We start from the raw sequence: 576,716 nt of genomic DNA on the forward strand, positions 1-576,716 counted from the left end.
GCCTTAAGGACAGGAGGACCTTTTGTTTCACTGCTGTACAAATGCTATTTACATAAGTTCAAATTGTCCAGGTCCAGTTTTCAAACCCAACCAACTTTTTAGCAGCATTTCAAACTTTATAGTCACATTGGATTGGTGCTGATATTTGGGGTCCCTGTTTTTTACATTTCTCTCTGAAATTATTAGTTCTGTTCATCTTTTCTGTGAAAGATACAGTTGAACATGATCAAATCTTCATGTGGCTAAAATGCTCTATTTTATAGGATAGTAGAGAGAGTCACTTTCTTCCAGCCTCTTGATCAGAAGACAGGAGAGTTTAACTTCATCAAAGTAGGGCATTTAGAAATAGATGACTCTAAAACTTTTCTCGTTCCTTTTTCCCTTCCCCCTCCCCCCCAGTTAGCACAAAATTCAGGTTGGGGACTCCAGGTTGAATAATGGAATGGGCATTTTAAAACACTAATTTCCCAGTCTCCAGGCACATCCCAAATACCCACCTCTTGGGCTGTTGGGTCTTCTTTGGACACTTTTTCTTCTGTGGGGTCTCTGCACATATTCCCAAGGGTTTTCCAGAGTGAGAGCATTGCCTGCTTTCACTCATGGCTTCATCCCGTTTGGTGCTCAGCAGGCCTTACTGGTATAGGAAAGAGCAGTTTGTGCTTCCATGCACCAACGGGCTTGCGTCCTTCCCAGAGAATTTCATTCATGTTGATTGAGGGAGATACTGTACTCTTTCTTTTAGTTTATTTTACCCGCTTGGTATGCAGAATATTCTTTGTTAATCTTCCTTATTTATTTGAATGTTAATTGGTTCTTGTTAATTTGGTTTTCTGTGCTGAAAGCCAAGTTCAGCAATAAGTCCTTCTATGTTAGCTCTTAGCATGATTACAAGGTAGTATAATGCATCTTAGAAAAAAGTAGAAAGAAGCCTTCCACCTGTTTTTAATGTAACCTTTGTGTAAGGTAGAGGTTTGGAGGTTGAAAGAGAGAGAGAAAATGTACGTTCAATGCAGACTGAAGGATCTTATTGATTGAAAGGGACTGTTAAATTAAAAGACAGTTGCTTTGAAAGCAAAATATCACTTGACCCCAAAGAGACAGGCAATTGTGGCCCTGGGGTTAGGTATAGCAACAACACTGGGTTTGGTATGGGAATGCTAACAGTAGACCTGAAAATCAAATTATTTTATTTTTCCTTTCACTTCACTGTTTGTGTATGCAACTTTCAAACTGCTCTTTTGTTACTCAAAGAGCAATCTCTTCTGAGAACACCCTTCTTTTGGGCTGGAATGGCCATTTGATGAGATAAAAGTAAAATTATTTTTTTTTTTCCTAAACCAGGTTCTTTTCGATGAGGCAAAATAAACAGAGTTATCATAACACTTTAAATAGTAATCGAATATGTTTTTCTGTTTGTGTTCAAAAGGGTGGAAAGGTAGCTTGACACAATGAAAGAAGGAACCAGATTTGTGTATCCCCCCTTCCCCAGTAAGAGGTATAGAGTTCTAGAAAAGACTTCAAGGCAAAAAGAGAAAAGCATAGAATATACTGTTATGGTGTTATTTTTGTCTTTCATTTTTATGACAACTTATTTGTGCTTAAAGGAATCTTTCCAAAGAGTTAAGAAGCATCATTAAATAATGACTGTGAAATGTGCAATATGGCTTATTTATTTAAATGTTAATTGGTCCAACGAACACTTCTAATTAGCTCTATATTTGCTTAGCAAAAAGTTTTACAAATTCCAATTGTGAAAAGCAGCTATTTTGAGCTGGTAAGCATGTTGTAGAATCAGCTATGATTTTTCTATAGTTCTCAGCCCTTGAAGGCACAATTTAATTTTTCATGTATGCATACTAGCAATGGTAAACACTTGCGAGTGTAAAGAACCTTCTTTAATTAGCTGCACAACAATTAAAGGATTCACAAACTAAATTGAACCCTGTCTCTGTGCTTACTAGCTGAATTCTACCACCTGTCACAACAGCACTTTGTTCAATCTGTTATGCAAAATCATTATAGCAATATAACTGAGGAAAAAAAAGAGAAAACAGCAATTATTTCTTACTTTTCTCTTGAATGGGTTATTTTGGGTTATACTGATGTCAGGTTCATTGAAGCTAACCTTTTGAAATCTGTAACAGCTTAATACTTATATGGCAGGCTTAGAATAGCTAGAGGAATATTTCATTTTACGTTATTAAGAGCAAGTGAGCCACATCCTTAAAGTGCGTTACTTTGATCATGGTGTGGCCAGCAGGACTTAGGGCAGTGACCATCCCTCTGTACTCAGCACTGGTGAGGCCACACCTCAAATACTGTGTTCTGTTCTGGGCCCCTCACTACAAGAAAGACATTTGGGTGTTGGAGTGTGTCCAGAGAAGGACAATGAAGCTGGTGAAGGGTCTGGAGGACAAGTCTTGTGGGGAGCAGCTGAAGGAGCTGGGGTTGTTCAGTCTGGAGAAGAGGAGGTTCAGGGGAGACCTTATAGCTCTCTACAACCACATGAAAGGTATGTGGAGCGAGGAGGTGGCTGGTCTCTTCTTCCAAGTAACAAATGATGGGACAAGAGGAAATGGCCGCAAGTTGCACCAGGGGAAGTTTAGACTGGAGACTGGGAAAAATTTCTTTGCCAAAAGGACTGTCAAGCATTGGAACAGGCTGCCCAGGGAAGGGGTTGAGTCACCATCCCTGGAGGTATTTCAATGACATGTAGATGTGGTGCACAGGGACATGGTTTAGTGGTGGACTTGGCAGTGCTGGGTTAAAGGTTGGACTCAATGATCTTAAAGGTCTTTTCCAACCTAAACAATTCTATGATTCTAAGATTCAAACTCCTGCAGCAACCTGTTGTTTCTCTTTGTCAGACAAAAAAAAAAAACCAAAACAAAAAAACCCCAACACCTAATAGTACAACATACTCTTATTATTAAAGCTTGTAAACCAATATGAAAACTAGTTTTAGAAACCACTGGTTTCCTAGAATGGGGGAGGTGCACTTTTAGCTTACCTGTTCTCGCTTCTGCCATTTGATTATTCCTCAGATCTTGAATATATGATAGCACATACATGTAAAACTTGAAAATACTGGACTTCTTTATGTGCTTTTTTTTCCCTTCAAGCAGAAGTGGTTGAAAATGGAGAAGTTTTGTATCTGCAGAAGAGCCTCAGCTCTCTCTCATTTTGATTCCATTCTCCCGAGCAAGCACAGAGGGCCAGAGGCACAATTGCAGCTACCCCTCAGTGCTCTGACGCATGTTTCTGATGCCGGTTAAAATTCCCAGTGAAACCAGTAGATGGTTTTCGCTGTGTGAGGAGTATGAGGCTGCATTTAGTGAGGAGGACCTGTTTACGTTTCCCTTTATTCTGCTGTGACAGTTGACAGGAATGTGCACATTGCTGCCAGCTTCCATGCGGGAGGGGTACAGGTATGTTGTGTGCATACACTCCCCATAGCGGAGGAGCTGGAAATTAAGCTTCCTGCTGACAGTTTCCTGAAGTCATCTCAATAACATATTGTTAGCTCTCTCTTGTGATTGAAGCTAAAAGAGTCTGCTGTTGGATAAAGGATACATGATACGGGCATTTCATAAGCCAGGGGATATAAATAAGTCTGCTCATTCACAGTGCTCACATTTTTTACAGTATGATTTTTATACCATTGTCATTTTACAATATTTTTGGAAAATCCAGAAAGAGAACAAAGAAGTCCTTTAGAAACATAGTGATTTTTTTTTTTTTTTTTGTTAAAAAGTCACTGGGAACATAAAAATCAACAACCAAAAATAGAGAAAGGACTTCTATTTTGTGACTAAAAAAGAAAAGGAAGCTACAAGGAAGCCTGATGCTTTGATTAAATATGACTTAAATTCTTAGGTAATTTTGCACTGAAATATGAGAAGCCACAATTTGCTATATAACATCCTCTTCTTGCTTTCTCACATCAAATAAGAATAGCTGGTCTATTCAGAAGTAGAAAGTGAAAAAATAAAAATCCTTTTAATTAGAGAGATATAACAATCTCTATAAGTGCAGGTGCAAGGTGCTGGCAATCAGTACAACACGAGAATGAGTTTTTGCTTGAGTAGCTGAAGCAATGCAGAGGTTATGCATTGAAGTTCCTGAATTCTCTCAGCTTTGGGGCTTTTGGTGTTCGGTCTGTACAGTGAGGAGCACTTTGATGTCCTACTGCAAGTAGTGGGAGCCCACTTGCCACCTCCTGTGGCCGCGTCCTTGAAAATGAACCACCAAGTCTTTCCCCCTCGTCAGGCTTTGCATTTTGCCAAAATCACCTAGATTCATGCTGATTTGCAGCAATGTGAATTAACATTGGGTGAAGTTTTACATGAGCTGGAGAAAGTGAACACAAACTACTCATTTGCACAGACTATTCAAGAGACTGAGAGTTAGTTATGTTTATTTGCATGTTGTATTGAAACTCTTGCAGTAAAGCACTCCCTGGTAGTCCCTGGTCCTTCTGATAACAATTCTCGGCTCCTCGCAGCCTGCCACAGGACTGAAGCCTCCACGGATCCCATCAGTCGCTCGAAGGAGTTTGGTCAGAGCTGTCCATGGCCAGAGCTGGCTGTTAAGGATGTATTACTATTAGCAGAGTCCATCTCCCAACTGACTTTGCAGCCGTAATTGAACTCGCCAGGGTCCGTCATCCTGTGATTGCATTTATCAGACTTTGTCAGCTTTGTTGCCACTCACCTATCAACCATGATTGGTTGTCTTTTCAGCCAAGGGCCTGGAATGTTGCAATTAACATCAAAATTATTTAAAAGATTTTTATCCTGCAGACAGCTTTGAAATATCGTATTTTTATAGCATTCCTACTCCCCCGTATTCATCTATCTGCTATGTGTCTGACAAGTTTTCAGTGCCCTTTTTATTAATGATCAAAGCTATCGATAAACTTGTATTGATAAAACAGGCATGCCCAAACAGCGATCGGTGCTCAGTTTGTTGGGATCCTGAAGGTCATGCTGCCATTTTATTTAAGCATACGTACTGTTTTACCATGATCAGTGCTTGCGCCTATGCTTCCTTTGATATATGCACTACAGAGCCATTCCTGGACCTGTACTTCATCTTGCAGTGCAATGGTAGGAGGAGGTTCACCTCATGGTTTGTACCTCGCTGCACTCAAGAGTACTGCAAAGATGTCACCCTTTCTTATGGTCGCTCATTAGTATTTACTTGGCTTAATGCAGAACTGTTACAACTGTTTTGCACCATCATTCAGAGGAAAAGGCCAGGTTATTGTGAGGCAGAATGATCTCAATCCAACGGGTAGAGATAATTTAAAAAGCAGCTGGGGAAATACAGGGAAATGCTCCCAAGTCAGTTAATTTCAGTATAGAAGTCAGTTAATTTCAGTATAGACATTCCTGTTTGAGGTTGTCTTCCTACTCAAGAAGCCATCTGAAAGAGCAGTGTGATGAGCAATACTGCAGGTAGATGTATTTTTTTTTGCTTCTATAAAATGACAGTCTGAAAAAGAGTGTGTTTTTACAATATTTTCTGACCTTGGGGCAGATGGCGATTGTAGCAGTTGCAGAATCAAGCTGTGGGTGCCTTAGCTGTGCACAGTGACTGCTCACCACACCCTTTAAGCCTAAACCACTTATCTTGGTGTGAAAGCATCACAGGAGGTATGAGGTGGCTTCTAGAGTTACCAGCTCTGCTCTTGTGTGCATGACAGTGATCAATTTATTAATTGATTAATTACAGTTAAATGACAACAGCAGTAATGTATCCATAAAAGTGTGCACAGACCAGAATACCAAAGGATAAAGGAGATTTGTGGGTTTTAATGTTTCATTTTTCTTGAATGATAATTAAGTATATTTTTTCTAATCTTAGTCTAAGTTTGTGTTGTGTTTCCTCATCTTTTTCCCCTTAATTCTGCAAGGAGTTAGCTTTTTTGGAGACAACAAACACAAAGAGCATTCTGAGCAATGTTTGCTCTATTTTTCCAGCATCTGCCTGCCTCCCTGCATCCCTGCCTCCTTCAGCTGCATCTTTTACTCCATCTAATTCTACTGAAACCAAGGCTTTCTCAACATTATCCTTTTCCTGGAAATTAGTACTAAAAATAATTCATTGAAGCCACTTGTATCTAAGAATCCCTATGACCCTCTAAATTATGTCTTGTCTTTTTGCCACCAAGTCTATGTGTTATAGGGAGAGGAAAAATAAATCAGTTGGGTTGAGGGAAGAAAGGAGAGAAGACAGAAATTGGAGGTAGAAGGGATGCACAGCCAAGAATCTCAGTTATTAAAACCCAAAATAACTCTCCATAATATTTTAACCGAAAATTTTTATGCTGACAGGTCTGTCATCAGTTAAAAAAGCCCAGTCTTTTCAGCAGTCAATTATGTTTGATAAAAGAAAACTATCTGGCATACTGGACTAAGCAATGGGAGTCAAGAGTTCTAGACTCTGTCCCTGGCTCCTTTACAGAGGATGAGCCATCTATTTAAGTCAAGATACATGGTGAGCTTTTTCCTAAATGAGATGTGGAAATGATCAGTTTGGGATACTTATTTCTACACTGCTGATACTCTGAAAAATTCAGTCCCTTTCCAGCCTTGGGAGCTGTTTGGCTGCACTGAAATGGGGCAAATTACTTCTGAGTTTCTGTTTGCATTTACATTATATTAAGATGTTGGCTCTTTCTTTGCCCAGCAAAGAAACAAGCAGAAAATGTCTTCTCCTCCTCTCTGACTGTGTTGATCACAGTATACTTTGATTACCCACAATGCTCGGAAGCTTTACTGAATACCAGGGTATGAGCTGGTGGGAACCCTTCCCAGATACGTATTGTGGCCCTTTGTGCTTTTCATGTGCATGGGGACATTTAAAATGTTGGTTTCTCTTAAATATACTGACCTTGAAGAATGGAGTAATTTATCTTTTCATTATCTCTATATTCTTTCCCTTCCTTTGTTCTCAGTTCAATGTCATTAGGGGTAGAATAGCTGCAAGTGCATTATATATGTACTTTGAGAGTCTACATTGTTGCATGTTCTCTCTTTCATGTGCAACAGGTTATGTAAGGTTTAATGTATTAATCATTCTTTTTCCTTTTGACCAACATTAAAACATTTACTTATGCATGTAGTTTCTGTGTTGATGCCATTGCAGGTAGCCATATGTTTAGTGATGCATTGTTGTGTCTACTGTCTAACTCAATAGGATGCAATTTGGAGCATCCTTAATTATCCTACAAACCCATTTTGTGATAATGAAACCAAATATGGTGTAGACTTGGCTGACATCTCTGTGATATTGACATGCACATATTTCTGTTTCAAATATAAATTGGTTACTGCTTTTTCAAAATATGTACTCTATTAATTAAATCTATACTTTAGACATCTTTTTTCACCCCCCTGAAGCTAAGTATTCTTGTTTTTCCTTGTTCTGTATGCAGATAGGGTTGGGCAGGGACTCTGATTTGGCAGAAAATGGGCTAACCTTGCAGTCTTTGTTAAAAGTCCTAAAACTACAGTTGAGTGTGCAGCATCTTTCCAAATAAGTAGGTCTTTTGTTCTACTAGAGAAAATTACTTAATTTGCTAGAAAACTTTTTTTAAAAGGTTTAACTGTAACAGTCTTTACCTAATAGACCTGGGATTGCAGGAGGTGATTAATGTGAATTAAAGGATCTCTGTGACATAGGACTAAAGGACAGAATTACTTTGTTATAGTTGTTGGCAATCCCACTTGTGCCATTTCATTTCTCCCCAAACCACATTTTCCAGCATTTTGCATAAAGTTAAAGAAAAAGTCTAATTGGACCTTATACTTCTTTTTGAAACTCTCTCTAGTCAGGGATGTTCTGTTTATGCATTTTCATTGGGAATGTGTGTCTTTGTCCCTTGAAACCCATCTATTTATTGCAGTGACACCTACTGCTGAGAGAGCTGATCCGCAACAGGATTGGTTACTGTTAAACTTTGCCAATGAGCAGATATTTCTGTGGCTTAGGTCAAAGGGAACTTATGGACGCAGGGTTTTTTTCCTTTACTCCCAGAATTAAGTGCAAGGAAAGTCAACACTAGGCACAGGCAGTTAACCTGACCAGTAGCAGGAGGAACTGGACTAGGGCCCTGAGGATCTGGAAAGACCAAAGCATTAGTCTGTTGAGGCATTGTGCTGGCGACAGTCCAACAATTTCAGATAACTGACTATCTGATTGCATGCCTGGATTTTAGTAATGATTTTACATACTTATTTGATGATTTGTATCTGAGTTTATGCTTCTGACAGGTGCCCTTGTGAACAAAATCTCGCTGGGCTATCGCATATGAATATTTCACAATCATATGTGCAATTAACATTATATTTAGTTGTGTGCAGAATCTAAGTCTAACCTTTTGTGAAATTAAAATACGATCATCCACCCAGCATTACAGTTTTGTATTTAAATTGTTTTGGACTATGATTTGAGTTCTGTGGTCTTAACTCTTCTTGCTTGATCTCTTTGTAATTGGTATAGAGGGCATGAGCCTCTGGTACTCACACAGCTATAATGCACCACCTTTTATTTGGAACTTGCCTGTGTGAGGAATGCAGGATTAATAGGGTCAGCATTAGGTATATTTTAATATTATACAATCATAGAATCATAGAATCATAGAATCATAGAATCGTAAGGGTTGGAAAGGACCTTAAGATCATCTAGTTCCAACCCCCCTGCCATGGGCAGGGACACCTTGCCCTAAACCACGTGGCTCAAGGCTCTGTCCAACCTGGCCTTGAACACCGCCAGGGATGGAGCATCCACAACCTCCCTGGGCAACCCATTCCAGTGCTTCACCACCCTCACTGTAAAGAACTTCTTCCTTATATCTAATCTAAACTTCCCCTGTTTAAGTTTGAACCCATTACCCCTTGTCCTACCACTACAGTCCCTAAGGAAGAGTCCCTCCCCAGCATCCTTGTAGACCCCCTTCAGATACTGGAAGGCTGCTATGAGGTCACCACGCAGCCTTCTCTTTTCCAGGCTGAACAGCCCCAACTCTCTCAGCCTGTCTTCATACAGGAGGTGCTCCAGCCCCCTTATCATCCTCGTGGCCCTCCTCTGGACTTGCTCCAACAGCTCCATGTCCTTTTTATGTTGAGGACACCAGAACTGTACGCAGTACTCCAAGTGGGGTCTCACAAGAGCAGAGTAGAGGGGCAGGATCACCTCCTTCGACCTGCTGGTAGTTAGAGTATCACAGACTTCCAGGGTGGTACAGTATCCTCAGAAGAGAATAGAAGATTCAGAGCCCATTTCATGCTGTAAAAATGACAAAAAATGAAATCATATATATGCTTTTCAAAGTCTTCCAGGCATTTTATTATTTTATTTGTACTGCATGGTACTAAAGTGGATTGTTAAAAGCTTAATTTTAAGGTTTCTTCAATCTGACATGGATGCCAGTTAGATTAATTAAAGTGAATGATCAGATAGGATCTACAGGAGATAGATTGATCAAATTGGAGAGAGTTTAATCAGTTGTATGCATTCCAAATTACATGACAATAACAAATTTACTTTTAAAAATGCTGTTTCTAAAGTAACAGAAGCTTTAGTTTAATGAAGCATTCCACAAATCAGGCTCCCATTTGAATTTTGGTATCACTCTTATCTTTACTTTTGTCATCAGGAGAACACTAGGGAAAAAAAAAAGTAAAATGAGAATCAATGCTTATAAGCTAAAAAATAATGATCCCAGATGCAACCAGTGCCTGGATCTGACTTAAGTATATGCAATTGAAATAGGATAAATAAGAAGGAAAACAGATTTTGCTAAAAGTCACATGCAAAGTAGCAATAAATCAAACAGCTTGTATGCATTCTTCTAATCTTTCTATTCTAATCTGTGAGTGAGATTTATAAACGACCTCTCCTCTCCTCTCTGCTTATCTTCCTAGATTGCGATCACAAACAGTTCACAGTCCTCCACTCCATGGATGCTACCAACCAAAGTCTGTTCTGGTGATCAGAACAGATCAGCTTCTCCCATCAGTTATCAGCCCAGAACACTGTGCTAGCTAGAAAGTACCCTACAGACTAACAGGTATTTCAGAAGGCAACTATCTTCTTAGTCCAGAGAGACAGCAGTATAGCTTCAGCAAACAATGTTCTGTCTGCTAATGACTTTTGAAACTTCAAAATCCCTCTGCTAACCCTTCCTTAAGACATAAAAACTGTTGTGGAATGAGTTGGCTCTGTTGTTACTCAAGGAGTACTTTGTTTTGGAATGAATAAGCAGCTTGTTTAAATATCAGCCCCACAAAGCAGCTATAGTTTTGTCAAATGCCTTCCCCACTCCCCCCTGCATAGTCTTGTGACAGTGGGGTGCTGGGAGATGGGTGTTTGTGTGGGGCTTCAGCCTAGAGCCAGGGTGCCTGGCCAGGACCATGGAGGTGGTCAGCCTGGGATCACCCAGCACTTCATAGGCACAGTGGTGCTTCACCCTGGTTTTCAATTATTAGAAGCTAGATATGCTTTTCAATGACTACAAAACTTCAGTGTGGTGAAGTGACTAATGGTAATAACAAATTACTAAGTTGGCATTAATAATATTTAAATAAAAGCAAATGGATAGGACACATTGCCTGTAGGCCAATGTTTTGTCTTTTATTCTTTTATAAAAGACATTCTGTTACACTCCAGAACCCATATATTTCCCTAATATAATTATACCCCAAGGAGCAGGGCACCTACTTAACCAACACAAAAAAAAAAAAAAAGGAAGAAAAATAAAAATAAAAAGAAAAAATCTAATGGACTTAGCACAGTTATTCTATTTTACATAGGTAAAATGAGAATAGTATCTGACCTAATGTTTATTTCATTTTATCAGTTTGGATAATGCTGTCTCAGTGGAATTAAACAAAACTGATCTCTCCCCTCCCCTTCCATGCACACATGTTTTTGTTAAAATTTAACTATTTACATCTATGTCTCTTAGTATTGCCTACAAATCAGTCAAAGAAGAGTAGGTCATCTCTCCTGCCCTGCTGTTTATATGTTAGTCATCTGGAAAATAAACTGCTCGGTATCCTACCCACCTCAGTAATATTTGTGATGTAATTTGTTTGGATGCCCAAATGTCACCAGCGTTGATTGTAAGAGATGAAAAATGTGTACTTACTCAGCACACCAAGCTCTGGGCTAAAATGTAAGCATGAAATCACTGGTTTATTTTTGTAATAATGTTTACAGCTGTTTAATGATTCTAAAAGGGTTCAGTAGCTCCAAGGTTGGGAAGGGAAGCCTGCAAGCAGCTCCTGCTGCCAACATGCTCTGCACATGTCTTGGGAGATGCTGTCTTGCCAAAACATTTGAGATAATTAAAGGTCAAAAATTTACTACATAAATTTCAACAAACATATTTTGAATTTCTTAACAATCTCGACTTTGATTTGCTGTTGATTTTGTAAACATATATTAAGTACAGAAAACACTGTGCTTCTGTTCCCAGTGCGAATGATGGCAAAATGTTCCGCGTTCTCCTTACAGGAAAGATCAGAATCATGAAAATAATCATAGAATCATAGAATGGTTTGGGTTGGAAAGGACCTTAAGATCATCTAGTTCCAACCCCCCTGCCATGGGCAGGGACACCACACACTAAACCATGTCACCCAAGACTCCGTCCAACCTGGCCTTAAACACTGCCAGGGATGGAGCATTTACCATTTCTTTGGGTAACCTGTTCCAGTGCCTCACCACCCTCACAGTAAAGAACTTCTTCCTTATATCTAATCTAAACTTCCCCTGTTTAAGTTTGAACCACTTACCCCTTGTCCTACCACTACAGTCCCTAAGGAAGAGTCCCTCCCCAGCATCCTTGTAGGCCCCCTTCAGATATGGAAGGCTGCTATGAGGTCTCCACGCAGCCTTCTCTTTTCCAGGCTGAACAGCCCCAACTTTCTCAGCCTGTCTTCATATGGGAGGTGCTCAAGTCCACTTATCATCCTCGTGACCCTCCTCTGGACTCGCTCCAACAGCTCCATGTCCTTTTTATGTTGAGGACACCAGAACCGTACACAGTACTCCAAGTGAGGTCTCACGAGAGCAGAGTAGAGGGGCAGGATCACCTCCTTTGACCTGCTGGTCACGCTTCTTTTGATGCAGCCCAGGATACGGTTGGCTTTCTGGGCTGCAAGCGCACACTGCTGGCTCATGTTCAGTTTCTCATCAACCAACACCCCCAAGTCCTTCTCTGCAGGGCTGCTCTGAATCTCTTCTCCGCCCAACCTGTAGCTGTGCCTGGGATTGCCCTGACCCAGGTGTAGGACCTTGCACTTGGCTTGGTTGAACTTCATGAGGTTGGCATTGGCCCAACTCTCAAGCGTGTCAAGGTCCCTCTGGATGGCATCTCTTCCCTCCAGCGTATCAACCGAACCACATAACTTAGTGTGGTCATCAAACTTGATGAGGGCGCACTCAATCCCACTGTCCATGTTGCTATCAAACATGTTGAAGAAGATCGCTCCCAACATCAACCCCTTAGGGACACTACTCATTACTGGTCTCCAAATGGACACTGAGCCCTTGACCACAACTCTTTGCGTGCAGCCATCCAGCCAATTCTTTATCGACTGAGTGGTCTGTCCATCAAATTGATGTCACTCCAATTTAGAGACAAGGATATTGTGCGGGACAGTGTCAAACGCTTTGCACAAGTCCAGGCAGATGACGTCAACTGCTCTGCCCCATCCATCAGTTCCGTAGCCCCATCATAGAAGGCCACCAAATTGGTCAGGCAGGATTTCCCCTTAGTGAAGCCATGTTGGCTGTCACCAACCACCTTGTTGTTTTTCATGTGCCTTTGCATGCTTTCCAGGAGAATCTGCTCCAAGATCATGCCAGGCACAGAGGTGAGATTGACTGCTCTGTAGTTCTCTGGGAGTTCATTTTCCCCTTCTCGAAAATGGGGGTTATATTACCCTTCTTCCACTCATCAGAAACTTCACCTGACTGCCATGATTTTTCAAATATGATGGACAGTGGCTTAGAACTTCATTTGCCAGCTCCTTCAGGACCCGCGGATGGGTTTCATCAGGTCCCATGGAGAAACTTAACATGAGCTGGCAGTGTGCGCTTGCAGCCCAGAAAGCCAACCATATCCTGGGTTGCATCAAAAGAAGTGTGACCAGCAGGTCAAAGGAGGTGATCCTGCCCCTCTGCTCTCGTGAGACCTCACTTGGAGTACTGTGTACAGTTCTGGTGTCCTCAGCATAAAAAGGACATGGAGCTGTTGGAGCAAGTCCAGAGGAGGGCCACGAGGATGATAAGGGGGCTGGAGCACCTCCTGTATGAAGACAGGCTGAGAAAGTTGGGGCTGTTCAGCCTGGAGAAGAGAAGGCTGCATGGAGACCTCATAGCAGCCTTCCAATATCTGAAGGGGGCCTACAAGGATGCTGGGGAGGGACTCTTCATCAGGGACTGTAGTGGTAGGACAAGGGGTAATGGGTTCAAACTTAAACAGGGGAAGTTTAGATTAGATATAAGGAAGAAGTTCTTTACTGTGAGGGTGGTGAAGCACTGGAACAGGTTGCCCAGGGAGGTTGTGAATGCTCCATCCCTGGCAGTGTTCAAGGCCAGGTTGGACAGAGCCTTGGGCAACATGGTTTAGTGCAATGTGTCCCTGCCCATGGCGGGGGGTTGGAACTAGATGATCTTAAGGTCCTTTCCAACCCTTACTATTCTATGATTCTATGACTTGTGCACATTCAGGTTCCTAAGAGGATCTCGAACCTGATCCTCTCCTACAGTGGGCCTAAGGTCTTCATTCTCACAGTCCCTGCATCTGCCTTCCAAGACTTGGGTGGTGTGGTCAGAGCACTTGCCGGTGAAGACCGAGGCAAAGAAGTCATTGAGAACCTCAGCCTTCTCCAAATCCAGGGTAGCCAGTTCTCCCATTTCCTTCTGGAGAGGGCCCACATTATCCCTAGTCTGTCTTTAATGTACTGTAATTTCTATAATTTACTAGGCAATATATTTGAAAATTGAAAGCTAGACATTTTCCCTCCCATGAAGCATCACAGCAGCACTTATAAATGGCCGTTTCCAGATTTTTTATTTTTGAATACCTGCTGTTTTGTTTTGGGGAGGCAAGTAGAGCAGTTCATAATGAAGAAAGATGTTGTGAAAAATACTTATTTTGTCAAACTACTTGAATCATAGAATGGTTTGGATTGGAAGGGACCTTAAAGCTCATCTAGTTCCAACCCCCTGCCACAGGCAGGGACACTTTCCACTAGACCAGGTTGCTCAAAGCCCCATCCGAACTGGCCTTGAACACTGCCAGGGATGGGGCTTTGAAAATTAAAATTTGAAATTAAAAACTGATTTGAAAAAATTAAAAATAGATTTGAAATTCATAAGTGGTTATCTGGTAAAAGGTAAATTTTAAATTAAGTCCATTCAGGTGGTTGTTTTTTTAGTGTTTTCAGCATTTGGTTGTTGGAGCAGAATGGCTGCAGTACAATTGCTCTTCAGGCCAGTCTGAGGAGGGTGGTTGTGTCTAATGGGACATCCATGGGGAGGCAGGAGGAGTGAACAGCTGTGGGCATGTCTATGATGCAGAAGCACCCCTGCACCTCTTGGGTACTGTGGAGAGCAGCCAGACCCTGAGTGAGGGTCCTAGCTGATGGGAGGAGTGTCGTGGTTTGAGCCCAGCCGGTAACTCAGAACCACACAGCCGCTCGCTCACTCCCCCCCCCTCCCTTCTTCCTCCCCCTGCTCCCGGAGGGATGGGGAGGAGAATCGGAAGAATGTAACTCCCACGGGTTGAGATAAGAGCAGTCCCGCAACTAAGGTATAACACAAAACCACTACTGCTACCACCAATGATAATAACGATTAGTGAAATAACAAGGGGAGAGGATACAATTGCTCACCACCTGCCGACCGATACCCAGCCCGACCCGAGCAGTGATCTGGGCCTTCCGGGTAACTCCCCCCGGTTTATATACTGGGCATGACGTGCTGTGGTATGGAATACCCCTTTGGCTAGTTTGGGTCAGGTGTCCTGTCTCTGCTTCCTCCCGGCTTCCCCTCCTCCCTGGCAAAGCATGAGACTGAGAAAGTCCTTGGTTGGAATAAACATTACTTAGCAACAACTAAAAACATCGGTGTTATCAGCGTTGTTCCCAGGCTGAAAGTTAAAAAACACAGCACTGCACCAGCTACTAAGCAGGAGAAAAATGACTGCTATAGCTGAACCCAGGACAAGGAGGCTGGGCAATGACCACCATGACACCAAGGTGGGGACTTTGAAGTACAAGGCCTGAAGCAAGAGGCTCATTGGGGAATGAAAGCCCCTTGCCCTATCTGGTGTAACCCTGTCTGGTGATAGATCTAGACAGGGATGATGGATAAAGAGGGAGAGAATTAAATTGCTATTTTTTTTTTTTGAGAAATTAGGCAAATTAGATTGGGTTATCTAATTCATAGTGGAATGATGGATGAGGAGTTTTATTTCTGTCTTGCATGTGGATACAAGATGAGATTTTGGTAGGTTTTGCTGTGAATGGGCTGAAGAATACAGAGAGTCTGATTTACATGAGAGCTGAACAGCAGCATGGTCCCTATGTTCCTAAATGCAATAACTGGGACTTGCAGGAGGAGAAATTCCACATGGCAGTACTTTGAATGCCATGGTTATACTGTGACATGAAACCAGGTTGGAGTGAGAAAAGAAGAGACAATTCAGAGCCAGAGGCAGGAAGGGTGCTGTGAGAAGCTGGGGCAGGTTGAGGGTGAGAATACAGTCCAAGTGAAGAACTGTAGCCTCTTGAGACTGCGGTAGCTGGATCCCAGAAACAGTTAATCGGAGTATGTGGCATTCAGAGGTGATTGATTGTTTCTCACCACGCAGAAGCTATGCTGACCTTTCTGCATATTTCATAACAAATGTGTAAATTTTCCGATGCCAAAGGAGCAGCATGTGTGGGTTAGGCTCACCAGACTTGATCCAAAATTATTAATTTTAAAATGAAAAATTATGGATTTGGTCTTCCTCTTGTTTTTTTTTTTTTATTTTTTGACTCATCCTGTCTATGTTCTATGTTATATGTGTCTGTATGTTTGTGGGAGACAGAAAATAAAAAAACATTTTTTTTAGAAAAATTATCACGTTCCAACTACAAATGCTGTTGTTACTTTTATTAAAGTTAACTTTGAAAAAGAGCCACAGAATAACTTAAAATCTCAACCACAACTCCCTCTCCCCTCCCCAATCCAAATATCCGTACATTTGAACTGATGCTTAGGGTTAAACATCAGAATTAATAAACTCCACTGGGATCTGTCAGCATCTCCAAACTTCAATAGAGCATAAAATGTTAAAATTAACTACCCAAACCTTCCTAGGCATGTAAAGGCACCAGTTCCTGTTGAGATCAACTGAATAAATGAAATTTAAACTGTATTTTTCAAGCTGTTATAGAATAATGACAATTCACAAAGACTTTTCTAAACACTCTTCAATATATGTATGTGTCTGTACATGCAATGCATTTCTTGAATTTTTATGTTCTTGATTGTTTGCCAACATGCCTTTTTTAAGCATGGTGAGGAGAAATAACACCTGTGGTATGCGGCATCCAGAGAGAGAGTAGATTCTGGTTTGGGTGTTTTCTTGTGTGTTTTTTTTTTTTGGGGGGGGTGTATTTGGTTTTATTTGGTTTTGGTTTTTTGTTGGTTTTGTTTGTTTTTTTAAGAGCATATGCAGATATTCAAAATCTCAGTCAACTTCAGGCAATGGCAAGCCTAAGCACTGCAGCTCTCAGTTGTCTAGCTAATCATTTTGAACATAAAATGTGCTTTGTTTCAAAAGTTAAGCAAACTTTCAAACATTAAAAAAAGTATTTTCATATGTACCCACATTTTGAATGATTGTAGTCTGCTGCACAGAAAACTTGCATGGAAACCAAGAATTGTATTTCTTTACTCCATGGCCTTGGGTGAACACCTTGTGTTGAACACCTTGGGTTGACCACCTCGGGTTGACCACCTTGGGTTGACTATGTTCCCCTACATTTGGAAATAAGACACTGCAACCTAAACTTAAGTGTGGTCCTATAGCTTATAGGTATAAGCCTTTTCCTTTTATATACTTGATCTCATTAATATTTTTATAAATAATAATATTGACAGCATGTGAGTAGTGGGTCCCCAACATAAAACCTGAATCTGAGCACTGTTAAACTTCGAAAAAGATTTGCTTTACATCTGATAAAAATTCTACAGCTCACATTCATCTTGAATACACACGAATATCCACTTCCCCCTTTACTTCTTACAAGATCTGCATTGTATCACAACCTCAATCATCCTGTTGAGTACCAAATAGGAGACCACCCATGCTTTTTTATTAGGCCCTGATCCTGCAAATACTTAAGCATGTGGGGAACTTTGCTTTCAAGAGTTACCCTTTGAAGTCTACTAGACTACTCCCAGGAGGACAATTGCATGCATTTTAACTACGTTCCAGATTTGGGCCTCAAATTGTCCAGCAAGTGGCCAGTACGAAGCTGTGTGAGGAATGGTGTTCACCTGGAGTGTGCCTGTAGCCTTTGTAGAAGGCATAGTGACTTTTAGCTTTTGGCTAAAGCCAAACAGAAAGTTGACCAAATTAATTATCCAGTAACATATAGAATTCAGTAATTTTATTAGTGAATAAAGTGTCAAATCACTGAACAACACGGATCTTAATTATGTTCTAATATAATCTTATAGCATCATATAGTTTGAGAGTTATTAATGTAAAACTTTATATTTTAAACAGAATTTTATAGATATACATTATATCTGCATAAAGTAGAGAAATGGTGAGGATAGACTATTGTGGACAATGATGCAGACTGGAACAGACACTTGTGTTTAACAAACAGCTTTAAATTACAATTTTCTGCAATATACATAGTGTAGGTACAATTTGTAGTCATTACTGTGTACTAGGAAAGTTATTAAAATTCTTAAACTTGTTGAGGCTTTTCACAACACCTTCCCCAGGTTTTAATTGGTTTTACCTAGTTCCATAAGAGAGCTCTTTAAAACAAATCAAAAAGTGCCTTAAATCACATCTTACCCATTGAAGGACAGAGATATTCCTTCTGTAATCTGGCAAGTTTTCCTAAGAACTGAAATCTGAAGGTTCTCAATGATGAATTAAAAGACTCATCAGAAGATAGTTTATATGCCTTTTGATGGGTTCAGTTCAAAATGACAAAATAATGTTTCGTAACAGAAGGGTTAAATCTTAATCTTGGAGGTTTACAAAGCTGCTGGTTGCAGTCTCCTTAAAATTTAATATTCCTCATTAATGCTTACTTGCAAACACTGAAGGATTTTTATTATTATAATCATATGTTACAGTACCTAGTACTGTTTCTAAGCAGCATACTAATCAGCTTAATGAGATATTACTGTACTTTTTGCTGACTAAAGCAAAATCCCTTTTATTGTTCTAAAGCTTGTTCCTTATTTTTTCCCAAAACATTATCTTGTTTTATTGTACACCAGTAAATATCATACCACTGATTTTTTTTGTCAAATCATAAAACTATCTTTCTCATTGTAGAATGTGTAATATATTGAATATGGAACTGAAAGTTACAAATGGATTTCTATTTTGGGTTGGGTTTTTTTTGCTGGCTTTTCTAATGGAAATGGGAGAGATGCACAACAGTTCTTTTTCTATATGTTTAGAAATGTAAACAGGTGCAGTTTCACAAGACAGACAAGGGAGGTGGTAAAAAACTTTGCCCCTTCTGTAAGAATTAGATTTTGAAATTGTAGCATATTTTAAAATAGTAATTAATGGTTATTGGCAAACATACAGAATGATGAAAGCACATGTATGGTCAAAATTGTGTAGCACAGTTGGCATTTAATACATTTTTTATTGTTTTTACACTAATTCCTTTGCATTATTATGAGTAGGTAAAACATAAAATGAAAATTGTATGTATGATGTCAGTGATTCAATGCTTGTAACTCTCACAGTCTGAATCTAAACTATCTTCTGATTTTCAGAGATGGAAGAAGCTAGTTTGTGCCTTGGTGTTTCTTCAGCTGTGCCAGAAGCTGACACCCACCTCAACAGCACCATACTCAATGGGCAGTATTCAATGAGCCAGAAGCTGCACCAGATCACTTCCCAGCTCAGCCATGACTTCCCAGAGCTCCAGAACAGGCAGAATCCAGAGGAGAAGGCATCAGCACCACTAGAAGACAAAAGCCAAATGTCCATAGCAAACCAGCCCATCAGCAGTCAGATGGCTCTGTTGGCCAACCAGCTCAATAGAGAGGTTGATACCAGTTTGAATGGGCGCATGGACCTGCAGCAGTTCTTGAATGGACAAAACCTAGGCATTATGTCTCAGATGAGTGATATAGAGGATGATGCCAGGAAAAACAGGAAGTACCCATGTCCCCTGTGTGGGAAACGCTTTCGCTTTAACAGCATCCTGTCGCTACACATGCGAACTCATACTGGAGAGAAACCATTTAAGTGTCCATACTGTGACCACAGAGCAGCTCAGAAAGGCAACCTGAAGATACACCTGCGTACTCATAAGCTTGGAAACCTTGGCAAAGGTCGTGGAAGAGTCCGAGAAGAAAACAGACTTTTACATGAGCTGGAGGAGAGAGCAATTCTTCGGGACAAACAGATGAAGAGCAGCCTCTTGCAGCCACCACCTGATGTGAAAGCACAGCAGCATGCCCAACCAATGCCTCTCGCAAACCGTAACTTGTCTGTGCCAGCTAATCACAGCACACCTGATATTTCAAACCCTGTTCCCTCCCCAAAGCCAGTCAGTGTTCAAGAAGAAGTTGTCACTCAGACAGCTGGGTTTAGATGCACATTTTGCAAAGGCAAGTTTAAGAAGCGAGAAGAGCTGGACAGGCACATAAGGATCCTGCACAAGCCTTACAAGTGCACCCTGTGTGACTTTGCTGCCTCGCAGGAGGAGGAGCTGATCAGCCACGTGGAGAAGGCTCACATAACTGCAGAGTCAGCCCAGGGCCAGGGCTCCAATGGGAGTGGGGAGCAATCCACCAACGAGTTCCGTTGCGAGGTGTGTAGCCAAGTGTTTAGCCAAGCCTGGTTCCTAAAAGGCCACATGAGAAAGCACAAGGATTCCTTTGAACACTGCTGTCAGATCTGCGGGAGGCGATTCAAAGAGCCTTGGTTTCTTAAAAATCACATGAAAGTTCACCTGAATAAGTTATCTGTAAAGAACAAATCTCCTAATGATCCCGAAGTACCTGTCTCCATTAGCAGCATGTCCCAGGAAGCTCATGCAAACCTATATTCAAGATATCTGTCATGTTTGCAGAGTGGATTTCTTCCTCCCAGCAAAGCGAGTTTAAGTGAACAAAATCAAATCTATAACAAAGGAGATATGCCCATGAAAGAGAAAGAAGTCTTGGGGAAGCTTCTTTCACCTATTTCTGGCATTGGCCACAGCATGGCTGAAGGGGATAAACATTCTTTATTGGGCTGTCTTAATCTGGTGCCTCCTCTGAAATCCAGCTGCATAGAAAGGTTACAAGCTGCTGCCAAAGTGGCAGAGATGGATCCAGTAAACAGCTATCAGGCCTGGCAGCTTATGGCAAGGGGAATGGCCATGGAACATGGCTTTCTGTTTAAAGAGCAGCAGATACAGCACAGCCATGAAGACACTTTGGCAAATGCTGGAGTTATGTTTGATAAGGAGAAGCGGGAGTATGTGTTAGTAGGAGCAGATGGCTCTAAGCAGAAAATGCCTGCTGATTTGGTTCACAGCACTAAAATGGGCAATCAGAGAGACTTGCCAAACAAACTAGACCCTTTAGAAGGCAGTAGAGATTTTTTGTCACATGGTATGAACCAGGGACTCGATTACAACTTACAAAGTCATAGAAATGTGAAAGAAAAGCCAACTGAATGCCCGGACTGCGGAAGGGTTTTCAGAACATATCACCAAGTGGTCATTCACTCCAGGGTCCACAAAAGAGACAGGAAAGGAGAAGATGAAATAATTCAAGGTGGTCTTGATGAGCGACGTGGGTCTGGAAGTGATCAAGAGTCTCAGTCTGTCAGCAGGTCGACATCACCAGGGTCCTCTAACATTACTGAAGAAAGCGGAGTAGGTGGAGGTCTCTCGCAGATGGGAAGTGCCCAGGAGGACAGCCCGCATCCTTCCTCACCCTCCTCTTCAGGTATGATAATTTCTCCTTCCCTCTCTGCACTGAAAGCTTTGTAGCCATATTTGAAATCACAGCAGCAAAGTAGTTTATGCAGTCTCTTGTTAGGTCATTTCATAGTGGTCCACAGGGACATGGTGTTATATGCCAGAACATCTGTGTGTGGGTTCCCGCAGTGCCTTTGAGGTGAATTCTGGGCTCACCCTTTTCTCCCCTCCAAGGGCAGGTTTCCCAGCCCTTCAGCTGTCACCTTTGCTGCCCCACTGGCAGCAGCATGCAGGGTCTGTACAGTCACCAAGGTCAATGTTGCTTCCAGGGCCTCTCCCTCCAGGTTTTGGAAGGGTTTTTTTCCCTCATGATATCTCGCTCACAGATCTTTCCATGTCTTCCATGTAAAAAGGTGAGGAAAGATGCCTTCTTTAAGCCATAGTTCAAAGAACTATGATTAAAAACAGCATGTTGACCAACCTCTGATTGCCTTAATTCCCACAACTGTATCAGTTACTTAGCTATGTACCTGGCCACTGGACTGATGGAAAAGAGATTCAAAGATACAAATTACTAACTTCTTTATAATTTCTCAACTGTTTTTTTCACATTTTAACATGTATTAAGCCTTCTGCTTAATTCCTATCTATTTGAAAATACAAGGAAAATAGAAATTGAACTGAAACACTTTAATTGCATTGTATGTCATGTTAATTTGCTATGTATAAAATAGCAAAGCAGATGATATTTTATTGGAGATGTCTATAAAATACTGAGCTTCCTGGTACAATTTTTAAAGTTACTAGCCTATGACTGCTGAAATAAAATCTTCAAGTAATAACAGGTAGGATTTCTGGCCTCATGTATATTTCCAAAGTCACTTGCTAATGGGTAGTAAATTGAAAGTTATATCTTCAGCCCTTTATAAAGAAAGCACCTCATTAATACTGTAATCATTCCGCAAGCCTAACAACAGAGGAAATAATGTCATAACAAATACTCTGTTACTAATGGCAACATTGATTTCTGCAATCAGCCATTAAGTCTAGAAAATGAAAGACAGTTTGAGGTACCTTAAGGCATTACATTTCCCACTGTTAAAGAGCTGGTAGCAGGCTGTTGAGGGTAATTCTTTTTAGGGCTTTTTTTCCCCAGTTTCGATAAATATTTTTAGTATTGGAGGCAATTCACTGTTACAGTTATTAAGTATATGCCAGTTTATTTTTGTTGTTCTTGTTATGCTTCAGTATACTTCTGAGGCCAAATTAATATAATAATAAAGTGTTAGTTTGCTGGCTTATTAAAAACCAGTAAAGAAATTGTTAAGACATAAATCTGCACTCCACATTCCACAGATTCCTATAGTACTTAATACTGTTGTTTAAATACCCATGAAACACACTGTCTACTCTTAGAGTCACAGCCTCACGTATAATTTATTACTGGTGAGACATATTAGAAAATTCTATATAGAAACAAGGGTAACAGGCAAGAGCTAATTTCATACTATATATAGTTGTTGAGATTGTTTTAAGAGGATTGAAAATATGTCAGGATGAAGAAGATTATTTTTCTAACTTTCACTTTTAAAAATCCTGCACATTGGTGGGGGGGAATGGGTGACAGACTGCTCCTCTTTAATATAGAAAGCATTGCTTTTGTTTGGCAATGCCATAGAGGGATCAGAAAGAAAAGATCCTGAAACTCTTTAAATTCTGTCCAAAGCCTTCCAGGGTTGTCTGGAAAAGTTTGGGGAATAAAGAGCCCCAGAGTCTTCCGAGTGAGGTTGAACCGATAGAGATTGAAGAGGATTCAAACACTGCATGTGAAAGTTGGTGTAGTTTGAGTGCCCCGAAAACTTTAATTCCAAGTGTTCTGGTTCATTAAGTGTATTATTGTGGGAAGTTTTCCTGTCTTCAGAGGCAAAAGATACCCCCACAGTGTTCTTCTCTCTCTGGCCACTAATTTAAAATTATTTTTAACTTAAATGACAATTTTCATTTTCACACCTGATGCATGTATATCAAAGCATATAAAAATGAAAGCAAAATATATGCACTAACAGTTGCTAGAAGCACGTTTGTTTTTACTGACCTTTTATATTAATATCTGATTGTCTCCTTTTGTCTGTTACTAGTAAATCTAGGAAGGCTCTTGGTGTCATATATCCTATCAGTGTGCACATTTTTATAACTTCTTAATCAGACGAAAGAAAAAGGGTATTGCATTTCACCAGAACAAAATCTAAGTATTCTTTAGTACTTTACTTTAAAATTAAATTTTATTGCCAGGTTGCTGTTGGAACTTTTCATCAGTATGAAGTGTGTATTTTATTGCTACCTATGAAAAATAAACCTGTAGAATATAAAGAAATCAGAATTTTTGCATAGGGGAGAATTAATTAGTCATTGAATTGTCTATTAAGAAATTACCACAAAACACAGTTTTACAAATTTCTCAGACTGCATAACACAATGTCTCAAAACTTAATTTGCATCACTTGATTTTTTTTTTTTTAAACTGGGTCAGTAGGGCCTGAGAAACTATTTTTTTCAGATCTTAACCAACGAATTCTTCTTTATAAATTGGTGCTCTTAACATGATAGTAGTTCCGAATTCATCATAAAAACCTTTTTACACAGCGCCTCTTAGAACAGATCTCCAGAAGAAGGCTTACAATGAGTGGCAGAGAAGGCTTTGTTATCTGATGTAATTCTCTGCAAAGGAGGATTGGGAATGGAGTGCCTGTTTAAAACTGTCTAGCTCAGGCTGAGAAGAAGAAAAGGTCAAGTTTGCAATCAGTTATTGCAGAGATGTGTGACTGTCACTGGCTGGGCTAATGTGGTAATGCAGCTGTTTGTTATGCGAGTAAAAGAATGTTTGAATCAGTGAACATGTGAAAATGACTCCAGTGAACCAGAAAATGTGTGTGTTCTTTAGATCTCCAAAATGCTGACAACTAAGCTTAAGATCAACTGCTAAAACTAGGACCTTTGACAAATTGAGAGGCCTTTTTTTCTAACAGAAATGAATGGAACTTGTCACACATCATTTCCCTGTGTTTTTCATTGCTTTATCTTGTTTTTTGTTTACTTTTGTGTGAAATTGAGAGTCAAATAAATGTAATTTCTGTCTCCACATAGAATACAAAGGGAAACTGCTGTAAAAAACATGTGCCTGTGCACTCTTCCTTATGCAGTGCTGTGGATGGGGAGATGTTATTGGGATGATTCTTGTCTAACTGCAGGCACCCTTCTGAAATTAATTTTGCAGCATCACAGAAGAAACTCAGCAAAGCAGGGCCAGATGTCCAGTCTTACTTCTAGTCATCTTATTTTAAACAAAAGTTGTATTTGTACAGGTTTTGCTTAGGAATTAATGAATGGAATAATTAAAACTTAATGTAGTAAGAAACAATACTGTTCATTATATCCAGTAGGCTAGTACCTTCTGCATTTTCCTATAATTTTGGTGTGGGGATAATTGAAGTCTTGATAGTATGAAGGGGGTAATTGAATGCACTGACCCTCCAGTTCATTAAATAAAGTAGGCCAAGTTCCATGATCAATGGAAAGCACGGGGATTAAAAAAAATAAAATACTGTTAAATATAACCACTTATTCTTGTATGCAGCATTTCATGTGGACTTTGGCATAGTTTGTTTGATCAGCTGTTTTGGAATCTTTCAGACATCTTTTGGGGGGTTAACATGAGGTTTTTTGGTAGAAGAGCTTTAGGTATTACACACAGAGTTTCAGCCCATATTTATGTCCTTTGACAGAACACATAAAAAGCTTTTGTACTGGCCATCATTGCACAGACATAGGAAAGACAGTGATATGATACTCTTTTTTTCTTTGTCTGTCTCTTTCTCTCTCTTTCTCTCTCTTTCTCTCTTTCTTTCTCTTTTTTGTTTTTCTTTCTTTTTTTCTTTCTCTTCCTTTCTTTCTCTTCCTTTCTTTTTCTTCCTTTCTCTTTTCAGTGATAGTCATCATCTGCTCAATGTGAACAAAACAGGCAAAAAAATTTAAGTCTGAGGATTAAGATCTTAATTTTTTTCCTTGTGCATTCCAATTAATTGTTTTTAAAATATTTGGCAGTGTCAATTAGTAACAGAGCAGAGTTAGCTGATGAACACAATTTTCCACTAGACTGAGCACCCTATTGTTGTCGAGCTAACAGCAGATTTCTGAGGTCATTATCATTCCCTGGTAGCTTGGCCCAGCTGCTTCATGCTGCAAAAGCCAAACTTCAGACTGGAGCAGTGGGATGGCATGCAGCAACAGGGGGCTGCGAGGGGAGGACTGCAGCGCACATGACGAGGCTGCAGAAAGGCATTAGTAGCCAAGGAAAGAGAAAGTAAAAGTTTCTAGGTGTGTCCTGGGTTCAGCAGTAGCAGTCATTTTTCTCCTTAGTAGCTGGTGCAGTGCTGTGTTTTCGACTTTAGCCTGGGAACAGTGCTGATAACACCGATGTTCTTAGTTGTAGCTAAGTAATGCTTACTCCGATCAAGGACTTTCTCAGTCTCATGCTCTGCCAGGGAGGAGGGGAAGCCGGGAGGAAGCAGAGACAGGACACCTGACCCAAACTGGCCAAAGGGATATTCCATACCACAGCACGTCATGCCCGGTATAGAAACTGGGGGGAGTTACCCGGAAGGCCCAGATCACTGCTCAGGTCAGGCTGGGTATCGGTCAGCAGGTGGTGAGCAATTGTATCCTCTCCCCTTGTTATTTCCCTTATCATTATTATTATTGGTGGTAGCAGTAGTAGTTTTGTATTATACCTTAGTTACTGGACTGTTCTTATCTCAACCCGTGGGAGTTACATTCTTCCGACTCTCCTTCCCATCTCTCCGGGAGTGGGGGGAGGAAAAAGGGGGGGAGTGAGCAAGTGGCTGCATGGTTCTGAGTTATCGGTTGGGCTTAAACCACGACAGTTCTTTGTGGCGCCCAATGTGGGGCATGAAGGGTTGAGATAATGACAGATCTGACCAGAGTGTGTCTAACCATATTTGTGATAAGCATTCATTGTTTCAGATGAATAATCACTCGTCACAATGTTGATTTATTTGCTCTCAGAGTTGTTGCACTTGAGCTCAGAGTTTCAGCATGTTGTACCTTACTTACAAGCCACTATTTGCTGTTTTAGTGTTTATCGGCTGGGGGGCCTGGGCTAAGGTTCTTGTTTCACTGTACTTCATGGTAATGACTTATAATACAATAGACTCATTGATCATGAAACTGGTCTGGCTTGCATTCCCAGCATGGTCATCATCTCTATACTTTGGGAGGCATATAATGGAATTTTTTAGCAATTACATATCTTTTTTTTTTCTCCTCGGGGGGTCAACCTACAAAGGAGGCATTCCCTTACACCCCCCGTTCCCCCACTAGGCTATTTACAGCAGCATTTGAGAGTTCTGAAGGTTTTGGATGGCTTTTGAATACCCTTGAGACCTGCCTGCTGATTGTGCTGGGGATCAGCATGTTGGCACACACACGCGTGTTTTACCCATGTCCATCCCACCCTGAAAAAGCCCAACAGGGGTTCACTTCTTCCTCCTCCTCCCATGAGTTGAGATAAGAACAGTCCAGTAACTAAGGTATAATACAAAACTACTACTGCTACCACCAATAATAATGATAAGGGAAATAACGAAGGGAGAGAATACAATTGCTCGCCACCCACCAACCAGTACCCAGCCTGACCCGAGCAGGGATCTGGCCCTTCCGGGTAACTCCCCCCAGTTTCTATACTGGGCATGATGTGCTGTGGTATGGAATACCCCTTTGGCTAGTTTGGGTTAGGTGTCCTGTCTCTGCTTCCTCCCGGCTTCCCCTCCTCCCTTGCAGAGCATGAGACTGAATAAGTCCTTGATTGGAGTAAGCATTACTTAGCAACAACTAGGAACATCGATGTTATCAGCACTGTTCCCAGGCTAAAGTCAAAAACACAGCACTGCACCAGCTACTAAGAAGGAGAAAAATGACTGCTACTGCTGAACCCAGGGCAAGGTGTTTCCAGGGAAATCTGCTTTCCGGCCAGGCTTCCTGTTTCCTTTCAGCCTCACCTCTCTACCTCAAGGATCAGTTTAATCTCTTCAATTGGACAACTGTGGAAACAACGGGAAGACTTAATTTCTGTCACTAGTCAGTCCCAAAAGGAGGACTTGAACTAGCCTACTGCCTAGAAGTTTCCTTGGGCAGTTGTTATGTTTTGCTTTGCTTTGCCAAGCAGCGACAGGGGGAGAGGTAGGGGAAATACTTCATTTTTTCCCTCTCCCCCGGCTGAAGGTATTTTACCTTATAAAATAGTTGCAAATACGGAGCTTGAGTACTGCAGGCAGTGAGCACTGCTTTTGGCAAGTTGTCAGTCCTGGAGGATGGCACACAGAACTTTCATTGTAGAAATGCTATTTAATATAGCCATTTTCTCTTTCTGCCTTTCTTCCTTTTTTTAATTTCTTTTTGTCTTTCTTGGCTACATTTGGTATCAGGTTCAGTGAGATGCAAAGCTGCAGTTTTTTAAAGCTCAGCTGTTATAACTGAGCACCATATGCAGCCTTTCAATCCTTGATATGGAATACTGTACATGCTGCTGCATGTTTGTAAGAGATTTACAGGAGCTTGAGTTGTGTGTATTAAAACTGTGTACATCTAGACATTTGGGAAAGTGCTTACAGCAAAGCTGCTGCAGGTGCAGGCCTATACTAATAACCTGGCAAAGCGTCAGCTTTTACTCTTACATAATGCATTAAATTGCCATCTCTTTTGAAAGGTCATAGTTTACTTGTGGGGATCATTGCGGTGGTCCCAAATCTGGTTTGTTTCTTTTTTTTTTTCTTTTTTTTTTTTTCCCTTTTCACACTGGCTTAATTGCAGAATCATTTCCTTTTGCTTCAAGACATAAAGAGCAAATCTAAGAGGCTTATTTTACAAGTAGAAACACTATATCTAAGTATCTTTACTAATGTTTTAACATTATAACATTAATTAATGATGTTTGAAGAGCTAGGTTTCATTTATAGGTGCATCGTTGTAAATCTAGGATCAATGCCACTAACGCTAGTGAAATAATAGAATTAGCCCCAACATTGCTGCTGTCAGGCTGTACTCCAGGATGAGTAACAGCTGCAAAAGGGCACTGTGCTAAAAAAATAAGAAAACACCTCCCTGTCATGTCTTTGCAAAGCAAGTGTTTTATGACCTCTGGAGAGGGACACAGCGAGTGTTCTGCAAGGCAGATGTCCAAGTCCTGTTGTGAAGGAAAGGCCACAGGCTGCTTCTCTTTCTCACCTTTTGTGACACATTCAAGTAATGTAGTCTATTAGTACTGAGAATGTGATCACCAAAAAAATGTAATTTTAGTTGATGGGAAAAAAGCCTAAGTCACAGTTTTGTGTTTAGCCCTCAGATAGTCTCTGTGTGTGTATGTGTGTAAATAGGTTAATAGGATGGTAAAAGATGGCATGAGATAAGATTAGGATATTTATTATCAGGACAGCTCTCAGCTACATTGAAGGGATGTTTGTTTTCATTTTAAAATTAAATAATAAATTTAGAGGTTCAGCTTAGACAAGATCCCAGATGTAAACTTCTTCCAAACTCTTCAGTTCTCCTCCATTTCACTGGTCTCTGACATATTGAAACCACAATGTATTTCTGTGGTGTTCCAGTGCCATTTACAGGTTGTTTCTTGGCATTTGTTGAAGCCACTCTCACAGGTTATAGGGGCAACCCGAAATCCAGACCAACCCAATGTTGCCTTTCCAGGAAGTCTGGCACTGATTTGGGCATCTGAATGCCACTGTTTTTCCTGAGCCTGTCTTGGTGTCCTTGTATCACTGCCAAAGTTAGAATATAAGCTCACCAGTCTTGGAAGAAGGTCCCCATGTCTCAGAAATACTGACTTTTCAGGACACTAAAGAATAGGATTTGTGATCCTGAAGTCCTGAGTCATTTTGGTGAAAGTACATTGTCCATCTTCTTGGTGAAACAATAGGTGAATATGGATAAAGAAATTGGCATCCCTGTTGGCTTCAATTGCTGTCACTAGGCAGAGACTTTCATTGTTTCCCAAAGCATTGCTCATCCCTGAGTAAAAACCAGGGATATGAATTGTCACCCATTTCATGTCTATGTGATAGCTGCATCTGAGGGTTTTTTCAAGTACCTGTGGCAGGGCCATTGCTTCCAATCGGTTTGTACCTGCATCAGCTGGCAATGCTCAAGGGGAGTTTAAGAAGTCTTTGACTAACACTGTTTCCAACTGTGGAAACTTCGCCATTGTCCATGGCAAACCCAGCCTGAGCTTGTGGCATCTCCCTTAGTCGTGGCTTAATCTATTTGACTGCACCAACTTAATGCTCTTCTTCCTTATTTGAAGATGAAGATTTCCTACTTGTACTTTCAAAGATCTTACTACCTAGGCTAGCTGCAGTTTAGATGATAGATAGTCTCAGCATTTATTAGAGAGTTACTTTGGGATAGCTTGGATGCTGTTTCACAGGCTAGCATATAAGTGAGTATTACCAAAAGTGAAAGGGAAGAAGAGGGGGAAGGAAACATTAGACAGTGGTCCAAAAATAGGCTGAAATACCAGCCTGGTATTTTCTATTTATGGACTGTGATCACACGGAGCATGACATTCCTAGGAGCTCAGTCATGGACAGCCTAAGTCCCTGAAGAACCAGAACACCTCAGATACTGCAGGTCCACCTGAGGCATGCAGTCAGCATTGGAAATTCCTAGGGTTGGCTCTGGCAGGGTCCCAGACCCTCCAGGGACAGGTCCTAGATCCTCCCCGCCTACCTCCTGCACCCCAGGTAAGGTGGGAAGGAAGGCATGGTGTGCTTGCTGGATGGAAAAAAGTTGTGGTGGGGTCTTACCAGGCCCCAGCTATGGTGAGTACAGCTGTCCCACAATGCCAGCATGGTCTCTGAAGGATCTTCCTCCCCACCCCCTTCCTTCCTTCCATGGTGGCAGTATTCATCCCTAAACGACACTTCTTTTTGTCCTGCTATAAAACACATGCAGTATTTCTAGACTATTTTCCACTTCTTCCTGGATTTTTTGTACCCTAAAGTTTCATTGACATCTATCATGAACAGAGACTTTGAGAGGGCACGGTGGAGTAGCCTTGCTTTGGGCCTTCCTTGTTTAAATACTAAACTAAAGAGTAGGAGACAGAAGTAAGGATGGGGCTTCTGGGCCATGCCTGTTGTTTTGAGCTCATTTCTGACCTTCCTAAAGCAACAGAGATTCTGCAGTGTTAAGGTTAGGGATCTCCCTAGATAGAAAATTTGCAAAATGTACAGTAGAGTTACTGCTATTTATTTTTCAGATGTGCTTTGTAAGGATGGCTGTAAGTGGGATTGATATAATCGTCCTTCTGTCAGCTGTGATTCCTGCTCATTTCTGTCTTGTGTTCTAGCTGTGTTTTCCTCATGTGTCTCTTTTTAGGTGGTCCTCTTCATTAGTTTTTTAGGAATGCCTTAGCACATATATCATAGGCTAATGTAATTGAAAACTGATCTACTTACATCTTATCTAACACCAAGGTAGGGGAGTAGTCTATTTATCAAAGACTGCATAATTTTTCCTTTTTAATGATCTAAAACAAAGCTATTCAGAGAGGGATAGAAGCAAGTCCGAAAAGACTTTCTGAAATGTCTTAAGTATCCCTCTTAAATGGTGGAGCTGGTCTGACAAAGGGGAAGAGCTGCTTTGGTAGGAGACTTGCCAGGCTGGTCAAGGTAACTTTAAACTAGATGTGTTGGGGGAGGGAGGCATCGATCCATCTGAACATTCCCAGTCAGTTGCCAGCACCTGTAATAAATGCTCAGAGCAATACAGAGCTACTTCAGCTGCTCCAGCCAATGAGTCGGCTTTATTTGGAGCTTGGCTCAGATGCCTCTATACAAACACCCGTAGTATGGGGAATAAACAAGAGGAATTAGAGATGTGTACACGGCTACAGTGATACGATATCATGGGCATCACAGAAACATGGTGGGATGGCTCCTATGACTGGAGTGTTGGAATGGAAGGTTATAGGCTCTTTAGGAAAGAAAGGCCAGGACGACGGGGAAGGGGAGTAGCTATTTATGTCAGTGATAGGCTGGAGAGTATGGAACTCTGTCTGGGGACAGGTGATCAGTCAACAGAGAGCTTGTGGGTCAAGGTCAAAGGGAGAATAGCGATGGGGGACATTACTGTAGGGACCTGTTACAGGCCACCTGATCAGCAGGACTCTGTGGACGAAGCGCTCTATAGACAGATAGGAGCAGCCTCACGCCTGCAGGCCCTTATCCTCATGGGGACTTCAACCATCCTGATATCTCTTGGAGGGACAGTACGGCCTGGCACAAGCAATCCAGAAGGTTCCTCGATTGTGTGGAAGACAACTTCCTCCTACAAGTAATAGAGGAGCCAACAAGGAGAGGTGCCATGCTTGACCTCGTGCTCACCAATAGGGAGGGGCTGGTTGGAAATGTGATGCTCCAAGGCAGCCTTGGCTGTAGTGATCATGAGATGGTCGAGTTTGAGACCCTCAGGACAGTGAGAAGAAGGGCACACAGCAAGCTCACTGCCCTGGACTTCAAGAGAGCAGATTTTGGCCTCTTCAGGAACCTGCTCAGTAAGGTTCCATGGGATATAGTCCTAGAGGGCAGGGGGGCCCAAGACTGCTGGTTGATATTCTGGAATCATCTGCTCCAAGCTCAGGAGTGTTGCATCCTGACTGTAAGGAAGTGAATCAGGAGGGCCAGGAGACCTCCATGGATGGATAAGGAGCTGCTGAGGAAACTTAGAGGGAAAAAAGAAGCTTATACAAGGTGGAAGGGAGGACAGGCGGCCTGGGAAGAATACCGGGATATTGTCTGGGAAGCTAGGGACCAGGTCAGGAAAGCTAAGGCCCAGTTAGAATTAAATCTGGCAAGAGATGTGAAAGATAACAGGAAGGGCTTCGATAGGTATGTAGCAAACAAAAGACAGACTAGGGACAACGTGGGCCCTCTCCAGAAGGAAACGGGAGAACTGGCTACCCTGGATCTGGAGAAGGCTGAGGTTCTTAATGACTTCTTTGCCTCAGTCTTCACCAGCAAATGCTCTGACCACACCACCCAAGTCTTGGAAGGCAGATGCAGGGACTGTGAGAATGAAGACCTTAGGCCCACTATAGGAGAGGATCAGGTTCGAGATCCTCTTAGGAACCTGAACGTGCACAAGTCCATGGGACCTGATGAAATCCATCCACGGGTCCTGAAGGAGCTGGCAAATGAAGTTCTAAGCCACTGTCCATCATATTTGAAAAATCATGGCAGTCGGGTGAAGTTCCCGATGACTGAAAAAAAAAGGGAAATATAACCCCCATTTTCAAGAAAGGCAAAATGGAAGACCTGGGGAACTACAGACCAGTCAGCCTCACCTCTGTGCCTGGCAAAATCTTGGAACAGTTTCTCCTGGAAAACATGCTAAGGCACATGAAAAGCAACGAGGTGGTTGGTGAACAGCCAACATGGTTTGACTAAGGGGAAATCCTGCCTGCCCAATTTGGTGGCCTTCTATGATGGGGCTATGGAACTGATGGATAGGGGCAAAGCAGTTGACTTCATCTACCTGGACTTGTGCAAAGCATTTGACACTGTCCCGCACAACATCCTTGTCTATAATTGGAGAGACATCAGTTTGATGGATGGACCACTCAATGGATAAAGAATTGGCTGGATGGCCGCACACAATGAGTTGTGGTTAACAGCTCAATGTCCAGTTGGAGACAGGTAACGAGCGGCATCCCTCAGGGATCGGTGTTGGGAGCGATCTTGTTCAACATCTTTGTTGGCAACATGGACAGTGGGATTGAGTGCGCCCTCAGCAAGTTTGCTGATGACACCAAGCTGTGTGGTTCGGTTGATACCTTGGAGGGAAGGGATGCCATCAAGAGGGACCTTGACACACTTGTGAGGTGGGCCAATGCTAACCTCATGAAGTTCAATCAAGCCAAATGCAAGGTCCTACACCTGGGTCTGGGCAATCCCAGGCACAGCTACAGGTTGGGCAGAGAAGAGATTCAGAGCAGCCCTGCAGAGAAGGACTTGGGGGTGTTGGTTGATGAGAAACTTAACATGAGCTGGCAGCATGCTCTCGCAGCCCAGATAGCCAACCATATCTTGGGCTGCATCAAAAGCAGCATGACCAGCAGGTTGAAGGAGGTGATCCTGCCCCTCTACTCTGCTCTCATGAGACCTCACTTGGAGTACTGTGTACACTTCTGGTGTCCTCAACATAAAAAGGACATGGAGCTGTTGGAGCAAGTCCCGAGGAGGGCCACGAGGATGATAAGGGGGCTGGAGCACCTCCCGTATGAAGACAGGCTGAGAAAGTTGGGGCTGTTCAGCCTGGAGAAGAGAAGGCTGCGTGGAGACCTTATAGCAGCCTTCCAATATCTGAAGGGGGCCTACAAGGATGCTGGGGAGGGACTCTTCATTAGGGACTATAGTGATAGGAAGGGGTAACGGGTTCAAACTTAAACAGGGGAAGTTCAGGTTTGATATAAGGAAGAAGTTCTTTACTGTGAGGGTGGTGAGGCACTGGAACAGGCTGCCCAAGGAAGTTTTGTGAATGCTCCATCCCTGGCGGTGTTCAAGGCCAGGTTGGACGGAGCCTTGGGCGACACAGTCTAGTGTGAGGTGTTCCTGCTCATGGCAGGGGGGTTGGAACTTGATGCTCTTAAGGTCCTTTCCAACCCTAACTATTCTATGATTCCATGATTCTAAATACTTCATACTTTCCTGGTAGATTTATGGAGTACCACCTATGATCTGACTGAGACCAAAAGGGGATTCAAAGATTTATGTGAACAAAAGAAAAGCAAACTGCCATTTCTCATCATTTGGAGAGAATTCAAGGAAAGAAGAGACCATGTTTGATTTTGATTATTAACTGGAAATAGATGGGCATATAAGAATGCCATGCATGTAAAGAGGAAAAATTACAGAAGTGGAAGTTGACAGTTACTGTCGTTTTGTATATTCCAGTGCTTTTATTTTAATCTTATGGACATAGATGTGTGATTTTATATGTCTGCATATATATCCTTGATTGATTAGATATCTATTGATTAATATTTTTCATGTTATTCTGCCACTGAGAATGTAGGCAGTGAGGTCTTGAAGGGGAGGAGTTTGTCTATCAAGTATTCTATTATTCTATAATTTTATTTGTTTTCTTAAAATAATTATGGTGCCAGTACAGTGAAGAACATTAAGTCAACATGCAACCACATTTACCACACAGTGGTATCAAGGTCACCACAGTTATTTCCTATTCTGTGTAGAAATAATACTGTGGTTGCTCAGATGCTACTATCTAGTAACTACGCGTAAATGTTGACTTTGTGATTGTGACCACTATAGTATAATTATAATGAACTTTCTTTGCAAGAGCGGTAAGGGATGAAAGTGGACGTTACTGAAAAGGGCAAGCATTAGTAGAGGATAAATACAGAAAACACTATATTACTGTTTCTTTGGCTGCTTGTTGTTTGAATCCATGTTTTTTAGTCATCTACCAAAACATCATAGGTACTACCTTATATGTTAAAGCTCAACACAGAAAGTCTGTCTATATTGAAGAGAGTCCCCAACAGTGGGATTGCACTACCTTTCCTGCTCTACACTCAGCCTTCATATGGGTGACAGGTTCAGTACTTGGGGAGAGAAATTGAAGCCAGTGAGACTGCTGAAATAGCACCAAGGAACAATCCTCTTTTCTTTTGCACTGAAAGAACTGCGAAAAGACCTGAAACTCTGTTTGTGGTAGCCAGAACTGAAGAACTCACAGCTGTGGGTACAATTGATGCCCATCAATTCCCAGGCATTCTCCTCCCAGCTCCCCTGTGGTGAATAGCAATTTTTTGCAAACATATCTTAGGGCAAGAAAAGATGCACAGTAATGACCCTGGTGCAGGTTCTCAGTCTATTGAGGAGAGTGATTAATATCAGAATTAGGCATGCTGCAGATACCTTGGTTTTTTATGCAGCAACACTGAAGTGATCTCATCAACTATCTGAACATTCGGCAAGTCCAAAATCAAACACTTTTGTGTCAGATATACACAGCTGTATTTGTACTGTTGCTCTGTCTAAAGAACATGCCAATTGCTTCACTTAGAGTTAGTTGAGAGACTCATTACTAAGAACATGTATAGCATTATCAATGGAAAGCATTATTGTTCTTTTCCTCGGTGTTTTTAGTGTCCTTGCTTTTCCTTTCATAGGAGCCCGTGGTAATATATCTTCAGACAATGTGGGGATGATTCACTACTCCCATGCACAGTGTGTCATCATTTACACCTCTGCACAGTGGGTGGGAAATAAAGACCCATTAGAAAGTAGCACTTTGTGCTAGTTTACATGTTTTGCAAAACCCAAAAAAACCAATCAAACCACATTTGAGCTGATTGTTTTATGTCATTTCCTTCTTTAGTTGTATCTTTAACTATGTTTAATCAAATGCATAAAGCTGGTTCTCAGCTGCACATGTGGAACCATACTGAAGATCAAGGATTAAAGGAAATAGGTTGTAACTGTACTCAAAACCTTGAAGGCATAATGTTTTTTACTTTCAAAATACCACCAGAAAATGAGTATCCTTCTAATCTGACTCCTGCATAAAAAAATTGTGGGACAGGTGGACTCTTTCTCTAAGGGCTAATGTGAACATCAGTTGACATTTATACAGTGGAAGGATGAGTGAGCTGTTGAGCATGTAATAGTTATTAAGTAGGTTTTTCTTTTATAAATTTTATTTTGCTATCTGGTTTTATAGTTCATTTTTTATTTTAGTTTTGTAATGGTTTTTAGTTTTGTAATGGTTAAGGATGCAGTAATAGAAGAGTTGTGAAGTAAGAATATAGTAATTCTCTGTTCTAATACCAGTTAATATCATCTTTTGAAGTATAAATTAGAAGGGCAGGGGTGTGAACTGGGGCGTCTTCCAGGTTTGTGGTTGGTATTTTGTCAGTGTGACCCTGTCTCACACCAATGATCAGACTCAGTGGGCAGTTAACAATGAGCTAACCAGGTCTGTCTGCTTGTGCTAATGCCAACTAGCAGTGTCACTTAAAACTTGCAAGCTTGTACACCAGGAAAGAGGCACTGCACTTCACAAAAGTTGTCTATCATCTACTCCATTGCATTCTGAAACAGGGTGTGCACAGAAGTAGCATTAGAAATAGGTTTTGCTGACATAAATATTGCATCTACTCTTTTCTTAGACTCTTACCATTTATAGTACATTCTGCTGATAAGCTGAATGCAGCCTATATGCGAGGAGAGATATGTAGAAATAGATGACCTACCCTGAAGTACTTGGCTTATAAGGTCTTCTTTTTGATTATCTGTGTCTGGGTGGATGAACAAAAATTCAGAACTTCCCTTGAGACAAGTAACATGCAGTATTTGCTGGCATGTTTGCTTCCCTTTCAAATATTCCACAGACTGTGCTGACAAAAGACAGATTAGGCTTTGCATCAGGTTTACTAGAGCTCTACCTCTTTGCCTTTGGTCTCCAGCTTGCATTTTACACTTCTGTCTGAAGTTGCTGAAGAATTAAGCTTGTGTGTACACTGTATATAACAGGCTTTCCCAGGTGATCATTTAGCACTATTAAAAAACAAAACCAAGACTGGCAATAAGATTCTGGTAAATGTAAATGGCTCATGGCATCTTTCTGTAATGATCATCTTTTCACTGCATGCAGAGTGCTGGTGGCATTAGTGAATTAAAAGAAATACTCAGATTTTCAGGGATTTGGGCCTGATTTGCATTTACAGTACAGATGTTTAGCACAGTTCAATGTGGTGGACTTAAAGTATAGGAAGGAATATAACACAGGTACACTTCAAGCCTTCCTGACAATGCCTGACTGCTGTGCACTGCATAAGTATTAAGGTGCACTCTTGTAGCATTCTCAGTTTGAAACTTCTAATGCTGCATGATTCATGAAGCCAAATTCTGATATACCTGTTCTATCTACTATGTTTTAATCAGTTGCATTAGTTATGAGTTTAGTACAGTGATTTGGAGCCAAACATGAGTATAGTGGTAATTTTTACTGCTCTTCTGTAAATGTGTTTTGAGAGATACTCCTTTCTTCAGTGTCTGTCACTAGATAATGTTGTTGGGGTTTTTTTTAAATCCTCATCTGAATTTTCATTTTTATTTTTTATTTTCCTGTCAATAAAAACAGAATCAGTGGTTCTATCTGTTAGTAATGTTTAAAATGTGGGTGTTTGGGGGTTTTTAACACCCAAGTTTCTGTGCCCCTTTAAATTCCCTTTGGTTGTTCTTTACCTCCAAACAATCTTTCATTACCAAGTTGTTATCTGAGAAGAAAGTGAGGCTGTCTTTGTATTGCTGAATAACATCACTCTTTTTCTCAAGAAGTCATTACACACTGACATCATATTGTTCTTCATTAGATGATCTGTTGCCTGAAAGTATCTTGGTGACACTGAACTTGAAAGCAACAAGAATACAAGTGCGAAGATGCCTGGAGGTAGAGACTGGCAATACCTTGCTCAAGCAAATATCCAAGATAATTTTAAAAAGGCATTAGCAAATACAAACTACCCCCACAGAGGTAATTTTCACCTCTGAATTCTTTGCTCGTTCTCTTAGTCCAGCCCAGACTTCTGCCATTGCTGCTACAATGCTGGAAGCCAAGTCCTACCTAGCAACAATAGCCATGTATAATAATTTAAACTTAAAAAAAATAACACAGCTGCTCATAGAGTATTGTCCAGAGATTTCTAAGTGCTTTCCAACAATGAAAGGTAGTTTCTATCTCCAAACTGTATATGTGTGTATAGAAAAAGAACTTCAATACTTCAATATTCAAAAAGATGACAATTAGCACTGCACTGTAATTGCTGTTCCCTGATTATTTGGAAACCTTATATGTTCAATAAATTTCATTTTCATGTTCATGAGTTACATGAGTAAAGCTCGAAATAGAGTTATTTGTGAAATTTGTGCGAGTGTTCCTTCAATTTGTCCTGTGTCACAAGTTATTTATTATGAACTTTCAAAATTCTTATTCTTGTGATTGGTTGCATGGGTCTAGTGGTGAGTTTTAGTATGATGACTGGATGAGAATAGTCTTGTAGTCTTTGTAAATGTTTGTCCATGCAAACTAAAATTTAACTTTTCTAAGATATTGTATTGTTCTCTTTAATTGTACTGTTCTGTGAAATATTCCTCCCATGCACTTGTTTAATGTAGAAGGAAGTAGCACACAGACATCCAAAGAAGCTGAGAAAATTCTCCTGATAATTTCCAAACTCTGTAGGAGAAAATTGAAAAAGTGTGTTTGCCTTCGATCAAGGTGGGGTCACTTACCTCACAGGGAGAGGAGCCGCTGTTCTGCTGACAGACAGGGTACGCCACAAAGTGACCACACACTAGCTGTATAATATGCAGAGTTTATTAAACAAGCACACTAAAGCCAATAAGCACACTAAAGCAAGCACACTAATGTGAATTAGGTAAATATATATATAGTGAATAAGTACAATAAAGCAAATCAGAGATATAGGTATATAAGTACTGAAGAAAGTTAGCAATGCATTAAATCATTACTGTATAGAGAGAACAGAGATTAAGAAGAAATACATCACCAATTACCACTGAATCATCATCCAGGCCCACACTTCCAGCTGGGAAGCCCCATTGCAGCCAATGCCAGGAGTCTCAGGTAACTGGGAAAATTCCTATGCGGTGCATCCACCCATAGGTGAGGCTTCTTTCATAGCCATAAGAGGGTCCCGCTTTTATACCCTTATCAAAACAACCGTCTTTATGCCAAATCTCTAATTCTTTACTCGTGGGGCCATGCAGTTTCTCATGATCTCACCGTTGTCCACTCTGAGAGCATTGGCCAGGCGCCCTAGTGCGGCCAAGTATGAAGGTCATAGAACATCTGCACACCTATGTTTTCCTGCCTCTTTCCGACAAACAGTCATGATGAACATAAACATATATACTCTACTGAGTACACTGTGACAAACAACATACTTTGTTATGTCTCTCAGTCATGAGAGGGAATCAACTCTCAGCTAGGTTCCCATCCACTACAGCCACCATGGCTGCAGCTGTCTCATAATGATCACAGTAGCTTGTGTTGGGTGTGTTTTTTACTTATAATGAAGCAGCAATGAAAGACTTAAAATACATTCCCCTTCAGATGGGATGGTGGAAGTGAGGCAAGTGCAAGAGCTGTGTGGCCCAGAGGGGTGTCCATAGTCTTCCTCACTTATGCAGCATGTTCTACCTATTGCTTCCAGTTCACCCTTCCCACTTAGCCCCAGCTGCAGCTGACACCCTTCCAGATCAGGCATTCCTGTGGCCACTAAAGCACAGGTTACACAGAAAGTAATATTAGGTGAAGTTCCTACAGCCATTACCCTTTCCAAATACCTTTTGACTTATGAGGAGCCAGAGCCATGTGGCTCATTAATTCTCCTCTGATTACCAACAAGGGCTCTGCCAGCCATGGTGGTACAGCGAAATTCCAGCTTGGGGATCCCTGGTATACAGTAATCAAACACAGAGCTCAAACAGTTAATGCTCTGTTTGCAGATCCTATTGGATAACTACTAAAGTTGCATGGGTGAAATAGATAAAGTTGGGAAGTCTGCAGTAGAAGTGTTTGCCTTTATACTTATTTACTCACTGTTGTTGCCTTTGTACAATAATATCATTTCCCTGAAGGCCTTTGAAAAATTTGATCGCAAAATAGAAAAGAGTATGTTTGTTCTGGGTAAAATTTGGAAGCATTGTTCTGATGACACCTGTAAAACATAATTATAACTCCCATAGCTGTTTCCTATCATATTTAGAGAGGAAAATTCTTTGCCTCTAATCTCAGGTGCATACCTGTGGAAGGCTTAGATTCCTTCAAGCAGTATCAAAGTAACGATAACAGTGTGCAGCTGATGACTGTCTTTTCCTTGTTGTTACTCACCCAGCTGTTTAGAAGAGAAGAAAAAGAGAGAGAATATCTCTCATCAGCCATATGGCACAAAGTTTTATTTGCCACAGCAAGTTAAAACGTATGTTATTGGTCAGCATCTTGAATGCAAATTTTGACGTAGCTTTTCAGGAGTACCAGATATAAGGGAAAAGAAGATCAGATGTATTTAGTTAACATTATTTTATATCAAGTACAGAAATACTTGATTTTATCTCAGTGGAGTTTCCTTGACTGAAGTCTGCCATACCCAAAAGATGGTGTGAGCATGCAGTGCAGACCTCAGCCCCTGCTTTGGGTCCTAAAAGGTAAATCAAGAACTGTCGAGATGCCATTTCAGATTTCTACAATGCAGTTTCAGTTCACTTACATTGTATATTAAACAAATTAGTATTTTGGATCAGATGACTGGGCCATGAAATTTACTCTATGTCTTTAGTAGCTGTTGATGTTTGTAGTACATATATACAGTAGTTTTTCATTAAGAAAATGTTTAATTCTGCTCTTCTTTTTAAATTGAACAGGAGACATAGAGTTAAGGATGGGAAAAAGATTTTTGTCTTAAAAATCCCCACCTTTTTGAGTGCAGGTGAATGTCAGAGGAGAAGTGAGGTACTAATATGTGTGTGGTTTTTGTGAGTCTCTATTCTAGAAATTGCAGTGGAAAATGAGATTTTGGGGGCTTGACTTTTTGAAAGTTGAGTGCATCCACTTTTTAAACTTTGTCTGCCATTTCATGTGTGCATCTGACTGGAACTCCTTTGGTTATGGACATACTGGCTGCAAATGTGCTGTTTGGGAGACTTGAGGCTATAATGAAATGTAGATGGTAAGCGCACATCTCTGTATCTAGGGTTGGGGGCATGACTTACTTAAAAAAATTAAACCGTGAGGGATTGTAACCCTATTCATGTTGCTTATCACAATATTATGAGAATGCTTTTTTTCTCTGAAACCTATTGGATTTCCAAAGGATTTAAGAGTATGATTAGCTTTGTTCTCCTTGTAATATACTTAAAAATACATTCCAGAAAGAATAATACCTGATTCTTCTAAGTGTCTTTAATACGTAGATCTCAAAGAACTCTTATCCCTGATTGCTTACTGAATTGATCAGAGTACTATTTATGTTCTGTGTGTTTACCCTAAACACTGGTAAGCTAGAGATATTAAGATACCATCTATTTAAGAAATTTTTGCACAAGTTCTGATCAGTTGGATAAGTGTTTCTGATGACACTGTGTTGGGGTACTGGTTTGCAGAGTTATTAAGTTGGTATAGAAAATATTGTGATTGGTAAACCAGAATAGTTTTTCTGGTTGATGCCATCAAAAAATCACTGTGTACTAATGTTATTTAAAAAATAGACAGACTTTTTTCCATTTGGTTAATGATTCTGGATAGTATAATCCAGATGAGTGATTAGGTCTCCTGTATTTTAAACAGTCTCTCTTCTGTGATTCTTAATGTCCTTTGACTTGTACTTCATAAAGTACCAAGAAATGTTTGATCAGATAAGAATCTTATTTTCTAAGAGTAGCCACTTAAGTGGTTCTGCACTGTCTTACAAATGTGTAATTTTGTATGGTGAGGTGTTATCTCTTAAAAAATAAGTCTTGACCTATATAACCAGTACAATTGTTGTTCGTTTCCTTATAGAAGCACTGTAATTAAAGCCATCATGAAAGGATTGGTAGGGAGTAGATTTGAATCATAAAAATGATTATGTTATTTTACTTAAGAAAAAGTCTTTTTTGTACCCTTTTCCATATAAAAAAAGATAAAATCATTTGTAAACAGTGTTTTTCCTGTAATAAACATTCCTTTCATTCTGCATTTCTGTATAATATTGGAAATTGTGCTTTTATTAGAAGAGGCATTGGATGGAAGCCAACAATTTTTTCTTCCAACTTGATATTTTGGACTCTGATCTTTGTTAAAACTACAATGGCATGTATCTAGTACAGTCGGAGGTCATTTCTATAACTACTACCATTTCCTATCATTTCTGGGGAATGTTTGTTTTCAAAACAAAGAATTGGGTTAAAGCTTAAGTATCGTATTTCAGAACATATTTCAAACTGAAATTAAGAATGCTAAAGCGTTTCCTTTAAAGGTCAGATGATATTTATTATTATTATGAAAATGATCTGTGATTTATTAATTTAACTTCTCGTAGACCTCCTTTGTAACAGAATATGCAGTCAGAAGCTTAACATTACATTATTTTCCTTTGACAACGTATCCGCAAGACCACTGCAGCTGTTCCTTTACTCACGATAGCAGATTAATTAACACAGTCATATGCTGTTGGCTCCTACTCAATGAGTAGGTCTGCAGTGGGATAGATAGGTAAATCCTTTAAATGCGTATGAGATAAAGGATATACTATAGTAGTTTCATAACTAGCCAGTTTTGCTTTCTGACTAGTCAGCCCTATCAGCAATGGTTCACTGACTACAGAAGCTGTGAGCTTACATTTCAAAGGCAGCCACACCTATTACAGAGCAATAATGCCTGAATCATTGCAAAACTCAAATATGTAACAGCACAGGAATGCTGAGAAATCACCATATTCTGCTAAAATATGCCCAGGCATAATAATTCAGGCAATCTGCTTCAAGCATTTTGAGTTTATAGAGTAGCCAGGAAAAAAGAAGGGGCATTTTTGTTGGTTGCTTCATTTTTTTAAGGGAAGTTCAATCATTGCTTTCTTTAAATATCTTAATCTGGTCATTATTCACTTTTTACCCACCATGTATTAGAAATACTTGTAAGTAGTGGCCATGGCATCAGTTTTAAGCACCAAAAGAATTTTTCATCAATTTCTCAGTGTGTGATACTGAACATGTGAACAGCTAAATCTCCTTTTCCTAAGCAAACAGTCATCAGCAGCATGTAAGTATTTATTTGGCAACTTTAGCTGACATTTTAGTGGATGCTAAAACCTTTGTTACCAGTAATACGACTCCCCTTTTTTTTTTTTTTTTTCTTCCTTTCTTTTTTCTGACTTTAAAGAGAAACATACCCTTTGGGGGAAAGAGGTAAGCAGCAAGTTTAAGAAAATTTGCTTCAGGCTTTCCACTAAAATCCATGAGGAAAAACATTTGTGTGCCTTGTTACATCCTTTACACAAAACCTGAGAGCACAGCAAACTACTGCATTAATATAGTCTCATTTAAGGGACAAAGAAAATTCATTGTGAGACCTCTTCTGAAAAAAAACCCAAAACCACAAACCACTTGCTAGATTAATATCATTGAGGTCCTATCTTGTCCATGTTTTACCGCAGTTTTGAAGTTATGTATTTTTACATATTCTGTGATTTTTATGTATTTTGATCATAATAAAGTAGGGAATATGACTGATTCTGATGGAGGTCTTTGCTTGCATAGGAACAGCAGCATCAGACCTACAGATGGGAGAAAACCAAGTTTGGAATCTTTCTGCGCAACACAGTTGTTGAAAAGTAAACAACATGTTAATAGCACCCAGCTTTATATCTGATAGTTCTTCTGAGTACTCAGAGCCACTATTTTTGGAGAGGAAGAAAGGGGGCTGTCTCCAGTTCAGTTAAAGATGACAGCAGGGAGATTTTTATAGAGAGGAGTTGGATAGAAAATGTCCTTAACTTCACTAGAGTGCTTCTGCTCCTTGCTCCCTAATGCTGAAAGCAGAGCATGCTCTAAGGTCTTTCCTGTTAGTTTCCCTGTCAAAAATAATTGTAAGAAAAGCTTCTGCTGCCTTCAGCCTTTTTTTACAATGAGGGATGGTAAAATACTGGCACAGGTTGCCCAGAGAGGTGGTGGATGCATGATCCCTGGAGACATTCAAGGCCAGGCTGGATAAGGTTCTGGGCAACCTGAGCTAGTTGAAGATGTCTCTGCTCATTGCAGGGGGGTTGGACTCAATGACCTTTGACGGTCCCTTCCAACCCAAACTATTTTATGATTCTATGATTCTTGTTTCTTAAAATTTAAATTCTTGCACCAGACAGCAGATTTGTGCCCTGCAGAGTAGATGGCTGCAGCATGTTCTCCCTCAGGCTGCCTGAGCAGGCCCTTGAGAATGGAGATGGAGGTACAGCAAACGGATGAGGATGCTCCCAGGTCAGCATGAGAGATCACATTGAGTGCAAACAACTGACAGATGATAAAATTAGTGTATGTATGTGCTACAAAAACTTGATAGTAGTGATGCTGAACTTAATTCATCAAGGCATCATCTAGATGATGTACAACTTCAAGATGTAGTAGTACTACCCTGCAAAATCCAGGGGGTTTATCATATTATTTAAATAGGGAAGGGAGGTCCAAGAATTTTAGTGGAGTACTCAACAGGTGATATACTTGCACACCCTTATAAATTGTAGATTTATAATACATTTCCCACAATTTATATATGTAGTTAGATTCCTTGTATAGATGAGCAGCTGAAAGCGAAGGAGCCAAGAATCTTATTGTCAGTTGAAAAAGCAGTAGCTGCCAGTAGTGAGCTCTTCTGAAAATCAGCCACTTTTAACCATCCTGCCTGAAGTCACAGGCTTATCTCACTGCACTGTTGGATCTAAAATAAATATCTTGACTCTTAATCAAAGAAACAAAAGGCATCATCTTATACAGTGTCAGCGCTGGGAACTGCGCTCAGGTTTGTTGTGATTTACAGACTGGATTCCAGGTCCCCATGGATTGCTCCACTGCTATGAGACGCAGGTACTACAGGAGTTTTTTGAGCAAGCTAAGGAACATGTTTGGCCACTTATCAGACTAAAGACCATGCTATGCCTTTCTCAGAAGGACAATTTGCCTTAGTTTGTGTAATTACATTCTTTAAACCTAAATTGTCCATGCAGTTTCAATTTGATACCATTTTCCTTCCTTTGTTTTCAAACTGTCTGTTGTTTCAGGTCCTTCTAAATAACTGCCGCTTTCTGTCCCTGTGGCAGGTGAAGGGGTGCCTGTGTAAACACATCTCTACAACCTCTGTTGGACTTTGCATTCTATTAAGTTAAAAGGGTTTGAATTTATATAATAAATATGAAGCCCTTTGTGAATTTCATCTGAAGATAGTCTCAAAAGCTCTCCATCTTCTGTCATTCCAATCTAAATTTAGGATCTGAAAAACATCCCTCTTTGGCAGTTTGTATTTGTCCCATCTAGTAGTTTCTACGTTTTAAGGGTGTCTCTGAATTTACATTATGAATTCCTGTTTTCCAGAACTTTTAGCGAAATAGTTCTAAATGTCTTTTCCTGCCCTGTGATGCAACAACAATGTTTTGTGCGGCTCTTATTGAATAATGCAGAAGACCATTGTCAATGGATGGAGCTTTCCAGCTCTGGGAATTGCTGCGATAAATATTCCTTGAGAAGTGTTTCAGAACAAAGAGGTACTTGATAAAAGCAAGCAAATGGGCAACTTAGGAAACAAGGTCATAAAGAAGTCCGTGAGTTTGTACCTGCACAACAAACAGTGAATAAGGACTGTAATTTTTATTTTAAAATAAATTTATTTTAAAATTTTGCTGGTTGATATTCAAGGATCACCTGCTACAAGCTCAGGAGTATTGCATCCCGACTAGAAGGAAGTGCAGCAGGAGGGCCAGGAGACCTCCATGGATGGATAAGGAGCTGCTGAGGAAACTTAGAGGGGAAAAAAGAAGCTTATAAAAGGCAGAAGCGAGGACAGGTGGCCTGGGAAGAATACAGGGGTACTGTCTGGGAAGCTAGGGACCAGGTCAGGAAAGCTAAGGCCCAGTTAGAATTAAATCTGGCAAGAGATGTGAAAGATAACAGGAAAGGATTCTATAGGTACATAGCAAATAAAAGACAGACTAGGAACAATGTGGGCCCTCTCCGGAAGCTATTGGGAGAAATGGCTACCCTGGATTTGGAGAAGGCTGAGGTTCTTAATGACTTCTTTGCCTCAGTCTTCACTAGCAAATGCTCTGACCACACCACCCAAAAGTCTTGGAAGGCAGATGCAGGGACTGTGAAAATGAAGACCTTAGGCCCACTGTAGGAGAGGATCAGGTTCGAGATCCTCTTAGGAACCTGAATGTGCACAAGTCCATGGGACCTGATGAAATCCATCCACGGGTCCTGAAGGAGCTGGTGAATGAAGTTGCTAAGCCACTGTCCATCATATTTGAAAAATCCTGGCAGTCAGGTGAAGTTCCCGATGACTGGAAGAAGGGTAATATAACCCCCATTTTCAAGGAAGGCAAAATGGAAGACCCGGGGAACTACAGACCAGTCAGCCTCACCTCTGTGCCTGGCAAAATCTTGGAGCAGATTCTCCTGGAAAGCATGCTAAGGCACGTGAAAGCAATGAGGTGGTTGGTGACAGCCAACATGGCTTCACTAAGGGGAAATCCTGTCTGACCAATTTGGTGGCCTTCTATGATGGGGCTATGGAACTGATGGACGGTGGCAGACCAGTTGACTTCATCTACCTGGACTTGTGCAAAGCATTCGACACTGTCCTGCACGACATCCTTGTCTCTAAATTGGAGAGATATGAATTTGATGGATGGACCACTCAGTGGATAAAGATTTGGCTGGATGGCCACACGCCAAGAGTTGTGGTCAACAGCTCAATGTCCAGTTGGAAACCTGTAACGAGTGGTGTCCCTCAGGGATTGTTGTTGGGACCTGTCTTGTTCAACATCTTTGTTGGCAAAATGGACAGTGGGATTGAGTGCGCCCTCATCAATTTGACAATGACACTACGTTATGTGTCGTTCGGTTGATACGCTGGAGGGAAGGGATGCCATCCGGAGGGACCTTGACACGCTTGTGAGGTGGGCCGATGCCAACCTTATGAAGTTTAATCAAGCCAAGTGCAAGATCCTACACCTGGGTCGGGGCAATCCCAGGCACAGCTACAGGTTGGGTGGAGAAGAGATTCAGAGCAGCCCTGTGGAGAAGGACTTGGGGGTGTTGGTTGATGAGAAGCTGAACATAAGCTGGCAGCATGCTCTCGCAGCCCAGAAAGCCAACTGTATCCTGGGCTGCATCAAAAGAAGCGTGACCAGCAGGTCAAAGGAGGTGATCCTGCCCCTCTGCTCTTGTGAGACCTCACTTGGAGTATTGTGTACGGTTCTGGTGTCCTCAACATAAAAAGGACATGGAGCTGTTGGAGCAAGTCCAGAGGAGGGCCACGAGGATGATAAGGGGGCTGGAGCACCTCCCGTATGAAGACAGGCTGAGAAAGTTGGGGCCGTTCATCCTGGAGAAGAGAAGGCTGTGTGGAGACCTCATAGCAGCCTTCCAATATCTGAAGGGGCCTATAAGGATGCTGGGGAGGGACTCTTCCTTAGGGACTGTAGTGGTAGGACAAGGGCTAAGTGGTTCAAACTGAAGTGGGGGAAGTTTAGATTAGATATAAGGAAGAAGTTCTTTATTGTGAGTGTGGTGAGGCACTGGAATGGGTTGCCCAAGGAAGCTGTGAATGCTCCATCCCTGGCGGTGTTCAAGGCCAGGTTGGACAGAGCCTTGGGAGACATGGTTTAGTGTGTGGTGTCCCTGCCCATGGCAGGGGGGTTGGAACTAGATGATCTTAAGGTCCTTTCCAACCCTAACTATTCTATGATTCTATATTCCTGTCGTGGTTTAAGCCTAGCCAATAACTCAGAACCACAGAGCCACTCGCTCACTCCCCACCTTCTTCCTCCCCGCTCCTGGAGGTATGGGGAATATAAATCTCACAGATTGAGATAAGAACAGTGCAGTAACTAAGTTATAATACGAAACCACTACTACTGCCACCAGTAGTAATAATGATTAGGGAAATAACAAGGGGAGAGAATATAAAACTAAAAGGGAAAAAGGAAAAGAAAACAATAAACACAATTGATGCACAATACAATTGCTCACCACCCACCGACCAATACCCAGCCCGACCTGAGCAGCAATTTGCCCTTCTGGGTAACTCCCCCCAGTTTATATACTGGGCATGATGTGCTGTGGTATGGAATACCCCTTTGGCTAGTTTGGGTCAGGTGTCCTGTCTCTGCTTCCTCACGGCTTCTTGTGCCCCTCCTCACTGGCATAGGATGAGAGACTGAAAAGTCCTTAATCGGAGTAAGCATTACTTAGCAATGACTAAAAATATTGGTGTGTTATCAGCATTGTTCTCAGACTAAAGTCGAAAACACAGCACTGCACCAGCTACTAGGAAGGAGAAAAATGACTTCTACAGCTGTACCCAGGACAATTCCTGAGGTTGTAGGGAATGTAAAACTCATGAGGATTGCATCCTGAAAATTAGCAAGATGGCCATTAGCTTGGTGGATGTAGAAGAATCGGGTTTAGCTAGATGTTTTCACATTCTTACGTTACTATTTCCATCTTGGTATGACAACAGGAAACTCTGTTTGAGGTAGGCCATTGAAAAACAATGCATCCAACAGTGTTGCAGAATGCTACAGAGAAGAGCAGTGTAGATCTGAGGCTCAATATGCTATACTGCATGGTGGTGTATGATGCATACTCCAGAAGAGGTTTTTTTAGGTTTCTTAATGGGCTTTGACAGGTTGTTTGTAGCTTAAGTTACAAATGAATTTGATTAAAGAGCTCAATGAAAGAGTCTGTATTCAAGTTTGGATTTGAAGTTGTCATCTACTAAAATGAAATGGAGGCTCCCAAATTAACACCTCTGGAAATATTTGATTATCTTTGTGGTTTGGGATTGTTTTCCAAGAAGATATTCTGTGAAGTAAAAATGAATAAGCTACCCCTTTTGCCACCGTTATCAATGACAAGGTTTCTATTTGGCTGTAATATTACAGGTGTTATCATGAGCTGAAGCGTCTTGTGCTGAGTGGTACATGGGTCTAGTTCAGTTATAGTTGGGTGAGGAAAGACTGTCTTTATTCTTACAGTTCCAAGTTAAAACCCCCAAAAGCCTCTTCAGGCCGCAGGCCTTGAAGAAGCCATGGAGGGGCCAACAAGGCCACCGATGTGTGAAGGTAGTGCCTGGAAATATTTCTTTATACTCAGAAACAAAGAAGTAAGCTAGCGTGGACTTAGCTAGAATGACTGTACTTGTTTTATGATGCTGGAACAGATCCCTGGACTTCTTAGAGTTGCAGCAGGTAGGAAGTTAAATGAAGATTGAACTAAGGGCCGGGAGCATATTTCACCATTTATACAGGTTTTGTGTGTTTGAATGTTTCCTTGATTCCTGAGCTAGATTCTGTCATTAAATAATAAAAACTGGTGAGTAACACACGAGGAAATAGGAAGAGTTCATCTCCAAGATTAATTCGTCCAAACTGGTGCAGGTAATGCAGGTTTTGATTGGAACAGTGAACGATAGGAAAAGATATTTGGGAAGTGATCCTTAGCTGAAATGGTTAAATATTCAGCTCTGTCTTCCTCATTACTTATAGATTTTTATTTTGTTATAGTAGTGGTCGGCAACAGCTCAGAACTTGATTTGTCAAGACAAGTATGCCCTGCAAACAAATGATCGCATTCTGTATGAAGGCATCACTACATCTGAAAAGAAAATATTACAGGCAGAAATTATAAGGAGAAGTTTCTAAAACAAAGATATACTTTGGCAGAATGTGCTCTTATAATCAAGCTTTTAGCATACCAAAGTTTAAAAAAAAAAAAAAGAAATTTTGCCCACATGTACACTAATAAAAATAAATCTGTTTCCGATTAGTAACTATGCAGCACAGGTGCTTGTTTGTTATGGAGAGATATGTTCATTAATTTTCAGCTATGAAAAGTGCACTGTGCCATAAACAAACAATTCAAAATGTACTGCTGATAAATTAATACACAGATTGTTAATGTGCCAGAGTAGGGTATTGGGCATAAAACACATGCCAAACAGGAGCACATTGGTGATGTGCTAATGCTTTTAAATCTGGGTTTAATGTAGGCACATAACCAGCTTTTTACGTTATTGCCCTAACTTTTACCAGAATTTAGGGCAATATCTATTTTATGAGACATTTTACTTTCTGGTATAATAATACTTTATACCTATATAGCACTATCATCCAGGGATCTCAAAGCACTTTACAAACATTAATTAACTAAGCCTGTCAAATAAGTAAACTGAGTTTTACAGCAGCTTGGTGTTTGTACTGGAAATAGAGCCCTGGAGTTCAGGTTCCCTACCTCTTTTTTTTTTTTCCTTTTATTTTTTTTAAACCATCCAGTTTTTTAAACCACCCAGACCATACAAATGTTCAGTTGGAATTTGTAAACTGTAGAAATTAGTTTTTTATGAGATTTTCCCCTTGACTCTTCCCCTCTCTCAGTGCTGCTCCCTCTGATGCTGGGCTCATGTGCTCTGTCATCCAACCATCTGTTCAGGGATGGCCGTGCAGAGCTGGACCTCACCCGGCTTGCTGACCCGATTACTGAGTTTGCCGTCAAGTTGTGCAAGTCTTTTTTCCCTCTATAGTCGCTGAGTTCACACCAGCAGGAAGGCTGAATCCCTGTTCCTCTTGGGTTTTTTCCAAGATTTCAGCTAGGAGATGCCTGAACCTTGCGCAGGCCAGCAATGGAGGGGACAGAGGCAGTTTTTATCTTACATCTGGAGACCTGTGTACATTTTAAATTAGGATGCAAACAGAGTGTTGTTAATGGTTTCAGCCTAGCAGGGCAACGTAATAGCAGTCACCATGGGGTTGAAGTAATTTCCATCTGTGAGTCGCGGAGGTGCCGTGCTGAGCTGCTGTGCGTGCTGCCGGTTAAGCACAAGCCCCGTTGGCAGGGCCTTGTGGAGGGTGATGTGGTTCTACAGCTCCCTAGCATCACCTCGGCTACTCGTGCTCACAAGTGTCTTACTCCACATCTTCAAAGCCCTTTGCAGTCATTGACTGCAATTCTTCTGGTTCCACTGTGTGGTAAATATTAACTCAATTTTACAGATAGGAAATTGACATGCAGAAACATGAAACAATATGCTCAGGATGATGTAGCAAGTTAGTGGCAGGCATTTTGGGCTGAATGTTCCTGATATTGTGCATCTTGTGTCAGAGTTCTGTTATAGCCCTGTTATGAGGCACCAAATATGCAAATACAATAAATCTGCTATCCTGCCATGTGGGAACTGGCCATCCCTAATCTTTAAATCCCTCTTTCCTGTTAATTTCCAGTGGAGTTTGGCAGAAATGGTTAAATATTTTAGTGCATCAATTTCAACAGGATTTTAAGGTGCATGGGGATTGAAGGATAGGAAAAGATTAGAGCATCTTTTTATGAATAGCCTTTTGCCTTTATAAGCTCAGAACATTGCACTTTTCCTAGCCTCATGTTGGAGTTCTAAGCATCTACAATATATTCTGTTTATATTAAAAGCTATGACATGAAATTTTCATTTATACACAAACCATAAAAAACTATCAGGTTCATGAATTCCTAAAGAAGTGAGGTCTAACAGTATATTTTGATTTTTTTTTTTTTACTGTTTGTTTTCTCCCCCAAATATCCATTTGTAAATGGCTCTTAAAAATTAGCTAGTTTAACAGTATCCCATATTTCTTCACTCTGAATATCTCCATATGGATGTTGTTAGAAAATGTTTTGTATAGTTTAGGAGCAACCACAAGTTATTTTAATATGCACTGGAGTTTCAAAAATATAGATTCAAAAGTAAAATTCTTAATAATATCAGGGAAAAGGAATTTAGGGTTCACTATGACTTATTCATACAGAAGCTCACGGAAAAAAAATTAAAGACAGACAGAAAGCTGGAGAAGCAGCACCTAGTTGAGTTTGAGGCAATCAATCACAGAGATTTAAATAGGCTTTTGAATGGTTAATGTTTGTCTAGTCCTGTTTCAGCTTTAATGGAAAAGAAATATAGTACAAATAAGGAAGCTAAATAAAGATACCTTAAGGAAAATTTCAGACATTTGTCATATGTTAAACATATTATATACATTTCCACAATAACAAAACTTTTTTCTTCATGTTATACACACATTGAATGTATTAATTCATTTCAATTTTTAAACTAAAAATGGTTGAAGTTTTGATGTTACAGTAATCATTTTATCATAACTGATGATATTGTTGATGACATTTTTAAAATTGAGAGTTAGAATGATAACATATACTGCAAAACACAGATTTTAAAATGGTGGTTTTTCCAATGCCTGCAAAATTATTTTATTAGGGGACTGCAGAACACCTGCCTTAAGATGTCATTCAGAACATCTCCCGAATGTCATTTTCCTTAATTGACTTGGAAATGGCCCAAATGTATTGCTGAATGCAGTCTAATTAATATTAATAATAAATGCCATTATTAACATCAAAGAACATCTGGTGCTCCTGTTTACTCTGAAGCCTTATATATGTAACACATTTTGTGGCTGTTTCATCTTGCAAACATCATGCAGTAAACAGTTTTTGCCATGCAGGTCAAAACAGACCCCTGTCCAAGCATAATGCATTATATATGGGGAAAAAAAAAATTTCTTTGGGTCATATTCATTACTGTGATACCAGTGAGGGTTAGAGGTCCCTTCAGTAAACCATTCTGAAAAAAAAAAAAAGCTGCTACTAGCATCTGTACATTGGCTACATTAGAATTTTGTATAATAAATCAACCACTGAATAATTTTAATCTCAAATTTCATTAAGTAGTTCTTGTCAGGTAGTAAAGCTGGATAATGCAGTGCTGTTTAATGATAATTGGTGTTTGGTTAATAAATTCTGCAAGTTCGAATTACTTTCTCGCAATCTATAGAATGCAAGCCTCAGCAGTGTAACTAAACCTCGAATTGATTAACTTGCATGAACCAGGCATTCACAAAGATGGCACTATTCCAAATAAAAAGAGAACAGCGCATCAGCTGGATGGTGTTATGTTGCTCTGGAGTAAGGAAATAAATCCCCTCTGGGTGCATTTTTAAAAGCTTATGCCTTTGAAATGATGTCATATTTTATATTTTTTTTTCTTTTCTTTCATATTTTCTTTATATGTACACACACACACAATTAGGTCACCAGTTCATGAGGCACATGATACATTAGAATAATGGAAAGCAATTTTTTTTATATCATAGAATCAAACCCACAAAACAATTTAGCTGGAAAGTATTATTGAAAGGGTGCCATTAAGTGCAAGCTGCTGCTCTCTAGCAATTAATGGAAGCAGGGTGTGGCTATATAGGGGGTTTGTTGATTCATTCTTACATTTCTGTATGAAAAAAATAAAATATAATACTGTCTAAATGGTAATTCTTTGTGGATACTCTTAACGTTACTTCAGAAGTGCATGGTGAAAAAGCAGCGACATTGCTAATTCACTTGGGTGGAAACTGGTGTCATGATACTGTAGATAAGAGGGGGCAAACCATGTTTATATCTTTTCCAAGATGTCCCCTTTAACATTGCTATCATGAACATAATAATCCTTTTCCTTTAATGATAAGTTTCAAGGCAAAACCAAAATTTAGGAAAAATCTAGTAATAGAAGAATATTTCCAAGAATGAAGATACGTGAATTTGCATTTCTGAATCCTAATCACATTTAAATTGAAAACATGTAACTCCTAAAGAAATACAGAGTCCATTATGCAGTACAGTGTCTACTGTGCCAACATAGCCATAGAGGAAACAATTAATGGTTGATGCTCTTTAACGTATGATTTGGGTGTGATCTAGTGGGGCTCGTTTTAGAACTTCAGGAGAGATTTGGACAGGACTTGTACCGTGACAAAACATAGCTTCTGAACTTTAAAATCTCTTGTTTAGAGTGTTGTCACTGAGACTACAAGTTAGATTGGAAGAAGCATGATTTGCTGTAATTAGGGCTAATAATTGATTAGCTTTCCATTCCTCAGTGTGACCAGATTGCCAGTTTAACCCTAGTAACCAGTAATTAGATGTCGTGGTTCAAGCCCAGATAGTAACCCAGAACAATGCATCTGCTCACTCACTCCCCCACTTCTTCCCCCCCCCACTCCCAGCAGGATGGGGAGGAGAATCGAAAGAATGTAAATCCCACGGGTTGAGATAAGAATAGTCCAATAACTAAAGTATAACACGAAACTACTACTAGTACTACCACTAATAATGATAAGGGAAATAACAAGGGAAGAGAATATAAAACTAAATAGGGAGCTCATTGTGTAATTATTTGAGCTCGTTGTGTAATTAGTGCAGCCCACTTACTCCATGTAGCATCCGTTGCATGATGTGTAGAGGAGACCCTGCCTTTGAACATCCAGCCCAGCACAGGCAACCGGGGTGCCAGGAGGAGCTGCGCTTCAGTTCCAATCACTTCTGAAGCAGCTCAAACCCCTTCATAGGCTGCCAGTATCTCTTTTTCAGTGGGAGTATAGCTGGCCTTGGATCCTCTATAGACTCCAAAAGCCAAGGGGTCGACCTCAAGTCTCCCCTGGAGCTTTCTGCCAGAGCCTCCAGGTAGGACCATTCTCCCTGGCTGCGGTGTAGAGCATATTTTTCACATCTTGCCCTGTCCGGACTGGTCCAAGGGCTACTGCATGAACTATTGCTTGTTTAATTTGTTCAAAGGCTTGTTGTTGCTCAGGGCCCCATTTGAAATCATTCTTCTTCTGCGTCACGTGATAGAGAGGGCTTACAATCAGACTGTAATTTGGGATGTGCGTTCTCCAGAACCCCACAACACCTAAGAAAGCTTGTGTTTCTTTCTTGTTAGTTGGTGGAGACATTGCTGTTATCTTGTTGATCACGTCTGTGGGGATCTGGCGACGTCCATCTTGCCATTTTATTCTCAAAAACTGAGTCTCCTGTGCAGGTCCCTTGACCTTACTCTGGTTTATGGCAAAACCGGCTTTCAGCAAGATTTGGATTATCTTCCTCCCTTTCTCAAAAACTTCTTCTGCTGTATCACCCCACACGATGATGTCATCAATGTATTGCAGGTGTTCTGGAGCTTGCCCCTGTTCCAGTGCAGTCTGGATCAGTCCATGGCAGATGGTAGGGCTGTGTTTCCACCCCTGGGGCAGTCAGTTCCAAGTGTACTGGACGCCCCTCCAAGTGAAAGCAAACCGTGGCCTGCACTCTGCTGCCAAAGGGATTGAGAAAAATGCATTGGCAATGTCAATTGTGGCATACCACTTGGCTGCCTTTGACTCCAGTTCATATTGAAGTTCTAGCATGTCTGGTACGGCAGCACTCAATGGTGGTGTGACTTTGTTCAGGCCATGATAGTCTACTGTTAGTCTCCACTCTCCGTTAGACTTTTGCACTGGCCATATGGGGCTATTAAAGGGTGAGCGGGTCCTGCTGATCACTCCTTGGCTCTCCAGTCTACGGATCAGCTTGTGGATGGGAATCAGGGAGTCTCGGTTGGTGCGATATTGCAGCTGGTGCACTGTTGAGGTCACGATTTGCACTTGTTCTTTGACCTTCAGCAACCCCACAACAGAAGGATCCTCTGAGAGACCGGGCAAGGTGGACAGCTGCTTAATTTCCTCTGTCTCCAAGGCAGCGATACCAAAAGCCCATCTATACCCTTTTGGGTCTTTGAAGTACCCTCTCCTGAGATAATCTATGCCAAGGATGCATGGAGCCCCTGGACCAGTCACAATGGGGTGCTTTTGCCACTCCTTCCCAGTCAGGCTGATTTCAGCCTCCAGTACAGTCAACTCTTGCGATCCTCCTGTCACTCCAGAAATACAAATGGGTTCCACCTCTTGATACCTTGATGGCATCAGGGTACACTGTGCACCGGTATCTACTAGAGCCTTATACTTCTGTGGGACTTATGTGCCAGGCCATCTGATCCACACAGTCCAGTAAACCCAATTGTGCCTCTCATCCACCTGGCTGGACTCCTCTAACAGTTGTCATAAGATTGTTCACTTATGTCTTGTAGAAAGGGATTAGTATTCCTTATCACAGGAGCTGGAGTAAAATCAGCTCTTCCACTCTATCTGGGAAGCTATTCATCAAAGACTGGAGCAGCAACTTTCACGGGAGGATCATCCTTGACCATTGTTCTCCTCTTCAGTTCACACACCCATTGCTCCAGAACTGAGGTAGGTTTTCCATCCCACTTTCTCATGTCTTCCTCATGACCCCACATATAAAACCATAGGGTGGCCCGTGGCATGTACCTTCTATATCATCTTCTCTCTCAGGCAGTAGGGCTCCTTCTGTTAATAGGTGAGACGTGGGTTGGTACACGTGGGGAGCTGGATAGATTGGATAGATCGTCTCTCAGTTGTTTGAATTCCTGGGACAGATTTTCCACAACTGGAATGATGGAAGGTGTGAGAGTGTCTTCAAACTCATGGAGTTGGTGTGTCAGTTCAGCCACTGTTGGTGGTGCTGCCTCACTCCAGATCATTGATGCCAATGTGTGTGCATATGATGATGGTGCACTCCGTGTAAGTTTCCGCCACGAGTCATGTACATTCAACTTCATCTGGATCTACAGATGCATTCCTGGCATCTGGCCTACGATAAGATCATCTCTAGAATGTCTGATTCCCTCAGGGGCTGGATGCCTCTCTGTATGGTGGTCCACTTGGCTGAGCAACACATAACATCGTCCTTGTAGGGATACCTTTCCTTCACAGCCGCTTCACGAGAGCCGCCTCCAAAGACTGAGGACTCCTTTCTCTTTTGCAATCACTTTTTCAATTCCCCCTTCCCTAGCAAGTGATCCCAGCTGCTTGGCTTCCCTACCTTCTGGTTCATGACTGTCGGCCCCATTGTCCCAGAATCGGAACATCCAGGTGACAGTGTGCTCATTTGGAAGACGGGTGAAATCTTTTCGCATATTCTGCATCTCAGTCAAGGTCAGGGATCGAGAAGTTACCTCTTGTTCTTCCTCTGATTCCTGTACTAATTCATTTCATTCAGATGTCGCCCCCTTTAGTTCATGCGTTGAGTCTTCATCTTCCTTCACTGCATGAGTTGTTTTTCATGCCTTTCGTTTGCTTTTCCTCTTGCTTATAGGGACAACTGATATTGGCATGGATTGGTCCTTTGGTTCAGCTGCAGTGTCTGTCACTGGAGCTGGAGTGGCTGCAGTATCTGTCACTGGAGCTGGAGTGGCTGCAGTGTCTGTCAGTGGGGTTGGGGTGGCTGCAGTGTCTGCTGTCGGGGTTTGAGTAGCTGCTGTACTTGTCTCTGGAGTTGGTGTACCTGCTGTGCTTGGCATTTGAGTAGGTGCTTTGTCTGTTGCTTTGCCATCAGATCCAGAGACATCTTTTTCCCCTTGAGGGTATTGGATAATGTTGAGCAGGGCTCTGTAGGCATAGGCCAAGCCCCAGCATGTTGCAGTGATTTGTCCCTCTCTGGTATTGCCAGGATGACAGCACACCTTGTCTAAGTGTTCTGCTAATTTTTCCAGATGTTGCACTTGTTCAGTGGTGAAGTTCCAAAGCACTGGAGGGGCCCACTGGCCTAGGAGCTTGCCCATACTATCCCACACACCCTGCCACTCATGACTGTCCAGCCTCAGGGAAGATCTCTTGGTGGTATTCTTGGATTGTCATTTAACCTTAGACAAGACCTGAGCCCAACCCTGCTTAGCTTCTGAGATCAGACGAGATAGGGCGTTCTCAGGGTGGTGGACAGTAGGATGAGAAGGGCTTGGTCTCTGGGAGGAATCCAGCATGACTGCCAGCATGACTCCTGTGCTGTCAGTGTGCTTCAGCCACGTCCCTGTGACACGTTGTCCTGGTGGAAAGGATTGGTTTGCCATTGCTCCCTCAAATGACCGTGCCACCCAAAGTCCCTGACAATGCCAGAGGCAATGGGTTTGCCTATGATGTTGACAGTCAGCTACTACTAACTGATCTTATGTTGCTAGTTGTCTGCCATCAGAAGACTCTCAGATATTTAAACATTTGATGGCTAGCAACTTCTGCGTCATAGATGAAAAGCAAAGAACAATCTGGATTCATACTATCTCCTGTCTATAATTCTGATTTGACTATGGTCTTATGATGCATATTTTTCAGGGAATATTTTCAATAATGATTACTGATGTAAAGCATTCTCAGCCAGAAGTCTTGCAAAGCATTATCAGAATAAATAGAAATGTGTGAAGAATCACTATGGTTTCATTTATTGTAATAGCTGTGGTTAAAATATAGATCATACTGCTGTTTTGGATCACAGTCTTAATTCCAAGAATTACAATCAGCATAGGTGGATTATATCTGCATCTTTTCAAATAGGTGACAGAATATATTTCTGTACTGTTTTTCACTAAAGAAAAATTGAAAGATAAGAGGCAGGAGTTTCAAGTAACATTGCAACATTTAGTTGTCAAACTATGAATGGAAATTGCCATCATATAGACTGCGTGTTTACTCTCATATTTCAAAAAAACTGTGGTTAAAGCATATCCAAGAAGAAAGGAATTTCTTAAAAGAAAATCAAATAATGTCTTAGTAGATGAGCAGTGATTCAACGTAACTAAAACATTAATTGAAAAGAACCCTGGAATACAGAGAAGGGAGTACCATGCTATTTGGTGAGCAGTACTCACTGGAGCAGTACTGCAGGTGATGCTTTATCCAGCAGTTCTTTTCTGGAATGTAATTCCACTGATCTACAACACTCATCAACATCCTGCCTGGTACCCCAAGCTGCCTTTCCAAAGTTGCAGCTTCCCATCACTGTTTATTTTAAATACAAAATGCTACTCTCCTACAGTTTTATGATAAAAGTTGGTATGACAGCGGTATAGAGTTACTGATTGTTAAGCGGTGACAGGTTTTGGTTGTCCATTCTTTATTAAAATGTTTCAGCATGTTTTAGCAAGCTCTACTGCCCAGTAGTCAAAAAGATCCCTTTTTGACACAAATAGGTGTGACCCTTGTGACTGGGCACGTATCCGTAGTGGGATATCACAGAATCTGTTACCAGAAAAGAACCAGTACTCATAAAATTGTTGAAATTATTTCAGTTTCATTTGACCAGTTTATACAGCCGTTCACCTTTTCTCAACCCCATACATTACTTTGTTAGGTTGGCCTGTCCCACTGTAGACAGCTTTCAAATGTAACTGGTTGCAAGCCAGTTTATGTACTAAAGTTCTGCATGGGCTTGCCAGGCTATTGGAGTGTCTTCCACTAGTACCATCCTGAAAAGGCATGGAAACATGTCTCCACAAATGCAGTAGCCTGCATTCTAAGAGTTTAAATTAGTCTATTCACTGAGATGGTATTTACTGCATAGTGTCTCAATGTAAGCTAGTAATTGGCCAGAATTAGAATCTTAAGACTCTCTGACTTGCAGGGTAGGAGTTTGGGTCTAAACAATTTCTATAGTTATCCTGACACCTTTTTTTTTTTTTTTTTTCCAGATTTTGTCACATTCAGGGATTTATTTTGTACTTATAATTCATGGACTGTTTTATCACAACAGAGCAAGGTGTTGAAAGTTTCCTATCTATACAAAGTGTTTATCTGATCTGGTTAGTGTTTGCATCCTATACACTGCAGGTAATTTTACTACTGCTCAGAATAGTGAAAATTTTGTGAAAAGCTGGTCTTCTTCTGTACGCTGTGGAATTATTCAAAATGTGCTTGTGAAACTTCTGTCTCTTCCAAATGCGACTCATGTCTGTCATCCTGTGGCTCTAAGACAATGCATTTTAAATAAGTATGTCCACTTTGAAAGACATATTATTGTTGAGTCATTTTCTTTAAAGTCAGCATTGCTTTGTAAGGGTTAGGTTTCCCCTATTCTCCTTCACTATAAAGATCTTCTGTTCTGCATATCTTACCTTTCTGAGATAAGATGTCCTTCTGTCAGTGTTTAATGTCACATGAGCACTATCAAGCTGGTAATTTCATGTTGGCAGATGCTGCATGATGGTTACAGAGTGGTCATTGGTTCAGAAGACACTGATCAGAAAGAGTGCAAAATGTGTTAAAGCCATTCACAGTGATGGGAGTCAAACACTCAGCAAAGTGGAGACTAAAAGGTTGTTCTTTGTTAGGGAGGCATCAAGTACCCTCTGCTGCTTTGGAATGTCTGAGGGAATGGGAAGATCTCCAGGAATCTGAAATAAGGAGCCACAGCATTACTTTTTCCTTGCTGTCTGCTCTAAGGTTCAAAAAATTCTTTTAAACATTGTGGTGCAGAAGGTTAAGTGTAAGAATTGTCTCTATTCTCTTTTCTCTTTCTTATCCTCAGCTGCTTACTGCTAAGAATTTTGTTTTACAGAAACTGAGTCTGTGAATTCATACTTAAGATAGTGCTATATGCTTTTGACTGTGTTCAAGAGGATCAGTCAGTACCAAATGCACTTGACCGATTCCAAGTATTTATATGCGTTTGCAATAGTGTGTTACAAATTCAGTCCTGGGATGGATTTCATTGCATCATTCATTGCAGATTTTTGCAGTCAGATGTGTTTCCTGTACCTTAGAACTTATTAACTTATTAACATATGAGACCATCATTCAGAGGATGATCTGAATATTTCCAGACTGGTTTACAGTATTTCTGTTTTCTGAGATGGTCAATAGTCAAGTCTGGCCCTCACAGGCATGGCAGAGGAGCTCATGAAAACATTTTGGCTGAATTTCTGATGACATTCATGAGGTAGAGGAGCAGTGCCTATTGTGCTGGTAACAAAGAGACAGACTAATTCCAGGGCAAGGCAGCTTTCAAAACCAAGTGAGCATCATGTGACTGTATGTGTATTATTTAAAAGAAAAAGAAAAAAGCTAGAACTTCAGCATAGCCTGTCTCTTCGGTATGAGAAGTGAAGCAAATGAATATGGCCTTGAATATACTTTTTAATTTTTCAACACTGTATTTTGCCAACTTTAGTTCACTCTATTGACCGTTCAGTCAGACCATTTTTAAATTAAAAAGGAATACATGGTTGAATTATTTATTAAACAAAAGGTGCTTCCATGCATGCAGACTACCTGGATTTTGCATTTCCTTTACTGTTGGAGTTTGAAGAAAGTGCATTGCTAATATGTTAAGAGATGGAACAACACTCCTTCGAAAATAAGTCTTCCTCTGTCTCTGAGGCAGACAGTTAGCTAACTTGTGTCTGTCCAGTCACAGAAGAATGCTCATCTCCATTCAAGTGTCTAACTTTGACCTTAGCGTGAAGTTGTTTCCTCAGTTTGGTAGGCTCTATAGGGACAAAACGTTATTAATTTCTGGTAGAGAAATATGCCTGAAAATAATTTAGTCTGAATTATCTCCTAATTTTATAGATGCTCCTGATGGGTTAAAAATATGTATTTACTGGTGAATTAATGTGGAGGAACTGTAAACAAGTGGAAGGCAGCTTGCAAAAACTTTGTGCTGTGTTACCATCAACCTGTATGTCCCTTGAGGTTACCAGTTCATCTTAGGGGTGTGATAAGTACTTTGTAGAACCACCCTTGCTTAGCTCAGCACCATTACTGCCTCTGTGTTGGTGTTCCAGATCTGTGCACAGCCAGCATTTCTTTTATTTTTGGAAGAATGTGGCTTCCAAGTGCCTGATCTGATCTTGCCCCCTTTCCCAGAAGAAAACAACTCCTAGCTTCTGACTAGACTGTCTGGACTTCTAATCCCTTTGGTCAACCTCACTGAATCTGAGGGAACATCTGTCCAAGAGGTTGATATTTCTCGTCACTGATGTGGGACTTGATAACTATCTAGGATTATAGTGATATAAAAAGTGTGATGCGCTGCAAAAGGCCAGCAGCCATAGCAGCAAAGAGGCTTTAGAGGAAGGTTGGTTGGACCTGCCAGGACTCTGAAGAGCTCCCAGTCACACCAATATGTAGGAGGGTGGTTGTGAGCCTGTAGCTTTCCTGGGGAAAGGGAAGCAGCAAGCAGTAGCAAGTGGCTGGGCACACCCTGGCTTTGATGATAGCTACAGATGGAGACCTAAAAGATTGCAGGGCCACAGTCCAACACCAGAACATGTAAAATAAGGCTCAGGATTTAGATAACTCTGTTCCAGCATACTGACACTCATGGCCACAGTCCAACTCCAACACATGCAAAATTAGTTTCAGGATCGTTCCAGCATACTAAAGCCTATGCCTAAACTGGTTACAGCCACAAGCTCAGCTAAATCAGAGGAGAGCATTCAATATAGTATATTTTTCTCTTTTTTTTTTAACCATTATAATTCGTATTAAAAAAAATTATATTTTCGTAGTAGAAAAGGGAAACTGGATTACTGATATATCAGTTCCATAGGCAGCATTTCATATTTTTATAGCCCACAAATAGCATATTATAGTATCAGTGTACTTCAAGGCTATTTTACAAAACATGGATACAGGTTGACCTAGTAATGTACTTTTTGAGATACAGCATTAGTGTAAAAAAATTAATGAGCCTATTCATATAATATCATGTTTGAAGACATAGTGGTCTCAATATGCCCACAATCCACTGTTAAACCAATGAGGAAAAAAGAAATACTGAAAAGTTAAAGGATCCCTTCTCAGGATTAGAAGTAATGAATTTAATCAATATTTTTCTGTTATAGCAAAACTCACGTAATTAACATTTTATTTACAGAAAAAGGGTGCTAGTAAAATAGATTCAGCAGTTCAGAATTGCTCACAAGTATTTCTTCAAGTACAGCTCATTTTTTGTGAAATGGGGAAAGAAGTTGGAAATTATACTGAAGTAGCATGTACTGAAGAAGTTAAAAGGGAGAAAAATTATTTACAGAGGTATTTGTATTAGCTCAAAGCAGTCATTTAGTATGAAGGCAGCACTGGAAAGTAAAAGGTAAGAAAATACAGATAATGGAAAAGTGGCCAAATGTCGTAACACGCACTGTGACATTATTCACATTTTGGAGATGCTGTCAGCACCTCTGTAATCAGTAATCCGCAAATGGAATGACAGTCTTTAATTCTTTCTCATTTTGTTGAGAGGGAAATTAGTACTTTAGCTACCTGTACAGTTGGTTTTATGGAACTGAATCTATTGTTGGTTTCTTTCTTACTGAAAGATGTTCTTGTGACATTTTAAATAATTTGCATTTTTCTTTATTAGAATGATTTTTTTTTTAATCTGATGACCTGCTACCAGCCTTTCTATGCTGATCTTGCCACCTTGTGATGATAATAATAATGAAAAGAGGTTTACTTAATCGGTAGTATGCAAAAACTTCTCCAATGATACCTGATGCCCTGAGAGCTACTTATAATGTAAAAAGTCTGTTGTTTTGACTTGAAAAAATGATTTGTTTGGGGTTTGGATTTGTTTAAGCCCAGCAACTCAGGGTGAAACTTGGCTAGTGTACTCAAAAAATTTTAAAAGATTTAATGGCTTTTGAAAACTACATGGAGTTGGGTGTTAATTTGTGCCTTTTAAAATCCCACAGACTCTGCGTTGTTGGGCACATGGGAAGAACCTAGAGAAAATAGGTCTAATACCACTCTCTTCCACCCAGATTCACCCTCTTTCCTACAATTTATTAATACCTTCTTTGATTTTCTTCATAGTGTAGCCTGCACTCTGTACCAAATGGTTCTGTATGCCCCACATGTATTTTAGGAACAAGCTCATAAAGTACACCTTTACCTTTGGTTCAGCTGCAGTGTCTTGTCACTGGAGTTGGAGTGGCTGCAGTGTCTGTTGTCGGGTGGCTTTGCCATCAGATCCAGAGACATTTTTTCCTGCTCCTTACAGAGCAGGACTCTGTAGGCGTAGGCCAAGCCCCAGCATGTTGTGGTGATTTGTCCCTCTCTGGTATTGCCAGGATGACAGCACACCTTGTCTAAGTGTTCTGCTAATTTTTCCGGATGTTGCACTTGTTCAGTGGTGAAGTTCCAAAGTACTGGAGGGGCCCACTGGCCTAGGAGCTTGCTCATACTGTATCATGCACCCTGCCACTCATGACTGTCCAGCCTCAGGGAAGATCTCTTGGTGGTATTCTTGGATTGTCATTTAACCTTAGACAAGACCTGAGCCCAACCCTGCTTAGCTTCTGAGATCAGACGAGATAGGGCGTTCTCAGGGTGGTATGGCCATGGATAAAGAACATGCAGTATATGTGGCAACATGCAGATTCCCGGCAAAAGAAGCAGGCAGGTTTCAAGAGTATCCAAAGGATATTAAAAACTTTTAGAATTCTCAAATGCTACTGTAAATAGCCTGGTGGGGGAGCGGGGGGTGTGAGGGAATGTCTCCTTCATAGGTTGACCCTCCGAGGGGAAAAAAAAAGATGTGGAATTGTTAAAAATTCCCATTATATGCCTCCCAAAATATAGAGATGATGACCACGCTGAGAACACATGCCAGACCAGTTTCATGATCAATTATTCTATTGTATTACAAATCATTACCATGAAGTACAGCAAAACAATAACCTTAGCCCAGGCCCCAAAGATGATAAACACTAAAACAGCAAATGCTGGCTGCAACTAAGGTGTGACATGCTGAAACTCCGAGATCAAGCGCAACAACTCCGAGTGCAAATAAATCAACATTGTGATGAGTGATTATTAATCCGAACCAATGAATGCTTATCACAAAATACAATTAGACACACTCTGGTCAGATCTGTCGTTATCTCAACCCTTCGTGCCCCATGTTGGGTGCCACAAAGGACTGTTGTGGTTTAAGCCCAACCGGTAACTCAGAACCACGCAGCCGCTCACTCCCCCCTTCTTCCTCCCCTCACTCCCAGAGGGATGGGGAGGAGAATCGAAAGAATGTAACTCCCATGGGTTGAGATAAGAACAGTCCAATAACTAAGGTATAATACAAAACTACTACTACCACCACCAATAATAATAACAACAGGTGACAGGATCAAAGCTAACACAGGTGAGTCAAGGGCTTGGGTAAGAAAACTAGTGAGATATGTTTGCATGAGAATCACAGACCACAGTTGGCAGGAACATTTGGTAAAAATTCAGAATATTCTAAGCTTGTTTTAAGAAAAGGAGGAAAAAAACATGGAAAGTATGTCATATGGAAGGTTTGGGAGCTAACATTGCTATCAGAAGTATAAATGAACACCAGAGTAAACTTTGAGGATAGATGACAAAGAACATTGGCAAAATACCAAGGAAACATCCATGAGTACATATTTAAGCCCAGCATTGCTGATCCAAAGAGTATTTATCATCTGCTTTGTTTGTAAAGATACATGTTCTGGATGAAGTACAATAAGGTGTTCTGGCAGCTCAGACATTCACTTCTGAGGAAAGCAAGAACAAGCAGAACCTCATCACTGAGAGTAATTAGCATTACATCCAAGATATCAAACAGACCCATCATTCTGATAAATGATGAAGTACATCCTCTTTTAAAGCACCCACTTTTCCTGTGGAAAGATTGTACAAGTGTAGCAGAATTTCATGATCCTCATCTGGTAAACTGAGTGATTTGGGATCTGAAGTGCTTTGATCTATACAGTCAAATTAGGGAAGTGGGATTTCAAAGCCATGATTTGGGAGTAGCAGAACTGAAAAGACAGTGAAGGAGTTGGATAGTGGAAGAGTTGCATGTGAAAAGCTTAGGAAAGAAGATAGCAGGATTTTCAAACAAACCAGCAAAAATGGTGTTAGAGGGAATGATGTAGTGGTCCATGGTCATTTGCTACAAGCTCAGCTCTCATTAGGTAGCTGGAGGTTCCAGGATCTAGTGGTGATACCATAAAACTGAAGACTGTTTAACCGAAGACAAGCACTCTCATGGCCATGCTCCCTGTATGTCTGATGTTGAATTCATTGAAGGACTGTGCACAGATCTGATTGCATAAATTGCAACTTACACCTTTGAATTACAGCATTCGTCCATGCGCATGTGATTTTAGAATGAGCACTGGAAGAGGATGTTATGTCTGCAGGTGCATATATTTAAAAAAAAAAATCTTCAGCACTCTTTTCAGTTTCATTTTATCATTTTTTATGATTCAATTTTATCAAAACTAACATTTCAATAATGTGCTAAGGTCCTTATTCAAATCTAAGTGTTGAAGTTTCATTGAGTTCAGTAGGGCCAGGGAGGTATACAGAGGTGAGATTAAAGTTTTAAGCTTACTTTCTTCTCACGCATGTGTGATGGTTTGCAGGATAATGATATTTAACTGTAATCTTCTTGGAGCATGGACTGCATTCCATTGATTTTATACAACTGAACTCAGTATCACTGATTAATAAAACAATAAATACAGAAAATGAACTATTTTGTGTTTTATTAACAATTTGCATTTCATACAGTATTTCACTTTAAGTACAAACTCATACCCTCAAATAATAAGATGTAATTGCTGATCATGTATCATCTCTTTGTTCCAGATGCTTTTATAAAAGTGTATGTGTTATGTATGATGTGACCTTCAAATGTCATGAATGCATTGTGCAATAAACTGTGTTTGACCTTTGATTATCTTAAAAGGTTTTAAAGTTTTAGAATAACTTGAAAAGTAAGACTGCTAAGAACTCCAAAACAAAAACTCTGTAGGGAATTTGAAATGAAAAAAGAGGATAAGAAACATTTTGTGATAAACATAAGTTTAATTTTGGTTAAGTGTCTATTGATGTCTCTTTGTGCTGTATATATATAGCCACTTGCAGGTTTCTCGGAATGCATACCACCATTGTCGTGGTTTGAGCCCAGCCAGTAACTCAGAACCACGCAGCTGCTTGCTCACTCCCCCCCTTCTTCCTCCCCCCGCTCCCGGAGGGATGGGGAGGAGAATCGAAAGAATGTAACTCCCACAGGTTGAGATAAGAACAGTCCAGTAACTAAGGTATAATACAAAACCACTACTGCTACCACCAATGATAATAATGATTAGTGAAATAACAAGGGGAGAGGATACAATTGCTCACCACCCGCCAACCGATACCCAGCCCAACCCGAGCAGTGATCTGGGTAACTCCCCCCAGTTTATATACTGGGCATGATGTGCTGTGGTATGAAATACCCCTTTGGCTAGTTTGGGTCAGGTGTCCTGTCTCTGCTTCCTCCCGGCTTCCCCTCCTCCCTGGCAAAGCATGAGACTGAGAAAGTCCTTGGTTGGAATAAACATTACTTAGCAACAACTAAAAACATCAGTGTTATCAGTGTTGTTCCCAGGCTGAAAGTTAAAAAACACAGCACTGCACCAGCTACTAAGAAGGAGAAAAATGACTGCTGTAACTGAACCCAGGACAACCATGAAAAGCATTAAGATACAACCAATATTTCCATACATGCCATATTGTCATGCAAAGTGTTTTGCACCCATGGGGTGTGAAAACTACCTATCTCCAAGTGTGTCCTGTGCTCCGGGTGTGGGCTTAAGGTGTGTGTGCACTGCTCCCTCATCCCCAGCCACCAGCTACTAAGAAATTGCTTAGAATATTTTGGCTCCCTTACTCTTGTGCCTGAAATAGCACCTAGATAGCTCCTCTGTAGCCTGAGGTATTGGCTGTGACTGTCATTTGCACACTTATAAATGTTGCAAGTCTTACCTTTTATAAATGGTTATGAGCATTTTACTTCAGTTTAATTTAGCTTGTATTTTAAATTAAAATCTGCTGACACAGTGATCGGTAGCAGAGGCCGGGCAGTTTGTGCCTTTTGCTTGGTTCAGAGTGCTAAGTGGGAAGCCTGATGTCAGAAGTGGTATCTTTTTATTTACCGGTGGAACCTTCAATATAATCTTTATTTCTAATAATACAAACAATGTGAATGCTGCTTTCTCACTAGTAGGCCTCCTTTCCAATTCTCTTCTAAAATAGCTCTCTGTTTAAACAAATTCCCTGCCAATCCATAGTAGCAGTGTAAGATTCCCATGTATGGCTATTATAAAACCTAAATCCTTGATGAAACAATAGAGACAGCAAGTTGCTCCTGACCTAAGACATTAGTAACTCTTTCTGGAGGCCTAAAATATAACTGTAATATTTAGTAATATTAGGCTCTTTCATTTGAAGCCATGAACTTCACTAGCAAAAAAGTGTAGTGACCTCTGCCAATAGGGTTCTAATTTCAAATTATAAACACTGGGCCAGATTCTGTTCTCAATTACATTGAAGCATAGTAATTGAAGCTCCTTCAGGTAGCTAGAAAAATATGGTTAATTATATCCCTAATTATATTCCTATTTTCTGCTATTTTCAGTATTATTAAAGCTTTTTCTAAGGAACAGGCAAAAAAAATAAAGCATGTTTTCCCAGAAACTTTGCATATCCTATACTGCTTCCCAGGGAATGAGGTGGTTGAGCCCAGGCATACTTGCATAAAGGTGGCGGCAGTGACAGGATTAACACACTGAATATCTTCTAACACCCTTCTTGAGATTAGATTCAGGATATAATTTTTCCTGCCACAAAATGGGCTAATCTGGGTGGTTTATAGATCATAAAAAATAAACATGGTCACTACTACTTCTCATTGCACCATGCTTTGTTTAGCTATTACAGGCAGTTCTAAAGAACTACAAATATTTTGAATTTCAGAAACATATGAAAACCTGGGATTATGTGCAGCTTTCCAGGCTTCTGGCCACATTTTCAAAGGGTTCTTTCTTTAAAAATGTCTGAAAAATGTGCAAGTGCAAACACATACTTGTAAGTGTGATTACCTATTCTGTGAGTCTATTACCTTTTCCATGCGCCTGCCTGGTTTTGGCTAATTTGGCAATCCTCGTGTCGACAAATTCCAGCTGACTTCATTGATAATTTAGTCTGCATGAGGACTGCAATTTATCTCCTTTGAACATGAAAGTACCTCTGTGAATCACTGCACTTTCACATACACGCAGCAAATAAATACTTTGGTAAAATTTATGGGACATGCATGTAGATGCTCCTTTGAAAATTTGGCTAACATGACTGAAGTCAGTGCTGCTACCTAACCAACTGAAAACAGATTTCTTTTTACAAAAGCAATCAATCCTTTTCTAATCACGTTTATAGTCATCCCAGACAGGTAGACCAGTCGTACGGAACATATATGGAATTTTCAAATAATTCTTTTTCTTTTGCTCTTCATATGACTGACTAGATACCTTTTGCTTTGAGTACACAGATTCACTATCCACCTAAGTTTGTCTTCTCTTTTCTAGAAATATCTACTGAAGTTGGCATTGTGTCTCTGTAGCATCTCTATCCGTGTGCTGAGGGCTCTGCCAGCCATGACAGTGGCTCATTTCTGGGTAGATCATTTCTGATACCTAGTAAGATACCTACTGTAAATAAGTATTCTGGTGTGCTTTTCTCTTTCTTTTAACCTGCTCCTGGCTCAAAACTGTTTATTGGGATTATCTGGCTCTCTGGAAATTTCCTTTCCTTGTATTTGTCCCATGAGAACATGACAGGAAAGCTCAGCTAAAGTAAGTTCAGAGACAAAGCTTGGAAGACTTACATCTAGTGTGTACATCTATACAATATTTTATACTCTGTTCTGTTATTTCCTGCACTCAAATCAGGAAGGGTAGGGATGGGCAGGAAGACATTCAGGATGCAGACCGGCCTATAATGGAAGTAGATAGTAAAAAAAAGCAGTCTAATCTCACGTGCATCTAGTACATATCATGTAGACCACATAACTCAGTGAACCACAATGGCCGTAAGATAAGTAACTGCTCTCTTTCCTTCCTGGTCTTTTATCCTTGGAATTGAGCAGCCCAAAAACCATAGCTCAAATCCTGAGTAAATCATTAATTAAATTAATTTGCTGGGGCTAATCCTAGTTCTGCAGGTCTGTAAAACATTACTACAGTTTTGCACAATTTAACAGAACTAACAATTTCTACTTAGGAAGAAGTATCACTAGTAGGAGAAGGGGGACATCGGAGGCGTTAGAATAAACTGCTTTTGGTAGAGCAGAAGATTTTTCATTCCCAACATACACAGCTGATGGCAAAGACTGTATTCACCAGTTTGCTTCTAAACTTTTCCTTGCTTATCCCTTCTTCTTTTTCTGTGTCACTTTTTTCTCCGCTTTGCTTTCCCCCTTGATTTAAGAGACTCGGTATAAAAAGCCCTGTTGTAGCAGACTCAGCGAGACTTAAATGCATTTTAAATTTAAGCACATTTTAAACTTAAGTGTCTTGACAAATAGGTACAATTTGCCAAAATGGGGTCTTAGTAAGAAGCTGGGGTAGCATTTGATGGGGAGAGTCGGCAGCCTTGAACGTATCTTTTCATTGTTTGAAATAAAAGATCTTAGATGTAAAGCTGCTCATTCAGGTAGTGATGGCCTCCAGCACTTCAGTGGACTTTGTAGGCAGAGGAATTCAAAAGAAAACACCTCATCCCAGCTTTAAAGTCTTAGGAATGCTTTCACTGTGGGAAGAAAAATTCTTCAAGGTAAGGCCCCTGTTGGAGCAAAGACGTTGGAGCAAAGACTTTGGAGCTATCTACTGTATGCCTACTTAAATCTAAAAGAAAACTCTTCAGACCACCCACATCTTTGCTTCATTGTTGCTTTCAGTTTGCTTTTTCAGAGGGATTAGTTCTAAATTAACCTCCACCGTCTTGCTGCCTTGAAAAAAATCAATTTTGCGTAAAGTGAAAATTAGACTCAAATCTGCAAAGCAAGCTGTTTACCTTACAAATTTATTCTTTTTTATTGGGCCACACATATTCTAGATAGACAGATAAAAGGCAAATGGATAACAGGCCATCATTTAGAGTGACATATAGCAAAACATAACTAGTAGACTTATTTGGTAAATTCCTCCTGAGTGGCTTGTTAGCTTTATCTATATGTTTATCTATAATGCTCATATAGTATTTATTGAAAACCAAAGCAAAATCCTGCAGATTATCATCATGCATTCTGGTTTTTGCACTTCAGAAAAATCTTTTTGCACTCAGGAATTCATTATTTCCTGAAGCCGCTTAAGACATGATTATATACAACTTTTGAGGAGGAAAAAAAGGGAAAATCTAAACTCTTTAGGAAGCCTGGAATTATAGACTTGCACCTATATATGTTTTTCTAGACTTGTAAAGACAAAATAAGCTCCTGCAGTATGTTACTTTACATACTTGTGAATAATTCAAAATGACAGTTACTAGATTTCTAACTTAAATATTGTGCTTTAACTCTGCAGTATAAGAACAATTAGAAAATGTTAAACAAGAATTTGATGTGAAAACTATCAGATTTTACCTTTTGAAAATTAGCAATAGCTAAGATAAGCATTGATATATATGTATTTTTTAATCACTGTATCATCCTCTTCTTTCAGCTTTAAGTGAAATAGTTTAGAGGGACCATTTTATAATAAATAATGAAATGCCTGTTAGTTACCTTTTCCAGAGATGTGGGTATTTGGGTCTCTGCTACTGTGTGAATAGTTTTTATTAGAGCCAAAACATTTAAGTCTTTCTTATGTCCCATCACTTCCATTTAAAAAGCAATGCTGTGTAAACTGCACTATGTTTCCTGACAGCTTTAGTTACATGTCAAATGGGTAAAGGAGAACATTTTTAGTCACTAGTTCATGGTTGAAATAATCAAGACTCTGCATGCAGATTTTCACTATATGTTCTCCACCTCAAGACAACTGTCCTGGGTTCAGCTGTAGCAGTTATTTTTCTCCTTCTTAGTAGCTGGTGCAGTGCTGTGTTTTCGACTTTAGTCTGAGAACAATGCTGATAACACACCAATGTTTTTAGTTGTTGCTAAGTAATGCTTACTCCGATTAAGGACTTTTCAGTCTCTCATCCTCTGCCAGTGAGGAGGGGCACAAGAAGCCATGAGGAAGCAGAGACAGGACACCTGACCCAAACTAGCCAAAGAGGTATTCCATACCACAGCACATCATGCCCAGTATATAAACTGGGGGGAGTTACCCAGAAGGGCAAATTGCTGCTTGGGTCAGGCTGGGTATCGGTTGGCAGGTGGTGAGCAATTGTATTGTGTATCATCACTTGTGTTTATTGTTTTCTTTTCCTTTTGCCCTTTTAGTTTTATATTCTCTCCCCTTGTTATTTCCCTTATCATTAGTAGTAGTAGTGGTAGTAGTTTTGTATTATACTTTAGTTATTGGACTTTTCTCATCTCAACCTGTGGGGTTTATATTCTTTTGATTCTTCTCCCTATCCTGCCCGGGGGGGGGGGGCAGTGAGCAAATGGCTGTGTGGTTCTGAGTTCCTGCATGGGCTTAAACCACGATGACAACCCAGACAGCTCAGCTTTTGCACAGGGGTATGACAATGTGCCCATGTGTATGGAACCTCTGTGGCATGCCAGAAATGTAAATATGGTTCAGGATGTCAACATTTGCCATGGCACTTTTTGGTGAAATTGTGAACTGATATGTATATGTAATATGTGACGCTCTAAGTACAAGATGATAAATGAGTCTTGTGGGGTTTGAATAATAACTTGTTTAAAGTGCCCTACATTTTTGCCATTTTTATGTCATTCTTTTGTAAGTTATTTTGTTCCTAGCCTGTTTGCATAATAGCAGCTTGTGCAAGATGGTTGAGAATGATTGTTTTTTTATATCTGGAGAGAGAAGAGATGTCCTGGAGTCTCACCCATTGTATTATGATGCAAAGAATAAGTGTACCTGTAAACACCGAAGGAGGAAGCTCAGGAGCTGTGGGTGAGAGGGAGAAGGAATTCTCCTCATCTGACCAATTTTTCCATTGCCTTTTCCATCATATTAGGTCACTCACTAGGTCGTGTGTTGTAGCTCCAGTGCTGAACTGTTGCAAAGGGAAGTTGATTAGCTTTGTTGTAGACATCGTCACTGCTGTTGGACCCCCCTGCCACTGCAATCCTCTTGTTGTGGGAGGTTTTAATATACTGATGCAAACTTTTTTTCCCTCTAAAAGCATACAGATTTTCACAATACTTATAAATTAAATAGATTCAGCAAAACAACAATCTAAAACTTTTTTTTTAATTAATAGGAACTAAGCAAAAGAAGAAATCAAGCCAGCTGCTGACACAGCTGTTTCTTTTCTTGTATATTTCACTTCAATATAAAGGTACCATATGCTGCTTAAAATGATGATAAGAAAGATTAAATAATTTAAGACAATAACAAGAAAATACATTAATTGTCAACATTCTGTCAGATTTAAAAAATGAAATAGACAGGTGTGGTATTGACATATTTAAATTTGTGTTATGTTAGCAGTTTTAGTGAGAACTATTTCTGACGTGCTGAAGTGATGTGAGAACATTTCTGTGTTGCAGACATTGGAGAAGAAGCTGGGAGATCTGTAGGAGTCCAGCAGCCAGCTTTACTGAGAGACAGAAGCCTTGGTTCTGCCATGAAAGACTGCCCATATTGTGGAAAAACTTTCAGAACGTCACATCACTTAAAGGTCCACTTGAGAATACATACAGGTGAGAGGAACAAGTGAGTGGAGCACTGTCGACACATGCTGTGTGTGTGGGGTGTTAACGTAATATGTGGCTAGAAGCCTTAATTCCCAGTGTAGATTTGGACTCATTAGTTGGAGAAAGTCTTTGGAGAAAGATATATGACAGTCTTAAATAAAAGCACAAGGAATGTGTTGTTGGATAAAGACCAATTTAATAGAATCATCTTTTCCCAAATGAGGTTATTTCAGTCTCGTTCCCTGCTTCATCACTGTTTCCTTCAATTACCCTTGTCCAATAGGCATAAACCTATTGGTTTCAGACTTACTTATACGAAGTGCTTCAAAGGCCTTCCTTCACATCTGCTTAGGGATTCTGTATGTTTTTCTCAGTTACTATTTTTGTTCCATTTAGCACGCTCATTTTTAACCTCTCACTGTTCATATGAATGCATCAGCTTCATGGACCTGCCTTTTTTTTTTTTCACTAGAACTCACCCAACTTAGTACCTGTAAGTAGTAAAACTCACCATGTTTTATTTTAGTAGCAATCACATTTTTACCCTACTTACTATTGGTCTACATTCTAACTTTATTTTGGTATGTCATAGAATCATAAAATGATAGAATGGTTAGGGTTGGAAAGGACCTTAAGATCATCTAGTTCCAACCCCCCTGCCATGGGCAGGGACACCTCACACTCAACCATGTCACCCAAGGCTTTGTCCAACCTGGCCTTGAACACTGCCAGGGATGGAGCATTTACCATTTCTTTGGGCAACCTGTTCCAGTGCCTCACCACCCTCACAGTAAAGAACTTCTTCCTTAATATCTAACCTAAACTTCCACTGTTTTAGTTTGAACCCGTTACCCCTTGTCCTGTCGCTACAGTCCCTAATGAAGAGTCCCTCTCCAACATCCTTGTAGGCCCCCTTCAGATACTGGAAGGCTGCTATGAGGTCTCCACACAGCCTTCTCTTCTCCAGGCTGAACAGCCCCAACTTTCTCAGCCTGTCTTCATATGGGAGGTGCTCCAGCCCCTTGATCATCCTCGTGGCCCTCCTCTGGACTTGCTCCAACAGCTCCATGTCCTTCTTATGTTGAGGACACCAGAACTGTACACAATACTCCAAGTGGGGTCTCACAAGAGCAGAGTAGAGGGGCGGGATCACCTCCTTTGACCTGCTGGTCACGCTTCTTTTGATGCAGCCCAGGATACAGTTGGCTTTCTGGGCTGCAAGCGCACACTGCTGGCTCATGTTAAGCTTCTCATCAACCAACACCCCCAAGTCCTTTTCTGCAGGGCTGCTCTGAATCTCTTCTCTGCCCAACCTGTAGCTGTGCCTGGGATTGCCCTGACCCAGGTGTAGGACCTTGCATTTGGCTTGGTTAAGCTTCATAAGGTTGGCATCAGCCCACCTCATGAGCGTGTTCAGGTCCCTCTGCTCTGGATGGCATCCCTTCCCTCCAGCATATCAACCAAACCACACAGCTTGGTGTCGTCGGCAAACTTGCTGAGGGCGCACTCAATCCCACTGTCCATGTTGCCGACAAAGATGTTGAACAGGACAGGTCCCAACACTGATCCCTGAGGGACACCACTTGTTACTGTTTTCCAACTGGACATTGAGCTGTTTACCACAAGTCTTTGCGTGCGGCCATCGAGCCAGTTCTTTATCCACCAAGTGGTCCATCTATCAAATTGATGTCTCTCCAATTTAGAGACAAGGATGTCATGTGGGACAGTGTCGAACGCTTTGCACAAGTCCAGGTAGATGACGTCAACTGGTCTGCCACCATCCATCAGTTCCATAGCCCCATCATAGAAGGCCACCAAATTGGTCAGACAGGATTTCCCCTTAGTGAAGCCATGTTGGCTGTCACCAACCACCTCATTGTATTTCATGTGCCTTAGCACGCTTTCCAGGAGAATCTGCTCCAAGATTTTGCCAGGCACAGAGGTGATACTGACTGGTCTGTAGTTTCCTGGGTCTTCCACCTTCCCCTTCTTGAAAATGGGGGTTATATTGCCCTTTTTTTTTTCAGTCATCAGGAACTTCACCTGACTGCCATGATTTTTCAAATATTATGGACTTGATACTAGTAAACCACAACCACTCCCTTTAGATTATAATACCTTCTTTGCTTAAAAGTACATATGTGCATGGTAAGGTTCATGTAGAGACACGGTATATGTTTAAGAAGACTTACTCTATCCATAATTAAAATCTGACATACAGTATTGATATCCTCAGATCCTGTTGACATCACTATAAATTCAGTTTGTGTTCACTATGATGCAGTTTTCTTCCAAGTCTTAGGTATTGTGGTAGGCTTTGGGAAAGTATGCAAAACTGTACAATTAGGAGACTTCTCTTTGGAAAGGGACATATTGAGCACTGTAATTGTGGAGTCATTTTCATTTTACACCATTTAAAATTATTTTCAGAATTTTCCTGCTGCTTTTCTAATTGATAGGTAAAATAAATTGCATGAAGAAATACTTTCCAGTTATACCTTCTGCTTGAAAAACTTCACTTTCAATTTCTACTTCACTGAAGTACCAGATAGATAAGCAGTATTTTCCTCCCTTCCCAAAATCAGCATTCATGTTTCTGCCATTCGCTTCCACAGATGTAATATACTTAATGTTCGGTTTGCAAATGTGAAGCCTGATTTTGAAAAATCAGTGAAGGCTGAAAGTGAAGGCTGAAAATTATTTAAAGAAAAAAATGTTGTTGAGATGGGAAAGTTTGTTTATTTTTGTTTATTCTTTTTTTGTCAGATTGTGGAGTAGGACTATATATACCTCACTGGTTTGATCTGAATTTTAAATTTTGGCACCCTAATGTAGTTTTGTCTAATTGGATTGGATATCATTTAAGGCAGGAATATTCTGTGTGTTGGACTTTGTGAAAACCCTATTTATTTGCTCTATTTATGTGCTTCCTAACGTAGTAAAAGTAAAGTTGTTTTATTGGAAAATAATCTTGTAACTATGAGGTTTAAACACTGATGTTTTTACTATCGGAGATGTGAAGAGAAATTCTTTAAAATAACCTGAGGATACTCACCTCTCCCCTTTGCTTTATTATATAGTGGTCATTTTGTTCTTGTTTTAAAGATGGCAGTGATTACACATTTGGTATTTGTGGCTTAGAACTAATGGAAAGTAAATTAATTGCAATGGAAATATTCTATAAAACTTGCATATTAAAACTAACTAAACAAAATTAAAACAAGGAAAAAATAAACCATGTATAAAATAACAACAAAAAAAGAAAACGTCATACAGACTGTTGAAACAACATTCGCAATAAATTTAAAAATTATTATAATTTAAAAATATATAAAGATCAATTTCCATTAGATTGAGAATAAAGTATTAGTAAATAATGAGAAGAGTATGTTTAAATGGAGCAATGTTTTACATATTGGAAATAATCTTAATAAATATTATAAAAATGTAAATTAGCAAATTACTAGAGTTATTAAATAAAAATTAAGTTGCTTTGCAGTAAACAGAAATGATATAATAGATACCACTTATTAAACAAATACCAGTTAGCTCATACTTATCAGGGACAGTTTCCTGCCTTTTATGTCACACTGCCTTTATTAGTCGCCTGGATCATATAACTGACTGATAAAAAACACTTTACTGCGTTTCTCCGCTACATTAACTCAATTACTGTTCTTGTAGCACCTGTTTGTTAGAGATGAGTTAAAGCAGTTCAGAAGTCAGGTTCCTTTGAACATCTGTGTGTTTGGAGGCACACAAGTAGGTTGGTTTGGTATTCATGCCAAGGCAAGACCCAATGTCTGATCCAGCCAGGAGGTGCTTCTGTGGCAGTTGGCCCAAAAAAGCTAGAGAAGCCATTTAATCCCCCATAAGAGGAAGCTGTGCTCTGTTTTAGAAGAATTAGCTAGTGGCCTGGGTGGCTGCTTTTTTCTGTTGGATATTTCATGGTTGCAACCTTGTCCACACTGAGTCTTCATTTCTGTGTAGTTTGCTATCATATAATAAGCTTCTGAAGGAAAAAAAATGAAATCAAGGTTTTATTTAGACTGTTGAGTCCCAACACAAATTTTTTTAGAGGATTTTTCTTCTTATGTATTTCAATGATATTCAACCAGGAAGAGCTTTAAGAGGAAGATGATTGATAATATATCATTTCTGATTGTTCCCATATGATAACAAGAAATGGGCATAATTATGTGAAATCGGTTTCTCCTCTTTCTTGCTCTAAAAACATTTGAAGGACAAGACAGTTCCTTAGTATGACCCTGAGAGAAGAGAGGAAGGACTGTCAGGGCAAAATGCTTCAGAGCCTTGGGGTTTAGAAAGGACAGACAGAACTCTTGTAGCCCTCCTAGATGACTTCTTTATGTTGACCGGTGGATAGAGATGGACTGTATGGTCCTGCTTCTTCAGGGCTACCTACTTCAACTCATATAAACTCACTGTGTGAAGAGATGCAGAAACAAGGGCAAAGTGTGTCTGTACACCAGTAGTGCATAGTAGATATGTGGGTGGACTGGCCCCTTTGTGATTCAGCTTCCTGATTATAAAATATATAATACAGCTGAGAAGCTTATAACACTGAAGGCTAAGAGATGTTCAGAGTTTGTGAAAAAGAAAACCATCTAAACATCTCAGACCCATAATATGCCATAAGCAGATGCTTCCGGAGTTTCCATTTTTCCCCTCTGGGTGCAGCAATTTAGGGTTCCTTCATTCAGGGAGCTGAACAACATCTTTATGTTCTTGAGCACTCTCAATTCCCACTGAAATAAAATTGATGGGTGTAGTTTTTACTTTACAGGCCAAGGCCTTTGGACTGCACAGAAACAGTGTAAAAAAGAATAAAAATTCTTATGTTCAACCTTTGACAAGAAATACATTATGTAGGAGGTGGTTTCAGAGTAGCTCTAGCACTTTTTTGCACCTTGTGTTAGCCTTCAGAAGCTGCTGCAGACATAGACCAGATTGGGTTTGTGTGGTCATTAGGTGCTCAGGTCTATTCCCAGTCTAACTGGCACAGTTAAATGCCTTGAGTAATGAAAAAAGAACAACGTACATGAGCATAGTAGAGCCCTGAAGAAGATTTGGGTTGTGCTAAACAGAAGAAGCCTAAGAAAGAGGATAGGAAGAAAAAACTTGGCAGGGCTGTCTACATTGACTGAGAGTATGTTACAATATCTATGATACACATCTTAAAAGTATTAGATTTATTATATACATTAAACAAAGTGAAGTGCAAGGTCCTACACCTGGGTTGGGGCAATCCCAGGCACAGCTACAGGTTGGGCGGAGAAGAGATTCAGAGCAGCCCTGCAGAGAAGGACTTGGGGGTGTTGGTTGATGAGAAGCTGAACATGAGCTGGCAGTGTGCGCTTGCAGCCCAGAAAGCCAACTGTATCCTGGGCCGCATCCAAAGAAGTGTGACCAGCAGGTCAAAGGAGGTGATCCTGCTCCTCTACTCTGCTCTCGTGAGACTTCACTTGGAGTACTGTGTACAGTTCTGGTGTCCTCAACATAAAAAGGACATGGAGCTGTTGGAGCGAGTCCAGAGGAGGGCCACGAGGATGATAAGGGGGCTGGAGCACCTCCTGTATGAAGACAGGCTGAGGAAGTTGGGGCTGTTCAGCCTGGAGAAGAGAAGGCTGCATGGAGACCTCATAGCAGCCTTCCAATATCTGAAGGGGGCCTACAAGGATGTTGGAGAGGAACTCTTCATCAGGGACTGTAGCAACAGGACAAGGGGTAATAGTTTCAAACTTAAACAGGGGAAGTTTAGGTTAGATATTAAGGAAGAAGTTCTTTACTGTGAGGGTGGTGAGACACTGGAATGGGTTGCCCAAGGAAGTTGTGAATGCTCCATCCCTGGCAGTGTTCAAGGCCAGGTTGGATGGAGTCTTGGGTTTAGTGCGATGTGTCCCTGACCATGGCAGAGGGGTTGGAACTAGATGATCTTAAGATCCTTTCCAACCGTAACCGTTCTACGATTCTATTATTTACAGTGTTACTACATTTTCCCTTGGAAATGTGACTAGCCAATTCTAAAACTTGCTTAGATGAACTTATGAAATACAGTAAAAATGGTGCTGTTTTAAATGAATTCAATTCATATTTTCTTCCTAAAAAAAAGACTGTCTGTTACCATTCTCTGAAGGCGCTTGTAGTGGGACGAGCAATATGAATAATTAAGGAAAATGGATATGTGTGCTCCAAGAGGAGACAATTTTGGTACTGAACATCCTTTATTCTTACATTTCTAAGATGAACTAAAAGGACTTTTAATTTCTCTAGATTTCTCCAGATTTCCCATCCTTAACATTGTACAGCATTCCTTTTCTTCTGTCTTAATGACATCCCAAACTTTCATTGAAAATGGTTGATTGAATTTAAATTTCCTTAAAAGTTTAAGAGGTAATGTTACAGTATAAAATTTCCTACCAAACACTAAGTAGGGAAATATCCATTAGTGAAATTAACTACAGTTTCTAGGTAGCTAACAATGTGCAGTATACAGTAGGGCATGGCTAATGAACACTGCAGTGGGTGGTATTTCATTATACAAATTAATGCTCACATTTTAATGGGAAAGTCACGTAATGAATCTCAGCTTCAGTGACAGCAATTAGAGACACAGATTGTCCCCTTCTGGACAAGGCACTGTTTAGCCATAAGCAGCTGTGTAAAAAGTCTTCAGGTTTACAACATATATATATTCTTTGGGGTAATTAGTGTACAGTTTATATTATTGTACTAAATCTTCCCTGCGAAGTAACAACTGTACTTATCTCTCTGCATTTTAACTAAGTAAAGACATGTAAAGAGACTAAATAAATATTGCAGATGAGATATAAGTAAAATATTCAATTATAAAACTTTATATAAATTAAAATATTTTATTGTAATGCCTAGTGCACAATCGAAAAATCTTTAATAAATGGAGTCAAAAGCATCACAAGTCTGTCCTTTCACAAGGTAGGGGTAGTTTCATCTTATATAATAGAGAAAAAACACTAGTAAGGGAAAGTGGTAAAGACAAGAAGTTAACTAGTATTTCTGACAAACAGATTGTGTGGTGAAACATGTTCAGGATCCAAAAACAATTCTACAGAACCTTTGATATTCCATTTGATTTAAAAAGTGTGAAGTGAATGATTAGAATGATAAAAGAAATTACTGTGTAAGAATAGGCATAATAATGAACTAATTAAACCATACAGCAATTCATTTCTAAAATATCTACTGCACAATGGATAAAATAGGTTATCAATAACTGTTTCAGTGGTAAAATAAAAAATGATGGAAAATGGTTTTAATATTTTCATTAAGCAGTATTCTCCGGAATTATAAGATGTTCGATTTCATTTGTTTTGCATGAAAGAAAACTATAGCTTATTTAGAAATGCATAGGCTCAAATTGCAACTCACATTGTCCCTGAGTGACTGTCAAACCCTCACTGCTGGCTGCCAAAGCATGAGGTGTTGGGGTTCTTGTACTGATGCCCAGCCCTCACTGTACTGAAAAATTAATAGAGAAGCCCACAGCACTAAATATAAACAGATATTTAAGAAGTACAGAGATTTGATAAGGGGAACTAAAAGTAATAGTAAAAATATGTATGTGGCTATTAGGGTTATGGAGAACTGGGTAAAATTCTGTAGATCTGGCAGGTTTAACAATTGGTGTCTTGCTAATACTGGACAAGAATGGATGAAGAATTACCAACCATACTGTAGAAGACTAAATACTCTTCTGTTCTTAGAAAAAAGTATGATGGGTTTTATAAGTATTTTCCAGTGATACGGTTCTGCCATTAAGTGATGAGGCTGTTATGCTGTAGCCCGCTACATTTTAATATTTTTTTAGAATGAATGAGACTGGTTAAAGTCTTAAAAATCCAGGCTGAAGAGCTCTATGATTCATTAAAGTTCATTTAAAAAAATAAGTCTTGGAACATGGAGCAAGTTCCAGAGCATTTGTAGTAGTAAAAAACTATCTATCTTTCCTGCTATTTCCAAAAAGAACGAATATGAAGACCTTGAAATTATAAATGGACTACCCTGACATAAGTTTTGGGTAAAATTACCAAATGAATTTGTTAACTAATTAAGAATTGGCAGCATAGATGATTCAATTTTGTTTTATGAAAATAAGTTTTATTACATTTCTCTTTCTCTCAAGGTTTTTGAAAGTAGCTTATTCTATGTGACAGTCCCTGCCCCCCAAAAAACAGTATACAGAGATGAAGTGGCACATAAACTGGCAGTTCCACAGCAGTGCTTTCAGCTCCATCTATTTAGTATTTCATCATTATTTGGAAGAGTATATAAAATCACTGTTGATCAAATTTACCAATGGCACAAAAAGGGGAAGATGCTAAAAATCACGAGGAGGCACTGATTAGTCACTTAGTCAAGTGGGCTCTTTTCAACGATATGAATTTTAAATCAGCAAAATGAAAAGGAACAAATACTAGGGGCATTGATGAACTGGGCCTAGGATTATGGTAAAGAAGCAACAGAGTATGAGCTGTTAGTTGATTGCTATAGCTGTGGATGTAAACACAGTCTTGGACTGTACGAGATTAATATAGAGTTGAAATTTCATCAAAGCTTTAATGGGCACCTATAATTTAAAAGGACAGTGAAAAATTGGTAAGGGTATTCCACTCAAGAGTGGGAGAAGGTGAAAGGTGACTGATTTGCCATCTGCAAGTAACTTCCTTAGGGAATAGATCTTTGTATTTAAAAAACCTGTTTAATCTAGCAGGGGAAAATGTAGCAATGTTCAGTAGTAGGAAGCAGACTCTGGACAGTCAGTGTCTTCTTGCAGTCCAATGATTATGGTGGTGGTGGTGAGCTGTGTCCAGATCTCCTCTGCTGAAAGGAAGCTCTCTCAGTGGAGAGACCTTCAAGCAAAAAAATGTATTAACTTCAAGGCTTAGCAATTCAGAATAAGAGTATGCCCAGTGCTTTAGATGGAAGGTACCTTAGAAGTACAAAATATTAATAGTATTTCATAGAGTCATAGAATAGTTAGGGTTGGAAAGGACCTAAGTCCTGATGAAGCATCTAGTTCCAACCCCCCTGCCATGGTCAGGGACACATCGCACTAAACCCAAGACTCCATCCAACCTGGCCTTGAACACCGCCAGGGATGGAGCATACACAGCTTCCTTGGGCAACCCATTCCAGTGCCTCACCACACTCACAATAAAGAACTTCTTCCTTATATCTAATCTAAACTTCCCCTGTTTAAGTTTGAACCACTTACCCCTTGTCCTACTGTTGCGTGAAAAAGGGTAAAATAATTTGGCAGAAAATAAACCCCCTTGCTTTCCAGCTGATCCTCAGATATTAGAGGGGCTGGGTGCGGCTAGGCTTAGATTCTGAGTGATGCCCAATTTGCCACTATCAGTCCGGTTGCATTCAATATGTTGAATAATCACGATTCCGGATGCACTAATAGTGCACTGCACCTTCAGTCTAATCGTGCTCACGAACTAGCACAGCCACACTGAGGGAGCTGGTCGCGTTCAGTGAGAGATTTACAATTAGCTACTTAAACAGTGCAGTTTATTAAAGCAACAGATACAGGTTCTTGTGGATTGCCGGTGATAAATACACTGTCTGCAAAGGCACGTGCAAATAATAAAGTATACAACCGCGTGACAAAGTTATGAATAATACAGCCTGGCTTTAAAGTATAAAAGTAAAAAGTAACTCTATATAGAGATTCCTAATTTTCCCGGGGAAGCACTGGATACAGTGCAAGTCTTACCCAAAGGCGTCCCTATGGGGGGGGAAGAAAGGTCCAGCCCGTTGACCGGTCCCAGGAGTCGAGAGTAGTCTGCTGATGGGGTTTTCCTCGGCTCGTCCACGATGATGTCTTCCCTAAAGCCCCCCACTTTTTGGGTCATTTTTATAGTATTTTTCGCTTTCAAGGTGGAGCTTGAGTGACTCTAGTCATACATACCTTTATTGTTATTGGTGTAAATTTTCCTCGCTTCGCTTTTAAAGGTATATGCCACAAAAAATTCAAAGAGCATGCTCAAAGAGGGGTGGTCTCACTTTGGAGGTGGGTAGCATTGGAGGTGGAGGTGTGTTTTCGTATTAAAATGCATTATAATGAAGCAAAGTTCACACAAAGGACAGCATTTTGTCAAAAGATGACAGGCCGTTGGCTCAGGGCAGCAAGTATGCAGCTTATCAGTTTTAAGTACCACCTAGTTCCCATCTCTGCTGGTGTTGGGACAGAGTTTGGCCACAGAATCTCCACTCTGCTCCATCCTCCGCCAAGCAATGTTGCCACGGGAACCGCTGTGGAGTGAATTCCTGGCATACCACGTGCAGCTGCAGCTTAACCTGAAAGTCCATTTTTCCTTTATGTGTGAGCAATGCTACATTTTTAAATATAAGTTTAATTTCTAAATCATATTCAGTAATTATCCCACACCTACCGCTACAATCCCTAATGAAGAGTCCCTCCCCAGCATCCTTGTAGGCCCCCTTCAGATATTGGAAGGCTGCTATGAGGTCTCCACACAGCCTTCTCTTCTCCAGGCTGAGCAGCCCCAACTTCCTCAGCCTGTCTTCATACAGGAGGTGCTCCAGCCCCCTTACCATCCTCGTGGCCCTCCTCTGGACTCGCTCCAACAGCTCCATGTCCTTATGTTGAGGACACCAGAACCGTACACAGTACTCCAAGTGAGGTCTCATAAGAGCAGAGTAGAGGGGCAGGATCACCTCCTTCGACCTGCTGGTCACACTTCTTTTGATGCAGCCCAGGATACAGTTGGCCTTCTGGGCTGTGAGTGCACACTGCCAGCTCATGTTCAGTTTCTCATCAACCAACACCCCCAAGTCCTTCTCTGCAGGGCTGCTCTGAATCTCTTCTCTGCCCAACCTGTAGCAGTGCCTGGGATTGCCCCGACCCAGGTGTAGGACCTTGCATTTGGCTTGGTTGAACTTCATGAGGTTGGCATTGGCCCGCATCACAAGCGTGTCAAGGTCCCTCTGGATGGCATCCCTTCCCTCCAGCATATCAACCGAACCACACAGCTTGGTGTCCTCGGCAAACTTGCTGAGGGCACACTCAATCCCACCGTCCATGTCGCTGACAAAGATGTTGAACAAGATCAGTCCCAACACCGATCCCTGAGGGACACCACTCGTTACCGGTCTCCAATTGGACACTGAGCCTTTGACCACAACTCTTTGCTTGTGGCCATCCAGCCAAATCTTTATCCACTGAGTGGTCCATCCATCAAATTGATGTCTCTCCAATTTAGAGACAAGGATGTCATGCGGGACAGTGTCGAACGCTTTGCACAAGTCCAGGTAGGTGACGTCAACTGGTCTGCCCCTGTCCATCAGTTCCGTGGCTCCATCATAGAAGGCCACCAAATTGGTCAGGCAGGATTTCCCCTTAGTGAAGCCATGTTGGCTGTCACCAACCGCCTCATTGCTTTTCACGTGCCTTAGCATGCTTTCCAGGAGAATCTGCTCCAAGATTTTGCCAGGCACAGAGGTGAGACTGACTGGTCTGTAGTTCCCTGGGTCTTCCACCTTCCCCTTCTTGAAAATGGGGGTTATAGTACCCTTCTTCCAGTCATCAGGAACTTCACCTGACTGCCATGATTTTTCAAATATGATGGACAGTGGCTTAGAACTTCATTTGCCAGCTCCTTCAGGACCCGTGGATGGATTTCATCAGGTCCCATGGACTTGTGCACATTCAGGTTCCTAAGAGGATCTCGAACCTGATCCTCTCCTACAGTGGGCCTAAGGTCTTCATTCTCACAGTCCCTGCATCTGCCTTCCAAGTCTTGGGTGGTGTGGTCAGAGCATTTGCTATTGCATTTCGTCTAGTTAGCATATTTTAACTCACTTATACCCATTTTTACATCTACTTACTGCTTTGCGCAGCTCCTGCAGGTTTTTATCAGCATCAGTGCAGCCTATATTGCAAACTTCTCTTCATCCCTGCAGAAGTAGTAAAACAATGGTTAACATAGTGCCTGCAATGCTGGGACACCCTTTTTAATGGTGTCACTTTATGTGCAATGCAAACACACACTGAACTATCATTAGAATAAAAGGAAGTGCTCAATATAATTGTGTTAAAGATTTCTATAAAGGCATAGGAGATGCTGAGGAAGAGCTTTTCACTTAAGAGGAGTGTGAAAAGTAAAAAATGAGAGCTTTTAACCTTATAAAGTCTGGTACTTGTTTTTAACCAGTTGTGTCAGAGTTCACTAGTGACTGGAGGGACAAACATCAGAATAACAGAAAACAGCTCAAAACTATGGCAGTATGTACCTGCTGTAAAAGCAGCATTAATATTTGCCCATGTTCTGTCTGGCAGCACAACTGTCGGAGTTTGCACCCTCCCCAACAGCCCTTCAAACATATAGGCAGCCAGTGTCCTCTGTCTCCTTGTCCTGGCCCTGCAACCCCTGCAGTGGGTGGGTGTGCTCAGGCTCCCACCTGAGACCAGGGAAGCCCAGGCAGGAGTGATCCATCTCAGTGTAGTGATTCTTGCTCATCAGTAGGAACTGTTCGTTTTTGCACTGCTCCCACTGAAATGCAGCCCCTACTTCTTGTTGGTGGAGCACCAGAACTTAATGAGGTGATTGTGGAAGACTCAGAAGTTGCACTGAAATGTTTGAATGTGATTTCTTCTGTTAAGCTGTGTGGACCCAGGTCTAAAGCATGAACCATGCTAATTATTACTCTTCCTCTGCTGAACACCTCTTGTTTGAGGTGCTGCACTTTTCTAAAAAGGTTGATTAACATTGTTGATGTAAAGTTCTCATGTTAGGATTACATTATAGATTTAGAATTTCCACTGCTTGTAATTTACTTCAGCCCCATCTGAATCACAGCAAGTATCCAGCCAGGTTTCTGGTTAGCAAGCCTGCTCACGCAGTGCTATGTGGTCATTTGAGCAACCTGGTCTAGTGGAATGTGTCCCTGCCCATGGTAGGGGGTTGGAACTAGATGATGTGTAAAGTCCCTTACAACCCAAACCATTCTATGGTTCTATGAGTGTTCTGATGTTACATCTCATGAGTAAATTCCTGTGATCAGTGAGAGGAGCAGCTTCCCAAGTATTCACCAGCCTTTCAATTGAGCCTGTAGTTTAAATACCAAAAGTTTGAAAACCTTTCAATTTTGTTTTAAGCAGATTTTGAGGTTATTTGAAGAAGGGTAACTTTCCAGCTGGTTTGGTGAACTTCATATTATTATATAACATTTTTGCTGTGGAGGAAGTTTTCAAAACAATTATTTCCATTATACCATTTGGAGAAGTCTTGCCTTTCTCTTTTGGATCACATAGGGAAAAAGCTACGTAGAGAAAAAAGAATATTCTTCTTGTTGAGATCCCTCATAGAAATAATTGCAAATATTGACAGCTCACAGGTCTTTCAGGTTCTTGCCACTTTTAGTGAAGATTTCCATACTTCTTCCTTTAAAAGGAAGTCTGCATTGCTAACAATCTGCAAAAATTTAGGTATACGTTTGCTTAGATGTACATTCTTTTTGGATATGTCTATGATTGCATGTGAGTATTTATTATACATGTAATATATTCTACCTCTTTTAAAGTATACGAAGAACACTAAAAGTTTAGAGTGGGATTCAAATATATCTTCAATTAATGGAAATCACCTTATATGTTTTAAAACTCTATTCAAGCTAATCCTAGAAAAGCACTTCCGGTAGGTAAATTGCACATTTTACTACTCGAGCATTAGAAATGCCATTAGTACAAATTTAAAGGACTGCAAAAAACAGTAGATAATGCTAATTTCAAATACAGAAACTCGATATATTTTGAACTTTTTTATTACTCGATTTCTTTTTTATTTTGACTACTTTTTATTTTAACTATATGTTCTTACATGCTTCAATCATAATGTAGTGTAATGATATTAATATTTTATAGAATCTGTATTTCTAGTTCTTTATTTAGAAACAATGCAGTAGGCCTGCAGATCTTTGAATCCTTCTGGAATGGTGCCCTCCAAATAATGATAAATTACTTGTGCAGAATGCCATTTGCTAATTATATCCATGATTTACTGCAGAGCAAGACTTAAATAATTCATTTCAGTCTTGCATAACAGTGCCATGAAATTTTTAGGTTTAAAAATGGTTTCCAAGTGTATAATTTAAACAAATTTTAGAGCAATTGTATACATGAAATATTCATAGAATCATAGAATCATAGAATCATAGAATAGTAAGGGTTGGAAAGGACCTTAAGATCATCTAGTTCCAACCCCCCTGCCATGGGCAGGGACACCTTGCCCTAAACCACGTGGCCCAAGGCTCTGTCCAACCTGGCCTTGAACACCACCAGGGATGGAGCATCCACAACCTCCCTGGGCAACCCATTCCAGTGCTTCACCACCCTCACAGTAAAGAACTTCTTCCTTATATCTAATCTAAACTTCCCCTGTTTAAGTTTGAACCACTTACCCCTTGTCCTACCACTACAGTCCCTAAGGAAGAGTCCCTCCCCAGCATCCTTATAGGCCCCCTTCAGATATTGGAAGGCTGCTATGAGGTCACCACGCAGCCTTCTCTTCTCCAGGCTGAACAGCCCCAACTCTCTCAGCCTGTCTTCATACGGGAGGTGCTCCAGCCCTCTTATCATCCTCGTGGCCCTCCTCTGGACTCGCTCCAACAGCTCCATGTCCTTTTTATGTTGAGGACACCAGAACTGTACACAGTACTCCAAGTGAGGTCTCATAAGAGCAGAGTAGAGGGGCAGGATCACCTCCTTTGACCTGCTGGTCACGCTTCTTTTGATGCCCTCCTGCCCTCTAGGACTGTATCCCATGAAACCTTACTAAGGAGGTTCCTGAAGAGGCCAAAGTCTGCTTTCTTGAAGTCCAGGGCAGTGAGCTTGCTGCATGCTCTTCTCACTGTCCCGAGGATCTCAAACTCAACCATCTCGTGATCACTAGAGCCAAGGCTGCCCTGGAACGTCACATTTCCAACCAGTCCCTCCCTGTTGGTGAGCACGAGGTCCAGCATGGCACCTCTCCTCGTTGGCTCCTCTACTGCTTGAAAGAGGAAGTTGTCTTCCACACAATCGAGGAACCTCCTGGATTGCTTGTGCCGGGCCGTACCGTCCCTCCAACAGATGTCAGGATGGTTGAAGTCCCCCATGAGGACAAGGGCCTGCGAGCGTGAGGCTGCTCCTATCTGTCTGTAGAGCGCTTCATCCACAGAGTCCTCTTGATCAGGCGGCCTGTAACAGATCCCCACCATAATGTCCCCCATTGCTGTTTTCCCTTTGATCCTGACCCACAAACACTCTGTTACCTCATCACCCGTCCCCAGACAGAGTTCCATACTCTCTAGCCAATCACTGACATAGATAGCAACGCCCCCTCCCCATCTGCCTGGCCTGTCTTTTCTAAACAGCCTGTAACCTTCCATTCCGACACTCCAGTCATAGGAGCCATCCCACCATGTTTCTGTGATACCAATGACATCATATCCCCGTAGCCTTGCACACATCTCTAATTCCTCTTGCTTGTTCCCCATACTATGGGCGTTTGTATAGAGGCACCTTAGCCGAGCTCCAAATGCAGCCGACTCAATGGCTGGGGCAGCTGGAACATCTCTACATTGCTCCAAGCACTTATTACAGGTGCTGGCAACTGCCCAGGAGTGTTGGGATGGATCGATGCCCCCCTCCCCCAACACATCTAGTTTAAAGCTTTCCTGACCAGCCTGGCAAGCCTCCTACCAAAACAGCTCTTCCCCTTCTTTGTCAGACCAGCTCCACCAGCCTCCAGTAGATCTGGCCTCCCAAATGGAGCCCCATGTTCTAAATAGCCAAACCCCTGACTATGGCACCAGCTTTCTAACCATTTATTAACCTGCCAGACACGCCTAGCTTTTTTAAGGTCCTCCTCTTTGTCCTGGAGAATCGATGAAAAAACTATCTGAGCTCCAGAGCCCCTAACCACCTCTCCCAGGGCTCTGTAGTCCTTCTTAATGTTCTCCAGGCTACTGCTATCTATATCTCTAGCACCCACATGGACCACTAGAAGGGGGTAATAGTCAGCAGGACTTACTAGAGCAGGCAGCCTCTCAGCAACATCCCTGATCCGAGCCCCTGGCAGGCAACACACCTCCCTCGAGGCTGGATCAGGCCGGCAGATGGGTGCCTCTGTGCCTTTCAAAGTAGAGTCCCCTACTACTATGACCCTCCGCTTTTTCCTGGAGGCACCAGTAGTGATCCTCTCTACTGGTGCATCAGCAGGATGCTCATTAGGTGTGGTGGGTGCTTTCTCATTAGCCCCCTGCAGAACTGCAAAGCAGTTCTGGTTGGGGACATCAGATTTAGGAGGAAGCCCCTTGTCATTAATTGTCCTCTTCCTCCTTTTTTTGTTAGTTTTTCTCATTACTAATTCCCAGCTTCCTGGGTTGCTGCCCTCCTTCATTCCTATATGAGCAATGATGGACGTTTGCGGCCCCTGTATGGTTTGGGCCTGGAGCAAGCAGCCCAGCTTCCTCTCAGCTTCCCTGGCATCTTTTAGCTCTCCAACAGCCTCCCGCAGCTCAGCCACCTGCTGCAGGAGGACCTCCACCAGGGCGCACCGAGTGCAGCCCTGCCCATTGTGCACCCTCGCCTCAAGAGACCAGTCGAGGCACTTTCTACACTCCGAGGTCTGCACCGCAGCCTTCCCTCTCATCGGCTCTGTCTGGGTGCCTATGCTGGCCACCGCCGGGGCAGAGCTCCCACAGCGGGCCCTGGTCCTGAGGCGAGCGCTCACCATCCCGCTCGCTGCCCTCGCAAACTGCCGCGCCGCGCTCCTGATCGCTCGCGCTCCCTGGGATGGGTTTTTCCCCACTGAGGGCTGGTGCCGTCACTCCTGGCACCGCCCCCTGTGAGTCAGCTGCTCGCGCCAGCTGAGCTGCCGGCTCCTGGGCAAGTCCTGTCGAGGACTTGAGGCTCCCTCGGTCGCTCTTGCCGCTCCGAACTGAGGCTCCGGGACGCTGTGCTTTCCCTCGCTCCTGTGTTAAAGGCGTCCTCTCTGGAGATACTCACCTCGGCAATTAAAAAAAAAACTTTTTTTTAAAAAAAAAAGTTTAAAACATCTTCTCGCACCTTGTTTATTAGATGCTCAGTGACCACTTCTCTTAGTCCAGTGTAGAGCTTTTCGCCATGTTTATGCAACACCATTGTATACGCATTCCTATACAGCTCCTCAAAACTGAGACCACTATTGTTCTTACGCTGGATTTCTTGGATTGCATTTTTTAGAAGATCCCAAATACTGTTCACATATTTCTCATCCATAGTCATAGGGAAGGCTCGGATCCGCATCTTGGTGTCCTTCCGGCTGCCCGTCCCCTTGCTCAGGTTCGACATCTTCGGGCCCGGCGGCTGCGGCGCCTCCCGTCCGGAGGGGCGCCGGGAGACGCGCGGCGGGGCGGCAGACCCCGGGAGCGGGGCCGGTGGCCGGGCGCCGGGCGGGGGAGGCCGCTGGCGACCTTCACTCCGGGCTGCGGCCCCCGGGGCTGCGCGGAGAGCGGGCGGGCCGGGCCGAGCCGAGGCGGGGGGAGCGGCGGGGGAGGCGGTGGCGGCGAGGGGCGAGGCGGCGGCGCAGGCCCCTCGCTCCGGCGGCGGCGCTTCCTTCACCCTCCTCCTCCGCCGCGATGGCGGACAAACATCGCTCAGTGCGCAGGGCCGAGCGCCCCCCCTTCCTCTGCCTTCCTTCCCTTGCAACCATCCATTTGTTACATTCTTTGTCTCTCTTTTTTTTTAACTTGTACTTTTAATGATTACTGTGGTTGAAATTGTTATGCTTAATTTTCATAATCATGGCTTTTAATTCTACAACAGTTTTCTACATGTTAGATTAAGAAAAGGATGGCTAATTGTGTGTAGATACCATGTCATCCCTGAATAGCCCTACATTCTGGAAACCCATTTTGGAAATATTCAGTTTATGAATTAGTCTTCAATTAAAGGCATTTCTTTTTTAAAAATGAATTATTAGCTCTAAGATCTTCTTGTTTTCAAGCAACTAATATGTTTTTTTGTCACTCATCCATACATCAAAGTACAGTTAACTATCTTTCTTTATATTTTTCTCATTATCTGTATGTATAGGTGAGAAGCCTTACAAGTGTCCACATTGCGATTATGCTGGTACTCAGTCTGCATCCCTCAAATACCACTTGGAACGGCACCATCGGGAGCGACAGAATGGAGCAGGACTACTCTCTGGGCAGACTGCAAGTCAAGAACACAAAGATGAGACATCAAGTAAAAGTTCTGTCTTTATTAGACCAGATATATTGAGAGGAGCCTTCAAGGGGCTTCCTGGTATCAATTTCCAAAGCGGCATGGTCTCGCAGCAGTGGACATCAGGAATGCTGTCTTCTGGAGATCAGCAAGGACAAGCAGCTGGCATGTCATCTGAAGTATCTTCAGAAAATATGAAGGGTTCAGACATATCTTCCAAAGGAATGCACTTCTCTGAACTTGGCCGTGCTTACCAGAACATGTTTGGGAATGGTGTGAACTTTCAAGGGTCTTTGCAAACTTTCATGGACAGCTTTATCCTAAGTTCTTTGAAGAAAGAAAAAGAAATGAAGGACAAAGCTCTCTCAGATCAACTTTCAGCAAAAGCTCTGGGCTCAGATAGTGGTGAGGAAAAGATAAATAGCAAGTCCTTACAGCGAAAAATGGAAAAGTCACAATACGAACCTCTTGATTTATCCATAAGGCCAGATGCAGACTTCTTCCCCGGTTCATCGGTCACTGTGCAAGACAATATTGCTTGGCATGGCTGCTTATTTTGTTCTTTTACAACTTCATCTATGGAACTAATGGCTCTGCACCTCCAGGCTAATCACTTGGGCAAGGCTAAACATAAAGACAATATCATAGGGAACACCAAAGACCAATCTAGAGAAGCTTCAGCCCCAGTTAATAAAATGAGCTTGCTCCCCTCTTCTGTGCAGTCCAGCAAGGAAGCTGTAGTTTCAAACATGCTGAGCCAGCTGGACTCAGCTTCTGAGAAAATGATACAAGGACAAAATAAAGAGACCCTGGGAGAGCAAAAGAACACTGCCTGGCCCAGCCACATGGAGTCCACTTTTTGTAATTTTACAACAGACTTCTATAAGCAGTTTGGTGTTTATCCTGGTGTTATTGGCATGGGAACACAAAATTCTTGCACCAGTAATGAATCTGAAATAAAAACACAATCAGAAGATGACCCAAATATTCTGCTCTCTGACTCTGTAAATAAAAGTGCTGCTGATGACCTTTCTGAAATAGCTTCATCTGAGGACATGGAATCTTCCAAGGAAGAAAACATTGAAGATGAGGACATTGACACAGAACCAGATATTATGAATAAGCAGTTGTCTGCCCCAAATAAAGAAAGCAGTGAAGGAAGCAACAACATACAAAGTGCAGTCACCTCACAATCAACACAAGGGCTCATATCACCACTGCCACAAGCATCAGAAAAGCAGTGGCACAGTCAGAATCTTCTATCCCCCCATGAAACTGCACAAGGAGTGATGAAACCTGAACAAGTTCAGGGTCCACAGGTCCTGGAGAAGCAGATGAACATGTCAGTCCTAAGAGCTTACAGCTCTGATGGCTTAGCAGCCTTTAATGGACTTGAAAGTAGCACAGCAACTAGTGGATATATCAAGAGACCTGACTTATGTGGTAAGTTTTAGACCTTCTTTTAGACTATTTTAGAAAAAACTTGTACAGAACCATGAAGCTGCTCTTTAAATCTACTTAGTCATGTTTGTTAGCAATACTTTTTTTTTTTTAATGTTAAACCCTGTGGGCCAAATTCTAGTCTTATATGTGGTCTACTCCATTGAAATCAGCAGTGCTGCAGGCATTTACTTATACAGGATTTTAGAAAGAACTCACTTTTTAAACTGGAGTATCTGTGCTAGTAGCATCTGAAGGGGATACTGCTTTAGAATACTCAAAGGAGGAAAAAGTTTTAAAAAATTTACATGGTAACTTGCAAACTTGTCAGTATTTTGACACGAGTAAGGACCCATGAAAAACACTGGATGCTTTGCCAAGCAAATCTTGCTTTCTCTTTCTTTTTTTCTTTGTTCCCCCCCCCCCCATTTCTTTGAATTGGGGTGTGTTCAATTACCACAATATTAATGAAATGAAAGGCCAAATGCATGAAATGTGTCTACATTTATTTTTTTTCTTTCCCTTCCCTTCCCTTCTGTTGGTTTTTTGTTTTTTTTTAAATTATATTTTTCTAGTTTGTTTCAATGGCACCCATACAGTGATTGCCCTTCACTATTTTCAGTATTCTAACTAGCAGTTGTACAAATTTTGATTTGCCTAATTAAGAATATGCCTCCAGGTAATTAAAAAAACCAACAACACACCAAACAAACAAATCCCCCTTTTACCCTTATTACTCTCTGATTTACAAAACTGCAGTCTTGCTTCCTCATATCATGCAGATCATATTTGGCAAAAATTAAAGTTAAATCTCTTTGAAACAAATGAGAATGAGGATTTTTTTCAATTTATCTCCTATTTTGTCAGCATAGTTCTTGTCTGAAAGAGATTTTAGAGTGCAAATCCTGTGAAAAACAGTATCACTTTAAAAAGCAGAGTGAGCAAACAACACAAAAACTTTGGTAATGCTTGTTTCACTTAACCTTCAAACCAATCAGAAAACTCATTGTCAGAGCTGAACATGCATACTAAAATGTATTCAAGTTAAAAAAGAAAAGAAAATAAAATGTGATCAACAGTTTTAAAGCCTGGCAATTTAAAATGAAACCCTAAATCTGCAAACACTTGAGTGGTTGTCCTGGTTAACTTATGGTTAGTGGGAGCTTTGTTTGAGTTTAGTAGGATAGTATATGTGCTTAAAGCTATAACCCTTTCTTCAGGCCCCTCCCTGCTTTTCCAAGTGTATTAGTTGGTCTGATGAAAAAGTCTGATTTCTCCTCACAAAGTTTATCTCATTTGTATTCTTGGAGCATTTTGGCTTCACCTTATTGTCATTACTTAAACTGAATCACGAGCCCAAGTATCTACACGGCCTTACTTGTAAACTTCTGTGTCTCGGTGCACTAAGAACCAATTCAGATAGTTGGAAATATTTCCAGATTCTTCAAAATCAGCAGTTACATTACTGATGTTTTGAAAATAGCTGATAGTTGATTTAATTTGCAGCTGGTACTTGGATTTTTTTTTCCCTCTATTTGTGGAGTACAATCAACCAGTTAGTTACAAAGAAAAAAGCCAACGATGCAGCAGAAAAATGACTCTCCAAACAAACAAGTAAAAAATTGAAAAACTAAGATTAGTAGCTTTGTACAAAATATCTTTATACTCTTTCCCAGACATAAGATTTTTAAAACAACAACAAAAAAAACCACTCTCTAAAATTATTATTGAAATGAGGTCATGTTACTTCCATTATTTTTTTGCTTCATATTCCAATCAATTCAACAGACATTTTATGATGGCTTGAGTTCATATGATTTTAAAGACCATATCCCTTTCACAAGCTCTGCCCAGTGATAATGGATTTGACTTGAAGTATGAAGGGACAAAAAAAAAAACCCAACAGAAGCTTGTCTGTTCTACTTTTTAAGCCATTTTTAATGGAAAATGCAGTCCTCCTTTCTCCCCTCTCCAAAAATAGCTTTTTAAATTCTTCACTGACGATCTATCGAGTGTTTGCAGAATATAAGTATTAGGGTTGACTGTTCAAATATATTATTTCATTTTTCTCAATATCTCACAGTAAAAGTGGATGAGTATGAACAAGCCCCTGTCAGTACTTTATTTTTTATTTGGTTGGCTTGGACATGGCCCACTTGAAAGTAGTGATTTTGGGGGAGTTTTCATTTTCTCAGTGACATTTTATACTGTGAAATCACACTCTTGTTTCTGTGCTTGCAGATTAGCCATTGGGAGCACCCTCTTCATTTATTAGCCTTCCTTCCCTCTTGCACAAAGCCCGTGACCTTAGTTGTGGTTCCCTTTGTCTCTCCTACTGCCTGAAAGGTCAGAAAACTTGAGACCCATCTCCAGCACCCAATTCCAGGGCATGATTCTTGTGTTCCTTTATATTTTGGGAGATTCTGTGCATCTGCCTTTCTTTTTACAGCCAATGATGTGTGGGTTGTTGACATCTCAAGAGAGAACACTGGTACACTTGATACAGTCCTTGCACAATCAAAACAGCAAGGCATGGAAGACAGTGGAAATAAAATTCAAATAAAATATCTCAGCTTCAGTTAGATGAGATTGCATCTTTGATTAGCCAGTTAAATTTCTGGCTGCATAAAACAAGCTGGGATTTTCAATAATCCATGTGGATCATTTTTAGTTGGCAGATTTTACCTTGAGATAATGGGTCGGTTTTTAAGCACAAATCTTGGCATAAAAAGGGTTTAATCTCTAAAGGAAAATGCCACCAACTCACATTATTGTTTTGGAAGGTCACCACACATGGGGGAAAGCAGTCCTCAGTTTCCCTATATGTAGAATGAGAGAGACTATTGATATACACATCATCCATTTATGCTCCTACCATGCTTCAGGCTGTAGGGATGAAAGACACAATTAGGAAAGAACCATAATTACTGCATAATACAGACATTTCCATGTCAAAATGCTGCTGAGAAAAATCACAAATATTTCTAATATTTCTCCTTTACTTACATAGGAAAGAAAAGAAAGAAATAATAAAATACCATTGATGAATTTAGAGTTACTCCTGACCTGTACTTGGTTTTGGAGTCTCAAGTGACTATACCTAGGGGCCGATCTTGTTAATCTTTGCTACCATGCAGTTTCTAAGAAGCAGACATGCCTTTCCTTGCTGCTTGGCAGCCAGTAGCCCTGTGTGGAGGGGAAGCCCAGGGTGATGTCTCCATGGCTTGGTATCTGGCTTGAATATCCGTGTACTCTGCTTTCACAGCCCTTGCTCATTTGAGAAATTATGCTTGGAGGTTCTAGACCTACTTTGTATTTAAGTTTTGGCAAATCTGTTTTCCTTTCCCTTTATGCTCTCTTTCTCTGCTTGTCTTCCCATATACATGTAGTTGTATCACAATAATGTTCTACCTCCTGTTCCAAATTGTTAATTTACATGTGATTTGCACAGCATCTAGTTATGACAAGACCCTTTCCTTTCTCTCTCTCCTCCCCTTTAAATTTTCCTGCTTTGTGTCTAGGATGGTAAAATTTCCCTACTTGCATTTTCTGCTTGGGAAGTGCTTAGGCTTTCAAAGAAGAGCTGGTGGGCTACAGACCTATTGGCCAGAGATGGTCCTGGGCGTTAGCTGGTTGCTTAATGGATTAGTGCTATTGAACCCACACTTAATGATGTCCAAAAGTATTAGTTCCATGTTCTCCTGCATAGGCTCCACCCCATTATCCCTTCTTTCACTATAGGAAAGCAGGGCAGGGCCATTTGGATGTCTGGTAGCAGCTTTGGGGTTCTGAGCCTGCAGAGGCTGAGCACTTTCAGTTTCCTTTGCAGCAGAAAGCATTCAGCATTGCACAGAATTATTAAAATGTTCAGCATTGTAACTTTCGGAAATACCTTCCAAATGTGGAACTGCAGCACAACAAGAGGGCTGGGCAAGGGGAATATTGATTGCGTCAGATTATTGCAGCTTTATTGTCACATAATTATAGTGCTCTACCCTAATGGTGAATTTAGTTGTTGTAAATTGCTTATTGCCACAGGTGTCAAAACCAAAAAGATTATAATGCTAGCCTCTTCAGAACTACCACCAACATATAAAATACAGAAAAAGATTTTTAATTGTTTATGGTGGCTTCACTTGAATCCTTATTGCAGCTCTTTTAAATTATAAAATCCATATCAAACTGAAGCAAAAGGCCCAATTTATTTAAGCTCTGGGACAGCTATGAAGTAATAGAAGGTCATCCTACTGCATCAAGTCACAGTACTCCTGCCCATTTAAACTATCTTGTAATGCACTTAAGTAACCCAACATTTAGTCCTGATCTGCAGTTGAAGGAGTAACCACTATATTCTTTTCCTTCAAGGCAGAATGAAATGATATGGAAGTTTTACTGCAGACTGTTCTTTACCCCAGTTATGGTGATTTTGAAGAGGTTTCTATAGTTCCAGTTGGGAGGTCCAAGGCCTGCCTGTAGTGTACATGCTGTACTGCTGAACGGGAGATCAGCACCTCAGCCCCACGCCTGGGTTTCAGCCACACTTCTGGATGTCGCCATGCCATTTGCATGGCAATATCAAACTAAACTCAGATGGCTTGCTTCCTTTTTTTAATTAACTGGGAATGCCAGTGATCCAGTGAAGTTTGTGTTGCTGGAGAAAAGGGCTGGTCTGTGAATAGCATTGTATTTGCCAAACGGTTCACTAGTCATTTCAGTACAAGCAAATGGGTGGTGTCTGTAAGTCTGCAAACACTGTTGACATTTAGCCTTGTTTATGTTACTTTCCTTTTGCTGCATATTGTTGGCTAGAAAAGATACTGTCTGATTCAACATTGACTTCCTAAGCAGAAGCTAAGGACCCAGTCTTGCATCCCTCATTCTTGACGAGCGGGACTACTTACATGACTAAGGATTGCAGAATCAGGTCCTATGTTTATTTGACTTTAAATTTCATTGCTATATTAATGCAATTCAATTTGATTGTATTTTGCCGTATCAGAAGTCAGTCAGGTGTTAAGTTTGATATCACCATTCTTTTTATTGTTGAAAACTTTGATTTCTTACCATTTTTCATGTCACGGTGTAACATTCCCATTTCATTTATGTTTCTGGAAATTAACCCCTAAAACATCTGATACAGCTGAGTGCTGAGCACCTTCTATTCCCAGTGAAACTGGAAGCATTCAGTCCCTCCCGGCTCTAGATCTGAAAGGGGGATTGTGTTTGCAAAAGGAGGCCTTGGTACGTGCCTTGATTTCAGACATCAGTGGCCAGCCACACCAAGGCAAATCCCTAGCACAGAAAGGCTTTTCTTTTCTTTGCAGAGACAAAATAATGATGTAAGCTTAGAGCTGTATGATTCTGATCTAAGTTTCATCTCCCCAACAATATATTCTTATTGGTTTTGTCATATCCAGGTTAAATTTAAATTATAATTTAGGATTAGGCACAGGCGTAAAGAAGTTCCCAGGTCTTTCCAAAGTCAGACAATGCTCTGGTTTGTGTTTTGGTTCAGGAATATATATTCTTGTGTCTGAGGTATAGTATTTCCTATAACTACTCATAAACATGAACAATTTAGATATCCTTGTAAGTCAAAACTAAGTGTACAATTAATACCTATTATGAGGCAAATTTTAAACAATTAATTTGATAGCAATTATAATTTTGTGTTACAGGCTTTCAGAAATAAATAACCAAATTCATCTTTGTAGTCTAAGGAACTTAGGATATCTTTATGTGGAGATGATCTTGTTATGTACAGTACTGCATATCTGGAATTTCTGAAGTTTGCTCCCACCTACCTAGATACCTGTAGTGCCAAGGATGAATAATTACCTGAGGCTTATTAATTGTTTCAGCAAAGAAAAAATTATATGCCTTAAGTGTAAGCATTAATATATGTATACACAGTACATCCACAATATATAACAAACCATTGTCATAGTACAAAAATAGAGATCCTGAATATGTTGTTATTTATGTGTTTGGCAAGCTTAGGGAATGGACTTTAGTATAAGCGAAAATTCTCTTAACATTTTTAAGTTTATTTATTGCCATTTCTATTTGAGTTTTTAATGGTCCTGTATTTTGTAATGCTTAAGCAAGAAAAAATACTGTAGTTATCTTTTTTCAGGTTCTTTAAGCAATACTTCTAGCTTAATATATTGTGCCAAGTTTTCCAATATTAACCAAGAAAGACAGTAAAATTCAATGAACAGCACTCTGACATTCACAATTTAAAACCTGTGATTGAAGTGAAATGTGTAAACTTCTAGTGGGTTATCATGTGCTTTGGAATAGAGTATTGTTGGAAGTAATTAGAAAATATATCAAGGTTTCCTGGTAATGAAGGTATGTAAGTTTTAATAATTGTTTCTTTCTGAATAAGTGTCAAACTATATCTTTAAATGTATATGGAGTTACAAGTTAGGTCACTTCTGAATGGAATGTAAAACAATACTAAAATGCTTCAATAACTTATCTCAGTGTTGCTAATAAAAAAAAGCTGTTAACCATTAGTGCAGTTTTGAGTCATTTTGTTAATTCATTCAAGAAAACTCTTGAGAAAACTGTTTTACCTTTTGGTAGACCAAAGACTACTCATGATCCACAGTTGTTTGATGCTTTGAGAGGCAAACTCTGCAAAGCTACTTGTTGGCCTTGTAAAGGGTATTTATTAAAAATGCAGTCTTCTGAGGATGGAGTGGTTTGTCACTAGAACAATGCCATGTATGGTTAGGCAGGTATATAAGGGGGGGGGCATTAGACTTGTTTCCTCTGTCACAGAAAAATATCTTGGGAATGTGGGACCTGTTTCTCCTCTGTCACTATTAAAATCCATCAGAAATTTTTGTGGAGGCCACTGGGTTAAAAATAAGCAATATGGGATGGATTAAGTATGTAAGTATTAGTGCCTGGGTGTTTGGCAAGGGTTAGATGCATATTTGGGTCCAGCTCTGCAGCTGGAAATAGAGCCTCAGTGTGTAATGGGTATACAATGTCTATCCCAGCAGAGAAATGCCAGGAGCATACAGCCACTGAGACATCTTTCTTGGTTAATCTTGCCTAGCCTTACATTAAGTCACAGTCTTCAGTACTGCAGATAGCACTGAACTCTCAGTTTTGTTTGCCATGGAAAGGATGTCCTGAGACTAGCCTCCCTCCTCAGACCTGCAAACCATCCACCTGAATAAAGCAAGCACAGGGCAACCAGTCCCATCAGGCCCAGTAGTCTCACGCAGGTCTATGGTAAGTGTTTCCAGGATGGGACCCATTACAGGTGGCCTGTTGGTTGGTGCACTGCTGAGGATGCAATGGAAGGTAAACATGACCAGAGCTCCCAGTGTCACGTCTTCATTAATATATCAGTTTTGAATAGTATATTGTTACTTTTAATTTATTCCACCAAAACACCATGAGTCAGGATCTGACATTCTAGTGTTCTGTGTCATACTGAGAAAAATCTGTAGTTCAGCAGTAGGACAATTAGAATCACAGAATCAACTAGGTTGGAAAAGACCTTTAAGATCATCAAGTCCAACCATTACCCCAGGACTGCCAAGACCACCACTAAACCATATCACTGAGGGCCTCATCTACACGGTTTTTGAACACTTCCAGGGATGGTGATTCCACCACTTCCCTGGGCAGCCTGTTCCAATACCTGATCACCTTCTCTGTGAAGAAATTTTTCCTAATATCCAATCTAAACCTCCCCTGGCACATCTTGAGGCCATTACCTCTTGTCCTATCACTTGTTACTTGGGAGAAGAGACTGACCCCCACCTCACTACAACCTCCTTCCAGGTAGTTGTAGAGAGCGATAAGGTCCCCCCCGAGCCTTCTCTTTTCCAGACTAAACAACCCCAGTTCCCTCAGCCATTCCTCATAAGGCTTATTCTCCAGACCCTTCACCAGCTTTGTTGCCCTTTTCTGGACCTGTTCCAGCACCTCAATGCTTTTCTTGTAGTGAGGGGCCCAGAACTGAACACAGTACTCAAGGTTCGGCCTCACCAGTGCCGAGTACAGGGGGATGTTCACTTCCCTGGCCCTGCTGACTATGCTATTTCTGATACAGGTTAGGATGCCGTTGGCCTTCTTGGCTGCCTGGACACAAGCTGGCTCATGTTCAGCTGGCTGTCAATCAGCACCCCTGGGTCATTTTCTGCTGAGCAGCTTTCCACCCACTCTTCCCCAAGCCTGTAGCATTGCATGGGGTTGTTGTGGCCCAAATGCAGGACCCTGCACTTTGCCTTGTTGAACTGCATACCATTGGCCACATCCCATCAATCCAGCCTGTCCAGATCCCTCTGCAGAGCCTTCCTATCCTTCAGCAGATCAACACTCCCAGCCGACTTGGTGTCGTCTGCAAATTTACTGAGGGTGCACTCAATCCCCGCATTTTTAGTATTGTCAAAACATAAACTAGTGGGGAAAATGCCCAGGGTGGGTGAGGTCTTCACCAACAAGGATTATAACAGGTGAAATGCATTCAGTTTATCATCCCCAATGTAGATTTAAATTCTCTGAGCTGAGTGCTTCCTTAGAGGACCCAGTCACAATTTCATTTTTTGAGATGCCTTGAAATCAAGCCTTTCAATCTCACAGTTGCTGTTAGTGCCGTTTGAAGCAGCCGCACATTTGCTGGCAAGGAGCAGACAGGAACCACAGAGGTGAACTAGGAGCATCATGCATCCCTCCCACATGGATGCAAAAGGAATACACTTAGGATTGAGACCAAATACCCAAAACCACAACCATTTTCCTACTACGTGAAACTTCTGGATAGGTATGCTGTATGTGAGTGACTTTGGTTAACAGATGCCCCTGCCCAGAGTGTTGCCAGTTACAAGCAGGTGCTCCTGAAGCCTCCCCCCGTCAGATACATGCACCCAGCCCACCCCATTGTCCGTGGAGCGAGATGCTGGCCAGCAGTTTTCTTTAAGCTGATCTCCTCTGATCTGGGGCATCTGTAGCATCATTCCCTGCATAGAACAGCCATTGTTCAGCCCACAGAACAACAGTGGGGTAGAAAATAGCATGCCATGCTGGGGATCAGAGAGGGAATTGTTCCTTAATTATCTCTAACTGAAGGAAAAACCCAAGGCATATCCCGATATGTGCCATGACTCTGGCAGAATACAAGTCTTTTAAACAAGATTTGGGAAGGGGGGCTCACACTCAGAAGCTGGCAGCCCTCGCTCCTCCTGCAGGTCTACCTGTGATCTGCTCATTGACCATGGGGAAAAATAAGTTTTCCACTTTAGATTCTCCATTGTGAAATGGAAAATAATAGTACGATAATAGTACTTATCTCCCTGGTAGGAGTGCTGTGAGGATAAATGAATTAATTAATGTTTGTAAAGCACTTTGAAGATGAAGAACATTATATAAAGTCCTCAGTATATAAATCATCATAGAATCATAGAATCACAGAATGGTTTAGGTTGGAAAGGACCTTAAAGCTCATCTAGTTCCAACCCCCTGCCACGGGCATGGACACCTTCCACTAGACCAGGTTGCTCAAAGCCCCATCCAACCTGGCCTTGAAGGTCAGTCTGTGGGCTTTAGGAGAAAGGACCACATTAGCCCTAACTGTGTCTTGTTTCACTTGTCCCTTTGCACAGCTAACCCCGTTGTGGTCTGTGCCCTTGTTTTTCTTTTACATCCTCTAAAATCATCCTGTTAAACCTGTTGCTGGTTTAGCTACTTGGGATGCAGAGGAGTGCAGGTCCTCTCTGCCATGGGCAGCCAAAGGCTCTGCTTTCCCTGCTGAAAGCTTGAAGAAGGCAACAACTTTTGCCCAGCAAAGTCTGCTCCCATGCCATGCTCACCACAATACCAAACACACCAAGACACATCCCTGGCACAACCAGACATCCCCAACTCCAACTGGCACCAACGTGTGTCCAGCGGTGTGGCTGGTTTTTCCATCCCCTCATGTAAGAACTGTTTAATAACAGGAGGGTTTATGGGTGCATTCACTAACCATTGTATAACTGTATGTTGGGGTGAAAAAGAAAAAACAAACCAGGAAAGCTTTCCCAAAGGATAAAGGTGGAAATCCCATTAACATGATGGCTCCCTCTTTAGTTGCTAAAATGATTGACATGTGGATAAGGTCAGAAGAAGAAAACCAAGCCATGGGGGACAGAGTGGGGAGGGGGACAATCAGTTGAATAAAAAACTGAGTGTCAGTGCTGGGGAAGGAGAAAGTGGGCACTCCCACTAGAAAAAGCCTCACCCTCTGCTCCCCTACTGTTTGCTTGGGGAAAATGCTGCAGCTTAATCAAAATTATTTACAAGATAATGGTCCATTGTTTGTCGTAAGACAGATGTTGTCTGTGGGAATTTGGTGTTTTATGCTCTGTGCATTTCAGTGCCATTGCTGTGTACAGATGGGATCACAGTGGTATTGTTGTTATCCACTTTTTGGAAATTTGGAGGATCCTTACCATGAAAGGAGGATCCGTAAATAGAAAAAGAAGGGAGTTTTCTCAGGCTCAGAACTGGGATTTCTCTTAAGGTGGAATTGTGCTCGTACATGTATGGGAGAAGAAAAAGACAAGGTAGAAGCACTTTGCTTGAGACCTGTAGCATGGAGGGTCCCTAGGCTGATTTGACTTGGTGGTGGTGGACATGAGTTCAACGGATGGATGGATCCCGTATGTCTTTCCAAAAGTGGGGTAGATCAGTGCTCCTTCCATTGCTGGTGGCTGGAGGAGTCAGTTGCTTAAAAGGTGGTATAAGAGGTACACAAATGTGTCTGTGCAAGAGAAGGGTTTGCCTGCTGAGTAATCATACTCTGGCTGTGCGATCGCAGCATGTGGTGTTCCCTGCCATCCACCCCCTGCTGCCAGTTAAACACTGAGCACTTCTGTTTCACCAGAAAACTTCATCCTCATGAGTTTGTGGGTGAAGCTGTGGGAAAGGAAAACTAGATTTTCACTAGATTCAAACTGGGGAAAAAAACCCCCAACAAACAAAACAAACACCCAAAGATAAAAATATGTATTTATTTAGAAGATTAAATGCAAGATTTTTTTTTAATTGTTTAATCCCAGCAGAAACTCTATTTCCATAAGCATCCCCTTCTGACCCGAGTAGAAAGTTCAGTGTGGAGGCCTAGAGCCTGGTAAAGGGGACAAGCCCATGACATGCAGGTGGGTGACCCAGTGCCACGTGAGAACCACTGTGTCCACAAAGAATAGGGCACGCTGGTGAGGCCAGTGGAGATGGCTGCCTCCACTGGCATGTCTGTCCCACTGGCTACCAGCATCCGCCTCAGCAAAGCACAGGGGACAGCAGCACCCACAGCCCTTTTCCACAAACCTGGGATGGGAGGATGAGGACCACACCATGCAGAGCTCTGCAGTGCTGTGCCTTTCTCGGGAGCAAATCCTGCCTTGCATTTTCCACACAAACCATCTGTGAGATGTGAAGTTCCTCCTCAGATCTCTGCACTTTGGAGCAGGACCTGCAAGCAAGGTGCAGGACAAGGGGGTGGAAGGTGTCTGGGAGGTGGGTGTATGTGTCTGTGCATGCACTTCCTCTCTCAAAAATCTGCTTTTGGTGTGCAGTAGCTCACATATTACCTCAGCAGAGACTGGTGTGCGCCAAAGGCAACCAAGAGATGACAAATCACCAGAAAAGCTCCAGAGGGAATTTTGAGCATCCACATCTGGTATCCCAAGATCTATTAGCTTTCAGGTAAAATGGAAAACAATGACTGTCTTTTCTGTATGCAAGATAATTAAGCTGTCTTTCCATCACTGCAAAATACCTGAGTTTCCCCAGAGAAAGCAGAGGGCCTGGGGACAGGGAGTGAGACAGGGAATGGCAAGGAATGGCTGATTCGCAGGTTTGGGGGTCTGTGCAGCTGGAAATGGGTTTCCAACATCAGCACGTCCTCCTTTGGGTGCTCCCTCCAAAATGGGCAGTGGGAGGAGGCAGCTCCTGCATCCTCCCTTCCCTCAGGGATGGAGCCGATAGAGTCAGATCATGAATGGAAACCACTTTGCCCAAGAAGAGGGATCTCCTCTGGGTTTTGTGAAATGGAGTTTTCGAAGAATACCCTTGAAGGGTTAGATTAGCATGGGATGGGAGGTTGCCATTCCTGAGCGATTTCATTTTTCCTAGGTGTCTCCAGTGGGATCTGTACAGGGAGCTCTAAGATTTTTCCTCCAAGTCAGCATTTATTTGCAAAATCTTAATTTTGTATTTCCTGACATTTAAACTTTTCAGCCTAATGTTCTAATAAGGATTCTGTCCGTCTGTCTAAATAAAGCTTCATTCTAATGAGGACACCATCCATCTCCTGAGATGGAGCTGTAGCAACTTTCAGCCTTTGTGTAATTTTAGCTAGGCTCCCTTCCCCACCCTCTTCTCCCCACAGCTCTTTGTTTGGGGTGGAGTTGTGCCGAATTTCATTTTGGGTCAAGTGACTGAGCTATTGTGTGAGCCTCTGCTTTCTCTCTGAAAAGTGGGATTTTGCTCACTCCCAGTTGTATGTTTAGTGCCTGATTATTTGCAATTTCTGTTCATAAGACCGTGGGGTTTTGTGCCAACGATTTTCTGTTTGAGTTATTGGAGTAGGGAGGTTGTGGGAGCATGCCAGTGTCAAAGGTTGTCACTTGAATGATAATTAATAACATTATCAGACTGATTATGTGTTTAGATGTCCAGAATCAGGAGTGAATTGAACTTGTTAAATTTAATTCCTACCTCTGAGTAGCTGACTGTTTCCCGTGGCTGGGTGACTGGCACGCTCACCAGTCTTGCATTTGCATAAAGGACAAAACTGGGAATTTGAAAGGGCAACAACTGATGGGAATTGGTGAAATTTGGGGCTTCTGGCATTCACAGGGCTTCTCCTATGGCACCATTACCCTTGAGCCTTCTCCAGGGAGAGGAAAGTGCAGATCAGGTGCATGATTATGTTTATAGACCCCGGGTTCATTGTGTCGACTGAAACATCGAGTCATTTGAGATTAGAGATTATGTATGTCTTTTAAGGTCCTGAAGAGCCTTTTCACATGTGACTGATTACATCTGTCAGAGGCCGGTAACCGGGTCCCACCTCAGTGGGTGGGATCTGAACTCATGCTTTCAGAGATCAATAATGGGTTTTTTAGACCTTTGTGCCTCTCAGTCGCTTATAGCCAGACCTTTTCTGTTAAAACTGTTTAAATTACAAACCAGTAATAAAAGGATCATATGTGTTTCCCACTGAACAGGTTCTTTAAGGCTATTATGATAATTAAAAACATATGGTGCCTACACAAGGCAGAGGGTAACCACAGATGTACAAATTAGTTATTCTATAAGGATTTTCTCATTTGCCCTTTCAAAGACAAAAGCCCCAAAAGTACAAAGAGCTAAAGATGGTAATTTTTTTGGAGACGGGAGGTAGCATTTTGGATTTTTAATCATGAAATATGTAAACCTCCTTTCTTATACATAACCAGAACAAACTTTCTAATACACAGGAAGAAAAAAAATCCCAGTAGTGTAATACTGCAGTATTTATGGAAGGAATAAGGAAACACTTTGTTTCATGCAAGTTATTGGAGACCAGGAAACCTTTTGCATTTTTTATTGTTTCCCTGCACAGACACAGAAGATTATATTTATTAAATATTGAATTATATTGAAATTGGATTGATGCAGCCAAAGAAGGGCATTTCTTTGTATTCCTTCTTTTCTCCTTTTTTAAAAAAGGGAAATGTACTAATATTGATTGCAGTACAAGTAGTCATTTGTTTTGATTTAAAAATTTAGGATTGATTTTGAGAAGGTGATAAATACTGCTAATAAAAAAAATTCAAAATGGGGATTTATAATGATTCTCTCTTAAGTCAATGGTTTAGTGAGGCTAACATAATAAAAGTAGAGATGTGCTGAGCAATCCATAGCTAATGGGTTATTTGCTATTTGCTAGCGCTGCAAACTTCCCTTGGTTTGCTGAGTCCTGCTACAAAAGGTAAAATTTATACCATCTAATGCTCCTTGCTCCTTGTTTTGTCTTTCTTGTGCTAAAAATGGGTAGCCAAGGGTCTGCCGGCCAGTGCAGGGGCTCTCTCCACAGAGACATGTACAGCTGTTTCATAGAGAGGGGATGGATACAGATGTGGCTCTGCTGGGTCTGAAATTGGTAGTTGTGGTGGGTCTCAGCTTCTGCAGTGGTACAGAGCAGCTCCACAGGTGTCAGGGTCTCTCAGGCTCTGCACAGGTCTTTCCTGTGGGCAGAAAGATGCTGATGGGCAGGTCCAAGCAGCATTTGAAGTAGCCCTGAAGCCTTTCAACTCATAGCTGCTGCTTTGAGCTCCACGGCTCACGCAGCACCAGCATCTGCCTGGCACCTTGCCTTGCCTTGAGTGGCTGGAGACCCTCCTCTTCCCACCCAGAACTGCTCGGGGCTCCATGCATCCTGTGTCCCTGCAAGGAGCAGAACTGCAGTGAGTCCACTGTCGTGTGCCATGCTGGGGATGGGCAGACAGCATCCTCCAGCATGGACTGTTGAAGCCTCAGGGATGAAGGACCCTCCTTCTTATCGCTCCTGAGGCAGCATGGCATGGAAAGCATCCTGGTGCTGTGCATATGGACTTGCTTGTCTCCTACCCCAGTAAAGGGGATGCTGCTGGCCCACAGCCCCAGGAACCACTCCCTGCCCGTGCCAGCCCCTGCTGCAGTGGGACTCAGCCCAGAGGATGCTGTGTCCTGCCCTCAGCAATGCCACCCCAGCCAGGGAGCCTATGCCTGCAGCAGGCATCTCCCCCCAAGATGCAGCTGAGCACTTGCAGGCCTTTTGCTGTGTTCACTTATGTTTTCTTCTGTCTTTCAGCAAAAAGTAGACAACTTATTTTTCCTCTCCCCCTCCCCAATGAAACTTTTAGAACTGCAAAAACAAACCCTGGGGAAATGGGAGAAGGAGAAGCCTGATGCTAACACTTCAGGTTTGCAGCAGTAGTGGCTGAGCAGGCATTTCTGAGGAAAGGCTTTTCTTTTATTGAGTGAGTGACAGCAAACTCAGTGTTATTTCACATGTAGGTATTACCATTTTAACTTTTACTGAGGTAAAATAACACCTTGTCACTCAGTGCAAATACCAATCACAAAATGAATTAATTGTAATAACTGTTGTCAACAAAACAAAAGACTTGTTGCTTTCCTAAGCAGATTTCAGTACCACTGAACTATATACAGAGGTTCCCATTGGGCTTATTCAGTGCATGTAGTCAGAAAATAATTTCATCTGTCTTTCTCTGCACTTTGTTGTAAAAGTCTCAGAAATTGAGTTAAAACCCCTGTATTTTTACATAGTGCTAAGCATACTTTTCCAGTACTTATGCTTTTTCCCCTCAAAGAATCCCTAAAAATTTTACTAGTTAATTAACACTTTTTCATGGTTAATTTATTAAAGAATTAACAAGCTTATAACAGTCTGCAGAACTTATGCTGTGATGGACAGTTACTTTCAGCAAAGGCACAGGCAGCTTTTTTGCTATGCAATATATTTTTGCTAATGTTGCTTCTTCAGCCAGCCATCTTTATCCAAAGCAAACAGTACTATCCCAATAGATGGGTGAAGTTTCCTCTGAAAAGGGGGAAAGAGAGAAAAAAATAGCCAATAAACGCAAAATTCTTCATACTCGTGCTAACCACAAATTTATCCAAGAGAAGTTTGGGGAGGGGGGAGAACTAATTAATTTCACAAAGGAGCCTCAGCATGTGCTGTGGTTTGAGCCCAGATGGTAACTCAGAACCACACAGCCGCTCGCTCACTCCCCCCCTTCATCCTCCCCCCGCTCCCGGAGGGATGGGGAGGAGAATGGGAAGAATGTAACTCCCACGGGTTGAGATAAGAGCAGTCCCGCAACTAAGGTATAACACAAAACCACTACTGCTACCACCAATGATAATAACGATAAGGGAAATAACAAGGGGAGAGGATACAATTGCTCACCACCCGCCGACCGATACCCAGCCCGACCCGAGCAGTGATCTGGGCCTTCCGGGTAACTCCCCCCGGTTTATATACTGGGCATGACGTGCTGTGGTATGGAATACCCCTTTGGCTAGTTTGGGTCAGGTGTCCTGTCTCTGCTTCCTCCCGGCTTCCCCTCCTCCCTGGCAAAGCATGAGACTGAGAAAGTCCTTGGTTGGAATAAACATTACTTAGCAACAACTAAAAACATCGGTGTTATCAGCGTTGTTCCCAGGCTGAAAGTTAAAAAACACAGCACTGCACCAGCTACTAAGCAGGAGAAAAATGACTGCTATAGCTGAACCCAGGACAGTATCCACCCCTTATTCCATACCATTCACGTCATGCTCAGATCCCACATCTCTCAGCACACCATCACCCCTGTCCCATATATACACATATATATACACCCACACCCACACACAGAGAAAGATATCATTCCCTAGTCCATGGACCAATCCCTGTAAAATTGCTGAACTCATCCAGTCCATGATGTCAGGCTCCATCTCTTGTAATAGTCTTTCAGGGCAGGAGGGACGGTACGTAGTGTTGGGTTGTTGCCTGCTGATGATACCGCCAAACTCGTCTGGTCACTGCTGAGCTCGTCTGGTTTCCTCAAAATTCATTCTTTGTTGAGGTGATGATCGGAGGGAAGTCAGGGTCAATGGCTGGCGACCTGAAGATATCTAGCTGGTGGGCTATAAAAGTGTTATAGAGCAGGCAACAGTGTACAATTGAGTTCATTGGCTGTTTTCCCCCAAAATCAAATCCCCTTGAGGTACACATCGGACTTCCCCATCTTCCCGCATTACCCACCAAGTATATCCAGGTCCCTGAGCAAAAGCAACCCCATGAGGGGGTTTGCCTTTACCTGAAGCAGGAATAACCCAGACTGTCTTCCCCAACAAATTCTTTATGTGCACCACAGGAACTTTATCCCCCTCTACAGGACGTAAAAGTTCTGATTGGGCTGGGCCAGCCCTGTTGGCAGATCCCCTACTGTTGACCAACCAGGTGGCTTCTGGTAAATGTGTATCCCAGTGTTTGAAAGTCCCACCACCCATTGCTCTCAGGGTAGTTTTTAACAGCCCATTGTACCGTTCGATTTTCCCAGAGGCTGGTGCATGGTAGGGGATGTGATATACCCACTCAATGCCATGCTCTTTGGCCCAAGTGTCTATGAGGTTGTTCCGGAAATGAGTCCCATTGTCTGACTCAATTCTCTCTGGGGTGCCATGTCGCCACAAGACTTGTTTCTCAAGGCCCAGGATAGTGTTCCGGGCAGTGGCATGGGACACAGCGTATGTTTCCAGCCAGCCGGTGGTTGCTTCCACCATGGTAAGCACATAGCGCTTGCCCTGGCGGGTTGGTGGGAGTGTGATATAGTCAATCTGCCAGGCCTCCCCATATTTGTACTTCAGCCATCGTCCTCCATACCAGAGAGGCTTTAACCGCTTGGCTTGCTTAATTGCAGCACATGTTTCACATTCGTGAATAACCTGGGCAATAGTGTCCATCGTTAAGTCCACCCCTCGATCACGAGCCCATCTATATGTTGCATCTCTGCCTTGATGGCCTGAGGTGTCATGGGCCCACCAGGCTAAAAATAATTCACCCTTATGTTGCCAATCCAAGTCCATCTGAGCCACTTTAATCTTAGCAGCTTGATCCACTTGCTGGTTATTCTGGTGTTCCTCAGTGGCCCGACCCTTGGGTACAGGAGCATCTACGTGGCGTACCTTCACCACCAGGTTCTGCACCCGAGCAGCGATATCTTGCCACAATGCAGCAGCCCAGATGGGTTTACTTCTGCATTGCCAGTTGCTCTGCTTCCATTGCTGCAACCACCCCCACAGGGCATTTGCCACCATCCATGAGTCAGTATAGATATAAAGTACTGGCCATTGTTCTCGTTCAGCAATGTCCAAGGCCAGCTGGATGGCTTTCACCTCTGCAAATTGACTCCATTCACCCTCTCCCTCAGCAGTTTCTGCAACTTGTCACAGGGGACTCCACACAGCTGCCTTCCATCTCCGATGCTTTCCCACAATACAGCAGGACCCATCAGTAAACAAGGCATATTGCTTTTCACTCTCTGACAGTTCATTATATGGTGGGGCCTCTTCAGCACTCATCACCTCCTCTTCTGGTGACATCCCAAAATCTTTGCCCTCTGGCCAGTCCATGATGACTTCTAGAATTCCTGGACGACTGGGATTTCCTATTCGAGCTCCTTGTGTAATTAGTGCGGCCCACTTACTCCATGTAGCATCAGTTGCATGATGTGTAGAGGAGACCCTGCCTTTGAACATCCAGCCCAGCACAGGCAACCGGGGTGCCAGGAGGAGCTGCACTTCAGTTCCAATCACTTCTGAGGCAGCTCGAACCCCTTCATAGGCTGCCAGTATCTCTTTTTCAGTGGGAGTGTAGCTGGCCTCGGATCCTTTATATCCCCGACTCCAAAAGCCAAGGGGTCGACCTCGAGTCTCCCCTGGAGCTTTCTGCCAGAGGCTCCAGGTAGGACCATTCACCCCAGCTGCGGTATAGAGCACATTTTTCACATCTGGCCCTGCCCGGACTGGTCCAAGGGCTACTGCATGAACTATTTCTCGTTTAATTTGTTCAAAGGCTTGTTGTTGCTCAGGGCCCCATTTGAAATCATTCTTCTTCCGGGTCACGTGGTAGAGAGGGCTTACAATCAGACTGTAATTTGGGATGTGCATTCTCCAGAACCCCACAACACCTAAGAAAGCTTGTGTTTCTTTCTTGTTAGTTGGTGGAGACATTGCTGTTATCTTGTTGATCACGTCTGTGGGGATCTGGCGGCGTCCATCTTGCCATTTTATTCCCAAAAATTGAATCTCCTGTGCAGGTCCCTTGACCTTATTCCGTTTTATGGCAAAACCGGCCTTCAGCAGGAATTGGATTATCTTCCTCCCTTTCTCAAAAACTTCTTCCGCTGTATCACCCCACACGATGATGTCATCAATGTATTGCAGGTGTTCTGGAGCTTGCCCCTGTTCCAGTGCAGTCTGGATCAATCCATGGCAGATGGTAGGGCTGTGTTTCCACCCCTGGGGCAGTCGGTTCCAAGTGTACTGGATGCCCCTCCAAGTGAAAGCAAACTGTGCCCTGCATTCTGCTGCCAAAGGGATTGAGAAAAATGCATTGGCAATGTCATTTGTGGCATACCACTTGGCTGCCTTTGACTCCAGTTCATACTGAAGTTCTAACATGTCCGGTACGGCAGCACTCAATGGTGGTGTGACTTCGTTCAGGCCACGATAGTCTACTGTTAATCTCCACTCTCCATTAGACTTTTGCACTGGCCATATGGAGCTATTAAAGGGTGAGCGGGTCCTGCTGATCACTCCTTGGCTCTCCAGTCTGCGGATCAGCTTATGGATGGGAATCAAGGAGTCTCGGTTGGTGCGATATTGCCGCCGGTGCACTGTTGTGGTCGCAATTGGCACTTGTTGTTCTTTGACCTTCAGCAACCCCACAACAGAAGGATCCTCTGAGAGACCGGGTAAGGTGGACAGCTGCTTAATTTCCTCTGTCTCCAAGGCAGCGATACCAAAAGCCCATCTATACCCTTTTGGGTCTTTGAAGTACCCTCTCCTGAGATAGTCTATGCCAAGGATGCATGGAGCCCCTGGACCAGTTACAATGGGGTGCTTTTGCCACTTCCTCCCAGTCAGGCTGATTTCAGCTTACAGCATAGTTAACGCTTGGGATCCTCCTGTCACTCCAGAAATATAAATGGGTTTCACCCCTTGATACCTTGATGGCATCAGAGTACACTGTGCACCGGTATCTACTAGAGCCTTATACTTCTGTGGGACTGATGTGCCAGGCCATCTGATCCACACAGTCCATTAAACCCGATTATCCCTCTCCTCCACCTGGCTGGAGGCAGGGCCCCTCTAATAGTGATCATAAAATTCTCCACTTATGTCTTGTAGAAAGGGATTAGTATTCCTTATCACAGGAGCTGGAGTAAAATCAGCTCTTTCGCTCCATCTGGGAAACTGCTCACCAGAGACCGGAGCAGTAGCTTTCCTGGGAGGATCATCCTTGACCATTGTTCTCCTCTTCAGTTCACGCACCCGTTGCTCCAGAACTGAGGTAGGTTTTCCATCCCACTTTCTCATGTCTCCTCCGTGATCCCGCAGGTAAAACCATAGGGTGGCCCGTGGCGTGTACCTCCTATATTTTCTCTCTGGAGCAGTAGGGCACCTTCTGTTAATAGCTGAGACATGGGTTCGTACGCGTGGGGAGCTGGATAGATCGGATAAATCGTCTCTCAATTGTTTGAACTCCTGGGACAGTTTTTCCACAGCTGAAATGATGGAAGGGGTGAGATTGTCTTCAAACTCTCGGAGTTGACGAATCAGGCAATCCACTGTTGGTGATATTCCGTCATTCCAGGTCATTGATGCCAATGTGTGGGCATATGATGATGGCGCACTCCGTGTAAGTTTCCGCCACATGGGTCGTGTACATTCGACTTCATCTGGATCTACGGATGTGTTCCTGGCATCCGGCCTGCGATAGATCATCTCTAGAATGGCTGATTCCCTCAGGGACTGGATGCCTTTCTCTATCGTGGTCCAGTTGGCTGAGCGACTCGTAATATCGTCTTTGTAGGGAAACCTTTCCTTCACAGCTGCCAGGAGCCGCCTCCAAAGACTGAGGGCTCGCTTCTCTCTTGCAATCACTTTGTCAATTCCTCCTTCCTTAGCAAGTGATCCCAGCTGCTTGGCTTCCCTACCTTCTAGTTCGTGACCGTCGGCCCCATTGTCCCAGCATCGGAGCAACCAGGTGACAATGTGCTCCCCTGGAAGACGGGTGAAATCTTTTCGCATATTCCGCAGTTTGGTTGAGGTCCGGGGTCGAGAAGTGACCTCTTCTTCCTCTTCCTCTTCCTCTGACCCACGTAGTAGTAACTCTTGTTCAGATGCTGTTGCATGTAGTAATGGCATGGGGTCTTCATCTTTCTTCGCTTCGCGGGTTGCTCTTTGTGCCTCTCGTCTGCTTTTGCTTACAGGGGCAACAGTCGTTGTCACAAACTGGACATTTGGTTTAGCTGCAGTGTTTGTCACTGTGGTTGGAGTGGCTGCAGTGTCTGCCACTAGGATTGGAGTGGTTGCAATGTCTATTGCTGGGGTTGGTGCAGCTGTTGTGCTTGGGAGTTGAGTAACACCAACAGCTGCATTGTCTGTTGCTGTCGGGGTTTGAGTAGCTACTGTGCTTGTCACTGGGGTTGGTGTAGCTGCGGTGCTTGAAGTAGCCATATTGTCTGTTGCTGTCGGGGTTTGAGTAGCTTCTGTGCTTGTCACTGGGGTTGGTGTGGCTGCGGTGCTTGGAGTAGCCACATTATCTGTTGCTGTCGGGGTTTGAGTAACTGTTGTGCTTGTCACTGGGGTTGGTGTAGCTGCTGTATTTGAAGTTGGAGTAGTTGCGTTGTCTGTTGTGGTCAGGGTTTGAGTAGCTGTTGCAAATAGGCTGGTGGGGGAACGGGGGGTGAAAGAGAATGCTTCCTTTGTAAGTTTACCCCCCGAGGAGAAAAAAAAAGATATGCAATTGCTGAAATATTTCATTATATACCTCCCAATGTATAGAGGTGATGGCCACGCTGGAAGCACAAACCAGACCAGTTTCATGATCAATGAGTCTATTGTATTACAAGTCATTACCATGAAGTACAGTGAAACAAGAACCTTAGCCCAGGCCCCCCAGCCGATAAACACTAAAACAGCAAATAGTGGCTGTAAGTAAGGTACAACATGCTGAAACTCTGAGATCAAGCGCAACAACTCTGAGAGCCAAATAATCACCATTGTGACGAGTAGTAACAGTGAATGCTTATCACAAATATGATTAGACACACTCTGGTCAGATCTGTCGTTATCTCAACCTTTCGTGCCCCATGTTGGGCGCCAAAAAGAACTGTCGTGGTTTGAGCCCAGCCGGTAACTGAGAACTACACAGCCGCTCGCTCACTCTCCCCCTTCTTCCTCCCCCCGCTCCCGGAGGGATGGGGAGGAGAATCGTAAGAATGTAGCTCCCACGGGTTGAGATAAGAGCAGTCCCGCAACTAAGGTATAATACAAACCACTACTGCTACCACCAATGATAATAACGATTAGTGAAATAACAAGGGGAGAGGATACAATTGCTCACCACCCGCCGACCGATACCAAGCCCGACCCGAGCAGTGATCTGGCCTTCCGGGTAACTCCCCCCGGTTTATATACTGGGCATGACGTGCTGTGGTATGGAATACCCCTTTGGCCAGTTTGGGTCAGGTGTCCTGTCTCTGCTTCCTCCCGGCTTCCCCTCCTCCTTGGCAGAGCATGAGACTGAGAAAGTCCTTGGTTGGAATAAACATTACTTAGCAACAACTGAAAACATCGGTGTTATCAGCGTTGTTCCCAGGCTGAAAGTTAAAAAACACAGCACTGCACCAGCTACTAAGAAGGAGAAAAATGACTGCTATAGCTGAACCCAGGACAGCATGGCAGGAATCAGTGTCAATATGCTATACTCGTTTTACATGGCTATTTAACTTAATAATCAAAATACTATGGCATATCCTCTGTATTTTACTGCAAATGGGATGTATTTTCTTAAAGAAACATACATTAATATTGCAGCCTGGGATAGTCATGGAGACCACTGCCAGGAGAATAAACACTCATCGGGAACTGACCCATAGAGTGATCAAAGGCCCATTTTGCATCCTTATTTAACAATATAGATATTTTATATTGCTTCCCCCCTCTTCCTTTCCAAAGTGTACCAACAGGCTTCAGTACTCCCTGCCCTCCTTGGGAGCAGAATCACAAACTCAGATAAAGGACATGGGAAATTAATTATCCATGTATCTTCCCCCATAAATAAGCCAGAAAGCAGGAGGCTATCCTATGTAAAAGTCTGGGGCAGGATCCCCAGCCCATGGCTGGAGCAAAGGGGTGAGAGGCTAACAAAGCACCAGCAGAGCAGTCATGCGTCATTAACCAAGCACCAGGTCCTGCTGCTCTCATCTCTCACTTGATTAAAGCAGGGTGCAGCTCACTGCCTCAGCCCCCTTCTTGTAGGAGAGCAAGCAGCACCTTGGAAGCACATTAAGATGTTGCTGAAACCTTCTCCTTTCGAACCTGGGGCAATTTCTATGGTTTCCCCTCAAACCCCCTGCTGTCAATAACATTTGGTCTGTCTGATTGGCAGCTGCTGTGCCTGTAGCCACCAGTCAAACATTCCTGCTTCTACCAGGAACTTGCTTTTTACATGGACAGCACTACTCTGCAGCTGCAATAGAGCATCCCTCTGTCATAGTGTGGGCTTGTGGTGCTGGGGAAAGGACCTACTCATGGCTTTGGAGGGGTCACATGTGGCTCAGTGTAAGCTATGGCACATTTCTTCTTGCGGTCTTCTTTTTATTGTTTAATGTAAACAGTTGTGGATGTGCTTAAGTGTTTTTTCTGTCCCACGTGCACTTCCCATGGTGGAAGAGGATGGAATATGCATGATGATGCCACTGTACTGGACCTTGAGGGGTTTGATTTTGAGAGCTTTAGGCCAAGGCTGTGGTTGTGACTGTGCGGGTGCACAGGGACATGGGAAACTTGTGCAAGGTTCAGGTCTTCATCAGAGAGAAGTGGCTACAGAAGGAGGCTGCTCCATGGTGCTCGGAGCTGCTGTGGCCGCAGTCCTTTGGCTGGGATGGTGGCTGGTATGCTGCAAGGGTTTTGGGGCACCCTGGCTTTGTGCTCGGAGCAGCCAGTGCTGCCTGGGTTCTGCTGTACCTCTGCCATCGCTCCTCCTCTGGCTTACAGCTTACTCACAGAAGAAAGGTTTTGGAGGGAGTGACATGAAGACAGTTGACTAGCATCTTCTCTGTATATTAATGCCGTGCAGGTGGAGATAACAGCTCTGCTTGGGATGCAGCAGCCATCCTTGTACAGAGTCATAGGGTGCTTTAAGGAAAGCCCGATGTGGGAAACCTTGCGTCAGGGGCATGGGCAGCACAAGTGGGACAGGAGGACGTGTCCATTCCCCCCATGCTGAGCCTGGAGTGTGTGCTGAGTAAGGGTGCAGGGAGAGAGAGTGCAGAGCTCTTCACCCACTGCCTGCTGCCCCTTCCACTCACCCACTAATATCCCAGTAAATCTGTTTGAAAAATAGAAAATACTCCCAGCCTCTCATATAACACTATTGCTTATGCTTTTTGCTGTTGTAACATTCTTTCCCCACTGTTCCTTCAAGGCATGTTAATGATGGTGTTCCTCCAAAGTTGAAACTGAGGGTGGTTCAGGTCAGATAGCCCCAGCCCTGGCTGGGAGCTTTCTGTGCAGCAGTCCTGGTGACTGACAGGACAGGGATCTGCAGTATATTTTGTTGTCAGAAAGGCTGATTTTGGATTTTCCTCTCAGCCATGTCTGTTCTGTAGGGTTTTTTTCTGTTCCTCTTTGGGTGATTAACTGTGAAAAGAAGCGTTTCTCATTTCTGCAAGCCACTCCTCTCCCCGCTTCTTTGCACTAGTTGATAATCAAAACAGGTCTTTGATAACCAAATGGCATTTGGCTGAGCTAAACACCGAGCTAGACACACAGGCTTCTTATGATCAAGCGCTTTATTAATTTGCGGTTTAATGCAAGTTCATTCACAGCGTGTGGATCCAATGGTAAACATTCAACAATCTAATTCTGTAGCACTATGTTTTATTTAGCATGAAAATATTCCAGGCTATGAAAAAGCAGTGCTCTGCTTAGGAGTGATGTTTCAAAGGATTTAAAAAATATTATTAATTTTTTTCTCTTTCCAGAGTAAAAGTGTGTTAGCCTGTTGTTTTATAAAGGTGCATGCTTTTTTGGTTGTGGGTTTGTTTTGTTGGTTTTTTTTAAAATCAAACCTCTTTCTAAAGTTAAACAAGTGCAGAGTCCTAAACTAGTAAAATTCTGCAGTATTTGTATTGCCATCCCTGGAGGTATTTAAAAGCTGTGTAGATGAGGCACTTGGGGACATGTTTTAGTGGTGGACTTGGCAGTGCTGGGTTACTGGTGGGACTCAATGATCTTAAAGGTCTTTTCCAACCTAAACTATTCTGTGTAATACCAGAATATTCTGAGAGACATTTTGGGGAAATTTGTAAAATAAATGTTCTTCCTGGCAAGGACCTTGTGTGCCAAGTCTTAGCCTGGGCTGCATTTTTACAGCTGAGTTATAATCCCCTGAAAAACAGGATTTATAATGGAAACGCTGACACAACCTTAACCATAGCAGTGCTATCTGGTGCTGCTATAATATACTGTATGAAGAAATCAGTTCATTAGTTAGTTATAAACAAAGGACAGAGATAGTAAATTACAGTAGGTATTTCAGCAGTTTTCTATATATTTATGACACAAAAATATGCAGCTGCATTTTATTTCTTGAGACAGTATTTAAGGATTTCAGATTTAATACACATTAGTTTGTTTATGCACATCATGCATTTCAGTCTTGCTGTTCATTCTTGTTTTATTCATGGTATTTTCTTCTTTCTCTGTTGCTGTCCTGGGTTCAGCTGTAGCAGTCATTTATCTCCTTCTTAGTAGCTGGTGCAGTGCTGTGTTTTCTACTTTAGTCTGAGAACAACGCTGATAACATACTGATGTTTTTAGTTGTTGCTAAGTAATGTTAACTCTGATCAAGGACTTATTCAGTCTCATGCTCTGCCAGGGAGGAGGGGCACAGGAAGCCGGGAGGAAGCAGAGACAGGACACCTGACCCAAACTAGCCAAAGGGGTATTCCATACCACAGCACTTCATGCCCAGTATAGAAACTGGGGGGTTACCCTGAAGGCCCAGATCGCTGCTCGGGTCAGGCTGGGTATTGGTCGGTGGGTGGTGAGCAATTTTATTCTCTCCCCTTGTTATTTCCCTTATCATTATTGTTATTGGTGGTGGTAGTCGTGGTTTTGTATTATACCTTAGTTACTGGACTGCTCTTATCTCAACCCATGGGAGTTATGTTCTTTCGATTCTCCTCCCCATCCCTCTGGGAGCAGGGGGGGGGAAGAAGGGGGGGAGTGAGCGAGTGGCTGCATGGTTCTGAGTTACCGGCTGGGCTTAAACCATGACAGTTGCTCATTAGAAAAATGTTAAAAATCTATTTTCATCTGATTAATAATAAAGCTGATCACATGTAACCTAATTTTCATTCATTTCTGCCCCTGTCTGTGGAGTCATATACAAAGTGACCTTTGAATCACCACTGGGTCCATAAAGCACAATAAGCACCATTGTCCTGTCAAAATTTGAAGATGTTTTACATCATTACAAAATTTAGTGTTCCATCTTTTCAAATGGACTACTTTTCAAAGGCCACATTCCAATTGAAGCTCATTAAAATCAGACTCAAGTTTCCTGTGGTGGGGATGAGAAAGAGTTTCTCATGCATTCAGAGTAATGTGAATCACTCTTTTAAAACAGATATGGTTACATATTAGTTTTGAAAGGTACAGTAACTGCTGAGCCTCCACTGTCTGCAACAGTGAGGCTTTTGTAATATAAATCTAATAACTGCCTCCTGATCCCTTGTACTTCATCTACACTGTATCCTATTTACTTATGAATAAATCAACTTTCTAAATAAAATTGTTGTTCAAAAGTTCAGGGGTTGAATTATAGGAGTCTTTGAACAAAATTCTTCCATTTTCCATGGTAATAGTAATCTTAACCTCATTTAATACACAGCTAGAAGTGAGTTTTGTCAATTCATAAAAATATAAATCATGGGATAAAGATGTTTTGTCTAATCAGTCTGTAATTGCTAGCACTCTGACCTTCCTCTGGTCAGTTGTATTGTGTTATCTGCATTGTGTTTTAATCTCAGCCTTTGTGGACGTTCCTTCATTTGTTTATTAATAATAATTAGTAGTATTCATGATTTTATTAAGTGGGTATATCAGTAGATTATTTAAAGTAGCAGGTATTTTCATTCTAGTCTATCCCCATACATAGATGAAATTAGCTGATTTATCATCTGCTTCACACAGTTTGCTGTGAATGAAGTTTGGTTTCATACCTCCTCCTGCTTTTCAGCCCACTGTGGAGCTGTGACCCTTTCAGCCATGGCCTTCTGAAGCAGCCTGTGAAACCTTTCCCCTTCCATCTGTAAACCACAGACTTTCCCATTCTGCCATTTACAACTCATATGGAAATGAGTAAACTTTGTGGCCTGCTAAGGGTGACTTTATGAAGTGCTAAAAAGATTAAAAGCAGGCAGACACTGCAGCTGGCCCTGCTGCTGGAGGAGGCGGTGGGCACTCCAGAGGGCTTCACTCCCATGTTGCTCACTGCACCCTAAATTGGGAATGGTCCCTCATAGCAGAGTAATTTATGACCTATAGGGGTGGCCACACCCCTGGGAGCCATGGTGCCTCCAGAGGATGCCAAGCAGAGCCTCTTTTTCCAACTGGAGTAGGATTTTTTGGGTGTGAGCTTTGGGGCAGATTCTCCCCAGGGTGGGGATGCTGGGCAATGATGCTATGTTGGCTCCCACAAGTGTCTTCATTCATGCTGGGGTGGTACCTGCCTCCCCTAAATACCTCTTCCCTCTGTATAGAGAATCACATATCTTTTCTTTGATCATAATTTCTGGTTTTGACCTACAGTAACACCCAACTTCTGGAACTGACCTCAGAAATTGAAGAGCAATAGACTGTATAAAATAAAGCTTGAAATACGTTGCTCATTCTGCCTGACAAATGCTAAACTGTGCCTTTCCCACTTCCAGGATCAGTAGTGCAACCTTGGAGAACGAGAGTTGAAATTGCAGCACTTGCTGCAGTTCAGTTCTCAGGTCGCAGTCTCAACTGTAGTAATTAGTAACGAGCATCTATATGTACAAGAAAAAAGGGGCTGCTTCTAATTCCTGTATAATCCTAGGAAGAAAATTGAACAAAAAAAAAAAAAGGAAAACCAGATTGCTTTTCTCCGTTAACCCACTTACTGAATGCATAGCTGGTACTGGAAGTGCTTGAAAGGATTAGGGTATGTTATGAGGCATGCTATGGCATAACAGCTCCTGAGCAGGCTGAACCACTGCTGTACATCAGCTAGGAGAAGTGGAAAAATGCTGACAGCAAAACTTGGAAACCACCTCTTGCAGGGAGCTTTCCTTCACCATTTATCTCACCTTCTGAAGAGCCCAGACTCGCAAGGAGACTGTATTCTGTCCTAGATCTTTATTCCAGCTCACCTCTGCTTTCTCTGTGTTGCTGATTATCCAGCAGACATCTCCTAGTGCAGGAAACCAGGAGGTCTATCAAACACAGATTGCTGACGATGGTGAAGAACTACCTCCACTCATGGTGATAACGTGGAATGTGTAGAAGATTGTTCCTTTGAGGAAAAACTTCAGTGAAACCACACTTATCTATTTAGGACAAGGCATTTAATCTGCATTTTCTGCAAACTTCATGTTTACATACTTTATTGGCCCCATTTAATTTTCTTAAGCAAAGTCTATAGACAGATCTATCTCTTAGGACCAGGTCTTTATTATCTCTCATTTAGAGCAGTGTGCTGCCTACAGTGGGCACCATTAAAATTTCAGCATTTGCCCTCATCAGTAATTACTTTGAATAGGAAATAACATGGCATGTTATCGTATAGCAGGATACAGTGGTTATAAGACTAAGAGTGTAGGATGGTGCTCACTATATGTGCACCTTTAAAAACATTACTTTGGCATCTGTCTTATGTTTTCTGTCTTGTAGTCTTTCATAACAGTGGATTCAAATGCAGACAGGCAATTTCTTTTGGCTTTAATGGGCTTTTCCCTGGAAAAAATAACTCCTTATATTGTGTAAGCTTAGCTGGCAGTAGGTGCATTAACAGGGTCAGTAAAGGTGTTATGTCTATGGAGTACACATGAATAAAGTTCTGAAATTCTCAAATAGGCAGAAAAGTTTCAGGTGTTATGAGTGGAGATATATCTTGATGAGCATAAATAGATTTCAATAACAACTTACTGAATAAGTGATTTATGTGTCAGGAAAACAAACATTATGTAAGTAATATGCACATTTTGGGAGAGGGGTGGCTTGCTCTTTCCTAGTTGTCTCATGTAAGGATTTTTTTTTTGCATCACATATTATAAAGGGAAGGAACCTCTCTGCTCCAATGGAGAAGACCAGTCCATATATACATTTCAAATTTAGTGGTATGTAGTGGTATGGATGGCAGAAGAGCCCAGTAAGCAATGCAAATATAGATATGCTAACTTGAAAGCCAATACCAAAATTAGATTTGAAACTACATAAGGCATAAATCTGAACATGGGTAGCTAAGATCCTTAGGGTATGCAGGCATATTTTGAAACAACAGGCACTGCGTTGTTTGCACACTGTACATCTGACCGTGTTTCTGCCAGAGAGCAGGAAAGGCTACTGCTAAATGCATCAAAGCCTTCCCCATCTCTTCAGAAACCCAGAAAATGCTTGTTGGCTGCTCCTGCTCATCCTGTGCACCCAGCTTATTCATTAGCAGATTAGATCCTCATTATGATGATCCCATTCATTAGCAGACTAGATCAACCTCATAGCAGCCTTCCAATATCTGAAGGGGGCCTACAAGGATACCAGAGAGGGACTCTTCATCAGGGATTGTAGTGATAGGACAAGGGGTAATAGGTTCAAACTTAAACAGGGGAAGTTCAGGTTGGATATAAGGAAGAAGTTCTTTACTGTGAGGGTGGTGAGGCAATGGAACAGGTTGCCCAAAGAAGTGGTAAATGCTCCATCCCTGGCAGTGTTCAAGGCCAGGTTGGAAAGAGCCTTGGGCGACATGGTCTAGGGTGAGGTGTCCCTGCTCATGGCAGGGGGGTTGGAACTAGATGATCTTAAGATCCTTTCCAACCCTAATCATTCTATGATTCTATGATCTGGTGCTTCCAAAGTTCTTGTTTCAAAGCACGGTCTTCAAAGTCCATGCTGCTGAGAGCACTAGGCTGTGTCACAGCTGCTTGGGACTTGAAGTTGTTCTGTGAATCAATGTGTTTTCTAATGAGTGATCTAGATGTGCAGGAGAGACCTGCATAAACAGGGACAGAAAAATCCTGTAGGAATTGAAAATATGGCACCCAATAATGTTAATGTAATATAACTGATTAGGGGACTGACTGATAGGCTTAAAGGAGATTTCAAATATGACATGACTGCTAAACTGAGTTTGAAAGCTGGGGCAGCTGAGGCAGAATAGAGTGTGTGGGTGTGGGAGGTGAAGGCAACAGGATCTGCATGATGAGCTTGAGCAACACTGAACACAAGCTATGAGGCCCTGATACCAAATAAGCCTTGGGAAACAGATAAGCCAGGATGTTGAAAATAGGGAGTGTAACAAGGAATTTTAATTGAAGGCCAGATGTGAAGAAAGAAGACTGAACTGTTGCCACATGAACAGTGCGTGATCAACATTGTGACTGGACTATTGTATGCGTGTTTAACCTATGGGATTTTCACAGAATCCAATGAGATTAAGTGTGGCATGCCCAGGCATGCTAGGAAAGTACCAAATGAGGGTATAAAAGGGGTTTGATTGTAATAAAGTTTGTCTCAGTATCCTCACCATGTGGGGGTACATGTGTATGTGCATGTTAAAGGCAGGTTGGGATTACTCTTTAATTTTCAAAGAACATAGCAGACATTTTTTCAGTTGAATTTTCTTTTGCGCATTCAATTATGAAGCTCTAAAGTTGTGTAGCAATTAACTGAGAAGTGCCGTCTAGTTAGAAGCTGAAACAAGGGTTTATTGAATGGAAAAAATGTGACTTTTCAGAGGGGAAACAAAATGGTTCCATGCTTTTTTTCGAAGTATAGGAACATCCAGCTTAAATAGAGTATTCAATTTTTAATGAATTGGGCTCTTAGTGTCCTATGATCTATGGATAAAGAGCTAAAAAGTGATAAATGCGTGCACATAACTGATGTGATTACACATGGCATTGTTACTTTGGAAGATATTCTTGTTTTGTTTGGTTGTTTTGTTGGTGGGGTTTTTTTAATTTATTTTCTGCTTAGATATATTCTTGATCATTGACATAAGCTGGTAAATGATTTGCGGTACTTTTAATCATTTCCTGAAACATTTTACCTTTTTAAATGAACTGTATTTTAGCCTAAATTGGTATGCCTCTCCTACTTGTGGAAGAGTGGAAGGTTTTAAAATGATCTAATGTGGGACAGTATTTAGCATTCAGTAATTTCTATCCCAAGAAACATTATATAATAATCTATAATCAAAACCACTAAAAACCTGTTAACTGCTAAAGTCTGTTTCATTCTAACATTACAACTAAAAGTCATTTATAAGTAAATTAAAGTCAAGAGGATTAAATTCAATTAAAATTACTTTGAAGTATGGAGGAAAAATGTTTCACAGTGATATAAATCAACATATTGTTATTGCCTTCTTTTCCTTATCCATTAAAGGTCTCTAAAGAAAAATGTAGTCTAAATTATACATGAAGAACAAATACAGAGAAAAGAACACCATGCACCCACAAGCACAACCCAACTGAAATGAAAGGTTTGGGTGTACTTGGGGATGAATGGTGTGCCTTTCTGTGGAAGGTTTCTCCCACTTGCAGCTTCCATACCTTCATTGAGTGCAGTATAAATAGAAATCCAGTTAAAGTACATCTTTGTTATAAAAAAGACACAAACAAAAAAACCAACACCATTTCTTACTGAAAGTAGGATCTCAACAGAGAAATTAACTTTAATAATCAATGGATTGCAGGACATATCAATCCTTCAAAGCATTGTAATGTTAGATCTATTCTCAAAAGGGTTTAAATTACTTTAATAGTTAATAATAAGTGATATGACTCATTTTTCCAAGTAAATCAAGATCGGTTGTCATTTGTTCATCTGGTCTCCAAACCTCTTAATTATGGCAAAGAAATTCCTAGTACCTATTGAGCACCTCTGGGGTGTGTAATATTAAAATGCACTTAGAGTTTTTCTACTGTTATTTGATGTTTTACTCTTAGGACATAAACCTAACACAAAGCAGAGAGCAAGGTTTTCAGTATCCGTCTAGCCCAGCAAAAGTCAAGCCCTACTAAAGAAACATACAGCCACCCTGCAGTGTAAGTCAGCGCACATCTTTTACTGTCAATTGAACTATTGATCTTAAACACATGGAGCACTTGGAAACCCTTGTGTGTGTGTAGAAATGCAATTCATAAACACCCCATTGAAGACATTTTTACTGAAAGAGGGCCCAACCTTCCTGGAAAGTCATCGCTGGTCATTAAAAACCAGCAACTGAAAATTTCACTAACTCATTGCTTAGCGAAGTTTACTCCCATGAGCAAGATCAGGATCATAGAAAAACAATGTTATTGTTGTTTAAGAAAAGAATCTCACTGTCTACTTTAAATCATATATTGTTCCCACAGGTTTCAATTGCTTCACATAATGAGACTCTGCCAGTTCATAACAATGATGTGGCTTTCTGTCTCAATGGCTCTGGTACAATACTTTTAAATGAATTACCAAACCAATCAAAACAAACATTGTTCCTCTCATTACTGTGCTGTAACCTTGCCATTAGCAGAGTTAGCATCCACACATGTAGCTGGGTACCAGGGGACCCAGATGCTCGCTGGGCAGGCTCCTCTTCCAGCAGGAGCATGTGGCTGGGTGGTCAACCCCGCCAGCAGCTGAGGGCATGCCTGGCCTCTTGCTGCTGGGAGAGCTGCTTGGGTTTGGCAGGATGTTCTTCAACCTGGACACATCCTTAGTGCATGGAAGTGTGTGAGGATCATACACTTACCTCTGTAAGATCCTGTACAAAAGCTTAAAGAAATGCATGGGTAGGGATTCTTTTCTAGAAGAGATTTTAAAGAAGCAGAGAAGTTACCCTTACATCTGTCTACCTCTGGTAAGAACCAGTGTATAAAAACAGCATTAAAACTTATAAAACTGAAGAGCGACTTTAAACTGCTGAACTGTTTTGCATCACCTCCCTCAAAGTCTTCAGAAGGTACAGATAATTCAGTCTTCAATTCTAATGTTTGTGCAAGAAACATGGAGTGATTTTGGTTTGGATGTTATTTCCAATTCATGCGATCGTATTAGGGAGGCTGGAGAAGTTGGGTCAGAAACAGATTTTTTTTCTCCTCTTGTCCTTTGGCAGCTGCAACATCTCAGTAAGATTTTGTTTTGGTTTAAAATGATGCTCTGTATTTTCTTCTTTAACTCCAGCAGACTTTTGCACCTTGCCATGTCTGATACTTTTTATCTGTGGCCACACCACAGCACCTCTGAGCTCGAGGGGAGTCCTTTTATAAGCACATTTGGCCACAGCCAGGCTGTGGGGCTGTGCAGGGAGCAAGTGTAGGAACTCCTTCTCCAGCCCTGCGACATCAGCTAAAAAACAGGGACCCCCCAATTGCAGCTGTGGATAAATGCCAATTGTAGAAAATTGCAACTAGTTGAAGAGCATTCTTCATTTTCAGTCATCACAAGGAGCTGCTTTTCTATCCTTCACTGAACTAAACTGGAGTTTTACCACTAAGTATGATAGGATTGTGCTGCAAGTGCTGATCTCCCCTTGGTAGGACTCTAATGGTTATGGATGCATTGCTTGTAGATCTCTGAACTTTCTAAGGCAATGCTGTTGCATTCATTTTGCAAGTATTAATTTAGGCTCACTGCAGCTTGGAAATAATTTGAATATTTATAAATATAAGTATTTATTTTCATAGTAAAATTAAAGTACTATTGTCTTGCAACTAACCCTACTTGTTCCAACACTCCAAAAACAGAACCTTGAGTATGATAACCTTTATTTATAGATGGCAATAAGCATATTTAGCCATTTTATTATTCATGACCCTTGTACTAAATCTCATAATCAGAATACAGATTTGTGAAATAATTTCTATATGGAAGTCACTGGAGTAATTCTTGTAAAATAAACATAGCATTGTGTTCAGAGGAATAATATGTCCATATTTAATAAGTGTGTCTTAGTGCAAACAAAGAGACCACACAGCGGTTTTTTGAAAAGTCCTACATTAATAACAAGCTTCATGAATAGAAACAAAGCTCTAAAAATGTGATTTTTAGTGTTAACTTTTATTTTCTGTCACTATTCTTCCATATATAGTCCTTAGATTTTATTACAAACAGGAAACAGGCCGCTGTGTGATTTGTGTGGACATATAATCAGCAAAAGTGCAATTTGTTGAACCAGTTGCTCCCAAGAAGTTAAACCCAGTCCTTTGTTAATGCTGTCTTTACTGATGAAGATTATCAGGTAAACATCGTATTCAGACTTTGCTCACTAATTGACTAAACAAGAATTGGTCACACTTTATGTACCATTCATTCCATAATGGATTTTCATGTTTGTGAACCCTAACTGGCTGTGGAAATGGAAAGCAAATGTTGCATGATCACAAATAACTTTGCAGTTTGTGTTTTTTAAGCCAAGAGAAAAGGTTAACTTTTTTCTTCCCAGTTTGTGACAGGTTCATCATTACAGGCAGGTGATGAATGATCATCTTGTGCTCATATCAGCTGTTGTGTTACTGTTTAGAGAATTTTCAAAAAGTTTGCTAAATATAGCATTTTTTAGTTAGATGTTCCATGAATAATTGATACAGTAAAGCGATGGTGAAAGGCACAGGTATAATAATTGAAATTTTTTTTTTTGTCAGAGGTTTTTGAGAATACATGCCACTTATTGAGTAGTTGACTATCGCCATATTAGGCTAGGTTTCTTTTTACTTGTATATCTGAAGCAGAAGCTCTCATTAAGCATATTATAAAAAGATCCTTTTATGAAAATGCTATCAAGTATTTATAGCTATAGCACTGAAGATCAGAGGAGGATATTGTTTAAAATCTGTGTAACATAAAACTGGTCAGAAACATCAACATCAAACAGTGTCAAAATTAAAACTGACTTGAATTTGTTTTCTTTTAAAATCCTTTTTTTTTTTTTTTGAGTGGGTTATAATTATAACAAGCACATACTTATTTTGACAATCTTATTTGCTGGCCCCATGTTGCAATAAATCAGAAATATGCTGATAATAAAAGTGTCTTGGGTTCAGCTATAGCAGTCATTTTTCTCCTTCTTAGTAGCTGGTACAGTGCTGTGTTTTTTAACTTTCAGCCTGGGAACGACGCTGATAACACTGATGTTTTTAGTTGTTGCTAAGTAATGTTTACTCCGACCAAGGACTTTCTCAGTCTCATGCTCTGCCAGGGAGGAGGGGAAGCCGGGAGGAAGCAGAGACAGGACACCTGACCCAAACTGGCCAAAGGGGTATTCCATACCACAGCACGTCATGCCCAGTATATAAACCGGGGGGAGTTACCCAGAAGATCCAGATCACTGCTCAGGTCGGGCTGGGTATCGGTTGGCGGGTGGTGAGCGATTGTATCCTCTCCCCTTGTTATTTCCCTTATCGTTATTATCATTGGTGGTAGCAATAGTGGTTTTGTATTATACCTTAGTTACTGGACTGTTCTTATCTCAACCTGTGGGAGTTACATTCTTCCCATTCTCCTCCCCATCCCTCCGGGAGCGGGGGGATGAAGAAGGGGGGGGAGTGAGCGAGCGGCTGCGTGGTTCCGAGTTACTGGCTGGGCTCAAACCATGACAAAAAGGAAAATATTTGAGGCTACGAAAATAATGGAAAAAAGCATTCCTAATAATAAAAAACCTCAAACACCCCCTACTAATATATGCAAAATAAGAACCCTTTTCTCACCTGAACAGTCCTGATATGAATACAGAAATAGGGGGATAGTCTATGAGCCTAAAGTTTTGAATTATAAGTCCTAATGCTTTTGGCTTTTTTAGGGAAAAAATCCACTCTGGATTAAGGGTTATTAGATACTCCCAAGGTTGAGTAGCAGGAGTGCAACCACTTATTACCCAACCAGACATTTCTTCCCATGCTGTATATGAAGAGATTATCTGATGTGTAGAAGCCAAAAGAAGGGATGATGTATATACCTCTGGTATTGGCACACTTCCAGGAGAAAGTTGTAACAAGACTAATTAATAAAAAAAAAAAAAAAAAAAGCCAGACCAAAGAGTGAATGGCTGAATGGCGCATGGTGGTTATTCTACAATATGGTCCTTATCCCTTTTAATACACATCTGGAAGACATAAGCAAAGCATTGTAATGTTGTTTTCCTAAGAGATGACATGTCTGCATTGGATGAATGACACTTTATTTTTTATTTATTATTTATTATTTATTACTTATTATTTATTAATATTTTTATTTATGGGTACTGGTACTCCCAAGAGTACATGTTCAGGATAGATGCCTGAACAAGGACTTTACTTTCACTCCAGTCGTGTGGCTGGTCGGCTTAGTAGTCTCTTTGGTCACAAAAATAGTTTCTGCATAGGGAAATTCAGCCTGGGAATCAGTAGTCCAGCTACTAGAGTGATTGTGCTGTGAAGGAATACTGGGGAAGGATCCTCATATATTCTCATCACAGGAAACCAGATCATATTTTGTATATCATCTCATCCTCCTAACTGTCATGGTTTAAGCCCAGCTGGTAACTCGGAACCTTGCAGCCACTCGCTCACTCCCCAACCTTCTTCATCCCGCTGCTCCCGAAGGGATGGGGAGGAGAATCAAAAGAATGTAACTCCCACGGGTTGAGATAAGAACAGCCCAGTAACTAAGGCATAATACAAAACCACTACTGCTACCACCAATGATAATAATGATAAGGGAAATAACAAGGGGAGAGGATACAATTGCTCACCACATGCTGACCGATACCCAGCCCGACCTGAGCAGTGATATGCCCCTTCCGGGTAACTCCCCCCGGTTTATATACTGGGCATGACGTGCTGTGGCATGGAATACCCCTTTGGCCAGTTTGGGTCAGGTGTCCTGTCTCTGCTTCCTCCTGGCTTCCCCTCGTCCTTGGCAGAGCATGAGACTGAGAAAGTCCTTGGTCGGAGTAAATATTACTTAGCAACAACTAAAAACATCGGTGTTATCAGTATTGTTCCCAGGCTGAAAGTCAAAAACACAGCACTGCACCAGCTACTAAGAAGGAGAAAAAATGACTGCCAAAGCTGAACCCAAGACCCCTTATTCCATACCATTCATGTCATGCTCAGATCCCACATTTTTCAATATACCATAGCTTTTGTCTCATATATATATACACACCCACACCCATACACAAAGAGAGAGATATCATTCCTTAGTCCATGGACCAATCCCTATAAAACTGCTGAATTCATCCAGTCCATGATGTCAGGGTCCGTCTCTTGTAACAGTCTTTCAGGGCAGGAGGGACAGTATGTAGTGTTGGGTTGTTGCCTGCTGATGACAACGCCAAACTTGTCTGGCCACTGCTGAGCTCATCTGGTTTCCTCAAAATTAATTCTTTGTTGAGGTGGCGATCGGAGGGAAGTCAGGGTCAGCTGCTGGTGATGTGAAGATATCCAGCTGGTGGGCTATAAAAGTGTTATAGAGCAGGGAACAGCATACAGTTGAATTCATTGTCTGTTTTCCCCAAAATCAAATCCCCTTGAGGTACATATCAGACTTCCCCATCTTCCCACATTACCCACTGCCCTGGGTTCATCTATGGCAGTCATTTTTCTCCTTCTTAGAAGCTGGTGCAGTGCTGTTTTTTTTAACTTTCAGCCTGGGAACAACGCTGATAACACCGATGTTTTTAATTGTTGCTAAGTAATGTTTCCTCTGACCAAGGACTTTCTCATTCTCGTGCTTTGCCAGGGAGGAGGGGAAGCCGGGAGGAAGCAGAGACAGGACACCTGACCTAAACTAGCCAAAGGGGTATTCCATACCACAGCATGTCATGCCCAGTATATAAACCAGGGGGAGTTACCCGGAAGGCCCAGATCACTGCTCAGGTCGGGCTGGGTATCGGTCGGTGGGTGGTGAGCAATTGTATCCTCTCCCCTTGTTATTTCACTAATCATTATTATCATTGGTGGTAGCAGTAGTGGTTTTGTATTATACCTTAGTTGCGGGACTGCTCTTATCTCAACCCGTGGGAGCTACATTCTTACGATTCTCCTCCCCATCCCTCCGGGAGCAGGGGGAGGAAGAAGGGGGGGAGTGAGCGAGCGGCTGCGTGGTTCCGAGTTACCGGCTGGGCTCAAACCATGACAGTTCTTTGTGGCGCCCAACGTGGGGCACGAAGGGTTGAGATAACGACAGATCTGACCAGAGTGTGTCTAATCATATTTGTGATAAACACTCATTGTTACTACTCGTCACAATGGTGATTATTTGGCTCTCAGAGTTGTTGGCTTGATCTCAGAGTTTCAGCATGTTGTACCTTACTTACAGCCACTATTTGCTGTTTTAGTGTTTATCGGCTGGGGGGCCTGGGCTAAGGTTCTTGTTTCACTGTACTTCATGGTAATGACTTGTAATACAATAGACTTATTGATCATGAAACTAGTCTGGTTTGTGCTTCCAGCGTGGCCATCACCTCTATACATTGGGAGGTATATAATGAAATATTTTAGCAATTGCGTATCTTGTTTTTTCTCCTCGGGGGGTCAACCTACAAGGGAGGCATTCTCTTTCGCCCCCCGTTCCCCCACCCGCCTATTTGCAACAGCGGTTGAGAGTTCTGAAGGTTTTAGATGGCCTTTGAATACCCTTGAGACCTGCCTGCTGATTGTGCTATGGATCAGCATGTTGGCAAACATACGGAGTGTGTTTTACCCACGGCCATCCTGCCCTGGGAACACCCTATTTCGTCTGATCTCGAAAGTTAAGCATTATCGGGTTCAAATCTGGTCTAGGGTTAGACGACGATATAGGAGGACCACCAAGAGATTTTCCCTGAGGCTGGACAGTCATGAGTGGCAGGGTGTGTGGGATAGTATGGGCAAGTATCTAGGCCAGTGGGCCCCTCCAGTGCTTTGGAACTTCACCACTGAACAAGTGCAACATCCGGAAAAACTAGTAAAACACTTAAACGAGGTGTGCTGTCGTCCTGGTTATACCAGAGAGGGACAACTTGCTGCAACGTGCTGGGGCTTGGCCTACGCCTACAGAGCCCTGCTCAACACTATCCAGCACCTTCAAAGGGAAAAAAATGTCTCTGGATCTGATGGCAAAGCAACAGAAAATGCAGCTACTCCAACTACAAGAACAGCACCTACTCAAACACTGACCACAACAGACAACTCAGCTACTCCAAGTACAGCAGCTACACCAACCCCAGTGACAAGCACAGCAGCTACTCAAACCCTGACAGCAACAGACAATGTGGCTACTCCAAGCACCACATCTACACCAACCCCAGTGACAAGCACAGCAGCTACTCAAGCCCTGGCAACAGACATTGCAGCCACTCCAATCCTAGTGGCAGACACTGCAGTCACTCCAACCACAGTGACAAACACTGCAGCTAAACCAAATGGCCAGTTTGTGACAATGTCTGTTGCCCCTGTAAGCAAAACCAAACGAGAGGCGCAAAGAGCAACCTCTGCAGTGAAGAAAGATGAAGACCCAATGCCATTACTATACAGAACAGCATCTGAACAAGAGTTACTACTACGTGGATCAGAGGAAGAGGAAGAAGAAGAAGAGGTGACTTCTAGACCCCGGACCTCAACCAAGCTGCGGAATATGGGAAAAGATTTCACCCGTCTTCCAGGGGAGCACATTGTCACCTGGTTGCTCCGATGCTGGGACAATGGGGCCGACGGTCACTAGCTAGAAGGTAGGGAAGCCAAGCAGCTGGGATCACTTGCTAGGGAAGGAGGAATTGACAAAGTGATTGCAAGAGAGAAGCGAGCCCTCAGTCTTTGGAGGCGGCTCCTGGCAGCTGTGAAGGAAAGGTTTCCCTACAAAGACGATATTACCAGTCGCTCAGCCAACTGGACCACAATAGAGAAAGGCATCCAGTCCCTGAGGGAATCAGCCATTCTAGAGATGATCTATCGTAGGCCGGATGCCAGGAACACATCCGTAGATCCAGATGAAGTCGAATGTACATGACCCATGTGGCGGAAACTTACACGGAGTGCGCCATCATCATATGCCCACATATTGGCATCAATGACCTGGAATGACGGAGTATCACCAACAGTGGATTACCTGATTCATCAACTCTGAGAGTTCGAAGACAATCTCACCCCTTCCATCATTTCAGCTGTGGAAAAACTGTTCCAGGAGTTCAAACAATTGAGAGACGATTTATCCGATCTATCCAGCTCCCCACGCGTACCAACCCATGTCTCAGCTATTAACAGAAGGCGCCCTACTGCTCGAGAAAGAAAATATAGGAGGTACACGCCACGGGCCACCCTATGGTTTTACCTGCAGGATCACGGAGAAGACATGCGAAAGTGGGATGGAAAACCTACCTCAGCTCTGGAGCAACGGGTGCGTGAACTGAAGAGGAGAACAATGGTCAAGGATGATCCTCCCAGGAGAACTGCTGCTCCGGTCTCTGGCGAGCAGTTTCCCAGATGGAGTGAAAGAGCTGATTTTACTCCAGCTCCTGTGATAAGGAATACTAATCCCTTTCTACAAGACATAAGTGGAGAATTTTATGATCACTATTAGAGGGGCCTTGCCTCCAGCCAGGTGGAGGAGAGGGACAATCGGGTTTACCGGACTGTGTGGATCAGATGGCCTGGCACATCAGTCCCACAGGAGTGTAAGGCTCTAGTAGATACCGGTGCACAGTGTACCCTGACGCCATCAAGGTATCAAGGGGTGAAACCTATTTATATTTCTGGAGTGACAGGAGGATCCCAAGAGTTGACTGTACTGGAAGCTGAAATCAGCCTGACTGGGAGGAAGTGGCAAAAGCACCCCATTGTGACTGGTCCAGGGGCTCCATGCATCCTTGGCATAGACTATTTCAGGAGAGGGTACTTCAAAGACCCAAAAGGGTATAGATAGGCTTTTGGTATCACTGCCTTGGAGACAGAGGAAATTAAGCAGTTGTCCACCTTACCCGGTCTCTCAGAGGGTCCTTCTGTTGTGGGGTTGCTGAAGACGGAAGAACAACAAGTGTCAACCACGACCTCAGCAGTGCACCAGCTGCAATATTGCACCAACCGAGACTCCTTGATTCCCATCCATAAGCTGATCCGCAGACTGGAGAGCCAAGGAGTGATCAGCAGGACCCGCTCACCCTTTAATAGCCCCATATGGCCAGTGCAAAAGTCTAATGGAGAGTGGAGACTAACAGAAGACTATCGTGGCCTGAATGAAGTCACACCACCATTGAGTGCTGCCGTACCGGACATGCTAGAACTTCAATATGAACTGGAGTCAAAGGCAGCCAAGTGGGATGCCACAAGTGATATTGCCAATGCATTTTTCTCAATCCCTTTGGCAGCAGAATGCAGGCCACGTTTTGCTTTCACTTGGATGAGCGTCCAGTACACTTGGAACCGACTGCCCCAGGGGTGGAAACACAGCCCTACCATCTGCCATGGATTGATCCAGACTGCACTGGAACAGGGGCAAGCTCCAGAACACCTGCAATACATTGATGACATCATCGTGTGGGGTTATACAGCGGAAGAAGTTTTTGAGAAAAGGAGGAAGATAATCCAAATCCTGCTGAAGGCCAGTTTTGCCAGAAAAGGGAGTAAGGTCAAGGGACCTGCACAGGAGATTCAATTTTTGGGAACAAAATGGCAAGATGGACGCCGCCAGATCCCCACAGACGTGATCAACAAGATAACAGCAATGTCTCCACCAACTAACAAGAAAGAAGCACAAGCTTTCTTAGGTGTTGTGGGGTTCTGGAGAATGCACATCCCAAATTACAGTTAGATTGTAAGCCCTCTCTACCATGTGACCCGGAAGAAGAATGATTTCAAATGGGGCCCTGAGCAACAACAAGCCTTTGAACAAATTAAACAAGAAATAGTTCATGCAGTAGCCCTTGGACCAGTCTGGGCTGGGCCAGATGTGAAAAAAGTGCTCTATACTGCAGCCGGGGAGAATGGTCCTACCTGGAGCCTCTGGCAGAAAGCTCCAGGGGAGACTCGAGGTCGACCCCTTGGCTTTTGGAGTCGGGGATATAAAGGATCCGAGGCCAGCTATACTCCCACTGAAAAAGAGATACTGGCAGCCTATGAAGGGGTTCGAGCTGCCTCAGAAGTGATTGGAACTGAAGCGCAGCTCCTCCTGGCACCCCGGTTGCCTGTGCTGGGCTGGATGTTGAAAGGCAGGGTCTCCTCTACACATCATGCAACTGATGCTACATGGAGTAAGTGGGCTGCACTAATTACACAGTGAGCTCGAATAGGAAATCCCAGTTGTCCAGGAATTCTAGAAGTCATCATGGACTGGCCAGAGGGAAAGATTTTGGCATGTCACCAGAAGAGGAGGTGATGGGTGCTGAAGAGGCCCCACCATATAATGAACTGTCAGAGTGTGAAAAGCAATATGCCTTGTTTACTGATGGGTCCTGCTGTATTGTGGGAAAGCATTGGAGATGGAAGGCAGCTGTGTGGAGTCTCCTGTTGCAAGTTGCAGAAAGTGCTGAAGGAGAGGGTGAATGGAGTCAGTTTGCAGAGGTGAAAGCCATCCAGCTGGCCTTGGACATTGCTGAACGAGAAAAATGGCCAGTAATTTCTCTCTATACTGACTCATGGATGGTGGCAAACGCCCTGTGGGGGTGGTTGCAGCAATGGAAGCAGAGCAACTGGCAACGCAGAAGTAAACCCATCTGGGCTGCTGCATTGTGGCAAGATATCGCTGCTCGGGTGCAGAACCTGGTGGTGAAGGTACGCCACGTAGATGCTCATGTACCCAAGAGTCGGGCCACTGAGGAACACCAGAACAACCAGCAAGTGGATAAAGCTGCTAAGATTGAAGTAGCTCAGATGGACTTAGATTGGCAACATAAGGGTGAGTTATTTTTAGCCTGGTGGGCCCATGACACCTCAGGCCATCAAGGCAGAGATGCAACATATAGATGGGCTCGTGATTGAGGGGTGGACTTAACAATGGACTCTATTGCCCAATTTATTCACGAATGTGAAACATGTGCTGCAATTAAGCAAGCCAAGCAGTTAAAGCCTTTCTGGTATGGAGGACGATGGCTGAAGTACAAATATGGGGAGGCCTGGCAGATTGACTATATCACACTCCCACCAACCCGCCAGGGCAAGCGCTATGTGCTTACCATGGTGGAAACAACCACCGGCTGGCTGGAAACATACGCTGTGCCCCACGCCACTGCCCGGAACACTATCCTGGGCCTTGAGAAACAAGTCTTGTGGCAACACGGCACCCCAGAGAGAATTGAGTCAGACAATGGGACTCATTTCTGGAACAACCTCATAGACACTTGGGCCAAAGAGCATGGCATTGAGTGGGTATATCACATCCCCTACCATGCACCAGCCTCTGGGAAAATTGAACAGTACAATGGGCTGTTAAAAACTACACTGAGAGCAATGGGTGGTGGGACTTTCAAACACTGGGATACACATTTACCAAAAGCCACCTGGTTGGTCAACAGTAGGGGATCTGCCAACAGGGCTGGCCCAGCCCAATTAGAACTTTTACGTACCGTAGAGGGGGATAAAGTTCCTGTAGTGCACATAAAGACTTTGTTGGGGAAGACAGTCTGGGTTATTCCTGCTTCAGGTAAAGGCAAACCCACTTGTGGGGTTGCTTTTGCTCAGGGACCTGGATATACTTGGTGGGTAATGCGGGAAGATGGGGAAGTCTGATGTGTACCTCAAGGGGATTTAATTTTGGGGGAAAACAGCCAATGAACTCCATTGTATGCTGTTCCCTGCCCTATAACACTTTTCTAGCCCACCAGCTAGATATCTTCAGGTCACCAGCAACTGACCCTGACTTCCCTCCGATCATCACCTCAACAAAGAATGAATTTTGAGGAAACCAGATGAGCTCAGCAGTGACCAGATGAGTTTGGTGGTGTCATCAGTAGGCAAGAACCCAACACTACACACCGTCTCTCCTGCCCTGAAAGACTATTACAAGAGATGGAGCCTGACACCATGGACTGCATGAACTCAGCAATTTTACAGGGATTGGTCCATGGACTAGGGAATGATATCTTTCTCTTTGTGTGTGGGTGTGGGTGTATATATATGTGTATATATGGGACAGGGGCGATGGTGTGTTGAGAGATGTGGGATCTGAGCATGACGTGAATGCTATGGAATAAGGGGTGGATACTGTCCTGGGTTCAGCTATAGCAGTCATTTTTCTCCTTCTTAGTAGCTGGTGCAGTGCTGTGTTTTTTAACTTTCAGCCTGGGAACAACGCTGATAACACCGATCTTTTGAGTTGTTGCTGAGTAATGTTTACTCTGACCAAGGACTTTCTCAGTCTCATGATTTGCCAGGGAGGAGGGGAAGCTGGGAGGAAGCAGAGACAGGACACCTGACCCAAACTAGCCAAAGGGGTATTCCATACCACAGCCCATCATGCCCAGTATATGAACCGGGGGCAGCTATGGGGAAGGCCCGGATAGCTGCTCGGGTTGGGCTGGGTATCGGTCGGCAGGTGGTGAGCAATTGTATCTTCTCCCCTTGTTATTTCCCTTATCGTTATTATCATTGGTGGTAGCAGTAGTGGTTTTGTATTATACCTTAGTTACTGGACTGTTCTTATCTCAACCTGTGGGAGTTACATTCTTCCGATTCTCCTCCCCATCCCTCTGGGAGCGGGGGGAGGAAGAAGGGGGGGAGTGAGCGAGTGGCTGCATGGTTCCGAGTTACAGGCTGCACTCTAACCACGACACCCACCAAGTATATCCAGGTCCCTGCGCAAAAGCAACCCCACGAGTGGGTTTGCCTTTACCTGAAGCAGGAATAACCCAGACTGTCTTCCCCAACAAATTCTTTATGTGCACCACAGGAACTTTATCCCCCTCTACAGTACGTAAAAGTTCTGATTGGGCTGGGCCAGCCCTGTTGGCAGATCCCCTAGTGTTGACCAACCAGGTGGCTTTTGGTAAATGTGTATCCCAGTGTTTGAAAGTCCCACCACCCATTGCTCTCAGTGTAGTTTTTAACAGCCCATTGTACCGTTCGATTTTCCCAGAGGTTGGTGCATGGTAGGGGATGTGATATACCCACTCAATGCCATGCTCTTTGGCCCAATTGTCTATGAGGTTGTTCCAGAAATGAGTCCCATTGTCTGACTCAATTCTCTCTGGGGTGCCGTGTCGCCACAAAACTTGTTTCTCAAGGCCCAGAATAGTGTTCCGGGCAGTGGCGTGGGACACAGCGTATGTTTCCAGCCATCCGGTGGTTGCTTCCACCATGGTAAGCACATAGCGCTTGCCTTGGCGGGTCGGTGGGAGTGTGATATAGTCGATCTGCCAGGCCTCCCCATACTTGTACTTCAGCCATCGTCCTCCATACCAGAAAGGCTTTAACTGCTTGGCTTGCTTAATTGCAGCACGTTTCACATTGATGAATAACCTGGGCAATAGTGTCCATTGTTAAGACTACCCCTCGATCACGGGCCCATCTATATGTTGCGTCTCTGCCTTGATGGTCTGAGGTGTCATGGGCCCACTGGGCTAAAAATAATTCACCCTTATGTTGCCAATCTAAGTCCATCTGAGCCACTTTAATCTTAGCAGCTTGATTCACCTGTTGGTTTTTCTGGTGTTCCTCAGTGGCCCGACTCTTGGGTACATGAGCATCTACGTGGCATACCTTCACCACCAGGTTCTGCACCCCGGCAGCAATATCTTGCCACAATGCTGCAGCCCAGATAGGTTTACTTCTGCATTGCCAGTTGCTCTGCTTCCATTGCTACAACCACCCCCACAGGGCATTTGCCACCATCCATGAGTCAGTATAGAGAGAAAGTACTGGCCATTTTTCTCATTCAGCAATGTCCAAGGCCAGCTGGATAGCTTTCACCTCTGCAAACTGACTTGAATGGTGTGGAATACCCCTTTGACCGCTTTGGGTCAGGTGTCCTGTCTCTGTTTCCTCCCGGCTTCCCCTCCTCCCTGGCAGAGCATTAGACTGAGAAAGTCCTTGGTCAGAGTAAACATTACTTAGCAACAACTGAAAACTTTGGTGTTATCAGCATTGTTCTCATACTAAAGTAGTCAGACTCAGTCAAAAACACAGCACTGCACCAACTCCTAAGAAGGAGAAAAAATGGCTGGTGTAGCTGAACCCAGGACAATAACAAAATAAGTACTTTGACAGTGTTTTAGTTAATATCTCAGAAAATGAGTGTGATAATGAGCAATTGGCTAAAAACTCCAATATATTGTAGCAGGACCTGAGGAATAGTGCAAAAGCAAACCTCATTGTTCATGTAATTGCCAGTTGCTGACTCTGCTGAATGTTTATTAAGTGTCTGCCTGACACTGGAATTGTTTGACCAAACGACGAGGCTATGATTCCTTAGCTGTGACCCCTCAGCGCACCTCTGCAGGGGAGCAAGGAAGGTTTTGAAGCTGTTACACTGCTCTGATACCAGCCAGATCTTTGTACAGTGAAATCCTTGAAAAACACCCCCCCACCCCCTTTCCTACTGACACACTTGTAAACAAGTTATTTCTTTTTTAGACTTCCATAGTGTTGCAATATAGCAGTGCTATTGAAAATTTCCAAAAGACAGCCCAAATCTTTGTTTTACTGTTTTTTGATAGAAATTATGTGGCTTTTAAAGCTCTTGCACTGAGACTCAGTTTGAGAAACCACAAAGTTAGGGATTTGGGAATGTATTTATAGTATGTTGACTTTATTTTTCCTAAATCTAGCTAAATAACTAAAAACATCACAATTAATGCAGAAGCCTATGGCTGTCTTTTCCTTCTTCTCTTCCAAAAGAGCTCCAAATTCACAGGATTCACTCTGAAATGCAGATAAAGTCAAGTATGTAGATTCCCTTGTACTTTTGTCCATTTGAATAGAAAACTCTTTCTCTACATTAACTTATAGGATCTTTCCTTGGGACTGCAGCCTAAATAAGTCAGATGTTCTGCTTCAGATTAAGTTAACTAATTATATTACTTTTTTATCTTTGCCTTCAGGTAACTTCTCATACTTCTAGCTCATGTAAAGTGTGGTAAAACCTTTTATAATCCTATCATTTATTTGGAGCCAGCTACTAAAGGGCATAGCAGCACTTGAAAGAGAACTAAAGCCAAAATGTTATTAAAAATTAAAATCTCAAAGGGAACTGTTTTTCGTCTTGATGAACATGCTGGAGAGTCCAGGTGGGAAGAATGGACTTAGGCCCATGCATTAGCTAGTACTACATCACTTCCAACATTTACAGTTGAAAAAGTAAAAATACAGGTTGTCATACTTTTTTTTTTTACACCAATTTATGTATTTTTTCTTTTTTATAAGTATGTGTGCATGTGGTTAACAATAAGCTATTTTTCAGTTATTTTTTGTATTTGGTTATTTTCTGTGTGCATTTTGCTGTGGCTGCATCAGGTCCATGACCTGCACCTTCCTGATTGGACACAGAAGGATGTGTAGGATTTTCCAGCATTAGTCTCTCTTATTCTACATTTTTAAACACAAAACCTTGAGGCCACTCAGTCATTATCTTTAGAGTGCTTATTCAATTCCCTCTAAAAAAAAAATAAATCAGCAATTCGATACTGAGGCAGTTTTAAAATTAACGTTACAGAATGATCTGTAGGAGTGCTATGAACCCAGGCCATCAAATGTTATCAAAGATATTCATAACCTCTGAAATTGAGGCTCTGATCTTTCCTCATGACTTTTAGTCAATATGCCTTCAAAGACAAACAAGCATGAAGAGCTCAGGCTGGGACAGGGAGGAAGCACCTTACCTTGCAGAATCTGATCAAAGGGAGCTGTCTGCTTATTTCATTATAAAGAGCTTTTTTTTCGCCTTAACTTCTATCCCATGCTTAAAATACTACTGGGATTAAAAATTAGAAGTAGTTGTCCCATAATAGACCACACTGACCTCTATATTTCAGCAGTGCTGCTAGGATCAGTGTGTAAATGACATTGTTAGATCTTAGTGCAACTTGGAAGCCTGCATTTTGCGTTGGCGTCCTGCTCTACCTGACCCTCAACTATCTGCCCTAAAATACACCGTGTTTTTAAGCAAGTGCCACACTGCTACCATTGTCCTTCTCTTAAAGTTTCCCCTCCTTCAGGTGTAGACAACACACCAATGCAATGAAAAGCTCAACTCTGTTCCTGGTTTCTGGTGAAGATAAGGGATTTGATTGGAGGATTTGCTTTCTCAAGCTGATGTCCAGCAGAGAATGCTCTTAGAGTGATGATTTTGCAGGTCCATCGGGATTTCCCAGTTCACAATGGCACACCTCCTTGGTCTGGCAGTGCATTGCCAACAAAATACTGGTTTTTCTGAGAGCACTGCGGTAGTGTTTGCCAACAGGAAGGCTCCAGCAGTGGTCTCCCTCCAGTAGTTGTCAGGTCCCTACCTAGCTGAAAGGGAGAGAGTTTTGCAGCTCTGCCTTCCCCAGGCCCTCACCAAAATAAGCCCTGTAGAGATCCAGAGAGATCCCTACAGGCACCATCTGTCAGTGCCATCTCCTCTGCTCCTCCCCATGTTTCAAACTCCTACTAAGAGGGTGTCCAAACAGTTAATTCCTTGTCTCTCTCCATGCCTTGCAGCATTTCACAATGCTATTGTCATCCTAGAAGGCAAGAACAGAGAAGTAGTTTCCCTTTTTTTGGTAGCATCTTTATTTGATTCCCTCTGTAGCCGGTTTTAACTCCCTTCTTCCCAGCCAGTCATCACTCTCCACAGGGGAGCAGCAGAGCCCTGGCACCAGTGCCACTTCCTGCCCATGCTCCTTTGCCAGTCCCAAAGATTGCATCTTTCCTCTAAGTCATGAGCAAACCCTTTCTTCTCTCGCGGTCTCCAGGTTTTCCCTTACAAGCCAAGGAAGGGTTGGTGGGCTGGAGGAGAAGATTCCACTCCACAGCTCTGGAGTCAGCATGGCTGATACCCCTTCCCTAGGTCAAAGGGGCTTTCTGAGGATAACTATGTTTTATGTTTTGGGTGTAAAAATGCCTGTGTGCAGCATGAAGAACCATGAAAGGACTACAGCTAGCTCCAGAGTCCAGAAGCAGCATGTTAAGATACTTTTCCTGGTGATCTTTCTTAAAAAAAAAAAAAAAAAATCCAAACCTTTTCCTTGCTCCAAAATGCCGTTTCACGTTTCACTAACTCTGAGCATCAAAAGGATTTTATTCTTAGCCTTCTGTTTCAATCAGTTAATTCCCACCAGGGCTGAGATAAAAATTGTCTGTGGGACACACTGTTCTTTCTTCTTATACAATTAACATTGTTGTGCTATTTTGGGCTACCATTTAAATAAAAGCCAATTTGACTAAAGAGCAAATATATTCTGTCGAATGATGGAAAAAGGGCAGAGCTTGGGAAAAAGAAACAAGAAAATGCAAGGCATTCATTTTTCCTTTGTAATTTTTAATAAAAGAAATTCTCTTACAGCTTAAAGTGACACATTAAAAGATGTATGTATCGTGGCTTTTAAAAGCAGAATTAGATAACACCTTGTCAAATACTTATATTCTTTGCTGACAGCCTTGAATACAATCACAATAACAGCACAGCTATTTCAGCATGTTTCTTATTCAGTTGCCATTGGCAGAGTCAGCCATTTTATAAAAATGTTACAGTTTATCACTTTAATCATCAATCTACATCTAGTCAAAACGAGTCAGAAGTAGTAAATTATACTTGTGCAGCCCTGATGAGTTTGAACTGTTTTGCTGAAATTAACTGCAATAATTATCTATTTTTCTAAATCTGTTAAGAAGTTCTGGATTAATAAAAAAAATAACACTGGATCAATGAGGACTTGGCTTTTGCCTGTTTCATGGAAAAAACCTTTTTAGTAGGCTGAGAAAAATTCAATTCTGAGTCTTGGTTTTCAAAGGTGAAAGAAAAACCATGAGTTTTGCTCTTCTTTTCTGCAATAAAGATGCTCAGATGCAGTTGTCAGGTGGCCCAGCCCCTGGCCCCTGCACCTCACCCCTCACCCTGCCTCAGGGCAGGTGCAGCTGGCAGCTGCCAGCAGGGCTGGAGCCATGAGCTGCTCCTGCTCTCTGCAGAGGGGCTGCTTGCAAAGGCACTGGGGTCAGCAGAGCATCAGACACCTAGGCGGAGGGATGCTTAACCTGTTTCAGGGATGTGCTCACTTTGGTTATAGTTTATATTAATTTGGTTATAATGTGGCTCACTTTGGAGAGGGACTTTTTGTAAGGGCATGTAGTGACAGGACAAGGGGGAATGGCTTTAAAACAAAAAAGGGTAGATTTAGATTAGTTATTAGGAAGAAATTCTTCACTATGAGAGTGGTGAGACACTGGCACAGGTTGCCCAGAGAAGGTGTGGCTGCTCCATCCCTGGCAGTGTTCAAGGGCAGGTTGGACAAGGCTTTAAGCAATCTGGTCTAGTGGAAAGTGTTCCTGCCCATGGCAGGGTGTTGGAACTAGATGAGCTTTAAGGTCCCTTCCAACCCAAACCATTCTGTGATTCTATGATAATGTCGATGTTAATCAACAGTACCGATAAATGCTGAGTGCTTCTATAGACGAAGTTACATCTTTTGTGTATAGATGTAAAGCATGTCACCAAAAATAACAAAAGCTATCTAGGGGATGATGCTGTGACCACGCATGCAGTGAGACCTCCCTGGAGGTACCTGATGCATGCCATGCCCTCCCCACCCTCTGTGCAGACATGCCATGTGCTATCTCTAGGCAGTTCAACACAGGTCCCAAACATCCACTGTCGGGCATCCAGCCCATTTGATGACTAATGAGGAAGTTACATGGCTGGCCTTCCTGCAGCAGATACCACCTGTGCACTGAGGATGTGCCTGGTTTTGCCAGGACACCCCTGATGGTCAAGGCCACCTCTAGTTATTCCCCATAGCTCCCTGTTTTGGCACGGGGCAGGGTTTAAGGGTTCCCTCCCACAGCAGAAGGTATCCTGCCCCAGGGAATGTGGGGCAGTTGTGACAGTGACAAAAGTGTGGAGGGTCACTTCCCTGTCATCAAAGTCCTTGCCTTTTTTGCCTCATGGTTCTAGTCTTTTATTTCTTGCCTTTTATCAGTTTGAAATATTATATTTGTCTCAGTTTGGAAGGATGTACTTATCTCTTTTTTTAGGAGGATCACAACTTCTTAGGAATAATGCCATGACTCCTCTGAATGCATTTTATATGTCATGTGCGTGTGATCAGTCGGGTTTTTAGACTTATATACCTGTGGTGGTTTGAGCCCAGCCGGTAACTCAGAACCACACAGCCGCTCGCTCACTCCCCCCCTTCCTCCCCCCGCTCCCGGAGGGATGGGGAGGAGAATCAGAAGAATGTAACTCCCACGGGTTGAGATAAGAGCAGTCCCGCAACTAAGGTATAATACAAAACCACTACTGCTACCACCAATGATAATAATGATTAGTGAAATAACAAGGGGAGAGGATACAATTGCTCACCACCCGCCGACCGATACCCAGCCCGACCCGAGCAGTGATCTGGGCCTTCCGGGTAACTCCCCCCGGTTTATATACTGGGCATGACGTGCTGTGGTATGGAATACCCCTTTGGCTAGTTTGGGTCAGGTGTCCTGTCTCTGCTTCCTCCCGGCTTCCCCTCCTCCCTGGCAAAGCATGAGACTGAGAAAGTCCTTGGTTGGAATAAACATTACTCAGCAACAACTAAAAACATCGGTGTTATCAGCGTTGTTCCCAGGCTGAAAGTTAAAAACCACAGCACTGCACCAGCTACTAAGAAGGAGAAAAATGACTGCTATAGCTGAACCCAGGACAGTATCCACCCCTTATTCCATACCATTCATGTCATGCTCAGATCCCACATCTCTCAGCACACCATCACCCCTGTCCCATATATACACATATATATATACACCCACACCCACACACAGAGAAAGATATCATTCCCTAGTCCATGGACCAATCCCTGTAAAATTGCTGAACTCATCCAGTCCATGATGTCAGGCTCCATCTCTTGTAATAGTCTTTCAGGGCAGGAGGGACGGTATGTAGTGTTAGGTTGTTGTCTGCTGATGATACCGCCAAACTCGTCTGGTCACTGCTGAGCTCATCTGGTTTCCTCAAAATTCATTCTTTGTTGAGGTGATGATCGGAGGGAAGTCAGGGTCAATTGCTGGCAACCTGAAGATATCTAGCTGGTGGGCTATAAAAGTGTTATAGAGCAGGCAACAGCGTACAATTGAGTTCATTGGCTGTTTTCCCCCAAAATCAAATCCCCTTGAGGTACACATCGGACTTCCCCATATTCCCGCATTACCCACCAAGTATATCCAGGTCCCTGAGCAAAAGCTACCCCACGAGTGGGTTTGCCTTTACCTGAAGCAGGAATAACCCAGACTGTCTTCCCCAACAAAGTCTTTATGTGCACCACAGGAACTTTATCCCCCTCTACAGTGTGTAAAAGTTCTGATTGGGCTGGGCCAGCCCTGTTGGCAGATCCCCTACTGTTGACCAACCAGGTGGCTTCTGGTAAATGTGTATCCCAGTGTTTGAAAGTCCCACCACCCATTGCTCTCAGGGTAGTTTTTAACAGCCCATTGTACCGTTCAATTTTCCCAGAGGCTGGTGCATGGTAGGGGATGTGATATACCCACTCAATGCCATGCTCTTTGGCCCAAGTGTCTATGAGGTTGTTCCGGAAATGAATCCCATTGTCTGACTCAATTCTCTCTGGGGTGCAGTGTCGCCACAAAACTTGTTTCTCAAGGCCCAGGATAGTGTTCCGGGCAGTGGCGTGGGACACAGCGTATGTTTCCAGCCATCCGGTGGTTGCTTCCACCATGGTAAGCACATAGCGCTTGCCCTGGCGGGTTGGTGGGAGTGTGATATAGTCAATCTGCCAGGCCTCCCCATACTTGTACTTCAGCCATCGTCCTCCATACCAGAGAGGCTTTAACTGCTTGGCTTGCTTAATTGCAGCAAATGTTTCACATTCGTGAATAACCTGGGCAATAGTGTCCATCGTTAAGTCCACCCCTCGATCACCAGCCCATCTATATGTTGCATCTCTGCCTTGATGGCCTGAGGTGTCATGGGCCCACCGGGCTAAAAATAATTCACCCTTATGTTGCCAATCCAAGTCCATCTGAGCCACTTTAATCTTAGCAGCCTGATCCACTTGCTGGTTGTTCTGGTGTTCCTCAGTGGCCCGACTCTTGGGTACATGAGCATCTACGTGGCGTACCTTCACCACCAGGTTCTGCACCCGAGCAGCGATATCTTGCCACAATGCAGCAGCCCAGATGGGTTTACTTCTGCGTTGCCAGTTGCTCTGCTTCCATTGCTGCAACCACCCCCACAGGGCGTTTGCCACCATCCATGAGTCAGTATAGAGATAAAGTACTGGCCATTTTTCTCGTTCAGCAATGTCCAAGGCCAGCTGGATGGCTTTCACCTCTGCAAACTGACTCTATTCACCCACTCCCTCAGCAGTTTCTGCAACTTGTCACAGGGGACTCCACACAGCTGCCTTCCATCTCCGATGCTTACCCACAATACAGCAGGACCCATCAGTAAACAAGGCATATTGCTTTTCACTCTCTGACAGTTCATTATATGGTGGGGCCTCTTCAGCACGCGTCACCTCCTCTTCTGGTGACATCCCAAAATCTTTGCCCTCTGGCCAGTCCATGATGACTTCTAGAATTCCTGGACGACTGGGATTTCCTATTCGAGCTCGTTGTGTAATTAGTGCGGCCCACTTACTCCATGTAGCATCAGTTGCATGATGTGTAGAGGAGACCCTGCCTTTCAACATCCAGCCCAGCACAGGCAACCGGGGTGCCAGGAGGAGCTGCGCTTCAGTTCCGATCACTTCTGAGGCAGCTCGAACCCCTTCATAGGCTGCCAGTATCTCTTTTTCAGTGGGAGTATAGCTGGCCTCGAATCCTTTATATCCCCGACTCCAAAAGCCAAGGGGTCGACCTCGAGTCTCCCCTGGAGCTTTCTGCCAGAGGCTCCAGGTAGGACCATTCTCCCCAGCTGCGGTATAGAGCACATTTTTCACATCTTGCCAGGTCCAGACTGGTCCAAGGGCTGCTGCATGAACTGTTTGTCGCTTAATTTGTTCAAAGGCTTGTTGCTGCTCAGGGCCCCATTTGAAATCATTCTTCTTCCGGGTCACGTGGTAGAGAGGGCTTACAATCAAACTGTAATTTGGGATGTGCATTCTCCAGAACCCCACAACACCTAAGAAAGCTTGTGTTTCTTTCTTGTTAGTTGGTGGAGACATTGCTGTTATCTTGTTGATCACGTCTGTGGGGATCTGACGGCGTCCATCTTGCCATTTTATTCCCAAAAATTGAATCTCCTGTGCAGGTCCCTTGGCCTTATTCTGTTTTATGGCAAAACCGGCCTTCAGCAGGATTTGGATTATCTTCCTCCCTTTCTAAAAAACTTCTTCCGCTGTATCACCCCACACGATGATGTCATCAATGTACTGCAGGTGTTCTGGAGCTTGCCCCTGTTCCAGTGCAGTCTGGATCAATCCATGGCAGATGGTAGGGCTGTGTTTCCACCCCTGGGGCAGTCGGTTCCAAGTGTACTGGACTCCCCTCCAAGTGAAAGCAAACTGTGCCCTGCATTCTGCTGCCAAAGGGATCGAGAAAAATGCATTGGCAATATCACTTGTGGCATCCCACTTGGCTGCCTTTGACTCCAGTTCATATTGAAGTTCTAGCATGTCCGGTACAGCAGCACTCAATGGTGGTGTGACTTCGTTCAGGCCATGATAGTCTACTGTTAATCTCCACTCTCCATTAGACTTTTGCACTGGCCATATGGGGCTATTAAAGGGTGAGCGGGTCCTGCTGATCACTCCTTGGCTCTCCAGTCTACGGATCAGCTTATGGATGGGAATCAAGGAGTCTCGGTTGGTGCGATATTGCCGCCGGTGCACTGTTGTGGTCGCAATTGGCACTTGTTGTTCTTTGACCTTCAGCAACCCCACAACAGAAGGATCCTCTGAGAGACCGGGTAAGGTGGACAGCTGCTTAATTTCCTCTGTCTCCAAGGCAGCGATACCAAAAGCCTATCTATACCCTTTTGGGTCTTTGAAGTACCCTCTCCTGAAATAGTCTATGCCAAGGATGCATGGAGCCCCTGGACCAGTCACAATGGGGTGCTTTTGCCACTTCCTCCCAGTCAGGCTGATTTCAGCTTCCAGCATAGTTAACGCTTGGGATCCTCCTGTCACTCCAGAAATATAAATGGGTTTCACCCCTTGATACCTTGATGGCGTCAGAGTACACTGTGCACCGGTATCTACTAGAGCCTTATACTTCTGTGGGACTGATGTGCCAGGCCATCTGATCCACACAGTCCAGTAAACCCGATTATCCCTCTCCTCCACCTGGCTGGAGGCAGGGCCCCTCTAATAGTGATCATAAAATTCTCCACTTATGTCTTGTAGAAAGGGATTAGTATTCCTTATCACAGGAGCTGGAGTAAAATCAGCTCTTTCACTCCATCTGGGAAACTGCTCGCCAGAGACTGGAGCAGCAGCTCTCCTGGGAAGATCATCCTTGACCACTGTTCTCCTCTTCAGTTCACGCACCCGTTGCTCCAGAGCTGAAGTAGGTTTTCCATCCCACTTTCTCATGTCTTCTCCGTGATCCTGCAGGTAAAACCATAGGGTGGCCCGTGGCGTGTACCTCCTATATTTTCTTTCTCGAGCAGTAGGGCGCCTTCTGTTAATAGCTGAGACATGGGTTGGTACGCGTGGGGAGCTGGATAGATCGGATAAATCGTCTTTGTAGGGAAACCTTTCCTTCACAGCTGCCAGGAGCCGCCTCCAAAGACTGAGGGCTTCCTTCTCTCTTGCAATCGCTTTGTCAATTCCTCCTTCCTTAGCAAGTGATCCCAGCTGCTTGGCTTCCCTACCTTCTAGTTCGTGACCGTCGGCCCCATTGTCCCAGCATCGGAGCAACCAGGTGACAATGTGCTCCCCTGGAAGACGGGTGAAATCTTTTCGCATATTCCGCAGTTCGGTTGAGTTCCGGGGTCGAGAAGTGACCTCTTCTTCTTCTTCCTCTTCCTCTGACCCACGTAGTAGTAACTCTTGTTCAGATGCTGTTGCATGTAGTAATGGCATTGGGCCTTCATCTTTCTTCACTTCGCGGGTTGCTTTTTGTCGGCTTTTGCTTACAGGGGCAACAGACATTGTCACGACCTGGCCATTTGGTTTAGCTGCAGTGTTTGTCACTGTGGTTGGAGTGGCTGCAGTGTCTGCCACTAGGATTGGAGTGGTTGCAATGTCTATTGCTGGGGTTGGTGCAGCTGTTGTGCTTGGGAGTTGAGTAACACCAACAGCTGCATTGTCTGTTGCTGTCGAGGTTTGAGTAGCTACTGTGCATGTCACTGGGGTTGGTGTAGCTGCGGTGCTTGGAGTAGCTATATTGTCTGTTGCTGTCGGGGTTTGAGTGGCTACTGTGCTTGTCCCTGGGGTTGATGTAGCTGCTGTACTTGGAGTAGCTGTGTTGTCTGTTGTGGTCAGGGTCTGAGTAGCTGCTGTGCTTGTAGTTGGCATAGCTGCGTTGTCTGTCCCTTTGCCATCAGATCCAGAGACATTTTTTTCCCTTTGAAGGTGCTGGATAGTGTTGAGCAGGGCTCTGTAGGCGTAGGCCAAGCCCCAGCACGTTGCCATGATTTGTCCCTCTCTGGTATAACCAGGACGACAGCACACCTCGTTTAAGTGTTTTACTAGTTTTTCCGGATGTTGCACTTGTTCCGTGGTGAAGTTCCAAAGCACTGGAGGGGCCCACTGGCCTAGATACTTGTCCATACTATCCCACACACCCTGCCACTCATAACTGTCCAGCCTCAGGGAAAATCTCCTGGTGGTCCTCCTATATCATCATCTGATCCTAGACCAGATTTGAACCTGATACTGCTGAATTTTTGAGATTAAACGAAATAGGATGTTCCTATGACGGGATGGCCGTGGGTAAAACACACTCCGTATGTTTGCCAACATGCTGATCCCCAGCACAATCAGCAGGCAGGTTTCAAGGGTACTCAAAGGCCATCTAAAACCCTCAGAACTCTCAACTGCTGTTGCAAATAGGCGGGTGGGGGAGCGGGGGGTGAAAGAGAATGCTTCCTTCGTAAGTTGACCCCTCCGAGGAGAAAAAAAAAGATATGCAATTGCTAAAATATTTCATTATATACCTCCCAAAGTATAGAGGTGATGGCCACGCTGGAAGCGCAAACCAGACCAGTTTCATGATCAATGAGTCTATTGTATTACAAGTCATTACCATGAAGTACAGTGAAACAAGAACCTTAGCCCAGGCCCCCCAGCCAATAAACACTAAAACAGAAAATAGTGGCTGTAAGTAAGGTACAACATGCTGAAACTCTGAGATCAAGCGCAACAAGTCTGAGAGCCAAATAATCACCATTGTGACGAGTAGTAACAATGAATGCTTATCACAAATATGATTGGACACACTCTGGTCAGATCTGTCGTTATCTCAACCTTTCGTGCCCCACGTTGGGCGCCAAAAAGAACTGTCGTGGTTTGAGCCCAACCGGTAACTCAGAACCACACAGCCGGTCGCTCACTCCCCCCTCTTCTTCCTCCCCCTGCTCCCGGAGGGATGGGGAGGAGAATCGGAAGAATGTAACTCCCACGGGTTGAGATAAGAGCAGTCCCGCAACTAAGGTATAATACAAAACCACTACTGCTACCACCAATGATAATAATGATTAGTGAAATAACAAGGGGAGAGGATACAATTGCTCACCACCCGCCGACCGATACCGAGCCTGACCCGAGCAGTGATCTGGGCCTTCCGGGTAACTCCCCCCGGTTTATATACTGGGCATGACGTGCTGTGGTATGGAATACCCCTTTGGCTAGTTTGGGTCAGGTGTCCTGTCTCTGCTTCCTCCCGGCTTCCCCTCCTCCCTGGCAAAGCATGAGACTGAGAAAGTCCTTGGTTGGAATAAACATTACTTAGCAACAACTAAAAACATCGGTGTTATCAGCGTTGTTCCCAGGCTGAAAGTTAAAAAACACAGCACTGCACCAGCTACTAAGAAGGAGAAAAATGACTGCTATAGCTGAACCCAGGACAATACCATAGACCATCAATATTACATTTGCTGCTCCAACCAAGAGGCTTTAATCATACAGATCTAACTTTTTAATCTTTTACAAGACAAGGCAGCAAATTTAGATTCTTTTAATCTCATGAAAAATGATCGATATAACTAGGGGATTGAATTTTGGAAACAATGCTAGGACAAAAGAGTTCCTGATGGGATTCTATAAATATTAACAAAGAATATTTGTCTTATCTTTTGCTAGCAACCATTAAGAATTTAACCCTATTTAGGACAAGAGGTAATGGCCTCAAGATGTGCCAAGGGAGGTTTAGATTGGATATAAGGAAAAATTTCTTCACAGAGAGGGTGATCAGGTATTGGAACAGGCTGCCCAGGGAAGTGGTGGAATCACCATCCCTGGAAGTGTTCAAAAACCGTGTAGATGAGGCCCTCAGTGATATGGTTTAGTGGTGGTCTTGGCAGTCCTGGGGTAATGGTTGGACTTGATGATCTTAAAGGTCTTTTCCAACCTAGTTGATTCTATGATTCTGTGATTTTGTTCATGGAACATTTTCTGTGTTAAGAAAGCTTTAGCTTTTGTCTCCCCAAAAGGCAAGCTGTCTGTCTGCTTCTCTAATATAATAGTTCTACTACTTTGCCATCAAGCTTTGATTGTGTTAATTTATTTAATTTAATATAAATGCGTAGTGATTTACTAAGCAGTTATTTAGAACAATATTTATACATATCTTTATTAATTATTTCTTCTGATTACTTACTAAAACCCCTGTAACACCTGAGAAACCAAAAGGTATGAAAACCACAGTCAAAACCAATATATTAATGTAACTTGTTTCTTGTGTGGGGAGCACAACAACCATATTTTGGAGTCCACGGGAAAAAAAAAAAGTAGTAAGCCTGAGGCATGGTGCCAACTTTGCATAGGTGCAAAAATTTCTGGCTCTTGACAAAAGTTTATTTGCAGTTATTTGCACCCTGGCTTGCTTTTTCTGCCTGATGTGTAAACAAAAAATATCTCTTAGTTTTGTGGGCTTTGTTTTTGTTTTTTGTTTGGGCTTTCCTCACTTTATTGCCAGCCCAGGTTTCTGTTGTTATACTATCACCTTCAGAAGCTCTACACCTGCCCGTGGGGCAAGGTAAAGGTCCAGCTCCATCTAGGCAGCATCCCTGTGTGCTCCCTTGGGAGGGCAGCTCTCCCCACACGATGGCATGGGAGGGGCCAGCAGCCACCCCATCCCCAGCTCCAGCACAGCTTAATTTCCCCCAGCTGGCATCATCATTCTATAGTTTCTAGGGATTCTCTGCAGAGTGTGAATGTGGGAAGGCAAGTTCTTGGAGTGGAATGACTCAGCATTGTCCCTCATCCTCACAGTGGCAAAACACTGGAGGCAATATTATGGTGGGGTATAGAGGAAACGTGGATGCTGCTCTGTGGTGTCCTAACCAAACACTGGTGATTATGTATCAGAGTCGGGGCAGACTGTCCTAGAACAAAGGCAGGAGACAAATAATTATGCAAGCTGCATGCAGCTGCTACAAAACTAGTGTTGAATACAGCATGTTATCCCTGGAGGGCAGGCAGGCAGGCTTACAGGTAACACTGGCAGCAGGGCTGGTATTGAGGTACTAGAAACCCTCCTCACTTTTGAGTCCCAAAATATCTATGCTGCTAGACTTACGGCAGACTGACCCATTACACTGTGTCTTCATTGAATGATAGTCACTATGTAAAAGTATTTCTGTTATAAAATGGGAATGGATGAACAGAGATGTAATGGGGACAATATTCTGAGTTTCTGGTGCTTGCTCAACCCAGCTCCAAGTCTTCCCTAAGCAGTTTAAAAAGGATCTGTTGCTACAGAATGAATGTGGATGTACATTTGTTGGGGTTTTTTTATCCGGTTGAAGAATAGGCATTCTGGGTGTTGTGTGCTGACTCTAGTGCTGAAAATAAAACTCGTAGAATAGGACATAGTACTAATTAGAAACTTTGAATGGAAAAAGATCATCTAATATAGAAACCTCCTGAATATGCTTCTCTACATGCTGGATATGTTGAAACAGAAAGTGGAGAATTTAGTCTTTATGAGGATCACATTTTTACTGTGCAGTAGATAAGAATTGGGCTTTCAAATGATCTAGAGTACTCTTTTTATATGCAAAATGTGTGCTTTTTTTCCACTTCTGCAGTGGTCACCCTTAACAAGTGTCCAGTTCTTCCACTGTTTCATTGTGCGTTGCTCTTACCATTCAGTATTTATATTACAGTAGTAATTAAGTCATTATGTAACAGTATTAACCATCCAGGAGTGCATGTAATTAGATCGATGGGAAGCACAGTGCTGCCACTTGACAAAAAGGCATGGTTTGTTCTGACCTACATGAAGGTACCTCCCATCATGCTGGGGGATGTTGTGACCATAAGCTGCTACTTTGTAGTTTTCCTCACTTGAGGCTGATTCATTTTATCTTGGATCTAGACTAAAGGGGTCTCCACTTTATCCAAGGAGACATGCTGTCAGAAGCCTTGGGCGCTATGCCATCTGACTGAAGTGTGTGGAGGAAGCTTGTAGGAGACCTGACTTCATGGAAGGGGGGCTCCGGAAAAGAGGAGGGATGTGCCTGAGCATAGAGAAGTGCAATCTCTGAGGAAAGGTCTGTTCTTGGGTTACAGTGGTCATCTATTAAACCAGGGATCTGCTGTTTGGTCATATGCTATAATGCATGGCACTCAATGGCATTCAAACCAGAATAGAATCTTAGAATCAACTAGGTTGGAAAAGACCTTTAAGATCATCAAGTCCAACCATTACCCCAGGACTGCCAAGACCACCACTAAACCATATCACTGAGGGCCTCATCTACACGGTTTTTGAACACTTCCAGGGATGGTGATTCCACCACTTCCCTGGGCAGCCTGTTCCAATACCTGATCACCTTCTCTGTGAAGAAATTTTTCCTAATATCCAATCTAAACCTCCCCTGGCACATCTTGAGGCCATTACCTCTTGTCCTATCACTTGTTACTTGGGAGAAGAGACTGACCCCCACCTCACTACAACCTCCTTCCAGGTAGTTGTAGAGAGCGATAAGGTCCCCCCCGAGCCTTCTCTTTTCCAGACTAAACAACCCCAGTTCCCTCAGCCATTCCTCATAAGGCTTATTCTCCAGACCCTTCACCAGCTTTGTTGCCCTTTTCTGGACCTGTTCCAGCACCTCAATGCTTTTCTTGTAGTGAGGGGCCCAGAACTGAACACAGTACTCAAGGTTCGGCCTCACCAGTGCCGAGTACAGGGGGATGTTCACTTCCCTGGCCCTGCTGACTATGCTATTTCTGATACAGGTTAGGATGCCGTTGGCCTTCTTGGCTGCCTGGACACAAGCTGGCTCATGTTCAGCTGGCTGTCAATCAGCACCCCTGGGTCATTTTCTGCTGAGCAGCTTTCCACCCACTCTTCCCCAAGCCTGTAGCATTGCATGGGGTTGTTGTGGACCAAATGCAGGACCCTGCACTTTGCCTTGTACCTTGCGCCTTGTACCCGGCACTTTGAACCTCATACCATTGGCCACATCCCATCAATCCAGCCTGTCCAGATCCCTCTGCAGAGCCTCCCTATTATTCAGCTGATCAACACTCCCAGCCGACTTGGTGTCGTCTGCAAATTTACTGAGGGTGCACTCAATCCCCTCATCCAGATCATCAATGAAGATATTAAACAACACTGGCCCTAACACTGAGCCCTGAGGGACACCACTAGTGACCAGTTGCCAACTAGATGCGATGACATTTACCACCACTCTTTGGGCTCAGCCACCCAGCCAGTTTCCAACCCAGTGAAGAATCTACCTATCCAGGCCATGAGCAGCCAATTTCTCTGGGAGAACGCTGTGGGAAACAGTGTCAAATGCTTTACTTAAGTCCAAATAGACAATATCCACAGCCTTTCCCTCATCAACCAGGTGGGTCACCTTATTATAGAAGGAGATCAGGTTGGTCAAGCAGGACCTGCCCTTCATGAACCCATGCTGACTGGGCCTGATCCCTCCATTTTCCTGCACATGCTTTATGATCTCACTTAAGATCATCTGTTCCATGACCTTCCCCAGCACTGAGGTCAGGCTAACAGGCCTGTAGTTCCCAGGGTCTTCCTTCCTGCCCTTTTTGTAGAGAGGCATCACATTGGCTAACCTCCAATCCTCTGGGACCTGCCCAGTAGACCAGGACTGCTGATAGATGATGGAGAGCAGCTTAGCAAGCTCCTCTGCCAGCTCCTTCAGCACTCTTGGGTGTAACCCATCTGGCCCCATAGACTTGTATATGTCTAAGTGGAGCAGGAGGTCACTAACCATTTCTCCCTGAATTATGGGGACTTCAATCAGCTCCCCATCTCTGCCATCCAACTTGGGGAACTGAGTACCCTGAGGATGGCTGGTGTGACTATTAAAGACTGAGGCAAAAGCAGCATTAAGTGCCTCAGCCTTTTCCTCATCCTCAGTCACTATGTTTCCCCTAGTATCAAGCAGAGGATGGAGGTTCTCCTTGGCCCTCCTTTTATTGCTAATATATTTGAAAAAGCACTTTTATTATCTTTTATGGCAGTGGCCAGATTTAGTTCCATCTGTGCCTTCTCCTTTCTAACTTTCTCTCTACATAACCTAACAACATCCTTGTACTTTTCATGGGGTGACTGTCCCTTCTTCCACAGGTGATAAATTCTCTTTTTTTTTTCTGAGTTCAGGCAATATCTCCCTGTTCAGCCAGGCTGGTTTCTTCCCCGATGGTTTGATTTTCGGCACATAGGGACCACCCACTCCTGCAACTTAAGGATTTCATTCTTGAAGAGTGTCCATCCTTCCTGGACCCCTTTGTCCTTCAGTAATGTTTCCCAAGGAATTCTGCCAACCAGAGTCCTAAACAGGCCAAAGTCACCCCTCCAGAAGTCTAAGGTGGAGGTTTTGATGACCTTCTTCCTGACTTCTCCAAGGATTGAAAATTCAATCATTTCGTGATCACTTTGCCCAAGACGGCCTCCAACCATCGCATCACCCACCAGTTCTTCTCTGTTTGCAAACAGCAAATCTAGCCAGGCATCTCCCCTAGCTGGCTCACTAACCAACTGGGTTAGGAAGTTATCTTCCACACCCTCCAAGAACCTCCTGGATTGTTTCTTCTCTGCTGTGTTGTACTTCCAGCAGACATCTGGTACATTGAAATATCCCATGAGAACAAGGGCAAGCAATTGTGAAACTTCTCCCAGTTGTTTGAAGAACACTTCATCTGTAGCTTCATTCTGGCTAGGTGGTCTATAACAGACATCTTCCAGGATATCAGCTTGGTTGGCCTTCCCCCGATCTTCACCCATGAGCATTCAGCCTTCTCACTCACAACATTGAGTTCAAGGCAGTCAATGCACTCCCTGACATACAGTGCAACCCCACCATCTCTTTTTCCTTGCCTATCCCTTCTGAAGAGCCTGTAGCCATCCATTGCAGCACTCCAATCATGCGAATCATTCCACTATGTTTCTGTGATGGTGATTATGTCATGATTTCCCTGCTGCACAATACATTTGGATAATTGTCATTGTGGGGAATATATTTTACTGGTTTTGGGGTCTGGTTGGGTAACAAGGTAAACCATCTGGCAGAAGGGTGATGGGCATCCAATAGGTAAAGGCCAGTCAGCAGCAGAAAATGCCAGGGATGGACTGACAAACCCCGAGCTTTGAAATAGAGACTTCTGCCAGAATACAAATTGAGCCTTTTCCTTCTTTGCAATACAGTCTCTAGCTAGGGAAAGATTGTGGTGTCCTGTAGCTATGTGTTGTGTAATGGAAGCCTGTACTCTTGTTCTGGTTATTTCCATGTATGCTCACAAGTACATGCATGAGTAAAATTTGTGGTCTTTGCTCCCATTCTGGTGACTGTGTAATCTTTCCATCGCCAGTCAGTGAAAGCGTCCCATAGATGTTTTGTGCACCAAGCACAGTGTGAGCATTTAGATCTTGCAACAAGAAGTGAGGGAGGTGGAGAGAGGGGTGGTGTGGATGGTAGGTAACCAGCAGAGCTCAGGTTCAGGCAGTGTCTTGAACTCCCCTGATCTGTCATGAGTTGGAGCTGAGGTTCTCAAAGCTGTGACAGGACCTGAATATCCCCAAACTCTTAATACTGAATTAAATAGAGTATCTAAATCATGCCACCTAGACTTATGTCTGTTGTAAGTAATAAATTTAAGTTTTAAGATGGGGAATTCATTATACTAAAGCTATCACCTGTTTCCTGTACTCCATTTTTTCTGGTAACTGATCTTTTCTCCTGTTCTCATCATGCTTGCTACATCTTTGCTGCATGCCGAATAGAGATCAGTGACTTTATTTCTAAATGTGAGCTCCCTATCAGAGCCTGGATTTATTGTCCTTGTACAAAAATCATAATGGTAACTTCTAGGGAATTTGAACTCCCAGACAAAAGTTGTTAATCCTCTTGCAGTTGCAATCCAACTCAGTTGATCAGTTTTCCAAAGTGCCAAGCAGCTACTACCACATTAAATCAATCACTGCAGTTCCAGAGCATCAGGAAATGCTGATTTGCTTAACATTCTTTGTGGAAGCAGTTACCTTTGGATTATTGCTAGGGAAGCGAAGCACATATGCCACAGCGCAAACTTCTGCTGAGGAGCTTCTGCATGCTTCAGATTAGAGATTTAATGTGAGACTACCGATTCTGTCAATCTGCAGCCAGAACATATTATCTACTGCATAAATCACAGTAAAATGTGATTTTCACATTTTCAGTGAGGGCTTATTTTTATTCCAGGCTTTAGACTGTGTACTGTAGATCTTAGGGGTGAACCTGGCATTATAGGTAAAAGGCCAGAGCAAATGCAAGAGTCCTTGGAAATTCCCCATCCAGCTGCAGCAGAGCTCCCGTGCCTCAGGGAGAAGGGAGGCAGCTGCAGGTGGCAACTGCAGCTCTGTGCCAGCATGCTCTTGGTACACTTTTAGGTAAAGGAACGTGTAACTCTGGGGCTGGATTTTCCTCCAAGCACCATCTAGTGCTACCCAGTAACCACTTGTGGCATGGTTTGCTCTGTGATGTAGTGCAAGTCCAAGGCAGGAGTGGGACTGGCTGGCAGAGGGGCTGGCTGCCTCACCTGCCAGAGGATGAGAGATGACTGTTAGGCTCACAGCACAGAGAGGTTCAGAAGTGGCACATTGCGGTTATCCCACATCTTTCAAAATTGACAGTTTGCTTTTTATATGTACCCACCCATTTCTGAAGCATATGCTGTGGTCCTTTATTTTTCTTCCCTTTGGGCTTTGTTTTGAAATTGTACTAAATTGGTGTTGGTACAATTTTCCTTTCAGTTATACTGAAAATAGCATTTTATCAATGTCAGCTGATTTCTTTTTTAATTGAGCTAAAGGTCACAGAGTGTGACTGGGATGTTACTGGGTAGTATATATTTCACATCATGATTTAAATTCTGAACTCTTTGCAGTGAAGCACCATTGTCATCTGTTACACTGCATGTGAAGAAAAGGATGCCGTCAGCCTTCTAAATAGTAAATAACAATCTGTATACCTCCACCCCTCTGCTTACCCCTGTGGAGGCCATGATAAGGCTGCAGAAGCAGTTGTACCTGAGCTGGTTTTCATTAAAAGGAGGGGAGCAGGGTAATTAAAATATGGCCACATGCCCTCTCGGGGCATTCTGTAGTCCTGATGACAAATCAAACATGCAAGAACCCCTTTACAAATTTCAGGCTCATAAAACATCAGCTCTGGGGCTCACCTGGATGTCACCCTGCCTGTCTGTTCCCCTTGCAGGCACTTTTTGCACTGTAGTGATAGGACAAGGGGTAATGGGTTCAAACTTAAACAGGGGAAGTTTGGGTTAGATATAAGGAAGAAGTTCTTTACAGTGAGGGTGGTGAGGCACTGGAATGCATTGCCCAAGGAAGTTGTGAATGCTCCATCCCTGGTGGTGTTCAAGGCCAGGTTGGACAGAGCCTTGGGCGACATGGTTTAGTGCAAGGTGTCCCTGCCCATGGCAGGGGGGTTGGAAATAGATGATCTTAAGGTCCTTTCCAACCCTAACTATTCTATGATTCTATGATTCTATTATTTATTTTCAGTCACCTGATTCTGAGTGCATTTGGGGTCTAGGGCAAAAATAAAGAAGTAAAAAAATTTCTAAAAGACATTTTATTATGCAAATTTTGCCTGTGATCATCTGTACCATGCTGTCTTCTACAAGCATCTGCCCTGGTGGAAGCTCTGCTATAAGATCTGGAGGCAGCTGTCAACGTGCATTTAAGGGGCTTCCCCTCAGCATCTCCCCCCCAGACTGCTATTAACTTGGTTAAAATGTATATGACCATAGAATAAGCATGGAGCATAGATGAATAGAAGAGAGGGAGGACCTCAGGGCGAGGCAGTTTACAAACATGCATCACAGCTACGCTGTTCTTTGCCCCCTCCTACATTTCTTATTACAGTACATTAAACCCCTTTGCTCTGTCAAATTGACAAAGGCAGCTATAAAAGGGGTCCTTTCTAATACACAGTAATATAAACTATGTTTGTACACTTACCACATAATCCCTAATTACTTCCATACTTTCATGTGTGAAGAGCTTTGATGCCTGCGTTGCTGGATACTTAGTGAATGAAATAAAAATCAGAAATTATTTCTATATAAGTATGGGGTAGCTTGTGGTATGTGGATTAGCAACTGAGCTGGTGACACAGCTCACATTTCAGAATAAATATACTGTCATTGATCCATTAAGTGTCAAATGAAAAACTATGACACCAACAAAACTCTCATATGACCCTGGCTTTCCTTCAGTACTTAAAGCAATTACCCTACTATGTAATAACAATGTTTATAAAATTGCTTTTTGATTGGCTATCATCTATGTCATACCTATGTCAATAATTCCCAGCAAATGCCTGTGTGTGACCTTTAACCTTGCTTTACGAATAATTTCCATTTCATAATAGCGGGAAGACACTTTTGGCAGTTGGTAGAGGAGTATTCCTGTGAAGACTGCACTTCTGCTTTTTGGGTTTCCTGCATGGTAGAGGGCATAGATCCCCTCCTCCCTGAGGGGCTGCACGGCTGACTCTGTCTCAGCCCACACAGGGCTCCCTGAGATACAAAAAAGAGTGGGCTTGTGATCTTTTTTTAGGAGAGATATGCCTAATAACCAGTACTGTGATATGAAAACTGCCTGAAGTTTTTCACTGTTTAACTATTATCCTTGGTCACAGTAGATTATCACAACTTGGGCTTTTTTTTTATTTTTTTTTTTATTGTTTTCCCTTACCCTCTGTATTTCTGATTTTTAAAGAAGAGATTAATCTAAATGATGCACAATAAATAGATTAAAGCTGTGGTGACATGGAAGTGGTATGAAGTGTCCATACTGTCTGGGCCTGTGATGTTTGGCCAAAAGTAATATCTCAACAGAGCTTTAAAGTTCTCAAGGTATATTTTGTAGATTGGTTATCCACCTGACTTCATTTGTTAGAATGATTTAATTATCAGAAAGAGTATTCATAATTATCAGAAACAGTATTCACCATACGTGTCGTGGTTTAAGCCCAGCCGGTAATTCAGAACCACGCAGCCGCTTGCTCACTCCCCCCCTTCTTCCTCCCCCCACTCCCGGGGGAAAGGGGAGGAGAATCGAAAGAATGTAACTCCCACTGGCTGAGATAAGAAAAGTCCAGTAACTAAGGTATAATACAAACCCACTACTGCTACCACCAATAATAATAATTATAAGGGAAATAACAAGGGGAGAGCATACAGCTGCTCAACACCCACCAACCAATACCCAGCCCAACCCAAGCAGCGATCTGGGCCTTCCAGGTAACTCCCCCCAGTTTATATACTGGGCATGACGTGTTGTGGCATGGAATACCCCTTTGATTAGTTTCATAGAATAATCATAGAATCATAGAATAGTTAGGGTTGGAAAGGACCTTAAGATCATCTAGTTCCAACCCCCCTGCCATGGGCAGGGACACCTCACACTAAACCATGTCTCCCAAGGCTCTGTCCAACCTGGCCTTGAACACTGCCAAGGATGGAGCATTCACAACTTCCTTGGGCAACCCATTCCGGTGCCTCACCACCCTCACTGTAAAGAACTTCTTCCTTATATCTAACCTGAACTTTCCCTATTTAAGTTTGAAGCCATTACCCCTTGTCCCACCACTACAGTCCCTAAGGAAGAGTCCCTCCCCAGCATCCTTGTAGACCCCCTTCAGATACTGCAAGGCTGCTATGAGGTCTCCATGCAGCCTTCTCTTCTCCAGGCTGAGCAGCCCCAACTTCCTCAGCCTGTCTTCATACGGGAGGTGCTCCACCCCCCTTATCATCCTCGTGGCCCTCCCCTGGACTTGCTCCAACAACTCCATGTCCTTTTTATGTTGAGGACACCAGAACCGTACACAATACTCCAAGTGAGGTCTCATGAGAGCAGAGTAGAGGGGCAGCATCATCTCCTTCGACCTGCTGGTCACACTTCTTTTGATGCAGCCCAGGATACGGTTGGCTTTCTGGGCTGCAAGCACACCCTGCTGGCTCATGTTCAGCTTCTCATCAACCAATACCCCCAAGTCTTTCTCTGCAGGGCTGCTCTGAATCTCTTCTCTGCCCAACCTGTAGCTGTACCTGGGATTGCCCTGACCCTGGTGTAGGACCTTGCACTTGGCTTGGTTAAACTTCATAAGGTTGGCATCAGCCCACCTCATGAGCGTGTTCAGGTCCCTCTGCTCTGGATGGCATCCCTTCCCTCCAGCATATCAACTGAACCACACAGCTTGGCATCGTCGGCAAACTTGCTGAGGGCACACTCAATCCCACTGTCCATGTTGCCGACAAAGATGTTGAACAGGACAGGTCCCAACACCGATCCCTGAGGGACACCACTCGTTACTGTTTTCCAACTGGACATTGAGCCGTTTACCACAACTCTTTGCGTGCGGCCATCGAGCCAGTTCTTTATCCACTGAGTGGTCCTTCTATCAAATTGATGTCTCTCCAATTTAGAGACAAGGATGTCATGTGGGACAGTGTCGAACACTTTGCACAAGTCCAGGTAGATGAAGTCAACTGCTCTGCCCCTGTCCATCAGTTCCATAGCCCCATCATAGAAGGCCACCAAATGGGTCAGGCAGGATTTCCCCTTAGTGAAGCCATGTTGGCTGTCACCAACCACCTCATTGCTTTTCATGTGCCTTAGCATGCTTTCCAGGAGAATCTGCTCCAAGATTTTGCCAGGCACAGAGGTGAGGCTGACTGGTCTGCAGTTCTCCGGGTCTTCCACCTTCTCCTTCTTGAAAATGGGGGTTATAGTACCCTTCTTCCAGTCATCAGGAACTTCACCTGACTGCCATGATTTTTCAAATATGATGGACAGCAAATTCATTTGCCAGCTCCTTCAGGACCCATGGATGGATTTCATCAGGTCCCATGGACTTGTGCACATTCAGGTTTTTAAGATGGTCTCGAACCTGATCCTCTCCTACAGTGGGCCTAAGGTCTTCATTCTCACAGTCCCTGCATCTGCCTTCCAAGACTTGGGTGGTGTGGTCAGAGCATTTGCTAGTGAAGACTGAGTCAAAGAAGTCATTAAGAACCTCAGCCTTCTCCAAACCCAGGGTAGCCAGTTCTCCCGATATCTTCCGGAGAGGGCCCACGTTGTCCCTAGTCTGTCTTTTATTTGCTATATACCTGTAGAAGCCCTTCCTGTTATCTTTCACATCCCTAGCCAGATTTAACTGTAACTGGGCCTTAGCCTTCCTAACCCGGCCCCTAGCTTCCTGGACAATATCCCCGTATTCTGCCCAGGCCATCTGTCCTCACTTCCATCTTTTATAAGCTTCTTTTTTCCCTCTAAGTTTCCTCAGCAGCTCCTTGTCCATCCATGGAGGTCTCCTGGCCCTCCTGCCGCACTTCCTTCTAGTCGGGACGCAACACTCCCGAGCTTGTAGCAAGTGATCCTTGAATATCAACCAGCAGTCTTGGGCCCCCCTGCCCTCTAGGACTATATCACATGGAACCTTACTAAGCAGGTTCCCGAAGAGGCCAAAGTCTGCTCTCTTGAGTTCCAGGGCAGTGAGCTTGCTGCATGCTCTTCTCACTGTCCTGAGGATCTCGAACTCGACCATCTTGTGATCACTAGAGCCAAGGCTGCCCTGGAGCGTCACATTTCCAATCAGTCCCTCCCTGTTGGTGAGCACGAGGTCCAGCATGGCACCTCTCCTTGTCGGCTCCTCTATTACTTGCAAGAGGAAGTTGTCTTCCACACAATCGAGGAACCTCCTGGATTGCTTGTGCCGGGCCGTACCGTCCCTCCAACAGATGTCAGGATGGTTGAAGTCCCCCATGAGGACAAGGGCCTGTGAGCATGAGGCTTCTCCTATCTGTCTGTAGAGCACTTCATTCACAGAGTCCTCTTGATCAGGTGGCCTGTAACAGATCCCCACCGTAATGTCCCCCATTGCCGTTCTCCCTTTGACCCTGACCCGCAAACACTCTATTGACTCATCACCTGTCCCCAGACAGAGTTCCATACTCTCCAGTCTATCACTGACATAAATAGCAGCTCCCCCTTCCCGTCTGCCAGGCCTGTCTTTTCTAAAGAGCCTATAACCTTCCATTCCAACACTCCAGTCATAGGAGCCATCCCACCATGTTTCTGTGATACCAATGACATCATATTCCTGTAGCCTTGCACACATCTCTAATTCCTCTTGCTTGTTCCCCATACTATGGGCGTTTGTATAGAGGCATCTGAGCTGAGCTCCAAATGAAGCCAACTCAATGGCTAGAGCATCTGTAATAGCTCTACATCTCTCCAAGCACTTATTACAGGTGCTGGCAACTGACCAGGAGTGTTGGGATGGGTCGATGCCCCCCTCCCCCAACACATCTAGTTTAAAGCTGCCTTGACCAGCCTGGCAAGTCTCCTACTAAAACAGCTCTTCCCCTTCTTTTTCAGACCAGCTCCACCAGCCTTGAGTAGACCTGGCCTCCCAAATTGAGTCCCATGTTCTAAATAGCCAAACCCCTGACTATGGCACCACCATTGTAACCAATCATTAACCTGCCAAATGCGCCTAGCTTTTTTAAGGTCCTCCCCTTTATCCTGGAGAATCGATGAAAAAACTGTCTATATGAGCTCCTAACCACCTTTCCCAGAGCTCTATAGTCCTTCTTAATGTTCTCCAGGCTACTGCTATCTATATTGCTAGCACCCACATGGGTCATGTGTCCTGTCTCTGCTTCCTCCTGGCTTCCCCTCCTCCCTGGCAGAGCATGAGACTGAGAAAGTCCTTGGTCGGAGTAAACATTACTTAGCAACAACTAAAAACATCGGTGTTATCAGCCTTGTTCCCAGGCTGAAAGTTAAAAAACACAGCACTGCACCAGCTACTAAGAAGGAGAAAAAATGACTGCTGCAGCTGAACCCAGGACCATATGGCACATAGTTGATGCACCCATCTCTGATTCTCAGTCCCTGAACAGGCACATGGACAAAGGTGGTACTGTGAAACAATTTTGAAGTGTCCATTAGCAGTTCTGCACCTCAAATTGGTTGCAGATGCCTATTAGAAATCATCTTCCCAAACACCATAAAATCAAAATAGCACCACGTGTGATCCTGTTTCCATGGTTTATTTTCCTAAAGCCATAGAAAACTGCTGCACACAATTCTTTGCCCAATTCTTGGGAAGTATCTGAGCATCTCTTTGTAGGAAAACTTATGAGTAACTGCTTCTAAAAAGCATTTTTCAGAGACATACAGCTGTGTTAACGGGGTAGATAGATACATCAGATCCTGTTCATGACTTGACCGCATGTGAGATGGAAGATGGTCAAAGATCCTGGTAAAAGTTATGGTCATACTTGGCTTGCAGCTGTGCAAATTTGGTGATTTTCTCCTGGTGGGGAGACCCAAGCCACATGAAAGGCTTACTGAGGGTATGTCTAATGTAGATGCCTTTTGATCCTATGGAGGCATGGCACTAGCAGAGATGTCCTATCTATTCCATAAAACCTGCTGTATTTTAATGGCTGGCACCACTGGGTGCTAAATACCAGAAACATCTCACTCCCTGGGAGAACCTGTTCTCTGTAAACATCTTTGCAAAATGTTATGCCAGTGCTGCATGTGATAATATCTATACAGAATATCAGACATGGTAAGGAAAGGCATCCTGCTTCTCTCCTTTCACTAAAATATATACAGCCATCTATAAAAACTGTAGCCATAAAGCTGGTGTAGAAAAAGCTTGGAAAATCAAAGTTTGGTATGTGCATGGTAATGTTTTGAGAGTGGTATTTTTAGTAACAATTCCCCCAGCCCTCAGAAGGGAAGGCAGGCTGTACTGCACAGGGAGGAACCATGAGGAGAACTTTGTTTTCCATGTACGCATCTCCTAAGTGCATGCTGAAAGATGTGGGATATCAAGAAGAGCACAGGGGTAGTGTATGAAGAGAGAAGGAGCAAGCGGGCCAGCATCAAAGGAAGAAGGGCCAAGTTTTAGCTCTTTGCTTGCTTCAGTGTGCAACCTTGACCTCCTCCTAATAGGTTTTATTTCTGGAATATGCATGTGCTTATGGATTTCCTCTAACACATGATGGGTCTCATGATTCTCGTGGAGGGAAGGGATGCCATCCAGAGGGACCTTGACACACTTGTGAGGTGGGCTGATGCCAACCTTATGAAGTTTAACCAAGCCAAGTGTAAGGTCCTACACCTGGGTCAAGGCAATCCCAGGCACAGCTACAGGTTGGGCAGAGAAGAGATTCAGAGCAGCCCTGCAGAGAAGGACTTGGGGGTGTTGGTTGGTGAGAAGCTTAACATGAGCCAGCAGTGTGCGCTTGCAGCCCAGAAAGCCAACCGTATCCTGGGCTGCATCAAAAGAAGCATGACCAGCAGGTCAAAGGAGGTCATCCTGCCCCTCTGCTCTCGTGAGACCTCACTTGGAGTATTGTGTACAGTTCTGGTGTCCTCAACATAAAAAGGACATGGAGCTGTTGGAGCAAGTCCAGAGGAGGGCCGCGAGGATGATAAGGGGGCTGGAGCACCTCCTGTATGAAGACAGGCTGAGAAAGTTGGGGCTGTTCATCCTGGAGAAGAGAAGAGAATCAGAAGAATATAAATCCTATGGGTTGAGATAAGAATAGTCCAGTAACTAAGGTATAATACAAAACTACTACTGCTACCACCAATAATAATAATGATAAGGGAAATAACAAGGGGAGATAATATAAAACTAAAAGGGGAAAGGAAAGAAAATAATAAACACAAGTGATGCACAGTACAATTGCTCACCACCCACTGACCAATACCCAGCCCGACCCAAGCAGCGATCTGGGCCTTCCAGGTAACTCCCCCCAGTTTATATACTGGGCACGATGTGCTGTGGTATGGAATGCCCCTTTGGCTAGTTTGGGTCAGGTGTCCTGTCTCTGCTTCCTCCCCACTTCCCGTGCCCCTCCTCACTGGCAGAGCATGAAACTGAAAAGTCCTTGATTGGAGTAAACATTACTTAGCAACAACTAAGAACATTGGTGTGGTATCAGCATTGTTCTCAGACTAAAGTCGAAAACACAGCACTGCACCAGCTACTAAGAAGGAAAAATAACTGTTACAGCTGAACCCAGGACACTATCAATCAATCATCAAACAGGCTGAAGTTACAGAAATCCAGCCACCTCTGCAAGAGGAGGATGCTACAGCTGTGATGTAATTACATTATCAACTTAATTAAGGGAGTGAAACGAAAGAGAAAACAAAACAGCCAAAGAGAAGGCTAGAGGTGGGAAGGAAAGGTAGGATGGGTAGTGTGCAGAGGATGTGTTAAATTTAGTTCCAAGTGGTTTAAAAAAAGATCTAACATATCATAAAAATCCTTTGGTCTTCATCCTGTGCTCCTCGCTTTCTGAAGGGCTGCTGGAATGAGAAGGGCTGGGGTGGGATACTGGGACCCCTGGAAGGTGGGCTGCTGTCCTGCACTACCCCAGCCCACAAATCTACAGTGAGTTGAACCAGGCAAACCATGTGCTAGACAAAGCATGTGTGACTTAAATGTGTCCACATATTGGGGCTTCAGGAAATCTGGTTTTGCAGAATAAAGGCTCAGCCCTGTTATCCTTGCAAGCTAAAATCCCCCACTAGCTTCTGTAGGAGTTTTGGGCACATGAGGGCTAAAGATTCAGGGTCCTAATCTGATTATTCTCACACAAATATATTAATTGTATAAAACCAACAATGCTTTTTCTAGACAGGATAACAAAAGCAGATCACTGCTCTAAGTAAGTCTTTTTTCCTTCTGCTTTCAAATCCCATGTACTTTTCAGCATCAAAAAGGGGGGGGGGGGGGGGAGTTTTCAAATCCTTTACTTGATTTTGGCGTACAACTATGCTTAATTTAAATGTCACCCATACGTAGAACAGTGCACCAGAGCAGTCATGGTGAGATGTCTAAAGGGGTGTCAGCTAATTGGACAGGGTATAATTTTAGTCAATGTGTTCTTGTCTTATTTTAGTTCAACATCATTTCCCGGTTGCAATTCTTTTGAGTGACACATGGAATGCAAAACAACATAAAAGGTCTGCCCTGAGGCAGATATGTGTCCATGTAGGACTTTAATTATTCTTTTTGAATCGTGTGTAATATGCAAGCCCATTTTCTTGCATAAAAGTCTAATGGAAAAAACTGTGTATCACCTGTATAAGTATTTTTATGATAGTCCTCATATTTTTAGAAGCACTGAATTCAGAGAAGGACCTTATTAGTCCATGTGCTCTCGATTGTTCAGGCGGCATTTGGGGGAGAAAGAAATTGCTCCTATGGTATTTTGCAATGACATAAATCACTTAAAAAAAAAAAAAAGTGTTCTTTTATTCATTCGACTGCTGTATGCTTAAATAGCACTCCCAACATGTGTATAGAGTGCTATACATGTAAGAATTTGTGTATTCTTTTCCTCTGTTGCCTAACACCTGTAAGCTGATCCTGATCTTATTTATATTGCTTTTATACCAGTGTAATTCCGATGGCTTCATGGCAGCAAGTTCTGAGTGAAATCAGTCAGATCTTTTCCTTCTAAGAAATATTATTAAACTGGCTTTTTAGGTAGCACTTGGTGTATCATTTTAGATGAACTGATAAAAAATAATGAAAAAGATGTGCGTGAATGAAAACGTAGATCATAATGATGAAATATGTTTTTAATATTAAAAAAAAAAAAAAGAAGCCACTGTGAAAGCAAATCAAGGACGTCCCTGCATTTTTGCTACAGACTGGGCCTGATTCAAAGGCTCCTGAAGTCATAGAATCATAGAATGGTTTGGGTTGAAAAGGACCTTAAAGATCATCTAGTGTCAACTATAGACCAGGAAAATCCTCCTGGTGCTTTGAGAGCTGTGTATCAGAGCTGGTAAAGGTCTAGGAGTGCCCATACCTTCAGGTTCTCATGCTTTGAGAAAGCATGAGAAATTGGAGTGTTGGTCTTTCACCGTGAGGTGATGACGGACATCTGATAAAGATGAAATTTGACTGCAGAGTCCTCCATCTCCTTTGAAAACTGCTTTCTCAAAGCTCCTCCTAAAATTGTTTTTATTTAAAAATAAATAAATATGAAAACCTAAATGTTTAGAGAGTCAAAATTAAAAGAAAAAAATAAATCCGACAGCACTTTTAGCTGAAATTACAGGAATTAAAGCAGAATGAAGGAGCTTCTGAATGCACCGGTTTTGCTGCAGGTTGGACATAAAATGAAATGACAACTTGGACATGGACAAAAAGGCGACCATGGTGCTCGCCTGCTTTGTCAGGACCCCAGTACAGCCCTACAAAGTTTGTGTCGTCCCCCCCCCCCGCTTGGTGCTGCCTTCTCCCTTTGTAATCCTCTTGTTTATTTGGTCACTGCAAGGCTGTGTTTTTGGAGGGATATTTCGGTTAGTGTAAACTATTCGAAGACTGTTTGGGGAAAAGCACTAACCCATCCCAAAATTGGTGGGATAAAAAGCTCCTTGTTTATGACTTACTAGTTTAATCATTTAGATGAGATGAATTTGCACTTCCAGCCCTGAGTGTGCTCTGATTTCCCAGCAAACGTGTTGTGGGATTTGCATTGTCTGTGGTGGGAGTCATGCAGAGGGGAAGGAAATATTTTCCCTGTTTTTTTTTTTATTATTATGCTTTATTATTCCCTCGATTTACCACATACAAAACACGTAAGTAGGGGAGCTGCTGGATTTTAATGAAAAAAAAATAAAAATCGAATCATCCTGCTGCATAAGAAAAGGTACAGAAGAGAAGCCCAGAAAACAGCAGCTGAGAGAAGGTTTCATTCAGATGATCTAAACCAACATTGTTTCATCAAGTTGAGTTTTCTCCCCAAGTGTCTGGTCCCTCCGATGTAGGGATGCTCAGCTGGCCAACAGCCCACTGACTGGTAGTGACCTTGTGCTAACTGTCTGTCAAGCACACTCAGAATTCACCGGGATTAAAAATAAGCATTTGGTTCCTTTCTTTAGAAACATAATAGATAGCTTTGCTTTCACACCTCCTAATAGCCTTTTTAAAAATAGTTTCTCTAGCAGGATGCTTTTTTAGTGCATGGAGCTTTACACGTCTACATGTTCCAGAATTTATTAGGATTATTTTTACATTGTATATGTTTTTATCTTAAGTTTCCTGATGCCACACTGTGACGCTGCCAGTTTAGCAACTCCAGCTGCTGTGTCATGAGGGTAGGCTGTGGTGGCAACTGGATCACAGGGACAGGGAGATTTTCTTTGTCAATTCACAGAGTTAACCCTTTGAGGCCAGCTTTTAAGCACTACCTGTTTGCAAAAACAGCAATGGCATGATCATTTTCCAGAAGGCAATCCTGGCCTTGGCTCCCATGCTTTGGCAGTTTTGGATGGGCTTTTTTTCCAGCAGTAGAGGTGGGGTTCAGGCCGTGGTGGGATGGGAAAGCTCCTGTGTTCTACTGGGTGTATTTGGCTTCACCAGCCACCATGCAGCAAAACAGGGACAGGGCAGAGAAACTTCTCCCTCTGCAGCCCCAAGGCCTTCAAATTCCTCTTGCCCTTCAGGAAAGGAGTGTCTTTTTTTACAGGATTCCAGTGTTATTTGATGGAAAGACAGGAACAATTTTAAGCTTCCAGGTCTGTATAAGCTCTATTGAGAGTGGAAATTAGTTGAGGCTCCCTGTGGAGTATGCGACTATGGAAGCTACAATACTCATTTGTCCTACTGAGCAGTTCTTATATGTGCTTTACTGGCTGCAGAAGTTATTTTTTATATGTATATATTTTTTTATATGTATATATTTTTTTCTTTTATTATTTTTTTTTAGGATAGCAAAAATCTCCAATGGAGAGTTATGTGATAAAACTGAGAGTTAAAGCTAACTGTCACTCATGTGGCATAAAAATATCCTTCCAGAGATAGATTAGGAAGGTTTAGATGTACACTGAGTTAATGCAGTTGTGGAATAAATTAACTATCTGTTGCAGCCAAGAATCATGAGTCTGCATTTTGGGGTCTTTCAATGGAAAGGGGGAGAGAAAAAAAAGGGGGGGGAAGGGGGGGGGAGAGAGAAGAAAAATAATGCCCATGCAGACAAGCCCTGAATCACGGCGTCCTATTGTATGCCAATATAGTGTCATTTAAAGTCTCAAACCAGCCAAAAGCTCTCACAACCTCACCCTCTCTGCCACCTTGGATACAGAAATAGTCAGATCTTTTTGTTCATGATTAACTGACTCATGCTCAGAAATCATCAATTTAAAACCCATTTCAGCAAAGTTACTGGAATGTTATTTGCATGGATATGACAGTATATTTAAATTACAAAAGTCCCCAATAGGTGCTGAAAATATCCTTAATCATTTTCTGAGGATATAGCAAATTTGGTGCTAATTAGTTATTTGCACCCCCTTCCCCCTCCAAAAAGGATAGAAGGAAATTTAGATACATAATGTGCACTGACAGCACCTACAGTGTGATGGGGAGGGACAATTTGAGACTGTCACAGGGCAGCTTCATAGAGATGGGATTTCTCTACATGCTAAAGTATGAAGAACACTAAACTCATGGGTGTCAATAGCACCAAAGATTTGTGTGCCTGACCTATGAGAGAATAAATCTCATTACCTGCTTAAAACCACGAGACATCCCTTTAAGTGCAATAAAAATTTAACATTTCCCAATTTTTAATTTATTTTTTTTTTACTGGTAGATTGTGCTTTTTAGTATCATTTTACATAATTTTATACAATTTATTCCATCCATTGGTTTTTGCAGAGATACAAGCTGTTCATTTGTGAGAAAGCTGGCATAGGAGCGAATGTTGGCAAAGAATCACCTCCAGGAGTTTATTCAGATTTCAAAGTTGCATGGGGGCACCGGCCATTTTGAAGGAGATAAATGTGAAGGTCGCTTCTTTTTTATTTTCAATAATATTTGATTTTATTTTTTTAACAGTATGGCTGATAGCCTCTCCGTCCCCCCTTTCTCAGTCCTTGGCAAAGTGAGTCATTGTTATTTTGTTATTTTGGGGTTGGTTTTTTGGGGGGGGGGTTGTTGTTTTAGGGGTTTTTTTGTTATTTTATTTTGTTATTTTAACCTAAGTTTAAAAGAGCGGCTTTCTATGAAACATGCTCTATTGAATTAAAAGAACACAGGTGTTAATTATTTCTGCAGAAGGAAAAGTAATGCTGAGCAGATGTGCCACAATGATTAGCACGCTGAAGAGAGGCCACAGTAAGAAGGATCCTTGTTTCTTCTCCCTGTGCTGCCCTTTCTTCCTGCTCCAAAATACCAGTGAGCACCATGGAGAGGTGGAGAGGGGACTGGGCCCCTTGGTCCCCTAGAAAGGTGCACATTGGGCTGCCAGATGTCAAATAAACTGTTCCTGTGACTGGGATGGGGTAAGGAATTCAGTGAACCCTCTCTCTGTGCATTTTTGTGGTTGAGGGGGTGCTGGACCCCACAGGAGTCTCCTCTGAGCAGGTCTGAGCATCGCTCCCCAGATGCACCAAACCTCTTGGCTGTGGTTCGCCACCACCAGAAAGGTGCAAGATGGGGCTTTTGGGCTCTGCAGTCATGAAGGCAACATGCTGCCACCCTACATCACTCCTAACAACAGCTCTGTCTTTCCATTGCAGCACATTAAGTATTTTTAACATTAAACAATCAAACATTCATTTATCCTTGTATCAATGCAGGTTTTGTGAAGGCTGGCAGCATCAATCTGATGTTATGATTCTGAATGTGGGCCCGGACCTCCTGCTTTGCAGGGTCCATGGGGGTTGTGTCAGCTGGATACTGTATTCAGGTGCTCGGTGAGATGTTTCTATCCCTGCCATATGTTTCTGTAGCGCTTGGGTATGGGAGAACCAGTTTGGCCACTGGTAGTAAGTACAGAGGGCATGTGTCTTCATCCTGTGCGTTCCTTGGAAATAGTAGGAAGGGGCTATGGAGAGCAAAGTACTAAACTGAAAGGACACAGAGCAGTGGAGCTGGCAGGGTGCAGTGATCGGAGTGGGAGGTTAGCCAAAATGCCCAGCCAAAGCCACCTCCTCCTGAGAAATGTAATGAACACGGATTTTTAATGATTTTTAGGTCACTGGTTACCTGTGGTTTATGATGCTGTGCCATTAGGGACATCAGGGCAGGAAGGCTCGTGTCTTTTGAGGTGTTCTGTCCCCCTGTACCAACCAGACCTGTGTTTTGACAGTGCTGGGACAAGCAGTCCTGAGACAGGATCGGATGTCCCATTACACAAATACTGCTCAAATCATTGAGGCGGATTGCCCAGCTGAATCTTGTCTGGTTACTTGTCAGGGTGAAATAGAGTCAAATTCTCAAATTTATACTGTGTTGTGTGAAGTGGAAATACTCTTTCTCAAAACTTTGCCACCGTCTTCCTGAAAAGCAAACAAAATGAGCATTTTCATTTGTCCTTTGTAATGTTTTTTTATTATTTTTTTTTTTTTTTAAAGCCCTGGCACTTCTGACTGCTTGTAGGAAAGCTCATTCACAGCCCCAAAGAAAAAGCCTATATTGACTCCCACACATACTAAATGATGCATCAGTTCCTCCTATGGGAGGAACTTCTCCAAGGAAGAAAAATCCAAGAATATCTTGTGCTTAAATAGCAGCTCCCTATTCTGCATAGTGGTAATATTTTTTCTTTTTTCTTTCTTTTCTTTTTCTTTTTTTTTCCCCTCCCCTCAACCCAATTTCCATCATCTTTGCTGCTATTTGAACCACCAGCCTGATTCTGGGATTCACCTCTCAAATCTGGTGTGGAGCATGCCATGTCTCGGTGGCCCTGTTGATCTGATACCTTGTGCAGTCAGGGAAGCTTTCTTTTTCTCCTGTTCTCTGGTTTTGGTGCTTTTTTTAACCTTATCAAAGCAGCCATGAGCCTTGTTCTCTCCTCTCCCTGGCCATCTGCTTGAAGCATCTGGTAATCAGGTGCAAGCCCCCACATCCAGAGCATTCATGCTTAAATTTGCAGCTACCTTGCCACCCACATTGGCTTTTGTTATACTGCCAAGATGTACCTCTTTATGTACTCGATATGAGAGAGACTTAAATTCCACCATCAGCCTACTGAAATTGTGATGGGCCAGGGTGACATTATCACCTTTGAACATAGATATGTATCAGCCTTCTCCCATTTTTCTCTGCTGGAGTCTCCAGCTAATCTCTGCTCCAATTGCTCAGCGTACCCATGCCATGTGTGGTGCTGCAGAGGTATGGCTCTGAGTTGTGAATAATTTCTCAAAGAAATATCTCAGTCTAAAACATGATGATGTTTAATGTGTGCTTGTTGTTTCTGGGATTCTTCTCATATCCCTTTTTCCATCTGAGTAATCTCTGTGTATGTGTCTCCATATAAGAGACAAATAAAGTCATTGTTCTGCTCCATATTTTAATTCCATATCTGTATTTTAGGGACATTGCTGCCTTCCTAACAGACTAAGTATTACAAACTGCCAAATTTAGGCTTTGCGAAGTGGCTGCAACTGAAATTGCCCATTGAATTTAAGAGCAGACAATTTTGTCAGAAACACCAAAGCCAATAACCTTGAGCACTATCCCCTGTCCCTTACAAAGGGTTCCCAAAAGGAGAAAAGCTCCACTGCTGCTGATTTATCTTTCTGCAGCCCCAGATTAGAAAAGAGAAAAGCATCTTGACTTCTGATTTTCTACTGCAGCACAATCTTCATGTGAATTCGATCTGTTAGAGCAGAAATATCAAACTGAAGCCCCTCATTGTGGAAGGATATGGAGATGCAATGTATTTACTAGCTCCTGCGTTTGCATGGAAAGAGTGTCCATCTGCTTGATCAGGATTGGTTTAATAACACAATAGGAGTTACAGATAAAAGTCTCAGAGCAAGGTGGCCCCTGATTTTGGAGCTGCCCCATCTGGTGCTGAGCTTGGAAAGCTTCTACCACCTGTAAATGGCATCCTGTGAACCAGTGACCCTGTGCAAAACTGGGAACCTGGTCCAGCAGATCCGATGTGCCTCCCATCCCACCCAGGGGAGGCCGGTAGCTTGGCTTTTCCTGGCCTCTGAAAATCATCCATGACAGGCATGGGGACGTGCCCTGGGATGTCCGTGGTTGGGTCTGCCCAGTCAAAGCTAGGGCTTGCTGCACACCAGCAGCAGGGGTGGCTTCTAAACCTTGGTGCTGCACTTCACTAAATATCACATAGGATTGATTTGCTGGTCCTGAGGTGCTGGCTGCGTTGTCTAATGAGAAACGTGCTCAAGAGAGGCACGTAGAACAGTGGTGAAGAAGTACAATTCCAGAATGAACCTGTAAATCAGTCTTATGGTACAAACATTTTCCTACATTGGTAGCTGAGACTAAATTCACATGTAGAAGGGAGATGGTAAAACACCAAATAAAAGTGGCAACTGTCTTTCATTGCTTACTTCAATTAATGCCATGTTTTTCTTTATACCCATCTATATATTTTTTTTTTTTTTCCCCCCCCCCCCCCCCCCCCGACTGGTTATTCACTGTTGATATCTTCCATTACATCTTTTTTAATGTGATATTTAAAAAAAAGCTATAAATAGATATAATGCTGCTTTTTTTAAGTTTGATTAAGAAACAGCCTTTGCTGGTGTAATTGCTCAGTGAAGTTGTAAATTATTTTATTCATGGGGACTGTTTCTCAGCATTTGAAAAAAAATTCAAAGAGAAGGAAGAAGCCTGCAGCATGTCTGTTTAAAACATGCAACATTTCCCCGACTAACAACTTTGAATTATTTAAAGATAGTGAAGCTATAAGTGTTATTTTTGGACCTGTTTGGTCCAGGGTTTTTTTAGGCTTTTTTCATTATGTGGTTCCTCCCTGACCCTCAAAATATGAACTTGAGCAGATATTTGTTTATGCGAGCAGGACGTGTTGCATCCATGTGTGATTCCTCATGTTCGGCATGGCATCGTTGCCTGTTCTGCTGTCTGTAAATGCACCTGCGCTTCCAGATTGCCCACATAATGCTGTGACTGCAGGTGTGATTTTTCACAGAATATAAGAAAAAACAATAAATACATTAAATATGGCTTCACAGAATTTTTTCACAGAAAGCACTGGAAAGCCTTTTGGTTATTTCGAAAGTCAGAAATAAATCTGCAGGGACTCTTCCACAAATGGGTGAAATAAAGGAGTATTTAGAAGAGGCCTTATTGGCTTGAGTCATGAAGCTGTCTCTCTCTGAGTGCTGTGCTGTAAGTTTAGTGGGGAAAGTTTGACAGCAATTTAATTTTCGTTGACAAATACTGTCATAATATTGAGGGAAACACAGTATCAACAGTACTGGTTGGTGCTCAACCAGTCATATGGACTGGATGAACTCACCATATGCTTAACTACAAGCTTCTCTTGGAAAGCTCCTTTAAAACACTTGACAAGCTTAAGATACAAGACAGTAATGAGCTTGAACAGAATATGTGAATGATGAAATGAAGACAGGCTAAGAAAGTTGGGGCTGTTGAGCTTGGAGAAGAGAAGGCTGCGTGGAGACCTCATAGCAGCCTTCCAGTATCTGAAGGGGGCCTACAAGGATGTCGGAGAGAGGCTCTTCACTAGGGACTGTAGTGATAGGACAAGGGGTAACGGGTTCAAACTTAAACAGGGGAGGTTTAGGTTAGATATAAAGAAGAAGTTCTATAAAGTGAGGGTGGTGAGGCACTGGAATGGGTTGCCCAGGGAAGTTGTGAATGCTCCATCCCTGGCAGTGTTCAAGGCCACGTTGGACAGAATCTTGGTGACATGGTTTAGTGCGAGGTGTCCCTGCCCATGGCAGGGGGGATGGAACTAGATGATCTTAAGGTCCTTTCCAACCCTAACCATTCTATGATTTTAGAAACTGGTTTCATTTCCAAGGTTTAGTGTTTTAAAGATATTTCCTGAAGAGCAAAACTAGAAATAAGCCTGACTTGGATCCCTTTACCCCTCTATAAATCTGACGTGACTCCTGAAATTGCACTTTTACTGATCAGAATTGTCCTGGGTTCAGCTATAGCAGTCATTTTTCTCCTTCTTAGTAGCTGGTGCAGTGCTGTGTTTTTTAAATTTCAGCCTGGGAACAATGCTGATAACACCGATGGTTTTAGTTGTTGCTAAGTAATGTTTACTCCGACCAAGGACTTTCTCAGTCTCATGCTTTGCCAGGGAGGAGGGGAAGCCGGGAGGAAGCAGAGACAGGACACCTGACCCAAACTGGCCAAAGGGGTATTCCATACCACAGCACGTCATGCCCAGTATATAAACCGGGGGGAGTTACCCGGAAGGCCCAGATCACTGCTCGGGTCGGGCTGGGTATCGGTCAGCGGGTGGTGAGCAATTGTATCCTCTCCCCTTGTTATTTCCCTTATCGTTATTATCATTGGTGGTAGCAGTAGTGGTTTTGTGTTATACCTTAGTTGCGGGAGTGCTCTTATCTCAACCCATGGGAGTTACATTCTTCCGATTCTCCTCCCCATCCCTCCGGGAGCGGGGGGAGGAAGAAGAGGGGGGAGTGAGCGACCGGCTGTGTGGTTCTGAGTTACCGGTTGGGCTCAAACCACGACAGTTCTTTGTGGCGCCCAACGTGGGGCACGAAGGGTTGAGATAACGACAGATCTGACCAGAGTGTGTCTAATCATATTTGTGATAAGCATTCATTGTTACTACTCGTCACAATGGTGATTATTTGGCTCTCAGACTTGTTGCACTTGATCTCAGAGTTTCAGCATGTTGTACCTTACTTACAGCCACTATTTCCTGTTTTAGTGTTTATCGGCTGGGGGGCCTGGGCTAAGGTTCTTGTTTCACTGTACTTCATGGTAATGACTTGTAATACAATAGACTCATTGATCATGAAACTGGTCCTGTTTGTGCTTCCAGCGTGGCCATCACCACTATACTTTGGGAGGTATATAATGAAATATTTTAGGAATTGCATATCTTTTTTTTTCTCCTCGGAGGGGTCAACTTACGAAGGAGGCATTCTCTTTTGCTCCCCGTTCCCCCACCAGCCTATTTGCAACAGCAGTTGAGAGTTCTGAAGGTTTTAGATGGCCTTTGAATACCCTTGAGACCTGCCTGCTGATTGTGCTGGGGATCAGCATGTTGGCACACATACGGAGTGTGTTTTACCCACGGCCATCCCATCCTGGGAACACCCTATTTCGTCTGATCTCGAAAGTTAAGCATTATCGGGTTCGAATCTGGTCTAGGGTTAGACGACGATATAGGAGGACCACCAGGAGATTTTCCCTGAGGCTGGACAGTTATGAGTGGCAGGGTGTGTGGGATAGTAATGGCAAGTATCTAGGCCAGTGGGCCCCTCCAGTGCTTTGGAACTTCACCACTGAACAAGTGCAACATCCGGAAAAACTAGTAAAACACTTAAACGAGGTGTGCTGTCGTCCTGGTTGTACCAGAGAGGGACAAATCATGGCAACGTGCTGGGGCTTGGCCTACGCCTACAGAGCCCTGCTCAACACTATCCAGCACCTTCAAAGGGAAAAAAATGTCTCTGGATCTGATGGCAAAGCAACAGACAACCCAGCCACTCCAACTACAAGCACAGCAGCTACTCAAACCCTGACCACAACAGACAACGCAGCTACTCCAAGTACAGCAGCTACATCAACCCCAGTGACAAGCACAGCAGCTACTCAAGCCCTGACAGCAACAGACAACGCAGCTACTCCAAGTACAGCAGCTACATCAACCCCAGTGACAAGCACAGCAGCTACTCAAACCCTGACAGCAACAAAGAATGCGGCTACTCCAAGCACCGCAGCTACACCAACCCCAGTGACAAGCACAGTAGATACTCAAACCCCGACAGCAACAAACAATGCGGCTACTCCAAGCACCGCAGCTACACCAACCCCAGTGACAAGCACAGTAGCTACTCAAACCCCAACAGCAACAGACAATGCAGCTGTTGGTGTTACTCAACTCCCAAGCACAACAGCTGCACCAATCCCAGCAATAGACACTGCAGCCACTCCAATCCTAGTGGCAGATATTGCAGTCACTCCAACCACAGTGACAAACACTGCAGCTAAAACAAATGGCCAGTTTGTGACAATGTCTGTTGCCCCTGTAAGCAAAAGCAGACGAGAGGCACAAAGAGCAACCCGCGAAGTGAAGAAAGATGAAGACCCAATGACATTACTACACGGAACAGCATCTGAACAAGAGTTACTACTACGTGGGTCAGAGGAAGAGGAAGAAGAAGAAGAGGTGACTTCTCGACCCCGGACCTCAACCGAGCTGCGGAATATGCGAAAAGATTTCACCCGTCTTCCAGGGGAGCACATTGTCACCTGGTTGCTCCGATGCTGGGACAATGGGGCTGACGGTCACGAACTAGAAGGTAAGGAAGCCAAGCAGCTGGGATCACTTGCTAAGGAAGGAGGAATTGACAAAGTGATTGCAAGAGAGAAGAGAGCCCTCAGTCTTTGGAGGCGGCTCCTGGCAGCTGTGAAGGAAAGGTTTCCCTACAAGGACGATATTATGACTCGCTCAGCCAACTGGACCACGATAGAGAAAGGCATCCAGTCCCTGAGGGAATATCAGCCATTCTAGAGATGATCTATCATAGGCCGGATGCCAGGAACACATCCGTAGATCCAGATGAAGTTGAATGTACACGACCCATGTGGCGGAAACTTACACGGAGTGCACCATCATCATATGCCCACACATTGGCATCAATGACCTGGAATGACGGAGTATCACGAACAGTGGATTACCTGATTCATCAACTCCGAGAGTTTGAAGACAATCTCACCCCTTCCATCATTTCAGCTGTGGAAAAACTGTCCCAGGAGTTCAAACAATTGAGAGACGATTTATCCGATCTATCCAGCTACCCACGTGTAACAACCCATGTCTCAGCTATTAACAGAAGGCACCCTACTGCTCAAGAAAGAAAATATAGGAGGTACACACCCCGGGCCACCCTATGGTTTTACATGCGGGATCACGGAGAAGACATGCGAAAGTGGGATGGAAAACCTACCTCAGTTCTGGAGCAACGGGTGCGTGAACTGAAGAGGAGAACAATGGTCAAGGATGATCCTCCCAGGAGAGCTGCTGCTCCGGTCTCTGGTGAGCAGTTTCCCAGATGGAGCGAAAGAGCTGATTTTACTCCAGCTCCTGTGATAAGGAATACTAATCCCTTTCTACAAGACATAAGTGGAGAATTTTATGATCACTATTAGAGGGGCCCTGCCTCCAGCCAGGTGGAGGAGAGGGATAATCGGGTTTACTGGACTGTGTGGATCAGATGGCCTGGCACATCAGTCCCACAGAAGTATAAGTCTCTAGTAGATACCGGTGCACAGTGTACTCTGATGCCATCAAGGTATCAAGGGGTGAAACCCATTTATATTTCTGGAGTGACAGGAGGATCCCAAGCGTTAACTATGCTGGAAGCTGAAATCAGCCTGACTGGGAGGAAGTGGCAAAAGCACCCCATTGTGACTGGTCCAGGGGCTCCATGCGTCCTTGGCATAGACTATCTCAGGAGAGGGTACTTCAAAGACCCAAAAGGGTATCGATGGGCTTTTGGTATCGCTGCCTTGGAGACAGAGGAAAATGAAGCAGCTGTCCACCTTGCCCGGTCTCTCAGAGGATCCTTCTGTTGTGGGGTTGCTGAAGGTCGAAGAACAACAAGTGCCAATTGCGACCACAACAGTGCACCAGCGGCAATATCGCACCAACCGAGACTCCTTGATTCCCATCCATAGGCTGATCCGCAGACTGGAGAGCCAAGGAGTGATCAGCAGGACCCGCTCACCCTTTAATAGCCCCATATGGCCAGTGCAAAAGTCTAATGGAGAGTGGAGACTAACAGTAGTCTATCTTGGCCTGAACGAAGTCACACCACCATTGAGTGCTGCCGTACTGGACATGCTAGAACTTCAATCTGAACTGGAGTCAAAGGCAGCCAAGTGGGATGCCGCAAGTGATATTGCCAATGCATTTTTCTCAATCACTTTGGCAGCAGAATGCAGGCCACAGTTTGCTTTCACTTGGAGGGGCGTCCAGTACACTTGGAACCGACTGCCCCAGGGGTGGAAACACAGCCCTACCATCTGCCATGCATTGATCCAGACTGCACTGGAACAGGGGCAAGCTCCAGAACACCTGCAGTACATTGATGACATCATCGTGTGGGGTGATACAGCGGAAGAAGTTTTTGAGAAAGGGAGGAAGATAATCCAAATCCTGCTGAAGGCCGGTTTTGCCATAAAACGGAATAAGGTCAAGGGACCTGCACAGGAGATTCAATTTTTGGGAATAAAATGGCAAGATGGACGCCGTCAGATCCCCACAGACGTGATCAACAAGATAACAGCAATGTCTCCACCAACTAACAAGAAAGAAACACAAGCTTTCTTAGGTGTTGTGGGGTTCTGGAGAATGCACATCCCAAATTACAGTTCGATTGTAAGCCCTCTCTACCACGTGACCCGGAAGAAGAATGATTTCAAATGGGGCCCTGAGCAGCAACAAGCCTTTGAGCAAATTAAATGAGAGACAGTTCATGCAGCAGCCCTTGGACCAGTCTGGACCTGGCAAGATGTGAAAAATGTGCTCTATACCGCAGCTGGGGAGAATGGTCCTACCTGGAGCCTCTGGCAGAAAGCTCCTGGGGAGACTCGAGGTCGACCCCTTGGCTTTTGGAGTCGGGGATATAAAGGATCCGAGGCCAGCTATACTCCCACTGAAAAAGAGATACTGGCAGCCTATGAAGGGGTTCGAGCTGCCTCAGAAGTGATTGGAACTGAAGCGCAGCTCCTTCTGGCACCCCGGTTGCCTGTGCTGGGCTGGATGTTCAAAGGCGGGGTCTCCTCTACACATCATGCAACTGATGCTACATGGAGTAAGTGGGCCGCACTAATTACACAACAAGCTCGAATAGGAAATCCCAGTCGTCCAGGAATTCTAGAAGTCATCATGGACTGGCCAGAGGGCAAAGATTTTGGGATGTCACCAGAAGAGGAGGTGATGCATGCTGAAGAGGCCCCACCATATAATGAACTGTCAGAGACTGATGGGTCCTGCTGTATTGTGGGTAAGCATCAGAGATGGAAGGCAGCTGTGTGGAGTCCCCTGTGACAAGTTGCAGAAAGTGCTGAAGGACAGGGTGAATGGAGTCAGTTTGCAGAGGTGAAAGCCATCCAGCTGGCCTTGGACATTGCTGGATGAGAAAAATGGCCAGTACTTTATCTCTATACTGACTCATGGATGGTGGCAAATGCCCTGTGGGGGTGGTTGCAGCAATGGAAGCAGAGCAACTGGCAACGCAGAAGTAAACCCATCTGGGCTGCTGCATTGTGGCAAGATATCGCTGCCCGGGTGCAGAACCTGGTGGTGAAGGTACGCCACATACATGCTCATGTACCCAAGAGTCTGGCCACTGAGGAACACCAGAACAACCAGCAAGTGGATAAAGCTGCTAAGATTGAGGTGGCTCAGATGGACTTAGATTGGCAACATAAGGGTGAATTATTTTTAGCCCGGTGGGCCCATGACACCTCAGGCCATCAAGGCAGAGACGCAACATATAGGTGGGCTCGTGATCGAGGGGTGGACTTAACGATGGAACCTATTGCCCAGGTTATTCACGAATGTGAAACGTGCTGCAATTAAGCAAGCCAAGCAGTTAAAGCCTCTCTGGTATGGAGGATGATGGCTGAAGTACAAGTATGGGGAGGCCTGGCAGATTGACTATATCACACTCCCACCGACCCACCAAGGCAAGCGCTATGTGCTTACCATGGTGGAAGCAACCACCGGCTGGCTGGAAACATACGCTGTGCCCCACGCCACTGCCCAGAATACTATCCTGGGCCTTGAGAAACAAGTTTTGTGGCGACACGGCACCCCAGAGAGAATTGAGTCAGACAATGGGACTCATTTCCAGTACAACTTTATAGACACTTGGGCCAAAGAGCATGGCATTGAGCGGGTATATCACATCCCCTACCATGCACCAGCCTCTGGGAAAATCGAACGGTACAATGGGCTGTTAAAAACTACACTGAGAGCAATGGGTGGTGGGACTTTCAAACACTGGGATACACATTTACCAAAAGCCACCTGGTTGGTCAACAGTAGGGGATCTGCCAACAGGGCTGGCCCAGCCCAATCAGAACTTTTACGTCCTGTAGAGGGGGATAAAGTTCCTGTGGTGCACATAAAGAATTTGTTGGGGAAGACAGTCTGGGTTATTCCTGCTTCAGGTAAAGGCAAACCCACTCGTGGGGTTGCTTTTGCTCAGGGAACTGGATATATTTGGTGGGTAATGCGGGAAGATGGGGAAGTCCGATGTGTACCTCAAGGGGATTTGATTTTGGGGGAAAACAGCCAATGAACTCAATTGTACACTGTTGCCTGCTCTATAACACTTTTATAGCCCACCAGCTAGATATCTTCAGGTCACCAGCAGCTGACCCTGACTTCCCTCCGATCATCACCTCAACAAAGAATGAATTTTGAGGAAACCAGACGAGCTCAGCAGTGACCAGACGAGTTTGGCGGTATCATCAGCACGCAACAATCCAACACTACATACCGTCCCTCCTGCCCTGAAAGACTATTACAAGAGATGGAGCCTGACATCATGGACTGAATGAGTTCAGCAATTTTACAGGGATTGGTCCATGGACTAGGGAATGATATCTTTCTCTTTGTGTGTGGGTGTGGGTGTATCTGTATGTGTATATATGGGACAGGGGTGATGGTGTGTTGAGAGGTGTGGGATGTGAGCATGACGTGAATGGTATGGAATAAGGGGTGGATACTGTCCTGGGTTCAGCTATAGCAGTCATTTTTCTCCTTCTTAGTAGCTGGTGCAGTGCTGTGGTTTTTAACTTTCAGCCTGGGAACAACGCTGATAACACCGATGTTTTTAGTTGTTGCTAAGTAATGTTTACTCCGACCAAGGACTTTCTCAGTCTCATGCTCTGCCAGGGAGGAGGGGAAGCCAGGAGGAAGCAGAGACAGGACACCTGACCCAAACTAGCCAAAGGGGTATTCCATACCACAGCACGTCATGCCCAGTATATAAACCGGGGGGAGTTACCTGGAAGGCCCAGATCACTGCTCGGGTCGGGCTGGGTGTCGGTCGGCGGGTGGTGAGCAATTGTATCCTCTCCCCTTGTTATTTCACTAATCATTATTATCATTGGTGGTAGCAGTAGTGGTTTTGTGTTATACCTTAGTTGCGGGACTGCTCTTATCTCAACCCATGGGAGTTACATTCTTCCGATTCTCCTCCCCATCCCTCCGGGAGCAGGGGAAGGAAGAAGGAGGGGAGTGAGCGACCGGCTGTGTGGTTCTGAGTTACCGGTTGGGCTCAAACCACGACAGGTAACCAGTAATGGAGTGTGCTGGCAGGCAGCAGGACCCCCACCTTCCTTCTCCTCCCTGCAGGAACCTCTGCATCTACCTCATGTCCCAGCATGAAGTAGCACAATGGTGGTGTTTAGGTGCAGAATGGGAAAGATATGTGTCCCCTGTTAGGATTAGAAGATGACTTCCCAAGCAGCAAGAGAGGGAGGAAGGGTGCAGGGCAGCCAGGTACACAGCACCTGTAGCACAGAGCCCTTGTGCTCTTTGAGTGCCACAAACCTACTTCTGAGTCCCTCCTTCACCCTCTCTTTCCTCACTATTGAACCACCTCCTAGTCTCGCAATCTATGTATTTCTAGTATTTGTTACACCATGCTTGCAGAGTGTGGCATTGTTATTGGGCACCTCTTGGGGCTTCCGCTACAAAAACATTGTTTTTAAGGCTATACCCTGAAGATACCTGCGCAGGTTACGTGGAGATAACTCTCTTTCCAAAGCAGGGGCTGGTCTAGCCAGGGCTTCGAGCAACCCGGTCTAGTGGAAGGTGTCCCTGCCTGTGGTGTGGGGGTTGGAACTGGATGATCTTGAAGGTCCCTTCCCACCCGAACCATTCTTGACTTGCCTGTATGCTCTGTGCATGTGCAGGACCCCACAGCTGAACATAACAGCTAGCAAAGTCTGCACATAGGGCCAAGCCTCATGGCTGGTTTTACAGTGGTTTTGTGTTGTAACTGAAAGAGTAAGAATGGGCTCAGTGCTTGTCTGAACTTGGTGAGAAACTCTCCATGAACTTGAGGAAGGTTTTGATTGTAAGCAAATCTGAAAATTTGTAACAGTGAGAGTTTTGTTGGGTTTTCTTGTTTTGATTGGTTGGGTTTTGTTTCTTTTTTGGTTTTTGTGGGTTTCTTTTTTGGGGGGAGGTGGTATTTTGGTCTTTTAAATATCTTCCCTGAACCCCATGATGTTGCATCATTTCCTGGCTTTTTCCACCCTCCTCTCCTGCTCCTGGCCCCATCTGGAAAGCAAGCCCTACTTGTCTGCCTGTGTCATCTTCTAGAGGGTCCCAACAGAAATGCTTCTCTGCAAGGTATTGCTTCCTGCTTAAAACCTCTAAGCCCTAAGAAATGCAATAGTATGGGATCTCTGTGCTATTGGATTGGTGGTGTTCAGCTGAAAACACTCAAGAATAAAAATGCATTATGGTATAGGCAATAAAGGCTGTGCTATCACTTACAGACAGCTGTAGATACCAGTCTATCACTCGTACTGTGGCTGTACTGTTGCACGTAAATCCCATTTATTTCTGTGATAGTTTGAGCAATAGAATTTCCAGCCTTGCATTTCTAGTAACTTCATGCTAGGTTTGTAAGACTTACTATGAGGAGAAACAACATCATCAAGAGTATTCTCTTAAGGCCCCTTTATGTGATGTATTTTTGCTTGGAAAACAATAAAAAACCCACCAAAGCAGGTGAAGTGAGTTAGGTGTGATTGCAGACCTGTGGAGGCTGCTGGGCAGCAGGGCTCCACTGCAGCCTGGAGGCATTGGGTGGCTCTTTGTGCATCCTCTGACACCTCTCAGTTACTTGCTTTCACATGTTACATGCATGAAAATTTGCAGTTGTGCCATCTTGCACTGCTTACCTGGCCCATGAGACAAAGATAACAGTCTTTATTTTAATATTTCACTTCAGTAGCAGCTTGTATAGTTTTACAGTACTGAAGGATGAAAAGCCAGAGATGACATTTCATTCCTTGTCTTTTCTTCTGACTTACTCATAGTGTAATATTTTTCCACAGGTTGCTAATGCTGCCCTGGGTTGCACGTGACATTGCCTATCATCTGTGTGTAAAGAAATTCCACTTAAATTCCATTTGTGCGTGCTTTTCCTTAGATTCAGCTCGTGCCCACTTGTTAGGCACGGCTGTGACTTGAGGCTGCTCCGGCAGTTGTGTGTTCCCTACCTCAGCTTTTAAAGAATACTGATCTGGTTTGGTTTTGATTCATTGGAATACAATCATAGAATCATAGAATAGTTAGGGTTGGAAAGGACCTTAAGATCATCTAGTTCCATCCCCCCTGCCATGGGCAGGGACACCTTGCACTAAACCATGTCACCCAAGACTCTGTCCAACCTGGCCTTGAACACCGCCAGGGATGGAGCATTCACAAAACTTCCTTGGGCAACCCATTCCAGTGCCTCACCACCCTCACTGTATAAGAACTTCCTTACATAGAATCATAGAATCATAGAATAGTAAGGGTTGGAAGGGACCTTAAGATCATCTAGTTCCAACCCCCCTGCCATGGGCAGGGACACCTTGCCCTAAACCATGTGGTCCAAGGCTCTGTCCAACCTGGCCTTGAACACCGCCAGGGATGGAGCATCCACAACCTCCCTGGGCAACCCATTCCAGTGCTTCACCACCCTCACTGTAAAGAACTTCTTCCTTATATCTAATCTAAACTTCCCCTGTTTAAGTTTGAACCCATTACCCCTTGTCCTACCACTACAGTCCCTGAGGAAGAGTCCCTCCCCAGCATCCTTATAGGTCCCTTTCAGATATGGAAGGCTGCTATGAGGTATCCACGCAGACTTCTCTTCTCCAGGCTGAACAGCCTCAACTTTCTCAGCCTGTCTTCATACAGGAGGTGCTCTAGCACCCTTATCATCCTTGTGGCCCTCCTCTGGACTCGCTCCAACAGCTCCATGTCCTTTTTATGTTGAGGACTCCAGAACCGTACACAGTACTCCAAGTGAGGTCTCACGAGAGCAGAGTAGAGGAGCAGGATCACCTCCTTTGACCTGCTGGTCATGCTTCTTTTGATGCAGCCCAGGATGCGGTTGGCTTTCAGGGCTGCAAGCGCACACTGCCGGCTCATGTTAAGCTTCTCATCAACCAACACCCCCAAGTCCTTCTCCACAGGGCTGCTCTGAATCTCTTCTCTGCCCAACCTGTAGCTGTGCCTGGGATTGCCCCGACCCAGGTGTAGGACCTTGCACTTGGCTTGGTTAAACTTCATAAGGTTGGCATCAGCCCACCTCATGAGCGTGTTCAGGTCCCTCTGCTCTGGATGGCATCCCTTCCCTCCAGCATATCAACCGAACCACACAGCTTGGTGTCGTCGGCAAACTTGCTGAGGGCGTGCTCAGTCCCACCGTCCATGTTGCCGACAAAGATGTTGAACAGGACAGGTCCCAACACCGATCCCTGAGGGACACCACTCGTTACTGTTTTCCAACTGGACATTGAGCTGTTTACCACAACTCTTTGCTTGCGGCCATCGGGCCAGTTCTTTATCCACTGAGTGGTCCATCTGTCAAATTGATGTCTCTCCAATTTAGAGACAAGGATGTCATGCGGGACAGTGTCGAACACTTTGCACAAGTCCAGGTAGATGAAGTCAACTGCTCTGCCCCTGTCCATCAGTTCCATAGCCCCATCATAGAAGGCCACCAAATGGGTCAGGCAGGATTTCCCCTTAGTGAAGCCATGTTGGCTGTCACCAACCACCTCGTTGCTTTTCATGTGCCTTAGCATGCTTTCCAGGAGAATCTGCTCCAAGATTTTGCCAGGCACAGAGGTGAGGCTGACTGGTCTGTAGTTCCCTGGGTCTTCCACCTTCCCCTTCTTGAAAATGGGGGTTATAGTACCCTTCTTCCAGTCATCAGGAACTTCACCTGACTGCCATGATTTTTCAAATATGATGGACAGTGGCTTAGAACTTCATTTGCCAGCTCCTTCAGGACCCGTGGATGGATTTCATCAGGTCCCATGGACTTGTGCACATTCAGGTTCTTAAGATGGTCTCGAACCTGATCCTCTCCTACAGTGGGCCTAAGGTCTTCATTCTCACAGTCCCTGCATCTGCCTTCCAAGACTTGGGTGGTGTGGTCAGAGCATTTGCTAGTGAAGACTGAGTCAAAGAAGTCATTGAGAACCTCAGCCTTCTCCAAATCCAGGGTAGCCAGTTCTCCCGATATCTTCCGGAGAGGGCCCACGTTGTCTCTAGTCTGTCTTTTATTTGCTATATACCTGTAGAAGCCCTTCCTGTTATCTTTCACATCCCTAGCCAGATTTAACTGTAACTGGGCCTTAGCCTTCCTAACCCGGCCCCTAGCTTCCTGGACAATATCCCCGTATTCTGCCCAGGCCATCTGTCCTCACTTCCACCTTCTATAAGCTTCCTTTTTCCTCTAAGTTTCCTCAGCAGCTCCTTGTCCATCCATGGAGGTCTCCTGGCCCTCCTGCCGCACTTCCTTCTAGTCGGGATGCAACACTCCTGAGCTTGGAGCAGGTGATCCTTGAATATCAACCAGCAGTCTTGGCCCCCTTGCCCTCTAGGGCTTTATCCCATGGAACCTTACTAAGCAGGTTCCTGAAGAGGCCAAAGTCTGCTCTCTTGAGGTCCAGGGCAGTGAGCTTGCTGCATGCTCTTCTCACTGTGCTGAGGATCTTGAACTTGACCATCTCGTGATCGCTACAGCCAAGGCTGCTCTGGAGCATCACATTCCCCACCATCCCCTCCCTGTTGGTGAGCACGAGGTCAAGCATGGCACCTCTCTTTTCACTTGGCTGTTTGGATGTTCTGTACACGTCTAATGATAAAGATGACAAAGTTAGGGTATGGTCTTCCAAATATTTCCTCGTTATCCTGTTACACGCTGGAGGAATGATTTCATAGTTTACTCAATGCCTCAGTTTGAAAATTCCAGAAATATCTCTGCTTCTTTGTATGCTGACATTAGATTCTAGGCTTAAGATTTTTAGAGTTTAATTTCTAATTATTCACCGCATTTCTGCCCCTTTCATCTCTGCTAAGAACAGCAAGTGGTGACTGCCTTTTGTTCTTGCCACATTATTTGACATTTTTTCTTTATTGGATCACATCCTGTCACTTTCTCTGATCGCTAAAAGGCAGGATGGATTTTGGTTTTTACTTATATATTGTCCCTTCATTCATATTGTCTATGGCTTCTCCTCCATTTTCTACTTTGAATAAATTTCATCCTGTCTTTGCATGCCACTGAAATAGAAGCAGAATAAAATCAGCTTCTCTCTTGGTGTTAGCATGCAGAGTGCTGTGCCCTCATACACCATCCAGTTCGTTATGCATTATTTAGCTCACCCTCTTGTCAGAACTTACAACACTGTAGCCTGCTAGGGGATCGTGCAGCATTACCTTTCATAGAGTCCACGTAAATCATGTTCACGACTTCCTTCACTTCTTTTTGATTTTTTGGTGTTTGTTTTTTTTTTTTTTCCAAGTATTCTATTAGTTTTGTTACTTACGATCTCCCTTTTGTGAATCCATGCTGAATATCTTTAAATCATAACTTTCCTGATTTTGTCCCTGATTAGTGTTTCCAATATCTTTCCCACTGCTGAAATCAGGCTGACTGGTGTTTAATTTCCTTGATCTTCACTAGAACTGCTGTTATATATAGGTGTTACACTTGTCTTCCATCCACAGGTACCTTCCCTGTTTCCAAAGATGTTCCACAGATATTTGCTTAAGTATCCCCTTCTTTCTGCCTCTTCCTTCCAAATTCTGGCAGGCATCCCATCTTCAGTAGCTTGTTTTGGACTTTAGCTACTTGAAGAAGTGCTTTTTTACAGCTTCCCCTTCATTTTATTTATTCATCTTTCTTATCCTTGGTAGCTGGTGCTTGCATTGGTGTTTGCAGCTGCCTTGGCTGCAGATATCCTACTTGGTGCCTCAGTTGGCTGGTTTGCTTGCGCGTGGTGTTGGATGGCCTCATGCCAACCTGTCCGTGTGCATCCAGTCCTTGATAAACCAAGAAACCATGCTTGATGTTCAGAGGCTAATGCCAGTGTCCTGTCCCCAGACCATCCTTTCTCCTCAATCTGAGATCTTTTGCTTGCTATTTTGGATTCTCCAAGACAGACATTGCTTCTTTGACCCTTCATGTATTTTTGTCAGGCTGCATGTGTATTTTCTGCTGATATGAGCTCATCTTTGAACACTTGCCATTTCCGTATGGAGTTGTTTCCTCCACTCCTTTATTCCATTCAGGGTCTGCTCCTCCTCTCATTGAAGTCAGCTGGGAGTTTTGCCATTGCCTTCCTTGAGAGCAGCCTGTGATTCACTGACACTTTAAACATGCTCTCAAAAATTAACCCTGCTGAAATTGAACATCAATATTGAGCTTTATATTTTAGTTGTAAATCCAACTCTAACTCCTTGAGCGCTTCTTCTGTTTGAAGAATGGCTACTATGAAGAAGTCCGTTAATTTTAATGTAACTCTCCATAGTAAGATTTGGGTCATAACATTTCCACTGTCTTGGTTTGTCCTGGGTTCAGCTGTAACAGTTATTTTTCTCCTTCTTAGTAGCTGGCACAGTGCTGTGTTTTCAACTTTAGCCTGAGAACAATGCTGATAACACACCAAAGTTTTTAGTTGTTGCTAAGTAATGTTTACTCCGATTAAGGACTTTTCAGTCTCACACTCTGCCAGTGAGGAGGGGCATGGGAAGCCAGGAGGAAGCAGAGACAGGACACCTGACCCAAACTGGCCAAAGGGGTATTCCATACCACAGCATGTCATGCCCAGTATAGAAACCGGGGGGAGTTACCCGGAAGGCCCAGATCACTGCTCTGGTCGGGCTGGGTATCGGTCAGTGGGTGGTGAGCAATTGTATTGTGCATCACTTGTGTTTATTGTTTTCTTTTCCTTTCCCCTTTTAGTTTTATATTCTCTCCCCTTGTTATTTCCCTTATCATTATTATTATTGGTGGTGGTAGTAGTAGTAGTTTTGCATTATACCTTAGTTACTGGACTGTTCTTATCTCAACCCATGGGATTTACATTCTTTCGATTCTCTTCCCCATCCCTCCCGGAGCAGGGGGGGAAGAAGGGGGGAGTGTGCGAGCGGCTGCGTGGTTCTGAGTTACCAGCTGGGCCTAAACCACAACATGGTTGCAAAATCAACATCAATAGAAAACTCAGGTTTCCTGGATGCTGCACCAGATGCATCAAAATCTGTTTGTCCTCTTCCCTGTCATTAGGAAACTTGTACAAAAACTGCTCAAATAATGTTTAAAGGGGGGGGAAGACATTGTTAAACGATAAGAGGGGAAAAAATGCTATGAAACTAAGGTTAAGTACAGGTCTTGGGGGGGGGGTTGTTTGGTTTTAAATGCAGTGTGAAAACTTTTATTTTACGTTTCCCTTGCTAATAATGCCGAGTGTCACATGCCTCTCTCCCCACAAACCATCATGGAAATGAGCCCACAGGACCCGTGACTTCAAGCAGAAAACTGCCTCTCTGTCCTTAGCTCACCCCACTGTGAGGAAGGCTGGTACCACATATGGTATGTAAGCTCACACTTGCTTCCCTGAGACCATGGAAACCCGAGCATGATGGAATACATCAGGGATGGAGTGGCAGCCTTGATTGTGAATATTTTTTGTTAAAAAGTCAGACACTGAATGTTGCTGTAATGACATTTTATATCTTTTCTTCTATATTCTAGCAGAGAGAGCCACAGGTGTTCCACTGGAATTACTCACACATTTATAGAATTGGACATTCTGTCATTAAATGGACTTAAAACTAAAAAGCCTTTGTCTGTGGAAGGTGACCAATAGAAAGGGATTTAGGATTATCTGATATCCCATAACTTAATCATAGGGCTCTTAAGAATAGGGCATAAGCAGCTGTGTCTCGCTAATATGCATGCAATATGTGTAAAGTGATATGCTTTAATTCTAAACTTGTTTTTAGCAGGCAGAAAAAAGCATTTAGATGAGGAACATTAAGATTCAACATTAACAATTATTTTTTTTCCTCAGGGCAAAATTATTCATCACCTGATATTTATTAAGGCAACATTTTTATTTTATTGCTCTGTACTGTAAAGAGTCTTTTCAAACATTCTCAAAGTTGTGCAAGAAATTTTATAGGCAGATTTGCTGGCAGTATTTAAAGTGGTTTTCAAAGTCAATGAATTTGAGAAAGATATTTTCCTAAATAGCAATGTTGTCAAATCTCACAGTGGAAATAACAGAGATAAATGTTCATTTAATTTATTATTTAATTTTAATTTTTATCCATCCTCCCACATTATATAAACTTGATCTCTGTATTGTAGTCTTAACTGTTAGTTTGTGTTGGTTTAATCTCTCATTTAAGAATGTTTGCTTTAATAATATTAAAAAAACCCCAAACCTAAGACAAAGAAACTGTAGATTAGAGACTTTATTTTCAGGGTAAAATGATACGGATAAGTGAGCGTCAACTGACCAGAAATTCTTTGCTTCTGTCTGTTAGACACATAATGAAGTCATTTAGTCAAATTAGGAGCTGTAGAAATGCACCATGCTTCATTACTGAGTTCGAATGGGCACCATTTTACATTTACGTCAAAAATTATCTCATAGCAAATTAATGTTTTCATTGTGCAGGGAGCCAGAGCTGTGCAGTATCAGCACCACCTAGAGGATGCGACATAGATGGCTTAGAACTGTCATCTAAAAAAAAGAGAGGAATAGATTATCTTTAAAAAGCAAGGTACTTCAAACAAACCTCTGCCTTTCAAAAACAGCCCTGGAAGTTTTGCTTGCTCTCTTAATCTACCCCCATCCTGCAGCATCTCCACATCAGCTTGCGAGTGTTTACAGCACGCTTCAGGTTGATTCTTCCATAAAATCCTTCAGTGTAAATGCCACTAGTTGTATATTTTTAATGCAAAAAGGTGCTGTTAGAAGTCAGAATATCACCTGAAAATTCCAGAGAACACGCTCCCTGGCCAAGCAGGCAGAATTTCCAGGCAATGCTATGAAGGCTCTTTCTTCCTTGAAATTTCCTGAAAAGCCAAACAGAAAGAAGGAAGTTATTATTTAATGAATTGCATACTTATTTGACAAATGGAAACAGCTGGTGCCTGCAAGTGCAGGGGGAAAGAAGTGAGACAAAAGTGAGAGCAAGCACATAGATTTCCAGTTTTAAAAAGTTATAGCAGGGAATACCTATGAGGCAGGAACTAAAAAATGATAACACAGAAAACAAGTAGCAGTAACATAAATTGGAGAGTGATAGTAGTAAGCTGTTGTCATGGTTTAAGCCGGGCACGCAACTCAGAACCATGCAGCTGCTTGCTCACTCCCTCCATTCTTCCTCCCCCCGCTCCCAGAGGGATAGGGAGGAGAATCGAAAGAATTCCCACAGGTTGAGATAAGAACAGTCCAGTAACTAAGGTATAATACAAAACTACTACTGCTACCACCAATAATAATAATGATAAAGTAAATTACAAGGGGAGAGGATACAATTGTGTCCTGGGTTCAGCTATAGCAGTCATTTTTCTCCTTAGTAGCTAGTACAGTGCTGTGGTTTTAACTTTCAGCCTGGGAACAACACTGATAACACCGATGTTTTTAGTTGTTGCTAAGTAATGTTTACTCTGACCAAGGACTTTCTCAATCTCATGCTCTGATAGGGAGGAGGGGAAGCCAGGAGGAAGCAGAGACAGGACACCTGACCCAAACTAGCCAAAGGGGTATTCCATACCACAGCATGTCATGCCCAGTATATAAACCGGGGGAGTTACCCAAAAGGCCTAGATCACTGCTCGGGTCGGGCTGGGTATCGGTCGGCGTGTGGTGAGCAATTGTATCCTCTCCCCTTGTTATTTCCCTTATCATTATTATTATTAGTGGTAGTAGTAGCGGTTTTGTATCATACCTTAGGCTTAGTTACTGGACTGTTCTTATCTCAACCCGTGGGAGTTACATTCTTCCGATTCTCCTCCCCATCCCTCCAGGAGCAGGGGGAGGAAGAAGAGGGGGGAGTGAGCGAGCGGCTGCATTGTTCTGAGTTACTGGCTGGGCTCAAACCACGACAGTTCTTTGTGGCGCCCAACGTGGGGCACGAAGGGTTGAGATAACGACAGATCTGACCAGAGTGTGTCTAATCATATTCGTGATAAGCATTCATTGTTACTACTCATCACAATGTTGATTTATTGGCTCTCAGAGTTGTTGTGCTTGATCTCAGAGTTTCAGCATGTTGTATCTTACTTACAGCCACTATTTGCTGTTTTAGTGTTTATCGGCTGGGGGGCCTGGGCTAAGGTTCTTGTTTCACTGTACTTCATGGTAATGACTTGTAATACAATAGACTCATTGATCATGAAACTGGTCTGGCTTGTGCTCCCAGCGTGGCCATCACCTCTATACGTTGGGAGGTATATAATGAAATATTTTAGCAATTGCATATCTTTTTTTTTCTCCTCGGGGGGTCAACCTACGAAGGAGGCATTCCCTTACACCCCCCGCTCCCCCACCAGCCTATTTACAACAGCATTTGAGAGTTCTGAAGGTTTTAGATGGCCTTTGAATACCCTTGAGACCTGCCTGCTGATTGTGCTGGGATCAGCATGTTGGCACACATATGGAGTGTGTTTTACCCATGGCCATCGCACCCTGGGAACACCCTATTTCGTCTGATCTTGAAAGTTAAGCATTATCGGGTTCAAATCTGGTCTAGGGTTAGACGACGATATAGGAGGACCACCAAGAGATTTTCCCCGAGGCTGGACAGTCATGAGTGGCAGGGTGTGTGGGATAGTAATGGCAAGTATCTAGGCCAGTGGGCCCCTCCAGTGCTTTGGAACTTCACCACTGAACAAGTGCAACATCCGGAAAAACTAGTAAAACACTTAAACGAGGTGTGCTGTCGTTCTGTTTTTAAAAGAGAGGGACAACTCGCTGCAACGTTCTGGGGCTTGGCCTATGCCTACGGAGCCCTGCTCAACACTATCCAGCACCTTCAAAAGGAAAAAGATGTCTCTGGATCTGATGGCAAAGCAACAGACAACGCAACTACTCCAACTCCAAATACAGCAGCTGCACCAACCCCGGCAACGGACAGTGCAGCCACTCCAACCCTAGTGGCAGATGCTGCAGCCACTCCAACCAGTGACAAACACTGCAGCTAAACGAAATGGCCAATTTGTGACAATATCTGTTGCCCCTGTAAGCAAAAGCAAACGAGAGGCACAAAGAGCAACCCCTGCAGTGAAGAAAGATGAAGTCCCAATGCAATCACTACAGGGGACAGCATGTGAACAAGAGTTACTACTACGTGGATCAGAGGAAGAGGAAGAAGAAGAAGAGGTGATTTCTCGACCCCAGACCAAAACCGAGCTGCAGAATATGCAAAAAGATTTCACCCGTCTTCCAGGGGAGCACATTGTCACCTGGTTGCTCCGACGCTGGGACAATGGGGCTGACGGTCACGAACTAGAAGGTAAGGAAGCCAAGCAGCTGGGATCACTTGCTAGGGAAGGAGGAATTGACAAAGCAATTGCAAGAGAGAAGCAAGCCCTCAGCCTTTGGAGGCGGCTCCTGGCAGCTGTGAAGGAAAGGTTTCCCTGCAAGGACAATATTACCAGTTGCTCAGCCAACTGGACCACGATAGAGAAAGGCATCCAGTCCCTGAGGGAATCAGCCATTCTAGAGATGATCTATCGTAGGCCGGATGCCAGGAACACATCCGTAGATCCAGATGAAGTCGAATGTACACGACCCATGTGGCGGAAACTTACACGGAGTGCGCCATCATCATATGCCCACATATTGGCATCAATGACCTGGAATGACGGGACATCACCAACAGTGGATTACCTGATTCATCAACTCCGAGAGTTTGAAGACAATCTCACCCCTTCCATCATTTCAGCTGTGGAAAAACTGTCCCAGGAGTTCAAACAATTGAGAGACGATTTATCCGATCTATCCAGCTCCCCACGTGTGCCAACCCATGTCTCAACTATTAATAGAAGGCGCCCTACTGCTCCAGAGAGAAAATATAGGAGGTACACGCCATGGGCCACCCTATGGTTTTACCTGCAGGATCACGGAGAAGACATGAGAAAGTGGGATGGAAAACCTACCTCAGTTCTGGAGCAACGGGTGCGTGAACTGAAGAGGAGAACAGTGGTCAAGGATGATCTTCCCAGGAGAGCTGCTGCTCCAGTCTCTGGCGAGCAGTTTCCCAGATGGAGTGAAAGAGCTGATTTTTCTCTGACTCCTGTGATAAGGAATACTAATCCCTTTCTACAAGACATAAGTGGACAATCTTGTGATCACTATTAGAGGGGCCCTGCCTCCAGCCAGGTGGAGGAGAGGGATAATCGGGTTTACTGAACTGTGTGGATCAGATGGCCTGGCACATCAGTCCCACAGGAGTGTAAGGCTCTAGTAGATAGCAGTGCACAGTCCACTCTGATGCCATAAAGGTATCAAGGGGTGAAACCCATTTATATTTCTGGAGTGACAGGAGGATCCCAAGAGTTAACTGTACTGGAGGCTGAAATCAGCCTGACTTGGAGGAAGTGACAAAAGCACCCCATTGTGACTGGTCCAGGGGCTCCATGCATCCTTGGCATAGACTATCTCAGGAGAGGGTACTTCAAAGACCCAAAAGGGTATAGATGGGCTTTTGGTATCGCTGCCTTGGAGACAGAGGAAATTAAGCAGCTGTCCACCTTGCCTGGTCTCTCAGAGGATCCTTCTGTTGTGGGGTTGCTGAAGGTCGAAGAACAACAAGTGCCAATTGCGACCACAATAGTGCACCAGCGGCAATATTGCACCAACCGAGAGTCCTTGATTCCCATCCAGAAGCTGATCCGCAGACTGGAGAGCCAAGGAGTGATCAACAGGACCCACTCACCCTTTAACAGCCCCATATGGCGAAAGTGAAAGTCTAATGGAGAGTGGACACTAACAGTAGACTATCGTGGCCTGAAGGAAGTCACGCCACCATTGAGTGCTGCCGTACCGGACATGCTAGAACTTCAATCTGAACTGGAGTCAAAGGCAGCCAAGTGGGATGCCACAAGTGATATTGCCAATGCATTTTTCTCAATCCCTTTGGCAGCAGAATGCAGGCCACAGTTTGCTTTCACTTGGAGGGGCATCCAGTACACTTGGAACCGACTGCCCCAGGGGTGGAAACACAGCCCTACCATCTGCCATGGATTGATCCAGACTGCACCGGAACAGGGGCAAGCTCCAGAACACCTGCAATACATTGATGACATCATCGTGTGGGGCGATACAGCAGAAGGTTTTGAGAAAGGGAGGAAGATAATCCAAATCCTGCTGAAGGCCAGTTTTGCCAGAAAAGGGAGTAAGGTCAAGGGACCTGCACAGAAGATTCAATTTTTGGGAATAAAATGGCAAGATGGACGTCGCCAGATCCCCACAGACGTGATCAACAAGATAACAACAGTGTCTCCACCAACTAACAAGAAACACAAGCTTTCTTGGTGTTGTGGGGTTCTGGAGAATGCACATCCCAAATTACAGTTCGATTGTAAGCCCTCTCTATCACATGACCCAGAAGAAGAATGATTTCAAATGGGGCCCTGAGCAACAACAAGCCTTTGAAAAAATTAAACAAGAAATAGTTCATGCAGTAGCCCTTGGACCAGTCCGGGTTGGGCCAGATGTGAAAAATGTGCTCTATACTGCAGCCGGGGAGAATGGTCCTACCTGGAGCCTCTGGCAGAAAGCTCCAGGGGAGACTTGAGGTCGACCCCTTGGCTTTTGGAGTCGGGGATATAAAGGATCCGAGGCCAGCTATACTCCCACTGAAAAAGAGATACTGGCAGCCTATGAAGGGGTTTGAGCTGCCTCAGAAGTGACTGGCACTGAAGCACAGCTTGGAACTGAGTGGGTATATCACATCCCGTACCATGCACCAGCCTCTGGGAAAATCGAATCGTACAATGGGCTGTTAAAAACTACACTGAGAGCAATGGGTGGTGGGACTTTCAAACACTGGGATACACATTTACCAAAAGCCACCTGGTTGGTCAACAGTAGGGGATCTGCCAACAGGGCTGGCCCAGCCCAATCAGAACTTTGACGTCCTGTAGAGGGGGATAAAGTTCCTGTGGTGCACATAAAGAATTTGTTGGGGAAGACAGTCTGGGTTATTCCTGCTTCAGGTAAATGCAAACCCCCTCATGGGGTAGCTTTTGCTCAGGGACCTGGATATACTTGGTGGGTAATGCGGGAAGAAGGGGAAGTCCGGTGTGTACCTCAAGGGGATTTAATTTTGGGGGAAAACAGCCAATGAACTCACTTATATGCTGTTGCCATGACAAACTGCTCACCACCCGCCAACTGATACCCAGCCTGACCCGAGCAGCAATCTGGGCCTTCCGGGTAACTGCCCCTAGTTTCTATAGTGGGCATGACATGCTGTGGTATGGAATACCCTTTTGGCTAGTTTGGGTCAGATGTCCTGTCTCTGCTTCCTCCCAGCTTCCCCTCCTCCCTGGGAGAGCATGAGACTGAGAAAGTCCTTGATTGGAGTAAACATTATTTAGCAAGAACTAAAAACATCGGTGTTATCAGCACTGTTCCCAGACTAAAGTTGAAAACACAGCACTGCACCAGCTACTAAGGAGAAAAATGACTGCTACTGCTGAACCCAGGACAGCTGTTTTTAGCATGGAGTGGGTTTGGGTGGCTCCACATTCACTTTCCCAAAGGGGCATTTGTTGAACAGGATGTAGTATAAAATTTAATAAAAATCTAATAAAAATCTATCTTCTCTGGGGCAGGAGATGCTCATGGGTGGGACCCCGACCCACCCCAGCAGCTTTTCCAGTGGTGCCAGGGCATAGGGGCCACTCCTGGCATCAGGCAACTAGATAACTTGCAAGGCAGGACATATTCATGCCTAAGTGTTTTGTGATCAAAGATTGTGTAGGCCAAGCGCCCTTGACTGCATCGTTTAGTGTTTCAATGCAACTTCTGGAATTCTGGATGGGGAAAAAGGAAAAAGAAAGGGAAAAGGAAAAAAAAAAATTAAAGCAGGTACTATGTGAGCAGGGTCCTGAGCCCTCCCATCTCAGTGGTGGCTTCTCTGTTCCTCAGCTCCTGCCTGCTAACCATGGCCTTGGAAACCAACAGCAGAACAGTAAGCCAGGATGGGCCATCGCAGTCACCCAGTCCAGGCTTCTGTCAAGCCAAAAAGTATCCCCCAGTACTTCTTTCAGGGAAAGGGTTTTTCTTGCACATGCCAATGTGCAAGATGGGATGGGATGCCCCATCCCTGGAAGTGTTCAGGGCCAGGTTGGATGGGGCTTTGAGCAACTTGGTCTAGTGGAAGGTGTCCCTGCCCGTGGCAGGGGGTTGGAACTAGATGATCTTTAAGGTCCCTTCCAGCTCAAACCATTCTTAGGATTCTAAGAAATACGCAGCACCCATGAGCAGAAATTTGCAGGATTTGAGTCTTTGATATGATCCACATCAAATATATTTTGTAAATTGACCAGAATATCTAAACATGTTTTCCAATCTTATTAAACGTTGTGCATGCATAACAATTAATTCTCCATATTAATATTCTTTGAAGACATTTATAGAACAAAACAAAAACATCCACAAAGTATTTTGACACAAAGTGCAGGAGCTGGAGACAAAGATGAGCCAAAAAGAGGAAGAAGACCGGAATTCATTTAGTTATTACACTTATCTCTGGAGCAAATGATCACTCATTAATTAAAATGCTGCTGCCAATTGTAGTTGGAAGACAAAAATTCTTCATAATTAAGTGTGTAATTTTTGTTAGTATACTCTTATTTTTCATATTTCAATGAGGTGCTCTTCAGGATCCTTTTGAAAAATCAAATAATTGCTTGTGATATTATTTCATGACTTAGTGTCTTAAATACATACTGTGCTGTAAGTTCAAGAATCTGACAGTGACTTTAGGGCCACAGTTATGATAATGCCAAACTGGTAGATGATAGAACATGCCTGTGAGCAAGTTTTCTTTTGTTCTAGGCAAAGCTTTTTTTCCCTTCTTTTTTTTTTTTTTTTTTTTTTTTTTTTTTTTTTTTTTAAATGGCTTAAGCTCATTGCAGGAAAGGATTTATTTGAAACAGCAAAGAAAAAATATGTTAAGAGCCTTGCTTTTACAAGTACCCTGGTATATTCTTTTTTTTAACTGTAGAAGCACTTTACCTATTATCATGAGTCTTGTCTGCTGAGATAGTTCAGCCTTCGTGTTATGTTTACCAAAGCCAGACTAGAGGATCAAATAATTTATAACCATTCCTTTTGAGTTTTATGTAATAACTTTGGAACTCTTTTAATAAGTTTGTGGATCATTACTTTATATGTTCATTATAAAATATGAAATATTTCTCAGAACCATTGCAATTATGTGACCAGACATAACTGTTTCACACATGAGTAAATACAGGGGAGTTTAACATAACTTTATTATCTTCCTGTCTTTTCCTCTCATTGATGTGATAATACTGGTTTAATATTTTTCTAAAGAAAAGTTAAGTAATTTCAGAATCTCTATTGAGGCCTAGTTTATTGGTTTTTGTAATAGAGTACTCAAGAATAATTGTATTTATGATTAGAATGATAGTAGTAAATGTTGTTGTGCTGAATAGGGGTAAAATACCCTGAAAGCATTATAATATTATATTAATATATACACATACATTGGTAGGAAGAAATTATTAATATCGGTCTGTCTGTCTATGCATTTATATTATGCTCATCATAGTATCAGTGCACCTTCTCTGGAGACTTTCTGGGGTTTAGCAGTTATTAAAATGTCAGTGGATATGGGATGGCAAAACTCATTAAGACTACATAAAAAACCCATGTCCCAGGTCCTTGCCTGATACTTAGAGCTAACCTTTAATTTCCCCCTCTTCTACTGATCTACTTGGATTTAGACATGACATAAAGTGGAGTCTGCCACAACCAAAACTCTCTGCTGAAGCTGTTTGATCAGCCCAATCTCCTGTTAAACCCGGCTGGGGACTCCATTGACCTGCGGAAGGTTTCTGGCCCATTCAGGCTAGGAGAAGCCTCTGAACTTTTTATCATTGGTAGCTCTGAAGCTTTTCACATCTCTTTGTGCTGTACCTCTCACAGCAGTGACAGACTCACAAGCCTATCCCTGAGATCCCCACTGTGTGTCTGAGTTACAGCATATGCAATGAATGTTTGGTGCAGGGAAAAATAAGCCACCCTAGAGAAAGCAGCACGGAGGGAAAAAGTTCATAGCACACAGAATGGTGGTCACCTTCCTGTCTTCCTCCTTTTTCTTCCTTGAGGAGCAGCATTCAGCATGCAGAAAGGAGGGGAGGGTGAACGTGTGTGTTTAAAGTGGCAAATACACTATACTATTTTTACTTTACCAGCATAAACTGGTAATATAAAGTAACAGATTTTTGGTCTCCCGCTGAATGGTACTACAGAAATATCACCAGAAAAAAAGATCTTTGGCTGAAAAAGCATAATCTAATTAAGGACGACCTTAAGGAATCATTTTTGGCTAATTCTCCCCTTGTCTGCCTGACGTCTTTCATCCTGCAGATGCTTAGGGGTATGAGCTGCCTTTTCCTTACTGGTCTGTGCCATGCCAAGGACAGAACCCGGCTACAGGGCTGGTGGCAGCACCACCAGCCATGGGGGGAACAGGGAGCCAGCATGGTCTTGGGCCTGAAACAGACTGCACTTTAGGCTGTGTATATGCTTGAACTGGAGTCCTTAGCAGGTCAGATATGTGGTTCTCCAGGTAGTATTCTGTGTACATACAGAAACTTTTGAAGGGGGTAATGTCTCCCCCTTTCCCTCCTGGCTCTGGTGTTTTGCCAGCCACCTTCCCTTCACCCAGAAGGGTGAAGATTTGTTGAGCTCCCTCCTCCCATGGCCACCCCACCATAATAAATGGGGATGGCACTAGCACAGAGGAGGTTTTGCAGTAGGGTTCAGGCTGGCTTGGTGAAGCTGAGACCAGCTGGCAGACCCCAGAGACTTTTGTTCCTTTTTTTGCCTTTCCCAGACCACAAAAAATGGATCTGATGTGGTACCATAGAGGGGGTTCACGACATCTCCACAGACTTCCAGGGCACTCAGAGATTAAATTTCTTCACTCCTACCATCCTGCTCTCTTCTTGTACTGCAGGCTTTGTGCAAGGAGGAGTAATTTTCATTCAGTGAGAAGTGAGTCCAGAAATATTATTTTCGTGAGTCAGGAATAACCTGCAAGATGGTAAGTGCTGAAGCAAAGCAGAGCTGTGAATCCGTTATACATGGTCGTTCCTAACAAGAGAGAGAAAATCATTATTTCATAGAGTCCCTCTGTTGTGGAATATTTGTGGGGCATTCCGTTCTTTTTACTTTTGAATTAATTTTTTTTTTTCATTATGAAATGCTGGTGCATTGAAGAAAGAGTCAAGTTGTATTTAGCGATAGCCAAATGTGTTATAACTAATGATACAATAAGAGGTACAATCTATGCAGAAGATGCAAAGGACAGCAATAATAAGACTGGGTCTCCATTTTCATATTTGAGATTAGTTTTGTACAATTTTAAATATTAAACAATTTTTTATTAGTTTTCTGTGTTAGTTTTTTGTATTAGTTTTCTAGTACGTAGCAAATAAAAGACAGACTAGGGACAACGTGGGCCCTCTCCGGAAGATATCGGGAGAACTGGCTACCCTGGGTTTGGAGAAGGCTGAGGTTCTTAATGACTTCTTTGACTCAGTCTTCACTAGCAAATGCTCTGACCACACCACCCAAGTCTTGGAAGGCAGATGCAGGGACTGTGAGAATGAAGACCTTAGGCCCACTGTAGGAGAGGATCAGGTTCGAGACCATCTTAAGAACCTGAATGTGCACAAGTCCATGGGACCTGATGAAATCCATCCACGGGTCCTGAAGGAGCTGGCAAATGAAGTTGCTAAGCCACTGTCCATCATATTTGAAAAATCATGGCAGTCAGGTGAAGTTCCTGATGACTGGAAGAAGGGTAATATAACCCCCATTTTCAAGAAGGGGAAGGTGGAAGACCCGGGGAACTACAGACCAGTCAGCCTCACCTCTGTGCCTGGCAAAATCTTGGAGCAGATTCTCCTGGAAAGCATGCTAAGGCACATGAAAAGCAACGAGGTGGTTGGTGACAGCCAACATGGCTTCACTAAGGGGAAATCCTGCCTGACCCATTTGGTGGCCTTCTATGATGGGGCTATGGAACTGATGGACAGGGGCAGAGCAGTTGACTTCATCTACCTGGACTTGTGCAAAGCATTCGACACTGTCCTGCACGACATCCTTGTCTCTAAATTGGAGAGACATCAATTTGATAGAAGGACCACTCAGTGGATAAAGAACTGGCTCGATGGCCGCACGCAAAGAGTTGTGGTAAACAGCTCAATGTCCAGTTGGAAAACAGTAACGAGTGGTGTCCCTCAGGGATCGGTGTTGGGACTGGTCCTGTTCAACATCTTTGTCGGCGACATGGACAGTGGGATTGAGTGCGCCCTCAGCAAGTTTGCTGACGATGCCAAGCCGTGTGGTTCAGTTGATACGCTGGAGGGAAAGGATGCCATCCAGAGGGACCTTGACATGCTTGTGAGGTGGGCTGATGCCAACCTTATGAAGTTTAACCAAGCCAAGTGTAAGGTCCTACACCTGGGTGGGGGCAATCCCAGGCACTGCTACAGGTTGGGCAGAGAAGAGATTCAGAGCAGCCCTGCAGAGAAGGACTTGGGGGTGTTGGTTGATGAGAAGCTTAACATGAACCGGCAGTGTGCGCTTGCAGCCCAGAAAGCCAACCGCATCCTGGGCTGCATCAAAAGAAGCGTGACCAGCAGGTCAAAGGAGGTGATCCTGCCCCTCTGCTCTCGTGAGACCTCACTTGGAGTATTGTGTACAGTTCTGGAGTCCTCAACATAAAAAGGACATGGAGCTGTTGGAGTGAGTCCAGAGGAGGGCCACGAGCATGATAAGGGGGCTGGAGCACCTCCCGTATGAAGACAGGCTGAGAGAGTTGGGGCTGTTCAGCCTGGAGAAGAGAAGGCTGCGTGGAGACCTCATAGCAGCCTTCCAGTATCTGAAGGGGACCTATAAGGATGCTGGGGAGGGACTCTTCCTTAGGGACTGTAGTGGTAGGACAAGGGGTAATGGCTTCAAACTTAAACAGGGGAAGTTTAGATTAGATATAAGGAAGATGTTCTTTACAGTGAGGGTGGTGAGGCACTGGAATGGGTTGCCCAAGGAAGTTTTGTGAATGCTCCATCCTTGGCAGTGTTCAAGGCCAGGTTGGACAGAGCCTTGGGCCACATGGTTTAGGGCGAGGTGTCCCTGCCCACGGCAGGGGGGTTGGAACTAGATGATCTTAAGGTCCTTTCCAACCCTAACTATTCTATGATTCTATGATTGATTCTATGATTCTTACGAAAAATCTGAAGTTTTGAAATTCAAGGGCCATTTTTATTTTCGGTCATTTGTGGATTTTTAGTGCATCCATTTTAGGAAACATTTTTATCATTTCCTAAGGCATGCTTTTGTACAGGCAGTTACAATACTTAACGTATTTGTCGCTGAAAACTTAATTTTAGTTTGCCTTTGGAAAGTATGAAAAAGTCAAAATTGGATTGTAAAAGATTTTACTTTGCCCATAGTAGAATGTAATGCAACATAGCATAAAGCTCCACATTTGCAGAGTCAGAAGGAAGATCTCCTGAGGACAAAGGTGTAGAAAAACACTGTGCTTTTGTCCCAGGCCAGTTCAGAGGACTGGGTAGGTCTGTAATGGAGAGCTACTTTTGATCTTGTGATATTTGCTGGATGTTCACACTTAAAGTTTCATTTAAATGTTTTCTATGGGGGAGCATGTGATTCAGTGCAGGGATGAAGTTTCTTCACTCTGTACACTTGACCTGAGGATGCTATGTCCAGATTTAGAAAAAATATTGATGATTTTCAACATGTTTAGGCCAAGTATCCATTATAAACTTCCTAGCATGAGCCTGAGCTGATGCTCCAGGTATGAGTAGCAATTGCATGTTTTTACATGCATTCTTCACTACAAACAAATCTTGCATGTGTGCTTTTATCATAGGATCAGAGATGTCTCAGTTTAATATAGTATTTTCCCTGTGATATTACAAGCTAGAAAAGCTGTCATCTTCAGTCCCGTCAGCATAAAAACTGCACAGCAGGAGATGAAATACATGAAGCAGTTGACAAGGTTTTGATAGTTTAACTCTTTTTTTTTTTTAGTCTTGGCTACCTAATGGTTCCTATATTGCGACAATCAGATTTTTTCTGGCAAGAAAAATCCTTAATTCTTCCCAGCAGAATTAACTATACTCCTGCCCCCTAAATCTGTAATGTCTGAATACCTGTTTCTCTGCTGTAGTGCTTTGGAGCAAGAGCATTGAAGTTAACATGTGGCTCTAAGGTAGACATCTCACCTGTCTTTTTGTTAACATATATGGTCTGTATAGTAGGCTGTAGATGGGGAGGTTTTTTGCTTTTTTTTTTTTTCTCTCTCTCTCTCCCCTTTGCCTTGGTGCAGGAGGAAGGAGGAGGGATTTCTTCACCTGGCTTTGCAAAATGTCAGCCTTTGGGTGCCTTCCTGGGTGAGGTCCCAAACTCCCCCATTCTCCTGATTTGGCTTTCTTACCAACCCAAACACCCTTCTCATGCAAGGGTCCTGCTGTTTCCAGGCTTTTGCTTCAGGGTTTGTCTCCCTAACCCTAACCTTTGCCTTATTCTGCCAGCAAAGGGGGAGTCCCTTTTGAGGAAAGGTGGGAACTAACTGCCCCCTCCACCCCTGCTCCCCATTCCCCACCTCTTCTAATAGGACTCAGCTGTCATTTCCCTGAATCTGAATGCAAGAGTTAGCTGACCCTGGGATGATTTATCAGGAGAGCCCCACATTTCTATATGGCTTTTCAAGTATGCCACCATATTTCAGGATCACTGAAAAAGGCAAGTAGGCCCAATGACCTACTTACATGGGACCAGTGACTATGAATAACATTTATGTAGTGATGAACATGCCATGACCTGTATAATGCAGTGAGTTTCTCTCTTTTCCATTTTTTTCCTTGAGATTTTTATAGAAATAGTGCTGATTTTGTAAAGTGTTCTAAAAACTTTTGTAAAATCTGGAAAATATTGTAGGGTATATAAGTAAAACGAGCCATGAAACTGTCACCTGCTTCTGAAGTGTAGGTATATAATGTTAGTGTTGTGATGTCCCCCAGGCCTTAGATTATAATGTTATCTTTGGTCATACTCAAAAAAAAGCTAATTTATGGGCTTTCAAATCAGGACTAATTAATATGAAAAGTTCTTATTTTATCTTACAAATTTCTTTGTAAAGAATTTTAATGGTGTGTCTTTATGAATAATTCCTTCCATAGGGTAGGATGTGAATATGGAACATCATTGGAAATTAAAAAAAAATAAAATAAAAAAAAATAGAGTTTTGGAGTACATTTGAAGTATATCGTTTATATTCATCCTTTGTCTATTAAAATTACCTCATGACTGAAATCTGAAATCTACTGTCTTCAGACCTCAGTGTACTTTCACGATGGTTGTACATGGAATTGTTGACTGGCAATACTGTTGAGTGTACAGCCAGAACACTAAGGTAAACTTGCCCGCAACATCGTCTCTTGAGATTTATAGGATGTCATTCTTGTCTAAGTGGTGGACCGATAATACATCTGCACTCTTTGTGACACCTCTCTGTTATGTGGCTTTGTCAAAGGACAGCAACGCCTGTCATTTTGTTATGAGGACCAACAAGAAGCATACATCACCCTTGACATACTATAAAGTGCAATGTGTAAAGAGGGTTATGTCTGGTGTCTGTGGAGTCTAAATGTTCTGTTTTGAAAGCTCATATTAAATAATAATATCCTTGGAGGACCAGATTCTGCTCTCAGCCGTTGAAAACTCACAATAGCTTCATAGACCATGGAGGACCTAATTCAGCCTAGCCTGGAATCCAGTAGAGTGGAAGATTAAAAGAAAAAAGCGTTAAGTAAGTGATGCTTTTTGTCATGATTTAAGCCCAGCCAGTAACTCAGAACCACACAGCCGGTCGCTCACTCCCCCCCTTCTTCCTTCCCCTGCTCCCGGAGGGATGGGGAGGAGAATCGGAAGAATGTAACTCCCACAGGTTGAGATAAGAGCAGTCCCTCAACTAAGGTATAATACAAAACCACTACTGATACCACAAATAATAATAATGATAAGGGAAATAACAAGGGGAGAGAATACAATTGCTCACCACCTGCCGACCGATACCCAGCCTGACCTGAGCAGCGATCTGGGCCTTCCGGGTAACTCCCCCTGGTTTATATACTGGGCATGACATGCTGTGGTATGGAATACCCCTTTGGCTAGTTTGGGTCAGGTGTCCTGTCTCTGCTTCCTCCTGGCTTCCCCTGCCCCTCCTCCCCAGCAGAGCATGAGACTGAAAAGTCTTGATAGGAGTAAACATTACTTAGCAACAACTAAAAACATTCATGTGTTATCAGCACTGTTCCCAGACTAAAGTTGAAAACACAGCACTGCACCAGCTACTAAGGAGAAAAATGACTGCTACAGCTGAACGCAGGACAGTATCCACCCCTTATTCCATACCATTCACGTCATGCTCAGATCCCACATTTTTCAATATACCATCGCTTTTGTCTCATATAAATGTACACATATATATGCACATATATATGCACATATATATACACACACACACACAAAGAAAGAGAGATATCATTCCTGAGTCCATGGACCAATCCCTATAAAGTTGCTGAATTCATCCAGTCCATGACGTCAGGCTCCATCTCTTGTAACAGTCCTTCAGGGCAGAAGAGACAGCATGTAGTGTTGGATTGTTGCCTGCTGATGACACCGCCGAACTCGTCTGGTCACTGCTGAGCTCATCTGGTTTTCATCAAAGTTCATTCTTTGCTGGGGTGATGATCAGCGAGATGTCAGGGTCAGTTGATGGTGACCTGAGGACAGTTCTGCTGCTGCTGGCTTTTCCCATTGCTTTATTCTCTGCTGATGATCATGACAGCACATATCTTCTCTTCAAAGACCAGAGTGGTGGAGATGAGCATCTAGCTGATGGGCTATAAAAGTGTTATACAGCAGGCAACAGCATACAGTTGAGTTCATTGGCTGTTTTCCCCCAAAATTAAATCCCCTTGAGGTACACATCGGACTTCCCCATCTTCCCGCATTACCCACCAAGTATATCCAGGTCCCTGAGCAAAAGCAACCCCACGAGTGGGTTTGCCTTTACCTGAAGCAGGAATAACCCAGACTGTCTTCCCCAACAAATTCTTTATGTGCACCACAGGAACTTTATCCCCCTCTACAGGACGAAAAAGTTCTGATTGGGCTGGGCCAGCCCTGTTGGCAGATCCCCTACTGTTGACCAACCAGGTGGCTTTTGGTAAATGTGTATCCCAGTGTTTGAAAGTCCCACCACCCATTGCTCTCAGTGTAGTTTTTAACAGCCCATTGTACTGTTCAATTTTCCCAGAGGCTGGTGCATGGTAGGGGATGTGATATACCCACTCAATGCCACGCTCTTTGGCCCAAGTGTCTATAAGGTCATCGTGGAAATGAGTCCCATTGACTCAATTCTCTCTGGGGTGCCGTGTCACCACAAGACTTGTTTCTCAAGGCCCAGGATAGTGTTCCAGGCAGTGGCGTGGGGCACAGCGTATGTTTCCAGCCATCCTGTGGTTGCTTCCACCATGGTAAGCACACAGCGCTTGCCTTGGCGGGTTGGTGGGAGTGTGATATAGTCAATCTACCAGGCCTCCCCATACTTGTACTTCAGCCATCGTCCTCCATACCAGAGAGGCTTTAACCACTTGGCTTGCTTAATTGCAGCATATGTTTCACATTCGTGAATAACCTGGGCAATAGTGTCCATTGTTAAGACTACCCCTTGATCACAAGCCCATCTATATGTTGAATCTCTGCCTTGATGGCCTTAGGTGTCATGGGCCCACCAGGCTAAAAATAATTCACCCTTATGTTGCCAATCTAAGTCCATCTGAGCCACTTCAATCTTAGCAGCTTTATCCACTTGCTGGTTATTCTGGTGTTCCTCAGTGGCCCGACTCTTGGGTACATGAGCATCTACGTGGCGTACCTTCACCACCAGGTTCTGCACCCGGGCAGCGATATCTTGCCACAGTGCAGCAGCCCAGATGGGTTTACCTCTGTGTTGCCAGTTGCTCTGCTTCCATTGCTGCAACCACCCCCACAGGGCATTTGCCACCATCCATGAGTCAGTATAGAGAGAAAGTGCTGGCCATTTTTCTCATCCAGCAATGTCCAGGGCCAGATGGATGGCTTTCACCTCTGCAAACTGACTCCGTTCACCCTGTCCTTCAGCAGTTTCTGCAACTTGTCACAGGGGACTCCACACAGCTGCCTTCCATCTCTGATGCTTACCCACAATACAGCAGGACCCATCAGTAAACAAGACATGTTAACAGGAGGAGCTGTGCTTCAGTGCCAATCACTTCTGAAGCAGCTCGAACCCCTTCATAGGCTGCCAGTATCTCTTTTTCAGTTGGGAGTGTAGCTGGCCTTGGATCCTCTGTATCCCCGACTCCAAAAACCAAGTGGTTGACCAAGTCTCCCCTGGAGCTTTCTGCCAGAGGCAGAGCACATTTTTCACATCTTGCCTGGTCCAGACTGGTCTAAGGGCTACTGCATTAACTGTCTCTCATTTAATTTGTTCAAAGGCTTGTTGTTTCTCAGGGCCCCATTTGAAATCATTCTTCTTCCGGGTCATATGATAGAGAGGGCTTACAATCAGACTGTAATTTGGGATGCGCATTCTCCAGAACCCCACAACACCAAGAAAGCTTGTGTTTCTTTCTTGTTAGTTGGTGGAGACATTGCTGTTATCTTCTTGATCACGTCTGTGGGGATCTGGCGACGTCCATCTTGCCATTTTATTCCCAAAAATTGAATCTCCTGTGCAGGTCCCTTGACCTTACTCTGTTTCATGGCAAAACCGGCTTTCAGAAAGATTTGGATTATCTTCCTCCCTTTCTCAAAAACTTCTTCCGCTGTATCGCCCCACATGATGATGTCATCAATGTATTGCAGGTGTTCTGGAGCTTGCCCCTGTTCCAGTGCAGTCTAGATCAGTCCATGGCATATGGTAGGGCTGTGTTTCCACCCCTGGGGCAGTCGATTCCAAGTGTACTGGATGCCCCTCCAAGTGAAAGCAAACTGTGCCCTGCATTCTGCTGCCAAAGGGATTGAGAAAAATGCATTGGCAATATCACTTGTGGCATCCCACTTGGCTGCCTTTGACTCCAGTTCATGTTGAAGTTCTAGCATGTCCGGTACGGCAGCACTCAATGGTGGTGTGACTTCATTCAGGCCTTGAGTGTCTACTGTTAGTCTCCACTCTCTGTTAGACTTTCACTTTCGCCATATGGGGCTATTAAAGGGTGAGCGGGTCCTGTTGATCACTCCTTGGCTCTCCAGTCTACAGATGAGCTTAGGGATCAGAATAAGGGAGCCTCAGTTGGTGCAATATTGCCACTGGTGCACTGTTGTGGTCGCAATTGGCACTTGTTGTTCTTCAACCTTCAGCAATCCCACATCAGAAGGATCCTCTGAGAGACCAGGCAAGGTGGACAGCTGCTTCATTTCCTCTGTCTCCAAGGCAGCTATACCAAAAGCCCATCCATACCCTTTTGGGTCTTTGAAGTACCCTCTCCTGAGATAGTCTATGCCAAGGATGCATGGAGCCCCTGGACCAGTCACAATGGGGTGCTTTTGTCACTTCCTCCAAGTCAGGCTGATTTCAGCCTCCAGTACAGTCAACTCTTGGGGTCTTCCTGTCACTCCAGAAATTCAAATGGGTTCCACTCCTTGATAGTTTGATGGCATCTGGGTGCACTGTGCACTGAGCACTGCTATCTACTAGAGCCTTACACTCCTGTGGGACTGATGTGCCAGGCCATCTGATCCACACAGTCCAGTAAACCCAATTGTGCCTCTCCTCCACCTGGCTGGAGGCAGGGCCCCTGTAATAGTGGTCATAAGATTGTCCTCTTATGTCTTGTAGAAAGGGATTAGTATTCCTTATCACAGGAGTTGGAGTAAAATCAGCTCTTCCACTCCATCTGACAAACTGCTCACCAGAGACTGGAGCAGCAGCTTTCATGGGAGGATCATCCTTGACCGTCGTTCTCCAATTCAAGCACCTGTTGCTCCAGAACTGAGGTAGGTTTCCCATCCCACTTTCTCATGTCTTCTCCATGATCTTGCAGGTAAAACCCTAGGGTGGCTGTGGAGATTAACGGCACAGACTCAGTGCATCTTCATGCAGCCAATCACTTTATTGCCTATTGCTCTAGCTTTTATACCATTCTAGCAAAGCTATCTTTAGCCTATTGCTCTCTTATGCCAAACTATTTTATCACATCATGTTTAGTTCCTGGTTTACAGTTTTGTTTTTTCAACATTCTTCGTCATTTCACAAACAGTCCCAAAATAACCAGTTCCTTATCTTTCCGTTCTCCTGCTCCTGTCCAGCTGGGTTGCTCTGCTTAATCACACAGTGTACTTTGCTTCTTCTTTAACTCTTTCTTCTCCAGCCAAGCAATTCTCTTTGGCAATAATTAAATAGTTTCCATCCTCTCCTACAGGTGGCCTGTGGCGTGTACCTCCTATATCTTCTTTCTTGGGCAATAGGGCGTCTTCTGTTAATAAGTGAGATGGGGGTTGGTACACGTGGGGAGCTGGATGGATCAGATAGATCGTCTCTCAGTTGTTTGAACTCCTGGGACAGTTTTTTCACAGCTGAAATGATGGAAGGGGTGAGAGTGTCTTCAAGCTCTCAGAGTCGACGACTCAATTCACTGACTGTTGGTGGTGCTACCTCACTCCAGGTCATTGATGCCAATGAGGGGACATATGATGATGATGCACTCCGTGTAAGTTTCCACCACATGGGTCTTGTACACTTGACTTCATCTGGATATACGGATGCATTCCCAGCATCCAGCCTACGATAGATCATCCTGGAAAACATGCTAAGGCACATGAAAAACAACGAGGTGGTTGGTGACAGCCAACATGGCTTCACTAAGGGGAAATCCTGCCTGACCAATTTGGTGGCCTTCTATGATGGAGCCACGGAACTGATGGACAGGGGCAGAGCAGTTGATGTCATCTACCTGGACTTGTGCAAAGCATTCGACACTGTCCCGCATGACATCCTTGTCTCTAAATTGGAGAGACATCAATTTGATAGATGGACCACTTGGTGGATAAAAAACTGGCTTGATGGCAAAGAGTTGTGGTAAATGGCTCGATGTCCAGTTGGAAACCTGTAACGAGTGGTGTCCCTCAGGGATCAGTGTTGGGACCAGTCCTGTTCAACATCTTTGTCGGAGACATGGACAGTGGGATTGAGTGCACCCTCAGCAAGTTTGCCGACGACACCAAGCTGTGTGGTTCAGTTGATACGCTGGAGGGAAGGGATGCCATCCAGAGGGACCTTGACACGCTTGTGAGGTGGGCCGATGCCAACCTTATGAAGTTTAACCAAGCCAAGTGCAAGGTCCTACACCTGGGTCGGGGCAACCCCAGGCACTGCTACAGGTTGGGCAGAGAAGAGATTCAGAGCAGCCCTGCAGAAAAGGACTTGGGGGTGTTGGTTGACGAGAAGCTTAACATGAGCCGGCAGTGTGCGCTTGCAGCCCAGAAAGCCAACCACATCCTGGGCCACATCAAAAGCAGCGTGACCAGCAGGTCAAAGGAGGTGATCCTGCCCCTCTACTCTGCTCTTGTGAGACCCCACTTGGAGTACTGCATACAGTTCTGGTGTCCTCAACATAAAAAGGACATGGAGCTGTTGGAGCGAGTCCAGAGGAGGGCCACGAGGATGATAAGAGGGCTGGAGCACCTCCCGTATGAAGACAGGCTGAGAGAGTTGGGGCTGTTCAGCCTGGAGAAGAGAAGGCTACGTGGAGACCTCATAGCAGCCTTCCAGTATCTGCAGGGGGTCTACAAGGATGCTGGGAAGGGACTCTTCCTTAGGGACTGTAGTGGTAGGACAAGGGGTAATGGGTTCAAACTTAAACAGGGGAAGTTTAGATTAGATATAAGGAAGAAGTTCTTTACAGTGAGGGTGGTGAAGCACTGGAATGGGTTGCCCAGGGAGGTTGTGGATGCTCCATCCCTGGTGGTGTTCAAGGCCAGGTTGGACAGAGCCTTGAGCCACGTGGTTTAGGGCAAGGTCTCCCTGCCCATGGCAGGGGGGTTGGAACTAGATGATCTTAAGGTCCTTTCCAACCCTTACGATTCTATGATTCTATGATTCTATGATCTCTAGAATGGCTGATTCCCTCAAGGACTGGATGCATTTCTCTATCGTGGTCCAGTTGGCTGAGCGACTCATAATATCGTCCTTGTAGGGAAACCTTTCCTTCATAGCTGCCAAGAGCCGCCTCCAAAGGCTGAGGGCTCGTTTCTCTCTTGCAATTGCTTTGTCATTTCCCTCTTCCCTAGCAAGTGATCCCAGCTGCTTGACTTCCCTACCTTCTAGTTCGTGACCATCAGCCCCATTGTCCCAGCATCGGAGCAACCAGGATTCGATGTGCTCCCCTGGAAGGTGGCTGAAATCTTTTTGCATATTCCACAGCTCGGTCGAGGTCCGGGGTCGAGAAGTTACCTCTTCCCCTTCTTCTTCCTCTGATTCACGTATTAATAACTCTTGTTCAGATGCTATCCCCTGTAGTACGTGCATTTGTTCTTCATCTTTCTTCATTGCACTGGTTGCTCTTTGTGCCTCTCATTTGCTTTTCCTCTTGCTTACAGGGGCAACCAATATTGGCACAGATTGGTCCTTTGATTTATCTGCAGTGTCTTTCACCGGGGCTGGAGTGACTGCAGTGTCTGCCACTAGGGTTGGAATGGCTGCAGTGTCTGTCACCAGTGTTGGAGTGACCGCAGCGTCTGTTGCTGGGGTTGGTGAAGCTGTTGTGCTTGGGGGTTGAGTAGCACCAGCAGCTGCGTTGTCTGTTGCTGTGTAGGGTTTGAGTAGCTGCTGTACTTGTCGCTGGGGTTGGTGTAGCTGTGGTGCTTGGAGTTGGAGTAGCTACGTTGTCTGTTGCTGTCAGGGTTTGAGTAACTGCTGCGCTTGCCACTGGGGTTGGTGTAGCTGCTGAGCTTGGAGTTGGAGTAGCTGCATTGTCTGTTATAGTTGGAGTTGGAGTAGCTGCATTGTCTGTTGCTGTCGGGGTTTGAGTAACTGCTGCGCTTGTCACTGGGGTTGGTGTAGCTGCTGAGCTTGGAGTTGGAGTAGCTGCATTGTCTGTTGCTGTCGGGGTTTGAGTAGCTGCTGCACTTGTCGCTGGAGTTGGGGTAGCTGCTGTTTCTGGGGTTTGAGTAGCTGCTGCACTTGTCGCTGGAGTTGGGGTAGCTGCTGTTTCTGGGGTTTGAGTAGCTGTGTCATCTGTTGCTTTGCCATCAAATCCAGGGACATCTTTTTCCTGCTCCTTACAGAACAGGGACCTATAGGCATAGGCCAAGCCCCAGCACATTGCAGCGAGTTGTCCCTTTCTGGTATTGCCAGGACAACAGCACACCTCATCTAAGTGTTCTGCTAATTTTTCCGGATTCCACATTTGTTCAGGAGTGAAATTCCAAAGCACTGGTAGGGCCCACTGGCCTAGATACTTGCCCATACTATCCCACACACCCTGCCACTCATGACTGTCCAGCCTCAGGGAAGATCTCTTGGTAGTATTCTTAAGTAGTCGTTTAACCTTAGACAAGACCCGAGCCAGACCCTGCTTAGCTTCTGAGATCACACAAGATCGGGCATTCTCAGGGTGGTCACACCATAGGCAAAACCTAGAGAGCATATGCAGCAACAATCTGGTTCCCAGCAAAAGGAGCAGGCTCCTTTAAAGGGTGTTGAAAGGATATTCAGGATCTTTAACTTTTCCAGAATCTACTCCTACTGTAAATAGCCTGATTGGGGAGCGGGGAGTGTGAGGGAATATCTCCTCCATAGGTTGACCCCCCCCCCCCCAAGGGAAGGAAAAAGATGTGTAATTGTTAAAAATTCCCATTACATGCCTCCCATAGTATAGAGGTGATGGCCATGCTTAGGACGCATACCAGCCCAGTTTCGTGATCAATGAGTATATTGTATTATAAGTAATTTCTATTAAGTACAGCGAAACAATAACCTTAGCCCAGGCCCCCCAGCTGATAAACACTAAAACAGCAAATATTGCCTGCAAGTAACATGACATGCTGATACTCCGAGATCAAGTGCAACAACTCCGAGAGCAAATAAATCAACATTGTAATGAGTGGCTATTAATCTGAAACAATGAATGCTTATCACAAATACGATTAGACACACTCTGGTCAGATCTGTCGTTATCTCAACCCTTCAAGCCCCACGTTGGGCTCCAAAAAAAGAACTGTTGTGATTTAAGCCCAGGTGGTAACTCAACCACGCAGCCGCTTGCTCGTTCTCCCACCTTCTTCCTCCCCCTGTTCCCAGAGGGATGGGGAGGAGAATTGTAAGAATGTAACTAACTCCCACGGGTTGAGATAAGAACAGTCCAGGAACTAAGGTATAATACAAAACTACTACTGCTACCACCAATAATAATAATGATAAGGGAAATAACAAGGGGAGAGAATATAAAACTAAAAAGGGAAAGGAAAAAGAAAAAAAATCCCAATAAACACAAGTGATGCACAATACAGTTGCTCGCCACCTGCCAACCGATACCCAGCCCAACCTGAGCAGCGATCTGGGCCTTCCGGGTAACTCCCCCCACTTTATATACTGGGCATGACGTGCTGCTGTTTGGAATACCCTTTGGCTAGTTTGGGTCAGGTGTTCTGTCTCTGTTTCCTCCCAGCTTCCCCTCCTCCTTGGCAAAGCATGAGACTGAGAAAGTCCTTGATCGGAGTAAGCATTATTTAGCAAGAACCAAAGACATCAGTGTTATCAGCACTGTTCCCAGACTAAAGTCGAAAACAGCACTGCACCAGCTACTAAGAAGGAGAAAAATGACTGCTACAGTTGAACCCAGGACACATTTCTTCCAAGTGTTAACTTAAGGCCAAGGAGCACAGTTTATGAAATTTAAGTGCTCTGTGGCCCATGCACTTCTCATCCTGTATCTGGCACTTCTGCTATCAGGCAGAAGGAGAGTGAAAGGAGAATCCAGTGGACTTACTTGAAGCTTAGACTGATCTAATTGGAATCCCATTTTCTTGAAAAGGATAATTCATAGAAGGTTTTGAGCATATCAAGTGTTAATGGTAGCAGGTACTTAGACTAAGAAAAGAAAAATTAATTTTTATTTTCAGTCTTCCTCATGCCTCGCACTAGCTATCTCCCCTGATACATATCCCTCTGTGGACATTTGTAATTACAGGAGGACATTTGCAATTACAGGAGGACATTTGCAAAAGTAATATTTTCTTGTTCAGTAAGAATGTGAAGTTATCTTCCTCATCCTTATCATCACATGCTGTAATCTGAGGCACCAATCAAAAATATTTGAAATATTGCCTCAACAACTTAGTACCTTTCTTAATTATACACAATGTATAGAATTGCCATTGATGTGAGAGAAGGCTTCGGATTTTGAAGTGAATGCAGAGCTATACCCTAAAAGATAGGAGACTTTGTGTCTGGGGCTATTTAAGCAGCATTTTATCGTAGTTATCCTAATGTCTTGGAGATGGATGCAGGAAAGAGTTGAAAACCTTCATGCCTAGCAGAGGAAGAGTGAGGTTTTGTAATTTATCTTACCGTCTTCAAAGAAATTCAGCATGTTTTAATGAATCTTGCCCAGCCTTATTTAACTCATCAATCACTAGATGCAGGGTCTTTTGTATGTGCATGAATATATCTATAAATAATGTGTGTATGCACAGTATGTGACACAACAATGATTTCATCCTTGCTGAGAACATGGGTGCTATTGCTAAATAAATTTTAGATTATATTAATGCTACTAAAGAGTTAACAGTATTTTTCTGTGCAGACAGCTCTGAAGACCCAATTCTATCTGATTTATTGTTTAGTTAACTTTAAAATGCCCCAGAGATCCCAAAGATCCTCTTGGCTGTTGCTGTAGGGGTGGGACTTTTAAGAACATGTTTGTATTTTGATAAGAAATAGTACTTTGTTAAAACGTGCAAACAGTACACTGCTGTTTTGTTTAGTTTTTTTTCCCCAAGGGCCATCTTTTCACTTAACTGTTGTTAAGTTCAGAGTTTATCAGCACAGTTACTATTGGTTAACCTTTATTGCTACAAATATTGCAATGTCTGTCTGCATAACTGCCATCTGGAGACAAAGTCTGAATATTTTAGCTAGGTGTTTATCAGGCTGAAGTCTGTGCTGAAATTGGCTGAATTGGTGGATATAGATTTCTAGGCTGGCTTTTAATAGCCCTGTAGTGGAAAAAACCCTGTATATCTATTCTCACTGGGGACTATATTGTTAAAATAGATGAATGTAAAAATTGACTTAGGAAATAAAAAATAAAGGATAGCTATAAATCAGGGATAGCTGATAAACAAATATCAATCACTGTTATATCTCAGTATTTCCCAAAGATATCTGAAGAGCACTTAATTGTAACTCAGTAATCAATTATTCAGTTAACCCTCTTCTCATCGAATATGAAGCTTGGGCTCTGTCCTGGGTTCAGCTATAGCAGTCATTTTTCTCCTTCTTAGTAGCTGGTGCAGTGCTGTGTTTTTGACTTTCAGCCTGGGAACAACGCTGATAACACTGATGTTTTGAGTTGTTGCTGAGTAATGTTTATTCCAACCAAGGACTTTCTCAGTCTCATGCTTTGCCAGGGAGGAGGGGAAGCCGGGAGGAAGCAGAGACAGGACACCTGACCCAAACTAGCCAAAGGGGTATTCCATACCACAGCACGTCATGCCCAGTATATAAACCGGGGGGAGTTACCCGGAAGGTGAGATCACTGCTCAGGTCGGGCTGGGTGTCGGTCGGCGGGTGGTGAGCAATTGTATCCTCTCCCCTTGTTATTTCACTAATCATTATTATCATTGGTGGTAGCAGTAGTGGTTTTGTATTATACCTTAGTTGCGGGACTGCTCTTAACCTGTGGGAGTTACATTCTTCCGATTCTCCTCCCCATCCCTCCGAGAGCGGGGGGAGGAAGAAGGGGGGGAGTGAGCGAGCGGCTGTGTGGTTCTGAGTTACCGGCTGGGCTCAAACCACCACAGGCTCTAAAAGGTTTATATTGATTGCAGGTTTCAGGGCTATATGTTTCAATTATTGGATTTGTGCAGTCAAAATCGACATCCTAAGTTCACTAGAATATGTAATGAGTTTCCAAGACTCTTGGAGTTATGCAGTTAGTTTTCATTACTTTTAAAAACTACCATCTTTTGTGATTATGAGGTTCACCTTAGCAGAACACGTGTTATTTAAACACATTTGTTATTCGGAAGACATTAGGGACTTAGCTTATTTTATGGTCTGGCCATCAACTTTCATATATTCATTTCTCACACTGCTTTGGGTGGAGTTGATTGGGAAATATTTCAGTGTTTTGCTTTAAATTGATACAAATTGTGGGAATTCTTCAAAGGAAAATATTTCAGGGGAGCACTTTCTGGGTTTGATGTGGTCCTGCTGGGCACCTGCTGCCATGCTGGTGGCAATATTGCTCTTGGTGCTTGCTGCCAGCTGCCTGCCAGCACTCTTGGCAGGGTCAGGGCATGACCATCATCCACCTATACAGAGAATCTAGAAACATTCATACTCAATTTCTAAATGGATGCATTCCTCTCTGGCTATCCTTTGAGTTTGTAGCTGTTATTTTCTAGCTAGGTTTCTTGAGGCTGTTTCTGTCAGTTGATGAAATAGGCACGTGAGGATGTCGTATGCAAGTAGGGAAGCCTTGCTTGCCATGGACATGGGTTTAAAATATACTTGTTGCTTGTACATTCATCACAAATTAGTAGTAGCTTAAAGGAAAGCAACTGATTTCAAAACTTACCCAGCTCTAGTAGTTTAGTGCAGTAGCAAGGGACAGCAAAATTCTGCTTTCGCTGTTTGAAAGGTCAAAATGGGAAAGTAGAATGTGGGGAATTTAATCCCTCTGTTCCCGTGAGAGCCACCTGGTCTGGACCTCCAAATACAAACCAGGGTAGAAATGGTTTGTTGTTATTATTTTTGCAGTACCACCTTTCCTCCCAGAAGCCAAGATGTGATGCTTCTGGGTTAGGTTCCATCAACAGCCCAAATTGGCTGCCTTGCATGAGCAAGCCTAGCCCCTCTCTGCGATGCTGGGTTTCATTCCCCTACTGTTAGCCTCCAAATCAAAGGCAAGAGGAAAATACTGGCAGATTTTCTTGATAGATTTGGAAATAGTTGTTTGCTTATTCCTTTATTTCAGTGTGTGATGATATAATGGATTAAGTTAGACTTATTAAATTGGGGATTTTATCAGGTAGGAAGAAATAATTGCAAAAAGAAAATCCATATATTATGTGGTCTTAAATGCCCATTAGACTCTCAGGGTGCAAGGACCCGTCCATTAAGGATGAAATTTACTGTGTCTCTTCACTTTGGCTTTTTTGTGCAGAGGTTGATTTGTAAGTGTATGAGGGGCATATTGTTAGAGCAACAATGATTTACATAGATGCAAAACCCCTGTAGCAGTGTGGAAACTTGCTAAATTCCTTCAAATGGTCTCTGGCTATGTCAAAAGAAAAGACCTGTAATGGGTTAATAGTAACCTGACGGTCTTAAAAAATTGTTTGATATAGCAGTGCACCAAAATATTAGTTTCTGGCAACTCTTGACAGCCTTTTGATATTTAGATCTTGTGTGTGTGCTTCAGTATGTAATAGATTAACTTGGCTCTGCAGAAAAGGTCTTTATAGAATCCTTAACTGTTGCACTTTCTTCATGGGGGAAAAAAAATCCAAACAAGAAACCACCAAAAACCTGCAGATTTTTTCCCTCTTTAAAATGCATTTATAATCTAGATATTAGCAAATATGTTGTTTTGTTTGTTTTTTTCCCTCCTGAAAAATATCATAAACAGTCTTGGTTTGACCTTGTTAATGCAGAACCACTTTAATAATCTGTGCCTAATGATTTTTTTACATTAAACCACAGCTTGTGTTGGACCCTTGTGTGTCACAGTAATTTAAGAACAGTCATTTTGCACATTCTGATCCCATTATGTTACATCGTTAGTGAATAAAGACTGGTATTATGTTGCTCCTATAAAGGGCAGAAGTGGCCTGAATTTTATCTGCCAAACGAATCAATCTGGATTATGTCAGCTGAAAAGAACTGTGAACTGAAGTCTCCAGCAGATGGGGAGATTTTAAAAATTTATCTGTTTGGTTGTGAATACATTAGCTAAGATAATACCTTGTGGTGACTGAAAAGTATTTTTTTTCTCTCTCTTTCTTCAGTGAAGACTGTACCAATTATCATTTCAACATAAAATATTAGGAGATCAATTGGGAACTGAATGCCATTTCCTGATGGTAATACAGTGTTTTATTTAAGCTGCCTTGACAGGCTGTCTAGGCTGTGGGAAAAAGACTGAGCAAATAATGAGTAAAGGGTTTAGAAAAAAGACAGAGGGTGGAGCTTGGCAAACAATGTGAGCTATTCATCAACAACTCAACAAGGATGATGGAAATAATAAATACTCCTCAAAGAAAAGAGGAAAGGTTGTTTGTTTTTTTAAAGAAACAGTTTCCTTAAAAAAAAAAATTAACTCTAACTTTGTATTACTTTCTGATTAGCTGATTTTAAACTTCCTGAAATCAGGGAAAGCTTTCCTTTGAAATGGATAGTCTGCATTTAAACAGTGCATTCTTTAGCAATCAGTTAGTGTCTAATTTCCTGTTCATTCATGCAAATTTCTTACCATGTGGTATTGTCATTTAATATCTAAAGTACATTAATGAATTTCTATAATGCCAAAACCCTCAGACAAACCCCTGTGTGAAATAATTTGTGTGAACTTTGAACTAACCATCAATAAAATCAAGATCTTATTATGTCCTTTATTTATATGGTACAGAAAAGCTTTGAAACTTAATACTAGCACCAACACAATATGCACTTTCACAGTGGTGCTTTAAAAAAGGAAAAATCCCACCCAATTTTCCTACATTTTTGTGGGTTTTGCCCACTATTCAGATACCATTACATTACTTCTGAAAATATTTGTCTTAGAAATCAATAGGCTATTCTAATATTGTGCTCCAAATTGCTAAGATTTCCATTCAGCAGTTATAATTCCACTGTCTGTAAAGTTCTAGATTTTATAATACTTATAAGCTGGTTTTAATCTGTTTTTACTGCCATGTTCTGTCCTGAAATGTCAGAGAGTGCAGACTAGGTCTCAGAATTAACATGACAGTTAAGAAACTTGGCAAGATTTTACAGCAGATTGTGACATTAACAAAGTACAAAGGAGAATGGGGAAATTAACATTAATGTATGCTCACAGGCACTATAAAAATCTATATGTCCATGATCAGGGAACTAAAAATAGGGATGTTTTTTATGTTGATGCCATGAATTACATAGCTTTACTGTGAAAAGAAATTTCCACATGAAAAGCAACTTACTAAAAAATAATGCTGTAATCCCTCCTCTGGATTGAACAAGAGGTTTATGTATCCTAGGTCAAGTAGGCATATGGCTGGGTTTTGTTTTTCAATTTTGTTTTAGGCTTTTTTGAATCTATGATGAAACTGCTTCAAAAGCACCAATATTATTTTTCAACAGCTGCAAAAGATATGGTATGATAGATGTCCTGATAGATGGTAGCAGTTAGTAAAGTTCACAGATTGCACAGTAAATCATGTAAAGTCCATCCTCTTTCACAGTGAGAAGTCAAAATAAGTTTGTTGTTTGTGGTGAGCTCTTCAGGCATTGCACATCCACAGTCCCTGGTGTCACCCCTGGTGTACAGCCTCCAGGGCCATTGGGACTGCATGGCTCTGCCAGGCTGAGGTTTCTCTGGGTACCTGTCCCTTTTCTGTAATCAGTTAGAGGTCCAGGACATGGGACAAAATCCTGCCATAATACCCAGGCAAAAACAGTGGCAGAGGGGAAATAAATAGAAGATCTAACCGTTGGATAAAAACTTATAGGGAATCACACTACTTTCTGATTAAAAATGTGTTTATTTTTTTCGTCTGAGTGTTTTAAGCTGTAGGTTACTCAAAGCCCTGTTCAGCCCAGATATGGGAGGGCTGGCAGCTGAGGCTTTCCAGGCTCCTGCAGCTTGGCGCCCACAGCATCTAATCCTGATACCACAGACAAAACCGTCTCTTTTCATCACTGCTGATTGCTTTGTCAGACCCTGGCCATAGCATGTGAAGATGCAGCTCTTTCTGCTGCTCAGGAGCATGTAGGAGTGAGCTGCCCCTGGCTGCAGGGTACCTGCACTGGCAATGGAGCTGGGCTCAGTCTCAATTTAATTTATCAGTGGCAGAAGGTGACTTCCAGCACTGCTGGTGCAGTTTTGGAGCATATCCTGTCTTCATGCTGCTATTACCTGTGGGTTCAGCACCCAGGAGAAAACACCCAAGTTTATTTGCTGACACCCTTCCTGAGGACGAGCTCTGTGACAGCTGTTTAGCAGAGTGATGTACAGCAGAGTGATGTACAGCAGAGTGATGTACAGCAGAGTGATGTACAGCAGAGGCGTGAGCTGCTGTTGGTGGGTGGCAAAGTACAGCAAAGTTTGCTATTCAAGACATGGCCATTTTTCACACTGTGTTGCACTTCCAAAGCGTTTCGTATACTTCAAACCAAACCAAAGCACCATTCGCATTCCCTTACATAGCCTTCCTGCCTCTGACACCGACTGGAGCAGGCAGTGCAGGTGCCAGTCGCAGGGACAGCAGCAGTATTCCCTTGCGTGAACGCAAGTAGTCTGATGCAATGCAAACATTAATCTGTCAGCTACGAAGGAACAGCATGGATCCATCTGTTACTTTCTTTGCTCTTAATCAAGTTGGGGAGGGAGCAAAAGTTCATGTAGCAAATGTGGGTATGCACTAGATTGGGACCGGAGCCGTAAAGCTGAGATCGAATTTAGAAGCAATGGGAATTTTAGAGCTCTATGGATCCAGGGTTGCCTATCATTTTGGATCTCTTCTTTCACCAAATTTGGAAATTGAATTCTGGGATGTGCTATTGTCCCACTCTGCTCTGCAACCCATAATACTGAGTGCAGATTGCTGTCCCTATTACAGTTGTGCTAACAATTGACTTTTTGGTTTGGCTGTCTTGGGGGGGGAATCAATCTCAACCAAAAAGTATTTCTTTTTCTAGTTTGCCTGTTAATATAAAACATAGAAAATACTGTGGTTTGTATCAATTGAGGCAATTCTAGGGAGGGGTGAAAAAAGGAAAAAAAGCAAAATACAAAAGCCATGCAGGGCCAGACTGTCGGAAAAGCAGAGGAGATGACAGCCTTTTTATCTGCCAGTTGAGCAGTCAGAAAACTTATCCAGTATGCAGGAGGCCTGGCCTGAATTCACTGCTCTCCTGAGAGTAACCCACATCTTGGGTATGTATTCCTGACAGATAGCTGCTCACTGAAAGAAGAATCCCTTCCCGCTGACTTTGCTTACTTACTACGTATCCCTAATGGATGCAGCATTTGATTCCCTTCCTCTTTGAAGCAGCCTATTTTTAAAATGCTGGGTAAAAACTTGTTTTCCAGAAAAGCATTGCTACTTTGAGCAAGAAGTGACCCAGTCATGGTCATGGTGTCTGCTGTTAGTGAGGTCACTGCTCATCAAACTTATATTGCCCATTTCTGGTAATCAGAGTTTTTGAAAAGAGATGAGGCAAAACAGATTTATTTTTAAAAATAGAAGTATTTCCATATAGTTTGTATTTGGAAATCTTTTTTCAAGCTCTTAGGATGTCTGTATCCTGTATTCATGCAATTGCATCATCTCAAGAAACATAAATGCATGTTTATGTGCCAGTTGTGGTGTCCAGTTATGGGGTAGGAGCAGCTTGGTAATACTTTCTGAATTACTCCTTCTCATGGTGTCATAGCTGTTTTCTCCCTGCTGTAAGTACATTGACCCCCAGCCCTGCTCCGTGCCCCCTGCCCAGCTCCACACCATTTTAGCTTTACCAAAGAGCAGTGAGCACTTGCTTGCTGTTGCGCTCTGGCAGGGTGGGTGGCATGGGGACACAGAGCATGTCCTTAACCGAGGTGCGCTCTTGGTAGCCAGGAGTGCCAGATGTCTGCATCCACTGATGGAGACTCCTGAAAGCTAAGCAGAGCTGTCCCCTGTCAGCATTCATGTCCCACCAGTTTCTCTATTGGCATGGAAAGCCATTCAGTTGGGCTGGGTGAAAAATTAGGAGCTACTTAAATTAGATGTTTCTCCATAAGGTAAACTGATTTCTATATCAATGGCTATGTTCTCATTGCACTGTTTCTTCTGATTCCTTACCAAGGGAGATGTCCTATTTTTGGAGACTATGTTTAGGATTTAGTACACTGTATGAGCAGACATCCAGCTATCTGGACAGCTTTGATTCAGCTCTGATTTTTCAATACACATTTGAAGAAACACACCTTTGTGATCTTGTGGAACTGTACTCCACTTATCTATGGTTGGGCAGTAGTAGGTAAGAGAAGAATGACACAAACCCCCTGAAGTATAGCAATTATTATCTATTAATTTATTTTCCATTCTTTCAGTTCCATGAGATATGCCAGCTCTGGGTGGCTCATCTTACTCCTAAACGTGGACCTGTAGTATTTGACAGTGCAATGACCTGCCTAAGGCCGCTGCTTTTCTGAATATGCCCGTAGCATTGCTTACAAGTTTCACATGTCTCCTTAAGGACTTGCAAATAAAACACTAAGCAAGAAGATTCTTCAGCCATCTCCTAGCCCAATAAATATTTAAAATATATAGCCCAAGATATATAGCTATAGGTAGCCCAAGAGATATTTAAAAACCTGATGTTCCTTTTCGTAATGAAATAAAATGGAGAAGTACGATCGTATTTCATGCCATAGATAAAACTGGATGAAGGCTATCCAAGGTGCCCCTGTCTAGTAGAGGAAATCTTGTGAATACATCTCTGGGTTCCTCATAGGTCCCTGCAATTAGGAGTGAGAACACAATTGGTTGAGAAGACTTTCCCCCATTGTTAGCTGAAGCACCAGGAATTGAAAACTTCTTGCCTGGCATATTCATGTGCTTCCCTGCCCTGTGGTTGTGGAGACTTTGTGGGTCTGTGGGAATGTTTCATCCTTTGTCTTTCCAAACAAATAAGTTACATTCATGAGATGATGGCAGTTTTATAAGTTTTCTTTCTTGTGCAACTTGGACATTTTGATTTCTTCTTTTCATTACAATGCAGAGCTCTCAGAATGCTAATGTACACAAAATACATGTGATGCACACAAAATCATATCACATGTACTTTGTGGTTAGGATGGATGTGTAAGAAAGGGCACGTGATATTCTAGTTGTAGAATATCAGAGGTTTTCTTAGAAATTGCAGTTACTTTTGGACTTTGGTATGGTTCCGATGATTTCAAATGTACTGAGCTGCTTGGCCTGGTAGCTTCCCCTTTGAAAGACACACATTCCTCACAGCTACTCATCCATCTTTAGTTGTTTAGCAATAGTTCCATGTCTGAATGAAGAATTATATATCTACTTTCTGTAAGGCATACTGGTCTGACTATATGTGTTTGGAGTGACAAGCATTAGAACAAACTCAGCTGTAGATTGTAATATGATGACTTTTTTTTTAAGAAACATGATCACTTGTCAAAAAAAGTGCTAATTTCTGCAGTACATCTTGCAACATTTCCACTTCTTTTTACACCTCTCCCATCTCCATACAAAACAGTTCCTAGAAGGGTATGTTCAAGAGGGGAAACTACCACAGTACTGAGGTTTAAACCTCCCCAACATTCAGTGTAGAGCCGTTCATATATATTTGATTAGCAAGTGCCTTCCTTGACATCTTATCACTTTGAAGCCCCGCATTTTAACCAGGTTTATTGGAAGAAGGTGCTGTAAGATGTTTTACAGATATCATAGTTCTGTCTTCCTTTCTTTCCTGGTGATACTTTATTTATTTTGTTCAAAATGAAAGTGGTGTGGTAGTAGCTAGTTTGAGTTGAACCACAGATAAGAACTGTCCCTGTGTTCCTGGTGAAGTTGCCTTTTTTTTTTTTTTGCTGCATGGACCTATCCTTCGACTTGTTAAAGAGGTAAATGACGTACCCATGTAAAAGAAAAAAATATTGTAGGGTCAGCTGTACTTCAGCCATGCTTTATTATCTTTCTTACCTCTAGAAACCCTTCCATAGCTATTGTACTGGGTGTAAAAACATATGTTCCTGTAAGATGCCACCAGGGAGCTGATCTGCTGCTGCTGCTCAAGGGAAGCCCAAGGGTCAGGGCTGTAGCAGGTACTGAAGCACCAGGATTTATGCAGTGAGTGGATGGAGCTGTCAGACTGGCACCTGCACACCTCGCAGGGAAAGCGCTAGCAGTAGCCACATGCAGCAAGTCTCAGCCTGTCTATAAAGGGCTGGTGTGAAATCTTGAAGGAGGAAACCCTCTACAAACAATTCCATTTCCTCTACCTGAAAAGTGGCCTAAGTAGATGCTTCAGAAAGAAAGCCTATGAGGCTATGAGAAAAAACAAGGGGAGAGAATATAAAGCTAAAAAAGGAAAAGGATAAAAGAAAAAAGCAATAAACACAAGTGATGCACAATATAATTGCTCACCACCCGCCAACCGATACCCAGCCCGACCCGAGCAGCAAGCTGGGCCTTTGTCGTGGTTTGAGCCCAGCCGGTAACTCAGAACCACACAGCCGCTCGCTCAGTCCCCCCCTTCCTCCCCCCGCTCCCAGAGGGATGGGGAGGAGAATCGGAAGAATGTAACTCCCACGGGTTGAGATAAGAGCAGTCCCGCAACTAAGGTATAATACAAAACCACTACTGCTACCACCAATGATAATAATGATTAGTGAAATAACAAGGGGAGAGGATACAATTGCTCACCACACACCGACCGATACCGAGCCCGACCCGAGCAGTGATCTGGGCCTTCCGGGTAACTCCCCCTGGTTTATATACTGGGCATGACGTGCTGTGGTATGGAATACCCCTTTGGCTAGTTTGGGTCAGGTGTCCTGTCTCTGTTTCCTCCCGGCTTCCCCTCCTCCCTGGCAAAGCATGAGACTGAGAAAGTCCTTGGTTGGAATAAACATTACTTAGCAACAACTAAAAACATCAGTGTTATCAGCGTTGTTCCCAGGCTGAAAGTTAAAAAACACAGCACTGCATCAGCTACTAAGAAGGAGAAAAATGACTGCTGTAGCTGAACCCAGGACAGCCTTCCAGGTAACCCCCCCCAGTTTATATACTGGGAATGACATGATGTGGTATGGAAAACCCCTTTGGCTAGTTTGGGTCAGGTGTCCTGTCTCTGCTTCCTCCTGGCTTATCGTGCCCCTCCTCCCTGGCAGAGCATAAGAGAAAGGAGAAAAATAACTGTTACAGCTGAACCCAGGACATCCTCTGAGGGTGTCCAGGACCCCTCAGCACCCAGGGGACCTGTCACAATCCCCTGGTCTTGTGTGGTGTGCAGCAGGGCTGGCCAAGAGCCTTCTTGTGCAGGGGAACACTTCACATTTTCCCTTATTTGAGCTGGTATGGGCTTGTAGTGTACGGTGAGAATGTACATTCTTATATTTAGTGTTTTAACAGAATTTAAGAAGTGAAGCAGCAAGTTTCTGGGACAAAAGAGAACCGTACTGGTGGTGTTGGGGGAATCTGAGGCATGCCAGAGCCATCCCGGCTTAACCCTGCGACTGGCTTCAGGGAGCTTGGAAAATAGCTGGAAATCTTGAGAGTGCCACAAGAGGGAGCTCACAACCCACAAATCAGAGGAGAAACACTGTTCCATTTTTTTTTTTTTTTTTTTTTTTTTTTTTTTTTTTTTTTATCTTAAGGTCTGTTAACTTACCTATTACTGTAGATGCACAAAGAACATATCCACCCTTGGAAGAACTAGCCTCACCTCAGCTAGATCGGCATAGCACGGGGTTGTGAGGTGCCTGGGGTGTCATTTCAGCTTTTGGGAAGAGAGGAAGCAGAGCCTCCTGTTACACGAGTCTGAGGAGCCATCTCTTTCACACAGTGTGCACCCCAAACTCTCAGGGCTTGGAGGTTTTTTGTTCCATGTTGTTTATGAAGAGCTGGGGTGAACTTAAATAACAAATAAAAAACACTTCTGACTTCAGGGTTCACTTCCTGTGGGATCACAAAGGTTTGCATCAAGATAATGTCATGGTGAAGTGTGCCCTCACACTTTTTGCCTTTACAATTCACATCTAGAGGCTTTGCTATCACACTGAGACTTCCTACGAGGTATCTAGTAATGTTGCTATCATTTGCATTGCTCTAACAAAAAAAAATTCCATCTGTCTTCCCAACTCCGTAAAACTCCAAACAAATAGCAAATACTGTGGATGTCTGAACACACAATAGCATGTCATTTTTCTTCCAGCATTAGTGTATATTGCAGACGTTAAACTACTTCTGAAGGGTCTGAGAGACTAATATTATTCAAATTAAATTCAATACTGATGCAAGTTAGCGCAGTTGGAATTATACACAGAGTATGATGTCTTGTCTTTCCATCAAGAGCTGAGCAGTCTGTCACTTCAGAAGGTGAAAAATCTGATTCCTGTTATCTTTGCTGTTAAAGTCCTGTGTGTCTATCTTAACCACTGCCTAACACCAAGGTGGTGCCACATTCAAAGCTACTAGTAGCACTGTTAGAGCTATGAGAGTTCAGCATCTCGTGGTGATTTCCTATCCATCTTTCTCTTCCTAATTACTGTAACTCATAGCAGGTCTTTCTAGGTGAAAAGTAATGATCCATTTCCACACAGTGTAAAGTGGGATTATATAATGGGTATGCATTTGCCTTTTGCTCTGATGTCAGTGTAGTGTGAGAAATATGTATGTTCATCCTTGGGGTACAGTGTGCTCTGATCGGCTCATGGGATGCAGCTCTGCTGGGGAGCTCCTCTTGCTCATCCCTGTGGAGGAGGGCACAAGAGCAGACTGCATCCCAGGCTGCTAGTAGACATTGCTGTGTAGCTGCTCAAACCTGTTAGGATCTCGATTTTCGTCTAGCTCTGTCTCTCCAAAGGAGAAAAATCTCCCAAGTTTTCAGCTGGCAATGTACGGAGGGTCAGCATGACCCCAGCATGGCTCTGGATGCCAAAATCCCTGAGCAGAGATCATGCTCATTTTTTATTTTAGCCTGTTGTGCATGCTGTCAGATTGCACAGAAGGTACTCAGTCCATGGGCATAGTGCGTTTTTAGTAAAAAGGTTGTTTAGGTTGTTTGCAAGACATTTTGATTACTTGTTTATTCAATTCTCTGTAGTTGTTTAGTAATGTAGTGGACTCACCACAATACAATTTTGTACCTTCGATAGGACTAAAGATTGGGTGGGCTTCATAGCATTCAGTGAGGGAAAGAAGTTTGGGAAGAGAGTTAGGATCTGCTGGGGAGTGGGCAGGAAGGGGAAATACAGCCCTGCATGATCCTGTCTCTGGTGCAGTGGGGCACACAGGCTGCATGCCCCAGGGACAGCATTAGCTTAGGCCTTTTGGGTTTCTGGTGGTGCCATCGGAACAAGAATATGTCCCAGAGGTAGTGGCAGCTTGCAGGGCCCATACCTCGCAGCATGCACAGCTCAGCGGGAGGCAGGGATGCTCTCTGCACACCTTGAGAGCTTCAGTCCATGATGAACCACATCTGACACATTAAAAGCATTGGTTCTGTATATTTATCATATGAAGGTTATGTATTCATATCATATGGAGTTCACCACAGCGCTTCAGAAACAGTTTGAGCTGAAGTGGGTTATTTTCTTTGCTTTTCCAATTAATCTCAAGAAGCCCCTGTTTCCTGAGGGTGAGGCCACAATTCAGATTCCATTTATACTAATTACGTACTCGCTCAGTTCTTGGCCTCCTTTAAGCACAAAAGTAGAAGAGAAAGGAGGAAAAGAAGCTGTATGGGTTTAGTTTGATTTATGAAAACAAGCAGAAGTTTGAGCATTTCAGCAGATCTTATTTGTGCAGGCGGAACCAGCTGCAGCAGGGACAAGGCTGGCAGTCGCGCTGCATCAGGCTTTCTCCTGGCACATCTGGAGCTTGCTGCTCATGGAATCCCTGGCCTGTGCCACAGCAGGCTTTTTGACATTTTGCTGTTGGTCCCATTCAGTAGAGTTGTTAGGGAATTTTCAGCAAGCTTGTTTTTTCCTCTGAAATCCCAGTCTGTTAAACAACCTTTTTTCCTCTGCTGATTGTGGTGGAGAAAGCCAGTTAGGTTGAATTGCTGAGTGTGAAAAAACTGGGATTGCTACTGAAAGAATTGTTGAAATCCTGCACATTTCTTTTGAGCAAGAACCTACTTTTTCAGCTCAATAAAGTAAAAAATATAAAAACCATTTGAACATGTAACAAATCCACATGCAAATGTGTTTTTAAATATGTTTAAGCTTGCTTGCTTCCAATACTGCTGGTTTGCAACATTCTTGGTTGAGAGCTTGAGTTTCTCTCTGAGGGGAAAATGTAATTTGAAAGTTAGCTTCACACAAAATAAGGAATCTTATATTAAAAATATTAGCAAGCTGCATTTGAATAGAGGCTTGAAGATAGATTAAATATAATGGACATATTAAGAGAACACAAACAATGGCTTTCCTGAGCAATTATGAATCTATAGTCCTAAATAGTGGTACTTTGGAGAAAAGGAGAGAAAAAGAAAAAATTAATATCTTTTAAAATGTGAACATAATATGCAGACTAATAATGCATAGTAATTTCGTTCTTGGGACAATTCACCACTAGTGTATAGCTCCAGCCAGACATATTTTCCCTGTCAACTTCTGCAGGGACTTCGGGTTAACACTTTCCCATTTGTAGTTGTGAACCCGAGACAAATACTCATTAGAGCACAGATTATGGTTTCAATTGGTACAGTGACATAAGGCTACCCCTTCCAAAAGTCATCAGTAGGAGTGGAGAAAGGTAATTATTGATGACTGGAAAGAATAAGGCTGGCAAAAGGTGGCCTTGATAGGATGAGATGGCTAGAAGGAGAAAGGAACACACAGGCTCAGCCAGCATAACTGCAGCCATGTCAGGAATGGCACTGCTGTAGTGGAGCAGCTGGGGACAGGGGCTCTAGGATTCATTTAAGGTTTTCAGCAGCTCAAGGGAACCCTTGAGCCTGTACGAGCAAAGAAACATGCCTTTCTGTATCTGTAAGTGCTCCAAGCCAGGGCATGAAAACTGGGCATTTAGGTAATAGCTGATAATTTTTCATGTGGACAGGGTTTTCCAGACTTAGGAAAAGTCTTTGAGAGCTTAATTGTGAGCGGTTCTAACTCCAGCTAAAATCAAGCAATACCACAAACATGCATCATTTCTGAGAATCAAGCCTGAACTCTGGTTTCTGCAACATTCTGACCCAAACCCTGGTGCTCCCCCCACATTTCCACACCAATTGTTTGAGAGGATGTCCTGGGTTCAGCTATAGCAGTCATTTTTCTCCTTCTTAGTAGCTGGTGCAGTGCTGTGTTTTTTAACTTTCAGCCTGGGAACAACGCTGATAACACTGATGGTTTTAGTTGTTGCTAAGTAATGTTTATTCCAACCAAGGACTTTCTCAGTCTCATGCTTTGCCAGGGAGGAGGGGAAGCCGGGAGGAAACAGAGACAGGACACCTGACCCAAACTAGCCAAAGGGGTATTCCATACCACAGCACGTCATGCCCAGTATATAAACTGGGGGGAGTTACCCGGAAGGCCCAGATCACTGCTCGGGTCGGGCTGGGTATCGGTCGGTGTGTGGTGAGCAATTGTATCCTCTCCCCTTGTTATTTCACTAATCATTATTATCATTGGTGGTAGCAGTAGTGGTTTTGTATTATACCTTAGTTGCGGGACTGCTCTTATCTCAACCCGTGGGAGTTACATTCTTTCGATTCTCCTCCCCATCCCTCCGGGAGGGGGGGAGGAAGAAGGGGGGGAGTGCGCGAGCGGCTGTGTGGTTCTGAGTTACCGGCTGGGCTCAAACCATGACAGAGGACTCCTAGTCCCAACCAGTTGCACATCAGAAAAATTTGCACTTTGTCACTGGGATTGGGTTTTGTGCTTGTGCAAAAGAGATCTATTCAGCAAGGGTGCCAATCATGCATGAGGGCAAGCCTCCTCTGTGCTCATAGCACTGGTCCATTTGTATGGCATTTGTTTTCCCACACTACTCCACCAGCTTCCTGATTTTGAGCAGGCAATAGAAAGCTCAAAATGGATTTATTTATTTATTTATTTAAAGCTATCTCTTTTGTGTGCTTTAGGCAGCATGCATTGGTCTAGGCAGTAAAAAGGAAATTTTGAGTGGAATAACATCTTCACTTGTAGAGTCCAGAGTTTTCTGCAGCTGGACCTTGCTTAGTAACACATGTAAGGGCTGAGAGCTGCTTGGGGTCACTGCTCAGAGAAGGACATTCCTGTTTTGTGTGTGTCGCTTTCATGGTTTCTACCCGGAAAGTTCACACCTCTGCTAATGTTCTTGTTGCATCTAGTGATATTTCAGCTTTTTGAAGGAAGGAATAATTGCTGAGGTGGCTTCAGATAGAAGGGACTTTCTAGGTCCAGGAGACTCATGCATAAAGACACTAAACCAGTCACTTTTGAAAACAGTGGCCTTATTGTCATGGGTACAGTTTTGTATTCAATTTTCAGCTTGAATATTTGAGTATTTTCATAGAGCCACCTTAGTTCACTGGGCTTATATTCACCCAAGGGTTCGGTTTGCACCCACAGGTACTGAGCCAAGGTGAACCCAGGCACTCACCACACATCTCTGTTTACCTTCAAACTTGCCCAGATAGGTGGGTTAAAATATTACATACTGAGATAGGCCAACATTCAAGGCTTTTCTCTTAGGTTGTCATTTTATGTTAATTGAATGATTGTGTTAATTTAATAGATTTTAGATTTATGGCGGGTTCTATACCACGTCATATTTTAATCAATGCATATTCCAACATTTAGATGGATGGATGAGAAAATCTGCCTTATCTCTGCACTTCTGTTCTATCAGCTGTCAATAATTCCTAATTTGAATCCTTTAAATGATCAAATTTATGAGTTTTAGTATATTGCATTAATCACAGATTAACTTTTGTGGAAAATTATGTTAAATTATGTCACAGGGAGTCTTGACGGAGCAGTAACTGTGTCTGTCTTGCAAACATGTTTGCAGCATTTCCAAGATAAAGTACGTTAGAATATTTATCTGCATGAATCCTGCTGATTGTTCCTTATGTCTAAGGTCACTACGTGCTGGTGAGGAGGTAATGCTTGAAAGAAACGATTGCTGAAATCCACAGGTTTAAAAGACAGATGTGACTCTGGGCTTCTTGTACTCCAGTAGGTCATAGACAGGTTCGGCAGTGTTTCATTTGAATAGGTTTATTCAGCCAAAACTCTAGAAAATTTGCTTTGCTGGATAAGCAAACTGAGGAGAACAACCATAAAATTGCAGATAATTGACTGCAGAACCTAACAAGACCTCTGCATCTTTAATTTATATGTTTCTGTTTGTTTACCACAAGCATGTGCTAAGAAAACATGCACAGATTAGGAAAGGTCTAATCCCTTTTAACAGACAGTTTTTTCTACATGTATATCTGTATTCATGCAAACCCATTATAAACATGGTGTTGTCTGAAATACAGTTAATAAATGAAGGTAGCACAAATGTGATTTTAAATCAGTTTTGAGACAAGGAAGTGCAAAATGAAATGTAATCCTTTGTAAATAAGAAAAAAAAGTAACTTTAGGCTTGGTGGCTTTGTACATAGCAACAAAACTTTCCAAACCTAAAAAGCCCAACCAAAAGAACATAATAAGGATCCTTGTATATGATAAATCGTTTTAGCTGACATAGTTTTAGAACCTTATGACCTTTGTACAAAATTTATTGTAAGCAAAATAGGACTGTAGATAAAGAGTATCTGAAACTAGCAAATGTTCAGGATGCGCTGTAGCTAAGATAAGTAGAAGGACGGGAAGAAATCACTCACTTATGTCAGCAGTGTTACTGAACTAATTAAACTGGCGTAAGCACTTATCTACTGCTCAGACCTCAAAGACTACCAGAACAAGAGTTCAAGGAACGGAAGTAAAACAACCACTAAAGACCACTACCACTTTGTTATGTGCATGCAAAAATAGGAGTGGAATTATGTAAAACAATTCTCGGAAAACTAATGAATATGTATGACGTTTACTGGAAATGTAATGAATATGTATGTTAAGCAACAATATAATCACAGTCTGTTTGATGCTTAAACAAAACACATTAGGAGGAGATATCCCCTGTGTCTCCTGGCGCCACAATAAAGAATACCTGCTTGTCAACTTAAAACTTTGTTGGCAAGTTCTTAACAAGTTCTACTAATCAGTTTAATAAAATTAGTCATGTAGATTTAAAATATTTTTTACAGTTGATTTAACATTTGCAACTGGTGCATAGATTATGATATAGAATAGTGTTTGCATCCTTACAATTTTATTCCAATTTAGAAACAGTACAAATATTAATTTTTGCTTCAATAATGGAGCCTTTGAGAATTAAACTTGCCTTTTCTCAATACATATTTTATGAGAATGCTTTAAATATGATTTTTAATATTTTTGAGGACTTTATTGCACATAAAGTTCTTTAAGACTTAACTGGAAGTTTCTTGCCAGACATATGTAAATGCTTTCGATGGTTAGTTTAATGGCGTGAAATGCATAAGAATTGTTCTTCATAAGACATTTTGTAGAAATAATAGACAACTCCACATACCAAAAAGAGTAAAATATCCTGAACAGAAATAATAGTGATGGGTCTGATTCCAAAATATAGCAATATTGTGATAAAACCCTGAAGTTCATGTGATTTCAAGTCATGAGGGAGGAGCTAGGCAAAAAGTGCCTTATTTACAGATCTTGCACAGGTTCAGACTATTATTATGTAGAAGAGTAATTCACTATAAGATATGTTAAGGGAGCTTTTTGTCTCCAAATCATCGACTTCAAGTTTTGGAAGTAGCTGGTAGGAAAGAAAGCATTTTTGGATTTTGTCAGTTCCTCATATGAAGGAGTTCCTCATGCGAGAGGAATTTGCAAGGTGCTCCCCTCATTTCAAACAGGCAGGAGTCCACGTGCCAGGAATGGCTGTGGTGATCAACAGTAGTGTTGGGACAGTTGGCTGAGATCAACCCAGGAGCCAGGATGGGTGATGAGGGGCTCCCACCCCTGAGGGTGGGCCCAGTGAGCCACTGGAATTAGGCTTGTCAAGTGGTAGAAGTTCCAGATAAAAAGGTGTCAATCCAGAAGGACTTTTCCCGCCTTTTCTTTTGTGTGTGTGCATGCATGCCAAGGTAACCTTGAAAGCATTAAGGAAGCATCACCTCTGGGGGTGGCAGTGCTGGCAGGTCTGGGGTTTCTACCCATGCCTCATTGCCCTCAAGCGAAGAGCTTGTGCCGCTGCGGTGGTTGGAGCACCTCTGATGATGCTGTCTTTGCACATTGCCTTTTCAACAAATGAAGTCAGAGACATTGCCTGGCTCATCAGATCATTTAGTGACCATCAAGCGAGATGGAGAAGTTGGTCATCTCTCTTTACCTGCACTTTCTGAACTGAGCAGATGTAGTGGTGTCGAAGTTGAAGGCAGATGTTAACATTACTTTTTATTATGGCTGATTGAAAATGTGCTAGTGTAAATGAATTTATGAAAGTTTTTTCCTTTTTTTTTTTTCCCCCAAACAATGGGGCTTTTACCAAAGATCCATTTACAAAGAATACTGTCCGAAACTGCAGAACTGAAAAGTCACAATTCAGAAGTTTGGGTTGCTGTGACTTTGTTGTCCTCCAGGGCCTCCTTTTGATAGCTGAGCTAGGCAGGGAGGAAGGAGATTTAGGTGCATCTGTGTCATTGCCAACCTCAAGAAATCCAATATCATGAGTCAGGTCCCTGCAAATCATGAAACTGACTCTCAGATAATGAGATTCAGGAAATAAATGCATTATAGTGGGGTTTTGATTTGTTTTTTTGGATATGAAGTTTAATTCCCCCTCCTACAGAGTGCATCCCAAGACAGAGACTTCTCACAGATGTATCAAACATATCCAGAAGGTGATTTTTATTCCTTCAGTATGACAGGACCTCTCAATCTGTTTTTCCCCATACAGCAATTGATTCCACTTTTTCTCCTCTTGATTCAGTTTGGGGATCTGGTGCTAGCGAATGTCCTGCCAATAATGAAAATACTTCCAAAAGGTGGCAACTCTGATCCCAGTCCTGGTGGTCCACACATGAAAACTGGCCATTAGAAGGGAACTGGAAGCAATAGGCACTAAACTATTGTTCTCATGACTCATTGCAGAATACTTCTGAGCTGGAATTTCTGTTTCCAATCAGGAAACCCTAATGCTCCTAAAAGATATGCTTCCAACATTACTAAGAGGTAAAATGAGTCATGAGGCTTAAGAAGAGATATCCGCTGTGTCCCTGGGTGAATCAGGAGAAAGTTTATAGAACTGAAATTAACATTACAAGCAAAGAACAGTTCTATTGACTAACTTTTCAAATGCATCCTTCTATGTACCTGGTATAAGGCACAATCCAAAATTATTCCAAAGGGACCAAAGATCTTATTTCAAAATAGATAAGAGGGTAAGGAGAAGAAAAAACCAAAAACAAACAAACAACAAAAAAACCCATAAAAAACCCAAACAACAAAACTCACTGAACAAACAACTTAAAATGCGAAAGGAGAGAGCAATTAAAATCTTCTTCTGCACTGACCCTGAGAACAGGGGAAAAGATGTAAGTAGAGGAAGAGCCATTGGCATCCCAGCTCCTGTGCAGCCCAGGAAGGGGGTTACTGGGCAAGTTATGCCAGGGCCTTGTGGGTTTCTCAGCCACTCTCAGCCTACAGCTATAGTGTTCCCTTGGGAACAGCTTGAGGAAACGGTGTCATTTCTGGTAACAGCATTTTTCCTTTCTGTAAGCTATTTGATGGACAAACAGAATAGTCTGTCTCAAAGTTGTATCTTTCTTTAAATTGGTAGGTTCACTCTCATTCAAACTAAATATCCTTGTATTACATTTTGCAACTATTTTTGCTTGGTATAAACTTGATTCTGCCTGAGGAGTTCATCTTAAAAGCCGCAGTGACAAAAGGAAGATGAATAGTTGCTTCTTCTGTCCTCATATTGTATAAAACTTCTGCACCTTCTCAGGAGACTGTATTGCTGGAAACCTTTATGGTGTTCAGCTCCTGCCTCCCCACCAGAGAAGGAGCACTCAGAGCATGTGCCACTTAGTCAGTGTGGTCCTTTCTAATGCCTGGTCTGGCTCATGGCCTGTCTACCATTGCATTTCTTCAAAGTTTGGAGGTACATTTCATTGCAGGCAGTCTACGCATGTGCATGGACCTAGATCTGAACTATCCAGGATGTTCAAATGGTAAAATATACTGTTAGAAATGTCACACATTTTATCATATATCAAGCTCCATATAGTTCACCTGTCCCATTTCCTTGCACCAGCACATACATCTGTATGCGCAGTTGGCTTCCCCATCTGGGCATGCAGCACTGAAGGTGGGCTCTCCTCCTAGGAACAAGATGGTAGCTGGGCCTGTACGCTTTAGGAAATGGAGAAATATGTTAATGGTCAAAGCATTTTAATAAATAGACAAAAGTAAAGGCTTCAATTAAGTGTGGCTTTTATTAAGTTTTGGACAATAAACTTTCAGAAAACTGGAAGTAAGGCAATCTTGTGACCTAAATAATTACCAGAATTCCTTCTGTCTGAGAAAAATAATGAAATAGATTAGCTGAGACTCATTTCATAAAGAATTAATGGTGGAAAACATAATTAATGCAAATCAATATGTTTGTGAAAACAAATCTTGTAAAAATTAATGTGATTTTTTATGGGACTGCAAGTTGTTTTGGTAAAAGTAGCAAGGTTGGGGTGGTGGACTTCTGTATGGCTTTTGTCTTTCTGCAGTGTGACATTTTGATTACTGCAAATAAGCTGATTACAAATTAATGAATGATTCCAAATTAATCTTGGGAAATTAATATATGGTGCATATTGCATGGATTAAAAATTACCCGTCTAGTAGGGAGCTATTAAATTGGAAGAGTGGCTGGTGGATTCAGTGCTCCATTAAACTCTTGAGACTCAGGTCTTGTTCCTGACTCTGCCACCACCTTACAGTGTAACCCCAGGGATGTCAATCAACTTCAGTGCTTTATATTCCCGGTTTGTAAAATACCAATGCTGATTCCAACCCCTTTCTAAAAACACTTCAAAGTTTACTGTTGAAAACCACTATATATTATTATCACTGGCATTTAATGGTAGAGCCCCAACTGTCCAGTTTTTGATCTTATGTGTGGGATTTTTTCTTGTTTTGTTTTTTTTCTTAATCAAGTTGCATGGTGGAAAACCTGGCTACTTGGAAAGTTTGCAACTAGCCCAGAGGATGTGGCCAGTAAGTAGATACACAGCCAGGAATATGACAATCCACATTGCTCTGTATCAACTTGCTACTCCATAAATTGGACTCAACTGCACAGAAATAAAGCTAAATGTAAGATCACAAGTCACTCTTAAAGAATGGGTGGGCACTTCTGAGCTGAGGAGCAGGACTTCTGAAAGAGATTTTCAGATGGTTATATGGAATATATACTTGAAGAACATGCAGTTTGTTGACTGTGGGGTTAATGCAAACTGTGGAGGTCCCACTAGAGACTGCTAAAGGTTATGCTAACACTGGTGTGATAGCCACTTCCTGGTCTAGTATTAGCCTTGCAGAAATATATGCAAGTTCGAAAGGGTTCAGAGGAGAGCTGTTAAGATGCACAAAGGATAGAAAGCATGCCTTGGAGGGAAATGATCTCGGGGTTGGTTCATTGTTAGTTTATCCAAGGAGTTCAGTTTAACAAGCAGTTGGAGCACAAACTTTATGTTGAAGAGGCATTTGGCAGAAAAGAGTTCTGCCTGCTAGACAATCAGCCATTTGCACAAAATAATGAGGATTTCAGCAGATTCTTCTTAGGTTATACTACATGAAGACAGGGTATTTTTCTGAAAGTTATCATCTAGTTCAGCCACAGCTCTTAGACTTGAAGCACAGATTAATTCTGGGAAGTCCTCTGGACTGCATGAGTTTGGAGGTCAGGAGGAATGATCTCAGTGGTGCCTTCTGGCTTTATAAACCAGGAATTGACTCAATTAGTGATGTGATGTACTTTTTTTTCTGCTCAATTCCAACCTTACCCCTCATTTGTCTCCTCTCTCTTCACTTAGTTATTTTTGCTACGGCAAAGTTCCTCCTTTGCAGGGTGAAAGAAGAACTCTGTTTCATTTAAGGAGAGTTTGTACTGGAGCTAAGATTTGGTCTCACATCAGTTGTAAGACTGCAAAAGAGTTTTTGTGCTATAGATAGTTTTGAGAGTCAATCTGATCTTGTTTCCACCTCTGTGTGTTACCAGGGAAGCAGCCCTGCTGCCTCAGCCTGAGGAAAGCCTGCACTAGGTGAATCATAGAATCACAGACTGGTTTGGGTTGGAAGGGGCCTTAAAGCTCATCTAGTTCCAACCCCCTGCCGTGGGCAGGGACACCTTCCACTAGACCAGGTTGTTCAAAGCCCTGTCCAACCAGGCCTTGAACACTTCCAGGCATGGGGCAGCCACAGCTTCTCTGGGCAACCTGTTCCAGTGCCTCACCACCCTCACAGGGAAGATTTTTTTCCTAATACCTAATCTAAATCTTCCCTCTGTCAGTTTAAAGCCATTCCTCCTTGTCCTGTCACTACCTGCCCTTGTCCAAAGCCCTTCCCCAGATTTCTTGCAGACCCCCCTTAGGCACTGGAAGTTGCTCTAAGGTCTCCCAGAAGCCTTCTCTTCTCCAGGTTGAACAAGCCCAGCTCTCTCAGCCTGTCTCCATAGCAGAGGTCCTCCAGCCCTCGGAGCATCTTCGTGGTCTCCTCTGGACTCACTCAAGCATGTCCATGTCCCTCTTGTGTTGGGGGCCCTAGAGCTGGACACAGGACTGCAGGGGGGGTCTCGCCAGAGTGGAGTAGAGGGGGAGAATCATAGAATCATCATAGAATCATAGAATGGTTAGAGTTGGAAAGGACCTTAAGATCATCTAGTTCCAACCACCCTGCCATGGGCAGGGACACCTCACCCTAGACCATGTTGCTCAATCCCCTCCCTCAAACTGCTGGTCATGCTCCTTTTGATGCTCCCCAGGACATGGTTGGTTTCTGGGCTTCAAGTGCACATTGCTGGGTCATGGTGGGTTTCTCATCAACCAACACCCCCAAGTCCTTCTCCTCAGGGCTGCTCTTAATCCAGTCTCCCCCAGCCTGTAGCTGTGCTTGGGATTGCCCTGACCCAGGTTCAAGACCTTGCACTTGACCTTGTTGAACTTCATGAGGTTTGCACAGTCCCACCTCTCCAGCCTGTCCAGGTCCTTCTGGATCCCACCCCTTTCCTCCAGGAAGGAGAATCAAAAACCTGATCTGAGCCCAAAGGTGCAGGGATGTCCTGGGGCTCTGTCCACACTCAAAGGGCTGGGGCAGCAGCAAAGTCAATTCTGTGTTACTGTCATTTTCTCGCTCCTATTCATCTTCTTGCAGAATGACTGAAATTAGGCAGTTTTCTCCCAAAACAGCCAGTTTGCTGCACAAGGGTTAAAAATTCAAAGCGGTGGCTCTTTGGCATGGAGCAAAGCCTCCCTATCAGCGGTGCCACCTAAAAATAAGTCCCTCGGAGCGGCGCAAGAGGTCTTGCAGCAGCTTCCTGTCATCTCGGCAGGTTTTTCAGCTTGATCCTGCACCCCTGCGCCCTCCCTCCCCCCCCCCCCCCCCTTCCCGCTGCCAACAAGGTGCTTAATAGTATCTGCTACGTGTGACCGGCGTGGGTTTGGTTTTGTATCCACGGTTGCGTGAGGGGCTGGGGGTACGGAGGAGGGTGAACCCCGGGAGGGGATGTGGGAGGGGGGGCCGCAGTGCCGGGTGGTGACCGCGGTTTGAACCGGTCGCGGCGCTGTGCTGCGGTGCGGTGCTGCGGTGCGGTGTTGTGCGGAGCCGCCGCGCCGCCCCGCGCCGCGCCTCTCCGCTCCGCACCGCACCGCGCACCGCCATGGCCCGACCGCGCTGCAGCCATACAATATTTGATCAATTGCTATGAAGATCCCTACATCAGAACCATGCTTCTCACATCTGGAGCTTTTGTTTGGGCTAATTAGGGCAATGATCATGGATTCAATTTGTCTTAGTTCTCAGATGTCTGAAGTGGGCAGATTAAGGACATTTGTTCCTCATTAGGATTCCTAAATGGAAATCCGGGAAATGCTTCTTGGAATAGTTACAGTCTCGCACCAGCAAGGCTCCTCGTGCATGCACTGTCTGTGAGATGGGCATTGTATTTCTTGTGCAAGTGTGGCTTGTTCCATGCAGTCCTTTTCAACCTGGTCTAGTTACTGTGTATGTTCTCTGTGCAAAGGGAGGGGTGGAAACCATCACAGTTAAAAGGCAGCTCTGTAAAAGGTACCATATGTCACACAGTATATTTTCACTTCTTTGGGGACATGCTGCTTGTCAGCCCGACAGTGCCCATGTCACCCTATGGACACATGTCCTGATATACCTTTGCTTTCTCCTAGCATCTAGGTTTCCAGCTGGAACCACTCACACCCCAGTGCCCACTGTGCCCAAGCAGCCCAGTGCACACTCTGGGCTTTAAGGCAACTGTTACCAATGTCAGTATCTCCAGGTGTATTTAGGCTAATTCCTGCTACTGATTTTTTTTCCCCAGCTATTATTTTATTTAACATATGCAGCCAAAATCTAGAACTTCTTCACTAAACACCTCCGATAAAGAAAGGTACCTGCTGAACTTTAATGCTCTTGATGCTTTTTACTACAGGCCACTTGGCCAACAGGAACTGGTGTGACTGGGTGACACTTTCCTTCCACCCCAGATAACACAACTTCTTTCTGATGTGTCTTTTTGCTGATGTACTTGTTGTGCTGACAGTCCTGGAGTCAGGAAAAGTATATGGGAAGTTTTTACATGGGGTCAGATGAAGCCTGGTATGGTGGTATTGGAGCCGCTCCAAGCGTTAGCTGAGCTCAGGTTGTCCACCTTGTTCTTGGTGCTCACTCCTGCCCATGGAAGTGGGTGCTATGGATGGCTCTGTGCTGGAGTGTTCTGAGCAGCCTGCTCCTTTGGATAGAGCTGCAGGAGGAAAAAGGCAGGCAAAATTGCAAAGCACATGTGACCTGCATAGTGCATGGGATTTTTCTTTTTTATTATTATAATTTTTTCTTGAAAGAAAGCAGAGCTATTTTTACCTGATTTCATTCATGTTTTTTCCATGGGTGGGAAATGTGGTGCTATATCGTGACTTCGTTCTTCCAAGAGGACAAGGAGGGGGAAGGGGATGGGGAAGGAAAGTTATGGTTAAAGCAAGAAGAATAAATATTTCTTCCAAAATATGATTTTTAGTATGTCAACATTTAAATGTGAATTGTTCTGATCAAATATTTATTGCTATCGGGAGCTGTGTAGAACATTAATCCTAGGGTTTTTTTCTTTTTCTCAAAAGCAATGAATCCAACATACCTAGGAGATCTATATCTTTAAAGATAAATAATGTAGTAGTGTCATATTCCTTGACATAGAAATGCTAGCCTGTGGCATCTTCTGCAACTACAAAGCAGTCTCAAGCAAACTTTCTTCCCTTTTATTAATAATTCCCTAAATCAATGAATAATCTTTAAAAGTTCCCCTTCGCTTTGCTCCCACACTCCTCACAGCTCCAGCTCTTGCTCACACTGGCTTCTTCCCAATCGCATATTACATGTTGGGATAAATCTGTGCATGTGATTTCAGGAGCACAGGCTGCAGCCCACTAATTCTACATGCAAATAGAAAGCCAGTTTTCTCTCTCTTTTTTTTTTTTTTTTTTTTTTTTTGTTAGCCCAGGGTTGGTTCCTGAAGGTGGCAGTGAAAGAAAAAAAAAGTCCCTTTGAAGATTTAGGAATTTTATTACAAAACAGATGGGCAAGTACTGTATTTTACCCATTTCCCCTTGTGCCCATGAGCTCTGACAATGAAAACTACAGCTCCTATAAAGTGCTGATCCAATTGTGAAAAGGTGGCCTTTCCCAGAATCCTGGCACACTCCAGCATTATCCTAGCTTATAAACAGATGGCTGAGCCACTTCAGCTGTTTGGTTTTTTTCCTCTTAGTCCTTACCAAGATAATTGAGGATCATAATGGTGGGAAAGGACTGAAGTCATCATTTGCTGACTGTCAGGTATCAGTACTCATCTTCATGTCATCTGTCACCATTGAACCTTTCTGTCATCTTTCTCCAGCCTTCAGCATTGCTCCTTCTCATCGTGTTCATTATCTCCGGATCTGACCAAGCCCCCTCCCCCAGCCCCTGTAAATGCATCTTTGTGCAACTCTCAGTCTTCTGATTATGAATCGATGATCATGTGGTGTAAGAGAGAGAGATGGTTTTTAGTTCCACCTTGTCTTCTCTAATTGTAAAATATTAGTTACATTAGACTGTGTCTTTTGATTAATGGAACTTATTTGGAGTGGCCTCTCCCAGCCCTCCCCCTTCCAAAGTCCTCCACTGACTTTTGAGAATTGAGTGATTTCACTTAAAGCAGACAAATAGGCCCTTCAGCAAGGAGATAGCTAAGCTCTAATATTGTGGGCAAAGCAAGCTCACTGAGCCAGAGTTGTGTGTTTTTAAAGAGAGGCTTCAACTCTGGCTACACAAATACAGACCATTTATTACCGTATGTACAGCTGTGATATTTTGCAAATCCAGCAATTCTTATAAAGTTGCAAAAGAGGACATAAGGCTGAATACCTTCTGAATTAAGTTCATCTTAGATAGATAGGAATTAAGAGAATCCTTGCTTTCACTTTGGATGAAACAGATCGGTCCAGAACTTTGATGTATTAATGCTAGCATAAAGTGTTATCTTAATACTCTCTTTTATACTTACAGGACGTATCATCAGCCAAATGTCTCTTCCTTGTACATCTGACACTATTTACCTAAACATGGTCTGTTGATAAAGTCCTTGCTGTACAAATGGAAAGGCAGTTGACTAAATCCCTTATTATAAATAATCATTGTCTATCTTTCAGTGTAAATTCAAGGACATGTTCATTTTCAAGCTATCAGTTCAATTAGAAAAGGTCTATTCACTGTCGATGTCTATATCTTATGGAAATAGGAAAGCACAGTTAATAAACTATTTTAAAAAATATCACAGTGGTTTATGAATTCTAGAGCCCATGCTGATGGTGACACTGTCAGGACACATGCTATGCAAAAATATATGCAAACAGTTTTATCTAAATTTTTTATGCTACCTTCAGGATTTAAATCTGACCTTTGTGCCTCCCCCTATCCGATACTCAAATCTTTAATGTTATTTCAGAAGATATTGCCTACAATGTATCTTCCATATATTAAAATTTAAGGAATAAGTTTGTTCATGTATAAAATGCTAGTTAAGCCATATTCAATTTACTTCTTTCTATTAAAGAATAGGAAAACTGGTTTGGGGTTGTGAAGGATTGTGTGCTCAGGACGCACACCTGTCACAGAGCCCAGAAGCAGAAACAGGGGCCCAGGGTCCCACAACTGTCCTTGTTTTTCCCAGTTTTACTGAGATGGCTGGGGCAGTTTCCTATTTCCAAAAGGCTCTCGCTGTGGCAGCCATGTGATTATAGAAAAACCTTTTTCCTTTCTTTGTATAAGAAAGTAACTTTAGCATTTAGAGTTATGGAAAATGCTTGAAAGCAGGAATCCAGAAAGCTGGAAAAAGTCCAAAAAGAAACCCAGATTATTATTTTTTAAATATCTCATTATATTAATCCCATCCTATGGAGTTTAAAAGAGCTTTTCCAGTGGTCTGGGTCTTGATACCCAAAGGCTCAGACAAGCAAGGGTCTTTATGCAAGGCCAGCCCAGCTCTCCTCTATCCACATGCAGCTCCAGTCCTGCATTCATCTGAGATCAGATTTTGTCTCCTGATGGGTATTTCCACACAGTATTTATCACCCTAGAAGGAGTGATTATATTTAATGGCAGAATTTCAATTGACTTCTCAATATGTATTGAGTTGACCTTTAAGTTAAACCACAGATTAATTTTTTTTTTAGTTGTCTCTTTAAGTACCTTTATAAACCTCTCTGTTTTGATTAGCATAATGGTAGATAGAGAAAAGTTACCCTGGTCAGATTATTTGTTGAAATCAGAGGAATTGCATGGCTTCTCCAGAAGGCAAATATTTTGGCCCCCTCTAACCACTGTATACATTAGGTTTGTTGCAAAATTATTTGGTTTATACAGAGACACCCAAGTGGTATCAGTTTGCTTGAAAGCCTGGAGCCTGCCATTGATTTCATATAAGTAAACCTTCTCTCTGGAAGATAATGGAAGTCAATGAAGCTTACCCAAGATTGAGTGGCTCTCCCATAGTCAGCAGGGCTTGGAGCAAGGCTTTAGTGTGCCAGGTACTGATAGCAGGAACGTTTGCCTCTTTGCTTCCCGACGTGCTGATTTGGCTTAAGTTGTTCAGAGATAGGTATGGATCACTTTAAATCATAAAAAAAAATACCCAAGCACCCTAAACGGGCACTTTGTGTCCCACTGGCCATAGAAACTTCTATGTCTTGGACTTCTACAATTTTATTCAAAATAAAATCCTCAGTAGTGCCTGGTCCTCTGTGTACTGACTGCCACAGAAGTTATTGGAAGGGGATTTTGTTGTTTTCTTTGGGGGGGGGTTCTTTAATATCTAATGGATTTTTTGTATGTCATAGAATCCTAGAATGGTCTGGGTTGGAAAGGACCTTAAAGATCATCTAGTTCTACCCCTCTGCCACGGGTAGGGACACCTTCCACTAAACCAGGTTGCTCAAAGCCCCATTCGACCTGGCCCTTTATCCAACAGGCCCTTCATCATGTGCCCTTTGCTGGTGGCAATGCTTGTGTTTAGGGACATGAGAAAGAGCTAAAGCCACCCCTCAGCTCTGGGTGTTGATTATCGGTCTGTGTGCAACATGTACAGCATCCAGCCAGCTCCAGGTGACCTGTAGTGACAGTAAAATTATCTCCCTCCCAATTAGCAGTGGGTGGCCTCTCACCGGCCAGGGGTGCTCCAGCCCACAGGCAGGGTGGTGGCCAGGACAGTGCTGTGGGTGCACCCATGAGGCGATGGGCTGGTGGCCCCTCACGCACACGGCATCCTCGGGGCCCTCTGCCCCTCTCACACTGGGAGCGGATACCACGTAAAAATAAACACAAAAATAAATACAGGAGGAGTGTGGATTCTCAATGAAACAATGTAATGTGCCAGGTTTTAGCCCCAGGCACATTTTCATGTCTCTTTTATAAATCTTTGTAAGCAAGTGTTTGGCTACAAGGCCCCAGCTCAGAGACAACGTATGCTCATGTCTTGTGTAAACACATGTGCCTTCCCACGCAGGTCCATGGGATGGCTCACAGGCTTTACAGTATGCCTAACCTTCAGAAATGTGCTGAATCAGGGCCTAAATACAGAAATATTCTTTAATAGTGCTGGCTCAATAATGAAACTCTAGAAAGCACATTTCCTTCTCAGTGTCTCTCCATAAGACTCATCAATGATAATGGAGTTACATTAAGCACATGTAAAGTTAGTTATAGAGTTACCTCCCTCTTGGCTCCTATTTGTCAAAGAGAATATGATATAAAAAATAAAATTCTGTCTTCTAATATCTATTTTTTACTTGAATTTTGAGCTGCCATCTAGACCAAAGAGTAAAGGGCACATTACAAAGACCTTAGGTAGGTGGGTCTGGATGTTTGTTAGCTGAGAGCTGGCTTGGGAAATGTGTTAAGAAAACCTCCAGGAAAAAAAAAATCTATGGAAACCAAAGCAAAAGAAATATTTAGGGCAGGTTGTTAATAAATGGTAGCAAAGCTCTTCCTTTTTAAAATGAAGTGTGTGGCTTTTAGGGATGCTGATTTATTTTGGAGTATGTGTTTAGAGGTGTGCTCCGATTGGAAAAAGTAAATGCTAGTGTTCACTAATAACTCAGGAATTTATAAGATAGAGACAAGGTTGAATGAAACAGTAGATTTACAAATTCTACAATCCACTGCATATTTAAAATAAAAGAGTAATTTTTATGTTCATTTGGTTGGTTTTTTACATGATGTCATAATTAAATGTGGTGAACCAAAATCCTCTAGCCCAAATGCAGGTCTCTGAATGTCTTGATTTTGGTATACGTGCAGATTGCTGAGGGCTGCCAGGTTTGCCTAGGGATCCAGTAGCTTTGACATGCTCCAGTTTACAGTACCTGGAGTGTGCTCAGTTGCTAATGCATTTTGCATGCAAGATCACTGTGCTTCAGCATGACAACTAAGAAAAATGTAATTTTATTTTTAATTGGAGCAGGATACAATGGGGGGGGGGGAGGGAATCTGATTCTGATTCCTTGTTAGATATTTGTTCCACAAGAGTCCAGTCAGAAACCTTCTAGTACTTAATAAAGTCAAATTCCTTACTGAGCATTCCCGTGAGCTCCCGTGGCAGCCAGTGGGAGTTGCGCATGAGTACCGAGGGCAGCATTTTGCCCTTAGGACTGAATTTCCCAACTGACTATTCTTTTAGACTGTCTTTTGATTAACAATCTGTTTGCAGCAGGCTAGGTCCAGAGAGGCAGTGTATACCCCACTGTTTGAGTATGTGGCAAAATATTCTACGGAGAGCTACTTAATAAAAATCAACTTGCTCCAATAGTCATTGAGAAATACCTCAACTGTTAGCAATCAATCGAGACCTGAATTGGGGGGGGGGGGGGGGGAGAATACAAAAGGACATCAAAGAGGTTCTCATTCCCAGTCTATTGCTCTATTTAAGGATCCTATAATTCTGTGAGGTTGTGTGCTAAATAATCTGTAAACTTTCAGAACATCCGGGTTATTGTTTGTGGACAGATGGTGCATCACATTTTATTGCTTATTCCTTCTGTGGTTTCTCATATGCAGGACTGATGTGCACTCTGAAGTCTTCGTTTCCTTGCTAAAATCTCTAATCTAAAACAGGCAATCAATCAAGCACACAGACAGTGCTTCAGAAAGCATAATCATAGTTTTAAAGGGGGAGAAATAAATTTTGGCTGCAGTTAGGAAGCAGATGTGTTCCCTGAAAATGCAAAAGTTTATCAGAAGTATTAAAATAGGAAAATAGATATGGAATTCAGGAGTGCTGGGGAGAGACGGTGTTTTATGTCAGTGCTGCAGGATAGGTGTGCCTTTTCCTAGTCTACCTACTTTGTATCTGACTCTCTATGGAGCTGGTGTAGCGAAAGCCTTCAGAGACCAGCTATTGCTTCCACCTTTCCCCCTGAGATTGGTAGTCTTTGTCTTTTACAGGCAAGGAGCAGCTGTGTTGTGATCCTGGAACCGCTGCTGCCCCAAAGAGTTAAATAATGTTGATATACAGTAAGGAAATGGAATAGATTAACTCTTTTCTTCCTACAGATTTTTCTTTTTATTCTGAAGATAGAATTACTGTTTGTAAGAGTCTGAAAGTCATTAGTGGCTCTGCAGTCTGCCAGGTGCTGATGCAAAAAACTGCTGAAACTGAACGGGTTCCTATGCGGAGTGTTGGGAATTTGTCATGTGCTGATAAGAAGTTATAATAATATATGAGCAAATTAATCAAATTTTTTTCTCCTTCTCCCTTGTCTCTGGGAGAGTGGCTTTGCTGGCAGATGTAGGTGAAGCAGTTTTACTCACAGATGGTATCTCTAGCATCAGATGGAATTTATATAGCAGTAATTCTGATTTCCTGCCAAAGTAGCACTGAAAACACCAGGGAGATTGTACAAGACAAGTTATGTGGTTTTGCTGAGGTTGTTGTGGGAAGTTTAAGGGGGGATATCTCAAATTTTCCTCTTTGCATTTATTGTTTTATCCTGAAGGGCCAGAAATCGTACACCATTCTGTCATAGGCGAAATCCAACACATCTTTTCTTATGAATTACGCTGAAAGAGTGAGTGCTTCCCAGCTGTTGGAACTGCTGGCAGGGATGGAGCCATAGGACCCCTCATCCTTTTACTTTCTGTACAAGGATTAAATGAGGGAGGGTTCAAAAGGTTGCTGCACTACATGTTGGAGTGAGGCAGGGTCTCCTTTCCCAGTAAGCAATGCCATGTTCACTTAGATTATACTCCCTCTGGCATAATGAAATAGGGGGGCTTTCAGGAGCTTTGTACAAAGGCTCTTCCTCCTCATTAAAATGTTGGGGTTTTTTTGAATGAGGTGAGTCAAGTAGATTTAAGGTTATTAGTTGTGTCTCTGCTGACATTTCCAGTTTGATCACCAAAAAGCAGAAACATGGGGACTTTTACCCAGTAAGGGTAAGTCCTTGGTGCACTTGTTCTACAGCCGGTGTGGTGGCAGGTCCAACCCTCCTTGCACTCAGAGATGGGCTTGGAACAAGGATGCAGGACCAGAATCAGGCCCAGTGGCTTTTGAATCAGATCAAGCCTTTAAAAACAAAAGCAGACTTCCTTGGAAAAATATTCTGGTGTTTTTATAATAGCAGCATGTTGAGTAATGCATGGGGCATAGCAAGACTGCTGTGACACTAAAAGAAAAAAATTGAGGCAAGCAGAAAGGAGACCTTTCAGGGGCTGTTTTTAATAAAGAGGTGAATTCTTTCTGCAGTAGGAAAAATGATAAAAAGATGGTGTATCAATCAGCTACATTATGCAACAAAGTAATGCTGCTGTGTTTTTATAATGTAAGGCACTGCCCATTTGTTTTTGTTTACATGACTGCAGTGAAATAAGTGGACTAGACTGAAACTTTAGCATGCTTCATTGCAGCTGGTTGCAGACATCTGTCATTCCTCAGCCATACATTCTGGATGATGCCAAGAAAAAAAGCAAACTCTGACACCTTTCATTTTAGACAGCCTTTTATAGAAAAGGAGAAGGGGAGAAATCATAGAATCATAGAATCATAGAATAGTTAGGGTTGGAAAGGACCTTAAGATCGTCTAGTTCCAACTCCCCTGCCATGGGCAGGGACACCTCGCACTAAACCATGTTGCCCAAGGCTCTGTCCAACCTGGCCTTGAACACCACCAGGGATGGAGCATCCACAACCTCCCTGGGCAACCCATTCCAGTGCCTCACCACCCTCACTGTAAAGAGCTTCTTCCTTATATCTAACCTAAAATTCCCCTGTTTAAGTTTGAACACATTACCCCTTGTCCTACCACTACAGTCCCTAAGGAAGAGTCCAAATCATTTCCTTTGTGACTTAATAAAATAGACACTTTTCTGCAACATCATCAACCACAATTTCTGGAGGGAGAGATCCTGCAAAGTTAATGCTCAATTTATTCTTTGCAGCATTTTAATTTTTACTGTTTGAACTCCTGATCTGGTGAACGGGAGACATTAGCTGTAGGTACACCTATGTAGGTGTCCTGGGTTCAGCTGTAGCAGCTATTTTTCTCCTTCCTAATAGCTGGTGCAGTGCTGTGTTTTCAACTTCAGTCTGAGAACAATGCTGATAACACAACAATGTTTTTAGTTGTTGCTAAGAAATGCTTACCCTGATCAAGGACTTTTCAGTCTCTCATGCTCTGCCAGGGAGGAGGGGCACAATAAGCCAGGAGGAAGCGGAGACAGGACACCTGACCCAAAGTAGCCAAAGGGGTATTCCATACCACAGCACGTCATGCTCAGTATATAAACTGGGGTTGAGTTACCCGGAAGGCCCAGATCACTGCTTGGGTCGGGCTGGGTATTGGTCAGTGACCGGTGAGCAATTGTACATCACTTGTGTTTATTGTTTTCTTTTCCTTTTCCCCTTTTAGTTTTATATTCTCTCCCCTTGTTATTTCCCTTATCATTATTACTATTGGTGGTAGCATTAGTAGCTTTGTATTATACCTTAGTTATTGGACTGCTCTTATCTCAACCTGTGGGAGTTACATTCTTTCGATTCTCCTCACCATCCCGCCTGGGGCGGGGGGGAGGGAAGAAGGTGGGGAGTGAGCGAGTGGCTGCATGGTTTTGAGTTACCGGCTGGGCTTAAACCGTGAGAGTAGGAGATGTGCCTGGTGAGAGGTGGGTTGTTGGGAATCCACATGCAGGCTGCACTCGTGGTAATTCAGTGCAGATCGCTGAGTTCATTCAGCCCATGATGTCGGGCTTCATGTCTTCTAACAGTCTTTCAGGGCAGGAGAGATGGTGTATAGTGTTGGCTTGTTGCCTACTGATGACATGGATGAACTCTCTGGGTTTCATCAAAGTTCACTCTTTGCTGGGGTGATGATCGGAAGGAAGTCAGGGTCAGTTGATGGTGACCTGTGGACAGTTCTGCTGCTGCTGGCTTTTCCATGACTTTATTCCCTGCTGATGATCATGACAGCACATATCTTCACTTCAAAGCCCAGAGTGGTGGACATGGGCATCTGGCTGATGGGCTACAGAAGTGTTATATAGCAGGCAACAGCATACAGTTGAGTTCATTGGCTGTTTTCCCCCAAAATCAAATCCCCTTGAGGTACACACCACACTTCCCCATCTTCCCGCAATACCCACCAAGTATATCCAGGTCCCCGAGGGTTTGCCTTTACCTGAAGCAGGAATAACCAAGACTGTCTTCCCCAACAAATTCTTTATGTGCACCACAGGAACTTTATCCCCCTCTACAGGACGAAAAAGTTCTGATTGGGCTGGGCCAGCCCTGTTGGCAGATCCCCTAGTGTTGACCAACCAGGTGGCTTTCGCTAAATGTGCATCCCAGTGTTTGAAAGTCCCACCACCCATTGCTCTCAGTGTAGTTTTTAACAGACCAGTGTACCATTCAGTTTTCTCACAGGCTGGTGCATGGTAGGGGATGTGATATACCCACTCAATGCCATGCAATTTGGCCCAAGTGTCTATGAGGTTGTTCCGGAAATGAGTCCCATTGTCTGACTCAATTCTCTCTGGGGTGCCGTGTTGCCACAAGACTTCTTTCTCGAGATCCAGGATAGTGTTCCGGGCAGTGGAGTGGGGCACAGCGTATGTTTCCAGCCATCTGGTATTGCTTCCACCATGGTAAGCACATGGCGCTTGCCTTGGCGGGTTGGTGGGAGTGTGATATAGTCAATCTGCCAGGCCTCCCCATATTTGTACTTCAGCCATCGTCCTCCATACCAGAGAGGCTTTAACTGCTTGGCTTGCTTAATTGCAGCACATGTTTCACATTCGTGAATAACCTGGGCAATAGTGTCCATCGTTAAGTCCACCCCTCGATCACGAGCCCATCTATATGTTGCATCTCTGCCTTGATGGCCTGAGGTGTCATGGGCCCACCGGGCTAAAAATAATTCACCCTTATGTTGCCAATCTAAGTCCATCTGAGCCACTTCAATCTTAGCAGCTTGATCCATCTGTTGGATGTTCTGATTTTCCTCAGTGGCCTGACTCTTAGGTACGTGAGCATCTACGTGGCGTACCTTCACCATGAGGTTCTGCACCCGGGCAGTGATATCTTGCCACAGTGCAGCAGCCAGGTGGGTTTACCTCTGCGTTGCCAGTTGCTCTGCTTCCATTGCTGCAACCACCCCCACAGGGCATTTGCCACCATCCATGAGTCTGTATAAAGTACTGGCCATTTTTCTCGTTCAGCAATGTCCAAGGCCAGCTGGATGGCTTTCACCTCTGCAAATTGACTCCATTCACCCTCTCCTTCAGCAGTTTCTGCAACTTGTCACAGGGGACTCCACACAGCTGCCTTCCATCTCCGATGCTTTCCCACAATACAGCAGGACCCATCAGTAAACAAGGCATATTGCTTTTCACTCTCTGACAGTTCATTATATGGTGGGGCCTCTTCAGCATGCATCACCGCCTCTGGTGACATTCCAAAATCTTTGCCCTCTGGCCAGTCCATGATGACTTCTAGAATTCCTGGACGACTGGGATTTCCTATTCGAGCTCGTTGTGTAATTAGTGCAGCCCACTTACTCCATGTAGCATCAGTTGCATGATGTGTAGAGGAGACCTTGCCTTTGAACATCCAGCCCAGCACAGGCAACCGGGGTGCCAGGAGGAGCTGCACTTCAGTTCCAATCACTTCTGAGGCAGCTCGAACCCCTTCATAGGCTGCCAGTATCTCTTTTTCAGTGGGAGTGTAGCTGGCCTCAGATCCTCTATATCCCCAACTCCAAAAGCCGAGAGGTCAACCTTGAGTCTCCCCTGGAGCTTTCTGCCAGAGGCTCCTGGTAGGACCATTCTCCCTGGCTGTGGTGCTGAGCACATTTTTTACATCTTGCCCAGCCCGGACTGGTCCAAGGGCTACTGCATGAGCTATTTCTCGTTTAATTTGTTCAAAGGCTTGTTGTTGCTCAGGGCCCCATTTGAAATCTTTCTTCTTCTGGGTCACGTGATAGAGAGGGCTCAAAATCAGGCTGTAATTTGGGAAGCGCATTCTCCAGAACCCCACAACACCTAAGAATGCTTGTGTTTCTTTCTTGTTAGTTGGTGGAGACATAGCTTTTATCTTGTTGATCACGTCTGTGGGGATCTGGCGACGTCCATCTTGCCATTTTATTCCCAAAAACTGAATCTCCTGTGCAGGTCCCTCGACCTTACTCTGTTTCATGGCAAAACCGGCCTTCAGAAGGATTTGGGTTATTTCCCTCCCTTTCTCAAAAACTTCTTCCACTGTATCACCCCACACGATAATGTCATCAATGTATTGCAGGTGTTCTGGAGCTTGCCCCTGTTCCAGTGCAGTCTGGATCAATCCATGGCAGATGGTAGGGCTGTGTTTCCACCCCTGGGGCAGTCGATTCCAAGTGTACTGGACGCCCCTCCAAGTAAAAGCAAACTGTGGCCTGCATTCTGCTGCCAAAGGGATTGAGAAAAACGCTTTGGCAATATCACTTGTGGCATCCCGCTTGGCTGCCTCTGACTCCAGTTCACATTGAAGGTCTAGCATGTCCGGTACGGCAGCACTCAATGGTGGTGTGACTTCATTCAGGCCTTGAGTGTCTACCATTAGTCTCCACTCTCCATTAGACTTTTGCACTGGCCATATGGGGCTATTAAAGGGTGAGCAGGTCCTGCTGATCACTCCTTGGCTCTCCAGTCTACAGATCAGTTTATGGGTGGGAATCAGGGAGTCTGCCACTTACCTTTGAAATAGATTCCATTAGATGCAGTCTTCTTGGATCTCCAAAGCATGAGAGAAAGAAAGGCTATTGGAGGGCTGTAACCCCCCTATGCCCTGGCTCAGGTACCTCCCTCCTCTTGTGCGGAGGGGCCCAGGCTGCAAAGATGGAGGGATGCACTTGCTTTGGGAGAACAAGATTTGTACCCGTGTGGGGAGCATGGCTGGAGATGAATGCTGGTATTTTTTGGACAAGCTGTCATGAGTTTAGGATTACGAAGGGGATTGTGATTGGGGAATTTCTAAATTGCCATAACCATTGCCATTATAAATTTAGTCATAGGTGGCTTGCTCTTTACAACATGTACCTAGTGCCCTTGATAAGAACTCTGTCCTCTACTTACGTGTATAAAACAAAGTAAATAAATATGAAAAAATAAATGTAATTAAATTTCCCAAAGCATGGGACAGTGATAGTCTGGCATTTCAAGCTCAATCAATGACAGCATTCCCACTAACCTCATTTGGAGCCTGCTGAGGCACTGGGCTCATAACTCATGTTGTCATGTCAAAACCCAAATTGGTGTGCCGTCGTGTGGGAGGTCTGTGCCATGACAGGCAGATGCACCCCATTCAGTGGGCTGGAATACACCAGTCCTTACAAAGCAAAGCCTTCAGCCGTTTTTCAGTATTTTTGTTCCACAAGTTTCATGTAATGAAGGAGGACCTTTTCAGCTATTCTGCTGATGCTTTTCCTTTTTTCCAAGAAAAGATCCATTTCCTGTCGAAATCAAAAGTCCCTGTGTGAAAAGCTTACTCTTCTGAAAAAGAAACAAGTTTTGTGCTAAGTGTTTGGAGCTGAGTAATCCTGTTACTTTATCAGCTCTGCAAGTAATGGGAAATGTTTGTGTTCCCAGAATTGCAAGTTCCCATTATACCATCAGTGGCTTCACTGGCCATTTTGTAATTTGCTTGTATCTATCTTGTGTGCTGCTGAGGGCTAGAGAGTTCCTCCATCTACCTCCAAATAATTATAATTTCCATACTCTATATAACAAAGGTAACAAGTGTTAAATTAGTGATGTTTTCCATAATTTTGTGACTGCTTTGTTTAGTGAGTTAAAAGGACACTGAAGGACAGTGGTAGAATTTTCTCCTTTTTTCTTTATATTGTGAGTGCCCAGGTGGCTGTCAGCCTCTGTGTCACACTGCACCTTTGGCTGTTTTACAGAGCAGGGTTGGTTTGTTGGTGGATTTTTCTTCTTTTGCTTTTAAAAGAAAATTTAGTGTGCATTAATTAGTAATTGTAACCTTTTGAGACAGGAATTGAACTGTTACTTTAAGTGCAGTTTTTAATTTAGGGGGAATATGTAAAATTAGCTTAATCTAATAATACGTGTTAAAGACAAAGTGTAGCACCAACTTTTGCTTTTCCCTGTCATCATTAAACCCTTTAGTATACTCATCAGCAAGTTGAAATACCTATTCAGAAACACCAAGCACTGTACGATATACTACCTCAAGAGCAGACTCCACCTTTGATTACATTTCAGAAAAGCCATGTAGGTACCTGAGGGTTTAATTTGATCTGATGAATGGATTTTCTTTTTTTTTAATTTTTTTTTTTTTAAGTTAAAACCCTTGAAACAAATTAGTTAGGGATTAGGCCTTTTCATTCTCCAGCTCTTCTGCAGCCAGTGATGGTTCAGTCATTTGCCCCCCTGCTATTGCAGGTGCTTGTAGACCGAATGTTCGTCTTAACAAAACACCAGGGCCAAGGTGCCACACGATGACTTTGGGATGGATGCTGGCCTTGGGACAGTGCCATGAACCATGTTAATCCCTATAGGGGATTCCTTCTGGATCGCTAACCTGCCGCAGTAGACTTCACAGTTCTTCACAGGTGGATAAATCCTATTAGTTTTAGAACAAGTTTTCCAACTGTCCTTAATGTGTTTATTTATTATCAAGCTAGTGGCCATGTTTTCCCATAAGCTGGGTCTTCACCCCAAGCTTATATTTCCCAAATTAAGATCTTTCCTGTAACCCACAGTGAAAAAAAGGCTTTTCTAGATGGCAGTTCATGTGTTTGGACCTAAGCTGCCCTTGGAATTGTCTGCTCTGTATAGCAAGGGGGATTTTGGTAGCTGGTCTGGTGCTTCCTCTGATTGATTACTCTTATTTGCAAGATTGAGCCTGGTCATGAAGGAATCCAGTTGAATGGAGAGTGGTCAGGGGGCTGCCATAGCCTTAGGTTTCCCATGGGAAAGTCTTAGCTTTGGTAGGTGAAAATGTTCCCAGGCCTTCCTAAAATGCAGATACTTATGGGGTTTTTTGTATATACTTCTACAGTAAATTGTCAAAAAAGCCTCAGATATAACTTTTTGGTTTTATGGCTTTTCCTGGTCAATATGAAATAGAGAGTTTTTAAAATTTAATTTCCTTTTTTGTAATCCAATAAACATATAAACTTCACAGAATATTGTAATTTTCCCAGAAGACCTTCTTGGTTGGCTCCTGGACCTGTGTGTAAATAAACATATACTTTTCAATTATTTTATGAAAACTTTTATTACATATATGAACCTGATTGGATGTACTTTAATTTGTTTGGTATTTGGGGAATTTCATACAATGCATATTTTGAGACAAATAATATGGAATGGCTCAATCAGAGATATTATTATCTATTGGACAAATATATTCAGTATTTTCCCATGCATACTGTTGTGCTGCAGATCAGAATGGCTGCTTTAGAGCCATTCTGCTCTCCTGGGTAATGGAGTATTGGGGATGTTTACAGTGGATAGTAAATGTATTTATGAAAATTGAAACATTACAAAAAGGAAATCATGCTAGCTGAGATTTAAATGAAAACAGTTCTCCCTTTGCAAATGCTTGTTATTATGCTGTAATAGTGTTACTTTAAAATGGCGGTGTTCACCAAGATCCTTGGGACCATGTCTGAGAAAGCTTTAAGTTCAGCCCAATGGTCACTGCCAGAGAACTGGAGATGTTCAAAAAGTCTTTCTTCCTACAGAGAAAGCACACAGCCATCATTGCCTGCTGTTACTGCTGAGGCAACACACACTTCATCAGTTTAAAGATGATTGTACCTCAAATGCAAGCTTGTGTGGAAAAAAAGATTTAAAGCAGCTCTTCCCGGGGAGGTCCAGGCTCACTGGAGGTTTCAATGCAGCTTGCTGTCTTTGCACTGCAACAGATGTGTGATTACGGGGACCGTTCCACCAGCAACCTTGTGGGACTGAGCATCATGGTGCAGGAGGCAGTGGCCATCCATCCTAAGCCACTGCAGCTGGTCCTGCAAGAGTGCCTGGTCATGGCCAGAGGTGGTCCTGGCCATTTGGGATTGCTACAGCAGCCCAGGAGGTCAAGTCCAGATCTTCAATGTCCATCATCTCAGCTAAAGAGATTTACCTCCAAGAAATTCAAACCTTTGAGGCTTTTCAAATATTTCTTAGTGAGGGAGTAATTTATTTCTTTTAAAGAGCTAATTGCTAATTTCACCGAAAGGATATTCTTAAACTAGGCAAAGAAATCTGAAATGAGTTTGCTGTATTGCATCACAGTAAGTGCTGTAGCCATTGGCCATCTAAAGGAAAACATTCTGTCAGATAATCATGGCCATTTTTGCATTTTAGGGGAACAAATGTCATGTCTAAGAAGCACATTTTATTCAGGACAATTATAATTTATAGTACATTGCACAGCATTTGTTTTCTGCTCATCATTTTATTGCTCTTCTGCCTTTTCCCTAAATTTATGCATTAAATTGTGTCTGTGTGTCTGTTTATGTGTATCTGTGTGTATATGTGTGCACATATGCAATACAATAAAAAGTGGTGTAGTGGGGACAACAGACAGGTTGCGTTTGATGTATTATTGGCATTTTTCTTTCAAATTACCATTTTCTTGCTGCTTTGGGAGAAAACCATGATTTTGCTGTGATCAGTACACTTTTAACAATCTGGAATAGATTCCTAATCTTATTCATGTGACTAGTTCAATGCCCATTTTTACGTTTTAGTGCAAACCCCTACATATGTGCCTGTAATACCACAAAAATAAGATGTTTCTTTGTGGAAATTTTTATAGAATTTGGATGCTGATCAAATATTTTTAGAAGTGGAGAATTAATGCAGCTTGACCATGTAAATGATTTTTTTTAATGAAAAAGATTTTAGTATTTATCATTCTTTCTCTCTCTCTCCCTTGTTTGTGTATTGCTTTGTGCTAATCTTAAATAATGGATCTATATCAAAGTTAATAAATTAGTAACTATTAGCAGTGTTTGGATAACAGTAAGTAACCCAATGACACTTCATTGACATTGACTTTTTATGTGTTCCAATAATACATTTTGAGTTTTAAAGATAAGACAAAGCAAAATAGGTTTGGCAAGTATTTGAATCCTTCATAACTTGTGGGCAACGGCTTTGTTTAAATCCAGGGCCCCTGCTTTAAACATACTTCCCTTTAAATGGTCCTAAGCCCCAGACTTTGAGATCCATGTCTTTCTCAGAATCTTCATTATCTGACTCCATTCAGCTGATGCACCATGTTGGGCTGCATCAGTCATGCCATGTTATGAAACCTAACATGATGTGACTGGTGCGGGATGACATGACGTGTCCCAAAGCAACATATCAGATCACACACTTGAAAGAAAACAAGCTTTTTTTGTTGTTTTTTTTTCTTCTCAAAGCCTAAATTAATGAAACAGCATATATTTTTTAAAAGGTGGACTAGTTTCAAACCTTGAGGGATTTTTCCCACAGAAAAGTTCCCCATCCTGACCAGAAAGTGCCTCCCATCCACACTCCTTGTTCTCTCCAAGGTATAGTCAAAGCTAGAGATGATGATGAGCCTAGGTCATTTCAGCACTGCTGCCCCAGTGGGTCTGATCCTGGAAGGTTTAGATCACTTTTAGAGGAGTGGTTTCAGCAGGTGCTGGAGGTAATCACCCTTCCTGGGGAAATCAGCACCTTCTAAAAACATTCTTTGAGTCCAGTTACCATCGTTGTGTCATTTTAGCTATTTTTATTATTATTATTTTCTGCTGTTCCATTTCTTTAGACTGTCAGCTTCCATCCTGGGGACATGCTCAGTCACAGACTTCATAGAACATTGCTCCACAGCAGGACTATTTCAGCTGCAAACAATGCATTCAGCACTCCCACAACAGAAGGATCCTCTGAGAGACCAGGCAGGGTGGACAGCTGCTTCATTTCCTCTGTCTCCAAGGCAGCGATACCAAAAGCCCATCTATACCCTTTTGGGTCTTTGAAGTACCCTCTCCTGAGATAGTCTATGCCAAGGATGCATGGAGCCCCTGGACCAGTCACAATGGGGTGCTTTTGCCACTTCCTCCCAGTCAGGCTGATTTCAGCCTCCAGTACAGTCAACTCTTGGGATCCTCCTGTCACTCCAGAAATATAAATGGGTTCCACCCCTCGATACTTTGATGGCATCAGGGTATACTGTGCACTGGTATCTACTAGAGCCTTATACTCCTGTGGGACTGATGTGCCAGGCCATCTGATCCACACAGTCCAGTAAACCCGATTATCCCTCTCCTCCACCTGGCTGGAGGCAGGGCCCCATAACAGTGATCATAAGATTGTCCACTTAGGTCTTGTGGAAAGGGATTAGTATTCCTTATCACAGGAGCTGGAGTAAAATCAGCTCTTCCACTCCATCTGGGAAACTGCTCACCAGAGACTGGAGCATCAACTTTCTTGTGAGGATCACCATTGGCCGTTGTTTTCCTCTTTAATTCATGCACCCGTTCCTCCAGAACTGAGGTAGGTTTTCCATCCCACTTTCTCATGTCTTCTCCATGATCCTGTATGTAAAACCATAGAGTGGCCCATGGCATGTTCCTCCTATATCTTCTCTCTCGGGCAATAGGGCATCTTCTGTTAATAGCTGAGATGCAGGTCTGTACACTTGGGGAACTGGATAGATTGTCTCTCAATTGGTTGAACTCCCAGGACAGGAGTTTTTCCACAGCTGAAATGATGGAAGGGGTGAGATTGTCTGCAAACTCCTGGAGTTGATGACTCACTACATCCACTGTTGGTGCCACTGCATCCAATGAGTTGGCATATGAGGATGGTGCACTCCGTGTAAATTTCTGCCACATGGGTTGTTTACATTCGACTTCATCTGGATCTACGGGTGCATTCCCAGCGTCTGACTTACTACAGATTATCTCTAGAATGGCTACTTCCCTCAGGTACTGGAGGCCTTTCTCTATTGTGGTCCACTTGCCTGGGCGACATATAACATCGTCCTTGTAGGGATACCTTTCCTTCACAGCTGCCAAGAGCTGCCTCCAAAGGCTGAGGGCTCATTTCTCTTTTGCAATTGCTTTGTCAATTCCCTCTTCCCTAGCAAGTGATCCCAGCTGCTTGGCTTCCCTACCTTCTAGTTCGTGACTGTTGGCCCCATTTTCCCAGCATTGGAGCATCCAGGTGATGATGTGCTCACCTGGAAGATAGCCAAAATCTTTTTGCATATTCTGCAGCTCAGTCAAGGACAGGGATTGAGAAGTTGCCTCTTATTCTTCCTCTTCCTCTGTTTCTTGTAATAATTCCTCTCGTTCCTCTCATTTGGGTGTCACCCCTTCTAGTTCTGGCATTGAGTCATCTGCATCTTCCTTTACTATGAGTTGCTTTTCGTGCTTTTCATTTGCATCTCCTCTTGCTTATAGGGGCAACTGATATTGGCACAGATTGGTCCTTTGGTTCAGCTGCAGTGCCTGCTACTGGGGTTGGTGTCTGCAGTGTCTTTCACTGGGGTTGGAGTGGTTTCTGTGCTCATTGCTGGGGATGGAGTAGCCGCGTTGTCTGTTGCTGTGCCATCAGATCCAGAGACATCTTTTTCCCCTTGAGGGTACTGGATAGTGTTGAGCAGGGCTCTGTAGGTGTAGGCAAACCCCAGCATGTTGTGGTGATTTGTCCCTTTCCGGTATTGCCAGGATGACAGCACACCTTGTCTAAGTGTTTTACTAGCTTTTCCGGATTTCACACTTGTTCAGGGGTAAAGTTACAAAGCACTTGAGGGGCACACTGGCCTAAGAGCTTGCCCATACTCTCCCTTTCACCCTGCCACTCTTAACTGTCCAGCCTCAGGGAAGATCTCTTGGTGGTATTCTTAGATAGTTGTTTAACCTTAGACAAGACCCAAGTCCGACCTTGCTTAGCTTCTGATATTCGATGAGATCTGGTGTTGTCATGGTGGTATGGCCATAGGCAAAACGGCATGCATGCTTGTTCCCAGCAAAAGGAGCAAGCTGGTTTAAAGGGTACTCAAAGGATATTGACAATCTTTAAAATTCTCAAATGCCATTGTAAATAGCCTGGTGGGGGAGTGGAGGGTGTGAAGGAATGTCTCCTTCATATGATGGCCCCCCCAATGGGGGAAAAAAGGTGCAATTGTTAACAATTCCCATTACATGCCTCCCAAAGTATAGAGGAGATGGCCTCACTGAGAACCTATACGAGATCAGTTTCATGATCAATAATGCTATCGTATCACAAGCCATTATCATAAAGTACAACCAAACAAGAACCTTAGCCCAGACCCCAAAGCCTATAAACACTAAAACAGCAAATACTGGCTGCAAGTAAGTTGTGACATAATGAAACTTTGAGACCAAGCACAACAACTCTGAGAGCAAATAAATCAACATTGTGAAGAGCGACTATTAATCCGAAACAATGAATGCTTATCACAAATAGGATTAGACATGCTTTGGTCAGATGTGTCGTTATCTCAACCCTTTGGGCCCCACATTGGGCGCCACAAAGGACTGTCATGGTTTAAGCCCTGCCGGTAACTCAGAGCCATGCAGCTGCTCGCTCACTCCCCACCTTTTCCCCCCCTCTCCAGGTGGGATGGGAAGGAGAATCGAAAGAATGTAAACCCCACAGGTTGATATAAGAACAGCCCAATAACTAAAGTATAATATACTACTACTACTACTACTGATGATAGGTGAAATAACAAGGGGAAAGAATATAAAACTAAACAGGATAGGAAAAAATAAAAAAACAACCAATAAACACAAGTGATGCACAATACAGTTGCTCACCACCCGCCTACCGATACCCAGCTCAACCCAAGCAGTGATCTGGGCCTTCCAGGTGACTCCCCCGAGTTTATATACTTGGCATGACCTGCTGTGGTATGGAATACCCCTTTGGCTACTTTGGGTCAGGTGTCCTGTCTCTACTTCCTCCCGGCTTCCCGTGCCCCTCCTCACTGGCAGAGCATGAGAGACTGAAAAGTCCTCGATCAGGGTAAGCATTACTTAGCAACAACTAAACCATTGGTGCGTTATCAGCATTTTTCTCAGACTAAAGCTGAAACACAGCACTGCACCAGCTACTAGGAAGGAGAAAAATAACTGTTACAGCTGAACCCAGAACACATGCTTTGTGGATTCCTCATTTAGGATTTGTTCTTTGATGGAAAGAATTAGGATAGCCTTTTAATGATAGCTACATGTGGCAAAGCAATCAGAGCTGCTTGGTGAAAGCTCACGTTGTTGGCTAGTGGTACCAATTTTACCTAAAACTCTCCAGTGTATTTCCGTGCTAGGTGATGCTTGAGGGGTTCAGAAGGTGGCTGACAAGATGGTGTTCCTGCTCACTGCCAGAGTCCCACCACTCTGTCTGTGCTCCCTGCACACTGCTCTGCAAGCAGTTACCAGTGGCATTATATCACCTATGGTACATCCAGTTTTGGCCATTGCAGCATGCAAGAAGTACTAAATAAACAGGATAGCTTTTTGCTTTTTCCATAGCATCACGTCCTTGGTTCAACTGCAGCAGTCATTTTTCCTCTTCTTAGTAGCTGGTGCAGTGCTGTGTTTTCAACTTTAGCCTGAGAACAACGCTTATAACACACCAATGTTTTTAGTTGTTGCTAAGTAATGCTTACTCTGATTAAGGACTTTTCAGTTTCATGCTCTGCCAGTGAGGAGGGGCATGGGAAGCCGGGAAGAAGCAGAGATAGGGCACCTGACCCAAAGTAGCCAAAGGGGTATTCCATACCACAGCAGGTCATGCCCAGTATATAAAACTGGGGGGAGTTACGCAGAAGGCCCAGATCACTGCTTGGGTCAGGCTGGGTATTGGTCGGCGGGTGGTGAGCAATTGCATTGTGCGTCACTTGTGTTTATTGTTCTCTTTTCCTTTTCCCCTTTTAGTTTTATCTTCTCTCCCCTTGTTATTTCCCTTATTATTATTATTGCTAGTTGTAGTAGTAGTGGTTTTGTATTATACCTTAGTTACTGGACTGCTCTTAACCCATGGGATTTACATTCTTTTGATTCTCCTCCCTATACCTCTGGGAGCGGAGGGGAAAAAGGGGGGGGACTGAGCGAGCAGCTGCATGGTTCTGATTTGCCAGCTGGGCTTAAACCATGACGCATCAATAAAACCAGAGTAAATAAGGCCAGAGGATAAGTTGTACCATTTGTCACAATTTAGCATCTTCTGTTAGCAAGGGAACCAGTTGTCAGATGGTCAAATGAAACACCGGGAATACTGGAAGGGAGCTGGTGCTGCTGGTGTAGTCTCCCATCTCACTAGATGTGACAATGGCAGGCCTTTTTCTTTTGGAGAAAGGGGAAATAATTTTAATTCTTCATGAAGCAGGTCTCCTTCCCCTTTATCCAACATTTCTCCCACATTGGCTAAGGCATTTTGGCACCTCCCCAAATAGAGTATGCAATAGAGCCCTTGACTCTGCCCAGTCAGAGACATTACCCAGGAGGGAGAAAAAGGAGAAGGAAAGAAAGAGAACAGAGCCCAGCTGTGAATTCTCATGACTTTATCCATCTCTGACATACAACAGGGTAGATGTAATAGTTTTCTTAGTTTTTTTCCTGCATTTTTAAAATATTCCTAGATTTTTCCAAAACAGGGAAAACCAGACTTTCTCTGGACCTTCTTCATACCCAGACAGTTTTGAGACTGCTTCCAGTTTTCAAAACTATTATATTCAAAAATTTTCAAGCATATTTGTGCTTTATATTGATTTTAGGACTGACTCTAAGAGCCACTAGGGACACCTTCAATCTCTTTTTTGACTATTTCCTCATATCTTCCAGCTGAATTTTTTCTATAAAAGCCCAATCCAATTTCTGTGTTATTATCTATATAGGTTTCTCCCATTGCTATTGCTATGGAATTTTCCACTGAAATTTGACTTTGTAATGATTAGCAGCTGGCAGATTTAATTTCTTTTTCCTTATGAAGTTTTTGAGGAAAATGTCTGTCTTTATCCCAGGACAGAACTAGAAGTTCAACCCACACTCCATCCCAAGATTTATGGATAAACATATGTGTTGGGGGTCTTGGGGGGGTGGTCACGCTTCTGGCAGTCTCCAACTTGTAAAAGCAAAGGGTGGAGAGGAGCTTTCCATCCTTGAGAAAGAAAACATGCCTGCAGTCTTGGGGCATAGGACTTAAGTAACCGTGGACTGGACTTAATGCTTTTTTCCTCCAGGTAGCAAGCAGTACGTTTTGGAGGACTCAGCCTTCAAGTGTTAGTTTTGATATTACAGTAAAAATGGCAAATTATTTGTGCCACAAAGAACACTAATGCTGGCTCAGGTGAATTTACTCTGCTAGAGATGCTCGTACTGGTGTGCCAGCAACAGCGCAAGGTTAAAACCAGGAGTTATCCAGGCTCCCATCTCTGCTCTCCCACTCCAGTACAGGTAACATCAGGCCGGTGCACGACAAGCGTCCATTTACTTATCTGTTAAATTCCCACCTGAAATTGGGGTGAGATTGTCCCAGCCCCTTCCCACATAGTGGGAAACATTGTCCTCCTCCCCTGCTACACCAGTGTCTGGTTTATGCCTGCTAGATAGTACCACGACAGCAAAGGAAAATGTGCTCTTCAAATGTGGAGATAGGGTATTGTTTTTTGCTTATCCTGGCTTTATGTAGATGGTCTGATACATTTATTTATTCATTCATTTATTTGACCAAATTAAAGCAAGCTAAGTGCGTTTGACCTCAGATGGTCCTGGTTTAAGTTAATTTGAGAGACAAAGCTCATAAAGTTCCAGTAAAACAAATCAACAACTTCCCAGCATAGGTTGAAATGTGATTGCTGAAACATAACCTCCAAAAACAGATACAACATGGAGACTCAAAGTCACAGTAATCTGAAAAATATGGGAGAGTATATTGATAGCCTTACTGAGAAGTGATATCTTTCATTCATGCCTTCCTTTTGCAGTTGGTTGCTGTTTCACCCACAAGAAGTGCATCTATCGGATTTTGTGCATTAACATTCCTTTTCTAATCTAGCTTGGACATTTTATTTTAAAGCTGGTGATAACCTTAGGCTCTGGTCCAGCGAACACTTATGTGCTTGTGTATCTTTACTCATAGGAGTAATTTCAATGGAGTAAATGCTTGCAGGTTTGAGACCTCAGTTATCTCAATCCATTATTTCTTTCCATTAAAAAGTAATCTGTGATTAAAATAAAATTTACAATTCTTTACTCTGAAACCCACCCAAAGACAAAGTGTGTTTATTAGACTATGGGTCCGCACATTGTCATCCTCAAATTGCACTTCAATAAAAAAGATGATAATTAGAAATGTGAAAGAAGGCAGACTCATACGCGATTGCTCTGTATTTACCAGAGTTTTGTTTGGATCACAGGTTGACAGATTTACAGCTCGGTCTGAGGAGGGAGGTGAAATAGCTGCACTTGTCTGGAAAATCCGAAGCAGAGAATTTTTTAAATGCAGTTTCTTTAACTGGTCATCACGTGAATAGCACAGATTTCTTACTCTTGCTGAAGACACGTGGCCATGACAGAAGGGGTTTCTGCTGGGGGGGGCTCCAGTGTGTTTGGTTTTGTCAGGCTGCTGCATGCATATAATAAAAAACTAACCCAACTCTCATTTGTCACACAGGTTACAGGCCTTTCCAGTGCAGATACTGCCCGTACAGTGCCTCTCAGAAGGGAAATCTGAAGACCCATGTTCTCTGTGTCCATCGCATGCCTTTTGACAACAGCCAGTATCCCGACCGCAGGTTCAAGCACTCCAGAGTTGACTCCGAAGCTTCTGGGAATGTGGAGGAACCTGCAGCTGTCAAGCCAGGGAGCTCGGCAGAGCTAACAGAGGAGGGCAAGGTCCAGGAGTGATGCAGCTCAATGGGTCTGTCTCCACACTGCAGTAGACTTTTACACTGGGTTTAGGTCTGCGTTTGGGTGAGGGTTGGCTAACTGCCTCCCATGAGAAAGAGAAGTGTGTAAATTCCCTGAAGTGTACAGGATGCTGAAAACAGTCAAATATATGTATATGTACACACATGATAAAAAACTGGCTCGATGGCCGCACACAAAGAGTTGTGGTAAATGGCTCGATGTCCAGTTGGAAACCTGTAACGAGTGGTGTCCCTCAGGGATCGGTGTTGGGACCGGTCCTGTTCAACATCTTTGTCGGCGACATGGACAGTGGGATTGAGTGCGCCCTCAGCAAGTTTGCCGACGACACCAAGCTGTGTGGTTCAGTTGATACGCTGGAGGGAAGGGATGGCATCCAGAGGGACCTTGACACGCTTGAGAGGTGGGCAGATGCCAACCTTATGAAGTTTAACCAAGCCAAGTGCAAGGTCCTACACCTGGGTCGGGGCAATCCCAGGCACTGCTACAGGCTGGGCAGAGAAGAGATTCAGAGCAGCCCTGCAGAAAAGGACTTGGGGGTGTTGGTTGACGAGAAGCTTAACATGAGCCAGCAGTGTGCACTTGCAGCCCAGAAAGCCAACCGCATCCTGGGCTGCATCAAAAGAAGCGTGACCAGCAGGTCAAAGGAGGTGATCCTGCCCCTCTACTCTGCTCTTTTGAGACCTCACTTGGAGTACTGCATACAGTTCTGGTGTCCTCAACATAAAAAGGACATGGAGCTGTTGGAGCGAGTCCAGAGGAGGGCCACGAGGATGATAAGAGGGCTGGAGCACCTCCCATATGAAGACAGGCTGAGAAAGTTGGGGCTGTTCAGCCTGGAGAAGAGAAGGCTGCGTGGTGACCTCATAGCAGCCTTCCAGTATCTGAAGGGGGTCTACAAGGATGCTGGGGAGGGACTCTTCCTTAGGGACTGTAGTGGTAGGACAAGGGGTAATGGGTTCAAACTTAAACAGGGGAAGTTTAGATTAGATATAAGGAAGAAGTTCTTTACAGCGAGGGTGGTGAAGCACTGGAATGGGTTGCCCAGGGAGGTTGTGGATGCTCCATCCCTGGCGGTGTTCAAGGCCAGGTTGGACAGAGCCTTGGACCATGTGGTTTAGGGCAAGGTGTCCCTGCCCATGGCAGGGGGGTTGGAACTAGATGATCTTAAGGTCCTTTCCAACCCTTACGATTCTATGATTCTATGATTCTATGTGTGCATGCATATATGTATATTTACACATACACACAGAGATATTCAGTCATACATGCATTGAATATATATCTACATACACACACAAAATACATGCATTCCATACGTGTGTGTGTTTAAATATATATATTACACATGTAAAATAAAATTCCAGTCCTTGAAAATGGCTGCTAAACTGTTATCTGGCAACAAGTACTTCCAAACAATGTAAGTGGGATAATAAAGTGATTTAAAAATGTTAGGAGGTCATTAGCTATTTAAAAAACAGGGCAATTTCAAACTATAAAGTAGTCTTTGACCAAAAATAATGCTCTTAACAGAAAAACAATGCCATCTCAACAATTTAGTGTTGCCTTGAAGATTGAGGGGCTATGTTTTCATTGTTGAAACACCTTTATAATATGATGCCAGCTGCTGTCATTTGCCTAACATAGTAATGAGATGACTTGGTAGACTGCCATGGTGCCAGTCTGATTGGAGCTGTCATTGCAGAGAAAATCAATTCAAGTGATGTTGCAACTGCAGTGTAGGAGAAACCTTAGATGGCCCATAAGTTAGGGTCAGTACTGACCTATATTGAAAAGTATTGTGATATTACATTTTCTTTTTGTTTGTTTTGTTTGGGGTTTTTTTAATATACAGCCAAATGAATGGTTAGAAAAAAGTCTACAGCCAGACTGCAGATTTGCAATGTAATTCCATTTTTTGTAATCTTCTTGCAGTATTGAGGGAAATGCTTTTATTCTTTTTATTTATTTCCATGTTGATGAAGAAGTAAAAGTTGCTATAAAAGTAGAAATACAATATATAGAAATATTGTTTAGTGAAACTAGTCAGCCTTATCTATAGAAGATGCTGGTGAGAAACAGAATTTTATTGCATAGAAGGTTGGCAATTTTTTTTCTTCTCTTAAATTCCTTTTTTTTTAATACTTGAATGAAGGATTCCCTGGTCGTGGTTAATTTTCATGTGTTAGTTTTTGTAAGTAAGTGTTATAGAAATAGTGCAGAAGTTTCTTCTGGAGCAAGCTCTTATAAAGCAGCTCGACCTAAAATATGAATCCAAACTTCCTGTTCTTTGTCTCTAATGAAGGAAAGTGGTTTAGCTAACATTTCTTTGGTTTTGTAAAACAAACAAATGCGTTCTATATTTTTGCAGATTTTAGCTTTTTTACTGATTGGATGCTCCAAATTTAGGAAAGTCTTTGCCACATAGGAAACTTTTGAGAGTGTATAATGAACCACAGACTTAAAAAAAAGTAAGAAAAATAACTAAATGTTTATTCTCTGACCGGCCTGAAATGTTAACCTTCTAGTGTACTTCCTTTGATAGAAGCAAAATTGGTGCTGTTTATTGTGATGATAGAGGAGTATTAACTTCTTCTAAAACAAAATCATCCAGACTTTTAAAAAAAAAAAAAAAGTAAAAAAAAAAAATTCAATATTTCTTTGCAGGATGGGAGCACAGAGTAAAACCCCAGGGCCTTAAAATTTCAGCTCTGCCTAAAGCAGTTTACAAAAAATGCTAAACTGAAATCAATGTAAATAAAATTCTTAGCACTACCCTGAGACCGGGAAAAAAAATCTCAGGCTAATAAGGAATACGGTTTGCATATGCTGTCGGAAAGGATGTCATCCAACTGAAGTTTCAGTTTAAATGAGGTCACTGTGTAACTTGGACCCATCTGGCACAGAGCAAGCTGCTTTTCTTATTTTTCTAGTATAGTTCTCACTGCCTTACTTAAATCGAGTTGATTGATTGATAAACTTAATGCAACTGTTTCTATGATCCTAGATTAAGGATTGAAATGTTATTGGAACTTTCTGACTGTAGTAAGCTTTAGGATTTTTAACTGCACTGCTGTGTTTGGTGACTGTCAGTTGCTCGCTTTTGTGTGTTTGCACAGCCTTCAGTATCTTAGCAAAAAAAAAAAAAAAGGAGAAAAAGAGGAAAAAAAAACCCCTAAACCCACATTCCATTTCTTGCACTTTTTAGCTCTTTCAGTATTCTTTTGTGTCTTCTGAGCATTTTCAGACACGACAGGCAATAATTCTGTTTGTGACACTGGAAACATCTCTTGCTCCTTGTGATGTGTGTGTTGATTCCATTTGGTCAGGAGCTACTGTCCCCATCTTCCCCTCTGACATAGACCTCTTCTCCTGAACATTTGTAACTTGTAATACAAACAAGTGACATCAGCAGTGATGCATTATCAGTTCCTGAATATCATCATGCTTCTCATATCTAATCATGTCAAGTTTTTTCTCTGTAACTTCTGTAGTCTGTGATACTGGTCATAATACTGTCTACATTACTACACAAATAAAAATTTCTATCTATCTTGGAGGAAATCTGAGATCAATAGAGTAGAGGATTTTGTTGCCATGCTTGTAACAATTAGAAAACTTTGTATTTAAAGTTTATTCTTGGTCATTATTTATTATTATAATACATCAGTTGACAGAAATTTATTCTGGTATAGAAGTATTAAAAGTTGTTTTTTCAGCAATGACTGTTTTCTTTCTGCTGTTAGAATAAAAATGTCTTTGAAGCAGTACAGTTTTATCCAGTGTTTTACGCAATAAAACCTCTACCTCTGAAAAAAGAAATTCCTACTTGTTTATGTTTATTAATTAGGAAGAGTTAAAACATTATTTTCTGCAGCTTTGTCAGATTAAAAAAAAATCAATGTCGGTAAATTCACAGTTGTTAGGCAGTTACTGGAGTGTATTATGCTGGGTATGTGTGCTCAGTCCACTTATTATTCTGAGGAAATCTATATACAGTATATTATATCTATTGTGCTGAATTAAAAGACTGTGGAAATCTGTTTTAGCATGTAGTAATAATTGTTTTATATGCTACTATTTGTGTACTATAGAAAAAGTCTTGGGGTCTATCAAGCTTTGATTTGAAAGTGTTTGAAGTGTGTATCATCATACACTATAATGTATAAAGTCATGTTTTCACATTAAAAAAGATTGTATATATCATATATTTGGCTTTAGAAAATTGTGAGGTTTATTGTTATGGTACATGTTAAGAAAGGTGCCCACACTTCAAAAGATGTGCAGGTGCGCTCCCATTCTCCTGGATGAATCTCTATTCTTCCTGGTTAAGGTTTTATTTGCACATTTGAAAGCAACTAAATTAAACGATTTTTCAATTCTTGGAAAAAGTAGGTGATTAGCATAAAAAAAAGATGCACCAAATCTGAGAAACTACAGCAAGTATGGGGAGGAGAGAGGAATGTGGCCTTGCACAAAAAAGCTGGCAAGGAAAACGCATTTAGAAAAAAGAAATTTTCACATTAGATGAAGCCAGTCGTACCCACAGTAATAAAGTTATGCCTTAGCTTCAATTCTCTGGTAGCAAGAGGTACCAAAATTGTCTAGAAGGGTTAAGAATTAAAGCATAGCATCATGGAATTTCAGTTATTCAGTGGCCAAAAGTTGCAGTGAGGGGTTGATGTTACCTGTGAATGCAGCAGGGTGAATGGCAGAGCTGATGCCAATTCACTGCTGTGGAGGCAAAGGCCACAGGTCTCCATCTGTAGAGAATAAAATCTGTAATGCATCGAATTTTAATCAAAACCCAAAAATTTAATGAAAAACCTTTATGTTTTGCAAAGTTTAGGTCTTTCACACTCTCTTGGGGGGAACCACTCTTCTTGGGCACAGAACCGTAGCATGCAAAGTTGCTCGAGGATGGATGAGCTCCAGGCTTAGAGCTGAACTCTGCCTCACTATGGGATCATTGACCTTTTGGGTGATTGCTGTGTCCTGGGGCTGGGGAAAAACAACTATTTGGGGCAAGGGGGGGGGGGGGGTGTCTCCCAAAGATTTTCCTGCCTCTGGTTTCAATAGATGATAAATGAAAATGTGAAAGCCTGATTAAGGAGCAAGGACCATCTCATTGTACCTATCTGAAAATGCTTACAGTCTCCTTTATGTCCTGAATTTCTGCTAGGAACCAAGCATTAAATCGTATATATATATCCTCTAGGAAATGCTAAAAACGACCATCAAGAGGCCTTGTAGCACAGAGTGTGTCATCGCTCACTGCAGCAGTCCATGGAAAGGAAGATCTGAAAGAGGAACATATTTGTCTCACCTGAGTCTGTGGGCATTTTTGTTACCCAGCAGCTGATTGCAGCCATCTCAATGTGGATGGTGGGTGTCTGGACAAGAGTCTTCCCACCTAACAGCAGAAGTCTGCTCTCTGCTCTAAGATAATGTTTCTTGTTGAAACTTTTATAAGGACTATAACCCCTATGTCTATTCTAATTTGGGAATTGAATACTTCCCCTATCTATCTAACATCTGTATTGTAACAGTATATTATAAAAAGCTCACCTTATGTATTGCAAGCATGTTCCTAGTGAAATTATTCTTGTTTTTGTTTTTCATTTCTGGATATCACTGCTTGGCTTGATCCACCATGCTGGAAGTATGTCTCCATGGGGAAGCTCAGGGAGGAGGAGGAAGGAAGGTAAAGCTGCGGCATAATGTCATATTAAAAATGTCACCCAGCTGAGCATGATAGGGGATGTAAGAAGTTCTGCAGCTCCTCGCCTGTTGGTGTTGCTCAGGGCATCGTTTGGGGGCTTTTTGTTTTTCTTTTCTTTTTTTTTTTTTAACCAAAGGGTGTCAGTGAACAGGGAAATCACAGAAAAAGAGGAAGAAAAAAATTTAAATGACCCCAGAGTGAACTGTTTTGCTGTTCATACAGAAATACAGAGCAAGACACATTTAATAGGCTCTATTTTTTATTATACTATGCTGAATAATTAAGTTTGAGGCTAAGTGTCACATAGATTTATCTTTTAATTTAAAAAGCATGGTTCACATGTATTTGAGTGGTAGTCCAAATAAACGCAATATAGAAATTTATGTTTGTTTATCTAGGTGTTAATCACCTAAAGATTGTTCTGGATTACTTTTTTTTATAAAGTATCATAGGCTCATGTCACAAGTAATAAAGCTTAACAGTGGAACCTTATCAATTTGCTAACTATAACACTAGTGTGACCTGGAAGAAAGTGAAAAAAACCCCAACTTTGGAAAACATTCTCTGCATGCACCCCATTCAGTACATAAAACCCACATGGTGAACAAAGCAATCATTTTTTAAATGTTCTCATAAGTAAAAATACAAATATATCTTCAGTGTTTTACAGCCTTTCATACATGTAATTATTTATATAACACATTTATGCCCGTGTACTACATGTTGTGCAAAGACATGGTAAGCAACAAAATGTAGTTTACCTGGTGGGCAAGCTATTCATTTAATGTATGAAGTAAAACTTACATACACTGAACACTATATTTAAAGCGAGATGTAGCAGATGTAATTTTCTTAATATTTTAAAGGGTTTACAGTGTTGCTAGCAACCAAGAGGATGGGAAAAGCAAACTGAAGTCATTTCAGTGGTGCAGAGGGAAAGATTGTGTACAGGCTCAAATTGTTCATCAAATTCTCTGTCAGTCTGTTTTTTTCTTTGTTTACGACCAGAATTTATATTGCTGCTCCACCGAGCCATTGGGAAGGGTGCTGAGTGCAGGCAGAGAAGGCAAACTTTGCATCACATACAAGCTGAGGGGCTCTCCACCACTAGTGTAAATCAAATGCCATCCACTGTATCACCCATGGGAGGATCTGCCCCCAGGATTTGAAAGGCTGAGAAATCTTTTTTGTTTTTCTCATAGGTGCAAACACCCCTCTCTTTGGGGTTAATTATTTATGTTTTTCTTAGCTTTCTGATGATTTAAAAGAATACTGGGTTTCTATGGCACTGCGCTGTGCAGCAGATGTATCTGAGAACCTTCACTTACTGATATCACAAAGAAATCAATGAAAAGTACTCTCTGTGCTCAGAGTCATTAATTCTTACTTGATATACAGATTCTCAAAATCAAGTGTTTCTTCTATTTATTACACATCAATTACCTGTATAGACATAGGTAACACAAGTTTTTTCTCACATGCACACAGCAGTAGTAGGTAAGTTATATCACAGTGGATGAGGTTGAAAGTAAAATTGATCTTTAAAAAAAGCTGCTGACTGTGGGATGCTTAGCGATAACTGAAATATTTTAAATTGTAAAGGACTGAAATTGATACATATGATTATATATATGCAATAACTGCATGTGTATATACACAAACGTATACACGCTGCAGTTTTTCTTTTAATAGGAACCTGATTTAACCTCTCAACACCATATTTAGTGTCTTGAGGTGTCTGATTTTCAAATCCATAGAGAAGCCAAAAATGGATAGTCAGCATTTCCAAACATCAGCTAGTTACTGAGGAGCATAAATATGGATTGAGGGGTTGAAAATCTGAGCCATGGGATGTGATGAATCACTGTAGCTCCTGATATTCCACCTGTGTAAAGTTGAAATAATTTGATGGTGAATCAGGCCTATTATTAATGAAGCTAGAGAAAAAAACCCTTCTCTCTGAAAGAGAGGATTTGTGGAGAAAAAGTGTCCTTAAGTTGTGTGAGGTATTGCAACACAGAATATGTGATTTCTCTTTAGGTTGTGCTACTGTGCTTCCTTATTATTTTTTAGATTTTAGTCTTGGAGGATTGTTTTCTCAATTGTTTTCTGTTTGAAAGAAGTTGATGCATGAATGAGTGAAACACAAGGAGCAATAAAGAAAAATGGAGCTAGTAATCCCAACAGAGAAAATCTCTCTTTTGTTAAAAGTCTCTCACACAGTATCTGTGACTGTGGTACATCCATCTTCGCTAGAGAATTACTGCTCCAGATCTGTGCTAGTCCTGACCATGCTGCTGGTGGAAGCCAGCACCCATCGCAATGGGAACAGCATTCAGTAAAGGATGGCTCCTGGGGAAGACATGGTGATTTTCTGTAAAGTCTTGTGGTGTATTGAAAGCACGGACTCAGGTCGGCAAGGATACTGAGACAAACTTTATTACAATCAAGCCCCTTTTATTCCCTCATTCGGTACCTTCTCAACATGCCCGGCCATGCCACGCTTTTCCTGTTTCCCAACATCCTGGCTTATCTGTCTCCCAACATCCTGGCCCATCAGCCCAAGGCTTGTTCCGTATCAGGGCCTCATAGCTTGCATTCAGGGTGTTGCTCAAGCCCATCATGCAGATCCTGTCACCTTTACCTCCCACATCTCCCCCTTTTTTGTTTTGTACATCTACTATCAATACCTGTTTGAGGGCTCGATCAATAAGAGATTGCATAAGTTTCATTAAACAAGGAATACAAATTAACAAGCTAATAAACACTAACCAAACAAGAGCTCCTAATACAATCAATTTTTTTACCCATGCTCTTATTCCAGAAAATAAACCTGAAAAAGGGTTCCAGTTATCCTCAACCTGAAGTTTTCCTGTAAGTTCTTTAAAAGTTTGTATACTTTTGTGAACCGATTCAGAGTGGTCTGAAAAGTTCATGCAACATAGACCTTCAAAGTCCTCACACCTATGACCATGGGCAAGGAGAAGAAAATCTATGGCAGCCCGATTTTGTGAGGTTGCATGTCTTACGGAACCTGTATCAAGGAGGAGACTGGAAAGAGCATTAGATGTGGCATTTGTTTGCTTTGCAAGCCAACATCCTAATTTGTTTAGAGTTGCAAGAGCTTGTGCAGCGGCTACTCCTGGTGTAAAAAAGGATGCTGAGATTATCTCTGCAGGACTCCAGAATGTAGCCGTGTCTTTGCAGTTGGGAGTAAAAGCATGAGCAGATCTTTATAACCTGTGGAGATGGTGGAATCTAGTATAATTCAGTATCATAGAAATATTTGGGGTTAGCATTGGTAATCTGCCTAAACTACAAGGGCCTCCTCGTAGGTGAGAAGGGATGCCAGGCCATGCTCAATCTCCGCAGATTAGAAAGACCCCTTGGGGAAGCGATATAGGACTATTAGAGGAGTGAGAAATGTTAACAGACGTATGATTACACCACATAGAAGCATTTCAATAGACAGACAAAGAAGAGTTAACAATTTGAATTAATGATTGATTCTGACCTGTATAATTAAAATACAAACATTCATCCATTCTAACAGAACCTAACAAATCAATTTCTTGAGGTTCAAAAAATTAAGAACATTCATAGGGTGTATATCCCCCACTCCTCCTTTTTTGTTTTGTACATTTTGGCCCATGGGAGAGTGTGGGATACCTGTTGTTGGAAAAGTACTAAGGTAGGTTTGGCTGTATATCCAGGTCCATTATCAGGTTTTACTCTTCCCCCCCCCCCCTTTTTTTTTTTCATGCAGCAAATCACTTTATTGCCTATTGCTCTAGCTTTTATACCATTCTAGCAAAAGCTATCTTTAGCCTATTGCTCTAACTCTTATATACCAAGCTATTTTATCACATCATGTTTAGTTCCTGGTTTACAGTTTTGTTTTTTCGACATTCTTTGTTGTTTCACAAACAGTCCCAAAATAACCAGTTCCTTATCTTTCTGTTCCCCTGCTCCTGTCCAGGTAGGTTGCTCTGCTTAATCACACAGTCTACTTTGCTGCTTCTTTAACTCTTTCTTCTCCAGCCAAGTAGTTACTTCTCTTTGGCAGCGATCAAATAGTTTCTATCCTCTCCCACATAGTGTATTGCATGTCTGTCATTATCAAACAAAACGTCTTAAAATCATTTGGGGTAAATACATGAGTATCACAGAGAGACTGTACCAAATGAGTTGTATATGGAGCCCCAAGTCCATGGTCCGTCACTGTTCGTCTGATATCTTTGATAAGAGCATATGAGAGACCTTCCCATTGCGGATCTTGATCAGGCATATACACCACAGGGAAAGCACGCAATACATCCACATCCCCCGCTTGTCTCGCTTCTCCCTTTACAGCTGCCCATTTATCATGAGGGTCTGGGGGATATAAATCAGGCTCCTTTTCCGGATCAATAATCCCTGGGTCAAAAGGGACATCTGGGTCATCATAGGAATTATCAGAAGGCAGAATTGCAGGAGCAGCAGCAGCAGGCGGCTGAGTTTTTGGTCTTACAGCAGAGTCGGCCAAAGAGGGGGGCGGAGGGGGAGCCGAAAGTGCCGCTTCTACTTCCTTTGATTGTGAGCCAACATGAGCTTTTAAAGTTTCAAAAATAGTTCGCCAAGGGGTCAGTAAAGCAGCGGCAACCTTATCATTTTTCGTGGCACGGTCCCAGAGATAAACACCAATTTTGTCCCAAATCTCCGGGGTATAAATATTAGTGGAATTAATAAATGGGTCAGCTTTTGATGCCCATAGAAGAACACGTTTCAATTCTTCCTCATCTATTTTCTTCCCATATTTCTTAAGAATATTAGTAAAGACTTGTAAAACACTTCTTTGTTCTTTTGTTAAAGCAGTCCCCATAGTTCTCAGCCGCTTACCTTCATCCAGCGATAGGTAATAGAGCGCTCTGGATATGCTTCCTTTCAGCATTTAATCCTGTAGTTCGGCTGAGTTACGCCACCGGATCGACAGCTAGTCTTTGTGCCCCACGTTGGGCGCCATTTGTGGTGTATTGAAGGCACAGACTCAGGTCAGTGAGGATACTGAGATAAACTTTATTACAATCGAGCCCCTTTTATTCCCTCATTCGGTACCTTCTCAACATGCCCGGCCATGCCATGCTTTTCCTGTCTTTCAACATCCTAGCTTATCTGTCTCTCAACGTCCTGGCCCATCAGCCCAAGGCTTGTTCGGTATCAGAGCCTCATAGCTTGCATTCAGAGTGTTGCTCAAGCACATCATGCAGATCCTGTCGCCTTTACCTCCCACAAAGTCTGATGTGAAAAATGTAGGTATCTTCAAAGCTATAATCAGACAGTATTTGCATTGCTTTCACCAAAGCAATGCGCACTGACCCTGTGGAGCAATGTAGTCGTATCTATGTGCCAATTGTCATTTGTGTGTCTCCTCTCAAACCTTACTGCTGGTATTGGTGTCAGCGAATCCAGCTCGCCCATGCACTAAGGAAAAGGTTCATTTTCAATTAGCTTTGAAAAACTGGCAGGCTTATTCATTTTTCCAAAGCCATTGATCCACCCCAGGCTTCCCCTGAGCTGAAGCCTCCAAACGCCATTGGTTTATGGGAGAAACGCCTTGTTCTTATCATTATAAATGTTGATTCTTTAATGCCTACTCCTTCCCTCTTCTTCCATGGGTGTTAATGGCAGAACACTTCTGATGTTCAGGAGAAGAACCATCTTCTGAGTGTCCTGTCAGTGCTCAGTGATATTTGCTTTAGTGTAAACAGTCACCTTCCCACAGCCTCATGGCGACGTTCATTTCCAGCTAACTGCAGGGAGTTCAGTAATCTCCACCTGAGCAAGAGTCAGCTGAGCAGTCTGATGAAGTTGCAATTAGATCATAAAGGCTTAAACTAATGCAAAAAAGTGCCTGATCCTGTCAATATTTCTGTTTGACAGAAGTGGGAGGGGAAGTTGGAGAGGCTGCCCTTTGCTTTGGGCTCCATTTGGAAAGGATGGCACCCAAAGGTGTGCCTTGCCCAGGTGAAACTGGTAAACTTCTCCTGCTTGGGTAGGGGCTGAGCAATGCTCATTTACTGTCTGTTACTGGCCAGTCCCACCCCTGGGACTGTAACACAGCATTTAGCATCCAAGATGTGACAGTGATTGCCCTAACACAACCAGTGTAAGGAAATGTGATATTGTTCACTTAATCCAAACTGGAGAACAGTGTCTCTGCGGAAAACCAAGCCCTCATTTCTTCCAGCTAAGACTATTGCTAATCTCCAGCTAACATCAAAGCACTAAGGCTGGGGGGCAGCGATTCTCACTCCAGTGAGAATGGAAAAGTGAGCTAATGTGGGACAGTATTTGGCTCAGAGATGAAAATTAGACCTCATTAAGTCTCTATTTTCAGCTCATACTGAAAATACTGTTTTCCTCCAATGCTTCAGAAACTTTTATTTCAAAGAAGTGCTGCACTAAATGAGGGATAACAGAGTAAATGCTACACAGAGGCATATGCTTTAGTTCTGTGTTCTGACCATCTCCTCACCCCCTCGCCCTGTCTCAGACTAAGTAGGCATCAGCCAGCTTTTGTCTGCAGCCGAGGAGGACACACAGTTTCCATTTAATCAGACAAAATTGATGCAGAATACAGTACATATTGTTCTAACAACTGATTTTTTCCTATTTGGTTAAATAATTCCTTCCAAACCACATGGTTGGAAATATGATATGAAGAACTGATGAATCACTCAAGTACCAAAGACCTGGCACCACTGTCAGATAAAGCTTCAGGTCAAAGGAGAGACATGTTTTCCTAAGGAGATGGCAAACTGTCAGGTTTGGAGCAGGGGATTCAGGATGGAGTTTCTGCAGGTGAGGTGGGGTTTGAAGCTGGTCCAACTGGGACTGCTCATGGGTCCCTACTTATCCCCTACTGCAGGCAGGAGTGCTGCTGAACCCCAGCATGATGACCCGGGTAAGGTGCTGAGACCTGCCTCGTGCCCCAGAAAGAGCTTGAGCCTCTGACAGCAAACCCAGACCCATGCTTGTAGGGCAGGTCCCAATACTGAGTTGTGTCCCAGGAGGGTGCAGAAAGACAAGAGAAGAAAAAGGGAGAAAGAAGAGAAAAGATCATCAAGATCATCTCTCCCTTCCTTCCTGTAGTGATGTAATCCCTAATTTTCACGAATGAGGAAAAATAGTTGCAACACCTGTCTAAGTATTTGAATTTATCACCATATTTCCTCTGTGCATTAAAAATTCCAACAAATCCAATGCGGGAGATAAATGGACAGCATGACAACCAATATGATTAAATGCTGACACTTTATTAAGCCCAGATAGCTGTTTATATATTCTCTCTGAGTGTCCACGCGGACCTTATACAATCCTAATTGGTTGAGCTTAACAAGACACGTGCATAGATACAGCTTATGATTGGCTAAAGCTTTCAGTTCACGCGAAGGCCTTATAAGTCCTTAAGTTTGCCAAGTTCTGCATTCCACATCCGGGAGTTGTTTTTCTTGAGCCAACTTTCTCATTCTGCCCCTGCAAGTGTCCTTTAGATGACCTTGATGCTAGGCCGTGAGACCTAACTCAAACTCTTGCTATTGACATGAGTCCTGGATCGCTCATGTGTCCATTTTGTTCCAAGTAGTCCTCCACAAATCCCCCTTGTTTTCTTTGAGCGATCCAGACACGTTTCATAGCACTGGCTACCATACGTTGGATACAGTGAAAAAGGCAGGGCAACAGTATTAAGATCGTTAGAATTATAAACATCATCAGGCCACTTTTCACTAAGGAGACCAACCAACCCTTCAGAATCGTCACACCCGTGACCCTGTGCTAAAAGCAAAAATCAATTGCAGCTCTATTTTGCAAAACAGCGTGTCTTGTGCTATCTACATCATTAAGCATTTGTGTAAGTACTTCTGACGTTAAATTTATCTGCTTTGCGGCCCAACACCCTAACTCAGTCACGTCTCCTAATGCTTTTGCTGCAGCTACTCCAAGTGCAAACAAGGAGGCGATAACTTGAGACAGCACATCCCAAGATTGTACCTGATCATTACAATCGGGCCTCAGTTGTATCCTTGTTGACAAGTAATATTGAGCTCTAACTTAAACAATGTGTCATTTGACACATATCCCTTGAACCATTGTGACTGATAACCTTCTACCCCGCGCGTGCCCTAGAACTTCGACAATAGCATCTGACTCCACAATACTTGCAAACACACAAACTCCAAGTCTCCCAAGTTCCACAGTTATGGCACGGGGTCCTTAGGTGCTGGGGTGTTTTCGGGTGGGTCATGCAACTTTTCTTGCCATGGCTTTACCCACTTGGCTGGTATCCATCTGGTTCCTGTATCTGTAACAACACATGCATATCCTCTTCCCCATGTGATTAACTTAACTGGTCCTTCCCAGGCCCCTGTTATCCCGTTTTTAATCATTACCTTGCATTGTCTGCTCTTAACTTCCTCCAACCCTCCTTGTAGACCAGCCCCGTGTTTTACCATTGGTGGCACCAAGCTATCTTGCGGCAATCATAAGAAATTTAACACATACAGGACTTTGTTTAATCTATCTGTTGGTGATATAGTACTTTCTCCCCCTTTTTGTTTTTGAAGCAAATGCTTCAATGTCTGATTCATACATTTGACTATAGCCTGAACGGTAGGTGAATGGGGCATACCTGTCACGTGAGTAATGCCCCAGAGCTGGAAAAACGCTTGCGTGGAATGAGATACATAGCCAAGGCCGTTGTCAGTTTTGATTTCTCGTGGCACGCCAAGGGCTGCTATAGCCGAACACATGTGACGCTGCACATGTTTGCTAGATTCGCCAGTCTGAGCTGTAGCCCAAACTGCAAGAGAAAAACAATCCAAGCAGACATGCACATATTTTTGTTTACCGAATTCTGGGACATGTGTAACATCCATTTGCCAAATTTCTAAAGGTCCAGTACCACAAGGATTGACTCCAGGAGCCAAGCCTCTGGTATACTGTTGACAATCGGGGCACGACTGGACAATGCCCCGGGCATCTGATTCAGACAGCCCGAACTTTGGCTGACTGGTGGAAAAAATCATGAGACCGTCTGGCTTGCGCGAACCGGTCCGTTGAGGGAGCCGCCCATAGCGGCACTACCAGCTTGTCGGCTCTCCGGTTGCCTTCCGCTAAGCCTTCGATTATTCCTGTGTGACTCCGAATATGGGTGATAAAATATTCACATTGTCTTTCTGACAGCAATAGCCACAACCTCCGAAATAGTTTGTACAATACCTCATCGTTTATCTCTTTCAGCAATGCTCGTTCTATACGTGATACAACTCCTACTACATACAGTGAATCACAAACAACATTGACTGGTGTTGTCTTCCATCGAGCAAACACTTCTACCACGGCTCGCAACTCCAAATGTTGTGTGGAGCCTTGACAGTCTGTTAAAACTACATCATGCCATGGCCCGTTGGCCTGCCACGTGATGGCAGCCTTTTGAGATCTTCCTCCTGCATCTGTAAAGACTGTAGCACCGTCTACCGGACGTGCAGAGCGTCTAGGTCTCTCTTCTATTTGACAGGAATGTAGTACACTAAAAAACTTGTGTGGTGGATAGTGCACCTTTACTTCACCTGAATAATCCAGCAACGCCACTTGCAATAAAATACACTGGCTCAAAGCCCAAGCTAAATATTCTGCCACTAAAGGTATTATGGTAAAAGATGGTTCTTTCCCTGCTATTTCAACAATTCGATTTCGCCCCCTCATGATTAATTGTGCTAGCACCTCCATTCGTGTTGTAACTGTCCGCTTTGACTGTGCCGATAAAAACACCCACTCTAATAACCGCAAAGGATCTCTTCCAGGAATCTATTGCAGTATTACAGCAAAAGGGTGCTGCTCACTATTGATTATTGCTAAACCTATCCCATAATCAGGGTTCCAGCGATGGGTGTAGGCTTTACTAACTTTTATGCTAATCTGCTGCAAAGCCTCTTTGGCCTCATTTGTCAATGTCCGGGGTGCGTTTGCACCACCTCCTCCCCTGAGTAACCTCATCAGAGGTGCCAACTCCTCACTGGTAATACCGCATAGGTCCTCACCCAGTTTAAATCTCCTAACAATTTTTCAATTGGTCTCCATTCAGCTGTTTTCCGGCTATCAAAATGTCATCCATGTAATGATAAATAAGCAAGTCTGGATGCGCTTCATGTACCGGAGTAAGTGCCCAGGCCACGTAAACCTGGCACATGGTTGGTGAATTTTTCATGCCCTGCGGTAACACTACCCAGTGGTACCTTTTCATAGGTTCACTTTTGTTTACGCTCAGTACAGAAAAAGCTAATTTCTGACAATCTTCTGGATGCAGGGGAATGGTAAAAAAGCAATCTTTTAAATCGATAATTAAAATGTCCCAATTTTTCGGAATCATATTTGGGGAGGGTAATCCAGGCTGTAACGCCCCCATATCCTCCATGACCTCATTAATTTTCCTCAGATCATGCAACAGGCGCCATTTGCCACTTCTCTTTGGAATTGTAAAAATTGGGGTATTCCAAGGGCTTGTGGTCGGTTTAATGTGACCTTTCTCTAATTGCTCCTGTCCCTTTCCAAAGCTAAAATTAAGGGATCTGGCAGAGCTCTCTTAATTCCACATTCCTTCTGCCACTCCTGCTGGTTTCTTAATGTGAAAAACATATCTGCATACATTACTTCGCTCTGTTGATATCCCATTATTAATTTTACACACACACACAAGGGATCCCACAAACACACTCCACACAACTACAATACCTAAAACACACAAAAAAAAATCCAATTAGACAAACAACTATTAATGACACAATCACAACATACAGTGCAGCCTTAACCATATTATATCGTCAACACCAAAATCGTTACTGTGATAATCCACAATACTAGGTCAGATACCAGCAAGTCACAAACAGAAACAAATCCAAGTGTATACCAATCGAGCGCTAGCAGCCGGGTATACGCCTTTACCTACGAGATTTCTATATCTCGATTTACGGAAGGCTCCAAACAAAAGGTTAACCCACCAAAATCCAAACTTCAAACAGACTCCCGTGCAGGACGTCTCCTACGACTTACGGAATGTTAACCAAAACAAAACGATATTTACAAAAGAATACCTTCTTAAAGATGGTCCTTGTCTGCTCCCGCAGTGATCCGAGTGAGTTGAGGGGTCCCTCCGGGAAAATCCCCAGGGGCCCTAGGGAGCCCTGTTCTCAGCGGGTCCTGCAGCCGAGCAGAGAGTGTCCCATCTGGGTCGCCAAATTGATTCGTAGAACTCGTTAAGAACTTGCCAACTTAATTAGTTCGGTAACACTGCTGGCATAAATGAGTGATTTCTCCTTGTCCTTCTACTTATCAGTTAACTTTGCTACATCACCTTCTGAACATCTGCTTAGTTTCAGCTACTCCTTAGCTACAATCCTGTTTTGGCTACAATAAATTTTATGCGAAGGTCATAAGGTTCCAAAACTATGTCAGCTACAACGATTCATCTTAGACAAGGACCCTTATTGTGTTCTTTTGGTCGGGCCTTTTTTAGGTTTGGAAAGTTTTGTTGTTATATACAAAGCCACCAAGCTTAAAGTTACTTAGAACTAAATTTTCTTATTTACAAAAGATTATATTGCATTTTGTACTTCCTTGTCTCAAATCCCCCTTTTTTCTATCCTTTTGCAAATTCTTTTGCAATTTTTTTTTTTTTCACTAACGCATTCTGAATAATCCCTCTCCATCGCCGTGTTGGGTCCCCGTCAGTTTTAGCAGTTTCACCTCTCACCTCCCCCCACCCCCTGGAGTTTCCCGCAGCTTCGCCTCTCGCCTCCCCCCACCCCTGGAGCTTCCCGCAGCTTCGCCTCCCCCCACCCCTGGAGCTTCCCGCAGCTTGCTATCGCGCCCTCCTCCTCCCCTCTGTGTTCTTCTCGAGCGATCTTATCTCTTTCCAAGTCCTCCAACTTTCGAAGTAGTTTCTGCGCCCAGTCTGGTTCCCTGTGGGGCTCGAGCGTGGATGATTTTCGCAGAGACGTTGGTGGGGGAGGCATGGACGGAGGGAGAGGTGGAAAAAGCGATGGCTGGCTCTTGGAGTGAGACGGGTCAGGCGGGATGGGCGGCTGCTCTCCCCTGGGTGGCTTTTCTACGCAGGGGTCAGGAGGCAGTGGTACGGACCAGGATACATCCACTTCCATCCCCTCATTTTTCCAGGGATCCACCTTGTCCTCTATCAGAGGTGCTGATGGGGCAGCGGGGGAAGGGACAGGGAGCCGATCGAAAACTTTGATCTTAGGCGATGGGGGCTGTAAAGCTATAAAAGCTCCGGCAGCAGCTGATTGCACTGCCCTCATCGCTTGAAGGGTCATTAGAATCAGCTTCCAAGTTGTTTTTAGTCCCTTAGCTTCTTTGTTGCCGTCGCTTACGGCATCCCATAACCATTCCCCAACCTTTTCACTGAGTGCACTCCTTTAAACAGTTGCCGGGACAGCAACTACTCCAGTCGGCTTTCCCGCTCACCCTCCTATTCAGCTGTCTTCATCGCTCAGTTAAAGCAACAGCAAGAGGGTCCCTGTTCGGGCGCCATTTGTGGGAGATAAACGGACAGCATGACAACCAATATGATTAAATGCTGACACTTTATTAAGCCCAGATAGCTGTTTATATATTCTCTCTGAGTGTCCACGCGGACCTTATACAATCCTAATTGGTTGAGCTTAACAAGACACGTGCATAGATACAGCTTATGATTGGCTAAAGCTTTCAGTTCACGCGAAGGCCTTATAAGTCCTTAAGTTTGCCAAGTTCTGCATTCCACATCCGGGAGTTGTTTTTCTTGAGCCAACTTTCTCATTCTGCCCCCGCAAGTGTCCTTTAGATGACCTTGATACTAGGCCGTGAGACCTAACTCAAACTCTTGCTATTGACATGAGTCCTGGATCGCTCATGTGTCCATTTTGTTCCAAGTAGTCCTCCACAATCCAACTCATAGTAAATTCAAATACTGAATTGTAATGTTTGCTTTGTTGCTATTTCTTGGTAGAACCAACATGTTAATCACTAGTATATAATTAGATGTCATTTTGGAGCAATTCAAAATCAAACAAAATCTCAACATGCTCTGAACATGTTGTGAAAGTTTACATTACAATTAATTTATGATTACCCAAATGTGCATCCACTGATCTTAAGTCTTCCTTCATACATTACAAAGAAAAAAAGACAACTTCTGTTTCCGCACACCTTAATGCCAAAAGGCCCCCAGAGAAAAGGCTCGCCTTTAAATAAATACATTATTTAAATTCTGTTTAAATAGCTGAGCATGAGATGAAGAAATAGGATTAATTTGATAACCTGGCCCCCACATATCCTTGGACTTTTCTCTCTGCTTTTCCTTGTTTGTTTGTTTGTTTGTTTGTTTCTGTAAGCATTTGTTTTTTCTTTGCTGTCTCTTCAGCAGATAGAAAATTAAGGGGAACCAGTATTATTTCATTTCACACCAATTCACTAGAGCCATGAGTTAATTTTAGCACATTCCTGAAGGTGAAAAGAAGTGTACATCCTTTTGTCCCAACAGCGAGCCGGTGCCATGAACTGTTGAGTGTTCCCAGCCCTGTCAAAAATCAAAGGAAGGAGGACAGCTAGCAAGTCATGGGAAATCCTGGATGCATTAGTGGATACAGCCAATATGCTGAATTATGGACGTGTAATAAACATACCAGCTGCTGTACTAGGACACAGCTACAGTAATCAAAGTAAGTAAAGTTTTAAAAGCACTGAAGCTCCTTTCCTTTGTTGAAAACAGGGATAACGTACATAAAAAAGTTAACAAATGGCTACACTTTACTCCTCTGCATCCAGAACAAAGAAAACCTTGCTACTGTTCTAACAAGCTGCCAGCTGATATCTGGGCTTGCTCTTTATGTATATATCCCATACATGCAAACACAGAACAGGGAGGAAGGTTATTTTGGGTGTGAAGTGAGAAAGTTGGTTTATGCTTTAATTGCTCATAATGAGCATGGCAAATGCTGAAAGATGCAAGGAAAAGTCTTGTCCAATAATATAGTTCTTTATTACTTTAGGATCCCATCTTCCTAACCATCTCAAGGATGTTGTTAGCAGAGGAAGGCATATTTTTATTTAACATCTTTATTAATGAGCTAAAGAAAGAAAGTAAACACACTAATTATATTTGCAAATGACAGTACATTAGTAGCTATTGCAAACATCACTGGCAACAGAAATAACAGGAAAAAATGGGCAACGGTAAAAAAATTAACCTGAAGAAACACAAATTCAGGTCTGAAGGCAAAAATACTCCATGTTTGGAGAAGAAATAGTAGAAGGAAGCAGGGAAGCAGTAAAGGTGAGGGGGGCCAGGGGCGGGCAGGGGCATGCATCTGGGCTCCCCAGGGGTGCAGCAGGGAGCCCTGGGGCTGAGAAAGGTGTTTTGGGTCATCAACAGGCACCTCCGGAGCCCCCACTAGCAGAATGCCTCCTGCTTCCTGATACCTGATAACACACCGATGTTTTTAGTTGTTGCTAAATGATGTTTACTCTGATCAAGGACTTTCTCAGTCTCATGCTCTGCCAGGGAGGAGGGGCACAAGAAGCTGGGAGGAAGCAGAAACAGGACACCTGACCCAAACTAGCCAAAGAGGTATTCCATACCACAGCATGTCATGCTCAGTATATAAACTGGGGGGAGTTACCCAGAAGGCCCAGATCGCTGCTCGGGTCAGGCTGGGTATCGGTAGGCGGGTGGTGAGCAATTGTATTGTGCATCACATGTGTTTATTGGGATTTTTTTTCTTTTTCCTTTCCCTTTTTAGTTTTATATTCTCTCCCCTTGTTATTTCCCTTATCATTATTATTATTGGTGGTAGCAGTAGTAGTTTTGTATTATACCTTAGTTACTGAACTGTTCTTATCTCAACCCGTGGGAGTTACATTCTTTTGATTCTCCTCCCCATCTCTCCGGGAACAGGGGAGGAGGAAGAAGGTGGGGAGTGAGTGAGCAGCTGCATGGTTCCGAGTTACCAGCTGGGCTTAAACCATGACAGTTATTTTTTTGGCGCCCAACGTGGGGCTCGAAGGGTTGAGATAACGACAGATCTGACCAGAGTGTGTCTAAACGTATTTGTGATAAGCATTCATTGTTTCAGATTAATAGTTCACTCGTTACAATGTTGATTTATTTGCTCTCAGAGTTGTTGCACTTGATCTTGGAGTATCAGCATGTCATACTTGCAGCCAGTATTTGCTGTTTTAACATTTATTGGCTTTGGGGCCTGGGCTAAGGTTCTTGTTTTGCTGTACTTCATGGTAACGACTTGTAATACAATAGACTCATTGATCATGAAACTGGGCTGGTATGCGTTCTCAGCATGGTCATCACCTCTATACTATGGGAGGCATGTAATGGGAATTTTTAGCAATTACACATCTTTGTTTTTTCTTCCCTCGGGGGGGGTCAACCTATGGAGGAGATATTCCCTCACGCCCTCTGCTCCCCCACCAGGCCATTTACAGTAGGAGTAGATTCTGGAAAAGTTGAAGATCTTGAATATCCTTTCAACACCCTTTAAAGGAGCCTGCTCCTTTTGCTGGGAACCAGCTTGTTGCTGCATATGCTCTTTATGTTTTGCCTGAGGTGTGACCACCCTGAGAATGCTCGATCTTGTCCAATCTCAGAAGCTAAGCAGGGTCTGGCTCGGGTCTTGTCTAAGGTTAAAGGACTATTTAAGAATACTACCAAGAGATCTTCCCTGAGGCTGGACAGTCATGAGTGGCAGGGTGCGTGGGATTGTATGGGCAAGCACTTAAACCAGTTGGCCCTTCCAGTGCTTTGGAATTTCACTCCTGAACAAATGTGGAATCTGGAAAAATTAGCAGAACACTTAGATGAGGTGTGCTGTTGTCCTGGCAATACCATTGAGGGACAACTCACTGCAACGTGCTGAGCTTAAACCACGACAATCAGTCATTAAAATAATTTTGGCTTCTCTGTAGCAGCAAGTACCACTGCTGCCCGCAAAGCCATGAGGCTGTTATATGGGGTCTATTTGGACAATTTATACCATGTGTGTAATGGAAAGGGAGGCAAAACCATCCAACCTTATCTCTCCCCATATCATAATCCAGTGCTGGTGAGGAAATGGGCTTGTTCCAGATCAAACACATTAGCACAGATCAGTTAACCTGATTATCCTGACTGTCTCTGCATCGCTTGTCTTCACAGTGGGGTTGTGCCCTAGAAGTAAATTGGATCACTTCATTCCTGAGACTTAAGACTGACACCCATACAAGGACTAAAACATTTGAAAGAGGATGTAGGCATGTATGTCAAAAATGGAGCTTTACAAGACTCCTGTTCAGCTGCTGCATGTTGGAAAGTGGGAATACTGCATATTTGGCCATAAGAATATTGTCTGGAGAAATAGGAGGTGATGCTTTCAGATTGCTTCAGATAGCTGAGGGAGCTGAGGTGTTGTGAGGAAAAAGCTGTTGGACGGAAGGTAGTGGTGGAGAGGGATTCCCCGTGTATTTTGAGATGTGTCCTTCCCCACTGCTGGACCTTCTGATGGTGAAGTGGAAGCTGCAGGAGAGGCTTCTACCAGGCTGTGGGCAATGTGGGGCTCACTGCCTGCACCCAGAAATGGTGTAGGAGTGTCCTTAGCATTGGCTTTAGAAGTGCTGTGCTGGCCACTTTCCCCAGTGTCTGAGAAGGACAAGTGGGGCATCTAACTCAAGGCTGAGGATTCACTGTAGGGATGTGGTACCTGAAAGTTATGTGTCTTTGTTCTGAGCATCATGGGCCCCCATCCCTTTGGGCATCTTGAGTTGTGAGATGTGTTGATTAATTGACCTGGGCAAAATGTAGTTACCTTTAATTGGACTGTCTATGCTGCCAAAAGGCATCCTAACGACAGGGTTGGGAACTCAGTCATGCACAAGTGGGATGTGGGGATATCGTAGTGCTAGAGAGGGTAGTATAAAATAAACTAATTTGTTAAAACTCTACAGGGAAAATGTGTGTAGAACTGGCAAAATGTTCAGGTATCATCTTTTGCCTTGAGGAAGAGGACAGTCACCAACTTGGCCAACAAACCAGGTGGTGAAGCAAAGCCATCCATAGCTAAAAGTATGAGCTTCTCTTGGAGCTACAGTTCTGCAGCTGGGACTGCAATAATTCATATCCCCTGTGAACTGGCACAGAGGAAAAATTGTAACAAATGCCTGCTAGTGGTTTGAAGAACATCCTTCAGTCTCAGCATTGACTCTGCTCCCTTGGTTCCCTCATTTTATTTTTGAAATATTATTTACATCATAAATAAGCTGAGGTAATAGGTGGGAACTTTCAATAAAAGGATAAACTCAAAAAATGCTCGAACTATCATTTTTGGGTACCTCATTTTGTGTCTTTATCACTCATTTGCAGGCTGAGAGTTCTCTGAGCAGCAAATTAACTTGTAAATTACACAAAAACTTCTTTTTTCTGCTTTATTTTATGCATTGATGTTACCAAACAGGGGGAATGGAGTCAATTCAAAAGAGGTTAGTAACAGTCGAAGTAAAATAGAGATGTGGTTTGGGCAGATGCCTCATTCATGCTGGTGTTAATCAAATTCCAGATCTCCCTGTCTCCAAATGTACACAGAAGTGCTCAGTTTGGTTTGCTTGTGCAGAATTAGGGGCAGTTATTTCAGCAGTTATGGAACCTAGTCATGACTGGGAGCCTTTGTTTCTCCAGGAAGGTCTGGCCGATCTTGTGTTTAGCCCAAATTCTGTAAACATTGATATTCTTCAGCATTAAGAACTTAAAGGGATGCTTGGACTCTTAAAATCCCATTTTCTCCCAGCTGTGTTTGCAGGTATCATCTGCAGTTACTTTAACTGATACACACCAAGCTAAAACCATTGTTTCCCATTTTTTTGTTTATTTACATGTAACAGTGTTCTGCTTATATGCAGTGTCACTGCTTTTCCCCTAGTTGTGTCTTGATCACATGACTGCTTAATTTTGTATAACTTATTCAGGAAAGTTTCTCACTTGATTAAAATTAAGCATATGAATGTTGCATATGTAGGGTTCTAATTAGTTTTCTTGGCTGCTTGGGTTTTTTTATAAACCATGAAGGGAGCAAATGAACACAAAGGAAAACTATAACTGCAAAGGTAGTTTGGGGCTTAGCAATGGCATCTGACATGGGTTTTACTTCACTGAGAATAACAAACCAAGTCAACGCTTCCCTTTAAACTGCTTAAGGATTTAAAAGCTTCAGGGCAGAACGAGGTAACTGCTTCAGACTTTGCTTTAAGGATTTAGAGCCTGTTTCAAATCCTGTTGAAGTCAATGGAAATCATTTAATGGATTTCACTGGGCTTTGGATCAGACAGACCCTCATAGCAAACGAGACCTTTAGCTGTGTTAAGGAGTTAATGTCCTTAAAGCTGTTCCGGACCTGAAGCCATTTAAGATCTTATGGTGTATTTTCAGGTATTGTGGTATAATTCAGAGGAGCTAAACTCTTGCATTCAATGTGTTCTTCCAGTACTGGTAGCCCTTGCAGTAGCAAAGCCTTGAAGACATTTGTCAGGGCAGCTCCAACTCATTCACTGTTCTAATGGGGTCTGTGTGCAGCAAAGCTGCTTCCCTGAGGGTCTAAGCCCCCTACTAGCTGCATTGCTCAAAGCTGGGACAGAGCAACATACAGGGCATGATTTTATGATACTTTCATGGCCTCTGGGCAGGTGGTGTGCTGTCTGAAGATGCTCGCACACACAGCCTGTGGGGAAAAAGCATCAAAAGCCCTATTAACAAAAGCCCATTCAGTTTACTGCCACTTTCACTGGCTGTGGCGAGCAGCTCCTCCTTTGGGGAGATTAGGGTTGAGGCTTTACGGGCTGGACACTGTCACTGTTTTCTGCTGTTGTGACTGTTCCCTCCAGCTGCCCTCAGGTCTGAACCCTGAATTTTGGCAGCAGGTCTTTGGTGGGGAGGCTGATGCTCCCTTTACTTTGGTATGGACCAGTACAGGCAAATTTCATCTTGCTGGCTCTCCCATCCCACCACTGAATTTTTACCATATTCTTCTTATTATTTTATATCCTTGAAGTTTGCCTCTAGTCACAAATTTAACAATGTTTTGTGTTCTCAGTGACTGGCACAGAATATAAGAGGAACCTTTTACTGCCCTTGATTGCATGCTATTTCTCCCTGCCTGGGTAATTGTTGAGGAGTGAGTCAGAAAGATGTTTTGATTAATTAGATGTGGTATTTTAGGATGCTTCAGCCTGCTAAAGTCTGGACTAGAATCCAGATTTCCCGCTTATCTGCCTTAAATACTCTGATCCTATCCTGAACCTCACACTTGCTGTATGAGTGTTTGTTTATGCTGGAATTTGCTACAGGATGCCTTATTAGCTGTTGGTTAAGATTTTATTTTTAAATGGATCATTAACTTGTTACATACTCAAAGAGAGTGTTGATACATCTTTGCACAAAAGTACTTTCCTCCCATTCCTGCACCTGCCTGGCGTGACCCTGCTTAGAGACCTTACTGATTTCCTTCCATTCGTGATAAAATAATAATTAAAAAAAGGCAACGGGGAGGGGGGGGGAACAAACCCAAACAACAAAATGGAGAAGTAGCAGCAGTGGAAGTGGAAACACATTCTTTAATCACGGTAATGGAGCAGATGCTTCAATTGCAACAACAGGAGGTCCAGTAAGTGCCGCATCTTCTTCTTTCATCCACCTCTAACCAGAGCTGCTAGCAACATGTCATCTTTCATTCTCAGGATTTTGTAGCATCTGCTGTGCATCTTTCTCCTACATGCTGCAACATGCAGCCAAGTCATACACTAAGGTAATTTCTATTAATGATTTGTACTTGCTTAGTGGATAAAATCCCTGTCTGCAGGCCTGATTCATCACAGCTGCTTTGTGCTACTGATGCATGCAGAGGAAGCACTATGAGAACAGACGCATGATTCCTGGATAGCCCAGGATTAACAGCAAAGCAGGAGGGCTTGGATTAAGAGAAATAACCTCAGTAAAGATTATAAGATCATCATGACTTTACATTTGCTGGATTTCCATGTGAAATTTTTCTCTGTTCTCACTGGCTTTGCTGACAAAATTAATTATCAGAAATTTCCAATGCAATTTCCGGAAGCACATGTTTGCATATTTTAGATGATGTCCTGGGTTCAGCAGTAGCAGTCATTTTTCTCCTTCTTAGTAGCTGGTGCAGGGCTGTGTTTTTGACTTTCAGCCTGGGAACAATGCTGATAACACCGATGTTTTTAGTTGTTGCTAAGTAATGTTTACTCCGACCAAGGACTTTCTCAGTCTCATGCTTTGCCAGGGAGGAGGGGAAGCCGGGAGGAAGCAGAGACAGGACACCTGACCCAAACTAGCCAAAGGGGTATTCCATACCATGGCACATCATACCCAGTATATAAACCGGGGGGAGTTACCCAGAAGGCCAGATCTCTGCTCGGGTCGGGCTGGGTATCGGTCGGCGGGTGGTGAGCAATTGTATCCTCTCCCCTTGTTATTTCCCTTATCGTTATTATTATTAGTGGTACTAGTAGTGGTTTTGTATTATACCTTAGTTACTGGACTGTTCTTATCTCAACCTCTGGGAGTTAAATTCTTCCGATTCTCAACCCCATCCCTCCAGGAGAGGGGGGAGGAAGAAGGGGGGGGAGTGAGCGAGGGGCTGTGTGGTTCCAAATTGCCAGCTGGGCTTAAACCACGACAGTTCTTTGTGGTGCCCAATGTGGGGCCCGAAGGGTTGAGAGAACGACAGATCTGACCAGAGTGTGTCTAATCGTATATGTGATAAGCATTCATTGTCACTACTCGTCACAATGTTGATTTATTTGCTCTCAGAGTTGTTGTGCTTGATCTCAGAGTTTCAGCATGTCGTACCTTACTTACAGCCAGTATTTGCTGTTTTAGTGTTTATCAGCTGGGGGGCCTGGGCTAAGGTTCTTGTTTCACTGTACTTCGTGGTAATGACTTGTAATCCAACAGACTCATTGAGCATGAAACTCGTCTGGCTTGTATTCCCAGCATGGTCATCACCTCTATACTTTGGGAGGTGTATAGAATCATAGAATCATAGAATCGTAAGGGTTGGAAAGGACCTTAAGATCATCTAGTTCCAACCCCCCTGCCATGGGCAGGGACACCTTGCCCTAAACCACATGGTCCAAGGCTCTGTCCAACCTGGCCTTGAACACCGCCAGGGATGGAGCATCCACAACCTCCCTGGGCAACCCATTCCAGTGCTTCACCACCCTCACTGTAAAGAACTTCTTCCTTATATCTAATCTAAACTTCCCCTGTTTCAGTTTGAACCCATTACCCCTTGTCCTACCACTACAGTCCCTAAGGAAGAGTCCCTCCCCAGCATCCTTGTAGACCCCCTGCAGATACTGGAAGGCTGCTATGAGGTCACCACGCAGCCTTCTCTTCTCCAGGCTGAACAGCCCCAACTCTCTCAGCCTGTCTTCATACGGGAGGTGCTCCAGCCCTCTTATCATCCTTGTGGCCCTCCTCTGGACTCGCTCCAACAGCTCCATGTCCTTTTTATGTTGAGGACACCAGAACTGTACGCAGTACTCCAAGTGAGGTCTCACAAGAGCAGAGTAGAGGGGCAGGATCACCTCCTTCAACCTGCTGGTCACACTTCTTTTGATGCAGCCCAGGATATGGTTGGCTTTCTGGGCTGCAAGCGCACACTGCCGGCTCATGTTAAGCTTCTCATCAACCAACACCCCCAAGTCCTTCTCTGCAGGGCTGCTCTGAATCTCTTCTCCACCCAACCTGTAGCAGTGCCTGGGATTGCCCCGACCCAGGTGTAGGACCTTACACTTGGCTTGGTTAAACTTCATAAGGTTGGCATCTGCCCACCTCTCAAGCATGTCAAGGTCCCTCTGGATGGCATCCCTTCCCTCCAGTGTATCAACCGAACCACACAGCTTGGTGTCGTTGGCAAACTTGCTGAGGGTGCACTCCATCCCACTGTCCATGTCGCCGACAAAGCAATTGCATATCTTTTTTTATTCCTCGGGGGGGTCAACCTACAAAGGAGGCATTCCCTTACACCCCCTGCTCCTCCACCAGGCTATTTACAACAGCATTTGAGAGTTCTGAAGGTTTTGGATGGCCTTTGAATACCCTTGAGACCTGCCTGCTGATTGTGCTGGGGATCAGCGTGCTGGGGATCAGCATGCTGGCAAACATACGGAGTGTGTTTTACCCACGGCTATCCCACCCTGGGAGCACCCTATTTCGTCTGATCGCGAAAGTAAAGCAGTATCGGGTTCAAATCTGGTCTAGGGTTAGACAACGATATAGGAGGACCACCAAGAGATTTTCCCTGAGGCTGGACAGTCATGAGTGGCAGGGTGTGTGGGATAGTATGGGCAAGTATCTAGGCCAGTGGGCCCCTCCAGTGCTTTGGAACTTCACCACTGAGCAAGTGCAACATCGGGAAAAAATAGTAAAACACTTAAACGAGGTATGCTGTCATCCTGGTTATACCAGAGAGGGACAACTTGCTGCAGTGTGCTGGGGCTTGGCCTACGCCTACAGAGCCCTGCTCAACACTATCCAGAACCTTCAAAGGGGAAAAAAATGTCTCTGGATCTGATGGCAAAGCAACACACAATGCAGCTACTCCAACTCCAAGCACAGCAGCTACACCAACCCCAGTGACAAGCACAGCAGCTACTCAAACCCCGACAGCAACAGACAATGCAGCTTTGGCGTTACTCAACCCCTAAGCACAGCAGCTGCACCAACCCCAGCAACAGACACTGCAGCCACTCCAACCACAGTGATAGACACTGCAGCTAAATCAAATGGCCAATTTGTGACAATATCGGTTGCCCCTGTAATCAAAAGCAAATGAGAGGCACAAAAAGCAACCCATGCAGTGAAGAAAGATTAAGACCCAATGCCATTACTACACGGAACAGCATCTGAACAAGAGTTACTACTACGTGGGTCAGAGGAAGAGGAAGAAGAGGTGACTTCTCGACCCTGGACCTCGACAGAGCTGCGGAATATGCGAAAAGATTTCATCCATCTTCCAGGGGAGCACATTGTCACCTGGTTGCTCTGATGCTGGGACAATGGGGCCGACAGTCACGAACTAGAAGGGAGGGAAGCCAAGCAGCTGGGATCACTTGCTAGGGAAGGAAGAATTGACAAAGCAATTGCAAGAGAGAAGCAAGCCCTCAGCCTTTGGAGGCGGCTCCTGGCAGCTGTGAAGGAAAGGTTTCCCTACAAGGACGATATTATATGTCGCTCAAGCAACTGGACCACGATAGAGAGAAGTATCCAGTCCCTGAGGGAATCAGCCATTCTAGAGATGATCTATCGTAGGCCGGATGCTAGGAATGCATCCGTAGATCCAGATGAAGTCGAATGTGCACAACCCATGTGGCAGAAACTTACACGGAGTGCACCATCATCATATGCCCACTCATTGGCATCAATGACCTGGAATGAAATAGCACCGCCAACAGTGGATGAAGTGACTTGTCAACTGTGAGAGTTCGAAAACAATCATCTCACCCCTTCCATCATTTCAGCTGAGGAAAAAACTGTCCCAGGAGTTCAAACAATTGAGAGACGATTTATCTGATCCATCCAGGTCCCCACGTGTACCAACCCATGTCTCAACTACTAACAGAAGGCATCCTACTACTCGAGAGAGAAAATATAGGAGGTACACACCACAGGCCACCCTATGGTTTTACCTGCAGGATCACGGAGAAGGCATGAGAAAGTGGGATGGAAAACCTACCTCAGTTCTGGAGCAACAGGTGCGTGAACTGAAGAGGAGAACAATGGTCAAGGATGATCCTCCCATGAAAGCTGCTGCTCCAGTCTCTGGTGAGCAGCTTCTCAGATGGAGTGGAAGAGCTGATTTTACTCCAGCTCCTGTGATAAGGAATACTAATCCCTTTCTACAAGACAGAAGTGGAGAATTTTGTGATCACTATTAGTGGGGCCCTGCCTCCAGCCAGGTGGAGGAGAGGGATAATCGGGTTTACTGGACTGTGTGGATCAGATGGCCTGGCACATCAGTCCCACAGGAGTATAAGGCTCTAGTAGATACCGGTGCACAGTGTACCCTGATGCCATCAAAGTATCGAGGGGTGGAACCCATTTATATTTCTGGAGTGACAGGAGGATCCCAAGAGTTGACTGTACTGGAGGCTGAAATCAGCCTGACTGGGAGGAAGTGGCAAAAGCACCCCATTGTGACTGGTCCAGGGGCTCCATGCATCCTTGGCATAGACTATCTCAGGAGAGGGTACTTCAAAGACCCAAAAGGGTATAGATGGGCTTTTGGTATCGCTGCCTTGGAGACAGAGGAAATGAAGCAGCTGTCCACCCTGCCTGGTCTCTCAGAGGATCCTTCTGTTGTGGGGTTGCTGAAGGTCAAAGAACACCAAGTGCCAATCGCGACCACAACAGTGCACCAGCGGCAATATCGCACCAACTGAGACTCCATGATTCCCATCCCAAAGCTCATCCGTAGACTGGAGAGCCAAGGAGTGATCAGCAGGACCCGCTCACCCTTTAATAGCCCCATATGGCCAGTGCAAAAGTCTAGTGGAGAGTGGAGACTAACAGTAGACTATTGTGGCCTGAATGAAGTCACACCACCATTGAGTGCTGCCGTACTGGACATGCTAGAACTTCAATATGAACTGGAGTCAAAGGCAGCCAAGTGGGATGCCACAAGTGATATTGCCAATGCATTTTTCTCAATCCCTTTGGCAGCAGAATGCAGGCCACAATTCGCTTTCACTTGGAGGGGCGTCCAGTACACTTGGAACCGACTGCCCCAGGGGTGGAAACACAGCCCTACCATCTGCCATGCATTGATCCAGACTGCACTGGAACAGGGGCAAGCTCCAGAACACCTGCAATACATTGATGACATCATCGTGTGGGGTGATACAGTGGAAGAAGTTTTTGAGAAAGGGAGGAAGATAACACAAATCCTGCTGAAGGCCAGTTTTGCCATAAAAAGGAGTAAGGTCAAGGGACCTGCACAGGAGATCCAGTTTTGGCGATTAAAATGGCAAGATGGACGTCGCCAGATCCCCACAGACGTGATCAACAAGATAACAGCAATGTCTCCACCAACTTACAAGAAAGAAACACAAGTTTTCTTAGGTGTTGTGGGGTTCTGGAGAATGCACATCCCAAGTTACAGTCTGATTGTAAGCCCTCTCTATCACGTGACCCGGAAAATGAATGATTTCAAATGGGGCCTTGAGCAACAACAAGCCTTTGAACAAATTAAATGAGAGATAGTTCATGCAGCGGCCCTTGGACCAGTCCGGGCCAGGCCAGATGTGAAAAATGTGTTCTATACCTCAGCTGGGGAGAATGGTCCTACCTGGAGCCTCTGGCAGAAAGCTCCAGGGGAGACTTGAGGTCGACCCTTCGGCTTTTGGAGTCGGGGATATAAAGGATCCCAGGCCAGCTACACTCCCAATGAAAAAGAGATACTGGCAGCCTATGAAGGGGTTCAAGCTGCTTCAGAAGTGATTGGCACTGAAGCGCAGCTCCTCCTGGCACCCCGGTTGCCTGTGCTGGGCTGGATGTTCAAAGGCAGGGTCTCCTCTACACATCATGCAACTGATGCTACATGGAGTAAGCGGGCTGCACTAATTACACAACGAGCTTGAATAGGAAATCACAGTCGTCCAGGAGACGCAATATGCCTTGTTTACTGATGGGTCCTGCCCTATTGTGGGAAAGCATCAGAGATGGAAGGCAGCTGTGTGGAGTCCCCTGTGACAAGTTGCAGAAACTGCTGAAGGAGAGGGTGAATGGAGTCAGTTTGCAGAGGTGAAAGCCATCCAGGTGGCCTTAGACATTGCTGAACGAGAAAAATGGCCAGTACTTTATACAGACTCATGGATGGTGGCAAATGCCCTGTGGGGGTGGTTGCAGCAATGGAAGCAGAGCAACTGGCAACGCAGAGGTAAATCCATCTGGGCTTCTGCACTGAGGCAAGATATCGCTGCTCGGGTGCAGAACCTGGTGGTGAAGGTATGCCACATAGATGCTCATGTACCCAAGAGTCAGGCCACTGAGGAACACCAGAACAACCAGCAGGTGGATTGAGGTGCTAAGATTGAAGTGGCTCAGATGGATTTAGATTGGCAACATAAGGGTGAATTATTTTTAGCCCTGTGGGCCCATGACACCTCAGGCCATCAAGGCAGAGATGCAACATATAGATGGGCTCGTGATCGAGGGGTGGACTTAACGATGGACACTATTGCCCAGGTTATTCACGAATGTGAAACATGTGCTGCAATTAAGCAAGCCAAGTGGTTAAAGCCTCTCTGGTATGGAGGATGATGGCTGAAGTACAAGTATGGGGAGGCCTGGCAGATTGACTATATCACACTCCCACCAACCTGCCAAGGCAAGCACCATGTGCTTACCATGGTGGAAGCAACCACCGGATGGCTGGAAACATACGCTGTGCCCCACACCACTGCCCGGAACACTATCCTGGGCCTTGAGAAACAAGTTTTGTGGCAACACGGCACCCCAGAGAGAATTGAGTCAGACAATGGGAATCATTTCCGGAACAACCTTATAGACACTTGGGCCAAAGAGCATGGCATTGAGTGGGTATATCACATCCCCTACCATGCACCAGCCTCTGGGAAAATCGAATGGTACAATGGGCTGTTAAAAACTACCCTTAAAGCAATGGGTGGTGGGACTTTCAAACACTGGGATACACATTTACCAGAAGCCACCTGGTTGGTCAACACTAGGGGATCTGCCAACAGGGCTGGCCCAGCCCAATCAGAACTTTTACGTCCTGTAGAGGGGGATAAAGTTCCTGTGGTGCACATAAAGACTTTGTTTCGGAAGACAGTCTGGGTTATTCCTGCTTCAGGTAAAGGCAAACCCACTCGTGGGGTTGCTTTTGCTCAGGGACCTGGATATACTTGGTGGGTAATGCGGGAAGATGGGGAAGTCCGATGTGTACCTCAAGGGGATTTGATTTTGGGGGAAAACAGCCAGTGAACTCAACTGTATGCTGTTGCCTTCTCTCTAACACTTTTATAGCCCACCAGCTAGATATCTTCAGGTCACCAGCAACTGACCCTGACTTCCCTCTTATCATCACCCCAACAAAGAATGAGCTCAGCAGTGACCAGACGAGTTTGGCGTTCTCATCAGCAGGCAACAACCCAACTCTACACACTGTCCCTCCTGCCCTGAAAGACTGTTACAAGAGACGGACCCTGACATCATGGACTGCATGAATTCAGCAATTTTATAGGAATTGGTCCATGGACTAAGGAATGATATCTCTCTCTTTGTGTGTGGGTGTGGGTGCGTATAAGTATATAGTCTTTACTAGCTAATGATCTGAACACACCACAAAAGTCTTGGAAAGCAGATGCAGGGACTGTGAAAATGAAGACCTTAGGCCCACTGTAGGAGAGGATCAGGTTCGAGACCATCTTAAGAACCTGAACGTGCACAAGTCCATGGGACCTGATGAAATCCTTCCACGGGTCCTGAAGGAACTGGCAAATGAAGTTGCTAAACCACTGTCCATCATATTCGAAAAATCCTGGCAGTCAGGTGAAGTTCCTGATGACTGGAAGAAGGGTAATATAACCCCCATTTTCAAGAAGGGGAAGGTGGAAGACCCAGGGAACTACAGACCAGTCAGCCTCACCTCTGTGCCTGGCAAAATCTTGGAGCAGATTCTCCTGGAAAGCATGCTAAGGCACATGAAAAGCAACGAGGTGGTTGGTGACAGCCAACATGGCTTCACTAAGGGGAAATCCTGCCTGACCAATTTGGTGGCCTTTTATGATGGAGCCACGGAACTGATGGACAGCGGCAGAGCAGTTGACTTCATCTACCTGGACTTGTGCAAAGCATTTGACACTGTCCCGCACAACATCCTTGTCTCTAAATTGGAGAGACATCAATTTGATAGATGGACCACTTGGTGGATAAAGAACTGGCTCGATGGCCGCACGCAAAGAGTTGTGGTAAATGGCTCAATGTCCAGTTGGAAACCTGTAACGAGTGGTGTCCCTCAGGGATCGGTGTTGGGACCGGTCCTGTTCAACATCTTTGTCGGCAACATGGACAGTGGGATTGAGTGTGCCCTCAGCAAGTTTGCCGACAAGACCAAGTTGTGTTGTTCGGTTGATACGCTGGAGGGAAGGGATGCCATCCAGAGGGACCTTGACACGCTTGTGAGGTGGGCCGATGCCAACCTTATGAAGTTTAACCAAGCTAAGTATAAGGTCCTACACCTGGGTCGGGGCAATCCCAGGCACAGCTGCAAGTTGGGTGGTGACGAGTCGGACAATATCGGACTCAAGCAGCTCTGTAAGAGTTATAGTTTAAGACCTTTATTTGAATCATCTGCTCCAATATATATCCTTAAGCCCTATTATCACATTCCTTAAGCATAGCTGATTGGTTACATTTGCTTTCCACGCGCCATTCACCCTCTCTGAGCTAATACATGATTGGTCGGCTAGCTATACTGCGTTACCGCCCAGTTCCTGGTTATTGCAATTGTCCATCCTGGTTTTGTTCTTGCTTTGTTGCTTATCTTCCTCATTCCACGTCCTTATCTTCCTCATTCCACGTCCTCAAGTGTCTTTAGATGCACTTCAGGGTTGGGCCTACGTGACTTCTGTCAAGTACACAACTCTTGCGCAGGGCCTGCTCCATTTCCATATAAGCATGCCCATTTTCTTCTAGAAAGGATCCCACAATTCCCCCTTTTTGTTGCACTAACCAGACTGTCTTTATGACTTGTTGCATTTTTTGTACAGCACATTGGATTATACATGGTATAATAATGATCACCATCAATAACACACCCAGAATGATGATACTTTGCTTAAGCAACTCCTTGAGACATCCTGTTATGCCCCATTTTCCTAGTCATTCATCCCATGGTGAACTTTGGACCTGTAGCAATTTCATGTTGTCACGTAAATTTTGTAAGCTTTTATGTATAGATTCTGAATGATCCGATAAGTTCATATAACACATTCCTTCAAAATCTTCACACCCATGTCCATGGGCCAATAACAGAAAATCAATAGCAGCCCAATTTTGTAATGTGGCATGTCGAACACTATCCACATCAATGGCTAGACTAGATAAAATGGCTGACGTTATGTTAAGTTGGATAGAAGCCCAACAAGCCAAATGGTGTGTGTCAACCAGAGCCTTTCCTGCAGCTAATTGAGGCCATAAAAAGGCAGCTAAGAATCTGGCCGTATGGTCCCATATATGTAGGTTAGGGTTACAGTTTGGTCCTAACTGAGTAAGGGATCGTTTACCGCGAAGACCTATCGTAGAACTATTTTTTATATCCTTTAATAAATTTTTCATAGTTGGGCTAAATAATGTCAATTTTCCCAAATAACACAGACCCCCAAATGCCATGGCTGGTATTCCTGGCCATGCACGATCTCCACATATGAGAAAGTAGCCTGGAGGCAGTTTTCTGTGGTTCGTATCATAGTACAGGCCATTAAAAACGCTGCCATTGCAATAGGCCGTGACATTTTGATAAATGTCCGAGTTTGATGACACAGTGGTAGCGGGATGATTGGGGCCGGAAAATGATGCTAAAGTCACACATCCTGATGAGTTGTCAGAACCCAAGATTTGCAATTCCTGAAAAGGGATACTGGATTGGTTCAGATTTTTTATAAACAAAAGATTGAGTATGCTAAAATTGCTACAGGGAGAGGACCCACACATTGAATGCTCTGAATTGGATATAGTGCTAAGCCCTGAATCGAGTGTAGTGCTATTTTATAATGCCTCGTTTCCCACAAATCCCTTGATATCCGAAGGTACAAAGTATGGGATTCCAATAAGACGTGTGAAATGGGTTCCCTACTTGCGTTAATGCTAAGCGAAACTCCGTATTACCTGTTTGATTGGCCCATGTTAGCCACATATTTTGGTGTGTGTCAAAGGCTATATGCAAACTTGCTACTAGTGGCGCCACAAGCATCGTTATCACAATCATAGTCGATATTATTTTCATTTTGTCTTTCGTTTCCACGCAAATCTTTTTGTACACTTAATTTTGGTCTGTTCCCATCTATCGGATGGAACTTCCCATATGTATGGAACCAATAACGGACGGGAGCATTCAATGCCCCGTACAGTTATTAATTCTTTATTTTGATCCCTCGCCTGTCGTTGTATTGTAACTCTCCATTATAGTAATGGTGGTTGGGGTATGGCTCGTGACCTGTAACTAACAGTAATCACGCTGTCTTACTTGCTGTTGCAATTGTTCTTCACATCTCCCACAATGGCTTCGACTTAGGGACACACGAACCCAAGCCTTATTTTTACATTCAACACATTCTTAAAGAATCCGTGGTTCACACGATTGACATGTAGGACAAGTCTTACGATTAAGTTGGGGATTCATCAACAGCATCTGTTGTTTGCTTCCATGGCTTTACCCACTTTGCTGGCACCCAGCGAGTTCCTTTATCTGTAATGACACAAGCGTAACCCCTTCCCCACGTTAGTAATCGCACAGGCCCTTCCCATTGTCCTGTGTATAGATCTTTTATTTGTACCTTCACTTCTGCTTCTTGGCCTATTTGACCAACATCTGATCGAAGACCTCTTAGGTGTTTTATTATAGGAGGAACGTCCTCATCCCTGGGTAAACTTAAAAAATTTAAGACATATACTGCCTTTTGTATTCTTTCATGTGGTGTTAATCCTTCTTCTCCCCCTTTTTGTTTAGCAAGTTGGCGTTTGAGGGTTTGATTCATTCGTTCTATGATGGCTTGTCCTGTTGGGGAGTGTGGGATACCTGTGATATGCTTAATACCCCAAGTTTGGAAAAACTCTGCCATGGATTTGCTAACATATCCTGGGCCATTGTCTGTTTTCACTTCTTTTGGCACTCCCAGTGCCATAAAGGCAGATCGGAGGTGTCGTTTAACATGTCTAGATGTTTCCCCGGTTTGAGCAGTTGCCCAGACCGCATGAGAAAAGCAATCAATAGAGACATGAACATATTTCAATCTTCCAAATTCAGAAACATGGGTTACGTCCATTTGCCAAAGATGGAGGGCGTGAATGCCTCTAGGATTTATTGTTCCAACCATAACAGGCCCCAGTTGTTGACAATCTGGGCATGACTGAACAATTCCTTTCGCATCTGTCAATGAAATTTGATATTGTTTGGATAAAACTTTTGCTGACTGATGAAAAAAATGATGGGACTGTACTGCTTGTCCCCTGTGATCTGGCAATGGGCCTGCCCAAACTGGTGCAACCAGTTTGTCTGCCATCAGATTGCCTTGACTTAATTCTCCCGGTAAGGTAGTATGACTTCGTATATGTGTGATATAATAAGGTTCTGTACCCTGTTCTAATAGGTGCCTGAGAGTTTTAAATTGTTGGTATAAGTCTTCCTGATTAACATGCCTCAACGTTGCTCTTTCCATACGGCGTACTACTCCTACCACGTATAATGAATCAGAAACCACATTCAGTGGCTTAGTTGCCCACAGTTTAAAGGCTTCAATGACCACCTGTAATTCAATTTTCTGAACCGACCCTTCCTTTTTGATCATTATATGCTTCCATGTTCCATTTTCTTTCCATACGACCGCACCTTTCCCAGAGCGACCACCACCATCCGTGAACACCGTACAACCCAGCACGGGCTTCTCACTGCACTTTGGTTTTTCTTCCAAACCCCATTCATATAGGAAGGTAAATAACTTATGTGGTGGATAATGTATTTTTATATCACCTGGAAAGCCTTGTAACGCTAGTTGAATGATTAAAGAGTTTTGAATTGCCCAATTCAAATAGTCCATTTGTAATGGTATTAAGATTGTCCCTGGTTCTTGGCCGCTGATTTCCACTATTCTTGCTCTGCCTTTTATTATTACATTTCCAATACTTTCCAATTGGGTACTTATTGTTTTTCGTGGTTGAGAGGGTAAAAAAATCCATTCTAAAATTTTTAGCGGTTCCTTTTCCTCTGTTATCCATTGCATAATGATATGCAATGCATATGGTTGCTCTTGTTGATTAATGATCGCCAATATAATTGATTCCAAATAGACTCGTCTATCGGCATGTGAAGTTGTAACTCTTCTCATTATGGCCTGTAATGCCTCCCTAGCTCTCATAGTCAATTGCCTTGGGGCGTTGATATCACCTGGGCCCTTCAACAATTCTATTAATGGGGCAAGGTCTTCATTTGAAATTCCACATATAGTACGAATCCAATTTAAATCTCCCACTAATTTCTGAACATCATTGAGGGTCCTTATTTCAGTTCTAATTTTCAAGTTTTGTGGATTAATTTGAGTTTTTGTTATTTCCCACCCTAAATATTTCCACGGTTCTGTCTCCTGTACCTTTTCAGGTGCTATTTGCAATCCTTTCTTTTCCATTGAGCTAATAAGATCCCTTTTAATAGTTTCTTTGTCCATATCCTTCCCCGCTATTAAAATGTCATCCATATAATGGTAAATAATAAGTTGGGGCCAGCGTAGTCTAATGGGCTGTAAGGCCCACGCTACATATATTTGGCACATTGTTGGCAAGTTTTTCATGCCTTGCGGCAAGACAGTCCAATGATACCTTTTCATTGGTTCTGCTTTGTTGACACTTGGGACTGAGAATGCAAATCGTTCTGCATCCTCCGGGTCTAAAGGGATTGTGAAGAAGCAATCCTTGAGATCAATTATGATGATATCGCAGTTTTTTGGGATCATGCTGGGGGAGGGCAGACCTGGCTGCAGTGCCCCCATATTTTTAATGACTTCATTCACCTTCCTTAAATAATGTAATAATCTCCATTTCCCATTCTTTTTCGGAATCACAAAAACTGGGGTATTCCAGAGGCTTGTAGTTGGCCGAATATGGCCTAGTTGTAATTGTTCCTGCACTAATTCTTGTAGTTTTGTGACCCTTTCCTGAGTGAGCGGCCATTGATCAACCCAAACAGGATCGTTTGTTTTCCAGTGCAGTTTGAGTATTGGTCACTCATCAATGGCCGTTATTAAAAATCCTCATTAATTCTTTCGGTGAAGATTTTTACATTTAGCTGGCTTAAGACATCTCTTCCTAGTAAATTGAGTGGAATCGGTGCTACATATGGCCTTACTGTATAACAATTACCATCCTTATCGGCACAAGATATTATCTCTGTGCTTTGTCAGACTCTGGATAGTCCTCCGACTCCCATGACTCCCTGCGCTGGACAATAGAGAGGCCATTGTTGAGGCCAAGAGGATTCTGAAAAGATCGTTACATCGGCACCTGTGTCAAGAAGCATATCCTTAATATATGTACGATCGGGTTCCTTAGGATTCCAAATTTTAATCTTTACTATAGGCTTTCGCCGTCCTATGTCCATAGACAAATAGATTTCAGGTTGCCCTGTAGATCCGAATCCTTCTTCTCCCCTCATCTCATTTTTGGCAAGTTTGACTTGTGCTTTAAATGGCACTAACCGTGCGAGTTTACTATTTGCTGGTATGTTGACTGGAGGGGAAGGTGTCCATACCATAATTTGAATTTGACCTTTAAAGTCACTATCAATTACTCCTGGTAGGACAAAGATTCCCCTTTTTGTTGTTGATGATCTACCTAATAATAATGCGCTTAACCCATAGCCTAATGGTCCATGTGTAGTTGATTTAATACATTGGACCGTCGTATCCCACAACGTTGTTTCTATTGCTGTTTCCACGTCCACTCTGGCACTTCCTGTGGTGCTGGCGCAGAGGTGAGCCAAGCAGCCTGATTCTCCCGTCCCATTTGTATCTTGGCGCGGGACGTCGGCACGCTCTGCTGATAGTTTCCCAGCAGTGTCCCATCTTTGCTAAATTTGGATCGGCATTCATTTGCCTGATGGCCTGGCTTACCGCATTTATAACACTCCATGGCTGCTTGGTTCCCCTTTGGGGCCTCTTTTAGGGGCTTGCCAGCTCCCCGTTTACTCTTACACTGTGCTTTAAAATGACCAGCTTTCCCACACAAGAAACATTTCTTGTCTGCACTACCTCTGACCAGTGGCCTGATTGCCGCCGCAAAGGCCTGTGCTTGAAGTTCTGCATTGTGCTCAGCAGTACCAACACGATTGCACACCTCTACCATTTGCACTAGAGATACATAATGAGGCAATGTTAATAATATCCGCTTACACGGCCCATTCACATTTTCTACTGCTAAGTTCATTAACAATGACGATTTTGCATCCGCGTTAGTTAGTACCTTATCTAATGCTTCCCGCAAGCGATCTATAAAGGCCATATAAGGTTCCTCTTTCCCTTGCCTAATTTGTGTATAGGAGGGCTGTACCTTCCCCTCCTGAGGAATGGTTTTTAGTGCTGCAAGTGCTAGCTTAGCCATCAGCTGCAGGGCTTCTACTGGTAAATGAGCTTGCAATTGAACACTAATAAATGACCCCTGTCCTGTAAGCTGTTCGTAAGTGATCATCCTTAACGGATCTCCATCCTGTCTTTCCAGATTCTTTAAACCTTCCACTTCACAATGTCTATGCCATCTATCTTGCCACAGCAATTTCTGTGTGGGTGTTAGAATCATCTCAACTAACTGTCTGCAATCTCCCGGGGTTAAGATGTTTCCCGTAAAAACATTATCAAGCAGAGCTTGGGTAAATGGCGCTTGCAAACCATGGGTTTGGACCGACTTTCTGATCTCCTTTATCAAATCCCAATGAAAGGATGTCCATTGATTTGGTCCATTCGCAACCAATGTTACTGGATATGCGGACATTATCGGTCCGGGATCAAGAATCTCCCCCTCGCGCCACGCAGCCGCATATACCTCCTCCCATCTTTTCCACGGGTTCCACTCCCCTTTATTCCCTGATTCCCTACCACCCCCTGGACTCTCTGAATCACTCCCAGAACTTCCCCAGTCATCGTCATCCGGTAAAGGTGGATGCAAATCGGGTCGGTCATTTTTTGCAGCTGACAGCTTCTTATCGCCTCCTTCCCTGGTTGCCTTCTTCCGGGGAGCGGGCAGTCATGGCACCTCTTGCTTTTGTGCGGGTCCACGTGGGCAATGAGTACTGCAATTCTGGCATACAGTTGGGCAATCCTTTAAAACCATCTGTCACAGCATTTCTAAGAGCAGTCTGTCAGGTTGTTTCACCAATTCCGACAGATGTTTCAAGTCCCCTTCTCCGATTTCTTCATCTTGTGATTCTATATGGGGTTCCTCCGGCGGTGCAGTTGGGATTATATCGGTCTCATTTTTACTATTCTCCTCTTCCCGTTGCTCGTTAGTGGACTCGACAATTGGGGCAAATATGGTTGGGATGGTAGTAAACGGGTTAGAGTCACCTGGCCTCTGAATTGGTGGCGGAGCTAGAGCATCGTTCATACTTTCGGCCGCTTTCCGCTCGGCTTTCATAGCTGTTAGAGTTTGTGTGACTAATCGCCAGGCTGTGGTGATCTCGGCAGGGACTTTGTCACCCTTACCTATTGCATCCCAAATCTTCTCACCCACGTCAGTCCAAGTCTCCGGCTTAAATGCCAGTGCAGGGTCGGGAGCAAAACCCTGATTCCAACACCACCGCAATAGTCTTCTTAAGGTGGTTTCCTCATATTTTATCCCTCTCTTAGAGAGTATATGTAGCAGGATCCTAACATTGCTCCCTCTTCTTGACTCAAATTCTGACCCATGCTACCCTGGCTGCTCACCTTTCAGGCGAGAATTCTGTTGCAACGATTCCTTCTCTGTCTAGGTCGTCGTCCGACCCCCTGCCACGGTCCAGCCATGCAGCTCCCAGCTGGTCCCATCTCGCCTCCGCAGTTGATTGCTCTTGTCACGAATCACGTCGGGGTCACCACTTGACGAGACGGACAATATCGGACTCCAAGCAACTCTATAAGAGTTATAGTTGAAGACCTTTATTTGAATCATCTGCTCCAATATATATCCTTAATCCCTATTATCACATGCCTTAAGCATAGCTGATTGGTTACATTTGCTTTCCACGCGCCATTCACCCGCTCTGAGCTAATACATGATTGGTTGGCTAGCTATACTGCATTACCGCCCAGTTCCTGGTTATCGCAATTGTCCATCCTGGTTTTGTTCTTGCTTTGTTGCTTATCTTCCTCATTCCACGTCCTCAAGTGTCTTTAGATGCACTTCAGGGTTGGGCCTGCGTGACTTCTGTCAAGTACACGACTCTTGCACAGGGCCTACTCCACTTCCATATAAGCATGCCCATTTTCTTCTAGAAAGGATCCCACAGGGTGGAGAAGAGATTCAGAGCAGCCCTGCAGAAAAGGACTTGGGGGTGTTGGTTGACGAGAAGCTTAACATGAGCCAGCAGTGTGGGTTTGCAGCCCAGAAAGCCAACCGTATCCTGGGCTGCATCAAAAGAAGTGTGACCAGCAGGTCAAAGGAGGTGATCCTGCCCCTCTACTCTGCTCTCGTGAGACCTCACTTGGAGTACTGTGTACAGTTCTGGTGTCCTCAACATAAAAAGGACATGGAGCTGTTGGAGCAAGTCCAGAGGAGGGCCACGAGGATGATAAGAGGGCTGGAGCACCTCCCGTATGAAGACAGGCTGAGAGAGTTGGGGCTGTTCAGCCTGGAGAAGAGAAGGCTGCGTGGAGACCTCATAGCAGCCTTCCAGTATCTGAAGGGGGCCTATAAGGATGCTGGGGAGGGACTCTTCCTTAGGGACTGTAGTGGTAGGAAAAGGGGTAATGGCTTCAAACGTAAACAGGGGAAGTTTAGATTAGATATAAGGAAGAAGTTCTTTACAGTGAGGGTGGTGAAGCACTGGAATGGGTTGCCCAGGGAGGTTGTGGATGCTCCATCCCTGGCGGTGTTCAAGGCCAGGCTGGACAGAGCCTTGGGTCACATGGTTTAGGGCGAGGTGTCCCTGCCCATGGCAGGGAGGTTGGAACTAGATGATCTTAAGGTCCTTTCCAACCCTTACTATTCTATGATTCTATGTTTCTATATATGAGAGACAAAAGCAATGGTCTGTTGAAAAATGTGGGATCGGAGCATGACGTGAATGGTATGGAATAAGGGGTGGATACTGTCCCGGGTTCAGCAGTATCAGTCATTTTTCTCCCTCTTAGTAGCTGGTGCAGTGCTGTGTTTTTGACTTTCAGCGTGGGAACTATGCTGATAACACTGATGTTTTTAGTTGTTGCTAAGTAATATTTACTCTGACCAAGGACTTTCTCAGTCTCATGCTCTGCCAGGGAGGAGGGGAAGCTGGGAGGAAGCAGAGACAGGACACCTGACCCACACTGGCCAAAGGGGTATTCCATACCATGGCACATCATGCCCAGTATATAAACCGGGGGGAGTTACCCGGAAGGCCCAGATCACTGCTCGGGTCGGGATGAGTATCGGTCGGTGTGTGGTGAGCAATTGTATCCTCTCCCCTTGTTATTTCACTAATCATTATTATTATTGGTGGTAGCAGTAGTGGTTTTGTATTATACCTTAGTTACTGGACTGTTCTTATCTCAACCCGTGGGAGTTGAGTTACATTCTTCTGATTCTCCTCCCCATCCCTCCGGGAGCAGAGGGAGGAGGAAGGGGGGGGAGTGAGTGAGCGGCTGTGTGGTTCCCAGTTACCGTCTGGGCTTAAACCATGACAGTTCAGGAAAAGGGTGGGAAGGGAGAAACTTACATCCGTGGGGAGTATGTGCAAACTAAACCAAATCTCAGAACTGTGCTCTTGTATCCATCACACCTTTGCCTCTAGAGTAACCCAAACATTGACTGTGCTGTAGCCTATGTTTTGTCATCTCTTGAAGTGATGTATTTGGAGGCTGAAGTGTCAACATTCACTCTTGTGGTAGTAGAAACATGGGTGTTTTTATCCAGTTTCTGTTTGAAGGATGACAGATGTGGAAAGCAGCACTTGGCACCTCCTGAGAGCCCCATGTTCATGGCCTTGGTTGCAGGGGCAGGCAGAAGTTCACAGGATCAGGCCCACCAAGAGTACAGTTTTTGAGTTAATATGCAAATTCTAGGTAACGTAAACACTGACACAGTCAATTACAGCAAAAACATATACAACAGCCAGGAAACCATATGATAGATATCATGTTGTGACTATGTTGTGGGACTTTCATCTTTATTGGCAAACATTTCAGGCAGCAGTTCAGATTTACATAGAATCTCATATGTGCTTAAGAAAGCATTTTATCTCCCCCTTCCTTTACTGAGCTGCAGTTACTAATACCCTGCTACCAGTAATTAATTAAGATATTTCAGTACTCTTCAGATAATCACTCAGAATGTCAGTATCTTTTCCAAACTCCATCTAAATTTCTTGAAGTTGTGAAACTGGGATGAAATTTCAGGCAAAGTGGCAATTCTGCCTCTTACTAATCTGAAAATCTTTTTTTTTTTTTTCCTTTATGATGTTTTGTTGTTCTTGGCTCTTGCAAGAGCCCAAAAAGGAATGCATGCAAAAGGAAAGCTTACTGTATTGAGACAAGTCATCCAGAAACAACCTTTTTATTTGTAAAGGTATTAAAAGCAGCACACTTAGTGTGTTGTGTTAAAAAGAATTCTGGTTTGATTTTTGTCATGTAACAGGTTTGTAACTTAGATCACATTTCTCCAGCATTTTTTACTTGCTTACTAGTTATTTCTTAAAAAATTATTTCTGTAAACTCCCACATAACTCTTCTGAATTAGGATTTTTTGAAAGTACCAAAGGGGGTTGGTGGTTACTGAAAATTAGGCTCTGAATGGTAGTCCTAACCAGAATGAGTACCATGTAGTCTAGTAATAATTTAAATTCACCAGCAAATAGAATAGTATATTTTAAAATATTGTTTACATTCTCTATTCATGATATACCATACATTCCTAGTATCAGCACATTTTTTTCCTCCATGGTTCAGTTTGGTCTTTTGAAATTAAAACATTCAGGAGCACTCTACTCATTAAGATACTCAGCACCTAATGAACTTTGAGAAGGCCAGAAATCCCACTGTTGTACAGAGATTTTACCAGAAAAGTTTCCCCAAATACTACATATATCACTTAGAAAATTTCCATAAGATTCTTTCCAAATGAACAGTATTTAAGTATTTTTACAAAGACCAATCAAAGCATGTAGCACTTGAATTTGTTACATTAAATCTCCCTGATTGTGCAATAATAAAGATGAATGTGGATTTATACTGTATGCAAATTGATTAATCTTTTCATAGTATTGCTCAATAAAAAACATGGGGTAGAATCACAATGGTTATCGACTAGTATTGAAAGGCAACAGCAGAAGAGTTCATATAGCATCCATGTGCAGGCATGATGTATACAGCAGTTTTTCATCTTGATTTTTAATATATGTGCAGTATCTGTAGTAGTTACAAAAAATACTCAAGAATCGCAGTTGCAAGGCACGGGTTAGGACCTTCACTGCAGTACTTCTGAAGGACATGCACAGAGATGCCTTTTTACAGAGCCTTTACAGCAGCAGCTGTTGGGGAATGCTGAAGTGTCAGCTTCTGTTTTGAGATGGTATGTCTTGGAGGATGATGAGACCATTCCTAGTGTGACATTTGGGGCAAATATTCAAGACATCTTGTCCTAAAGGTTCAAGAGACTATGATCTCTACCACTGCAACATCTGTAATCGTGGTGAAAACATGTTGTGAATAACGAAGACAGCCTAGTGGAAGTGTAAGCCTCTTAGGCACAGAAAGAGTTATCATGCTAAAGTGTACATATTTTAATAGCAAGGATCATAGAATCATAGAATAGTTAGGGTTGGAAAGAACCTTAAGATCATCTAGTCTCAACCACCCTGCCATGGGTAGGTAGGGACGCCTCACCCTAGACGATGTGACATAAGGCTCTGTCCAACCTAGCCTTGAACACTGCCAGGGATGGAGCATTTACCACTTCCTTGGGCAACCTGTTCCAGTGCCTCACCACCCTCACTGTAAAGAGCTTCTTCCTTATATCTAACCTGAACTTCCCCTGTTTTAGTTTGAACCCGTTGCCCCTTGTCCTATCGCTACAGTCCCTGAGGAAGAGTCCCTCTGTGACATCCTTGTAGGCCCCCTTCAGATACTGGAAGGCTGCTATGAGGTCTCCACGCAGCCTTCTCTTCTCCAGGCTGAACAGCCCCAACTTTCTTAGCCTGTCTTCATATGGGAGGTGCTCCAGCCCCCTTATCATCCTTGTGGCCCTCCTCTGGACTTGCTCCAACAGCTCCATGTCCTTTTTATGTTGAGGACACCAGAACTGTACACAGTACTCCAAGTGAGGTCTCACAAGAGCAGAGTAGAGGGGCAGGATCACCTCCTTTGACCTGCTGGTCACGCTTCTTTTGGTGCAGCCCAGGACATGGTTGGCTTTCTGGGCTGTGCCGGCTCATGTTCAGTTTCTCATCAACCAACACCCCCAAGTCCTTCTCTGCAGGGTTGCTCTGAATCTCTTCTCTGCCCAGCCTGTAGCTGTGCCTGGGATTGTCCTGACCCAGGTGTAGGACCTTGCACTTGGCTTGGCTGAACTTCATGAGGTTGGCATTGACCCACCTCACAAGCATGTCAAGGTCCCTCTGGATGGCATCCCTTCCCTCCAGTATATCAACTGAACCACACAGCTTGGTGTCATTGGCAAACTTTCTGAGGGCGCACTCAATCCCGCTGTACATGTCACAGACAAAGATGTTGAACAAGACAGGTCCCAACACTGATCCCTGAGGGACACCACTCGTTAGTGGTTTCCAACTGGACACTGAGCCTTTAACCTCAACTTTTTGTTCATGGCCATCAAGCCAGTTCTTTATCCACCGAGTGGTCCATCTATCAAATTGATGTCTCTCCAATTTAGAGACAAGGATGTCATGCGGGACAGTGTCGAATGCTTTGCACAAGTCCAGGTAGATGACGTCAACTGCTTTGCACCTATCCATCAGTTCCGTAGCCCCACCATAGAAGGCCACCAAATGGGTCAGGCAGGATTTCCCCTTAGTGAAGCCATGTTGGCTGTCACCAACCACCTTGTTGTTTTTCATGTGCCTTAGCATGCTTTCCAGGAGAATCTGCTCCAAGATTTTGCCAGGCACAGAGGTGAGACTGATTGGTCTGTAGTTCCCTGGGTCTTCCATTTTCCCCTTCTTGAAAATGGGGGTTATATTTCCCTTTTTCCAGTCATTGGGAACTTCACCTGACTGCCATGATTTTTCAAATCTGATGGACAGTGGTTTAGCAACTTCATTCACCAGCTCCTTCAGGACCCGTGGATGGATTTCATCAGGTCCCATGGACTTGTGCACGTTCAGGTTCTTAAGATAATCTCGAACATGATCCTCTCCTACAGTGGGCCCAAGGTCTTCATTCTCACAGTCCCTGCATCTGCTTTCCAAGACTTGGGTGGTGTGGTCAGAGCATTTGCTAGTGAAGACTGAGGCAAAGAAGTCATTGAGAACCTCAGCCTTCACCAAATCCAGGGTAGCTAGTTCTCCCGATAGCTTCCGGAGAGGGCCCACGTCCCTAGTCTGTCTTTTGTTTGCTACATACCTATAGAAGCCCTTCCTGTTATCTTTCACATCCCTTGCCAGATTTAATTCTAACTGGGCCTTAGCTTTCCTGACCTGGTCCCTAGCTTCCCAGACAATATGCCTGTATTTTTCCCAGGCCGCCTGTCCTCGCTTCCACCTTCTATAAGCTTCTTTTTTCCCTCTAAGGTTCCTCAGCAGCTCCTTATCCATCCATGGAGGTCTCCTGGCCCTCCTGCCACATTTCCTTCTAGTCGGGATGCAACACTCCTGAGCTTGGAGCAGGTGATCCTTGAATATCAACAAGCAGTCTTGGGCCCCCCTGCCCTCTAGGGCTTTATCCCATGGAACCTTACTAAGCAGGTTCCTGAAGAGGCCAACATCTGCTCTCCTGAAGCCCAGGGCAGTGAGCTTGCTGCATGCTCTTCTCACTGCCCTGAGGATCTCAAACTCAACCATCTCATGATTGCTACAGCCAAAGCTTCCCTGGAGCATCACATTTCCAACCAGCCCCTCCCTGTTGGTGAGCACAAGGTCAATCATGGCACCTCTCCTTGTTGGCTCCTCTATTGCTTGAAAGAGGAAGTTGTCTTCCATACAATCGAGGAACCTCCTGGATTGCTTGTGCCGGGCCCTACCGTCCCTCCAACAGATATCAGGATGGTTGAAGCCCCCCATGAGGACAAGGGCCTGCGAGCATGAAGCTGCTCCTATCTGTCTATAGAGCGCTTCATCCACACAGTCCTCCTGATCAGGCCGTCTGTAACAGATCCCCACAGTAATGTCCCCCATTACTGTTCTCCCTTTGACCCTGACCCACAAGCTCTCTCTTGACTGATCACCTGTCCCCAGACAGAGTTCCATACTTTCCAGCCTATCACTGACATAAATAGCTTCTCCCCCTCCCTGTCTGCCTGGCCTGTCTTTCCTAAAGAGCCTATAACCTTCCATTACAACACTCCAATCATAGGAGCCATCCCACCATGTTTCTTTTATTCCAACAATGTCATATCCCTGTAGACATGTACACATCTCTAATTCCTCTTGTTTATTCCCCATACTATGGGCGTTTGTATAGAGGTATCTGAGCCAAGCTCCAAATAAAGCCGACTCATTGGCTGGAGTGGCTGAAATATCTCTGCATCACTCCAAGCATTTATTACAGGTGCTGGCAACTGACTGGGAGCATTGGGATGGATCAATGCTCCCCTCCCCCAAGACATCTAGTTTAAAGCTGCCTTGACCAGCCTGGCAAGTCTCCTACCAAAGCAGCTCTTTCCCTTCTTTGTCAGACCAGCTCCACCAGCCTCCAGTAGACCTGGCCTCCCAAATTGAGTCCCATGTTCTAAATAACCAAACCCCTGACTATGGCACCACCGTTCTAACAATTTATTAACCTCCCAGATCCACTTGGCCTTTTCAAGGTCCTCCCCTTTATCCTGGAGGATTGATGAAAAAAACTATCTGAGCTCCAGAGCCCCTAACCACCTCTCCCAGAGCTCTGCAGTCCTTCTTAATGTTCTCCAGGCTACTGCTATCTATATCACTAGCACCCACATGGACCACTAGAAGTGGGTAATAGTCGGTAGGACATACTAGATCAGGCAGCCTCTCGGCAACATCCCTGATCCGAGCCCCTGGCAGGCAACACACCTCCCTCGAGATCGGGTCAGACCGACAGATGGGTGCCTCTGTGCCTTTCAAAGTAGAGTTACCTACTACTGTGACTCGCCGTTTTTTTCTGGAGGCACCAGTAGTGATCCTCTTTACAGGTGCATCAGCAGGATGCTCATTAGGTGTGGTGGGTGCTTTCTCATTAGCCCCCTGCAGAACTGCGAAGCTGTTCTGGGTGGGACATCAGATTTTAGAGGGTGCCCCTTGCTTTTAATTGTCCTCTTCCTCCTTTTTTTTTTTTTTTGTTACTACTTTCCAGCTTCCTCAGTTAAAGCCCTCCTTCTCTTCTGTATGTGCTATGGTGGACGCTTGTGGCCCCTGCACAGTTTGGGCCTGGGGCAAGCAGTACGTCTCCCTCAGCTTCTCTGTCATCTTTTAGCTTACTGACAGTCTTCTGCAGGTCAGCCACCTGCTGCAGGAGGACCTCCACCAGGGCGCACCGAGTGCAGCCCTGCCCATTTTGCACCCTCGCCTCAAGAGACAAGTGGAAACACCTACTACCCTCCAAGATCTGTGCTGCAGCCTCCCCTCTCATCAGTTCTGTCTGGGTGCCGACCCTGGCCACCGCCTGGGCAGCCAGAGCAGAGCTACCGCACCAGGCCTTGGCCCTGGCCCTGAGGCGACTGCTCACCATCCGGCTCGCCCTACCTACGCAAACTACCACACCACAGCCTGAACTGGTCGCCCCACTCCCTGGGGTGTGTTTTAACCACTCAGGGCTCGTGCCGTTCCTCCTGGCGCTGCTCCCTGTGAGTCAGCTGCTCACGTTAGCTGAGCTGCCGGCTCCTGGGCAAGTCCTGTCAAGGACTTGAGGCTCCCTCGGTCGCTCTTGCCGCTCCAAACTGAGGCTCCTGGACGCTGTGTTTCCCCTCGTTCAGGCATCTTCTCTGGAGCTACTTACCTCGGCAAAGATGCTGTACCCAAGCCAAAAGAGGGAAGTAATTCTGATTTTATTTGAATGAGCTAATTTCATTGGATAGAAGGAAGTAATAGAATTATGTACAACAAAATAAGGTTCTGTGTTTTTAAGAAATTTTAAGAATAACATGAGCAAATGCTATCTCATAAAATCTCTTGAAACAACAAGAAGAACGCAAGGGTCTTCAACGGCTCAAATATCTCAGTCATTTTCCTGCTTCTCTGAAAGTAAGTACTGCTAGGTGTATTTTAGACTACAGTAGTAGTTTTCTGTTGGCTCATTTATCAAATCTGCCAGGCCTTAAAATGCTTAAGAATATGCTTACTGTTAAGCACAAGAGCATTATAACCTGTGGAGAGTTCTTGAGAAACATTGCATGACCCAAAGAATCTAACTGTATCATTAAGAGCTTTAGCAAGAAGCAAACAAAAGCATAAATAGCATCTTGACAGGTCTTGACCAGCCTTTATCAGGAATTCAAAGCACAGCTGTGTGTGTGTGTGAAACAGGAATGTGTGATAGTGGTGGTCAATTTATGACTTGTTTATGGAACACCAGAACAGGTCAGATGACCCTTTGTCCTAGAACACTGGGGCAGCATTCGTATGTTTAAGGAAGAGTGTTTGCTGAGTATATGAACATCCTGTTTGGCTGCATAGTCAAGTTCCTGAAATGTAACTATAAAAGCAAGGCAGTGAAACAAATAAACAGCTTGGCTTGGCTTGAGCATATGCTGAGTCCGTGTCTTTCAGTCCGCCACAATAACCAATCTCAATGAGACTACCTAAAGTGTTTTGTGGAACATTTCTTGTTGTTGTCTGGTACCCATGCCAGTAGCACAGCCACGTACCTTGTAATTGCTTTTTATTTTCTGGTGACATACTCAGTATTTCCATGCTTATAGGCCATCAGAGTCCCTTGGAGGGACTAACTACCATTGAACTAGGGAAGTTCTGCTGAGGAAGTCCACAACACACCAAATAGCTTCCTGGGTGATGACAGATTAAATGAATCAGCATTTTTTGGCTCATAAAAGAGATGGCTATGAGAAGATGGGACAGAGGAGATGTGCAAAATACAGGAGAGGTGGGAATGGTTGTTCAAGAGTTTGGAGGTATTGCATGAAGCTATCTGTCAGGCTGCAGGTTTAAAATTTAACTTCCTTGGGTTTTTTCCCACACATCACAGAATCTCAGCACTTAAAGCACTGTGGAGGCCAGAAGTGAAAGCAATTTGAACAGGAATTCAAAAATTTCATGTAAGAATAGTCCACTGAGTATGACCAGATATGCACCTGCAGATATGACTGCCACAAAGCTGCAGTTTGTGGCAAGTACAAGAATCCCACTGGTCTGCAGGTATTCCTTGCATGTGTTGTATTCTGTAGCCATGCCCTGCTGCTGCTTCGCAAATTATATTCTGCCATTTTGGAATAACTGCATTGTAGTTTGCTGGTTTTTTATTGGGTTTTGTTGTGTTCATTTTCTTTTCAGATGTTTATTATTCCAAATTGTAGGATTTTGGTTTTTCTCCATAGAAATGGCAAAGTATGACTCGATGACTCAGTCCTCCTTTCCCACGTAGTCACATGACAGGGTCTGAGAGGCTGTTAAAAACCCGGGCTGATAGAAACAACTTGTAGCAATTCAGGTGAGCTGTTCCTGTGCTCGCCAGACCCCAGCACTTTAGATGAAGGTGCCAAATGTCTTTCCGCTTTTCACTGATGCTTACAGGTCTCCTTTGTTTACAGCAGGATGGGAAGCTCCTGAGTATTTCTGAAAATGAGATGTGTGTTCCCAAGCAGAGATTATATAAATGTTGCCTCTGCCTAATACACTGTTCTTATCCATGAAGGTGTCATGTCAGTATTTTAGCACTCCCCCTGTTCATGCATGTGGTGCGTGGATGTTGAATAATGTGGCTCATTACAGTTTTGGTTAAGTGCTGAGGCTACTTATTGAGCTTAGAACTCCACTGTGGTTTTATACGATTATTAACAAGTGGCTCTCCAGGCTGGCAGTGCAGGCTGGGAACGGCTTTGCAGGCATGGGGTAATCGGTCTCCAGGCAGAGAGGGTGCTGCTATGGGTGCAGCTGGGCAGCAGATTTCACCCCAGCTACAGCTGTTTTAAGGCTCTGTTCTACTTTTCCTTTTACCGTCTTGAAAGGATTAAATCCAATGGAGGTATTTCACAGCTGAGATGCACTTTATTATTACTGGAATAATTTGCAAAAAAACCTCATTCTTAAAAAAAAAAAAAAAGGAGGAAAGACCCAAGTTAGAAAAAGCATACCTCTGCTCGCAACAAAGTCCTTTCAATCTGCATTTAAATAAAGGTATTGACTAAGTAAACCACAAGGCTGCCCAAGGCAGAACATAAATAGTGTTTGCCAAGTAGAGTGTTTGATGTGGGCTTCCATGTAAGGTATTGAAGGCACACATTGGTAAATCCTGAACCTGCCAACTCTTCCCTGTGCAGTGTCACTCCAGTCTAGTTAGAGTGCGTCTAGAAAGTACCTAAACACACTTTTGTGGAAATCATTAAATAACACAGCAATTCATAAGTTTGTAGCAGACAGCCTCTAATGCAAGTTATTAACTGAAAATCTCAGCATTTATCTTACATGTTAACTTTAAAAAAGTCAGATGCCCAATATGACTGAAAACATAATACCCTAAAGTTAAAGACTGGTTTGTAAACACAGTCCCTAGTATCTACCATTGATCTTTTGCTATTTTAATGCATTTTTACTGACTAACATGTCCTGTGGTAAAGAATATTGCCTAAATTAGTTATCTGTTTGGTTCTTTTGATTAATGATGGGACTGTGCTTCATTACACATGACAACATGATCAGAATAATCACTGCAGCCATGGAAGTTAGGACAAGCATTTTTTTATTCCTTAATTTTTAAAGGTCATTTACAAAATTATTTAATGTATACGTCCTGAGTTGTAATTTATTTACATGACACTTTTTTCAATGGGAACTGTTGTACTTTTTGTCACAAATGGCTAAGAAAACAAGGTAAACTAGATGTACAAATCAATGTCTTCTAGCTCAAGGGGAAAAAAATATAATCAAGATTCAAGAGCTGACCTTGTCCAAAGTCCAAGTTGTCACACAACAAACAGTGAGGTGCCCAACAAATCACTGGGATCAGCAGGATGTATTCAAAGGAATGTTTAAATTATGTTATTCCTTGCTGAAGGCCTTACAAAAAATTCAGGGGTCATGTGTGTTGGGGTGAAATCAGACTAGGACCCACATGCCATTGGGTCCCTGTGGTCAAGCACAGGGCAGGTGTGCTGGAGCAGGACATATGTCTCCCCAGGACACCCCTGCTGAGTTCCCGCTGGACTGTTTGCCTTGGGCACACCATGTCTCCATCAGATGCTTTGCAGTGTTTCTGATGGCTCTTCTCAGGCTTGACTTGAGCCTGAGAACAACGCTGATAACACACCGATGTTTCTAGTTGTTGCTAAGTAATGTTTACTCCAATCAAGGATTTTCTCAGTCTCATGCTCTGCCAGGGAGGAGGGGCACGGGAAGCCTGGAGGAAGAAGAGACAGGACACCTGACCCAAACTAGCCAAAGGGGTATTCCATACCACAGCATGTCATGCCCAGTATATAAACTGGGGGGAGTTACCCGGAAGGCCCAGGTCACTGCTCGGGTAAGGCTGGGTATCGGTCAGCGGGTGGTGAGCAATTGTATTCTCTCCCCTTGTTATTTCCCTTACCACTATTATTATTGGTGGTAGTAGTAGTTTTGTATTATAACTTAGTTACTGGACTGTTCTTATCTCAACCCGTGGGAGTTGTTAGATTCTTTCGATTCTCCTCCCCATCCCTCCGGGAGTGGGGTGAGGAAGAAGGGGGGGAGTGAGCAAGCAACTGTGTGGTTCTGAGTTACCGGCTGGGCTTAAACCATGGCACTCCTTTTTGGTGCTCAACATGGTGCACGAGATAATGACAGATCTAAGCAGAGTGTGTCTAATCATATTTGTGATAAGCATTCGTTGTTTTGGATTAATAGTCACTCGTTACAATGTTGATTTATTTGCTCTCAGGGTGGTTGTGCTTGATCTCGGAGTATCAGCATGTCACATGTTACTTGCAGCCAATATTTGCTGTTTTGGTGTTTATGAGCTGGGGGGCCTGGGCTAAGGTTATTGTTTCGCTGTACTTCATGGTAACGACTTGTAATACAATAGACTCATTGATCAGGAAAGTGGGCTGCTACGTGTTCTCAGCGTGGTCATCACCTCTGTACTATGGGAGGCATGTAATGGGAATTTTTAACATTTACACATCTTTGTTTTTCCTTCCCTTGGGGGGGGTCAACCTATGGAGGAGATATTCCCTCACGCCCTCTGCTCCCCCACCGGGCCATTTACAGTAGGAGTAGATTCTGGAAAAGTTAATGGTCTTGAATATCCTTTCAACACCCTTTAAAGGAGCCTGCTCCTTTTGCTGGGAACCAGCTTGTTGCTGCATATGCTCTCTATGTTTTGCCTATGGCGTGACCACCCTGAGAACACCCGATCTTGTCTGATCTCAGAAGCTAAGCACGGTCTGGCTCGGGTCTTGTGTAAGGTTAAATGATGAAATGGGAGGGACCACCAAGAGATTTCCTCAAGCAGGGACAGTCATGAGTGGCAGGGTGTGTGGGACAGTATGGACAAGTATCTAGTCCACTGGGCCCCTCCAGTGCTTTGGAAGTACCAAAGATGGAAGGCAGCTGTATGGAGTCCCCTGAGACAAGTTGCAGAAACTGCTGAAGGAGAGGGTGAATCGAGTCAGTTTGCAGAGGTGAAAGCCATCCAGCTGGCCTTGGACATTGCTGAATGAGAAAAATGGCCAGTACTTTATCTCTATACTGACTCATGGATGGTGGCAAATGCCCTGTGGGGGTGATTGCAGCAATGGAAGCAGAGCAACTGGCAACACAGAGGTAAACCCATCTGGGCTGCTGCATTGTGGCAAGATATCGCTGCCCGGGTGCAGAACCTGGTGGTGAAGATACACCACGTAGATGCTCATGTACCCAAGAGTAGGGCCACTGAGGAACATCAGAACAACCAGCAGGTGGATTGAGGTGCTAAGATTGAAGTGGCTCAGATGGGTTTAGATTGGCAACATAAGGGTGAATTATTTTTGGCCTGGTGGGCCCATGACACCTCAGGCCATGAAGGCAGAGATGTAACATATAGATGGGCTCGTGATCCAGGGGTGGACTTAACAATGGACACAATTGCCCAGGTTATTTGCGAATGTGAAATGTGCTGCAATTAAGCAAGCCAAGCGGATAAATCCCTCTGGTATGGATGATGATGGCTGAAGTACAAGTATGGGGAGGCCTGGCAGATTGACTATTTCACACTCCCACCGACCCACCAAGGCAAGCACCATGTGCTTATCATGGTGGAAGCAACCACCAGATGGCTGGAAACTTATGCTGTGCCCCACGCCACTGCCCGGAACTCTATCCTGGGCCTTGAGAAACAAGTCTTGTGGTGACTTAGCATCCCAGAGAGAATTGAGTCAGACAATGGGACTCATTTCTGGAACAACCTCATAGACACTTGGGCCAAAGAGCATGGCATTGAGTGGGTATATCACATCCCCTACCATGCACCAGCCTCTGGGAAAATCGAATGGTACAATGGGCTGTTAAAAACTACACTGAGAGCAATGGGTGGTGGGACTTTCAAACACTGGGATACACATTTACCAGAAGCCACCTGGTTGGTCAACACTAGGGGATCTGCCAACAGGGCTGGCCCAGCCCAATCAGAACTTTGATGTCCTATAGAGGGGGATAAAGTTCCTGTGGTGCACATAAAGAATTGGCTGAGGAAGACAGTCTGGGTTATTCCTGCTTTAGGTAAAGGCAAATCCATTCATGGGATTGCTTTTGCTCAGGGACCTGGATATACTTGGTGGGTAGTGCGGTGTCCTGGGTTAAACCATGACATGCAGGAAGAATGGGAAGTCTGGTGTGTACCTCAAGGGGATTTAATTTTGGGGGAAAACAGCCAATGAACTCAATTGTATGCTGTTGCCTGCTATGTAACGCTTTTATAGCCCATCAGCTGGATGCCCATCTCCACCACTCTGGGCTTTGAAATGAACATATGTGCTGTCATGATCATCAGCAGAGAATAAAGTCATGGGAAAAGCCAGCAGCAGCAGAATTGTCCTCAGGTCACCATCGACTGACCTTGACTTCCCTTCGATCATCACCCCAACAAAGAATGAACATTCATGAAACCAGATGAGCTCAGCGGTGTCGTCAGCAGGCAACAATCCAACACTACACACTGTCCCTCCTGCCCTGAAAGACTGTTACAAGAGATGGAGCCTGACATTCCCTCACACCCTCTGCTTCCCCACCAGGCCATTTACAGTAGAAGTAGATTCTGGAAAAGTTAAAAAGATCTTGAATATCCTTTCAACACCCTTTAAAGTAGCCTGCTCCTTTTGCTGGGAACCAGCTTGTTGCTGCATATGCTCTCTATGTTTTGCCTATGGCGAGACCACCCTGAGAACGCCCAGTCTTGTCCGATCTCGGAAGCTAAGCACGGTCTGGCTCGGGTCTTGTGTAAGGTTAAATGATGATATAGGAGGACCACCAAGAGATTTTCCCTGAGCCTGGACAGTCATGAGTGACCGGGTGTGTGGGATCTTATGGACAACTCCTAGGCCAGTTGGCCCCTCCAGTGCTTTGGAACTTCACCCCTGAACAAGTGCGAAATCCGGAAAAATGAGAAGAACACTTGAGGTGTGCTGCCATCTTGGCAATGCCAGAGGGACAGCTCGCTGCAACGTGCTGGGGCTTGGCCTACGCCTACAGAGCCCTGTTGTGTCAGGAGTAGGAAAAAGATGTCTCTGGATCTGATGGCAAAGCAACAGACAACGCAGCTACTCAAACCCCAAGCATAGCAGCTACTCAAACCCCGACAACAGACACTGCAGCAACTCCAACCACAGTGATAAACATTGCAGCTAAACAAAAGGACCAATCTGTGCCAATATCAGTTGCTCTGGATCTGATGACAAAGCAACAGACAACGCAGCCACTCTAACCCCAGTGACAGACACTGCAGCCATTCCAACCCCAGTGAAAAACACTGCAGCTGAACCAAAGGATCAGTCCATGCCAGTATCAGTTGCCCCTATAAGCAAGAGGAAAAGCAAATGAAAGGCACGAAAAACAGTTCGTGTAGTGAAGAAATTTGAAGACTCAGCGCACGAACTAGAGGAGGTGGCATCTGAAAGAGAGGAATTACTTCAGGAATCAGAGGAAGAGGTAACTTCTCGATCCCAGACTTTGACCGAGCTGTAGAATATGTGAGAAGATTTCAGTCATCTTCCAGGTGAGCACATTGTCACCTGGTTGCTCTGATGCTGGGACAATGGGGCTGATGGTCATGAACTAGAAGGTAGGGAAGCCAAGCAGCTGGGATCATTTGCTAGGGAAGGGGGGATGGACAAAGGAATTGCAAAAGAGAAATGAGTCCTCAGCCTCTGGAGGAGGCTTCTGACAGCTGTGAAGGAAAGATATCTCTACAAGGATGATGTTATATTTCGCCAAAGCAAGTGGACCACGATGGAGAAAGGCCTCCAGTACCTAATGGAATTTGCCATTCTAGAGATGATCTATTGTAGGCCAGATGCCCAGAATGAACCTGTAGATCCAGATGAAGTCGAATGTATATGACCCATGTGGCGGAAACTTACACGGAGTGCACCATCATCATATGCCCACTAATTGGAAACAATAACCGGGAGTAAAGCAGTAGCACCAACAGTGAATAACATGAGTCATCAGCTCTGGGAGTTTGAAGACAATCTCACCCCTTCCATCATTTCAGAATTATCTCAGGAGAGGGTACTTCAAAGACCCAAAAGGGTATCGATGGGCTTTTAGTACAGCTGTGTAGGAGAGGATGGAAACTATTTGATTATTGCCAAAGAGAAGTAACTGCTTGGCTGGAGAAGAAAGAGTTAAAGAAGCAAAGTAGACTGTGTGATAAAACAGAGCAACCCAGCTGGACAGGAGCAGGAGAACAGAAAGATAAGGAACTGGTTATTTTGGGACTGTTGTGAAACGACAAAGAATGTTGAAAAAACAAAACTGTAAACCAGGAACTAAACATGATGTGCTAAAACTAGCTTGGTATAAAAGGTAGAGCAATAGGCTAAAAATATCTTTTGCTAGAATGGTATAAAAGCTAGAGCAATAGGCAATAAAGTGATTCGCTGCATGAAGATACTCCATGCCTTTCATACGCCACACAGCTGCCTTGGAGATGGAAGAAATTAAGCAGCTGTCCACCTTGCCTGGTCTCTCAGAGAATCCTTCTGTTGTGGGATTGCTGAAGGTCAAAGAACAACAAGTGCCAATTGCAACCACAACAGTGCACCGGTGGCAATATCACACCAACCGAGACTCCCTGATTCCCATCCCTAAGCTGATCCATAGACTGGAGAGCCAAGGAGTGATCAGCAGGACCTGCTCACCCTTTAACAGCCCCATATGGCCAGTGCAAAAGTCTAATGGAGAGTGGAGACTAACAGTAGACTATCGTGGCCTGAATGAAGTCACACCACCATTGAGTGCTGCTGTACCACACATGCTAGAACTTCAGTATGAGCTAGAGTCAAAGGCAGCCAAGTGGGATGCCACAAGTGATATTGCCAATGCATTTTTCTCAATCCCTTTGGCAGCAGAATGCAGGCCACAATTCGCTTTTACTTGGAGGGGCGTCCAGTACACTTGGAACCGACTGCCCCAGGGGTGGAAACACAGCCCTACCATCTGCCATGGATTGATCCAGACTGCACTGGAACAGGGGCAAGCTCCAGAACACCTGCAATACATTGATGACATCATCATGTGGGGTGATACAGTGGAAGAAGTTTTTGAGAAAGGAAGGAAAATAATCCAATTCCTTCTGAAGGCTGGTTTTGCCATGAAACAGAGTAAGGTCAAGGGACCTGCACAGGATATTCAATTTTTGGGAATAAAACAGCAAGATGGATGTCACCAGATCCCCACAGATGTGATCAACAAGATAACAGCAATGTCTCCACCAACTAATGAGGAAGAAGCGCAAGCTTTCTTAGGTGTTGTGGGGGTTTGGAGAATGCACTTCCCAAATTACAGTCTGATTGTAAGCCCTCTCTACCATGTGACCCGGAAGAAGAATGATTTCAAATGGGGCCCTGAGCAACCACAAGCCTTTGAACAACTTAAACGAGAGATATTTCATGCAGTAGCCCTTGGACCAGTCCGGACCAGGCCAGATGTGAAAAATGTGCTTTACGCCACAGCTGGGGAGAATGGTCCTACCTGGAGCCTCTGGCAGAAAGCTCCAGGGTAGACTCGAGGTTGACCCCTCAGCTGGAGGGGTCTTATCTGGTCTGTTCTTATCTCAGTCCTTAGGATTTACATTCTTTTGATTCTTCCCCCATCCCTCCAGGAGCTGGGTGGAAGAAGGGAGGGAGTGATCAATCAGCTGCGTGGTTCTGAGTTACTGGCTGGGCTTAAACCACGATAGAGAGTTAGAATGGGAGTAAAATATTCACGGGTTATTTAATTCATTGCCATAGCTAACACATAAAGATGCTGAGAGCTGTCAGACGTATCTCAGGTGTTGCAGCCTTCCAAGCGGAGGCACCAAAGAAATGCTGTTGGCCCTAGCAGGGGCCATCCTCGCTGCCATGGGCAGAGCATCTTCCACCTCCGGTACCAGGACAGCCAAACCTCACCTGAGTCAGCAGGTGTCTGCTCACCCTATGCCAGCTGTTGATGGTGACATTATCCCACCACGAGGACAAGACTATCCTGGTGAACCTTAAAAGATCTTTTCACTTGTTGAAATTTTTAGTGATATCCCACTTAGAGGTGCTGTGATGGTGGAGGAAAAAAGGCTTAAGTAACAGTTCACCTTTGCTGTACGTTCCCTATAAACATTTTTTAACAGGAGCTTTCCTCAGTCTCAGGGTTTCAAATGCCAGACATGCGTCTGCCCTGATGGGGCAGTGGGTGTCTGCTGAGCCCAGTTCATGTCTTCCATGTGAGACCTGGGGGAGCTCAAGACACTTCTATCTGTGCTTCCTGCACCCATGGTCAGCTAAGGAGAAAAACACTGACAGCAGGCAATAAACTCACTGAACTTGTCCAATGGGGGTACAGATAGAAACAAAATGTTCTAAAACTGGCATGAAATGCTGCCAGTAATATTCAGGATTCATAATTTTATTTTGGCAGGGATTTGTTTCACCAGAGTCATCTTCCACTGAAAAATATGAGATACTTCCAGAAACTGCAGTGAGCAAACCAATTAATCCTCTCTCAACTCCTTATAAGGGACTGTAAAAAAAGGCCTAATTCCTAGAGACAAGGTCACTCACCAGAAAACTCTGAAGTATAGAGGGGGCATGTTTGATGCTGTCTTTGCTCAAACTCTGAGCCCGTAAAGCTCCTTAAAAGAACTGATCCAAACTTGCACATTAGAGGAGCTACAGGGAGTGCTCTCCCTGACTGCAGACACGAGACTCCTGTATCCAAGTGGAGTTAACAGCCCAAGATCTGCTCCTTCCATCCTTTTATGGCAAAGTTATCCCTAGGATAAATCCCTGGGATTTCCCCTTAGTGAAGCCATGTTGGCTGTCACCAACCACCTCAATGTTTTTCATGTGCCTTAGCATGCTTTCCAGGAGAAACTGTTCCAAGATTTTGCCAGGCACAGAGGTGAGGCTGACTGGTCTGTAGTTCCCCGGGTCTTCCACCTTCCCCTTCTTTTAAATGGGGGTTATATTACCCTTCTTCCAGTCATCGGGAACTTCACCTGACTGCCAGGATTTTTCGAATATGATGGACAGTGGTTTAGCAACTTCATTCACCAGCTCCTTCAGGACCCGTGGATGGATTTCATCAGGTCCCATGGACTTGTGCACATTCAGGTTCTTAAGATGGTCTCGAACCTGATCCTCTCCTACAGTGGGCCTAAGGTCTTCATTTTCACAGTCCCTGCATCTGCCTTCCAAGACTTGGGTGGTGTGGTCAGAGCATTTGCTAGTGAAGACTGAGGCAAAGAAGTCATTAAGAACCTCAGCCTTCTCCAAATCCATGGTAGCCAGTTCTCCTGATAGCTTTCGGAGAGGGCCCACCTTGTCCCTAGTCTGTCTTTTATTTGCTACATATCTATAGAATCCTTTCCTGTTATCTTTTACATCCCTTGCCAAACTTAATTCTAGCTGGGCCTTAGCTTTCCTAACCTGGTCCCTAGCTTCCCGGGCAATGCTCCTATATTCTTCCCAGGCCGCCTGTCCTTGCTTCCACCTTCTATAAGCTTCTTTTTTCCCCTCTAAGTTTCCTCAGCAGCTCCTTGTCCATCCATGGAGGTCTCCTGGCCCTCCTGCTGCACTTTCTTCTAGTCGGGATGCAACACTCCTGAGCACATAGCAGGTGATCCTTGAATATCAACAAGCAGTCTTGGGCCTCCCTGCCCTCTAGGGCTTTATCCCATGGAACCTTACTAAGGAGGTTCCTGAAGAGGCCAAAGTCTGCTCTCCTGAAGTCCAGGGCAGTGAGCTTGCTGCATGCTCTTCTCACTGTCCTGAGGATCTCAAACTCAACCATCTTGTGATCACTAGAGCCAAGGCTGCCCTGGAACGTCACATTTCCAACCAGTCCTTCCCTGTTGGTGAGTACGAGGTCAAGTATGGCACCTCTCCTTGTTGGCTCCTCTATTGCTTGAAAGAGGAAGTTGTCTTCCATACAATTGAGGAACCTCCTGGATTGCTTGTGCCGGGCCATACCGTCCCTCCAACAGATATCAGGATGGTTGAAGTCCCCCATGAGGACAAGGGCCTGCAAGCGTGAGGCTGCTCCTATCTGTCTGTAGAGCACTTCATCCACAGAGTCCTCTTGATCAGGCGGCCTGTAACAGATCCCAACTGTAATGTCCCCCATTGCTGTTTTCCCTTTGATCCTGACCCACAAACACTCTGTTACCTCATCACCTGTCCCCAGAGTTCCATACTCTCTAGCCTATCACTGACATAGATAGCAACACCCCCTCCCCGTCTGCCTGGCCTGTCTTTTCTAAACAGCCTGTAACCTTCCATTCCGACATTCCAGTCATAGGAGCCATCCCACCATGTTTCTGTGATACCAATGACATCATATCCCCGTAGCCTTGCACACATCTCTAATTCCTCTTGCTTGTTCCCCATACTATGGGCGTTTGTATAGAGGCACCTTAGCTGAGCTCCAAATGAGGCCGACTCAATAGCTGAAGCAGCTGGAACATCTCTACATGGCTCCAAGCACTTATTACAGGTGCTGGCAACTGCCCAGGAGTGTTGGGATGGATCAATGCTCCCCTCCCCCAACACATCTAGTTTAAAGCTTTCCTGACCAGCCTGGCAAGCCTCCTACCAAAACAGCTCTTCCCCTTCTTTGTCAGACCAGCTCCACCAGCCTCCAGTAGATCTGGCCTCCCAAATGGAGCCCCATGTTCTAAATAGCCAAACCCCTGACTATGGCACCACCATTCTAACCATTTATTAACCTGCCAAACGCGCCTAGCTTTTTTAAGGTCCTCCCCTTTGTCCTGGAGAATCGATGAAAAAACTATCTGAGCTCCAGAGCCCCTAACCACCTCTCCCAGGGCTCTGTAGTCCTTCTTAATGTTCTCCAGGCTACTGCTATCTATATCTCTAGCACCCACATGGACCACTAGAAGGGGGTAATAGTCAGCAGGACTTACTAGAGCAGGCAGCCTCTCAGCAACATCCCTGATCCGAGCCCCTGGCAGGCAACACACCTCCCTCGAGACTGGATCAGGCCGGCAGATGGGTGCCTCTGTGCCTTTCAAAGTAGAGTCCCCTACTACTATGACCCGCTGCTTTTTCCTGGAGGCACCAGTAGTGATCCTCTCTACTGGTGCATCAGCAGGGTGCTCATTAGGTGTGGTGGGTGCTTTCTCATTAGCCCCCTGCAGAACTGCAAAGCAGTTCTGGTTGGGGACATCAGATTTAGGAGGAAGCCCCTTGTCATTAATTGTCCTCGTCCTCCTTTTTTTGTTAGTTTTTCTCATTACTAATTCCCAGCTTCCTGGGTTGCTGCCCTCCTTCATTCCTATATGAGCAATGATGGACGTTTGCGGCCCCTGTACGGTTTGGGCCTGGAGCAAGCAGCCCAGCTTCCTCTCAGCTTCCCTGGCATCTATTAGCTCACCAACAGCCTCCCGCAGCTCAGCCACCTGCTGCAGGAGGACCTCCACCAGGGCGCACCGAGTGCAGCCCTGCCCATTGTGCACCCTCGCCTCAAGAGACACTTTCTACACTCCGAGGTCTGCACCGCAGCCTCCCCTCTCATCGGCTCTGTCTGGGTGCCTATGCTGGCCACCGCCGGAGCAGAGCTCCCAGGGCGGGCCCTGGTCCTGAGGCGAGTGCTCACCATCCCGCTCGCTGCCCGCTCGCCCTGCCTGCACGAACTGCCGCGCCACGCCCTAACTGAGGTGCCACGCCCTGCTTGCCCGCTCTGGTCACCCCACTCCCTGGGATGGGTTTTTCCCCACTGAGGGCTGGTGCCGTCACTCCTGGCACCGCCCCCTGTGAGTCAGCTGCTCGCGTGAGCTGAGCTGCTGGCTCCTGGGCAAGTCCTGTCGAGGACCTGAGGCTCCCTCGGTCGCTCTTGCCGCTCCGAACTGAGGCTCCTGGACGCTGTGCTTCCCCCCGCTCCGGTGTTAAAGGCGTCCTCTCTGGAGATACCTCGGCAATTGACCGTTAGTGGTGAATTTTTTTTTCTCCCCCTTTCCAAACAGCCACTGGACTCGGCTCAGGCACAGTGATCTGTAATCTAGCAGCCATTTTTCTGAACATAAGCAGCTTGCATTTAAAACGCTCCTGCTCATCTGTCTTTATTTGAAGACTGGTTTAAAAAATAGAATTAATGATTGCTATCAGAGAGAAGATGAGCAGCATCACCAGTGAAAAGTAGCACTGACACATTTTACCAAGGCTAACATTTTTCACTGGCTGGAAATGGCTGGATATGCTTGTAAACATTATTAAAAATAACTTAGTATTTCCTTCCTGTGACTAGCTAGCATTAGCAAGGTATTTTCCATTAGCATTTCCTCCAAGCAATGTAGGTCTTCATTTTATTTCCAAAAAGGGTTTTGTTTTCTAATTTTTTTACTTCTGCTGTTGTCAATAATAGAATTCAGTGGAATGGCTGCAGGTTTCTCTTCCCATCACTTATAGTTTATAAGCCACTGAAAGGGAACATATGCGTTTGATTTTATTTGCTTTAGCATAGCTGTCCAATGAAAGAAAAAGACATAAGTATGCATTTCAATCTACTGTATAGCATTATGCGAGGCTTTAAAATACAAGTAAATAGCATCACACAATTCATTTATTTTTAGGGAAAATAAATAATAAAATGATAAAATAATATTGATGCCTTTGCATTTCCTGTTGTTTTTTGATTTATTTTTTTTTAATATGCATTATGAGTAAAACCACTCTCAAATCCTTCATCCAACATTTAACATTCCTATCTAGCGGAGACTGTTGCATTTCCAGTTCTAACAAGCCTCTCCTGGATGGACTAATATCTTACTTCATTACAAAACCACTATATATATGCATATATATGTGTATATGTTTTTGAATGCTAAATAGGCAAATATTATTGCAAATGCAAAGTTGCACCATGGGTTTGGCAGCCTCGAGGTGATAATTTCCTTCAAGTTCAACACAAAGTTGTTGAATATTTCAATTGACTATATTGGGCAATTCTCCATTCATTTAATCAGATTAGCATATAACTTGCATATATATATATAACATATATATATAACATCAATTTTACATGCTCTAATCATATAATGTATAAAAGGTTGCAGTACAATGCAAGCAGCTCTGAAAACTACTGTATCTGTTGGTAAGCTTTTAAGTAACACATACATACACACAGGGATTCAACTAGCGTAACCAATTATCTGTTTGTATTGATAGAAAACAACTTCTGAATAGAAAAATGCATCAATTCCTTATTTGGAAATAAAAATGCATGCTCTACATATAACACATTCATCAATCCCCCCCAAAAAAATTATTTCCTCTTCTATTCATACATCTGCTAATTAAAAATTTAATTTTTAAGTACAGTGTGAAACCTTCAATGTCCTTTAATATTTCTTATACCTCCAATAGTAAAACTCAGTGACCCATACAGTAGTTTGCAACTGCTTTTAAGATAGGTCCTGATTCGGAAAGCCCTGAAGTGCTGACATTTCATTGACTAGTCACAATTTCTAATGTGCTACTCACAAAACAAATATAAGAATCAAACTCAATGTATCAATCCATCATCCAGAATTGCTTTCAAAAAATAATTATTAATGCTTCACTAAGGGGAAATCCTGCCTGACCAATTTGGTGGCCTTCTATGATGGAGCCACGGAACTGATGGACAGGGGCAGAGCAGTTGACGTCATCTACCTGGACTTGTGCAAAGCATTTGACACTGTCCCGCATGACATCCTTGTCTCTAAATTGGAGACACATCAATTTGATAGATGGACCACTCAGTGGATAAAGAACTGGCTCGATGGCCGCACGCAAAGAGTTGTGGTAAACAGCTCAATGTCCAGTTGGAAAACAGTAACGAGTGGTGTCCCTCAGGGATCGGTGTTGGGACCGGTCCTGTTCAACATCTTTGTCGGCGACATGGACAGTGGGATTGAGTGTGCCTTCAGCAAGTTTGCTGACAACACCAAGCTGTGTGGTTCGGTTGATATGCTGGAGGGAAGGGATGCCATCCAGAGGGACCTGGACATGCTTGTGAGGTGGGCTGATGCCAACCTTATGAAGTTTAACCAAGCCAAGTGTAAGGTCCTACACCTGGGTCAGGGCAATCCCAGGCACAGCTACAGGTTGGGCAGAGAAGAGATTCAGAGCAGCCCTGCAGAGAAGGACTTGGGGGTGTTGGTTGATGAGAAACTTAACATGAGCAGGCAGTGTGTCCTCACAGCCCAGAAAGCCAACCATATCCTGGGCTGCATCAAAAGAAGTGTGACCAGCAGGTCAAAGGAGGTGATCCTGCCCCTCTACTCTGCTCTCGTGAGACCTCACTTGGAGTACTGTGTACAGTTCTGGTGTCCTCAACATAAAAAGGACATGGAGCTGTTGGAGTGAATCCAGAGGAGGGCCACGAGGATGATCAGGGGGCTGGAGCACCTCCCGTATGAAGACAGGCTGAGAGAGTTGGGGCTGTTCAGCCTGGAGAAGGCTGCGTGGTGACCTCATAGCAGCCTTCCAGTATCTGAAGGGGGCCTATAAGGATGCTGGGGAGGGACTCTTCCTTAGGGACTGTAGTGGTAGGACAAGGGGTAATGGGTTCAAACTGAAACAGGGGAAGTTTAGATTAGATATAAGGAGGAAGTTCTTTACAGTGAGGGTGGTGAAGCACTGGAATGGGTTGCCCAGGGAGGTTGTGGATGCTCCATCCCTGGCGGTGTTCAAGGCCAGGTTGGACAGAGCCTTGGACCACGTGGTTTAGGGCAAGGTGTCCCTGCCCATGGCAGGGGGGTTGGAACTAGATGATCTTAAGGTCCTTTCCAACCCTTACGATTCTGTGATTCTATGCTTCAGTCACCTACATGTGAAGGTAACACCAAACAGCCTTTTATATAGCTAGAACCAGCATGGGAATCAAAGGGTGTTTAACCATGATTGAACATATTTCATACAATAGCGATCTCTTCCCAGGAAACAAAAGCTTGGTATGCCACCCTAATTAGACAAATGTTGTTAGTCATAAAATGAGTGTCTAAACGCAAGCTAAAATTAACTCAGCGCAACATCCTAAATCCATAGTTATTCCATGGAAATGGAGTTATTGGCATATTAAACTTTCACATTTACTACACACAACAAATATCAGCATTCCTCTTGCAATCCCAGGAGGATTCTACTGCACCAATGCTGAAGTCCATTTAAAGTACATATGTACGTAAAGGATTGGGTCCTAAATCTGAACAGACATTTAGTTTTATATGCAGATAATGTGTTATGTGGAGCCAGTACAATGAAGTCTTCAAGTGAGACAGAGCATAATAAAAATGGTACAATAAGAAGTATATCAGCATGTGACGTATTCTGTTTGTGAATGCACTCTTTAGTTGTCGCATCAGAATTTAATATAATTTGGGGGTGAAATTAAGGTTGTTTAGCTGCTGACCAGCAAGACCATTCCTGAGCTTTGCACTGAATCTATGGCATTGTAGACAGTGAGCTAGACTTGGTTCAGGAGTCAGTCACGCTCTGACTGACCCAAGAGTCGGACCACTGAGGAACACCAGAACAACCAACAGGTGGATAAAGCTGCTGTTGTGGTTTAAGCGCAGCCAGTAAGTAAGAACCACGCGGCTGCTCGCTCACTCCCCCACTTCCTGAAAGAATGTAAATCCCACAGGTTGAGATAAGAACAGTCCAGTAACTAAGGTATAATAAAAACCTACTACTACTACCACCAATAATGATAATGATAAGGGAAAAAACAAGGGGAGAGAATATAAAACTAAGAGGAGAAAGGAAAAAAAAACCCAACAAACAGAAGTGATTCACAATACAAATTGCTTGCCACCCACCGACCGATACCCAGCCCAACCCGAACAGCGATCTAGGCCTTCTGGATAACTCCCTGTCCTGGGTTCAGCTATAGCAGTCATTTTTCTCCTTCTTAGTAGCTGGTGCAGTGCTGTGTTGGTTTTTTTTTTAACTTCCAGCCTGGGAACAACGCTAATAACACCGATGTTTTCAGTTGTTGCTAAGTAATGCTTACTCTGACCAAGGACTTTCTCAGTCTCATGCTTTGCCAGGGAGGAGGGGAAGCTGGGAAGAAGCAGAGCCAGGACACCTGACCCAAACTAGCCAAAGGGATATTCCATACCACAGCACGTCATGCCCAGTATATAAACCGGGGGGAGTTACCCGGAAGGCCCAGATCACTGCTCGGGTCGGGCTGGGTATTGGTCAGCGGGTGGTGAGCAATTGTATCCTCCCCTTGTTATTTCACTAATCATTATTATCATTGGTGGTAGCAGTAGTGGTTTTGTATTATACCTTAGTTGCGGGACTGCTCTTATCTCAACCCGTGGGAGTTACATTCTTCCCATTCTCCTCCCCATCCCTCCAGGAGCGGGGGGAGGAAGAAGGGGGGGAGTGAGCGACTGGCTGCGTGGTTCCGAGATACCGGCTGGGCTCAAACCACGACAGTCCTTTGTGGCCCAACGTGGGGCACGAAGGGTTGAGATAACGACAGATCTGACCAGAGTGTGTTTAATCATATTTGTGATAAGCATTCATTGTTACTACTCGTCACAATGGTGATTATTTGGCTCTCAGACTTGTTGCGCTTGATCTCAGAGTTTCAGCATGTTGTACCTTACTTACAGCCACTATTTGCTGTTATAGTGTTTATCGGCTGGGGGGCCTGGGCTAAGGTTCTTGTTTCACTGTACTTCATGGTAATGACTTGTAATACAATAGACTCATTGATCATGAAACTGGTCTGGTTTATGCTTCCAGTGTGGCCATCACCTCTATACTTTGGGAGGTATATAATGAAATATTTTAGCAATTGCATATCTTTTTTTTCCTCCTCAGGGGGGTCAAATTACGAAGGAGGCATTCTCTTTCACCCTCCGTTCCCCCACCAGCCTATTTGCAACAGCAGTTGAGAGTTCTGAAGGTTTTAGATGGCCTTCGAATACCCTTGAGACCTGCCTGCTGATTGTGCTGGGGATCAGCATGTTGGCAAACATACGGAGTGTGTTTTACCCATGGCCATCCCATCCTGGGAACACCCTATTTCGTCTGATCTCGAAAGTTAAGCAGTATTGGGTTCAAATCTGGTCTAGGGTTAGACAACGATATAGGAGGACCACCAAGAGATTTTCCCTGATGCTGGACAGTCATGAGTGGCAGGGTGTGTGCGATAGTATGGACAAGTATCTAGGCCAGTGGGCCCCTCCAGTGCTTTGGAACTTCACCACTGAACAAGTGCAACATCCGGAAAAACTAGTAAAACACTTAAACGAGGTGTGCTGTCGTCCTGGTTATACCAGAGAGGGACAAATCATAGCAACGTGCTGGGGCTTGGCCTATGCCTACAGAGCCCTGCTCAATACTATCCAGCACCTTCAAAGGGAAAACAGTGTCTCTGGATCTGATGGCAAAGCAACAGACAACGCAGCTATGCCAACTACAAGCACAGCAGCTACTCAAACCCTGACCACAACAGACAACACAGCTACTCCAAGTACAGCAGCTACATCAACCCCAGTGACAAGCACAACAGCTACTCAAACTCTGACCACAACAGACAACGCAACTACTCCAACTTCAAATACAGCAGCTACACCAACCCCAGTGACAAGCACAGTAGCTACTCAAACCCTGACAGCAACAGTCAGCGTGGCTACTCCAAGCACTGCAGCTACACCAACCCCAGTGACAAGCACAGTAGCTACTCAAACCCTGACAGCAACAGACAATGCAGCTGTTGGTGTTACTCAATTCCCAAGCACAACAGCTGCACCAACCTCAGCAACAGACACTGCAGCCACTGCAACCCTAGTGGCAGACACTGCAGCTAAACCAAATGGCCAGTTTGTGACAATGTCTGTTGCCCCTGTAAGCAAAAGCAAACGAGAGGCACAAAGAGCAACCCGCTAAGCGAAGAAAGATGAAGACCCCATGCCATTACTACATGCAACAGCATCTGAACAAGAGTTACTACTACGTGGATCAGAGGAAGAGGAAGAAGAAGAAGAGGTCACTTCTCGACCCCGGACCTCAACCGAGCTGCGGAATATGCGAAAAGATTTCACCCGTCTTCCAGGGGAGCACATTGTCACCTGATTGCTCCGATGCTGGGACAATGGGGCCGACGGTCACGAACTAGAAGGTAGGGAAGCCAAGCAGCTGGGATCACTTGCTAAGGAAGGAGGAATTGACAAAGCGATTGCAAGAGAGAAGCGAGCCCTCAGTCTTTGGAGGCGGCTCCTGGCAGCTGTGAAGGAAAGGTTTCCCTGCAAGGACAATATTACCAGTTGCTCAGCCAACTGGACCATGATAGAGAAAGGCATCCAGTCCCTGAGGGAATCAGCCATTCTAGAGATGATGTATCGTAGGCCGGATGCCAGGAACACATCCATAGATCCAGATGAAGTCGAATGTACACGACCCATGTGGCGGAAACTTCCACGAAGTGCACCATCATCATATGCCCACACATTGGCATCAATGACCTGGAATGATGGAATATCACCAACAGTGGATGACCTGATTCGTCAACTCCGAGAGTTCGAAGACAATCTCACACCTTCCATCATTTCAGCTGTGGAAAAAATGTCCCAGGAGATGAAACAATTGAGAGATGATTTATCCGATCTATCCAGCTCTCCACGCGTACCAACCCATGTCTCAGCTATTAACAGAAGGCGCCCTACTGCTTGAGAAAGAAAATATAGGAGGTACACGCCACTGGCCACCCTATGGTTTTACCCGCGGGATCACGGAGGAGACATGAGAAAGTGGGAGGGAAAACCTACCTCAGTTCTGGAGCAACGGGTGCCTGAACTGAAGAGGAGAACAATGGTCAAGGATGATCCTCCCAGGAAAGCTGCTGCTCCAGTCTCTGGTGAGCAGTTTCCCAGATGGAGTGGAAGAGCTGATTTTACTCCAGCTCCTGTGATAAGGAATACTAATCCCTTTCTACAAGACCTAAGTGGACAATCTTATGATCACTATTAGAGGGGCCCTGCCTCCAGCCAGGTGGAGGAGAGGGACAATCGGGTTTACTGGACTGTGTGGATCAGATGGCCTGGCACATCAGTCCCACAGGAGTATAAGGCTCTAGTAGATACCGGTGCACAGTGTACCCTGATGCCATCAAGGTATCAAGGGGTGAAACCCATTTATATTTTTGGAGTGACAGGAGGATCCCAAGCGTTAACTATACTGGAAGCTGAAATCAGCCTGACTTGGAGGAAGTGGCAAAAGCACCCCATTGTGACTGGTCCAGGGGCTCCATGCGTCCTTGGCATAGACTATCTCAGGAGAGGGTACTTCAAAGACCCAAAAGGGTATAGATGGGCTTTTGGTATCACTGCCTTGGAGACAGAGGAAATTAAGCAGCTGTCCACCCTGCCTGGTCTCTCAGAGGATCCTTCTGTTGTGGGGTTGCTGAAGTTCGAAGAACACCAAGTGCCAATTGCGACCACAACAGTGCACCAGCGGCAATATCGCACCAACCGAGACTCCCTGTTTCCCATCCAGAAGCTGATCCGCAGACTGGAGAGCCAAGGAGTGATCAGCAGGACCCGCTCACCCTTTAATAGCCCCATATGGCCAGTGCAAAAGTCTAATGGAGAGTGGAGACTAACAGTAGACTATCGTGGCCTGAATGAAGTCACACCACCATTGAGTGCTGCCGTACCAGGCATGCTAGAACTTCAATATGAATTGGAGTCAAAGGCAGCCAAGTGGGATGCCACAACTGACATTGCCAATGCATTTTTCTCAATCCCTTTGGCAGCAGAATGCAGGCCACAGTTTGCTTTCACTTGGAGGGGCGTCCATTACACTTGGAACCGACTGCCCCAGGGGTGGAAACACAGCCCTACCATCTGCCATGGATTGATCCAGACTGCACTGGAACAGGGGCAAGCTCCAGACCACCTGCAATACATTGATGACATTATCGTGTGGGGTGATACAGCAGAAGAAGTTTTTGAGAAAGGGAGGAAGATAACCCAAATCCTGCTGAAGGCCGGTTTTGCCATAAAATGGAATAAGGTCAAGGGACCTGCACAGGATATTCAATTTTTGGGAATAAAATGGCAAGATGGACGTCACCAGATCCCCACAGACGTGATCAACAAGATAACAGCAATGTCTCCACCAGCTAACATGAAAGAAACACAAACTTTCTTAGGTGCTGTGAGGTTCTGGAGAATGCACATCCAAATTACAGCTCGATTATAAGCCCTCTCTATCACGTGACCTGGAAGAAGAATGATTTCAAATGGGGCCCTCAGCAACAATGAGCATTTGAACAAATTAAACAAGAGAGAGTTCATGCAGTAGCCCTTGGACCAGTTCTGGCCGGGCCAGATGTGAAAAATGTGCTCTATACTGCAGCCGGGGAGAATGGTCCTACCTGGAGCCTCTGGCAGAAAGCTCCAGGGGAGACTCGAGGTCGACCCCTTGGCTTTTGGAGTCGGGGATATAAAGGATCCGAGGCCAGCTATACTCCCACTGAAAAAGAGATACTGGCAGCCTGTGAAGGGGTTCGAGCTGCTTCAGAAGTGATTGGCACTGAAGCACAGCTCCTCCTGGCACCCCGGTTGCCTGTGCTGGGCTGGATGTTCAAAGGCAGGGTCTCCTCTACACATCATGCAACTGATGCTACATGGAGTAAGCGGGCCGCACTAATTACACAACGAGCTCGAATAGGAAATCACAGTCGTCCAGGAATTCTAGAAGTCATCATGGACTGGCCAGAGGGCAAAGATTTTGGGATGCCACCAGAAGAGGAGGTGATGCATGCTGAAGAGGCCCCACCATATAATGAACTGTCAGAGAGTGAAAAGCAATATGCCTTGTTTACTGATGGGTCCTGCTGTATTGTGGGAAAGCATCAGAGATGGAAGGCAGCTGTGTGGAGTCCCCTGTGACAAGTTGCAGAAACTGCTGAGGGAGAGGGTGAATCAAGTCAGTTTGCAGAGGTGAAAGCCATCCAGCTGGCCTTGGACATTGCTGAACGAGAAAAATGGCCAGTACTTTCTCTCTATACTGACTCATGGATGGTGGCAAATGCCCTGTGGGGGTGTGTTGCGAGAAAGGGTAAAATCATTTGGCAGAAAATAAACCCCCTTGCTCAGTAATTATTCCACATATTCCACCCTGTGACTATAGTCACTCAAGCTTCACGATACTTAGAGGGAATTGGGAATATCCCATATAGTCTTTGAGTGAGGGTTGTCGAGTCCATATATATCTTGTGGGGATATCAAATGAGTTAAGTGTTTCATCATAATCCAAAGCCTAACATATAAAGCAATTGTCAAAGCAAAACATAATACAGTAAGCATTAGCAAGATCACAACAGGGTGGAGCATCCTGTTGAGAATCCCTGTGGCGGTTGGTGACCATCCAAAAAGAGTGTCCCACCATTCATGTCTTCCGTCTTTCTTGACTCTTTCTAGCACTTGATGGACTTCTTCCGCATCATGGTGGATGGTAATTAGAGTCTTTTGTCCACTCTCTTTGGCCTGGATCAACAACTGCTTCAAGTCATCATGGTGTAGCAGCTTTTTCACTAACATAAGGTTCATTCCGGTAGGAGCGAGTAGTAGATCGTTAGTCAGTGTATAGTCCGATTGCAGCAATTGATGAGATGTGACAGGAGCTGAATAATTAAAGTCGCATCCAATAATGTTAGTAAAGTTACAAACACAAAGGTACAAGTGATTATATCTATAACAATGTTGTCTATCAGTACAGAATTACAAAGAGTTCTCATACAACCACATCCTTTTCCAACATATACAAGCACAGATTTTGGAATTTCATTGGGATGTATTTCAAAATGACAAACATTTTGTTCAGTGTCAAGACAAATGTCTTGCACTTTAATGGTATTACTTTCACAAATAAATCCTTGTTGGTTTCGTGTCGTGCATGCATCAACATCGACAGTTTGCCATTTATTTCCATATTGTGCCCATACTCTATGTTCTATTGGATAAAGTATAGTTCCATGGTGATTCAACCCCAGCACAATGATTGGGTATATAGTGTATACTGAAGCATTGCGTATCGTTAAGACAAAAGCAGTGACTTTACTCTCAGTGGGATCGTAAGTGAAGTTAACCAGGTACCACCAAGACTGAAATTTCCTCTCAAATTCAATTGCATTATCCCATATTATTTTCCGAATTTCAGTGGGCGAGGTGCCTTCTTCACCTTCCCTTATAATTGCAGCTGTCATTGATTGCATCCACAGTTGGGCTTGGATACAACCGAGAGCCAGAGAAATGTTGTCTTGGGCTACACCAAGTGCATTTATGATCAGTTGGTGGTCTTTTTCACTCGTTTCTTCCCATTGAGGTAATATATTCAATAAAAGCCATTGGTGATTTCCCAAAGCTAGAAGAGAGGACCGCAAAGGGTATTTCAATTTGTTTAGATCACTGGTCATTGTGACTAGTTTATTGGCAAGTACTTCAGCGTCTATGCTATTTAAGACTCCTAGTCCAGTTCCTAAGATACTGGTCACATCTCTCTTTGGTCGTCTTGAGGGGGTGAGGTTTCGTCCATTTAACCATGCTGACCACCCTGCATGAGATGTACCCAGGAATGGTGAGCAGGTGGGTTTGATCACAGAGATGTTAATCTGCATTGATAGTTCCACTCGCTTGAGGGAATATGATGGGTTAAACAATATTTGCTGTGGACCAGTATTTTTGATGACATAAGGACCGATATTGAAAATGTAAGGAGTTAGACTAATAGGAGGCCGAGTAAATACACTCTCAAAAATTGGTTGGGGTGTGGGTTCCATGTCTTCTACATTTGGCACAGAGGCTGTTGTCATGGTGTTAATCTTGAATTTAAAGGATAACCCCATGCTGTTTTGTGCCCAGAGGCAGACCACAAAGGCTGGTTGGACCAAAGTAAAGTTGGACCAACAGTCCCATCGCTCCTCAGCACAGGTTTTTATTTGTTTCTCCTCAGTTTTTATTTCAGTTACGGAGATTTGAGTTACTCATTGGTGAGTGCATCCATTGATAACCCTGCATCCTACCTTTATTTGTTCTCCCACTGCCCCCAGCAACTGTGGAAGTCTGTTTGTGCTATCCCAGCCCCACTCGTTTTCCAAGTACACCTCCGTCCCGTGCATCACCACTGTTGACAGATTTAAGCCTTTGTTAGAATTTAATCCCATGCTCCCTGTGTATTTTATGTGAGCTTGAGACCAGGGCCATTGCAGGTCTATAGCGAGAAGGACCTGCATTGTTAAGATAAGACATAATGTCGTTGATACAATTCGTTGATTCATTATCTTAAAACCTGGGTTTGCAATCATGTACAACAGAAATAATATTACAGCTAAGATGAGTGACAAGATTCCCTGGATGCACTCAAGGTTAGCGTAGGCCAATCCGTCTGTCCACGTGCAGTTCATCTAGGGTTCCTATGAACACAAAAAGGGAAGAGAAACATGCTCGGTCTTATTTGACTGACGGGGTTAAAAAGAAGGTGAGATCCACCGGGTGCTAATCCAGTGTATCTTTCCTGAACAGTCTTTGGCTTCCCATGCATAGGGATTTTGGGTGTAAGTAGTACCATTGGTACTGTTCCAATCTGGGGCATCTTCACCAGTACTGGTTGTGAAGTTCAGTAAGGTGTTCTTCTGGTTTGGTATGAACCTTTGGGGAGATTACATTAGCAGATGCACAAAAAGCTTTCATTTCGGGACAGCCATCTCCACTCCATCTGTTATTTAATTGATAGATGGCATCATTCAATCGCAAATGCCACCCAGATTCATGAGTTTTTGCAAAACGCTTAACCAATCCATTGGTGCGTTCCACAATGCCATTAGCTTGGGGATAGTAGGGGGTGTGGAATACCCACTGAATCCCTTCTTCTTTGGCCCAATCTTGTACTATTGTGGCTGTAAAATGTGACCCGTTGTCACTTTGGATTTCCTCTGGAAGGGGAAGTGTGCTAAACCACTCCTTAAGGCCCTTTACTGTGTTTTCTCCTGTGGCTGATGTAAAGTCAGTGGCCACAGTGAGTCCAGAGATGGTTTCTACTCCCACCAAGACATATTTCTTTCCACCTGATGGTCTCAATGGTCCAATATAGTCAATTTGCCAGGAATGCCACAATGTTTTCCTGTCCCGAATATGTAAAGGAGGGGCTTTACTCGGATGGTCTTTATTGAGTTGTAAGTGACATTGTGAGCAGACAGTCACTACCTGTTCACACAGCTTAACCGATACAGGCCATCCTCGGGCTAAACCTTCCTGATACAAATCAGCCCGTCCGGTATGGCCATGTTTAACATGTAACCATTCGAGTAAGCGTTCCCATTTCTGATCATCATTTGAAATATCAATTTGCCTCAGTTGCATGAGGCTGCCTACCTGCTGGTTAAACTGAGCAGTGATTGAGTTTGAACGGTCATGTCCTTTTACCAAACCAATATGTAGTACTCTTTGTTCCCCTATCTCCAATAGTTGTTTCCAGCTATCAGTTTCCCAAACTGGGACCCTGTTCACCTGCCAGTCATTTGCTGCCCAATGACCCACCCATTCGGTGGCTCCTTTGAAAACAGCATATGAATCAGTGTAAATGTGACTAGCCCCGTGTTGTGCAGCTAGTAGGACTGCTCTGAGCTCCCCCACTTGTGCACTTCCTTCACCTGTTTCAGTTATTCTTTCCCCTGTTGCTACCTCCAGTGCTACAGCCTTGTATTTCCACTTATTATTCTCTCGATAAGATGAGGCATCTGTAAACCACACTCCAGTAAGATCACTGCCTTCCTTCAGAGAGGGTGCTTCTTGAATCAGAGATGGTTTATTTGGTGGAGATTGGAATAACAGAGTGCCATCTATGTCTTTTTGCAGTTTGGATACTTTAACATTGCCTTCAGAGATTGGCATAATTTCATTAATGCCCTCTAAATAAGCATACCACTTACGAACTGTAGGTTTTTGGGCAATGCCAGCTGGTGGTGCCATTCCTTTACGGACCACATCTAGGAGGCGAAAAGGCCCCCGAATGATGACACTCTGTTCTCTTCTTATTTGTTCTGCTCGTTTCACCACTCGCACTAGGGATAGTAGGCCTTTCTCAAGATCCGAATACCTCCTTTTGGTATCATTGAAAGAGTGAGAGCTAAACTCCAGTGGTCTTTCTGGTCCTTCTGGCCCCTTTTGCAATAAGTTGCAGTGAGAGCCATGTTCATTGAACCCCCACTCTACATGGATAGGGTCAGTTGGGTGTATAGGACCAAGCTGTTGGAATAATTTTAGCTCTTTTATTAGTAATTTCAGTGCATTGGAGTGTTGTTCAGTCCATTCCCACTCTTTTCCCTTTTTGAGCAAACTATAAAGGGGATGGGCAATAATGGAAAAGCCAGGAATATGTTTACGCCAGTAACCTAGAGCTCCCAAAACTTGCTGTAATTCCTTTACGCTGGATGGATTTTGTCCATGTTCTAGGTTTTCTAGGGTGTCCTCAGTAATTATTCCACACCCTGGAAGACAGGTGAAATCTTTTCACATATTCCACAGCTCAGTTGAGGTCCGGGGTTGAGAAGTCACCTCTTCTTCTTCTTCCTCTTCCTCTGATCCACGTAGTAGTAACTCTAGTTCAGATGCTGTCCCCTGTAGTAAGTGCATAGGGTCTTCATCTTTCTTCACTGCAGGGGTTGCTCAAATGCCAAGGCACAAATGCCTCTCGTTTGCTTTTCCCCTTGCTTACAGGGGCAACTGATATTGGCACGGATTGGTCCTTTGGTTTAGCTGCAGTGTCTATCACTGTGGTTGGAGTGGCTGCAGTGTCTGCCACTAGGGTTGGAGTGGCTGCAGTATCTCTTGTCAGGGTTGGTGCAGCTGCTGTCCTTGCAGGTTGAGTAGCACCAACAGCTGCATTCTCTGTTGCTGTCGGGGTTTGAGTAGCTGCTGTAATTGTCGCTGGGGTTGGTGTAGCTTCTGTGCTTGGAGTTGGCGTAGCTGCGTTGTCTGTTGCTTTGCCATCAGATTGAGACATCTTTTTCCCTTTGGAAGTGCTGAATAGTGTTGAGCAGGGCTTGTGTCGTGGTTTGAGCCCAGCCGGTAACTCGGAACCACGCAGCTGCTCGCTCACTCCCCCCCTTCTTCCTCCCCCCACTCCCAGAGGGATGGGGAGGAGAATCGAAAGAATGTAACTCCCACGGGTTGAGATAAGAACAGTCCAGTAACTAAGGTATAATACAAAACCACTACTGCTACCACCAATGATAATAATGATTAGTGAAATAACAAGGGGAGAGGATACAACTGCTCACCACCCGCCGACCGATACCCAGCCCGACCCGAGCAGTGATCTGGGCCTTCCAGGTAACTCCCCCAGGTTTCTATACCGGGCATGACGTGCCATGGTATGGAATACCCCTTTGGCTAGTTTGGGTCAGGTGTCCTGTCTCTGCTTCTTCCCAGCTTCCCCTCCTCCCTGGCAAAGCATGAGACTGAGAAAGTCCTTGGTCGGAGTAAACATTACTTAGCAACAACTAAAAACATCGGTGTTATCAGCGTTGTTCCCAGGCTGAAAGTTAAAAAACACAGCACTGCACCAGCTACTAAGAAGGAGAAAAATGACTGCTATAGCTGAACCCAGGACAGCTCTTTAGGCATATGCCAAGTCCCAGCACGTTGCCATGATTTGTCCCTCTCTGGTATAAACAGAACGACAGCACACCTCGTTTAAGTGTTTTACTAGTTTTTATGGATGTTGCACTTGTTCAGTGGTGAAGTTCCAAAGCACTGGAGGGGCCCACTGGCCTAGATACTTGCCCATACTATCCCACACACCCGGTCACTGTCCAGCCTCAGGGAAAATCTCTTGGTGGTCCTCCTATAACATCGTCTAACCCTAGACCAGACTTGAACCTGACACTGCTTAACTTTTGAGATCAGATGAAATAGGGTGTTCCCAGGATGAGATGGCCATGGGTAAAACACACTCCATATGTTTGCCAACATGCTGATCCCCAGCACAGTCAGCAGGCAGGTCTCAAGGGTATTCAAAGGCCATCCAAAACCTTCAGAACTCTCAACTGCTGTTGTAAATAGGCTGGTGGGGGAATGGGGGGTGTAAGGGAATGCCTCCTTCGTAGGGTGACCCACCAAGGAGAAAAAAAAAGATATATAATTGCTATAAAATTCCATTATATACCTCCCAAAGTATAGAGGTGATGACCACGCTGGGAACGCATGCCAGACCAGTTTCATGATCAACGAGTCTATTGTATTGCAAGTCATTACCATGAAGTACAGTGAAACAAGAACCTTAGCCCAGGCCCCCAGCCGATAAACGCTAAAACAGCAAATACTGGCTGTAAGTAAGGTACGACATGCTGAAACTCTGAGATCAAGAGCAACAACCCTGAGAGCCAATAAATCTACATTGTGACGAGTGACTATTCATCCAAAACAATGAATGCTTATCATAAATATGATTAGGCACACTCTGGTCAGATCTATCGTTATCTCAACTGTTTGGGCCCTACTTTGGGTGCCAAAAAGAACCATTGTGGTTTAAGCCCAGCCAGTAACTCAGAAACATGCAGCCGCTCACTCACTCCCATCATTCTTCCCTCCCCCCCTGCTCCCAGGGGGGTGGGGAGGAGAATCAGAAGAATATAAATCCTATGGGTTGAGATAAGAACAGTTCAGTAACTAAGGTATAATACAAAACTACTACTGCTACCACCAATAATAATAATGATAAGGGAAATAACAAGGGGAGAGAATATAAAACTAAAAGGGGAAAAGGAAAAGAAAACAATAAACACAAGTGATGTACAATACAATTGCTCACCACCTGTTGACCAATACCCAGCCCGACCCGAGCAGTGATCTGGGCCTTCCAGGTAACTCCCCCCAGTTTTTATACTGGGCATGATGTGCTGTGGTATGGAATAGCCCTTTGGCTAGTTTGGGTCAGGTGTCCTGTCTCTGCTTCCTCCTGGCTTCCCATGACCCTCCTCACTGGCAGAGCATGAGAGACTGAAAAGTCCTTGGTTGGAGTAAACATTGCTTAGCAACAACTAAAAACATCGCTGTTTTAAGTATTGTTGAAAACACAGCACTGCACCAGCTACTAAGAAGGAGAAAAATAACTGCTACAGCTGAACCCAGGATAATGTCTCCATCCACATCTGGCATAGGGTAAGCAGGCACCCTGCTGACTCAGGTGAGGTTTGGCTGTCCTGGTACCTGAGGCAGAATATGCTCTGCCCTTGGCAGTGAGGAGGGCCCCTGCTAGGGCCAACAGCAGCCCGAGGAAATTTCTTTGGTGCCTCCCCTTGGAAGGCTGCAACACCTGAGATATGTCTGACAGCTCTCAGCTTCTTCGTGTGTTAGCTATGGCAATGAATTAAATAACCCATGGATATTTTACTCCCATTCTAACTCTCTTTGCATGCTTAACTCAAAGGGGTTGCTTAGTGCAAAACCAGCCCTTGCAAGGTGAAACCATCTTCAGGATGATGGCAGGTCCTTGGTGGTGGGGGCTCACTTGCATTTCTCAGCAGGTGAGTGCAGAGGTAGAGAGAAAATTGGAGAGTGGTGGGAGGGGTGATGGGATCTAAGAGAGGCCTTCAAAGTTAGAGTGATGTTAGAGGGTGTCAGGAGGCAGAAGGTGCCAGCTGCCTGACAAAAGAAATATTGCTCACTCTTAAAGAATACTCCAGATGCTTGATATAGTCATGGGAGTTCTGATTATTTTATTTTTTTTTTAGCAGAGGTCCTAGCCTGCCTGCAATGTTGTTTACTGGAGTCAGGGCCAAAACCCATGAGCTTTTGTTAAAGCAAATAGACCACGAATCTCATGAGTAAGAGCCAGTCTTACTGGCTAATGCTGCGGAGTGCTGGTTGCCTCTTCAAAATCCTAAAAACCTCTTCACATTGTCTTATTCCTATGGAACATCATTACTAATGGGGATACATTGTGCAGATACTCTCTCAGCAGTCCAGGGTGCAATGAACATTTGCTCTAGGCACTCTCCAGTGTTTCTGCATCACAGGTCTCCCTCCACCTCCACTCTCTTCTTTGCCTTTATAATGAGCTAATGGGCAGCTGTTACTCAAGCCTAGATATGCATTTGTATCAAGAAAAATGGAAGCATGAAAAAAAATGAAAAAGTTCACTTGTTAACTTTCATTGACAGAAATGCTATAGCAAATTGTACTCAGACTGTAGGACTCTCCCTAGATTTTTCTCCTGGGTTCAGCTACAGCAGTCATTTTTTCTCCTTCTTAGTAGCTAGTGCAGTGCTGTGTTTTTGACTTTCAGCCTGGGAACAACGCTGATAACACCGATGTTTTTAGTTGTTGCTAAGTAACGTTTACTCCGACCAAGGACTTTCTCAGTCTCATGCTAAGTCTCAGTCTCATGCTTAGGAAAGCTAAGGCCCAGCTAGAACTAAATCTGGCAAGGGATGTGAAAGATAACAGGAAAGGATTCTACAGGTACGTAGCAAATAAAAGACAGACTAGGGACAACGTGGGCCCTCTCTGGAAGCTATCAGGAGAACTGGCTACCATAGATTTGGAGAAGGCTGAGGTTCTTAATGACTTCTTTACCTCAGTCTTCACTAGCAAATGCTGTGACCATACCACGAAAGTCTTCGAAAGCAGATGCAGGGACTGTGAGAATGAAGACCTTAGGCCCACTGTAGGAGAGGATCAGGTTCGAGACCATCTTAAGAACCTGAATGTGCACAAGTCCATGGGACCTGATGAAATCCACCTGCAGGTCCTGAAGGAGCTGGCTGATGAAGTTGCTAAAAATCTGTCCATCATATTTGAAAAATCATGGCAGTCAGGTGAAGTTCCCAATGACTGGAAGAAGGGTAATATAACCCCCATTTTCAAGAAGGGGAAGGTGGAAGACCCAGGGAACTACAGACCAGTCAGCCTCACCTCTGTGCCTGGCAAAATCTTGGAGCAGATTCTCCTGGAAAGCATGCTAAGGCACATGAAAAACAACGAGGTGGTTGGTGACAGCCAACATGGCTTCACTAAGGGGAAATCCTGCCTGACCCATTTGGTGGCCTTCTATGATGGAGCCACGGAACTGATGGACGGGGCAGAGCAGTTGACATCATCTACCTGGACTTGTGCAAAGTGTTCGACACTGTCCCACATGGCATCCTTGTCTCTAAATTGGAGAGACATCAATTTGATAGATGGACCACTCAGTGGATTAAGAACTGGCTTGATGGCCGCATGCAAAGAGTTGTGGTAAATGGCTCAATGTCCAGTTGGAAAACAGTAACGAGTGGTGTCCCTCAGGGATCGGTGTTGGGACCGGTCCTGTTCAACATCTTTGTCGGCGACATGGACAGTGGGATTGAGTGTGCCTTCAGCAAGTTTGCTGACAACACCAAGCTGTGTGGTTCGGTTGATACGCTGGAGGGAAGGGATGCCATCCAGAGGGACCTGGACACGCTTGTGAGGTGGGCTGATGCCAACCTTATGAAGTTTAACCAAGCCAAGTGTAGGACACCTGGGTCAGGGCAATCCCAGGCACAGCTACAGGTTGGGCAGAGAAGAGATTCAGAGCAGCCCTGTGGAGAAGGACTTGGGGGTGTTGGTTGATGAGAAGCTTAACATGAGCAGGCAGTGTGTGCTCACAGCCCAGAAAGCCAACCATATCCTGGGCTGCATCAAAAGAAGCGTGACCAGCAGGTTGAAGGAGGTGATCCTGCCCCTCTACTCTGCTCTCATGAGTCCTCACTTGGAGTACTGTGTACTGTTCTGGTGTCCTCAACATAAAAAGGACATGGAGCTGTTGGAGTGAATCCAGAGGAGGGCCACGAGGATGATCAGGGGGCTGGAGCACCTCCCATATGAAGACAGGCTGAGAGAGTTGGGGCTGTTCAGCCTGGAGAAGAGAAGGCTGCATGGAGACCTCATAGCAGCCTTCCAGTATCTGAAGGGGGCCTACAAGGATGCTGGGGAGGGACTCTTCCTTAGGGACTGTAGTGGTAGGACAAGGGGTAATGGGTTCAAACTGAAACAGGGGAAGTTTAGATTAGATATAAGGAGGAAGTTCTTTACAGTGAGGGTGGTGAAGCACTGGAATGGGTTGCCCAGGGAGGTTGTGGATGCTCCATCCCTGGTGGTGTTCAAGGCCAGGTTGGACAGAGCCTTGGGCGACATGGTTTAGTGTGAGGTGTCCCTGCCCATGGCAGGGGGGTTGGAATTAGATGATCTTAAGGTCCTTTCCAACCCAACTATTCTATGATTCTATGATTCTATGCTCTGCCAGGGAGGAGGGGAAGCCGGGAGGAAGCAGAGACAGGACACCTGACACAAACTGGCAAAGGGGTATTTCGTATCATAGCATGGTATGCCTAGTATAGAAACTGGGAGGAGTTACCCGGAAGGCCCAGATTGCTGCTCGGGTCAGGCTGCATATTGGTCGGCGGGTGCTGAGCAATTGTATCCTCTCCTCTTGTTATTTCCCTTAAGAAGAGATTAAGAGTCTCATGCTCTTTGTTCTGAGTGACGTAAAGGCCCTCTGTTGACTTATCCTCATGCCCATCGAAGTCTCTGCTGGCCAGCTGCCTATTGGCTGTCTCCAGTCGTTCACGAAGATCCCTGTTGAAGTCATGAAGTCTCCTAATTTCTCCTTCGAGCTTGTTTCTCATCACTTTGTCCAGAGACTCCCTCTTAGTGGTGGTCTTGACCAAGCCCTCATAAGCTTCTGAAATCCTCTGAATCTCTATTTCAAACTTCTGCAGCTTGTCTGCCTTCTCATCGTAGCCCTCCAGCTCCTGCCACTGCACGTGGTTCTCCTCGGACAGCATCTCTACCATCTGCTGCGCCCACTCCACGATGGTGAAGGCATCGGGTGTTAGCTGCTGGCTCGGCGGTGTTGGTGCCTGGGCAGAAGCCGGCAGAGGGGCAAGGTGACCGGGAGCAGGGGACCGGTGGCAGCGGTGGCCTGCGAGGACATGGGGCTGTGCTGCTGGACCGGTGGCAGCAGGAAGGGTGGCTGGCATTTTCGGCTGCTGATTCCATACTCCGGGGGTGGCTGGTACTGGACCAGGGCCACCTCTGCCCGGGCAGAGGGCTGCTGGGTGGCAAAGGAAGCCTCGAGGACATCCTGCGCTGGCTGCTTGCCATAGAACATCCCATGCTCCTGTGCCTTGCTGCCAGGGGTGGCCACCTTGCCTTTGTAGGGGTACTCGGGCGGTGGGCCCCGCGGGTCCATGGCCTTGCCAGGTGGTGGGGCTGCCTTGAAGCCCTTTGTGCCACCCGGGGCCAGGGGGTGCTGCTTGGTGCCGTTTCTCTCCAGCGAGAGCTGCATGATCCTCTCGCTCAGTGAGCGGATGTGGCCCTGCTTCAGCTCCTTCAGCGCCTCATCCTTATGCGCCTGCCCGCTGTTGGCTCAGTTCACCTTCGGCCTCCCCTTCGTCCTGGACTTCTGGCTGGATGTGCCATAAAACCCCTGCGCTGTGGCAGTGGCCATCGGCGCCTGTCCTTGGAAGAACTGAGACTGAGCCTTGGCTTCCTTGTAGGTGGGGAGCTCCTCAGTGCCGTGCGGGGGCTGCGGGGCCCAGGGCTGCTTCTCCATCACAGCACTGTCCCCCTGGTGCTCCTGCCCCTGTGGTTCCTGCCACCCCAATGGCTGGACCATTGGCAGCTCTTTGGGAGCGAGGTTTTCTGTGGAAGGGAGAGTGCTGGCAGTGCCGTTGGAAGGGCCAGCGCTGCCCGTCGCCTGGTGCTGTATGACCAGCAGGTTCATGTTCTCGCTGGGGTTGCCATACCTCAGCCACTCCTGGATCAGGCACTGCAGGACGGTGCCGGCTGCCACCTTGTCCGCCCCTCGCATCTCCACCTCTGGGACCCGGCGGAAGCTGGGCGGGCTCAGGGTGCAGAGGGCCTCCTTGGCAGCTTTTTCTTTGAAACTGATCGCTTCAGCTGTTAGTGGAGAAAATTCATGCCTGCCAGCAAACAATTGGTGATCCTGGTAAAGAAAGCCAGTGTCTTCCAGTACCCGGACTGGGCTGGTAGTCTTGTAACAAACAGATGCGGAACCTGACAAAACACCCGTGATTTCTCTGGTGTCGTGGTTTGAGCCCAGCCGGTAACTCAGAACCACACAGCCGCTCGCTCACTCCCCCCCTTCTTCCTCCTCCCGCTCTCGGAGGGATGGGGAGGAGAATCGGAAGAATGTAACTCCCACGGGTTAAGATAAGAGCAGTCCCGCAACTAAGGTATAATACATAAACCACTACTGCTACCACCAATAATAATAATGATTAGTGAAATAACAAGGGGAGGGGATACAATTGCTCACCACCCGCCGACCGATACCCAGCCTGACCCGAGCAGTGATCTGGCCTTCCAGGTAACTCCTCCCGTTTTATATACTGGGCATGACGTGCTGTGGTATGGAATACCCCTTTGGCTAGTTTGGGTCAGGTGTCCTGTTTCTGTTTCCTCCCGGCTTCCCCTCCTCCCTGGCAAAGCATGAGACTGAGAAAGTCCTTGGTTGGAATAAACATTGTCACAAACTGGCCATTTGGGTTAGCTGCAGTATTTGTCACTGTGGTTGGAGTGGCTGCAGGGTCTGCCACTAGGATTGGAGTGGTTGCAATGTCTATTGCTGGGGTTGGTGCATCTGTTGTGCTTGGGTACAGATGCATTGTCTGTTGCTGTCAGGGTTTGAGTAGCTACTGTGCTTGTCACTGGGGTTGGTGTGGCTGCGGTGCTTGGAGTAGCCGCATTGTCTGTTGCTGTCGGGGTTTGAGTAGCTACTGTGCTTGTCACTGGGGTTGATGTAGCTGCTGTACTTGAAGTTGGAGTAGTTGCATTGTCTGTTGTGGTCAGGGTTTGAGTAGCTGCTGTGCTTGTAGTTGGCATAGCTGCGTTGTCTGTTGCTTTGCCATCAGATCCAGAGACATTGTTTTCCCTTTGAAGGTGCTGGATAGTGTTGAGCAGGGCTCTGTAGGCGTAGGCCAAGCCCCAGCACGTTGCAGCGAGTTGTCCCTCTCTGGTATAAACAGGACGACAGCACACCTCGTTTAAGTGTTTTACTAGTTTTTCCGGATGTTGCACTTGTTCAGTGGTGAAGTTCCAAAGCACTGGAGGGGCCCACTGGCCTAGATACTTGCCCATACTATCCCACACACCCTGCCACTCATGACTGTCCAGCCTCAGGGAAAATCTCTTGGTGGTCCTTCTATATTGTCGTCTAACCCTAGACCAGATTCGAACCTGATACTGCTGTTGCAAATAGGCTGGTGGGGGAACGGAGGGTGAAAGAGAATGCTTCCTTCGTAAGTTGACTCCCCCGAGGAGAAAAAAAAAGATATGCAATTGCTAAAATATTTCATTATATACCTCCCAATGTACAGAGGTGATGGCCACGCTGGAAGCACAAACCAGACCATTTTCATGATCAATGAGTCTATTGTATTACAAGTCATTACCATGAAGTACAGTGAAACAAGAACCTTAGCCCAGGCCCCCCAGCCGATAAACGCTAAAACAGCAAATAGTGGCTGTAAGTAAGGTACAACATGCTGAAACTCTGAGATCAAGCGCAACAACTCTGAGCGCCAAATAATCACCATTGTGACGAGTAGTAACAATGAATGCTTATCACAAATATGATTAGACACACTCTGGTCAGATCTCTGGTCAGAATGTAACTCCCACGGGTTGAGATAAGAACAGTCCAGTAACTAAGGTATAATACAAAACCACTACTGCTACCACCAATGATAATAATGATTAGTGAAATAACAAGGGGAGAGGATACAACTGCTCACCACCCGCCAACCGATACCCAGCCCGACCCGAGCAGTGATCTGGGCCTTCCGGGTAACTCTCCCCGGTTTATATACTGGGCATGACGTGCTGTGGTATGGAATACCCCTTTGGCTAGTTTGGGTCAGGTGTCCTGTCTCTGCTTCCTCCCGGCTTCCCCTCCTCCCTGGCAAAGCATGTGACTGAGAAAGTCCTTGGTTGGAATAAACATTACTTAGCAACAACTAAAAACATCAGTGTTATCAGCGTTGTTCCCAGGCTGAAAGTTAAAAAACACAGCACTGCACCAGCTACTAAGAAGGAGAAAAATGACTGCTATAGCTGAACCCAGGACATCTGGTGACAAAAAGCATCCGTGTCTCGGTGCTGCAAGACCAAAGCTTTCTTGAGGAACTGTTCATCCTCCATTGGGTAATGGCTCCACAAAACTATGCAGACATTGCCTGGACTTGCTTTGGTTTGGGTAGGGAATTCAGCTGCTCTTGTGTTTTCAAAGAGCTTCTCAATGCCTACAGCCAAATCCTACCTTCCTTGAGAATACAAGCCTGCTGTTCAAGCTGACATGGGACTGAGCATTAAGGAGTGTAGGATCAGGCCAGGAAGGGTTTAACTGCAAAGCAGTACATGAGCATCCTCTGTTTTCCGTGCTGAGATGCAGTTTCTTTTCACCTTGTTTTACCCAGGATGGATCATTGGTCATTTTCAGTTCAGTCCCTGATTTCTGCAAGAGGTAGTGACTGTGTAAGACAGACAACTCCCCAGTTGTGTTATTTGTGGCATACCATTTGCTTTGTGCATTGCACATGCTGATAGGGAAGTTTTCCTCTGCAAGGTGTTTTTGTATTGGCTTTGCAGTTCCTGAACCTCATGGTGCACCGTAATGACATTAAGAAGACCTTGGCTTTGGGAAAAAGAGTGATGGGATTTTGTGTGAAGCTGCCAAGAGTGGAAGAGCGATGGGTGCTGGAAGTAACTGTGTGCTCAGGGATAACTCAAGGCCACCCCTTCCTGTAGGTTCCAGAGCTCTTGATTGTGAAAACACCAGGCACTTTAAACTCTGCTTTCACTGAAAACTAAAGTCCTCAAAGCCTTCAGGGGCCAGAGCCATGCACTCAACACTGCCTGGCTGATGCCTTTTCTTTTTTTCCAACACGACGATTTTACAAGTGCAGGGGTGATTGAAACAGAACAGCAAAAAAATGCTGAAAAAACAAGACTGCTGAAATTAAACAGGTTGAAAGTTGTCTAACATCTCCAAATGCAGCAGAGAAGTATAGCTTTAGAGCACAGCAAATTTAATCTTTGAACAGGTTTATTGTTTTATCAGGTTTTTGTTTAAGAAGGGTTTCATTATATGTAACATTGAGATAAATTTTTACATAGCAGATTTATTCAACAGGTTTATCCTTTTAGCAACCTTCATTGTATTTCAGCAGTTGGTGTGTGGGGTCTTATACATCAAGCAAATTTATTACTTCATCAAGTATGAATTTTAAGCAGTTTTCCTAATAATAGATATGTGGAGATTTATAGGCAGTACATTGTTCTATTCAGTGTTTGAGCTGTTTTACCTAATGTAAGCTACATCATAACTACATGACAAAGCTGCTAGAAATGATGGTAATTGTGCTGTAACTCATACTATCTTCCCACCACTGTAATAGATCTCACTTTGCTGTCCCAGTGCTTTAAAAACCCTTAAAAGTCCAAGTACAACTACCCTGACTAAATTGTCTCTGTAAATTAGAAAAACAAAGTGAGGTAAAAAGCAGTATTGACAGTAGTAAGTAAATGGACTGTGCTATGTTGTTTTGATAAAAATTCAGTACTTCTCAAATAGAGGAATCACAAAATCTACGTGGGATGGAGAACTTGCTTTGGCATCTGCAATAGGGAGCTACCAGTGTCTGGTGTCACTGCAAATTTTTGATCCAAGAGTTTTCTTCCAAAAATATCCATTACTGATTATTCAATCCAGAAATCAGTTTTGGAAGTTGTGTCTTCCAGAGGGAATGGTGTGAAAATTCGGGCAGCTGTCCCTGATTTGTGGCTCTTGCTAAGGAAAGTAATTGAAGAATACTTTGGGGTTTATGGCATTTTTAGGATTGTTTTAATCTTTCTGCTTCTGCTTGGAAGGAAATAAGTAATATTAAAAAACCCTTTGAGATGTAAAGTTAGTTCCTATAAGTGTTGTTATTATTTGTACTCTTACAGCATGCATTTCAAATCAAGCTGAATCTCACTGATTTTAAGAAAGATCTATCACACATTTTTTTCATGTTGGGAAGTAGCAATTAATTTGTAGAGCTGGTTCAGTGTATGCTGATGAAATGTTTTTCATCATAAAATGCCAATTCATCAAAACTAGCCTGTTTATAGATAAAAGTTAATTTAAATTTTTTGTCTCAGGAAAACTTCTGAAATTTGGTTGAATGACAACCTGTATGTCTGTAGTTTTGGTTAAAATGATTTCCTTTAGAAACCTAAACTAATTAAAATAGAATTTAAGTGCTTCAAAATGAATAGTTCATTTGTACTGGGTTACTTTTCCTTTTTTTTTTTTCACACTTTGGTTCACGAATACATTTGAGAGTTCATGTTTCCATCATGGCTCAGGACAAGACATTTCCTGTACCTAACATCTTTACAGATGAGCATTTTCCTCCTAGCGCTACTGAGGTGAAAGTATAAAAAGCAAGAGTATTCCACAGCAAAATACACAACAGCAGTTTTGTATGATGATGCGTATAATCTCTAACTTTAATCTTTACCTACAACAAGTTCCCATTTTCCTGACATCTTTAGTCACGGGAGTAGTCCTCACCCAAGGAATGGTCGAAGTCATTCATGGTTATGGGGAACATGTAGTAAGAAGTGCAAACTTGAAGCTTTTATTGACATAGTTACTGTAGTATATGTTGTTTTGCTGCTCTCTCATATTAAAATGTTTCTGAGCAGTGGGATGCTGCCATCTTGAATGTGAAAATTACTGGATTTGTTTATTTGGGAAAGGAACGTCAGCCGTGTCCTAGTGTACAGCTGATATTTAGACTTGTAAAACCATTATTGTCAACCATTATTGTGATTTAATAAAATGTGATATATGTAATAATATAATGTATAACATTTATATAATAAATATTATTATTAGTACAATATATAATATGTAATATGTAATATATAATATATTATATAATATATAATACATAATGTGTACTATATCATACATCATCTATAATATATAAAATATAGAATATCATATATAAAATATAAAATATAAAATATAATATATAATATATAGCATATAATATATAATATATAGTATGTAATATATAGTATGGAATATATAATAAAATAGGTATGCTTCCCTGCACTAATCATATAGGTCTTTTCAGTGGTTCTACTATAGAAATTCTTACTTTTAAACACTAATTTGATTGACATCTACTTGATATTCTGTGATGACTTTGACATATAGCCTATCTATCTGGTTGGCAGGTGCATTGGGGGTGTACTCTATGGATATAGATAGACTAAAAAAAATTTTTTTTTAAACGTAATTGTATGGTTTAGATAAAATCTGCAGTTCCTCCCAATGTAACTGTTATATCTGGCAGCACTCAACTGATGAAATATTCTAGCTTAAGACCACTTAGAAAAAAGAGGCTGACACTTTAGATGAAACGGTGGGTCTGATAAATTCAGTGAGAGTTTTGTCATTGCCTTTAGCATGGCCAGGAGCTATGGCAGATGTCCCACTTTGGAGGGACTCGGGTAGGCAGGGAATCGGCACTTTGCTTCTGCTTCTAGAACACAGCCAGGCTGTGCCCTGTGCTTTCTTCCTTCCCCTCCTGACTGGGTGTCGTTCGTCTTTATACCAAATGCTTTTCATTTGATAGTTTTGAGTCCCAGAGGACCAAAACCACCTTTCATTTATGCTGACTTAATTCCATTAGCTTCAGTGAGGTTATTTCTGGCTTCAAGCAGGTGAGTTGGCACAATAATTAGGTCAAATTTCTGTAGTGGGAGGGAGACATTAAGTATTTCTCTGTGCTTTTAAAAGGTGAGGCTCTTGGAGCCAGGAGTTTGCTATTTGTCGCATACATTTGTTCCACACTTCAAGAAATGCATTGGTAAATTCATGCTGAATTGTGTTGGTTTTTTTTTCCTGAACCTCATGCTTTTCATTTAACAGGCAGGTTTGAGAATGGCAAGCTCTGTCCTCCAGTTTGTAAGGCTACTAACAACCCAATGCTGTTGAGTTTCAATATAGCATTGGTGGTGCCTTTCTGCTTGCATTGTTGTTTCTTACTAATTCTATGTTCTGCCTCTTCCTGAATTCTAATAACTATTGGTGCCTTCCTTGAAAGTATTGGCGCATCTAACTTATGTGCGGGTCTAGCATGGTGGCTCTGATACGCAAGGTGTAGTGATGGTAGCATGCAATGTTACAGCAACACTGTCACCAGCCTGGTACTGATTCTTCACTGCTGCATAACCTTCTTTCTCCCACACTTCTAAATTGCTCTATGGAGATGATCCATTAAGAATCACAATAAAGCTTGAACATTTGAATAACCTTTAAAATTATCGACAAATCATCCCCAACAGGCTGCCTAGGAGCCTAATGTAGAACAAGAGATAGATGACAATGCTGCAGAGACAGGATCTTCTCGTGTTCTTTTGGCAGATTAACCTCACCTGGTGGCTTCTCACAGCAGGGCCTGGGCTTGTCATGAAGTTTGGAAGAAGTGACAAGCTGCAGCCACCAAGGGTTATAACCCAGTGACAGCTTGCTAGAAGTTTGTGTTTCATGAACCTGGAAACTCCAAGCACACCTTGTCATCTCAGCAAATTCAACCACCACATAAGGAATTCACTCCAATTCCTTGTGTGATCCCTGCTGCCATCACATAGGAGCATCTATAGTCTAAAAGATCCATTCAGTCACCAACTAACCTCCCATTATTTCCATTTAACAACTGGGGAAGAAACAGTTCATTTGGAATCACAAAAGAAATCTGTTTTAAAACTCAAGTCCCCAGCATTTGAGTCAAGTTCATATGTTATTTTTCTTCCTTCCATTCCTGCAAGAGCCAAGGTCCTCGAGTTTAACCATTTCCATAGAGGTGGGAGCCCCTGGTCATCAGCAGGGGTAGGCACAAGGGCCACGTTCACTGCTTCCATGCTCTGATTTTTCTGGGCCATCTATCCCTGGCAGTGTTCAAGGCCAGGTTGGACGGAGTCTTGGGTGACATGGTTTAGTGCGAGGTGTCCCTGCCCATGGCAGGGGGGTTGGAACTAGATGATCTTAAGGTCCTTTCCAACCCTAACTATTCTATGATTCTATGATCTAGGAGATTTGAAGCCAATGTGCACACAGTTTAAAGCTGGGTAACAAAGTTGATTTATTAATGGCTGTTACTCCTCATTCTCTGGGAAAAAGGCTGTTTAGCATAGTTTTTATTAATAAAGCTTAGAAGTTTGGTGGACTAATGCTCCTTTAAGTATGACTATTTTCTTTTACCAGATAAATGTATCCCACCCAGGTCTGTTTGGCACAACAGTGACCTCTAAAGGCTTGCTAGATTAATGGTATCTCCAGAGGCATATCTGGCTTTAATTCTTATTTAAAGGTAGACATGTGGCTCTGTATCAGATATTACCCCCTTCATGCCGAGCACACCTTTAGAAAGGTCAGCACTTGGAAAGGTCTGAAAGCCTGCTCCTTCCCTTGTGCTGTGTGTCCTGGGTTCAGCTGTAACAGTTATTTTTCTCCTTCTTAGTAGCTGGTGCAGTGCTGGTGCACCGATGTTTTGAGTTGTTGCTAAGTAATATTTACTCCCATCAAGGACTTTTCAGTCTCATGCTCGGCCAGGGAGGAGGGGCACAAGAAGACAGGAGGAAGCAGAGACAGGACACCTGACCCAAAGTAGCCAAAGGGGTATTCCATACCGCAGCACGTCATGCCCGGTATATAAATTGGGGGGAGTTACCTGGAAGGCCCAGATCGCTGCTCAGGTTGGGCTGGGTATTGGTTGGTGGGTGGTGAGCAATTGTATGGTGCATCACTTATGTTTATTGTTTTCTTTTCCTTTTCCGCTTTTAGTTTTATATTCTCCCCTCTTCTAATATCCCTTATCATTATTATTATTGGTGGTAGTAGTAGTAGTAGTTTTGTATTACACATTAGTTACCGGACTGTTCTTATCTCAACCTGTGGGTTTTACATTCTTTTGATTCTCCTCCCCATCACTCTGGGAGCGGGGGGGGAAGAACGGGGGGAAGTGAGCAAGCGGCTGCATGGTTCTGAGGTACCAGCTGGGCTTAAACCAAGACATGCTGTATAAAGGCATCTAACCTTTCAGTGATCCAAATTTCTCTTCCTTTCCTCCTCCCTCCATCCAGCCTATTATTTATTGAAGTGGAATGGAATGTTTTTCCTTTTTTTTTTTTTTCCCAAAATAGTTTCTAAAATAAGTGACCAAAGGCAGTGATGACACAAGTTGAAGTGCAGGTTACCTCATGTCCTGGGTTCAGCTATAGCAGTCATTTTTCTCCTGCTTAGTAGCTGGTGCAGTGCTGTGTTTTTTAACTTTCAGCCTGGGAACAACGCTGATAACACCGATGTATTTAGTTGTTGCTACGTAATGTTAACTCTGACCAAGGACTTTCTCAGACTCATGCTTTCATAGAATCATAGAATCATAGAATCGTAAGGGTTGGAAAGGACCTTAAGATCATCTAGTTCCAACCCCCCTGCCATGGGCAGGGACACCTTGCCCTAAACCATGTGGTCCAAGGCTCTGTCCAACCTGGCCTTGAACACCACCAGGGATGGAGCATCCACAACCTCCCTGGGCAACCCATTCCAGTGCTTCACCACCCTCACTGTAAAGAACTTCTTCCTTATATCTAATCTAAACTTCCCCTGTTTAAGTTTGAAGCCATTACCCCTTTTCCTACCACTACAGTCCCTAAGGAAGAGTCCCTCCCCAGCATCCTTGTAGACCCCCTTCAGATACTGGAAGGCTGCTATGAGGTCACCACGCAGCCTTCTCTTCTCCAGGCTGAACAGCCCTAACTCTCTCAGCCTGTCATCATACAGGAGGTGCTCCAGCCCCCTTATCATCCTCGTGGCCCTCCTCTGGACTCGCTCCAACAGCTCCATGTCCTTCTTATGTTGAGGACACCAGAACTGTACACAATACTCCAAGTGAGGTCTCACGAGAGCAGAGTAGAGGGGCAGGATCACCTCCTTTGACCTGCTGGTCACGCTTCTTTTGATGCAGCCCAGGATATGGTTGGCTTTCTGGGCTGCAAGCGCACACTGCCCGCTCATGTTAAGCTTCTCATCAACCAACACCCCCAAGTCCTTTTCTGCAGGGCTGCTCTGAATCTCTTCTCTGCCCAACCAGTAGCAGTGCCTGGGATTGCCCCCACCCAGGTGTAGGACCTTACACTTGGCTTGGTTAAACTTCATAAGGTTGGCATTGGCCCACCTCACAAGCGTGTCCAGGTCCCTCTGGATGGCATCCCTTCCCTCCAGCGTATCAACCGAACCACACAGCTTGGTGTTGTCGGCAAACTTGCTGAGGGCGCACTCAATCCCACTGTCCATGTTGCCGACAAAGATGTTGAACAGGCCCGGTCCCAACACCGATCCCTGAGGGACACCACTCGTTACAGGTTTCCAACTGGACATCGAGCCATTTACCACAACTCTTTGCGTGCGGCCATCGAGCCAGTTTTTTATCCACCGAGTGGTCCATCTATCAAATTGATGTCTCTCCAATTTAGAGACAAGGATGTCATGCGGGACAGTGTCAAACGCTTTGCACAAGTCCAGGTAGATGAAGTCAACTGCTCTGCCCCTGTCCATCAGTTCCGTGGCTCCATCATAGAAGGCCACCAAATTGGTCAGGCAGGATTTCCCCTTAGTGAAGCCATGTTGGCTCTCACCAACCACCTCAATGTTTTTCATGTGCCTTAGCATGCTTTCCAGGAGAAACTGTTCCAAGATTTTGCCAGGCACAGAGGTGAGGCTGACTGGTCTGTAGTTCCCCAGGTCTTCCACCTTCCCCTTCTTGAAAATGGGGGTTATATTACCCTTCTTCCAGTCATTGGGAACTTCACCTGACTGCCAGGATTTTTCGAATATGATGGACAGTGGCTTAGCGACTTCATTCACCAGCTCCTTCAGGACCCGTGGATGGATTTTATCAGTTCCCATGGACTTGTGCACGTTCAGGTTCTTAAGATGGTCTTGAACCTGATCCTCTCCTACAGTGGGCCTAAGGTCTTCATTCTCACAGTCCCTGCATTTGCTTTCCAAGACTTGGGTGGTGTGGTCAGAGCATTTGCTGGTGAAGACTGAGGCAAAGAAGTCATTAAGAACCTCAGCCTTCTCCAAATCCATGGTAGCCAGTTCTCCTGATAGCTTCTGGAGAGGGCCTACATTGTCCCTAGTCCCTTTGCCAGGGAGGAGGGGAAGCCGGGAGGAAGCAGAGACAGGACACCTAACCCAAACTAGCCAAAGGGGTATTCCATACCACAGCACGTCATGCCCAGTATATAAACTGGGAGGAGTTAGCCGGAAGGCCCAGATCACTGCTCGGGTCGGGCTGGGTATCGGTTGGCAGGTGGTGAGCAATTGTATCCTCTCCCCTTGTTATTTCCCTTATCATTATTATTATTGGTGGTGGTAGTAGTGGTTTTGTATTATACTTTAGTTACTGGACAGTTCTTATCTCAACCCGTGGGAGTTACATTCTTCCGATTCTCCTTCCCATCCCTCCAGGAGTGGGGGGAGGAAGAAGCGGGAGAGTGAGCGAGCGGCTGTGTCGTTCCGAGTTACCGGCTGTGCTCAAACCATGACACCTCACTATTTCACCAGGAAACTTCTTTTTTCAGAGCAATCCCATTGTTTAGAATTTGGAGCTGCATGTATTGCCATGCTCTGGTTTGCACTGAGAGAAGCCAGCTAACACCATGCACCGAGCTCACTCCCCAGAACTCACCATCAGCACACAACCACCACATCTTTTGCCTACCACAGTGCTGGGATCCAAGGAGGTCCACGAGCACACACAGAAACTCTGCTTTACTGTGAGAATTGAGATTCAGACATAATCCTCATGTCTGTGAAGTAAATCTCATTGATGCCAGCCAGGATGCAGACTGACTGGAGCCTGCTTTGAAGCAGGGCTTTGAACTTGCCCTGCTGCCAGGGTGATGGTGAACCTGCATGTTCCCCAGCTCAGCAGAGGATGAGGGTCTGATCCTGGCTTCCCAAATCAAAGCAGGAGATGAGCGATGTCTCCATCACCATAAGCAGGGTATTGTGGAGAGATGCAGCCCACACCCTGTCAAGGAGACATGGGAAGGGGCAGTGGAGATACAGGTGGGCACAGAGAGATGGGATGTGAAACCACGTTTGATCTTCTCCTGGCTCTGCTCTCAGGACTGAGTTGTGGTGGAACCAGCAGTGCCTTGATTACTCCCAATGACCCAGTAACTGATGGGCCTGAGGACTTCAAACAGGTCTCTGTGCTGGCAGCATATAGGAACCTGTGGTTGTTGGACAGAGGTGGAGATGGCATGCTCTCTATATTGTTTTTAGTAGATCAGTGCATTTAAATGTGAGATATGGTTTGGTTTGGTTTTTTTTTCACTTTAATTAAAACCTAATTTTCAGGTACTAATTCCAAGAAACTGGAGTTTGGTTGGGAAGAAGAGGAAGGAATAAAGCCCAGAGGAAGAGGTAAGGGAGGATATTGGGTTAGTGGGGGTTGAAATAAAGCAGAGGAAGTAGAATGTAAATATGAGCAAAGGGGCAAAGTGAGAATGGGGACAGTAAAGTCCTGGAGGAAATAGGAAAGCCTCAAGTAATTGCAGGATTTTAAAGAGAGCTGCAATGGGCAGGAAGCAAAAGTTGAAGCAAAACCTGTGATCCTACCTAGATATCTTAATTATCACTGCAGCTTTCCAGCCGCAGGTTGTACATGCCTTCTGTTCAATTGACTTCTTGTCCCTTTCCCCAAACCACTTTACCTCTATTTCTAATGGGGACATTTTCTAGTTTATCAATTGTATTTTTTTTTAATTGAAAGGTGACATAGTTTTGGCAAACTCATTTTCTGTCAGCGAGAAGCTGGTTAGCTCTTTGGTTGGCTCCACTTCCCTGGGAATTAGCACTAATCGATTTTTTTGTTCAAATCACTGCACTCCAGGGGTTTGTCTTTCTTGCTAAAATAAGACTAAACCCAACTACAGTTGGAGATGGTAAATGCTCCATCCCTGGCAGTGTTCAAGGCCAGGTTGGACAGAGCCTTGGGCAACATGGTCTAGTGTGAGGCATCCCTGCCCATGGCAGGGGGTTGGAACTAGATCTTTCCAACCCTAATTATTCTATGATTCTATGGTATCCCTGCCTGGGTTGTTCAATTCTTACACTTTTATTGTGAACATCCTTGCCCTTTTTGTACGTTCCTCATGGCACTCTTTGCTTGACAGTTTTCTTCCCAGAGGGTCATTCTCTCACAGTCATCTTAACAGGGGTTTTGCTGCTTGCTTTTCTGTGAAGCTGGGTTCAGCTAGATTTAATAAAAAGGTCTTTTCATTCAGTTTGGTCAACTCAGCCATAGCAAGATTGAGAGAAGCACATTATAGCAAAATTGTATTTCCAGAATTTTGTTTTGGACTTCACAAGAGCACCCTTTTGCCCAGGTTTGGGAGAAGGACTTGACTCAGAACAATGAGATTCTGCTGGAGATTTATCACATGCCTGGTGACAAGGAGCTGGAGAATTATCTAATATTACTCAAAAAGATCACATGATGCACACAAAGCTGTTCAGAAACAATATTAGCCAGACTCATTATTAAAAACCTTCTAGAATTCAAAGTGTGACTGCAGAAAAAAAAACCTAGTTTGAGAGGATGGGAAGGAAATGAAACACCCTTTGCTCTAAAGTACCCATACAAAAATGTGGTGAGAGAGAACTAGCTCCAGTTTACAGAAATAAAACTGATGGTGGAGAGATCTGAGGAAGAAGATACTCTTCAAATTGCTTAGTGAAGCACGTCTGGGTCTGAGGAGCAGGTGTACCCCCTGGTTGTCCTACCCAAAGAGAGACACAAGCCCCCCGAGCATGCCGAGGATCCCTTGCTATGGTGGCAGCTGTGTGTGTAGCCACATGCGCTATTGCAAAGCGCTGGCGGGATGTCACAGCAGAAGCTGGCAGAGGACAGCCTGGGAAGAAGCTGGTGGGGTTTTTGCCTGCTGTAGGTAGTTAAGGTCTGGCGGCCGGAAGATATCGCGCTGTATGGAAAGAGAGAGCCCCTCTCCTGATATTTCTGATAGCCAATAGTGTTTAGCTTAGCTTATGATGTAAGCGGACGGAAGTGACGTCATAAAACCTAAAGCTATATAATGCTATGCTACTTAGCAATAAATGCCATTTGCCATCCACCATATTGGTGTCTGTGAGCTGATGGCCCGAGCGGCCTGGGGTTGGTCGCCGTGCCGTTCCTGAACCAGGTCGCCATGCCTTCAGAAGGCAACAAGTGGTGCCGAAACCCGGGAATCATCGCCTGGATTCGGGTGAACGGCGGCCGGAGCGGCAGGACCAGCCCGGCGGGGAGGACGCTCCTGGACCAGCAAGGAGGATGGAAGCCCTTGCGAAGGTCGTATCACAATTACATAAGCAATGGGGTGGGTTAACTGAGGAGGCCAGGGGCGCCGGGGAGGGACCAGAGTCCGAGGAAGTCTGGGCTAGACTGCCGCCCTACGCGCCGCAAGATGGCGCCGAGCAGAAAAGGGAAGGGCGGGACGAAGATGCCTATGGCGGGAACTGGGAGAGAACACTGACATTAACAAGCGCAAGCACATGGGAAGGGGAGGAGAACGAAAAGGAGAAAGGTGGTGGGAGCGAACGGGGAGAGGAGGGGAGCGTGAGCGAAGGGCGGAAACCCAATCAGAGCGGCCGTCTGAAAAAATGCCCTTATAGGGCAAACACCCCGCCGAGCAGAGGGCGGGGCGAACCAAGAGGGAGGGGACGGCCCGCCCTCAAGGGAAGCGGGCGGGGCCGGAGCCCGACAAAAAGGTACCGGAAACCGGAAGTAACCAGTCAGTCGAGTTCCGACCCCGGATCAGACACTAGCGGGGACGAGTGGCCCGTAACTGATTCAAACTCAGAGGAAGAGGAAATGAGAATAAATACAGTCAAAAGCCGAAATATTCCTGTCCGAAATAAAAAAGGACCACGAGGGGAAGAAATCCCTCTCACAGATTGGAGGAAAATTAAGATTGCGTGTGCCGATTGGGTTCCATCAGCCACGCTAGCGTTCCCAGTCCGGGTGATGGACGGGGGACAAAGGGTTCACTCACCAATAAACCCTAAAGATATACAAGCGATTGTTAAGGCAATTGCGGACAAAGGGCTTAATTCTGCCATGGTCTCCACCCTCATAGACGGTGTCTTCGGGGGAGACGATATGCTCCCATTTGATATAAAACAAACCTGCAGATTGATCTTTGACGGGGCAGGAATGATCGTTTTTAAACAAGAATGGGAGGACAACTGTGCAAGGCAACTAGCCCAAGTAACCGGGGCGGATCACCCGCTACATGGCTCCAGCCTGCAGCGGCTGATGGGTACAGACCCAACAATGATTACCCCCCAGGCGCAAGCCCAGGGCCTACGGGCCCATGAGGTTATGACAACTACTCGTGCGGCCAGAGAGGCCATTCGCACAGCCTCTAGAGTCATTGTCAAGCCATCGCCATGGTCTACAATTAAGCAAAATGAAAGTGAGAGCTTCACGCAATTTGTGGATCGTCTCCAGGCAGCGGTCGACTCCTCGACCCTGCCCGCGGAAGCGAAAGGCCCGGTTGTTGCAGATTGCCTACGCCAGCAGTGTAATTCGGCAACCAAGGAAATCCTACGATCACTGCCAGTGGGGTCAAGTATTGCGGACATGATTAAGCATGTCGCAAAGGAAGAGCATCTAGCCCCGATTCAAGCGGCTGTTCATACCGCAATAGCCAATGTGATGGCATGTTTTAAATGTGGTCAGGCGGGCCATGCGGTGGCAAACTGCCCCCAGCTGGGAGACCCGCCAACAGCGCCCCCCTCGCGCCAAAATCGACCCAGAGGACCGTGTTGGGCCTGTGGAAAGAAAGGGCACTTCGCCAAGGAGTGTACATCCAAAACCCAGGGAAACGGGAAAGGGAGAGGGCATCTGGGCCGCGCACAGCCCTCTCCCACTTGGGACGTGAGGCGGCCCCATTATGCCAACCCCAGATGGGGCGAGGCGCTCCCGAACCTGCTCCCCCCCCGAGAAGCGACCAACTTTGTGACTCAACCAGCGGTTCAGTCGAATCTGCCCCTATCTCAAGGACAGCAAGGACCACCCCTTGGGGGCGAGACCCCAGGGTGGCCCTGGCAGTAAAATGTGACAACCCGCCAGTAGTGTGGGGGATCTGCTCCCCCTATAACACCTTAGATGCCACTACCATTAGTGTCCCCTTTTTGATCGACACCGGAGCAGACGTTACAGTTATCCCTGAGACAAATTGGCCTCCACATTGGAAATTGGAGAACGCCCCCATGGTGGGTGGAGTCGGGGGATTAACCCGAGCTCGAAAGAGCGCTCAATTGGTAGCAATAGCGCTTCAAACAGAAAAAGGACCGGAGAAAACTATTACCCTCTTCCCATATGTCATGTTAGGAATCCCACCCCTGTTGGGAAGGGACGCCCTAGCCTTATTAAAAGCCAGGGTGACAAATTTACCGTGAGGGCCACTACCGCACACCCACCTCCACCAATTAGACTGACGTGGAAATCGTCTGACCCAGTGTGGGTCGAGCAGTGGCCCCTTTCGAAGCCTCGAATGGATGCTCTTCTCGAGCTAGTCGACCGTGAACTACAACGAAGTCATATAGAGCCCTCCACCAGCCCATGGAACACCCCAGTTTTCGTAATACCCAAACGAACTGGCGAAGGATTTCGCCTCCTCCATGACCTACGCGAAGTAAACAAGAGAATTCAACCAATGGGCCCTGTCCAAACGCTGCTGCCCATGAACTCTATGATACCAGAAGGACAACCTTGTGCCGTCCTTGATATTAAAGACTGTTTCTTTTCGATACCCCTACACGAGGAGGACAAGGAGCGGTTTGCTTTTTCTGTCGTGTTCCCGAACAGCCAACGCCCCAACCTACGCTTCCAGTGGAAAGTGCTGCCCCAAGGAATGATCAACTCGCCTACTATCTGCCAGATTACGGTGGATCGGGTGTTAGCACCGGTCCGGTGCAGTGGCCCGACCGCGACTATCATTCCATACATGGATGATATTTTAATCGCCGCACCGACAGGAAGTCAGGTAGACCAGCTGGTATCCGCAGTTTCCAAAACTTTAAAAACACACGGGTTCGAAATCGCGAGTGCGAAAGTTAAAAGAGGACCGTGTGTAACCTTTTTGGGCGTGGGGATCACAGACTCTTATGTAACTCCCCCCAAATGAAAATCCGCCGTAACATCAAAACGCTCCACGATATGCAGCAATTAGTAGGATCCTTGCAGTGGCTCCGCAATATTGTCTTAATCCCTCCCGAAACCATGATCCCCCTGTACGACCTTTTAAAAGGAAAGAGCCCATGGGAACAAAAAATTCTGACGACAGACACAATGAACTCCCTTGACTTTATCGAACAACAAATATCGTCAAGTACGCTCGCTAGGTGGAACCCGAATATACCACTTGATCTGTACGTACACTTCACGGAAGGAGGGGGAGTAGGAGCATTGGCCCAGGGCCCCCCGAAAAGGCTCGACCAATACAATGGTTAGTCCTGGGAAAACCGTCACGTGCATTTTCTCCAGGAGTTGAGTGCCTTGGTAACCTCATTATGAAAGGCAGAAAACTCGCCCTGAGACACGTAGGCACCGAACCTGCCAAGATATATCTACCCTTTCGCAAACAGCTCCCAACACAATCAGTGGCGATGTCAGAGTATCTGGCCACAGCCCTCGTCGGATTTGGTGGAGAAATTCGGTACGCTACAAAGCCCCCCTGGACGCAAATGATAGCAATTGTCGACATCGACCTTCCACAAAATATCATGGACCGACCCCAACCGGGACCAGCGGTCTTCGCAGACGCATCCTCAGCGACCTCAACCACGGCAGCAGTGTGGCAATCAGGAGAAGAATGGCACTGCGTTAAAATGACCGATCGTGCGCTTTCAGTCCAACAGCTGGAAGCGGCGCCTGTAGTACTAGCGTGCGGACTGTTCCCAATGGAACATCTCAATATAGTGACTGATTCGATGTTCGTGGCCAAGCTCTGCTTAGCCATGTCGGGGCCCGGCGTGTCAACATCCACACTAGCCCTAATGCTGGAAGAAGCGCTTTTCTCTCGAAAAGGCACCATATCGGTCATCCACGTCAACAGCCATAACCCAATCAAAGGGTTTTTCCAAATTGGCAATGACAAAGCAGACGCCGCTGCAAAAGGGTTGTGGACGCTAAGAGATGCCCGTCAGCTACACGAGTCCCTCCACATCGGAGCTAAAGCGCTAGCGAAGAAATGCGGGATCTCAGTCGCTGACGCGAAACACATAGTAGCCACATGTCCCCACTGTCAGAAAACACCACTGTGGTCCAGTGGAGTCAACCCCAGAGGCCTCAAGGCCTCCGAGGTGTGGCAGACAGATTTTACGCTCTGTCAGCTGCTAAAAACCTCGAGCGTGGCTAGCAGTAACTGTCGATACATATAGTGGAGTGATCGTAGCCACACAACACCGTAAGACCGACTCTAAAGCGACCATCCAACATTGGCTAACAGCCATGGCGTGGCTTGGCGTCCCTAATCAGATTAAAACAGATAACGGTCCGAATTTCATTTCTAAATCAGTCCAGGCATTCGCGCTGAAATGGGTCATCACCCTAACACATGGCATTCCGTATAATAGCACAGGGCAAGCCATAGTCGAACGAGCGAACCAGACTCTGAAATCTAAATTAGAGGTGCTGGCAAGAACAGAAGGTCTTGCCAATACCATTCCCCCGGGAGACCAAGCGCGCCTGCTAGCAACCACTCTTTTAGCGCTAAATCAATTTCCCAGGCGGGAAGAGATGAATAGCCCCACCCAAAAACACTGGGCCACTCGAGCGTTAGAAGAAGGCCCGTTGGTCATAATTAAAAATGAGCTGGGAGAATTGGAACAAGGGTGGAAGCTAGTCCTTACAGGGAGAGGGTATGCTGCTGTCAAAAAAGATGGAAAAGTTAAGTGGTGCCCACTTAAGTCCATGAAACCGGACCTTCAGAATAAAACTAATGAAAACTGTGAGTTTTTATCCACAGGACTGGATTGTCGGATGCTCTCGTAACCCGTATGCCCCAATGACAAATGAAGGAGACAAGTCGACAGGCATCCAGTCCACACCTGGGAGTTCCGTGCCAGTGGAATCCAAACAACGGTGACATAGCCCCCATGGAAAGGGGCTACGAAGCCTTTGTGTGATCCTGATTTTAGGACTGGTGACTATAGGACAGGCAGGATCTGAGAACCATCCCCATCAGCCATTCCGGTGGGTCTTACGAGACCTTACAAACGGTGAACGAGCGTTAAAGGAAAACACAACAGCAGGTGCCCCGACCTTTACGGTAACGGTGGGCGAATTGTTCCCCATGGTGGGAGGACCCAGATCTAAATCATTATGGGGAACATATTGGTGCCCCAGCTCAAACCCAGGAAAAAGCTATTGTAACTATCCGGGATACTGGTTTTGTGGATATTGGGGATGTGAGACCATTGTAACAAGTGATAGATGGAAACCAGAAAGAGAGGACGGATTTTTGCGGGTAACATGGGGACCAAATGAGTGTGACCGTCCAAAATTTGCTAGCGATGGAATGATATATCACAATGGTTCTTGTACCCATTTGATTTTAGAAATCAAAAACCCGACTGATAAGGGTTGGGCCGTGGGAAAAATGTGGTCAGTGTTCATTCATAAAGCTTTTACAGATTTAGGAGTAGTGATACAAATTATTAGGCTTCTGCCACAAACACCCCAGGCAGTCGGGCCTAACCCGATTCTTAACCCACGAATAACCACACCTCTACCATATACAACCATAAAGAGTACCGAAGTTTCCGCACCAGTACTGACACGCACCACCAAAATTTCTGATGGAAACCCTCTCTGGAAAATGATGCGAGCTAGCTACCAATTACTGAACGAAACGAACCCAAATCTTACGGAGCATTGTTGGTTGTGCTATAGCATTAAACCACCCTTTATGAGGCTGTAGGAGTGAGTGACACACCCACGTATTCAAATGAAACAAATCCGACCCAATGTAAATGGGACACAGAAAAGCAAGGGATTACATTAGCACACGTGGTATGTAGTGGCGTGTGTGTAGGTAAAGTCCCAGAGCACAAAAAACAACTGTGTGTCAATAAGACACAAGAAACCTCTGCAAGGTGGTTAATTCCGGCCAACAATACCAAGTTGGTTTGTTCTATTATGGGAATTACACCTTGTTTGTCGTTGGACAAATTTAATAAAGCCTCAGAATATTGTGTCCAGGTAACTATAGTCCCAAAAATCTTTTACCATGCCGAAGACTTTGCCTACGCCTATGACTCACAAATTACCTTAGAACATCATCTGTCAAAACGAGAACCCTTTACAGCATTAACAATAGCTACTCTTATGATCATAGGAGGTGCGGGAGTGGGTACAGGAGTGGCATCCTTGGTGCAACAGAATAAAGAATTTAGCGCATTGAGGATAGCAGTAGATGAAGACTTAGCTAGAATTGAACAATCGATAAGTGCATTAGAGAAATCAATCAGATCACTATCTGAAGTAGTGTTGCAAAATCGAAGAGGATTAGACCTGATGTTTCTACAGCAAGGGGGAGTGTGCGCTGCACTAGGGGAAGAGTGTTGTGTATATGCGGACCACACCGGAACAGTAAGAGACACTATGGCCAAATTGCGAGAAGGTTTAGAAAAAAGAAAAAGGGAACAAGAGGCACAGCAAAGTTGGTTTACATCATGGTTTAACCATTCACCATGGCTGACCACTCTGGTATCCACCTTGATAGGACCAATCGCAATGATCGTGATAGCATTGATTTTTGGACCCTGTATATTGAACAGGCTCGTTTCATTTGTTAAGAACCGGCTAGAAAAAGTTAACATTATGTTAATAGAATGCCAACAATTGCTTTAAAAATGTTTTTGTTTAGAATTCCCTTTAGCTACCCTCAGTTATACCCCGCTACTCCCAGTTATCCCCCAGTTATCTCCTCTTTAGCGTGCCTTATATTTTCTGTTCATGTTTGTGATGCAGATTTCAAGATTGTTATAAAGTATAGCATAGAAACGGCATGCATTTAGTATGTTTCCAGCCAAGTTTATGATATGTATTTTTAGGATTGTTATATTTTAGTCAATTTAATTATGCATAGGGAGGGGGCAAATGTAGGTAGTTAAGGTCTGGCAGCCGGAAGATATCGCGCTGTACGGAAAGAGAGAGCCCCTCTCCTGATATTTCTGATAGCCAATAGCGTTTAGCTTAGCTTATGATGTAAGCGGACGGAAGTGACGTCATAAAACCTAAAGCTATATAATGCTATGCTACTTAGCAATAAATGCCATTTGCCATCCACCATATTGGTGTCTGTGAGCTGATGGCCCGAGCGGCCTGGGGTTGGTCGCCGTGCCGTTCCTGAACCAGGTTGCCACGCCTTCAGAAGGCAACAGCCTGCGTAAGGATATGGGAGGTGTAGGGTTTGCCTCTGTATGATTAGCACTCCCTGTGACCAGGGGCACTTTGGATGTACCTCGCTGTGTTTATGTTTTTGGCTCTTATGATGAAAATGAGATCCCTCGTGTAGCCCTCTGCCATTTTGCACATGAAACTGAAAGCATATATGCTTGTTGTGGGTATTAGTCTCAGCTTAATGACAGAAGCCTTGGACAGATAAATCCATATGCCATGGAGGATTTTCCTAATGAAACTGAAGTACAATACTGTTTACATAATGTCCTTTAGACTCTATTCAAAACAGCAAATGCCAGACGTCACTGTTATCCACTGATACCAGCTAATATGGGCAGAAATGAAAACGTAATGCAAAGTGGCAGCTCCTTTTAACTTTTCTCAAAGTCTCTGTGTAGTGGTTCTGAGCATCCCCTGTGAACTTTTTCCCTTGTGGGTACTGGGCTTTTATATATATATTTTTTAATATATATTTTTTTAATTCCAGCCCTTGGAACAAGGTCTTCACTCCTTTTCTCATTTCGAGATCTTGTTTTGGGAGAGCTCTAACACCTGTCCACTGATCGCCTGCCAGTCTGCATCTGTGCCCAGCTGACAGGGCTGTCTGCTTTGACTAATGATGTGATTGATGGACAAAATAAGGAAGAACACACAAAAAAACATTTCTATCTGGTCTGGTGTGTCAGCAAGCCTTCATCAAGTGGCTGCTGAAGGTATATTTTGTTGCATGCCTCATTACACAGTAATGGCATTCCCAGGCAAAGCTGTTTTTTTTCATGACACAAGACAGCAGGCAGCTTTATGGACTCTGGGCCTATTGAGCCTGGAGGAGAGAAGCACTAAAGAGTGGTCATTTCCAAAAGTGCCTCAAGTTGCTTTTTTGTTGTCATGAATTTAATATGAATCAACACAATATGAAATGAGCTGAGGAATTTTAGTGACTAGTCATTTTTTAAGACTGCTGTCTAAAAAACCCACATTTTCTTCTACCAAACCTGTTGCAAAAAGAAGTCATCTGTCAATTTCATTACATTAAAAATGTACACAGAGGCATATAGTCCAAACAAATGTCTGCTTCACTGCTAAACACGTGGAAAACACCACATATCTGAAGCAAAAAAGGCAAGTAACTGGCAGGCTGAATGCAGTATTTAACAACTAAGATTTAAATGGCTCTTTCTGTAGATCTGTATGAAGAACACTCTTGTGCAGTTCACATATTATGGTAGGGGACTGTCTGCTTCAGGAAACGCAATAATGATGTGATAGCCATCAGGCAGTGTGACATGGGGCTATGAAAGGGCGGACATGAAACCCACAGCACCCCTTTCACTCATGAGGAACAAGCAGGACTGATCCAGGGGGAGAGGGATGCAAGTGGAAGGAGGTTCCTCCCTGCACACAGCATCCCACCTCCATTTTCCTCCTCTGCTCAAAGATGGGCCATTCACGTCCATCCTCCATCCTTCCTGCAGCTTGTTTTCCCCTCCTCCAAAGGCTCGTTACTTCCCATAGAGTTTTTGCATTTTGAAATACTTAATTTTATCCAGGAAAAGCAGCAGAAAATGAGTTCTGTTTCTTCGCTAAAGAAAAAAAAATCTTTGGATTGTTTTCGGGTTCCTGATACAAAAGGTCTTTTACCATGGGTTATTGGGAATAATTTCCGATTTTAATGAGTTGTGATTAGTTAAGAAATAGTTCTTCATGTAATAAATACTACACAATAAATTAGAAAATGTATATGAGTTCTTTATACCCACTTAAGGAGAGAAAAACATCAATGTAAATTCTTGTTATGCCAAATGTAAAAGATAATCTTTTAAAGTGCATTTAATTTACTGTAAGAGTAAGAACCACTTTATTGATGCCTAAGAGTACAGAAAAAATTAATTCAGGATAATTCAAATCAAATAAATAGCATGATTAAATTCAGTATGGCACTTACAAACACAATAATGTTACCCTTATGTTAAAAAAATAATAATAGAAATAACATTTTTGATTCAAGAATAAAAGACTTCTGCATAATTGTGAATAACTAAGGGCTGTTAAACTGCTTGCTTTAATCTTGATACTAAATAAGGCAACTCCAGGCCCAAGGGAAGAAGAAATTCTGTTGATTGAAAAGTTTAAACAAATTAATTATTCTATCAAGTGCAGTAGGGGAACTGAGTACCATGAAATATCAAACACCTGCAGGTTTCCAAGTTCTTTGCTGAAAACCAGAAGCAGCTTGGTGGAGGAGAGGCCATTTTATCAGTAACCAATGGGGTTTTGTGTTCCACTGACCTTGAAGTCAATACCAGTGCCAAGAGCTCACTGTCTACTGTTTCTTCTTGCATTATTGGTTTGAGAACCATAAAAACATCAGAGATTTACTATAAATCACAATTCAGTGGGATTTTGTTGTCTTCGTTCATTTTTTTGGGTTTTTTTGCTTTAGCTGAGCCCGGCCATATTCATTTGTGAATTGTGAGCAAGTAGCTAGCAGAATGTGTTTCATTACCTTTTCCAGTGAGCTTTGCTATATCTTCAACAGGGAGCTTTGTGTTTCTGTGCTAATTTTGGTAATGCTGGTGGATGGGGTTGGTGTGGCTTGTAGGAGTGTGCTACAATGCTCCCTCTGCAGGCTGGGGTGTGAGCCCAGGGGGGAAGGATGGCAATTTTCTTATCTCCCTTGCTGCTTTTTTTAATCACTCAGATTCAGTTTCTGCTTTGGTAAGGGAGACATTCCAATTTTTTGGGCCTCTTTTCCCTGAAGTTGGTGTGTGTGTCAAATTTGTCATGGTTTAATGGCTTGCTGTATTTCCCTGCACTGGAACCACAAAACACATTTTCATTTAAGTTGGGATCTTTAAAGAATGATCATCTTATCTATCTGTTCAGAAAGCACAGACACAAATCTGGGTCAGAAAAGAGACTTGGAAAAATCCCCTGTACTTAATCAGTTTCTGGCAAGTGAATTTGTCTCATGACTTCAGGAGCTGGTAGAAAAAGAGAGAATTTAGCTGCAAAAATATTCTTTTATCTGCTCTTTGCTTGGAGCCATGGCAAACAGGTTTCCAGTTTTGTAGGTAGCAGAGGAACTCAAAAGGATATTTAACCTTAGGTTATTTTCTTTAATATTAGAAGAACCAGCCACCTGTTAACATGCTTATATATATATTTATATATAGGAGCATACAATCTTTTCTTTCCTAATCATGTTTATGTATCTCTCTTGATTGATTTTTTTTTCCCCTAAATATTTAATAATTTTTCTTCATGGTTCCTGCATCCTGTCCAGGCTTTTCTTTCTGTTCTCAGTACGCGATACAGTAGTTAAAGCCTATGGCTCTAGAAGAAATCTGCTTATTTCTTCATTGTTTCTGATGGGGGGGGGAAGGCATCTGAAGATCAGATGGCTTAATTATATGTCACTTGGATTGGAGGATGGGGGGTAGGCATTTGAGGTATTGGAACTATTTTATGAGAATGTGTTTTTATAAGGATCATCTGTATAGAAAAAAAAGCAGGTTTTGTCCTTGACTGACTTTTTTAATCCAGGTCCTAGGACTGGAATCCATAGTCCATGGAAGTCAATAGACTTTCACAAACCTTTGGACTACAGATTCAAATTTTTCAGGGATGAGGACTTCTTATTGCACTTTTATAAAAGTTCCTATTGATTTAATTGGGAATTTGACACATACAGGACTATTGAATTGTGCGGCATTGAGCTGTATTGCGGAGGTTGAATTGTGCTCCTTGTTCCTACTGGAATCGCCAGGAACCCAAGAACACTTCCCAAAACACCTGCCACCTCCCCTTAGCAAAGCAGGGGGCTCTTGATTCTGCAGTCGATGCTTGTGTTGGCAATGTCTGAAAGCATCGTGAGGTCCTCTCAATTGTGATTTGTCAATATTATTATTTATTAATATTAATTGGTGGAAAGAAGCAGGATTGAAAGGACAAAGGAGGTATGCAGTGCCCACTGGGGAAGGGAGCAAGATGCTCCTGCAAAACCAGGATGGAGTTGTTCTTCGTTGATAGCGAATAACTCCATTTCCCTTTAAGAGGTGACATGCAAAGTCCTGTGGAAGTATTTGGCACATCATAGAATCACAGACTGGTTTGGGTTGGAAGGGACCTTAAAGCTCATCTGGTTCCAACCCCCTGCCACAGACAGGGACACCTTCTACTAGACCAGATTGCTCAAAGCCCCATCCAACCTGGCCTTGAACACTGCCAGGGATGGGGCAGCCACAGCTTCTCTGGGCAACCTGTGCCAGGGCCTCACCGCCCTCATAGTGAAGAACTTCTTCTTAATAGCTAATCTAAATCTACCCTCTTTCCCCCACTCCTTTCTCCCTGCTAACTTTGGATGAGGTTTTGTTGTGAACCTCTTAGAAATGTAGACCAAGGTCTTTTGAAACAAGCCCTGCCTTTCCCTTGCAAACAATGATGGCAGCAAGGCTGGGATACACAGTGATGGTGAGAATCCTGTTCTGGGAAAAGCTACAAAAAATATTCAGTAAACCATGGGTTGCAGTGTTAGAAAGCTGTAGACATGTCAAACCTTGGAAGATTTAATGGAAAATGTTAAGTACTTGTTGATTATTAGCATGAAGACTTTTTTCCACTTAAAAAGAAGAAAAACTAATTATTAGTTCTTGAGTGCTCTGTTATAACCTTAAATCTTAAACTAACAATAGTGCATGTGCCTTTAACATAGTAGAATAGTTTTAAACTTCTTGTGTCTACAAGAGGGGAAAAAGCCTACGCTTTGTTAACATGCCCCTCAGGTTGTAACAGTGGGATGCTTAAGGCTGATATGGAGTTTAAGACCCCCATATGGTGACCTCTCAGACCAAGCCACTGAAGGCTGCTGTATGTATTTGTGAGTGGGAAGAAACCCTCAGCCACCAGAGAAGTTTTCTCTCCCTCTCCACTTATGTTGCATTTTTTTGTCCCTGCAGTATTTTGGGTATGGCTCTATACCAGTACCCAAAGCAGAGAGCTCTAGTGCATTTATGATCACTCCTTTTCTCCTTAAGCATGTCCAGCAATGAGCACAGTTGAGGAGCTATGTTGTCTGTCAGTTCAAAATCCATTAGTGTAAAATGTATGGTGTATATCCACATTATTGTATTAAACGTTATATGCATATGCAATACATTACGAGGATGCTGTGTATAATGCAGCCACCATATGTCATATAAAATAAAAATGAAGAAGGTATATAAGCAAATACTGTACAGCATATGGCAATATGAATATTAACCTCAATCTACAATAGCTTCTGAAATATCTGTTTTAAAATAAGGAAAGAAACCTATCATAATAGCAATTGAGTAGAAATTCTGTGTCTTTTAAAAGTTCTTGATGTTAAGGAGGCAAAATTTCATTGAATACTTAGATTTAATATGTACTTCACACAAAAGTAAATCATGTAATATTATCATGGAAGGCATAGAATTTTATGATTTTTATGATGATCATGGAATTGGGATTCATATTTTATAGACAGCACTTATAACAAAGAAAATGCACCAGAAGAAAGATCTTAAAGAGGAATGGTGGTGAAGTTGCAGGGAGGAATGGAAAACCTAATGTAATTAAGCATTTTTGATAGGTTTCGGGGCTGTTTTCCGAATAGCTGTTGTTATATTCACAAGGCAAACACATTGATTTTAAATGTTTAAAATCAAGAACACTAAATTTCCCTGTTTCTGATTGCAATCATAATAACATTGAGCTAATTACTTTTGGAGATAATTTAATATGTTTGATATCAAAGGCTGTGTTTGTTCATATATGTTGTTCATACATGTTGACTATTAATTGGTGTCTGATTCTATTACCACCCAATCCCCAGTTCAGATCTTCTAAAAGATAGGGATAGTGTAACATACTTGGATCTTGGGTCACCACCGTTTGCTCTTTGCATTCTGTATCAGTGAATGTACCAAAACCTAATCTCGTCTGGAGAGTCTGTTGCTAATGGTGACTTGACAGCCAGCATTACCCCAAGGAAAACAGGATTTTTTTCTGTGTGGGATGCTTTGAAGAGGGAGCAGAAAGCAGTATGAAATTGTGCCCTGAGCAAAATTAAAAATTGAACCTTAATTATCTTGAGCTTCCCTGGCATATGGGGAAACACAAGAACAGGATCAACATCACACAAGATGATGTTTTTACCAAGCAGCTTAATTGGGATATTCTGCCAGGAGGATGTGGGGACTTGAATCTGATGCCCACCTTTGATTATTAAGGGAATTTTAACTCAGGTTTCCTGTTCCCCAAGATATGCACTACAGATTTGGTTGTGCTGGGGAATCAGAAGGGAAATATTCCACATTTTTCCTATGGAAACACCTCCAGTTTTCACACAGGATTTAATCTTACTTTTTTTTTGAGAGCAGTGCTGCCATGTGAATATGTGTCGGGCCAGCTGGTCAGTGCTCTGGGTTCGCAAAGGGTGATATCAGTCCTCACAGGTAATTTTCAACTTAATTACTTCTCATTAAAGGACCATGGCTAGATGAAGGAAAAGCAGGTTGTAAGGAGAAAGAAGGCTACTTGGGGAAGAAAGGGGGACAGTGCAGTAGGAAGAGAAGGAAGACCTTTTCTCGTACAGGGGATGACACAAGAGGTGCTCAGGAAGGAAGGTCCTAGCTGTGGAAGTTTTTAGCTTCTGCTTTGAAGCAGCCAAGCTGAAGTACCTGCCAAGAAAATGGAAAAGAATATTTTCTTTTACTGAGAATTAGCCCAGTCTGTGTTTTCATTGCTAAGAGGACACAGGAAAATACTATCAGCTTTGTTTTTTACTTCATCTGTGGCTCATCCAGCAGCTGCTTCCTTGAATCAACATGTCCCTGCCAAATTATGGTAAGGTTTTTATACTTAATTACTGAAACAAACCAAAGGTCTCTTAAGACAAGGAATGGATTGATAGGGGAATCTGATCTAGGGTGTGGTTTAACAGTATTTCATACAATAGAAACCTTGAGGAGATGACCCTTCAACCTAGTCTGGATTTTCCACGGACAGTGGTGTATGTGAAGTGCTCAGTCTGTTCCCTGGTCCTGGGATGGAGCATTAAGAGACACAGCAGTGCTATTGATGTGGCACTTTCTACTAGAATTCCTAAGAATTTATCCTAGAAGACTTCCTAGGTGTCACCTAACAGGAAAAATATAAAAAGCCTGTGCTCAGGAGGTCTTGCTGACAGCAGCTCCTTCCCTTCATCTTGGTGGCAGGCCATTGAAGGCCAGTGCCAGGAACACTGGCAACAATGGGGTAACCTTTCCACTGTAAGTATTTCAATTTCTACTGCATTACCTCAGATGTCTGAAGTGGTGCTTTAGCATTAGGCATGTACAAGGTGCTCTGTGAGGGTGAATTACAGCATCACCTGTACACATACCAGGTTGCAAGTGCATAGGTAAGCACGAGTGCCCAAGTGCAGCTTGGGCTTTACCATGTAGTCCCGTGAAGTCTATGAATGTGCTTTCAAGGTGTCGATCAGTACCTGGGGTTTGTTACCTCTATGCTGGGATGCTGTGAGTTGGGAAGCATGTTGGGCTTCTGACCCAACTCTAGATTTCACTGGAAATCTGAACTGTGGAACATAGGAGGCTGGGGTAGATGCAAGTGGTTTTATTTTGTTGGAGGTTAGTAGCAGCCCTGTACTAACCTGAGCCACCCACTTCCAGGGACAAACCTTTAGAGCAGAAACCTTCTTGCTGTGATCCATGGCAGGGTGACACCGCAGCTACCTGCTCACCTGGCAGGAGTTGCTGCTAAAGGCTTTGTGGTACTCTAGCATTGCCCATCTTCTATATTTAACATGTAGTATTAGAACTTGATGGTCCCAAAAGGCCATTACAGTCGATATTGTTTGTAGGTGTATATATGTTTTAATTGCCCAAGTGCAATTTTATCTGACTGAGCTGGTAATAGGCTCTGACTGTGTGTGTCACACTTCTGCTCAGCTACTCAGTTCACTGGGGTTTTCTGGTGGGTCATTTCACTTTGTGTTCTATAATACCTGCCCTATAGTGGAAGGAAAGAAGGACTCCAAAAAATATTTTGAATTTTACCTTTACCTTCTGAATTGTTATGCTTTTTTGGTTCTAAGTGGGATGCTTTGGTCCAGCTATGTTTTGCTTTCCACCAGATTAATAACAGTAGAAATCATACCACAGAGCACACAGAATACTACTTCTCATAGCTGTTGTCATTACTAGCAAGCATAGTAAAGAAAAATAATTGACTAGCAAAAGGTTTGATAACTCTGAGTTTTATGTTTCTCAGAAATGACTCATTCCCATATGCATCCTAAAAACTGCATTCTGCAGGCTGAACTCACTATAACCTGCTCTTAGAGAGGCTCTTATCTCACATTCCCATTTTGGCATTAGAAACAATAAAAGTAACAGCAGCTTTGCAGAGTATGTAAATGTATAATGGCTTTCCAAAGTGGATTGATAGTTACTTATTGCACTAAATAATCCTGGAAGTGTGTTAGAGCAGGAATGTAAGAAGAACAAATGAACTTAACATAAGTGGAGAAATCTATGCATCCCTTCTTCTGTCTGATTCATTTAAACAGTCTTATTACAGTATCAATGTGGAGGGGAGATAATGCAGGTTGGTTTATGTTGTTACATCTTTTTTTACAGTTTAAGAAATGCAATGGTAGCTATGGGTGTAGTTGGCAGACACTAGTGCAACTAAAATGTTGCATTTCCCTCACTCTGTGTAGCATGGGGAATACAGAAAAAAGTTAAATGCCAAAAGTTAAATTCTTGTGCAGTAAATATTTTGGCTGCTCTAAATTGAAGTTTGGTTGTTTTGAAAAACATTTCCTTTTGTAGAATTTTTTTTAAGCTTTCAGCTGGGACCAACTAAATTAATTTGACCTTTTGAAAGCTAATTTCCAAGAATTACCTCCTCCTTTATACAAAATTATTTTGTAAATAAAAAGGTGTGACACAGGAGCATAAGAAGCAATTAGGCTTTATTCATCAATGCCTGTCTCTTGAAATCAGTCAGCACAATGGAGCTCAATACCCCTGTTACAGGACGGGTAGTAACATATTGGTAGCTACATTTTTTCATTTTCTTTAATACTCTTTTGAGGTTGATTTTTCAGCAGGTAATTTTTCACTTAATGGGTAAGAAATTGCACTTGTGCTTTGCCCATTCACAATAAATATGGGTTTCATTTTTGTAGCTATGGTATGAAGGACTTATTTTGGTATCTGCTGCAGGAACACTGGGAAGGTGGAATTTTTACAGGTGCAGAATGACACATGCAAAAAGGTGGCTTGGGTTGTGGTCCAGCTGAAATTCAAGCCTTCAAACCGATGCAACTGCGAATCTCCATTTAAACTTTTGACTTAGTTATGTGTAATTTAAAACTAATTGTTACTTGAGATGTACACAGAGTGGGAAGAAGAATGTGTGTCCTTCCCTTCCCCTCTGTTGGCTAGATTTGAACTGAATTTCAGTGGACTCCGTCCTGTGCATCACCACTGGGCACCGCTGGCCACAGCCGGTGGCGGGGGCATTGGGTGGGTTGAGAAGCAGATATTTTTGAAGCAGTACCACGGTGGAGAACAAGTCCTGGGTATTTTAGAGGGAGCAAGTACTTGTCTCTTTTTTTCCATGTGATTTATTTATATTTCTGTCAATGTGAAGATGGGATGAGGCCATTCATGAGGCCAAGCTGGTGGAAGGGTGAAGGAGGATGAATGCAGAAAACTTGGAGGGCCCTCTCTCTGGTGACCTTGTCAGTGAAAGGAAAAAAAGTACCAGAAAATGAAAGTGACTGTCAGCTCCCAACAGGGATTGATCACACCATAAATCAAGCATAGCCCTGAGAGAGAAGAGAGGGGCTTCGGGTGGGGGGCGAGCACGGCAGGGGAGACCATTAGGTAGTTTAGCTCTTCGAACCTTGGATGCCTTTTATTCATACTTTAGCGGAGTTGGTAAAACATATGTGAATCCCTTCCCTTTGCAATGGTTTATATAAAAACACATCAGGGGCAGATAAATGGTGAAACATTGCTTGCCATTGGCTGGGATTTAAAGTACAGTACGAATAAGCATTTTCTTCAGCCCAGGAAAAGAGAAAAACGAGACACTGAGGCTCCTGTGACACATAACTAAATCAGTTGGTTGGAAGGCCTAATCCAGGAGAGACTTTTTGGTGATTTGCAGAGGAAAAAAATATAGATATAAGGACATTAGTATTTCTATTACTGAAATAATCTATTGATCTGAACGGCAAGCAAAAAAATCACTCCTTTAAACCTAAATACAAATGAAACTGAAGGGCTCCTGGATTTTTATTTTTTTTTTTTACTTTTAGTGTTTGTTTAGTTCTTAAAATCTGTTCTCTGACAGAAGTGGAGGAGGTGAGTGCAACAGAGGGGTTCAGAACTACCCTCTGACAGGGGCTAAAGGGAATTCTTGGGAAATGTGAAGGTTACCTCTCTCAACCAGAATTAAAACATAGCCTGAGTACTTTATTTGCTAGAGAGAGACATAAAGTATTCCCCTCTGTTTTTTTCCAGAGACTATTTCTTATCCTTTGTCCTGATGGACTTGTATTTTCTTTTTCTTATCCATCACAAGAAGGGAACCTGTGTTTTGCTTTGTGGGCCATGTGCATCCATACCATTTGTGAAAAGGGGAGCAACTTCCATTTTCAGCTGTGAAAAAGCCTTACAACAAAGCAGCTGTAATCCTGAGCAGACATAGCAAAAGCTACTGTGGTGGGAGACAAACCCCACATGCATCCACAAGTTTGTATGAAAATGCAATAAAGTACGTTTGACTTCTCCTTTTCTCTCTGAATATTGAAAGGTGCCAGAAATGCTAATGCTAGAGGTATTGGAAATGCACCTTGGGAATGCTGTGCTGGGGGTTCCTGCTGTGGTCCAGCCAGCACTGCTGCATCTTTGGAAGTAGTAGCAGGGGGTTGTTGTAGCAAAAGAGGTATTCCATACCAAAGGACGTCATGCCCAGTATATAAAGTGGGGGGAGTTACCCGGAAGGCCCAGATCCCTGCTCAGGTCGGGCTGGGTATCAGTCGTCAGGTGGTGAGCGATTGTGTTCTCTCACCTTGCTATTTCCCTTATCATTATTATTGTTGGTGGTAGTCGTGGTTTTGTATTATACCTTAGTTACTGGACTGCTCTTATCTCAACCCGTGGGAGTTACATTCTTTTGATTCTCCTCCCCATCCCTCCAGGAGCTGGGGGGGGGGGAGAAGGAGGGGGAGGAAGCGAGCAGCTGTGTGGTTCTGAGTTACTGGCTGGGCTTAAATGACGATAGAGGCAGATATCCATGGTTAGAATGGTGCGAAAAAGATTTTATTCAGCCAGGGAAGACAGGGTCTCTAAATTGTCTTTGTTTCACAGCATCATGTATTATTTCAAGTATTAATGAAAAGACATGGGTTAACATTATTTAAAATGTTCTTAACTACTGTTCTTAACAGCCTGCAAGCAAAACTTGAATCAGTAATGTTCTATTGCATGTTGGAATTTATGTAATAAAAATGTTAAACAGCCAGTGACTGGATTTGTTTACAGAATCTAAAGAGGGGAATTGGGATGAACCCATAAATAACTTGCCTTGAAGGAGTCTTTTCTAACTGTATGTGGATGGATTGGACCTGGAAAAAGAGACTGATGCAAAGTGACTGTAAAATATTATTCACTTGTTATTACTTGGAGAATACTGACTATCATGAGTAGGTTTCTTCATGGTCAATCAATATTACCCTAATATTAAGATATTTTTAACATGACTCATGGAACCTGCACTTGCAGAAAAAGTAGAAGGAAAGGAAAGAAAGCATAGGGAAAACAATCTATTATAACTTCTCTCCAGTCAGCGTGGAGCCAAATTACCCACCAGAGAGCACTGGCTGCAGGACCCATCCAAATGGGGTGAGTGCCATGCAGAAGTGTTCTTCAGCCCTTCACATTTTGAAGGCATATCTCTTGGGAAGACAGACTATGAGCACCCACTGCTCCATCTTTTGGTCCTCCCTCTGACCATCTATTCTATTAGTAGTAAGTTCTGAAAAACATATTCATTCAGCAATACTTAATGCCTTAATACACTTTCAGTGTACTTTGAGACAGTGAAATCTGTATTTTAAGATTTGATAAAAAGCTAAAATTAACAGAATTTTCTAGTGACAGAACTGTAAAAATTGGCAAGGTGCATTAGCACGATTGCTAAGTGAATGGCATGTCTCAAGATAAGTTTTCAATGATAATTTTCTTAATTCAGCATATGTAAATGCTTTGTGCTACCTGTCTAGAGATAGAGAGGTTAAAGTTATTGTCTGACCATTTATTTATTTATTTATTCTTTGAAATGTTCTTGTCTGACAAGATAGTTATTTCCCAGTGCTAATTACATCATTAACTATAAAAAATTTAAATCAAGACTAACAATACATAAATGTTGTACTACTGGGCCATCAACTCATTTTTTTCTGTCATTAAAGTCTGAAGTTATGGAAGTAGTAAGTTACTCTTAAGAATTCATAAATATAAATGCCAAAGTTGAATTTACAACTTAAACTGGGTCCCTCATGCTGTCATACATCAGTGATGTACAAGTCTATTGATATATATGATTATTACTGTGGATTAGTGGGTTGATTTAAAGATATAGAGTACCTCTATATCAATCACTTCTTTAAAAATAAGACTTTCTGACTCATAGGTCTCGTGTTGACTTTTCAAAAGAGTGACTATTATCCATAAGGAGCCTGGTCAAGAAAACTCCATACTAATGCTTTTTCCTCTTCTTTTTTTTTTTTTAAACTATAAATTAAATAAGCAGATCACCAGCAAAAATCTACTGATTAGCTCGTCTCCTCCTCCCTCCACTGTGAAAATATACTGATTAGCTCCACCACACATCTTACTCCAAATAATGCTGCTGTCAGTTTTGATTTAAGACTCGACCTTCATTAACATGCAAGCCATGCTGTTGGATTTTTTAAAGTTGTTATACCTGGGTGGATTCATGGAAATATGAGGCATCAAAAAGAAACCAAAAACAAAAACCCAAAAAACCCCCAAAAAACCCCAAAACCAAGAAACACAGAAGCCTTCAAAACACAAGCAAGCACTACTGAAAAAATAGGCAATATTAAGGGAGTTTCTTCTCCCTGGAAAGTACTTCCATGTTGTTTCTGGCTTATGCTTAAATTAAAAGAATGGGTCAGGGATAACACAAAGTAATTTAAAGGACTTACACTGCAATACATAAATACATTGATTGCCCACAGCTACACCATGCAATCACCCAGGTCATATTTTAGGTCCTGACGTAAGAGTTCGTAGTATTTTACAATTCTATGTTCCCTATCAGTGGCTGACTGTGGAAATGAATATCAGTCCTATTTAAATCTGCAAGAAAATAGCTGCAGGTGACGTAACCTTTCATGTGGTACAACTGTGTACATATACAAATAATTGAGGCTCTTGACCCTGTCTATGCACATACAACTGTAAGTACAAACTTGATATTTTGATACTGCATGTAGCCTGCATTGTTTTCTTCTGTTTCAATAATCCGTTGCAGGTAGAAAAATGAAAGAAGGAAGCATGAATGATTAATGCTGTCAAGCTAAAATAATGTATTTAGAAAAATCTATAAATCTGTTATTTGTGGCATTTTAAAGCTAAACACAACACTCTGGTGTCATTCAGCCTATTTTACAGCAGATAAATATAAACGTTATGCAGCAACAATGGCAGCATAACCCTTTGAACACTGGTTGTGGAACCAAAAGTTAAGGGGATTGGCCATAAACTTCAATGTATAAATGAATATTAAGCAGAGATGAATATTTGTACAGTGCTATTAATATTTAATATATATGTATGATGCAAAGTCAATGTGAATAAACCACTGGTTTTATGCAACCTTCCTGCCTTTATCTTCCTGACTGTCCACATGTGGACTGTGGCCATATCTCTGGTATTTTTTCCAGCTTGCTTCTGTATACTGAACCATGACTGGAACTGACTATATTCTTTAAAATATTTAGTGCTCATACCTTTCTGTTAGACAGGACAACAGGCCTCTTCAGACATTAGATATATATGTTCATATACATATAAAAATATTATGCTCTCTATTTAGTAGTTGCCATTAAAATTTGAATGAATAATGGGACAGCTGAACACCTGATGACTGATTTTGGATAGTCATAATTTTCCTTAGACTGTTTATCTTAAAAAAAAACTTCTGCTGGAAGAGTAAATGCCACATTTGCCCTCCTTTCTGGGACCAGCCTTGCATACCAGCCTGGTGCTTATTTCACCAGCAATGCGGGTCCTTAGCGGGCACCAGCTCTCCCAAAGCCACTGCTGGCCAGGAGCTGGGATATCCTAAACATATGACAAACTACTAATGCCACTTGTGTTTGAATGAGATCTTTGCAGAACAGTGAAGATTTAAAAATTATATATCAGCCCCTCAATCAGCACTTCTGCTGTTTTCTTTCCCCTCTGAAATGACAGCCAGGCAATCAAGGTAAACGTTAGTGTATAAACAAGATAGATACTCTCTCTTTTAAAGTAGTAAGGGGCCTTTCATGCTAACAAGATGTTTTCTCACTATGAAGACAAGAGTGTACAACAAAGCCACAGCGATCTGCTAAAATGTCTTGGAGATGTTACATTTTTTAGGTGCTCTAGCAAGTAATTTAAAATTAAAGTTAATTAATGTGATATTAGTCCAATTGTTTCACTTGATAAATCTGTAAAACCCAAACTGCACAGCTCAAGTTTCAGGAGCCAAATGAATTAACAAAGCATGTAAATGATCATAGTTTGCAGATTCAAAAAATAATTAAAGCAGATCTAGAGCTTGCAGCAAATTGCACCTGAAGTGCTTTAAGATGCTGCTTATTGCTGGATATCCATACTGCCCTCAAAGTGTAACTTCCATTTTAAGAGAAATGTAACCATACTTTCCATTATATTCTGTCCCATTTTGCATACATTATTTTCATCTTCACTGTGCTCCTTTGCCATCAAAAAGTCTTCTTACTTGTTTCCTTAGGACTGTGTATTAGATCTCACCCATGCAAAGCCTTTCTCACCTACTAGATGTTGCCCTCTAAGTATCTTTGCAACTGTTTCTCCAGTTAAATACCTGAAGAAATTTTCATCACTAATTCATGCAAAAGTTAGAATTTTACCTAAGTCAGTCATGCCAGGTAACAACTGAAAGGAAGCAAATTATTTTGAAAATCAAAATAAAATTATTTTATACTGTGGAAATTATTAATTAAGATAAAACTTCTTAAAATGTAAAGCAAATGCATATTGTTGACAGAAGAAATTTGTTTCCTATATAAACAAGTTTATATCATGGACTTCCTAATTTTTCTTTCAGAAAAAGAGTCTTACTATTATTTCTGTGATTTTCTCTGTCTTCGGTTTGAAGAGATGCATTGCCCAGGGCAGGTTGCTCTCTATACTGCTGTTAGCGTGTTCAGCTGCTATTTAACTTTATGGACCAGACAGCAAAACCCTGAATAATAACTGCCATATATAAAGATAAAAAACAATATAGGCAAAACATTTTGAATTAAGTTTGCAAACATAGTTGACTGGAATGCACCCGAACTACAGAAACTTGCTTAAAGATGCTCGCTTCATGCAGCCAATGGGGTTTAATAATTTTAAATTAACTAAACTCTTTTAGTATAAAATGTAATGGCTCTGTCAGAACCAAAGGGAGAATGCTAATTTAGGATTTTAAATAATAATAATTCTGAAAAAATGGAAATGTCATTAAAAGGAAAGTTTTGGGTTTTTTTAATTTTAAGTGGAAAAAGGGACACCTTGAACTAATAAGCCATTAAAGATACTCCTAGATCGAGCAAAGACTTGCAAATGTCAAAACCCTGAGTGAGCTAGAAAGAATTTAGCTCACCATTGAAATATTCTAGGTCACAAACATGAACATGTTCATATTGAAAATACTGTAAAACTCATGTATATTTTGCAAATCATAGAGTTCATAGGGAAGTATCTGTATTTCTGCGGGCAATACGTTTTGAAAACCAAGCCCCCTTCCAGAAATTCATCTACATGCACATTGGTACTTGCCATCATTACCAGGCACTCCTCCACCTCCTGTTCCCTGCACTCACATTTTTGGATGTAAGGAGCTCATTCCCTTCCTCACCAGCATTAGCGAACACAGAATCAGAAGGAATTTTGTCCAAACCGTTTTGGACTGCGAGCAGCGTGGCTGGCTGGTCCCAAGGGGACATGTGTTCTGGGGACACACACAGGAGGGTCAGCGTGTCCCCACTGGCTCTTGCGGGTCATGGGAAGACAGTCCTAAGGGTACTGAATAAAACATACCATGAGGATTGTTACAGCTGAAGAAAAACTCTTTTCCTAATATTCAGATAAAAAAAAATTAGGAAATGAAGTGCAGAATGTGCCAGCTCAGAAGTGTGGAGAGGTTCCCGTGGCAGAGGTCAGCTCACAGTGTGACTCCTGCTTTGGTGGCAGCACTCAGGACAGCCTTTCTTGTGCTTTTAGCAAATCTAGATTAGAGCTGCAGTCAATGTCAAGACTTAAAAATTGAGAAAACTAGAAACTAACATCCCACGAAGGCAGAAGCCCAACAGAAATGGATGGTAGAAGGAAGCCAGACCCCTCAAAAAGCTGTTTCTGCATTGCACCTTCTTTCAACAGAAACTTAAACCACCATCACATCAGAGCGATACACTTATCCAAACATCTGCTGTTTATTTGCCACAGTCTCTTCACTGGTGGGATGCTCTAGGCCTCTCCCTAATGCACCACCAGGGCTTGTGTCGTGGTTTAAGCCCAGCCGGTAACTCAGAACCACGCAGCCGCTTGCTCACTCCCCCCCTTCTTCCCCCCCACTCCCAGAGGGATGGGGAGGAGAATCGAAAGAATGTAAATCCCACGGGCTGAGATAAGAACAGTCCAGTAACTAAGGTATAATACAAAATCACTACTGCTACCACCAACAATAATAATGATAAGGGAAATAACAAGGGGAGAGAATATAAAACTAAAAGGGGAAAAGGAAAAGAGAACAATAAACACAAGTGATGCACAACACAATTGCTCACCACCTGCCAACCGATACCCAGCCTGACCCGAGCAGCGATCTGGGCCTTCCAGGTAACTCCCCCCAGTTTATATACTGGGCATGACGTGCTATGGTATGGAATAGCCCTTTGGCTAGTTTGGGTCAGGTGTCCTGTCTCTGCTTCCTCCTGTCTTCTTGTGCCCCTCCTCCCTGGCAAAGCATGAGACTGAAAAGTCCTTGATTGGGGTAAGCATTACTTAGCAACAACTAAAAACGTTGGTGTGTTATCAGCACTGTTCTCAGACTAAAGTTGAAAACACAGCACTGCACCAGCTACTGAGAAGGAGGAAAAATAACTGCTACAGCTGAACCAGGACACTTGAAAAGTGGCCATGAATTATAAACCAGAAGAGCTGATTTTTTAATTGCAGAAAGAAGCAAAATATTCAATTTTGTACAGAAATACACAGACCTTACATGCAAAATAACTCACTCCCTGACTGGGCAAACTTCCGAAGCTGAGTTCTTGTGACTATGTATGTCACAGTGAGACTTCCCGGTGCCTAATGAAGTGCAAGCTCCTGCCCAGGCTCTTAGAGACCTCTCTCCTATGTGGATGCTCTGAAGCCAGTCCCTCAGCTGAGGCATTCATTTGGATTCCCCTCTCCTACCACCCGCTTAAGTTCACATGTGCTTCAGGAACCTGCTGTTTCTGAGACTTCCACTCCTCTGCCAGAAACAGACTTGTCATTGCAAGTGTTTACAGCATCTGGATAAAGATTTACATTCAGCTATCAGAGACCAGGAAGATGCCATATGCCTACACATGCCCTTGCACACAATATTGCTGAGAAACAAACTTCTACATCTGACACTATTATAGTTCCAGCTCTTTCCACAGAAACTCTCTCAGCTCTTCATGGTCTTTGTTCTCACGGTTGCTGGATCCAGGAACACTGACCTACTGTACCATATGCAAATATTTTTTACGATGGTAGCATATGCCAATGTAATGCCTGTGTAGACTACAGATTGCTTTCCCCACAGTAAACTTCTACAACAACCCTTTATTTCTGGGTTCAGCTAATGAGCTTCTACACATTATGTGGTGACAGGAAACGCAAAGGCTTTTGGAGCAAAAACCTGGAGGACGTGAAGAGGACCTCCTCTTGTGATACTGATGTTTTCCTATTAAAACTGAAAGAAATAGCTTGTTTACCAGTTGAGAGGTAAAAAAAAATCAACTTGCGCCACATCCAAGGATTGACATCTGAATCCCATTCATTCCAAAGAGGGAATAATATTCAGAATTTATGTACAATAGTGCATTTTAAGTGAAAGTTCAAGCCCACGTTACAGCACAGCATGCATGGATTCTGCTGGACTGAAAGACAGCAAGAAACAAATGCACACATCTGGCCACATAAATCAATCACTGAAATCTGAAGATACACCCACAGAAGGGAAAAAATGATTAGTATCTACTCTGATGTGTGTGATTTACACATCTGTGATGTGTAAATTTTTATTTAAGTCTAAAATCACACTAGAAATCCTTTTTTGAAAAACACCATGTCAAGGACATGAGGACTTTCTAATAGTGATAGTCTTCTAAATCTGTCAGAAGAGGCAGGATAGATTAAAAGTACACAGTGCATATGGAAGCATCAGTCAGAAGGGTGGTCGTTGATGTGTTTCTGCCATTCCCACCTGCATGTGGTGGGTATGTGCCACCCCAGCAGGCAGGATCACAGCCCTGCCTGCCAGCCAGCCGCTCTTGCAGGGTGGTTTAAGTAATTCCTGGGGATTAAACGTCCTATTACTTTTGCTATTTCTAATTATCATAGAATCATAGACTCAAAGAATGGTTTGGGTTGGAAGGGACCTTAAAGCTCATCCGGTTCCAACCCCCTGCCACAGGCAGGGACACCTTCCACTAGACCAGGTTGCCCCAAGCCCCATCCAACCTGGCCTTGAGCACTGCCAGGGATGGGGCAGCCACAGCTTCTCTGGGTAACCTGTGCCAGTGTCTCTCCACTCTCATAGTGAAAAACTTCTTCCTAATATCTAATCTAAATCTACCCTCTGTCAGCTTAAAGTCATTCCCCCTTGTCCTGTCACTACATGCTCTTGTAAAAAGCCCCTCTCCAGATTTCTTGTTGGCCCCTTTAGGCACTGGAAGCTGATCTAAGGTCTCCCCGGAGCCTTCTCTTCTCCAGGCTGAACAAGCCCAACTCTCAGCCTCTCAATAGGTTCAAACCTTCACTGCAGCATTGTTGCTGTTGCAGAACCTGAAGGACCAGAGGTTCTGCTGGCAGCTGAGTACTAAGTATGAGAGGCTTTTTTACTTCATCCCCCTCCCCAAAAAAGCCCCCAACCATTTGAGAAGGCAGGCAGTAAGGCAGTATACTCTGCACAATGCATCAGAGTAGCATTCTTCTCCACCTGAGCTCAAGCTGTTTTTCTGGCAAAGGGTCATATTTGGGGTAAATCCTTCTGAAATAAAACTTCTAAGCCGAGGGCTCAGAGGAGGCACTTCTGGATCTGGTCATGATCTCCCTGCCTGCTCTGTCTGGCACATTGGATATTTCTGCACCTTAGGTCTACTGACTCACCTTAAAAAAAGTGTTATACTAGATCTATTCCCAGGCACATTTTGTTATTTAAAATGCAGTGTTTTGGCTGACTTTGTCTCATGGTTCAAGTATTAGCTTCTTGGAAGACATCTACCTCAGAGACTAGCTGGGCTCTCATTAGTCACTTGCTAAACAAAGCCCTGACATTCAGTCTGAGGCACTGTGAGACAGTGTCTTACTGCTTTTGGGTTTTATTTCTAAAACTGGACAACATTTTCTTCTTTCAAATAGACTTTTTCCTGCCAATAATATGCTGATGCCTTTTCAAGCATCTTCATGGGTCACTTGGGAAGGAACACAACCACACACCAGAACATGGATGCAGCTGAATCCTTTGACACCATTAACAAGTTTTGTCATTCCACAGGAGTGGTAATTGCCTCCACAATGTTTTGGGACCAGAAACAGGCATCTTAATCTAAAGCAGCCTGTCCTACCAATGGGAAGGCCTTGAAAACATGGTCTTTTTAAATTGGCTGACACAAAGCTCACCCCTATCTCCATCAGCATTGCAATAAATAAATGATTACAGTCAAAGTACAGCCACTACTGTTCTTAACAGCCTGCAAGCAAAACTTGAATCAGAAGAACACTGAAGAATGAAACAACTTCTGTATCTCTATTTCAAATCACACTAATTCCACCGGAGAACGCATTATGTACTCACCAGCACCACGTCTCCAACCTTGGTTGCTGTCACTGTGGGTATCCTATTTACAATCACCACCACGTTTTTTGTTTGTTTGTTTGTTTGTTTTTGTCTTCCTTTATTCACTGACTTCTGCAGACCTTTGGGAGGAGAAATGAAGACTACTATAGCAGCTTTTAAATTGACTCTTATATTAAGAATGTTATGTTTTTTATATCTGCTCTGAAAGGGTAATATGAAACTTATGAAATATTTACTGTGATGCATAAACAACAAATCACCTCTTTTCCATTAAATATTTTTTGTGAAAGATATTTTTAATAAAATACTGAAGCTTGCAATTTAATTACAATGAGTAATTAAAACTTAGAGGATAATAATTTTTGGCAAAAAGTCAGTTTTTGTTAAAATTTTAAGATAGATGGAAAAAAGATGCATATTATGACCATAATACTGTTAGCAATTAAGGTAACTCAGAACCACACAGCTGCTCGCTTCCTCCCCCTCCTTCTCCCCCCCCCCCCAGGGGTATGGGGAGGAGAATCAAAAGAATGTAACTCCCACAGGTTGAGATAAGAACTGTCCAGTAACTAAGGTATAATACAAAATCACTACTGCTACCACCAACAATAATAATGATAAGGGAAATAACAAGGGGAGAGAACACAATTGCTCACCACCTGCCGACTGAAACCCAGCCCGACCTGAGCAGTGACCTGGGCCTTCCGGGTAATTTCCCCCACTTTATATACTGGGCATGACGTGCTGTGGTATGGAATAGCCCTTTGGCTAGTTTGGGTCAGGTGTCCTGTCTCTGCTTCCTCCTGGCTTCCCCTCCTCCCTGGCGGAGCATGAGACTGAGAATGTCCTTGATCAGAGTAAACATTACTTAGCAACAACTAAAAACATCGGTGTGTTATCAGCACTGTTCTCAGACTAAAGTTGAAAACACAGCACTGCACCAGCTACTAAGAAGGAGAAAAATGACTGTTACTGCTGAACCCAGGACAATTATCATATGAGCTCACTGTCACATTGAGAAGACCTTGTCACAAGAGGGAGGTCACCTAGAAACAGGAAGGAAAATTGGGGGAGAAATACTAAATAAGATAAATGAAAAAGAAGACCAGTAGGGCCCCCAAACTTAGCAATTAAGATAAATGCATCTATTATTAAATATGGAAACATGTCAAGCAAGCACAACTAATTATTTGAGCATGTTAACAGTTGTTTAATGTTAACAAGCAGTGAATTATTAAAGATCCCATGTGTCACATTTTGGACTGTGTAAAATATAATGTTCTGGAAGGGTTTATGATTTTCAGGTTTTGCGTAGGTCTTTCCAATCAGATAAACAATAAATTTAAAAAAACTGGCATTTAAACTGTACTTCTTCGAAATTCAGTTTAAATGACCAAAATATGTCAATAGGTGTTCTATGCTGTAAATACATGATTTCTGTATGTGTGGAATTTCTTCATTAAAAAGAGATACAGTATTTGAGAAGCTTAAGTTGTCAGAGTAACAACTAAACTGAGATGAAAGAGTTCATTTTATGTGAGCTAATGCTCCTATCGGTACCTGGCTTTGTATTTCAGTGGTGGAATATCGTCCTTCCAAAGGAAAGATCCATGAAGATTCCCCTCAGCCAGCTCCTGGTGACTGAGGTAAGGCAGCTGTTCTCCCATCTCCAAATACCTGTTAATGATCTCACAACATCTGACACAAGAATAAAAAACATCAAAATGGTTTAGAGTTGCACAAACTATCACAGTAAATCCTGAAACTCAATTTGTCCTGGTTATGGTTTTGGCAGTGGTTTTTGGGTTTGGGTGGTTTGGGTTTTTTTGTTTTGCTGTTTGGGGTTTTTTTTAGACAAACATAAAATTAGACTTATTTCATGTAAAAAGGCTTCTTTGAGATGGGTGTTCTTCCAGTAGACTGAAAAGTAAAATCTTTATGTCTAAGCATTAGCTGTTAAACCTTGAATTCTGGTGAGTCTCCAAATGACTGATTGCAAATCAGAGGAAATGTCCTGTGATCGGTGTGGGATAATTACTGAATATGATTTGAAAATTAAACTTATATCTAAAAATGTAGCATTGCTCACACATAAAGGAAAAACGGACTTTCAGGGTAAGATGCAGCTGCACCTGCTATGCCAGGAATTCACTCCACAGTGGTTCCCGTGGCAACATTGCTTGACGGAGGATGGAGCAGAGTGGAGATTCTGCGGCCAAACTCTGTCCCAACACCAGCAGAGATGGGAACTAGGTGGTACTTAAAACTGATAAGCTGCATACTTGCTGCCCTGAGCCAACGGCCTGTCATCTTTTGACAAAATGCTGTCCTTTGTGTGAACTTTGCTTCATTATAATGCATTTTAATACGAAAACACACCTCCATCTCCAATGCTACCCACCTCCAAAGTGAGACCACCTCTCTTTGAGCATGCTCTTTGAATTTTTTGGGCATATACCTTTAAAAGCAAAGCGAGGAAAATTTACACCAATAACAATAAAGGTATGTATGACTAGAGTCACTCAAGCTCCACCTTGAAAGCGAAAAATAGTATAAAAATGACCCAAAAAGTGGGGGGCTTTAGGGAAGACATCATCGTGGACGAGCCGAGGAAAACCCCATCAGCTGACTACTCTCGACTCCTGGGACCGGTCGACGGGCTGGACCTTTCTTCCCCCCCATAGGGACGCCTTTGGGTAAGACTTGCACTGTATCCAGTGCTTCCCCGGGAAAATTAGGAATCTCTATATAGAGTTACTTTTTACTTTTATACTTTAAAGCCAGGCTGTATTATTCATAACTTTGTCGTGCGGTTGTATACCTTATTATTTGCACGTGCTTTTGCAGACAGTGTATTTATCACTGGCAATCCACAAGAACCTGTATCTGTTGCTTTAATAAACTGCACTGTTTAAGCAGCTAATCGTAAATCTCTCATTGAACACAACCAGCTCCCTCAGTGTGGCCATGCTAGTTCATGAGCACGATTAGACTGAAGGTGCAGTGCACTATTAGTGCATCCGGAATCGTGATTATTCAATACATTGAATGCAACCGGACTGATAGTGGCAAATTGGGCATCACTCAGAATCTAAGCCTAGCCGCACCCAGCCCCTCTAATATCTGAGGACCAGCTGGAAAGCAAGGGGGTTTATTTTCTGCCAAATTATTTTACCCTTTCACGCAACAATCGGTGATTTGAATTTCCAGATCTTTACTGCAGTACCTTTGTAGCCCTACCTAATCATGTTTGCAGACAGAGGGGTCTGGAGGTGGACATGCCCAGAGCCTGACATCCCTCTGAGCCACATACGAGCCTCAAATGTGGATGCCCAGAAACTCAGCACCTCTTGTGTCTTCTGCCGCTGCTGCAGCCTTGCAGGCATAAAACCCCTCCTACCTTTCCACTTGCGAAGCAGTCTGGATTAACTCCTACTCCATTAGTAACAGCAGCTACTAATCTAGACTACATTGATAGGACCAGGGAGAAACCACCTGTTTACCATGGCACATCAAGGGGAAGGTGATCTCTGTGTCTTGCTGAGCTGCAGCCAGGATGTCTGATGATGGTCTTGGAAGGGAGGAGACCTTCACCACTGACATGCCAAGGTGGTGACCCCCTTACCAGAATGGGTGCCCAGCACCAACTTGGAGATCACTGGTTTGAATTCGTGTCAGGGGAGGAGAGGCCTGGAAGCACTAAGGAAACGTTTGTTTTTAGCAACATATATTAACGTATTAATGTTTTCAAAGCTCTTTGACATCTTTAGAAGAAAGAGGATATACACAAATATTAGGCTGTTAATTGGGTGGCTGGAGGGTATGCAAACAGTGCACACCCAATGCAGTACTTAGTTCTTCACACTAATGTCTAAAATCTCTTTTGCCCTGCAATTAGGTGGAAGTTTCAGCCACGCGATGGGTAGACAGGTCTGACCTACAAAACACATGAAGCAGAATTTACCCGTGGCAGTGAGGAAGAGCTCAGGACAGCACACGCCAGGTGCACTACCAGGTCATCCTGCAGATGCACTGCTGGATGAGCATGTTGCAGGGGTCGAATGCGGAGCCTCGGGCATAGAGAGGATAGTGAAGTTTCTTTGTCATGGTCTTCTATCTAATGAAAACAATTATACACCCCTCTTCAAAGAATATCTGAAAGGCTACTGCCCCAAAACAAAATTGGAGTTTATAAATCCAAGCCATCACAAAAGTACAGAGTTCAAAGATAGATGCACTGGTGGAAAGATGCTTATAATATAATTACAGAAGTGAGGAGACTGGTACCTCAGGCACAAGGCAACAGTTGAATTTCAGGTGCTGGAAGACAAGCACGTATTTTGCAGATAATTTACAGCTCTCAAACATACACAAAGAAAGTTTGGGGACCCTACTGGTCTTCTTTTTCGTTTATCTTATTTAGTATTTCTCCCCCAATTTTCCTTCCTGTTTCTAGGTGACCTCCCTCTTGTGACAAGGTCTTCTCAATGTGACAGTGAGCTCATATGATAATTGTCCTGGGTTCAGCAGTAACAGTCATTTTTCTCCTTCTTAGTAGCTGGTGCAGTGCTGTGTTTTCAACTTTAGTCTGAGAACAGTGCTGATAACACACCGATGTTTTTAGTTGTTGCTAAGTAATGTTTACTCTGATCAAGGACATTCTCAGTCTCATGCTCTGCCAGTGTCGTGGTTTGAGCCCAGCCGGTAACTCAGAACCACACAGCCGCTTGCTCACTCCCCCCCTTCTTCCTCCCCCCGCTCCCAGAGGGATGGGGAGGAGAATCGGAAGAATGTAACTCCCACGGGTTGAGATAAGAGCAGTCCCGCAACTAAGGTATAATACAAAACCACTACTGCTACCACCAATGATAATAATGATTAGTGAAATAACAAGGGGAGAGGATACAATTGCTCACCACCCGCCGACCGATACCGAGCCCGACTCGAGCAGTGATCTGGGCCTTCCGGGTAACTCCCCCCAGTTTATATACTGGGCATGACGTGCTGTGGTATGGAATACCCCTTTGGCTAGTTTGGGTCAGGTGTCCTGTCTCTGCTTCCTCCCGGCTTCCCCTCCTCCCTGGCAAAGCATGAGACTGAGAAAGTCCTTGGTTGGAATAAACATTACTTAGCAACAACTAAAAACATCGGTGTTATCAGCGTTGTTCCCAGGCTGAAAGTTAAAAAACACAGCACTGCACCAGCTACTAAGAAGGAGAAAAATGACTGCTATAGCTGAACCCAGGACAGCCAGGGAGGAGGGGAAGCCGGGAGGAAGCAGAGACAGGACACCTGACCCAAACTAGCCAAAGGGGTATTCCATACCACAGCACGTCATGCCCCGTATATAAAGTGGGGGGAGTTACCCGGAAGGCCCAGGTCGCTGCTCAGGTCGGGCTGGGTTTCAGTCGGCAGGTGGTGAGCAATTGTGTTCTCTCCCCTTGTTATTTCCCTTATCATTATTATTGTTGGTGGTAGCAGTAGTGATTTTGTATTATACCTTAGTTACTGGACAGTTCTTATCTCAACCTGTGGGAGTTACATTCTTTTGATTCTCCTCCTCACACCTGTAATGTGTAAATTTTTGTGAGGAAAGGCTAGCAAAAGAATCATAGAATCGTAGAATCATAGAATCATAGAATAGTTAGGGTTGGAAAGGATCTTAAGATCATCTAGTTCCAACACCCCTGCCATGGGCAGGGACACCTCGCACTAAACCATGTCGCCCAAGGCTCTGTCCAACCTGGCCTTGAACACCACCCGGGATGGAGCATCCACAACCTCCCTGGGCAACCTATTCCAGTGCTTCACCACCCTCACTGTAAAGAGTTTCTTCCTTATATCTAATCTAAACTTCCCCTGTTTAAGTTTGAACGTAAATACAGTTTTCAGTATGACACCCCCTGCCATTCCCTCTGTTTTGCTATTATACATAGGAGTTTATTCTCATTTAAAAATTCTATTTACTGCCCTCTTATGCTTCCTTTATCTCTGAATTTACTTTTTTATGTGCTCTGAATATTTGGGCAATAAAGCTTTCTTTGTATAGGTCAGAGTTTTTTGGCATAAAAGCAGAAGAAACATAGGTCCTTGTAGCCTATCCCAGTCAGTAAGAAGTTTTGCATGCAAGGAATAGTTACTATGTTTTGAAAAGCAAACAAGAGAATAAAAAAATAACAAATGCCATAGTTAAAGAACATAATCCCTCAAGCAGAATGCCTGTTCCAAGGGTAAGTGCTAGCTATGTTATGAACTCAACTTAGCATAACTTCAAAAGGCATTCAGAACACAAAATACATTTTACTGTTTTGTGCTTTAAAAATTAAATCCAGATTAAATCCAGAAGATTGAAGCAAAACTCCCACTGGAGAGACATTTGCACTTACAATCTGTAGGCTTGAAGCTGAGCTGTGTAAAGTCCTCAGAGATGATAGTGAGAGTCCAAAAAGCTGATAGCTGTCATTTTGCAGGACCATGATCCTGCAACTGAGCCTGATATACTGCAAAGAACTTTTTGAAATGCACCAAAAAGCCTTTCTTCTGTCCCTGAACTGTGTTGTGGATCCGAACTGGTTCATAAATTAGGAATGCACATCTGATGATTTAAAACGTGCAATTTGCATGTGGAAAAGTCTAAAAAACTACATTTATAATTTTAACTAATAGTTATGTTTTGTTTTCTCTGCCCTGAGTTAGGGCACACTATCACTCTTTGCTTCAAGCAAGTAACTGAAGTATTACTAAGATTTTATTTCTATTTTCCTAGAACTGCCCAAGGTCTATAATTTTCTTTGTGGAAACAGTTGCCATTAAATATGCTGTATGTCAGTGCAGCAGTGAGGTGGTTAATTTTTGCTAAATATTATGCTATATAACCACTTGGCATTTAACTTGAAAAATTACTTTCTGCTTCACCTGTCAGCAGCCCAGTTCTCATCAAATAAGTGAGTGAGAAAAATTTTTAAATTTCAATTTCCTAATACTATTAGACACTACTTCTTCCATACTTAAACAGTTTAGCAGTGCATGTACATGTTTTGGTATTCATGCCATGCATCACACTACATGCTATTACAATAGCTTTTTTGTTTAAAGGGTAAAGAGATGCATGGATCTTTATCTTGGGGTTAGGAAAATGTATTGCAGGAACATGGCCAATCAGGTTTCTGAATAACTGTAACATAGTACCATAACACTGATGCAGTGTGAGGAATTTAAAATACTAGGTGCTGATGACTCCATGGAAAGAAAGCATTCTGGATGGAGACAGCATGCATGCTGATCTTGCACTGTGCTTCCTCAGAAAGCTGGTGCCTCCTGCAGTATTTGTCTATTTTATCCTTTTGGCTGCCAGACACATTATTCTGATAAATCATGCAAAAATTTTTTTTTATTTTCAGTATATTTTAGAGATTGAACCCATTGTCATTTTGCATTAATGGTAGGTTTCCTTTGTTTCTCTTTCCAATACAAGATCAGTTTTCACTGATGGTTAATACATCCCCAAACAGTAAGAAAACTTCATTGACAGAGGGAAGGTACAAATTAGATTTCCTGTTTCATTTTCATTTCTTATGCTACTTAACACAGTCTTCACTTTACCACTAGTAAGTCTGGAGACATTTTACTCAGGTGGAAAAACACATCATTTCCCTTTATCTTTTGACATTAGTTTCTATTACACATTGAAATATGTATAAATCCATACTTGCATAGTAGCAAACATCAAACATCATTTGAAATAATTGTTCAGTGTAAATATGAGCTGGTATCACTAAGGTCATTATTATTTGGTTTTGTTCATTTATTTGATTACTCTTGACAATTGACTCAGTAGTGTGGGTTACAGAACAGTATGGACAGTTTGTCTGCAGCATTTGCTGTCTTAAAAATAGATATTCAGAAGACAGGTGGTACTTAGGGATCCAGGGGTGAGAATTACATGATGGGTTTTTAAGTCAAGCCTATATTAAAAAAAAAAGAAGAGCAGTGGAGGGGAATGTAAATTCTACTGCTTTCAAGAAGTACCAAGTTATGGATTGGATTAATCTGTCTAGTGTTTCCATTTTATTGTAGTGTAACTTTGCTAAAATGAAGAAAGTTGAACAAAGAGGCATAAACCCCAACCATGAATCAGGCCCAACATTTAAAGGGCCATGGATGCAGAGCTGCCAGGTGTTTTTTAAGTGTGTCTATTCCTGTTACCACTCTTCAGGCGTTTTAGTGTTTCCAGCAATGCATGTTTTCCCAGCCACCAGTGAGGTCTCCTGAAGCTGTGGAGGATGGAGGAGAGCACCTCTGGCACCTGCCTCTGCTTGAGGCACCATGGGGCCCTTGATGCACATTTGTAGGTACAAAACCACATCTGGGAAGGAGCACAGTCTCCTGAACTTTTGTTATAAATTTGTATGAATGCAAGGTTGTATGTGAGTCAGAAAATTAAATATACCTTGTACCATACAGGGATAAGTATGGCAGTTTAGTGACAGTGACAATAGAAATACCATGCCTTTAAGGTTGATTACAGTTATGCTCTCAAATTTACAAGAATTACTATTTAATGAAACAGCAGTAGACACTTCTAACCTGTGGGTAAATTAGTAGACTGCTTGCATAATGTTGGGTAGTTATTATCTTGATGGCGTCACACATTTCTTTAATTATTGGAGGGTATTTGCAAATATTTAAAAATGCTTTCTCTTCCTTCAGGAATATTTATATTTGGTTTTATAGAAGGTTTATAATAGAGCAAATAACAGTTTGAATGAAATTCTGGGAATTTTTCTGTAGTGCACTTCTGCATGATAATCATTGAGATTGCTTCCCCACTGCTTGCTTAATGCAGCTGTCCAAGTTTTGTATTTACTGGGAATCCAATTTGTTGTAAGAAATTAAAAAAACAAATACTTAAGTACTGTGATGAACCTATTGTAAAGTTTTTATTCAATTTGGTGAGAAGGAAAAAAGCATTAGAGTGCTCATGGAACAGCCTTTGAATCTACATTTATGAAATTGAATCCCTACCAAAATAATTTGCCGAAGACAGGCTGAGAAAGTTGGGGCTGTTCAGCTTGAAGAAGAGAAGGCTGCATGGAGACCTCATAGCAGCCTTCTAGTATCTGAAGGGGGCCTACAAGGATGCTGGAGAGGGACTCTTCCTTAGGGACTGTAGCGATAGGACAAGGGGTAATGGGTTCAAACTAAAACAGGGGAAGTTCAGGTTAGATATAAGGAACTCTTGTCAAGTTTTGTTTAAGGTAGACAGGACATCCTGGATCTCACTGCCCCCCGTGCCACTGGATGAGCCTGCAGAATCATAGAATCCTAGAGTGGTTTGGGTTGGAAGGGACCTTAGAGCTCATCTATTTCCAGCCCCCCTGCCACAGGCAGGGACACCTTCCAGTAGACTAGGTTGCTCCAAGCCCCGTCCAACCTGGCCTTGAACACTTCCAGGGATGGGGCATCCACAGCTTCTCTAGGCAACCTGTGCCGGTACCTCACCACCCTCACAGGGAAGAATTTCTTCCTAATATCTATTGTAAATCTCCCCTCTGTCAGCTTAAAGCCATTCCCCCTTGTCATAGAATCATAGAATCATAGAACAGTAAGGGTTGGAAAGGACCTTAAGATCATCTAGTTCCAACCCCCCTGCCATGGGCAGGGGCACCTTGCCCTAAACCACGTGGCTCAAGGCTCTGTCCAACCTGGCCTTGAACACCACCAGGGATGGAGCATCCACAACCTCCCTGGGCAACCCATTCCAGTGCTTCACCACCCTCACTGTAAAGAACTTCTTCCTTATATCTAATCTAAACTTCCCCTGTTTAAGTTTGAACCCATTACCCCTTGTCCTACCACTACAGTCCCTAAGAAAGAGTCCTTCCCCAGCATCCTTATAGGCCCCCTTCAGATACTGGAAGGCTGCTATGAGGTCTCCACGCAGCCTTCTCTTCTCCAGGCTGAACAGCCCCAACTTCCTCAGCCTGTCTTCATACGGGAGATACTCCAGCCCTCTTATCATCCTTGTGGCCCTCCTCTGGACTCGCTCCAACAGCTCCATGTCCTTTTTATGTTGAGGACACCAGAACTGTACACAGTACTCCAAGTGAGGTCTCACGAGAGCAGAGTAGAGGGGCAGGATCACCTCCTTCGATCTGCTGGTCACGCTTCTTTTGATGCAGCCCAGGATATGGTTGGCTTTCTGGGCTGCAAGTGCACACTGCTGGCTCATGTTAAGCTTCTTGTCAACCAACACCCCCAAGTCCTTCTCCACAGGGCTGCTCTGAATCTCTTCTCTGCCCAACCTGTAGCAGTGCCTGGGATTGCCCCGACCCAGGTGTAGGACCTTACACTTGGCTTGGTTAAACTTCATAAGGTTGGCATTGGCCCACCTCACAAGTGTGTCAAGGTCCCTCTGGATGGCATCCCTTCCCTCCAGCGTATCAACCGAACCACACAGCTTGGTGTCGTCGGCAAACTTGCTGAGGGCGCACTCAATCCCACTGTCCATGTCGCCGATAAAGATGTTGAACAGGACCGGTCCCAACACCGATCCCTGAGGGACACCACTCATTACAGGTTTCCAACTGGACATCGAGCCATTTACCACAACTCTCTGCATGCGGCCATCGAGCCAGTTCTTTATCCACCGAGTGGTCCATCTATCAAATTGATGTCTCTCCAATTTAGAGACAAGGATGTCATGTGGGACAGTGTCGAACGCTTTGCACAAGTCCAGCTCATACCCAGCAGATTACATTTCTCTGTGCTTGGCCAACCATGTTTTTATTTCACTTTTCAAAGTCTTTGTTTAAAAACAAAACACCAAACCTCAACATTTTACCTAACGTGATCTTAAACCTTATATCCTTGCTTCATTATGGGTATGTCTGTGCTTGGCCAGGCAACCGGAGTAGTAATACTTTACCCGAACGTTGGACTTCATTTTTAAGAGTGTGAACAACAACCCATGGGGCAGGAATGAGCAAAGGGTGTTTCTGAAGAGTTCTTTAATTCTCCCTAAATTCCTCTCAGACAGTAGCTAGGCTGTGGCCTTAGAATATGAAATGAGTGTTGATCTGGCTTTACCTTTTGGGGAGGAGAGGAGTTTGGGGGTCTTTTTTTCTTTTTTTTTTCCTCTCCCCCTCCCCCTCCCCCTCCCCCCCCCCCCCCCCAAACTGCGTTAGGCATTCCAGCTGCTTGTTGTTTTACAGCTAGAAAATCTTCAATGGGCAGTGAAAGGACAAAAAAGTTGTTTTGGCAATGAGGTGTCTAGCTGTTTTTCTGAGACCGGGGCTTTAAAAATCTTTCTTAATCTGGTGGATGAGTGTCTGATTCAGAATAGGTGAATTTCCGATAATTTCCCTGCCCATCCATTAGTTACTCAGAGTGAAAGAGCTGAACATACTTTGCTTTAAAACTAAGCCACAGCACAGCTTGCTTTCCTTCAAGCTGATTTCAGTGGCACAGACTCTAACTGTAGCATTGCTGGGTCTACAAATACCTACAACTTCAAGTTCAATCGTTTATATATTTGTTAACACGGAATTGCTCATATGTGTCAGCACTGTAAGTCTGCAGAGTTTGCTCTATCTCCTTGGAGAAACTCGCAGTACAGAAGTTTCCTCCCTGTAATGCTGACAGCGATGCTATCCTCTCCTCAACAAGTCTGCTTAATAACTGTTCTGCTACATGGTGTGCTGGATGCTAACAGCTGAAAGCCTTATTTTAGAATATTTAAATTAGCAGATTTTATTTACCACACTAGCATTCTCATGAGGCATCTCACTTCTATCTAAAAGAATTTTCAATTATCAGCTTTTATTTATCACAATGGTATGCTCCTGATTTATCTCACTTTCCTGTATGTTATATACTCAGACCGATATGGCATAAAAATAGCTGTGTAATATAGAGAACTCAGAAACACTCATGTTAATTTTCCAAACATTGAAAACAGTTGAAAATATCAAAGAAATGGTAACTGATATAACTTTCAAGTCTACTTTTGACTTTATATGCTATTGTAAGTAATCAGGATGAGAGGATCTAATTTAACAGCTTTGACAGTGCTTAGGGAAGCAGGTTTTGAATCAAATTCTAAAATTTAAGGCTACTGCAGCTGTCTTTAAGTCTTGAAATTAAAGCTATACCATTTGAATGGCAAACTTGTAGGAGCTTTTGGGCTCTGTGCTATTCAGTTGTCTAGTTTCAGATGTCATTCAGTTAAATCCCTGCATAAAGAAGCATTTGAGTACCTCATTTTAGCTTTTTCATGTCTGTAACTGCTTCCCTTTTTCCTACTTACAGAAACATCAAAAGAAATTCAGGCTCACTTGGTCATAGGCTGGGCATCACGTTTTTATAGGAACAAAGAAAGATGTGGTGTGCCCTTCACACATGCTCATATTAAAAATTTATTAGGGAAGTTTCAACATTTTTCAATCAATAAGCAGATTTTAAGGTTCTTGTAAGTAGTACATTAGTAGTAAATGTAAGCTGATATTTTACAGAAACATTCCAAATAAAAATACCATTTGATTGCAAGAGGGAGCAGGACCTCCAGGAACATATCTTCATTTTTGGTAGTTTAGTACACAGTAACAAAAACTACATTGTACCAATCAGATATTTAATGAGCCTCTAACTCCATTTCTACCTTATCCCAAAGGTATAGCAAATAGTGCTGTTTTTTTTAAATATCAAGAAAACATCATTTGCACTAAAATGTCCCTAAAAGCAGGTCTAAATTGCCAATAAAGGCTGGTAATTGTATCAGCATGGATCAGAAAGTATTTCTCAGAACTGATGAAATAGTTTGCAGTATTGCAGAACCTGAATGATGCTCTCTGTACATTATGATGGAAATATCAGAGACTGGTCTCTGTTTAATTTGCTCACTGCTGTGTATTTTGGATTCTCAGGAAATATTTCTCACTAATGTCATTCTAGTTTTCTTTAAATGTAATTTGTTTGGGGAAAGTCAGACGATTTCTGCAACCTAGGGTTCACTTAGAACTTTTTGTTTGTTCATCAATTATAGAATACTATTTTTTCCAAGATAATTTCATGTTTGAAAATGCTCAAATCCTGTGTTCCTTGTTATGTTTGAGATTTTAAACATTTCAAATTTGAAAAATAGTAATTCACCAGATTGTTGCCCAGTTTATCAGTTCTGCCTCAGTAGTTACACAGTCATTTGACAACCAAACACGTGTACAGTATAAATATTTAAGAAAAAGTAAATTCCATTAAGCATAAGTGTGATAGCTGCAGTAGTAGGTACTTATCTTTGAAATATTAAACTCTAGACATTTATATCCATACAAAAAAAAGGAGTTTCCTGCTATTTGATGAGAATTATGTGCCTAGCACTAATAAAATATTAAACTCCAATTTAAAAGATAAGTATCTTACCACTTTTTCATAATAAAACATTTTACAGTGCATATGGGAGCTAATATGCATCAGAATTTCCATACAATTCTGTATTTACAAACTTTTATGAAAGTTTTGTGTCTGCATTTATTAGTTGCTGCCTCTAAGCACTTATTATTTCATATAATGACATTGTGTGTTTCAATAATGCATGATAGAAGGTGTACAAACAAGCTTTATTTTTTGTAGTGGAGTTTTCTTTTGTTACAGGCAACTGCTGCTAGTTAATTAAATGTAGATAGCCCCTGAAAATTGCATTATCCTTTTCTGTCCCTATTATATAAATTAATGTCAAACCCATACAATCTTTCATGTTTAAAATAATAGATACATGTGTTAAAAATTATAGCCCATAGTTTTCTTGTTTGACAATGCATTATTTTCAACTGGAAATGTCAGTTTCTAACCTTCTGTCAAGAATATTTTGTAAAGGGCAGTAAGTAAGAAGTGTTATTTATCAAATATAGTTTATTTTGAAATTGGAACAATACTATATGTGGAGGAAAAGTCATAATACATAAGGTTTCTATTTCAAAACTGATCTCATAAAATGAAATGATCAACAGATGGTTACCACTAAAAGGACACAAAGTTCCTTTGAATGAAGAAGTCACCTTTTCCAGCAGATGAATTTCAGTGTCACCTGCTCTGTTTTCAGCAAGTGGCTTATTTTGCCTTTTCTTTTATAACTCTTCATATAAAAGGCTGAGTGGTTAAAAAAAAAAAAAAGGTTTATCTCAGGTATCATCCCATCTGAAAGCTTTGCTTCACTACCTTAATTGATTTCATTAAAGGAAGATATACATTTAGGGTTTTTTTCCTATTCCCATAATTATCCTTTTTTACAATTTACAAAAATATTTCATTAGATGCTTTCAGCTAAGGCATTTTGTATTGTGATCAATGATAGTAAAAAAATGCCTTTTTTAATTACTGAACTGGGTGATTAGAGTTAATAAGCTATGAGATGTAAATACTGCCATTTAAAATAAACAAGAAAGCACGTAGAAACCGAAATAAAGCCTTCCACTAAACTCAGGCACAACATACTCCAAGACGCGTGTGGTGCAAGTGATTTAGCGTATTACTTGCTGCATAGAAGGATGCACCTTGTTACTTTAAACAGCAAGATACAGCAAAGATTTTGGAGGTTTGAGATACACTTTTAAAAGGTGCAGCTTAAAAACTACCATATTTTCAGATCTCCAACCGAAGAGACAGTTGTGCTCTTATAAAAATACTTTATAAACAGACAGCTTTGGGTTTCACTTTTCTCCTGTAAAGGATGCCCTCCCTGCTCCAAAGGCAGCAGTTTTACACAAAGCCATCAGCTGCTTCTAAAAACAGTGTTACAAAGCAGAACAACTTTCTCTGTATATGTAGTCTATAACATTGAAGATATGCAATATAAACTTGGGGTTTGGGGTAAGAAATAAGAAATACTATTTTTTCAGAACAGCAGGTACATAATAGTATAACAAGGAAATTTCCTTCCACCTTATGGATCCTTATATTTCTACCTTCAAATTCTGTCCATATGGATGGCAAGGTGCATGCACACATGCACTTGTGCATCAGTAATAACTTTACTGGCTTGTTTTTAAATTGGTTCTATATTTATTTTGAGTCAGTTAGTTACTTGTGAGAGGGATGTATTTTTTCACTTTCAGATGAACATATCACTAATGTCCTTTTTTACTCTTTTCAGAAGGTGCCTATTAACGTTACAGTGTTTTTGTTAACTTTAATAATAAACCCCCCCTGTTATGATCACAAAGTTAGGAAAGTGGTGCCTAATTATGGCCAGGATAAACTGCACTTAATATCTATCTGTTGTCAACAAAGCAATTTGCCAGATATCTTTAAATCCTTTCCTTAAATTGTTTTTTATACAAATTATTGTAAATGGTTATATTTAAGAGTCCATTCAAAAGATCTGACGGGTTTGCCTTTAAAAAATTATTTTAAAAATCAGTTAGAGATCTAAACCCATGTTACTAGGATCAGGATTTGGTTTTTTTCACAGAAGTCTCTGTGATCACTTTTCTGATAGTCCCTAGCAGCATGGGATTTGGAAAGCGGTATGTGCTGGTCATCTGCATGATTTTATTAGTGCTGCTGCCCAGTGCTCTTACAAGGTTACATGGCTGCTGCCCCCAGGCACTTCTCAGGTCTGCAGTGCGGTAGGGTGAGGGCCTTCTCCTTCCCAGTGTTCCCTGGGAGCAGTGGGAGCCCCGGGTGGGCACCCTGGCTTCCATAGGGTCCTTCTGCGGACTTGACATCTCGAGGTCTGCTGCTTCAGTCTTGCAATTGGGGAATTTTCATCTCTACCCTTCTTAAAAACTTTTTCACTGAGAGATTTCAAGCCAAATGTGTTTCTGCACACTTTTCCGGAGCAGGCAGATTTACATATGTATTAGGTTCATTTTATAAGAATGCACACATGACACTGACACATCTCATTGATAATGTGCTGTCTGATGGATAGCTTCATACAAAACACATATTTGAAAGAAAAATAGGAGGAGGAATAGGATTACGAGTCTGTACGTAAGTGACATCATGTTTTGTGAAGATGAACTGTGGGAATACCTCCCCCTACTTCATATTTTTAGATTATACAAAAATCCAATAAGTGTTTTGCAAGTGTAAGATGAGGAGAGACGACAATGGACCCTACATGATTCAATGTGAATCAAGCAGAAGCCACTTTATTGTTCCCACGATCCCTTTATATACAGAGTTTTCTATCTCTACATGCAGTCACGTGCCTTTTGATTGGTAAAAACCCTCTTGCACGAGGCAATCACACGGCTCGGTAAGTGTCCTTATTGGATCACCTAATTCCTGGTGTTCTTCCCATGTATCCGACTGCAGATGTTTTCTTCCTCTTCTTCTTGGTATGCGGCTACGTGTTTAGAAGCAGCTCTCTGATGGCTGGTTCACTTCCTCTTATCTTCTTCTTGGTATGCGGCTACGTGTTTAGAAGAAGCTCTCTGATGGCTGGTTCACTTCCTCTTATCTTCTTCTTGGTATGCGGCTACGTGTTTAGAAGAAGCTCTCTGATGGCTGGTTCACTTCCTCTTATCTTCTTCTTGGTATGCGGCTGCATGCTTAGAAGAGGCCCTCATACAGCTGGCTCATCACATGTCCACTGTCCTCCAAATACGAGCCCACAGTAAGATATTCATTGCTGTACAGCATCATCATTCAGGAACTGCCAGGACCAAATTTGTTCATGCCTGAAATCATTATATGGTTTAATTAATAATGAAAAGATAAAGAAAAAAAAGTGACTTGGATTTACATTAGATATTAGGAAAAAATTCTTCACTGTGATGGTAGTGAGGTACTGGCACAGGTTGCCCAGAGAAGCTGTGGATGCTCCATCCCTGGAAGTGTTCAAGGCCAGGTTAGACAGGGCTTTGAGCAACCTGGTCTACTGGAAGGTGTCCCTGCCCATGGCAGGGGGTTGGAACTAGATGATCTTTAACATCCCTTCCAACCCAAACCATTCCACGTTCTATGATTTTTGCCTGCTCCTGCAAACTTTTTTCTGTGCCACGCCTCCAGATTGGATTAATTCCATGTCCAGACAGTGCAGTGTTGTGGTTTCTTGCTTTCAAAGGTGCACAGCAGTTTTAAAATATTGTGGTTTTAATTGTGTCCTGAGACATGGATGCACAATTGCATTGCATTTCCATCTGTGTAGCAGACACTTCAGAGTCTGGCTTCACGATGGGACTCAGCATGATCAACAACCTGTCTCCAAACATGAGCTCTAATTTGATAGTCATTAATGGTTTATGAGAGTGTTTAAGCACCTCTCCAGATCAGTTATGTAAGCAGTCTATGTGTTGGTTTACAACAAGAACAGAGCAAAAATTTTCATTTGAATATGTTTTTATATTTGTGTATGTGAAAAACAGAGAATCAGCAATGCTAAAATATTGTTGAATTCTTGGCTGAACAAACTTGTTCACATAGAGTAAGAAAGGTAACAAAAACATCTAGAAAATTCCTGAGAGTTTCACTCCCATGTTTACCAAGCATATCATTTCACTGTCTTAATTCTTAGTGTTTCATCCTGATTTTTTCATAGAATCATAGAATCATAGAATAGTTAGGGTTGGAAAGGACCTTAGAATCACCTAGTTCCAACCCCCCTAAACCATGTCACCCAAGACTCCATCCAACCTAGCCTTGAACACTGCCAGGGATGGAGCAATCACAACTTCCCTGGGCAAGCAATTCCAGCACCTCACCACCCTCACAGTAAAGAACATCTTTCTTACATCTAACCTGAACTTCCCCCATTTTAGTTTGAACCCATTACCCCTTGTCCTATCACTGCAGTTCCTGACGAAGAGTCCCTCCCCAGCATCCTTGTAGGCCCCCTTCAGATATTGGAAGGCTGCTATGAGGTCACCACGCAGCCTTCTCTTCTCCAGGCTGAACAGCCCCAACTCTCTCAGCCTGTCTTCATACGGGAGGAGCTCCAGCCTCCTAATCATCCTCGTGGCCCTCCTCTGGTCTCGCTCCAACAGCTCCATGTCCTTCTTATGTTGAGGACACCAGAACTGTACACAGTACTCCAAGTGAGGTCTCACGAGAGCAGAGTAGAGGGGCAGGATCACCTCCTTTGACCTGCTGGTCATGCTTCTTTTGATGCAGCCCAGGATATGGTTGGTTTCTGGGCTGCAAGCGCACACTGCCCGCTCATGTTAAGCTTCTCGTCAACCAACACCCCCAAGTCCTTCTCCACAGGGCTGCTCTGAATCTCTTCTCTGCCCAACCTGTAGCAGTGTCTGGGATTGCCCCCACCCAGGTGTAGGACCTTACACTTGGCTTGGTTAAACTTCATAAGGTTGGCATCAGCCCACCTCACAAGCGTGTCAAGGTCCCTCTGGATGGCATCCCTTCCCTCCAGCGTATCAACTGAACCACACAGCTTGGTGTTGTCGGCAAACTTGCTGAGGGCGCACTCAATCCCACTGTCCATGTCTCCGACAAAGATGTTGAACGGGACTGGTCCCAACACCGATCCCTGAGGGACACCACTCATTACAGGTTTCCAACTGGACATCGAGCCATTTACCACAACTCTTTGCGTGCGGCCATCGAGCCAGTTTTTTATCCACCAAGTGGTCCATCTATCAAATTGATGTCTCTCCAATTTAGAGACAAGGATGTCGTGCGGGACAGTGTCGAACGCTTTGCACAAGCCCAGGTAGATGACGTCAACTGCTCTGCCCCTGTCCATCAGTTCCGTGGCTCCATCATAGAAGGCCACCAAATTGGTCAGGCAGGATTTCCCCTTAGTGAAGCCATGTTGGCTGTCACCAACCACCTCGTTGCTTTTCATGTGCCTTAGCATGCTTTCCAGGAGAATCTGCTCCAAGATTTTGCCAGGCACAGAGGTGAGACCGACTGGTCTGTAGTTCCCTGGGTCTTCCATCTTCCCCTTCTTGAAAATGGGGGTTATATTACCCTTCTTCCAGTCATCGGGAACTTCACCTGACTGCCAGGATTTTTCAAATATGATGGACAGTGGTTTAGCAACTTCATTCGCCAGCTCCTTCAGGACCCGTGGATGGATTTTATCAGGTCCCATGGACTTGTGCATGTTCAGGTTCTTAAGATGGTCTTGAACCTGATCCTCTCCTACAGTGGGCCTAAGGTCTTCATTCTCACAGTCCCTGCATTTGCTTTCCAAGACTTTCGTGGTGTGGTCAGAGCATTTGCTGGTGAAGATGGAGGCAAAGAAGTCATTAAGAACCTCAGCCTTCTCCAAATCCATGGTAGCCAGTTCTCCTGATAGCTTCCGGAGAGGGCCCACATTGTCCCTAGTCTGTCTTTTATTTGCTACGTACCTGTAGAATCCTTTCCTGTTATCTTTCACATCCCTTGCCAGATTTAGTTCTAGCTGGACCTTAGCTTTCCTAACCTGGTCCCTAGCTTCCCGGGCAATGCTCCTATATTCTTCCCAGGCCACTTGTCCTCGCTTCCACCTTCTATAAGCTTCTTTTTTCCCTCTAAGTTTCCTCAGCAGCTCCTTGTCCGTCCATGGAGGTCTCCTGGCCCTCCTGCTGCACTTTCTTCTAGTCGGGATGCAACACTCTTGAGCACGTAGCAGGTGATCCTTGAATATCGACCAGCAGTCTTGGGCCCCCCTGCCCTCTAGGACTGTATCCCATGAAACCTTACTAAGGAGGTTCCTGAAGAGGCCAAAGTCTGCTCTCTTGAAGTCCAGGGCAGTGAGCTTGCTGCATGCTCTTCTCACTGTCCTGAGGATCTCAAACTCAACCATCTCGTGATCACTAGAGCCAAGGCTGCCCTGGAGCGTCACATTTCCAACCAGTCCCTCCCTGTTGGTGAGCACGAGGTCCAGCATGGCACCTCTCCTTGTTGGCTCCTCTATTGCTTGCAAGAGGAAGTTGTCTTCCACACAATCGAGGAACCTCCTGGATTGCTTGTGCCGGGCCGTACCGTCCCTCCAACAGATATCGGGATGGTTGAAGTCCCCCATGAAGACAAGGGCCTGCAAGCATGAAGTTGCTCCTGTCTGTCTATAGAGAAATTCATCTACAGAGTCCTTATCAGGCGGCCTGTAGCAGATCCCCACAGTAATGTCCCCTATTACTGTTCTCCGTTTGACCCTGACCCACAAGCTCTCTGTTGGCTCATCACCTGTCCCCAGACAGAGTTCCATACTCTCCAGCCTTTTACTGACATAAATAGCTACACCCCCTCCCCATCTGCCTGGCCTATCTTTCCTAAAGAGCCTATAACCTTCCATTCCAACACTCCAATCATAGGAGCCATCCCACCATGTTTCTGTTATTCCAACAATGTCACATCCCTGTAGACATGTACACATCTCTAATTCCTCTTGTTTATTCCCCATACTATGGGCGTTTGTATAGAGGTATCTGAGCCAAGCTCCAAATAAAGCCGACTCATTGGCTGGAGTGGCTGAAGTAGCTCTGTATTGCTCTGAGCATTCATTACAGGTGCTGGCAACTGACTGGGAGTGTTGGGATGGATCAGTGTTCCCCTCCCCCAACAAACCTAGTTTAAAGCTGCCTTGACCAGCCTGGCAAGTCTCCTACCAAAGCAGCTCTTTCCCTTCTTTGTCAGACCAGCTCCACCAGCCTCCAGTAGACCTGGCCTCCCAAATCGAGTCCCATTGTCTAAATAACCAAACCCTTGTCTATGGCACCACTGTTCTAACAATTTATTAACCTCCCAGATCTGCCTGGCCTTTTCAAGGTCCTCCTCTGACCTGGAGGATCGATGAAAAAACTATCTGAGCCCCAGAGCCCCTAACCACCTTTCCCAGGGCTCTGTAGTCCTTCTTAATGCTTTCCCGGCTACTGCTATATATATCACTAGCACCCACATGGACCACTCACTAGAAGTGGGTAATAGTCGGTAGGACGTACTAGGTCAGGCAGCCTCTCAGCAACATCCCTATTCCGAGCCTCTTGTAGGCAATACACCTCCCTCGAGATCGGTCAGACCGACAGATGGGTGCCTCTGTGCCTTTCAAAGTAGAGTCACCTACTACTATGACCCACTGCTTTTTCCTCAGTGCACTAGTAGTAATCCTCTTTACCGGTGTGGCAACTGGTTGTTCCTTTGGTGTGGTGGGTGTTTCCTCATTAGCCCCCTGCAGAACTGCGAAGCAGTTCTGGGTGGGGACGTCGGATTTTGGAGGAAGCCCCTTGCATTTATTTGTCCTCTTCCTCCTCTTTTGGTTGGTTTTTTTTTGGTTACAAGTTACCAGCTTCCTGGATTAAAGCCCTCCTTCTTTTCTGTTTGTGCTAGTGTGGATGCTTGTGGCCCCTGCACAGTTTGGGCTTGGAGCCAGCAGTCCAGCTCCCTCTCAGCTTCTCTGATATCTCTTAGTCTATTGACAATCTCCTGCAGCTCACCCACCTGCTGCAGGAGGTCCTCCACCAGGGCGCACTGAGTGCAGCCCTGTCCATTATTCACCCTTGCCTCAAGAGACAAGTTGAGGCACTTTCAACACTCTGAGGTCTGCACTGCAGCCTCCCCTCTCATCAGTTCCATCTGAGTGGCAACACTGGCCACTGCCAGGGTTGCCAGTGCATAGCTCCCAAACTGGTCCCTGGCCCTGAGGCGAGTGCTCACCATCCTGCTCACCTTTCCACTCACCTTGCCTGCGCAAACACGCCTGTGAGGACTTTAAGGCTCCCTTGGTGGCTCTGGCTGATCAGGATTGAGATTCCTGGATGCTGTGTTTTCCCCACGCTCCAGTGTTGAAGGCGTCCTCTCTGGAGTTACCTTTTCAAAACAGAAAATCTTGCTTTATTTTACTTGATTTTGTTCCAAATTTTCTTTCTTTTTCTTTTTTCTTTTTCATTTGTCTTAAATCTAAATGAAAATACGTTTTGAAACAAATATGGCATCTTTATCCTCAAAGGATTTTTTTTCTAGTCTTCTGGTTTACCAACGGTTTGGAGAAAAAAGATTGTCTTCACTCAACTGCTGTCTATTTTATTGTTCTAGACCTGTCATGGAGAAAAAAACCTCCTTTACAAGCATGACTCAACTTGTGACAGCTCAAGGCTTCTCATCCACATATGCAAAATTAAATTTTGTTGGGCAAGGATGCCAGCTCAGGGCTAAGCCTGAGTCAAACCACTCCTGCAGAAGGGAGTGAATACAGAAGAGCTGATGACGGGATGGAGAGATCCCTGAAGAAGGTGGCCAGCTGTGTGGGCTGCCCTCCCAGAACCTGGGGATGGGAAAGGAAAGGCTAATGGTGGGACCCTTATAAACAGTGTTGCCATAAAACCTGGGGTGCTGCCATATGGGGTGCTGCCATATAGGGTGCTGTAACCAGCACCAGCATTCTTGACACCTGTACTTCTGTGCTAAATTTTGGAGGAGGGGAAAATGAAATTATCTACGTGCCTCTTGTAAGATACAGCCTTGATTTATAGGTGGTGTTATTATCTATCTTCCTTTATTATACATTTTTAAAAGCCTGTATATGACTTCACCTTGGACTTTGCTGCTTGTAGGCAGTACTGAGGGGAGAGCTTCTTCCTTATTATTGTACAAGTCGAATCTGGAAAACAGAAACAGTTCATAGGAGGAATCAGTCTCATCAGCTAAAGGGGGGCTTAAGGGTAGATATTTAGGATTTGATTCTTTGAGATACTTGTTGTGATGGTTTAAGATCAGAACCACGCAGCCGCTGGCTCACTCCCTCCCTTCTTTTCCCCTGCTCCCAGCAGGATGGGGAGGAGAATCAAAAGAATGTAACTCCCATGGGTTGAGATAAGAACAGTCCAATAACTAAAGTATAATACAAAACTGATACTACTACTATTAATAATGATAATGATAAGGCAAAGGAAATAACAAGGGGAGAGAATATAAAACTAAAAAGGGGAGGGAAAAAACGCAATAAACACAAGTGATGCAAAATACAATTGCTCACCACCCGACCGATACCCAGCCCAACCCGAGCAGTGTTCTGGGACTTCCGGGTGACTCCCCTCAGTTTATATACTGGGCAGGATGTGAGGTGGTATGGAATACTCCTTTGACTAGTTTGGGTCAGGCGTCCTGTCTCTGCTTCCTCCTGGCTTCCCATGCCCCTCCTCACTGGCAGAGCATAACAGACTGAAAAGTCCTTGATCGGGGTAAGCATTACTTAGCAACAACTACAACATCAGTGTATTATCAGCATTGTTCTCAGACTAAAGCCGTAACACAGCACTGCATTAGATACTAAGAAGGAGAAAAATAACTGTTACAGCTGAACCCAGGACACTTGTACATGACAGCTTAGCCTTTCTGGTTGTCCTGGGTTCAGCTATAGCAGTCATTTTTCTCCTTCTTAGTAGCTGGTGCAGTGCTGTGTTTTTTTTAACTTTCAGCCTGGGAACAACGCTGATAACACCGATGTTTTTAGTTGTTGCTAAGTAATGTTTATTCCAACCAAGGACTTTCTCAGTCTCATGCTTTGCCAGGGAGGAGGGGAAGCCGGGAGGAAGCAGAGACAGGACACCTGACCCAAACTGGCCAAAGGGGTATTCCATACCACAGCACGTCATGCCCAGTATATAAACTGGGGGGAGTTACCCGGAAGGCCCAGATCACTGCTCGGGTCGGGCTGGGTGTTGGTTGGTGGGTGGTGAGCAATTGTATCCTCTCCCCTTGTTATTTCACTAATCATTATTATTATTGGTGGTAGCAGTAGTGGTTTTGTATTATACCTTAGTTGCGGGACTGCTCTTATCTCAACCCGTGGGAGTTAGTTAGTTACATTCTTCCAATTCTCCTCCCCATCCCTCCGGGAGCGGGGGGAGGAAGAAGGGGGGGAGTGAGCGAGCGGCTGTGTGGTTCTGAGTTACCGGCTGGGCTCAAACCACGACAGTTCTTTGTGGCGCCCAACGTGGGGCACGAAGGGTTGAGATAATGACAGATGTGACCAAAGTGTGTCTAATCATATTTGTGATAATCATTCATTGTTACTGCTCATCACAATGGTGATTATCTGGCTCTCAGAGTTGTTGCGCTTGATCTCAGAGTTTCAGCATGTTGTACCTTACTTACAGCCACTATTTGCTGTTTTAGCATTTATCGGCTGGGGGGCCTGGGCTAAGGTTCTTGTTTCACTGTACTTCATGGTAATGACTTGTAATACAATAGACTCATTGATCATGAAAATGGTCTGGTTTGTGCTTCCAGCATGGCCATCACCTCTATACATCGGGAGGTATATAATGAAATATTTTAGCAATTGCATATCTTTTTTTTTCTCCTCGGGCAGTCAACTTATGAAGGAGGCATTCTCTTTCACCCCCCCTTCCCCCACCAGCCTATTTGCAAAAGCAGTTGAGAGTTCGGAAGGTTTTAGATGGCCTTTGAATACCCTTGAAACCTGCCTGCTGATTGTGCTGGGGATCAGCGTGTTGGCAAACATACGGAGTGTGTTTTAACCATGGCCATCCCACCCTGGGAACACCCTATTTCGTCTGATCTCGAAAGTTAAGCAGTATCAGGTTCGAATCTGGTCTAGGATTAGACGACGACATAGGAGGACCACCAAGAGATTTTCCCTGAGGCTGGACAGTCATGAGTGGCAGGGTGTGTGGGATAGTATGGGCAAGTATCTAGGCCAGTGGGCCCCTCCAGTGCTTTGGAACTTCACCACTGAACAAGTGCAACATCCGGAAAAACTAGTAAAACACTTAAACGAGGTGTGCTGTCGTTCTGTTTATACCAGAGAGGGACAACTCGCTGCAACATGCTGGGGCTTGGCCTACGCCTACAGAGCCCTGCTCAACACTATCCAGCACCTTCAAAGGGAAAAAAATGTCTCTGGATCTGATGGCAAAGCAACAGACAACGCAGCTACACCAACTACAAGCACAGCAGCTACTCAAACCCTGACCAAAAGAGACGATGTGGCTACCCCAAGCACTGCAGCTACTCCAACCCCAGTGACAAGCACAGCAGCTACTCAAACCCCGACAGCAACAAGCAATGCAGCTACTCCAAGCACTGCAGCTACACGAACCCCAGCAATAGACATTGCAACCACTCCAATCCTAGAGGCAGACACTGCAGCCACTCCAACCACAGTGACAAACACTGCAGCTAAACCAAATGGCCAGTTTGTGACAATGTCTGTTGCCCCTGTAAGCAAAAGCAAACGAGAGGCACAAAGAGCAACCCGCGAAGTGAAGAAAGATGAAGACCTAATGCCATTACTACACGGAACGGCATCTGAACAAGAGTTACTACTACGTGGGTCAGAGGAAGAGGAAGAAGAAGAAGAGGTGACTTCTCGACCCCGGACCTCAACCGAGCTGCGGAATATGGGAAAAGATTTCACCCGTCTTCCAGGGGAGCACATTGTCACCTGGTTGCTCCGATGCTGGGACAATGGGGCCGACGGTCACGAACTAGAAGGTAGGGAAGCCAAGCAGCTGGGATCACTTGCTAGGGAAGGAGGAATTGACAAAGCGATTGCAAGAGAGAAGCGAGCCCTCAGTCTTTGGAGGCGGCTCCTGGCAGCTGTGAAGGAAAGGTTTCCCTACAAAGACGATATTACCAGTCGCTCAGCCAACTGGACCACGATAGAGAAAGGCATCCAGTCCCTGAGGGAATCAGCCATTCTAGAGTTGATCTATCGTGGGCCGGATGCCAGGAACACATCCGTAGATCCAGATGAAGTCGAACGTACACGACCCATGTGGCGGAAACTTACATGGAGTGCGCCATCATCATATGCCCACACATTGGCATCAATGACCTGGAATGATGGAATATCACCAACAGTGGATTACCTGATTTGTCAATTCCGAGAAATCGAAGACAATCTCACCCCTTCCATCATTTCAGCTGTGGAAAAACTGTCCCAGGAATTCAAACAATTGAGAGACGATTGCCGAGGTGAGTATCTCCAGAGAGGACGCCTTTAACACCGGAGCGGGGGGAAGCACAGCGTCCCGGAGCCTCAGTTCGGAGCGGCAAGAGCGACCGAGGGAGCCTCAAGTCCTTGACAGTACTTGCCCAGGAGCCAGCAGCTCAGCTCACGCGAGCAGCTGACTCACAGGGGGCGGCGCCAGGAGTGACGGCACCAGCCCTCAGTGGGTAAAACCCATCCCAGGGAGCGAGAGCGACCAGGAGCGCGGCAAACAGGGCAGGCAAACAGGGCGTGGCATGTCAGTCAGGGCGTGGCACGGCAGTTTGCACGGCAGTTCGCACAGGCAGGGCGAGCGGGCAGCGAGTGGGATGGAGAGCACTCGCCTCAGGACCAGGGCCTGCTCTGGGAGCTCTGCCCCGGCGGTGGCCAGCGTAGGCACCCAGACAGAGCCGATGAGAGGGGAGGCTGCGGCGCAGACCTCGGAGTGTAGAAAGTGCCTCGACTGGTCTCTTGAGGCGGGGGTGCACGATGGGCAGGGCTGCACTCGGTGCGCCCTGGTGGAGGTCCTCCTGCAGCAGGTGGCTGAGCTGCGGGAGGCTGTTGGAGAGCTAAAAGATGCCAGGGAAGCTGAGAGGAAGCTGGGCTGCTTGCTCCAGGCCCAAACTGCGCAGGGGCCGCAAACGTCCAGCATTGCTCACATAGGAAAGAAGGAGGGCAGCAACCCAGGAAGCTGGGAATTAGTCACGAGAAAAACGAACAAAAAAAGGAGGACGAGGAAAATTAACGACAAGGGGCTTCCTCCTAAATCTGATGTCCCCACCCAGAACCGCTTCGCGGTTCTGCAGGGGGCTAATGAGAAAGCACCCACCACACCTAATGAGCATCCTGCTGATGCACCAGTGAAGAGGATCACTACTGGTGCCTCCAGGAAAAAGCGGAGGGTCATAGTAGTAGGGGACTCTACTTTGAAAGGCACAGAGGCACCCATCTGCCGGCCTGATCCAGCCTCGAGGGAGGTGTGTTGCCTGCCAGGGGCTCGGATCAGGGATGTTGCTGAGAGGCTGCCTGCTCTAGTAAGTCCTGCTGACTATTACCCCCTTCTAGTGGTCCATGTGGGTGCTAGAGATATAGATAGCAGTAGCCTGGAGAACATTAAGAAGGACTACAGAGCCCTGGGAGAGGTGGTTAGGGGCTCTGGAGCTCAGATAGTTTTTTCATCGATTCTCCAGGACAAAGAGGAGGACCTTAAAAAAGCTAGGCGCGTTTGGCAGGTTAATAAATGGTTAGAATGGTGGTGCCATAGTCAGGGGTTTGGCTATTTAGAACATGGGGCTCCATTTGGGAGGCCAGATCTACTGGAGGCTGGTGGAGCTGGTCTGACAAAGAAGGGGAAGAGCTGTTTTGGTAGGAGGCTTGCCAGGCTGGTCAAGAAAGCTTTAAACTAGATGTGTTGGGGGAGGGGAGCATCGATCCATCCCAACATTCCAGGTCAGTTGCCAGCACCTGTAATAAGTGCTTGGAGCAATGTAGAGATGTTCCAGCTGCTTCAGCTATTGAGTCGGCTTCATTTGGAGCTCGGCTAAGGTGCCTCTCTACAAACGCCCATAGTATGGGGAACAAGCAAGAGGAATTAGAGATGTGTGCAAGGCTACGGGGATATGATGTCATTGGTATCACAGAAACATGGTGGGATGGCTCCTATGACTGGAATGTCGGAATGGAAGGTTACAGGCTGTTTATGAAAGACAGGCCTGGCAGACGGGGAGGGGGTGTTGCTATCTATGTCAGTGATAGGCTAGAGAGTATGGAACTCTGTCTGGGGACGGGTGATGAGGTAACAGAGTGTTTGTGGGTCAGGATCAAAGGGAAAACAGCAACAGGGGACATTACGGTGGGGATCTGTTACAGGCCGCCTGATCAAGAGGACTCTGTGGATGAAGCGCTCTACAGACAGATAGGAGCAGCCTCACGCTCGCAGGCCCTGGTCCTCATGGGGGACTTCAACCATCCTGACATCTGTTGGAGGGACGGTACGGCCCGGCACAAGCAATCCAGGAGGTTCCTCGATTGTGTGGAAGACAACTTCCTCTTGCAAGCAGTAGAGGAGCCAACAAGGAGAGGTGCCATGCTGGACCTCGTGCTCACCAACAGGGAGGGACTGGTTGGAAATGTGACGCTCCAGGGCAGCCTTGGCTCTAGTGATCACGAGATGGTTGAGTTTGAGATCCTCAGGGCGGTGAGAAGAGCATGCAGCAAGCTCAGTGCCCTGGACTTCAAGAGAGCAGACTTTGGCCTCTTCAGGAACCTCCTTAGTAAGGTTCCATGGGATACAGTCCTAGAGGGCAGGGGGGCCCAAGACTGCTGGTCGATATTCAAGGATCACCTGCTACGTGCTCAAGAGTGTTGCATCCCGACCAGAAGAAAGTGCAGCAGGAGGGCCAGGAGACCTCCATGGATGGACAAGGAGCTGCTGAGGAAACTTAGAGGGAAAAAAGAAGCTTATAGAAGGTGGAAGCAAGGACAGGCGGCCTGGGAAGAATATAGGAGCATTGCCCGGGAAGCTAGGGACCAGGTTAGGAAAGCTAAGGCCCAGCTAGAATTAAGTTTGGCAAGGGATGTAAAAGATAACAGGAAAGGATTCTATAAATACGTAGCAAATAAAAGACAGGCTAGGGACAATGTGGGCCCTCTCCAGAAGCTATCGGGAGAACTGGCTACCATGGATTTGGAGAAGGCTGAGGTTCTTAATGACTTCTTTGCCTCCATCTTCACCAGCAAATGCTCTGACCACACCACCCAAGTCTTGGAAAGCAAATGCAGGGACTGTGAGAACGAAGAGCTTAGGCCCACTGTAGGAGAGGATCAGGTTCGAGACCATCTTAAGAACCTGAACGTGCACAAGTCCATGGGACCTGATGAAATCCATCCACGGGTCCTGAAGGAGCTGGTGAATGAAGTTGCTAAACCACTGTCCATCATATTTGAAAAATCCTGGCAGTCAGGTGAAGTTCCCGATGACTGGAAGAAGGGTAATATAACCCCCATTTTCAAGAAGGGGAAGGTGGAAGACCCGGGGAACTACAGACCAGTCAGTCTCACCTCTGTGCCTGGCAAAATCTTGGAACAGTTTCTCCTGGAAAACATGCTAAGGCACATGAAAAAGAACGAGGTGGTTGGTGACAGCCAACATGGCTTCACTAAGGGGAAATCCTGCCTGACCAATTTGGTGGCCTTCTATGATGGAGCCACGGAACTGATGGACAGGGGCAGAGCAGTTGAAGTCATCTACCTGGACTTGTGCAAAGCGTTTGACACTGTCCCGCATGACATCCTTGTCTCTAAATTGGAGAGACATCAATTTGATAGATGGACCACTCGGTGGATCAAAAACTGGCTGGATGGCCGCACGCAAAGAGTTGTGGTAAATGGCTCGATGTCCAGTTGGAAACCTGTAATGAGTGGTATCCCTCAGGGATCGGTGTTGGGACCGGTCCTGTTCAACATCTTTGTCGGCAACATGGACAGTGGGATTGAGTGTGCCCTCAGCAAGTTTGCCGACAACACCAAGCTGTGTGGTTCGGTTGATACGCTGGAGGGAAGGGATGCCATCCAGAGGGACCTTGACACGCTTGTGAGGTGGGCTGATGCCAACCTTATGAAGTTTAACCAAGCCAAGTATAAGGTCCTACACCTGGGTGGGGGCAATCCCAGGCACTGCTACAGGTTGGGCAGAGAAGAGATTCAGGGCAGCCCTGCAGAAAAGGACTTGGGGGTGTTGGTTGACAAGAAGCTTAACATGAGCTGGCAGTGTGCACTTGCAGCCCAGAAAGCCAACCACATCCTGGGCTGCATCAAAAGAAGCGTGACCAGCAGGTCAAAGGAGGTGATCCTGCCCCTCTACTCTGCTCTCGTGAGACCTCACTTGGAGTACTGTGTACAGTTCTGGTGTCCTCAACATAAAAAGGACATGGAGCTGTTGGAGCAAGTCCAGAGGAGGGCCACGAGGATGATAAGAGGGCTGGAGCACCTCCCATATGAAGACAGGCTGAGAGAGTTGGGGCTGTTCAGCCTGGAGAAGAGAAGGCTGTGTGGAGACCTCATAGCAGCCTTCCAGTATCTGCAGGGGTTCTACAGGGATGCTGGGGAGGGACTCTTCCTTAGGGACTGTAGTGGTAGGAAAAGGGGTAATGGGTTCAAACTTAAACAGGGGAAGTTTAGACTAGATATAAGGAAGAAGTTCTTTACAGTGAGGGTGGTGAAGCACTGGAATGGGTTGCCCAGGGAGGTTGTGGATGCTCCATCTCTGGAGGTGTTCAAGGCCATTTTGGACAGAGCCTTGGACCACGTGGTTTAGGGCAAGGTGTCCCTGCCCATGGCAGGGGGGTTGGAACTAGATGATCTTAAGGTCCTTTCCAACCCTTACGATTCTATGATTCGATGATTCTATGATTTATCCGATCTATCCAGCTCCCCACGCATACCAGCCCATATCTCAGCTATTAACAGAAGGTGCCCTACTGCTCGAGAAAGAAAATAAAGGAGGTACACGCCACAGGCCACCCTATGGTTTTACCTGTGGGACCACGGAGAAGACATGAGAAAGTGGGATGGAAAACCTACTTCAGCTCTGGAGCAACGGGTGCGTGAACTGAAGAGGAGAACAATGGTCAAGGATGATCCTCCCAGGAAAGCTGCTGCTCCAGTCTCTGGCGAGCAGTTTCCCAGATGGAGTGAAAGAGCTGATTTTACTCCAGCTCCTGTGATAAGGAATACTAATCCCTTTCTACAAGACATAACTGGAGAATTTTATGATCACTATTAGAGGGGCCCTGCCTCCAGCCAGGTGGAGGAGAGGGACAATCGGGTTTACTGGACTGTGTGGATCAGATGGCCTGGCACATCAGTCCCACAGAAGTATAAGGCTCTAGTAGATACCGGTGCACAGTGTACTCTGATGCCATCAAGGTATCAAGGGGTGAAACCCATTTATATTTCTGGAGTGATAGGAGGATCCCAAGCGTTAACTATGCTGGAAGCTGAAATCAGCCTGACTGGGAGGAAGTGGCAAAAGCACCCCATTGTGACTGGTCCAGGGGCTCCATGCATCCTTGGCATAGACTATCTCAGGAGAGGGTACTTCAAAGACCCAAAAGGGTATCGATGGGCTTTTGGTATCGCTGCCTTGGAGACAGAGGAAATGAAGCAGCTGTCCACCTTACCCGGTCTCTCAGAGGATCCTTCTGTTGTGGGGTTGCTGAAGGTCGAAGAACAACAAGTGCCAATTGCGACCACAACAGTGCACCAGCGGCAATATCGCACCAACCGAGACCCCTTGATTCCCATCCAGAAGCTGATCCGCAGACTGGAGAGCCAAGGAGTGATCAGCAGGACCCGCTCACCCTTTAATAGCCCCATATGGCCAGTGCAAAAGTCTAATGGAGAGTGGAGGCTAACAGCAGACTATCGTGGCCTGAAGGAAGTCACACCACCATCGAGTGCTGCTGTACCGGACATGCTAGAACTTCAATATGAACTGGAGTCAAAGGCAGGGAAAATCTAACGGTACAATGGGCTGTTAAAAACTACACTGAGAGCAATGGGTGGTGGGACTTTCAAACACTGGGATACACATTTTCCCAAAGCCACCTGATTGGTCAACACTAGGGGATCTGCCAACAGGGCTGGCCCAGCCCAATCAGAACTTTTACGTACTGTAGAGGGAGATAAAGTTCCTGTGGTGCACATAAAGAATTTGTTGGGGAAGACAGTCTGGGTTATTCCTGCTTCAGGTAAAGGCAAACCCACTCGTGGGGTTGCTTTTGCTCAGGGACCTGGATATACTTGGTGGGTAATGCGGGAAGATGGGGAAGTCCGATGTGTACCTCAAGGGGATTTGATTTTGGGGGAAAACAGCCAATGAACTCAATTGTACGCTGTTGCCTGCTCTATAACACTTTTATAGCCCACCAGCTAGACATCTTCTGGTTGCCAGCAATTGACCCTGACTTCCCTCCGATCATCACCTCAACAAAGAATGAATTTTGAGGAAGCCAGACCAGCTCAGCAGTGACCAGACAAGTTTGGCAGTATTATCAGCAGGCAACAATCCAACACTACACACCGTCCCTCCTGCCCTGAAAGACTATTACAAGAGATGGAGCCTGACATCATGGACTGGATGAGTTCAGCAATTTTACAGGGATTGGTCCATGGACTAGGGAACGATATCTTTCTCTGTGTGTGGGTGTGGGTGTCTATATATGTGTATATATGGGACGGGGCGATGGTGTGTTGAGAGATGTGGGATCTGAGCATGACGTGAATGGTATGGAATAAGGGGTGGATACTGTCCTGGGTTCAGCTATAGCAGTCATTTTTCTCCTTCTTAGTAGCTGGTGCAGTGCTGTGTTTTTTTTAACTTTCAGCCTGGGAACAACGCTGGTAACACTGATGTTTTGAGTTGTTGCTAAGTAATGTTTACTCTGACCAAGGACTTTCTCAGTCTCATGCTTTGCCAGGGAGGAGGGGAAGCCGGGAGGAAGCAGAGACAGGACACCTGACCCAAACTGGCCAAAGGGGTATTCCATACCACAGCACGTCATGCCCAGTATATAAACTGGGGGGAGTTACCCGGAAGGCCAGATCACTGCTGGGGTCGGGCTGGGTATGGGTCGGCGGGTGGTGAGCAATTGTATCCTCTCCCCTTGTTATTTCACTAATCATTATTATCATTGGTGGTAGCAGTAGTGGTTTTGTATTATACCTTAGTTGCGGGACTGCTCTTATCTCAACCCGTGGGAGTTACATTCTTCCGATTCTCCTCCCCATCCCTCTGGGAGCGGGGGGAGGAAGAAGGGGGGGAGTGAGCGAGCGGCTGTGTGGTTCTGAGTTACCGGCTTGGCTCAAACCACGACACTGGTCTGGCTTGTATGGGAAATCAGTTAAGCGTTTATGGGTGCTTTTTCTTTGGAGTTGATGTCACAGTGGTTGTAGCCCGTTAAAGACAGTCTAATATACCTTGAGGTTAACTTACACACTGGTGCGGAGTATGAGGATTTCCATAATTGTTTGGCAAGTATCCTCTCTATTTATGTAGCTATCTATTGATATTCATAGCATAAAAACTGTTTATTCAGCTAAAACCCCAGTGCGATCAATCAGTGATACAGTCTATCAAATGTCTGTCAGCCTGTAGTCATTACTATCTTCCCCCCCCCCCCGCTTCGGGAAACATTTGGGATGACTCTATTTCTCTAATCTTGTAGCATTCCCTCTGTCTTTAGAGGGGAATTTGTAATTTTTTAATTATTCTTGGCTATCCTTCATTCAGAATATATGTTGTAATTTCAGCAAAAGCCAGACCTTGTATGGCAGTTTTCATCTTTTTCAAGGCTGCTTCTATTTCTTGAAATGCTGGAGGGTTTCCAATTATTCCTTCTGGTCGCTTTGGATGTGAATTGTAACAGATCATCCAAGAGCTGTGGTTCAACATTGATAAGCTTATCAATACAAATATAGTGTTAAAGCCTTTTTAGATAATCGGGGCTAGGTGTGAAAATGTGACCAATTTATGCATAAATTGGTCCTACACTTCTTTTTTTTTTCCCTTATGAGAAAGAATCTCATCATGAACTGGTTTCAGACTGTTCCTTGTCAGGGCTTCTTCTATGCTTGTTAACGGTTGATTAGGTTGTTATATCACATTTCAGTACCTGCTTAACTTGATGCCAGTCAACTCTGGAAACAAAATTCATTAAGGCAAACAAATCTCCAAATGGTAAGGCGAAAGAAAAAAAAAAAGGTTTGATACATCAGCTTCTACTGTATGAAACAATAAAGCCTTGTAAATCTATACATTGGAAGAGCTCTTGATCATAAGTAAAACTGAAAATGAGGAATATGGTAACAAGCAGAGGAGCCTTTATACCCACCCTTTCATGACTGCTTGTGGGTGAGAGCTTCTTTGCCAGCCACATGTGCACGGCAGAGGGCTGTTTCATGGGGCAGCTGAATATGTGGCCTTACTGGTCTATGTCAAATTTCCCGTTGGCGTTTGCCATAGGGTTTCCTGAAGTAGTTTATCTTTTTCACGGGGCTTATTATGTTCATAGGAGGCTTCTCTGTAGCCTATCATTATGATGAAATGAAGTTTAAAATTACATTGGGAGCCTGCTTAAGGACCATCGTGTAGGTCCAGGGAGAGAGCTTATCCAGCCTGCCCAGGCCTGAGTCAGCCCAGGCTCTCCATTATTCATCCTGACCAAAGCAGCTCGTGGAGGGAGCTTGCCCAAGCACGGGGCAGTGCTGCAGTCCCCATGTCAGTGCGATGAGCTGGAGAAGGGGCAGCAGCCAGGGAGGAGACTGGGCTCCAAGTTGAGGACACAAAACACACCGGAGGGAGGGGTAGAAGAGGCATTTACCTGGAAAATTCTACTTTCAGAAATATTATCAATAAGAGTGTTGGAGCAGGAGAAAATTTGCATTCAAACGCATTAATTCTGGATTTCTTTAGTGAGCATAGTTAGGGCAAGGCTCAGGAGTGGTCACAGGACAATTGGGCTATTTACTCTGGTTTATAATCCTTGTAGTGAATGGTGCCTAATTCTCCAATTTGTGAAAGATCCCAAAGTTTGCAATGCTGTATGAAGCCATATGTGGTGATATGCTTGAGGAGCACACACAGTGGTGTGCACAACAGTCCTGTTTCTCACACTGAATAAGCCCATGATTCTCATAATATTTTTTTTCTTTATTATTTTTTTTTTTCTCAGAGGAGCTCACAAGTTCAGTGTCTGTTAATTTTATTAGGAAATTTAATTCATTTTCACCAGGAAGTTATTTGTAGCATATTAGCTTCCTCTCTGTTATGCAATTAACCAGACTGTTCACCAGTTGTTTTGGGTTTGGGTTGGGGTTTTTTTGCTGACTTTTGAGGATGGGGAGGAGGGAAAGAGGGGAAGCTGGAGGTGATAATCCCCTTGGGTAACAGCTGGAGATGGGACACCAGAGCAATGGACTGAGCCTCTGAGCTGGGAAGGAGAATCTGCTTTCTGAGAGCCCTGTTTGGTCCTTAAAACCCCCAAAGCTGATGGCTTGAGAGTGAGTTGGGCATCTTTGTCCAAGGGGAGAACAGCTGGGTCACTGGGGTTTGGTTTGTTGCTCCTTCATGGTGCAGAAAGGCTGCAGGAGTACCTGGGTGAATTGGGTTGGGATGAATGAGGTCAGCCCATGAGATTTTTGGCTCTAACCCTTGTGACACTGTGTTTTTTAGATCCATCTGTTGAACCTCTCTGCCTTGCCAGAGGTTTTTCTTCTTTACTTGAGAGGGCCAGTGCCTATTCCCCTTGAATTCAGTGGATTACTGGGATGAGCAAAGGGAATCAATACACAATGCAGTATGAATTTAGTATATGTAAGCTATACTGCATTTTTAATCAGCTATATGTTTATTGTAGTGAAGAGCAACAAATTACAGTACCACTAGCACACAAAAGCTTATGGCATTCAATTGTTCTTAATTAATAGGTAAGTGCAAGCCTTTTTTATTTATACTGGAGGAGATCTTGTTACTAATTTGTTTGCAAATGTATCTGTAAAAAGGAAAAAATATATATTTATTTTGATAGTTTAATTTTTTTGATCGTTACTTGGTTTGCAATCAAATATTAGCATGTTGGGTTTGCATATATTTCAAAGATGTCTAGTCCTTAATAAGGAAAAGTGTGAAGAACTGCTAATATGTGCTTTAATGTCACAGACCAGGCAGTTAAAAGTTGCTTTAAATGTAAATAAAAATTAGTCCTTTAAAATTCATTGGTATAGTGATATATAATGTAGAGATAAGCAAAAATGTGGAGTGAGTAAAAGGACTCATATGCCTAACAACTTGAAGAAGAGGACCTTGAGCGAGCATGTTTTTCTTTTGTAGGCAAAACTTATTCCACAATTGAAAATGTAAAAGTGAAACAAGTTAAGCCATTTTGTTCCATGTGAAAATATTGTTTTGGCAGTAGTCTCTAATTTCCTAGATTTGCTCCTGTCGTGGTTTGAGCCCAGCTGGTAACTCAGAACCACACAGCCGCTCGCTCACTCCCCCCCCCTTCTTCCTCCCCCCGCTCCCGGAGGGATGGGGAGGAGAATGGGAAGAATGTAACTCCCACGGGTTGAGATAAGAGCAGTCCCACAACTAAGGTATAATACAAAACCACTACTGCTACCACCAATGATAATAATGATTAGTGAAATAACAAGGGGAGAGGATACAATTGCTCACCACCCGCCGACCGATACCCAGCCCGACCCGAGCAGTGATCTGGGCCTTCTGGGTAACTCCCCCTGGTTTATATACTGGGCATGACGTGATGTGGTATGGAATACCCCTTTGGCTAGTTTGGGTCAGGTGTCCTGTCTCTGCTTCCTCCCAGCTTCCCCTCCCCCCTGGCAAAGCATGAGACTGAGAAAGTCCTTGGTTGGAATAAACATTACTTAGCAACAACTAAAAACATCAGTGTTATCAGCGTTGTTCCCAGGCTGAAAGTTAAAAAACACAGCACTGCACCAGCTACTAAGCAGGAGAAAAATGACTGCTATAGCTGAACCCAGGACAGCTCCAAGTCCAGGCTGTACTGTTTGAGATTCAGAAATGTTGGAGGCTTCTTGTGTTTAATATGGACTGGTGTCTTTTTTCATTTGAGGGGAAAAAATTAAATAGCAATATGGAAGCTATTTTGCTAATGTTTTTATCTATTCTGTGACTGACATCAGTAACACACAACAGTTCCACTGACATTGCATCGTGTCCAATGGACCCACTGACCTGATTCAATGTCAGCTGAAATGCCTCATACATCATAAACATACATGAATTCTCGCAGATCCATTATCCTCCCACCCGGTCCAGGAGTGCCAGGGATCCAATACTAAGCCAACAGAAGTTTGAATTCTTTTTCTTCAGTTTATATTTTCTTTCACACTGTGAAAGAGCAACTCCATACTTTGTAGAATGTAACTGGGAGACCCCTACGCATTTTATGAATACATGAATGATAATGATGTCAGTAGTCATTCAGATACTAGGCTGATAAGAGCGTGGCATACAAACCCAGATAAATACCTCATACCTTGTCAGGAGAGCCTGCAAACCTGATATGTCATTCTGTCTTATCATGCAAGAATATTTGAATCGTAATATTTCTATTAACATTGTACAAAATCTGCAGTAGTTGCAGACTGCACCCAATGACAATACAACTTTTATAAAAATATGGATATTTATCATGTGCCCCTGCTGTGATTTCATTGCCACTAAAAGCAAAGGGAAGGCGAATGAAAAGCATTCCAAGGTTTTCAGTTGGTCCCCCTAAACAGTGAACTGCAACAGTATATATTTGTTTTACTACTGAGCCTGTTTAGCAGTCAAACTGTAGGAAATTGAATATACACTTACTGTATAAAAATTATATGCTTGATTAGTGATACTTTAGAAGAAATAAGTGCATCAATCATAGAACAGCAGGTTGTCAAGGCTTTATATGTGGGAAAAACACAGAACAAAGAATGTAATGCATGTTGGGCACCTTTTTACAAAAGTTTCACACCAAAGTTGATTTACAATAAACTCGTTCCTCTCTCTCTCCTCCCAAATTCTTCTGAAGAAACGTCCAAAGAAATCTGAGCAAACTATCATGCTCTCTGTTCTGACATGTGTGTAATTACAAGATCATCCTCATTGTGAATTTTCTGTTTGGTTGATTTAAGAAAAAAATTAAAAGGTGCATACTCTTAATGCTGTTCTGCCATTCAAATTCAGAAGGGTAATTTTCTTCACAAGTTAATGGGAAGAAGACTTGACAATTAGCCTGGTTTAGACAGGGCCAGATCCTTGACAAGGAGCAGTGCCTGCACCCAGACCTTGCTTTGGAGGCTTAGCAGTTCTCAGGACAAGCCTGTCTGCAGAATTTCACTGTAAGATGTACTCTACTCCAAAAGGAGGGCTCTGAGCCGTGCACTGCAGCTGTCTTGGGCACCATTTTTGTACGGTGGTTCTCCTGGGCGCATTGGTCATGCTCAATTTCCCATCAGAGCCCTCCGAGATGTGCAGACCTGACACACAACCTGTACAATGCACAAGCTTTCCTGACAGCATGTGAAAACCTACACATTAAAACTGCCACAAAGTAGCCTGTTACTATGGACTGTTGCATCGCTCTGCCTGATCTAGACCCAAAAGCATGACACTGAGCCTGCTTCTGCCCAAATGCAAGCTCAAATTCTCTATTATGAAACAGTGGCTGGTAAAGATTCCTGGATTTCCAGCCAGCAGCTCTTCTCTCACTCTCCATTTCTTCTTCAGGGCATCTATTCACCCTCCCATGTATGTGGCTCCCTTCATTATATGGATTTATACTACAGACGTATGGCTCTAGTTAATATGACAATAGCTCTTGCTCCCTTCTAAGAGATCTGTTATGGAGAGGTAGCCATACATTGTAATGAAAGATAACACAAAGACAGGAAAGACCCTTTTATTTCAGCAACAGACAAAGACATCTTTTGAAGTTCATCTTAAATATCCTTGATACCAATACAACCATCCTAAATATCAAAACAACTACAGATCATTTCTGTTGTTGGCCAAGATAAAGTCACAATTCTTAAAACTTCTATGTCTAAATCCTTATTTGTTTCATTTGCCTGCCAATGTAACCTGTGCTAGCTACTAGGGACAACCAAAGTAAATAAGCATTGATTAGGCTATCTCAAAACTACTGAAATGTATAAGTGGCCATTAATGCCTCAACACCCCTCTAGTTACCATGTGTAAAACTCCTCGTTTGGATTGCCATTTGTCTGGAGTGGCATAAGAGCTAGAAAGGTTCAATGTTTCTTTCCCTTTCCAAGTGTAAAATGAGGAAAGAGGTAAGCTGAACCAATTTCTTCTACTAGGAAAAGAACAAAACCCTGTGAATTTTATGCACAGGTTTCCTGAACAGAGAGAGAAATCTGGATGTGATCGAAAACAACTGGGGTCCATGAGCAAGGACCATGCTTGGAGAAGCAATAGTCCATTTATCATCCCAATGCCACTTCAGCTTTTGGTACTTCTCACTTATGACTTTCTTCAACCAGAGTAGTCCTGAGGAAGTGCCAAGACAGTGCTTCAAGGATAACTGTCTCCTCCAAACCCCTCATTTCTGGGGAGACCGATGTATGAGTCACAGTGATGATATCCTCATAGCATGTTTTTATTCCCTCATCTTAATCCATCTGGCTATGTTTGTAGAATGGCGTGAAGGTACAGTAAAAGTGCTTTATTGGTTTGACTTCCTGGCATTAAGCAGTTTAATAGCATGAAGGTTTACAAAATCTGTGTTATTTAATATGTCATTGTCTGGGAAAAAATATTCTGAACTGAAACATATGGACATCTGTGTGTCTTTTCAAATAGTAATTTCAGACTGGTCTCCACATTAATCTCATTTTTGTTGATTTCATTGTTTTTAGAGCCCTTTGGTTTCCTGAGAAGAGATGACAATGGACCCTACACAATTCAATGTGAATCAAGCAGAAGCCACTTTATTGTTCCCACGATCCCTTTATATACAGAGTTTTCTATCTCTACATGCGGTCACACGCCTTTTGATTGGTAAAAGCCCTCTTGCACAAGGCAATCACACGGCTCGGTAAGTGTCCTTATTGGTTCATCTAATTCCTGGTGTTCTTCCCATGTATCTGACTGCAGATGTTTTCTTCCTCTTATCTTCTTCTTGGTATGCTGCTACGTGTTTAGAAGAAGCTCTCTGATGGCTGGTTCACATCCTCTTATCTTCTTCTTGGTATGCAGCTGCATGCTTAGAAGAGGCCCTCATATGGCTGGCTCATCACATGTCCACCGTCCTCCAAATACGACCCCACAGTTTCCCTTTCATTAAACAAACAAAACCCAAAAATTACTTTTTCCAGGACCAAGCAGTTACATATACAGGTATAGTCAAGCTCATGCTGCACAAGAATGTGATGAAGATATTCATAAAAGCAAAAAGCATCAGCTCTGTATGCAACTGGGAACTAAACTCTGCACCTGGAAGTATTCCTTTGTCTCAAAGTTCAGGGTGCAAGTAAGTGGAATTGAGATGTCTTCTACAGCATAGTAGCTTCTGTCAGCCACACCTATAGACTGCCTGCTACCAAAACCTTGCCATGCAAACCCAATACAAAATGATAAACTAGTGAGATACTGAAGTTAAGTCACTGACAAAAGGATACACATCAAGTCAAAAATGGTAGAAAAAGGACCACAGGAATGTGGATGCTTGTCTTCTAACATCACTAGCATTATCACATAATTTTTTCTTGCCATAAAATGTCCAAAGATGAGTGTTTGCAAAATATGATGATATTGTTTCTGCAAAATACACCTGGTACAAGCCCCTGACAACATCATGCAAAGATCCCAAGATAGCTCTGAAAAAGCAGGCTCTTCAAGTATGGCATAGCACTATCTGCAGCATCAGTGCAGCATCAGGAAAGCAACCAAAGTGGATTGCTGTTGAGGTTTAAGCCCAGCCGGTAACTCAGAACCATGCAGCTTTTTGCTCACTCCACCACTACTTCCCTCCCCACCCCCGGTCCCGGGAGGATGGGGAGGAGAATTGAAAGGATGTAAATCCCACAGGTTGAGACAAGAACAGCCCAGTAACTAAGGTACAACACAAAACTACTACCACCACTAATAATAATAATGATAAGGGAAATAAGGGGAGAGAATATGAAACTAAAAGGGGAAAAGGAAAAGAAAACCATAAAAACAAGTGATGCATAATACCACACGCCGAATGACACCCAGCCTGACCTGAGCAGCGATCTGGGCCTTCCAGGTAACTACTCTCCCAGTGTATATACTGGGTATGACATGCTGTGGTATGGAATACCCCTTTGGCTAGTTTGGGTCAGGAGTCCTGCCTCTGCTTCCTCCCGGCTTCCCGTGACCCTCCTCCCTGGCAGAGCATGAGACTGAAAAGTCCTTAGTCGGAGTAAACATTACTTAGCAACAACTCAAAACATCGGTGTGTTATCAGCATTGTTCTCAGACTAAAGTCGAAAACACAGCACTGCACCAGCTACTAAGGAGAAAAATGACTGCTACAGCTGAACCCAGAACAGTATCCACCCCTGATTCCATACCAGTCACGTCATGCTCAGATCCATACTTTTCAATATACCATCTCTTTTTGTCTCATATATATATATATGCACACAGAGAGATATAATTCCTTAGTCCATGGGCCATCCCTATAAAGTTTGCTGAATTCATCCAGTCCATGATGTCAGGCTCCATCTGTCATAACAGTCTTTCAGGGCAGGAGAAATGGTGTGTAGTGTTGGATTGTTGCCGGCTGATGACACCGCCGAACTCATCTGGTTTAATCAAAGTTCATTCTTTGTTGGGGTGACGATCAGAGGTAAGTCAGGGTCAGTCGATGGTGACATGAGGACAGTTCTGGGAGATTCCTGCTGCTGCTGTCAGCTTTTCCCATGACTTGATTTTCTGCTGATGATCATGACAGCACATATCTTCTTTTCAAAGCCCAGAGTGGTGGAGATGGGCATACAGCTGATGGGCTATAGAGGTGTTATATAGCAGGCAACAGCACATAATTGAGTTTATTGGCTGTTTTCCCCCAGAATTAAATCACCTTGAGGTACACACCGGACTTCCCCATCTTCCCGCATTACCCACCGAGTATATCCAGGTCCCTGAGCGAAAGCAATCCCATGAGTGGGTTTACCTTTACCTGAAGCAAGAATAGCTCAGACTGTCTTCCCCAGCAAATTCTTTATGGGCACCACAGGAACCTTATCCCCTTCTACAGTACATAAAAATTCTAAATCCACCAGAAACACTTCAAATTTAGTAGCTTTATGCACCTGTTGGTTGTTCTGATTTTCCTCAGTGGCCCGACTCTTAGGTACATGAGCATCTATGTGGCATACCTTCACCACCGGGTTCTGCAGTGTTATTCTGCCACAGTGCAGCAGCCAGATGGGTTTACCTCTGTGTTGCTAGTTGCTCTGCTTCCATTGCTGCAACCACCCCCACAGGGCATTTGCCACCATCCATGAGTCAGTAGAGAGAGAAAGTACTGGCCATTTTACTCGTTCAGCAATGTCCAAGGCCAGCTGGATGGCTTTCACCTCTGCAAATTGACTCCATTCACCCTCTCCTTCAGCAGTTTCTGCAACTTCTTGTAGGGGACTCCATGCAGCTGCCTTCCATCTCCGATGCTTTCCCATAATATGGCAGGACCCATCAGTAAACAAGGCATATTGCTTCTCACTTTCTGACAGTTCATTATATGGTGGGACCTATTCAGCATGCATCACCTCCTCCTCTGGTGACATTCCAATATCTTTGCCCTCTGGCCAGTCCATGATGACTTCTAGAATTCCTGGACGACTGGGATTTCCTATTCGAGCTCGTTGTGTAATTAGTGTGGCCCACTTACTCCATGTAGCATCGTTTGCATGATGTGTAGAGGAGACCCTGCCTTTGAACATCCAGCCCAGCACAGGCAACCGGGGTGCCAGGAGGAGCTGCGCTTCAGTGCCAATCACTTCTGAAGCAGCTCGAACCCCTTCATAGGCTGCCAGTATCTCTTTTGCAGTGGGAGTGTAGTCTCCTCTGTGTCCCCGACTCCAAAAGCCGAGGGATCGACCTCGAGTCTCCCCTGGAGCTTTCTGCCAGAGGCTCCAGGCAGGACCATTCTCCCCAGCTGCGATGTCGAGCACATTTTTCACATCTGGCCCAGTCCGGACTGGTCCAAGGGCTACTGCATGAACTATTTCTCGTTGAATTTGTTCAAAGGCTTGTTGTTTCTCAGGGCTCCATTTGAAATCATTCTTCTTCTGGGTCTCGGAATAGAGAGGGATTACAATCATACTGTAATTTGGGATGTGCATTCTCCAGAACCCCACAACACCTAAGTATATATACCCAGCATATATACTGGCTATGACGTGCTGTGGTATGGAATACCCCTTTGGATAGTTTGGGTCAGGTGTCCTGTCTTTGCTTCCTCCCAGCTTCCCGTGCCCCTCCTCACTGGCAGAGCATGAGACTGAAGAAGTCCTTAGTCAGAGTAAGCATTACTTAGCAACAACTCAAAACATCGGTGTGTTATCAGCATTGTTCTCAGACTGAAGTCAAAAACACAGTACTGCACCAGCTATTAAGAAGGAGGTAAATGACTGCTACAGCTGAACCCAGGACAACTCACTACAAGATAACTACTGTACATTCCTGAAAAATGACATCTTGCATGAAAAGACTTAACAAAAGCCACAGTGCTGATAATTTTTGCGTGGATCAAGGAGGACAGATCTCTCTGTGGCTTCACAGACAAGGACCAAGGCTTGCCTTTATCATTTTCAACTAAATTGTAATGCTTTCATGGCTGCACATGAAAGGAAATTCCTCTTGATGAACTATTTTTCTCAGTCATGTGAAACTTTATTTATTCTCTTGGACCAAACATAAGGAGGGCAAAAACTTCATTTGGGGAGCTTATTTGGTTGTCAAAATGCAGACATAGTGAATGTTTTAGAAATAGGTATATGAATTTATTAATTTTTTGATTTGCTCTTGCTCGCTGCTTCCCAAATTTTTGGAAGCTGTTTATGGGATTATACTTGGAGAGCTGAGAAACTGAAAGTAGGTAAAAACTCTCTCCTTGCTTCAGATCCCTTGAGATTTTAATTTAAAAAGTTGTTACCAGACATGGTGCAGAAATGAACCCCCCTGTCTGAGTACACCTTAGTTGCTGGTGGCTGGAGGCAAGTGTCTGCTTGAGTATCTCCCCTAAGCTCTCCCCTCTTATGAGACAAACTTCCCACAGTCCTGGAGAGCCAAACATGCTCTGAACATGCATCTCCACCTGACCTTGTCTTGTTGGGCTGGAAAGTGTTCTTGTCCACTTCCATGCTGTTTTGTGATGCTTCTACCCTGGTGTTGTGAGGAACAAATGCTGTGAAGGGATATGGCATACTTCAGTGTCAGGTACAAACCAAACAAACAAGCAAATAAATAAATAAATGCAGCTCTCAGCATAAACCTCCTAGCAACATAAATAATCAAAACCTGATTAACAAACTGGTCAGTTTAAAATGAAAATAATGATCTTCCTTCGCCTTCCTGCTCCCATCAGGATGATCACAAAAGGTTATCTGTTTTAATAAATCAATTAGAGTCAACAAGCTGGCTTATTTGCCAATGGGAGGGTTTAGTTTTTGCAACCCAAGGGCAGCTTCCTGGTACATCTCACACCCAAAGGTATCATCCAGCCAGTGGCCTGGCAAGGGCACTTTCAGATGGGCGAGTATGGGTCTTGGGGCCATCTCTCAGCCAGAAAAGGGGTGGCTGAGCTGCAACACCTGGTGCCATGCAGGGGTTACACAGGGAAAGGGACAGGATGGGACTCACCCCTCTAGCCCCTGCTCCTCTCATGGCCAGCAGTCATTACTGTAGTGTTTCAGTGGAGGTTGAATAATTGGGAAATAAAAAGAAGAAGAAGGAAAACAGTTTTTCTCATTTCCTGAGAATCCTGCTTTGAGCCTGGGTATCAAGGAAAGCAGCTCTGTTTGCATGTAACGTGGTACATTAGCGTATTTTTTCCTCTTTTCAGCCTTGCTTCTTTTTTTTTTTTTTTTATTCAAGGACCAGGTCATTGCTTCTGAATCTTTCTCTCAAGAACTGACACTTAAAGTGCAAATGAAGCTAATGACAAGAGACAATATTTTAATATTAATTAGATATTTAATGTGTCTTAGTTCATCAGAGCAATATTGCTCTTTTATGTATTACATAAAAGCAGACCTTTAGCTTGGAGGAAAACAGGGAACACAGTCATAGAAGTAGTATTCTTGGGTTTATAATTGCTAAAAATATTGTTACATTTAGGAAATCCAGGAAACTTTGAAAGGAAGATACGTAATAATAATAATGGAGCTACTGGACTATAGGAATTCCTGGCAAAGGCTTTACATCTTTCTTTTTCCTCCTACATGAGCTGGCAGTGTAAAAGCTGTAATATCCCAAACTCTTGCTAGGTGTCCTGGGTTCAGCTATAGCAGTCATTTTTCTCCTGCTTAGTAGCTGGTGCAGTGCTGTGTTTTTTAACTTTCAGCCTGGGAACAATGCTGATAACACCGATGTTTTTAGTTGTTGCTAAGTAATGTTTATGCCAACCAAGGATTTTCTCAGTCTCATGCTTTGCCAGGGAGGAGGGGAAGCCGGGAGGAAACAGAGACAGGACACCTGACCCAAACTAGCCAAAGGGGTATTCCATACCACAGCACGTCATGCCCAGTATATAAACCGGGGGGAGTTACCCGGAAGGCCCAGATCACTGCTGGGGTCGGGCTGGGTATGGGTCGGCGGGTGGTGAGCAATTGTATCCTCTCCCCTTGTTATTTCACTAATCATTATTATCATTGGTGGTAGCAGTAGTGGTTTTGTATTATACCTTAGTTGCAGGACTGCTCTTATCTCAACCCGTGGGAGTTACATTCTTCCCATTCTCCTCCCCATCCCTCCGGGAGCGGGGGGAGGAAGAAGGGGGGGGAGTGAGCGAGCGGCTGTGTGGTTCTGAGTTACCGGCTGGGCTCAAACCACAACACTAGGAGAGCAGACTTGGCTTTTCTGCAGCATTATATTGATATATAATGCAGATACTAGGTCTGTCTTTACCTGGATTCCCCCCTAATTCCTTTCCTATGCATATTATCTTTTTAATAGTTATGGTAAAGCAACGACATGAGCTGCTAACACCGTGCACCCCGGTGAAATGGCCTAATGACGATTTTTACCAGAACTAGGTACATAATGTACAATATTTTCTGTGAATGTTTGCATTTCTTGTGACCTGGTTTCTGCTCCTTTCATGTTCTTTCACCGGCTATTTGAGAAGTTGCATTTTACTGCCAGGAAGTATTTATACAAAGCAAATTTCGAAGAAGTTGTGCACATATTTGAAGAAAATGAAATTTAAGGCCCTGTCACAGCAATGAGCTCATTCCAGAGAGACTTCGTGCATGGACCCTGAATATAGAAAATGCCTGGAGAAGGTCACTGCCTTGGCAGGATCTGTATTCACCCCCCTCCATGATGTCTAGCTGCGAACGCTCACTAGTGCTGTCATTTTAAGGCAGGTTTTGAAGAGGTAAAAAAACCCCTAAAATCATGTTATGCATTTCCTGACCATTTGTGCTTCAGCTGGACTTGCTTTTGAGATCACTCTGGGCAGAACAAATACATTAAAAATAATATTTGGAAGGAACAACAGGGAATTTATATATAAATTTACATATCTTCTGGAACAAGAAACATTTTTTTTTAGCAGTTGGTGCGAGTGCCCACACCTAACAAGAACAGCAGTGTAAAAATGTAGTTAAGCCTTCTATTTTTGTCCACAACTAGTATTAAAAAAAAAAATAAAAAAAAAAATTGTTAGATCTGTGGTTCCTTTATATGTTGTAGAGAGCAAAGATAGATATAACAGAGAGTGAATTCATTGAATAAAGTAGTATGGTAGATGATTTGCTTGGCTTGGAACATCCTTGCTACTTTCATTTTCACAGTGTTTAATTACTTTTTTTTTTTTTTTTTTACATCATGTATCCTGGAGGAGAATCAAGTTTATGGATAAGACTTCCATGTAAAACACTGAAATTTAGGCCAGGGCTTGATGTGGGTTTGACACTTCAAGTGACAAGGAGCTGGGGAGGGAAAAGGATCTTGCAGCATGTAGTCAGCCTGTCCTGGTTGGGGATCAATGGCAGCACCAGCATTAGCTCCAGAACACCCTGGGCCTCATTCTTTCCTATCTATCTCTCGATGTATTGGAGATGACATGCCAAAAGGATGCCAGAAGGAGGATTTATTTTTTATAAGGGGGGAAATAATTTCATAACCCAATATTAAACGCATGCACACATAAGATGATAGACATATGTGCTCACCCACCCCAGCAACAGCAACCTTGGTCCCGTAACTGCTTACATAAAGGAATAAAACTTGTTTGGGGTTCATTAATATGCATTAACGACTGTAAATGTTCTGCTTGAATAAAAGCTGTTTGCTTTACTACTTCAGGGTTTCTGCCCTTTTGGGACATACAATGGGCAAATCAAATACACTTATAGAGGGTTACAAGTGTTGTAAGTTATATTTAACTAAAATAAACAGGCAGATACAGACACTTCTGTTCTGCTATAAAAAGACTGCATATGCTCAATGCAGGTTTTCTTAAGGTAAGGGACAGAGCTTAGGAAGCTCTAAGGCAGCTAGATTTGCCCATATGGGAAGGCGGTCTTTCACTGATGATTTTGCAGACAGAAATTGCCCATCTGCACTGTTTGCAGGTGTTTTGAATGATTATATTATTAACTCTGTCTGTTCAACTTTGCTTTTTTATGGTGGCTTTAGTATTTCAGTAAATAAAAAAAGAAATATATAAGCAGCCATCTGGTTCACAGTTTTTGACTAGCGCTCTTTGTCAAGAAAGAAAAAAGAATTCTCAGATATTATGTCCTAGTTCTGGAACACTGGCAAATGAGAACAAATCCCCAAATTCTGACCTGAATATAAAATGGGGACAGTATTTTCTGCTTTTTATTTAACTCGCTCTGATTAATCCATTCAAAAGCAATTGTCTCTGTTCTGTTCTCATTTACACCTCTGTGAAGTCAGCAGAGTAGTTCTGGACTTACACCACCCTATTAGGAGCAGAATCTCCTCCTGCTGAAATTAAAAGCGGGGGAGGAATTAAAGCGAAAGCAATCACTGTGAAACCATTTTCTGTTTTTCTAAATGGGCAACAAAGACAGATGGGTGGTGGTCCTTTCCTGCTGGATTTTACAGGGAAGATTCACATTTCTCGCACATATTTTTTGCAAAGCAATGACTAAACTTTGCAAGACCTTCAGGAATAAAGAACAAGCTATTTGCTATCTCAACAGTAAGTTCCAAATTTTTAGACTGCATTTAGGTTTCTCTGAGCATAATACTTGGTTATTGGCAATATCTAGTTAAATATTTCATATAGTGCATAAAGGCTTCTTCTACTCTCAAGCACTCTGTAAGTATTAATTAAAGTAGTGAATTTGTAGATTTATCTGGTGCCTGAATACCTTTTGCTGCAAATTGTTTCAGAGCTGGATTGCAGCTTCAAACAATCATTTAATGTTGCTGCGATATTCATGACACTGGAATTATGTATATAAATGTAGGTAGATTGTCAGCAAATCTTCTTTGAAGAGATGGTGCCAGGCCTCACAGCTATGACCCAAATCCAAATATTCTCCAAATTCACAGAAAACCCACATGTGGAAGGCTTCACTGACTTCGGAAGCTCTGGACAGACCCCAGGGGACTTCCAGCAGGACCTGGTTACATAGAGCTGGATTAGATGTGTGAGAAGGTTTTTTGCCTTGGTGCTGTTCTTCCATGAGCAGTGGTGCCATGTGTGGGACTTGTGCAGGAGTGGGAAAGGTCAGCTGAAAGGGATTTAGTGCTAGCTTTTGTAGAATAAAATTATGCAGCTATAATTTGACATCTGGTACAGGTTGCCCAGAGAAGCTGTGGCTGCCCCATCCCTGGCAGTGTTCAAGGCCAGGTTGGATGGGGCTTTGAGCAACCTGGTCTAGTGGAAGGTGTCCCTGCCCGTGGCAGGGGGGTGGAAGTGGATGAGCTTTAAGGTCCCTTCCAACCCAAACCATTCTGTGATTCTATGATGTGGTGCTTAGGGACATGGTTTATTGGTGGACTTGGCAGTGCTAAGTTAATTGTTGGACTTGATCTTCAAGGTCTTTTCCAAACTAAGCAATTCTATGATTCTATCATGCTGGTAGGTGTCATGGTTTAAGCCCAGCCGGTAACTCAGGACCACGCAGCCGCTCGCGCACTCCCCCACTTCTTCCTCCCCCCACTCCTGGAGGGATGAGGAGGAGAATCGAAAGAATCTAACTCCAACACATTGAGATAAGAGCAGTCCAGTAACTAAGGTATAATACAAAACTACTACTGCTACCACCAATAATAATAACGATAAGGGAAATAACAAGGGGAGAGAATACAATTGCTCACCACCCACCGACCAATACCCAGCCCGACCCAAGCAGCAATCTGCTTCCTCCCAGCTTCCCCTCCTCCCTGGCAAAGCATGAGACTGAGAAAGTCCTTGATCAGAGTAAACATTGCTTAGCAACAACTAAAAACATCAGTGTTATCAGCATTGTTCCCAGGCTGAAATTCAAAAACACAGCACTGCATCAGCTACTAAGAAGGAGAAAAAATGACTGCTACTGCTGAACTCAGGACAGTGGGTCTTGAACACAGCACATGGCAGGTAGTTGCTTCAGGTTTGGTTACTGGAGGTTTTATATGTGCACTCTGTATTTCTGCTTGCTTTCTGTCAGTCCAGCTACTAAACTAAACCAATACACTCATATAGTTCATTAATCTTCTATGCCTCTATGGCATTAATATTCTAGCAATCTGATCATTCTATCCTCAAATTAATAGAAGTCAGCATTCCTAAAAAGATTATACACTTTTGCATCAGCCATGTGAATAATGGTAACGTAGATACTAACTCTTCCTCATGCTGGGTACACAGATAGAGGTATGTTAATTTCCTAGGTACCATTGCTAAGGCTGAGAAATCATGTTTTTCGTCAGACATTGTAATCTGTGCACTGTTACAAAACTGTAGCAGCTGAATGGTGATATCAGAAATGGGGAAGGTAAACAATTATGAGCAAACTGTAATCTGTTGTGGGAACTTCTCCATGAGCTAAGAAAAGAAAATGCTTGAAGAAAACATCCAGCTCATTATCTTCCTGTGATATGTTCATGTTTGTGGGAAGACAACCCTAATCAAAACAAACATAAAAACAACCCCCCCCCAAAAAAAAACCAAAAACAAAACAGAAAAACCCACAACTGCTTTGATTTGTTCTTAGTATCTTAGTAGCCAGCATTCTATAGCTATCTCTAGGAAGTCCATCTGGATACTTTCATTAAAGCAAGGTTTTATTTTGTGCAGTAAGGTCAGATCTCATGGAAATGGAGCTCACCAAACAAAGCTTCGACAGCTTTCATTTGTGCTTCCAGTTTAATAATATGAGACACAGCAACCAGGCAGGTTTCCATCATGCATTCCTGCACTGTGCAGTGTGCAGGAAAGACCCTGGTCCCAAAACCAGAAAAACTGCAAGGTTTATGATCTTACTGGTGTGGCTCTCCTATTTCTAATTTCAGTGCTATTTGGCAGTTTCTGCTCTACTGGGTTTGCCACTGGCATATCCACACAGCAGAGCACAAGGCACAGACACCCCTCAACAGTGAGGAACAGGTCTGAACATCGTCACCTCTTCCATATTTCTCTCTGCCAGCTGTGACTTCGGTATGTTGTTCATTTTCCTCACTATAAAATGAGTATAACTACACCTCCCAGACTTTCTGAAAGTTATTCTAAGACTGGTGAGTAAGTCTAGAGAAGCACTTTTTTTTATTATTCATTGACACATTTGGGGAATGTTTTGAATTGCTCTGGGATTATCCAGAGCAAAAAGTAGTTTGTGGCTGCAGATTCAGAAGGGATAGTCATGAGATATGAATTTTGGTCCCTTTTGTCTCTCCTTTGGGTCTCCAGGCTATGTTGCAATTTATAAAAATACCAGACCTTAGGCTAAATCAATATCCTTCGGGTTATGAGATGTTGCTAAATATCAAAACAAAATCCCAGTGTTCCAGTTCTTTAACCTCACTATGTTTAATTAGCCATTCCAATTAACCTTCCCTTTGCGTTTCCTCATGTTTAAAGGATTATATTAAAAGTACTGTAGAATTAAGGCCATTTAAAATAGGCTGAGTATATTTCAAGACATTCAGAAAGCCTCTTACATGAAGCTGTCCTCACTTCAGTTTCGCTAATGACTGGTCATGGGGGGGGTATTTTCAAACCTCTGCACCTAGGTTGCAAAAATGGTAGCAATATACCTACATGTGCATCCAGGTCACAGTGTGTTCAAATGAGAAATCACTTCTGCAGATCTCTTACCGTGTTGCTATATCTGCCTGTGGACACAAAGGACATGTAAGTGAAGACATATGCATTCTTGCTCTGAGAATTTAGACATCGACAATCATTTACACAAAATTTTTTTGCTCAGAGGCCTGACAGAAAGACAAACACCAAATCAGTATTACTGAATTCTGGTTTCTGAGGTACTCCAGATAATTCGAAGACTTAGAACAAATGGCAGTGTGAGTGTCCTGGGTTCAGTAATAGCAATGAGAAACATGGGAAAAGAGTGGGGAAACACTAAGCTTATCATCCCAACTAGTTGATAAGATATGAATCCTGCATTCTTAAGACAGATGAATAGTACCAAGTAAAAACCTGATCAAACAGTAAGTTAGAATCATAGAATCATAGAATAGTAAGGGTTGGAAAGGACCTTAAGATCATCTAGTTCCAACCCCCCTGCCATGGGCAGGGACACCTCGCACTAAACCATGTCTCCCAAGGCTCTGTCCAACTTGGCCTTGAACACCGCCAGGGATGGAGCATTTACCACTTGGGCAAACCATTCCAGTGCTTCACCACCCTCACTGTAAAGAACTTCTTCCTTATATCTAATCTAAACTTCCCCTGTTTAAGTTTGAACCTGTTACCCCTTGTCCTACCACTACAGTCCCTAAGGAAGAGTCCCTCCCCAGCATCCCTGTAGGCCCCCTTCAGATACTGGAAGGCTGCTATGAGGTCTCCACGCAGCCTTCTCTTCTCCAGGCTGAACAGCCCCAACTCTCTCAGCCTGTCTTCATATGGGAGGTGCTCTAGCCCTCTTATCATCCTCGTGGCCCTCCTCTGGACTTGCTCCAACAGCTCCATGTCCTTTTTATGTTGAGGACACCAGAACTGTACACAGTACTCCAAGAGAGGTCTCACAAGAGCAGAGTAGAGGGGCAGGATCACCTCCTTTGACCTGCTGGTCACGCTTCTTTTGATGCAGCCCAGGATACGGTTGGCTTTCTGGGCTGCGAGCACACACTGCCGGCTCATGTTAAGCTTCTTGTCAACCAACACCACCAAGTCCTTCTCTGCAGGGCTGCTCTGAATCTCTTCTCTGCCCAACCTGTAGCTGTGCCTGAGATTGCCCCGACCCAGATGCAGGACCTTATGCTTGGCTTGGTTAAACTTCATAAGGTTGGCATTGGCCCACCTCTCAAGTGTGTCAAGGTCCCTCTGGATGGCATCCCTTCCCTCCAGCGTATCATCCGAACCACACAGCTTGGTGTCGTCAGCAAACTTGCTGAGGGCGCACTCAATCCCACTGTCCATGTTGCCGACAAAGATGTTGAACAGGACCGGTCCCAACACTGATCCCTGAGGGACACCACTCGTTACAGGTTTCCAACTGGACATCGAGCCATTTACCACAACTCTTTGTGTGCGGCCATCGAGCCAGTTCTTTATCCACTGAGTGGTCCATCTATCAAATTGATGTCTCTCCAATTTAGAGACAAGGATGTCATGCGGGACAGTGTCAAACGCTTTGCACAAGTCCAGGTAGATGACGTCATCTGCTCTGCCCCTGTCCATCAGTTCCATGGCCCCATCATAGAAGTCCACCAAATTGGTCAGGCAGGATTTCCCCTTAGTGAAGCCATGTTGGCTGTCACCAACCACCTCGTTGCTTTTCATGTGCCTTAGCATGCTTTCCAGGAGAATCTGCTCCAAGATTTTGCCAGGCACAGAGGTGAGGCTGACTGGTCTGTAGTTCCCTGGGTCTTCCATCTTCCCCTTCTTGAAAATGGGAGTTATATTTCCCTTCTTCCAGTCATCGGGAACTTCACCTGACTGCCAGGATTTTTCAAATATGATGGATAGTGGCTTAGCAACTTCATTTGCCAGCTCCTTCAGGACTTGCAGATGGATTTCATCAGGTCCCATGGACTCATGCACATTCAGGTTCTTAAGATGGTCTCGAACCTGATCCTCTCCTACAGTGGGCCTAAGGTCTTCATTCTCACAGTCCCTGCATCTGCTTTCCAAGACTTGGGTGGTGTGGTCAGAGCATTTGCTGCTGAAGATGGAGGCAAAGAAGTCATTAAGAACCTCAGCCTTCTCCAAATCCATGGTAGCCAGTTCTCCTGACAGCTTCCGGAGAGGGCCGACGTTGTCCCTAGTCTGTCTTTTATTTGCGATGTACCTATAGAATTCTTTCCTGTTTTCTTTCACATCCCTTGCCAGATTTAATTGTAACTGGGCCTTAGCTTTCCTAACCTGGTCCCTAGCTTCCCGGACAATGTTCCTGTATTCTTCCCAGGCCGCCTGTCCTCGCTTCCACCTTCTATAAGCTTCTTTTTTCCCTCTAAGTTTCCTTCTAAGTTTCATTCTAAGTTTCCTTCTAAGTTGCAAGAACAATAAATTATGAGCCTGTGCTCCCACTCGCACCTCTTGCTGGGGACAGGCAATGTCAGGGTGATGTGATGGGAGAGTCTCCATAACTGTTTCTGTAGTCTTTACGAACCTATGCATTTGTATATATATGTTGTTAGCACTCTGTGACGTAGGAGAATACTATTATGCCCATTTTATTATGCCCAAGGATGATTATGTTTTTTATATTTATGTTACATTAGGCAGCTTTTCACTTATTCTCTGTGCCTAACTCTCTGGATGCATTTTATAAGCCATCAGGATTTTGTTATGGAAGAGCAGGTACCTAAAAAATCCCTGAATTTACCAGTGTCATTTTGGATGTCTGTGGGAGAACTAGGAGTGTAAACCAGTCTGTATATTTAATCTCTGACTTCTCCCTAGGTAACTTGCTCCAGCAGTTGTATTGAAAGATCATTTTAATTCATAGTTTTGTTTGTTGGAGGATATGAATTTCTCAGAGGTGAAGTATGATGACAAACCACACTTATTTTTCTATTTTCTGTATTTGGAAGGAGCTGAGATAATTCTAAACCCAGGCTGCAGTGTTATTTTAGTTAAATTTGTTCCATCAGGGTGTCTGTCTTTAGACCTTCCTTTGGTCTTTATAAAGGATAGGGAGGAAAAACAAAAGATGTTTATTTTATTGGAGCTGTGATATTAGAGGCTTTCACTTAAATCTGTTGGAGTCTGTTTTCTAAGACAAGATCAGTTAAAAATATATCATGTTTTGTGTTAAATAGTTTGATGGCATAAATTCAATAAAGACAGTGTCTGATGTCCTCACTGTGTGAGTTGTGTGAGTTGTATGAGTTGTTAGAAAGGATGCTAAGAAAAGCAAAGAACCTTTTTCCTCTCCTCTGCTTTTCATTGGCAACAGTAAAGTTCAACTGCAAGGCATGTGATTGTAATATAATCAAATAACCTGCTGGTGTCTCATAAAGAAGTACTGGTTGTTTAAATGATTATTCATAACAGATGTTTCATAGCTGGTGATGGTTTAAGAATCAGATAACATCAAATCAGTTAGAGTATGAGCCTAAGCTCCTTTGAAAATGCACAAAGAACAAAGCCAAGAGCATTACTGATGACTGACTAGTTGGGGCAGTCAAAAACAATGAATATATTTAGGATTTTTATCAAGCCTGCTGAGGAATCTTGATGGGAACAGAAATATAGGCATGTGATAAGCAACACAGAAACTGGAGATGATACTGAAAATTGACTTTGAAGCCAGTGCAGGGAAAGAGCGAGCTGTGAATTTGCCTATGTGCTGAAACTCTACCAGTCCTCCCTGGCAGGGAAGACTCAACCTTGTGCCTTTTTGCACAACTCTTGCTTAAGGATGTTTCCAAAGCAGATGCCACTGCTTAAGCTTACTCCAGGAGTAACTCTTGTGTAGTGAGACAGTCCTACAGTAGTACAGCTCTGTAGGGGAGCTCATGTTAGGGAACAAAAGCACTCTAATGAGAACTTCAATGTGGAGAAGTATTTTTAAGATTCATTTATTAGCTACTGTATGGCTGATCTCCTCTTGAGTTAACCTAAGTTTGATGTGGACAGTGTTTATGAAGGTGGTACTTAAAAGAGCAAATTTGGGGGAAGAAAAAAAAGTATGTATGTGTAACATTAATCTTTGAAGATGCATTGTTTTGTCTTATCAGCAAAGGTGCATTTGAAAATCAGACATTTGCCACTGAGAGTGAGAAATAAAACAACAAAAAATTATCCCTCCCTTTGTTTCAGGATTTTGGATGCACTGGATTAGACATGATTGCAAAGCACAATTATTTATGAACCTTCAATGGGCTGAATTCATGAAAGGAATAACGAGTATATATTTTCCTTTTGTAGAATTTTAATGAAGAAATGGCATTACTATTCATTATTTATCCACTTTCAAATTGTAATGAATAGTTCTACTGGCAAACACCAAATTTCTGTATTTACAGAAAGGCGGAACATGTGTAGATAATAACACAGTTCAGTATGCATGAAATTCTGTATTTCTATAAATATAGAAATAAAGAAATTATCACCAGGGCTATTAATTAAATTTTGAAAGTAGTAAATAATAAATAGGAATAACATTTATTAATTAAAATCCTATGAACAGATAATAGTCCGTCTTTCTTAAATAAATCCAGTGCAATATTTCTCCAAGAAAGCTGGCTTTTATCAAGATTTCGATTTTTTGTTGTTGTTGTTTTTGACATTGTTTCATATGCAGCCTTTACCCTAAATGCATTTTAAATAATGTTAACCCACGTCTTTTCATTAATACTTGAAATAATATGTGATGCTGTGAAACAAAGACGATTTAGAGACCCTGTCTTCCCTGGTTGAATAAAATCTTTTTCACACCATTCTAATCATGGATATCTGCCTCTGTCATGGTTTAAGCCCAGACGGTAACTCAGAACCACACAGCCGCTCGCTTCCTCCCCCTCCTTCACCCCCCCTCCCTGCTCCTGGAGGGATGGGGAGGAGAATTGAAAGAATCTAACTCCCACGGGTTGAGATAAGAACAGTCCATTAACTAAGGTACAACACAAAACTACTACTGCTACCACCACCAATGATAATAATGATAAGGGAAATAACAAGGGGAGAGGATACAATTGCTCACCACCCGCCAACCGATACCCAGCCCAACCCGAGTAGCGATCTGGGCCTTCCGGGTAAGTCCCCCCAGTTTATATACTGGGCATGACGTGCTGTGGTATGGAATACCCCTTTGGCTACTTTGGGTCAGGTGTCCTGTCTCTGCTTCCTCCTGGCTTCCCCTGCCCCTCCTCACTGGCAGAGCATGAGACTGAAAAGTCTTGATAGGAGTAAACATTACTTAGCAACAACTAAAAACATTCATGTGTTATCAGCGTTGTTCCCAGACTAAAGTTGAAAACACAGCACTGCACCAGCTACAAAGAAGGAGAAAAATGACTGCTATTGCTGAACCCAGGACAGTATCCACCCCTTATTCTATACCATTCACATCATGCTCAGATCCCACATTTTTCAATATACCATCGCTTTTGTCTCATATATATATAAACATATATATCCATATATATATACACACACATACAAAGCGAGAGATATCATTCCCTATTCCATGGACCAATCCCTATAAAGTTGCTGAATTCATCCAGTCCATGATGTCAGATTCCATCCGTCGTAACAGTCTTTCAGGGCAGGAGAGATGGTGTGTAGTGTTGGATTGTTGCCGGCTGATGACACCGCTGAACTCATCTGGTCACTGCTGAGCTTGTCTGGTTTCATCAAAGTTAATTCTTTGTTGGGGTGGTGATCGGAGGGAAGTCAGGGTCAGTCGATGGTGACCTGAGGACAATTCTGCTGCTGCTGCTGGCTTTACGATGATTTATTCTCTATTTTCTTTATTAATTATTATTCTCTATTTTATTTTCTTTATATATTGTTAAGTCCTCCCCTCGATCACGAGCCCATCTATATGTTGCATCTCTGCCTTGATGGCCTGAGGTGTCATGGGCCCACCGGGCTAAAAATAATTCACCCTTATGTTGACAATCTAAATCCATCTGAGCCACTTCAATCTTAGCAGCTTGATCCACCTGTTGGTTGTTTGGATGTTCCTCAGTGGGCCAACTTTTGGGTACGTGACGTACCTTCGCTACCAGGTTCTGCACCCAGGCAGCGATATCTTGCCTGTTATTGTTGCCTGCTGACGACACCACTGAACTCATCTAGTCACTGCTGAACTCGTCTGGTTTCATCAACATTCATTCTTTGTTGGGGTGATGATCGGAGGGAAGTCAGATTCGGTCAATGGTGACCTGAGGACAGTTCTGGGAGATTCCTGCTGCTGCTGCCAGCTTTTCCCATGACTTGATTCTCTGCTGATGATCAGGACAGCACGTCTTCTTTTCAAAGCCTAGACTGGTGGAGATGGACATCTAGCTGATGGGCTATGTAACAGGCAACAGCATATAATTAAGTTCATTGGCTGTTTTCCACCAAAATCAAATCCCCTTGAGGTACACATCGGACTTCCCCATCTTCCCTCATTACCCACCATTTATTTCTGGGTCCCTGAGCAAAAGCAATCCCACGAGTGGGTTTGCCTTTACCTGAAGCAGGAATAACCAAGACTGTCTTCCCAAACAAATTCTTTATGTGCACCACAGGAACTTTATCCCCCTCTACAGGACGTAAAAGTTCTGATTGGGCTGGGCCAGCCCTGTTGGCAGATCCCCTAGTGTTGACCAACCAGGTGGCTTTTGGTAAATGTGTATCCCAGTGTTTGAAAGTCCCACCACCCATTGCTCTCAGTGTAGTTTTTAACAGCCCATTGTACCGTTCGATTTTCCCAGAGGCTGGTGCATGGTAGGGGATGTGATATACCCACTCAGTGTCACGCTCTTTGGCCCAAGTGTCTATAAGCTTGTACTGGAAATGAGTCCCAATGACAGACTCGGTTCTCTCTGGGGTGCCGTGTCACCACAAGACTTGTTTCTCAAGGCCCAGGATAGTGTTCCGGGCAGTGGCACGGGGCAGAGTGTGTTTCCAGCCATCTGGTGGTTGCTTCCACCATGGTAAGCACATGGCCCTTGCCTTGGCAGGTCGGTGGGAGTGTGATATAGTCAGTCTGCCAGGCCTCCCCATATTTGTACTTCAGCCATCATCCTCCATACCAGAGAGGCTTTAACCGCTTGGCTTGCTTAATTGCAGCACGTTCCACGTTCATGAATAACCTGGACAATAGTGTCCATTGTTATGTCCACCCCTCAGTCACGTGTCCATCTATGTGATGCATCTCTGCCTTGATGGCCTGAGGTGTCATGGGCCCACCGGGCTAAAAATAATTCACCCTTATGTTGCCAATCTAAATCCATCTGAGCCACTTCAGTCTTAGCACCTTGATCCACCTGTTGGTTGTTCTGATGTTCCTCAGTGGCCCGACTCCTGGGTACATGACCATCTATGTGGCATACCTTCGCCACCAGGTTCTGCACCCCAGCAGCAATATCTTGCCATAGTGCAGCAGCCCAGATGGGTTTACCTCTGCGTTGCCAGTTGCTCTGCTTCCATTGCTTGCAACCACCCCCACAGGGCATTTGCCACCATCCATGAGTCAGTATAGAGAAAGTACTGGATGTTTTTCTCATTCAGCAATATCCAAGGCCAGCTGGATGGCTTTCACCTCTGCAAACCAACTTGATTTACCCCCTCCTTCAGCAGTTTCTGCAACTTGTCACAGGGGACTCCATACAGCTGCCTTCCATCTCCAATGCTTCCAAAGCACTGGAGGGGCCAACTGGCTTAAGTGCTTGCCCATACGATCTCACACACCCTGCCACTCATGACCGTCCAGCCTCAGGGAAGATCTCTTTGTAGCATTCTTCAATAGTCATTTAACCCTAGACAAGACCCGAGCCTGACTCTGCTTAACTTCCGAGATCTGACAAGAATGGGCGTTCTCAGCATGGTCATGACATAGGCAAGACATAGAGAGCATATGCATCAACAAGCTGGTTTCCAGCAAAAGGAGCAGGATGATTTCAAGGACATCAAAAGGATATTAAAGATCTTTAACTTTTCCAGAATCTACTCCCACTTTAAATTGCCTGGTTGGGGAGCAGAGGGTGTGAGGGAGTATCTCCTCCATAGGTTGACCTCCCGAGGGAAGGAAAAAGAAAGATGTGTAACTGTTAAAAATTCCCATTACATGCCTCCCATAGTATAGAGGTGATGGCCACGCTGAGAACACATACCAGCCCAGTTTCATGATCAATGAGTCTATTGGATTACAAGTCGTTACCATGAAGTACAGCGAAACAAGAACCTTAGCCCAGGCCCCCCAGCTGATAAACACTAAAACAGAAAATACTGGCTGCAAGTAAGGTATGATATGCTGATACTCTGAGACCAAGCGCAACAACTCTCAGAGCAAATAAATCAACATTGTGACTAGTAACTATTAATCCGAAACAATGAATGCTTATCACAAATACGATTAGACATACTCTGGGCAGATCTGTCATTATCTCAACCCTTCGTGCCCCCTGTTGGGCACCAAAGAACTGTCATGATTTAAGCCCAGCCAGCAACTCAGAACCACACAGCTGTTCTCTCACTTCCTCCCCTTCTTCCCTCCCCCCCCCCCCCCCGAGGGATGGAGAGGAGAATGGTAAGAATCTAACTCCCACTGGTTGAGATAAGAACAGTCCATTAACTAAGGTACAACACAAAACTACTACTGCTACCACCACGAATGATAATAATGATAAGGGAAATAACAAGGGGAGAGGATACAATTGCTCACCACCCGCCGACTGATACCCAGCCCAACCCGAGCAGCGATCTGGGCCATCCGGGTAAGTCCCCCCAATTTATATACTGGGCATGACGTGCTGTGGTAAGGAATACCCCTTTGGCTAGTTTGGGTCAGGTGTCCTGTCTCTGCTTCCTCCCGGCTTCCCCTCCTCCCTGGCAGAGCATGAGACTGAAAAGTCCTTAGTCAGAGTAAACATTACTTAGCAACAACTAAAAACATTCATGTGTTATCAGCACTGTTCCCAGACTAAAGTCAAAAACACAGCACTGCACCAGCTATTAAGAAGGAGAAAAATGACTGCTACTGCTGAACCCCGGACAGCCTCCTAATGAAAAGATGTTTATGCCCACCTCCCTGAATGGTATCACAAGGGCTTTCACACATATCTGACCCAGGTGTGTGAAGATGAGAGTGCAAATGAGGTATTCGGATGGGAATTTGAGCAACCTGGTCTAGTGGAAGGTGTCCCTGCCCATGGCAGGGGGGTGGGAACCAGATGGGTCCCTTCCAACCCAAACCATTCTATGATTCTGTGATTTTGATTGCTTAGTCCCCCAAGCAGCTCAATTTGAATTGCAGAGCCTGCAGTACCCGACTCCTACATGGATTTTACAGTCAGACGACTCAGTAGGTGGAAACTAATCCTCCTCACCACTTGCAATGGCAGGACCTAGCACTCACTAGCACAAAGAAGACTGCATGGCTTGCCTCTGATGGTTTGATTTTTAACCTGATAAGTGCCAATATATGAAAGAAAATCCAAGGATTTTCCCATAATTTAGTTCAATATGACTGGAAAGTGAGCCCAATGTATCTCCTCTGTGCAGCGTCACTCCTGTCCTCCAGCCAGATTAATACAGAAGAAATTTAATCTGTTAGTCATTAGTTCTTTTATTAATATCCTGCAGTTTGGTTTAGACCGTGAAGTGGAGAGAACACACAGTTTTCTAGTTAAAAGGAAAAAATAGCTGGCTTTGGAAGCTGAAAACTACTGTCTCACCAGAAGTTTCTGGGTACAGACATCAAAAGTTTGCAGGACAAGTGTGTGGAAGGCTGGGTGAATGCATGGATCCAAGGACAGTAAACAGACCACAAGCCATAGCAGTATTCATTGCCCTTCTCAGCAACCTATCAGATCAGTCACATCTTTTATACTTTTCATTGCAACATCAGTTTTACAAGGCATGAGATATTGCAGTCGGCCTTTGATGGGCTCTTCAGCATCCTGTTGCTGACGTGAATGGTGCTGGTTACCTGCAAAGGAACTAACAAGGTAATTTCTGAACAATATTCTTCTGAAAGATCATTAAATCGTGGTGAGTACCTTCATGTGATAGCCCATCCCTCGTTCATGTAGCAATGTCATTTGGTGGTATAGGTTCTCACCATTTAGATGTGTAATTAGATGTTCAGTTTGGCACCTAAGATTTTTGAAAGAAAAAAATTAACAAAAAGAATGCTAAAGATTTACTCATGTTTTGCCTATATGCCATAAAATCTCAATCATTTTGATACTGCGTACATGCCATTAATACCTTTGCTTTCTGGTTAGCCAGTGTTGCCTTTGGTGATCTAGCTCGTCAAAAAGTTACAGTAGTGCTCTTTTGTGATGGTTATGTGAATGTGAGATTATGAGTCTATAAAACCAAGAGATGAAATTCCAAGTCTTAAAGAAAAGACCTCTTAAAGAGAGAGGGGTTTAGCTGACCTACAAGGGACCAGTTACCTGTCCAGTGATGTTGCTGCAAGGAATCAAGGCCTGTTTACATGGTGAGATGTTCCTTTGATTTAATGACACTATGACTAACATTTAGAGTTCAATACACACATACTTCTACAGGTGTGTAGCCCATCCCAGTCTCTTCCAAGAATGACAGCAGAAAAAACAGTCCAGAAAAATACAGAACTGGTTTCTTTCAAAGCCGTTTCTTCTTTAATGTTGTATATCTAGAACTAGGTTTATTTTGAAGGAAGAAATTTAGTAAGCAAATATACCACTTTACACAATTTTCAGTAGGATTAAGCTTAATGTTTGACTGCAGCTCTTGGGCCTTTCAGCAGCTCTTGCTCCTGAGCAGTTGAAACCAGGACTTCTTGGGTGGAAACTGCATCTGCCCAAAGGCCCCTTTGCAATTTACATAGAACATTTCAAGAGTTTGCACGTGGTTCTAAATAGCCGTACCAGGGCTCAGAACCCCCCAGTAATCTCAGCCTCCCTCCTTGAGGGCTTGGTTATAGATGATGGCATGTGGGCCTTGCTACAATCAGCTTAGCTTAAAAACATCTGTTTGGCTTTGGTGTTTTGGATCTTTCTACCTTGTTCTCTCTCTCAGATCTTATTATTGCCCTGGATTCCCCTACCTCTGAAATGCCACATCTGCCTTTGGCTGCTGACAAGCACTTCTACTTTCATTCTCTTGCCTGTACTCAAGATGAGGAAAGATATTTCCTAAGGATGCGTAGCTACTTTTCTCAGGAGCAAGAGCTACATGCAATTTAGATTTTTTCCCTTCTCATGGAACACATCCTACCCATGAATTTTCAGAAGAGCCCAGTTCCTTCCTCTGTGAGTTCATGACCTGCAGCCTGTGCAGAGTTTGGTGCCACATAATTTCCCATAGCCGTGCCAAGGCTTACTGAGCTATGTGCTCTCTTAAGGTCCAGAGCATTTGCCAGTGAAGACTGAGGCAAAGAAGTCATTGAGAACCTCAGCCTTCTCCAAATCCAGGGTAGCCAGTTCTCCCGATAGCTTCCAGAGAGGGCCCACATTGTCCCTAGTCTCTTTTATTTGCTACGTACCTATAGAAGCCTTTCCTGTTATCTTTCACATCCCTTGCCAGATTTAATTCTAACTGGGCCTTAGCTTTCCTCACCTGGTCCCTAGCTTCCTGAACAATATCTGTATTCTTCCCAGGCCACCTGTCCTCGCTTCCACCTTCTATAAGCTTCTTTTTTCCCCTCTAAGTTTCCTCAGCAGCTCCTTATCCATCCATGGAGGTCTCCTGGCCCTCCTGCCACATCTCCTTCTAGTCAGGATGCAACACTCCTGAGCTTGGAGCAGGTGATCCTTGAATATCAACCAGCAGTCTTGAGCCCCCCTGCCCTCTAGGGCTTTATCCCATGAAACCTTACTAAGCAGGTTCCTGAAGAGGCCAAAGTCTGCTCTCTTGAAGTCCAGGGCAGTGAGCTTGCTGCATGCTCTTCTCACTGTCCTGAGGGTCTCGAACTCGACCATCTCATGATCGCTACAGCCAAAGCTGCCCTGGAGCATCCCATTTCCAACCAGCCCCTCCCTGTTGGTGAGCACAAGGTCAAGCATGGCACCTCTCCTTGTCAGCTCCTCTATTACCTGCAAGAGGAAGTTGTCTTCAGCTGTACAGAAGGAACAGAAGTTAATTTATAGGTTGGTGAGAGAGAGCTTGCGACACTGCACTCCATTTCACATCAAGAGACATTAACTTGAAATTACCGTTTCCCAGGGAAACACTTATGACTCAAAGCATTAATTTGCATTATCCCACGATAAGGCTAGCTTGTAAATTGAGTTATTGAAAATAACTTGCAACCATAGCATCGAGGAAGGAATTAACTAGGAATGTTTTCCTATAAACATAAGCTGATTTTTTCCAGGTAGTTAAAATACTAAAAGTGTGCAAAATGTAATCAATTTAGTTTTTTAGTAAAGTCATTATTTAACAAATTGTCGCTATGGAAGTAATCAGTTTGGATAAATTTGCGTTGGCTGGGTTTTATCTCCTCACTTTTTAATTTCATGTGCATAGCCTATTAAAACCCATGGTTTGGGGGACACTACATTTTTCTCTTACAGCTATGAGGACAATGGTCATTCTTTACAAATTTAGTTCAAGGTAATGTGACGTTCTACCCAATCTGGCAGAAAGATTTATAACTTAGCAACCGGAGGCTAAATTTCTGTGTTGTAAGCAAGTCTGGTTGCATGCAAATTTTACCTCTTTTGAACATCATAAAGATTATTTAGAAAAATTCTTAATAAAATACACTTTTTTACCCTTCGTGTGCTCCTATGATAACCACTCAAAGAGAGTTAACAATCAGCAGTATTAAGAACTGAAATCTACACCAGAAAAAAATATTCTAAATTGTTATTGATTACCAGCTGGCACAAGTACCACCACTGGTTTAAATACCAGGTGAGCCAACATTCCCCAAGTAAATATAGTCAAGTAGGTCTTTTTTCAGTTCTCACTCAGGTTTCTATCCGCACTCAGCATCATAGCTTTGATACAAGAATGGAAATGCTTGCAAATTTTCTTTTCTCTATAAAAGCTTATTTTTCTTTCCAGGAGCTGACCAGACTATTACCCCAGAGGGAAAATGCAGCCACCCCTGCCCCCCATGCAGGTATGTTCCATCTCTGCATAAAGGGCTATGCAAAAAGCATACACTTACCCTATTGCCGTTTGACCCTCTTCAAGCACCCTTCCAATTTATTAGATCCAAAGTTACTCTAGAAGAGGAGAGAGGGAAACAGTGAGTACTAACTTTGCAGACTAAGAATCTTTAAATCCAGGTGCTCTCTCCTTGTATTATATTACCATCTACACCTATGCTTGCACTGTAGCAGCAATCCTTTTGTTTTCCTTCCTTTTTTTTTTTTATTCAAACTGAACAACAAACTTTCAAGTCCAGCAGCACAGATGCATTACAGTGGGGCGGTGCAGTGCCTATGAATTTGTCCAAAAGGCATAGCCTAGAAGGAGACTGATATACCAGTATATGAGATTATTTCCTCTTCCCCATGGTAAAGCAGTGCTTTGGTAACTGAGGGCTCACCCCTTGGGCTGCAGAGGGTGAAGCTGACCTGCTGAGCTTCCCCAGCAGAGGAAGGATCAGTGCATCCCTGAATTACATCAATGCATCCCTGAATTGCAGGCACAGCTTTTCTAGATCAGACACAGGATGTCTGTTTTTCTACTTGCACACACATATGGTAAATAATACGATACATATAAAAGGCAGGTGACAATGTTACATGTGTAGGTGAAGAGCATTAATAAAGCAGGCTTGAGCCTTGTCGTTTCCCATGTGTACCATGTATTTTTGGTGGAGCAGAGCATGGCAGTGCAGTGCCTTACCCCTGCCCTCGTACATCCCACATTCTCCCTGCCTGCCATGCCTGACAGGGCACCCCACTGGGTATCTCTCAATTGCTTCTCATGATTAAAGACATTATTTTTGATTCAAACTAATATGTTATTATCTATTTCAGAATGTTTTATTAGGAATTAGGACCCTTTTTATATATGGTTTATATTTAACCAAACATATTCATTTCTCAGAATGTTAAAAATCATTTTCTCTCTCCTAACTGTTTATCCTTTCTCCATAATATTTTACAGCTGAAGTCCTTTTCTAAGAGAGCTTGAAAAATATTATCTGGTTTTATTTTTTTTTAAATTGAGCATACATGGACAAAATCTGTCCTCTCCTTTCTTGTCCTTAGCATTCTAAAATGTACCTGTGTTCAAATATTAAGAAATAAAGCAAATACAAATTATGCATTTCCAAGTTGATTTAAAATGCATTATGCACTGCTTTGTTCTCTGGAATTAGTATTATTAAGGGGACAGATCTGTATGGATTAATTTTGAGTCAGTTTATTCACTTCTTTGTAATTCAGTGGCAAGGATTTCTGTCTCCAGGCATCAAATTAAAATTTTTACTGTAACTAACACATACACAATATAGACCTTTTTGTATTGTTTCTTTGTTTTTCTATTAGATGGTGTATTTACATATTGCATTATTTCACAAAACCACCTCTTTTAGAGTAAACAAAACTTTCCTGCCCCCCATTCTTGAAAATTATTTTAATGTTCCCACTGTCACTGTACCCAACTGGCACCTACTTCTAGTTTCGAGGGGTTTTTTATCCTCTCCACCAGTAATCACATAATATTTAGCTGCGTCTTTGCTGAGTTCTATCACAACCTGAAAAACCATCTGACCTCTCTTTCTTTCCAAATATTTTTGGTGTGGTGGTGTTTGAACTGCTTATCTATGATTATTTTTTAAAAAAAAAACAGCTATTCAATAATAATTTTAAAGTATTGTAATAATTCTTTGCACTTGCATGTTTTAAATATTTGTTTTTCCCTAAACTGAGCAAGAAAATAGAGTCTGCTTTCTTAATTAGTCTTCTTTAAACAAAGTATCCTTTCATATGCACTAATAAAGACTAAGGATCATTTCTCTCTTGTTTAAATAACTGCTTGCTGTAGTATAAAATTGTAAGAGACATGATGCAGATCAAGATGCTGGCTTGAAGTGGAGAAGAGGAACAAGCAGTTCAATAATAAGCAGATTTTAATGATTTGCTATAAATCAGCATTTTTGTCCTGTCAGTAAGATTGAAGAGGCAGACAGCTCCTCACGTCTGCCTAGCAAATGTCTTCCTGTGAATCATGTGCTCTGAATCACCGATCACAACATTCAAACAGCATATACAAATAATGATGAAAACATATACGCAGCATTCTTATGGCTAGTCTAAAACTGCAGGAATATGTGTTTTTAGTGTTGCAGTAGTTAAACCCCTACATTGATACTGTGTCTGTTCACCAGAAGGTAAAATAACGTTAACTATTGATGCCCTAGATTTGCTTCCACTGTCCTGGATTCAGCTATAGCAGTCATTTTTCTCCTTCTTAGTAGCTGGTGCAGTGCTGTGTTTTTTAACTTTCAGCCTGGGAACAACGCTGATAACACTGATGTTTTTAGTTGTTGCTAAGTAATGTTTATTCCAACCAAGGACTTTCTCAGTCTTCAGTCTCATGCTTTGCCAGGGAGGAGGGGAAGCCGGGAGGAAGCAGAGACAGGACACCTGACCCAAACTAGCCAAAGGGGTATTCCATACCACAGCACGTCATGCCCAGTATATAAACCGGGGGGAGTTACCTGGAAGGCCCAGATCACTGCTCGGGTCGGGCTGGGTGTCGGTCAGCGGGTGGTGAGCAATCGTGTCCTCTCCCCTTGTTATTTCACTAATCATTATTATCATTGGTGGTAGCAGTAGTGGTTTTGTATTATACCTTAGGTGCGGGACTGCTCTTATCTCAACCCGTGGGAATTACATTCTTCCCATTCTCCTCCCCATCCCTCCGGGAGCGGGGGGAGGAAGAAGGAGGGGAGCGAGCGAGCGGCTGTGTGGTTCTGAGTTACTGGCTGGGCTCAAACCACGACAGTTCTTTGTGGCGCCCAACGTGGGGCACGAAAGGTTGAGATAACGACAGATCTGACCAGAGTGTGTTTAATCATATTTGTGATAAGCATTCATTGTTACTACTCGTCACAATGGTGATTATTTGGCTCTCAGACTTGCTGCGCTTGATCTCAGAGTTTCAGCATGTTGTACCTTACTTACAGCCACTATTTGCTGTTTTAGCGTTTATCGGCTGGGGGGCCTGGGCTAAGGTTCTTGTTTCACTGTACTTCATGGTAATGACTTGTAATACAATAGACTCATTGATCATGAAACTGGTCTGGTTTGTGCTTCCAGCGTGGCCATCACCTCTATACTTTGGGAGGTAAATAATGAAATATTTTAGCAATTGCATATCTTTTTTTTTCTCCTCGGGGGGTAAACTTACGAAGGAAGCATTCTCTTTCACCCCCCGTTCCCCCACCAGCCTATTTGCAACAGCAGTTGAGAGTTCTGAAGGTTTTAGATGGCCTTTGAGTACCCTTGAAACCTGCCTGCTGATTGTGCTGGGGATCAGCATGTTGGCAAACATACGGAGTGTGTTTTACCCATGGCCATCCCATCCTGGGAACATCCTATTTCGTTTAATCTCAAAAATTCAGCAGTATCAGGTTCGAATCTGGTCTAGGATTAGATGACGACATAGGAGGACCACCAAGAGATTTTCCCTGAGGCTGGACAGTCATGAGTGGCAGGGTGTGTGGGATAGTATGGGCAAGTATCTAGGCCAGTGGGCCCCTCCAGTGCTTTGGAACTTCACCACTGAACAAGTGCAACATCCGGAAAAACTAGTAAAACACTTAAACGAGGTGTGCTGTCGTCCTGGTTATGCCAGAGAGGGACAACTCGCTGCAACATGCTGGGGCTTGGCCTACGCCTACAGAGCCCTGCTCAACACTATCCAGCACCTTCAAAGGGAAAAAAATGTCTCTGGATCTGATGGCAAAGCAACAGACAATGCAGCTATGCCAACTACAAGCACAGCAGCTACTCAAACCCTGACCACAACAGACAACGCAACTACTCCAAATACAGCAGCTACACCAACCCCAGTGACAAGCACAGTAGCTACACAAACCCCGACAGCAACAGACAATTCAGCTGTTGGTGTTACTCAATTCCCAAGCACAACAGCTGCACCAACCCCAGCAATAGACATTGCAACCACTCCAATCCTAGTGGCAGACACTGCAGCCACTCCAACCACAGTGACAAACACTGCAGCTAAACCAAATGGCCAGTTTGTGACAACGTCTGTTGCCCCTGTAAGCAAAAGCAGACGAGAGGCACAAAGAGCAACCCGCGAAGCGAAGAAAGATGAAGACCCAATGCCATTACTACATGCAACAGCACCTGAACAAGAGTTACTACTACGTGGGTCAGAGGAAGAGGAAGAAGAAGAAGAGGTGACTTCTCGACCCTGGACCTCAACCGAACTGCGGAATATGCGAAAAGATTTCACCTGTCTTCCAGGGGAGCACATTGTCACCTGGTTGCTCCGATGCTGGGACAATGGGGCCGACGGTCACGAACTAGAAGGTAGGGAAGCCAAGCAGCTGGGATCACTTGCTAGGGAAGGAGGAATTGACAAAGCGATTGCAAGAGAGAAGCGAGCCCTCAGTCTTTGGAGGCGGCTCCTGGCAGCTGTGAAGGAAAGGTTTCCCTACAAAGACGATATTACCAGTCGCTCAGCCAACTGGACCACGATAGAGAAAGGCATCCAGTCCCTGAGGGAATCAGCCATTATAGAGATGATCTATCGTAGGCCGGATTCCAGGAACACATCCGTAGACCCAGATGAAGTCGAATGTACACGACCCATGTGGCGGAAACTTACACGGAGTGCGCCATCATCATATGCCCACACATTGGCATCAATGACCCGGAATGACGGAGTATCACCAACAGTGGATTGCCTGATTCGTCAACTCCGAGAGTTCGAAGACAATCTCACCCCTTCCATCATTTCAGCTGTAGAAAAACTGTCCCAGGAGATCAAACAATTGAGAGACGATTTATCCGATCTATCCAGCTCTCCACGCGTACCAACCCATGTCTCAGCTATTAACAGAAGGCGCCCTACTGCTCGAGAAAGAAAATAAAGGAGGTACACGCCACAGGCCACCCTATGGTTTTACCTGTGGGATCATGGAGAAGACATGAGAAAGTGGGATGGAAAACCTACTTCAGCTCTGGAGCAACGGGTGCGTGAACTGAAGAGGAGAACAATGGTCAAGGATGATCCTCCCAGGAAAGCTGCTGCTCCAGTCTCTGGCGAGCAGTTTCCCAGATGGAGTGGAAGAGCTGATTTTACTCCAGCTCCTGTGATAAGGAATACTAATCCTTTTCTGCAAGACAGAAGTGGAGAATTTTATGATCACTATTAGAGGGGCCCTGCCTCCAGCCAGGTGGAGGAGAGGGATAATCCGGTTTACTGGACTGTGTGGATCAGATGGCCTGGCACATCAGTCCCACAGAAGTATAAGGCTCTAGTAGATACCGGTGCACAGTGTACCCTGATGCCATCAAGGTATCAAGGGGTGAAACCCATTTCTATTTCTGGAGTGACAGGAGGATCCCAAGCGTTAACTATGCTGGAAGCTGAAATCAGCCTGACTGGGAGGAAGTGGCAAAAGCACCCCATTGTGACTGGTCCAGGGGCTCCATGCATCCTTGGCATAGACTATCTCAGGAGAGGGTACTTCAAAGACCCTAAAGGGTATAGATGGGCTTTTGGTATCGCTGCCTTGGAGACAGAGGAAATTAAGCAGCTGTCCACCTTGCCCGGTCTCTCAGAGGATCCTTCTGTTGTGGGGTTGCTGAAGGTCGAAGAACAACAAGTGCCAATTGCGACCAGAACAGTGCACCGGCGGCAATATCGCACCAACCGAGACTCCTTGATTCCCATCCATAAGCTGATCCGCAGACTGGAGAGCCAAGGGGTGATCAGCAGGACCCGCTCACCCTTTAATAGCCCCATATGGCCAGTGCAAAAGTCTAATGGAGAGTGGAGGCTAACAGCAGACTATCGTGGCCTGAACGAAGTCACACCACCATTGAGTGCTGCCATACCAGACATGCTAGAACTTCAATATGAACTGAAGTCAAAAGCAGCCAAGTGGGATGCCACAATTGATATTGCCAATGCATTTTTCTCAATCACTTTGGCAGCAGAATGCAGGCCACAGTTCACTTTCACTTGGAGGGGCGTCCAGTACACTTGGAACTGACTGCCCCAGGGGTGGAAACACAGCCCTACCATCTGCCATGGACTGATCCAGACTGCACTGGAACAGGGCCAAGCTCCAGAACACCTGCAATACATTGATGACATCATCGTGTGGGGTGATACAGTGGAAGAAGTTTTTTAGAAAGGGAGGAAGATAATCCAAATCCTGCTGAAGGCCGGTTTTGCCATAAAACGGAATAAGGTCAAGGGACCTGCACAGGAGATTCAATTTTTGGGAATAAAATGGCAAGATGGAGGTCGCCAGATCCCCACAGACATGATCAACAAGATAACAGCAATGTCTCCACCAACTAACAAGAAAGAAACTCAAGCTTTCTTAGGTGTTGTGGGGTTCTGGAGAATGCACATCCCAAATTACAGTTTGATTGTAAGCCCTCTCTACCACGTGACCCGGAAGAAGAATGATTTCAAATGGGGCCCTGAGCAACAACAAGCCTTTGAACAAATTAAACGAGAAATAGTTCATGCAGTAGCCCTTGGACCAGTCCGAGCCGGGCCAGAAGTGAAAAATGTGCTCTATACTGCAGCTGGGGAGAATGGTCCTACCTGGAGCCTCTGGCAGAAAGCTCCAGGGGAGACTCGAGGTTGACCCCTTGGCTTTTGGAGTCAGGGATATAAAGGATCCGAGGCCAGCTATACTCCCACTGAAAAAGAGATACTGGCAGCCTATGAAGGGGTTCGAGCTGCCTCAGAAGTGATCGGAACTGAAGCGCAGCTCCTCCTGGCACCCCGGTTGCCTGTGCTGGGCTGGATGTTTAAAGGCAGGGTCTCCTCTACACATCATGCACCTGATGCTACATGGAGTAAGTGGGCCACACTAATTACACAACAAGCTCGAATAGGAAATCCCAGTCGTCCAGGAATTCTAGAAGCCATAATGGACTGGCCAGAGGGCAAAGATTTTGGGATTAAAGCGAGCGGCTGTGTGGTTCTGAGTTACCGGCTGGGCTCAAACCACAACATCCACTCATTAAACTGACGGTGAAAATCTCATCTTTACGTACTCTGCCGGCAAAAAGAAGGCAAAACTGGATGACAACATATATTTTTAAATATTTTCCAACAGAGAAATGCATCAAATACCGAGAGAAACATTATTGCCATTAATTAGAAAACTACCAAGGCTATTGTTTTATATACAGGGTAGCTCAGCTGACCATTGTTCATAATTTCAGTTGATCACTAAGATAATAGTGGTTATAAAATATTCTGCACTACATGCCATAATATACACTGATCCTCCCCGCAATCCTGACAATGGCTTCAGGTAACCAGATAATTGTCCTCAATGTCTCCTGCAGTGGTGGGGTGTCACTGACTCCAGTTCTCCACAGCAAAACTTAGGTTTTTAAGGATGACTTGGCTACAATGAAGGCTCTGTGGGGGTGAATGGGATGAAGTGCAGCCCCAAAAGCTCCGGGAGAATTAAGGAATGAACTGTGGAGTGGAGTCTCATCTCGGCCTTTGCAGGCGGCACTCCCATGAGTAGTAGCAGGACTTAAAGGTCTTAAGACAAAACTTCCCTGAGCAACTACAGGAGCTGACCCACCTCTCCCCCTCAGGTTCAAGGGGGCTGATAATTTGCCTGGCAGTAATAACTGTGATAATCCTCATCCTCACTTGCAGGAGATACTCTGGTGAGGCTTTTGCACCACTGCAGCTGTGTGAAAGTAAGCCTGTTTGCAAGTCAGCTTGGAGGACCTCATCCTGCAGCTCACTAACTTGGCTTTTTGTGGATAAAATGAGGACATCAGCTTCCAGCAGTTTCTGTCCTTTAACCTTTTATTAACATCATCAAACAATTATGAACAAAATAATTTTGTATTAGTAAGAATCTTGTATTTAGAGACTTAAAAAAAAAAAAAAAATTATTCCAAGTTTGATTGTGGTGTGTTGTGGTTTAAGACCAGCTGGTAACTCAGACTGCTACAGCTGAACCCAGGACATGGTGATATTTTGAAAGATAGTAACTTGTAATTATTAGTTTTGTGGACTGTTACTTTTGCATTTATTACTTATTTCCTGCACTGCTCTAAACGCACTGTGTGCATTTAGTTTAAAATGTGTTGGTACCGTTTACATGCATACTATTTGCAGTTTAAGTCATCTTTATGCAGACTTAAGGAAAGGTTTTTCCTGGAGATCCTGCAGATGAGCTGGCACTAGAAATCCACTGATGGCTTTTCCTCCATGTCCCTGTAGCCTGATACCCATTTGATGCAGAATCACAATATGTGTCTTTGCAAGACGCTGCTGTCTATTGTTTGAAGAACATAGAATCACAGAATTATAGAATCATAGAATAGTAAGGGTTGGAAAGGACCTCAAGATCATCTAGTTCCAACCCCCCTGCCATGGGCAGGGACACCTTGCCCTAAACCATGTGGTCCAAGGCTCTGTCCAGCCTGGCCTTGAACACCACCAGGGATGGAGCATTTACCACTTGGGCAACCCATTCCAGTGCCTCACCACCCTCACTGTAAAGAACTTCTTCCTTATATCTAACCCAAACTTCCCCTGTTTAAGTTTGAACCTGTTACCCCTTGTCCTACCACTACAGTCCCTAAGGAAGAGTCCCTCCCCAGCATCCTTGTAGGCCCCCTTCAGATACTGGAAGGCTGCTATGAGGTCTCCACGCAGCCTTCTCTTCTCCAGGCTGAACAGCCCCAACTCTCTCAGCCTGTCTTCATATGGGAGGTGCTCCAGCCCGCTGATCATCCTCGTGGCCCTCCTCTGGTCTCGCTCCAACAGCTCCATGTCCTTTTTATGTTGAGGACATCAGAACTGTACGCAGTACTCCAAGTGAGGTCTCACAAGAGCAGAGTAGAGGGGCAGGATCACCTCCTTTGACCTGCTGGTCATGCTTCTTTTGATGCAGCCCAGGATACGGTTGGCTTTCTGGGCTGCAAGCGCACAATGCTGGCTCATGTTAAGCTTCTCATCAACCAACACCCCCAAGTCCTTCTCTGCAGGGCTGCTCTGAATCTCTTCTCTGCCCAGCCTGTAGCAGTGCCTGGGATTGCCCCGACGCAGGTGTAGGACCTTACACTTGGCTTGGTTAAACTTCATAAGGTTGGCATCAGCCCACCTCACAAGCATGTCAAGGTCCCTCTGGATGGCATCCCTTCCCTCCAGTGTATCAACTGAACCACACAGCTTGGTGTCGTCGGCAAACTCGCTGAGGGCGCACTCAATCCCACTGTCCATGTCTCCGACAAAGATGTTGAACAGGACTGGTCCCAACACCGATCCCTGAGGGACACCACTAGTTACAGGTTTCCAACTGGACATCGAGCCATTGACCACAACTCTTTGCGTGCGGCCATCCAGCCAGTTTTTGATCCACTGAGTGGTCCATCTATCAAATTGATGTGTCTCCAATTTAGAGACAAGGATGTCATGCGGGACAGTGTCGAACGCTTTGCACAAGTCCAGGTAGATGACGTCAACTGCTCTGCCCCTGTCCATCAGTTCCGTGGCTCCATCATAGAAGGCCACCAAATTGGTCAGGCAGGATTTCCCTTTAGTGAAGCCATGTTGGCTGTCACCAACCACCTTGTTGATTTTCATGTGCCTTAGCATGTTTTCCCGGAGAAACTGTTCCAAGATTTTGCCAAGCACAGAGGTGAGACTGAATGGTCTGTAGTTCCCTGGGTCTTCCATCTTCCCCTTCTTGAAAATGGGGGTTATATTACCCTTCTTCCAGTCATCGGGAACTTCACCTGACTGCCAGGACTTTTCGAATATGATGGACAGTGGTTTAGCAACTTCATTCTCCAGCTCCTTCAGGACCCGTGGATGGATTTCATCAGGTCCCATGGACTTGTGCACGTTCAGGTTCTTAAGATGGTCTTGAACCTGATCCTCTCCTACAGTGGGCCTAAGGTCTTCATTCTCACAGTCCCTGCATTTGCTTTCCAAGACTTGGGTGGTGTGGTCAGAGCATTTGCTGCTGAAGATGGAGGCAAAGAAGTCATTAAGAACCTCAGCCTTCTCCAAATCCATGGTAGCCAGTTCTCCTGATAGCTTCCAGAGAGGGCCCACATTGTCCCTAGTCTGTCTTTTATTTGCTACGTATCTATAGAATCCTTTCCTGTTATCTTTTACATCCCTTGCCAAACTTAATTCCAGCTGGGCCTTAGCTGGAAGTCCAGGGCAGTGAGCTTGCTGCATGCTCTTCTCACTGTCCTGAGGATCTCAAACTCAACCATCTCGTGATCACTAGAGCCAAGGCTGCCCTGGAGCGTCACATTTCCAACCAGTCCTTCCCTGTTGGTGAGCACGAGATCAAGCATGGCACCTTTCCTTGTCGGTTCCTCTATTGCTTGAAAGAGGAAGTTGTCTTCCATACAATCGAGGAACCTCCTGGATTGCTTGTGCCGGGCCGTACCGTCCCTCCAAGAGATGTCAGGATGGTTGAAGTCCCCCATGAGGACAAGGGCCTGCGAGCGTGAGGCTGCTCCTATCTGTCTGTAGAGCGCTTCATCCACAGAGTCCTCTTGATCAGGCGGCCTGTAACAGATCCCCACCGTAATGTCCCCTGTTGCTGTTTTCCCTTTGATCCTGACCCACAAACACTCTGTTACCTCATCACCCGTCCCCAGACAGAGTTCCATACTCTCTAGCCTATCACTGACATAGATAGCAACGCCCCCTCCCCGTCTGCCTGGCCTATCTTTTCTAAACAGCCTGTAACCTTCCATTCTGACACTCCAGTCATAGGAGCCATCCCACCATGTTTCTGTGATACCAATGACATCATATCCCCGTAGCCTTGCACACATCTCTAATTCCTCTTGCTTGTTCCCCATACTATGGGCTTTTGTATAGAGGCACCTTAGCTGAGCTCCAAATGAGGCCGACTCAATAGCTGAAGCAGCTGGAACATCTCTACATGGCTCCAAGCACTTATTACAGGTGCTGGCAACTGCCCAGGAGTGTTGGGATGGATCAATGCTCCCCTCCCCCAACACATCTAGTTTAAAGCTTTCTTGACCAGCCTGGCAAGCCTCCTACCAAAACAGCTCTTCCCCTTCTTTGTCAGACCAGCTCCACCAGCCTCCAGTAGATCTGGCCTCCCAAATGGAGCCCCATGTTCTAAATAGCCAAACCCCTGACTATGGCACCACCATTCTAACCATTTATTAACCTGCCAAACGCGCCTAGCTTTTTTAAGGTCCTCCTCTTTGTCCTGGAGAATCGATGAAAAAACTATCTGAGCTCCAGAGCCCCTAACCACCTCTCCCAGGGCTCTGTAGTCCTTCTTAATGTTCTCCAGGCTACTGCTATCTATATCTCTAGCACCCACATGGACCACTAGGAGGGGGTAATAATCAGCAGGACTTACTAGAGCAGGCAGCCTCTCAGCAACATCCCTGATCCGAGCCCCTGGCAGGCAACACACCTCCCTCGAGACTGGATCAGGCCGGCAGATGGGTGCCTCTGTGCCTTTCAAAGTAGAGTCCCCTATTACTATGACCCTCCGCTTTTTCCTGGAGGCACCAGTAGTGATCCTCTTCACTGGTGCATCAGCAGGGTGCTCATTAGGTGTGGTGGGTGCTTTCTCATTAGCCCCCTGCAGAACTGCAAAGCAGTTCTGGGTGGGGACATCAGATTTAGGAGGAAGCCCCTTGTCGTTAATTGTCCTCGTCCTCCTTTTTTTGTTAGTTTTTCTCGTGACTAATTCCCAGCTTCCTGGGTTGTTGCCCTCCTTCTTTCCTATGTGAGCAATGCTGGACGTTTGCGGCCCCTGCGCAGTTTGGGCCTGGAGCAAGCAGCCCAGCTTCCTCTCAGCTTCCCTGGCATCTTTTAGCTCTCCAACAGCCTCCCGCAGCTCAGCCACCTGCTGCAGGAGGACCTCCACCAGGGCGCACCGAGTGCAGCCCTGCCCATTGTGCACCCTCGCCTCAAGAGACCAGTCGAGGCACTCTCTACACTCCGAGGTCTGCGCCGCAGCCTCCCCTCTCATCGGCTCTGTCTGGGTGCCTACGCTGGCCACCGCCGGGGCAGAGCTCCCAGAGCAGGCCCTGGTCCTGAGGCGAGTGCTCACCATCCCGCTCGCTGCCTGCTTGCTGCCTGCTCGCTGCCTGCGCAAACTGCCGTGCCAGGCCCTGACTGCCTGCCCTGTTCGCCGCGCTCCTGGTCGCTCTCGCTCCCTGGGATGGGTTTTTACCCACTGAGGGCTGGTGCCGTCACTCCTGGCACCGCCCCCTGTGAGTCAGCTGCTCGCGTGAGCTGAGCTGCCGGCTCCTGGGGGAAATCCAAAGTCCTCATCTTTTTCTGGTTTGCGCTTAAGGGAAAAAATAATAACAGGCTTTGAAAACAATAAAACATCAATGTATTTATTTTAAACATGACCATGTCAGGCTCAGAAAATGTTTTCCAAAAGCATATCCATTTGTTTAATTTGAATAAGAACATACTTGATTTCATGGTCATTTGGTTAAAGCAGTTATTTTTATTAATGGGGTATTGAGGTGGAAGCTGAGGGCACTGGTCAGTTTGCTACTGTATAACTTGCTTGGAGAATGAAGTCATGCAATACAAAGGGGAAAACTTGCATGTGCTCTTTAGGCATCACAGTGGTACATTTGATCTGTGTTCTTATTTTATTCAAAGTAAGGAGAGGAAAAAACCAAAATGTTCAGACTGCTGATTTCTGCAGAAAAAAAACTGCAAATGAACTGTTCTATTAGCACAAACATACAAAACTCTTTAGAACCTCTCTCTTCAAAAGCCTAATTAGGCATTTATTTCAGACATACTAACATCTTTGCAGTAGCTAATAAGATGAAGCCCATGTGAATATTAATATAATAAATGATTAAATTAAACAGCAAGATTCAGATGCAGAAATAGCCTTTATAGGTGTCGTGGTTTGAGCCCAGCCGGTAACTTGGAACCACGCAGCCGCTCGCTCACTCCCCCCCCTTCTTCATGCCCTCGCTCCCGGAGGGATGGGGAGGAGAATTGGAAGAATGTAACTCCCACGGGTTGAGATAAGAGCAGTCCCGCAACTAAGGTATAATACAAAACCACTACTGCTACCACCAATGATCGGTTGCTACCACCAAGCATCGGTTGCATGATGGGTAGAGGAGACCCTGCCTGTGAACATCCAGCCCAGCATGGGCAACTGGAGTGCCAGGAGGAGCTGTGCTTCAGTGCCAATCACTTCTGAAGCAGTTCGACCCCCTTCATAGGCTGCCAGTATCTCTTTCTCAGTGGGAGCATAGCTGGCTTCGGATCCTTTATATCCCCAACTCCAAAAGCCGAGGGGTTGACCTCGTGTCTCCCCTGGAGCTTTCTGCCAGAGGCTCCAGGTAGGACCATTCTCCCTGGCTGTGGTGTAAAACACATTTTTCACGTCTGGCCTGGTCCGAACTGGTCCAAGGGCTGCTACATGAACTATCTCTTGTTTAATTTGTTCAAAGGCTTGTTGTTGCTCAGGGCCCCATTTGAAATCATTCTTCTTCCGGGTCACGTGGTAGAGAGGGCTTACAATCAAACTGTAATTTGGGATGTGCATTCTCCAGAACCACCTAAGAAAGCTTCTGTTTCTTATTAGTTGGTGGAGACATTCATTATCTTGTTGGTCACATCTGTGGGGATATGGCGACATTCATCTTGCCATTTTATTCCCAAAAATTGAATCTCCTGTGCAGGTCCCTTGACCTTACTCCGTTTTATGGCAAAATTGGCCTTCAGAAGGATTTGGATTATTTTCCTCCCTTTCTCAAAAACTTCTTCCACTGTATCACCCCACACGATGATGTCATCAATGTATTGCAGGTGTTCTGGAGCTTGCCCCTGTTCCAGTGCAGTCTGGATCAGTCCATGGCAGATGGTAGGGCTGTGTTTCCACCCCTGGGGCAGTCGGTTCCAAGTGTACTGGACGCCCCTCCAAGTAAAAGCAAACTGTGGCCTGCACTCTGCTGCCAAAGGGATTGAGAAAAATGCATTGGCAATATCAATTGTGGCATACCACTTGGCTGCCTCTGACTCCAGTTCATATTGAAGTTCTAGCATGTCCGGTACGGCAGCACTCAATGGTGGTGTGACTTCGTTCAGGCCACGATAGTCTTCTGTTAATCTCCACTCTCCATTAGACTTTTGCACTGGCCATATGGGGCTATTAAAGGGTGAGCGGGTCCTGCTGATCACTCCTTGGCTCTCCAGTCTATGGATCAGCTTAGGAATGGGAATCAGGGAGTCTCGGTTGGTGTGATATTGCTATTGGTTCACTGTTGTGGTTGCTATTGGCACTTGTTGTTTTTTGACCTTCAGCAACCCCACAACAGAAGGATCCTCTGAGAGACCAGGCAGGGTGGACAGCTGCTTCATTTCGTCTCCAAGGCAGCGATACCAAAAGCCCATCTATACCCTTTTGGGTCTTTGAAGTACCCTCTCCTGCTTCCTCCCGGCTTCCCGTGCCCCTTCTCACTGGCAGAGCATGAGACTAAGAAAGTCCTTGATCAGAGTAAACATTATTAGGAACAACTAAAAACATTGGTGTGTTATCAATCAATCATCAGCCCTGTTCCCAGGCTAAAGTCAAAAACACAGCACTGCACCAGCTACTAAGAAGGAGAAAAATGACTGCTACATGTGAACCCAGGACAAACATGGATGTAGCTCTTTTCTGACTTTGAAGATCATAATCTCAAGGAAACCTTGACTTGCCTTTGTTCTTACAATTGAAATCTGTACACTAGAAGTCCTTCATGCTAAGAAAAATAAATTGTGCCTTAATTTCTAATAGCAAATCAGTTCTTCCAACAGAAGATATACCTTGTATTATCATAGAATTATTGCCACCTCTGTAACTAGCATGTTCTGTAAATATGTTAATACAGGAAAAAAAAAAGATATTCAGATTTTCTTTTAACTGTTTTCATAAAGTTGATGCTCTTGCAAAGGTTTGAAATGCTCACATCATATTCTGATTAATTTGCCATATATATTAAGCCTTTTTGTAAAGAAAAATAAAAAAAAATCTAAATATCTAAGTGTAGAAATTGTCATCTTTACCAGAACACTTAAAGTGTCCATTAGATAATGCTAAACTAATGCTGAATTAGAGTGGAACTCTATTTTAGAAGTACGTATCACATCTATATGAATACTAAATGAATTTCTTGTTCATTTGATTCTATTGTATTAATGTTATTGCAATGAATACTAAATGAATTCCTAATGATTGGATACTTAAAATAATGTGCTACCCCTTTACAATAGTCATCAAACTTTAAGGACAAATTGAGATTAAAAAAAATTTGTACTGGTGGGAAAAAAAGGTTGAACTGTATAGTTCAGAACACTGAAAGGTATAATTTATCTGATGATGCTAATATTCAGATGCAGTCTTATATTAGAATTAATACTACAGGAGTGGACCCTTATTCAGAGGATTTTTTGCAGAAATAAAAGCTACCAGTAACAGTTTCATCATTCCATCATTATGAACTCATTTGGTATTCACTGTAATAGCACTGATCGTAATGAGTTTGATATTCATGTGGCTCTCACATGCATTAACATAGACTTTCTGATGTAATTCAAATCCAACAAGCATTAGTTAATGCAGACTTTCAATTAGGCATGGGCCGGTATTCTGCAACCAGTTTCCTTTCGGTTTATAAGCAGTTAAAGCACATTTTTATCTATATCTGTCTAATTCCTGGCTCTTTTTTTTTCTCTGATGCATTATTTTTAAGCTGGAAAGCCTCCTCAAAGATCCCACACTGCCTTTTCATATGAGCACAAGTGTGTGCCATCTTATATCTCAGGCAAGCCAGGAAGCCAGGATTTTATCACTCAGGCACATTACCTCATTATCCCCTTGGCAATAGTGGCTTTGGCACAGCCTGAAGCTGGCAGGGTACTAAGGGAGCAAGAAATCCCAGTTCCTGGTATTAAATGGATTTGGTTGCATTAGGTTTGGAAATGCCAGTACTTCCCTAGTATTGGATAATATTTATTTGGCAAAATGAACTCCTGCCCTTGCAGTATCTCCCTCAGAGGAAATAACTCCATGGCAAAAAGCAGGGAAATTCTTTGGAAGGTTTTCATAAAGGAGGGAACTCAGCCAGGTTTTCAGCAGGTTTGACTGACTGGAAATTTTTCAGGCATTCCTCAGTCAAAGCTTGACTAATGCAGGCTCTAGTATGATTCATCCTCAATCAGGGTGTTAGACTGTTTTCCCCATTGTGCCTCATGGTAATTATTCCTATTATATCTTCAAGAGATTATAGAAAAGCGATAGATGAACTGCAGTGACTATTAACAAGAATTAAAGTAATCTTTATGCTTTATGTGTTCAAAACACCAAGGGCCACGGGCTCAGATAATACACATGGATTTAGATCATGTAATCAATTCAATTGCAGTAATTTGTAACATGAAGTTATGGAGTCAGGTGATCTGCTGGTGCTATCAGCACTGCTGCTGCAACCCAAAGATTTTTCAAAATACTGCCTTGATTTCATTCTGGTGTCTGCCAAAGGAGGTTTTCCTTTGGTTTTCCTGATTTCTTTATGCAAAGAATTCCTTCTTCCCACACAACCCCACTTTCTCCCACCCTTCTCCCCATGACAGTCTCCAACTACAAGGCTGGATTTCAGCCCTTCTTGGTGCATGGGGCTACTCTTCCTCTCCTCGGGGGTGTGAGGAGGCCAGAAGGGCTCCAGCATAGATCCACTGGCTCCCAGAAACATGGGAGGAGAGCTTCATACCCTTCTCAGAAATGTCCTGTAAAGCTGACCTTGGGGCTTGGGGAAGGTCACCAGCTCTCTTTCAGAAGCAGAGGTGGGTCTGCAGCAGGCTTCTTGCCCTGCTCTCCTTTTTGGCAGAACATCTGCAGAGCACACTGCTGTCCAACCCAGAGATGAGGCAGCTGTACCAGATGCTCAAAATGGTCAGGCTCAGTAGAACTGAAACTGGGAGTGCAATTAGGAAAATATGTGCATTAAGTACAGAGAGGGATGGGTTTGGATGCTCAGCACCTGGTAGCAAGACACGGCCCACTCCTACTGAGGAACCACTGTGTGAGGTGGAGGCAGTGCCAAAGCTGACCCCAGGAGGAAACCAGGATGGGTCACAGGGAGAGAGAAGCAGCCCTCCACCAGATAGAAAAGACTGGAAAATAAGGCAGACCTGCCCTGGCTGAGTTGTTGGAGACAGTCTTCAGCCACACTACTTCAAAAACTCAAGGTCTAGTGCAACCACACAGCAGAATCACAGAATGGTTTGGGTTGGAAGGGACCTTAAAGATCATCTGGTTCCCACCCCCCTGCCATGGTCAAGGACACCTTCCACTAGACCAGGCTGCTCAAAGCCTCATCCAGCCTGGCCTGAGCAGAGCCCACAACAGAATGCTCTGACCAGCGATGGCTGTGAGGTGCCTCTTTCCATACCATTTAGCTTCCCTTTTGACTTCCAGGCAGGGCAAAATTGTCAGAGTTCTTGGAGGCCCTGATAGATGTTTAATTAATTTGATTTATGATATAACTGTACCGCTGTGCTTGACGGTTTCAGGGAATTCCAATGTTTCTCCCTAAAAGGGATTTCAGGTAAAACTTTGTCAGGGGAGGCAGTGCTGCTCTGGCCAGTGCAAAAGATGCATCTGCAAATGACACACCAACCTGCGTGTCACACATCTAACTGTAGACTCATTTGCCATTTGAGCAAAGGATATTTAGTTGCATAATTATTCCTCTTTTCCCTACAAATGTTGGTTTACATAGACAAATTTGAGGCTCAGCTGCACTAGAAAATGCACTTGTTTAGGTTTTTTTGTACCAAGGTTGAGTTTAGGACAGAGAACTGTCTCACAGGACTATGGAAAACATATATTTTTCTATTCTTTCTATTTATTTCCCTCACAGAAAAATTATCTGGGTTAGTTCATTTTGAGCTAAGACTAAGGAAGATGATAATTTTCCTGCTTCTAAAGAAAACATTTTCTATTTTTTTAGTATAAAGTATGCTTATAATTAGCTGATATATGTGAATTAATGTATTGTGGTATAGAAGCACAGAGAAAGGATGTAAGTAATCAGCTACTTTACGCCTTGTTTCATGACCACGCACAATGTTTGGCTGTATTTAATGGAAAAAATGGTAGGGAGTGTTGCTTGGCCACTGCAGGATACCTGTGATAACGTACTTGTATCACTTCACAGTTAAACTAAAGCAAATATATGTCATCATTGCTGTGTGTGCCGTAACACCTGGGCACAATAGAATGAATTAATGGACTGTGTACCCATAAATCTTCATTTCCTAGTTTTGTGGGTTTGTCAGGCCTTTAAAGTTATTTAACACGCTTTCTGCAGTGATAGATAGGGACTGAGAGTGTTATAAATACTAACTTAGAATCATAAAATCATAGAATCATAGAATCATACAATCATAGAATAGTAAGGGTTGGAAAGGACCCTAAGATCATCTAGTTCCAACCCCCCTGCCATGGGCAGGGACACCTTGCCCTAAACCACGTGGCTCAAGGCTCTGTCCAACCTGGCCTTGAACACCGCCAGGGATGGAGCATCCACAACCTCCCTGGGCAACCCATTCCAGTGCTTCACCACCCTCACTGTAAAGAACTTTTTCCTTATATATAACTTCTGTCTGAAAGTTAGGCTGTGAAGCTATCACCAAGGCTTATGGTGTCTGTGATTTTATATCCAGCTAACAAGTCACTTTCATGGGTCGGGACATCATCTGGAGTCTATGAACGTGTAAGAACCAGCAGTTACATTATATGTGTTTGTTAGATGCTGTTTGATTCATATATACAACATTTCTTTAAAAAAAAAAAGCATAGTAAGAGTGTTCCTTGCTTTTGTTTTAAAAATAAAGAGCATAACCCTTACCGGTGTCTGGCCTATCAGGAATTCATAATGAAAATGAATGTTCATTTTTTCTTTAAAAGTGTCTCAAACTAAATTTTTAACATCATAATCAATAAAGGCTGCTTATGCACACTTTGCAAAACCATCAGTTTAGAAGTTTGGAAAAAAAATCTGCATATAGCTGCAGCTTGCTGACTGCAAAGCTCTGGCACTAAATCTGAGTTAAAGTTTTACTGATGTGTTATGAGTAAAAATGCCTTGTCAGCCATCTGCCAGTTTTTCTGGAGAATCTGTCTGTTCATTTACGTCTTTTGCCAATGTTTATGAAGAATTCAGTTCATTAGTTCTTAAACATAAAATCAGACACTGGGGATTCATTGCCTTTTCCTGCTTAAAATAGTACTTAAAGCAAACAGCATTGCTACATTGTACATTTTTAGATTCTATCAAGCAGCATCAATTACTGTATGTCTCATATAGAATCATAGACTCAACTAGGTTGGAAAAGACCTTTAAGATCAAGTCCAACCATTACCCCAGGACTGCCGAGACCAACACTAAACCATATCACTGAGGGCCTCATCTACATGGTTTTTGAACACTTCCAAGGACCGTGACTCCACCACTTCCCTGGGCTGCCTGTTCCAATACCTGATCACCCTCTCTGTGAAGAAATTTTTCCTAATATCCAACCTAAACCTCCCTGGCACAGCTTGAGGCTAGTCCTATCGCTTGTTACTTGGGAGAAGAGACCGACCCCCACCTCACTACAACCTCCTTTCAGGTAGTTGCAGAGAGCAATAAGGTTGTGCCCCCCCCCCCGGAGCCTTCTCTTCTCCAGACTAAACCCCAGTTCCTTCAGACAATGTCCACAGCCTTTCCCTCATCAACCAGGCGGGTCACCTTATTGTAGAAGGAGATCAGGTTGGTCAAGCAGGACCTGCCCTTCATGAACCCATGCTGACTGGGCCTAATCCCTCTGTTTTCCTGCACATGCTTTATGATGTCACTTAGGATCATCTGCTCCATGACCTTCCCTGGCACTGAGGTCAGGCTGACAGGCCTGTAGTTCCCAGGGTCATCCTTCCTGCCCTTTTTGTAGAGAGGAATCACATTGGCCAACTTCCAATCCTCTGGGACCTGCCCACTAGACAAGGACTGGTGATAGATAATGGAGAGCAGCTTAGCAAGCTCCTCTGCCAGCTCCTTCAGCATTCTTGGGTGTAACCCATCCAGCCCCATAGACTCGTATACACCTAAGTGGAGCAGGAGGTCACTAACCATTTCTCCCTGAATTATGGAGACTTCAATCAGCTTCCCATCTCTGCCATCCAACTCAGGCAACGGAGTACCCTGAGGATCACTGTTGTGACTATTAAAGACTGAGGCAAAGTCAGCATTAAGTGCCTCAGCCTTTTCCTCATCCTCAGTCACTATGTTTCCCCTAGTATCAAGCAGAGGATGGAGGTTCTCCTTGGCCCTCCTTTTATTGCTAATATATTTGAAAAAGCACTTTTATTATCTTTTATGGCAGTGGCCAGATTTAGTTCCATCTGTGCCTTCTCCTTTCTAACTTTCTCTCTACATAACCTAATAACATCCTTGTACTTTTCATGGGGTGACTGTCCCTTCTTCCACAGGTGATAAATTCTCCTTTTTTTTTCCTGAGTTCAGGCAATATCTCCCTGTTCAGCCAAGCTGGTTTCTTCCCTGATGGTTTGATTTTTGGCACATAGGGACTGCCTGCTCCTGCACCTTAAGGATTTCGTTCTTGAAGAGTGAAATTAAGATGAAAACGAGGTCAAGTACCGTAATAGATCAGTTGGTTTATTACAAAAAGGCAATTATTATAAAAAGGGAAATTATAAAAAAGACATAGCGATAGGACAGATGAGAAAAAAGATAGAAATAAAGAAAGAATTCGGGGTGCAGAGAGAGATAGTCACCACTGTGGATTCAGCGGTGTCCCGGGGATCTGTAGTCATCATCAGAGGTGGTGGCAGTCCTCCAGGGTCTGTAGTCAGTATTGGAGCAGAGTGTCCCCAAGAGTCTGTAGTAGTAGTCAGAGGTGGGTGTCCTCATGGAGGTGTCCTCGTGGAGGATGTCCTCACTGAGGTGTCCTTTTTTGGTGATTTCCTTTTCCCCCTTTTATGAGTTGGGGGGAATATCTCTGTTCTTAATGTCACGTATTACATGTTCCTGGTGGACCAGTTTCGCTGGTCTTGCAGCCAGCTCTTCAACTGCACCTGTCTGCAGCAATTCTTGGGATAATGGGACAGCAATTCCTCACACCAATCCTTGAGATAATGGAAGAGTCTTATCTCAGCTCTTCCCACCCATCTCTCAGGCAATGGACATTAGAGTCTTATCACAACTCTTCCCACCCATCTCTGACACAATGGATTGGTGGAATCCCATCTCAGCTTTTCATACCTATCTTTGAGACAATGGATTGGTGGAGTCTGATTTCAGATCAGTCTCTCACACCACCCCATGTCTCAAAGATTGTTATGGATCCAGGTGGTCTTAGAAAAGAGACAGTACAAAAGAGGCCAAGAAATGAAGAGCAGTGGTTTAAACTATTTCTACAACAGACGGTTTCTGTTGACGTATTAATATGATATGTTTAGTTCCATCAGGAGAGGCGGTAGTTACAAATTGCATGTTTGTTACAACAATGAGACAAGGAATAATACAAGGTAAAATTAAAAATATAGCAAAGCCACGTAACAAACAAAATAAAATTTGTTTGACCCATGGGCCTCCAGGCAGCCAGGAAAAAGGGTCAAACTCCCATCCTTTCCAGGTTTGGACAGGAACATGAACCAATTTTCGAATTCCAGATGTGATTTGTTTTACTATTTTACCATTATCATCAATTTTTAAACAACAATTAGAATAATTTAATTTGCCACAAACTCCCCCTTCCATAGCTAGCAGGTAGTCGAGAACCATGCGATGTTAGAATCATAGAATCATAGAATCATACAATCATAGAATAGTAAGGGTTGGAAAGGACCTTAAGATCATCTAGTTCCAACCCCTCTGCCATGGGCAGGGACACCTTGCCCTAAACCATGTGGTCCAAGGCTCTGTCCAACCTGGCCTTGAACACCACCAGGGATGGAGCATCCACAACCTCCCTGGGCAACCAATTCCAGTGCCTCACCACCCTCACTGTAAAGAACTTCTTCCTTATATCTAACCCAAACTTCCCCTGTTTAAGTTTGAACCTGTTACCCCTTGTCCTACCACTACAGTCCCTAAGGAAGAGTCCCTCCCCAGCATCCTTGTAGGCCCCCTTCAGATACTGGAAGGCTGCTATGAGGTCTCCACACAGCCTTCTCTTCTCCAGGCTGAACAGCCCCAACTCTCTCAGCCTGTCTTCATACGGGAGGTGCTCCAGCCCCCTGATCATCCTCGTGGCCCTCCTCTGGTCTCGCTCCAACAGCTCCATGTCCTTTTTATGTTGAGGACACCAGAAGTGTACACAGTACTCCAAGTGAGGTCTCACAAGAGCAGAGTAGAGGGGCAGGATCACCTCCTTTGACCTGCTGGTCACGCTTCTTTTGATGCAGCCCAGGATACGGTTGGCTTTCTGGGCTGCAAGCGCACAATGCTGGCTCATGTTAAGCTTCTCATCAACCAACACCCCCAAGTCCTTCTCTGCAGGGCTGCTCTGAATCTCTTCTCTGCCCAGCCTGTAGCAGTGCCTGGGATTGCCCCGACGCAGGTGTAGGACCTTACACTTGGCTTGGTTAAACTTCATAAGGTTGGCATCAGCCCACCTCACAAGCGTGTCAAGGTCCCTCTGGATGGCATCCCTTCCCTCCAGCGTATCAACTGAACCACACAGCTTGGTGTCGTTGGCAAACTCGCTGAGGGCACACTCAATCCCACTGTCCATGTCACTGACAAAGATGTCGAACAGGACCGGTCCCAACACCGATCCCTGAGGGACACCACTCATTACAGGTTTCCAACTGGACATCGAGCCATTTACCACAACTCTTTGCGTGCGGCCATCCAGCCAGTTTTTGATCCACCGAGTGGTCCATCTATCAAATTGATGTCTCTCCAATTTAGAGACAAGGATGTCATGCGGGACAGTGTCAAACGCTTTGCACAAGTCCAGGTAGATGACGTCAACTGCTCTGCCCCTGTCCATCAGTTCCGTAGCCCCATCATAGAAAGCCACCAAATTGGTCAGGCAGGATTTCCCCTTAGTGAAGCCATGTTGGCTGTCACCAACCACCTCGTTGTTTTTCATGTGCCTTAGCATGTTTTCCAGGAGAAACTGTTCCAAGATTTTGCCAGGCACAGAGGTGAGGCTGACTGGTCTGTAGTTCCCCGGGTCTTCCACCTTCCCCTTCTTGAAAATGGGGGTTATATTACCCTTCTTCCAGTCATCGGGAACTTCACCTGACTGCCAGGATTTTTCAAATATGATGGACAGTGGCTTAGCAACTTCATTTGCCAGCTCCTTCAGGACCCGTGGATGGATTTCATCAGGTCCCATGGACTTGTGCACGTTCAGGTTCTTAAGATGGTCTTGAACCTGATCCTCTCCTACAGTGGGCCTAAGATCTTCATTTTCACAGTCCCTGCATCTGCCTTCCAAGACTTGGGTGGTGTGGTCAGAGCATTTGCTAGTGAAGACTGAGGCAAAGAAGTCATTAAAAACCTCAGCCTTCTCCAAATCCATGGTAGCCAGTTCTCCTGATAGCTTCCGGAGAGGGCCCACCTTGTCCCTAGTCTGTCTTTTATTTGCTACGTATCTATAGAATCCTTTCCTGTTATCTTTTACATCCCTTGCCAAACTTAATTCTAGCTGGGCCTTAGCTTTCCTAACCTGGTCCCTAGCTTCCCGGGCAATGCTCCTATATTCTTCCCAGGCCGCCTGTCCTCGCTTCCACCTTTTATAAGCTTCTTTTTTCCCTCTAAGTTTCCTCAGCAGCTCCTTATCCATCCATGGAGGTCTCCTGGCCCTCCTGCTGCACTTTCTTTTAGTCGGGATGCAACACTCTTGAGCATGTAGCAGGTGATCCTTGAATATCGACCAGCAGTCTTGGGCCCCCCTGCCCTCTAGGACTGTATCCCATGAAACCTTACTAAGGAGGTTCCTGAAGAGGCCAAAGTCTGCTTTCTTGAAGTCCAGGGCAGTGAGCTTGCTGCATGCTCTTCTCACTGTCCTGAGGATCTCAAACTCAACCATCTCGTGATCACTAGAGCCAAGGCTGCCCTGGAGCGTCACATTTCCAACCAGTCCCTCCCTGTTGGTGAGCACGAGGTCAAGCATGGCACCTCTCCTTGTCGGCTCCTCTATTGCTTGCAAGAGGAAGTTGTCTTCCACACAATCGAGGAACCTCCTGGATTGCTTGTGCCGGGCCATACTGTCCCTCCAAGAGATGTCAGGATGGTTGAAGTCCCCCATGAGGACAAGGGCCTGCGAGCCTGAGGCTGCTCCTATCTGTCTGTAGAGAGATTCATCCACAGAGTCCTCTTGATCAGGCAGCCTGTAACAGATCCCCACCGTAATGTCCCCCATTGCTGTTTTCCCTTTGATCCTGACCCACAAACACTCTGTTACCTCATCACCCGTCCCCAGAGTTCCATACTCTCTAGCCTATCACTGACATAGATAGCAACGCCCCCTCCCCATCTGCCTGGCCTGTCTTTTCTAAACAGCCTGTAACCTTCCATTCCGACACTCCAGTCATAGGAGCCATCCCACCATGTTTCTGTGATACCAATGACATCATATTCCTGTAGCCTTGTTGAAAATATTACTGTCTGCATTTGCATGGTCTGATCTGCTAACAGACCAAGGGCATGGGCTGTTTCATTGGTAATGATTTCTAGGATCACTTGTAACTGAATAATGCAATTTAAGTTATAAATAGGTTCTCGAGCACTGCTGACCAATTCATTAGGGTTCCAGGTAGCTGGTCTGTAATACTGTATAATTCATTACAATACTTTATCAAAGCCTCCCAAATGACTGAGCCACCCGAGGGCCCACCAATTTGTTTACAAATATTCACTAAATATCCTGGAATTATAATATTTGCATTTTAATTATGCATGTGCTTCCTTGCTGGGTGGTGGTCTCGAGGGGTCTCTGGTGGTCCTCAATAGTCTTCCTCACTATGTCTGCTGATTAACCTCTGTGCTTGTGCAAAAGACTCTTATCAATTACTTAACAACTATGATGTCCACCGTTTAGGTCAGTTTGTTCTGATTTGTTCATTACCTTGAAGAACCAGCCCCATCTTGCTCTCAATTTACAGCTTACAATTAACAGAGTGGTTTTAATTTACGATTTAGCATTTCAGCTTACAATTCCCCCCTTTGAGACTTACAGGATACACATATATCCTATAAGCCTCATCTCATATTATTTTCCCATATTTAATTCTGAAACACCATTGTGAACAGCAACTATAACATTGAATCATGTGTGCTAGGGTACAAACACAAATAATTATTATTATAATTATTACAAACAAATTCTGAGTGGTATGAAGGGAAAAACTTTGATGGTAACAGAGTAAGCCTTCAGATAAGATGTAAACCAGAGTTCCCGGCCGTTTTCTCTGTGCAGCAGCCTTCTGGACACTTTCCAGCCCCTCTCTGCCTACCTACACTTTCAACTGCCTAAGACAGTGTTTATTTCCTGCCTAAAACTGTTTGGTAGCATTGTTGTTCACTATTAAAAGAGCAGCTGCATGTTAGTGGTAGGTGAAGAGAGCTTCTACCTTTTGAAGACTGTGATTAGAGTTAGTTAATTAAAACTTATAAACACACTTTAAGCCCGATAACATATTTTAAGAGGCAGAGATGCAGGGGAAAATGATAAAGTAAACAACCTGAATGACAGCCACTGGAAACAGTTCGTTAACCAGACACAGGTTCTGATCTCCTTTACTATGATGTGCCTTGAGCATTTGCTTACATGGTACAAAGTGGCTGCAAATCTTTATGAAACTGGTAGCATTTGTGCCCAGTTTGTATTGGCCAATGGGATGGATCAAGATCAGGATAACCAACATCAGACCAGTCACAGGCAGTGGCTGTCACCCTGCCCTTTCCAATAGGCAATAGGCCAGTCCAACACTACTGCAACCATCTCCTCATCCCTGTCCAGCAAACGATAAGCAGATTGATATCTGAAAGAGTCTCAGATCTAAATCTGCATGCAGATATTGTTCCTGGACCCTATTTCTAAACCAAACCTTGACTGGAAATCTCAGATTCTATTTCAAATTTGGCAGTTAGGCACACTCTAGTTTAAATTAGAGGCTTAATAGATTTCCCACATTTCTCTCTCCTTATCTAGGCCAAAATACTTCAAGAAGAGAAGAAAAAATCCCAGTCAACTAAAAACACAGGAATAGGAAAAAGTTACTGTGAAAATACTGCCTGTAATGAGAGGACTTGGTTGTCACATTTGGTAAGACATAATTTATCTTTTATCTGGTGTTGGTGAATAATATCACTTTGCCATTCACTGTAGTGTGTTTCCCTTAGAAATCCACATGAACTTTCCTTAATATTAAATCCTAGGTAAAGCAAGCTATCTTTTCTGGATGTCATAAACTTCCAATAATGTATGGAATCTTCTCATAGTTCCACTGTTTTTTCTTTCCCCAAATCTGCAAAATTCTGAGAAAAATAAATATCTCTACTTCATTACATCCCAATGAAGCTGTATCGACTTATGCTAGCAAAAGACTTAGTTCATCTGTTTTCTATTGTTTCATTATGTCGTGGTTTGAGCCCAGCCAGTAACTCGGAACCACACAGCCACTCGCTCACTCCCCCCCTTCTTCCTCCCCCCACTCCCAGAGGGATGGGGAGGAGAATCAAAAGAATGTAACTCCCACAGGTTGAGATAAGAGCAGTCCAGTAACTAAGGTATAATACAAAACCACTACTGCTACCACCAATGATAATAACGATAAGGTTTCCCTTAACAAGGGGAGAGGATACAATTGCTCACCACCCGCTGACCAATACCCAGCCCGACCCGAGCAGTGATCTGGTCCTTCCGGGTAACTCCCCCCAGTTTATATACTGGGCATGATGTGCTGTGGTATGGAATACCCCTTTGGCTAGTTTGGGTCAGGTGTCCTGTCTCTGCTTCCTCCCAGATTCCCCTCCTCCCTGGCAAAGCATGAGACTGAGAAAGTCCTTGGTCGGAGTGAACATTACTTAGCAACAACTAAAAACATCAGTGTTATCAGCGTTGCTCCCAGGCTGAAAGTTAAAAAACACGGCACTGCACCAGCTACTAAGAAGGAGAAAAATGACTGCTATAGCTGAACCCAGGACACATTACCTTCCCACCTTTCTAAAAGGACTATTTCTTTGTCTGGGTTATTTGTCCCCTAGCCAGAAGGTGCTGCCTTGTAAAGAGGGTGGTGTTTTTGCATCAAACTCAGTGCCGGATGATTTCTTTCTTTGTCTGCAGCCATAACATCCTCTTGTTCTCATAGAAATAAAAAACATGAAGGGTATGTGTGGAGGACTACTTGGAACAAAATGGACACATGAGCGATCCAGGACTCATGTCAATAGCAAGAGTTTGAGTTAGGTCTCACGGCCTAGCATCAAGGTCATCTAAAGGACACTTGCGGGGGCAGAATGAGAAAGTTGGCTCAAGAAAAACAACTCCCGGATGTGGAATGCAGAACTTGGCAAACTTAAGGACTTATAAGGCCTTTGCGTGAACTGAAAGCTTTAGCCAATCATAAGCTGTATCTATGCGCGTCTTGTTAAGCTCAACCAATTAGGATTGTATAAGGTCCGCGTGGACACTCAGAGAGAATATATAAACAGCTATCTGGGCTTAATAAAGTGTCAGCATTTAATCATATTGGTTGTCATGCTGTCCGTTTCTCTCCCGCAGGTGTGGATTATGCGATGCATTTCCTGTAACATTTAATAATCACAGTAAAACACTGACATATGTTGCTGTCTACTTACAAATCTCTTTTCTGTAGAAATTACAGCTTACTATTTAAGTCACCTGAATAACCTGCTTTATACATCTGAACAACATAATAAAAGAACTCATCCTGTGTAGATGAAGATCCTCTAGTGAACTTAACACGAGGTCCAGATTCTGCTCTGTGTTTCACTAACGTCAGTCTCAGATGCTACATCCTTATTTACAAATGGCATAAAATGAGGCATGAATCATTCTCTAGATGTTCACAAATGCCCTCACAGTGAGCCATACTTCCCAGGTTTTGTCTTGGGAACAGTCTCTCCACATTCCCCATCAGCAGGATGGCTTGCCCTTCCTAAGCACACACACCTTCATCCCTTCACAGCTACAGCCAGAAAAAGGGCACTGCAGCAACTGCAGTAATTGTTTTCCTGGGAAAAGAGCATTTAGGAAGTATCTAATGTATTTCTAACTGTCTTCCAGTGCAGTTTAGCAGCTGGAAGTCAGGTACAGAGCCAGAGCAAAGGGTTTATCCTGTGTTACTGCACTTCGTGTCTTTTTCTGCTGACTTTGAGTAGGAAAATGGCACTCCCATGAATGCCGAGTTACCCTCTTAAGACCAGAACAAGCAGAACAGTGTCCTGTCCAGCAGGTTCCAATCCTTGACCATGAGTTATTTAAACAGTACTAATGGCCTGTTCCATGCTTTAAGAACCACGGACAATTGGAAGCTGACAAGTACTTGACAAGCCTGTTTTGGGTAAGTACTGGTTAAGTCTCTGTTCTTGTCAGCTGGGGAGGATGTTTGAATTACCTGATCAGAAAATAAAGGCATTAAAAAAAAAAAAAAAAAAGGTACTTTTCCTCTGTTTCTTTTAGAAACAAAACAAAGAAACCTGAACATTTGACAATCTACAGTTTTATTTTTATAAAACAAATTTAGCTTTTTAGCTTTGTGAAGATAATCACCAGTAAACTCCAACAATGCTCAGCAGTTATGTATTTGTTGGAAACCTGCATTCCTATTATAAAGCTCTTCCCATAGAAGCCTTTAAAATGAAATTATTTTTGAAGCCTAGCCTAGAACACCAAAAACAAATCAGAGTTCAAGTGCACAGTATGATTCCCATTGGGAAAAGGGATTAATTTATAGATGCTGAGTGATTTCTGTGATAGTAGGAAAGGCATTAATTTTCATAGAAGAGAGAAGTCTAATTCTAAAGCATGGCCTATTCGTATGTGGCTGAGGGTTACTCATTGAGAAATTATTGATACACACTAAGATTAAGTCAAACATTTGTCCTGGGTCCAGCTATAGCAGTCATTTTTCTCCTTCTTAGTAGCTGGTGCAGTGCTGTGTTTTTTAACTTTCAGCCTGGGAACAACGCTGATAACACTGATGGTTTTAGTTGTTGCTAAGTAATGTTTATTCCAACCAAGGACTTTCTCAGTCTTCAGTCTCATGCTTTGCCAGGGAGGAGGGGAAGCCGGGAGGAAACAGAGACAGGACACCTGACCCAAACTAGCCAAAGGGGTATTCCATACCACAGCATGTCATGCCCAGTATATAAACCGGGGGGAGTTACCCGGAAGGCCCAGATCACTGCTGGGGTTGGGCTTGTATCGGTCGGCAGGTGGTGAGCAATTGTATCCTCTCCCCTTGTTATTACACTAATCATTATTATCATTGGTGGTAGCAGTAGTGGTTTTGTATTATACCTTAGTTGCGGGACTGCTCTTATCTCAACCCGTGGGAGTTACATTCTTCCGATTCTCCCCCCCATCCCTCCAGGAGCGGGGGGAGGAAGAAGGGGGGGAGTGAGCAAGCAGCTGTGTGGTTCTGAGTTACCGGCTGGGCTCAAACCACGACAGTTCTTTTTGGCGCCCAACGTGGGGCTCGAAGGGTTGAGATAACGACAGATCTGACTGGAGTTTGTCTAATCATATTTGTGATAAGCATTCATTGTTACTACTCGTCACAATGGTCAAGGATGATCCTCCCATGAAAGCTGCTGCTCCAGTCTCTGGTGAGCAGTTTCCCAGATGGAGTGGAAGAGCTGATTTTACTCCAGCTCCTGTTGTTAGAAATCATAACGTTTGATTAACAGAAGTTTAATCAAGTTTTAATTAATACATACATATATAGCAGCCAGCCTTACTGATTTGGTTGATTTGTGTTTTAGGTCAGAGAGACCTAGTACCTAGGATATGGACATAGATTTATGAGACTATTCAAGCGATATCCCTATAAGGTAGTGGTTTGGAAGGAACAGTACTTTAAAGATTATCAAGTAGAACTTTTGATTGTGTTAAGAAACAGAGTTGTATACTAAGAACCAGTCAAGGAGAGAGAGAAGAATACTGGCGCAAACACAATCGTTGGGATTTATCCAGGACCCTAAAAGGTAAAAAGGACATAGCGAGGAAGACGTCTTACTTCATCTGAGGAAGACTACTTACTTCATCCTGAGACCCCTGCCCACGACCACCAGGAGGCACTACGCAAGCGCAGAACATATGGAAATGATTTTTATACTCATTATAATACGAAGCGGGGATGAGTCATGAATATGTATCAGCATGTTGGGAGAGGCGATGCATATGTAATACTTTACAGGATAAAATGCGGGCGAGTTGTGACGGTCTTTGGAACCAGATTTGGGTGCGTACCCCTGGTTCCCGGGGCCTCGAAATAAAGCACCACATATAACCTCCTTAGAGTGGTTATGTGTTCATTCTCTCCGCTAACAGTTTTGGCGACCCAGATGGGACCTCGCGAGCATTGCTGAGGCGGCTCGCGTATCGATCCAGCTCCAGCCGGCACCGAGTGATTCTCGGGGAGCCATCGACCGCGACCGACCTCCGGTGCTCTCGACGGACCAACGGCATTGGTAAGAGACGGTGCTTTATTATTTGGTATTGGTACCATTTTCTGGTCTGGTAAGAGCCTGCCTGTTAGACACGGCGAAAGCTGTGCATGGTTGGGCTACGGAGCTCCAAGGGGAAGCCTAGGCGCCGTCCGTCAGACAGTGGCGAAAGCCCTGCAGGTTCGGCAACAGTGGTCTGGTCTGGTAAACTATTTGGTATAAAGCCTGCAGGTTCAGGCAAACAGTGGTCTGGTAAAGTATTTGGTATACTTTCATGTTTTGAGGTAAAGTATTTGGTATACTTTCATATTTTGAAATTGAATTTGTCTGTATTAGCCTGTATTGAAATAAGCTTGGAATGTCATCAATACCAAAGTCGTCGCCGTTAGGGTGTATTTTGACTCATTGGAAGGAGGGACGGTTTGGACAAGAGATGCAAAAAGGGAAATTGATTGATTACTGTAATGTGTGGTGGACACAATATGCATTAGAGGATCAAGTCCGTTGGCCAGAGAATGGAACTTTAGATTATGATACGATTATGCAATTAATGTTATTTTGCAGACGGGAAGGGAAGTGGGACGAGATCCCATATGTGGAATTTTTCTTTACGTTAAGAAACAATGATGAATGGAGAAAGGCGTATGGAATAATGGTTGTTAGTGCAAAATCGAGTGAACAATGTAAAGGCTGTGTGGGTGAGAAGAAATGTCTGGGATGCATGGCTGCGAATAATGCTTTGCAACATCAAAAAGATGATGATGATTCTGATTTGTTAATAGCCCCACCAACTCCGTCAATCCCACCTGCCTTAAGAAGCAGGAAAGTAAGGGATGACAGTGATGACGAGAGTCTAGAAGTAGATAAAAGATGTGAATGTAGAAAAGAACGGGAATGTCCCTTCACCCCGGTTTCACATCGGACCCGACAGCGAGATATGCAGGGTAAAGAGGCAAGAATTCAAACGTCCAGTGTATTATTGGCGCCGCTCCATCAGGGAGTAGGAACAGAGGGACCGGTGTATGTTAAGATTCCTTTTTCCCCGGGAGATTTGGTGCTTTGGAAACAATCCACTGGGGCTTATGCCAAGAACAATAAATTGGTCAAAGTTATAATGTCAGACAGGAAAGGACAGAACCTCCGTCCGTGTTTTTGTGGCAACTTAAAGAAGTGGCCAGGAAATATATGGATCTGGATGTAGAAACGGAACAGGCTAAGGCTCAGCTGGCTCTAATTTTCTTAGGGCAATCTCAGGATGATATCAGGAAGAAGTTGCAGAAACTAGAGGGTGCTGAATTGCGTGATTTGGATAAGCTGCTGGAAACAGCCTGGAAAGTATATAATAACCGAGAAAAAGACGGTGCTCAGAAGCAGCAGCGAAATTTATTGGCTATAATACAAGGCAGAGGACAAGGTGCCCCAGGTAATAGGGGAAGAGGTAGAGGAATAATGCGTGGGCGAGGAAGGGGATTTGGAACATTTAATAGTCCAGGATCAGGTAGATTAGGCATTAATCAATGTGCCAATTGCAAACAGGAGGGGCATTGGAAAAATGAATGTCCTCTGAGACTGAGACAGAACCCGCAATCTGGATACTCCTTCGGGGAATCCAAGGTAGCAAAAGCCATGGTTCTGGGGGAATATGGGAGTCAGAGCTGACTAGAATCGGAAAAGGGTGAACCACTAGTGAAAATAAGGCTGGGGGAAGAGGAGGTACAATTTTTAATCGATACTGGTGCAACTTATTCTGTGTTAAATGACCTGTATGGGAAAATAGGGGATAAGACTACCACTGTAATAGGGGCCACAGGGAGAGAGGAGGTGCGGCCATTCATGCGACCCCTGGAATTACGGTTTGGGGGAAAGGAGTTGATACATGAGTTTCTATACATGCCAGACTGTCCTGTTTCCCTGTTGGGACGAGATTTATTATCAAAATTAAACGCCAAAATAATTTTTGAAAATGGAGAATTGATTATGCAGGTACCAGAATCACAATCCGGACAGATACTAGTGTTAAAGGACAGTCCAAAGGCCCAAATACCTAGAGAAGTAGAGGAAGCAGTAATCCCCACAGTTTGGGAAACAGAAATTCCGGGAAAATCAAAGATGGCTCAGCCGGTAGTAGTGGAATTGAAAGAAGGGGCAAGACAGGTACGGATAAAACAATATCCCATAAAATTAGAAGCACGATATGGGATAGTGAAAACGATTGAGAAATTTTTAAAATTTGGAATTTTAGAAGAATCTGAATCAGAATATAATACACCAATTTTTCCAGTAAAGAAACCAAATGGTGAATACAGGTTAGTACAGGACCTAAGGGCAATAAATGAAATAACAAAGGATATCTATCCGGTAGTCGCTAAACCATATACATTGTTGACATCTGTAAAAGAGAAATATAAATGGTTTACAGTAATCGATTTGAAAGATGCTTTCTTCTGCATTCCCCTTGACAAAAGCAGTAGGAAACTCTTTGCCTTTGAATGGGAAAACCCACACAATGGACGTAAGACTCAGTTAACCTGGACGAGACTCCCACAAGGATTCAAGAATAGCCCGACGCTTTTTGGAAATCAGCTGGCGAAAGAATTGGAACTCTGGGTAACTCAAGGAAAAATTCAGGTACCGAGGACACAATACCTCTTGTTGCAATATGTAGATGACATATTTATTGCGACTGAACAAGAATCACTGTGCATACAAGTAACAATAGAGATCCTGAATCAATTGGGACTAAATGGGTATAAGGTTTCGAAGGAGAAAGCCCAGATTACCTGCACTACTGTAATGTATTTGGGCTGTGAAATCTCCCAGAGACAACGGAGGTTGGGAATTGATCGTATAAAGGCGATTTGTGCAATTCCAGAACCTCGAAATTTGCACGAACTGAGAACATTCCTTGGAATGGCAGGTTGGTGCAGGTTATGGATATCGGACTATGGACTGATAGCTAAACCTTTATATGAGGCACAGAAATCTCAGACCTTCCTTTGGGAAGGGTCCCAAAAGAAAGCTTTTAAGGAGCTAAAAGAAGTGTTAATAAAAGCACCTGCCCTGGGATCACCGGATTTAACCAAGGACTTTCAGCTGTTTGTGCACGAGAGACAGAGATTGGCATTGGGAGTCCTGACGCAGAGACTGGGAAACTGGAAGCGACCAGTGGGATACTTCTCCAAACAGCTGGATCCGGTAAGTGCTGGATGGCCATCGTGGCTACGAGCCGTAGCAGCAACAGTGACATTAATACAAGAAGCAAGAAAATTGACTTTAGGAAAACATATTGATGTATATGTGCCACACATGGTAATGACTGTTTTAGAACAAAAAGGGGGGTACTGGTTATCCCCAAGTCGGATGATGAAATACCAGGCGGTATTAACTGAACAAGACGATGTGACTCTAAAGACAACTAACCTGTTGAACCCAGCCGCTTTTCTAGGTACAAATACAGAGGACGGCATATTAGAACACGATTGTGTGAAGACGATTGAATATACACATGCAACGAGGGCCGATTTGAAGGATGCCCCACTTGAGCAACCTGATCAGGAACTTTTTACTGACGGAAGCAGTTTTGTGGAAAGTGGGGTCCGTTATGCCGGATATGCAGTAACCACACAAAACGCCCTAATAGAAGCAAAAGCTCTGCCCCCAGGGACTTCAGCACAACGGGCAGAGATAATAGCTCTCACCAGAGCTTTAGAACTGAGCAAAGGAAGGCGGGTAAATATATGGACAGATTCAAAATATGCATTCGGTGTGGTCCATATACATGGAGCTCTATGGAAGGAACGAGGGCTCCTATCCTCACAAGGGACAAATATAAAATACCAAGAGGAAATTCTGAATTCAGTAACTGCTGTGCAATTACCAGAACAGGTGGCTATCATGCACTGTAAAGCACATCAAGGAGGAAGTTCTAAGATAGCCAAAGGAAATACATTTGCGGATCGGATGGCTAGACGAATTGCACGACAGGTACAGACTATTATGGCTTTGGTACCAACGAAGGTAAGCCCATTACAGAATTATATGAATCAAAGACCAAGATACTCGGAAGAAGATGTTAAATTAGCTGAATTAGTAAAGGCTCGACTGAATCTGGAAGGATGGTACGTAACCACTACTGGACAAGTGGTAGTACCACCTGCCATCATGCGGACAATTTTACAAACCGAACATCAAAAATGTCATTGGGGGGCAGAGGCATTGGTAACATATTTAAAACGAGGAATGATCTCTACACAGATGTTAACAATGGCAAAATCCATAGGATCTAAATGCGAAATTTGTTTGAAAAACAATCCAGTAGTCAAAAGGAAAGTAGAAATGGGAAATATCAGAGTAGGTATAGAGCCGGGTGACTATTGGCAAATTGATTTTGTGGCATTACCCAAGACACAGGAATACCGATACTTGTTAGTAGGGGTTGACACCTATTCTGGATGGCCAGAAGCCTCTCCCTGTCGCACCAATTAGGCTAAGGAAACAGTGAAATGGTTGTTGAAAGGAACATGGTGTTTGTGGATATCTCAAAGATAGAGTTGATCACTGCTGTGTAGATATACCAAACGTAACTGCAGATATAGAATATGACATTACTCAATTAGGAAAAATTGAAAAGGAAGCCGAAAAGGAAAAAGAAGAAATAAGTCAAAATTGGGTAGGAGCATTGTTTGATGGATTGGGAATCCACCTTACTGGATGGATTCATTCCCTTATAGAGACAGTGTTTACTCTATTACTTGTGTTCCTTGTAATCTATTTGGTATATTTTTGTATTTGAAAAGAGATAACCCGGAATACCAATTGGACACATAAAATCATTGGAACAGTGACTCGAGACTATCCACGACACCCAACACCTCCACCTTCTACTTATCAGGAAACAACTACATGAGTGAAAATACTTGCAGAAAATGAAGTATTTTCAAAGGGGGGAAATGTTAGAAATCATAACGTTTGATTAACAGAAGTTTAATCAAGTTTTAATTAATACATACATATATAGCAGCCAGCCTTACTGATTTGGTTGATTTGTGTTTTAGGTCAGAGAGACCTAGTACCTAGGATATGGACATAGATTTATGAGACTATTCAAGCGATATCCCTATAAGGTAGTGGTTTGGAAGGAACAGTACTTTAAAGATTATCAAGTAGAACTTTTGATTGTGTTAAGAAACAGAGTTGTATACTAAGAACCAGTCAAGGAGAGAGAGAAGAATACTGGCGCAAACACAATCGTTGGGATTTATCCAGGACCCTAAAAGGTAAAAAGGACATAGCGAGGAAGACGTCTTACTTCATCTGAGGAAGACTACTTACTTCATCCTGAGACCTCTGCCCACGACCACCAGGAGGCACTACGCAAGCGCAGAACATATGGAAATGATTTTTATACTCATTATAATACGAAGCGGGGATGAGTCATGAATATGTATCAGCATGTTGGGAGAGGCGATGCATATGTAATACTTTACAGGAAAAAATGCGGGCGAGTTGTGACGGTCTTTGGAACCAGATTTGGGTGCGTACCCTGGTTCCCGGGGCCTCGAAACAAAGCACCACATATAACCTCCTTAGAGTGGTTATGTGTTCATTCTCTCCGCTAACACTGTGATAAGGAATACTAATCCCTTTCTACAAGACCTAAGTGGAGAATTTTATGACCACTATTAGAGGGGCCCTGCCTCCAGCCAGGTGGAGGAGAGGGACAATCGGGTTTACTGGACTGTGTGGATCAGATGGCCTGGCACATCAGTCCCACAGAAGTATAAGGCTCTAGTAGATACCGGTGCACAGTGTACCCTGATGCCATCAAGGTATCAAGGGGTGGAACCCATTTGTATTTCTGGAGTGACAGGAGGATCCCAAGCGTTAACTATGCTGGAAGCTGAAATCAGCCTGACTGGGAGGAAGTGGCAAAAGCACCCCATTGTGACTGGTCCAGGGGCTCCATGCATCCTTGGCATAGACTATCTCAGGAGAGGGTACTTCAAAGACCCAAAAGGGTATAGATGGGCTTTTGGTATCACTGCCTTGGAGACAGAGGAAATTAAGCAGCTGTCCACCTTGCCCGGTCTCTCAGAGGATCCTTCTGTTGTGGGGTTGCTGAAGGTCGAAGAACAACAAGTGCCAATTGTGAGCACAGCAGTGCACCGGCAGCAATATCACACCAACTGAGACTCCTTGATTCCCATTCCTAAGCTGATCCGCAGACTGGAGAGCCAAGGAGTGATCAGCAGGACCCGCTCACTCTTTAATAGCCCCATATGGCCAGTGCAAAAGTCTAGTGGAGAGTGGAGACTAACAGTAGACTATCGTGGCCTGAACGAAGTCACACCACCATTGAGTGCTGCCGTACCGGACATGCTAGAACTTCAATATGAACTGGAGTCAAAGGCAGCCAAGTGGGATGCCACAAGTGATATTGCCAATGCATTTTTCTCAATCACTTTGGCAGCAGAATGCAGGCCACAGTTCACTTTCACTTGGAGGGGCGTCCAGTACACTTGGAACTGACTGCCCCAGGGGTGGAAACACAGCCCTACCATCTGCCATGGATTGATCCAGACTGCACTGGAACAGGGGCAAACTCCAGAACACCTGCAATACTCTGATGACATCATCGTGTGGGGTGATACAGTGGAAGAAGTTTTTGAGAAAGGGAGGAAGATAATCCAAATCCTGCTGAAGGCCAGTTTTGCCATAAAACGGAATAAGGTCAAGGGACCTGCACAGGAGATTCAATTTTTGGGAATAAAATGGCAAGATGGACATCGCCAGATCCCCACAGATGTGATCAACAAGATAACAGCAATGTCTCCACCAACTAACAAGAAAGAAACACAAGCTTTCTTAGGTGTTGTGGGGTTCTGGAGAATGCACATCCCAAATTACAGTCTGATTGTAAGCCCTCTCTACCACGTGACCCGGAAGAAGAATGATTTCAAATGGGGCCCTGAGCAACAACAAGCCTTTGAACAAATTAAACGAGAAATAGTTCATGCAGTAGCCCTTGGACCAGTCCGGGCCGGGCCAGATGTGAAAAATGTGCTCTATACCACAGCTGGGGAGAATGGTCCTACCTGGAGCCTCTGGCAGAAAGCTCCAGGGGAGACTCGAGGTCGACCCCTTGGCTTTTGGAGTCGGGGATATAAAGGATCCGAGGCCAACTAAACTCCCACTGAAAAAGAGATACTGGCAGCCTATGAAGGGGTTCGAGCTGCCTCAGAAGTGATTGGCACTGAAGCACAGCTCCTCCTGGCACCCTGGTTGCCTGTGCTGGGCTGGATGTTCAAAGGCAGGGTCTCCTCTACACATCATGCACCTGATGCTACATGGAGTAAGTGGGCTGCACTAATTACACAACGAGCTCGAATAGGAAATCCCAGTCGTCCAGGAATTCTAGAAGTCATCATGGACTGGCCAGAGGGCAAAGATTTTGGGATGTCACCAGAAGAGGAGGTGACGCGTGCTGAAGAGGCCCCACCATATAATGAACTGTCAGAGAGTGAAAAGCAATATGCCTTGTTTACTGCTGGGTCCCGCCCTATTGTGGGAAAGCATCAGAGATGGAAGGCAGCTGTATGGAGTCCCCTGTGACAAGTTGCAGAAACTGCTGAGGGAGTGGGTGAATGGAGTCAGTTTGCAGAGGTGAAAGCCATCCAGCTGTCCTTGGACATTGCTGAATGAGAAAAATGGCCAGTACTTTCTCTCTATACTGACTCATGGATGGTGGCAAATGCCCTGTGGGGGTGGTTGCAGCAATGGAAGCAGAGCAACTGGCAACGCAGAAAATAAACCCATCTGGGCTGCTGCATTGTGGCAAGATATCGCTGCCCGGGTGCAGAACCTGGTAGTGAAGGTACGCCACGTAGATGCTCATGTACCCAAGAGTCGGGCCACTGAGGAACACCAGAACAACCAGCAAGTGGATAAACCTGCTAAGATTGAAGTGGCTCAGATGGACTTAGATTGGCAACATAGGGGTGAATTATTTTCAGCCAGGTGGGCCCATGACACCTCAGGCTATCAAGGCAGAGATGCAACATATAGATGGGCTCGTGATCGAGGGGTGGACTTAACAATGGACACTATTGCCCAGGTTATTCACGAATGTGAAACATGTGCTGCAATTAAGCAAGCCAAGCGGTTAAAGCCTCTCTGGTATGGAGGACGATGGCTGAAGTACAAGTATGGGGAGGCCTGGCAGATTGACTATATCACACTCCCACCGACCCGCCAAGGCAAGCGCCATGTGATTATCATGGTGGATGCAACCACCGGATGGCTGGAAACATATGCTGTGCCCCATGCCACTGCCCAGAACACTATCCTGGGCCTTGAGAAACAAGTTTTGTGGCGACACGGCATCCCAGAGAGAATTGAGTCAGACAATGGGATTCGTTTTCGGAACAACCTCATAGACACTTGGGCCAAAGAGCATGGCATTGAGTGGGTATATCACATCCCCTACCATGCACCAGCCTCTGGGAAAATCGAATGCTACAATGGGCTGTTAAAAACTACACTGAGAGCAATGGGTGGTGGGACTTTCAAACACTGGGATACACATTTACCAGAAGCCACCTGGTTGGTCAACACTAGGGGATCTGCCAACAGGGCTGGCCCAGCCCAATCAGAACTTTTACGTCCTGTAGAGGGGGATAAAGTTCCTGTGGTGCACATAAAGAATTTGTTTGGGAAGACAGTCTGGGTTATTCCTGCTTCAGGTAAAGGCAAACCCACTCGTGGGGTTGCTTTTGCTCAGGGACCTGGATATACTTGGTGGGTAATGCGGGAAGATGGGGAAGTCTGATGTGTACCTCAAGGGGATTTGATTTTGGGGGAAAACAGCCAATGAACTCAATTGTACGCTGTTGCCTGCTCTATAACACTTTTATAGCCCACCAGCTAGATATCTTCAGGTCACCAGCCATTGACCCTGACTTCCCTCCGATCATCACCTCAACAAAGAATGAATTTTGAGGAAACCAGACGAGCTCAGCAGTGACCAGACGAGTTTGGCGGTATCATCAGCAGGCAACAATCCAACACTGCATACCGTCCCTCCTGCCCTGAAAGACTATTACAAGAGATGGAGCCTGACATCATGGACTGGATGAGTTCAGCAATTTTACAGGGATTGGTCCATGGACTAGGGAATGATATCTTTCTCTGTGTGTGGGTGTGGGTGTATATATATGTGTATATATGGGACAGGGGTGATGGTGTGTTGAGAGATGTGGGATCTGAGCATGACGTGAATGGTATGGAATAAGGGGTGGATACTGTCCTGGGTTCAGCTATAGCAGTCATTTTTCTCCTTCTTAGTAGCTGGTGCAGTGCTGTGTTTTTTAACTTTCAGCCTGGGAACAACGCTGATAACACTGATGGTTTTAGTTGTTGCTTAAGTAATGTTTATTCCAACCAAGGACTTTCTCAGTCTCATGCTTTGCCAGGGAGGAGGGGAAGCCAGGAGGAAGCAGAGACAGGACACCTGACCCAAACTAGCCAAAGGGGTATTCCATACCATGGCACGTCATGCCCAGTATATAAACCAGGGGGAGTTACCCAGAAGATCCAGATTACTGCTCGGGTCGGGCTGGGTGTCGGTCGGCGGGTGGTGAGCAATTGTATCCTCTCCCCTTGTTATTTCACTAATCATTATTATCATTGGTGGTAGCAGTAGTGGTTTTGTATTATACCTTAGTTGCGGGACTGCTCTTATCTCAACCCGTGGGAGTTACATTCTTCCGATTCTCCTCCCCATCCCTCTGGGAGTGGGGGGAGGAAGAAGGGGGGGAGTGAGCGAGCGGCTGTGTGGTTCTGAGTTACCGGCTGGGCTCAAACCACGACAACATTATTTTTGTTTTCACAACATTATGTATTCTCAGCAGAGTCTATGTCCTGTGTGTGTGGTGCCCTGAGCACTACAGCAGCGTGGCTGTAGTGTGAAAGGTTGTTCAGGATCCCATGTGACCAAGCATCACCAAAGGCTTCCTCTCGATTCCAGCATGGAAGCTTAAACAACGAACTTAAACCAGTGCAAGAGAAACAGCAGAACAGTTTAAGGTTACACTTCAGCTTCCTTTTCACATATTGTAATTAACAAATAATGGCAAGCTGCCCACTTGAATAGCTAAGAAGAGCTTTGTTGTTGTTGATATTGTTATTATTATTATTACTACTACTACATTTTCTCTTAAGCTTTTTATTAGCTCAGTGATAATTTCCAAAGATGACTTTGATTCCTTTAACAGCTCTTTCAAAAAAAAAAAAAAAAAAAATCTAGCTAATATTTAGTAATTCCCCAGTTTCCCCCAAATACACATTGAAACTATAAAGTGTTTCTAAATATCCTGAGAATTCTCTAAATAGATTTTGTAAAATTCCTGTAACCTTTCACTAACCACCAAGACCTTATTATCTAAAGAGGCTTCTAGGGAGGTGTTTGTAGGTAATTACCAAAGAATTAATCATAGGATTAACATAAAAGGCAAAATATAATAAAAAATCAAGTTCTTACATATGAAAATAATTGAGGTATGTTACCAATTTTCATAGAGGGGCCACTGTCAGAAATGCCATTTCATCTATCCAATTAGCAGGATTTGTGGCATTATAAATCTGTCACTGCTTTCTTTGCACCAAACAAATGCTTATGCAAGTAACTGTGTGAAATTCTATTAAAAACCACAGGTCTGTATAAAGAAAAAATAAATTCCCAATAAAGCTGCATTAGATCTATGGGGTCTAGAAGGCTGTGGCCATGAAGCAGTTAAAATTATTAGGAAGGGAATTCCATCATGCTATTAATGTCCTGCAATTCAGCTGTGACTGTGTTCTGTTCACTTGGTTTTCCTCTTCAAGTGCTGTTCTGTTCTTAAAGCTGCTTTGAAGGAATGCTCTCCAGTGGACTGCTGCCTGTCACTGCTCCCTGTCATGTGTCCTATAATTAAAATCTGACTGATTTGCTAACTGGACTCAACCATCACAGCTCAAGAGTTAGATGTTGTTCATCCTTCTCAAGGCTAAATTTACTTGGTGAAAAGAGGCCACTTGCTTCCAGCCTGAGCTGTCATTCAGCTGCTGCGGAAACCATAAAGATAGCTAACAGAGCCTCAGCCAGCAGTCTTTAGTTTATTTTATTCTAATATTTATTGCCACACAGAAAATGAACATAATACAGACAAGTTTTAGTGAGAGCACTGCACTAGTGATTTGTGAGGCTGGTGCAGAGTGAGAGCAAAACAGTCCTGCAGTATTAAAATAAAATAGAACAGCGGTGTTTCCCAAAAGTATGGCAGGGCTGTAGCTGTGTTTATTTTAACCCTAATGGGTGCAATTTATTATTACATTTTAAGTAGATGCACTCTTGGAGAAGGCTGGTTGGATTTGTTGTTGGGTTTTTTTTTCTTTTTTTCTAAGTGCACACTGCTCAGGAAGTACAAGAAAAAAGGAAAGGAATATCATGTCATCCTGTGTGAATGATCTAGCAGTATTAATGGACCCTCCAGGATCTATTGAAAGCAGCAACTTCAATAGCTCAGGGTCATGATATCAGTACTTGTGATGGAACAAGCTATTTACAAAAGATTTAAACTGTGGGGAAGACACCTCCTCCAGGCTCTTTGGCTTATTCTCCTTAGCTTTTAGGGTCACATCCTGCTCATCTGGCTCCTTCTAGTTTCTCTGTTATCATAAGTTGGATGTGACAGTTGCCAGCAATCTTCAGCTCTGACTCTCCACAACACAGTGTCAGCCCAACCCAAAGCACAGCAGCACCATTTCCCATTTTCCCACCTAGATTTTTCTTAGTGTATTGCTCTCATTTTTTTCTGTTCCCTCATCTATGGTATTTGTCATTTTCTCCACAGAAATAAAGCAAACTTTAAATATATACTGTCTGGTAAGAAATTCAAATACCTTTCCAGCATGAACAAGATTAATCACACATAATATTTACAGTACTAAACAAAACAATTATAACATTATATATACTCAGTTGAACAAACACACTGACAGTTCTTTTTGAAAACATACAGTAAAAATCAAATGAAAATCCATATAAGAGTAAAGGAACTTGTCTTCAATTTGTATTCCTCTTAAGCCAATTTTGAGACTAAAATTCAGATACAGCCGCCTTCTCCAGAAGTCATCAAGGCCTGATTTAGCACTGTCTTTCTGCTGTACTGATATACCAGAAGCAAAGGCAAGTAAAATAGCAGAGAGGAATCAAAGGAAAGCCAGGTTTTCCCACTTACCTCTACAGACCTTGAAGTTCTTGTTCCTGCAATTACCATAAAAATATGAAGAGACAAATTTTTGAGTGTGCACTGGATGTTTTGAAAACCTGGACCACAGTCTGGCTTTCAGAGGGCCCACAGCATGCCTAGGATAAAGAGAAGACATGAGTCTTATCTACCAAAGAGTTAACAAACCCAGGGCTCAGCCCTTCAAATAACTTCTTACTTGAGCTTTACTCATGCAAAAAGTCCTACTGACCTTAAAGGCTCCACTCAAATACTTACAATTCATGTCAATAAGTGCCTGCAGGGTCAGGTTCTTGAAACCAGGCACCAAAACAGGTCCATAAGTTCCCCTCAGAGTTTCTCTATAAAAAAATACTCTTAATTGTACAGTATCCCAATCAGATGTCCTAGATAAACTAAACTACTACTGAAGGAGAAAGGAATGTTTGCTGACAACACTAAGTTATGTGGCTCGGTTGATATGCTGGAGGGAAGGGATGCCATCCAGAGGGACCTTGACACACTTGAGAGGTGGGCCAATGCCAACCTCATGAAGTTCAACCAAGTGCAAGGTCCTACACCTGGGTCGGGGCAATCCCAGGCACAGTTACGGGTTGGGCAGAGAAGAGATTCAGAGCAGCCCTGTGGAGAAGGACTTGGGGGTGTTGGTTGATGAGAAGCTTAACATGAACCAGCTTTACTGTGCGCTCGCAGCCCAGAAAGCCAACCATATCCTGGGCTGCATCAAAAGAAGTGTGACCAGCAGGTCGAAGGAGGTGATCCTGCCCCTCTACTCTGCTCTCATGAGACCTCACTGGGAGTATTGTGTACAGTTCTGGTGATGCTTTTCCTCCTAGATGCAAGGAAATCCCCACTGCTGTGTCCAGTGTCCAGCAGGCACTTGTCCACAGTGAAGGAGGATGCGCAGGCACCTGACCGGTCCCCATGTGCATCTGTGAGTGCTGTCAGCCCCTGCACACAGCAGCAACAACCCACCTCTCTCCCCACCTCCTTCTTCCATGCTGTAGAATCATAGACTCAAAGAATGGTTTGGGTTGGAAGGGACCTTAAAGCTCATCCGGTTCCAACCCCCTGCCACAGGCAGGGACACCTTCCACTAGACTAGGTTGCTCAAAGCTCTGTCCAACCTGGCCTTGAACACTTCCAGGGATGGGGCAGCCACAGCTCCTCTGGGCAACCTGTGCCACTGTCTCACCACCCTCACAGGGAAGAAATTCTTCTTAATACCTAATCTTATCTCCCCTCTGTCAGTTTAAAGCCAGGTCAAAGGAGGTGATCCTGCCCCTCAACTCTGCTCTTGTGAGACCCCACTTGGAATACTGTGTGCAGTTCTGGTGTCCTCAACATAAGAAGGACATGGCACTAAACCATGTCACCCGAGACTCTGTCCAACCTGGCCTTGAACACCACCAGGGATGGAGCAATCACAACTTCCTTGGGCAACCCATTCCAGGGCCTCACCACCCTCACTATAAAGAACTTCCTTATATCCAACCTGAACTTCTCCTGCCTAAGTTTGAACCTATTATTACCTCTTGTCCTATCACTACAGTCCCTGATGAAAAGTCCCTCTCCAGCATCCTTGTAGGCCCCCTTCAGATACTGGAAGGCTGCTATGAGGTCACCACGCAGCCTTCTCTTCTCCAGGCTGAACAGCCCCAACTTTCTCAGCCTGTCTTCATACGGGAGGTGCTCCAGCCCCCTGATCATCCTTGTGGCCCTCCTCTGGACTTGCTCCAACAGTTCCATGTCCTTATTATGTTGAGGACTGTCAGGGTCGGACTGGAGAAAACCCCAGTGTCAGACCCTGTTTTGTTCATGATCCCAAGAGTGAAATTAAGACGCAAATGAGGTCAAGTACCGTAATTGATCAGTTGGTTTATTACAAAAAGACCATTATTATAAAAAAAGGAAATTATTGTAATAAAGGGGATAGCAATAGGACAGATTGGAAAAAAGGTAGTAAATGAAAAGAATTCAGGGTGCAGAGAGAGAGAGAGTCACCACCGTGGATCCAGCAGTGTCCCAGGGATCCATCATCGTCGTCGTTGTCGGTGGTGGGAGTTCGCCATGGTTCATACTTGTGGCGTATGAAAGGCACGGACTCAAAGCATCTTCATGCAGTGAATCGCTTTATTGCCTATTGTTCTAGCTTTTATACCATTCCAGCAAAAGCTATCTTTAGCCTATTGCTCTAACTCTTATACCAAGCTATTTTATCACATCATGTTTAGTTCCTGGTTTACAGTTTTGTTTTTTCCAACTTTCTTCGTCGTTTCACAAACAGTCCCAAAATAACCAGTTCCTTATCTTTCTGTTCCCCTGCTCCTGTCCAGCTGGGTTGCTCTGCTTAATCACACAGTGTACTTTGCTTCTTCTTTAACTCTTTCTTCTCCAGCCAAGTAGTTACTTCTCTTTGGCAATAATCAAATAGTTTCCATCCTCTCCCACACATACTCGGTATCGGAGCAGAGTGTCCCCCAAGAGTCCATAGTAGTCGTTGGAGGTGGGTGTCCTTCTCGAGTCATCCGCTTGAAGGTACCCTGTGGACTGTGTCTCGTGGAGTTGTCCTCATGGCAATGTCTCATGGAGAGTGTCCCTCATGGTCCGTAGTAGTCATCAGTGGAGAGTGTCTTCGCGGAGGTGTCCTTCTGGAGTCATCCTCATGGCAATGGCTCCTTTTCACGATCACCTTTTCCCCCTTTTATAATGAGTTGGGGGGAGTACCTATGTTCTTAATGTCACGTATTACACATTCCTGGTGGACCAGTTTCGCTGGTCTTGCAGCCAGCTCTTCAACTGCACCTGTCTGCAGCAATTCTTGGGATAATGGGCAGCAATTCCTCACACCAATCCTTGAGGTAATGGATGGAAGAGTCTTAGCACTTTCCCACTCATCCCTCGAGCAATGGACGGTGGAGTCCCAGTTCAGCTCCTCACACCCTTCTCCCAGGAAATGGATATTGGGAGTCTTATCTCAACTCCTTCCACCCATCTCTGAGACAAAAGATAGGTGGAATCCCATCTCAGTTTCTCATACCAATCTCTGAGACAATGGATTGGTGGAATTCCATCTCAGCTTCTCATACCAATCTTTGAGACAATGGACGGTGGAGTCTGATTTCGGATCAGTCTCTCACAAGGACACCAGAACTGTACACAGTACTCCAAGTGGTGTCTCATGAAAGTAGAGGGGCAGGATCACCTCCTTTTGATGCAGCCCAGGATATGGTTGGCTTTCTGGGCTGCAAGTGCACACTGCCGGCTCATGTTAAGTTTCTCATCAACCAACACCCCCAAGTCCTTCTCTGCAGGGCTGCTCTGAATCTCTTCTCCACCCAACCTGTAGCTGTGCCTGGGGTTGCCCCGACCCAGGTGTAGGACCTTGCACTTGGCTTGGCTGAACTTCATGAGGTTGGCATTAGCCCACCTCTCAAGTATGTCAAGGTCCCTCTGGATGGCATCCCTTCCCTACCACACAGCTTGGTATCGTCAGCAAACTTGCTGAGGGCACACTCAATCCCATTGTCCACGTCATTGACACAGGAGATGAGCAGGATCAGTCCCAACACTGACCCCTGAGGGGCACCACTCATTACCAGTCTCCAGTTGGACATTGAGCCGTTGAGCACAACTCTTTGCATGCGGCCATCCAGCCAATTCTTTATCCACCAAGTGGTCCATCCATCAAATTTACATCCCTCCAGTTTAGAGACAAGGATGTCGTGCAGGACAGTGTCGAACGCTTTGCGCAAGTCCAGGTAGATGATATCAACTGCTTTGCCCCTATCTATCATCAGTTCTGTAGCCCCATCATAGAAGGCCACCAAATTGGTCAGGCAGGATTTCCCCTTAGTGAAGCCATGTTGGCTGTCACCAACCACCTCAATGTTTTTCACGTGCCTTAGCATGCTTTCCAGGAGAATCTGCTCCAAGATTTTGCCAGGCACAGAGGTGAGACCGACTGGTCTGTAGTTCCCTGGGTCTTCCATTTTCCCCTTCTTGAAAATGGGGGTTATATTACCCTTCTTCCAGTCATCGGGAACTTCACCTGACTGCCAGGATTTTTCAAATATGATGGACAGTGGCTTAGCAACTTCATTTGCCAGCTCCTTCAGGACCTGCAGATGGATTTCATCAGGTCCCATGGACTTGTGCGCATTCAGGTTCATAAGATGGTCTTGAACCTGATCCTCTCCTACAGTGGGCCTAAGGTCTTCATTCTCACAGTCCCTGCATCTGCCTTCCAAGACTTGAGCGGCATGGTCAGAGCACTTGCCAGTGAAGACTGAGGCAAAGAACCTTAATCAGAAATTATTTTTTACAGGTCATCAATTTGATTTCTCAGTGTCTTAGTGCTTGGTGTTTTCATTTGGAACAGCAATATCGATTGTGCCCATTGATCTTTAGCATCTTACATTCAATTTTCATGCAGCTGTTTACAGCATGGAGCAAAGAAACTTTCTGACAAATGGAAGTTTAACAGCAAATCTCAGGCATCTTTTTTTTTTTTAAAAAGCCAATGGTTTATAAAAGGAAAAGATGTATAAAAAAAGAAACTCAACTAGCCACAATAATAACAAAACTATGGGAACTTCTGAGAACAGTAAGACTGTCTGCTATCTTGGAGCACCCACAGAATCAAAATCTTTCCCAGCTAGTTCAGAGATCACTGCAGACTCTGAACATAAACTGTGGTTAGATCACTCTCATTTTAGCAAGTATAAGTGATGGTATTTGGACATAAACTTCTGTAGGTTTTCCAGCTACACTAGTGGTCCTTATGTCCTGCTGTGGTAGTGAATTTCAGAGGCTGGGGACATGGTGGCTGAAGAAAGATATCCTCTTATTTGTTCTAAATGTACCTGCCATTAATTTTAGTGAACAACAAGTTGTTGCTATATTAGGACTTAACATGAAAAGGAAGAACTGATGGGTTTTCACTACATACAGCATTAAATACCTCAGTCAAGTTTCTTTGCATTTTTCTTCTTTCCCAATGCCCTTTTTCCGGATATCTGTAATACAGAGGGATTAAAACTGGTTTCTAGTATTATTAATGTTGAGCAAAACTTTCAGCTCAATACTAGACAAAGATCACATGGTTTTGATATAATGCCTCTTTCCCTTTTTCTCTCGCTCCCTCTATCTCCCCTGTATCTCTGGGGATGCAAAAGCATTTCAACCAGTCCTACTCCAGCTCCGGATCCCTCATCCCATGTTCCTGAAACACTACCTCCACACTGAAGTGATTCCAGAAGTTGTTGCTCTCTACCTTTACACCTCTAAGCATCCTCTGAATAGGAAAGCCCTCTCCCTGCCCCCTGCCATCAGAGATTGGAGACACGTGTGAGCTAAAATGTTGAGTTGTAAATTAGGACCATTCTGTTGACAGCAAGATGTTTGTTAGACTGTAAATTGGGACCGCTTTGTTGAGAGCAAGATGGGCCAGTGCAGCCTTGGGGTATGTATAAAAAAAGGGTAGCCTGTGAAGATAACAAAGGAATGACCAAGACAGAGGAGGTGGTTCTTCAAGACGAGGAACAAATCAGAACTAACTTAAAACACAGACACAATTGTTAAGTAATTGTCGTGGTTTAAGCCCAGCCCATAAGTCAGAAAGCAGCCACTCGGTCACTCCCCCCCTTCTTCCCCCCCCCTCCCTGCTCCCAGAGGGATGGGGAGGAGAACTGAAAGAATGTAAATCCCATAGGGTGAGATAAGAACAGTCCAGTAACTAAGGTATACCAAACCACTACTACTACCACCAATAATAATGATGATAAGGGAAATAACAAGGGGAGAGAATACAAAACTAAAAGGGGAAAAGGAAAAGAAAACAATAAACACAAGTGATGCACAATACAATTGCTCACCACCCACCGACCGATACCCAGCCTGACCCGAGCAGTGATCTGGGCCTTCTGGGTAACTCCCTCCAGTTTATATATTGGGCATGATGTGCTGCGGTATGGAATACCCCTTTGGCTAGTTTGGGTCAGGTGTCCTGTCTCTGCTTCCTCCCGGCTTCCCCTCCTCACTGGCAGAGCATGAGACTGAAAAGTCCTTGACCAGAGTAAGCATTACTTAGCAACAACTAAAAACATTGGTGTGTTATCAGCATTGTTCTCAGACTAAAGTCAAAAACACGGCACTGCACTAGCTACTAAGAAGAAGCAAAATAGCTGAACCCAGGACAGTATCCACCCCTTATTCCATACCATTCGCGTCATGCTCAGATCCCACATCTTTCAATATACCGTCACTTTTCGTCTCATATATATACACACACACACACAAATATAATTTCCTTAGCCCATGGTCAAGGTCTGGGATCAAGAAGTTACCTCTTCCTCTTCCTTTTCCTCTGATTCCTGTATTAATAACTCTTATTCAGATGCTGTCCCCTCTAGTACGTGCATTGGGTCTTCATCTTTCTTCACTGCACAAGATGCTCTTTCTAGCTCTCATTTGCTTTTCTCCTTGCTTCTAGGGGCAACTGATATTGGCACAGATTGGTCCTTTGGTTTATCTATCATCTGCAGTGTCTATCGCTGTGGCTGGAGTGGCTGCAGTGTCTGTCACTGGGGTTGGAGCAGCTGCAGTGTCTGTCACTGGGGTTGGAGTGGCTGCCATGTCTGTTGTCAGGGTAGGTGTAGCTGCTGTGCTTGGGGGTTGGGTAGCTGCATTGTGTTGCTTTGCCATCAGATCCAGAGACATCTTTTTCCTGCTCCTTACAGATCAAGCCTCTGTAGGAGTAGGCCAAGCCCCAGCACGTTGCCATTTGTCCCTGTCTGGTATTGCTAGGATGACAGCACGCCTCATCTAAGTGTTCTGCTAATTTTTCTGGATTTTGCACTTGTTCAGGGGTGAAATTCCAAAGCACTGGAGGGGCCAACTGGCCCAGGTGCTTGCCCATGCCATCCCACACACCCTGCCACTCATGACTGTCTAGCCTCGGGGAAAATCTCTTGGTGGTCCTCTTAGATCATCGTTTAACCCTAGACAACACTTGAGCCCAACCCTGCTTAACTTTCAAGATCAGACAAAATAGGGCGTTCTCAAGGTGGTATGGCCGTGGGTAAAGCACTTGCAGTATGTGTGCCAACATGCTGATCCTCAGCACAAGCAGCAGGCAGGTCTCAAGGGTATTCAAAGGCCATCCAAAACCTTTAGAACTTTCAAATGCTGCTGTAAATAGCCTCGTGGGGGAGCGAGGGGGGGTGTGAGGGAATGTCTCCTTCATAGCTTGACTCCCCGAGGAGAAAAAAAAAAATATGTAGCTGCTAAAAAATTCCATTCTATACCTCCAAAAGTATAGAGGTGATGACCACGCTGGGAATGCATGCCAGACCAGTTTCATGATCAATGATTCCATTGTATTACAAGTCATTACCATGAAGTACAGCGAAACAAGAACCTTAGGCCAGGCCCCCCAGCCGATAAACACTAAAACAGCAAATACTGGCTGTAAGTAAAGTATAACATGCTGAAACTCTGAGACCAAGCACAACAACTCTGAGAGCAAATAAATCAGCATTGTGACGAGTGACTATTATTCCAAAACAATGAATGCTTATCACAAATATGATTAGACACACTCTGGTCAGATCTGCTGTTATCTCAACCCTTCAAGCCCCACCTTAGGCGCCAAAAAGGACTGTCGTGGTTTCATCCCAGCTTGTAACTCAAAACCACGTGGCCCTTCTTCCTTCCCCCCCCCCCCCCAGACAGATGGGGAGGAGAATCGAAAGAATCTAAACCCCACGGGTTGAGATAAGAACAGTCCAGTAACTAAGGTATAATACAAAACTACTACTACTACCACCACCAATAATAATAATAAGGGAAATAACAAGGGGAGAGAATATAAAACTAAAAGGGGAAAAGGAAAAGAAAACAACAAACACAAGTGATGCACAATACAAGTGATGCTTACCACCCACTGACCAATACCGAGCCTGACCCGAGTAGCGATCCAGGCCTTCCAGGTGACTCCCCGCAGTTTCTATACTAGGCATGATGTGCTGTGGTATGGAATAACCCTTTGGATAGTTTCAGTCAGGGCCTAGTTACAGGCACAAGGATGCACTGATGATACTGAGCTCATGAAGACAGCAGAAGCAAATTCCCTCACTTCATCAAAAAGCCAAAAATTGCAGGTTTTTGCAAAATAATTTTGAAATTTCTAAGTTTTTCACGAGCTTTGGAAGATGGGAAGCATGGCAAAGCAATTTCCTTCACTCCCTAAAACCACAGGAATGCGAAGAGGAAAATATTGCCCTCCTACCATTTCAGTGATATCCCACAGTATGCTGTTCTTCTGGTTGCTGCCATCAGGGCTGGTTCTAAACTTCCATGGTCATGCCAACACATGCCTGAGATGGTCTTCATCTTGGATGTACTGAGGGGTAGATGGCTTCATTCAAATTGTGTCTCAATCTTTCTCTTTACTGCTGTATAAATTAATTTAATTAGAAACTGTGACAAGGTAATAATAAATAACGGTCAATATCAGGAGGAAAGATTTTTGAAGTTATTTAAATGCATGATTTGAGCAAAGCACCTAAACAGTTTTAATATATGACCCATAATGTGTTTCACCTGAAAGACATAAGCAGGATATTGAAGATTATTCGTATATAGGAAATATTAAAATCATCATCCAAATGCATCCACTTCTGCAGTGAAATATAGCAGATACTTAACAGCACCCAGGAATTCACTACGCATTGAAGGTGGGGTGTGGAGAAAAAATAGAACAGTATCCAGATGAAATTGCAGATGTCAGGAATGGAATTCACCAACTGGGAGGAGACAAGCAAAAAGGGAGATAGATTACTACTTTTATGTAAAATAAATCAGTCTGCTAATCGGGCTGGGACTTTGATGCTGGGAGTTAAGGAGGGCAATAGGAGAACTGTAATTTTTAGAGCTGCCACTTTAAACTACAGCCTGTCTTGCTTCAACACTGCTTTGATGAAGCATCAGAGAGGGAGCATCTTGAAGTGCTGTAATGTCAATGCTCAAACAGGCATATTTTAAAGTAACAGGAAATAAATTAAGCCAATTAAGCCATCTTAATGCTTTGACTTTTTTAGAGTGCTTGCTTACCAAGCGGATTTTTCTCAGCTTTCACAGCAATGATCATTACCTACATTTTAGGAGGTAACTATTTCCCAGCTTTATAGGTTCACACCTGAAAGTTTGGGTTATCCCTTTGCTTTCAAGCACAGAGTTTGCACGTAGAACATGGAGTTCACACCTTTGTTGGGACCCATTGGGTCTGGAGAGAGCCAGAGCCTGGGGTTGCTCCACAGGGGCTGCTCTGAGCTCATCAGGGCTTTCCTGCTCACCAAGCAGCCTTGCAGCACGAAGTATGAAAGCCTTTTTCCCCTTAGCATGGGGCCATCATAACCTGTTTGCGAACTTCCCCTCCCTCCAGCTTTGAACCCAGTGGCTAATTTCCAACCAGGAGACCAAAATGACCCCCATGTTCTGACATTCCTACATACTGCTTTAAAAATAAAAGTCCAGTTCTAGTGGAGATATTAGTCTGAAGGAAAGACTCATCCAGTACCAGCTCTATTGGGAAGCAATCCCAGAATGTGGTGGAAGGAAAATGGAAAGATTCAAACTTTCAGCTTTTGCAGATGACAGACCAGCTTGTCCTCTCACCCCACCCCAGCTAGGGTATGCCCAGGTAAATTTAAAGGTCTTTAAGGCTTTTCACATGACTAAAAGAGCAAGTCTTATACCACAAGTTTGGTAAAAAATCTTACTGCTTTTAACCTTCATTTTTTTTGTTCTTCTCTCATCTTCGTTCAGCACTTGTTGAGCTCTTGCACAGTGAGCCTTCAGTGCTGGCTGGAAGCTGAACATCACATACATCGAGATCTTTACTAAAACCCAGTGTTAGTCGCCACACATCTCATTAAATAAAGGGACATACTCTGCATGCCAATTAAGAGATTAAATTATGGAACAAAGCAGAGGGAGAATGTCGTGGTTTAAGCCCAGCCGGTAACTCAGAACCATGCAGGCGCTCGCTCACTCCCCCCTTTCTTTCCCCCTCCCCACTCCCAGACAGATGGGGAGGAGAATCGAAAGAATGTAAATCCCATGGGTTGAGATAAGAACAGTCCAGTAACTAAGGCATAATACAAAACTACTACTGCCACCACTAATAATAATACTAATAATAAGGGAAATAACAAGGGGAGAGAAGACAATTGCTCACCACCCGCCGACTGATACCCAGCCCAACCCGAGCAGCGATGTGGCCTTCCAGGTAACTCCCCCCAGTTTATATACTGGGCATGACACGATGTGGTATGGAATACCCCTTTGGCTAGTTTGGGTCAGGTGTCCTGTCTCTGCTTCCTCCTGCCTTCTTGTGCCCCTCCTCACTGGCACAGCATGAGAGTAAAAGTCCTTGATCAGAGTAAACATTACTTAGCAACAACTAAAAACATCAGTGTTATCAGTATTGTTCTCAGGCTAAAGTCAAAACCACAGCACTGCACCAGCTACTAGGAGGGAGAAAAATGACTGCTACAGCTGAACCCAGGACAGAGAACTAAAATTTAAGATCCCCTTGTATTTTCTAGCAAGTCACCTGTCACCTGGAGGAGCTATTCCATTAACTGAAGCTTGTGAAGAGCCTGACATAGCTATAACCATGAATATCTCAAATCTTTATGTCAACTGAGGTTACTGTGAGGTTGAAATTGTACTGGCAGTGGAGTTCTCTATTGTCATGATTCTTATACTGATAGAAAGATGAGGAGGGAAAGTGAAAAAGAGGTATAAAAGTTTACCAGCCAAGTTTAGGTATGCTCTGTTATTTGTGAATAGCATTTGGTATAACATATGTATCATTAATGCCAATAAAATATGCATACCAGAACTCAATGGGGCTATTCACACATGCAGTATGATTTATATTGACAGTATATAAGTATTTTTTCAAATCAGAATGAAGAGCTGTTCCTCTTTTCTCATCTCAGATGTGGGCTGCAGTGCCATATTCAGGCTGGCTTTCCATCTCCTGTTGAGTGGAACCCGTTCCTACAGAGGACCAGTGTTGCGTTAAAAGGTAAAGACAATTTGGCAGAAAATAAACCCCTTGCTTTCCAGCTGGTCCTCAGATGTTAGAGGGGCTGGGTGCGGCTAGGCTTAGATTCTGAGTGATGCTCAATTTACCACTATCAGTCCGGTCACATTCAATATATTGAATAATCACGATTCTGGATGCACTAATAGTGTACTGCACCTTCAGTCTAATGGTGCTCATGAACTAGCACAGCCACACTGAGGGAGCTGGTCGCGTTCAATGAGAGATTTATGATTAGCTACTTAAACAGTGCAGTTTATTAAAGTAACAGATACAGGTTCTTATGGATCGCCAGTGATAAATACACTGTCTGCAAAAGCACGTGCAAATAATAAGGTATACAACCGCACGACAAAGTTATGAATAATACAGCCTGGCTTTAAAGTATAAAAGTAAAAAGTAATTCTATATAGAGATTCCTAATTTTCCCACGGAAGCACTGAATACAGTACAAGTCCTAACCAAAGGCGTCCCTATGGGAGGGAAGAAAGGTCCAGCCCGTCGACCGGTCCCAGGAGTCAAGGGTAATCTGCTGATGGAATCTTCCTTGACTAGTCCACGATGATGTCTTCCCTAATGCCCCCCACTTTTTGGGTCATTTTTATACTATTTTTCACTGTCAAGGTGGAGCTTGAGTGACTCTAGTCATAGATACCTTTACTGTTATTGGTGTAAAATTTTCTCACTTCACTTTTAAAGGTATATACCACAAGAAATTCAAAGAGCATGTTCAAAGAGGGGTGGTCTCACTTTGGAGGCAGGTAGCATTGGAGATGGAGGTGTTTTTTCATATTAAAATGCATTATAATGAAGCAAAGTTCACACAAAGGACAGCATTTTGTCAAAAGATGACAGACGGTTGGCTCAGGGTAGCAAGTATGCAGCTTATCAGTTTTAAGTACCACCTAGTTCCCATCTGTTACAGGCCGCCAGATCAAGAGGACTCTGGGGATGAAGCGCTCTACAGACAGATAGGAGCAGCCTCACGCTTGCAGGCCCTTGTCCTCATGGGGGACTTCAACCATCCTGACATCTGTTGGAGGGAGGGTACGGCCCGGCACAAGCAATCCAGGAGGTTCCTCGATTGTGTGGAAGACAACTTCCTCTTGCAAGTAATAGAGGACCCGACAAGAAGAGGTGCCATGCTTGACCTCGTGCTCACCAACAGGGAGGGACTGGTTGGAAATGTGACGCTCCAGGGAAGCCTTAGCTGTAGCGATCACGAGATGGTTGAGTTTGAGATCCTCAGGACAGTGAGAAGGGCAAGCAGCAAGCTCACTGCCCTGGACTTCAAGAAAGCAGACTTTGGCCTCTTCAGGAACCTGCTTAGTAAGGTTCCATGGGATATAGTCCTAGAGGACAGGGGGGCCCAAGACTGCTGGTTGATATTCAAGGACCACCTGCTATGTGCTCAGGAGTGTTGCATCCCGACTAGAAGAAAGTGCAGCAGGAGGACCAGGAGGCCTCCATGGATGGATAAGGAGCTGCTGAGGAAACTTAGAGGGAAAAAAGAAGCTTATAGAAGGTGGAAGCGAGGACAGGCGGCCTGGGAAGAATACAGGAACATTGTCCGGAAAGCTAGGGACCAGGTGAGGAAAGCTAAGGCCCAGCTAGAATCAAATCTAGCAAGGGGTGCGAAAGATAACAGGAAAGGATTCTATAGGTACGTAGCAAATAAAAGACAGACTAGGGACAACATGGGCCCTCTCTGGAAGCTATCGGGAGAACTGGCTACCCTGGATTTAGAGAAGGCTGAGGCTTTTAATAAATTCTTTGCCTCAGTCTTCACTAGCAAATGCTCTGACCACACCACCCAAGTCTTGGAAAGCAGATGCAGGGACTGTGAGAATGAAGACCTTAGGCCCACTGTAGGAGAGGATCAGGTTCGAGACCATCTTAAGAACCTGAATGTGCACAAGTCCATGGGACCTGATGAAATCCATCCACGGGTCCTGAAGGAGCTGGTGAATGAAGTTGCTAAACCACTGTCCATCATATTTGAAAAATCATGGCAGTCAGGTGGAGTTTCCAACAACTGGAAAAAGGGTAATATAACCCCCATTTTCAAGAAGGGGAAAATGGAAGACCCGGGAATCTACAGACCAGTCAGCCTCACCTCTGTGCCTGGCAAAATCTTGGAGCAGATTCTCCTGGAAAGCATGCTAAGGCACATGAAAAACAACGAGGTGGTTGGTGACAGCCAACATGGCTTCACTAAGAGGAACTCATGCCTGACCAATTTGGTGGCCTTCTATGATGGAGCCACGGAACTGATGGACAGGGGCAGAGCAGTTGACGTCATCTACCTGGACTTGTGCAAAGCGTTTGACACTGTCCCGCATGACATCCTTGTCTCTAAATTGGAGAGACATCAATTTGATAGATGGACCACTTGGTGGATAAAAAACTGGCTCGATGGCCGCATGCAAAGAGTTGTGGTCAATGGCTCGATGTCCAGTTGGAAACCTGTAACGAGTGGTGTCCCTCAGGGATCGGTGTTGGGACTGGTCCTGTTCAACATCTTTGTCGGCAACATAGACAGTGGGATTGAGTGCGCCCTCAGCAAGTTTGCCGACGACACCAAGCTGTGTGGTTCGGTTGATACACTGGAGGGAAGGGATGCCATCCAGAGGGACTTTGACACGCTTGTGAGGTGGGCTGATGCCAACCTTATGAAGTTTAACCAAGCCAAGTGCAAGGTCCTACACCTGGGTCGGGGCAATCCCAGGCACTGCTACAGGTTGGGCAGAGAAGAGATTCAGAGCAGCCCTGCAGAGAAGGACTTGGGGGTGTTGGTTGATGAGAAACTTAACATGAGCAGGCAGTGTGCACTTGCAGCCCAGAAAGCCAACCATGTCCTGGGCTGCATCAGAAGCAGCGTGACCAGCAAGTCAAAGGAGGTGATCCTGCCCCTCTACTCTGCTCTTGTGAGACCTCACTTGGAGTACTGCGTACAGTTCTGGTGTCCTCAACATAAAAAGGACATGGAGCTGTTGGAGCGAGACCAGAGGAGGGCCACGAGGATGATCAGGGGGCTGGAGCACCTCCCGTATGAAGACAGGCTGAGAGAGTTGGGGCTGTTGAGCCTGGAGAAGAGAAGGCTGCGTGGTGACCTCATAGCAGCCTTCCAGTATCTGAAGGGGGCCTACAAGGATGCTGGGGAGGGACTCTTCCTTAGGGACTGTAGTGGTAGGACAAGGGGTAAGGGGTTCAAACTTAAACAGGGGAAGTTTAGATTATATATAAGGAAGTTCTTTACAGTGAGGGTGGTGAGGCACTGGAACAGGTTGCCCAGGGAGGTTGTGAATGCTCCATCCCTGGTGGTGTTCAAGGCCAGGTTGGACAGAGCCTTAGGCGACATGGTTTAGTGCGAGGTGCCCATGGCAGGGGGGTTGGAACTAGATGATCTTAAGGTCCTTTCCAACCCTAATGATTCTACGATTCTATGATTCTATCTCTGCTCGTGTTGGGACAGAGCTTGGCCGCAGAATCTCCACTCTGCTCCATCGTCCATCAAGCAATGTTGCCACGGGAACCGCTGTGGAGTGAATTCCTGGCATACCAGGTGCAGCTGCATCTTACCCTGAAAGTCCGTTTTTCCTTTATGTGTGAACAATGATACGTTTTTAAATATAAGTTTAATTTCTAAATCATATTCAGTAAGTATTCCACAACCTGCTCCACCAGGCTGACAGCAACCTTTAAACCCATTTTTCTGAACCCCAGGTTACTGCAGAGATGCGTGCTAATATCCATACAATGGCTGCACCCACCTTACAAGCCAGGCAGGCAAAAGACATTGCCTCCCTAAAATTGATAAAACTGACTTGGCCCATTGCTATGCCCACACTTGCAGCTAAGACTCACAGTGTGTTAGCTTGGACACTGAATGCACTGTAATAAATTCTGCTGTAATTCTGGCTTACAGCTGAACATGACTGCATTTGTCCATGAAGATTCTCCTTAACAGTGAGGTTTGGAGTTAATTAGAAATCTGAAGTGCTATATCTGTACCAGCATTGGATCAGGAGCCAGTGAGCTGATTATGGTTACACACAAAGTATGATTTATCCTGTAGTGCCAGAGTGACTCTGTGGCTGTCACATGCCATTGTGTGAGGTGACATGTCACCACATTACTATGCAGCTATCATGGACATACAGTTAAAAGCCTTCACTACAACTGTTTCCACTTAGGTATTTAGTTTCTTAAGGATTACTGACAGTGATGTGGAAATTCCTATCAATCAATGTCAGCTCTACAGAAATTAAGCTACTTTTAGATGAGGATTTTGAAACAAATGTAATAACACAGAATAGTGCCTATTTCTCAAAAAGTGGGTTACATCCATCAGGGAAATGACACAAAAGAATAGGTGGAGACAAGGGAGGGTTCCTTCTATTGTTTGCCAGAGATCTCACAAGAAAAAAGAGAAATCTAGCTGTGAATAAAAACAATCTTAAAAACATAAAATTAGTCCTGCAACTGCAGAAATATCTCTCTGAGTTTGCAGAGAGCCTCAAAAAGAAGGTATAGAGCCATTCATTGAGTTCGGCATGCATGGACCAAGATACCAAAAACTTTTATGGCTCATACACTGTAAGCACACAATTTGGCTAATTCATAGCCTCTAGCAGTTACTACAAGGTAGCTGGTAAGCTCAAACCCTCAGCTGTTAGAGGCACACTGCCAATCTTGCCCAAACGCCTCATGGAAAACCTGCCCGAGATTTGTCTCCACAAAGATTTAAAGGCAGACAGTTTTGTAGCTGTGTATTATCTTGCTGTGAAAATGCATCTTGTTTGCAAGAGAAGGCAAAGTGAAATAAAAGGACATTTTTACTAATGGAGAAAGACCTACCTGCAAGAAAATTGAAGCAAGTTGGGAGAATATAGAATCATAGAATCACAGAGCAGTCTGGGTTGGAAAGAACCTTAAAGATATCTAGTTCCTACCCCCCTGCCACAGGTGTATGTATATGCATAAGTGCATATGTGTGTGTGTGTGCCTGTGTATGTATGCATATATTTCCTTATTTGACAACATAAAGAACTATAATTATCTATTAGCTTTCCTGCTCCTGAGTGGGGACTTGGCTAAGGAAGCATGGAGTAACCAGGGGGCAAAGAAGATGTACCTTGTTCTCCTGGAACTGAGAACACGTATGTGGAATTCTCTGTCCCAGAGAAGAAAGAAGAATTGCTCTTTTCATTCAAAATAAATCAGTTAGCTAATCAAAGTGGGATTTTGCTTCCATGAATTGGGAAAGAAAAAAAAATATTGAGAGCTGTAATTTTAATAAACAGCTTTTGATGGGATTGCACAGGGTAAAAGTCAGCATCAAATTTAGCCCAGATGTTTACTTGGAGCAAGAAACTTTGTCTTGATGTCACATTTTTCACATTTCCATTCTGAAATCTTGACATTATTTATATGAAAAGGTTGTATAAATGTTTACAGTGGTTTAAGAGAATTGTAAGCAACCTAAAAAAGCTAAATTCACCTTAGGAACTCCTAACACTACTCCCAAAACTGAGCTTATCCTTTGTAAACTGTGCTTGTCAAAGACCGACTCTGTACTCCACTGCAGTGTTTTACCTCCGTGCACAGATGAAGTCTGCAATTTCTTGTACACAAAAATGAGCATTTTGGCATAAACAGTGTGATCAAGGCAGTTTCCATCCTCATCACTGAATCTTAATGGTTTTCTTGAACTTAGATATAACAGTTCCCCACACACAGGATATTGTGTGTGATACAAGCAGTTTTAACTTGAAAGCTCACTCCCACCAAATGTCTACATTTTTGTGTGAGCCAAGAATACATATATGTCGTGGTTTGAGCCCAGCCGGTAACTCAGAACCACACAGCCACTCGCTCGCTCACTCCCCCCCTTCTTCCTCCCCCCTCTCCCGGAGGGATGGGGAGGAGAATCAAAAGAATGTAACTCCCACGGGTTGAGATAAGAACAGTCCAGTAACTAAGGTATAATACAAAACCACTACTGCTGCCACCAATAATACATTGACTTTATTCTAAATGGAAAGCTTGCCAGAAGACTAGAAATTCTGGAATTTATTAGGATTTCTTTAAGAGGCACTTTAGCTCAACAGTTCTCATTACTGTCTTTACAATGTTACTTATTTTTCTTTTTATGTCATGTGATTTGTAAAGGGTTAGTACTCAGAACAATATATGATTAAACCATTGGGCATGCTGGAGATGCAAGCTTAGAGGGGAAAAAAGGATTCTAAGGAAGACTAAGCACATATCTGAGTGTTAAACAACAACTAATGTTTCTTCAGAACCAAAAGCTCTATTTTGAAAACTGTGAACATTATTTTTATTAAATGGCAGTTTTGATTAAACAAGGTCACTCCTAAATTAATAACTCTTAAACACATAAAAGAGCTAAACCATCTTTATATTCTGACATTTGGTGCATAAACAACATACTGTATGCACCAAATGTCAGAATATAATGAAAGTTTGTCCAGTTAAACTAATACTACTGATGGGCAAAAATGTCTTGGACTCTAATAGTTCTTCAGTGTATTTATTTACAGTGACATTATTCTGAACATGCTGACCAGGACTGGTTTAAGGCTTTATTACATATTAACGTTTAACATACTTGTGTGCTTATGTATAAGTGATTATTCTTCATTTAGTTAAAAAGAATCCATTTAAGATTAAACGGTAGGCTAAACGTTTTCAGTTTGTGATATGTTTCCATTGGCACAAGAATAGTTCAAACAGGTATGACAGCTCTTGACTGACATGCCTGACATTCAAGCTTTATTACTGTCCTGGGTTGTAATAGTAAGCCCTGATTGTAAGCCCTCTCTATCATGTGACGCAGAAGAAGAATGATTTCAAATGGGGCCCTGAGCAACAACAAGCCTTTGAACAAATTAAACGAGAGATAGTTCATGTAGTAGCCCTTGGACCTGTCCGGACCAGACAAAATGTGAAAAATGTGCTCTACACTGCAGCTGGGGAGAACGGTCCTACCTGGAGCCTCTGGCAGAAAGCTCCAGGAGAGACTCGAGGTTGACCCCTCAGCTTTTGGAGTCGGGAATATAAAGGATCCGAGGCCAGCTATACTCCCACTGAAAAAGAGATACTGGCAGCCTATGAAGGGGTTTGAGCTGCTTCAGAAGTAATTGGCACTGAAGCACAGCTCCTCCTGGCACCCCGGTTGCCTGTGCTGGGCTGGATGTTCAAAGGCAGGGTCTCCTCTACACATCATGCAAACGATGCTACATGGAGTAAGTGGGCTGCACTAATTACACAACGAGCTCGAATAGGAAATCCCAGTCGTCCAGGAATTCTAGAAGTCATCATGGACTGGCCAGAGGGCAAAAATTTTGGGATGTCACCAGAAGAGGAGGTGATGCATGCTGAAGAGGCCCCACCATATAATGAACTGTCAGAGAGTGAGAAGCAATATGCCTTGTTTACTGATGGGTCCTGCCCTATTGTGGGAAAGCATCAGAGATGGAAGGCAGCTGTGTGGAGTCCCCTGTGACAAGTTGCAGAAACTGCTGAAGGAGAGGGTGAATGGAGTCAGTTTGCAGAGGTGAAAGCCATCCAGCTGGCCTTGGACATTGCTGAATGAGAAAAATGGCCAGTACTTTCTCTCTATACTGACTCATGGATGGTGACAAATGCCCTGTGGGGGTGGTTGCAGCCATGGAAGCAGAGCAACTGGCAATACAGAAGTAAACCCATCTGGGCTGCTGCACTGTGGCAAGATATAGCTGCCTGCATGCAGAACCTGGTGGTGAAGGTATGCCACATAGATACTCATGTACCCAAGAGTCAGGCCACTGAGGAACACCAGATCAACCAGCAAGTGGATAAAGCTTCTAAGATTGAAGTGGCTCAGATGGACTTAGATTGGCAACATAAGGGTGAATTATTTTTAGCCCAGTGGGCCCATGACACCTCAGGCCATCAAGGCAGAGATGCAACATACAGATGGGCTTGTTATCAAGGGGTGGATCTAACAATGGACATTATTGCCCAGGTTATTCACGAATGTGAAACGTGCTGCAATTAAGCAAGCCATGTGGTTAAAGCCTCTCTGGTATGGAGGACGATGACTGAAGTTCAAGTATGGGGAGGCCTGGCAGATTGACTATATTACACTCCCACCGACCTGCCAAGGCAAGCGCTATGTGCTTACCATGGTGGAAGCAACCACCGGCTGGCTGGAAACATACGCTGTGCCCCACACCACTGCCCGGAACGCTATCCTGGGCCTTGAGAAACAAGTCTTGTGGTGACACGGCACCCCAGAGAGAATTGAGTCAGACAATGGGACTTGTTTCCGGAACAAGCTTATAGAAACTTGGGCCAAAGAGCATGGCATCGAGTGGGTTTATCACATCCCCTACCATGCACCAGCCTCTGGGAAAATCGAATGCTACAATGGGCTGTTAAAAACTACACTGAGAGCAATGGGTGGTGGGACTTTCAAACACTGGGATACACATTTACGAAAAGCCACCTGGTTGGTCAACACTAGGGGATCTGCCAACAGGGCTGGCCCAGCCCAATCAGAACTTTTACGTACTGTAGAGGGGGATAAAGTTCCTGTGGTGCACATAAAGAATTTGTTGGGGAAGACAGTCTGGGTTATTCCTGCTTCAGGTAAAGGCAAACCCACTCGTGGGATTGCTTTTGCTCAGGGACCTGGATATACTTGGTGGGTAAAACAGGAAGATGGGGAAGTCTGGTGTGTACCTCAAGGGGATTTAATTTTGGGTCATAACAGCCAATGAGCTCAATTGTATGCTGTTGCCTGCTCTATAACACTTTTATAGCCCATCAGCTAGATGCCCATCACCACTCTGGGCTTTGAAAAGAAGATATGTGCTGTCATGATCATCAGCAGAGAAAGTCATGGGAAAGCCAGCGGCAGCAGGAGCAGAACTGTCCTCAGGTCACCATCGACTGACCCTGACTTCCCTCTGATCATCACCCCAACAAAAAATGAACTTTGATGAAACCAGACAAGCTCAGCAGTGACGAGTTCAGCGGTCTCGTCAGCCGGCAACAATCCAACACTACATACTGTCCCTCCTGCCCTGAAAGACTGTTACAAGGGATGGAGCCTGACATCATGGACTGAATTAATTCAGTGAACTTTATAGGGATTGGTCAATGGACTAAGGAATGATATCTCTCTCTCTCTTTGTGTGTGTGTGTGTATATTTATATATATATAAAAGACAAAAAGTGATGGTACATTTAAAAAAAAAATGGGATCTGAGCATGATGCTAATGGTATGCAATAAGGGGTTGATACTGTCCTGAGTTCAGCTGTAGCAGTCATTTTTCTCCTTCTTAGTAGCTGGTGCAGTGCTGTGTTTTCAACTTTAGTCTGGGAACAGTGCTGACAACACATGAATGTTTTTAGTTGTTGCTAAGTAATATTTACTCCGATCAAGGACTTTTCAGTCTCATGCTCTGCCAGAGAGGAGGGGCACAGGAAGGCAGGATGAAGCAGAGACAGGACACCTGACACAAACTAGCCAAAGGGGTATTCCATACCACAGCACATCATGCCCAGTATATAAACCAGGGGGAGTTACCCAGAAGGCCCAGGTCGCTGCTCGGGTAGGGCTGGGTATCGGTGGGCAGGTGGTGAGCAATTGTATCTCTCCTTTTTTTTTCCCTTATCATTATTATTATTGGTGGTAGCAGTAGTGGTTTTGTATTATACCTTAGTTACTGGACTGTTCTTATCTCAACCCATGGGAGTTACATTCTTTTGATTCTCCTCCCCATCCCTCCTGAGCGGTAGGAGGAAGAAGGGGGGGATTGAGCGAGCGGCTGCATGGTTCTGAGTTTCCAGCTGGGCTTAAACCACGACAGCATCCCACACGCTACCATACTGGGAATTAGCCTGCAGTACTATTCCTAGTGCCATACTGTCTGGCACCAACTGGTATTGCAAACTGATATCACTGCAAAGCAAAACATAACCCTAAGGGGTTGCCCCATGGCTTGGATGGCAGTGCTGGTGCATCTTGTGCTATGAAGAGAGGCTTGAACTTCCACTACCATTATCTCACTGTGGTGCTGTTTCACCTCATGAGATAAACTTTTAAAAATCTGGACAATCAAGAGACTTGAAAGGGTTTAAACACCCCTCATCTGCCCTCTTCCAAAACAAACTTCCTGAAAAATCCATGTTCCAGGGGCAAACCAGCTCATAGAAATCAACCTGTCTGCTCCCCTCCTGGCTGGCCTCAGGAGAAGGCCCAAATACCTACACTCGTGTCCTCTCTCATATAGTATTACCTTATTGTGCAGACCATTTTGTGAATGAAAGCAAGCTGCAAAGACCAAATGTTGCCACTGTCCGTGCTCATGGTACCAGGGAACCTCCTAGCTGTGGATAACAAAATTTGCAGGTACCAATGCCCAAACCTCTAACAGGATGGTCTGTTTTAAGAAACTTGCTTATTTAGCAAGCAACTCTCATCTCAGCTCTGACAATGACTGGCTGCCTTGACAGTGGCCAATCAAGGCCAGGTTGGACGGGGCTTTGATCAACCTGCTCTAGTGGAAGGTGTCCCTGCCTGTGGCAGGGGGGTTGGAACCAGATGATCTTTAAGGTCCCTTCCAACCCAAACCATTTTGTGATTCTATGAAATCTTTGTCTTTCCGTCATCTGTCCCAAACACAGACAGTTACTTGTTTTTCACCAGATCTGCCAGGGAACTGGCTAGGTGCATGCAAGCCACTGACCAAGAGGAAAATGCAGGACAGGGATGAGCAGTATTTGTCAAACTCCTACCATAAGAGAAGCAAAACAAAGATGAAAAACAGTATATTGGAGCAGAGAGTGGTGTAAGGGGCAGGAACGAAGGTGAGGGGGGATGCTTTATGTTGTCAAATGGTTCGGTTTGGGTCAGTAGAAGACATCCAATATCCCTCCACTTTGGGATCTGTTTTTTTCACAATGTCAGTAGGACAGTTTCCTGGAGACTGACAGCATTAAAAAAAATAATATAGAATTTCAGTCTATGAAAAGGAAGTAATCATTTGACACAAACCTTTTGCTGGATATTATCTCATGAGTCATGACCCATATCAAGAGAGCAGCTGTTCAAGTCTGACTTGAAAAGCCAGTGGTTGATAACATTCCCCATATATTCCTGCAAGTAACAAGTGATATTTAGCTGAGAAGGTCTGTATAACTTGGTTTGCTGGCCCTTTTAACTCAAATAACTGCCTGAAAGTGAATGACGGACTAGAGAGATTGTGTTGAAAACAAACAGAAAGAAAAATCAAATAAAAAGTATCTGTGTGGGTTGTTTTATTGTGGAAGTGAATGACAGCATTAGGATTTAGACCTCTTAGTTCAACACATCCTGCCTTCCCTGGTTTAATAATTATACACACAACTAAAAGCATATAAAAACATGTAGTGATTTAGTGGATCAGGGTTGCTGCATTTGGATTATCAGGGCATTTAGGAAAAATAAAAAAAAAAAAAAGACCACACAGGGAGACAGCGCAAAGAGCCTCTCCACAACCATCTGCCACATCATCACGTAGCTCTGTAAAATGACAGACACTCCTTTAGCAGGGCCCAGGAACGTCAGACGAATCAATCAATCAAAAAAAAATCTTATGAAACTTAATCACTGAGGGTCGTGTTAGGGAGTGGGGAACAGATTAAATTACCGTGGTATTAGATACAGGAAATGATTTCTGTCAAAACTATCTTTACTGCAATTATAATATGTTAATTATGTATTTCATTAAGTAAGTGGATTTGAGTCTGCACAGATGAAATCACGCTGAAGGCTTTGAATCATTTGCTGAGCAGTGTGGGAGGACTGATGTGAATGGAACTCAGTTAATTTTGAAAACTTTCACATGCTAAATATGCCCCCCCCCAGCTGCAGGAAATAAATGCCTCCCAGATTGCTGTGTAAAACATCCAAAGACCACATTAATTTTAGTGATGTAATCAGATCATGCCTGATGTGGTCCAGGAGCTTGTCAAAGATTTAATAAATGTGTTTGTGCATAACAAAGCTTCTCCCAGCCACAGAAGGAAGATGACTTGGGCAGGATACCAGCTTTCTTTTAGTCTGTGCTCCAAACCAGAGCACCACCCAACACAGAAGGAAAACAAATATGTAAAAACAAGTACCCCCTTATGTTAGGTACTGCATAGCCGTGTAAACAGCTGGCGGCCATAGGCTGACTGCAATGTTTAGTCTGCAAATGCACTCAAATAGCACAGCTCTGCAGTATCCTGCAGCTTTTGTGCTCCTGCTTATTTCTCATTCGATGACCAAGAGGTCTTGGATTCATAGGAAAGGGCTAGTTAGTGATGTATGAACAGTGGCCTCAGTGAGCCAATAATTTGCCATGTTTCTGTGTACCTGAAGGGACTCACACTGGGTGAAATGCTCAGAAAGCCTAAGTCAGCAGAGCTACTGGTGTCAGTAGAAACAAGCTGGTTTACACTATGTGAGGATCTGCCCCAACAATGTAATCCTTATATTTTTTAGAACAGATTATCAATGTATGTAGGTAAGGCAAGAAACCACCTGCATAAGCTATGGGCAAACCCAAAATTACCATTTTTTTAGTTTGAATTCTGGGCAAATGAAAGAGGTCGTTTCAGCAGTTAGATGTTCCTTGTGCATTTAATACTGTGCTCTTGACAAAGAACAGAACATGAAATAAGGGAAGATCATGGTAACTATTGTTCTCCTCGCTCCCCAATAAATTAAATGGCTCATTTTAGAGATTTATCTTGGAAAGGCAAATTAATGAATAAATAAAAATGTGTCAAGCTCTAATTAACAAGAATTGGGCATCTTGTCATGAGATTGTAGTCTTAGCAGTAGGCAACCTTCCATTCAGGGGAGACTACCCCACATATTAAAAATGAAAGAACATTCAGTGTCACAAAGGAATAAATCTTCCAGCTCTTGCATATCCCTCTCTTCTTTGGAATAGCTTCCAGGGTAAGAGTCTCGTTTAAAATATACGTGAAAAAATAAGAACAAAATAATTAATTTTAAAAAGGAGAATATATACAATATACATAAATTTACCTCATCCCATTTAGTTAGTTATCAGTAATAATCACAAGGGATTTAAAAGGAGGAAGGAATCTTAGACAGCACAACACCCTGCATGGAGTGAATGTTGGTGTAAATGACTGGAAAAGGTTGGCTGATTTGATGAAAACCCAATCAGACTCCCTAGGGAGATATTACTTTCCTCATTATTCCACTGATTGGCCTTATTTCATCTGAAGAATGCAGCACATTCTTTACAGGGCTGGCAAGCCTCTTTAACAATATCCAAGGAAAAAACCCAATCACCTCTGTAATCAAAACAAGGAAATTAGCCACTTTCCTCGGGGAACGGTTACAGAGCCCCTCAAATCTGATGGATTGGCACAGGGAGGCTGCAAGGCAAAGGGGGTGGGATTTTGTCAGATTTGGCACACAGCAAAAACCTTTCAAAAATTTGCTAAAAACAACTAAACCAGCAGGCTCAAACCATAACTCCACCAACTGTACTAAAAAAACAAAAAAAACCCCAAAAAACCACTTGAGTTCATTGCTTGTAGCAACCTAATCTTAACCAGTAGTGACATAATTTACTAAGGGAGTTTGTTCTTGTGATTCAAAATTTGTTATGCCCACATAACTGTGCAGGACTTTAGAATAAAGCAGTAATTTCAAGTCAAGTTCAAAACACACTTGTGAAATTCAGTCTGAGAACTGTGTTATCAATGGCCTCAAGCTTGCAATAACTGTTAATTAAGTGTATTTTTCATTATTCTTTAGCAAAGAAGCAAGATTTAATGATGTAAGTTAACAATAGATGATAATTTAGAGTAGGGACAACAGTTTAATTATTCACACACACATAAGTTAACTTCATAACTTATTTATTTGTAAGAACAAGTTAATTTAAAATATTTTGAACAGTGCATACAATTACCACATACGTATCTTGCCACACTGTTTTTGTAGATACATGTCAATTTGCTACAGAAGTCTCCTCTAGCAGTAAGGCAGGGAAGGAATTCTCAGCTTCATTTTTTTTCTGTTTGGGAGAACAGGATTTACTAGCGATAGATAGCACTGGGCCCACTAGGTTAAAAATTTAGGTCAGAGTCCTCAAACAATGGACCTCAAGATTGCCTAAGCTATTTCCAAACCTTCCATAAAGGCCTTTGTTGAATTACAGGAAATACCGTGGGCACAGAATAAAAGTACAGCTTATGATGAGCTGGAAAATGATGCTACTTGAACACCAACTTCCGAGTGCATTTGAATGTCTTGAGACCATCAATATCCTAAACAAAATCTAGACTAAATATAGTCAAGAGCCTTTTGTAAGGAAGATGTTTCTAGTGTTTGTAATAGAACAATCAAAAGGGATATCAGTTTGACTCAAAGACTGTGAGTACCCAAGGAAATTATAATTGTAATACATTTAAATATTAAATTATTCAAAAGAACCACTTATTAAGTAAGCAACAATGAAATAATGATTCGATCTGTTCAATCATCTGCTTCAATGCTGTATTTTGTACATTTTGCTCTCATTGCAATGAACGAACCTGGGCACCCAAATAGTCAGCAATTTTAGACTACGTTTCCTGATTGGGAATGTGAAGATGTTCCTCAGTTATTACACAAAATGTCTGTCACACAGAGAATTAGAGCTCAGTAGGAGTATGCCATATCTACTTTCAGCTGACTTGTTGATTTACTGTTTTCTCCAACACTGTGCCTGAAAAACTGCAGGGATACTATGATGGCAGCCTGATCCATTGGCCCAATCAGGCTGTTCTTGTGCTCCGATAAGACCACATTTTAAAAAGCAGATTCAAGACCAACTGAAGATTTCCTATAGTCCTACACCATGACAAGCTATGAGAGTCTCTATTTTCAAAGTGTTCCTCCCTTCAAATAGAAAGAAAAAAGAAAGAAAAATAAAAAAGTCAAGGCAGATGCACACTCTTACACCCATAAAATAGCAGCTGAGGTAGCAGGAAGGTGAAGATTATGAAGATTATTCCTGCTTGCAAGAACTTTCATGTTTTGCAGGAGTTTTGTTTCTAAGCAAGGCCAGCTGAAAGTGAGGTCAGGGCCAAGCTATTTGTTTGACTTAAGCATGGATAAATGAATAACTGACACCCATATTTTGAACTCCCACATCCCTGAGGGTGCTCTTGGGAAGCCTCCTCGAGTTTTGAGTACCTGCAGTATAATGGTGAGAGACATTACATTGCTGCCTCTAAATGGGCTCAAACATAATTTGTGTCGTCTTCTCTTGCTTGGATTCATACTGCTATGAAAGCCAGTCTATTTGTTCTTCCAGCAAACACAAGACCCTTATTTTTGTCAAGCTTATTGAAGTCACACAATTCAGTACTGAATCTTCCTGAAATGAAGAGCCCAAAAATGTGACTACATCACAATATGCTTGTCCATCAGTGCACTGGAAGCAAGGAGAGACACCCTGACCTTTGGATCTGTGTTTAGAGAAGTACCTTTGTTAGAAGGTGGTGCCCGTGTTCTGGAGCCAAACATCTGTTTCTTTATACTAAAAATGCTGCTGCTTTTTGCAATATCAAGCTCAGGGCTTTGTGACAATCTATAAAATTCTGGGGACAAAACAAAATTCACTGTTTTGCAAGTGATGCTTATTGGGAGCTACTGAAACCAGAATGATAGTTTAAAAGATGAGCTAATTTAAATAGACTAAAAGATTGCCATGCTATCAAGCAGCTGCTCCTTTCCTCTCTGGCCCTTGGAGAAAAGAAATTTGAAGGAAAATCTCAGGATGAGTGGGAGTGGAGAACATGAGGAAAAAGACATTCAGAACCACTAAGTACATCTTGAGGAGAAAACAGCAGCAGCTTTATCATTTTCTGTATATACTGTGGGATCTGCAACCTGCATGCTCCTCTTGCATGATGTCCCGGGTTCAGCTATAGCAGTCATTTTTCTCCTTCTTAGTAGCTGGTGCAGTGCTGTGTTTTTGACTTTCAGCCTGGGAACAATGCTGATAACACCAATGTTTTTAGTTGTTGCTAAGTAATGCTTACTCCGACCAAGGACTTTCTCAGTCTCATGCTCTGCCAGGTACGAGGGACACGTTAAGCCAGGAGGAAGCAGAGACGGGACACCTGACCCAAACTAGCCAAAGGGGTATTCCATACCACAGCACATCGTGCCCAGTATATTAACTGGGGGGAGTTACCTGGAAGGCCCAGATCGCTGCTCAGGTCAAGCTGAGTATCGGTCGGCAGGTGGTGAGCAACTGTATTCTCTCCCCTTGTTATTTCCCTTATCATTAGTATTATTCTTTGTGGTAGCAGTAGTGGTTTGGCATAATACCTTAGTTACTGGACTGTTCCTATCTCAACCCGTGGGAGTTACATTCTTCTGATTCTCCTCCCCATCCCTCCGCTCCCGGAGGGAGGAAGAAGGGGGGGAAGTGAGTGAGCGGCTGCGTGGCAAGTTACCGGCTGGGCTTAAACCACAACACATGACTCTGTGGTTCATCTTAAGACACGGAAATATCTATTCTCGGGTCCTAAGGGTTGACCACTTACATAATTTCTCCAACAGGCTTTGAAGGTCATAACCATCCTTGTGTTGCTCTGACAGCAATGTTTGCCCTTACATCCGTAAGTGAATTGCTGGTGATTTAGAATCTTGACCACTTCTTTCAAGATGGATCTGTATGGTATTTTACAAGCCCCACTCAGCTCCCATGCACAGCAGCAATCCTGAACAAGATACCTCAACACTACTCACATTCACACTGTTTTTAGCTCACAATGCTGACAGACCTTCCTCACATCTGCCTGCAGAAAGACCACATACACCTCCCCAAAGACATGTGAATAACCACCGATGTATTTATCAAAAGAAAGATGCTCTTATTTGGGGGAGAAACAGATGTGAAAATGCATTCCAGGATACTGCAGCAAACTAGCAAACATTCAAGACCACACCTTAAGCTACAGTATTGTGAAGAATTCAGATGGATAAGAATACCCATTGCCTTTGATGAAACCAGAGTGCTACCTATCACTTACTTATCATACTTTTCACTCAAGAAGGCTAATTTTGTAATGATAGGAGATTATAACATCTGAGTACATTGCACATGACAGGGTTTGTATCCTATCCACATCTTTCAATTAAATATGGTAATCTCGATGTGCCTTCTTGATAAAAAAAACCCAACAAAACCTGATATAGGAGATCATAGTGCATTTCCATAGTACAGAAATCAAACACACACACACCAACAACCTTAGTAAATACAGCAGCTGAACTGGCTGTACAAAAGGCTTGTTCAATTCGACTCCATCCCAGTTTCTGAATTTTAAATTAAACCAAAATACGCCAACTTAGAATAACCTCTGAAATTCACCCTATATAATTTAAAATTTCCATCTAAAATTTATTACAATCACTAGCTTGAGCAGAAATTAAAAACCTGCAGCGTATGAGGACGTATAGCTAAGTAGTCACTTTTCCTGTTTCATTTAGGTTTGGTGTTTGACTCCAGTATTATACATAACATCTCAATAAACCCCCCCCCCCCCCCCCCCCCAAAAAAAAACCCCTAACCCCAAAACCAAACCCAAAACAAGCAAACAAGAAACAACCAAAAAAACTTCTTGCTCTTCTTTTGGAAACAAATAGGAAAAAGCAACCTGATTTTTTTTAAGCCTTGTGGAGTCATTTATGTCCTTCTTGTAGAACTCAATCTGACTCACCACTAATCCTTTCCAGCTCTTGTTTATCACAATAAACAGATACTGCCTCTTGTGTGTCCTGACTTGGGTTGCTTAACTCCAAATGGGTGTGGTATTTGAAGAAAGCTCACTCAGATCTGTTTCAGGTGAGATAAAGTGCTTTAGGACCTGCTCCTTGTTAGGCAAAAAAAAAAAAAAATCCATGCAATGCGTGATATCCAGTTTCCAGAAATGGAAACAAAGCTAAATTAACTCACATTGGTCCAGAGATTAATTCCTGGAGGTCTTGTGAGCTCTACTCTTGTTAACCAACAACAAGAAAATCAAAATGAAATTTGTCTAGTCTTCCCCAAGTGGTTTTAGAAAATAAACAAAGAGATGAAGCCCATGGTTTTAATAATATTTGGCCAGTAAAGCAGCCAATTTTAATTTTAGTGTACTGATGCCATGGTTGGGCAGCTTAGAAGCTATGGAAATATCAACCTCTAGTCAACTTCTGAGTTGTGACTTCAGACTAAACCCAAGTCTCAGTCAAATCACTTAAGGTTGTCTAGTTTCCTTTGAAGCCCGGGAAAAAAAATCACAGTTTTGACGAATTGCCATAGAAAACTATAAATCAGTCTGTGGTCACTGAAAGTTAGACTCAGGTTCACCATATGGTTTGCAAGCCTGGGGAATCACTGATGCATTTTGAGTTTCTGATGAAATCTGAAACGTTAGCTGGTTTCACATGGTTTCAGATTCCCTTGCAAACATTTTAAACTCCCCATTCTCTTAAAGCATAAATTCATTCATTCTAGAATGTGTTAGGAGATCAAAGAAGAAAAAAGTAGAAACATACAGTTTTCACAACTGTGTATACAACCAGCTTAATGACCCAGACAAATGCACTTAATTAAGCATTTGTGTGCACAATTACCCAGTTCATGAATAAAGTCTTTACAAATTGTGTGTACCAACTGGATGTCAAATGTGCCTAGATCATCCATACCCCATCGTAAAACTGACCTCACCGAAATGTGGCCTTCAACTTACTCAATTGTTTTATCTATTTCAAGGCTTGTATAAAAAGTCAGATATATCCAACACATCAGCTCAGTGTAAAACTCAACAGCCAACCTGGGAGGTTCAGTTTTTTGTTTAAGATTGTCCGTGTAACTTGCCCTTGGTATTTGGAAGGTGAGAGAGGTTTTCTTTTTCATAGCCAAGTATGGGAACTGCTTTAAAAAAAACCAACTGCATACTTTTTCCTTTTTTGGTGAGAAACAGTTAATGTTCCATAGTCTTTTATTTATTAAAAGTATTTTACCAGAAAACACAACAGAGACAGGCCTTCTCATTTACAGTGAGACCCCAGAGAGCAGTAAATTTACATACACAAAGGACTAGCATCAACCCCTGAACCTTTAATGTTTATTTTGATAGCCCACCCTGCTGGTAGGGCCTTTTGTTAGTAAGCCAGGTACAACAAGGCAAAGATCCAAACAATCAACACTGGTAGCTTTGTGGACCAGGTCATATGATGTCCTGCCCTTGAACAGTACCCCTTGTCTTTTACCCTTTGCCTCCAGAAAATGAAGTTAGTCAGAGTCCCTGTGGCAGATTTAGCATTTCCTTTCAGTGTCTGCCAATCTATCAAAATACAGCTACGGCTGTGAACCCATCAACTCAGTGCAAAAAAAGAACAAGGCTTACCATGGACCCCCTCAAAGTAGCAATCATTTATCCCTTCCTGAACTTTAGCTGACCTTTGTAAGCACGCTAGCAGTTGAAGCATGTAGCACCTTGTCATATACAATCTAGGCTGTGGGGTTTTCTCTCTCCCCATTCAGCCCCAAACCTTTTCATTAATAAAAGTGCTTCATTTAGGAATAACCACTTGAAGGGAAATAAAGTCTTCAATGAGAGGAGGCAGTTGCTTTTGCACCATGCAAAAAGATAGAAATTCAAATATTCTGCATTTACAGAGCCAGTTAGTTAGCATCACTTTGTAGAGGAAATAAACAAGTGGACTCCATTCACAAAGATTTATCAGAGGGAGGAGGGGAGATATTGTTCACGAAACACAATGATGCATTCATATACATATAATTGTAAAGTAAAATGAATCATAGAATATTCAGCTCCAAAACTGAGAATACCACATAACTACAATATATCGGCTAAATATTGCAGTGGTTTTGGTATATTTTTTAAAGCAGAAGGAAAATCTAGATTGCAGTAAGGGTTATACATGGTGTAACTCCCTCTGTAAATTTAAACTGACCTAAGGGAGATAATTACATACATCTCATCATGAGACAATATACTTTTTATTTGTTTGATTTTTATTTGTGTTGGTGAAACTGACCTGAAACTGACTCAAGTTTATTAGAAAAAGGACTCTCAAAACCAGAGTGGGCTGGTCTTCTTACTTAAGATGGATGTGCCAACTTCTAGTACGATTAGAGAAATGGATAACTCACGTCTATGCAAACGACGATAAAAAGGGATATAGTGTTACCCCAAGGAAGGTAAAAGAGACTGTCTGTCCATTAAACGCCTTATTACAGTGCCAGCAGCTTCTTTCTAACTCAGTTATTCCTGCACAGAGCTCAGCACTGTGACTGCCTCTCATCCTTACTAGACAGTGCTTGGGGTTCATAGGTTTTTTGTGCAAGGTAGATGACAATCAAATGACTCCTTGAGCAGGGAAAGCGCCTGACCCCTAGTGAAGGATTAACTATGGAAAGTGAGTGTGATCATGTCACATCATTACTTAGAATTTTCACAGTCAATTTCTGAAAATATGAGATAACTTCTTAAAGAGACAGCTCTTTCAGGAAGCGAGCGCTATGAGCCAGCAGAAATTCCTTTCCAGTACAAAGGCAGACAGTGCCATCACGGAGGCATCTGCTTAGCTGCTCAGTGTAAACCAAACACCATCCTTCTCATGATAGCAGACAAGATGAAGAGCGAGTAAGACAGAAATCAGACAGCTTAGACCATTCAGGTGGTCTAGGCAGAAAGCAAAGTGATACGAGAGAATACTATTATATCTTATGTAGTGGCACGGTCTCCATTTAGGTTAATACAAGGACTTTTAAAATATGAACATTAAAAAATCTGTGTGAGTGTGGGTGGACATGGAAAAGTGAAAGAAAAAATGAATAAGCATGTGAATAATTAGATCAGAGAGAGATGCCACCTTTTCTCAGTGTTGAAACTGTGAGGGGAGGAAAAAAGTGCTACCATATAAATGACATAATTGATCTATTTTTTCCCTTTTTTGCTGCAGCAATTTTTTATGCATGCCATTGTTGCTGTTATTATCCAAGATGTGATCTTGCGTGGTTGATAATACTGACTAGATATGAATACCGGTAAGTACCAGCCAATCACAAATCTATAGTGTCTATTTCTGTATCACCAGGTGTTATCTCATGGGAAATATCCTCTTTTTTGGCAGGCACACAGTGCTCTGCATTATCTGTCATTTTCATTAGATTCAAGCTACAGCTGAGCCAAAAAGACTTAGTTCTAGCATATGTGCTCAAAATGGCCAAGATGAGATTGTCCAAATTCACCCTTTCAGGATTGTATTAGAAAACAACTGGAGCTAAAGCTAAAAATTAGATCTATCAAAGTATCTGAATTACACTTGGGAAACTGCAAACACCATAAGCTCAGAAAATTTCCAGTTTATCACAGTCATCACCTCCAAAAGCTTGGAGCCTAAGTCAGCAATTTTGATGTTTTTCAACACTTCTTTTGTACAGACTAAATGTGAAGATGTCAACAAAGAACAAGGACATCGCAAGAAGACAAAACCCTTGTTTTCCAGCAGCTCTGAGAACTACAGCAAGAAGCCACTGATTACATGCAAATGCCATATTTAATAGGTCAGTGTTGTTATATTCTGAGTCAGCACTAATATATTAGTTGGGACTGTTGTGTATTAATAATTCTGTAGCTAAACTATATGAAATGGGACCATGAGCCTTTCTTCAACTACAATAAAATAGTAATACCGTATCCTCCATCTAATGAGGACAGGCTTAATTGGGATGGTTGCTTTATTAAGATACCTCCCAGGAAACTAATTTGGTTAGTGAATAATTTTAGTTAGTGAATAGCTGTGACTGCTGTTTAATCGGGATGGTACTAACAAAAACTCTGCTTAATGGGGATACATTTGATCAGCACCAAGGGCTTAAGTGATACTTAACTCGGTGTTAAATGGGTGTGAAATTCTGAGTTTTGTTCTTTTAATGAAGACATAGCTAACTAGGGGTCAGGCAAGTAAAACAGGGAGGAAAATAAAATTCTATACCTATCAATCATTTTTGTCCTCTTATTTTAAGACCTTTAAAAATGGCTCCATAGAGTGCATTCAGTTCATTGGATATAATATTTTATCCATTTTCTGTTAAAATTTATTAGTATCTGATTTTTAAGCTGATATGTTTTCACTGAAAGAAGATTTCACATGACTGATTTCATATGATTTCATCTTGCATTTAGGAAGCATTTCTAAGTGATCACTTATCCAAGGGCTATGTAGAAGCCTTTACTCCGCTTAAATCTCTTTTAATCTCATGAGCTGAAGCATGAGCCTTCTGTTACTCCTATACAAAAAGGAGAAAACTAGCAGGAACACTCAAAATGAAAAATCGAAAGCCATACCCATGTCAGTTCTCCTGCAAGCCATCCATATGCGTGATAAAATGTATTTATAGTAAAGCTCAATCTCTTGTAACAAGCAAATAGCTTACACGGACCTTCCTCCTGCATGTAAGCCTTTTACTCAAGGAACTAGGGAAACAGAAACAGTAATTTGATCTCAGCGACCAACACATATATAGAAAGTTACCAATAGCAGTACACCTACCAGCAGCTGTGGTATGTATTAGCTAATAAATGTTTTATGTGAAGTAGTTTTGGGCTATGGAATGTAAACCCTTAATTATGAGCACTGCACCACATCTAAAACATTTATCAACCAATACTGAATAGCAAACACCTGTAAAAATCAATCTCTTTTTCTGGCTCATTTGCAAAGAACTAAATTGTGCATAATAAGCACAAAAATGATCAGAAGATCTGCAGAACTGGCATAAAAAGATAAAAGGATATCCCATTATGGTACCGCTGCATATCTTTGCTTACAACTAGAAGTCAAAGTTTATTGGTGACAGGAAACATACCTTTTGGCATTTAACTAAAATATGTACAAGAAATCAAGTTAAAGTCTATGTTTTAAAATCCAATTTGAGGCACGAGTCCAAAATAGATTTTTGGTGATTGTTAAAATTTAATATTTCTTTGAGTATTGTTTACTCTCTTGATTACTCTTGTTGTACATTCACTCTAGATTGCTGGGAGGAGGGAATCACATGATGCTTTCTTAGGGCCAAAAGCCATCAAAAAATCAATTACAAAATATCTTTAAGCTCCTGAAGTTCAAATAAAGGTCTTCACTATACTCTATCTACTAAATATTTGATTTAATTTATTGGCATGTCAACAGAAACAAGAGACAATCTCAAAACATTTGAGTGAAAGAACATATAAATAAACTTTCAAACTGTCTTTCAGCAAGCAAGTTTAAAGTTATTGAATATGTAAATTGCTTTATTAAAAGAAGAATTATGTCTTTTTCAGCAATCAGTTCAATTACATTGAAATCTTTCAATAGAGAAATCTAGTAGTTCTGCACAGGAAAAGTCTTTTAGAAAAGGGACTCAGGTGTGACATATGAAAACCAGAAAAACATTCATTAGTTGAGAAACTATCAAAATGCATAGGATTCATTAGCTGTTACAATGCTACAATAAATTGACATCTTCACCAGTGTACACTGACACTGTTCTATTGAGGCATCACTGCTCTATGTTGTGTTTGGCCTTTGTGCTACGTCACTATCTTCCATTCTCATAAAAGAAGAGTTTTGTGAAATGTGGCTTTTGAAAGGAGACAGAGACTCTGATGAGAAACACTCCTAATCCATCATGAGAAGTACAATATAGGAAGGTTTGTTTGTTGGGGTTTTCCAACATTTCTGTTATGACTTTCTTAAAGTAGTCATTTATGTTTTACTTTTCACTGCAGTAAGGTAAACCCAATTTTGACCAGGAAAATCATCATACAAAATTATACCTCAGGATAAAGGACTGAGGCTTATCTGGAACTTAAGTAGTACAATTTGGCCTTAAAAAATATCTGTGCTTAGATCTTCTCCCTGATATTTTTTAGAAACTTTTGAAATTGAAGGTCCCAGCTGGGCCTTCTATTTGGCAACAGTGCTAGCATACAGTGGTGAAGGACATGAAATCCTTCAGCAGGCCATGTCAGAAGATGCACAGGGTAATGATGATTCCTAGCAATAAGCAAACCTACTGTTTATACCATACAACAACCAAGGATTAATGGTCAAATGACCATCAGGACAAAAGCTCAGCTAGCTCAGCAGACCTCACTGATTTTTGTACAAATGTGGCTTTGAGGGCACAAGGAAGATAATGGACCATACTTTGAGAAATCAATCTGTATTTTTCCTGTGGGGACAAACGAGCTTTTTTGCTGCAGCAAATCTGGAATGCTAATGGAGGCTCAGAAAGGCCCTAGAAGAGCTAAAATTCTGCCTTGATTTTGAATGAGGGAGAATATGATTTGTAATTGGCCTGGGTCTTTGAAAGTTGCTTACAGTCATTGTCTGCTAAATACTCTTTTCCTAGCTTTGTTAGCCAGGATTGTCAGTGTCCTACAATCTGTGGCTGATGAATGTAGTTACGGGAAAATGTTAAAATGGCAATTTGAGTTTGAACAATTGCTGCAAAAATTAACAAAATTCTAAACCATTACATAGAAAGATATTTGCAAACTTCCTGCATTAATCTGGGGACATTATCTACCCTGCAACTTGAACTTTGAAGAGCTTTGTATCTCAAAGTCTTTGGGGTATCATACTTCTGTAACAAATATTCCTCCCATTTTTAAATGCAACATGCAAACTGAAACTACATATAAAGTCAAAATAACCAAGTGAAAATAACAGGCAATTTCTTTGAGGCTTATATTACATGTCAGCTAAGTATCAAGTGTTGAATGTGACTGGGTTTTGCACAGTACATAGAGAACCAATAAACCCTCTTTTTTTCCCTTTTAGTAGTGTATATAATCACTAAAAATCTACCAACGGCTAATGTGAAAACAAAAGCATGCTGTGGACCTGTGTACTTGTCTACTTTGAAACAAAACAAATTTTCTGTTCTGTTAGGGTTAAGGGTTGGTGGTCTCATTTGAGTCCACAGTGGACAGTCATCTGCATAACAGGGCTGCTATGCCTTTTGGCACAGTTCAGTGTGATTGACAGTATTTGCTCAAGAGAGGCCCAAGGCTGGATGATGAAGTAACTTCCATTATAGAATACAGACAAGGTCAACTTCATGCAGAGAGTAGCAATGGGGAGTCATGGTCCCCAAAGCCTTTGTTGTACTGGATGTACGCTTTTGTATTTTGCTGATATGCTTTAATGAAAAAAATGTTTTTCATCTGTTAACTGCTACATGCATGAAGGTTATCAAAACTGTGGAAAAAACTACATCCCATGTACAAGTTACAAAACAAATGCACTTGTCTACTGTGTTTGAAATAATCCAAGGCTGTCATAGATGTTTTTGCAATACTTTAGATGGAATGATTGATTTTAGAGAAGTTGTTTAGACTGTGTCTCTCAGGAAAGCTGTCTATAGAGCAGTAACTAAGAATAACAGTTGTGTTTTAAGAGTTATGCCCAGATTTGAGAGGCCCGCCTGCAGAGCGTCTCAAAGTCTGCAAGCTTACCTACAGAAATAGGATTACTTAGAGCTGGAACGGAGCATTTGACATTGCTGTCTGAGCTAAATTTTTTTAATGAAAGTCAGAGTTACAGTAAAGCAAACCCCACAGTAAAGCAAATCATTCAAACCCAATGAACTTACAAAACTCAGTATGAAGTTAGAGTTAATAGGAATGTTAACAGGAGCAATTCAAGTACTGCGAGAGACGTTCTCATGCTACAGCCTGATTTTACTACCCAAGAGTTCACATGACAAAGACATTTAATAACCTGAAATTCAGCTTATGCAAGTGGGCAAGTAACAGTTCTCAATCCTTGCTTTAACCTTAGTGCTTTGGTACCTTTACTCCCCATGAGCCTATCAAAGACCAAAACCTCTGCTAAGACAAAGAAGCAGCTGACAGCCTACAGGAAAGCTAGTGAAAGTAAGTTTTTGCAACCTGCCCCTTAAGAAAAATCTGAAGAAAATTCTGTTTAGTAGCAAGTAAAGAGTTGCCTTCTCTTACTTGGAAAAATAAGAGCTAATATACATTCAAAGATTGATATAAATCCAAAATCTGCTTGCCAGACAATATAAGCTTGGGGACTGCTCCTCCCCACCCCATGCCTAGCCCGGATGACTGGAATTTTCTGAGTTATTAATTATAATCTCTTTTCTTCTTGGTCAAGGTCTGTTCCCAAGGTCACTGGGGAACACTGACAATATTCCACACTTCGTATTTAGTACTCTACCTAATCCCTTTCTTTCTTTTCCCCCCTGTACGTAAAGCCATCTCTCATTTGCATGCTGCCAGACAGTACAGCTTGAAGGGTGAAGATGTACAGTAGATAATGCATCAAATTTCTTTTAATCACAGACAACAAAAAAAACTACCCAAACTACTAAACAAGTAAATTCTTAAGAAAGAATGCACCTTGCTGGACCCTCATGATGCCACTGACAGATTATTCCCATTATATACTGTCCTGGATTCAGTTGTAGCAGTCATTTTTTCTCCTTCTTAGTAGCTGGTGCAGTGCTGTGTTATTGACTTTCAGCCTGGGAACAATGCTGATAACACCGATGTTTTTAGTTGTTGCTAAGTAATGTTTACTCCGACCAAGGACTTTCTCAGTCTCATGTTCTGCCATGTTAACACTGAAGTTAACATATACCATATCAAGTATACATATATGTCGTGGTTTGAGACCAGACGGTAAATCGGAACCACGCAGCCGCTCGCTCAATCCCTCCCTTCTTCCTCCCCCCACTCCCGGAGGGATGGGGAGGAGAATCAGAAGAATATAACTCCCACAGGTTGAGATAAGAACAGTCCAGTAAGTAGGGTATAATACAAAACCACTACTGCTACCACCAATGATAATAATGGTAAGGGAAATAACAAGGGGAGAGGATACAATTGCTCACCACACGCCGACCGACACCCAGCCCGACCCGAGCACTGATCTGGCCTTCCGGGTACCTCCCCTCGGTTTATATACTGGGCATGACGTGCCATGGTATGGAATACCCCTTTGGCTAGTTTGGGTCAGGTGTGCTGTCTCTGTTTCCTCCCGGCTTCCCCTCCTCCCTGGCAAAGCATGAGACTGAGAAAGTCCTTGGTCGGAGTAAACATTACTTAGCAACAACTCAAATATTGGCATTATCAGTGTTGTTCCCAGGCTGAAAGTTAAAAAACACAGCACTGCACCAGCTACTAAGAAGGAGAAAAATGACTGCTATAGCTGAACCCAGGACAGTATCCACCCCTTGTTCCATACCATTCATGTCATGCTCAGATCCCACTTCTCTCAACACACCATCGCCCCTGTCCCATATATACACATACAGATACAACCACAGCCACACACAAAGAGAAAGATATCATTCCCTATTCCATGGACCAATCCCTATAAAATTGCTGAATTCATCCAGTCCATGATGTCAGGCTCCATCTCTTCTAGTAGTCTTTCAGGGCAGGAGGGACGGTATGTAGTGTTGGATTGTTGCCGGCTGATGATACCGCCAAACTCGTCTGGTCACTGCTGAGCTCGTCTGGTTTCCTCAAAATTCATTCTTTGTTGAGGTGATGATCGGAGGGAAGTCAGGGTCAATGGCTGGTGACCTGAAGATATCTAGCTGGTGGGCTATAAAAGTGTTATAGAGCAGGCAACAGCGTACAATTGAGTTCATTGGCTGTTTTCCCCCAAAATCAAATCCCCTTGAGGTACACATCAGACTTCCCCATCTTCCCGCATTACCCACCAAGTATATCCAGGTCCCTGAGCAAAAGCAACCCCACGAGTGGGTTTGCCTTTACCTGAAGCAGGAATAACCCAGACTGTCTTCCCCAACAAATTCTTTATGTGCACCACAGGAACTTTATCCCCCTCTACAGGACGTAAAAGTTCTGATTGGGCTGGGCCAGCCCTGTTAGCAGATCCCCTAGTGTTGACCAACCAGGTGGCTTTTGGCAAATGTGTATCCCAGTGTTTGAAAGTCCACCACCTATTGCTTTCAGTGTAGTTTTTAACAGCCCATTGTACCGTTCGATTTTCCCAGAGGCTGGTGCATGGTAGGGGATGTGATATACCCACTCAATGCCATGCTCTTTGGCCCAAGTGTCTATAAGCTTGTTCTGGAAATGAGTCCCACTGTCTGACTCAATTCTCTCTAGGGTGCCGTGTCACCACAAGACTTGTTTCTCAAAGCCCAGGATAGAGTTCCGGGCAGTGGAGTGGGACACAGCGTATGTTTCCAGCCATCCGGTGGTTGCTTCCACCATGGTAAGCACATGGCACTGGCCTTGGCAGGTCGGTGGGAGTGTGATATAGTCAATCTGCCAGGCCTCCCCATGCTTGTATTTCAGCCATTGTCCTCCATACCAGAGAGGCTTTAACTGCTTGGCTTGCTTAATTGCAGCACATGTTTCACATTCGTGAATAACCTGGGCAATAGTGTCCATTGTTAAGTCCACCCCTTGATAACAAGCCCATCTATATGTTGCATCTCTGCCTTGATGGCCTGAGGAGTCATGGGCCCACAGGGCTAAAAATAATTCACCCTTATGTTGCCAATCTAAGTCCATCTGAGCCACTTCAATCTTAGCAGCTTTATCCACTTGCTGGTTGTTCTGGTGTTCCTCAGTGGCCCAACTCTTGGGTACATGAGCATCTATGTGGCGTACCTTCACCACCAGGTTCTGCACCCGGGCAGCGATATCTTGCCACAATGCAGCGGCCCAGATGGGTTTACTTCTGCTTTGCCAGTTGCTCTGCTTCCATTGCTGCAACCACCCCCACAGGGCATTTGCCACCATCCATGAGTCAGTATAGAGAGAAAGTACTGGCCATTTTTCTCATTCAGCAATGTCCAAGGCCAGCTGGATGGCTTTCACCTCTGCAAACTGACTCCATTCACCCTCTCCTTCAGCAGTTTCTGCAACTTGTCACAGGGGACTCCACACAGCTGCCTTCCATCTCCAGTGCTTTCCCACAATACAGCAGGACCCATCAGTAAACAAGGCATATTGCTTTTCACTCTCTGACAGTTCTTTATATGGTGGGGCCTCTTTAGCACGCGTCACCTCCTCCTCTGGTGACATCCCAAAATCTTTGCCCTCTGGCCAGTCCATGATGACTTCTAGAATTCCTGGACGACTGGGATTTCCTATACGAGCTAGTTGTGTAATTAGTGCAGCCCACTTACTCCATGTAGCATCGTTTGCATGATGTGTAGAGGAGACTCTGCCTTTGAACATCCAGCCCAGCACAGGCAACCGGGGTGCCAGGAGAAGATGTTCTTGAGTGCCAATCACTTCTGAAGCAGCTCAAACCCATTCATAGGCTGCCAGTATCTCTTTTTCAGTGGGAGTATAGCTGGCCTCGGATCCTCTCTAGCCCCCACTCCAAAAGCAGAGGGGTCAACCTCAATTCTCCCCTGGATTTTTCTGCCAGAGGCTCCAGGTAGGACCATTCTCCATGGGTGTGGTATAGAGCACATTTTTCACGTCTGGCCTGGCCCAGACTGGTCCAAGGGCAACTACATGAACTATTTCTCATTTAATTTTTTCAAAGGCTTGTTGTTGCTCAGGGCCCCATTTGAAATCATTCTTCCTCTGGGTCACGTGATAGAGAGGGCTTACAACCAGACTGTAATTTGGGATGTGCATTCTCCAGAACCCCACAACACCTAAGAAAGCTTCTGTTTCTTTCTTGTTAGTTGGTGGAGACATTGCTGTTATCTTGTTGATCACGTCTGTGGGGACCTAGTGACGTCCATCTTGCCATTTTATTCCCAAAAATTGAATCTCCTGTGCAGGTCCCTTGACCTTATTCCGTTTTATGGCAAAACCGGCCTTCAGTAGGATTTGGATTATCTTCCTCCCTTTCTCAAAAACTTCTTCCACTGTATCACCCCACATGATGATGTCATCAATGTATTGCAGGTGTTCTGGAGCTTGCCCCTGTTCCAGTGCAGCCTGGATCAGTCCATGGCAGATGCTACCATCTGTGTTTCCATCCCTGGGGCAGTCGGTTCCAAGTGTACTGGACGCCCCTCCAAGTGAAAGCAAACTGTGGCCTGCATTCTGCTGCCAAAGGGATTGAGAAAAATGCATTGGCAATATCATCTGTGGCATCTCAATTGGCTGCCTTTGACTCCAGTTCATATTGAAGTTCTAGCATGTCCGGTACAGCAGCACTCAATGGTGGTGTGACTTCATTCAGGCCACGATAGTCTACTGTTAGTCTCTACTCTCCATTAGACTTTTGCACTCGCCATATGGGGCTATTAAAGGGTGAGCTGGTCCTGCTGCTCACTCCTTGGATCTCCAGTCTGTAGATCAGCTTATGGATGGGAATCAAGGAGTCTCGGTTGGTGCGATATTGCCGCCGGTGCTTTGTTGTGGTCGCAATTGGCACTTGATGTTCTTTGACCTTCAGCAACCCCACAACAGAAGGATTGTCTGAGAGACCAGGGAAGGTGGACAGCTGCTTCATTTCCTCTGTCTCCAAGGCAGCGATACCAAAAGCCCATCTATACCCTTTTGGGTCTTTGAAGTACCCTCTCCTGAAATAATCTATGCCAAGGATGCATGGAGCCCCTGGACCAGTCACAATGGGGTGCTTTTGCCACTTCCTCCCAGTCAGGCTGATTTCAGCCTCCAGTACACTTAACTCTTGGGATCCTCCTATCACTCCAGAAATATAAATGGGTTCCACCCCTTGATACCTTGATGGCATCAGGGTACACTGTGCACCGGTATCTACTAGAGCCTTATACTTCTGTGGGACTGATGTGCCAGGCCATCTGATCCACACAGTCTAGTAAACCCAGTTGTCCCTCTCCTCCACCTGGCTGGAGGCAGGGCCCCTCTAATAGTGATCATAAGATTCTCCACTTCTGTCTTGTAGAAAGGGATTAGTATTCCTTATCACAGGAGCTGGAGTAAAATCAGCTCTTCCACTCCATCTGGGAAACTGCTCGCCAGAGACTGGAGCAGCAGCTCTCCTGGGAGGATCATCCTTGACCTTTGTTCTCCTCTTCAGTTCACGCACCCGTTGCTCCAGAACTGAGGTAGGTTTTCCATCCCACTTTCTCATGTCTTCTCCATGATCCCGCAGGTAAAACCATAGGGTGGCCCGTGGCGTGTACCTCCTATATTTTCTTTCTCGAGCAGTAGGGCGCCTTCTGTTAATAGCTGAGACATGGGTTGGTACATGTGGGGAGCTGGATAGATCGGATAAATCGTCTCTCAAGTGTTGAACTCCTGGGACAGTTTTTCCACAGCTGAAATGATGGAAGGGGTGAGATTGTCTTCGAACTCTCGGAGTTGACGAATCAGGCAATCCACTGTTGGTGATACTCCGTCATTCCAGGTCATTGATGCCAATGTGTGGTCATATGATGATGGCGCACTCCGTGTAAGTTTCCGCCACATGGGTCGTGTACATTCGACTTCATCTGGATCTACGGATGTGTTCCTGGCATCCGGCCTACGATACATCATCTCTTGAATGGCTGATTCCCTCAGGGACTGGATGCCTTTCTCTGTCGTGGTCCAGTTGGCTGAGCGACTCATAATATCGTCCTTGTAGGGAAACCTTTCCTTCACAGCTGCCAGGAGCTGCCTCCAAAGGCTGAGGGCTCACTTCTCTCTTGCAATCGCTTTGTCAATTCCTCCTTCCCTAGCAAGTGATCCCAGCTGCTTGACTTCTCTACCCTCTAGTTCGTGACCGTCGGCCCCATTGTCCCAGCATCGGAGCAACCAGGTGACAATGTGCTCCCCTGGAAGACGGGTGAAATCTTTTCGCATATTCCGCAGCTCGGTTGAGGTCCGGGGTCAAGAAGTCACCTCTTCTTTCTCTTCCTCTGATCCACGTAGTAGTAACTCTTGTTCAGATCCTGTTCCGTGTAGTAACGGCATTGGGTCTTCATCTTTCTTCGCTTCGCGGGTTGCTCTTTGTGCCTCTCGTCTGCTTTTGCTTACAGGGGCAACAGACATTGTCACAAACTGGCCATTTGGTTTAGCTGCAGTGTTTGTCACTGTGGTTGGAGTGGCTGCAGTGTTTGTCACTATGGTTGGAGTGGCTGCAGCGTCTGTTGCCAGGGTTGGTGCAGCTGTTGTGCTTGGGAGTTGAGTAACACCAACAGCTGCATTGTCTGTTGCTGTCGGGGTTTGAGTATCTGTTGTGCTTGTCACTGGGGTTGATGTAGCTGCTGTACTTGGGGTAGCCGCATTGTCTGTTGTGGTCAGGGTTTGAGTAGCTGCTGTGCTTGTAGTTTGCATAGCTGCGTTGTCTGTTGCTTTGCCATCAGATCCAGAGACATTTTTTTCCCTTTTAAGTTTAGTGTTGAGCAGGGCTCTGTAGGCGTAGGCCAAGCCCCAGCATGTTGCAGCGAGTTGTCCCTCTCTGGTATAAACAGAACGACAGCACACCTCGTTTAAGTGTTTTACTAGTTTTTCCGGATGTTGCACTTGTTCAGGGGTGAAGTTCCAAAGCACTGGAGGGGCCCACTGTCCTAGATACTTGCCCATACTATCCCACACACCCTGCCACTCATGACTGTCCAGCATCAGGGAAAATCTTTTGGTGGTCCTCCTATATCGTCGTCTAACCCTAGACCAGATTTGAACCTGATACTGCTTAACTTTCGAGATCAGACGAAATAGGGTGTTCCCAGGGTGGCATGGCCGTGGGTAAAACACACTCCGTATGTTTGCCAACATGCTGATCCCCAGCACAATCAGCAGGCAGGTCTGAAGTGTATTCAAAGGCCAGCCAAAACCTTCAGAACTCTCAAATGCTGTTGCAAATATGCTGGTGGGGGAACGGGGGGTGTAAGGGAATGCCTCCTTCATAGTTTGACCCCCCGAGGAGAAAAAAAAAGATAGATATGCAATTGCTAAAATATTTCATTATATACCTCCCAAAGTATAGAGGCGATGGCCATGCTGGAAGCGCAAGCCAGACCAGTTTCATGATCAATGAGTCTATTGTATTACAAGTCATTACCATGAAGTACAGTGAAACAAGAACCTTAGCCCAGGCCCCCCAGCCGATAAACACTAAAACAGCAAATAGTGGCTGTAAGTAAGGTACGACATGCTGATACTCTGAGATCAAGCGCAACAACTCTGAGAGGCAATAAATCACCATTGTGACGAGTAGTAACAATGAATGCTTATCACAAATATGATTAGACACACTCTGGTCAGACCAGTCGTTATCTCAACCCTTCGAGCCCCACGTTGGGTGCCACACGGAACTGTCGTGGTTTGAGCCCAGCCGGTAACTCGGAACCACACAGCCGGTCGCTCACTCCCCCCCCCCTTCTTCCTCCCCCCTCTCCCGGAGGGATGGGGAGGAGAATCGCAAGAATGTAACTAACAACTCCCACGGGTGGAGATAAGAACAGTCTAGTAAGTAAGGTATAATACAAAACCACTACTGCTACCACCAATGATAATAATGATTAGTGAAATAACAAGGGGAGAGGATACAATTGCTCACCACCCGCCGACCCATACCCAGCCCGACCCCAGCAGTGATCTGGGCCTTCCGGGTAACTGCCCCCAGTTTATATACTGGGCATGACGTGCTGTGTTATGGAATACCCCTTTGGCTAGTTTCGGTAAGGTGTCCTGTCTCTGTTTCCTCCCGGCTTCCCCTCCTCCCTGGCAAAGCATGAGACTGAGAAAGCCCTTGGTTGGAGTAAACATTACTTAGCAACAACTAAAAACATCAGTGTTATCAGCGTTGTTCCCAGGCTGAAAGTTAAAAAACACAGCACTGCACCAGCTACTAAGAAGGAGAAAAATGACTGCTATAGCTGAACCCAGGACAGTATACCATATCAAGTGGTGCATATGCTATTGAAGAGTATATTAAAAAAAATGCAGAAATACTTTTTGTGAACTTCTGTTCTCATCTGATGTTTTAAAACAGTCTTGAAAAATTATGATTTTCTAGCCCCAACACAAAAGCAATTCTCCCACCCTCTGCTGATGCAGCTGAAGTTAATGAAGGAGACCTTAGGGGAGAAGAGAAGCAAATGAAAATACCCCTCTTTAGCATGAGATTGGCCTTCAAGTCTTGGGGAAATGTCTTCAAATGTTTAGGGTTAAGTGACAAATTGGCTCAGAAATGAAACATCTTGTCCTTAGGCAATAAAATCTAGCTGCAAAAATCTACTCATGAGAGACTCGTTTCTGCATTTCTGACTGATAATTACTGAATATGATTTAGAAATTAAACTTTTATTTAAAAATGTAGCATTGCTCACACATAAAGGAAAAACGGACTTTCAGGTTAAGCTGCAGCTGCACGTGGTATGCCAGGAATTCACTCCACAGCGGTTCCCGTGGCAACATTGCTTGACGGAGGATGGAGCAGAGTGGAGATTCTGTGGCCAAACTCTGTCCCAACACCAGCAGAGATGGGAACTAGGTGGTACTTAAAACTGATAAGCTGCATACTTGCTGCCCTGAGCCAACGGCCTGTCATCTTTTGACAAAATGCTGTCCTTTGTGTGAACTTTGCTTCATTATAATGCATTTTAATATGAAAACACACCTCCACCTCCAATGCTACCCGCCTCCAAAGTGAGACCACCCCTCTTTGAATATGCTCTTTGAATCTTTTGTGGCATATACCTTTAAAAGTGAAGCGAGGAAAATTTACACCAATAACAATAAAGGTATGTATGACTAGAGTCACTCAAGCTCCACCTTGAAAGTGAAAAATAGTATAAAAATGACCCAAAAAATGGGGGGCTTTAGGGAAGACATCATCGTGGACGAGCCGAGGAAGACCCCATCAGCAGACTACTCTCGACTCCTGGGACCGGTCGACGGGCTGGACCTTTCTTCCCCCCCATAGGGACGCCTTTGGGTAAGACTTGCACTGTATCCAGTGCTTCCGTGGGAAAATTAGGAATCTCTATATAGAATTACTTTTTACTTTTATACTTTAAAGCCAGGCTGTATTATTCATAACTTTGTCATGCGGTTGTATACCTTATTATTTGCATGTGCTTTTGCAGACAGTGTATTTATCACCGGCAATCCACAAGAACCTGTATCTGTTGCTTTAATAAACTGCACTGTTTAAGCAGCTAATCGTAAATCATTGAACGCGACCAGATCCTTCAGTGTGGCCATGCTAGTTCATGAGCACGATTAGACTGAAGGTGCAGTGCACTATTAGTGCATCCGGAATCATGATTATTCAATATATTGAATGCGACCGGACTGATAGTGGCAAATTGGGCATCACTCAGAATCTAAGCCTAGCCGCACCCAGCCCCTCTAATATCTGAGGACCAGCTGGAAAGCAAGGGGATTTATTTTCTGCCAAATTATTTTACCCTTTCACGCAACACCTATGTGACACTATTCACAGCAAGACTGGACATCTAAGGAAAAGGCCATCCCTAGGCTATGGTGGTGCCACATGTTAGCATATAATGCCCTACACCACTGGCATGGCTTGATTGCTTAGCATGCTGTCACACAGATGAAAACAAGGGGAAAACCAGGTTTCTTTTTGCTTAAAAAGTAGTAAAAGGGGAAAAACCAAAACAACATTAAAGAACATTGGTTGTTAGATTCAGACTTCCAGGCCTTCCCACATGGGACTGACAAGCAAACTGAGTGTGAATGCACACTAACACTTGCCCATCAATCACATGCCTGATGGGAGCTATTAAGACTGCGCAAAATAGAATTTTTTCATTCCCTGCATCTGAAAAAAAATAAATTCCCAGGAAATTACATTAAGACTATTGAGAGATTATGATTTATTTTATGAAAGTTAAGCACTTACAAGGTAGGGAATACTAAAATTAGGTAGTCCATACAACTGCAAATCTCCTTTCTACTTAAGTGTAGCATAAACTGTTTTCAATTATATTATTACTTTTCTCCACACAAGCCTTGCATCATGCAGAGTATATGATGGGGGGTGGGGGGTGTGGCACCGGAGCTCAGGGAAAGAGGCAGCTATTCCAAGAATACCTTTTCCGCTCTCCATTTGGGTATCTGCCTCTGATGCATTTGCTGCAAGGAGTGTTGAATTGCTTCGACGTCTATTACCAGAGTATACACATGCCTCAAAATTACTAATGATGTCTCTCCATAGGGAGATGGACAATACTATTTGTCCCATTTTTCAAGCAGGAGAGTTCCCAAGTAAGACTGGGTCATAAGTTAAAGCCTCTTGTCTCCTGGCCGCATGCTCCAGCTTCTAGATCCACATGTGGAATTACTGCTTGGTTGACTTTAGCCACCCCTGTAAGAGCTTAGCAAGTCTGCTATTCTGGCCCTATACAAGCCATGCTGAGCAGCCACATTTCTGATTTAATTTTCTTGCATATTATTTATTGTCATGTTTTAGCCATGTCTTTTCTCTTCTTGCAATAACAGGTGTTACCGTTAACTTTCAGCTGCCAGAGCTACTAAGGCAAAGAATTTGCAGATAGTTACATGATATTATGCCTCAGTTTATTTCTAGCAAATAGTTCATCCTGAAATCACATATGTATCAGCCAACACCAACAAAGTATAGACTGAATGAGTACCTTAAAGCTCCATCATTTTCTAAAAATCAAGTGTTTTCATGTGAAACTGCAATGGTCATAAAACAGCCTGTTATGTGCTCAAAGTCCTACAGGTTCTTTAGTTAAAGCAGTTATAAAGGTAAATTATTTACAGGAAAGCAGCGCAAAGTAATAATCTTATTGTTTCCTAAATTCTTCTGACTTCCCTTGTCTCACTTCTTCAAAATGACAATCCATCCTGCAGAACATAATCTTTTCCTACTGTCCAGGGTTCAGCAGTAGCAGTCATTTTTCTCCTTAGTAGCTGGTGCAGTGCTGTGTTTTCGACTTTAGTCTGGGAACAATGCTAACAACACACCGATGTTTTTAGTTGTTGCTAAGTAATGTTTACTCCGATCAAGGACTTTCTCAGTCTCATGCTTTGCCAGGGAGGAGGGGAAGCTGGGAGGAAGCAGAGACAGGACACCTGACCCAAACTAGCCAAAGGATATTCCATACCACAGCACGTCCTGCCCAGTATATAAACCGGGGGCAGTTACCTGGAAGGCCCAGATCAATGCTTGGGTTGGGGTGGGTATCGGTCAGTAGGTAGAGAGCAACTGTATTCTCTCCCCTTGTTATTCCCCTTGTCATTATTATAATTGGTGGTAGTAGCAGTAGTTTTGTATTATACCTTACTTACTGGACTGTTCTTATCTCAACCCGTGGGAGTTACATTCTTTCAATTCTCCTCCCCATCCCTCCAGGAGCAGGGGGAGGAAGAAGTGGGGGAGTGAGTGAGTGGCTGCGTGGTTCCGAGTTACCGGCTGGACTTAAACCACAACAGTACTTTGTGGTGCCCAATGTAGGGCACGAAGGGTTGAGATAATGACAGATCTGACTAGAGTGCGTCTAAGCGTATTTGTGATAAGCATTCATTGCTCCGGATTAATAGTCACTCATCACAGTGCCGATTTATTTGCTCTCAGAGTTGTTGCGCTTGATCTCAGAGTATCAGCATGTCGTACCTTACTTACAGCCAGTATTTGCTGTTTTAGTGTTTATCGGCTGGAGGGCCTGGGCTAAGGTTATTGTTTCACTGTACTCCATGGTAATGACTTGTAATACAATAGAATCATTGATCATGAAACTGGCCTGGCTTGCATTCCCAGCATGGTCATCATCTCTATACTTTGGGAGGTATAAAATGGAATTTTTTAGTAATTAAACAACTTTTTTTTTCTCCTCGGGGGGTCAACCTAAGAAGGAGACATTCCCTTACACCCCCCGCTCCCCCACCAGGCTATTTACAGCAGCATTTGAGAGTTCTAAAGGTTTTCGATGGCCTTTGAATACCCTTGAGACCTGCGGGCAGATTGTGCTGGGGATCAGCATGTTGGTGCACATACAGCGTGTGTTTTACCCACGGCTAGCCCACCCTGAGAACACTCTATTTCGTCTGATCTTGAAAGTTAAGCAGTGTCAGGTTCGGGTCTGGTCTAGGGTTTGATGAAGATATAGGAGGACCACCAAGAGATTTTCCCTGAGGCTGGACAGTCATGAGTGGCAGGGTGTGTGGGATAGTATGGGCAAGTATCTAGGACAGTGGGCCCCTCCAGTGCTTTGGAACTTCACCCCTGAACAAGTGCAACATCCGGAAAAACTAGTAAAACACTTAAACGAGGTGTGCTGTCATTCTGGTAATACCAGAGAGGGACAGATCACGGCAATGTGCTGGGGCTTGGCCTATGCCTACAGAGCCCTGCTCAACACTAACCTTCAAAGGAAAAAAGATGTCTCTGGATCTGATGGCAAAGCAACAGAAAATGCAGCTAGTCCAACTCCAAGTACTGCAGCTACACCAACCCCAGAGACAACTACAACAGCTACTGAAACCCCAACAACAACAGACAACGCAGCTGCTGGTGCTACTCAACTCCCAAGCAAAGCAGCTGCACCAACCCCCACAACAGACACTGGAGCCACTCAAACCACAGTGACAGACACTGCAGCTAAACCAATTGACCAAATCATGCCAATATCAGTTGCACCTGTAAGCAAGGGGAAAAGCAAATGACAGGCACAAAGAGCAACCTGTGCAGTGAAGAAAGATGAAGACCCAATGCACTTACTACAGGGGACAGCATCTGAACAAGAGTTATTAATACATGAATCAGAGGAAGAAGAAGAAGAGGAAGAGGTGACTTTTTGACCCCAGACCTTGACCGAGCTGCGGAATATGCGAAAAGATTTCAGCCGTCTTCCAGGGGAGCACATTGTCACCTGGTTGCTCCGATGCTGGGACAATGGGGCCGACAGTCACGAACAAGAAAGTAGGGAAGCCAAGCAGCTGGGTTCACTTGCTGGGGAAGGGGGAATTGACAGAGGGATTCCAAAAGAGAAACGAGCCCTCAGCCTTTGGAGGCAGCTCTTGGCAGCTGTGAAGGAAAGGTTTCCCTACAAGGATGATGTGATGAGTCGCTCAGCCAACTGGACCACGATAGAGAAAGGCATCCAGTCCCTGAGGGAATCAGCCATGATCATCTAGAGATGATCCATCATAGGCTGAATGCCGGGAATGCATACGTAGATCCAGATGAAGTCGAATGTACACAACCCATGTGGCAGAAACTTACATGGAGTGCACCATCATCATATGCCCACTCATTGGCATCAATGACCTGGAGTGAGGCAGCACCACCAACAGTGGATGAAGTGACTTGTCAACTCTGAGAGTTTGAAGACAATCTCACCCCTTCCATCATTTCAGCTGTGGAAAAACTGTCCCAGGAGTTCAAACAATTGAGAGACGATTTATCCGATCTATCCAGCTCCCCACGTGTACCAACCCATGTCTCAGCTATTAACAGAAGGCGCCCTACTGCTTGAAAGAGAAGATATAGGAGGTACACGCCACGGGCCACCCTATGGTTTTACCTGTGGGATCATGGAGAAGACATGAGAAAGTGGGATGGAAAACCTACCTCAGTTCTGGAGCAACGGGTGCATGAACTGAAGAGGAGAACAATGGTCAAGGATGATCCTCCCAGGAAAGCTGCTGCTCCAGTCTCTGGCGAGCAGTTTCCCAGATGGAGTGGAAGAGCTGATTTTACTCCAGCTCCTGTGATAAGGAATACTAATCCCTTTCTACAAGACCTAAGTGGACAATCTTATGATCACTATTAGAGGGGCCCTGCCTCCAGCCAGGTGGAGGAGAGGGACAATCGGGTTTACTGGACTGTGTGGATCAAATGGCCTGGCACATCAGTCCCACAGGAGTATAAGGCTCTAGTAGATACCGGTGCACAGTGTACCCTGATGCCATCAAGGTATCAAGGGGTGGAACCCATTTGTATTTCTGGAGTGACAGAAGGATCCCAAGCGTTAACTATGCTGGAAGCTGAAATCAGCCTGACTGGGAGGAAGTGGCAAAAGCACCCTATTGTGACTGGTCCAGGGGCTCCATGCATCCTTGGCATAGATTATTTCAGGAGAGGGTACTTCAAAGACCCAAAAGGGTATAGATGGGCTTTTGGTATCGCTGCCTTGGAGACAGAGGAAATTAAGCAGCTGTCCACCTTCCCTGGTCTCTCAGACAATCCTTCTGTTGTGGGGTTGCTGAAGGTCAAAGAACAACAAGTGCCAATTGCGACCACAACAGTGCACCGGCGGCAATATCGCACCAACTGAGACTCCCTGATTCCCATCCATAAGCTGATCCATAGACTGGAGAGCCAAGGAGTGATCAACAGGACCCTCTCACCCTTTAAAAGCACCGTATGGCCAAGTCTAATGGAGAGTGGAGACTAACAGTAGACTATTGTGGCCTGAATGAAGTCACACCACCATCGAGTGCTGCCATTTTGGACATGCTAGAACTTCAGTATAAACTGGAGTCAAAGGCAGCCAATTGAGATGCCACAATTGATACTGCCAATGCCCTTTTCTCAATCCCTTTGGCAGCAGAGTGCAGGCCACAGTTTGCTTTTACTTGTAGGGTTATCCAGTACACTCAGAACAAAGTGCCCCAGGGGTGGAAACACAGCATTTGAAAGCCCCTCTTTTGGCTTAACGCCTCCCACTTTTCCTTTTCCCCAGCCACCCTTCACTCCTTCTCTGGAAGGCTTCTCCCTGATGGCACAAGTCCATACCACCACCCTTTGTAAAGTGGGATTCCCCCCTTAGTACCTGGGTAAAGACAGTATAACTGGCCCCACCACACTTATACCTGAACATTTCTAATTTCCCTAAGTCAGCAGGGGACGTTCAGAGACCAATAAGTGCTGGTAACCACATCAAAACATTAATTAACACAACTATATTCCCACACAACTAAAACATTAATATGGCAATTTCTAGCCTATAACCAGCTGGTATCTTTTCCCCAGCTATATAGATAGTACAATTAACAGTGCAAAGCAAGTATTATAACAAAGTCAAATTAATATCACCTTTTCCCTGTTTTATAGTTCAGAATCAAACAATAAATTATAGAAGTCCTTTAGAAACTGTCCCTCATGAAATAGTTCTCCTGGATCCATGCTCAAGTTGTAAATCCCTTTCCAGCAAGTTCTCCTGGCTTCCATGTAATTCAAGGCTACTCAGTGGCAGGATCTCAGCCTAGACAACTGTGACCATCAAATGGTCCTGCTCCACTTTCCACTTGCTGTAAATTGACTTTCTATCTTCTCTCCCTAGCTTTTTCTCTCTTAATACTTCTGAGATAAAGCAGTATATTATTCAAAGGTAGTTGCTATGGATTTATTGTCATACAAAGAACAGGAAGAGAAACACTGTTTGGTCCAAGATAAAAACCAAACCAAGCCAGAAGAGTTTTCTCTCTGGAGTGGTACTTGGTTACTACTTTGACTTTTTTTTTTAGTCTTCTCAGGCTCACTTGTCAAAAAACACACATGTATATTTCTCTGCACTCTGCAATATTTTGGCATCACCTTTAATGATAAATGCATTTCATGAATGTTAACACATTATACATACATAATTTGAGAGATCTATGGGGAAAACAAGCAGAAAAAAAAAGAGCAATGTCAGTTAATGAAAAGCTCACATTTTCAAACTAGTGTTTGGCTAATTAAAATTTAATTAAGTGACTACAACATTAACTATGTCAACTATTTAGCATAAAGAGTTGTAAAATACATCATATTGTATGTAGGAAGATCCTTGCAATCTTTAATTGAAAGAAATAGTCATGTACTATTTTAATTGCACAACTTGGCAGGATAGAAAACTGTTACATGAATTATATTTAGTAAAATATTTTAAAATATGTTGGTTTTAAAGTTGTGGAATTTAATGGATAGTTTAATAGAACTGAAGCACATTCTTAATTACATAATTATTTCCGTTTTCAAAGTCCAGCTAACAGCATAACTGGTCTTGCTTTTACAGTCTAAGGCAGAAAAAGAGATCATAGAATCATAGAACAGTGAGGGTTGGAAAGGACCTTAAGATCATCTAGTTCCAACCCCCCTGCCATGGGCAGGGACACCTCGCACTAAACCATGTGGTCCAAGGCTCTGTCCAACCTGGCCTTGAACACCGCCAGGGATGGAGCATCCACAACCTCCCTGGGCAACCCATTCCAGTGCTTCACCACCCTCACTGTAAAGAACTTCTTCCTTATATCTAACCTAAACTTCCCCTGTTTAAGTTTGAACCCATTACCCCTTGTCCTACCACTACAGTCCCTAAGGAAGAGTCCCTCCCCAGCATCCTTGTAGACCCCCTTCAGATACTGGAAGGCTGCTATGAGGTCACCACGCAGCCTTCTCTTCTCCAGGCTGAACAGCCCCAACTCTCTCAGCCTGTCTTCATATGGGAGGTGCTCCAGCCCTCTTATCATCCTCGTGGCCCTCCTCTGGTCTCGCTCCAACAGCTCCATGTCCTTTTTATGTTGAGGACTCCAGAACTGTACACAGTACTCCAAGTGAGGTCTCACGAGAGCAGAGTAGAGGGGCAGGATCACCTCCTTCGACCTGCTGGTCATGCTTCTTTTGATGCAGCCCAGGATACGGTTGGCTTTCTGGGCTGCAAGCGCACACTGCCGGCTCATGTTAAGCTTCTTGTCAACCAACACCCCCAAGTCCTTCTCTGCAGGGCTGCTCTGAATCTCTTCTCTGCCCAACCTGTAGCAGTGCCTGGGATTGCCCCGACCCAGGTGTAGGACCTTGCACTTGGCTTGGTTAAACTTCATAAGGTTGGCATCGGCCCACCAATAGGCAATAAAGTGATTTACTGCATGAAGATGCTCTGAGTCCGTGCCTTTCATACGCCACAAATGGCTGCCCAAACTGGGACATGAATAGGAGGCTCACGGAGCCCGAACCGGTGGCATAGCCCGACCGAACCAGGAGCCACGGAAATTTTGATATTGTGCACCCATCACCGTTAAACAGGTGAGCGGTCGGGAACCAAGGGAGGGGAGTTATCCCGAGATCAGCAGCGCAGTCTGGAAGTAATGTGCTGTCTGTTTGAAGCTCAACATCGGCCCGTATCGGGTCCGCAACTTGTGACTTTGTTAGAATGGATCTGTGATAAAGTGCCTCACTTTCCAGCTGGCGGCACTTTCCAAATCCCTGCTTGGCAAATTGTTGGTAAATGGCTGCATGATGCTGCTTCAAACAGGGACCCCACAGCAGGGAAGCATTTGGCAACCTGGTGGCAGATCCTGGCCACTCTTCGCCAGGTACAGACCAGCGCTGCCGCTGATGCCGTCACATCTAAGGAAGCTACTGACGCTCATGAGGGGGTAAAATCTCCTGAAGCCTCATCACCAGCTGTCCCCCCCACGCCCTCTTCTGTCTCCCCGTCTGCGCCTCCTTTGTCATCGCAGTCCTCACCGCTGGAGTTGGGTGATGATCCTGATAACCCTGATAATCCTAACGACCCTACAGACCCCTTTGATTCTGGTTTTGTAGATCCGGAGAAGGAGCTGGACTTGTTTCCTCCTCCTGCTGAGTTGCAGACATTTACAGGGAAGCAGGGGTGGGGTCCAGAGGACCGATGGCAGGACTGCAGGCGGGAAGCTCTTAAGCGAGGGGACATGGGGGTAGCAGTGGCATGCCCAGTTGTCTAACGGCCACACCAATCTCCCTCAAAGACATGTTAACTAAAAAAAAAAAAGGGGGAACTGGGATCAAGACTCCCCACAAGATAGACTATGGAAAGCCACATTCGTCTTGAACTTTTTAAATCATAATGGCTAGCTCAGTCAGTAGAGCAGTTGAGGGGCCTTGCACATTTGGTAGGCTCTCTTTCTTTCACCCCAACAACTCAGCCATAACAGCGTGGAAGTTATGCCACATCTTTATATGCACCTTTGTGTTAAAATAATTTAAAACTTATTAAAATTAATTGTTCCATATACTATATGGAAATACAATTATTAAATTGCTATATGAATAGACACAGTGAGAGTAAGGGCTGTGCACACATGTGCGTGTGTGTGAGCACTTGCACATGCATCTGTGTGGTGTAACAAACATACATTATGCATAATGCATAATGGATATTAAACACAGACCTTTATAACAGTAAAACATGTAATTATAGACACATGAATATAAACCTAGATTATTAAAGCCTGTTAAGTACGCTGTATGAATATATATTTATATTATTTATAGCTGTATATGCAACAGTATATAGACATCTAGATACACAGAGTGTGCAAGCATATGGATGTATTATGACAAATTGTGTCCATAATACACAGCATTTATCATAAAAACCCCCTTTAAAACAATAAAAGCTTTAAAAATATATATTTTAAAGCCATATTCAATTAGTAAATTCTGATGATATGGGGTGTGGTGTGTATTATAACAAATATAGTGTGTGTGTGTGTATAAAAAAATATAGTCATAGTAAATGCTGCTAAATACATGCTATGACAGTGTAATTATCCAATTTAAACTGATATGGATTTTATGAAAATAGAATTTAAAAATGTTTTTCAATAGCCACATTATTTTTAATGTTGGCACATAAGTAAATGTGTTAAAATATATTAATTCACTTTTATATATTGTATAGATAAAACTAATGAGCAGATACACACACATGGAGGAGGCTGAGCAAGAGCGTGATTGTGTCTGTGTTATTTAAACATGGGTGCGAGGATTTTGATGGGATGTGTTGCATGAATCTAAGCGACCACTCAGAATTGATTCATAAGAGTATCCAAAAATTGAAAGATTTAAACAAAGACTTGCAGCTAAATCAGGGGTTGGACGCTTTTGGTCTGTTTTCATGGCTCAGGAATTTTGGACCGTGGGTCAAAAATATCACAGGGTTTATTTTAATAGCTCTAATTGCTGTATTAATGATCGCCTTATGTCTTCCTTGTCTTTTTTCTTGTGTTCAACGATCAATCGAACAAAGTATGAATCAGGTTATGGTCACACAGTTATATGCGAACCTTGCCCTTTTGCAGATAAATAAAGAAGGGGGAGATGTAGGAGAGGATGGAAACTATTTGATTATTGCCAAAGAGAAGTAACTGCTTGGCTGGAGAAGAAAGAGTTAAAGAAGCAAAGTACACTGTGTGATTAAGCAGAGCAACCCAGCTGGACAGGAGCAGGAGAACAGAAAGATAAGGAACTAGTTACTTTGGGACTGTTTGTGAAACGACGAAGAATGTTGAAAAAACAAAACTGTAAACCAGGAACTAAACATGATGTGCTAAAACTAGCTTGGTATAAAAGGTAGAGCAATAGGCAATAAAGTGATTAGCTGCATGAAGATGCTTTGAGTCCGTACCTTTCATACGCCACACTCTGGGGAGCCTCCTCTTGCTGTACCCCACAGCCATCAGAAGGACTTTCTCTGCCCCACCCACCTCCCTCCCCACAGTTAGTATGAATTGCTGCTGGTCAGTTTTTCTTGTCCCCAAACTATCCCCAATACCTAAAGAGCACTGAAACACGTTTTGCAAGACTTCCCCATCTGCTCTGCCCTTCCCTGCAGGTCTGTGACATTGCATGCTCAACTTCCCTGCACAGTAAATGGGAATTAATGTGGAGAAGTCCACGGCTGGGCCTGACCAGCCAGCCCCTGCCCTCCAGTGTTAATCTGCCACTATTCATCCAACTTGCCCTTTGCAACACAGCATTAGAGATGGAGATGCACACTGGAACCCCTGGTTAAGCCATTTCTTGCTTCCCAGTCACTGGTGTACTCAAATAATGGCTTTTTAAAAGTGGTGTTTTAACTCCAGTAATTTCCAGAGACATTTAATAGGGGGAGCCCATTCTTCTGGACTCCTCTCAACATAATCCTGTGATGAATTCATGTTTTCATACAAGCCAGAGTGCACACAGAAAAATGTCAGCCATTCAGAGGTACAAAAAGCAGTAATCTTAGCCTCAAACAATTGTACTGAACTGAAGCACTACTCCCCTTTTCTAGATCTACTTTTAAGATCCCTCTCACAACAGCCCTTCAAACACATTTGATTGGGTTGGGGCTCATCACGCTGTCACCAACTCACTTTTCATTAGGCTGTTTTTCTCTGTTAGCCTAGCCAAGCAGAAGAACTCAAACACATGCACAAATTAAATTGACATCCAAACTCCACCAATATACAAAGCAATTTAAATGATATTCATTAGAGCGGTGAAAAGTCCTGATGAGGCTTTCAGGACCAGAGTCCTTCAGCTTCTGCTGACTTGGTTTCATGGTCATTGAGGCATAACTGCAGTGACTACCTCCAGTTTAGGGAAAAAAAGCTGAGAATGTGACTCCGCTTCCTGACACACCTACCTCATTCTCTGCACAGGTTTACATCTGAGCACAGGCTTTACGTTACAGAAAATTAGCTCGCTATTTTCTTACAAAGTCTGATATGCCACTTGCAAAGTTGAAGTGTATCAGGGAAGAAATGCATATCCTCACCCTAATGTGACACTAGGAAACCTGGTGGGTGATGTGAAGGGCACACAAGCATTTTAGCTTAGGTATGGAAGACATCCCTGTTAGTCATGAAGAGCTCCACCGTCAGCCCCAGCTCCTGGCCGATGGTGGAGCTTCTTGCTTTTTGCTTGCTCCACAACCTTTTTTTATTTCTTGAAACAGGCTAAGAATTTTAAACCCACTATATACAGAAAATGTCTTGTTATGTTATTACTCCAAATTTCATTTTTTGGTATATCTGCCTTAGGTTGTAACTTTTAATTTTACTTTTTAAGCACTCCCACAATGAACGATAGGTACACTGGTATATAAGTATGATTTGAAGTTGTGTATTTTCGTTTCGATAAAGGTTATATATAAACTTGGTGAGTGGTCTGGACATATCTATCTATCCCCAAAAAGTCTATCTGATTTTAATTCTCTTAAAAGATTATTTAACCAGAGGTGCATTTCAAGCTATAAATAAGGCAAAGTGAACCAAGCAACAGCTGCTGAGGAAGTTAATATGTCCCATGTACATGTCATAATATACTGCTGAAAAACAAACAAACAAAATGCTGCCCTGACACATAAGCTGGATGCTAAGTATAAAGGAAGATTGCTTTTACGTGTAAAAAACCCAAATTTATGTACTACCACCACTATATTTGTGTATGTACTAGATAATGAATACAGCACATGATCTGCAGATTAGTAAAACTTAAGTCATCTTTTTCCTGCTGAACATTTAGTTAAAATTATTGCCCCAAACCAAGGCCTGAAAACAGACTGCAGCCTCACTGATCATTCCAATGCTTTCAGACACGCACAATGATGTCTTAATACATAATCCTGCTCCCTTCTGTAAATGACCCTGACCCTTCCTTCACTGGTAGAAAATTGACTTCTTATGCAAATACTCTTCAATGAGGGCTCTAGCATCAGTCTTCAACACACACAAGCTTTTCATTATTATAGCATAATTACTGGGAACTCAGCAATACTCACTGCTACCACACCCCAAACAAGAGCCACTTCCAGATTCTGAGATGGTAGGACCATAATCGTTCTCTCATTTACCTACAACCAGTCAGCCAAGGGCTGGGAGGCACATTTGGCACAAAGTCCCAGGAGAAGAGATTTTACTGGAGTTTTTTGCTGGAGATTGTATGTATTTACTAGCAATACTCAAGGAGGTACACATTTGTATTTCCACTGCTAAACCGGTACCTGTCCAGTCAAGTATTAAGAGCTATTTCATCCTTTACTAAGAGAACAATCCAGTGACTTTTTTAAAGTTGAGTAATCTTGAAACTCTTTTTTTTTTTTCTACTTTACTTGATAAATTCTAGTTTCATGAGCATTCCCTGTATTTCAGCTCTGTGCTGGGAGCAGTGTGGGTAACAGATGACCTAGCAAAGCTCCAACATTTTCTTATAACAAGAAGTTACACAAACAAAGCAGGCAAAAATAATTGTAATAACTTGGTGTTTTTCTAGGAAATATATAAGGCTTTTGGGATGTGTGTTTTAAAATACAAAATTTGCTAATTAAATTTAGCTTTATTACCAGTAGTCTCTGTTCCACTTGCACCACAGTTACTTCTTTTTCTGTTGCAGCTGAAATAAGAACTTGCAAAATAAAAGAAGGTTCTTCCCTTCAGAGTCATATTCGTGTCTAGCTTTCTATAGCAAGATATATAGCCACATTAAAATGCAACAGATAGATAATTCCCATATTAATAAAACTAATCTGCCTTGGTTTGGATAAAAAACTGTACATAGTGTTCACCACAAAGGCAACAGCATAATTAGAACAATATACTTTTGATTTTAATACAAAAAAAAAATGTAATCATAGAATAGTTAAGGTTGGAAAGGACCTTAAGATCATCTAGTTCCAACCCTCCTGCCATGGGCAGGGACACCTCACACTAGACCATGTGGTCCAAGGCTCTGTCCAATCTGGCCTTGAACACTGCCAGGGATGGAGCATTTACCACTTCCTTGGGCAACCTGTTCCAGTGCCTCACCACCCTCACTGTAAAGAACTTCTTCCTTATATCTAACCTGAACTTCCCCTGGTTTAGTTTGAACCCGTTACCCCTTGTCCTATCTCTACAGTCCCTGATGAAGAGTCTCTCCCCAGCATCCTCATACACCCCCTTCAGATACTGGAAGGCTGCTATGAGGTCTCCACGCAGCCTTCTCTTCTCCAGGCTGAACAGCCCCAACTTCCTCTTCATACGGGAGGTGCTCCAGCCCCCGATCATCTTTGTGGCCCTCCTCTGGTCTCGCTCCAACAGCTCCATGTCCTTCTTAGGTTGAGGACACCAGAACCGTACACAAGTGGGGTCTCACAAGAGCAGAGTAGAGGGGCAGGATCACCTCATTTGACCTGCTGGTCACACTTCTTTTGATGCAGCCCAGGATACGGTTGGCTTTCTGGGCTGTGAGCGCACACTGCCGGCTCATGTTAAGTTTCTCATCAACCAACACCCCCAAGGCCTTCTCCACAGGGCTGCTCTGAATCTCTTCTCCACCCAACCTGTAGCAGTGCCTGGGATTGCCCTGACTCAGGTGTAGATTCTAGAAAGATTTTGGTTTCAGAAACAGTTCCTGACACTAGCTTGAAAGTCATATTTCAGTTAATTATAGATTTCTTGCTCACTAAAAGATACATCCACTGATCTTTTTGCTAAATGTTGACTCCAGTAAACAGTTCTCTAAGATCTAGCATATTGATTTCTTGTTGTGAAGTGAGCTGTTCAAGCTCCATTTAAGATTTTCATCTTGCATGTAGTCCTGAGCACATCATAGCACCATAAATTAGTTAAATTGCACATTTATCACAAATGTTATTTTAAGACACTGTGTAAATGTGATGGCTGGAAGTTATATAATATGCTGCATCAAGCCACTACTTGGGTGGGGTTAGACTAGGGTCACCTTTATACACCTGTGCACCTGCGATGTAAAGCTCTTACCACCCCATCACAATTTCATTTTTAAACTCTTTCTTGAGGCATTTCGATTTTGCTTCACTCGATCTGCATATTTCTAAATAAAATATCCAATGCAAAGCAAAAGTCAGAACTCAGAGGCATATTTTAAAAGCCAGCATCCATACCTTCATGTTTGTCTAATAGGAATATCATGGTTTAAGCCCAGACAGTAACTCAGAACCACACAGCCACTTGCTCACTCCCCCCCCTTCTTCCCCCCCTCTGGGCAGGGATGGGGAGAATTGAAAGAATGTAAATCCCACAGGTTGAGATGAGAACAGTCCAGTAACTAAAGTAAAATACAAAACTACTACTGCTACCACCAATAATAATAATGATAAGGGAAATAACAAGGGGAGAGAATATAAAACTAAGAGGGGAAAGGAAAAAAAACAATAAACACAAGTGATGAACAATACAATTGCTCGCCATCTGCCAACCGATACCCAGCCCGACCCGAGCAGTGATCTGGGCCTTCCGGGTAACTCCCCCCGGTTTATATACCAGGCATGACGTGCTGTGGTATGGAATACCCCTTTGGCTAGTTTGGGTCGGGTGTCCTGTCTCTGCTTCCTCCCAGCTTCCCGTGCCCCTCCTCACTGGCAGAGCATGAGAGACTAAAAAGTCCTTGATCAGGATAAGCATTACTTAGCAACAACTAAACCATTAGTGTGTTATCAGCACTGTTCCCAGACTAATGTCGAAAACACAGCACTGCACCAGCTACTGAGAAAGAGAAAAATATCTGTTATAGCTGAACCCAGGACAAGTGTCCTGGGTTCAGCTATAGCAGTCATTTTTCTCCTGCTTAGTAGCTGGTGCAGTGCTGTGTTTTTTAACTTTCAGCCTGGGAACAACGCTGATAACACCGATGTTTTTAGTTGTTGCTAAGTAATGTTTATTCCAACCAAGGACTTTCTCAGTCTCATGCTTTGCCAGGGAGGAGGGGAAGCCAGGAGGAAGCAGAGACAGGACACCTGACCCAAACTAGCCAAAGGGGTATTCCATACCACAGCACGTCATGCCCAGTATATAAACCGGGGGGAGTTACCCGGAAGGCCCAGATCACTGCTCGGGTCGGGCTGGGTATGGGTCGGCAGGTGGTGAGCAATTGTATCCTCTCCCCTTGTTATTTCACTAATCATTATTATCATTGGTGGTAGCAGTAGTGGTTTTGTGTTATACCTTAGTTGCGGGACTGCTCTTATCTCAACCCGTGGGAGTTACATTCTTCCCATTCTCCTCCCCACCCCTCCGGGAGAGGGGGGAGGAAGAAAAGGGGGGGGGGGGAGTGAGCGAGCGGCTGTGTGGTTCTGAGTTACCGGCTGGGCTCAAACCACGACAGTTCTTTTTGGTGCCCAACGTGGGGCTCGAAAGGTTGAGATAACGACAGATCTGACCAGAGTGTGTTTAATCATATTTGTGATAAGCATTCATTGTTACTACTCGTCACAATGGTGATTATTTGGCTCTCAGACGTGTTGCGCTTGATCTCAGAGTTTCAGCATGTTGTACCTTACTTACAGCCACTATTTGCTGTTTTAGCATTTATCGGCTGGGGGGCATGGGCTAAGGTTCTTGTTTCACTGTACTTCATGGTAATGACTTGTAATACAATAGACTCATTGATCATGAAACTGGTCTGGTTTGTGCTTCCAGCGTGGCCATCACCACTATACATTGGGAGGTATATAATGAAATATTTTAGCAATTGCATATCTTTTTTTTTCTCCTCGGGGGGTAAACTTACGAAGGAAGCATTCTCTTTCACCCCCCGTTCCCCCACCAGCCTATTTGCAACAGCAATTGAGAGTTCTGAAGGTTTTAGATGGCCTTTGAGTACCCTTGAAACCTGCCTGCGGATTGTGCTGGGGATCAGCATGTTGGCAAACATACGGAGTGTGTTTTACCCATGGCCATCCCGTCGTAGGAACATCCTAATTCATTTAATGTCAAAAATTCAGCAGTATCAGGTTCGAATCTGGTCTAGGGTTAGACGACGATATAGGAGGACCACCAGGAGATTTTCCCTGAGGCTGGACAGTTATGAGTGGCAGGGTGTGTGGGATAGTATGGGCAAGTACCTAGGCCAGTGGGCCCCTCCAGTGCTTTGGAACTTCACCACTGAACAAGTGCAACATCCGGAAAAACTAGTAAAACACTTAAACGAGGTGTGCTGTCGTCCTGGTTATACCAGAGAGGGACAAATTTTGGCAACGTGCAGGGGCTTGGCCTATGCCTACAGAGCCCTGCTCAACACTATCCAGCACCTTCAAAGGGAAAAAAATGTCTCTGGATCTGATGGCAAAGCAACAGACAACGCAGCTATGCCAACTACAAGCACACCAGCTACTCAGACCCTGACCACAACAGTCAACACAGCTACTCCAAGTACAGCAGCTACATCAACCCCAGTGACAAGCACAACAGCTACTCAAACCCTGACCACAACAGACAACGCAACTACTCCAACTTCAAATACAGCAGTTACACCAACCCCAGTGACAAGCACAACAGCTACTCAAACCCCGACAGCAACAGACAATGTGGCTACTCCAAGCACCGCAGCCACACCAACCCCAGTGACAAGCACAGTAGCTACTCAAACCCCGACAGCAACAGACAATATAGCTACTCCAAGCACCACAGCTACACCAACCCCAGTGACATGCACAGTAGCTATTCAAACCCCAACAGCAACAGACAATATGGCTACTCCAAGCACTGCAGCTACACCAACCCCAGTGACAAGCACAGTAGCTACTCAAACCCCGACAGCAACAGATAATGCAGCTGTTGGTGTTACTCAACTCCCAAGCACAACAGCTGCACCAACCCCAGCAATAGACATTGCAACCACTCCAATCCTAGTGGCAGACACTGCAGCCACTCCAACCACAGTGACAAACACTGCAGCTAAACCAAATGTCCAGTTTGTGACAATGTCTGATGCCCCTGTAAGCAAAAGCAAACGAAAGGCAAAAAGAGCAACCCGTGAAGCGAAGAAAGATGAAGACCCAGTGCCATTACTATATGCAACAGCACCTGAACAAGAGTTACTACTACGTGGGTCAGAGGAAGAGGAAGAAGAAGAAGAGGTCACTTCTCGACCCCGGACCTCAACTGAACTACGGAATATGCGAAAAGATTTCACCCGTCTTCCAGGGGAGCACATTGTCACCTGGTTGCTCCGGTGCTGGGACAATGGGGCCGACGGTCATGAACTAGAAGGTAGGGAAGCCAAGCAGCTGGGATCACTTGCTAAGGAAGGAGGAATTGACAAAGCGATTGCAAGAGAGAAGCGAGCCCTCAGTCTTTGGAGGCGGATCCTGGCAGCTGTGAAGGAAAGGTTTCCCTACAAAGACGATATTACGAATCGCTCAGCCAACTGGACCACGATAGAGAAAGGCATCCAGTCCCTGAGGGAATCAGCCATTATAGAGATGATCTATCGTAGGCCGGATTCCAGGAACACATCCGTAGACCCAGATGAAGTCGAATGTACACGACCCATGTGGCGGAAACTTACACGGAGTGCGCCATCATCATATGCCCACACATTGGCATCAATGACCTGGAATGACGGAATATCACCAACAGTGGATTGCCTGATTCGTCAACTCCGAGAGTTCGAAGACAATCTCACCCCTTCCATCATTTCAGCTGTGGAAAAACTGTCCCAGGAGTTCAAACAATTGAGAGACGATTTATCCGATCTATCCAGCTCTCCACGCGTACCAACCCATGTCTCAGCTATCAACAGAAGGCGCCCTACTGCTCAAGAAAGAAAATATAGGAGGTACACGCCACGGGCCACCCTATGGTTTTACCTGCGGGATCATGGAGAAGACATGCGAAAGTGGGATGGAAAACCTACCTCAGTTCTGGAGGAATGGGTGCGTGAACTGAAGAGGAGAACAATGGTCAAGGATGATCCTCCCAGGAAAGCTGCTGCTCCAGTCTCTGGCGAGCAGTTTCCCAGATGGAGCGAAAGAGCTGATTTTACTCCAGCTCCTGTGATAAGGAATACTAATCCCTTTCGACAAGACAGAAGTGGAGAATTTTGTGATCACTATTAGAGGGGCCCTGCCTCCAGCCAGGTGGAGGAGAGGGATAATCAGGTTTACTGGACTGTGTGGATCAGATGGCCTGGCACATCAGTCCCACAGAAGTATAAGGCTCTAGTAGATACCGGTGCACAGTGTACTCTGATGCCATCAAGGTATCAAGGGGTGAAACCCATTTCTATTTCTGGAGTGACAGGAGGATCCCAAGCGTTAACTATGCTGGAAGCTGAAATCAGCCTGACTGGGAGGAAGTGGCAAAAGCACCCCATTGTAACTGGTCCAGGGGCTCCATGCATCCTTGGCATAGACTATCTCAGGAGAGGGTATTTCAAAGACCCAAAAGGGTATAGATGGGCTTTTGGTATCGCTGCCTTGGAGACAGAGGAAATTAAGCAGCTGTCCACCTTACCCGGTCTCTCAGAGGATCCTTCTGTTGTGGGGTTGCTGAAGGTCGAAGAACAACAAGTGCCAATTGCGACCACAACAGTGCACCGGCGGCAATATCGCACCAACCGAGACTCCTTGATTCCCATCCATAAGCTGATCCGCAGACTGGAGAGCCAAGGAGTGATCAGCAGGACCCGCTCACCCTTTAATAGCCCCATATGGCCAGTGCAAAAGTCTAATGGAGAGTGGAGATTAACAGTAGACTATCGTGGCCTGAACGAAGTCACACCACCATTGAGTGCTGCCGTACCGGACATGTTAGAACTTCAGTATGAACTGGAGTCAAAGGCAGCCAAGTGGTATGCCACAATTGACATTGCCAATGCATTTTTCTCAATCCCTTTGGCAGCAGAATGCAGGCCACAGTTTGCTTTCACTTGGAGGGGCGTCCAGTACACTTGGAACCGACTGCCCCAGGGGTGGAAACACAGCCCTACCATCTGCCATGGATTGATCCAGACTGCACTGGAACAGGGGCAAGCTCCAGAACACCTGCAATACATTGATGACATCATCGTGTGGGGTGATACAGCAGAAGAAGTTTTTGAGAAAGGGAGGAAAATAATCCAAATCCTGCTGAAGGCCGGTTTTGCCATAAAACGGAATAAGGTCAAGGGACCTGCACAGGAGATTCAATTTTTGGGAATAAAATGGCAAGATGGACGCCGCCAGATCCCCACAGACGTGATCAACAAGATAACAGCAATGTCTCCACCAATTAACAAGAAAGAAACACAAGCTTTCTTAGGTGTTGTGGGGTTCTGGAGAATGCACATCCCAAATTACAGTCTGATTGTAAGCCCTCTCTACCACGTGACCCGGAAGAAGAATGATTTCAAATGGGGCCCTGAGCAACAACAAGCCTTTGAACAAATTAAACGAGAAATAGTTCATGCAGTAGCCCTTGGACCAGTCCGGGCCAGGCCAGATGTGAAAAATGTGCTCTATACCGCAGCCAGGGAGAATGGTCCTACCTGGAGCCTCTGGCAGAAAGCTCCAGGGGAGACTCGAGGTCGACCCCTTGGCTTTTGGAGTCGGGGATATAAAGGATCCGAGGCCAGCTACACTCCCACTGAAAAAGAGATACTGGCAGCCTATGAAGGGGTTCGAGCTGCCTCAGAAGTGATTGGAACTGAAGCGCAGCTCCTCCTGGCACCCCGGTTGCCTGTGCTGGGCTGGATGTTCAAAGGCAGGGTCTCCTCTACACATCATGCAACTGATGCTACATGGAGTAAGTGGGCCACACTAATTACACAACGAGCTCGAATAGGAAATCCCAGTCGTCCAGGAATTCTAGAAGTCATCATGGACTGGCCAGAGGGCAAAGATTTTGGGATGTCACCAGAAGAGGAGGTGACGCATGCTGAAGAGGCCCCACCATATAATGAACTGTCAGAGAGTGAAAAGCAATATGCCTTGTTTACTGATGGGTCCTGCTGTATTGTGGGAAAGCATCAGAGATGGAAAGCAGCTGTGTGGAGTCCCCAGCAACAAGTTGCAGAAACTGCTGAGGGAGGGGGTGAATGGAGTCAGTTTGCAGAGGTGAAAGCCATCCAGCTGGCCTTGGACATTGCTGAACGAGAAAAATGGCCAGTACTTTCTCTCTATACTGACTCATGGATGGTGGCAAATGCCCTGTGGGGGTGGTTGCAGCAATGGAAGCAGAGCAACTGGCAACGCAGAAGTAAACCCATCTGGGCTGCTGCATTGTGGCAAGATATCGCTGCCCGGGTGCAGAACCTGGTGGTGAAGGTATGCCACGTAGATGCTCATGTACCCAAGAGTCGGGCCACTGAGGAACACCAGAATAACCAGCAAGTGGATAAAGCTGCTAAGATTAAAGTGGCTCAGATGGACTTGGATTGGCAACATAAGGGTGAATTATTTTTAGCCCGGTGGGCCCATGACACCTCAGGCCATCAAGGCAGAGATGCAACATATAGATGGGCTCGTGATCGAGGGGTGGACTTAACGATGGACACTATTGCCCAGGTTATTCACGAATGTGAAACATGTGCTGCAATTAAGCAAGCCAAGCGGTTAAAGCCTCTCTGGTATGGAGGACGATGGCTGAAGTACAAGTATGGGGAGGCCTGGCAGATTGACTATATCACACTCCCACCAACCCGTCAAGGCAAGCACTATGTGCTTACCATGGTGGAAGCAACCACCGGCTGGCTGGAAACATATGCTGTGTCCCACGCCACTGCCCGGAACACTATCCTGGGCCTTGAGAAACAAGTCTTGTGGCGACACGGCACCCCAGAGAGAATTGAGTCAGACAATGGGACTCATTTCCGGAACAACCTCATAGACACTTGGGCCAAAGAGGATGGCATTGAGTGGGTATATCACATCCCCTACCATGCACCAGCCTCTGGGAAAATCGAACGGTACAATGGGCTGTTAAAAACTACACTGAGAGCAATGGGTGGTGGGACTTTCAAACACTGGGATACACATTTACCAAAAGCCACCTGGTTGGTCAACACTAGGGGATCTGCCAACAGGGCTGGCCCAGCCCAATCAGAACTTTGACATCCTGTAGAGGGGGATAAAGTTCCTGTGGTGCACATAAAGAATTTGTTGGGGAAGACAGTCTGGGTTATTCCTGCTTCAGGTAAAGGCAAACCCACTCGTGGGGTTGCTTTTGCTCAGGGACCTGGATATACTTGGTGGGTAATGGGGGAAGATGGGGAAGTCTGATGTGTACCTCAAGGGGATTTGATTTTGGGGGAAAACAGCCAATGAACTCAATTGTACGCTGTTGCCTGCTCTATAACACTTTTATAGCCCACCAGCTAGATATCTTCATGGCACCAGCCATTGACCCTGACTTCCCTCCGATCATCACCTCAACAAAGAATGAATTTTGAGGAAACCAGACGAGCTCAGCAGTGACCAGATGAGTTTGGCGGTATCATCAGCAGGCAACAACCCAACACTATGTACCGTCCCTCCTGCCCTGAAAGACTACTACAAGAGATGGAGCCTGACATCATGGACTGGATGAGTTCAGCAATTTTACAGGGATTGGTCCATGGACTAGGGAACGATATCTTTCTCTGTGTGTGGGTGTGGGTGTATATATATGTGTATATATGGGACAGGGGTGATGGTGTGCTGAGAGATGTGGGATCTGAGCATGACGTGAATGGTATGGAATAAGGGGTGGATACTGTCCTGGGTTCAGCTATAGCAGTCATTTTTCTCCTTCTTAGTAGCTGGTGCAGTGCTGTGTTTTTTAACTTTCAGCCTGGGAACAACGCTGATAACACCGATGTTTTTAGTTGTTGCTAAGTAATGTTTATTCCAACCAAGGACTTTCTCAGTCTCATGCTCTGCCAGGGAGGAGGGGAAGCCGGGAGGAAGCAGAGACAGGACACCTGACCCAAACTAGCCAAAGGGGTATTCCATACCACAGCACGTCATGCCCAGTATATAAACCGGGGGGAGTTACCCGGAAGGCCCAGATCACTGCTCGGGTCGGGCTGGGTATGGGTCGGCGGGTGGTGAGCAATTGTATCCTCTCCCCTTGTTATTTCACTAATCGTTATTATCATTGGTGGTAGCAGTAGTGGTTTTGTGTTATACCTTAGTTGCGGGACTGCTCTTATCTCAACCCGTGGGAGTTACATTCTTCCCATTCTCCTCCCCATCCCTCCGGGAGCGGGGGGAGGAAGAAAAGGGGGGGGGGGGGAGTGAGCGAGCGGCTGTGTGGTTCTGAGTTACCGGCTGGGCTCAAACCACGACAACAAGGAAAAAATTATCTTAATGTTGGTGATTTGATTATCACTAATAGTTACCATGCGAATATACATATCAGTATATGGATTGAAAGAACATTATTCTAGTTCATTGATTCTCTAAATTCTTTATAACATGAAATCACATTGGTATGCCAGTCCTGGAGGTTCTGAAATGCAAGCTGAACTTTTTTTTAATAAATTTGGGATATGCAGATCCTGACTAGCTATTCATTTGCAAAGTTTCAAGCATATTTAAAAGATGTATTAAAAAGTAATTTCTGGCACATGCTAACAGATATGGTTGCTCCCTGAATTTTTACCTGGTCTATCTCCTCATTGCATACTCAGATCTGGAGAAGTCAGGCCCAGGAACTGACTTTTTCCAGGTTAGGTGCAGTTCCATCAGTGGTGTTAGGTGTTTGCAACCATTGACCCCTTGTCTATATTTTAACAACAGGTGGAAGGAACACAGCAAAAGGCTCTGTAGTCATAGACTCATAGAATGGTTTGGGTTGGAAGGGTCCTTAAAGCTCATCTAGTTACAAATCCCATGCCATGGGCAGGGGCACCTTCCACCAGACCAGGTTGCTCAAAGCCCTGTCCAACCTGGCCTTGAACATTTCCAGGGATGGGGCAGCTGCAGCTTCTCTGGGCAACCTGTGCCAGCGCCTCACCACCCTCCCAGGGAAGAACTTCTTCCTAATATCTCATCTAAATCTCCCCTCTTTTAGTTTAAAGCCATTCCCCCTTGTCCTGTCACTATATGCCTTTGCAAAAAGTCCCTCTGCCTCCCATGTCCCAGATAACAGTGTTGTGTACAGAGCTTTTGGCATTACTATTATAAATCAATGGTGCATCTTAAAAATACATTGATTGACAATATATGCAATAATCTGCCAGTCTCCTTATGTGTGAATTTCTGGTTTGCAACCAAATACTATATTTAAGCTGTTATAATTTTCAAAGGAGGACTTCTTTGCTGTAGAGGTAAAAAGTTTGGCTGCATTTAGACTGAGATCATCTATTTGCAGAAAGTGTGGACAGCCACCCAGGAGGCTTCCTGAAAGACTTCAGCTGCCTCTCCCAACTAACCAAGGGGGACTCCTGGGATGGGACAGTCAACCAGTACAACTGCATGCTGCAGCTTTATTGCTGGAATTTGAGCTGAGGCCATAAACATTGACACACAAATGACCTTAAAATCAGATGCAACTGTGAGCCAAGAGCAGGAAACACCCAGAGCCCTCATCATTAATTCCATTCACTAGGTCTGCTTACCAGTATTCGCTATCGAATGAACAGAACACTCCATATTTAAAGACCCAGTGCTGGCCTTTACCATTATAGAGAAAGATGGAAATGAAAGGAAATGAAAGGGGAAAGGGACCAAAGATTTAATTAGTTGCTTACTGGAAGACAGTGGATTTTTTTTTTTTTTTTTGAAGAAAGGAAACTGTACATTTGCTATTCAGATGCTAGTTATTACTTGAGACATGATTATTAAGCACTGTAGTGGTGGTTTTGGTTCCCACATAACCATCTCCAGACTCTGAGTTCACCCGACTGGCAAAAGACATTATATACATGCACTGTAATACAGGTGCTTTGGAGATGCAAATTGTTTTCAATAGTTTTGACAGGCTGACCTGTCAACCCCAGTAAAAGTCTCTCATTATCACATAAATGTTCCCGCTTGTTTGTGTTTGTCTGGCATGTGCTTATTCATTCTCTCACCATCTGCTGCGAATGCTGTTCAACAGCACATAGGGCCATTAGAGGATTCACTTCAAAATCACAAAGTTGAAGTCATCAGTCTCAGGTTCCTACTCCTGTCATTTGAAAATGCTGGGTAGATAGAAAGGGATTCCCTAAGCCGTGAAATACCCACCAGTGCAACTTGCAGACTCAATACACTCCAGGGGAAGGCGTGCGAGTAGCAGTATCCATCTGGGTCTGAATACACAGCACAGCAGAACACCTATTTGCTTTGCCACACGTTGCTCATAAACCCCATCTTCACGGTTAGCCTTACCTGATGTTTAAAAAGGAGTTATAATGCTCATTTATCTTTTCTGGGAGAAAAAAAACCACCTTTTAATGCAGTCTTTGAATAAGTGCTACCCTGCTCTTTAAATGCTGAAGTTCACTAAAACTCCAATGATTGATGTACAGCTTTTGACTGCCAGCACCTGACAGATGAAGAAACCTACTTAAGCTTCAGTCATAAACAGATAGCATACAATTTAATTTTAATGTGCTCGTTAGTCGTAGTACATTTCAGACATAACTGTGAACACAACACAAAATTATAGCAAAAGGACAATTTTAATGCTGCTGTAGAAAAAAGGTTATATAAAGAGTCATATAATGGTGCTTCATTGTCAACAACAAAACAGGGGACAGTGCATTACAGTGTCTGTGCGGTTTACAATATTTTATATGAAGATTCTTATATAGTGTCAGCTGTCAGTTACTTCTGCAAATTAACTGCCAAAAATGGAGACAAACAGAATCACTTAGTGTGCCGGTAACCATGGGTTACCTTTCATATGCCTAAAGATAAAACTGCAGCATGGAATCTTGGGAGAATAATTAGGCAGAACAAAACAGAAAACTACCAGTTGAAATAAAAAGGCATTCTACAATAGGAAATAACAACCAAGAGCACTTATAAATAAGTAAAAGATGTTATATCACAGAATGCCTCATAACTTTTTAAGCAAAGTATTACAGTACAAACATTTTAAAGGCTTTATCAATGTTTAGGAAATACAGTACAAGTTTTACAAATAGATTTAACCCTTTGAGCACTGAATTTAGTTTGAATTTTCTCTTCTTTTTTTTTTTCTTTTTTTTTTTTGTTCTAATAAATACCTTTAAAAGTCATGTTGTGCATGCCAGGAATGCAGTCCGTGGCTTCTGTTTCTTCAGATGGTTTAAAAGAAAAACCCAAAACCCAAAACCAAACAAATGATAGCAACACTAATAAATATGTATAATTTAAACATGAACCTCTATTAATATAGATGTACTGTATAGCAAAACAAAACATACTTTGCTTTAAGAATAATGTTTCTGAATACTTTATAAATGCTATCTATCTGTGGTATCTTTCATCATATAATTTACAATGTTTGGATATTAAAGGAAAACCCATTAGACCTAGAAAATTAAATATACACTATATATAGGTACAGTTTATACCTGGGCCTTATCAGGTACGAAACCCACTGTTGCTAAAAATGCTGAAGAAAAAAGAAAGTGGCATTAACCACAATCACATTTTCCATAAGAGATTTTGAAATCTATACAATATATACATCTATGTTTCAATGTGAAAATTCTATTTTTAAATTTCAAGGTGTGAGACACCTCTGCATAAATGGAGGTTCATATTAGCAACTGGAACTAAGCTGCTAAGGGTTTAAAAAAAAGTATCCATACATTTTTACCAAATTAATGCAAAAGTGCTTCAAATTACTCAGAGGGCTAAAGATTATAGGGTGAGAAATACCAGCACACTTAGGTCACATGAAAAAAGTACACCAAAATTAGTTATAAATGCTTAATTAAACTGTCTGTTAATGCATGCAGCTTGATGCATCAGAGGGATGCATAGCAACTAAATCCAATTTACACAAAGTTCCAAACACCACTGCATTTTAACCTTCATATTTTACCAGTAACAACAGCTGATTATGCACTTCTATTTAAACACTGTACAGTTATACAAAACAGTTCAGCCCAGAATGACTCTGGAGTTAAAATAAGAACATGTGCCAAGAACTAAACAGTAGCTTTAAGGCATCTTTGACAGTTTTCCTCAAAGCAAATTACAGTTATTTTAATCAAAAGCAAATGCTACTGCTTCTCTAACTCTGAAACATACAGAAGATGATCCTCTGGTGACATCCCATGTGTTTTGCTAAGATGAAGTTTAACAGCGTGCTTGCTTGCAAAAGTCCTGTTACAAAGTTTGCACTGATAAGAAATTCCGATATCTTCCTCTGGAAAGGATGTCACCAATTTTTCCGATGGTGACTTTGCTTGTTCACTGGACAGTTTGGACAAGTCTCTTAACCTGAAACCCAGATGCAATTCAAGATGACTGATATAAGTTGAAGGCATTCTGATCTGTGAAGCACAGTCATTACAAAAGAACACTGGGTGCCCAGTGTCCAAATTTTTAAGGAACTTAGTTCCCCCTGTCCTTCGGAGCTGGTATTTCACGTTGGCTAGCCAGTGGCTAATTGTGGTCATTGAAAGTCCCGTAAACCTGGAAATTTGCATTCTTTCTTGAGGGCTCAAATCCGACATGATGTATTTACCCTCTGAAGTCTGCCGTAAACTAGCTGCAAACTGGGCCTGCAATATGAGCAAGTGCTGAGGGTTCCAGTTAGACTGACGTCCCTTCCTTTTCTGAGCTGGTGCACTCTCTTCTGGTTCCTCTATTGAGGTACCATCAATGTCAGATTTCTCAGATATGCTGGAAGGTGTGGAAGATTTTGATGTGTGACTTTCTGTCAGGTTCTTCAGCATATCAGATATATCTGACAAGGCATTCTCATGTAGCAGTGAGTTTGACATGAATGACATGACCGCAGATGTCTTTGCTGTTGTCACTGTAGATGAAGAAGATGCAGAAGATGTCGATGTGGATGACAAAAGCACTGAATCCAAAGAGCAGCTTTTGTCACTCTTGCCTTTTGTCAATGGGTTGGTCATTGTTGACATAATAAAAATAACGGTCTAAGCAGTCTGGTTTTTTGGACTGTAGAGGTGGGGTGGCCACTGCAGCCTTTTCTGCTAAACCGTTGCTCTTTTTAAACAGCATGCTCATCGGATCCAAAGTGGGCAAAGACGGCTTTGCTGCCTTCCCAAGGTGAATATTCATGACAGATTGCAGTGCACTTAATGGATTTACAAATGGCTTTTCGGGAGAGTGGTCAGTAATGATAGCTGCGCTGCTACTTAAAGAACTTACAATGGACTTAACAAGCTCTTTCCCATTTTCCACAGGTTCTACAGTTGGACTACCCTTGCAACCGTCTCTCTGAGGGACTGGGATGTTCTTCTGGCTTTTAAAGCCACCATCATTGGAGGACTCCATCTTAAGGGGTTCACCGACTTCACTACTGCATGGCGAAGGTGTCGCATGCTTCATTGGAGAAAGCTTTCCTTCAGGCTCTTTCATTTTTTCCTCCACTTTAGCCACCTTCTCCGTGACTTTCTTAACCAATTCTTCCATGGTGTGAAAGTTTGTTTTTGGCACAGGTGAGGTCTGACTGCTTGGGGAAAACACCAAGGGCTGGTTTTTAGTTGGCAATACTAGTTCATTGTTTCCAAACATAGGTTTTAATAGTATGCTCTTCCCAGATGAACCCAATGACAGCTTCATCATATTAGGCAGCTGATAGGCAGCATGAATGCTGGGGTAGCCACCCCAACTTGGTGTGCCATTCTGGGCTTTGTTTATAGCTGATGTAACTGTGTTTTCTAAAGACTTCAATATATCTAATCCCCCCTTAGGGCTTTCTTCTAGGTCATTTTCAGTCAAGTAATAGTATTTTGAGGAGATATCATACTTCTCATCTTCACTTGACTTTTCTTTGTCTTTCATTTTGTCATTAGCAATGCCTCTTTCTTTATCTACTTTTTTTATTTCAACATTTAATTTAGGGGAAACACTAGAAGGTGTATTAGATGGAGACGTAAAAGTGGTGGCAGCGAGGGGCACAGACTGGACTTTCTCATCTACTAAGGATATTATTGTTGGGGTCGCTGGGGCTTCTACAATTGGCTTCCCTTTTTTCATGGCAGAGTTAGTGACTTTAATAAAATGTCCTGTCACCATCATGTGAGCTGTGAGTTCCTGCAGAGTGTCATGCGAGCTTCCGCACTCCATGCACTTCAGAATTTGAGATTTCCTTGCCTCAAAGTGCCAGGCATAGCTGGCACCGTTCTGGTGACCGTAGCGATTATTTGGCATAATGTAAGGATTAGAATTCTTTTGAAGTGCATCACTGGTATCCGAGATTGTTGTTTTTGGTGTCCCACCTGTGGAATCTGGAGAACTTGGAAGTTCGAGCTCCAGCGATGCTTTTTTTCTAGTAGCTGGGATAATTTTTGCTGCTACAGGTGTAATAGGTTCCTTCAGAGGCACTTTTTGGTAGTGTTTTGTTTTGATCATATGAACACTCAAATCCTGAAGAGATTCAAATGAATGACCACAGTACATACACTTTAATACTTTCTGGGCATCTTCTTTCCCTTCCATTTCAAGCAAAGAACGTTTACGAGGTTTGGACCATCTTTTGGGGTTATTGTTATCAGTTTCATGGTTGTCATCTCGATAATGTCCTGTTTCATTCATGTGCACTGTTAATTCTACTAAAGTATCATAGGCAGCACTGCAGTCTTTACACCGGAATTTACTGGCTCCGGTAAATATAGAGCCATAAAGTTTACTGCTTTGTCTGTACAATTGAACTGTGCTAAAAAGACTCGGTTCAGGAAGAATTCTGCTCTGAGAAATTTGCTGCAGTGTTTTAGCCATAGCAGTCTGGTGCCAGTCAAAGCTGCCACTTTCACAGCTACTGCTGCTGCTACTACCATTGTTCTTTTCTGAAATTGGCTGGTGAAGGTTCAAATTGAGATTGGACCAGTGGGAATTGGAGAGGAAGTTATTATAGATGGCTTTCATTTGTTCTAAACTACCAGATACAGTAGAGTCTTCCAGTGGTATTGAAACCTCCTGGCTCTCGTCCTCATTTTTAATGGAGCTGCTCTCAAAGTCTGCCATGTGGTCACTTGTCTCGCTAAGATGTGACTCACTGTCCATTTCATGGCTAGAAAATTCAGCTGCTGGAGAGTTTTGGTAGCTTTGGCAGTTCTTACTGAAATCTTTTTCTGGACATGCATATTTTGCTGAAAGCTCCCCATCAACTGCATTTTCATCAGGTTCCACATCTTCTTCCACCAGTGCTGCTGCTTTTAGTTCATCTGAAACATAGGCTATGATGAAGAAAATAATACAAGTTAGTTTCTGCTGATCATACTTTTGCTTAAGTGTTTTAGCCAAAAAGAAGTATACTTATTTATAAAATTAAACAGTTAAAATTTAGTGTTTCTTCAGAGCAAGAAAAAAATCTGCTCTTCAAACATAATTTGCCACCTTATTCTTCTCAAGGGGCAACAGCTTGAAATTAAAACTAAATTTGAAATTAATGAAGCACATTCTGGAGGTGGCATTCATTTCTAAAGTAATAAATTACTTGTATCAACTTCAGAGACAGCAGTTCCTGTCTGTCGATTAATATGTCTTATGCTTCTCCTACCCCTAATGCATTTCTTGACAGATTCACAATTTAAATTAAGCAAGAATTTTTTGCTCATTACAGATTTGAGACTCAATTTTTAATAAATATAGAGTACAACAAACACCAAAAATTTCTACAAAGTAAAAAAATCCCCAGCTACAATAATCAAAAAATGAGATTTTTTTAAAGTTATCATTATTAGTAGCATTCTATTTTAGAGGAGGAGATGGTAAAAGCAGGTGATGCAACCTTTTGAAACAACTCACTAAGAGCAATTTGAGGATATTCATTATGGGTGTAACAAATGACCCATTCACATTCAAATCTACCCTTCTCAACATGAAAGCCCATGCAGAATTATGTGAGGAGCTAGTTCAAAAAAATTGGTATGCTGCACTCATTCTTGCTGCATGAATTTTCTGCACTGAAATTATCTGAGTTGAACTATCTAATCCCTATTATGTGTTGCTCTTATGTGATATGAGCAGCCGCTCACTCACTCCCCCTCTTCTTCCCCACCCCACTCCAGGTGGGATGGGGAGGAGAGTCAAAAGAATGTAAACCTCACGGACTGAGATAAGAACAGTCCAATAACTAAAGTATAATACAAAACTACTACCACCAACACTAATAATAATAATGATAAGGGAAATAACAAAAGGGGAAAAAAAACCCAATAAACACAAGTGATGAACAATACAATTGCTCGCCACCCGCCGACTGATACCCAG

The 576,716-nt window shown here is 43.6% G+C and overlaps 3 protein-coding genes and 1 long non-coding RNA gene across 4 annotated transcripts; 2 read left to right on the forward strand and 2 right to left on the reverse strand.

The window, feature by feature from the left end:
* Positions 1-19,058: 19,058 nt before the first annotated feature.
* On the forward strand, positions 19,059-266,784 carry LOC115619177 (zinc finger protein 536-like). Its single transcript, XM_030511224.1, has 4 exons — positions 19,059-21,228; positions 73,313-73,465; positions 91,605-93,182; positions 266,552-266,784. The coding sequence occupies exons 1-4, from the start codon at positions 19,059-19,061 to the stop codon at positions 266,782-266,784; spliced, it is 4,134 nt and encodes a 1,377-aa protein (XP_030367084.1).
* Positions 266,785-341,980: 75,196 nt separating this feature from the next.
* Positions 341,981-354,092, reverse strand: LOC115619238 (angiomotin-like protein 1). The gene is given in 5 exon segments (XM_030511288.1): positions 341,981-342,027; positions 342,180-342,262; positions 350,105-350,510; positions 350,513-351,632; positions 354,072-354,092. Coding segments are annotated over 5 exon segments (1,677 nt in total).
* Positions 354,093-383,218: 29,126 nt separating this feature from the next.
* Positions 383,219-401,963, forward strand: LOC115619150. The gene is made up of 3 exons (XR_003994935.1): positions 383,219-383,353; positions 384,091-384,095; positions 401,951-401,963. It is a non-coding gene; the product is annotated as an uncharacterized LOC115619150 (long non-coding RNA).
* A 170,564-nt stretch (positions 401,964-572,527) lies between these two features.
* Positions 572,528-575,522, reverse strand: LOC115619033 (teashirt homolog 3-like). The gene is given in 2 exon segments (XM_030511048.1): positions 572,528-573,374; positions 573,376-575,522. Coding segments are annotated over 2 exon segments (2,979 nt in total). The 5' UTR covers positions 575,508-575,522.
* Positions 575,523-576,716: the final 1,194 nt, after the last annotated feature.

Source organism: Strigops habroptila, chromosome W (genome assembly GCF_004027225.2).
Source record: "Strigops habroptila isolate Jane chromosome W, bStrHab1.2.pri, whole genome shotgun sequence".
Classification (NCBI taxonomy): domain Eukaryota; kingdom Metazoa; phylum Chordata; class Aves; order Psittaciformes; family Psittacidae; genus Strigops; species Strigops habroptila.

Coding starts and splice junctions, on each gene's coding strand:
- LOC115619177 (XM_030511224.1), top strand. CDS start 19,059: ATGGAAGAAGCTAGTTTGTGCCTTGGTGTTTCTTCAGCTGTGCCAGAA. Junction 73,466..91,604: donor CCACTTGAGAATACATACAG/GTGAGAGGAACA, acceptor CTGTATGTATAG/GTGAGAAGCCTTACAAGTGT. Junction 93,183..266,551: donor CAAGAGACCTGACTTATGTG/GTAAGTTTTAGA, acceptor TTTGTCACACAG/GTTACAGGCCTTTCCAGTGC.